We start from the raw sequence: 480,599 nt of genomic DNA, 5'->3' as shown, positions 1-480,599 counted from the left end.
GAGGACATGAGAGTGTGGAACGAGCTTCCATCTAACGTGGTAAATGCGGGCTCACTCTTAAGAATAAATTGGATAGATACATGGATGGGAGAGGTCTGGAAGGATATGGACTGGGTGTAGGTCAATGGGACAAGTGGAAAGATATTTTGGCACAGACTAGAAGGGTTGAATAGCCTGTTTTCTGTGCTGCAGTGTTCTATGGTTCTATCTTTACAAAGTGAAGGGAGGAAAGACATCAGTGGTAAGCTTTTTACAGAGGGTTGCCAAGGATGGTGGTGGAGGCTGCAACATGGAGGCATTTTAAGAGATTCTTAGACAGGCCCATGGATGAAAGAAAAATAGAGGGTTACAAGGTAGAAAGGGTTTCATTTTTTGGGTAGGTCGGCACAACATTGTGGGCCGAAGGGTCTGTAATGTTGTGGAAGATCCACAAGTGATGGGTGAGCATAATTTAAAAAGGCTTTAGACAAGATCCTGCAGAAAAGAGAATGTGGTACAGGAGTTCATGTGGATAGAAAGTGGAGCGGAGAGTGGGATTGTCAGTTCTCCAGACTGGCAGCCAGTTCCTCACGGGGTACCACAGGGCTCAGTTATTCCATGTCACAGTCAATTGTTTACAGTTCTTTGTTTACATGTGGACATTGTGGATGGCGTCATTCTATCTCGCCCGCAGGCAAAAGAATCTCAGGGTTTGTTGTGCGCTGAGGTGGCAACCAGCAAGCACAAAACTCAAAAGACTGAACAAGGCTTTATTCCAGTAAAAGTCTGAACACCAGTTCAAGCCTTGGTGTCTCCTCATGTGACTGGCTTAGGAGGGGCCAGCTAAGGTTTATAGTCAGGTCGGCTGATTGACAGCCAGCCAGGTGGAGTCAGCCCCTTAGGTGGTCTTCCTGCAGGTACAGAGATCGCCCCCTGCAGTTGGCTGGTGGTCATATCTCTGACAATAGAATGGTGATCCAGACCAGCCATTCTCAACCTTTTTTGGCTATGGCCCCCTAAGGAGCAAAGTTTATGAGTCCCCTTCCTTGTGAAATTTTGGTTTTTTCTGTACTTCTCTCCCACCGACTACACAAAAAAAAACTTTAAAAAATTATGTTATGTTTGGTGAAAAGGAAACAAGGCTTTTACTTAAATGTGCTGTGGCCCCCATTGAGAATGATTGGTCTAGATGAAGGAATTTAATACAATCTCTAAGTTTGCAGATGACATTGGGTTGGGGGGAGTGGAAGCTGTGAGGGAAATTCCAAGAGGCTGCAGGATGACTGGGACATAAGAGAAGTGGATAAGTATACAGCAGATCCAGCGTAATGGAGATAAATGTGAAGTTCTCCACTTTGGTGGCAACAGATTATTATCTGAATGATGACAAATTATGAAAAGAGAAATTGCAAGAGGCCGGGGGGGGTGGGGGTGGTGTCACGGTGCATCAGTCAGTGAAGGTTAGGTGATGGAAGAAAGCAAACATTGGCCTTTATAGCAAAAGGTTTTGAATATAGAAGCAGGAAGGTCTGACTCCTGTGGTACAGGGCTTTGGTGAGGCCACACCTGGAGTATTGTGTTCAGTTTTGGTCTCCTTCACTGAAGAAGGAAGTTCCTGCTACTGAGGGAGTGCAGTGAAGGTTCACCAGACAGATCCCTGGGACGGCAGGGCTCACAGACGAAGAAAGGCTAGGGTTATCCTTACCGGGACTGAAAAGAATTAGAGAGAATTTTATTAAAGCATAACATTTGGACAGAACTAGACAGGTTTAATGGAGGAAGAATGTTCCAGATGTTGGGGAAGTCCAGAACAAGGAGCCATTTGGAGTAAGAAGAAACTTCTGCACTCAGAGAGTTGTGAACTTGTGGAACTCCCTGCCACGGAATGTTGTTGAGGTCAGTTCATTACACTTACTCACAGGGAGTTGGATGTGATCCTTGTGGCTAAAAGGATTCTTGGGTCTGGAGAGAGAGTGGAATTAGGATACTGAAGTTGCATGATCGTACTGAATTGAGAAGTAGGTTTGAAGGGCTGAATGGCCTTCTTGTCCCTTTTCTCCATGATTCTATGAGATGGGGGGGGGGTGGCCGGAGGAGGGAAGGTGTTGGTGGCAGGCAGGAAGGGATGGTGGGGAGAGGAGGAGGAATGGGACCTCAGAGATAAGGGAAAGTGAGGTGGTGGGGAAAAGGGGGGAAATTGGAAAAGTCAACACTGATACTGTCTGGATGAAGATTTCCAAGAGTGAAGTTTGACTTCTTTAATTTGCCAATAAATTTCTGTAGTCTAATGAACTATTTATACGTCATTTAGAGTGTTGCAAAATTTCTTAAGACATGTTGTAAAGGAATTCTCTCAGATCCATGTCCTCCTGAAATAATTCGCTGATATTTATTTGCCCATTTCCTGCCTTTCCTTTGATGTTTCATTGAGGCCTGCTCTGTGCTTGTTGAACAGTCATACTCAAGAATATCAGAGAGCCATTAAAATCATTTGGGGAAATTATTTCAAGCTCAGTAAAGATGCTTCAGAAAGATTAACAAGCTCCCTGATTTATTATTTTCACAGAGAAATTCTAGTAGAACCATTTTCAATTCTGAAAACACCAGGAAAAGATCCTGAAATCTTCTCGGTTTAAGTTCATGTTTTTTTATGTTACAGTACGGTAGAAGGCTCTTCCAGCCCATGAAGCCCTTGCTGCCCAATTAGATCTAATTATACCACCAACCTCGTGCATTTTTGGAGGGTGGCAGGAAACCGGAGCATCCAGAGAAAGGTTCACAAGGAGAACATGCAAACTCCTGACAGACAGTGTCTGATTTGAAGCTGGGTCGTTGGTGCTATAATAACCATTGGAATCAGTGAGTGGCCTTATCTAAAGGGGAAGAAAATTCCCCATGTCCTTTCAAATGGAAATAAAATTACTTACAATCATAGGATCAAATAAGAGGAGTTGTCCAAATGGCTTATCTCTTGCAAGAAGATTTTAACGGGAACATACGTCGATTAACCACTGATAGACTGCAGAAATCAGCAGAAAATTGTGCATGAATCCATAGATTTTCCTTGGGTCAGCTCAGCTTTAAACTCGATGACAATTTTCCCATTCAAGTGCCTTTAGAAGAGGAAATCAATCATATGTTGCCAATAATAAAATTCCAAGAGGCATTTCAATAAACAGCAGGCTTATTTCACGTGTCATTACATTTACACAGCATCATTCTTCCCTTCACCAAACAGCCAGCAACTATGAAGAAGGCACGCCAGCGCCTCCACTTTCTAAGGAGACTAGCAGGATCGCTCCTGGGTTAGTTGAGAGAAACCGCGGTTGTTCTGGGAGCAAAGAATGTGCCGCAGAGATTTCATCAAGAAGGGCAAGAGGTGATTGCTCGTTCAGAGAGGGAGGTTAGAAGGCAGCTGTTTGCGTTGGCTGTACAAGCACCAGGGCGAACTGATTCAAAGGGATGGGTGAAAAGTACAAGGAGGCCATGAAGAAAGAACCGTCAGACACCGAGAGTGGTTTTGAATCAGAGCTCACCATTCCCTCACTCTTGGAACCTCCTGTCTCCACTTTCAAGATTATTTTCATCCAATTGCACAAGTACAACTCAACGAAATAGCGTTCTCCAGTCCTCAGTGCAACACACGCAGTCACACATACAAACAAACGATACATATGCACAGTACTTATATAGGATACTAAACTAGGTAAGTAATACTGTTAAATAAATAGTACTTTCAGAGGGTGAGTGGGACCAGTTCCTTGGGTCGTTCACCATTCTCACTGCCCGTGGGAAGAAGCTGTTCCTCAGCCTGGTGGTGCTGGCTCTGATCCTCCTGGATCTCTTCCCCGATGGGAGCAGCTGAAAGGTGCTGCGTGCGGGGTGGAAGGGGTCCTCAACGATTTTGTGCGCCCTCTTCAGAGAACAATCCCAGAAGGGTGGCAAGGTGGGACAATTAGCATAGTAGTTGGCACAGCGCTGTTACCAGCTACCGGAACAGGGGTTCGAATCCCACACTGAATGTAAGGAGTTTGCACGTTCTTCCCGTGTCTGCGTGGGTTTTACCCGGGGGCTCTGGTTTCCTCCCACCCTTCAAAACGTACTGGGGATTGTAGGTCAATGGATGCAATTGGCTGTCATGGGTTCATGGGCTGGAAGAGCAGAGACATGCTGCATGTCTAAATTTAAAACTTAAATGTAAATCACATTGATGGGGGGGGGGGGGGTGGGGGGAGGGAAACCCAGTGATTCTCTCTGCCACTCTTATGGTCCTGTAGATTGACCTCCGAACTAATGCCCTTCAGCAACCGTACCACACTTGATGCAGCCGGCCAGTGCGTTCTTGATAGAGCTCCTACAAAAAATTGACAAGATGGTTGTCGGCTGCCTTACCCAGCAGTCTTCTTAGGTAGTGGAGGGTGGTTGACCTTGGTCCTCCAGAAGTCCACAATCCACAATCATCTCCTTCTAGTGCATTTATTTCTCCTTCTAGTGCATTTATTCCATCTATATTCCTCATCATTTTTTATACAGTACCTCTATCAAATATCCCCTCATTTTCTAATGCTCCATGGAATAAAGTCGTGACCTATTCAACCTTTCCCTATAACTTTACTCCTCAAATCGGGGCAACATCCTTGTACAATAAATCTTCTCTCACTCTTTGATCTATTTCCTGTAGTTCGGTGACCAAAACTGCACACAATACTCCAAATTTGGCTTCACCAATGTTTTATACAACTTTAACATAAGATTTAAAAAAGTAAATGCAGGTTAGCAACAGGTGTAAATAACTCATGATGCAAAGCAGTCATGGCACAGAAGATCTGTCGGCGCTGTGCCTGCCGGCGGAACTCAGCAGGTCTCGCAGCAACCACAGGAGGTAAAGATATCTAACTGATGATTCAGGCCTGAGAACATCCTCACGGAGTGAAGTAAGAGCAGGCAGGTGCCTGAAGTTAAAAGGAAAGGGTGAGGAGGGAAAAAAGCTAGTCTGGGTGAGTCCATGTGGGTTTAGGTTCAATGTTGACACACGGTGGTGAGAGATGGAATAACACACACACCAACACAACTCCACTGGAGAGAGGATACATCAGGCACAGGTAAAATTCTGTACTGCAAGAGGGGAACTCTGCAGTGTTAGCATCAAGCTCAACCTCTCAGCCACATTGCTGTAGTCTGTCGGTCTTTTCCTACGACAGTAGAAGTCAGGGAGAGAATGTCAACCTTCCCAGACACAACCCAGCACACGCTCTGTTCTCGCTGCTGCCATCAGGAAAGAGATATCGGTGCCACAAGACTCGCACCCCCAGGTTCAGGAACATTTGCTTCACCTCCACTATCAGACTCCTCAACAACAAACTCATTCAGGGACTCATTTATTACTGAACAGTATTTATGACTGAATATTTATTTTTGGAATTGCAGTTTGTTTGCACTGCCTTCTAGTTTACAGTCCTCTCTTTTGCATATGTAGCTTTTCTTGACTACAGTTTTTTTTTGCACAACCAATAAGTGGTAATTCTGCCTGTCCCACAGGAAAAAGAACCTTAGAGTTGTATGTGATGTCATGTATGTACTTTGACAATAAATCTGAACTTTAAACTTTGAACCATTCAAATGTGCCTCATTGCAGAGAGCTATGCTCTTTGATATTCCGCCTGGAGTTTAGAACATTCAGTCTATTAGCTTTTAATTTAATTCACAGCAGGGTCTTGTCATAAATCAGTCATTGCTGCCAAGAGGGGAGTTCATGATGCAATATTCTCCTTGTGTCTGGAGCTGGTTCCTCTTTTAATATCCTTGTAAACTGCAATTAGCATCCATTAAAAATATTTCACGAGCCTGGAAAATGGAGTTCATCGATATAAGATTAGCCCCAACAGATCAGATAAGTACTTGTAAAAGACCTTCTCAATGGGAGCGGAGACCGTGACATCCAGTGATGCCTTCGTCCACAGCAGTGGCTGTCACTGTTCGACCTGTCCTGGACAAAGGCAAGGGGGCTGTGAACTCACCAGGTATTTGGGCTGAATAATTACAGCCGATTTCCTTCCCTCCAGCAGGGGCTGAGTGGATCAGGATCTGGCTTCGGATTCACAAGGGAATTGGATGTGGCCCTCAAGGGATCTGAAGAGAAAGCAGGAATGGGGGACTGAGGTCACTTGATCAGCCATGATCGTTTTGAATGGTGGAGTAGCCTTGAAGGGCTGAATGGCCTTCTACTCCTATTTTAATGTTTCTTTGTTTCTTAACAAGGAGACCATGCCAGTACTCCAGGTGTGACCTCACCAGTATGCCGTACATCGGTAACAACTAAAGTTCTTGAAATAAAGATGTACAGGGATAGTAGGTTAACCGGTCATATGGGTTTATTTGGGTAGCACAGGCCTGTAGGCCAGAGGGGCCTGTTACTGAGCTACATTTCTGCATTAAATTATTTTTTTCCATAACTATATTAAAACTGACAGAATTCTGGTCACTGATCCCAAAGTACTCGCCTACTGACACCTCAGCCCCTTAACCTGCCTCTCTTCTCAAGAATTGGGCTGTCTATAATAAAATCTTCCCTGTCTGATCCCCTTGCACAATAACGGATAAGTAAAACTAAACTCTGATTGAAGTAAAAACACCATTTTTACAGCAGATAAACAGATACAGATCAATTAGATGCTGTAAATAAAAAGGTATATTGCCTTCCAATACATGGGGTGTAAAGAGTTTTCCTCCAATATTGCCTGATTGTGAATGCCCATCATTTAAATTGCAAAATTAATTCTGATATCTTTGACAGAGAGTTTCCGCCTGTGGGAGTGAACTATTTCACACCGGAGAGTGAGTTAAATGCATTGATCACCCCAACAGGATGGGGTTATCTCAGTTATCCTGGTGCAAAAAAAAACAACTTATCAGTCGTGAAGACAGTCCTTCTGTGGTGTTGGAGATGTCCCTGATCAGTGTAACAAGGGCAGGTTCAAAAGCCTGATCGCTGTTGGAAAGAAACTGTTCTTGAACCTGGATGTGCCGAACTTCAGGCTTCTGTACCTTCTGCCCGAAGGGAGCAGTGAGAAGAGATGGTGACCAGGGGATGGGGGTCCTTGGCTGTCTTCTTGAGGCAGCGCCAATGGAGGGGAGATCAGAGCCTGTGATGGACCTGGTGATGTTTGTTACCTTCTGCATGCAGCCTTCTGCGTTCTCGGCCTTGGAGCTGATGCTGAGACAACTCACAACCTGGACTACAACTACAGATGTGAGCGTGGGCTCCGTTGGTAGACCAGTCTATAAGACACGTCACGATAGTTAGAGTTCCCAAACTAGGGATGTGAAGTTAAGAGCAATCGATCAGGTTGTTATTTCAATCATGGTGGGAGAATTTAGGAGGAGGGCACAACTTCAGGGTTGAAGGGCATCCGCTTAGAACAGAGAATCAGAGGAATTTCTTCAGCTAGAGGGAGGTGAATCTGTGGAATTTGTTGCCACAGGTGGTTGTGGAGGCTGGGTCATTTAAGTCAGAGATTGATAGGTTCTTAATGAGCCAGGGCATCAAAGGTTATGGGGAGAAGGCCGGGCAGAGGGACTGAGTGGGATAATGGATCAGCTCATGATTCAATGGTGGGACAGACTCAATGGACTGAATGGCCTACTTCTGCTCCTACCAGTATGTCTCATGGTTGTATTATGTTTACAATAATTTTAAATAAGAATAAATTCACAATATTTATTGTTTACAATAAATTTGCTCATGGAAATAAATTACTGCTAATCTGCTGATCATCAACGTGGCTTCTCCTTTATGATTTAAATTGTATTGAGTTATTTTAAAAAAAGTTTCCCCAAACCCTTGAGTCGGTGTTAAAGTTTATGTAAATCATAAGTTACAAAACATAAGCTTATCCTCGGCAGGGTCTTGCGGTCCGAGGAGGTGTAGCTTCCAAACCAGGCGGTGATGCAGTTGCACAGGATGCTCTCGATACATCCTCTGCAGAATGGAGAGAGGATGGAAGGTGGACTTTCCTCAGCCTTTGCAGGAAATCGAGAGGCTGCTGGGCTTTCTTGGCTGTGGAGCTGGTGTTAAGGGACCAGCTGAAGTTCTTCACCAAGTGCACTCCAAGCTTGAAATGCCAGTTCTGTATCTTGACTTTTGCTGCATGAAGGACACTGACCTGCAGAGGTTCTCCAGCAATTTGAGTTTTTACAAGGAACTCGATACTCAATTCTAAACAGTTTGTAAGAATAAGGTTTTCACATCCTTGGTCTATATTTCTTACATTCACAAGGGTCTTTACCCTCTTTCAGAATCAATATAATTAGCATGTGATAAAATAAGGGGTAAATTACCCCGTTCTATAGACTCATTCCACAGTAAATCCATCTGGGCCACAAGCTTTCCCAGTAGGTAACAACTTAATCACTGATATAATTTCTTCCAACGTTATTGTGGAATTCAGATGTTGCTGTTGTTCCTTTGTCAATTTGGGTAACCCTAATGGCCTCAGAAAACTATCAATTTCATCCTCACTAGAGTTGGAGGTCAACATATATAGGACCTTATAAAACTCTTCAATTGCATCATTAATATCTTTAGGTGCCATCAAAATATCACATGTTGCTGATGTAATAACTGGGATGACGGATATTCTCTCTGTTTCTTCGCCTTGCCAGAAGCTCGCCAGCTTTCTCCCTGATTCAAAAAGCCTTTGTCTTGCCCTAAAAAGCCAAAAGTCTACTTTCTTGAACAATATATAGGTTGTACTGATATTTCAGCCCTGTTAATTCTCTTGTCTTTGGATGACATCTGCTGCTTCAATTATGTCTCAATCGCTTTGATTTTATTTTCTAAATGTGTAATTTTCTGATTATTTCTTTTTTAAATATAAGTATGTTGAATATTATATCACCTCAGAACTGCCTTCAGGACTTCCCAATTAAATCCCTGCCAAAGAGGCCATAGGGGTATTTAACTCTAAATACTCCTTGATTTGTTGACTCATTGCTTGCCCAAATTTTAATCCTGTAACAAGGATGGATCAAATCTCCATCTATGTGACTGAGACAAACCCAAGCATGATCTGATATTATATTATTACCAATTGCACATTGAAACACCAACTCAGAAAGTGACTTAAAGACAAGAAAGGAATCAGTCCTTCCATATACAAGGGACATTGTGGCTTCTCAAAACCATTCTAGTGTCACCACAACGGAGGCTTTTTCCAGTGTTATTAAGGAACGAGGCAAGTGAGATGTGTTTCTTTTACTGATTTTAACCACAGATTAAATGAGTGATTAATTAAATCTAATAGAAAATACAAAGTGCAAAGAACAGCTAAATATTTTAAAACAAATGTCACAAATTCATATTTCAAATTATACAAGTTCAGTACTTTTAAATAACTTGGAAAAACTGGAGTAATGTTCATGCTGGCAATATTACAACAACAGAGCACTATTCAATCTGAATATTTAGGAGTTGGTTCGTGTTATCTGTTTCCAATAAGACGAATTGTACCCTTGATACCACAATCAAGTTAACGATGAAACATTGTGTTCTAACTCATGCACCAATGGTTCAATCAATCACTTAAAATATTTTCTGGTAAACAAATAAGATTTAATACTTTAATTTGATTTCACAATAGTGAAACAGGGCAAATGTTTCTGATTTACAAATGCAGTCATGAAAATTATTTGTAATTTGAATAACACAGTATTCAAATTCATTCCATAATTATATTAACATGAAGCTCCATAAATGTTACAGAATAAAATGAGATTAAAATCTTGTAATTGAAAAAGAGTGGATTAATTTTGTGCCGGGGATCATTTGAGGCATTAATGAAGGATGCCTAACACTAGCTTTGCAGAGGCTCTCAACCTTTCATTTATCCACAGGCCATTCTAAATATTCCCTGCCTGTCTGACCTCCAGTTACAAGTTCAAGTTTATTGTCCTCTGATTGCACAAGTAGAACCTGACGAAACAGCGTTCTCCAGTCTCCGGTGCAAAAACACACAGAAGACATTACACACATGCAGACAAGCAATAACACACACAAATACACACAGTACTTTTAGAAATAAATAAATAGTTTCATGAATATGAGACTCTCAGCGGGTGAGTGGGAGCAGTTCTTTGGGTCGTTCACCATTCTCACTGCCCGTGGGGAGAAGCTGTTCCTCAGCCTGGGGGCTGATCCTCCTGTATCTCTTCCCGACAGGAGCAGCTGAAAGATGCTGTGTGCGGGGTGCTCACCAAGTTTGAATGCCCGCTTCAGACAACGAACCCAGTAGATCCTGTCAATAGGAGGGGGAGGGAGATCCCAGTGATCCTCTGTGCCTCTCTTATGGTCAATGATCCTGACACATTGCGCAAGTTCAACTGACCTAAAAATGTTTTGCCGCTGATTATCATTTGTACTCAGCAAATGTCTCTCGTGTCAGCGTCCAACAATAGTCGGCCAGCGTTGATGGATTCCAGTTGCTCTGATACCACTTTTCCATGGTCACAATGTCCTGGTGAAACCTTTCCCCATGTTCATCACTGACGGCTCCAAGATCAGCAGGGAAGACGTCCAAGTGCAAATACAGAAAATGAATTTTCAATGACATGTTGCACTACATGGTTTTGTCTGCTTGAAGCATGTTGCCAATCAGTGGGATGTAGTTTGGTGCTCTGTAGTTGTCAAAAAATTCTCAAACCAACACCTTTCAATGCCTTCCATCAAAAGACAACATTTGCATAGCACCTGTACTGAGTGCACACCCAGGCATGCTTGGACTGACCAAAACAGCTGGCTTTGTGGGCAATATACCAGTAGAGTTAAAAGGTGACAGGAAATCACATAAGCAGGTTATAGCTAAAAAGTGGTATGTGATTGGAAAATGTTAAGGTGATTTTCATGATCTGCAGCCCAAAATCCATAAAATACACCCAAAAGTGTTCCGGAAGCAAAATCTTTGTTGTCCAGTTTAATTCTCCAGCGATCACATAAGACACGAAATGTCTTATGGTCACTCTCTATCTGTGTGTTAAATGTGTTCAGTGAGGCAGCTTCTTTGGGCAGAGTATTCCATAGGTTCACCACTCCATGGGAGAAGCACTGCTACAGACAGCAGTGTGATCTTCGAGAAGCACATTGTGTACAATTCTGCCTACCCCCTGGGGTGATATATAATCTATATATATAATCTATATATTGTTCTGTGTTGTCCTCTGTATAAGTGGCTGGCCCGCCCACTGATGATTCAATCCCCTGTAACCCCTCCCTCTGTGACCTGGCCATAAAGGTCAACCTCCCTACCCCCTTCCATTCATGCAGGCCAGCCAAAAACTAATGTGTATTAAACCCTATCGTCCCTATCGTTCCTCACTCAGCCTTTGAGTCATTGATAGTGTGTCTCATCTCCAATGACAAGAAGGATGTGGAGGCTCTGGAAAGGGGACAGAAGGGGTTTATTAAGATGCTGCCTGGATTTGAGGGGAGGAGTTATGGGGAGAGTACTGCATGGAGTTCCGGTCTCCTTACTCAAGGAAGGAGGTACTTGGCTTTGGAGGCATCCAGAGGAGGGTCACCAGGTTGATTTCAGGGATGAGGGAGTTGGCCTATGGGGTGAGATTGAGTCATCTGGGTCAGTACTCACTGGAATTTAGAAGAATGAGAGGGGATCTTATAGAAATGTATAAAATTATGAAAAGCATAGATAGATAAGAAGGAGACAGATAAGTTGTTTCCATTGGTGGGAGTCTAGAACCAGGGGACATAGCCTCAAGGTTCACGGTAATAAATTTAGGATGGAGATGAGGAGGAACTGCTTTTCTCAGAGGGTGGTGAATCTGTGGAATTCCCTGCCCATTGAAGGAGTGGAGGTGACCTCAGAAACTATAGTTAAGACAAGGGTGGATAGATTTTTACATCATAGGGGAAATTAAGGGATATGGGGAAAAGGCAGGGAGGTGGAGATGAGCCTCTCATCAGACCAGCCTTGATCTCACTGAAATGCAGAGCAGGCTCAATGGCTGACTCCTGCTCCTATTTCTTATGAGAGCTTGGACAAACTTGGGTGGTTTCCTCTGGTGGGTCAGAGGCTGAGGGTAGACCTGATAGAAGTTTATAAATTTGAAAGGAATAGAGAGGGGGCATCTAGGGTGTGAATATCAAACAACAGAGAATGTGAATTCAGGGGAGAGGGGCAAGTTTAAAGGAGATGTGTTGGATACACTTTTTAAAAAATATATGGAGAGGGGTGGGTGTCTGGAACGAACGGGCTATCGGGTGTAGTGGTGGAAACAGAGGCAATAGCAGTGTTTTAGATAGACACAGCAATATGAAGTGGATGGATGAATATGGTTCTTGTGTAGGCAGATTTCGTTTGATTTGTCACAGATAGATCAGACAGGGCAAGAACAGCAGATTTGCTTCCCTCAAGGAGATTGATGGCCCAGATGGGTTTTTACAACAACTCAGTGGTTTTGTGATTACTTTTGCTGAGATGGGTCTTTTTTAAGCAAATTCTCGGCCTATTAATTGCTTGCACATAAATTTCCCATGTGTGGTGGGATTTGAACTCGTCTCTCTGGATTGATGGTTCAGAACTTGCTTTACTACAAGTTAACAACTTCGTTATTATATCTCACTTGGCATGGAGACCGTTCTGAACTTCACTCCTTGGTATAGAGTTTGAGACTCTGAGTGCACTGGACCAACTTTGAGCCCAGAAATCAAGTAGAAAGACCAAAACCTTCGATTCTCCTCAAGCCCCTTGAATCCAAACAGCCCAGGGAATATAACACACTTTATAAAATCTCTTGTCATAATTTAACCCTGTCATCATCTCAATAATCCTACCTTGTCCTTTCTTTAAGGCCTCCACAAGACCACAGGTAAGCACCTGACTTTTCTAAACTCCATAAAGCTTGCTATCAGAATGCTTATGTAGTCCAAATATTATTGCATTGTTTTACCCACCATTTCAGTCCCCAGCTGGTTCTATCTGTCCTTGATCTCTCCCCATCACCTTCCTATCAGATTCCAGCACCAGTTGCCTTTGTGTCCCCACATTCACCACCTGACCTTCTCCTCTTTCTCTGCCTGCTTTCATCAATCACGTACCTGCGCCCGAATCCGAAGTCCATACAAAAGACCCTTCCTTGCCCCAGGCCTGCTTACAGAGCCATGGATGAGGGCAGTTTCACACATTTTCTTTGCCATCTTGCCCCAAGTTCAGGCTCACTCTGAAATAACAAAGGGGCAGGTAACAGATGAAGGTAACAAGCATTTTATTAAAACCAAATAACTTTCAGAATCAGAATTCATTGTCACGAACATTGTTCTTTTGCAGCAGCGTCACTGGGGCAAATATAAATTACATTTAAAAATAAATGAATTAGCGCAAAAAGAAAAGTAAGGTAGAGTCTGTGGTTCATTGTCCATTCAGGAATCTGATAATGGAGGGGAAGAAGCTGTCTTTGTGCCACTAGGTGCTCGTCTTCAGGCTCCTGTAACTTTTCCTGATAGTTGCAGAGTGAAGAGGGCATGGGCTAGGTGGTGGGGTCCTGAGGATAGAGGCTGCTTTCTTGAGACACCGCCTCATGTTGATGGAGTGAAGTCTGATGCCCGTGACGGCGCTGGCTGAGTTCACAACTCTCTGTAGCCTTTTGCTTTCATTTTCTGTGTTCCTAATCCCACACGTTCAAGTTTATTTTGTACTCAAAACTCAACAAGATCACGACGGAAGTTTGTATCTGGAGCTCGGGTTGCCGATGGATCGAATAGGAGTCTGTGTGGCTGCAGGCAAATTCATGGGCACAGTGACTCTGGGGGGCACTCAGTGACTCTTTTGCTTTGCTTTCTCTGGCAGTAAGGGGTACCGGGCAATTAATCTTTGTCCCTATAGCAGACGAAATGTAATTTTGTGTAATATTACAGTAAAAGAATCTTGAATCTTGAAAATACTTAGAATGCACACAGTAAAATTGCCTTTCTAAAATAAGGTGAATTATTAAAGAAAGGCTTAGAGCAGCCATTCTCAACAGAGGACAAACGACCCCACTCCCCCAGGGACCATATCACATTTAAGGGGGAGAGCACAGATGGAAATCCTTAATAAGAGGATGGGAAGGTGTTGGGGGGGGTGATACAAGAGAAATACAGAAAAACCAACTGAACTTGACTACTTCACAGGGAAGGGGGCCCATAAACATTGAGCAGAGTCGTAAGGGGGCCGTAACCAAAAGAAAGGTTGAGGATGGCTGGTTTAGAGGGATACAGGCTGAACACCGAAGGATATGTCATCCAAGGAATTCTTATTCCAAGTATGAGCTCCTGAGATAGGCCCTCGCAAGAACAAGTGCTGAGGACTGAATAGTAGTCAGGAAAAAGGAGGGATAAAAGTTTCACTCTGCGGCTTGTGATCATTGTAATTCACAAGGGCGCCAAACGCAGATTGGGTAACCGCTGAGAGCACCCATGCTCACTCTCTCTCTAAACGCAAGCTTCCTGTTACCAACTATTTCGACTCGTCCAACCCGTGCCACATGGATAGGTTTGTCCTCAGCCTCACCCAGTGTTGGGGTGAGGCCAAATGTAAACTTGAGGAACAGCATCGTATTCCTCCCAGGCAACGTTTAAACCTAATGGCATGTACACTGATTTCTCTAATCCCCATCGGATTCCAGTGTTTTTAACTCTTTACCTATTCCTGGATGATTTCCTTTCCTCTCCAACTCTTGTTCCCCACCCCCTTCCAAATGAATCCCCCTCTACCTTCTCTTCACCTCTCACATCATCTTGGACCCCTCCCCCAGCTTCTTTTCCTTTTAGACATGAAATTTCACCCATTTATCTTAGTCTTGATGAAGGTTTCAACTCAAATCATTGAGTGGTCATTTCTACCCATGGATGCAAGATTCACATTCAAGATTCTTTATTGTCATTTAATGAAACAGAAAATCTGATATTACATGAAATTTCCCTTAGTCTGCTGGAGGGCAGACGGGGCCCCTTTCACACCGCCAAGTACATGTGGGTTGAACTGAATAATTTAGCAGGTCCTTATCTGGTAATTGCACAGTGGGAAACGTCCCAGCTGGGCAGGATGAGTTAAAATCACCGGGCTCTTGGTGGGGGCAAGTATCAGAACCCGGACGAGTGAACTAGTTAATCACACTGTGGTGGTGTGAATGGTCTATTCAAATTACCGGGTACCATTAGTGCGTCAGTTTGTCAGCGAGTGGCCGGCAGGGCTGTGAAATGTAATGGTGCAGTCAGCGGGGCTGTCAGAGCACAGCTGGTGGCGCTGTTAGCATGAACCTGAGCTTTAAGTCTTCACAAATACCTAATACAATGTGAAGCTGTGTAAATAGTTGTTATACTCTATTGTTTAAGGAATAATGACAAGCTGGTCTGTGGGTTTGTCTTAAGTTAGAACAGTCTGAAGCTCATTGCAGTAGATTCTCCCAGTCTCTTATACATTGTATGTCTTATTAAACTGTGCATGGAGTCTGAGTAACAGGCGTGGTGACACGGGTCTGGGTAGCAGGCATGGAGACTGCGTGACCTTCACCCATATGCCCATTGTTTCTCCTACTGCTCTACGTCCTGGAGGTTCAGCAGACCACTGCATCGCCAGTGAACAGGAGTTATGGGGCAGAACCCCCTTGTCTCCCCTTGTTACTCTCCCAACCCCTCACACCGTAGCCATCAGGACACAACAGTTCAGGAAGGCAACGCACCTCCATCTTCTCAGAGGCAATGAGGGATGGGCAACAAATGCTGGTCTTGCATGCAAAGCCAGATCCCAATGAATGAGGAAGTGTCTCTGGTTACAGAAGGTATCAGCTGGCTGCGACTGCTAAAGATTCAATTTTCCAATTTAATGTAAAATAACAGACAGCTATTTTAAGAATTTTGGAATCTCCCACAAATGAAATAGGATGTTAATAACAGACGTGATAAATGACTTCCCCTGTACGATTACAAATCACGCAATTTAAATTGCTCTGGAATTTTTACGTTTCCCAACACAATGGGCTTGGAGTAGACTGCGTTAATTCTATGCTGTGTGGGGGGGGGGGGGGGGGAAATGCCAAGATTACAATCTGCTGCTTCCTTCAAACTGCAAAGAATGAGCAATCAACTGTCATTGAACCTGCCTTCACCCTCCAGCCACGATGGAAATTACATTTCACCACAAATCCGAGAAATACTTCGGTGTGTTCATTAACGCAATGCGACGAGTTCACGTGAAGGAATCTCCAGAAAGCAAGTCCCAAGGAACACTGTGTGCTCATGTAATGAACCCATTTAAAACCCAGGCAAGCAACTATAAACCTTGCCACTACCACTGACATATCGCCCTGTGGGACACCTGCCCACCTCTCTGATGAATCGTTGCAGAATTATTCCTTCCCATTGTGAAGAGCTGAATGGTGAAATGAGGCCACATCAAGGTTCTGATCCCTCAATGAGGATTTTACAGTTCCTGGGGCTTCACTGAGCCAAGGGAAAGGATGACAAAATGCACCCTGGGAGATACACTCAGTCCCTGTCAGCAATGCCTTAGACTCAGTGACCTAATGTTCAGGATGACACTGCAGTGCAGCAAGCAGACTGCCTCGCAGAGACCCGGATTTGATCCCAACCTTCAGCGTTGACTGCGCAGAGTTTGCATGATCTCCCTGTGACTGAGTGGGTCTCCCAGGGTGCTCCAATTTCCTCCCACATTCCCAAGGTGTGTGGGTTGGGGGTGGGGGGGGTCAGGCACCTCCAGTATGGAGTGAGGGGTAGTATCCAGCGGGAGTGGATGAGAATATGATTAAATGATTGGTGGGATCAATGGGCAGGAACAGTGGGTAGAAGGGCTGTACCATCATTTCCAGTGATCCATGCCCACTCTTGCCTCTCTTTACATATCTGGTCATGTTACTGGCTTGCTTTCCTTCATCTTTCTCCCTTCATTTCATGTTTTGTTGTCTACTGTGGTGTTCAGAAGCCTCCCCACCCAACCCTCTAACTTCTTGCTAATTTTTTTAATACCACATGGCTTCTCTTTAGTTTTGATGCTGTCTCTGACTCCCCCCCGTCAGCCACGTTATCCCACCCTCTCTTTACAATGCTACTTCTTCTATGGGCCAAAATGAATATTCACCTTCTGAATTATTCCGACACTCTAACCCTCTACTGTCTTCCCTTCCAGTCAACTGCAGGCACCTCCTCTCTCACACTCTGCAGTTACCTTTACTCAACCACAACACCAGCTCATCCGATTTTAGCTTCTTCCTCTCAAACTGCAGGGTAAATTCAGTCATATTGTGATCACTGCCTCTCAAGACACCCTTTAATCAAATCTGGTTCATTGAACAGCAGTAAATACAGAATTGCTGTTTCCCAGGTGGACCCCACCATGAGTTGTGTGTTATGGCTGGTTGTGTCCACGCGTTTTGCATCAAGGACTGGAGAACACTGTTTTGTTGGGCTGTACTTGTGCAGTCAGATGACAATAAACTTGATTTGATGCTGTTATAAAGCCATCTCATCAGCATTGCACAGATACATTTCTTGGGATCCAGTGCCAATCTGATTTTTCTAGTTCAGCTACATATTGATGTCCCCTTGACCACAGTAACATTGCCTTTCTGACATGCCTTCTCTAACTCCTGTAGCAATTTGCACCCAGGATGTGGGTGCTAATTGGAGACCTGTATGTCATTCCCATCAGAGGGCTTTTTACCTTGGCAGTGTTGAAGTTTCCAGGTCATCAACTTTGAGCTGAAGTTCCTTGAGCAGCCAATATCTGCTGTAGAAGTGGTCAGCTGGAACCACAAAACGGTCCACCAGCATCCACATTACATTACTACAGCACATTACCTGACCCTGCATTAATTAAATAGAACATCACGAGATAACAACCAGTTAATGACTATGTTGTCAGTCACCTCTTAAGTCTCAATTACGCTCACAAATTAGTTAGTTTATCAAGTAGTTTGAAGAGAGAGGGATAAGGATCTGATTTGTTTCCCTTCAAAGCCTCCTCTCACTCAAACCACAAGCCAAGGTCCTGCTCTTACATTGGGGCACCCTCTCCTCCATTGGGGCCCCTGCTTGACTTTCCCTTGCTTTTATTGGCAGTTTCTACCCAATTAGCCAATTAATTAGAGTATTTTGTGTTCAGTTCTGGTCACCTCATTACAGGAAGATGTGGAAGCTGCGGAGAGGGTGCAGAGGAGATTTACCAGGATGTTGCCTGGTTTGGGAAATAAGTCTTATGAGGCCAGGTGAGCAGAGCTGGGACTTTTCTCTTTGGAGCGAAGAAGGATGAGAGGAGACTTGATAGAGGTCTACAAGATTCTAAGAGGCATAGATAGGGTGGACAGCCAGCACCTGTTTCCCAGGGCAGGATCAGTAAACACCAGAGGGCACATGTACAAAGTTAAGGGAGGGAAGTTTCGGGGAAACATCAGGGGTGTTTTATTTTACGCAGAGGGTTGTGGGGGTCTAGAATGCCTTGCCAGGGGTGGTACTGAAGGCTGGAACATTAGGGGCATTTAAGAGTCTCTGTGACGGACACATGGATGAAAGAAAAATAGAGACAGGGAGGATTTAGTACTTTTTTTTTTAAGGTTGGCACAGTGTCAAGGATTAGGGCTAAGGTGCAGTGTTCTATGTTCTAAACCAATCAAAGAATCTTGCTCTTTGAAACCTTCCTACCCCCGTCCTCTGTCTCTTCCTCATTGCCCCAAATCTATCCCCTCTTGGTTTACCCTACCTTTGATGTGGAAAAAGTTTCCTGTGATCTACCCCATCTATTCCCCTCAGAATGTTATACCCCTCAATCATGTTCTCTCTTCACTCCTTCCATTCCAGGGAGAATGGACCCAGCCTCTCACTCTCTCCTCGAGAAAAATAGAGGGATTTGAGGTAGGGAGGGTGCAGTTTTATTTTGGTTGAAGTATATAGGTCATAACAATATCGAGGGCCAAAGGGCCTGAACTGTACTGTAGGGTTCTATGTAAAGAGGGAAGGGGAAAAGGTCTGGGGAGGGGATGTTGAAAAGGCATTTGACAGAAGGGGAGAGAGGTGGAGGGAGGGGATTGATGAGGGAAGGGTTTGAAAGAGGGGAGGAAGAAGGAGAGTGAGAAGTAGAGGAAGTAATGAAGAGGCGAAGACAGTAGAACCAGTTACTCTGCATCCAACACAGGTACTTGATGGCCAAACCCATAGTCACCTTCCCTTTCCCAGTGGTCCTGGAAAACCTTTAGCAGAGCCAAAAACACACCTTCCAGGTGAGGCAAAGCTTTACCTGCACACCGTCCAACCAGATCTACTGCACACGGTGTAGCCTCCTCTACATTGGTGAGACCAGATGCCCACTTCGACCAATGCTGCAGCATCCTGTCAACGACCATCTCAATTCCCAGCACTGTTCCCACATGGGCATGTCTGCCCTCATCCATTGCCAGTGTGAGGCCAAACATAAACCTAAGGAACAACCTGGGTAACAATAAACCCAATGGTATGAACATGAATGTTTCTAATTTTAAGGAACTTCACACCTCTCCCTGCTTCCATAGTTTCCATCTCTTCTTACAATCATTCTTTTCTCTCCAACCTTCCCTCTTCCCCAGTGGTCTCTCCCTTTACCCATCCATCCATCTTCTATCCAATGCCTCCTCTTAGACCCTCCTCCTTGATATAATTGATATCTCGGGGAGTGAAGAATGCAAGTCTGTAGATGCTGGGATTATAGAAATTTAACCAACACCCCGGTACGTTTCGAACGAATGTTGGAGGATCTCAGCTGATCTCGCAGCGACCATCAGAAGTAAAGATATATCACCGATGTTTCAGGCCTGAGCCCTCTTTCAGGGTAATTGATATCTACCCTTCTCTCATGTAAATGAAGGGTTCCAACATTGATTGTTTCTCCTCACCGACGCCGCCTGATCTGCTGAGTCCTTTCAGCTTCTCACTGTTTGCCCAAGTTTCCAGCGTCTGTGTGTTTCTCATCTTTAACAGGAGGTTCAGTGTTGGGTCTTAGAACATAGAACACTACAGCACAGTACAGACCCTTCGGCCCTCGATGTATGCCTTAAAAAAAACCTAAACCATCAACCCTCTATTTTTAAGTTTTTATATTAAAATTTAGACATACAGCACGGTAACAGGCCATTTCGGCCCACGAGTCTGTGCTGCCCAATTTATACCCATTTGACCAACACTTCCAGTGTGTTCCAAACGTTGGGAGGAAACCAGAGCCCCTGGGGAAAATGTGCCAACTCCTTATCGATGGCATGGGATTCAAACCCCAGTCCCAATTGCTGGTGCTGTACAGGTGTTGAACTAACCGCTATGCTAACCATGCCTCCCCTTTTTCCTTCCATCCATGTGTCGGTCTAACAGTCTCTTAAATGCCCTCAATGTTTCAGCCTCCACCCCTACCCCTGGTGAGGGATTCCAAGCCCCCACAACTCTTACCCCGATGTCATACGTAAATTTCCCTCGCTTCACTTTCTGGTGTTTGCTATTCTCACTCTGGAGAGAAAAGTTCTAGCTCTCCACCCTCTCTATACCTCTCAAACCTTGTAGACCTCTATCAAGTCTCCTCTCATTACCATCTTGTTTGCTAACTTATTGTTCGGAGAAGTGTTTTGTTAAAAGCACACATAAAAATGCAAATTTTTGGTCAACTTGTCTGGGTTTTCCTGTTTACAGAAGCGTAGATCACAAACCATCCATTTGAGGGAGACATTTTCCAATCTCTGAGGACTCTCAGATTTTGGTCAACAGGCATGCACCTCCCTCTGTTGTCCAATCAGATCTCTGCAAGCAAATAGCAAGATTGTTTTACAAAAGTGAAGCATGCCACAAGAACAAGAAACCACATCCATTGGCAACACACCGTCTCTGGAAGTGCAGCAGGAGATAGGTATGTGGGATTATCGAGAACTGGCGATTTTGGAATCTATCATCAACACCAACATTATTGGTCGAATCACGGGAATGACGAGTTAGAATAATAGATGGAGAATCTGGTGTGAGAACAACCATCTTGATTTCAACATCACCAAGACCAAGGAGCTGATTGTGGACTTTAGGAAGGAGAGACCACACAGCCGTTCTCGCAGCTAAGAAGACAGTGGAGGGAGTTAAGTACTTGGGAGTCCACATGTTGGAAGATCTCTCCTGGAGCCAGCACATCAAGGCCAGTATGAAGAAGGAACACCAGTGGCTCTTGGAAGACTGGGGAGATTTAGCAAATACTCTCAAACTTCTACAGGTGCACTGTGGAAAGAATACGGGCTGGTTACATCACAGGCTGATTTGGGAACTCGAGTGCCCAGGAACGCAGATGGCTGCAGAAAATGGCAAACCCACGTCTCCTTGTTTTCAATGGGAAAGGGGGGAGGGGGGAAAGAAAAAAAAAAAAAATCGAACTGGTAGGGAGGGCACATTTCCAAACTGGATGTGTGGATATTGTGAATCTCTGGCAGGTATTGTGGAGAGGCAGCAATGATCACTGACCTGTACAATGCACCCATTGAGACAGCGGGCAAAGTTGTGTGTTTTTAGAAAGGGACGCTCACTTGTTTTCCATTGTGGGGATAGTTGGCTCTTTCCTGGACAGCCTGCAGCTGACGTGGACTTTTTACCCCCTCCATAAATCTTCGTCCGCGAAGCCAAGCCAAAGAAAAAGAATTATCCTGACTCTAGTTCCATGTAATAGAGAACATTTACGGTATTGTGGCCAATTGTTAAAGAGATGATACAAAGATGGATCAGTCCCCAGGAGAAGCCCTGAAGAGAACAGGGAGAAGGAAATTCACAGCAGTGGACCAGGTCAGCCTGCGCTGTGGTCGGAGGCTTCTGTTGGTTCCACCAGTCCGTCGTACGGTACAAGGAGCTACATGAAGCTTCTACAACAGGCTCCAGCATGAAGCTCGATGGCTGGAGATCGCACCTGGGAGCCAGAAATCGGAACCAGGATTCATGAGGGTGCTGGTGTCAAGCAGGGCCTCCCGAAGGTTCTCGGATGTAGATGGATCCCAACGCTTTGAGGACTCGGAACCAAAAAGGGTACAATCTGGATTCAGGCCTGGTGGACTGGACAGAGGCCGTGTAGCTTCGGAGGTGCAGGAGGCAGCATCAGAGGAGGTGCTGGAACCCAGAGACACGACGACTCTGAGATCTCAAACTGACAGGTACTGAACAGGTAGATGTGGAATGTTCCAGATTGGGGAACAAGTGGGACACAGTTGAGGGAGAAGGGGAAACCTATTTAAGACTGAGGTGAGGAGAAGCTTCTTCACTGAGTTGTGAACTTGTGGAACTTACTGCCACAGAAAGTTGTTGAGGCCAGTTCATTAGATGTACTCACAGGGAGTTGGGTCTGGCCCTTGTGGCTCAAGGAATCATGGGATCTGGAGAGAGTGCAGGAAAGAGGGACTGAGGTCAACATGATCAGCCATGATCACATTGAATGGTGGATAGGATTGAAGGGCTGAATGGCCTTCTTCTGCTCCCATTTTCTGTGTTTCTTGTTCTAATAATGACAGTGGGTGAATAATAGGACAAATGAAGGAAAGATATTTGTGTACCTTGTGTAAGTGAGAAGAAATGAAATTTTGATCATTGCAACCAAACATGATCCCACTGACCTGTTTATGCTCTCACTGATTCAGCAGGGGTGATGAACTTCCCTTGAACTCCCATACTTTAGTCACACTGGCACACAGTACCATCCGATCAGATTCCAGCTTCCACTTTTGGTCAGTCTTCAACCCGAATAAATCCAAAAACCAGGAGTGATTTCCAAAGGAATGTCAACAGCATCATGTTTTAAATCTTATCCTGTACTTTAGCAAACCAAATATTTATGGCAAATGGTTAAACACTCACAGTGAGCTTTTTAGAAATTGTTCCGATATTTTCACAAACCTCAGTTCAGAATTTATATTTCCTGGAGCTGGACTTGAGGTCAGACAGGAAAACATGCATCTTGGCCCGAATCCAAGTTTTAAGTTTATTTCTCACCTGATATCTAATACAGTGAGAAAGGTTCTTCTCGAGCAGTCGAACAGGTTATCTCGAACATTCATTCAGCCATGTAAAGAGTACAATTCAAAGTGTAGGATTGCAATGAAAAGATCAATTAGGCACAAGCAGGGGCAGCATGAGAGCACTGTTGTGGGGTTCATTTAGGAACCTGATGGCTGCAGGGAAGAAACGGCGCACTTCAACACTCTTAGCCTTCTCCCTGATGGAAAGGATGAAGAGAGAGTGTCTGGAGTGTGAGGGGTCTTTCAGTATCTTTCACACAGCACCTTTCAGCTGCTCCTATTGGGGAAAGAGATCCAGGAGGATCAGAGCCAGCACCACCAAGCTGAGGAACAGCTTCTTCCCACAGGCATTGAGAACGCTGAACGACCAAAGGAACTGCTCACACTGACCATCCGAGACGCTCATATTTGTGAAACAATATTATTTATTTATTTGTCTATATTAATACTGGTCCTTCATATGTATTGTTTGCCCGTGTGTGTGTTGTCTGGTTGTGCGTCTGCGTGTTTTGCACCGAGGACCGGAGAACGCTGTTTCATCCGGTTGTACTTGTCCAATCAGATGACAATAAACTTGAGTGTGTCAGCTGCCTTTCCGAGGTAGCAGGAGACGTCGATGGAGTCCGTGGGGGTGGGGGATTTGCATGATCTTCTGTCCTGCATTCTCCACCTTGTGCAGCTTCTCCCGAGATTTGCTTCTTGAAGGATTGAAGTTACAGGAGTGATTAGCAACTGCTAATTAATCTTGGACAGGCAGGGTTAAAGCTGGTGGCTGTCAAAGTCCATGGCGGTGGATAAGTACAGACTGTGTTTGATTTGTGAGCTTATCTTGCTGATCTCCCTAGAATAAATATTTTGACTAACTGTGCCCTCTCTTCAGTCTCCAATTTGCTTTTATGATGCTCTTCTGATGCACCCGAGTTAAATCCTGCTCCACGCAGTCACCTAAAATGTTTATTACTTTGTTATCTTGTTCTCAGTGTTGAGGCCAGCCCTTACTATCCCCACCCCTCCTCTATTTGCCTTGCACCTCTGCAGAAGGTGCTTCCCTACCCTGGCTGAGGACGAGGTTCCAGTACTGAGACACAGCGATGATCAACGATATGTTCCCATATCAGAGTTAAGTGAGCCATGCAGGAGGTGGTGTTCCTGCACCCTGCCCTTCCTGGTGGGAGAGGTGACAAGTTGGGGAGGGGCTGTGGGAGACAGGGTGAGTGAATGCATTGCCTTTTGTAGACAGTACACACAGTGGCACTGGGCGCCAGTGGTGGAGGAATGGCGAGTTTGGGGGGGTGGGGTAGATGGGGCGCTAAATGTGGCTGGGACAGTTGAGCTTTATGGTGCTGTTGGGACTGCACAGGTTAGGGGAGAGTGTCCCAACACATTCATGATGAGCCTTGTCCATGGTGGAAGGGGCTGGGGTTTAAGGAAGCGAGTTTCCTGCTGCACTTTGCCACTCCAATCTGCGTCCGTACCATGGTTTGGACGTGGCTGAACCTCTGGACACTGGGGATCCCAGGCTCTCTTGCTTGGTGACCTGGTAATGGAACTGCTACTGAATGACCAGGTTTAGTCCTCTTGGTGGAATTCCCCATTGCCTGGGAATACCTCCCAGTCCGGGCCCAGGTCTAGTTGCACGTAGATATGGGGCCACTTCATCCGCTGAGATGTTGGGACATCTGAACTTGTGGTCCAAGGAAGGATGATGGGCTGAGTTTGGGTAGGTGCAGAACACACACACAAACACAACCCCTTCCCTCCATCAACTATGTTGACACTTCCTACCACCTTGGCAAAGTTAAGGTTGTCCAGGCATCAAAAGAATTTCCCCCCACCCCAGCCACACTCTTCACCCCCTCCCACCAGGAAGATTCATGAGTGTGAGTTCACGCACCACCACCAGATTCTTGGCATCTGACTTCTGAGTGATCCAAAGATATTAAAGTTATCTTGCCTTTACTCCATACCATCGGATCTCTCTGTAACTTTGTTCTCCGTCTGTACGATAAGGTCCAGCTGAGCTGGTTGCAAATCAAACTCTTATCACCGCATTTTCTGACCCACTTGACAATGAACTTGAACCCACACACCACATGCTCTGTGCAAAAGTCATAAACTCTTGTGAAATGGAAGTTTGTTTATTTTTTATTGCACGTTTGAAAGACAACCGTGTGGGTGATGTTAAAATCAGCTTAACGCTTTCAACAAGTGGATCTGTACATTTCCAGCACTGGTATAACAGTTTCCAGAAAACAATCAGAGAGCAGGGATGGAGGGAGAATCACAGTTGCCAGTGTGGATCTGCTGTCTGTGTCACAGTCACTGGGTCACTGGCAGCTACAGTGAAGCCGAGTAAATGAGTCACTCCAAAGATCAAAGACACTCGGGTTTAGAACGAGGCATCCCAAATTTCTTCAACGTGTAGAGGCGCCCAAATTAACTTGGCTGTATCACTCCGGTCTGCGACAGTACGTTCTTTCCAAAGGAGAATAAAATTGAGATTAAGGCTCACAGAGTTGGTAAGTGTCCTCTCACCTCAGGCAGGTAACACATCCACTGCCCCTCAGCATTCCCAAAATCCTGCATCTTAAAATACTTGGTGAAATTGGATGTTGTCGAGTGTAAACTACCTGTTAAACTCACGGAGTTACTTAGAACAGCGCAGAAGCAGGCCCTTTGGCCCACAGTGGCTGTTCTGACCACAATATCAATTTAAAACTAAGCACACCTGGTCCGTATCCCTCCACTCCCTCCTTGTTTGCAAATCTAGACCCCAGCTACTAGATAAAGATGTGTTTCTTACAGAGGTGCCTATGATTTGAAAATATTGCCCAGTCGTTGCCACGAGTAGGCCACAGCATGTTAGACCGGAAGCAGGTGGGCCTTAGAGATAGGTGGAGAACCACTGCCTTAAACATTGCAATCGTGCCTGCTACCCTGGCAGGCCAAATTTTTTAAAACTTTGTTAATTTTAAAGCTGTGCCCTCACTCAGCTGAGAGAAAGGCAACCAACCTTTTTAGGTAAACAAAACAAACACCAATTTGTAGTTGTCAACAATACTTCAGAATTTTTTAAAATCATTTGTCAATTCAAGACGGGCCTCTATAACTTCAAGAGTCGCTAACCAAAATTAAAAACTCGATTGCATTTCAAACAATGCTGGTTTTGTGAATTATTCATATTTAAATTTAAATTTTAAAAATTTAAATTTAGACCTACAGCACGATAACTGGCCCTTCCAGCCCACAAGCCCATGCCAATTACACCCAATTGACCTCCAACCCTGTTATGTTTCGAAGGGTGGGAGGAAACTAGAGCTCTAGGGGAAAATCCACACTGACACAGGGAGAACGTATGACCTCCTTACAGACAGCGCAGGATTTGAAACCTGGTCCCGATCTTTGGCACTGTAGAGGCATTGAGCTAACCATGCTGCCACTTAGAAGTTCCAAAGCACTTTGATCAATAAGAGAGCTCGTCATGAGGTTTTATACAGTAACCAACTTTAATACTTTAATTTCAACTGACAAAAGCAAAATACTGCAGATGCTGCGAATCTGGGGGGGGGGGGGGGGGGGCAAAAAAAACTGCTGGGAATACTCAGCGGACCAGGCAGCATCTCTGGAGGGAGAAGTACAGTTTGCCTTGTGCAGGAGTGGTCCAACAGCCGATGGAACCAGCCAATCACCAAGCACCTTGAAGATACAGTGCATGCCTTAAATCATGGAATTAAGGAGCCCCCTCTCCAAGTGGATACACTGAGATTTCTGCCGAGTCCTTATCCTTGCAGTTCTGATGAAAGCTCATCTGCCTCTTTTTCTCTTCCCACACTGGTCGAACTGCAGTTACTCTGGGCTGAGTATCCCCAGCATTGTTTAGTTTAATGTAAGCCTCACATTTACAGTCAGACTGGTCACAGTGAGAGGGTCCCTCTCCACCAAGAGGAAGAAAAGTCACCCTTAACCCGAGGGAGGACAGCTGGGCTGATGGTCTCTCAGTTTGGTTCGACACTGGATGCCTCGGCTTTTACAGCAATGTTCACCAACAGCATAGATAATCTGGTTTGGAAGTGACGGCAGAGACCAGATACAAGGTCAGGAATTCACCACATCCACACCTATTGACCATTTTAAGGTGCAATTCGAATCTTTATGCAAGACGATAATACGCCAACAAATTCGGAGAATACCAATGGATGATCACGGAACACTGACTAACACACTGACTTTCCACATTCGGATTACAAGCACTAATCATCCCATTGAAAAATGCGATGTATACCAACTTCATTTGGAAGGCAATTATATTTGCTGTTTGTGAAACTCCCTTCCTCGACTTATAATCACTCATTTTGCCTCGAAACAAAACACCCACTAAATCATGCGGAAAAGTTTCCACGAAATGGCACATCCACCTTTTAATTGTCACAGTTAGGGCAACAAATGCTTTGCATTGTATTAGTGCAGGGTCATGATGCAAATATCTGAATAAACAACTTGAAATCAGTCTTACAAAATACTAAGCAATTCCTACACGTCAACAGACAAAATATAAACCAGTATTAAATCAGCACAGATTTTATAGAATTTGTTGAGTCACATCTCAAACAATATATATATAAAAAAAATTGAAATACTTATCAAAATTAAGAATGCACAATCATCGTTCCAGACATCCAAATCCAGAAGGATATTCAGTGAAGAAGGAAGAGTCCTTATTTTTCATATTATTGATTCATGATTGGCAACAGTAACATCGACTTGGGTCCTTTCTCCTGGATGCACAGGCTCACGGGAACAATGAGGGTAGCTCAGAGTTGGGGCAGATCCTGGAGACGCTAGAATCTGGGCAACCGCACTTTGGCCTCCGTCTCAGTCCCCCTCCTCCTCACTGGCCAACCCCCCCCCACCCCCTCCTGATGTTGGATCTCACCCTCAAATGTCAACAGTGCCCCCGCATCCCCCAACCCAATTCCCCGCAGAGGCTGCCTGACCTGCCGAGTTCCTCCATCAGTTTGTTCTTTTCGTTCCTGCAAATGAAACTTAGAAATGACGATCGCACTGGGCAAGGGATTCGTGCAGCTCCTGTGATAGGGTGATCTGGTCAACTTCACCACGTAGACACAGGGAAGGTGCTGCTTTGCTGGGCAGTGGTGCAGCTCCCGAGGCTCCCAGCTGAGTGTTTGGAATACGGACTTCAGCGGATGTGGATGAAGTACAATGTCAACAGCAGGAATTTGGCAGCCAAAGAAATGGAGTGAGCCATCTCCTGCTGGTGCGGATGGTGATTTCTAAGCTTGTTTCCCAAGGCAGACCCCACTGTAACACCCCAGAGTAAATAGCGGTCTGACGAGCGATGAAATTCGACTTTGGCTGCGGAGATTATTGGCAGCACATTTCCAAACCACCTGAGCCCTCCACCATGAGCCAGCGGTCGGACATGAACACACCAGCATTTGGTTCTGGACCATCATGGGCAAAGTCGAATTTCCACCCGTCCAGCCGAGACAGCGTCCAGGCAGAGCGTCTCAGTCCCTGATCACTGCTTCGTTGCTGGCTGATGTTTCTGGAGATGAAGTCTGTGGGTGCTGCCTGTCTCTCTTGCCCCCCACTCACTCGAGTGCGTTCAGTCTCAGCCCGGAGGCACGCAGGGAGAGCGGGCAGTCAGATGAGGGAGGCATGTGCTGGGAAGCTGAGCTGCTGGAGTTCGTCGTGAAGCCATGGAGTGGACTCGTCGGGGCCACTCTGCACAATCCCATGGCCCTGCCTTTCTCTAGGACACCTGAACATCGGCTCCCTCCTCCTGCCGAGTTCTTCGCAGATTCCCTTTCATCTTTACAAACTCCGGCGTGTTCTCCCATCTCTCCTCAGCGTCGAGCTTTTCCTGCTCAATCTGAAACCAGGCAGAATGTAAGACATTACAGCACAGTACAGGCCCTTTGGCCCTCAATGTGGTGTCAACCTACCCAAAAAACCTAAACCCTCCCTACCCCATAACCCTCTCTTTTCCTTCCATCCATGGGCCTGTCTAAGAGTTTCTTAAAAGCCCCTAATATTCCAGCCTCCACCACCACCACCCCTGGCAAGGAATTCCAGGCACCCACAACTCTCTGTGTAAAAAATAAAACTTACCCCAGATGTCTCCCCTAAATTTCCTCCCTTCACTTTGTACAAATGTCCTCTGGTGTTTGCTACTCCCGCCCTGGGAAAAAAAGTACTGGCTGTTTCCCCTATCTGTGTCTCTCATAATCTTGTAGACCTCATTTAAGTCACCTCTCATCCTTCTACGCTCCAAAGAGAAAAGCCCTAGTTCTGCTAAACCTTGACTCACAAGACACATTTTCCAATCCCGGCAACATGCTGGGAAATCAAGTGGAGAGGCCCTGCTGTTCAAATCCACTGAGATGCCTGGTTGAGGCAGGAACTGTGGCAATGTTTAAGAAACATTTGGACAGATACATGGATAGGAGAGGTTTGGAGAGATATGGGCCAAAAGGAGGCAGGTGGGAAGTTGCATCAGCACAGGCAGGTTGGGTCGAAGGGGCCATTTCCATGCTGGGTGAAGCTTGGTCAGGGCATTGAGTGCAGGAGCTGGAATGTCACAGAACAGCTGAACAGTCATTGGTGAGACCACACTTGTGCAGAGTTTTAGCTGACAAATTAGGGGAAGAGTGTCATTATGCTGGAAAGGTGGAAGAAAAGGTTTACGAGAAAGTTAATGGGATTGGCAGGTTTGAGTTACAAGGATAGGCAGGTGCTGATCTTAGAGATTTACATAATTCTGAGGGGCATTGATAGGGTAAAATCATGGTCTTTTTCTCAGGTTAGGGGAGTCCAATGGTAGGGCAAAACACGAAAGTCTGCAGGCTCTGTGATTAAAGTAAAAACAAACAGAAATGAGGGGGGGGGAAGAGGAAGAAGGGAGTGGGGGTTTAAAGGAAACCAGAGAAGTTGATGTTAGTGCCATCCAGTTATACTAGAGGACATGGTTACAAGGTGAGGGGGAAGATTTAAAAGGGACCGAGGGGAACCTTCTTCTCACGGGGTGGTGGGTGAGTGGGACGAGCTGTCAGACGAAGTGGTAGAGGCTGGGTCAACTCTAATATTCAAAAGACATTTAGACAGGTACACAGATGGGAATGGTTGAGGAGGAGATGGAGCAGGGCCTGTTTTTCTCTGATGAACTGTCCACTGGCTGATTTTGATCAGTGCAACACTCTTACCGCTCCAGCAATCGGGATCCGCGTCCAGCAATGTGAGGAGTTTGTACGCTCTTCATCGCAGGTTAATTGGACGTCATGGGTTCAAACGGCGGGAATTGGCTTTTAATTAGCTGTAAATCAACTTTTAAAAATCGATTCCATATTTACACTAATTTTTCCTTGTATCTAGAGGAAGTGACGGAGTTAGTGCAGGAGGTATAGATTAGCCCTGATCATCGACAGACAGAGCAGATCTGAAGGCCTCCTCCTGCTCTTGGTCAAGTGTGGCAGCAATGATTTCCGAGACCCAAGGTTGGCTTTGCCCTGTGCACAGAAATGGGATGGGGTGGGGGTCATCTCACCCCGACTCATCCCAAGGCACTGACGCAGGACAGTGTAACCGGGCGGGGAGGGGGGGGACCATCTTGAGTGCCGAGGCCCCTGGTGTTGCCCACCTGCTCCAGTCTCTGCTGCCTCTTCATTAACTCCTGCTCCAAGTCGGATTTCTTCAGCGCTTCTGCTTCCTTCCTCTGCTTCACCACTTGGTCCCTCTTCCTTTGCTCCATCACGCGCTGAAGCTCTGGCTTGTGAGGTGTGATGCCCCTGAAAACACACAACACTCGGGCTGAAGAGATTTTTCCACATTTCCGATTTCAATCGATGCCCTTTTATCTTGAAGTTGTGCCCTTGTGCCCTAGGCTCTGTTACCCTGGGAAACATCCTTGCCATATCTACTCTGCCCAGGTCTTTCGGAATTCAAGATGCCTCTATGAGGTCCCCTCCATCCTTCTGTACTCCAACGAGTTCAGTCCAAGAGCTGACAATCATTCCACATCAGCTAACCCTTTCATTCCTGGTATCGGCAGCTCCTTTCTCAAAAAGGTGCCCAAAACTGTACACAGTGACTTCATGAGTTGGATTCTGAAGTAGCCGGCCCGTAAAAGGAAGGTTGGTCTTCCAGCTGGAGGTGAGCGGTGTTCCACGGGGATTGGAGAGGTTTGTGAGATATGTACTGTACATGCTCATTTTTAGATTATATATAGATAGAGATGTATAAACGTGGATGAAAAGGTAGGTGGGTGGGTTAGTAAGTTTACAGATGAGATCAAGATTGGGTGGAGTTGTGGACAGTGAAGAGTATTATAAAAGAATACAATGGGATAATAGATCTGTTATAGATATGGATATATTTTGGAAGTCAAATACAAGAGGAAAGTATACAGTAAATGGCAGGGCTCTTGAATGCACTGATGTGCAGAGGGATCTGGGGGGGGGGGTCCAGGATCATAGGTCAGTGAAAGTGGCCACACAAGCAGACAGAGGGTTAAGGAGGTATATGTCACATACTGTGGTTAGGTTGCCTGGGAGTACTGCATGCGATTTTCGCCACCCCATCACAGGGTGAGAAGGCTTGGGAAAGGGTACAGAAGAGGTTTACCAGGATGCTGCCTGGATGAGAGGGTGCGAGCTATGGAGAGTGGTTAGACAAACGGGGAAAATGAAGGGTGTAGCATCGAACCAGCTATGTGACATCAGTGTATGATGACGTCAGCTTGTGTCGAGCATATGATTCTGGCTTTTAAAAGGTTGCGCAGGTTATGATGAGTAAATCCACTTCATTCACTCTAAAAAATGCCTTGTGTGGTTATTTTATCATCTCCACTGCAATTCCAGAGGCCACAGGGAAGCTTCTTTACACACAGAGAGTGGTGGGAGTGTGGAACGAGCTATCAGCTGAGGTGGTGAATGTGGGCTCAATTTGAACATTGAAGAAGAATTTGGACAGGTATATGGATGGGAAGGGTATGGAGGGCTAAGGATTGGGCGCAAGTCAGTGGGACGAGGTGGAAAAATAGTACGGCACAGACTAGAAGGACTGTGCTGGCCTGTTCTTGGTTTGTGATTTTGGAGGTCACCCTCTCAGATAGAGCCAAGGGAAAAAGATGATCAACGCTGGTTAGAGGGAACTGACCACAGGTCAGCACGAGGTGCAAGTCTGGGCCACCCCATCCGACATCTGTGCCAACGATTTAACCGGCAGGGCGTCCCAGTACAAAAAGGTCCAAGGCCATCTATCAAGGGTTGCTGCACTTTTGGACGAGGTATTCACTCAATTCCCTGCCTGGTTGCTCAGGGAGACATAAAGGATTCCCACAGCTGCAACCAAGGAGCAACAGAATTCCCCTGGATCCCTCCAGCCAATGGTGAGCCCTCCAATCATCAACTATGCTGACTTTAACAGGCACCACACTTGGACCATGGCACCATCGTCACACAAACATCCACCGACATATGGAATGCGCCGAGACGACAGAAGTGAAAAGTTCTCCCACACAATGATCAAGGGTGATCAAATCCTGAACTAATCTGCTATAATTAGACCTGCATCTTGCCCACTCGCATAGCACTAACTACAGCAAACAGGAAAACAGACTGAGGCAAATAAACCAGCCCATTCTGTGGTCGAACCTACCTCTGAATGCAACAGAGTGGTTTCATCCTCTGGAAAGAGCAACATGCTGGTAAAAATGTGAACACTCAGAAATGCATTCATTCTCGCACACCCTCTCCCTTGGCTTGGTCTTCAGAAGTATGAAGGTCGCATCTCCATTTGAACCAGAAACAGACTGTTGTGGCAAAAATCAGAATGCAGAACTCTCCAACCAAAATGCACATTGGGATGCCTTCTGAGAATAATGGTTTTAAAAAAATATTCAATCCAAGAAATGAAAACTAAAGAAGGTCCAGGAGCTGAAACATTAACTGGTTCTATTGGCTGACAAGGAGGTCATCAGGGCTTGCCGAATGTGGCAAGGGCCTCAGGTCATCGGGGGTTGGGGGTTATTGGGTGGCCAGCCCAGAGTGGGGGCTTGCTCCAAGCAAAGGGGAGGTCTGTGTGTCATCCAGAACATGCCCTTCTCCTGTTTAAGCCTTTGGCTAGGGAATCCCCATAAGTCGGTGGGATGATGCATTATGTGGAATCCTTTCTGGGCCAGCACTGTGGCACAGCTGGCCTTGCTGCTGCCTCCGAGCTTCAGTAGCCCAGGTTCAATCCTGACCTTCTGCTGCTGTCTATGTGGAGTTTTCCTGCTCTCCCGGGTGGCCTCTGTGAGAGATCGTTAACGTGAGTGCAGTAAAGGGGAAGGCACGAATGCCTACGCACCTTTTCTGGTTGATGATCAGCTCCCTGTGAAGTTCCTGATGATTCTTCGACGACTTCACGGGGTTGATCAGCTTCCTGGGTTTGATGAGTTCAGCACATTCCTCGTCATCTAGATAATCTGACTCAGCCATGGTGCTTTTCCCAACATCGGGCACACAGTGTTCCAACGATGTGTTCCCACTCTCTGAGGGGCCAAACCAAAAAACAAATCCATTCAAATACAAACAATTTAGCATTAATTTCACAGCTTTGGCATGAACTCTTCATGACATAGAAGGAAGGGGTTTTATTTCTCTGGCTGTTCAACATTCATTAAATTCTTGCTCAATGGTGAGCAATGAACCTGGATAAATTTGCCATGACAGCAAACTAATCTCCTGGGATTTGCAAGTGATTTCAATGGCCTGAAATGCAATGAAATATTCCGCTCACATTTGATTCTGTGCCAATGGGGAGATACCTGGTGCGGGGTCCACTCTCAAGACTCTATGCTTAGGTTGTTTTTCCAGCTTTCCAGATGGAGATTGAAGGAAAGATGCAAGCTAGCTCAATAAGAGGGAAAAAATTAATAAAAGTAGGAAAAGAGAACATTATTTTGAATCCATCGTTTCAGGTATTGAAACATAAAAAAAACTGCCGATGCTGGAATCTTGAGCAAGCATTGAGAAGGTGGAAGTTCTCAGGCAGTATCCATGGAGAGAGATGGATAGTCTATCCAGCTTTTATCCACTGTTATTTTGGTGGAGAAGAATGTCTACCAGCAATCCTCTCCCTCAACTGAGAACCCTCCACCTCCCCCCCTTGAATTCTGTGTCTGACGTACCCAGTCATTGCTTTCTCCAACCAGAGGCCGCAATCCAAAGACCATATTGGCACTGGATGGCACCTGGATGGATTCTGTATCTTGTTTGATCAGCACCATTGATCTACAGCTAGATCTACAGATCTAGTGCTCTACAGTCACTCCCCAAGCACCAGGATACTGCAACTGAGGTCCGTGAAGTGTACTGCAGCAACTTGGTCAGGATGGTTGTGGCAGCAAGTCATGAGTGTTTCCTGTACAAAATCACTATCTGCTTGTGGGCAGGAAGATGCAGTCAAATGTCACCAAACAAACCCCAAGGAGTCACGGCCAAACCAAGGTCACCCACAAATTGAAGGAGCAACACTTGATTTTCCGTCTGGGCCCTCTCCAACCAGATGGCATTAATGTCAACTGCTCTGGTTTCTGCTAACCCACTCCTACTTCTCCCTCCCTCATCCCTCTGTCTCCTTTCCTCCAGCTCTCCACCCTCTTCCCTCTCCATTCACAGAACCATTCCCCTCCCCGTTTGCTGTTGTGCCATCCCTCCCTTCTCTGCCTATTACCTCCTGCCTGTGGGACTGTGCTCCTCCACCTGCTCCTTACCCCCACCATTTTGTTCGGGCGCCTGCCTACGTTTTGTTCACACCCTGATGAAGGGCTCAAGCCTGAAACGTTGGTACTGTATCTCTATCTTTGCTCTATAAAGTTCACTGTTTGATCTACTAGTTTCTCCAGTAGGTCAAACAGTGTTTTATTTCAGTCACGGTGTCTACAGACATTAGTGTTTTACTACAGACATCAAGTCTCACTTGATTTGGGGTAAAAAAAAATGATGGATGGTGAAAGATCAAGACTGTGCAGGAGAAAGTGCCCCATGACGACATTGGAGCGACTGCGGACGCTAGAACTTGGAGCAAAAAAAAAATCAATCTGCAGAGGAACTCAGTGGGTCCAAGCAGCATCAGTGGGAGAGAAAGAATGATCGATGTTTCAGGCCCAGGTCACCCAACAATGATTTCAAGGCACTGAGAACATACTTTCCCCCTGCATCACCACCTTTAGTGCTTGGTCAGTGCTTTTATAAATTTTTTAAATTTAAAAAATAACAAATTTAGACATGCAGCACAGTTACAGGCCCTTCTGGCCTTCAAGCCCAGGCAGCCCAATTACACCTGATTAACCTACACCCTTGCTACATTTTGATGGGTGTGAGGAATCCAGAATGCCCGGAGGAGACCCACTCAGACATGGGGGAGAGCGTACAAACTCCTTACAGACAGTGCAGGATTCAAACCCAGGTTAGTAACAGTGCTGTACTAACCCCTACCCGAACCATGCTGCCCCTCCTTCTCTATTTCAAAAGGCAGTGAAGAGAAAGCTTGAGATGCTATTATTTTAATTTCTGTTTTCCAGTATCAGCATTTTCTTCATTTTCATCCACGAGCCCAGACCAATAGGAAAATCTCTTCCATTTCAACAAGTGGAGGAAGTTCAGATAAACCACTGCAAGCCCCACCTGCCGGGGGTGGTGGAAAAACGAGCAGTGGAGTGGAACATTTACCCTGGAGCAAGAGGCTCTAAATATTTAAATATTAAAACTGAGCCTGCATTCATTACTTCAGCTGGCAGCTAATTCCACACCCCCACCTATCTCTCTGTGAAGAAGTTTCCCCTAAACTTTTCCCCTTTTGCCTTTAACCCGTGTCCTCTGGTATGTATTCACCCACCTCAGTGGAAAAAGCCCATGTACATTTACTCTGTCTATTCCCCTAATAATTTTAAAGACCTCTATCAAATCTCCCCTCATTCTTCTACGCTCCAGGGAATAAAGTCCTGACTGGTTTAACCTTTCCCTGTAACTCAGATCCTGAAGTCCAGGCAGCATCCAGAAAATCTTCTCTGCACTCTTTCTATCTTATTGATCTATTTCCTGTAATTCGGTGACCAAAACTGCACACAATATTCCAAATTTGGCTTCACCAATGTCTTATAGAACTTTACTATAACATCCCAACTCCTGCACTCAATACACTGATTTATGAAGGCCAGTATGGCAAAAGCTCTCTTTCCAACCCTATCCACCTGTGACGCCACTTTCAGGGAATTATATATCTGTATTCCCAGATCCCTGTTCTACCGCACTCCTCAGTCTAAGACTAGAGGGCACAAATTTACTGTGAGGGGACAAGATTTAAAGGTTTCTTCATACAGAATGGTGGCTGTGTGGGACAAGCACAGAAGCAGGCCCTTTGGCCCACTATGTCATACTGTCCTTTCTGCCCAGGATTCTGAAAATCCTATCTGCCCTCACTAGGACAGTCTTTGACCAATGCCTTATAGCATGCTTATAAATAACATCAGCCATCAAAAATTAGACATGAAAAAATGCACATCTACAGCTGGCACAGTTGGTGTAGCGGTTAGCGCAGCGCTGTTACAGGACCAGCGACTGGGGTTCAAATTCCGCGCTATCTGTCAGGAGTTTGTACATTCTCACCTTGTCTGCACGGGTTCTCTCCGGGGGCTCTGGTTTCCTCCCGCCCTTCAAAACATACGGGGGTTATTGGTCAATTGGGTGTAATTGGACAGCATGGGCTCGTGGGCCGAAAGGGCCTGTTACTGTGCTATATGTCTAAATTAACAGAAAAGTTAATTTTTAAAAAAATTAAATGTGAATAGGATTTCCCACTGCCAGTTCCAAAAACATTGCTGGATCTGAACTCCACTTCACACACTTTCTTGAAGTTAAATACTCTTTCCTTTTAAAAATAAAGGAATATTTTAAAAATGAGCTAGAACTTGATTGTCCCTCTCTGCCAGAATGGAATTAATCTGCCTTGTGCTGCCGATTCATTAGGCATTGTGAATGAGCCAGTTGATTTTTAGTCATCTCCTACTGAAATCTATTGAACATTTTGGGAGTGGTGCAACACCCAGACAGAAGCTGGACGTGTGCACAGACCTTGTGGGAACACCCAGTGGAGATTGATGTGTTCGGGTCCGTTACTAACCGGAGGAATAAATACTGAGGGAGGTTTATAAATCCAGACAGGACGAAGTTGGCAACATACAAAGGAAAAGCTCAGGAGTCTGCTTGCCACATAGGTTTCACCACTTCCACTCACTCTGTTCAACCAAAGCCACAAGTGCATATTTAATGCATTTAGTTAATATTAAGAATCGCCAAGATTTTGTGAATCTGTTCTGCTGGCACATTGAAGATAGCATTTTGGAACGTGTGGGATTATTTTCTTATTCATTTTTTCCTCTGCCTCTATTATCATCAAATGAGATGGGAAGTTCTATCAAGGCCACAGCTCCCCCAACTCCTCTCTCTCTCTCTCCCCCCACCTGAGGGTAACAGCAGCAAGAGGAGGAGGAAGCTTCCTTCTGATATCCTGGGATCATAGTCTGAGTATTACTCCACGAAAACAGGCCCTTCAGCCCATTGAATCTGTGCTAACCATCAACACCATTCACACTCATCCAACATTATCCTCATTTTTATTCTTCCCACATTCCCAACAACTGCCCTCACTAACACATTGGGGTCAACAGAAACCAGTTAACCCCCTCAGGTCCTGCAAGTCTTTGAGACATGGGAAGAAATTGGAGTGTCTGGGGAAACCCCATCCGGTTGCAGGGAGAACATGCAAATGTCACACAGACAGCTCTGGAGGTGAGGATCGAACCAGGATCTCTGGCGCTGTGAGGCACTGGCTGTGCCACTTTGCCCTTCGACAGCTTCCTCCCTCGGAGGACATCAGTGATGAGGTGGGTTTACAACAATCCACGAAGTTCATGGCTCCTGTTACTGGAGCTAGCTTTGTTACAGGCTATTACAGACACAGAATCACCAGCTACCGTTCGGAGAAACCAAACTCTCTGTTCTGTGTCACTACCCCAAACTAAAGTCCAGTTGAAGTTGGCAGCCTCACCTCTCACACCAGCTCTACCATTCGGTTCATTCATGGTTGAGTAAAACCATATGTTCCACATCATTGAACAGTGGTGCACAGATGAGGCTTTGGCCCATAATGTTGTGCTGACCTACATAAATCTGCTCCACAAAAACCTACCCTTCCTGCCTTCACAGACAATAAACCTTCATTTTTCTTGTCTGTCTAAGAATCTTTTATATGTCCCTAATTTATCAACCTCCAACAATGTATTCCAGGCACCCGCCACTCTCCGTAAAAAAAAAAAATTTACCTCTGACATCTCCCCTAAACTTTTCTCCCCTCACCTTAAACAGTTGTCCGCTGGCATTTGCCATTTGATGCCCCAGGAAAAAGGTGCTGGCTGTCCACCCTATCCACGTCTCTCTTAATCTTATACTCCTCTATTAAATTACCTCTCTGCATCCCAGCTCTGTTAACACTGCCTCACAAGACACATTCTCCAATCCAGGCAACATTTTGGTAAATCTCCTCTGCCCCCTCACTAAAGCGGAGGTCCTTCCTGTCAGGAGGTGACCAGAACTGAACACAACATTCCAATAATGGACTGACCAGAGTTTTATAGAGCTGCAACATTACCTCTCGACTCTTAAACTAAATCCCCGAGTAATAATGGCCAATACACCATACACCTTGCATACAACGTGCAGCAACCTTGAGGGATCTGTGGACCACGACTCCAAGATCCTTCTGTTCCTCCACTCTGAGAATCCTGCCATTATCCACATTCTCTGCCTTCAAGTTCGACCTTCCAAAATGCATCACTTTATACTTGTCTGGATTGAATTCCATCTGTCATTTCTCTGCCCAGCTCTGTAATCTGTTGATATCCTGTTGCAACCTATGACACCCTGCTGCACTACATCTCCCACCTTTGTGTCATCTGAACATTGACTGACCCCCCCCCCCCCCCACCCCAGGAGGAGGGATCTAAAGGCTGGCCATTTTGTAAATGAAGCGAGATAACAAACCAGTGAAGTCGAGAGGGACCCATGTGTTCTTGTGCATGAATTGTAAAAGGCTGGTAGGCAGGTTCATCACATAATTAGGGAGAGAGAAAGTACAAGAGGGTTGGGTGTAGAAATGGAGAGACATTGCTACAGATGTTCTTTTCGCGGTTAGTGCAATGCTGTAACAGTGCCAGTGACCCAGGTTTCAACCTCTTGCTGTCTGTAAGGAGGTTACCTTCTCTGCATGGGTTTCCTCCCACCCTTCAAAATGTATGAGGGTTGTAGGTTAATTGGGCCATTTTGGCAGCTTGGGCTTGTGGACCGGAAGGGGCCATTACCAAGCTCTATGTCTAATTTTTTTTTTAAATGTAAAAATGTACAGAGTGTTGATAAAGTCACATCTGGAGAACAGTTTTGGTCTGGAAAGAATATAATGCATTAGAGGTAGTACAGGAGGTTTTCACTTGGCTCGTTCCTGGGCAAGAGGGTTGTCCTATCACAAGCAGTTGAACAAGTTTCATCCATAATCTTTGGAGTTTACAAGAATGGCAGGCTGCATTTTATTAACCAACATGGGCTAATTATTAACAAAACATTTCCATCTTGGTCCTGATTTGTGAAAGAGCTGAAACACAGAAATTCTGGCCTTGTTGGAAACCTTCTGGATTTAGGTTCTACTGGAACTGGGAATAGACCATCTCAGGGGTCACGAGGTGGGGGGGGGGGCTTTCCTTGCTTTCTCTCCCAGACCCCACATTCACCCACAATGATAGCTCAATCACCCAGACCACAGCTGGAGGCTGGTCCCCATCTCTACTAAAAAAAGTCTCCCCACAGGGGAATCATCAGTCCAAGATTTAAAATGTGGAACTGAATAAATAAATGAGGGGTAGGGAGGGAGAAAGTAGGGGGGGGGGAGGTGTCATCACCCCAAACTCAGCACAGATGTGACCACCACACACAACCACTGTGCTGAAGCCCCCTTTCCCACCAGCCCAGGAGGAGATGCTTCCTGGAGACAGGACTGGACAGGCAATCGAAGGGCTGGAGCCCCCGAGCTTCCCAGTTGTGGGGAGTGGGAGACCAGGGTGGCCAGCTGCCCAGGACCAACCTCTCACCAACGATGCACAGTTCTCTGGAAAGGTCTGCCCAGTTAGGTGGAGCAAGTGTCTGGGATACCGCTGCAGGATAGCACCCCTAAAAGTGCAGCGCTCCCTCTGCACTGGGACCTGCTTCGCTTCCTTTGGCAGGCTGGCAGGCCCTCAGTACTGCTTTGGAAGGTTGGCACATCAGATGCCAGGTTGTCCTCTCTGGGTGCTGACGGAGCATTGCCAAGGTGGCACGAGAACCTTTCCACAGAGCAAGCTCAGGTGATTGACTTTGATACCTCCTCACCAGCAGAGTTGGCATCAGGAAAGGGAATTAAACCATCCTCCACCTCTGCCCATCCACACTCCACCAGCCTCTAGAGAGCTCAGTTATAACCTGAAGATTCCACCCTGCCCAGTAGACAAATATTTATTCAAACTCATTCTCATTTCGAATGCACCCCTTACTGACCAAATGCAGCAGGGTTCTGGAAATTACAGAACCAGTTACAAGCTCAAGGAGGTTTACATATGGAAGGGAGTCAGACAGGAAACAGAGGCTACACTGTTAACCTGATGGAGCAAGAGACCAGTCTCAACAAAACAACAATCTACACGGAAGCTGGATGGTTGCTGGTAAATGGAATTTAATCCTGAAGCATGATGCATTCTGGCATGTCAAATCAGGGTCGGACATGTTCAGTGAATGGTCAGGTGCCAAAGAATGTTGATGAAGAGAGAGACATGGAGGTTGAGGAAACAGAGGCTTCAGAAGAACTTGGTCAGATTAGGAGAATGGGCAGAAGTGGCAAATGAAATACAAATGTTGGAAGGTGTACAGTTGTGCACTTTGGTAGAAAATATAATTAGACAGACTATTTTCTAAATAGGGAGAAAATTGAAAATACCCAGATGCAAAGGCACCTAGTGCAGGATTGCCTGAAGGTAAACCTGCTTGTTGAGATGGCGATGAATAAGGCAAATGCAATGCTAGAGTTAATTTCAAGAGGAATAGAATAGAAGAGTAGGGATGTGATGTCGGAGCTTTATCAGACCCTGGTGAGGCCTCACTTGGAGAATTGTGAGCAGTTTTGCGCTCCTCATTTAAGGAAGTTGGAGAGGGTTCAAAGGAGGTTCACAAGGATGATTCCGGGAATGAAGTGGTTACCATACAAAGAGTGTTGAAAGGCATGGACAGAGTAGATGTAGAAAGGTTGTTCCCCAAGGTGGGAGAGTCTAGGACAAGAGGGCACAACTTCAGGATTGAAGGGTGTCCACCTAGAAGAGAGATGGGGAGGAATTTCTTTAGCCAGAGGGAGGTGAATCTGTGGAATTTGTTGCCACAGATGATTGTGGAGTCCAGGTCATTAGGTGTATTTATGGGAGAGATTGAGAGGTTCTTGTTTAGCCAGGGCAAAGGTTATGGGGAGAAGGCTGGGCAGTGGGGCTGAGTGGGCAAATGGATCAGCTCATGATTAAACAGCAGGGCAGACTTGATGGGCTGAATGGCTATTTCTGCTCCTATTTCTTAAACCAGGTAAGGAGCCGGGGTGAGGGGAAGTGGAAAAGCCCATTGGCATGATTGGCTTCATATAAAAGTGGGAACATTATGCTGCATGTAAAAACATGCAGAGGTAAAAACACAATGCTGGAGAAACTCAGCAGGTCAAACTGCACTGTATATATTACAGTTCTGGTCACCTCATTATAGGAAGGATGTGGAAGCTGTGGAGAGGGGGCAGAGGAGATTTACAATGATGTTGCCTGGATTGGGAAACAAGTCTTATGAGGCCAGGTTAGCAGAGCTGGGACTTTTCTCTTTGGAGTGTAGAAGGATGAGAGGAGACTTGATAGAGGACTAAAAGATTCTAAGAGGCATAGATAGGGTGGACAGCCAGCATCTGTTTCCCAGGGCAGAAACAGCAAACACCAGAAGACGTGTGTACAAAGTGAGGGGAGGGAGGTTTAGGGGAGACGTCAGGGGTAAGTTTTTCCTTTTTTTTTCAAAAAAACAGAGTTATGGGTGCCTGGTCAGGGCTAAAACATTGGGAGCTTTTAAGAAACTCAGACAGGCACATGGATGGAAGAAAAATAGAGGGTTACAGGGAAGGGAGAGCTGAGTACCATTTTTTTTTTAAAAAAAGCAATATATGGTTTAGTACAATATTGAGGGCCAAAGGGCCTGTAGGGTGCTGTAGTGTTCTATGGTGAAGATACATAACCAACATTTCAGGCATGAATCGGGTGCCTGCTGACATCATACTTTAATGAAGGGGTCAAGCCTGAAACATTGGTTCTTTATCTTTACGACATTGAAAAAACTCTTTGACCTGCTGAGTTTCTCCAGCGTCGTGTTTTTACCTCAATCACGGTGTCTGCAGACTTTTGTACTTTACTTAAGAGACTGGACAGACTAGGCTGGTTTTCCCTGGTGTTGAGGTTTGGACAATGGTAATGACAGAGTGGGAGTCAGAGTATCTTGGCCATGGTAAGAGGCTATAAATAAAAGGGTATAGGTTTAAGGTGAGAGGAATGAGGAAATGGTTGATACCTAGACTGCTCACAATACTCCAAATGCCTTATAGAGCCTCAGAATCACATCCCTGTTCTTATATTCTATTCCTCACCATCACTAGAAGCTCATTTCCTTTCATGGAAAATAGCACTCAGGACACAGCTCAGCTCTGTGTTGTTGTGGAACAACCATCATGCTCCACTCAACTCCTGTCATTCCACTGGTCTCCAGACCTCGCGTGAGGAATTCTCCCCAACCAGAAAATTGTTCATGTACCGTAGATTTCAACGACTACAAACCTCCTTCGTTTGACCCCCTCGACTGTTAGTCACTTGTGTGCACAGATCAGTGACGTCCCAGACTTCGCTGTCAATCATACTCACAATTACCATGGCAACTATCAGGAGCCATGGAGTTCTGGGAGCGTGGAAAGAATGATTTGAATTTCTCAGCCTTGGGTGTTTTACAGCATTGAAATACCTCAACCGCTCACAGGAAATGTGGCAGCCAATTTATTCAATGTGCTCTGGGAGCAAGAGGCTGCAGACGCTGGAATCCGGAGCAAAAGCTGAGATGCTCGAGGGTCAGGCAGCATCCATGGGGTGGGGGTGGAGGAGAAGTCATGGTCGATGTTTAGGTCGAGTCTCTTCATCAGGATTGAGAGGGGAGTTGGTCTGTACAGGGGGAGGGGGGTGAGAATGGACACCTGTTTACAGAGATGTGGAGGAATTTCTTTAGCCAAAATCAAGTTGATTGTCATCTGGTTGTACCAGTGCAACCCGACCAAACAGTGTTCTCCAGTCCTCGGTGCCAGACACACAACCAGATATAATGTACATACACACAAACAATACATATCCAGGACGTATTCATCTATACAAATAGATGAATACAAGAATCTATTTGTTTCATGAATACAAGAATCTCTCATGGTCAGTGGGAGCAATTCCTTTGGTCATTCATCATTCTTACTACCCGTGGGAAGAAGCCTGGTGGTGCTGGCTCTGATCCTCCTGTATCTCTACCCTGACAGGAGCAGCTGAAAGATGCTGTGTGCAGGGTGGAAGGAGTCCTCAATGATTTTATACACCCTCTTCAGACAAGAATCCTGGTAGATCAAGTCGATGGGGGGTGGTGGGCGGGGTGGGAGGGAAACCCCAGTGATCCTCTCTGCCACTCATGATCCTGTGGATTAACCTCTGATCCATTTCCCTGCAGCAACTGTACCACACTGTGCTGCAGCCGGACAGGACACTCTCAATCGAGCTCCTGTAGAAAGCTGACAATGGTGGCCAGCTTCTCAGAAAATGCAGTCGCCATAAGTTATGGGGAGTGGGGTTGAGTTGGAGGATGGATGAGCACATGATGGAATGGCGGAGCAGACTCGATGGGCTGAATGGCCTATTTTGCTCCCATCCTATGGTCAGTGATAGATGGACAAAGGAAAAGGTGAAGAATGAAGGGCAGGAGCTAAAGGACAGGGGGAGGCTAGTGCAATGATCTCCAACAACGTCGGAATGTGGAAGGCGGTGTAACTTGGTGTCCATCTCAATGAAGGGCTCCAGCCCAAAACACCAGCCATTCTTTCTCTTCCACTGATACTGCTCACTTTGCCGATTGTACGTTGCATGAAATTAAGAATTAGGTGAGCCAAGAACCACAGGTCACAGGTTAAGGGTGAAAGGGAAAATGTTTATAATATTTTTAAATTGTTTTTTTAAATAAATTTAAATGTACAGCACATTAACAGGCTATTTTGGCCCACAAGTCCATGGTGCCCAATTTACACTAAAATTTGCACATTAAATATATCCCTCCATTCTTAATCACTTGTCCACCTCGAAGCCACAAACACCAACATATCTGGTTCCACCACCACTCCTGGCAGCCTGCTTCGGCACACATCATTGTGTGAAAAAAACTGCTCTGCAAATCTCCTTTAATTTTCTCATCCCTTCACCTTAAATTCACGTTCTCTGCCACGTGACATTTTCATGCTGGGGGACAAAGATTCTGACTGCCCATATTGATATCTCTCAATTACCAGATCTCCCCTTCATCTCTGACACTCCAGAAAAAAAACCCAATTTGTCCAACAACACCTTTCCACAACTATCTCGGTCTTCTACGGACCAGCCAAGCTTGGACCCAAACAGTCAATTCCCATGCATCTGTACCTTCCAGATCAGTCCACCATAAAGTATATTATGAAATGTTATTTAATGTATACCATTGTGGTCATTTTTTTTTTTAAAATGTACAAAAGGTACTTGTGCATTTGCAGCAAGCAAGAATTTCAGTGCATCTGTACAATGTACTCATGTGTATGACAATAAACTCTCATCAATATGGTGTTTTATAAAATCTTGAGAGGCATGGATAAAGTGAATCCTCATAGTCTTTTCCCTGCCCAAGGTAGATATTTTGAGATTTGTGTACATTCAAGACCTCGGTCAACGACACTGTATATGTTTAAGAGGGAAAATGTATGTATCTTGATCAATGTGGTTTATAGTGTGAAAAATAAAAAATTAAATTAAAAGACCTCGGTCTATGGTGAAGGAGGGAGTGGGAAGATGTCCACACAGACTCAAGAACGATCAAAGTCCTTACAGACAGTGCCTGATTGGAGTCCCGGTTCCAGTCGCTGGCGCTGTAACAGTGTTGCGCTAACCGCTATGCTAACCGAGTCACCCTTACTTGCTGAATTTCAGTCAAAGCCAGTAACAAACAATTGTTAGCTTCAGATCTTGTACATTGACCATTTATCATTTATTTAATATTTAGGAAGACACTGACTCCTTCAAACGGCTGGATGTGAATCTCACCAGCCCAACTAGTCCCCTCACTGTGGGTCAGCTCCTGCAGACCCCAACTCTGCAGATGCTGTGATTGTTGTATAGCCACAGAGATGTTGGAGGAGCTCAGCCGTCTCGTAGTATCCATAGGTGGTAAGGATATATCACCGACCTTTCAGGCCTGAGCCCTTCTTCAAGGTACAAGTGTATCTCAAGGCAGGCTAGAGGCCCATACAAAAATGCTAAAGGGAAGACTGGGGGGGGGGAAGAGAAAAACAGGCCAATCGACAAAAGGTGTTAATTGGATGTGATAATGTGATAAGGGGAGGGGAAAGGTGAGACTTGATAGGGTATGGGAGGTTCTGAAGGATTGGGTGTTCGGCTACTGATGAACACTGGACTAACACAAGCCGCTGATCATTTTCCTCCCAGATTCAGACTATAATGGCGGTATAGCTTCATCTGCTCCAGATTCCTGATTTTATCCTGGTCAGTCACAGAACTCCTGGATAGGTTCTATGGATAGGAAGGCCTTGGAGAGACATGGGCCAAATGCAGGCAAGAGGGATCGGCCCAGAATGCCAACTTGGTCAGCAGGGACACATTGGGCTGAGTGCCGAGACTACAGAGCCGGAGCTAGGAGGGGAGATTACAACAGGGAGTCTGTGACAGTCACTGACATGATGGGATGAATGGCCTCCTCTTTTCTCACACCAAATAGTGTGCAGATACATCGATGGACTTGCACGCGCTGCAGTCACGCCAAATACATCCACCAAAAACGTATCAATTAGATTAGCACAAAATGCAAAGATTTATTTACAGGTTAATCCTGGGCTACAGATGGCTGAGCGATCCCGTCACATACCTGACTCCCAACCACAGAATCATTACGAGATTTTTATAAAGTCCACATTGCAAATCTAATGGTGGCACGGTTAGTGTAGCGGTTAGCACAGCGCTGTTACAGCGCCAGCGACCAGGATTCAAATCCCTCACTGTCTGTAAGGAGTTTGCACGTTCTCCCAGTGTCTGCAGGGGTTTTCCCCGGATGCTCCGGTTTCCTCCCTCCGTTCAAAATCATACCAGGGTTGTAGGTCAATTGGGTGTAATTGGGCAGCATGGGCTTGTGGGCCAGAAGGGCTGGTTACTGTACTGTATGTCTAAATACATTTAAATAAATAATAAATAATCGCGGCATTTCATAAAGTTGATGCTCCCGGTTTTCTGAATTCCTACGCAGACTTGCACTTAGGCACCAGGTGGTTTATTAGAAACTCCAGATCTGTAGATTAAGAAACTAAAAGGTTAAGCTGAGGCCGGGCTGGATTCCTGGGATGGTTTAGAGGTGAATCAGACTGGGACAAGAACTTCAGAAACAGGAACAGGAGTCGGCCATACAGCACCACCATTCAACAGGATTACGGCCACGGACTCAGCTCCACTTACCCACCTTTCCCGCAAAATCTTCAATTACACCACTTTGAAAAGATCAGTCTGCATCTTAAATACATTTACTGAGGCAACCTCCAAGCAGAGGAATCCATTGCTCTGGAAAAAGCAGTTCCTCCTCAACTCAGCCCTAAACCAGGATATATCCCGAGTTCTCGTCTCACCTACCAGTGGAAACGACGTCTTCCTTCTTTCATAATTTTATACATTTCTACATGGTCCCCTCTCATGCTTCTAAATTCAAGCGAGTACAGCCCCAGGTGACACAATCTCTCCTCATAAGATAACCCCCTCATCTCTGGAACCTCCTCTGCACCACCTCCAAATCCAGATGACTCTTTCTCAAGGGAACTGCACACAGTTCTCCAGATGCAGCCTCACCAGTACCTTACACAGTGGCAGCAGAACTTCCCTGCTCTGAAATTCAGTTCCTCTCGCAATGAAGGCCAACGCCCCATTTGCCTTCTTGACCACCTGCAAACCAACCTTTTGTGATTTGTGCACATGTTGAACCACAGACTGTTGCACAGAAGAGAACACAGAGACAGGCCCATACCCCCATGTGTCTGGCCCAAACATGATGCCCAAATTAATCTAAAACTTTCTACTGGAACAGGATGGTGAGTCTTTCAAATTCTCGGTCCCGGAGGGCTGTAGAACCTCCGTTAGAGTGTATATACAAGACTGTAGAACCTCCGTTAGAGTGTATACACAAGACTGTAGAACCTCCGTTAGAGTGTATATACACAAGACTGTAGAACCTCCGTTAGAGTGTATATACACAAGACTGTAGAACCTCCGTTAGAGTGTATACACAAGACTGTAGAACCTCCGTTAGAGAGTATACACAAGACTGTAGAACCTCCGTTAGAGTGTTATACCCAGACTGGTTTTTGGATACGAGTGAATACTGAGATAGTGCAGGAAAATGTTATTGTGAAAAATCAGCCACGACTTCATTGAACAGGGATGCAGGAGCGAGGGGCTGAATGGCATCCTCCTGCTCTGTTGATGTTCGAATGTTCTTAGGAGGGACAAGAGTGCAATGTGGGCGTGCTTCCCCGTATAGAGCCCTCGTTGACTGCCTGCAAGGGAGGAAAGGCTTTCCCACTGTCTGACAAGGGTCACATTACAGATGAAAGCTGCTGTAAACAGCAAAGATTAACTCCAGGACACATGCAAGCCAGCCGCTGAGAGACAACTGCAGCACACACACAGCTTGGCTGCAATTTATTCAGCAAATGGTTCTGTTGATTTGCGCATTTCAAGTCTTTTAGCCAGAGTCTTGCCCCGCAAAATTCCGTGGAACCAGACTGTAAGCTTCCTTAACAGTTGGGAAGCAGCTGGGAGTGCCTGCGAGCTGGGTCACATCCGAAAGAATTATTCTCACTGTGGAGAGAGCTGGCTCCTCTTTGCTGGGGATAATTCACACCCCCCCCCCCTCCCCAGGGATCACCTCATTCCTCCTTCCTGCCAAACTCAACACGCTTCATTAAAGTCGTAGAGTTTTACTTCCTACTTAAAGTTTACGATTCGTGACTCGGTAACTGCAGGAGGGGACTGTGGCTGCTACAGAGTTCTGTGCAGCTGCCGTCTGGTCTGCACGGGTGCAGAAGTCGCCAGATCTGAGCCTTGATGGCAGGCGGGTCGGGAAGAGGAGAGTTTGGCAAAGAGAGGAGGGTGGAGAAGAAAGGCTGGCAAATTTAGAACATCCGTATCAGAGAGCTGCAATAACTGCAGCGAGGAGCAGGATTCAGTGGCCTTACCCAGATCAATCTTGTACCATCTGGAGGAGTCACGTGATGGAGTAGTGGCCGATAGGAGAATACCAGCCCTCTCCAGAAAAGAAGAAATAAAGTGAAGAAAATACAAAGTTCAAGAAACACAAAAAATAACAAATAAAAGATAAAGTTGTGGAGAAAAGAAAGAAAATGGCACCCAAGAAGGAAAAAGTAAAAACAACGGGGAAAAAAAAAGACGCCGGAAGAGAAAGGAGAAGGACTTACCTGCATGAAGAAACAGGGAGCCATCGTGGAGAAGAGCCCACTCCCCAAGGTTGGTGACGACCCCACAGAGTCGCGACCTCCCGACCGCTGGACTGCAAAAATGGCTCTCCGAGCCAAACAAAAGCACGCAACTACGCATACTAAGAAAAAAGAGAACACCGACGGGAGGGGGCCCAGCTGAGGAGTGAGCAAACACAGCACGGCCAGCTGAGGGATGCCCGACACCAGGGCTCTCAGCTGGAAAAGGAGGAAAATGGCAGGAAAGGGAGTGATAGGAAAGAAGAGTAGCAGCAGGAGGCCCAACAGATGAGTAGTCCAGAAGAAGAGGACCAACAGCAAGAAGCCAAGCAAGAAGAAGCCCAGCAAAGTGTGGCAAGCAACTCAATAAGAAAGTCAGAAGAGACAAGGAAGAGAAGTAGAAGACACAAACACAGATGCAGACACAGAAGAAGAGGAAGAAGAAGACCAAGCTCTGCACAGAGAAATAGAAGGTAAAATAGATGGTCAGTATATAGATTTTAAAAATTTCAAGAACAGATGAGAGCATTAAAAGAATGGTTGACGTTGGAATTTAGTAAAATGAAAATTACAGAAGAAAAAGTGAGTAAAATAGAGCTGGTCATGACAGAAATAGGGAAAAGATTAGAAAATGTGGAAGAACGAGAAATGGCTGTAGAAATGGAAGTGAACGATTTGAGAAGAAAATTGGAAGACAGTGACAAAAAAGTTAAAGAAACACAGGAGTTGTTGGCTCAGAAGATGGATTTAATGGAAAACTATAGTGGGCGAAACAACATAAAGATAGTGGGCCTGAAGGAGGTGAAGAAGGCACAGACATGAAGCAATTTATAAAAGGATGGATCCCAAAGGTCCTGGGAATGCCAGAAATACAGGAAGGAATGGAAATAGAAAGAGCGAACAGAACACTAGCTCCGAAACCACAGCCACAACAAAAACCAAGATCAGTTTTAGCAAAATTTCTGAGATACACGACAAGAGAAAATATACTGGAGTGGGCAAGGAATAAAATTAGAGAAGACAAAAAAACCATTGGAATACAAGGGTCAAAAAATATTATTTTACCCAGACATAAGTTTTGAACTCTTAAAGAAGAGGAAGGAGTTTAATACAGCAACATCGATCCTTTGGAAAAAAGGTTATAAATTTATATTAAGATATCCAGCTGTCCTTAAAATATTTATCCTGGGGGAGCAAAACGGACTCTTCTCGGACCTGGAGGAAGCACGAGAATTTGCAGAACACCTACAGGATATAAGGAGAGATGAAGAGATGTAACAAGAACAAAGAACGATGACAAAATACATATAAAGATGTAAAAACAATGTATAAGTAAGAACTAAAGAAGGGAAAGAAAAGGGAAGAAAGGAAGTAAGGGGGGGAGAAATCTTGTACCGTCTGAACATTGGTTAGTGTAATGCTAACAGAACCCTAACAGAACCAGCAACCCAGGTTCAAATCGGCCAATGTCTGCAAGGAGTTTGAACATTCTGCCCTTGGCCATGTGGTTTCCCCAGGCACTCCTGTCCCCTCCCACCCACCAAACACATACGGGGTTCAGAGGTTAATTGGTCACATGGGCAGCATGGGCCAGAAGGGCCTGTCTGTCCAAATTTAAACATACATAGTTCCTGCTGGAATTGCCGATGAACATCCTGTAGGTTTCCTGCTGAGATAATTCCATTTGTATTGATGAAATCACCATGCAAGTCCTCAGGAATGCCTCCGGATGTAATTAGTGCCAATGTCAAACTCTCTCAAGCTGGGTTAGGGTCAAATTGATCCACAACCTTCTGGATATCAACTGAACAAAAAAAATTCATAAGGTTTTGACCAGGCTTGGGCCCTCTATCCCTCCTGTTTGAGACCGTCCTTGTGAGTCACCCACGCTTGAGATTCCCTACTGCAGAAGAGTCTGGGAGTTTTTTTTGTCACATTGCACCCAATAAAATGAGAAGAGTTCTTCCACGGGAAGTGAAGTCTGCAGATGCTGTGATTGTAGTCAAAACACACAAATGGTGCAGGAACTCAGCCGTCTTGCAGTGTCCTTAGGAATGAGGTAAAGGTATATTACTGTCATTTCGGGCCAAAGCCCTTCTTCAAGGAACATGCAAAAGGCAGGCAGGCTTTGAGGAAGGGCTCAGGCCCGAAATGTCGGTCAGGTACCTTTATCTCCTATGGAGGCTGAGAGACTGGCTGAGTTCTTGAGGAAGGGCTCAGGCCCGAAATGTCGGTCAGGTACCTTTATCTCCTATGGATGCTGAGAGACTGGCCGAGTTCCTCCATCATTTACTTCTATGAGCAGAAGAACAGATAATCTCTAACACTCGTACAGTTGCACAAGGAGCAGTATTGGCAGTTACAATGAAAAGGAAGATCCATCCACACCAGCACGAGAGCACGTTGTGGGCTTCACTCAGGAACCTGATGCCTTCAGAGAATAAGCTGTCTTTCAGCCTGTTTTGTGCACTCTTTCACACTCGGGCCTTCTCCCGATGGGTGGAGGAAGAAGAGAGTGTGTCTGGGACACGATGGGTCCTTCTATGTGTCGGCTGCGGGAGACGTGAATGGAGTCCGTGAAGGGGAGAGAAGTTGTGCAACTCTGGAAGAATATATTCCAGTTTTGTATCAATTCATGAGGAGGCTGTGAGAACAATTCTTTTCCAGCCATTGTCCCAAATGCTCCGATTCCATCCCTGGCAACACAGGATGGATGAGACAGGAAGGCCCCCTGACAGACAGATACTCATGGAGCCCTCCGCACTTGAAGAGTTCAAGGTGCCTTCTCCCTGCAGGAAGTGGGAAGATTGAGGTCATTGGACACAGGAAGTTTGATGTTGGTCATAGGGGAGGGGAGTGGCGGGGGGTTGCAGGGATACGCCTGTGCAGTCACGTTGCTTCCGCAGGGTCTTGAGCCGCTGATTCACAAGCTGCCGCTCCACTGCAACGCGGGTCCTTGCCAAAAAAAGTCTGCTGCAAGGTCAGACTGATGCAACATGAAACCACTTCAAGCCCCAGTCCCATCAAACACCAGCGAACAATGTTCTTCAAAGGACCACAGCCCAGGAGGCAAACACACCGACTACTCAAATCGTGCCCAAACTCATCTCAACCGCACTCCCAGCAGTAAACAGTGATTAGAGAAGATGAATCCAACATTTAAACTGAAGTCAAAACACGATGCTGGAGAAACTCAGCAGGTCAAACAGCGTAATTTATGTAGCAAAGATAAAGGTACAGAACCAATGTTTTGGGCCTGAGCTCTTCATCAAGGTAAGATACCTTTGACCTGCCGATCCAGGCACCTGCCAACATTTTGTTCATGCCTTGATGAAGGGCTCAGGCCTGAAGTGTTGGTTTTGTATCTATCTTTGCTTCATAAAGGTCACTGTTGGACCTGTTGAGTTTCCCCAGCTTTGTGTTTTACTTCAACCACATTGCCTGCAGACTTTCAGGTTTTACTTTAAACTGAAGCCACGGTGTGAAGCAAGCTTTGCGCTCTGAACAGCTTGACACAAAATTCCACAGAAAATCTCTCCCTCTCACACACTGATCAAAGAATTTCCAAGCTTTATTTTTAAAAAAAAACCATTTTGATATTGAATTTCTGGCATTATCAACATCTTTTACCCCTCTTTTTGTCAAAAACTGGCCAGACAGAGAGAGAAAGGGAGAGGCCAGCAGTGCCATTTTCACGCCAGTCCTCAGAGACGGGACTAATCCAGCATTAAAGGGGTGTCTTTGTTTCTGCAGGAGGCTGGCTTTAACAGTTCGACGTGTGCAGGGGGGGGGGGGGGGGGTGGTGAGTAACACAGCTGCGATCAATCCTGTTCACACCACATAGAAAGGGGAGGCAGACAACACAATGGAAATAACACAATGGAAATAACCCCGGGGTCCTGACTAAACGGCAAAAAATGGAAGGAGCTTCAGATGAGGGAAGGAAGCTCGCTGCATCCACTTTTCCATTACAGTGAGTCCACCACTCTTGGCAACACCATCACTCTTGGTAACACCCCCACCCCTGCCTGCTCTGTCTGGTTCTCATCATTCCATTGGTGCCTCTCAGGTCCTGAACTCCCTTCTCCAACACCATCCCCCACCCTTCTGACAAACAAAGCAACCTCCTTGACCACACTTTCAGTCAGCGAGCAGCCTGGAGGATTCCTCAGAGCTGCAGGCTGGGAGCAGAGCATTGTTCCGGTGAGGGCAGATGAAAGAGCACAGGCTGCTCAGGGCTGAAATGAGGTAGGTGGTGGGGAGCTCAGAGCTCACTGGAGATGTGACAAGCTGGCACCAGGCAACCACAGGCAGTGTGAGGTGTCAGGGCACTGGGTCAGAGTGAGATACAATCCACATGTTGGCCCAACATCCATGCCTCTGAACAATGACCTTCCACCACGGCACCCCGACTGGAAATAGGGAAAAAATAATGATCTCCTAGTGACAGCCTTCATGGCACGACACAACTTAAAATAATTTTAAAATAAATTTAGATGTTCAGCATGGTCACAGGTCCTTTTGGCCCACGAGCCCATGCCACCCAATTGTCCCAAAACCCGGTTCGTTTTGAACAGTGGGAGGAAACTGGAGCACCCAGAGGAAACCCACGTAGACATGGGGAGAATGTACGAACTCCTGACAACATAGGATTTAAACTTCAATCACTGGTGCTGTAACAGCACTGTGCTAACTGTGCCACCCACACGCTAACATTGTAGAATGTCACAGCAGAAGAACAGGCCTTTCAGCCCACGATCCTGTGCCAACCGTCTCAATTTAATTTCTCCCGTTTCGGTCCTCCGCCCTTGCCTGCTCGTGCAGCCACGGCCCTCCGCCCTTGCCTGCTCGTGCAGCCACGGCCCTCCGCCCTTGCCTGCTCGTGCAGCCACGGCCCTCCGCCCTTGCCTGCTCGTGCAGCCACGGCCCTCCGCCCTTGCCTGCTCGTGCAGCCACGGCCCTCCGCCCTTGCCTGCTCGTGCAGCCACGGCCCTCCGCCCTTGCCTGCTCGTGCAGCCACGGCCCTCCGCCCTTGCCTGCTCGTGCAGCCACGGCCCTCCGCCCTTGCCTGCTCGTGCAGCCACGGCCCTCCGCCCTTGCCTGCTCGTGCAGCCACGGCCCTCCGCCCTTGCCTGCTCGTGCAGCCACGGCCCTCCGCCCTTGCCTGCTCGTGCAGCCACGGCCCTCCGCCCTTGCCTGCTCGTGCAGCCACGGCCCTCCGCCCTTGCCTGCTCGTGCAGCCACGGCCCTCCGCCCTTGCCTGCTCGTGCAGCCACGGCCCTCCGCCCTTGCCTGCTCGTGCACCCAAAGCCTATTAGATGCTTCTCTCAGAGCTGCTCCCACCATCTCCAGACCAGCAACTGCACAAAAATACCTCAAATCTCAAACCTCACCCCCCTCCCACCTCAAACCCATGTCCTCTAGCATTTGATGTTTCCACCCTGGGGAAAATACTGTTCAAATAGGGAAGAAAGCAGCTCGAATAGCATGCATGAATTTAAAGAGTGAAGATACGACAGATATTCGCAGATACCATGGTGCAGGAAAAAATGTTACAATCGTGCAGGCAGTCAAATTGTATCCGATTTTTTTTTTTAAACCAAAAAATACTTTATTCACAATAAATTTACAATAAAGAAAACCATTCAAAGTCTTTTTACACCCATAATGTCCATCATATCTATAAATTCTTGTCAATTATCATTTTGACATTTGTTCTCTCCATATCTTGTTACCCCCTGTACCCTGTGGCACCTGTCATTTCTCCCCCTGTTGTTTGAGGGACTTCCCCTTGATCTCAGGCCCTCAGTGCCCAGTAATGGGAGGACTCTAGATTGCACCAAGCTTTAGTCTGTCCCTTATCACATACCCCTGCAGCCTAAAATGTGGCAGTCGGCAGCATCCCCCTTCACCGACTTCTAATATGGGCCGACCAAAGTGCGTCTTTCACTGAGTTGATGGTCTTCCATCAGGTCTGGATGTCTGACTGCGTGCGTGTTCCCAGGAACAGCCCGTAGTTCAGAAAGATCTCGGTCACACTGACGCTGGGGATGAACTGAGGCAAGGATCAAAGCAGTCTCTGATTAAGATTGCAAGGGGAGGTTCAAGAGCCTGATAGCTGTTGGAAAGGAATGGACCTTGAACCTGCAAGTGCTCGTCTTCAGGCTTCAAGGTAAGCAGTAAGTTCTTAAGTGCTTAGTGTCTACCTGAGATTGCAAGAGGTGCTACAGAAACACGAGTCTTCCTCCACAAATTGGGGGGGTTGGAAAGAAGTCACATGTCAGCAAACTCCAAGGTCACTTGCTAAGGAAAAATATTTTCCTACTGAAAGTATTGATCAGTGAGGCTCAATAACAGCATTGGTCGACACATAGAAGCAAGCTTTTAGAAGGGAAGGGGGTTGACCATTTAGGAAAGTGTTCTTTGTCAGTGTAACTATTATTATGTGATTTGTTAATACTTTATTTTGTTATCATATACCTATGTAACATTTACTTAAAACCAATACAAATATTGATAAAGAAGAATAAAATGTGACGTCTTAATAGTGTAGACAGATCATTAGATGATCCCGAGGTTGGATTAGAAATGGTTCTAGAATCTGGACATGCTGGATGTCAGGCCTGAAGGTGGCAGTAAGAAGAAGGTGATGGGGGTCCTTTAAGATGTTGCCTGCCTTCTGAGGTAGTACCTCACATGGATGCATTCAATGGATGGGAGGTCTTTGCTCTTGACAGATGCTGCCTGACCTCTTCAACCCCTGACATTACTCTTCATCGTCAAGTTGGAAAGAAATACAACCAAGGCTTCAGAGCCAGGCTAATCCCACTGGACCCGTAGGAGGCTTGGACAGGGTTGGAGGGATGGGGCAAGGTGTGAAGAATTCAAGGAACAATCGAGAACCACCGAATCTCAAATCAAAGGACTTATTGAAAATCCATTGTAAAAAGGAAATAAAAATTTCAGAACAAAGAACTGCTGGCTTTATATTGTGAAGTGTAAAATTTGCTTTTCACATTACCAAGTCTTTGGAGAAGCTCCCCTTTCATTCAGACACGTGCTCCCAATTATACTTTGCTCCATGAAATTAATCAAAGAATGACACTTTTTGTCCAGGAACTCTGCCAATACCTCTGCTCTGCCTGCCAGTTAAACTCACAACATCCCTGCTCCGTTACACATCGAAGGAAGTGGATCTCCCTGGGCCTGATGCTGGTTACATTCAGCCTGGTTATTCTCCTGATGGAATAACGTTAATCACAAGCAATGGCCTGTAACATCACGGGCACTAGACTTCAGATGTCACTAGAGGACACTACAGGAGCTGGTGTCCTAAGAAAGCAGCGTCTATCCAAAAGGACCCCCACCACCCAGGCCATGCCCTCTTCACTCTGCTACCCTCGGGGAAAAATCCAGGAGCCTAAAGACGTGCACCCAGCAACACAAGGACAGCTTCTTCCCCTCTGCCATCAGATTCCTCAATGATCAATGGACCACAGACACTGCCTCACTTTGACTTTTTGTGCACTAATTATTTATTGGTGTAAGGTGGTTTATATGAACGTTTGCCCTGTGACGCTGCTGCAAGACCACAAATTTTATATTCAATTCTAATTCTGCCCATCTCACGGTTGCAGAGTTCTGGTTCCTCATTTTGTGGATGGGAGTAGCATTTATGGCCTGTTCCTGGTGCGCACACTGAGTTGAGGAGACGGTTCTTCCACTTTAGGGATTGTTAATGGGGCTGACGGGGGTCCGCAGGTAGGCTGCCAGGGGGTGCCTAGAGTCCATGGGCAGGCCACCAGGGGCCTGGTGTCCTCCCCTTCATTCTCTAAGAAGACCTCACCATTGCTAAACAGGCCAGGGCTCAATCCATCCCCAGCCACGAAGGAGCGACTTTCCTGAACCTGGGCACCTCCTCATCCAGGATGGAGACTAGGGCAAACAGTGTGCCATGGTGGAGATCCCGCAGGTGGAGGTGCTAGGGCAAGCAGTGTGCCATGGTGGAGATCCCACAGGTGGAGGTGCTCTTTCTTGCTTGCTGCTCCTTTCCTTGGCAGGACTGGGGGGTACCCAAGCTACAACACTGCATGCTTCATCAACATTGCCAATGAGAATGTGAACTCCAGGTTATTCCAGTTAATTAACTGAATCCAAACCCATTTAGCCTGAAAATTGGATCTAAAATCAAGGATCTAAACTGTACCCGGCAGTGTAGTTCTTCAACCCTGCTGCGGATTGGGTCAATTTTCCCCGTTCCTGAAGTTGAACAGCTGTGTTGTGTGAACTGTGAAGGTGGTTGCCTCAGCTCAAGGGATAACTGACTGATCAGGGTTAGGAAGGGTGAACATTCTTGTGTTGGGGGTGGGGTGGGGTGAGAGTTTTGGCTGCACAGGTTAAACTGCCTGGAAAGAAGGGAAGACAAAAGCAGAAAGCGTAGGAAGGTTCAGGAGACTTCCCGTCTTCTCACAGAGGAGCACGCAGCTGTCGTAACTGTGAGATTGTCACAGCTGCAACCAGTTCCTCATTCCCCACTTCCCCCAAGGCCCCCAGTCAGAGAGGTGGAGACAATACTTCTCTCTCCATCAGCCCCTGACCAAACTACAGAACACTAACCGGGGAGTGTCTGTTTTGGGACCAAGTGTCAGAGTGGGACAGCACAGAAACAGGCTCTTCGGCCGACCACGCTGACCTTTTTGCTGGCATTAGGACTATATCCTTTTCTGCCTTGCCTGTTCAAGTGTCTGTTTAGAACATTACAGTACAGGCCCTTTGGCCCACAATGTTGTGCCGACCTATATATTCCTACCAAAAATCTAAACCCTCCCTACCCATAACCCTCTATTTTTCTTCCATCGACGTGCCCATCTAAGAGTATTTTAGATGTCCATAATGTTCCAGCCTCCACCACCATTCCTGGCAAGGGATTCCAGGCCCCCACAACTCTGTGTAAAAAAAAAAAAAAAAAAATCCTACCTCTGATGTCTCCCCGAACTTCCCTTGCTTCTCTTATACAAGTGTCCTCTGGTGTTTGCTATTCCCACTGGGAAACAGGCACTGGTCGTCCATCTTATCGATGACTCTCAGAATCTTGTAGACCTACAAGTCATCTCTCGTCCTCCTTCAAAGAGGAAAAACCCCAGCTCTGTTCACCTTGCCTCATAAGACATGTTTCCCAATCCAGGCTACATCCTGGTCAATCTCCTCTGCCCCCTCTCCGTAGCTTCCACATCCTTCCTGTAATGAGGTGACCAGAACTGAACACAATACTCTACAAATCTTAAACCTAGTGACTGTATCAGATTCTACCATCTCCTCTGACAGCGAGTTCCAGCTTTCAATCATTCCTTGTAGAAAAACTCACCCTCACATCATCTTTAAACTCCTTTCTCTCACCTTAAACCTAGCCCCCACCCCCAATTTTCCACTTCCCCACTTTTTATACCCTGCGACAGGATAAAGATTCTGGTTTGTCTACTGAATTGATCGCTCATAATTTTAAGTACTTCCTGGTCATGAAGTCATGCTCATCCCTCCATACAACAGGGTGCAGGGGAGAAGCAGATCTCCCACACTTTCTACAACCATATTCTGATCTCAGAGCATTCTTAACCCCCAGACCCCTCAAAACCTTGGCAGGCAGAGGGACAGTGATGCAGGAAGGAGATGGGGTTTTATGGTGTGCAGGTATCAGGCAACACAAGACCATAAAACCATGACCCTTACAGGTCAAAACTCCAATAAGATTGCTTTTAGAGTGGAAGAAATTGAGGGCTCTAACCCAAACAGTCATATTTAAAACAATTTCAACAAATTGCCACCATAATTACAATGCTTTTGTTAAAGATTAGTTCATACTCAATCATTCAATCAAAATATAGAAGTAGGCCATTTGGCCTATCCTGCCATTCCCTCACTCCCCTGCCTTCTCCCCATAACCTGTGAAAGCCCTCGATGCTCACGTTTCTAAACAAGCAATCGAACTGCCAAGGCATAGAAGACTATGGACCCAGCACTGGGCTGAAGGACTGTTTCTCCACTGCACAACCATGTTTAATGAGTCATTTGGTCTTTGCTCGTCCGTATTCACCCCATGTCAAGTCAACTCTTTCGGGAGAAGAATCCGACAAGCGAGCTTGACCCAACGAAGCCAACTCTCCCATGACTCAATGTCTTTGCTTCTTGTTGGTTCAGTTTCATAGATTTGCCAACCTTGCTTCATCCCAAAGGAAGCATCCTAGATTCGGACGAGACACATCCGGGCCCCTTGCACATTTGTTTCGCACTTGACAGGAACAGCAGGTTGTAATGACCGTGTGTTTAGCTGTGATCTGCTCCTGCATCACTCCTGCCAAGAGGGACTTGGGATTTACTTGATCCAGGGCCTTCTTCCCGATCTGGCCATGTACCTCTGTCCTGACTCCCCACAAGTGCAGAAAGTAGGACGTGACCTATGTACATTAAAACTCCAAGATTTGTTTTTATAAATGGAAAAAGATTGAGGGCTCTATCCCAATCAGACATTCGACAACCTGCAAATTGCCACCATAATTACAATGCTATTAATGAACCATAGAATTTACAGCAAAGAAACAGGCCCCTTCTGACTCATCCCACTGACCTGCACCTCATCCAGAGCCCTCCAATCCATGTACCTGTCCAAATAATTCTTAAAACCGACCTTACCTTCACCACTTCAGCTGGCAGCTCGTTCCACACTCCCACCACTCTGTGTGAAGAAGCTTCCTCTCATGTTCCCCCTAAACTTTACCCCTTGCACCCTCAAGATTAGTCTCCTATTGAAACATTTTCATTAAAGAGCATAATTTTACTGCTTTAATTCATAAATCACATTCTCACCAGTGCAAACTTCTATAGGTGATGACCATGTTTGAACTTTTAGCTCTGTCTCCCGTCGGATTTAATGAGCACCACGACTCTCATCAGAGGTCTGAGTGTGCATAGGTCAACCTGTTCAACACATTAGTCGACATCTGCAGCTCACCCCAGAGGGATGAGGAAGCAATCAGACACATTAATCTGTGCGACTTTGCAGTAACAGCACTGGGATCCTGCCCCCAGGAACCTCTCAGACCATCCTTTTGGATAAACTGCAGGTTTGTCCAATCAGGACCTGCTTGCAGAGTTTATGGTTATGTCTCCCAGCATGACCTCGCTTCACAGTTCAAAAATACCTTGCTGCATCAGTACACCGGGAAATCACTTGGACTACTCCAGGAAATTTAATCAACAGTTCCAGAACATCAGAAATTAGGAGTAGGCCTCTTGGCCCCTTGAGCCCACAGTTTGTTGGCCTTCCAGTTCAAAACACCCACAACAGTCCAGCACAGGAAGAGGCCCTTTGGCCCACGTGTCTACATCAAACACAATTGAGCCAAAACTCTGCTGCTTGCACATGATCCAAATCCCTCCATATTCTTGTGGCTATCCAGAAACCTCTTCAATACCATTACCCCCTGTTCCAGGCACCCACCACTCTCCCTGTAACAAAGTTTGCCCTGAACATCTCCTTCAATCTCCTCTCCCCCACTCCCACCACCCATCCCATTTACCTTGAACACATGGCCTCTAGTGTGTGACAGTTTTACCCTAGCAAACCCTCTCATGATATCTCTACATCTCCCGCTGCGTAGCAAAAGCAGCTGACACACTGAAAGACCTGTCGCACCCGACACTCTTCTCCCTCCTCCCATTGTGGACAAGACTTAAGAGTGTGGTAGCATGCACCAATAGGCTTAAAGACAGCTTCTTTCCTGCACCCATCAAGCTCGTGAATGAACCCCATAACAGTCCTCACATGCTGCCCTTGCTTGGTGCAATGGATCTTTTTTCTCCCCCCTTGTGACTCTACATTCAGTAAATTGATTTAGGCTATTTTACACAGCTCTATGAATGTTAGAGCTAACCCACTGGACTGCTTGCAGAAGAACTCTTCTAATGTGACAAACCTAAACCTGGAGATACTACTGGTCTTCCTTCACCATTATTGGATCTATTTCACCTCCTGGAGCTCCCTTCCACCAGCATTTTCAGAAGGCACCCCCCCCCCACACCTTCAAGTAACAAATGTTGGTCTTACCAGTGACACTCCAAAAAAAAACATGAACTCTCTACACTTTACAGCAGATCTGAAGTTAAATAATACTTTAAAGTTAACTCTTTAAAGGACGTCTGCCTGGAAATGACAACTGCAAGCTGCTGCAGACATTGGTAATGAGGTTAAAAATAAAGGAAAATGCAAATAGTCCATCTGAGAGCACTTGTCTGTTTGGCAGTGAACGAGGAGAGGAGTCTTTTGTTCAGAACTGCGGCTGTAAACGTTCCATCTGTGTCAGCTGTAACTCACAGATCACATTCTCCCCTCCGAGGCTAACTGCATGCAGTTCTGGTCTGGTCTCCCAGTCACAGGAAGGATATCAGAGCAGATTCACCGTGATGTCGCTGGAGTTGTAAGGAAAGGTTGAACAGGCTGGGTATTATTCCCTGCTCATGCTACGGTGACAGTGGAGCCCACTGAGACCCTTCGACACTTTTCCCGGCAGTGTGCAGAAACACAGGGGTTTGAGGATCCAAATCCATAGATCTCTCACAGTTGCTGCACCAGTGGCTAGGATAGTTCAGAAGGTGCATGGTGTGCTGGCCTTCAGTAGTCAGGAGAATGTGTTCAAGAGCTGCGAGGTTAAACTCTGGTCAGACCACACTTGGAGTACTGCCTTATTACAGGAAGGATGCAGCAGCTTTGGAGAGGGGACAGAGGAGATATACCAGGATGTTGCCGGGATTGGAAAATATGTCTAATGATTCAAGGTTGACAGAGTTATGGCTTTTCTCTTTTGGAGTGACGAAGGATGAGAGGAGACTTAACACAAGTGTACAAGATTATGAGGGGCAGAGGCAGGATGGACAGCCAGCACCTGATTCTTAGGGCCGTAATGGCCAATACCAGAAGACATCTGCTCAAGGTGAGAGAAACCTGCATCTGGGCACAAAATGCTGTCCTGGTTGGCTAAAGGGGAAAAAGGTTAGGACATTATTACACCCTCAGATGAGTACAAGCCATCACCGAAAGCTTGGAGAGATCTGCGGGGAGTTCCCAGCACATCTTAAAAATGAAGGATATTGTTCCAGATTCCCAATTTATTGTCAGAGTTCATACATCGCATACAACCCTGATTCTTTTTCCTGCAGGCGAGGCAGAATCACCACTTATTGGTCATGCAAAAACTGTACTCAATGTACACATAAACAAAGAAATGTAAACAAACTGACTGTGTAGTAGAGAGAGAATTAATTTTTAAAGAAATCAATAAAGTGCACAAGTAAGAGTCCTTAAATGAGTCCCTAATTGAGTTTGTTATTGAAGAGTCTCATTGAGAATGGGGGACACTCCATGGCCAGCAATCAATACCCACCCCCAAACTTTCCCTGAACTGGGAGGGCTCATTGACTCTTAATCGCAGACGACAAAAGATTTCCTTTGACAAACACAAGGACTTGCAGATGCTGGAATCTTAAGCAAACAACACGCAGCAGGAAGGACTCAGTGGATTAGGTAGCATCCATTGGGAGAGAGATGGTCAGGAGCCTTGATCAAGAAACATTGACTGACCATTTCCCTCCACGGATGGTCCCTGACATGCTGAGTCCCTCCACCTTCTCTCTTTTCCTGACTGCATCAGGGAAAGGGGGGAATTTTGAATGAAGATTCAATAGCTTTGTGGTTATCATAACAGATGTTTTGTTACTAAACTAAAATTTAAATTTCTTTTTACATTTACCAGTTGTCACAGTTGGATTTAACGATCCAGAACCCTGACAACAAAGTTAGTGGCCAAAACACAAATCTGGAGAAACTCAGCAGGTCAAACACTGTATTTTATACAGCAAAAAGATACAGAAAAAAACGTTTTGGGCTCGAGCCCTTCATCAAGGGATGAGCAAAATGTAGGCAGGCATCTGAACAAAATGGTGGGGGGGGGGGTGGAGGAGCATAGTCTCACAGGCAGGAGGTAAAAGGTGGATAAGGGAGGGAGGGCACATCAGCAATAGGGGGAGGGGATGGCTCTGTGAATGGAGAAGGAAGGGAGTGGAGAGCTGGAGGAAAGGAGACCGAGGGACGGGGAAGAGAGGGAGAACAGGGAGTGGGCTAGCAGAAACTGGAGAAGTCAATGTTAATGCCATCTGGTTAGAGTGTGTCCGGTCGGAAAATTAGGTGTTGCTCCTCCTGTTTACAGGTGGTCCTGGTTTTACCAGTATGAGGCCATGGACAGACATGTCAGAGTGGGAGTGGGGCATAAATTGGAAGAGCAACACCTCCAGCCCGGTGGCATTAACATCGACTTCTCCAGTTTCTGCTAACCTATTCCCATTCTCCCTCCCTTCCCCATTCCTCGGTCTCCTTTCCTCCAGTTTTCCACCCCCTTCCTTCTCCATTCCCAGAGCCATTCCCCCTCCCCCCATTTGCTGCTGTGCCCTCCCCTCCCTTCGCCACCTTCTACCACCTACCTGTGGGACTGTGCACCTCCCCTGCCCCTCACCCCCACCATTTTGTTCAGGCACCTGCCCATATTTTGTCCATACTTTGATGAAGGCCTCAAGCCTGAAACATTGGTTCTATATCTTTCTTTGCTGTATAAGGACACTGATTGGCCTGCTGAGTTTCTCCAGCATTGTGGTTTTACTTCAACTGCAGTGTCTGCAGATTTCTGTGTTTTTATCTTGGACAGTGGTTAGTACATCTTCTATTTCTATGCAGAGACATTTCATCTGTGGCAACAAAGTTACTGTGATCAACTTTATTTGGGTTGCAATGAACAGCTATTTATGCAAAGTGAGTCCCCAAAACAGACCGATTACAACGTATATTGCCCCAAGGATGCTCCATTCAACCTGCCCTGTTATTGAGGTATTGAAGTACAGGCTCCTCTCCTAGGTCTCTGCAACTTGGATGTACCCTGGTCTGGAGAGCATGAAGCAGGCTCCACTCCCAAAACCCAGAGACAATTTTGTGCCACTTGACTTGCCTTTGCAATTAGGGGCCAAGATCAGAGCTAATCTAATCCATGGTAGAGCAGGCACAAAGAGGCAAATGACCTTCTGCCATTCTTGTACCTTCTGTTGTTATGGACCCTCCGGAGGAAGCACGAGAATTTGCAGAACGCCTGCAGGACAGGAGAGACGAAGAGGTGTAACAAGAATGAAGAACGGCAATCAAATACATATAAAGATGTAAAAATAATGTATATGCAAGAACTAAAGAAGGGAAAGAGAAGGGAAGAAAGGAAGGGGGAAAAAAAAGGGTGAGCTTTGTTATATGTGGAAAAAAAAGTATTTTCTGGGGGGGTTGGGGGGATAGAATAACCGTCACTGAGAAATCATTTGACGTTTATGAGCGGGTTCGCAATCCAAATGGAGAGGGGAGTTGTGGTTGCCTGGCAAGGAATAAGGGGCAACTCAGAGAGGGGGGGGGCTAAGGGAATATTAAATGTGGGAGTTGTTGAAGTATTTTATGTTTTAAATGTGTTGTCATACATCGAGTTAAAAAAGGGAAAACTGAGAGATGAAAATGGGGAAAAGGGGGATGGTGGTGGTGAGGAAGCGGAAATGAGGTGTAAACAGGGTATGAGATGGCCATGTTGAATTATATGACTATAAATATTAATGGAATACATAACCAAATTAAATGAAAAAGGCTATTAAATTTGCTGAAAAAAGAAAAAATAGACATACCATTTGTGCAGGAAACGCATCTAACTGAAGTGGAACATAATAAATTAAAGAGAGACTGGTAGGGCACGTGGCGGAAACATCGTATAATTCAAAAGCTAGAGGTGCAGCTATATTAATTAATAAAAATGTACCAATCAAAATAGAGGAGGAAATAATAGATCCAGCAGGGAGGTATGTAATGATAAAGTGTCAGATATATTCAGAATTTTGGAATTTGATCAATATATATATAACAGGGCACCTAATGAAGAGGATCAAAAGTTTATGCAAGATATTTTTTTGAAGATTGTAGATACACAAGGGAATACATTGATAGGACGGGATTTTAACCTTTATTTGGATCCAATGTTGGATAAAACTGGACAAAAGATTAGCAAAAAGAATAAAGTGGCCAAATTTATGGTGAAATCGATGCAGGAAATTAAACTTGTGGATATATGGAGGAGGAAGCACCCAAGGGAGAAGGAATACTCATATTATTCAAGTACGCATAAAACATACTCAAGGATCGATATGTTATTATGGACCACAGACAAGTGGGCATGGAAGCATTGTGGTCAGATTATTGGCAGGTCAAACCAGGGTGGTGGCTGAGAGAGTGTTGAGAACAGAGAGACCCAAGGGTACACGTGCATAGTTCCTTGAATGTGACAACAAGGTGGTGAAGGCCACATTTGGCAAGGGATGTAAAAGACAAAATTGGGACCTCATGATTCAAGTCAAGCGTCATTTGATTGTACAAGTACAACCAAATGAGCTCCTGTAGACTGTTGAGATGATGGTGGCCGGTAACCTTGCCCGCTTCAGTCTTCTCAGGAAGTGGAGTTGCTGTTGTGCCTTCCTGACAAGTGAGGAGGTGTTGAGTGTCCACGATAGGTCACTAGTTCAGTGAATGAACTCCAAGGAACTTAGTGCTCTCCACTGTAGAGTTATTGATGTGTAAAGGAGGGTGGTTGATCCTGGCTCTCCTGAAATCCATGATCATCTCCTTCATCTTCTCCACATTGAGCCTCAGGTTCTTACACTCACACGATTTCACGAGACTTTCCACCTCTTCTATTTCTCAACTCATCACTGTTGGTAATGAAGCCAAGTGCAGGAGGTGCTGATGAGAAAGAACACTGCTCTGCTCAAATGTACTTTTCTCTTTCCAACACTACGTCCTGCTTTCTGATTGTACTACCAGCTGCAATTATGGGCTGCACCAAACTAAACATTTCACTCTCACAGAATAGAAAGGTGAGATGATCTGGCTCAAAATGGAACACAGAACAGCTCAGCATAGGCCCTTCGGACCACGATGTTGTGCTAACCCCCGCAAACTTAACTCACCATCCATCTAACCCTGAACTGAAAGCACTGCTGATATCTGTGCAAGTGCACAGTTCCTACAACAGCATTTCCAAGGCAATGAACTTACGGGACATTGAGACCAATACTGAACCCCGGCATGAAAATCTTAAATCACACCAGATTCACTCTTTCCACTGTGCCGTGCCACAATTCGACAACAAGTTAACAAAAGTTTTAACCTTTGGATGCAAAGTCTGCCAATAATTCATGAGGGAGCAGTATGTGGGACAGGTGGTGGGGATATGACGCGTGGATATGGCTGATGCAAGAGCTCCGATTTCCTGATGGGAAGAACAATTGGAAATGGACACAGGATAATCTTAACGCAATGGATGCACAGGAGAATGGGGTGGTTCATTTTTTCTGAGCAAGCATCACAAAGCTCTTTCTAGCTCTCAGACTCATAGGAAGGATGGGTACATGAGTTGGAGAAGGCTCACTAACACGTAACAGCTCCAGGAAGGTCGGCAATTGTCGTGTTCGTGGGTCCAGCTTGCAGTCGGAGAAAGCATGCATGCAAATGAAGCCAGGGCAAAAGTGAGTCGTACAGCACGCAAACACCCTTTGGCTGAATCTGTCCATGCTAACCAAGACACTGGACCAATTTCCCTGCGTTAAGCCCATACCCTTCTAACCTGCACCCATCCAAATGTTTTCCAAGTGCACTGATTGTCCTTGCCTCGTTCACTTCCACTGGCACCTCATTCCACGTGCCCACCTCCCTCTGTGCAAAAAGGTTGCCCCTTATATCCCCTTTAAATCTTTCTTCTCTCATCTTAAATCTATGACCTCTTGTTTTAGACTCCTTTGGGCAGCACGGTGAGCATAGCTGTTACAATGCCAGCTATACATTTTCCCCCAAGGGCTCTGGGTTTCTCCCACTGTTCAAAACGTACAGGGTGATAGGTCAATTGGGTGCAATTAGGTGTCACAGGCTCGCGGGCCGAAAGGGCCTGTTACCGTGCTGTTTGTTCAAATTTAATTTATTCTGGGAAAAATGTGTTCCTGATCAATGCACCTCAATTTTATAAACCTCTGCAAAGATTTCCCCCCTCAGGCCCCTTCACGATGAACCACTCCCATCTTCTCCTTACAACACAAGCCCAGCAGTTTGGTAACATCCTTGCAAATAATTTCAGCACCTTATCTGGCATAATCACATCCTTCCTGTTGCTGGGTGACCAGAACTGCACGCAATACTCCAGATGCCGTCTCACCCAAGTCTTGTGCAGTTGACATGGGACATCTCTGCTCCTGTACGCATGCCCTGACTGCAGAAAGCAAGCATGCCAAACACCTTTTTCACCACCCTGTCTAACCGTGTCCACACCTGCAGGGAACTAGTGTCTCAACCCATCCGTCTCTGTTCCACAACACTTCCAAGGGCCCTGTTATTCATCAAGTTTATCCTTCCCTCGTTTAAATTCCTAAAATGCAGCATTTTACGCTTGTCCAAGATAAAGTCAGAGAGCGGCAGCAATTATCACGGATCCACCCCACCCAGCACACACTCTGTTCTCGCTGCTGCCATCAGGAAAGCGGTATCGGTGCCACAAGACTTGTACCATCAGGTTCAGGAACAGCGGCTCCCCCCTCCACCATCAGGCTCCTCAACATCAAACTCCATCAGGGACTCATTTAAGGACTCTTACTTGTGAACGTTATTTATTATTGAACATTTATTTCTGTATTGCAGTTTGTTTGCATGCCCTTGTTGCTCACATTTCCCTCTTTTGCACAAGTTAATTTTTGCATTGACAAGAAGTGGTAATTCTGCCTGGCCCAAGGAAGAAGAATCTCAGGGTTGTAGGTGATGTCATGTATGTACTGACAATAAATTGAACTTTGAACTTCCATCCACCATTCCTTGGCCCATATTCCCAGTTGATTGAGATCCTGTTGTGAACTTCATGGCCCCGAAAATCTAGATTCAAAGCATTACCCCAACCTTTCTGAAAATCAATCTTGAGTCTCCAACAAACTTATGGATGAATAAGATGTGATATTATTTTGAAGAACAGGAGACTGGCTCCCTGATATCAATATTTATTCCCCCAATCAACAACAGTTTAGCAATTACTTTAAAGAGCCAGTCTCCCTCCAGGGTATGGGGGAGCTTAAAACTAGAGGGTGTGGATTTAAAGGGAAAGGGGAACAATCCCAGGACTCAGCCCAGTGAACAGAGACCAGCACCACTCCTGGAGCCTCTGCCTCACAGCTGCAGAGACTCCGCTTTCAATTCTGATCTCGGGAGCTGTCTTTGTGGCGTTTGCATGTTTTCCCTGTGACCAAGGCAATACACATTTAAGAGAAGGTTGGATGTGTACATGGAGGTGAGGGGGTTGGAGCGTTATGGGCGAAGAGTGGGAGGGTTGAGCTAGTGGAGTTGTTCTAGTGAACCGGTGTGGACTCGAAAGGCCGATGTGGCCTGTTTCCATATCGTAAACGATTATATGGTTAACCTGGAGGGCACATTTTTCATAGCACAGGGTGGTGGGTATGTGGGATGGGCTGTCAGAGGAAGGACAATGATAGGAAAGGTTCAGAGGGAGATGGCCGAATGCAAGGAAACGTGAGCATGGATGTTAGGGCAAAGGGGCTGTTCACATTGCTGTTGTGGGCTCTTGCTATGCTGCACAACTTCCATACACTGCAGCCACAACCTGATTGGCTCTGAACTGCTGCCGGACATCCTGAAAGATCCTAAATAAATGTGAGTTGTTCTTAAACACGCACGAGCCCTTCCTGAATCCAAGTACGAGTCCAAGTTTCTGAATCCAAGTAAGAGTCGGGTTCAATAAGAGAATTACAGAAACAAAACACAGCCCACGTCAGCTCAAAGTAGCACTGGGCTCAGGTCAATGATGGAGGTACAGTCTCTCCTGGCCAAGGTCTCCACAACCTCCCAACCTGCAGACAAAACCAAGGTAACATTCCTTGATTAAAGTTTTGCGACATCTTTGGATTTAACACACCAGCCTTCCACCAAACAATTAGAGCACTTTGCAGACATCTGGTGTTTAATTAACTTTGAACTCCCAAAGGTGGGAACCCGAGACCCCAAAGTTTCACCTGTTACTGCGACTACAAACTGCCCTTAAGAAACCCGTTGCAAAATGGAAATACGGAGTTCTTGAAAAGAAACACAGCAAGTGATCTGGCAGAGGTATCAGCGATGGGAATCTCTGCTGTTGCCAATATGATCTTTCTCTCACTCAGAAACATGAGCAATCAGGACCATCTCATCATGAATGTCCACCTCGTCACCAATTCCTCAGGACCCAAGAAAGAACAAAAAATCATTCCCTATTTCATCAAAGTTTAAAGACATCAGTCCTGATATCTGTGGAGGACCAAAATCAGGGATTAAAGCCATCTTGATCAAGAGCCAATGAGTCCCTGTGGAAAATTATCACGTGTGAGGATTCATTCAGGTCATAATACAGATCTTCAGGGAATTAACTCATCCAGTGGCATTGAGGAGTTAATTCCCTGAAGATCAGCAAAGCATCATACTTCACTCAGAAACGTGCACATCAGGCAATGAGCACTCAGCAATAAAATTATCATTAATCTCTGTGACTGATCATGGACACCAAGGAAGACATTGATCACATTTCCTCAGACAATGCCATCCCTCCTTCCAAACACATTATTACCAATACTTTCCATGAGGCGTTTTTATACGCAAACAAACATCTCCCGCAAAAAGTAGCCTTTTAAAATGTATTGATTTGCAAGATCTGGGCCCTGCTGGAAGGCCAACATTTATTGCTAGCCCTAACTGCCCCTTGACAAGTTGGAGGCAAGTCAACTCCCTTCTTGATCTCAATCCCTCTGGTGAAGGTTATTCCACAGCACTGAGGGAGTGGAGTTCAAGGGTTTACCACCAGCAATGATGAAAGCATGGGGACAGATTTCAGATTTATTGTCAGAGTACGTACATACATCACATATAACCCCGAGATTCTTATTCCTGTGAGCGAGGCAGAATTACCACTTATTGTGAGTGCAAAAGAAACGTGTATTCAACTACACATGTAAACAAATTAAGAAAGAAAAAAAAAATAAGAGAGAAAAATAATCAATAAAGTGCTCAAGTAAGAGTCCTTAAACAAGACCCTGATTGAATTTGTCATTGAGGAGTCTAATGGTGGACAGGTAGCAGCTGTTCCTGAACCTGGTGGTGAGAGTCTTGTGGCATCTAGACCTCTTTCCTGATGGCAACAGTGAGAACAGACCGTGTACTGGGTGGTGTGGATCCCCGATGATGCTGCTGTTCTCCAAATGGCAGCATTCCCTGTAGATGTTCTGGATGGTGGGGAGAATTTTGCCCATGATGCCCTGGGATGTGCCCACTACCTTTTGCAGGGCTTTCTGCCCAGGGGTATTGGTGTCCCCATACCAGACCATGATGCAACTGGTCAGCACACTCTCCACCATACATCTGTAGAAATTTGCATTTATGATTATTGTTTGTTCAATATATGGCAAATCAATAAAACTTATTCAAAAGAAAAGAAATTTTCTAGAGTTTCCATGTCAGGAGGGGAAGCTGTAGGTGCCTACTCCCACCTGAAGAATGTACAAGTCTACTTCTGAACTCCGACCCCAGGTCTTCCCTCATTGTGAGCACAACATTATCTCATGGCCTTCTTGCTCTCGAAGTCAACTCACACAGAGCAAACTGCTGGTTAACATCCAACACAAGGGCCCCCTCACCCTCCATCAGATATGCTGAGGGAAGGGGGCTATGGCACAAGCAAGATGGGCAAAAGTCCCCGTGGGACAGCAAGGGAAAGTTGGGAAATGCATCACAAGATCGAGTGAGGCTGAGAAAGCAAAGGCTGGTGTCTCTGTTGCCTTCATCAACCGTTTGTCCTGACAAGGTGGTGAGGGGGTTTGTCAGTATTCGTGACAGATGACTGTTGATTAGGTAAGTGAATCATAACCGAACATGAGATGATTGCTCTGGGGACATTCTCAATCTGCATGACTCATAGTGAAACACTTGGTAGAAGGCCAATGCATAAAAAATTAACTTTTCCATTTTAACAAGGGCCACAGCCAGAGATTGTCCTAGAATTCACCGATGCTCTCCACCCAAGGCCCTGCCAGATATTCCACACACTCTCCCAAATACCAGAATGACTATTTGTTCAATGAACCAGTTCCTCCACCAAGCACCTCCTGAATGTGGCCTCTACCTGCCAAAGGCAAGGCACACCAAAATTCCCTTCAAGTCACACCCCACCCTGGCTTGCAAACACATCACCAGTCTTTCCTGCTGCCAGGTTTATTGAGAGCATCCTGGCTGGCTGCAACACATTGTGGTACAGTTGCTGTAGCGAAATGGATCGGAGGTCAATCCACAGGACTATGAGAGTGGTAAGATCACTAGAGTCTCCCTTGCCACCAATGTGATCTACAAGGATTGTTGTCTGAAGAGGGCACGCAAAATTATTGAGGACCCCTTCCACCCGCACACAGTACCTTTCAGCTGTGTTTTCAACCAACCCTTACTTGGATTCAGAAACTGAAAGCCAACATTCCCGAAGAGATACTGGAGGATCCACCAGGCTGAGGAACAGCTTCTACCCACGGGCAGTAAGAATGCTGAACGGCCAAAGGAACTGCTCACACTGACCATCTGAGACTCTCATATTCTCCCTCTCCCCCCCACCCATCTCTCTGAATACTTATCCTGCATATCCATTGCCTGCCTGTGTGTTATGTCTGGTTGTGTGGCTGCATGTTTTGCACCGAGGACTGGAGATCGCTGTTTGCTAGGATATACTTGTACCCCAAGATGACAATAAACTTGACTAAACCCTGGAAGTAAACCCCACCCCCCCAACCACCACCATTGCCCCCTCTAATGCCCATACAAATGACCAAGCAAAGCCTCAGCAAGGTCTGGTCCCATGCTGGCCTTATACCTTGTGCTCATTTTCCCCAACCTAGTCACACCAGTTCACCACTTTCTGAAGTCCTATGGCAGCTCTACCCATCTTTCCCCTCCCCCCACCACCCTCCCCATCTCACACCAATACCTGTCACAGAAAATTCCAACCAGAGTAGGATACATTGGGACCCTGGGCCTCTGACCACTGTGGGTTTGCCCTCTCACATCCGAGGTGCTTTTAAATGAGTAATGAGACCAAAGATCTGTACCTCTGTGTGCTTTCCCCACCCCAACTCCTGTCCCAACTCAGGTCGAGCCCCAGAGACAATTCTCACAGCAAAAAAAAAAAAAAAATACCCAAAGGACTTGGCAGTGCAGATTTCTGGGAACTGGAATGCCAGTGCTCTTGGTTAAAAAAAAAACACACCAAAATATTGGAGGGGCTCAGCCGATCTTTTCATCTATAGGAAGCAAAGATGTATTATCGAGGTTTCGGGCCTGAGCCCTTCTTCAAGAAATAAGCAGAATGAGACAGAGACAGGAAATCTCCAAAAGTCTCCGAATTCAGACGGTTCCAGCTGGGGGAGGAATCCAGACCCACAAAAGGTATTAATTGGACATGAGAAGGGGAGGGGGAGGGGGGTGAGAATTTATCATGTTTGAGTGAAAGGAGATGGAAGGGAGTGACAGAGCAGGGGAAAGAAGTGAGGGGGGGGGGTTTAACAAAAGACAGAAGTCTATATCAATGCCATCAGTTGGAGGATGCCCAGTTGGATGATGAGGTGTTGTTTCTACAATTTATGGGTGGTCTCAGTCTGGCCTTGCAGGAGACCATGTCAGCAATGGGGTGCAGAATTGAAATGGGTGGTCACTGGGAAGATCCACACTATTGTGGCAGACAGAGCTGAGGTGCTGGACAAGGTATTCCAGTCTCTTCCCATGTGGAGGAGACCACAACGGGAGCACCAGGTGACCCTTGCAGATACACAAGTGAAGTGTTGCTTCACTTGGAAGGACTGTTTGGGGCCCCTAAGGGTGGTGAGAGAGGTGTGGGTCTGAATTCTGAGATGTCCTGCTTCAGACTCATTCTGCTTCTTCCTTGAGAAACGTCGGCGAGACATCATTACCTTTTCTCGACGCTGAAAGACCGGCCGAGTTTTCACTACAATCACAGCGTCTGCAGACATGTCGGTCCCTGGGACTCCCCCACCCTGTAGCGGTGTCAGTGCCCGGGAAGCGAGTCACTTCACCCAACACCAACCCTTTGTCGATTTCCCCCGCTCAGGGGAAAACTCAAGCGACACATTTTAACTGACGGAAGCGTTCATTAAAAATTCAACTGCGAAATCTCCTTCGCGAAGGATGAACAAGGGGAGAGCAAGTCTGGCCCAGCTCTGCCCGGTGCCCGAGGGACCCACCGTGCAACCGGGGAGGCTCCGCCACAATAACCCCGGCCGGCAGGACCTCCTCGACCTGTCACCGGAGCAGCAGGCAGCCGCTTCCCCCCCCCCCCACCTCTCTCCTCTCCCCTCCCCTCCCTCCTCCCTCTCCGCTCCCCCCTCTCCGCTCCCCCCTCTCCGCTCCCCCCTCTCCGCTCCCCCCTCTCCCCTCCCTCCCCGCTCCCCCCTCCTCTCCCCTCCCCTCTCTCTTCCTCCTCCTCTCTCCCCCTCCTCTGTCCTCTCTCCCCCTCCTCTGTCCTCTCTCCCCCCTCTTCCCTCCACCCCTCTTCTTCCCTCCCCCCCTCTTCTTCCCTCTCTTCCCTCCCCCCCTCTTCTTCCCTCTCTTCCCTCCCCCCCTCTTCTTCCCTCTCTTCCCTCCCCCACCTCTTCTTCCCTCTCTTCTCTCCCCCACCTCTTCTTCCCTCTCTTCTCTCCCCCACCTCTTCTTCCCTCTCTTCTCTCCCCCACCTCTTCTTCCCTCTCTTCTCTCCCCCACCTCTTCTTCCCTCTCTTCTCTCCCCCACCTCTTCTTCCCTCTCTTCTCTCCCCCACCTCTTCTTCCCTCTCTTCTCTCCCCCACCTCTTCTTCCCTCTCTTCTCTCCCCCACCTCTTCTTCCTCCTCCTCTCTCCCCCTCCTCTGTCCTCTCTCCCCCTCCTCTGTCCTCTCTCCCCCTCCTCTGTCCTCTCTCCCCCCTCCTCTGTCCTCTCTCCCCCCTCCTCTGTCCTCTCCCCCCCTCCTCTGTCCTCTCTCCCCCCCTCCTCTGTCCTCTCTCCCCCCTCTTCCCTCCCCCCCTCTTCTTCCCTCCCCCCCTCTTCTTCCCTCTCTTCCCTCCCCCCCTCTTCTTCCCTCTCTTCCCTCCCCCACCTCTTCTTCCCTCTCTTCTCTCCCCCACCTCTTCTTCCCTCTCTTCTCTCCCCCACCTCTTCTTCCCTCTCTTCTCTCCCCCACCTCTTCTTCCCTCTCTTCTCTCCCCCACCTCTTCTTCCCTCTCTTCTCTCCCCCACCTCTTCTTCCCTCTCTTCTCTCCCCCACCTCTTCTTCCCTCTCTTCTCTCCCCCACCTCTTCTTCCCTCTCTTCTCTCCCCCACCTCTTCTTCCCTCTCTTCTCTCCCCCACCTCTTCTTCCCTCTCTTCTCTCCCCCACCTCTTCTTCCCTCTCTTCTCTCCCCCACCTCTTCTTCCCTCTCTTCTCTCCCCCACCTCTTCTTCCCTCTCTTCTCTCCCCCACCTCTTCTTCCCTCTCTTCTCTCCCCCACCTCTTCTTCCCTCTCTTCTCTCCCCCACCTCTTCTTCCCTCTCTTCTCTCCCCCACCTCTTCTTCCCTCTCTTCTCTCCCCCACCTCCTCTTCCCTCTCTTCCCTCCCCCACCTCTTCCCTCTCTTCTCTCCCCCACCTCTTCCCTCTCTTCTCTCCCCCACCTCTTCCCTCTCTTCTCTCCCCCACCTCTTCCCTCTCTTCTCTCCCCCACCTCTTCTTCCCTCTCTTCTCTCCCCCACCTCTTCCCTCTCTTCCCTCCCCCACCTCTTCCCTCTCTTCCCTCCCCCACCTCTTCCCTCTCTTCCCTCCCCCACCTCTTCCCTCTCTTCTCTCCCCCACCTCTTCCCTCTCTTCTCTCCCCCACCTCTTCCCTCTCTTCTCTTCCCCACCTCTTCCCTCTCTTCTCTCCCCCACCTCTTCCCTCTCTTTCCCTTTCTTTTTTCTCCCTCTTCCCTCCATTCCCCCACCCCACCCCTCACACAGGCTGCAGATTAAACCACACGTCGTGTGAACAAGCCGGGAGAAGCCCGTAGCTCCGGCTCCAGGAGCGGGACTCACCGCCTTTGTCTGCAGCCAGCTCACCGTCCCGGTCCGGCAGCGTGATCCCGTCCACGGTCACCGTCCACCCGCCCGGCCCCGGGAATCTGCCTGTCACAGCATGCTCACGTGATGCGACTGTATCACTCCAGTTCGTTACACACCGGGTGGCCCCGCTCTCTCCTATTATATCCGCCCCTTTCCTACTAACCCCGCCCCCTCCTACTAATCCCACCTACTAACCCCACCCTTTCCGACAAACCCAACATGGGCCACATTGTGTGGAAGTCCCATGGAAGAGATCTCCTTTAACCCTCTTGGCTCTGACAGTTAGCTCACTCTTTCTCTATCGGCGTACAAATATTCACATTGCGAATTAAATCTGGTGAATTCCATTAACTATTAAATGTGAAAGCTGATCTATGTTTATATTGAACATGGAACAGTACAGGCCCTTCATCCCACGATGTTGTGCCTCCCCAATCCCACAACCCATAACACTCAAATTGTCTTCCATCCATGTACCTATCTGAAGTTTGTAAATGTCCCTCTGCCACCCCTGGCAATGCATACCAGGCCCCCACCATTCTGTGTAAAACTTGTAATTGTAGCGGCAGCTACACTGCTAACTGAAGGATCGCACAACCAGACGGGTTGAGTTCAGTGAGCAAAACTGATTTATTGCAGGCTCCCTGGCTGGTCTTATACACGCAGCCCGGACCTGACTGAGAACTACGCTGGGGGGCCTCGACGTCACCAGGGCGTCACGTGGGTCACTAAGCGCGGGCTTCTTAGCCTGGTGCTGAGGTCAGGAGGAATCCCCCGACGGCAGCATTTTGGCCGGCTGCCCTGCCGCTTGCGAGACAAACAGGGCCGGTTCACCTGCCTAATGGCGTACCCCCACACAGCCGCCCCCCAGAACCGGCGCCAATGTCCTTTTTTGCCGGGCGGCCCCGCTTCTTGGGTTGGTGGGGTCGAGGTGGGCTGGCTTTAACCTGTACACCATAAACAGTTCCCTCTTACCACTCATGTCCAGTGTGAAAGTGGATCCTGAACACTGGATTACGTTGTATGGTCTTTGTAGATGGGCTGTGGATGGGCCCCACCTGATAAAAATGTACTCTGCGGAATACAGCTCACTGGAGACGTAAGAGGCCCGTGTGCCGTGTCTGGGCAGTGGTGGGGGTGTGAAGAGTCCAATTGTGCCCGGAGGTAGGTAAGTAAATCATGCGGTGACTACTGGGGGTTGTGAGGTGCACTGACGAAGTCACCGGGTAGGGCTAGTGGTACATCGTAGACCAGCACAGCTGATGATGCCTGTAGGTCTTCTTTGGGTGTCAAGCAGATGCCCAGGAGCACCCAAGGCAGCTCATCTACCCAGTCGGGGCTGGTGAGGTGGGCCATCAGTGCCAACTTAAGGTGGTGGTGCAATCACTCGACTAGCCCATTGGCCTGTGGATCACAGGCCGTGGTGTGATGTAACTTGATCCCCAGCCTGTTGGCAAGCTGTGCCCAGAGCACAGAGGTGAACTGGGTGCCCCGATCATTGGTGAGGTGGTTCGGGACGCCGAACCAGGCAACCCAACCATTCAAAAGCGCTCGGGAGCAGGAGTCCGTGGAGGCATCTGGCATCAGGGGATCGCCTCGGGCCAACGAGTGGTGCAGTCTACCACTGTGAAAAGGTAACGGTTACCTCAGGAAACGGGTAAGGGACCAACGATGTCCACATGTATGTGGCTGAACCATTCCCAGATGTGTTCAAAATCTTGTATGGGCATTCTGGTGTGCCTGTGTACCTTGGAATGCTGGCAATAGGTGCAGGTTCTGGCCCAGTTCACAATCTGCTTCCAAAGCCCGTGCCAAATGAAACGTTCTGCCACCATATGGACCGTGGACCTGATGGAAGGATAGGAAAGGTCATGGATATGGTGGAAGCCTGTGTCACTGCTGGGGAACCACTGGATGCGGGGTGCCCATGGAGACATTGCACAGGACGGTGCCTTCACTGTGAGGAGTCAGGAGGTCCTGGAACTGCAGGCATGTGATGGCAGTCCTGAAGGCCTGCGTTTCCTCGTCGGACTTCTGATCCCGGGCAAGCTGGTCGAAGTTGAGGCCGGGTGTCAGCATGCAAATGGCCGGTCGTGAGAGTGCATCAGCGACCACATTGTCTTTCCCAGCCTTGTGCCGAATGTCTGTGGTGAACTCCGTCATGAAGGAGAGGTGACGCTGTTGGCAGGCCGACCAAGTGAGTGCCTGAGTGAGGGGTTTGTGGTCGGTAAAAATGGTGAAAGGCTTCTCCTCCAAGAAATAGCGGAAATGATGCACCGCCAGGTACGTGCCCAGCAACTCACGATCTAAAGCACTATACTTGCACTCTGGCGGGCGAAGAAGTCGGCTAAAGATTGCTAGTGGTTTCCACTGTCCGTTCACCTGTTGCTTCAGGACGGCGCCAATGGCTGTGACAGAGGCATCAATAGAGAGCGCCATATGCAGGTCGGTGCGTGGGTGGTCAAGCAAGGTAGCCTTCGCGAGGGCATCTTTCTAGGCTTCTAATGCCTTGCTGGCCTCTGGAGTCCAGGCGAGTGTCTTGTCTTTGGCCGTGATGAGGGCGAAGAGCGGCTGCATGATGCACGCAGTGCCTGGAATGAAGCAGTTATAGAAATTGACCATACCCGTGAAGTGCTGTAGCCCCTTGAGGTTGTCAAGGCGTGGGAACTCCCTGACTGCAGTGACCTTCGAAGCGGCAGGTGTAGCTCCTTTGGCTGAGATGGTATGGCCCAGGAACTGCATGGACTCTTTCCCGAACTGGCATTTGGCCGGATTAATTGTTAGACCGAAGTCGGCCAGTCGGTAGAAGAGGGTGCGCAGGTAAGGCTTGTGTTGTGCCCGGTCTCTGCTGGTGACAAGGATGTCATCCAGGTAAATGAATACGAAATTCAAATCCCTGCCCACTTGTGTCCATGAGGCACTGGAAGGTCTGGGCAGTGAACTCTAACAAGCTGAAGGGGGTGATGATGGCCGTTTTGGGTATGTCCTCGGGGTGCACCGGGATTTGGTGATACCTGCACACCAGGTCGACCTTGGAGAATACTCTCGCGCCATGCAGGTTGGCCGTAAAGTCCTGGTTGTAAGGGATCGGGTAACGGTCAGGTACTGTTGCGTTAAGGTGTCGATGATCTCTGCAGGGGCGCCAGCTGCCGGAGGCTTTCGAGACAGGTGGAGTGGTGAGGTCCAAGGACTGTCGGAACGTTGAATGATCCCCAGCTCCTGCAGATTCGAGAACTCTTCCTTCGCTATCTGGAGCTTATCCGGCGGGAGTCGACGTGCCTTGGTGTGGACCGGCGGGCCTTGGGTGGGGATGTAATGGAACACCCCATGGCATGGTGAGGCGGCGGAGAACTACGGCTTGAGGAGGGATGGGAATTCATCCAGGATAGGCTGAAATTCGTCCTTGGGTGTGCTGACCGTGGCCATCTGTGGCTGCTCAGTGCGGGAGGTGTTGAGGCGAACGGATTGGAAGGTACGGGCATCTACCAGTCGCCTACCTCGAATGTCAACCAGGAGTCTGTGGGCGAGAAGGAAGTTGACACCCAGGATGGCGGTTGGGAGGGACGAAATGGTGAACATCCACAAGAACTTCCGCTGGCCGATCTGGAAGTGGACGGTCTTGTCTCCATACGTTCGGATCTCCGTCGAATTGGCTGCATGGAGGGGAGGTCCTTGAGGTTGGTTCTGGGACTCGATGGCTGTGGCCGGAATAACACTGTTCTGGGCCTCAGTGTCGACGAGGAAGCGTCGGCCGCTGACTGAATCCCGCAGGTAGAGAAGGCTGTGTTGTTGGCCAGCCACCGCAGCCATTAACAGCGGCCGGCCTGCTCGTTCCCCTGGAACGTGCAGGGCTGACGACACTTCCGAGCCTTTGCTCCCCAGCGTTGGTGGTAGAAGTAGAGGGGTCACTGCAGGGGCCGGGAGTTCCACCGCAGCGCTAGAGGAGGGCTTGGCGTGGTCATTGTAATGCACGTCCCAAGAACCAAAGACTCATTGATCCAAACCAAGGCTTTTATTAACTAAAAGACTGGAGCATATCACAAGTAGGTCGACCAGTCCAGAATGACCTAGTCTGGCTATGAGCAATCCTTTAAGACCTGCCAGTAGGTGTGGCTACACTCTCAGCCAATCACAGTCATCCTACACGACCATCTGTACATATGTACATATACACATTGGTGATAGAATCAAGACTATCACAGTCATTCTCGTGACTTGTAACCCGCTGAACTGCTGAGCTCTCCGGGAATCATTGGAGCCATAGCTCCTGAGCCTTTTGAGCGACCTTCCTAGGGTCAATGAAGCTCTCTTGAGACAGCAATGGCCAAATGTCTTCGGGCAGATGGCCAAGGAAGATGTGCTCAAAGAGTGAGCAGTTGGTGTGATTGCCCATGAATGTGAGCATCTCGTCCATCAACTCGATTGGCGTTCCTGTCCCCACAGCATCCGAGCGGACCGCTGGCGCCTGGAGAGGATGAGGGAGCCGGTGAGCACCCGCTTGATGGTCCTATACTTATCTTCCGCGGGTGGGTGATGAACGAGGTGCAGCACCCGTTTGGCGGTGGCTTGGTCCAGGGAGGCGACCACATGGTAGAACTTGGTCAAATCCGATGAAATCTGGCGGAGGTGAAACTGAGCCTCTGCATGGCTGAACCAGGTCTCCGGTTCCTGAACCCAGAAGTCAGGAAGCTTGATGGCTATTGCGTTGATCGAAGGGTCATTCATGTTGGGTTCAAAGACGTTTGAACCTGTCGGGGTCACCAATTGTAGCGGTGGCTCCACTGCTAACTGAAGGATCGCACAACCAGACAGGTTGAGTTCAGTGAGCAAAACTGATTTATTGCAGGCTGCTTGGCTGGTCTTATACTCCAAGCCCGGACCTGACTGAGAACCGCGCTGAGGGGCCCCGACATCACCAGGGCGTCACGTGGGTCACCAAGTGTGAGCTTCTGAGCATGGTGCTGAGGTCGGGAGAAAACCCCCAATTGCACCATTTTGGCTGGCTGCCCCGCCGCATGCATGACGAGCGGGGCCAGTTCGCCTGTTTAATGGCATGCCGCCACATAATCATCATAAATTTCTTGTCATTCACACTGTATAATGTATATATGTACTAAAATTATTTACTGCAGTTGAAAAAAAGTAAAACAAACTAACTACAATATTACAGGTATACCTGGCTTTACAAAATTAAGAATGTTCCTATGAAGCCTTTCATAAGCTGAAATGGCATGAAGACCCATTAACTACTATTGAAGGCTATTTTCGTAAAAGTGAAAACCCATTCAAATTTGTTTTAGATAGCAAACACAGGTCACTAAAGACTCTTGAAAATGTCAACAGGTGGACCGTGGAGAGCAGTGTGGCTGGTTGCATCACTGTCTGGTGGGGAGGCACCAACACTCAGGACAGAAAAAATTCCAGAGGCTTGTTAACTTGTTAACAATTCCATCTGAATTGTTTACATTGTGTAATTGTACATTTCAATACAAAGCTTGAAGAAAATTGGGTCTTGCATTTCTGGATGCTGTGTGACTTGCTGAGTTCCTCCAGAACTTTTGTGTCTTCTATTTCTGCAGGGGTTTTAGGGAAGGTCTAACTTGCTTCACAACCATTTAAGTAATTTTCAAAGTGGAGTCATTGCTGCAACAAAGGAAGTTCAATGAACAAACTGATTTCAACAGGCTCTCAATAGGTATTGCCCCTCGTGCGGCCAGGAACCCTGCTCTTAGTGATCTGGGAATTCTGACTCCAGAGAGTAGTGGCTCTGTGGAATTCTCCACCAAGGAAGCAGTGGGGGCTATCACATTTAATATATTTAAGACATAAAGATTTTTGAAGAACAGGGGAAAAAGAAAAGGATTATAGGGAATCAGTGGGTAAGCGGGTGTGTCCATGCCAGATCAGCCATGCGTGGCAGAGCAGCTTCGACGGTGGCCTTCTACTTATTTTTCTAAGATGTTTAAATTTGGACATATAGCATCCTTACAATAATTGAAATCCTTACAATAATTATCCTAATTATTAATGAGCTTGCATTTCGTATTTAGTTGATCCTGGCTGCCACCACTCCTCTCATGTTCCAATCAGTTTCCTCATCCCATCAGCTCTTAGCTGCTGCCTTGCCCTTTTTTTTAATTCTAACTGATGCTTTATTTTCATTCTATTTAGATTGTATACGGTAGAGAAGAATTCATTTAAATCCACTTATGTGGAATGTGTTGGATGAGCTCAGCAGTTTTTATTTCTAAGTTTTAGGCTGTAACTGTACAATTGAGTTGGGTGGAAAGTAATCACCAAGTTTTTCATTCTCACAACAGGTAACAGGACCTTCTGGCCCACAAGCCCATGCCGCCCAATTGGTCACATCCATGTGACCAATTATACTATTAACCCTGTATGTCTTCGGAACGTGAGAGGAAACCTATGCAGAGACAGGGAGAACATACCAGACACCTTACAGACAGTGGCGGATTCCAGCCTGGTTTTCTGGTGCTGAATTAGCACCACACTAACCATGTTGTCCATCTTGGTTTGTTGAAGTTCATCAGAGATAACTCTCCTCCTCCTCCTCCTCTTTAGAATATGGCCACCGAACATTTTATGTCTGTCTGAGGAAAGTCATTTGGGTTTTATCTGAAGCTCTTTCCCAAAAGGCAGGGCTCTTGAAGAGGCAGAATTTTTTAGGCATTGCACAGAAGAATCAGTCTGGGCCTTGTCCACGTTGCTGGAGTGGGATTTGAATTAACTACTTCATGGTACTGAGAGATGCGTGCTCAGACCTCTCTTTGGCAGGAAATGTAAAGCAAGACCACAAAATGGTGGCAACACCCAGGAGCTTCCGTAGAAAGGGGAAGAAGGACTGTTTCTGCTCAAAGACACTGCCAGTAACAATCTTTCGCAAAGTCTTTTTTCATTCATATGGGAAATCTGCTTCCTGAGGAAACTGCCTCCTTATCATCTTAACAGCAAGGCAGAGCCTTAGACACAGCTCAGGACATCATGAATAAAACCCTCCCCACCATCAAGAACATCTACGAGGAACGCTGCCATGAGAGAGCAGTAGCAATCATCAAGGATCCACCCCACCCAGCACACGCTCTGTTCTCGCTGCTGCCATCAGGAAAGAGGCCTCGGTGCCACAAGACTCGCACCACCAGGTTCAGGAACAGCTGCTCCCCCTCCACCATCAGACTCCTCAACGACAAACTCCATCAGGGACTCATTTAAAGACCGTTCCTTTTAATCTTTATTGATTTTTTTTAAAAATTCTGCATGCACAGTCAGTTCGTTTAATTTCTTATTTGTTCACATGTGTACTTTGTGGACAGTATCTTATGCACTACCAATTAGTGGGTAATTCTGCTGGCCCACAGGAAAAATAATCTCTGATGTCATGTATGTACTCTGACAATAAACCTGAAATCAAATAATCTGGAGACAGGAGTTCAAAACCTTCACAATAGTCAAGGAATTCATGTGATCTGGAATTAAAAGCAAGTCTCAATAATGGGACAAGAAACTACTGACGCTGTAAAATCCAAAGAGTTTTAAATATGTTTGTAGGGAAGGCAATCTGCCAACCTTTCCCGGTCTGGCTGATGTGCCTCTGGTCTCATCGTCCTGTGGGTGTCATTGAAATGATCTCCATCAAATAAGCAAGAAACAATTTGTTGGAGGAATTCAGCAGGTCAGACATGGAGGGAAATAGACACCCGCTTTGGGTCAAAGCCCTGCTTTGATACGGAGAAAGGAGAGGGTAGAATGAAAGAGGGGAAGCCAAGGGGGTCAGTAGGCGTTGGGTGGACTTAGGAGGGCTGAGCAAGGGTGGGGAGTTAGGAAGCAGGAGAGTGATGGGTGAAACCAGACAGAGGGTAGAAAAACAGGGTGAACAAGGGCAGATGGATCCAGGAGGCAGAAAGGGAGGTTGGTGGGATGGATGGATGGAAACAGTGGGGGGATGTGTTAGTGCTGAAGCAAAACACGAGAATCTGCAGACACCGTGTTTGAGGGAAAAACACGACGCTGGAAAACTCAGCAGGTCACACAGTGGACTTTATATTGCAAAGGTAAAGGTACATAACTAACATTTTGGGCTTGAGCTGGGCAGGTGGAGAAGGTGGGGGCCGGGGAGAGAAGATTGTGGGGTCCCTAACATCTGAGATACATTGTGTCCTTGGCCTGTGAAGGCCACATCAGATGGTGAATTAAAAGAAAGGCATAACCCATACTGATGTCTTAATTCTTGCTCAGAGATGGACCAACACTGGGGAACCCATTCAGAAAATCATTCAAGGAAGGAGGGATCACTGAAACAGTCCAAGTTTTGAAAGATAAAATTAACTAATTTCTCGAAGCAACTACTTCCAATAGGCCTGAGATCTCTTGATCAAAGTAGAGCACATTATTTGCACTGGAGAGTTGCCTGGAAGATGTACCAGTGGGCTCATTTCCTTCATTAGGTTACATGCAGACTGCCAGTACACTTTACATCCATTTTACAACCTAGGACCAGATATAGTGTTGCTTTTTGCTGGAAATGAGTCACAATGAAAATGCATCTAGATGTTGCCAGTGAGCCCTGTTGCCGGGTGTATCAGTAGCATTTTAAAATTTCTATTTACATAATATCAACTTTATCTGTGATTGCAGGAACAAAGCAGAAGGTTGAATTCCTCCAAGATTCCACAACAAAACACAGGAGAATTTGCATGTGTTTGGACTTCCTGCCACAAAGGAGGTTTCAATGTTTCCTTCTGTCTGAAAGGAAACAACCAGCCCTCTGCTCATTCTCAGTGTGACCCCCCACCTCTCACATTCCGTGCAACCTGTGGCAGATCTCTGCTCAGCCAAGGTTAGACCCGCAGCACTGTTCCAATCAACAGGAAACTCTGAACAAGTTCCTGCAGCTCAGGGATCTTGCCCTGCAACAGTGAAGATTAATGACACATCCAAGGTTGAGAACAAGCCAAGGACTAGGAAATTTTAATTTTTTTTAAATTTAGAAATACAGCAAGGGAACAGGCCCTTCTGGCCCATGAGTCAATCCCACCCAATTTATATCCAATTAACCTACAAGGGTGGGAGGAAACCGGAGCTCCCGGGGAAAATCCACGCATTCAGAGGGAGAATGTACAAACTCTTTACAGTCAGCGTGGGATTGGAACCCTGGTCCTGATCGCTGGCGCTGTAACGGCGTTGTGCAAACCACCACATCAGCCGTGTCGCCTAACCATAAAAATGCTAATGGAATTACTAATCCAAAATATCACTATCTCCCTCCTCCAGTAGGGCAGAATGTATGTGAGCTTGAAAACTCGAACGTCCAGATTCAACAGTTTCTTTCCTGCTGTGGTGAGACTCTTAAATGAAACTCTCCTTGGTAAAAGATGATACCCTTGCCCTGTTTTAACAAAGAATACTTTGATCTCTTCGACACACTTTGTCTCTGTAACACTGTCTCCTGCACTCGGACTTTCCACAACACCACACCCTGCCCTTTTGTTTTATTATTGCACTGTCCAGTTGACTTGCCTGGATAGCACGCACAACAGAGCTTTTCAACTGTTTCTTGGTTCATGTGCTAATAAACAGTTCAATTCCAATCAATTCATCCAGTTCAATTCATTGAAAATGTCATCTGTGTTACAAGATATGTAAAGTAGGGCTTGGGTCTCCACATTTCCTTTTGGATAACCCAAAACACATCACAACCAATTAAATGCTCTTTGAATGCAAACACCATTCATGCAGACATTGATGAGCAAGGATCTTTTAGTGATACTGATGAACTATTAGCTCTTGAACATTGGGGAAGACACCACTGCTTTTAAATTTAAATTTAGACATACTGCGTGGTAACAGGCCCTTCTGGCCCATGAGCTCGTGCCACCCAATTGACCTACGACCTTGGTACAATTTGAAGGGTGGGAGGAAACTGAAATGTCCGGAGGTAATGGTTAGTGCAACACTGTCACAGTACCAGAGACTGGGACTGGGGTTCAAATCTGGTGCTGTCTGTAAGGAGTTTGTACGTTCTCCCCATGTCTGTGTGCGTTTCCTCTGGGGGATCCGGCTTCTTTCCACCGTTCAAAATGTACTGGGGGTTGTAGGTCAATTGGATGTAATTGGGTGGCATGGGCTCATGGGCCGAAAGGACCTGTTACCGTGCAGTATGTCTAAAATTTTTAAAGGAAACTCATGCAGTCAGAGGAAGAGCGTACAAACTCTTTACAGACAGTGTGGGATTCACCCATGTCACTGGCACTACAATAACGTCACGCTAACCACTACACTAACCGTTCCGGCCGACTCTTTGAGAGACTCCCCGGGATTGTACTCATTTCCCTCGGAAAGAGGACCCTGAGTTTAATCACTTGTTCAGCTGGCAACTGAGATTTTTAAGTTGCTGAAATAACAGAACTCACCAGCATGCCCCAGCAGCATGAGTGTGGCTCTCACGTACATGAATATAATCACTTTACAAATGTAAGATCACTTCATAATGCACAATACTTGTCCATTTGCTTTATTTTCAATTCTCACCTTCTCTAGAAAATCTCTGATGGGCTTATATCCTGCACAGAGACTTTATTAAAAGCACGCAAGACCATAAGTAGCATCGATTGACGTGCAATATCATTGAGGACCCCTTCCACCCTGCACACAGCATCTTTCAGCTGCTCCCGTTAGGGAAGAGATCCAGGAGGATCAGAGCCAGCACCACCAGGCTGAAGAACAGCTTCTTCACACAGGCAGTGAGAACGCTGAACGACCAAAGGAGCTGCTCACACTCACCCTCCGAGACTCTCATAGTCACAAAGCAATATTTATTTGTATGGATAAAATACTTGTCCTGCGTATGCACTGTTTGTATAAGTGTTGTGTCTGGTTGTGTGTCTGTGTGTTTTGCACTGAAGACCAGAGAACGCAGTTTCATCGGGTTGTACTTGTACAATCCGATGACAATAAACTTTACTTTACAGTACAGGCCCTTCTGCCCACGATGTTGTGCCAACCCATATACACCAACGAAAAAAACTAAACCCTCCCTGCCTCGTAACCCTCTATTTCTTTTCCATCCATGGGCCTGTCTAAGAGCCTCTTAAATGCCCCTAATGTTCCAGCCTCCACCACCACCCCTGACAAGAGTTCCAGGCACCCACAACTCTGTGTAAAAAAACGTACCCCTGGTGACTCCCCTAAACTTCCCTCCTTTCACTTTGTACAGATGTCCTCTGGGGTTTGCTACTCCCGCCCTAAGAAGCAGGTAGACAGTCACAATCTTTGCCCCGTGGCAGAGGATTCAACTGTTTTTGGACATTGCTTTAAAGGGAGGTGTGAAATTTTTTGACACAGATGGTGGTTTAAATTTGGAAGATGATTAGAAGGTATCCAGACATAGTTAAATGGGGAAAAAAAATAGAAATGTCCATTTTTAAAGAGCAGGAGAACACCCTGACCCTGAGAAGGAGAAGCCTAGCAGATAACCCTACAGGGCAGAAGTCCACAGCAACAGACCAGTGAGGCTCACCAGCAGGGGATCAGCAATTTTGGATTGGGTGATGTATAATGAGCCTGGTTATCTGATGTAATCTCTTTAGCTTATTCATAAACATTGGCCAGGTCACAGGAAATCACGGGAGAAACTTGCGCATTACTGGAACTGGAAGGCTCGAACGAAGAGGAGGATTGGCCAGGACAGTTCTCCTTGGAGCGTGGGAGGATTGAGGCTTGTACAATGGAGATCAGCATCAACAGGGTAAATAGTCACAGTCTTTTTCCCAGCATACGGGAGTCTAAAACTAGAGGGCACGGATTTAAGGTGAGAGGGAAAATATTTCAGAGTCCTGAGGGGCTCCTTCTTCACACAGAGGATGGAGGGCATGTGAAACAAGCTGCTGGAAGAAACAGGGACAATTATAAAAAGACATTTTGACAAGTACATGGATAAGAAAGATCGAGAGAGACGTGGGCAGAATGTAGTCCAACAGGACTCACTCATGGAGACAGCATGGATGAGTTGGGCTGAAGAGCACGTTACTGTGCTATTCGAGTCCATGATTTGGTCTATCCTGTTCTTTGAAATGATGCTGAGGGAGATTCCCATGCCCATCTGAGAGAACAGAACACCTTAATACCTCAGTCAGAAGCCAGTACTTCCAATTTATCAATTGCCACCACATGTGATCAATACACTGATGAGCCATTCATCAGAGATATTCGCTGTCTTCTCTCCATTAACCATAACACCAACAGCTCAATAACCAGGAGCCCTCGGATTATTTAATCTCAAGCAGCACAGGAGCAGAGGGGCCAGCAGCAGGTTGAAAGTAATTCACAACTAAACAGAGCAATCGTTACACACTTTAACAATGAAATTGTTCAGTCCACAGGGATCAGATAGTCTGCAAAGTATTAAATGAAGAACCTTTGCAGGGCATAGAAATAGCCTCAAAGGTCACACCCTGAAGAAAGAAGGAAAGTGAAGTCTCATTTCATCATTCAAAGAGAAAATCCCCAATATCTTTCCATATTCTGTACATTTAACCTGTAGATTCAAGACTGATCACACAATCCAGTCCAAGAACAAATTGAAATTCATACCCAGTGGGTCCTTAAATGTTATTTCAGAGACAGTCTGGTCTCATGTGGCAGTACCTCATTAATTATTGGAAGTCTGGAGAAGTTTACAGTAAAACTGAGAATCTGCCACTCCGGAGATTTTGATGGTGTCAGACTTTCTGGACTAGAGGATGTTATTCTTGCTGAAACTCCAACACACAGTCAATTCACCTTTTTTTTTTAAAGAAGTTGCACAGCAAGAGAATGAAAATCTCCAGTGAACCAGGTGAGTTTAAAGGGAGCAGGAAACAGAACACGGTGGGGTTAAAGTGAGCATAGGATCGGAAACCAGTGAGATTTCATTACCTGGCCCCACAGCTGGTTCAGCTGACCACCACTCTCCTCCACCCACTCCTTTCCCTCCCTTTCTCCCCATTTTTTTTACCCTTTCCCTTTATCATGGTGCAGCTGAACTAGGGCCTCACAAAAAAAGGGATCCCACAATAAATGTGTGGGGAGGTGGGGGAACATATATATATTAGGTTATGTTTAATATAGTTGTGGGGCCTGGAAGAAAACTGAATTTTTAATCTATTATTTCACATTCAGTACCAAGTGAGTTTTAATGTCTAGTCAGTTAGACAAGGAAGGGTCGAGGGGGAAACCATTATTGGGCTGTGCTTAGGGCATCAGTTGACCTTAATCCGGTCCTGCCTTTCTTCCTCATCCATTCCTGCTCTCTGAAAAGACTGATGTGTTAACAAAAGGTATCAGTGTGGATTTTCGGTGTCTTTTTACTACAATCATAGCATCTGCGGACTTTCTTCTTTCACTCGTGTTAAGAAAAGGATCAGGCTCATTTGTGACGTCCTCTCCATCGATACAATCAGTTGAGCCTCTGACACCTTTCAGAGGTATTGATGTCCTGGCAGATACCCTTGATGACTATCAGGAAAGCAGCTCACTGCTCCATGCTGTATTTCCACATCAATGCATGTTTTTTTCTGTCAAGAATGGAGGAATGCCTAATTTCAACACACAGCACTCAAGTCTGAATAGGTTACATGATCATATTGAATGATGGCACAGACTTGAAGGGCTGAATGGCCTCCTGCACCTATTTTCTCAGTAGAGAAGATACAATTCTAAATGCAGGGACAGGAGCCTCTTTGCCTTCCTCTTTCACCCTGGCACATTGAAGGCTGAGGGGAAACCTTGTATGGTAGAAGTCCAAAATTCCAGACTGCTCGGGGACTGGGTCAGTCCATATTTTCCAGATTATCGGGCAGTACTTTGAAAATTGAAGGAGGAATAAAGCTGCATGGCTTGTTGACGGGTCCCCTGCAGCTCCCACCACATCTGCTGCCCTGATGACACTTTCTTTAAAAACTTTTGTACACTAACTGGTTTACAACTTTGCGATTTCTCTGTGATAAGATTATTCTGCACCGTGTGTGCATGCACGAGGTCATGAAGGCTGAAGCGATGGTTCCATTCCACAAATTTAATAACTGTTTCCATGGACTTTTCTGTAGTAGTCTTTTTCATATTCCGATGTCGTGTGTTTCCATTAGAGCACGTTCTAGATTCTTAATTACTCAGCTTCAATGCATTCTTCCTTCTCTTCACACCACAAAGTTTATCTACTTCAGGATCCATTATTATGGGTTTGTAAATACGTTTGCTGTATACGGTTACAGCTGTGAATCTGTGCCCCTTACACACCCACGCACACAAAATCCTGCTAAATTTAAAATGTTTCAGAGTCCAGATTCTCGGGTGGTCTGGATTTCTGGCATCTGAATACTTGGACTTTTACTGTAGGTGCATAAAGTCATGAGGGGAATCGATAAAGTGAATGGTCACAGTCATTTCCCGAGAGTAGGGAAGTATAAAGCTAGAGGATAGTCATCTAAGGTAAGAGGGAAGAGATTTAAAAAGGACCCAAGAGGTTCCTTTTTCCACAAAGAGGATGTTGGGTGTATGGAATGAACTGCCAGAGGAAGTGGTAGGGGTGGAGATAATTGTAATGTTTTAAGGACATTTAGACACGTTGGAGGGTAGTAAATATGTGGATGGATGTAGGCCAAAGGCAGACAGATGAGGACTTGCTCAGGGAGACAACTTGGGCCAAGGGTACGGTTTCCATGCTGTCAAACAAGTCGAGGGCATGCGAAGGTTCTGCCCTGCAACAACAACTACTCTCCCTCTCCTACTGATGCCACTTGACCGCTGACTTACTCCAGCAGACGATTTGAGCCTCTGCAGTCTCCTGTGCTTGGGCAGATATCTGATGGAACTGGATGAGGGGAGATCCCTAGTCCAGCTTTCTCTTGTCCCGTGTCAGGATTCCTCCGTGTGTGCAGCTTGTCACAGTGATGGCTATTGTAAAGCAGCGAAATTCCCCAAGGTCCTCAGTATGTTGTGAACAAAATCACTACTCTGGAGACATCTCAGGGTGGGCAGTAGAAGAACGTTTCACTGAGGGTAGTTTTAGAAGAATGTCCACAAATGAGCTCACATTTCTGAACCTGGAGTCAATAACATGGGGTTTTCCAGCAACTTCCAAGCCGCCAGCGCACACCTGGTGATGCACAATTAAGGCAGGAAACGCACACGGGGTTTGGTGCTGAACAAAAAAATTCTGATTGAGTTTGTTGTTGGGGAGTCTGATGGTGGAGGGGGAGCAGCTGTTCCTGAACCTGGTGGTGCGAGTCTTGTGGCACCAATACCTCTTTCCTGATGGTAGCAGTGAGAACAGAGCATGTGCTGGGTGGTGTAGATCCCTGATGATTGCTGCTGCTCTCTGACGGCAGCGTTCCCTGTAGATGTTCTCGATGGTGGGGAGGGTTTTATCTGTGATCTCCTGGGCTGCGTCCACTACCTTTTGCAGGCTTTACAGTCTTACTTCTCAGGTCCCGTCTAAATCGTTTTCCTCTCACCTTAATCTTATGCCCTCTTGTCTTACCCTCTATCTCCCCCACCCATGCCCTTTACGACTTTATAAGCCTCTATAAGGTCACCTCTTGTCTAACCTCGTCCTTTACTCAGGAGTTGGAAATTCCTGAACAAAGCCGACAATCAAGAGATTGGTAACTTTCAGAATTCCAGATGTGTAATCAATGCACCTCTCTGATTAGCCCAGGGAGAGGGTGAATGCAAAGCAAATTGCTAATAGCAAGTTACAAAAATCAGGAATCTACTTTGAAAGAATGTAGACCACAGCAACATTTAACAGTGTACCTGATAAGGCCCCATTAACTGTGGCTGACATTTCTGTTGCCAAAGATAACTCCTCTTCCTGGAAGTGCTGTAGAAACCACAAGAAGACAGAGTGAAAACATTAGTCATACACGAGATGGATTATCAAGAAATCAATGAGTAGAAATATCCAACACCTCTTAACCTTTGTTCATGCATGGCTTTCTGATCTACCCCTTCCCTGTCTCTGCAACTCACTCTCTACCTCTAACCCCACCTCTGTATCCCCTCATTGAATCTAACTCCCCTCCCTGCCTCTGTAACATCCTCCTTCCATTAACCCCTTCCTGCCTCTGTAACCTCCCTCATTGCCTCAGTAAACCCCTCTCCCTGCCTCTGTAACTCGCTCCCTGCCTCTGTAACTCACTCCCTACCTCTAACCACCCCCATCACTGCCTCTGTAACACCCTCCATGTTTCTGTAACATCCCCCTGCCTCTGTATCCCTATAAACCCCCTCTCTGCCTCTGTTACCCTCTCCCCTGCCCCAGCCCCAACCCTGAGGTTTCTGCCCTGCCATGACATTGGATGCAACCATGCGGAAATTCTGTGAAGAAGGAGTATTTCCCTGTGGGACATTGCGGATTCTGGGTCCTGAACTCTGGAATCAGCATCAAAAATCCTTTGGCCACCCTCTCCGTCCTTTGGACGCTCCTCTAATCTCCCCACTTGGGGTGAGTTATCAGAACCCTGCCCCAATGCGTCTGCACTGCTGAACACTGACTTGGAACATCCTGCTTGTAAAGTCAGAGGCGGAACATCCCCATCCCATGACCTCAGTACCTCGAACACAGCGCGACCACTGTCATGCCAGAACTTTAAAGGAAGTCACATAACCAGCCACATTGCTGATCTAGGTTACAGCTTGCCACTGCTCAGAAGTGGAGTTTATGAACAGGAATTAAACATGATTTGAGACACAGTTGAGAACCGGAAAAGCAGTACTGTGGTTTCAGATGTGTGGTATGCTTAGGCATAAGTAATCCAGCAAAAGAAAGTACCGGCGCTGTTGGTACTGGTTTCTGAGCTGGAATAGTGAACGTTGACCTTAATCCCTGGGATACGACCCTCTCATATAGGTTCACTCTCACACCCTCACACAACTATCGTTAGTCCCTCCCACTATTCACACCGTCTGCCCTTCTTTGCATAAATGTGGGAAGAATATTACGTTAGAGGCACTTTATTCACCCGTCTGCCTCCATGATGTTGAAGTGGAGGAGGAGATAACTCCTCTTAAAGGTTAACATTTAAGAAGGGTTTGGACAGGTACATGGATGGGAGAGGTATGGAGGGATTCATCAGTAGTGATGTCCAAATCAATGCAGGAAAATGGGAATAAAATAAATTGCTGGGAAGTCCTTTAATTGAGGGGGAGATCTCCCAGTAGCCAACCATTTCAGTTCTGCATCCCACTCCCATGTCTGTTCATGGCCTCATGAACTATCCCATCAAGACCACCCACATATTGGAGGAGCAACACCTGATTTTCCATCCGGGCACTCTCCAGCCAGATGGACTTAACACCGACTTCTCTGGTTTCTACTAACCTGCTCTCCTTTCCCCCTCCCTTCCCTTCTCCTTGCCTTCTTTTCCTCAGCTCTCCACCCCTTTCCCTCTCTCATCACTGAAACATCCCTTCTCCCCTGTTTGCTGCTGTGCCCTCCCTCCCTTCTCTACCTATTACCTCCTGGTTTTGCTACTGTGTTCCTCCCCCACCACATCCCCCCTTACCTTTTTATTCAGACACCTGCCAACATTTTGCTCACACCTCGATGAAGGGCTCAAGCCAGAAATGTTGGTTCTGTAACTTTAACTTTGCTACATAAAGGACACTGTTTGACCAACTGAGTTTCTCCAGCATCATGTGTTTTTACTTCAACCACAGTGACTGCAGACTTTCATGTGGGCTCAATGTTAACATTTAAGAAGGGTTTGGACAGGTACATGGATGGGAGAGGTATGGAGAGGACTGGGTGCAGGCCAGTGGGATGAGGCAGTATAATATTTCAGCACAGACTAAGGTAGAAGGGCCTGTTTTTGGTGCTGTAATGTTCTATGGTTCCATCTCCCCTGGTTCTTGACCTCTCTGCCAATGGGAACAGCCCTCTCTGACAACACTATTCACTGTTTCAAAACCCTCCATCAATTCACAACCTCCCCTGATCCATGGACATCTCCATCCCATCTACACCACTAAACACAGTGCAGGGTAGAGGGAAGAGTATAGTTAAAAAAGAGTTCGGGCATTCTAAGGGAACTCCACTGTACACTTTCCTCTATCAGTAGAATGACAGAAATGTCAGCATGGATCTGATGTGGGAAGGGCCTGTTTTGGTGCTGTCCCACTCCGTGACTCCAACCTTTCATGCCTGATCTCTCTCCACTGACACTAAATAAAATTCACAGAAGGCCCTGTGCATTCTACGTTTTAGTCTGACAAGCCTGCTACTTCACATTTTATCAGGCTCATTATGAAGTCCACAGAGGGCACATCAACTAATTTCCCCCAATGACTTCTTCATCACACTCAGACTTGAATTGAATTTAACAAATCTACATTGGCCATTTTCTGATGAATCCACTTTCACCCAAGCAACTGCCAATTCTCTCCCTGATCATTTTTTCTGGATGTTTCCTCACCATTGAGGTCAGTATAAATCTGATAAAGTAGCTGACGGCAAAGCTTCTCTCCCAGATGGCATCATGGAGAAAAGAAATCAGCACCCTTCTTCCTCAGGAGTTTGTGGAGGTTTGGCATGACATCAGAAACCTTACCAAATTTCTACAGATTTATGGTGGAAAGTGTGCTGACCGGCTGCATTGTGGTCTGGTATAGGGTCACCAATACCCCTGAGTGTAGTGGACACAGCCCAGGACATCACAGGCAAAACCCTCCCCACCATCGGAAACATCTACAGGGAGCGCTGCCATCGGAGAGCAGCAGCAATTATCGGAGAGCAGCAGCAATTATCAAAGACCCTCACCACCCAGCACATGCTCCGTTCTCCCTGCTGCCGTCAGAAAAGAGGTATCGGGGCCACAAGACTCGCACCACCAGGTTCGGGAACAGCTGCTCCCCCTTCACCATCAGACTCCTCAACAACAAACTCCATCAGAGACTCGTTTAAGGGCTCCTACTTGTGCATTTTATTTATTTTTTTTATTCTCCTTGTATTGCACAGTCAGTTTGTTTTATTTTGTTATCTGTTTACAGTTTTTTTTACTTGTTTTACACTGTGTACAGTTAAGTTTTTGCACCACCAATTAGTGGTAATTCTGCCTGGCCCGCAGGAAAAAGAATTTCAGGGTTGTATGTGATATCATGTATGTTCTCTGACAATAAGTCTGAAATCAGAAATCTAAAAATGTGAACTTGGTTTCTCTTCCCATAGATGCTGATGGACCGGGTGACATTTCTGAGCATGTTCTGTTTTTTTTTCTAATTACCAGCACCTGTTTTCGTTTTCTTTTCATCTTTTTTAGGTGGTGGAGGGGAGGTGGGGGATGTTGAAAGAGAGGTGAGGTCGGAAGTAGGTAAAGCTGAGATGGAAAGAGTGGAACCGGATCAGAGAGGGGGTTACCTGGCCTTGGAAAATTCAATGCCCGTGCCAATGGGTTTAGGCTGCACAGGGGAAATATGATGCATTGACCCTCAAGTTTATGTTTTGAGCATTGAGACCCATCGTATTCAGTCAACAACACAGGGCAGCCATAACCCTGCACCAGCTTCCCAAAGTGGACGGAATTCAGGGGACTTTTTTTTAAACATACAAGCTTTATTTAAAACGACAACATTACAAGACACAAAACAAACACGGAGCTATAACTAAAAACCACCAATAACGTGTGGCAAAAACCCATGAGAAGCAGTAGTCACGACTACACAGTATAATACACAGTATTTCACTTAAAATTGAAACACAATTTTCATCATTAACCACACATGTGATCCCCTGAGAGGCCCACCGTTCCAGGAATCTGCCCACTCTCCCCTTGGACACCACGTGCTCCCGCTCCAACATCGCATGGACTTGGACATAACCCTGAAAGAGGGGCAGGCAGTCAGTTTGGCCTGAATCCTCAACCACCCACTGTCTCGATCTTTGAATAGCCAGTTTTGCCAGGCCTAGCAACAGCCCCCACAAGGGTGGCGTCCGAGCCACCCCCACCCCCCGTGCATCGGGTGGCTGTAGATCAGGAGCGTGGGGCTGAAGCCCAGCCAAAGCTCGAGGAACAGCCCCTTCATGTACACAAAAGTGACAGGCGGCCGGGTGTTGGTGAACTGACTTGAAGCAGTTACATAGCATCACTCTCCACCCCAGGTCCCCGATGCAAAGAGGAAGGACTCCATTGTACAGAGACCTCTACTGGGGACTTCCCTCGCTGCCAGGCACTAAAACGGAATGCCACGGCATATGTGGCATTCTCAGCACAGACACATCAAGTGTTATTACCACTGGATAAGTGAAACGATTCATAGAAACAGATGTCAGGTTGAGGAAGCTGAAATCAGTCAGGGCCCTGGAGGAATATCAAGACAGCAGGAAAGAACTCAAACAGGGAGCTAAGAGGGTTAGAAGAGGCCACGAAATCTCTTTGGCAAGTGGAATGAGGGAGAATCCGAATGCAATTTGTACTCACATTATAAACAAGGAGGGGATTTATGCTGGGAGTCAGAGGATGTGGGTGAAGTAGTACAGTAAAATCTCCATTATCTGGAATTCAAACAACCGGGAGCCTCAAGCAACCACAAAAAATACAAAAGTTTAAAATTGGCACAGCCTAATAGTTCACCAATCACGCAACATGCAATCTCCACCACTTATCTGCCACCTACCAATCCCCATAGGTGACAGACACCAGGGCTTTTTTTAAACTGTAAATGGATTGTATTCTCCAAAGAGAAGGATGGGGGAGATGGGAAATTTCCATGGAAGTGTTCGGGGGGAGGATGGGGGAGATGGGAAATTCCCATGGAAGTGTTAGGGGAAGGATGGGGGAGAAGGGAAATTCCCATGGAAGTGTTCGGGGGAAGGATGGGGGAGATGGGAAATTCCCATGGAAGTGTTTGGGGGAAGGATGGGGGAGATGGGAGATTCCCATGGAAGTGTTCGGGGGGAGGATGGGGGAGATGGGAAATTCCCATGGAAGTGTTTGGGGAAAGGATGGGGGAGATGGGAAATTCCCATGGAAGTGTTGGGGGAAGGATGGGGAAGATGGGAAATTCCCATGGAAGTGTTCGGGGGAAGGATGGGGGAGATGGGAAATTCCCATGGAAGTGTTCGGGGGAAGGATGGGGGAGATGGGAAATTCCCATGGAAGTGTTCGGGGGAAGGATGGGGGAGATGGGAAATTCCCATGGAAGTGTTTGGGGGAAGGATGGGGGAGATGGGAGATTCCCATGGAAGTGTTCAGGGGAAGGATGGGGGAGATGGGAAATTCCCATGGAAGTGTTTGGGGGAAGGATGGGGGAGACGGGAGATTCCCATGGAAGTGTTGGGGGAAGGATGGGGGAGATGGGAAATTCCCATGGAAGTGTTCAGGGGATGGATGGGGGAGATGGGAGATTCCCATGGAAGTGTTCAGGGGAAGGATGGGGGAGATGGGAGATTCCCATGGAAGTGTTTGGGGAAGGATGGGGGAGATGGGAAATTCCCATGAAAGTGTTAGGTCTTTGGAAGAAAATCAGGGCGGAAAGGTCCCCAGGGCCCGATGGGATGTGTCCCAGGTTATGGAGAGGCAAGAGGGAAGGCTGCTGGGGCATTGACAGACAGCTTTATATCCTTTTTAGTCACAGGTGAGGTCCCAAAGTTGTTTATTTGTTTAAGAAGGACAATAGGGACAGACTAGGACAGTGTATGCTGGTGTGCCTCAGATCAGTGGGAGGGAAAGTACTAAAGGAGATCCTTAGAGACAGGGTCAACTTGTATCTGCAAAGGCACAGCGTTATTAGTCAGCACTGCTTTGTGCAGGGAGGTCATGTCTCACACACGTAGAGTGAATATTTTGAGGGAGTGATAAATATGATTGATGAGGGGAAGGCGGTGGATGTTGTCTATGTGGACTTTAGGGCAGCATGCAACAAGGTCCCTCATGGGACTCAACCTTTATCAGGCTATGGCACCCCGACCGATGATTCTGCTCCAAGTTTATGAGCCCCCTTCCCTGTGAAGGAGTCAAGTTTTGGTTTCTTCTTTACTTTTTTCTTACTAACTATGTAAAAACATATTTATGTTATGTGAGGAGAAAAGAAAAAAAACTTTTACTTAAGTAAAAACTTGAAGCTGCAGAAACTCAGCAGGTCAAACAGTGTCCTTTAAAGGGCAAAGGTAAAAATACTTAACTAACATTTTGGACGAGCCCTTCATCAAGGTTTGGACAAATGGTGGGGGTGGGGGGAGGGGGCAGGAGCACAGTCCCACAGGCACGGGGTAATAGGTGGATAAGGGAGGGAGGTCATATCAGGAAACAAGGGGAGGGGGAAGGTTCTGTGAATGGAGAGGGAAGAGCTGGAGGGAAGAAGACAGAGGGAGAAAAGAGGAAGAGCAGGGAGTGGATCAGAGAAGTCAACATTAATGCCATCCAGTTGGAGAGGGCCCAGACAGAAAGTGAGGTGTTGCTCCTCCAATTTACAGGTAGTTTGGGTTTGACAAGTACACGAGGCCACGGACAGACATGTCAGTGTGGGAGTGGGGTGTAGGATTGAAACGGTTGCCCACTGGGAGATCCTTGTCACTTTTATGGACAGAGCATAGGTGCTCAGTGAAGACTTTTACTGAAAGGAGTTGTGACTCCCGTTGAGAATGGCTGGTCTAGAAGATTAGGGCACATGTGATCCATGGACACTCAGTCAATTCCACTCAAAATGACAGTGGTGGAAGTCTCTGGGGAGGAGGGGGGGCGTAAAGAAGCCCAACAGAAATAGAGGAAGGATCAACACCTCCCACCAATTCCTTGAGGCACCTTCTCCCCCACCAGTGGCAGAGACTGCAGCTCCTTCGCTGGCCTCATCAACCACTTCAGAGCCCAGGAGCAACTTTTCCATGGCCTCCAAGGGATCACGCAAGGTTCCGTGGCCTTCCGCCAAACATTAATTGGCACTTTGCATTGCGAGATAGCTCTGAGCTCCTTCTCTATGTCTGTCGAAGATAATTATCAGAGCATTTATCACATGATGGTAATCTACAATCAAACTGCCATCACTGGCTCTTGCTGCCCCTTTTCTATTGGTTGCTCCAGCACTGAAATTTCATAAAAAGGACTTGCAGACCTCAATTCAAAATAACATATCCTGTCAAAACATATCACTGTGTTCTTAACTATCTTTTTTTAAAAAATCCGTTCTTCACAAGATGCTGATTAGATTAATATTTTTATGTTTTGAATCACCCTGAAATTAATCCAAGGCAGGCCTCCCCTTACCAGAATGCTGGTATAAAATTTGAAAGTGTTCATTGTGTTGGTGAAAACACATCTCTGAACACGAAGGAAAATATTAATATTTTCCTGCTAACGTTAAGAGCACAACACTGTGGTGTGCTAGATGGCCATTCATCACAGCAACCTTCACTACTATCCTGACCCTCACCTCCCCTTTCACTGCTTAGAATGCAGCCAAATGTGATCAAGCTACAGCTAGCGACTAGTACACTTCCTATCATTCAGTCGGAAGGAGAGATCTGTGCTACCAGAATGTTTATTGAACCTCAGTGAGCTCACAGATCCGGGGAGGGTGCCTCATTAATTACACTTCTGTAAAACATCCACAGCGTCAATGACAAATGCTGGAGAGAGCTCAGTGCAAGCCTTCCGATCGATTCACGTTTGTGACTTCACCAGTGATATAGTGTAATTGCTTTAGTTCATAGTCTCATAAATCAGCCAGGGGGAGAAAGGAACACAGTGGCATGTTGGTCAGAGGGAAACCCTTTGCAATCTCCTTTCATCCACACATCCAAATCTCAACGTTGCCTTTGTAGATGCTGACTGGCTTTGTTAGTTTGGAGCATTTTCTCTTCATCCCTGATTCCCCGCTCTCAGACATGACCTTGGCTCTCAGGATGTGGGGGGCCATGGACATGTCTCCAGCTGTCAGCAGGACACTCACCATCATCAGCCTCCATCTTTCCCTCTTCCTATGATGGTTCAGGAACAGGAGGGAACATGAGCATCACATTTGCTTCATCGGTGATTATTAATCCCTCTGTGCAGCCAAATAATGCTCCAACCCCATCCATAAGTTTGTCCATGACACCACAGTTGTAGGCTGAACATCAAATGATGATGAGACGGAATACAAGAACATTCTCGTCTTGGACCTGGTGCCCAGTAACAACCTCTTTCTCAGTGAGAGGGAGCTGAGCATAGTCTTCAGAAGAAGGGGTAGAGCCCATACCCTTGCCCACATCAATGGCCCTGAAGTGGAGACCATTAAGGGGTTATTAATTTACACTATTTACCAGAAGGCAACCTTAACCAACAAGGTTAAATTGAGAAATTACAGAAACTAGAATGATGTTCCCTGGAATTTAAGGTTCAGCTTAAAAAGAAACAATTTCTGACTGCGAAGAGTATAACAGCAAACACCAGAGGACGTGTGTACAAAGTGGAGGGAGGGAAGTCTAGGGGAGACATCAGGGGTACGTTTTTTTTACACCAAGAGTTGTGGGGGCCTGGAATCCCTTGCCAGGGGTGGTGGTGGAGGCTGAAATACTGGGGAATGTAAGAGATTCTTAGTTAGGCACATGGATGGAAGAAAAATAGAGGGTTATGAGGTAGGAAGGGTTTAGTTTTAGTTGGTAGGAATATATAGGTTGACACAGCATCGAAGGCCGAAGGGCCTGTACTGTGCTGAAGTGTTCTACGTTCTAGGTGATGTTTAAGATATGGGCTGAAAAATTGAACAGAAACCTTTCAGGAGTGAAGCCAAGACTTGAATCTATATGGAAATAGAGGCAGGAGTTTGGAGCTCTCTTCAGGAAATGTAGAAAGATGAGTAGTCATTGAATCTAACTTGAAAGTTAACAAGAGGATTCTAGATAGACATGAATCTGAAGGTGATAGAGGGATATCTATCAGTACAAGCAGCAGAAGCTTAGTTTGATTTGGACATGGTGGTCGGAACAGGCTGAAGTGCCTGATCCTGTGCAGTACTAGTCCCCATGATACCTAATTCCCCTACCACGCAATATCTATCTATCCACATTTTCAATTTGTGAGGCAGCCTCCACTGCTTCCCTGGCAGACAATTGCACAGACTTACTCCTCCCTGGCAGAAGCTGCTCCTCCTCATCTCTGTCCTAAACCTACTCCCTCGAATCTTGAGGCTGTATCCCAAAATTCTAGTCTCATCTGTCTTAACTGGTTATAGGAAGCGGAGACATCAAGCACATAAAGAGCCAGGATCTGGGCTGATCACTCACCGCCTGGCGACTGGTCTGGAGTGGAGGTTGGAGTTCCCTGTTCTCTGAGCCATGCTCTGGGCTGCTCTTGCCATTAGCACCGAGGGTGTCAAAGGTGCTGGCAAAAGTGAACTCCAGCATCTTCGCCCTTGGCTGCACAAAGACGCCTTCCAGCTGAGCTGATGCACGTGCCCCTGGCGTGGAGTTACTGTCCAGCTGGTCAGTGGGAGGAACCTCGCCACCAATTCGGAAACAGTGGAAGAGGCTGGAACAGGGAAAAGAATGCATTGTTCAGTGAGGAATCTAAGGATGGACCTCAGACCACAACTCGCTGGGAGCTTTGGATCCATGCACTGCAGTCGGGAAGTGTACACACCAAGAGAAATGCGTGTGATGTCACAATAGGTCTTCCCCTGCCCAACCTGTGGTGTCAGGTGAATTGATGAGGCTTCTGAGACCCTGCAGCATACGTTTTATATTACCCGATAAGAACATGTACCTGTAGACTGATCTGCCAGGCTATTGAAGTACACAATAACAATCCAGTTATATTATTCTTGAAAAACACAGCTCTCAGATTACAGCTACTAAATATTGAATTTCTAGAATAAAGAAAACATTTATCTATCGTTCATAGAGTTTCTTCCAATTTCTGCCAGGCTATATATATTTAATAGCGTTGGTATCCAGCTGAGGAATGCTTCAAGACCTCAACTACAAACACACAGTACCACCTCGCATTTTGCCCCTGTTCATTTCTGTCTGCTGGTGTTTCAGAGTAGATCTCAGGCCAAAAACATTGCACAAAAATCAAACAAGGAACAAAATTTTAATTGTCTCGTCAGCTAATTCCTCAAGGGAATTCTTTGTCAGCTCCGCACGACCATTTGAAGCAAAACTGAAGCTGGACCCAGGCACTTAAAAAATAATTCTTTGCAAGAAGATCTTTATATAGGAAATGTTGGGGAAAACGGCAAACTCCATATCAACAGCATCCTAGGTTCGGATTGAAGCTGGATCTGTGGAGTTGTGAATCAGAACCTCTCCCAGAGACACCGGATGCACTGAGATATCCCAAATTCCAAACGTTTTGGAATTATTCCCACAAATTGGAAGGTTGCAAATATGACCTCATTATTGATAAGAGAGAGAGAAAGTGGGAAAGCAGGAATCAATCAGCTGACACCAGCAGCAGGAAAAATGCTGGGATTTCATTAATGTCACATGACTCTTAGAAAACAGTGAAGGCAACAAAGATTTATGAAGAGAAAGTCGTATTAGGACATAAAAAATAGGAGCATGAGTCGGCCATCCAGCCTGTTCAGCCTGCTCTGCCATTCAATGAGATCATGGTTCATCTCCTCCAACCTGCCTTTTCCCCATATCCCTTAATTCCTCTATGATGTAAAAATCTATCCAAGCTTGTCTTCAATATATTTACTGAGGTCACCTCCATTGCTTCAATGGGCAGCAAATTCTACAGATTCACCCCCCTCTGGGAAAAGCAGTTCCTCTTCATCTTCATCTTAAATCTACCACCATGAATCTTGAGACTATGTCCCCTAGTTCTAGTCTCCCCCACTAATAGGAACAATTTACCTACCTCTATGTTATCTTTGCCTTTCATAATTTTACATATTTCTAGAAGATCCCCTCTCATTCTTCTAAATTCCAGCAAGTCCAGTCTCCTCATAGGCTAACGTTTCATCTCTGGAATCAACCTGGTGAACCTCCTCTGGACTTTACATCCTTCCTCAATAAAAAAATCTGAAATAAGAACAATTACTGAAATTATTCAGAAAATCCAGCAGCATTTGTAGAAAAATGGGGTTAATGTTGCATGTTGATGTCTCAAATCACAGGTGGACAGGGTCATAAAGAGAGCTTTTGGCACATTGGCCTTCATAAATCAAAGTATTGAGTACAGGAGTTGGGATCTTATGGTAAAGTTGTACAAGACATTGGTGAGGCCAAATTTGAAGTATTGTGTGCAGTTTTAGTCACCTAACTACAGGAAAGTTATCAAGAAGATAGAAAGAGTGCAGAGAAAGTTTGCTAGGATGTTGCCCGGACTTCAGGAACTGAGTTACAGGGAAAGGTTAAAAGGTTAGGACTTTATTCCCTGGAGGGTAGAAGAATGAGGGGAGATTTGATAGAGGTCTTTAAAATTATGATGGGGTTGGACAGAGTAAATGCAGATCGGCTCTTTCCACTGAGGGTAGGTGAGATATAAACCAGAGGACATGGATTAAGGGTGAAAGGAGAAAAGTTTAGGGGGAACATTCAGGGGAATTTCTTCATAGAGAGTGGTGGGAGTGTGGAACTAGCTGCCAGCTGAAGTGGTGAATGCGGGCTGAATTTTAATACTTAAGAAAAATTTGGACAGGTACATGGATGGGAGGGCTATGGACTGGGTGCAGGTCAGTGGAACTAGGCTGAAAAATGGTTCGGCACAGCCTATAAGGACCGAAGGGGCCTGTTTCTGTGCTGTAATGTTCTATGGTTCTAAATGGTCCAGTACTTTGGTTTTCTTTCTCTTGTGACACATTCCCAAATAAACAAGGCAGGAATACAAATACTCTTGAGTATTCAATCACCGAAATCCCAAGCTAATTTTCAAGGCTGCAAACACCAGCATCTCTAAGCCGAGATGAGAGTGCAATGTTTTTTTATTCTTCAATGAATTTGATACTAAAGATCCATCCGGGGAAGCTCACAGCTGTTGTCTTTTTCTTTTCCACACTGAGTGCATTAAAAACGCATTGTGGTGTCCCTGAGGAGGAGATGATAATTACTCTTCTCTGAGCTGTAGATTTGCATCATAAAAGGTGTTCCCTGAGGTTCATTAAAAACAGACCAACACAAAGGGTATTATCTCAATTCCCCTCTCAGTTCCGTCTACCAGGTCAAGTGAGCAGACGAACAGAGCAGTGAAGACACAAGGTTGTGTGGCACTACGTCAACAAGGCCCCAACATTCTGTGTTGTTGGGGGAATGGAGGAGCTGCTGGGATATGACCCTTCCATATTCAAGATGTGTAGTAATATCTAGGACAGTGGTTCTCAGCCTTTTTGTTCCACTCACTTACCACCTTAACTAATCTCTTACAGAAATTTACCACAGAGCACCTTTGGCATCGGGCGTCAATCCACAGGATCATAGGAGTGGCAGAGAAGATCACTGGAGTCTCCCTCTAACCCCCCCCCCATTGATGCAATCTATCAGGATCATTTTCTGAAGAGGGCAAGCAAAATCATTTATGATTTTTAGACTGCAATGTTGGCAATGAGTGCCAGGGGTTGGATGTGCAGTAGAGTGGTTGACCGACAACAAATTTTTCCGGTACAATTTACATTGCAGGCTCCCTCCAAAATGTTGTAGGGATACTTCAGGATAAATCATGGCACAGGAATTGACTCCAAATTTATGCACATTCCTTTTTCGACTGTCCGTGTGGCAGCACAATTCCTTGATTGTGTCATTACATGCCTGCAGTCTAAAAACTATAAATGAGGACCCCTTCCACCCTGCACACAGCATCTTTCAGCTACTCCCATCAGAGAAGAGATACAGGAGGATCAAAGCCAGCACCACCAGGCTGAGAAACAGTTTCTTCCCACAGGCGGTGAGAATGCTGAACGACCAAAGGAACTGCTCACATTCACCCTCCGAGACACTCATATTCATAAAACAAAATTTATTTATTTGTATAGATGAATACTTTGCACCAAGAACACTGTTTCGTTGCATTGCACTTATACAATCAGATGACAATAAACTTGACAAGCTGCTCTGTGATTAGTAAGCGATTACTTACGGTGGTATGTGAGTGGAAAAAAAGGTTGAGAACCACTGATCTAGGATATTTGCGACAGATGTATTCACCTACTGTCCATCTCAAGTTATTTTCATGTTTAATAAAGAGATACAGCATAGTACCAGGCCTTTCCAGCCCACACCACCCTTATAAAAGTATATATGTGCCAAAAGTTAGAAATAGTAAAAGAAAGAAGTAATAAAAAGAAAGAAGAAAGAAGCAGTATGGTACCTGGGATTGCCTGGAGCATCGCGTTCCAACACATTGGAATTAAACAGATTTTATAGAGTCAATTCACTTTAAGGAAGAAGGTTAATGCAGGACTCAAGACGCTGGAGGAGCATTTCTACATATTTATACGGGCTCCAAATTCGCAAAAATATAAGATATTTATTTCTCAAGTTATATGTAATTTTCACTAAAGGAATCCATCTTTGAATTTCTGCATTCCATCTTCCCATACATAAATATGAATCCGATTTCCAATTCACTGCAATACATTTCCTCACTACTGCTACTTTAACAAATTTCATTTGATAAATTGATAATTTCAGCTTCAGTCGTGTTCCTTCTATATTCCCCAATATCTGGGTTTAATGGGAATACTACACCTGTAACTTGTTCTAAAAATTTCCCTAAGCTTGTCCAAAAAGGGACTTAGAATATGACCAAATTGAGTGTAAAAAAAAAGTACCTGTCTCTTCACCATACCTAAAACATTGATCTGATAAATCTGATTTCATTTTATTCAATTTTTGTGTTGTTAAATATAATTGATGTAAGAAATTATATTGAACCAATCTAGATCTTACATTAATAGTACTTGGCGTGGGTTAAAATGGCCAGGATCAGCTTCTACCATGCTGTAAATTTAAAAAAGAGAGAAAGGGTGGAGAGAACAAAGAGAATGTCTGTGATAGGGTGCGACCTGGATTGAGTGGGAAGCAGGTGGCAGTGGTGTCAGCAGAGAGAGGGTGAAGGCTAGTTGAGAGATGTACTGGAAATAGAGGGAGGTGAATGAGAGGAGGGAGAGAACCAATGCTGAAACTGAGAAACAGAATACTGCAGTTGATAGAAGTCAGAGGCAAAAAGCATGCTGGAAACAGAAATGTTTATTGTCATATGCATTAAGAGAGTGAAAAGCTTTGTTTTATGTACTATCCAGTCAAGTCAACCCATACTTAAGGTGGTACAAAATAATAATTCTGATGGTGTTAGAAATATAGGAGGGTAGAATGATTGTAAGAAGACAGATAGCAGCTGTGGGCAGAGCAGCAGAGTTAACGTTTCAGCTCATAACTCCTTGAAGCTTTACTTCACGGATGCTGCCTGACCTGCTGGATGTTTCCTGGATTTTCTTTCCTCATTTAATTTTGGGATAACCACTTTCGAGAACTTCTACGTTCAGTATACAAGAGTGGCAAGAACCTCCAGTTACCTCAACTCCAAAACCAACTTGCTTTGGAAGGCCAAACACTTTATATGAACCACGAGATGCCAATATGAACAGCATGGGCAAATCATTGAGAGTGCTTAAGGCAGAGATTGATAGGTTCTTGATTGACCAGGGGATCAACAATTATGGGGAGAAGGCCGGGCAGTGGGGCTGACTAGGAAAATGGGTCAGCTCATGATTGAATGGGAAGGCAGATTTGATCGGCTGAATTGTGGAAAAGATTCCATTTGCTGGTAGATCCAACAATAAATCTTTCTATAAAATAACATGGACTTTGATTGATGTTAAACATCATAAATTGCTTCAAACCATTTTCAAAGCTTTGCTCGTCTTAGAGACTCTGTAACAATGAGGGGAGGGGGTTTGAGGCGACAGACATTTGATTGAGGATATTAAAACACCTGCTGTTACAAATTAAATGTTCCTTTGCTATATATACTTTACAAACTAATCATCCAGCTTTTACCAGAGATTGGGTTTCACTTTCTTTCAGGGAAATTAGTTCCCTGTATTCCCAGTTACTGGTGCCCTGTGCCAGTCCACTGCTCCCCCCAGAGTCTGCAAACCCTCGTGGCTGATACCGAGCACAGGCACTGCCATTTTGGGCATAGACTTCCGCGGTTGCAGAATTTTACTGTTGGCTCCTTTAACAGGACGATTAAAGACTGTATGGAGCCGCCTGCATCAGGACCGGGTAGTCGGACCCTGCAAAGAATTGCTGTGTCTCCATTCCTCACTTTTCCGGGTTCAAACCAGTGGCAGCATTGGTGTTACAGCACCTCCGCCATTTAGTGTGTTTCAGGGGAAGTTCCTTTCCCACAATATCAGATTGCGGTGCTGTTTTAATTTATTATGACAGGGGTCTGCCCCTTCACCATCACATCTCAGTTCCTTCCTTTCCCCTCCCACCTGCATTCATCTATCACCTGTAAACCTGTCCTCTTTTCCCTGCTTCCCCTCCCCCCATCTTCTGATTTTGGAGTCTGCTTGATATTTAGCATCCCTGATGAAGGGCTCCATTTCTGGTACTGTCACCTTCACCCCAACCTCTCCACACTGCAGTCCCACACCAGGACATTGCGGTTACTCTATTCTTCCATGGACAGGAACTGGAACAGTCCACCTCTTCAAATTGTGGTTGAACTTCTCCCTCATCTCCCTCCAGGTAAACGCTGTCCTTGTGTATGTTCACGGTTTACTTTGTTCTCTATCTGTGGAATAATTCTCGTCTCAGTCCTGTTCACCCCCTCCCACATCACCTATTTTCCAGTGGTTTGATGCTTTTGCACAGGAGATTTACCAAGACGTTGCCTGGATTGGGAAATGTCTTATGAGGCAAGAGTAGCAGAGCTAGGACTTTTCTCTTTGGAGCAAAGAAGGATGAGAGAAGACATCATAGAGGTTTACAAGATTATGAGAGACATAGATAAGGTGGACAACCAGTGCCCGCTTCCCAGGGTAGGAATAGCCAACACCAGGGGACATGTGTACAAAATGAAGGGAGAAAGGTTTAGGGGAGACACGAGGGGTAAGGATTTTTTTAAAAAACAGTTGTGGGTGCTTGGGATGGTGGAGGAAGCTGGAACATTGGGGGTATTTAAGAGACTCTTAAGACAGACATATGGATCAAAGAAAAATAGAGGGTTATGAGGTAGGTTTTTTTCCGCAAGTTTATATTTGTCGGCACAACTTCATGGGCTGTTCAATGTTCCAGAACTACCTCATTCTATCACCTTTGTGGCTTTCACTTTCCCATGTCCACATTCCATTTAAACTTACCCCATTACACTGTGTTTGTAATACTGTGTTACATCTTTAAAAAAAAAGCAACTATAACATCTCTTGAAGCATTACCAGAAATGATATCCAACAATCTAGAAATCCTGCCAGTTCAGCAACGATGAAGGCTGCAGAAGGTAGCAAACATAGCCAGGTTCATGACAAATCTGAACTCCCACCACCCCCTCCCACCCCTGAAGACATTAGTGTGAGGTGTGCTGCCTCAAGAAGGCAGCCGACGTCATAAAGGACCCCCAATCACAACCTCTTCTCACTGCTCCCTTTGGCCAGAAGGTGCAGAAACCTGTTGACCCGGTTGAAGATTGGCTATCAGGCTCTTGAGCCTTCCCTGTTACACAAATCATGGACTGTACTATTGTAATGCCACTTTTTTCTTCCACTCTGATTACTGAATAATTATTATTCACCTATCCTTTGTATCTATTTTTAAATTAATGTATACTGAACTTTACGATCAGCCATGATCTCGTTGAATGGTGGAGCAGGCTCGAAGGGTCGAATGACCTACTCCTGCTCCTATCTTCTATGTCTATGTCTTTTGTAGCTTTCATGAAGTACATGGTCAGCTGCAACAAGAAGAATTTCAGCACAGAATCTGAATTTATTGTCATGAACAAGTCTCGAAATTCCTTGTTTTGCAGCAACATCACAGGGCAAACCTTCATATAAATCACCTTACAAAATAAATAAAAGTAGTGCATGAAGTCAGTGAGGCTGTGCCTGGGGTTCATTGATCATTCAGGAATCTGATGGTGGAGAGGAAGAAGCCGTGCCGCTGCAGGCTCGTTTTCAGGCTCCTAGACCTTTTTCCTGATGGTAGCACAGTGACGAGGGCATGTCCTGGGTGGTAGGGGTCCTTGAGGATAGAGGCTGCTTTTTTAAGACATTTTTTTACGTACTTTGTTAATATAAATGACAAATGTATTATCATCATTAAACAATGTCTGGAGCATTCTGGATTGTTAGAGCTTTACCATCTTTGCCTGGATTTATTTGTGAAGTACTTCAGGAGTTTTTTGCCACATTAAAGATCTACAAATGAAGACATTGCTTGTTAAAATAGCTAACCTTTTTTAAAGATGGAAAATGCAGGAACTACTCAGCAGGTCAGGCAGCATCTATAGAGAGAGAGAGACAAACGCTGGCTAACCTGTTTTTAAACACAGGACAGTACAGCACAGGAAAAGGCCCTTCAGCCTATCAAGTCTGCATTGAACATGATGCGCACATTACATTTTCATTCAAATTTCCAGCCTCTGTTTTTTTTTGCTTTTTGATCTTTATACAAGTTAACAGAGCTTTTGGGATGCTCAATATTCCAGATTTTAAAAAATAAAAAGAGGATTATAGCAAAATATTTAAGTAGTAAAATCGTAATCTCTTCAACATAACACACTAACAATTTTGGTTTAAAGCACCCTCTGGTGGCCAATCATGATTTCAACAACCACTTTAAAATAACTTTTGTACAAATAGAATACATAAATTAGTGCCCAATGAGTTGACCATTTCAAATGTTCACTGAAAACTATTTTGTGGTATTCTTGCCTTGCAATTAGAGGATTTAGACTGAGAAATCAAGGTGGTTCTAAGGGAATGCTCTTGCCTCAGAAGCGAGACGAAATTCAGTATGTCACCTGTATCCCTCAACAACCTGTACGGGTGCACCCCTGAGAGCAGCCGGTCAGGGTGCTTCTCTGTGTGGGACAGGAACTGCTCTGCCCAAGACCTGAAGTGTAGTTCTTAACTTTGAAACTGCTGAGGGTTGAGAATATGGCTCAGACCATCACGCACTCCCCTCCATCAATCATCTACATCTCCCACTGCCTTAAGAAAGCAGCCAACATATTAACAGATCCATCCCACCCCAGACACACACCCCTACATTTCCACCGTGTGAGAGATTTGGGGCCACCAGATTTAAGGAGTTTCTTTTAATTTTTAAAAACTATAATTGTGTCCAACTCTGAAAACAACATTTATTATCGCATCTCGCTACACGTGCCAATGAACCTGAACAGATGAGATATTAAAAACCAAGGACATCTGATAGATGGAAAAGGTCCCACAATTCCAGATCAAGAACAAGGGGATTTCCCCTTTTCCTTTGCTTCTCTTTCTCTGACTGCAAGAGTCTCAGGCAACTTCTGCTGATGGAGAATTTGTCTGCCTTAGGGCAGACTAAAGGTGATTTTGTGTAATATTAGACCGGTTTATTACATAACCATCAAGGAATCTTGAATCTTAATTACTCAACTAACATAACTATTTAAAAAATCAAGGGAATTTGCTGTATGCAAATTGGCTGACGCACTTTGGTGTAAAAGCATCTACATTTCAAAGTTAAGAATTAAAATACAGGTCACTTTGTATTAACAATGTGATCAAACTAAAGAGATTTAGGAAACATATTACAAGGTTTTTTTAAATCCTTAAAACACATGAGATGTCCCCTGCAAAAACACTTGGAAAACTGTTAAAACCAGTGCAGTTCTTGCATCTGAAGCAATCAGCTCAAAGAATTCTCCTCCTCGACCAGCTACATGGAGAAGAAGGTGCCAGGGATTTTCAACTTGTTGCCATGATCTGCTGTCCTCAAGTTCAAGAGACCCTACACTTGTGTGTGGTGCAGGAGAGATGGCAGCACATTGTACCAAGATGCACAAAAGGCTGCAACTTGTACTTGAAGAACTGCAAAGTAAGGCTTTCAAATCCTATCACTGCCAGAATAGTCCATTTTACAGCACAGAAACAGCCCCTCCATCCCATTTCCCTGTATTCAACCCATACACCCTAAACCTTTCTTATCCACATAGCTGCCTATATTTATTCTAATTGTTCCCCATGTGGAAAATATGCCCCTCAGGTCAGGATCCTTTTGCATCTATGCCTTCTAGCTTTGGGGAAAAAAAAAGACTATTTGCTTTATTGATGACCCTCACGATTTTATAAACCTTTGTACATCACCACTCTGCCTCCTACACTCCAAGGAAAACAGTCCCAGGATCTCCAGCATCTCCTTATATTTCAAGCTATCCTGTCTCATCCACTTCCTCACAAATCTTTTCTGCATCCTGTCCAGCTTCATGATGTTTATCCCTGTGCCAGGTGATCAGAGCTGCAAACATTCTGCAACCAAGACTCTGGTGAGGCCACACTTGGGATATTTATCATTGCCACACGATTGGGAAGCTCAACTAATTTAGTGTGGGGGAGGCTAAAATGTACAATTGGAATTGGGACACATTAAGTACACCTGACCCTGTGTGAAGGCCAGGCATGTATACCCCCACCCCAATGTCACGGTAGTTATAATGTATCCATGAACGATTGTCATCCGCTCCCACATAAAACAGGTAATTAATGGTTCAGATGAGACCTTTAACTTTGAGGCTGGAAAAGTCAGCTTATATCTGAGTTCAAACTGAAGCATAATTTTCAAAGAAAGGTGAAGCAGGTGTGAAGAGTTCTAATTAGTTTGTATGTGGCTTGATTCACTCTCCAATGAGCAGGAGCGTTACTCCACCATTGGTCTTTGGCTGGGTGCCCCAGGTTGACACAAGTTTAACCACAATATCTCTACTTGGCACCAACTCTCACATTCATTGGTCACTTACAGCACTGAGGCAACTTAATCTGCACGAGATGCTGTCCAGAATGTCCCACGACAAGCTCCACGGCCTTGAAATTTCACAACTAAGATGTGGGCAGGACAGGCCAAGTGCTGGACTTAACAGAAATCTTTTCAGGGGCTGCCAGGACCTTGACTCAGCCAACATTCCTCAATGCCTTGTTGACTCCTGATATACAGAACGATTCATGAATAGACTTTTTTTTAAATTACCCTCACAATGACCTACCTTAAATTTTGTGCTTTACATCTCTTGTAGCAATTTCTATGTTACATTCCTCTGCTTATTTAAAAAAAAAACTATCCCACCTTTTTATTCCCAATCCAAAGTGGATGATTTCCACTTTGCTCATTATGGAGCAAAATCTATCCAGACCATCTACTCCCAACCTTCACTTCCCACCTTCCCAGACATGAAGTCACTGGGAAGATGGGACACAGAGCTTGTTACTTCAAGCAAGCCATTAAACCTGGTGAATGCTACGCCCAGGAGATGGGGAGCCACCGCTAATTGTGCCTTGTCAAATGGAGCATGAATCCAATTATTCCCCACTCTTTTGCTGACTGACACCACATCCGCCATTAAATTTGCTTTAAAAAAAAATCACTTTTGTTGGCAAATATTTTCTGCAGTAAATTACCAAGAGCATTCTTAAAACTCTCCACCAGCATTCAAGCAACATTAACCTTAACCATTTGTCTATCTTCTGCTGCAAACAAAAAAAAAATCAACCACAGTTAATGGACAGTGCATGAGAGGGGCTCAGCAAATCAGAATCCAAATTTATTCTCACAAACGAGTCATGAAATTTGGTGATTTGCTGCAGCATCGTACATTACTATAAAAATAATAGCTCACAAAAAGGCCGTGTCTGTGGTTCATTGATTATTCAGGAATCTGATGGCAGAGGGGAAGAAGTTGTCCTTGCGCCACTGAGGGCTCATCTTCAGGCTCCTGGACCTTTTTCCCCAATGGTAGCAAAGTGAAGAGGGCATGGCCTGGGTGGTGGGGCTCCTGAGGGTAGAAGCTTTTTTTTTTAAAAAAGGCACCGCCTCATGTAGTGTCCTCCATGGAGTGAGGTCTGGTGCCTGTGATGTTGCAGGCTGAGTTAACAACCCTCTGGAATTTATTCTTGTCCTGAGTTGGCACCTCTATACCAGACAGCGATGCAACCAATTATAATGCTCTCCACGGTACACCCATAGAAGTTTACAAGAGTCTTCAATGACATATGGAATCTCCTCAGACAACTCACAAAGTATAGCCGGTGGCGAGCCTTCTTTGTAATTGCATCAACGTGGAGGCTCCAGGACAGATCCTCAGAGATGCTGACACACAGGAATTTGAAGTTCTTGACCGTCTCCACTACTGAGCCCTCGATGAGGACTGGGTTGTGCTCCCCTGACTTCCTCCTGAAGTCCACAATCATCTCCTTGGTTATGCTGATGTTGAGCACAAGGTTTTTGATGTTACACCATTCAACAACATGATCGATCTCCCTCCTGAATGCTTCTTCATTGCCATGTGATTCTCCCGACAACTGTGGGATCATCGACAATCTTGTAGATGGCATTGGAATTTTGCCTGGCCACACTGTTGTGGGTGTATAACGAGTAGAGCAGTGGGTTAAGCACGCATCCTTGGGATACGTCTGTGTCGATAATCAGTGAGGAGACGTTGTTTCCAATTTGTCCTGATTGTGGTCTCCTGATGAGAAAGTCAAGGATCTAGTCACAGAGTGTGGTACAGAGGCCTAGAGTTTGTAGCTTCTTGACCAGCATTGAGGGAATAATGGTGTTGAAGGCTGAGCTGTAGTCGAAGTGCAGCTGTATGTATGAATTGCTGTTTTCGAGATGATCCCAAGCTGCGTGGAGAGCCAGCGATATTACATCTGCTGTCAGGCAATGTTGCAGGTTGGGACCTTTTTGAAGACTGAAGAGGGGAGAAGACCTCCAGGACATAAAGCAGGGAAAGGGAGTGGATGAGATGATCATCACACTGAGTGAAAATTCATTACCGAACAGCTCAAATTCTCTCTGTATTGCAGAGTTGGTTTACATTTCTTATCTGTTTACGTTTCTTTCTTTGTTTACATGTACATTGTTCACTACCAATAAGTGGGAATTCTGCCTCGACCACAGGGAAAAGAATCTCAGGGTTGTATGTGATATCATGTATGTACTCTGACAATAAATTTAAAAACTGAATAAATCTGAAATTCGACAGAATTATATCAACAAGCCCATGAATTCTTCATTGGCCTCTCCTGAACCGGGTCTGCAGTTTTAATTTGAGTTTGAAGATTCAGCACGGTAACAGGCCCTTTGCTTGCAGTAAGCAAAGTGGTTAATAATCAAACAAGCATCTCAGGAACAAATACATAACCAACTTGAGTAACCAAATACGCAGGATTCAATTGAAAAAATATTCTTTATTGCACATGTTATATTTAAAGAGGTGAATTTCAGATTTTAAAAAATGTAGACAATTCTTTATAGATCAGAATTTAAATCTAGTTGATTAGACTCGTATATTGGCACCAATTCCAAGATTAAATTGATGATCTCTATTTTTTCTGCACAAGCCAAGCATTTCTCTCCCCAGTTGTCGAGAATCCTCTTCAGTTCAGCCACTCGTAGCTTGGACAGTTCAGCTTTATTGAAATTTAATTTTCTGTCTGAGGCAACAAAACAAAGTGGAATTTTAATGTAAAGATTTAACCACACTGAAATAAAAGGGAGACAAATGCCAAGACTGACATTCCACCTCATGCAGAACACCCAGTCCATCAACTCCAATAATCATGTTTCTGTTCCACTACTCAATGAAATACTAGTGTGAAAAGCAAAACCAAGATTTACCACAAAGTTCTGATATTGTCACAAAATTACCATGGCAGATTCTTAGAAATTAATCTTTCAATTAGGAACAAAATGTGAACAGTTAGTTATTACTTACATCTGGTTTACAGTTCATGAGGTTAACAAGTGCTCTGCACCCAACTCCTGGAGGAGTCAAGCTACCACCAGTTGTTGGGGTTCCAGGAACAGGAGTAGATGGGTCTTTATTGGAATAGTCAGAAATATCGCTTTGAGGATTTCAGGCAGGTGCCAGAGAAAGACTTTTGATCTCATTCTAGAAGGAGATGTGGGCTCCAAGGGAAGACAAAGGAGACTCATGGGATGTAGCAAAGGAAGTGGCCTATACAGAGATATTAGGAACAGAGTTTGGAGGAATGAGAGGTCAGTGAAACACAAGACACTTACAGGTCATAAGAGTAATGCTAAGAGGGTTTTCCTCTGGCATTAAGAATTAGAATTAAGGAGAAGGAAATGAAAAGAATTGACTCAGTGGAATTTCTTGTTTATTTTTATTGAATGACAACATTGTTTGATGGGTTTAATGCATCTTAGATTCTGAACTTTAAATGAATGGAAGGGGAGGTATGGAGGGTGGGATGGGAAGGGGGGGGGGAGAAAACGACACTGTATTTGAAACCACATCTTGATCAATGTGGTTTATAGTGTGAAAAATAAAAAATTTAAAAAAAAATTAGAATTAGGGGGAAAATATAGTCTCAGATCAAGAGGTTTGACATTTAAAACTGAAGCTATTTAGAGCTGAGCTCCCTTCTCAAACTACTGCTGTCTTTGTGGTGAAGTTGAAGAATTTAGACCCAGCCATAGAGGAACACCTCAAAGTCTGTATGGTGTACATCTTTTGGATGAGCAAGTAGCTCTGTGTCCTCAGGCAATACCAACACATTAACACCAAATTTAGAAGGGAAGTCTGGGCATCAGTTGCAGCCAGCTCCTTTATGCTGAGGTAGTGCAAGAGGGCACTTTCAAAGTTTTTGCTCGATTCCCTGAACCAACCGAAGGGACCTCAATTCAATACCTCAGCTGAGTCCAAAGAATCATTTGGCAGTGGACTGAATCGTCAGCCTGCTGGGATGAGATGGCTGAAGGGAGGATTTCTGCCTGGAAACAGTGTCTGGATCCAATACAGATTATTTGTGAAACTTTCAAGGTAATTTTCTTTACTTGGAAATTTTGTTCAGGCCACGACTTGCAATTTAGTTGTAGTCCCAAGTATGAGGCCACTTAACACAGAAAAGTACAGCACATACACAGGCCCTTCAGCCCATGGAATCTGTGCTGTGCTGACCAGAAACAAATCCTGAGTTGATGAGCTCTATCCATATGTTCACGTGGCTGTGTAAATGCGATTTGATCCACATCCACCTTGGCAGCACCTTCCAACACCTGCCACTGTGCAACTAGCTTCAAAACACTAAAGTCTGCAGACATCATAGTTGAAGTAAAAGCACAAAGCTGGAGAAACTCAGCAGGTCACACACCATACTTTATAGAGCAAAGATAAAGATACAGAACCAATATGAGCCCTTAATCAGATTTCAGATTTATTGTCAGAGTAAATACATGACAACACATACAAGCCTAAGATTCTTTTTCCTGTGGGTGGGGCACAATTACCACTTATTGGTCAAGCATTAAAAAACTGTACACAGTGTATACATGTAAACAAAAAGAAAAGTAAAGAAACTGTGCAATACAGAGAGGAGGGAAAAAAAATGCACAAGACTCCATAAATGAATCCCTGATTAGTCTGGTGGAGGGGGAGCAGCTGTTTCTGAACCTGGTGGTACAAGTTTTGTGGCACTCTTTCCTGATGGCAGCAGCGAGGGCAGAGCGTGTACTGGGTGATGTGGGTCTTTGATGATTGCTGCTGCTCTCTGATGGCAGCGTTCCCTGTAGATGTTCTCAATGGTGGGGACAGTTTTGCCTGTGATGTCCTGGCCTGTATCCACTACCTTTGGAGGGCTTTCTGCTTGGGGTGTTGGTGCCCCCATACCAGGCTGATCAGCACACTTTCCACCACACCTCTGTAGTAATTTGCCAGAGTTTCTGATGTCATACTAAATCTCTGCAAACTCCTAAGGAAGTAGAGATACTGACATCTTTCTTCACAACGCCATTATTGTGTTGGCTCTAGGAAAAATCTTGTGAGCTGGTGAATCCCAAGAACTTAAATTTGCTCACCTCTGATCCCCCAATGATCTCTGGATTGTAAACCTCTGGTATTTCCTTCCTGAAACCAACAATCAGCTCCTTGCTTTTGGTGACAATGAGTGCGAGGTTGTCGTTTTCAATCTTCCCATTCACACGCCTGCCCACATTTTGCTCAAACCTTGACGAAGGACTCAAGCGTGAAACATTGGTTTTGTATCTTTACTGCAGAAAGTACACTGTTTGACCTGCAGAGTTTCTCCAGCATTGTGTTTTTACTTCAATCAAGTCTGAAGACTTTTGTGTTTTACTTCTTTATACTTTCCCCACTTACCTTAAATGTATGCCTTCTAGAATTTTACATTTTTACCCTGGGAAAGAAAGAGTCAGACAATCAGACAAGATGCCTCTCACATTTTTATGAACTTCTATTAGGTTTCTCCTCAGCATTTGATGCCCTTCTAGGTAAAACAATCCAAGTTTCTCCAAACATACATTGAATATCTCGAATATCAGTAAGTTTATTGTCATCTGATTGTATAAGTATAACCTGATGAAACAGTGTTCTCTGATCCTCGGTGCAAAACACACAGACACACACCCAGACAATCAATACATGCGCAGGACAAGTATTTTATCTACATAAATAAATATTGGTTTTTTTACATATGAGAGTCTCAGATGGTCAGTGTGAGCAATTCCCTTGGTCGTTCAGCGTTCTTACTACCCGTGGGAAGAAGCTGTTCCTGGTGGTGCTGGCTCTGATCCTCCTGTATCTCTTCCCCAATAGGAGCAACTAAAAGATGCTGTGCAGGGTGATATTATACACCATCTTCAGACAATGATCTTGATAGATCACATCAATGATCCTCTCTGCCATTCTTATGGTCCTGTGAACTAACCTCTGATCCATTTCTCTGCAGCAACTGTACCACACTGTGATGTAGCTGGCCAGAATGCTCTCAATAGAGCTCCTGTAGAAGGTTGACATCATGGTGCCAAGTAGCCTTGCCCACTTCAGTCTTCTCAGGAGGTGCAGTCACTGTTGTGCCTTCCTGACAAGAACTTGGTGCTCTCCACTCTCTCTACTACTGAATTGTTGATGTACAGTGGAGAGAGGTCATTCCTGGTCCTCCTGAGGTCCACGATCATCTCCTTTGTCTCGTCTTTGGTGAGACCACACTTGGAGTGTTGTGTTCAGTTCTGGTCACCTCTTTATAGGAAGGACGTGGAAGCTACGGAGAGGGTTCAGAGGAGATTTATCAGGATGTTGCCTGGATTGGGAAACAAGTCTTATGAGGCAAGGTGAGCAGAGCTGGGACACATCTCTTTGGAGCGAAGAAGGATGAGTAGAGACTTGATAGAGGTTGACAACATTATGAGAGGCAAAGATAGGGTGGAAGGCCAACACCTCTTTCTTAGGGCAGGATCAGCAAACACCAGAGGACGTGTGTACAAAGTTAAGGGAGGGAAGTTTAGGGGAAAGATCAGGGGTGTCGTTTTTTAATAAAAACAGAGTTGTGGGGGCCTGGACTGCATTGCCGGGGATGGTGGTGGAGGCTGAAACATTAGGGTTATGTAAGAGACTCTTAGACACATGGATGAAATAGGGTTATGGGATACAGAGGGTTTAGTACTTTTTTAAGGAAAAGATATATGGGTCAGCACAACATCGAAGGCTGAAAGGCCACCACTGTGATGTACTGTTCCATGTCCACATTGAGACACAGGTTGTTACTGTCCCACCATTTCACGAGATTTTCCACCTCTTCTTTGCAGTGTGACACATCATTGTTGCTGATGTGGTCAACTAATATTGTGTCATCTACAAACTTGATGACACTTTTTGAGCTGGATCTGGCGATGCAGTCGTGGGTCATTAGCATGAATAGAAGTGGGCTGAGCACACAGCCCTGATAATGGCCAGTGCTCACCATGACGATGCTCAACATTCTGCTACTGACCTGGACAGGCTGTGTCTTTCCGTTAGGAAGTCCAGGATCTAGTTAGAGAGAGGTGTGTTGAGTCCCAGTGAGGACAACTTCTCCACTAACCTCTTGGGAATAAATGTCAAGCTGAAGTCAATGACTAGCAGCCCAGCGTACAAGGCATCGTTCTCCAGGTGGGCCTGGACGGAATGAAGCAACAAGGCTATAGCATCATCTGTGGAAAGGTTTATTCTCTAAGCAAATTGAAATGGATTCAGTGTCTCTGGGTTCCATCACCAGATGCTCAAAGCATTTCATAATGGTTGAGGTCAGTGCCACACACAAAAAAAACTCACTCCTCACTTTTGATGTTATTGGCTGACACTGTCTACTGAGGTGGTTCACAGCTACTCCACTCAATGCAGAATGTACAAATATTTTAATCTCAAGGTCAAACAAGCCTTTGAACCTACTGCAATTCCAGACATGCAAAGAATTATGAAGCAGAAAAATATCATTTTGCAGAAGCATGCAATTCAAGAAATAAACCCAACGTTCCAAGCCAGGCAGAGAGGAGACAATGAAGATATTCGTACCGTATTTCAGCTCACATATTTGTGCATCCCTCATTCTCAGCTTCTCACATATCTTTGGTACGGGCACATGTGCACTCATTGGACGAGCTACTTCGTTGACAATTTTAGTTGCTGCGTCACTCGTCGCTCCAATATAGTAGCACTGTTCCAAAAGCAGAATCCACACATTAATGCCATCACAGCTATATTTCGCCAAGTATAAAACATTTAGGAAATTATATCTGCCGCTTACAAAATTACTGTGGGCTTCCATCAATGAAGTCGGTAAACAGTTGATTTACACCATCTGAATTTATTGCAGCAAAATCTACAACAAACCATAGAACTTATGCAAAACTAAATGCCATTTGGCCCATTCCATAGAACATTACAGCACAGAAAATAGGCCCTTCTAGTCTGTGACGAATTATTATTCTGCCTTGTCCCACTGGAATGTGCACCCATTCTACATTCCTCTATACATTTCCCATCCTCGTACCTGTCCAAATTTTTTATTCACCACTTCAGCTGCAGCTCATTCCACACTCAAGCTGGTCAAAAAAGTGCTAGCAAATTGAATTCCACCTTCTAGCCTTTGGTCCATGGTTTTGCCAGTCAAGGCTCTTAGAGACCGGTTTAAGAATACTTAAATACAAGCAAGTTTCTGCCTCTATCAAATACAAGGGCAAGAAAAACAGGGAAAGGGTAGAGCCCATTAGGGAGCAGGCACATGTCTGTGTGGAGCTAGAGGCATGGTGGTGTTCCTCTTACACGAATACGGGACATCAGAATTCACTCAGAAAACTGACTGTGGTTGGAGAAGTTACTGAAGGAGAAGGTGAAAGTCCACAGCAAGTCTCAATAAAGAGGTACAATCCCTTAATGGGCTTGAAGGTGCCTATCCCAGGCTGGATAGAAGAGATTGCTGGGGTTTTAAATCCTCAGTTACCACAACTAAGCTTCCTGTTGACAAGAAGATGAGAAATGTGGTCAGGAGGGAGCTGTGAGCCCAATGTCAGGAATGGGGAAATTAAAGAAGAAACTGCCAAGTGACAGGATTAATGATCTCTGAGAACAAGGGTCTAATCAATTTCATAGAATATTTTGAAGAGGTGACAGTAAATTATTGAGGATGGACAGGAAGGTCAGGTTTCCATGCCCCAGTAAAGCCTTTGGCAAGGTCCCACATGGTTGAAATTAGTCTAAAGGCCAGGTTCTGTGGAGTTTGGGACAAAATGGCAAACTGGATCCAAAGCTGGTTCATTGAGGGAGAGGAAGGTAATGGAGGGTTATTTTGTGATTGGACATCTGTGACTAGTAGTGTTCTTCAGGGATCTGTGCTGGGAGTAAAAACATGATGCTGGAGAAACTCAGCTGGTCAAACAGTCTACTTTATAGAACAAAGATAAAGATACATTTAACCTGCTGAGTTTCCCCAAAATAGTGTTTCTACTTCAACCACAGAGCCTGGAGACATTCAAGTTTTACTCTGATCTGCGCTGGGACCCATTTGGAATACAAGAGAATTATCTGGATGCGGACAGAGGAGGCATGATCAGCAAGTATGGGCGTAGTGGTTAGCGCAACATCTTTACAGCACCAATGATCAGGACTTGGGTTCGAATCCCCGCACTGTCTAAGGAGTTTGCATGTTCTCCCCATGTCTGTGTGGGTTTTCTCTGGTGGCTCCGGTTTCCTCCCACCCTTCAAAAAAATGTACTGGGGGTGTAGGTGAATGGAGTGTAAATTGGGCAGCAGACTCGTGGGGCTGAAATCGCCCGTTACCATGCTGAATGTCTAAATTTTTTTGGAAAAATTAAGTTTAAGAAGATTCGAAGATTAGCAGAGTTGTGAATAGTGTAAAGGATTGACTGGTACTGGTGCGCGGGTAAAAAGGCAAATTGAGTTCAATCCAGAAAAATGTGAAGTGATGTGGAAGTCAGGACATTTATCACGAAGGGGTCTGAGAGAGCATGGAGAGACAGAGGGACCTTGGAGTACAAGACGTGAGGTCCTTGACAACAGGACCAGAAAATATGATAGGAAGGCATAATAGGATACCATTGTTCATTAGTTAGGGGATTGAATACAAAAACAGGGAGGTTACCTTCCAACTTTATACAACTTTGCTTAGGCCTCAAATGGAGCACTGTGTGCAGTTCTGGGCAACACTCTTGAGGAAGTGTGCTATAGTATTGATGATGGGAAGAGGAGATTCCCTGGGACAGAGCATTTCAGCGATGAGAGACTGGATAAGGAGTCTGTTCTCTATGGAGGAGAAGAAACATGGTAGAAGTGTATAAAATTATTAAGGTGTGGCGGCTCACCACAAGGCAGGCGAACCGGCCCCGCTTGTAAGCCATGGGGCAGGGCAGCAGGCCAAAATGGAGCCGTTGGGGGGGGGTTTCCCCTTTCTTCCAGCACAGGGTTCAGAAACGTGCACTGGGGGACCATGTGACGCCCGGCTGGCTCTCAGCCAGGTCCAGGCTGGTTCTCAGCCAGGTCCAGGCTGGTTCTCAGCCAGGTCCAGGCTGGTTCTCAGCCAGGTCCAGGCTGGTTCTCAGCCAGGTCCAGGCTGGTTCTCAGCCAGGTCCAGGCTGGTTCTCAGCCAGGTCCAGGCTGGTTCTCAGCCAGGTCCAGGCTGGTTCTCAGCCAGGTCCAGGCTGGTTCTCAGCCAGGTCCAGGCTGGTTCTCAGCCAGGTCCAGGCTGGTTCTCAGCCAGGTCCAGGCTGGTTCTCAGCCAGGTCCAGGCTGGTTCTCAGCCAGGTCCAGGCTGGTTCTCAGCCAGGTCCAGGCTGGTTCTCAGCCAGGTCCAGGCTGGTTCTCAGCCAGGTCCAGGCTGGTTCTCAGCCAGGTCCAGGCTGGTTCTCAGCCAGGTCCAGGCTGGTTCTCAGCCAGGTCCAGGCTGGGAGTATAAGTGCAGCCCAGCAGCCTGCAATAAACGAGTCTGCTCACTGAGCTCAACCCGTCTGGTTGTGTGTGTTATTGCAGGAGCAATGTAGCCGCCGCTACAAAGGTATCGATAGGGTAGATCAGCCATTCTCAAAGGAGGGTCACACAGCCTCCCTGTGGGCCACAGCACATTTAAGGAGGGCATAATATTTTTAAAAATTTTATGCAGTAGGTAGAAGTAGGGAAGGCGGCCCATAAACTTTGAGCAGAGCTCTAAGGGAGCCAGGGCCAAAGAAAGGTTGAGAAGGTCTGGGGTAGACCACAGGTAACCTTTCCCAATATCAGAGGCAGACAAAATTAGAGAACAGATTGAGGATAGAAGGGAAAAGTTTCAGAAGGGAGCTGAGGCGGCATTGACAGAGTGGTGTTAGCAGAGATACTGACTGCATTCAAATTACCCAGGCAGAGAAGAGTAGGGATCAAGCGCTGGCTGAGAGATTAGCACCAATGGGTCAGCATGGATGTGGTGGGCTGAATGGCCTTTCCCCATGCTGTTTCTCTGCTACTTATCTACAGGCATGCCCAGTAACTATTTTTAACTAACAGAAGTAGTAGCATAGAGTGAAAATACGTCAGTAGGTAGAAATGACATGAAGTAATTATGGAGCATTTCTGACTGGACAGATATATCAAGTTTACACAAATGACAGCCATGACCTTACCTAATGATAGAGCAGGACTGGCCAACTCCTGTTTCTACACATTCCGACTGCAGCTGTGACAGTGCTATTGCAGGCTTACAGGAGGCTACAGCAACCGTATAGCTCTTATGTAGGGCAGCATAGTGAGCACAATTCCTTTACAGTTCCAGTGATCGGGACCGGAGTTTGAATCCCATGCTGTGAGATATGTGTGTGTGTGTGAATCCCATGCTGTGAGGTGTGTGTGTGAATATCCCATGCTGTGAGGTGTGTGTGTGTGTGTGTGTGTGTGTGTGTGTGTGTGTGTGTGTGTGTGTGTGTGTGTGTGTATGTGTGTGTGTGTGTGTGTGAATATCCCATGCTGTGAGGTGTGTGTGTGTGTGTGGGCTTTCCCCAGGAGTTACACTTTCCTCCTACTGTCCAAAACATACCGGGGGGGGGGGGGGGTTGTGGTGTACTGATCCAATACTTTTATTCCATTTCTTCATTCAGCACTTCAAATTTGTAGCCAGTAACAGGCATTCCCATAAAAGCCTTCTTCCGAGTACAATTAGGAGTTTATTATCATATACACATCTACCACATACAGACGCTTTAAAAACCTTACTTACTGGTAAATGCATTCAAGGCTTTCTTTTTTTAATTCTAATACACCTAGCTTGCATTTTCTTCCCCCCACCCAGTTCCATTAATAGCCTTGTGGAAATGTGAAACTCACTTCTCACACTCACCAGCCGATTTTCTTTCCCTTTGGTGTGTTCACACATGAGCATCAGTTCCTTTGCTACAAATTCTGGCACCAGTTCCACATCCTGCGCTTTCAAATACTTGTAAAATTTTTCCAGAAATCCAATGCACACTGAGAAAAGTTGAGGGGAAACACATTAAGATAAATACCAGCGTGAAAACAAATGACTATGGATAGATATTATAGCAAGTTGGCTTCAGCACTCATTGCAGAATATATACATTTCAAAACATTAAATCCAACAGCTCATTTTCACATTGCGTGGTCTATTAAAAGATCCAAAACTCCTCCACCAGATGTCAACTTAAACTGATTATAGAAAACTTTCATGGAGGATTCTAACCTGTCTATAGTCACATTTCTTAACTAGATTTATTTTGGATCTGATTTCAGAGCCAAATCATTTATTACTATTAAAGGTAAAATATCTAATTCAAGAGTTTGTAACATTTGGGAAGAGAGTGCATAAGCAAACAACTTTTTAAAGATCCAATTTCACCATATAGTTTGGCCTTCATCCTGGGATCAACACCTGAAGCATCAGACACCAATTCTGGAGAATTATTTTGTTCACAGCCATAAAAATAACTAAATGAAGGAGATAATATGTTCATGAGGTTTTAATTTTTTTTTAATCTTGTGAATTTGAAAAGATAATCTGATTTTGATTCAATCTTTGAATGTTAAGAAAACAATGGATAGACTACAGATGAACATATGTTTAGTAACTCCTCTTGCTGATTTCTGCTAATTAGAAAATTTAGTGTCCAAATCCAAGTTCGATTCAATTACTTTGAGCTGTTTGGTACCTCTATCAATTACTTTTGAGACTCGCGACGAACAATACCATGAACAGGGCTCCATCAATTCCAATTTTCTACAGGAATTTCATGGACTCCAGTCAGGGAAGGTCTTAGTTTTCTGAATCCACATCATTTCTTCTCAGTTGCTTTGTAGCCAATCCTGAAGTTAATAGCTCCCGACCAGCCCACTGTTGGACAAAAGTACATTTCCATTTGTACCCTGGAGACTTCCCAATCAACCCATTTTGGTTGGGAGTTTTTATGTTCAGTTTATGCTTGCGGAGCTTTTTATTCTTTAAAAATATTAAATACAATGCTTTAAATCAGATAACAGCGTGTCTCTTACAAAGCTGCCTTGAAAATATTGCTGTCATTGCCACTAGTGGGCTGTGGGATGTTAGGCCAAAACCCAGTTGGGTCTTAGACTGGAAAAGGGTGAGAACCACTGCCTTAAACGAATTATTCACTAAATCTACAGTTCCTTTGCTTGCTTTATTTTTGTCACATTGGCATGAATTTGCAATCTGCCTGGATTTTCCCAATGGCTTTTAACTGTTTTATGAAAGTTGGAATCTTTAAAAAAATCTGCTCTCGACACTGTGGTGCAAGGAAAATATTACCTACTTCTGGTAATTTATTGTCTTTAACTCATTTAAATAATTTAATCACATATATCCAAACCAAGGGTAATGAAAATGTTTCTGAAAAATGTCATATTTTCAGATTAAGGAAAATAGCAGTTAATAGACTGAAAGGAAGGAGGTGGTGAGAAAGTAAAGGGAAGTAAACAGATTCATAAGATCTTGGAGTAAAACACAAAAGTCTGCAGATGCAGTGATTGAAGTAGAAACACGATGCTGGAGAAATTCAGCAGGTCAAACAGCAAAGATAAATGTTTCGGGCTTGAGCCCTTCGTCGAGGTATGGAAAAATGTCAGCAGGTGCTAGGGGGTGGGGGGACAGAAGGGCGGGGGAGGGAGGAGAACAAACGCACAAGCAGGAGGTAAATGTGGATAAGGGAGGGAATAAGAGAAAACAGGGAGAGGAGGGATGCCTCTGTGGATGGAGAGAGAATGGGGACAGCTCGGGGAAAGGTGACAGAGGGAGAACAGGGAGTGGGCTAGCAAAAACCAGAGAAGTCGATGTTAATGCCATCCCGTTAGAGAGTGTCCTGAGGGAAAACATGGTGTTGTTCCTCCAGTTTATGGGTGCCCTTGGATTGGCTGTGCAAGCAAGATAACCATTTGGTTGGAATGTAGATTACAAAATAACTTGAACAAATGGAAATGTGATCTAACAGAGGCTGGCTGCTTTTTGTAGCAGAGGTAATGGCAGATCAAAATACTGGAGATTTAGAGCAGACAGAAAAGAGGATTTATTTTCATTTTGCGGCTGTGGGATTAATTTTTGAGGTGAATGGCTCAGTCAGAAACCAGGCCAACATTGAAGATTAGGTTGGAGGGGTACACAGAGTGGAAAATAGGTTGAAGATGTCTGCCAGCACAGATAAATAGTAACAAGCAGCGCCAAACCAATTGGATGTCACTGTCTTGTGATTTTTGCTTTGCTGGTCAAAAATCAGTAGAGATACATTAGTCAATGAAATCTTTCTTCAACAAATGTGACAAGATTTTGCCATTGTAGTTACCATACAATGTCACTTCCAAATATCCAATGAAAAGTTTAAAAAGTGCCTTTTAGAAATCAGCAGGTTCTTAATTTGCTGTTAATTATATTGGACCACTGTTGTCGAATGTCAGTCTAGATTTGAATCCTCAGTAAAAAGCAATGTTTTCAGCCCAAGAGTGATAAAAGATGAATGCCAGTTTAAAATGGGAACAGACCCGCACAAGATGAGCCACTTGTCACAGTGTGAAATGTCGAATGAGAAAATGATCAGATGTGGTCAAGTTGAAGTTCAGTAAGTTTTCTCAGACGTGCGCAGATTTTGAAAACACTGCACATTCCCAATGACATCATTGCGTTATGACATCACTCGGAACCTCCCGAGCCGGTTCGATGACACCTCCAGTGAGCCGCTACAACTCCAGTTTAAAAGAAGGACATTCGAGCTTGCAATGTCCCGAAAGAATCAGAAGAATTTCAGTTACATGAAGAGGAAAATTGCAGACAGGGTTCATGCTTTAGAGCAGCCATTCTTTTCAGGGCCCTACACCTCCTCCCCACCCCACCCCAGGGTCACATTTAAATAAAAACCTTTTATTAAATATATTTTTATGTAGTCAGTAGAAGTACAGAAGGAGTCAAAAATATGTCTGCTTCACAAGGAAGGGGGCCCATAAACTTTGAGCAGACTTAAGGAGGCCAAAGCCAAAAAAAAGGGGTTGTAAATGGCTGCTCTACATTAGGACAGAGCAGCAACACAAGGAGCTTGCATTAGACATATTGCTTTCAAAACCGCAGCAAGAGCATGGTTTTAACCTCCACTCTATTTTCCTCAACCATCCTCATACACCTCAATTCTCTTCATATCCGGAAATGTATCAGCTTTGAATGAACAATCTGAATCTCCTCCATAGAGTACTTCAAAGCCTCCCCACCATCTCCCCATAAACATTTCTCATCTCAGTCCAATGAGGTCAGCGAGGTGGAGGTCAAGTCTCACAAATTTGATTGAGTATTTTGAAGAGATGGCAGTGGATGTTGTGTAATATGGACCTCTGGGAACCCATTCCAGTTACCTACCTCTAAAATAAATTCCCCACACATCTCTTCGAATCTTCCTTTGCTTCACCATGACATACGTCCCGTAATATCTGACATTCTCACCCTGGGTTAAAAAAGAATCTGACTTGTGCCCCCTGTCATTGCCTATTTTATAAATTCACATCAGGTCCCCCTCCCCTCAGCCTCTGATACTCCAGAGAAGACAACCCAAATTTGTCCAGCCTTTCCTTGTAGTTCATACCCTTCATTCCAAGCAGCACTTCAGTACCTTTTCCAAAGGCTCCACATCCTTGCTGTAATGGGACAACTAAAAATGCCCACAATATTCATGCCCTCACCAATATCTAGTATAGCTACAACACGACTTCCTCACTCTTGTGGTCAATGTCCCAACTGATGAAAGTAAGCAACAATTTGCTTTCTTTGCCATCTTCACAAATAGCCACTCTATAGCTGAGGCCCTGGCAGTAATCTCTTCAACCTGAAGACAACTCAGTTTACCACAACTCTTTTTGTCTTTCAAGTAATTCTTAATCAATCCCAGTGTGCAACCCACAATTCCATGCCCTCCGACCAAAACAACCAATCTCGTGTGGGACAATATTGAAAGCCTTCTGAAATTCTGCACTTATCGTATCCACTGGGTCATTTTTCTAGTCACATCCTTCTAACAATGTTCAAGCATGATTTTCCTTATTTACACTCGACTTTTCAGTCTGCATGTTAAATAGATTCATGATAGATTCCAGCATTTTCCCTACTGCTGATCTTACTATAACATTTTTCACATTTGCTACCCTCCAATCTGTAGGTAACATTCTCAAATCTGCAGAATTGTGCAAGATAACCAATCTAGACATGGTCTTCTTTAAACCTTTGGAATGCGAAGCTCAAGACCATTCTATACATCCCAGTGCACAAGATCCCCAGGCTCTCTATTCAAAACAAAGGAAACATTCAGGTCACCAGCATGCACACGCATTACTTTGTCAAGCACTAAGAGTAAAGCAGGTTATACCAAATGATAAAAACACATCTGTGCACTGATGCAAAGTAACCAAGTTCACCATGTTTCGTTTACTACAACTGACCTCACAAATTTATCTTTCAATATTAAGCTACTTTCTGAGCAACAGCTTCCATGGTTAAAAAGCAAACTTGAACTTGACCAGTACATGAAGAAATGCTGAACAGAGACAACGATTCAGGACTGCAGAACAGTGTCACAAAGATTTGGACTCAGGAGAAAATACTTGCAGGCAATCTGGTCTAAGGCCACATGATTAAGACTGCAAACAAGTGCAGATCGAATGTGGAATCACAGCTTTTAAAGCAATAGCCTATATTTTGGTTTGATAACACTCAAGACTTCGTGTACACACTCACCATGTACAAAAACAAGTTATAAGGCATCACTTGCTGCATGCCAGCCAGTCTTCGTGAATTTTGCTGCTTGTGTGGGAAACATGCTTAAAATCAAACAAGTTTAGAACAGTTATTTGCATTTTAGTTTTATGCCTAGTCTGGTACAGTGGATTTAATTTGTCACTTCAAGTCATTTCTCGAGACATGTTACAACTTATTTTACAGCCAGTGAACCTTCTTCAGACTCAGCCCCACACATTAACTCGACGACTAGTTGATTCCAACTGATCTCTAACTTGGTGAAATTGGTCATTTGACTATACATTGTTTAAAATGTAACAGCAATGTAATATTTTTATAACGATTGAAAACATGCAATCTGAAACATCCGCTCACCAATTCCCGACGCCAGATTTAACACTGTGCCTTAGCAGCAACACTTCTCAACCACAAAACAAGCTTTGGCTGTTTATTTCAACACCAGCCCCACTCCTGGCTCAGTTTTACAATAATTGCAACAATTAGGAGAATGGGGAAGGGAAGAATAATTAATCTGGTATTTTTATTTGGAGTGTTACAAACCAAATTAACTGAACATATCCCTTTAGAACACGATTTTTCAAAATTTACTTTGTTCTGTGGTGTTGGTAATTCACTGCAAATCCCATATGTACTAAAGCTTTATTGGTGAATATGGTTTGGTGAAGGAAAAGGATTGGTGTATCAACCACTGAAAATAGACCATTCAAGTGTTTCAAGGGCACCACTGTCTCAGTACTAAAGTTTCTAGATTTTGCCTTTACGTCTCAGGAAACCAGTGAAACATGAACGTCTAAAGACAGTGTGATTGGAGTAAAAACACGCAGAAATCCTGGATGAACTCAGCAGGCCGCAGAGCATTCACAGGAGGTAAAGATATATTACTGAGGTTTCAGGTTTGAGCCCTTCCTCAAAGTATAAGAAAGGCACCAGAAATAAAGACTGAAGAATGGAGGTCTGGGTCCAGACCCACAAAGCGTGTTAATTGAATACAATAAGAGGGGTGAGAAATTATTTTGGCCCTCTGAAAGGTGACAAAGGGAAAAGTGAAGAGAGAGCGAGCGAGATCAGGGCAGTCAGTCAGAGAGCAAGCAATCTCGAATGTGGAAGAACACAAGGACCGGAGATGTCATGACCTTGAGCAAAGGGATGGGGGGACTCAGCCAGTCCGGGGAAAGGGGGACTCAGCCAGTCCGGGGAAAGGGGGACTCAGCCAGTCCGGGGAAAGGGGGACTCAGCCAGTCCGGGGAAAGGGGGACTCAGCCAGTCCGGGGAAAGGGGGACTCAGCCAGTCCGGGGAAAGGGGGACTCAGCCAGTCCGGGGAAAGGGGGACTCAGCCAGTCCGGGGAAAGGGGGACTCAGCCAGTCCGGGGAAAGGGGGACTCAGCCAGTCCGGGGAAAGGGGGACTCAGCCAGTCCGGGGAAAGGGGGACTCAGCCAGTCCGGGGAAAGGGGGACTCAGCCAGTCCGGGGAAAGGGGGACTCAGCCAGTCCGGGGAAAGGGGGACTCAGCCAGTCCGGGGAAAGGGGGACTCAGCCAGTCCGGGGAAAGGGGGACTCAGCCAGTCCGGGGAAAGGGGGACTCAGCCAGTCCGGGGAAAGGGGGACTCAGCCAGTCCGGGGAAAGGGGGACTCAGCCAGTCCGGGGAAAGGGGGACTCAGCCAGTCCGGGGAAAGGGGGACTCAGCCAGTCCGGGGAAAGGGGGACTCAGCCAGTCCGGGGAAAGGGGGACTCAGCCAGTCCGGGGAAAGGGGGACTCAGCCAGTCCGGGGAAAGGGGGACTCAGCCAGTCCGGGGAAAGGGGGACTCAGCCAGTCCGGGGAAAGGGGGGGGGGGGAAGAAGACTCAGCCAGTCAGGGGAAAGAGGGGGGAACTCAGCCAGTCAGGGGAAAGGAGGGGGGGGGAGAGACTCAGCCAGTCAGGGGAAAGGGGGGGAAACTCAGCCAGTCAGGGGAAAGGGGGGGGGAACTCAGCCAGTCAGGGGAAAGGGATGGGGGGGGAACTCAGCCAGTCAGGGGAAAGGGAGGGGGGGGGAACTCAGCCAGTCAGGGGAAAGGGAGGGGGGGGGAACTCAGCCAGTCAGGGGAAAGGGGGGGAACTCAGCCAGTCAGGGGAAAGGGGGGGGGGGGAACTAAGCCAGTCAGGGGAAAGGGGGGGGGGAAACTCAGCCAGTCAGGGGAAATGCTCATGGCGACTCGTTGTTTGAAAGCAGACAAAAGCTGAAGCTCGTTGTTTATTATTACGTGATAATAAAATGAAGCTTGATTAAAACCGGAAAGTGGTTCCGTGGTTGAAGTGGAGAAACTCCCCCCCGTCCCCCCGCCCTCTCCCCACCTTCCCCCCCTCCCTAGAGAACAAACCCCTAACTAGAGAGACAGAACCCGCGCTTTTCCTTCATCAGGGTGTGAGCAATGGGACCCCTGCCCGCACCTTCACGGTTCTCCCTGGGTGAAGGAAGCCCCCCCCGGTTGCGCGGTGTGTTAAAGCGAGCCTGCAGGTGGGCAGCATCCCTGCCTCATCTCCCAGCGGTGAGGGGGGGGTTGGGGAGGGGAGGGGAGGGGAGGCCCCGCGCCCGCCGCTCACCTTCGCACGGTGCCTGGACGCCGCCCGAGCTCAGGAGCAGGGGGAACCCCGCCAACAGCACGGACCAGGGCAGCGCAGCCATGACCGCCGCCTGTTAACTTGCCACGCAACACCACCCTCCCGGCCAGCGCTCCAATCACAATCCGCCCTCTCGGCCAGCGCTCCAATCACAATCCCCCCCTCCCGGCCAGCGCTCCAATCACAATCCCCCCCTCCCGGCCTGCGCTCCAATCACAATCCCCCCCTCCCGGCCAGCGCTCCAAACACAATCCGCCCTCTCGGCCAGCGCTCCAATCACAATCCCCCCCTCCCGGCCAGCGCTCCAATCACAATCCGCCCTCTCGGCCAGCGCTCCAATCACAATCCCCCCCTCCCGGCCAGCGCTCCAATCACAATCCGCCCTCTCGCCCAGCGCTCCAATCACAATCCCCCCCTCCCGGCCTGCGCTCCAATCACAATCCCCCCTCTCGCCCAGCGCTCCAATCACAATCCCCCCCTCCCGGCCAGCGCTCCAATCACAATCCGCCCTCCCGGCCAGCGCTCCAATCACAATCCGCCCTCTCGGCCAGCGCTCCAATCATTATTCTCCCACTTGACCTGCTTTCCTATCTGAATCCCCTCCATCATTGGTGCTCAACAATGAGTTTTGCTTCCTCTCATCTGCCTATTGGTGGTTTGTGTGCCAATCATCTCTGTTCCCCGCCTATTACGGATGGGCGCTCAGGTTCTCCCAGCATGCCTCGCGGCCTTCTCTGTCATCAAGATGGCGGCGATCGGTGTGCACTTGGGCGGTACGAGCAGCTGCGTGGCTGTTTGCAAGGTAGCGGGGGCGGCGCTTCAGTCGGTACCACTCCTGGCACCGAGTAGGGCCGGTGGAGTGGCCGGTCGGTCGGTCGGGGGCGGGGGGTTGCGGCCGCCGCCGGTTGCGGTCGGGGGAGTATCTCGGTGTGGCCAGTAAGGAGGTGGGGGCGTGGGGGGCATCCCATTGTGGCCAGTGCAGGGGTGGAGGGGGGCATCCCTGTTTGGGTTGGGGTTGCGGAGGGGGGGGGGCATCCCTGTTTGGGTTGGGGTTGCATCCCTGTTTGGGTTGGGGTTGCGGAGGGGGGGGCATCCCTGTTTGGGTTGGGGTTGCGGAGGGGTGGGGGCATCCCTGTTTGGGTTGGGGTTGCATCCCTGTTTGGGTTGGGGTTGCGGTTGCGGAGGGGGGGGAATCCCTGTTTGGGTTGGGGTTGCAGGGAGGTGGGGGCATTCCTGTTTGGGTTGGGGTTGCATCCCTGTTTGGGTTGGGGTTGCGGAGGGGGGGGCATCCCTGTTTGGGTTGGGGTTGCGGAGGGGTGGGGGCATCCCTGTTTGGGTTGGGGTTGCATCCCTGTTTGGGTTGGGGTTGCGGTTGCGGAGGGGGGGGAATCCCTGTTTGGGTTGGGGTTGCAGGGAGGTGGGGGCATTCCTGTTTGGGTTGGGGGGCATCCCAGTGCGGCCAGCTCGGGGTTGGAAGCATCCCGGTGCGGTCGGTGGGGTGGGGGTATCCCCGTGTGGCTTGCACAGGGGTGGGGATCCTCCCTGTGTGGTGTGGATGGGGATTAACGGCCCAGCTGGCATAAACCACTGAATGAGTCAATGACGAGTTGAGTTCTGCAGGGATGTGTTCTGGCATCCGTAAGGGTCTGTAAATTTGCAGATCACACAAAGGTTACAAGATTGAGTTCAAGAGGAGACCTCACATAGAGTATTGTGTTCAGTTCTGGTCACCTCATTATAGGAAGCTATGGAGAGGGTGCAGAAATTTACCAGGATGTTGCCTGGATTGGAAAACATGCCTTAAGAGGCAAGGTGAGCAGAGCTGGGACCTTTCTCTTTGAAGCCTAGAAGGATAAGAGGAGACTTGATGGAGGTCTACAAGAATATGAGCGGTATAGATAGGGTGGACAGCCATCACCTTTTCCCAGGACAGGAGTAGCAAACATATGTACAAAGTGAAGGGGTTGTTTAGAGGAGATATCAGGGTTAAGCTTTGTTACACAGAGAGTTGTAGTAATACCTTTAAGAAGGGTGCAGGCCTGAAACGTTGGTGATGTATCTTTACCTCCTATGGATACTGCGAGTCCGCCTGAGTTCCTCCAGCATTTACTGTGTGTTTTTACTATTTTGGGATTCATGTAGGTCTGATGATGTCAGGAAAGAAACTGCCCTTGAACCTAATAATGCTTGATCTCAAACTGGTGAATCTCCTTCCTGTCAGGAGGGAGGGGTTGGTGAACAGGGTGTAGATGGAATGAACCTTTTAATATGTTGGGAGTCAGTGGGAGTTATAGGCGGAGTTGATGAAAAGTAGGGTGGGGGTTATGTTTGATGGCTTGAACTGCAGAGACTCCAACCTTCTCCCCGATACTTCACCAGGTTGTTTGCACATTTAGAGTGGCACCGATAGTGTAGTTGTTAGTCCAACACTATTCCAGTGCCAGTGACCTGGATACAAATCCAGAACAGTCTGTAAGCAGTTTGTACATTCTCTCCCTATCTCTCTGGGGTTTCCCCGAGTCCTTTGGTTTCCTCTCCAATTCCAAAGGTGTACCGGGTCGGTAGGTTAATTGGGTGAATTTGGACTTTGCGGGCTTGTGAGGTGGAAGGGCCTGTTACTGTGCTGTATCTCTAATTTTTTTAAAAATTGGTCTCATGAAGATTTGGGCTCTCTGTGCCGTCTGATAGATCTCCACAATGCAATTTTTGCCTCCCTCAATTCCTACTAATGACACAAAATTGGTGGAGTGATGGGTAGAGTGGATTGTCAAAGGATATAAATCACTTGGAAATAAGGGTGAGACATGGCAGATGGAGTTTATTCTGGGGTTGCACTCTGAAATTCAAATGCAAGAATGTATGGGGTCAATGGCAAGACCCTTGCGAGCAGTGATATATAGTGAAAATGTCAGATTCTTGAGGGCATATGTTTAACCTGAGAGGGGCAAAGTTTAAAGGAGATTTAGAAAGAAAGTTTTTTAAGCAGAGAATGGTAGCATCTCTGATTATGATGAAAGGGGGAATAGTGGAAATGGACGATAGCAATGAATAAGAGACATTAGCCGCTTTCAGGTGCTTGGATGCAGATAATGTGCTGGCAGACGCAGCTGAGGGAGTGCAGCTGGGACGTTCAAGAGGCCGTGGAGAAGACACCTTTCTGTCACCTGGACGTGCCTGCTGAAGGAGAGCCTCGTTCTAGCGAACACCGGTTTCTGTGGACTGTAGCTGCTTTCGGGTGCAATGGGGGGGGTGGGGTTCTATGAGCTGGAGATTATACCGACAGGAGGAGGGTTGGGTAAGTGCTCCTCCTGGCCAGGTTCTCCACTTTTAGGTGGTCTCCCGACAGCCGCATAGGAGTAGAATATGCGGCTTTACGTTGGGGTATTTTGGCCATCTGAAAGTGCCTATTGAGATGCGTACATTAACAGGCTGGGGTTCAGTTACCTGGGCCCTGAACTCTTGAGATTGTACATCGAAAACATTTCCATCACTTTTACCTGCTGGAAGGTGCTACTTCTTTGGAAGGCCAGCTAACCAACATTTAATCAGTATTTCCTCATGTGGCTTAGTGTCAATTCTGTTTTTCCAGATTCCTGACAAAGGGCCCAGGCCCAAAACATTGGTTACCCTTTACTGTTGACGCTGTGTGACCTGCTGATATTCCCCAGCACTTTTGTGCATTGACAAACCACCAAATCATCAAATTATTTGTATTTCAGGATGGCCGTGCAGATGTTGTAGCGAACGATTCAGGTGATCGTGTGACCCCAGCAGTTGTTGCTTACAGAGAGAATGAGAAGGTAATTCAACTATCTTATTTCTTTGATTTTTACACTTTGAACTTTGGAAATCCCAATATTTTGTTCACTTAGGTTGTTGGCTTGGCTGCAAAACAAGGGAGAATCAGAAATGCTTCAAACACAGTTGTGAAAGTCAAGCAGATTCTTGGCAGATGGTAAGTACGGATAGCTTTGTTTCAGATGCAATTGATGATGAAATGTTTGCAGCCTAACTGGTACCAAGAAAATATGGAATGTTTATGAATGTTAAATGTATATTCTAGAGTCAGAATTGTACACCAGGTCTTGTTTAGGGTTAGTTATTGAGGTTGGACTGGATGGAATAGGAAGATGCAGTAAAATCCCCAGTATCTGGCACCTATGGGGATTGTGGATGCCTGATATGCAAATTTTCTGGTTGCCTGAGACACACTCTTCCAATGCCTAACTAATGCACCCTCATTAAGAATAAACAGTTTAAAAGACGAAAGACTTGTCCAGTTTTCAGGTTATAAATTTAATTTGCATAAAAGTGAACTATTACCACTAAAGGATCTTTTTCAAAAAATTCTAATTTCCCTTACAAATCAACAAGTATTTAATTAATTACTCTGTAACAATGTGCTAAATGGTTGTTTTTAAAAATTAGTTATATATGTATTGATTTTAAATAAAATATTTTTAAAAATTCTAATTTCCCATTTAAAATATTTAAAGACCAATTTAGATATTTGGGAATTATAATAGCATAACATAACATAACAATTACAGCACGGAAACAGGCCATTAGGCCCTTCTAGTCCGCACCGAACCAAACACCCCTTTCTAATCCCACCTCCCTGCACAATGCCCATAACCCTCCATCTTCTTCTCATCCATATACCTGTCCAACCTTTTCTTAAATAATACAATTGACTCCGCCGCCACTATTTCTCCCGGAAGATCATTCCACACAGCTACCACTCTGAGTAAAGAAGTTCCCCCTCATGTTACCTCTAAACCTCTGTCCCTTAATTCTTAACTCATGTCCTCTTGTTTTAAACTTTCCTCCTCTTAACGGAAATAGTCTATCCACATCCATTCTGTCTATCCCTTTCATAATCTTAAATACTTCTATCAAATCCCCTCTCAACCTTCTACGCTCCAAAGAATAAAGACCCAATCTGTCCAATCTCTCCCCATACTCCAGATGCTTAAACCCAGGCAACATTCTGGTAAACCTTCTCTGCACTCTCTCCACTCTGTTTATATCCTTCCTATAATTAGGCGACCAGAACTGCACACAGAACTCCAAATTAGGCCGCACCAACGTCTTATACAATCTCAACATCACCTCCCAACTCCTATATTCCATGCAATGATTGATAAAGGCCAGCATACTAAAAGCCTTCTTCACCACCCTATTCACGTGAGTTTCTACCTTCAGGGAACGATGTACCGTTACTCCTAAATCTTTCTGCTCTTCTGTATTCCTCAATGCTCTCCCATTTACCACGTATGTCCTGTTCTGATTCTTCTTACCAAAATGAAGCACCTCACACTTATCAGCATTAAATTCCATCTGCCATTTTTCAGCCCTCTTTTCTAAGCATATAATTATAAGAAGTTATAAAAATCTACTCAAAGATTTAATCAGATTTAGGAATTATTACCATATTATCACTAAGATGACTGCAGGCATCGACTTGATTAAAATGAACATTTTACCTACATTTTTGTATCTTTTTCAAGTTTTGCCAATCTTCATTCCTAAATATTTTTTTGATTCAGTAGATTTGTTTATTTCTTCGAACATATGGCAAGGAAACCAACGTCGCATAAACAAAGCTCATCCTCAAAAGACTAAATGAAGTGGGGGATTATCATTTCCAAATCTTAGATTTCACTATTGGGCGGTTAACATACAGAATCTACTTTTACTGTTACATTTTGATAAACTAGTCAACTGCCCCTCTTGGATAGAAATGAAATTGAATTTCTCTAAAAATTCAGCCATGTTGGCAATTTTAGCGTCTTTTTTACCCCTCTCCTCTTCTAAAATGACACACAATCTGATCATGAGAAATAGACTGAGAATATGGGCTCAATTTAGGAAATTATTTGGCATTAATAGTTTCTCTCTTGCCAGTCCTATTATAGATAACCACCTTTTTGTTAGATGCAGGTTTTAAGGAATGGTGTAGATTAGATATCAAAAGTTATAGAGATCTTTTATTTTGAAATAATTGTTCTTAATTTGCCAAATTTAAACTTCCTAATAGAACACTATTTTAGATATTTACAAGTTAGGTATTTTGTTCGTTCTAAGCTTTCTGATTTTCAGAAAATAATATTCTTGATTTACTTTTTGATTTGCTATTTTCCCAGAGTGGATTAATATCAATTATTTATAATAATGTATTAGATTTAAGACCAGCCTCAATGATTGCGATTTGAGCATTTTCAGACCAAGATTGGATTTTCACGCTTGATTAATCAGTCCTCATTCTATGCACGACTCTGTTTGTTACAATTTAAGGTGGTTCATAGGATACACATTCAAAGTTAAATGATCTCATTTTTATGCGGATGTTGATCCACTATGTGACGAGTGTAAAATCTTTTGAAGCTTCATTGATTTGTATGTTTTGTGAGTGCCTTAATTTAGAAACATTTTGGAAGATATTTTTCAATGATTCTAAAAGCAAATTAGAACCATGCCCTCTCATTGCTTTGTTTGTTTTCCTCGAAGAGGATTTACTCTTGACTTCAACCCAAGAGTGAATTTTAGCTTTTACCTTGTTGATAGCTAGACGAGCAATTTTAAAGAAATGGAAGGATAACTCTCCATATACTCATGCCCAGTGGTTACATGATGTTCTGTCCTGTTTAAGTTTGGAGAAAATTAGATACAACATTATAGATTTGACAAGATGTAGGTCCCATTCACAGATTACGATCATGATTGGAAGATTTAAGAAGTCCGGAGACTCTCCGTCTGGTGGCTGAAGGTCGCTATTTGATCCATATCTTTACAGTTCTACAAATTAACCTTGTTTAGAGGGAGGGGTTCGATTAGTTAGAGGATTTTGTTTCTTTTTTCTCTTATTTAAGATTAATTAATTAAACATGGTTTAAAATATAACCATATAACAATTGCAGCACAGAAACAGGCCAGTTTGGCCTTCTAATCCATGCTAAACACCTTCTCCCACCTTGACCCATTGAACTGTACCTGGTCCATAATCCTTGTGACTGAATTATATCTCTCTCCAGTAAATATTTTGTGCATGTTGTAATGAAACCATCCACATGTTTGAAATACTTGTTTTGTTCAGTAAAACCTCTGGTATCTGGCACCTGTGGGAATTGGTGGATGCTGCATAAGTGAATTTCCTGGTTGCTTGAGGTTGTGTGATTGGTGAACTAATGCACCAATTTTAAACTTCCGTATTTTTTTACCTCTTTATTTTTCTCAATTCTTTTTGCCAGTTACTTGAATTCTGGATAATGGGTGTTTTGCTGTTTTTGGTATTGAAGATGTGTCCTTCCTTCTCTAAGCTGTTTTTAACTTGTTGTTAGTTTTGAGGATCCTCAAGTTCAGAAGCACGTGGCTGAAAGCAAATGTTCTGTAAGTATTGCTGGAATGTGGTTTTTGATCTATTTTAGTTTTGAAGCTTGCCTTTAAATTTAAAAAAAACAAAATCCTCGTCTATCCTGACAATGCAGCTGCCTTTTGTTCTCCAATCTTCTCAGCCAGCAGGAACACAATGTGAAAGGCTAATCCAACCATGACTGAAGTATGAGGAAAAAATAGCCATATTATCTCCTGTGCCAAGGGGTTGAATGCATTTTTAAGTGTCACAGAGTTAGCAAGTTGAGTAAAATGATGTTGAGCTATTATAGCTTTCAGCGGGTTGCTCTTGATTTTCTGTGAAACAGCATAATTTGTGTTTGCCAAACAAGGGCATTTTGTCCAAATCCTTTTCAAATGGCAGTGATATCTAAAACAAGGGCACCGCTTTAAGGTAGGAGATTTCAAGGGGATCTAAGTTTTGTTTTAAACAGCAGTTGATATCTGGAACCTACTACCAGTAAAGGTGGTGGAATCCAATCTAATCCCTCCATTTTTGACAGCTACTTAAAAAGGACAAAGTAGAGAAGGATGCAACCCTAATGTAGGCAAATGGGATTAGTGTTGATGAGCAGAAAGTTTAGCATGGATGTAGTGAGCTGAATGGCCTGATGCTGTAGAGTTTAACTCCATGAACATTCGGAGACTATTTGGATGCAACGTGAGTTTGAGTCTTAGAAAAGACATGGGTATTTCACATTTACTTTATCAAGTTTCTTTTTCAAAGATATTGTGAAAAGGAAAGGATGAGTTTTAATTTAAAAAAAACACAAAAAGTGGAAATCTAGAATGAAAACAGAATGATCAAGACTCGATGTCGTGCCTCATTTGTTGTCAAGATGAACCAATTAATGATTTATCTTGATACAATATTTTGACAAAAAAGTATTCATGTTTTGATTTTCAATCTTGCTCTCTGTTCATAAGAATGAATTTGTTCATGATTAGGACCAAGGTTTTTTTTTTTACATGTTTAAACAGGTTATCAATAAGGATGGTAAACCCAGATATGGGATTTGTACTGGGGAAGAGCTGAAGGTTATCTGTCCAGAGGATGTCATGCAACTGATCTTTGAAAAAATGAAGGGCAAGTTTAACTTTATTCAAAAGGACAATTGCATTCAAATTTCTGATTTTAATATTGCAATAAATTCCTGAACATTTTGCTCAGTAAAGATTTGCTTTAGGATCACTAAGGCGCACAAGTTTTGCCTATGTGCTTATTTGAATCTGCAGTTAAAGTCTGTAAATGGAATGATAATAATCACGAATCCTGGTGGAAATAATGAGATTCCTTATCTGTATATTGTGGTTTCTTTTGGCTAATACAATTTGTTTTCTCTGCTTACAGAGACTGCACAGTCAGCGTTGGGTTCTGATGTCAACAATGTTGTTATAACTGTCCCACTGGACTTTGACAACAATCAAAAGAATGTTCTCAGGTAGACCGGCTGAGGAGATGTTTTCCCAGTGAGCTAATTAGAATTGTTCAAACCTATCCGACTACCACTCATTGCTCTTTGCAGTTAACCTTCTGACAATTTTCAGTGGCTGGAATTTTCTTTTTTTCTCTCACTTATTTTGTTTAGTTTCGAGATAATGTGGTCACAGGCCCTTCTGGCTACACTGCCCAAATGCACCAATTAACCTACTAACCCCATAGGTTTTGGTGGATGGGAGGAAACTGGGGCCTCCGGAGGAAACCCACATGTTCACAGGGAGAACATGTCCAGACAGCGACCGATTCCAACCCGTTCTTCTGTGCAAAGGTTCCTTTGCTCCTCCCCATGGAATATAATCTCCCACTATTCCAGTGAACATTGTTAAGATCTAAGGGCAAGGGCACATAGTTCTGTTTGATCAGAGCTTTATGTTTTGAGTTTATATCGTGTGAAATACTTTGTTGTGTAGGCAGGCAGCCCAAGCAGCTGGTTTCAATGTGCTACGGCTGATTCACGAACCTTCAGCAGCTCTTCTTGCGTTTGGAATCGGACAGGAAGCGCCTTTGGGAAAGAGGTATCTTTTATACAATGTCTATAAATAATGGCTATGATTTTGTATGATATTTGAAATCTTTATAAATGTATTTTTACAAACTCTGCCTTTGTTTTGAGTATTCAAACCCCCACTTTATTTCACTGGGATGGAATGGAGTTTGAATTTGTACTCCTCTTGATCTTCTTTTCTTTGTCCATCATAACATATTAATGTCACCTTCTACTCTTGTGTGTTGGTTCAGCCTCCCCTTAAATGCATCAACACGATTCACCTCTGTTACCTGCCATGGAAATGGGTCTTCAAGTCAAGTTTATTGTCATCTGATTGGACAAGTACAGCCTGACCAAACAGCGTTCTCCAGTCCTCGGTGCAAAACACGCAGACACACAACTCACATACAGACAAACAATACATATGCAGGACATGTATTCATCTATACAAATATTGTTTTGTGAATATGAGAGTCTCGGCTGGTTAGTGTTAGTAGTTCCTTTGTTAGTAGTTCAGCATTCTCGCTGGGAAGAAGCTGTTTCTCAGTCTGGTTGTTCGGGCTCTGATACTCCTGTATCTCTTTCCTGACCCAAGCAGCTGAAAGATGCTGTGTGCAAGGTGGTAATGGTCTTCAACAATTTTGTGTGCCCTTTTCAGACAATGATCCCAGTAGATCATGTCAATGAGGGGGGAAGGGAAACTCCATTGATCCTCTCTGCCACTCTTATGGTCCTATGGATTGACCTCTGATCCATTTCTTTGCAGCAATCATACCACGCTGTGATAAAGCCGAGCAGGATGTTCTCAGTAGAGCTCCTGTAGAAGGTTGACATGATGGTGGCCAGTAGCCTCACCTGCTTCAGTCTTCTCAGGAAGTGCAGTCACTGTTGCGCCTTCCTAACAAGTGATGGGACGTTGAATCTCTACAATAGGTCACTAGTTAAGTGAACTCCAAGGAACTTGGTGCTCTCCACTACAAAGTTGTTGATGTTTAATGAAGGGTGGAGTCTTCTGTTCTCACTGCTCTATAATTAAGGACATTTCTTTTGAATTCCCTGTTAGTGACTCAGTTACACTGATAGCCTCTCTTCCCAAAGTGAATATTTATACATGATACTCGTGGTACATAGCACCACCATATCACCATATACAGCACAGAACAGGCCAGTTTGGCCCTACGAGTCCATGCCAGAATAAATCTCCACCCTCCTCGTCCCAGCATGCGGGAAGCATTTTTTTTAGAGATGATCACACTGGCATATCAGCCAGTCGCCTCCTCGTGACTCCTGATGTTCTATGCTCATTTTAGGTACTGCCCTATTTATTTTGGTAGTTTAATGTTTCTACGTTGAATTGTTGCATTAGATCCCAGTCCGATTATAGATTTTGATTCCTAGTTGGAACCTGACAATTTTGGTATTTATTTCTTAATTCCTCTGTGTTTATAGTAACGTATTGGTTTACAAACTCGGAGGTTCGTCCCTTTCTGTCACAGTAATAGAAGTAAACAGTGGCACGTTCAGAGTCCTCGCCTCTCATGCTGATGACAGCATAGGAGGAGAGTGTTTCACAGAAGCCTTGGCACAGCATCTAGCATCAGAATTTCAGAGGTAAGGGTTTGTGTGACGTTTTACAACATGTTGGGTGATGCGTATTTCTGCCAGATTTTAAAATGACCCCTCTTTTTCAATAGGTTGTTTAAGTACAATATAAAGGAAAATGCAAGAGCCATGATGAAGCTGATAAATAGTGCTGATGTTGCAAAGCATGCTTTGTCAACTTTGGGAAGTGCCAACTGTTTCGTAGATTCACTTCATGAAGGTTTAGACTTTGAATGTTCTGTATCCAGGTATGTGTACAGTTGCACAAACAGGAAGTCCGGGATATACTTGTTTTCTGTGGCATGGGAGGACAGGTAACATTTCAAGTCGGGGGCCTCTGAACTACCAACATGAGAAAATGTGTATTAGGATTTGGGCGTCACCATTAGCGTTGTCGTAAGCATAACGCTGTTACAGCGCCGGCGATCGGGACTGAGGTTCGAATCCCGCACTGTCTGTAAGGAGGTTACACGTTTGCCCCGTGTCTGCGGGGGTTTCCTCTGGGTACTCCGGTTTCCTCCCGCCCTTCCAAAGCACACGGAGGTGGAGGTCGGTTGGGAATTTGGGCGGCAATTTCTATAATTTCTTTCACTGCATTTTCTTCTGCGTGCATTTCTAAAACTGATCATTTCCTATTCCACACGGCAACGCCATGTGGCTGATTTTGCCTAATCAGCAGCCTTTGTATTTAAGTGTTCATTTACTTTTAGGGCACGATTTGAATCTCTGTGTGCAACACTGTTTAGCCAAAGCATCCAACCTGTACAGAAGCTTGTGGAAGAAGCAGGGATTTCTCGATGCGATATTTCTAAGGTTTGAACGGAGTTCTGCTTTTTTTTTTGTTTGGGCTGACCTATCAATGACTACCATGAAACAATGAATACGTGTGTAATAGTTGACACTGTGTAAAAGTTGACACACCCCACCCCATCCTTCCTTATTTTTGACTCAAAAATCCAGTATTTTCTATATATTGAATGTAAAGTCAAACCCGCCTCCCCCCTTATTTTTTTGGCTCCAGCCACCCACCCACCAGAGCTCTCGATGCCTCGATTGCAGACTCTTGCCTAGGTCCCAAATGCTCGCCCATCCAAGCTCCTGATGCCTCGACCGCAGACTCACTTAGGCCCCAACCACCAGCCCAGCAGAATTCCCAAACACCCCCGAACACAGACTTACCACCTGATTCCAGCCAGCTGCCTGCCGGTCCAAGCTCCTGACGCAGGTACTTCCAGCAGTCAAAAGTAGGGTATGTGTGTAATAATCAACCCCCTAAATTTTAGCCTAAAAATTGGCCCCTGAAATTCGATTATTACTTATGTATATAGAGTCTTTCTTTAGAAATTAAATATAATATTTGTTAAATGTCAAATATCACTGTTTTCACATGTAGCTCTGGATTGGGAGGTCAGCTCTACTTTATTTTTAGGTTTGCTGAGCATTCTTTAACCCCCTAGTGGACATTGAAGCATTTGTACAAAGAGCTGAGCAAAGTTTCTCGTGGGTGGTGGGGGTGGCTGGGAGATGTGAATCATTTTTCTTATTGCCATTTACATTGTCTTTATTACATAAAGACTGAGTATCTTTGGAGTCTTGCAGATTAAAGGAAATTCCCATGGTACAAACATTTTCCTATTTGCAACCTCTTCAATGTATTGTGCTTTGGAGAAGCAAGTTAGAATCAGACATTTGTCTCTGAGATTCAGTTTGGTCTCAATTACAAGAGTCTGAGTTCCTTTAATTCTGTCTTGTGGATCATAGAAAACTCTGCAAATCTGAGAACCAAAGTTTGTATACTATCTGTATGGAATGTTATTCTATGCTACTCAAGACGATAACACACAGGAACAGAAATAGGCCAGTCAACCCATCAAGTCTGCCCTGCCAGTTAATCATGATCTGACCCATTTTCCCCACTCATGCCCTCTGCCCGGCCTTTTCCACATAACCTTTGATGCCCTGGCTAATCAAGAACCTGTCAATCTCTGCCTTAAATACACCCAATGACCCCGCCTCTACAACCACCTGTGGTAACAAATTCCACAGATTCACCACCCACTGGCTGAAGAACTTCCTCTGGATCTCTGTTCTAAGTGGAAACCCTTCAGTCCTGAAATTGTACCCCCTTGTCCTAGATCCTCCCACCATGGGAAACAACCTTCTGACCTAACTTTGAAGAAAGGCTCTAGCCTGAAACGTCGGTCACGTATCTTTGCTATTGCTACATGACCTGCTGAGATTCTCCAGCACTGTTTTTACTCTATCCACAGTGTCTACAGAATTTTGTGATTTACCTCTTACCTTTCTACATCTTCTCTGTCTATGCCTTTCAACATTTGAAATCTTTTAATGAATTTCTCCGCCCCCCCCGCCCCTCATATACAAGCTAAGAGCTGTCAAATGGTCCTCGTATGATGACCCTTTCATTCCCTGCATTAGAACATCTTGGTGTCAACTATATTTTGGTTTGTTCTCCCCAGGTTGTTCTCTGTGGGGGATCAGCTCGCATTCCAAAACTGCAGCAAATGATTCGAGACTTGTTTCCAGACGTTGATTTGCTAAACTCCATCCCTCCAGATGAAGTGATTGCCGTTGGTGCTGCGATCCAGGCTGCCCTGCTGTCGGGGAAGGAGAGCATTGCATTGGAGGAGGATGCCCTCATTGTGGAATGCTCAGCTCGAAACATTCTTGCCAAGGTATTCATCTGAGTGCAAGAAATGATATTAATTTAACCTAACTTAACCCCCTTCTCGTTCTAAGCGCACGTGTAAACGCCCTTGATGAAGGCACGGTTTTTAACCTGAGTTTCTCCAGCATTTGTGTGTTTTTTTTTCACTTAACCAAGGATAGTCAGCAGGTTTTTAACCATGGATGGGGTATCAAGAACAAGAGGACATACGTTTAAGTGGGAGGCAAGTTGGAACCTGTGGGAGGGATTTTTGTGTGGAGAGTGGATAATATCTGAAGGTGATGTATCAGATGCAATCACTATTTGAGAGGTATTTAGGGATAAAGAGAGGCAAAGCAGAGAAAGGTGTGGTTCTAATGCAGAAGATTTTCTAGGATGTTGCTGGGATTTCAGGAATTCATTTACAGGGAAAGGTTAAACACGTTAAGTCTTTATTTCTTGGAATGTAGAAGAATGATGGGAGATTTGATCGAGGTGTACAAAATTAGAAGGGGTACAGGTAGTAAATGCAACTAGGCTTTTTCCACTGAGTGGGTAAGATCCAAACCAAAAGACGTGAGTTAAGGGTGAAAGTGGAAAAGTTTAGGGGGAACTTCTTCACACAGAGTAGTGGAGGGAGGTGTGGACAAGCTGCCAGCTGAAGAGATGAATGTGGGCTCATTTTTAACATTTAAGAAGAATTTGGGCAGGTTCATGGATGGAGGGAGGGTGGGGTATGGAGGGATAAGGATTGGGTGCAAGTCAGTGAGACAAGGTAGAATAATAGATTGTCACAGGGTAGAAGAGTCTGTTTTCTGTGCTGCAATGCTCTCTAGTTCTAATGAGATGTGTAGATGAGCAAAAGGGTTAATAAGAACACAATGAACTTCTGTGCTGTACATTATAAATTAACTTTCTGTTCCATCTCCACAATGGAGATGCATCTTTGTGGTGTGTTTTACAGGCAATTGTAGACATGTTCACATTACCCCTATCCTCCCTGTGTTTTTGACAGGAGACTGATGAGTCTGGGTCTGACTCCTACACTGTCGTGTTTCCATCGGGTACTCCACTTCCAGCGAGAAGGCAACATGTGTTTCAGGCACCAGGAACCACATCCTCTGTTTGCCTTGAGCTTTATCAGTCTGGGGCAAAGGGATGTGAAAGAGAAAGGGATAAAGTGGCACAGGTCTGTTTTTTTCCCCACAGTTCCTCACCGGGGCGCCATTCACTTCACGTTGGCATCTTGCGTGAATTTGAGTTTCATGTACTAAAGACCACATCCAGGCACAGCCTGCGTGACTGGCCCATTCCCTCTCCACCTGTGTGGATGTAGCGTACCAGCTACCACAGCACCTCACCAGCCCTGCTTTAACTCTAAAGCTCCTCCCCTTGGAAGGATGAGGGAATCAGCCCACAGTGCGGGTAGCGATGGATGTGGATTGTGCAGGTGCAGCGGGGTTGGCAAGTTGCTGTAATCCATCTTGAAGCTGCCGCACATTTCCCCCTCGGGGAGCCCGGAACGAATATCCAAGATGGAAGATTAAATCAAGGATAGCATTTGTTTAAGTTTCATGGAAAGTTCTCCAGTATTTCCTTTGTTTTGCATTTTATGAATGTGATTCATTAATTTTTGGTTTGATTTTAAATGGTTAATAGATGGAAATGCAGATTAACGTTTGGAAAAATAAAAAACAGTTCTGCCAGTGGTCAATGGGCTTCTTCCTGCATAAGCAAAGTTTTGGAAATAAGTTAACTTATTCTTTTAAGACCATCAGACAGGCAACCATAAAAAGCATATTGGTAATGGCACTGTAAAATAGGAGAATGAATTAAAAAATAAATTAAATCTCTTTAAGTTGCCCATTAATGCAATCATGTTACAGGGTGCAGTTGAAAGATTTTTAATTTGCATTTTTATCTTAAGATTAATTCTGACACCTTGCATATAGCTTTGTAAATAATTGTGATAGTGCAGTCAAACCTCTGTTGCCCAGAATTCAAAGAAACGAGAAGCTAATTGTGGAAAATAAACAAGTTTTTAAAAAAATAGAAGTTTAAAATTGGTGCGCCTCACCTTTAATCACACTGCAGAATCTTAAGCAACTGGACAAATTACTTATCTGTCATCTACCAATCCCCATTCTGTTCTCCATTTGTTGAGTGTAGCCCTAGACAGCTAGCATAAAGAGACATGGACTACTCTTGTAATAGTTATGTGTTCTTTCTTTGGCTTGGCTTCGCGGACGAAGATTTAAGGAGGGGTAACGTCCACATCTGCTGCAGGCTCGTTTGTGGCTGACAAGTCCGATGCGGGACAGGCAGACACGGTTGCAGCAATTGCAAGGGAAAATTGGTGGGTTGGGGTTGGGTGTTGGGGTTTTCCTCCTTTGTCTTTTGTCAGTGAGGTGGGCTCTGCAGTCTTCTTCAAAGGAGGTTGCTGCCTGCCGAACTGTGAGGCGGCAAGATGCACGGTTTGAGGCGATATCAGCCCACTGGCGGTGGTCAATGTGGCAGGCACCAAGAGATTTCTTCAGGCAGTCCTTGTACCTCTTCTTTGGTGCACCTCTGTCTTGGTGGCCAGTGGAGAGCTCGCCATAGAACACGATCTTGGGAAGGCGATGGTCCTCCATTCTGGAGACGTGACCTACCCAGCGCAGTTGGATCTTCAGCAGCGTGGATTTGATGCTGTCGGCCTCTGCCATTGCGAGTACTTCGATGTTGGTGATGAAGTTGCTCCAATGAATGTTGAGGATGGAGTGGAGACAATGCTGGTGGAAGCGTTCTAGGAGCCGTAGGTGATGCCGGTAGAGGACCCATGATTCGGAGCCGAACAGGAGAGTGCGTATGACAACGGCTCTGTATACACTAATCTTTGTGAGGTTTTTCAGTTGGTTGTTTTTCCAGACTCTTTTGTGTAGTCTTCCAAAGGCGCTATTTGCCTTGGCGAGTCTGTTGTCTATCTCATTGTCGATCCTTGCATCTGATGAAATGGTGCAGCCGAGATAGGTAAACTGGTTGACCGTTTTGAGTTTAGTGTGCCCGGTGGAGATGTGGGGGTGCTGGTAGTCATGGTGGGGCTGGTAGTCATGGTGGGGCTGGTAGTCATGGTGGGGCTGGTAGTCATGGTGGGGCTGGTAGTCATGGTGGGGCTGGTAGTCATGGTGGGGCTGGTAGTCATGGTGGGGCTGGTAGTCATGGTGGGGCTGGTAGTCATGGTGGGGCTGGTAGTCATGGTGGGGCTGGTAGTCATGGTGGGGCTGGTAGTCATGGTGGGGCTGGTAGTCATGGTGGGGCTGGTAGTCATGGTGGGGCTGGTAGTCATGGTGGGGCTGGTAGTCATGGTGGGGCTGGTAGTCATGGTGGGGCTGGTAGTCATGGTGGGGCTGGTAGTCATGGTGGGGCTGGTAGTCATGGTGGGGCTGGTAGTCATGGTGGGGCTGGTAGTCATGGTGGGGCTGGTAGTCATGGTGGGGCTGGTAGTCATGGTGGGGCTGGTAGTCATGGTGGGGCTGGTAGTCATGGTGGGGCTGGTAGTCATGGTGGGGCTGGCAGTCATGGTGGGGAGCTGGCAGTCATGGTGGGGCTGGTAGTCATGGTGGGGAGCTGGCTGATGGAGGACCTCAGTTTTCTTCAGGCTGACTTCCAGGCCAAACATTTTGGCAGTTTCCGCAAAGCAGGACGTCAAGCGCTGAAGAGCTGGCTCTGAATGGGCAACTAAAGCGGCATCATCTGCAAAGAGTAGTTCACGGACAAGTTTCTCTTGTGTCTTGGTGTGAGCTTGCAGGCGCCTCAGATTGAAGAGACTGCCATCCGTGCGGTACCGGATGTAAACAGCGTCTTCATTGTTGAGGTCTTTCATGGCTTGGTTCAGCATCATGCTGAAGAAGATTGAAAAGAGGGTTGGTGCGAGAACATAGCCTTGCTTCACGCCATTGTTAATGGAGAAGGGTTCAGAGAGCTATGTCTAGTGCATGGTATTAATGACCTCAAAGCAAGAAACTGCTGATGCAGAAGTGAAGATAAAATTGGATGCCCAGCAGAGTCATCAACCTGAAGCATTAACATTTTCTTTCTCTACAGACGCTGTCTGACCTGCTGATTATCCAGCATTTTCTGCTTCTATTAATTCTTCAATGAATTTGAATTACAAAAGATTGAGATGAAATCAGCCTTTCAAATCAGTTATTGTAGCGTACATGGTATTGTATAGGACGATCTCGGAACTTTAAATGTCACCTTAAAATCAGGTCGCCCTATCCAAAGGGAATAAAATTCTTCCTTTCCTGGTTCTGATACAATGTTATGAATGGCCTGTTAGTTATTTCAATGCTCCTCCGTGGGGTCCATCCGCCTGGTCCAGCTGCTGTCAGCTCTGTCAGGCTTTCAACGCCCTGTTATCGGAGCGTTTATTTTAAAATATCCAAATAAAATTTCAACCTTTCAATGAGAATTTGTTGTTAAAATATTGTGATTTGCTTTTAACACCATCTACTGGTCAGCGGTAAGTGCCAGATTTGGGGGAATCGGCTCCACCTGCCTGCCCTTTTCCCTTTACTCTTCATGTGGAATCGACTCCACCTGCCTGCCCTTTTCCCTTTACTCTTCATGTGGAATCAGCTCCACCTGCCTGCCCTTTTCCCTTTACTCTTCATGTGGAATCGGCTCCACCTGCCTGCCCGTTTCCCTTTACTCTTCATTCTCTTCCTTTCAAAAATCCAACTGATTATATCACAAATATATTTACCGAGGCAGCCTTAGGCAGAGAATTCCACAGATTCAATCCTATATCGGAAAGAAGTTTTTTAATTTAAAGTTTGAATTTTTAAATTTAGACATGCAGCACAATAACAGGCCCTTCTGGCCCACGAGCCCGTGCCATGCAATTAACCTACAACTCCTGTACGTTTTGATGGGTGAGAGGAAACTGGATCTCCCGGAGGAAACCCACGCAGACGTGGGGAGAACTTACAAACTCCTTCCAGACAGTGCCTTGGTCACTGGCACTGTAACAGTGTGGGGCTAACCGTGCCACCTCCTTTTCATCCTAAATCTACTCCCCTGAACCTGTCCCCCAGTTCTAGTCTAGAACTTTCCTGCCTCGCCATCCCTTTCATAATTTTGTATTTTTACAAAATCCCCTCTCATTCTTAATTCCATTGAGTTTTGTCCCAAAATGTTTTATTTAGTTAACATTAACAGTTGGGACCCTGCTCTTCATTCTTTTTTCATTTTGTTGATAGATTGTGCTCAGAGACTTGCAGCGGAAGGGGAGTGGCAGCCATGAAATTCTGGCTGTCCTTACCATGAAAAGGTGCGTACCTTGGTAACTCTTGTGGGAGGTGTCAGTGATTGGAGTGTGGATTTGGGAACAATATGTAGGAGATTTGGGTTTTTTGGGTTTTTTTTTGATGATTTGTTATTTCTTAATCCTATAAATTCAATATTTTGTGGTTCCAAAGTCGCTTGTTGCCTGTTGTCATATTTACTTGGGACTGTTTGCCATTTTTCAGCCATTCAGCATATCTTCCTGCTTCTGACTGCGAATCTTTGCCCTGCCAAGAGAATTCAGATTTATTGTCCGAGTACATACATGACATACAGTTTTACTGTACATACCGTGATTCTCTATCCTGAGGGCCAGGCAGAATTACCACTAATTGGCAGTGTAAAAAAAAAAAAACTACACAGCACGTCTGTAGAAATTTGCCAGCGTTTCTGTGATTCTCATTCGAGGCTCTCTCATAATAATGTCCCCTCCCCATCCACCCCATCACAACCCACCACCTTTATGGTAAAGGTGGGTTTTTTTTTGTCAAAAGTGCAGCAAAGAGGGTCCTTTTCGCTGCTCATGAGTCTGGGGCAGTCGTGGGTCATTTCGATGATGAGTGGAGGTGCATGACTGATGATGTCTCCTGGTTTTATCCTGGTGCCACTCTGCAGTGTTGCAGCCATACATCAAGATTTAATCTGCTCTGCTTGAGTTTGTTATTGTTATTGCAGCTCAACTCCCCCACTGCCCAGGAGTTCTGACACTGAGATACCTGATCTAAATTTTACATGAATACATCCTTGTAAATTTTCACTGCTTTCCTGTAGCACACTGAGCACGAGAATGATGCTGGGGCTCTGGGGTCTCGAGAAAGGGCCTAACCTGAGGTGTTGACCATCCATTTCTGTTCATGGATGCTGTTGCTGCCCTTTGCCTGCTCATACACTCCTGCATCTGCTGTTCTTGTGCTTGTCTGGTGCATTCGATCAGTTTGATGCTCCTTCACCAAATTTTCTTCTTTGTAGAGATGGGTCACTGCACGTAACCTGTACTGAGCAAGGAGCAGGAATTTCGGAGGCCGTCACTTTGGAAGTTGGATCCTAGCAGATTGATGGAAAGAGAATGACTCTCAGCTCAGCCAAGGATCCACTTTATTTAAATGAGTGCTTCAGACAATAGGTGTCCTGACTGGAAGGAATTCACCCCATGTGTAATCCAGCTACGAAATGTTCGGTTGCCCAGGGTGAAGTATTGCTCCTGCTTTGATCTCCCATCTCAAAATACTACAGACATCAGAAATTGGAAACCAAATAAGTGCTGGAAACATTGATGCTGGACCTCAACCCTCTGCCTCCACAAGCACTGCCTGACAGAGTTCCTCCAACACTTTGCCAGAAACATTCCGCAGTTCAAGTAGTATAGACAAAGAAACCGTAATGCCTCAGATCAATCAAATTGTGCTATGATATTGTAATATGCTTTTGTTAACTGAATGTTGCCCTCAATAAAATTTGGTCCCTTATTTTCAAACCAGGTCAGGGCAGGGTAGTCTGATCTACTGGAATTGTTAACAGGAGAAGCCCACCTCGTGGGGTGGCATGGTTAGTGTAGCAGTTCGCACAACGCTGTTACAGTGTCGGCAATTGAAACTGGGGTTGGAATCCCGCACTGTCTGTAAGGAGTTTGTACGTCCTCGCCGTGTCTGTGTGGGTTTCCTTCAGATGCTCCAGTTTCCTCCCACCCTTCAAAACTTACGGGGGTTGTAGGTTAATTGGGTAGCACGGGCTTGTGGGCCTATAAAGCCTGTTACCATGCTGCATGTCTAAATCCTGTATAAAATGAAGGGAAGGGGTTGAAAAAACCAGGGGAGTTGTGTACAAAGTGAAAGGAGGAAAGTTTGGAGTCATCATGGTAAGTTTTTAAAGAGTTGTGGGTGCCAGGAATGGTGGTGGAGGCTGGAACATTCGGAGCATGTAAGAGACCCTTAGACAGGCACATGGATGGAAGAAAAATAGAGGTGGGGAGGGTTTAGTTTTTTTTGGGTCACCACAACATCGTGGGCCAAAGGGCCTGTGTGTAATGTTCTATAAAGCATTCAATGGAATGTTTTGATTTTAAATTTATTTGGAAAGGAGCCAAGGAATGTGAAAAGGACAAACAGAAGAACCTGATCTAAATTTTAAGCTTGATGCTTTATATCAGTGAATGTCTCTGTATTTTTTTGGTAAGTTGAGAAGGCTTCCTGAACACTTGGCAGGAAGCTGCACAAATGGTTGGTTTAAATCATTCTCTGGCATGGGTTTGAGAGGAGAGGCAAGAAACTGGATTGGAAAAGGGCAGAAGAATATGGGTCATGAACTTGGGGGCCCCACAGCTCTCATGTACAAATCCACTATTACAAAATGAATACATTAAATAAAATAGGATGACCCTGGTGTGTGATGAATAAATTGTCCTTAATCGGAGTGAGCAGTGTGACCCTGACAAGAAACCAGGGCACAAGTGGGTGGAAACCTGATGTTAGTTAAATACTGTGGACGTTCAGGAAATTCTTTTAGGAATTTTATTGTATGATGCCTAATCTTAATTTGTTCTTGATGAAACTATCACATGATGGAAGAAGAATCAAAAGATGTTCATGTTTTTGGACGTGTGTTGGAGCAAACCCGAACTGGTGGGGTGCTCATAAACAGATTATATTACTTAACCTAATGCTCAAAACTGAAATGTCCTTTATTCAGCTAGATGAGTTAATTGAGTGTTTCCCAAGGTGGACGGTGCTGCCCCCTGTGGGCCGTGGAAAGATCCAAGGGGCAGTGAGGAAAAAGGGCCCAGTCCGAACCTTTGGTCTGCTGCAAAGTTGAAAGAAGCCAGTGCAGTAATTTTTTGGCCAGACTCTGGCCCATAGTGAGCAAAATAAACATTGACCAGGGGTTCTCGTGATAGCTGGTCTTGCTGGCTGCAATGTTGTACTGGCGTCACTGCACCACCCCTGCTCAGTGCCATCACTACTCGCCTCGCTGAGTACTGCCCCACACATGTATAATTGGTAGTTTTAGTGGATAATATGTATACCAGGATTCTGGTCTCAGCCAACATGTTTCCATGAGCTACTGTTTGGCCACCCCTTCATTCACCTAATTTAAATAGTCATGTTATGGGGGCAATGTTAAAACACCATGCAAGAGTGGCCACTTTTGCCAGAACAGAGTCAATGTTCTTTTACTCGTGTGGTACATTTTAGGAGTCTGAGAACAGCAGGTAAGAAACTGATCTTGAACCTGGACAGCATCACAGGGGGAAAACAAACTGGATTAAAGTTGCAGATAGATGACAACAATTTAGACATGTAACATCACTTGGGATGTGGGGGTCTTTATCGCCCACTCCTCTGAGCCAGAGAGAAATGTGGTTGGGGGGGGAGGGTTCCTCACCCCAAGAGCATTTGTCAGCAAAATTCGATACCGAGATGTCAGCATCTTTGAAGCCAGGAAATCAAATGCTTTAGAACATCACAGGCCCTTCAGTCCACAATGTATTGACTCCTATATTACCAAAAAAAAAACCCACACTCCCTACCCCCTAACCCTTGTTTTGTCTTCCATCATGTGCATGGCTAAGAGTCTCTTAATCCTTTGGACTCTGTGTCTCAGTTTTCAGGGATGCCCAACAAGCGCACTTACTCAGTGTCCCTATTTTCTGCGACTGGTTTTATACCCAAAACACCAGCTGGTTTGTACTGGTGTTCATACTGTAATTTACCCATGGACCCAGTCCGAAGTATATATTATGAAAAGTTAAAAATGGCCAGAGTCCACATGGCCCCCATTGTTCCAGCCTCCCCACCACTCTGGAAGAAAAATATCTTCCCTAAACATTGTTCCTATATAATGTGAAGGGCTCAAGCCTGAAATCTTGATTCTGTACCTTTATCTTTGTTAGGTCAAGTCCACTGTTTGACCTGCTGAGTTTCTCCAGCTTTGTGTTTTTAATTCAACCACAGAGTCTGCAGAGTTTCGTGTTTTACTTCTCCCCTAAATTTCCTCCTTTCACTTTGTGAAGAGGAAGGTTTCAAGGAAATTATTGAAGGAGAGAGAGAGGTGGAGGGGAGGGGAATTTTAAAGGTGGGAGAGTTAAATGGAGGAAGGAGGTTTGGAGTTGAGGGCAGTGGGCTGGTTCAATTTGGAAGCGATGAATGGCTCTCGGATGGAGGAAGTCCTGCTCCAAACAAGCACTGGGAGCTCACCTGGCTGGTGTTGAGAGGATCCCTCCTAATCAGATCCTTCCTACATGACCAGAACATCACCTGCCGTGCACGGTCCCTGAGATAAGTGAGGCGGAGAGGAGACAGCCACCCACCTCTTTGCTGAATGCAGATTCACGAAGAGTGCATGGAGAAGGATGCGAGGGTCCTCGTCACGGTTCATCCCCAGTGGCAGCGTGACAGAGGACTCTGATCTTACGGGCTGTTCCCAGGGATGCACACAGAGTCTGACACCCAGGACTGCAGGAAGACCATCGACTCGGTGAAAGATGCACGTTGGTCTGCCTGAAACCTGTTGGTCTTTCAACACATGGAGATGTTGGTGGGGGAAATGCTGCCGACTGGCACATTCCAGGCTGTAGGAGCACGTGCTGAGGGACAGACCGAGGCTTGGCGCAACCATCGCAAAGGTGCAGCGGGGAAGGACCACAGTCTCGAGTCCTCCTGTTACCAGGCACTGGGGGGGAAGGTCCTCAACAGAGGGGGGAGTAGCGACAAGATGCCACGGGGGGGGGTGGGGGTAGCTGGGTATTGACAAGGTAACATTGATGCCCGGGGGGGGTGGGGTATTGAGGAGAAGGTAACATTGATGCCCGGGGGGGGGGTGGGGTATTGAGGAGAAGGTAACATTGATGCCCGGGGGGGGGTGGGGTATTGAGGAGAAGGTAACATTGATGCCTGGAGGGGGTGGGGTATTGAGGAGAAGGTAACATTGATGCCTGGGGGGGGTGGGGTATTGAGGAGAAGGTAACATTGATGCCTGGGGGGGTGGGGTATTGAGGAGAAGGTAACATTGATGCCTGGGGGGGGTGGGGTATTGAGGAGAAGGTAACATTGATGCCTGGGGGGGGTGGGGTATTGAGGAGAAGGTAACATTGATGCCTGGGGGGGGGTGGGGTATTGAGGAGAAGGTAACATTGATGCCCGGGGGGGGGTGGGGTATTGAGGAGAAGGTAACATTGATGCCCGGGGGGGGGTGGGGTATTGAGGAGAAGGTAACATTGATGCCTGGGGGGGGGTGGGGTATTGAGGAGAAGGTAACATTGATGCCCGGGGGGGGGTGGGGTATTGAGGAGAAGGTAACATTGATGCCTGGGGGGGGGTGGGGTATTGAGGAGAAGGTAACATTGATGCCTGGGGGGGGGGTGGGGTATTGAGGAGAAGGTAACATTGATGCCGGGGGGGGGTGGGGTATTGAGGAGAAGGTAACATTGATGCCTGGGGGGGGGTGGGGTATTGAGGAGAAGGTAACATTGATGCCGGGGGGGGGTGGGGTATTGAGGAGAAGGTAACATTGATGCCTGGGGGGGGGGTGGGGTATTGAGGAGAAGGTAACATTGATGCCTGGGGGGGGTGGGGTATTGAGGAGAAGGTAACATTGATGCCTGGGGGGGGTGGGGTATTGAGGAGAAGGTAACATTGATGCCTGGGGGGGGTGGGGTATTGAGGAGAAGGTAACATTGATGCCTGGGGGGGGGGTGGGGTATTGAGGAGAAGGTAACATTGATGCCTGGGGGGTAACAATGTAACATTGGTGAGAATGTATCCATGTGATCAGGAAGCAGTCGCGAGTTTGGTGGCCGGTGCAGATGGTGCAGGGAAAGGCAGCGTCTTCCTCCCCACTAAAAGTTCCTGTTTTGTGAATAATTTATTGTGCATAAAGTATCTTTTTGGGGGGGGGGGGGGAATTAATGAAGCGGAGGGTCGGGCGGGGCAGCACAGCCTTCCCTCGGGGGCGCTGAGGGCAGCGGGCGGGCGGGCGGGCGGGGCGGGGCGGCTCCGCAGCCTTTGTCCGTGCGCCAGCCGCGCTCGGCGGCCCGGGCTCCGGGGGAGGAGCCGAGCAGCGTCCTGACGCGGCCCGTGTTTGAATGAAACTCCAAGATGGCTGAAACCCGAGGAAGTGAGTATTGGCTGGGACTGCGGGCCGCTCGTGGGGGCTTGCCCTGGCCCGGGGTCACTGCACTGGCGCTCGGGATTCTTGCCCTGGCCCGGGACTCTTGCACGAGCGCCCGGGATCCTTGCACTGGCTCGGTCTTTGCACTGGCCCGGGACCTTCACACGACTCCCCCCCCATCCCCCCGGGAGCTTCACACTTGTCCCCGGTACCCACAAGTTGGAGGGAGCCGAGGGCGTTATTTGGTGGTCGCACAGAGGCTGGGGGTCTGGTCCAACCCCGCCGCCCCCCCGCATGTGCTTGGGCATCGTTTGTCGGGGCTCAAGGGGCCGCCCCCTCTGGTGGGAGAGACCGTGCCGAGGTGCTTGGCGGGGGTAACTGCACTGGTTGGGGGTGGTGAGAGTGGCTGAACTCGTTCCGGCCCTTGCAGAGCCTGCAGCAGAGCCAGGGCAGGCAGCCTTTCTGCACTCAGCACAATCCAGCAGAAGGTTTTCCCTTTTGGGGACAGGGTTGGGTTTTGGGTCAAGTTCAGTCCTGTCGAAGTGGAATCAAGGGCTTGGCTCACTGAGACTGTTGATGTGACAGCATGGGGTGAGGGCAGTTTGTGTCTGAACATGGATCATTCCAGCACATGGCACCTTATTTTCTGAACATGGGTGGCTTGCCATTCCTGAAGTTTGGCAAGAGAGGGGAGAGCTCCAGCAGGTCAGGACTTTATTCCCTGGCGAGTCGAAGAACGAGGGGAGAGGTGTTCAAAATGATGAGGGGAATAGACAGAGTAAATGTCGGTCAGCTTTTTTCCACAGATACCAACCAGAGAACATGAGTTCAGGGTGAAAGGGGAAAAGTTTAGGGGGAACTTCTTCACACAGAGATGGTGGGGTTGTGGAACAAGCTGTCGGCTGAAGTGGTGAATATGGGCTCAGTTTTCATTTTAAAAATTTGGATGGGAGAGGGATGGAGGGCTCGGTTCTGGGTACAGGACCGTGGGACTAGAAGAGCTGAAGGGCCTGTTTCTGCACTGTAATGTTCTACGTTCTGCCTTAAGACAAGGACGTACGAGGAAACATCAACTCTATTGAAAAGGATCTTGGTGAGAAAGTTTGGAAAGTGGGAGACTTTGGGAGGGGGGAGAGTTGAAATGTGTTTTACTGGGAAAGGACGTACGAGGAAACATCAACTCTATTGAAAAGGATCTTGGTGAGAAAGTTTGGAAAGTGGGAGACTTTGGGAGGGGGGAGAGTTGAAATGTGTTTTACTGGGAAGGAGCTGGAGAGTTTCGAAGAGGAAACATGAATACCCGTCAGCATCTTCAACAGCCAGGCATATTGGTCAAAAGCTTTCTGAGCAAATTTCGAGGAAGAGACTCACAGCGTTCAGATCTGGCCCCAGTGAATGGCCCACTAAATTGAAAGGGCCATAAGTTGAGGGGGAAAAGCACAAATCTGGGCTGTAGGATGTTGGAAACGAGGAGGAGAGTTTTAAAGCCGTGGCATTAAGTCCCAAGATGGGAGTGTGGTTCGGGGAGCACTGGGGCTTTGAGTGGGGCAGGGATAACCGCAGGTTTATGGGCCGCTCGTTGAGTGAAGGAAAACAGGAGGTGTGAAGACAAGAGTGAGCAGCTTGTGGAGGGAAAGCAGAGGATGGCAGGGGGCCAGATGCGTCCCCCACTCCGATAGGGGTTGGAGAAGCACCTGTACTGCAGATGCGAATCTTGAGCGTACAAAGAGAACCAGTTCCCTCCCACGTTCCAGGCACAGACAGGGTTAGATGGTGGTTCATTGTGCCTGGACAGTGTGGGCTCGAGGGACCTCATACTCTCAATTAAAATTAAGCTGGAGAGACTCAGCGGATCGGGCAGCATCCACAGAGAGAAATGGATGGTCACCATTTCAAGTCGGGATCCTTTTTTTGAGGCAGTGATGAGAGGGGAGGTGTTAGGAAGGCGAAGTGGTGATAAGGTTAAAACACAAACGATCGCCAACTCCGTGGTTGAAGTAAAAATACGATGCTGGAGAAACTCAGCAGGTCAAACAGTGTCCTTTGCGTCGCAAAGGTAAAAATACCGAACAAAGTTTTCGAGCCTAAGGCCTTCATCAAGGGATGAGCAAAATATAGGCAGGCATTTGAATAAAATGGTGTGGGAGGAGGAGCAGGGCCCCACAGGCAGGAGGTACATGGTCATCGAGCTGGAGAGCAGGGGGGATCACTGATGGGGAGCAGTGAGAGAGATTCCCACAGAACTCCCTTTGGCGAGCAAAGAAGAATTTCTTTAGAAGTCCCTCAAAGAGATTTGGCAGAGTTTTGTAGCCGTCAGAAGGAAAACAGGAAAGTTTGCAGACACTGTGGTTGAAGTAAAAACGCAACGCTGGAGAAACTCAGCAGGTCAAACGGTGTCCTTTATATAGCAAAGATAAAGATGCAGAACCAACGATTCGGGCTTGAGCCCTTCATCGAGGTGAAAAGATACTGGACAAAGGAAGGTGAGAGGTGGAGAGAGAGGAAGGGGAGGGCACTTGAGAAGAAAGTGAGAGCAGCATCGGGTAAAAATGGGTGGAGAGTGGATCCAGGAGAGGATTACCTGAGATTGGAAAATTCATGCTGTTGATTTTTCAGCTCCACAGGTAGTGTATGAGGTGAAACACAGAAATGCTGGAGGAACTCAGCAGGTCGTGCAGCGTCCAGAGGAGAGAAAGATATCGAACCGGCATTTCAAGGCTGAGCTCTTCTCTTCAGCCTATGAACATAAAGTTCCTGGACAAAGGGCTGGGGGAGAAGGGAAGAAGGGGTAGACCACTGATGATATTTGGATAGGAGGTCAGGAGAGAGGAACGGTGAGAATTGATTGGGTGAGGTGGGGATTTGGCTCTGTAAAAGGAGACAGAGAGAAAAGGGGAGCAGAGAGAGCCAGCACTAGAGGAATGGAGACATAGGAATAGGGAGAGAAGAGAGTGGGGTGGGGGGGCGAACAAAAACCAGAGATTGATGCCATCCGGTTGGAGGAGGCCCAGAAAGAAGATGTGTTCTCATGTACAGCCTGGCAGTACATGAGACCATGGACAGACATGGTGGCATGGGAAAGGGATGGAGTGGCCACTGGGAGATCCACGCTATTTGCGGCAGACAAAGCCGAGGTGATCAGCGAAGCGATCTCCCTGTATGCATCAGTCTCTCCTATGTACTGTTGAAGAGACCACAACGGGAGCATTGGATGCAGTTGATGACCCCTGTAGATTCACAAGTGATGGGATCATAGAGAAGGTGGTGGAAATGGCAGAGGATGTTAAATTGGAAGAACAAGACGTCAAATTCGTCAGCTCCTACCAGATAGCATTAACATCGACCTCACTTTTCCTCTCCTCCTTATCCATATCCAATTAGCGCCTGTTGGCCTGTGCTCCTCCAACTGCCCTTTCATTCTGTCACCCTCCAGCTGTTTATTGAGGCGCCTCTCTGCTTTTTGCTCACACTCTGACAAAGGGCTCAGGCTTGAACTTCCGTCAGCAGGCATTGAGGGGCAGGAAGCCCCTTAAAGAAGAGAGGGGGAGTAATGACAAGGTGCCAGGGGATGGGATCTGTGTTGATCAGTCCAGTAACTGCACGCCATTCCAAACCCAGAGGGTTAGGGTTTCAGGCTTGAGCCCTTCATCAGGGTGTGGGGGAACATGAGAAATGTCTGAACAAAAGGGGGAGGGGGTGGAGGATGATAGGTGGGGGGTGGAACACTGCAGGAGTGGGGTGGGGAGGAGTCTAGGCTAGGTGGAGAGAGAAAAGAAGAAGGAACTGGAATAACTAGTTAAAGTGGGGAGAGGGAAAGGCAAGCTGATTAGTGGAAGGCAATGCCTGGGGTTGGAGAGGGTACAGGCAAAAAAGGAGGTGTGTTTCCTCCAATCTGGGTTGGTCAGGGTGGGATCATGTGAAAGCTCATGGGCAATCATGAGCTTGAGAATGTGACTTAGAATTGAAATGGTTGGCAACGGGGAGGTCGCTTTTGTTGCGGACCGAGAGGTGCATGGACTAATGTTGGTGTTTCAGTCCTTACAAACCCTTTTAGAACATGGTTTTAAACGTGGCTCGGAATAGAAATGAGAGTGGGTTTAGGGATTTGCTCCAGTCTCTGGTATCAGATAAGCGGGGCGGTGGTGGGGGGGGGGGGGGGGGGTGGTGCCTGGAGGACTGGGTGCCAGGCAGGTCAAAGAGATGGGGAGGAGGTAGGGGAGTCTAGGACAAGAGGGCACAACTTCAGGATTGAAGGACGCCCATTTAAAACAGATGCGGAGGAATTTCTTCAGCCAGAGGGAGGTGAATCTGTGGAATTTGTGGCCACAGATGGTTGTCGAGGTCAGGTTATTGCATGTATTTAAGGCAGAGATTGATGGTTCTTGATTAGCCAGGACATCAAAGGTTATGTGGAGAAGGCCAGGCAGTGGGGCTGTGGGAAAATGGAAGACTCAGTAGTCCCTTTCCCATGGACACCCTGTACCAGGAATTAACTGAGAATTTACTGGGACAGTGTCCAGTGGAAAAGGAACAGTTTCTGAATGCTGTCATTTCAAATGACATCATTTCATGCTGGAGATTAACCACCTCTACCCCTACTCGTATCCACCCCCCCCCCCCCCCCCCCCCCCCCCCCCCCGGGTGTTTGCTGACGCTGGTGGGCTGATAAAACCAGTGGAAAAGGGGCAGCAGAAAGTCACCTGTTTCCAGTTGAAAGGAGAACACTCCAATCCCCGGGGATGAGCGTTCGGTGGAAAAGTAATTAGTGTCCCAGTTATGGGAGGACCAGTGGAAACAGCACAAAGGGCTTCCTATCCCGGGACACTGCACAGGGGATACCAGTGGAAAAGGAGCTCTTGTCTGCTCCTGTCTCTTGCGGTCTCTTAATCTCTGGCTGCCCTCAGACATCCTGCAATTTAATTACCAACACCTGTTAAGCTTCTAGGCCCCAAACTTAGGAATTCCCTTCATACATCTCTCTCTCTCTCTCCCCCCCCCCCCCCCCACACACATCCTCTCATCTCTCGAATCTGGCGTGGGGTCTCTTTTCTTCTCTCTCCCTTGTTCATTAAGTAGTAACAAATGTAATTTTGTAATTGATTGCAAGAGTTCTCTATTCCTTTCTCAATAACTGGATGAGCTGTGGCTTTTGAAATATTCACACCCTTCTACTCTCCTCTGCTGTTGCGAAGCGAGTTCTGTTTGCACCATGGACGCATGGCCCATGTGCTCTCTCTGTCACTGCAGTCAGGAGTGTGTTATAATCTTCTTCAGCCAGCTGAATGCAGTTGCAACAACTCTGAATCAAGTGAGTGCAGTACAGCGGGCAAGGGCGGCCTCTCCAGTTTCAGCTTCCACATGTGGGAGTGACACCAACGTGCTAGAGTCATGTAGCATCCACAGGAAGTGAAAGGCAGTCAACGTGGTGGTGAGGGCTTTGTTGGGAAAACAGGCAGGTGCCTGAAAAAAAAGGAGAGAATGGGGAGGAGGAAAGAGGTGGGGTAGAAAAAATGGTCGAGCAGAGGGCAGTTCTCTGATTGGAGAGAGAGGGGAGATGGAAGAAAGAAGCCAGGATTAGGGAAGGAGAGAGAATGGGGGAGGGCATTCACTGAAATAGGAGGTCCGTATTAATGTGTCTGGTTGAAGACTGCCGAGACACAATATAAGGTGTTCCTCAAATTTGTGGGTGGCCTTGATTAAGCAGTACCTGAGACCATGGACAGGCATGTCAGTGTGGGAAAGGGGTGTGGAATTAAAATGAGTGGTCACTGGGAGGTCCACGCTGTTGCAGCGGACAGAGTGAAAGTACTCAACAAAATGATCTCCCAGTCTGTGTCCAGTCTCCCCGAATTAGAGCTTTATGGATTTCCCCTCTCCTCCTGACCCAACTAACCTCTCTTTTGTCTGGTTTGTGTCCTAGTGTGGTGTGTTCCATGTCTGGCATCATTTGAAATTCTCCAGGAACTGTGTCGAACAGAAGGACTCATCTGTCCTGACCTTGGCATCGGGAAAAGATCCTGAAAGTATATGAAGTGGAATATCTGTGTGGCTACAAGAAAGAAAAGGTGGGTTCTTTCTGTTTATCTCATTGATTAATGAACTAGCTGTGATGAAGGAAATCCTTGCAGTCTGCTCATCGACTAAATGATGGGTCAGTAAGGCACTCATGACCCATGATCTTTTGCCTGCCCAAACTTGCTGTTGGCCTCCAAAGTCTCTGGTATTTGTTGAGGTTATTTTTCTTAAGATATTTGTCCTACCCCTGTTATGCTCTCTTCCCCCTCCTCCCGTCAGGAAGAAGATTCATGTGTGTGTGATCCAGCCCCACCAAAGTTTCTTGCCTGCTGTTATCAGACTCCTGAACGAACCTCATCTTAATAAAATGTTGACTTTGCCTCATTCTAACTGATCTCTCTCTAACTGCTCAGTCAGTATGAATTGGAAATGTCTCCTCCTCATTGACTATCAACACAGGCACACCTCACGGATGTGTGCTTAGCCCACTGCTCTACTCACTATATACCCATGACTATGTGGCTAGACACAATTCCAGTGCTATCTACAAGTTTGGGGATGACACCATGGTTGTCGGCAAAATCGCAAACAGCAATGAGAGGAAGGATACAGGAGGGAGAGAGATAGGCTCATTAACTGGTGTCACACCAACAACCTTGCACTCAACGTCAGCAAAACCAAGGAGATGATTGTGGACTTCAGGAGGAAGTCAGGGGAACATAACCCAGTCCTCATCGAGGACTCAGTAATGGAGAGGGTCAAGAACTTCAAATTCCTGGTGTCAACATCTCCAAAGATCTCCCCTGGTGCTTCCATGTTGATGCAATCACGAAGAAGACTCGCCAGCGGCTATACTTTGTGAGATGTCTGAGGACATTCAGTCTGTCACCGAAGACTCTCGGAAAGTATAGCCGCTGGCGACTCTCGGAAACTTCTACAGGTGTACCATGCAGAGCATTCTGGCTGGTTGCATCGCTGCCTGGTGTGGAGGTGACAACTCTTAGGACAAGAATAATCTCCAGTTGTTAACTCGGCCAGTGACATCACAGGCACCAGGCTTCACCCCATCAAGAACATCTACAAGAGGCGGTGTCTTAAAAAAGCAGCCACTATCCTCAAGGATCCACCACCCAGTCCATGCCTTCTTCACTCTACTACCATCGGGAAGGAGATACAGGAGCCTGAAGACGGGCACCCAGTGCCACAAGGACGGCTTCTTCTCCTCCACCATCAGATTCCTGAATGATCAATGAACCAAAGACACTGCCTCACTTTGACTTTTTATTTATTGTTGCAAGGTGGTTTATATGTATGTTTACACTGTGACGCTGCCACAAAATAACGATTTTCGAGACTTGTCCATGACAATAAATTCTGATTCTGTATTTTTGTGTTAAGCCCATATGACTGAGTTGTACTGTGTGTGTGTGAGAGTGTAAACAGTTACTGGTATCGGTCGCGTTAAGCCTGATGGGTCTGGGTTGTACTGTGTGTGTGTGAATACCTGTGTGTGTTATGACTGTTGCAATCCCCTTTTGTGTCTTTCAATAAAGATTATTTCTACATTCGGCTGTGTCCAGACCCGCTATTCTTTGAACCCACTGAAATTTTCCCTTCCCACACAACAGACCCGGAGCTGAGCTCGTATCGTGTCTGAACGGGCTCGAGGGGTGGATTAGAAATGGAGCAGATCATAAGGCCACGTGCAACTCTAGAGGGCAGTGGGTGCACGGGTGGGCTGCTGGGGGAGGTGGTTCAGGTGGGGACTACTGCATCGTTTAACAACAGATCCATGGATTGGATGGGTTTTGAGGGATGTGGACCAAATGCAAGCAAGGTGGGACTAGTGTGGGTGGGACACTTTGGTCAGCATGGGCAGGTTGGGCCTAGTTCCACGCTGTGCATGTCTCCATGAGAAGATGATTAATTTTTTTTCCTTCCTTGTTCAGGGTAAGGAGTACTACCTCGTGAAGTGGAAGGGTTGGCCAGAATGCACAAACACCTGGGAACCCCAGCGACACCTCCGCTCCGTCATGCTCATGAGACAATTCCAGGAAGACCATAGGAAATTCCTGGAAAAAGTACGGATGGCAAAAAAGCTGAAACTGAATGACAGACTTCACAAGTCCGCGTTTGCAGAATACATAACGAAGAAGGCGAAGCAAAGGGTGGCGCTCAAGCGGTGGGAAGAAGAACTCAACAGGAAGAAGAATCATCAGGGGAAGATTCTTGTGGAAAACGAGGTGGATTTTGAGCCCCCACCTCTGGACTTCCGCTACATCAACCAGTACAAGCCTTCATGTGGAATCAACCTGAGCAAGGAGCCGCTGGTTGGGTGTGAGTGCTTGAACTGTCTGGAGGATAAGTGCTGTCCGGAGGAAGCCGGCGCACGGTTCGCCTACACCGCAGAGCGGCAGCTGAAGATTGCCCCGGGCATGCCAATCTTTGAATGTAACTCTTGCTGTCGGTGTAGCTTGCAATGCCCAAACAGAGTGGTCCAGAAAGGCACACTCTACGACCTCTGCATCTTCCGGACTTCAAACGGAAGAGGGTGGGGCATAAAAACGCTCCAAAAAATCAAGAAGAACAGTTTTGTAATGGAGTACGTAGGTGAGGTAAGTTGTGTTTATTCTATGGTGGGAGATGCCTTCTCTGACATGTCACTCTGGCACCGAATGCTCAGCTCTGCGCTAGGCCCCGGTCTGGTGCTACAAGGACTCTCTACGATGGTGTGGAAACAATTAACCCAAGCACAAGCATTCCATCCACAGGGTCCCGGTTTACGGACTCGTGGAATTTGACACCCTGTGGCCCAAGTCAGGGCTGGTCTCATTTGCCTACTTTTGACTCCTGTCCCTGTGAAGCCTCCCTACTCACGTACCCATCCAAATGTCCTTTGGGATTGTCCCCACCTTCCTGTGGCAGCTTGTACCATATGCCCACAGCTCTCGAGTGAAGAAATTGCCCTTTATAAATCTTTTCCCTCTTGCCCTGAACCTATGGCCTCTAATTTTAGACCCTCCTACCCTGGGAAAAAGTCTGCGACCAACCACCTTATCTTCGCCCTTGTAATTTTGTAAGGTCACCCTTCGCTCCATTGAGAACACACCCAGCCTTTTCTTGTAACTCAAGAACCACCCCCCCACCCACCCCCGTCCCAAAAGTTCTAATGGGACAGTAAACAAAAGGTTGAGATTGGGCGGCAAGGTTGGCACGGCAGTTAGCGCAACACTATTATGGCATTGTGACCGGGGCCAGTGTTTGAATCCCGCGCTGTCTGTTAGGATTTTGTACGTTCTCCCTGTGTCTGCGTGAGTTTCCTCCGGGGGCTCCAGTTTCCTCCCACCCTCCAAAAATGTACCAGGGGTTGTAGATCAATTGGGTGGCATGGATTCGTGAGCCGAAAGGGCCTGTTACCGTATTGTATTAAAAAAATTAAAAATTGCTGCAGCAGAGGACACGTGTTTAAGGTGGTGGTGTGTGAGTGTGAGTGTGAGTGTGAGTGTGTGAGTGTGAGTGTGAGTGAGTGTGTGTGAGTGTGAGTGTGTGAGTGAGTGTGTGTGAGTGTGAGTGTGTGTGTGAGTGTGAGTGTGTGTGAGTGAGCGTGAGTGTGTGTGAGTGTGAGCGTGTGTGTGAGTGTGTGTGTGAGTGAGTGTGAGTGAGTGTGTGTGTGTGTGAGTGAGTGTGAGTGTGTGTGAGTGTGAGTGTGAGTGTGTGTGAGTGTGAGTGTGTGTGTGGTTTGGGGGGGGGGTTGGAGTTTGAAAGAGATTTGTGGGATAGTTTTATTTAAACAGGAGTGGTGGGTGCCTGGAACGGTGCTGGAGGTAGATACAATGGTCGTGTTTCTGAGGACTAGACAGACACAAGAACCTTGTAAATCTTTACTGTCCCCTCTCTAGTTTCATCACCTGTAACTCAGGGACCAGAAACATAGAAACCCTACAGCACAATACAGGCCCTTCGGCCCACAAAGTTGTGCTGAACATGTCCCTACCTTAAAAATTACTAGGCCCTCTATTTTTCTAAGCTCCATGTACCTATCTAAAAGTCTCCAACTCCACTATCGTTGCCGTCCGCCCGTTCCACGCACCCACCTCTCTCTGTGTATAAAGCGTACCCCTGACAATTCTCTGTCCCCGCTCCCCAGCTCCTTAAACCCGTGTCCTCCTGTGGCCACCAACTCAGCCCTGGGAGAAAGCCTCTGACTATTCCACACGAACTGCACAATATTTTGTGCGGTCTCACCAACACCTTGCACAACTGTTAAATGACCTCCCAACTCTTGTCTTCGAGGGTGTGACTGACGAAGGCCAGGGTACCAAAAGGAGCCTTCACCACACTGTCTGGCTGAGTCAGCACTTTCAGGAAGCGATGTACCCTTGGGTCTATCTCTCCTACTACTCTCTTCAAGACCCTGCTATGGAGGGACTTGGGAGGGCTTGTGCATGAACTACAAAAGGTTGGTTTGCAGGTTATCAAGGTGGGTTCCAGAGATGTATAAAATTCTGAAAGGAGTAGACAAAATAAAAGCAGGGATGTTGTTTCCACTGGGAGGTGAGTAGAGAAGCAGCGGACGTAGCCTCGAGAATCAGGGAGCAGATTTGGGATGAAGATGAGGAGGAACTGCTTCTCCCAGAGAGTGGTGAACCTGTGGAATTCTCTGCCCACGGAAACAGTGGTGGCTGCCTCATTGAATGTATTTCAGACACAGAGAGGTACATTTTTAAAGAATAGGGAATTAGAGTTATGGGGAACAGGAGGGTAGGTAGAGGTGTGTCCATGGCCAGACCAGCTGAGCTCACTGAACATTGGAGCAGGTTCAATCAGCTGGATGGTCACCTCCTTTCTTTTTAAAACATTTTTATTGAGTTTAAAATATAAATCCTACACATAAAGTCATTTAGTAACAATATATCTCATAATCTCATAATATATCCCAGTAAAGTTCTGGATAGAAATTAGACAAGACAAAATTAAACAATCCCTTTATATAAACAAAGGGTAAACTCTCTTAATTAATGATATGATCCATGATAAACTATATTTAAACCCATGTTTGAGTAATTAATCTTAAAAAAAAATTCAAAAGAAAACAAAAATCCTTGGACTAATAGAAACCCCTCCCTCTAAACAAGGTTAACTTCCAGCATTGTGAAGCTATGGAACACATAGCAACCTTCAGACACCGGACAGAGTGTCTCCGGAGCATTCAGACTTGTTAATCTATAGCCCCTTTAAAACTTGCACCCTGACCCAGGAATTAACCGGAATTTACTGGGACAGGGTCCATGGAAAAAAAAGTGTCCGAACACTGGCATCAAATGATGTCATTTGATTAACCGCCTCTACCCCTATTCATATCCTCCGTGTTTGTTGACGCCGGCGGGCTGATAAGACCAGTGGAAAAGGGCAGCAGAAGGTCACCTGTTTCTAGTTGAAGGGAGAACACTCTGATCCCCGGGGACGAGTGTGCAGTGGAAAAGCAATTGGTGTCCCAGTTAAGGGTGGCCCAGTGTAAACGGCACAAAGGGCTTCCTATCCTGGGTCATTGCACAGCCAATTAACTGGGATGCCCTTGGAAAAGTGGCTCTCTGAATGTGCCCCACATCTTGTCAAATTGAAACTTTCTATCTATAATGTATCCAATTTTATCCAAACTTAAAAAGGACAGAACATCATGTAACCACTGGGCATGAGTAGGTGGAGAGTCATCCTTCCATTTCAGTAAAATTGCTCGTCTTGCTATCAACGAGGTAAAAGCTAAAATTCTCTCTTGGGTTGAAATCCTCTTCTCAAGCAAAACCGAGCAAAGCAGATGGTTGCCTGTTTCTAATGTTAGTACGTCTGTGTGCTAGACCAGTTCTTCAGGTTCCGAGCATGTACCCAACATCTCCACGTGTCTGTGAGTTTGCCTGTTGCTGCATTCTCCCTCCTGGCCACAGCCCAACTCCACAACCAGTTGCCATTGTCTGGCCCAACTCAGTACCCAAATTAAACCAGTCCTCTGCAGCCTGCTCGTGATCCATGTCCCTCCACTCCCTTCCTGTCCTTGTGTCTGTCTAGTGCTCTGAAACACAACCATCATGTTTTTTTAAAAATTTAGATATTAAGCGTGGTAACAGGCCCTTTCGTGCCACAAGCCCATGCAGCCCAATTCAACTACTACCCCATGGTACCTTTTGAACAGCGCGAGGAATCCGGAGCACCTGACGGACAGCATGGGACGTGAACCCCCGTCCTGATCACTGGCACTGTAACAGGGTTACTCGAATTGTGCCTCCATATATCTGCTTCCATCACTACCCTGGCAGCCTGTTCCAAGCTCCCGCCACTCAGTTAAAAAAAAATCCTGCAAATCTCTAAAACTCCCCCCCCCCCCCCCCCATCTCACCTTAAACTCACGTCCTCTACTGCAGCCATTCCCAACTTTTATTTTGGTATTGCCCCCTTTAGGATTCTGCTTCTGCACTTCTCTCCTCCCTCTAGAATATTTGATGATTTCTGTCCAGGACCCCTTGGGTCAGCATCACATTGAGGGCCAAATGGCTTGTACTGCGCTGTTAAATGTTCTCTGAAACCCTTGCAGTCCACGGGGAGAACATGTAGCCTCTACCCGAACAGCAGCAGAGGCCAGGATTGAGCTGCCACTGGTGTGGATCTGTGGGGAGCGAGGAAGGGGAGACGCAGTGTTCCCACGGGGTCACGCAGCCCAGTCGACTGCCATTGGCTGCACTCGGGCTTTGAACGGCCCGTTGAGGGAGCTGATGGTTTTAGTTGAGATCCCACGATGGCGGCGCCTGTTTATCGGCAGCAGCCACGAGGGGCTGCAGACTCTGGGGAAGTGGAGGACTGGAGCAGGTCACCAGAGGACGGGAAGACCACCCCTCCCATCTGAGAGGGAGAAGACAGGTGGGATGATGACCACGGTGGCGGACCCGTGAGGGGGCTCTGCGGTTGAGGGACCAGTGCAGGCTCCTGGCGACTCGAGGTGAGGATCTCATGGAAGCTGTGGGCTGCTGGGAGACTCGCGCTGGGCTGCTGACTGCTGGAGATTGGTTGAAAGGTTACCAGGTATCGGAGCTGGGATGTGAGGGTGTGCCGAAGGCGCTGAAGGGTTCCTGACCGTGTCAGAGGTTCAGATCTGGAGCTCGGGTCAGTGGTTTGGACTGGACTCTGTGTGGCTGTGGAGTCTGTGGAAGGACTAGAGGCAAATCTACATACTCGGTGACCCTGGGGGGGGACTCTCTTCTGCTTCTCTCTCTCTCTCTCTGACTTAAAGAGGCACTAGGGTAATTCTTGTCGGTGGCGAATCTGTCGGCCTTGCAGCAGTAAAGAAGAAATTTCATGTCATCCGACACTTTTATTACTATGATAAGATCTTGAACCCGGTCGCTGGTGCTGCCAGGCCACAGCACTGCCTGCTGGTTTGCATAGTTGGTCTCTGCTCGCTGACTGAGCGCAGGTTGATTTGGTGCAGGGATGTCTGCTGTTAAGCTGTGTGCTCTCTCTCTCTCTCTGATGGAAGGTGATCACAAGTGAGGAAGCAGAAAGGCGAGGCCGGTTCTACGACAGCAAGGGCATCACCTATTTGTTTGACCTGGACTATGTGGAGGATGAGTACACGGTGGATGCTGCAAGATATGGAAATATTTCACACTTCGTGAATCATAGTGTAAGTGTGGCCTCGGTTTTCAACAAATTGATCTCCATGTTATGAATATCTTCCTTCAGTTTGGAAAAACAGTACACTGGACTTTATTGCCCAAGGGTTTAGAACCATAGAACATTTTACATTAAAGAAACCTGGCCCTTCTAGTCTGGGTTGAACCATTTTTCTGCCTCGTCCCACTGACCTGCACCCATTCCGTAGCCCTCCATACCTCTCCCATCCATGTACTGGTCCATTCTTCTCAAAATTGAGCCTGTATTCACCACTTCAGCTGGCAGCTCATTCCACACTCCCACCACTCTCTGTTTGAAGAAGTTTCCCCTAAATTTCTACCCTTTCACCCTTAACCCATGTCCTCTGCTTTGTATCTTACTGACCTTCAGTGGAAAAAGCCAATCTACATTTACTCTGTCTATCCCCTCATAATTTAAAATACCTCTATCAAATCTCCCCTCATTCTTCTCCAGGAAGTTTAAGTGAGGGAGTGGAGATAGCCCGCTCGTGTTGTACGGACAGCCCACCTTGTTGACGTGGAGATCCAGGAGATGGCAGATGTTGGAATCTGGGGTCTCAGCGGGTTCATAAGACGTCGGATCAGCAATAGACCATTCAGACCATCAAGTCTGCCCCCACTATTTAATCATGAGCTGATCCATTTCCCCACTCAGCCCCACTGCCTGGCCTCCCCATAACCTTTGATGCCCTGGCTAATCAAGAACCTATCAATCTCTGTCTTAAATACACTCAATTACCCGGCCTCCACAATCGCCTGATTCCTCAGATTCATCTCCCTCTGGCTAAAGAAATTCCTCTGTATCTTTGTTCTAAGTGGATGCCCTTCAATTCTGAAGTTGTGTCCTCTTGTCCTAGACTCTCTCACCATGGGAATCAACCTTCCGACATCTGTTCTGTCGACACCTTTCAACATTTGAAACGTTCCATTAGATTCCACCCCCCCCCTCCCCCTCATTCTCCTAAATTCAACAAGTACAGGCCAAGAGCCATCAAACATTCTTCATATGATAACCTTTTCATTCCCAGAATCATCCCTGTGAACCTTTTCCAATGTCAGCACATCCTTTCTCAGCTGTTGAGCCCAAATCTGCTCACGATACTCCGAGTAAGGTCTCGCCAGTGCCTGATAAAGCCTCGACATCACATCCCTGCTCTTATATTCTATTCCTCTTGAAATGAACGCCAGCGTCGATCTCGTTTACCTTCTTCACCACTGACTCAACCTGCGAGTTCACCTCTAAGCCATCCTGCAAGAGGACTCCCAGCTCCCTTTGGATTTTCAATTTGCTCCCCATTTAAAAGAAATCTGCCCATTTTGTTTTCTGCCAAAGTGCAAGACCGTACACTTTCCGACATATTTCATTTGCCGCCTCTGCCCATTCTCCCTGAAGTGTCCAAGTCCTGTAGCCTCCCTGTTTCCTCTACACTACTTATACCCCCACCTGGCTTCATATCATGTGCAAACTTGGCCCATAATCCAAATCATTAGTAATCAACATAAAAAATATTGGCCCCAACCCCGACCCTGTGGAATGCCACTAGCACTTGGCAGCCAACCAGAATATTTATAATCCCTGTATTCCAGCTCTCTGCTTTCTGCCAATCAGCCAGTGCTTCTACCCATACTAGTATGTTTCCAGTTACACTAGGGGCTCTTGTTAAAGCCTTGCGTGCGGCACCTTGTCAAAGCAGCATCTGTGGAGGAAGCCAGAGAAAAATGGTTGGTTGCTTCAAGTGTTCGGTTTGAGAGGGGGAAGGGGAGGCAGGCAGGTAGGTGGACCAAGGAGGGCTGAAGTATGATGGACAGGTGGTGCAGGTGATGGGTTGACCAAGGAGGGGTGTAGATGGGTTTGATGTTCTGTCCACAAGTTGCCCTCTTTAGCCTACTTCCATTCTCCTAAATCCCAAACTGACCTTGGGGGCCTGGTACAGTAAAATCCCTGGTATCCAGCAACTATGGGAATTGAAGGTGCTGGATAAGTGTACTTTCCGGTTGCTTGAGAATGACTCTTAGAACGCCTAACTAATATACCTGCATTAAGAGTAAACATTTTAAAAGACAAAAATACTAGACTTACACTGAACAAACTTCACTCACATGAATGTACAAACCTCGTTCATTTTCAGTCACATTCTTTGAAAACATTGCTGAATCTGCAGCTACCTCCCCTTCTACGGAGCTGCCCAAGAGACAGAATAATAACATTATAGATAATTAACCCCCCCGCCCTCCAAGTTTACAGATAAAGCCTCTGACCGGGTGACTCTTACTAAGCAGGGGTAAGGAGACACTTCAAGAGAGTCACCCCAGTGGCGAGTGGCATCAACCAGCTCTTCATCCTGGGTGACGCCATCACTGTTTCACACAACTTTATTCAAACAGCCGCTACGAGCAAAGCCCGACCAAGGCTGAATATTTGTTCCCATCTTTGCCAAAGGCTTACGTGTTACTTCAGAGAACGTTTACTTTTACAATTTTAAATATTTTTTTAACCTATTTTATACTTATTTATTTTAAATTTTTTAAATTTATTTTTCTCAATTTTGTTATTTGCTGGTTGCTTGAATTCCGAATACTTGGGGTTTTACTGTATTAACAGCAAGTGGTCAGGCATTCCTGTCCTGTATCCCACATTTTTGGAACTTGGGTCTTTTTGTCCTCTTCTTCCCTCGACCTTCAACAGCCCTTGGAATACGATTTTTTTTTTTTTTTAAAAGCTTCAAGTTCAATGTTTTTGTCAAATACACCAGTGGAATGTAATGAAAGGCTTTCTGCAGATTCACTGTTACATCAAGCACACTAACAGCACATAATGAGAGAAGGAGAGGGGGAAAAATATTCCCAGTTGAAATTCTTCACCAAAGAGGGAAAAACTTTTCCAAGAGTAAAATTCAGAGAGGGAGGAGAGGATTACTAGGATGTTGCTCGGACTTTAGGAACCTAGTTACAGGAAAGGGATAAGCCATGGTGATCAGGTCTCTGGCACATAGGCTGGTCCTGCAGCTAAGAGGGGAAGGGAGGAGAAGAGGTGAGCTGTGGTGATGGGGGATTCCATAGTTAGGGGGACAGATAAGAGGTTTTGTGGAAGAGATCGAGTCTCACGGATGGTCTGTTGCCTCCCTGATGCCAGGGCCCGAGATATCTCAGGTCGAGTTCGTGGCATTCTCAGCAGTCAGATGTTGTGCTCCATGTAGGAAAGCTGGGTAAGAAAGGTGAGGAGGTCCTGCAAGGAGAGTTCAGGGAGTCAGATGCTAGGTTGAAGGACAGGACCTCCAGGGTAGTGATCTCAGGATTGCTGGTGAGATTAGAGATAGGAGGATAATGCAGCTAAAGACATGGTGTCGGAGGGAGGGCTTCAGGTTTCTAGGTCATTGGGCTCTTCCAGGGAAGGTGGGACCTGTTCTGATGGGACGGTTTGCATTTGAACTGGAAGGGGACTGATAGCTTTGCAGGAAGGTTTGTTAGTGCTGCTCTGGTGGGTTTAAACTCGATTAGGTCCAAGTCAGCATGGGTTCATGAGGGGTAGATCCTACCTGACCAACCTAATGGATTTTCTTGAGGAAATCCCAAGTAGGATAGACGAGGGAGAGGCTGTAGATGTTGTGTATTTGGATTTTCAAAAGGCCTTTGATAAGGTGCCATGTAAGAGGCTGTTTAATAAGATGAGAGCCCATGGAATTCCAGGAATGGAAAATGTAGGATTACACTGTATTATAGACTGCCCAATAGTGAGAATTAGAGGAGCAAATCTTAGAGAGATAGCAGACAGCAACAGGAAACACAAATTTGTGATAGATTTTAACTGGGTCTCCCATCCTGTAAAAGGGCTGGATGGCTTAGAGTTTGTCAAATGTATTCAGGAAAGTTTTCTAAACCATACAGAGTTACCAACTAGAGGGAGTGCAATGCTGGATCTCCTATTAGGGAACAGGACAAGGACAGGTGACAGAAGTCAGGGGAACATTTTGGGTCTAGTGATCATATTGTTATTAGTTTTGTTAATTATGGAGAAAGAGAGGTCTCGACCTCGAGTTAAGATTCTAAATTTGAGGAAAAGAGAAAGGATCTAGAATGTGTGGATTGGGATACGTTGTTTTCGGGCAAGGATGTGCGAGGTACGTGGGAGACTTCAAAGGCGAAATTTTGAGAGTACAGAGTCTGTACTCTTAAAGGCAAAGAAGGCATAGGGAGTCTTGGTTTTTGAGGAATAGTGGGGGTCTAGTTTGGAAGAAGGGAGAGATGTATAACAGGTATAGGCAACATGGAGCAAATGAGGGACTTAAGGAGTATAAATCAGGAAGGCTAAAAGACATGAGGTTGCTTTGGTGGAGAATGAGAAGGAAAATCGTAATGGTTTCTGCAGGTATATTAAGAGCAAAAGGATAATAAGGGACAAAATTGGTCCCATTGAAGATCAGAATAGTTGACTTTGCATGGAACAAAAAGAAATGGGGGAGATCTTAAATGTTTTCTTTTTATCAGTATTCACTCAGGAAATGGTCAGAGTCGTGGGAAGTAAGGAAAACAAGCAGTGAGGTCAAGGAACTGATACAGATTAGAGAGGAGGAAGTGCTTGCAGTCTTAAAGCAAGCAAGGGTGGATAAATCACCAGGGCCTGACAAGATATTCCCTGGACCTTGAGGGAGGCTACTGTAGAAATTACAAGGGCTCTGGCAGAAATATTTAAAATGGCCTCAGCCACGGGAATTATGCCGGAGGATTGGAGGATAGCTCTGTTGTTAAAAAAAGGCTCCAAAAGTATCCCTGAAAATTATAGGCCGGTGATCCTGATGTCAGTAATAAGTAAATTATTGGAAGGTGTTCAAAGAGATTGGATATACAATTATTTGGATCGCCATAGACTGATTAGGGATGGTCAATGTGGTTTTGTCTGTGGTAGGTCATGTTTAACTAATCTTATAGAGTTTTTCGAGGAGGTGACCGGGAAAGTTGACGAAAGAAAGGCTGTATATATTGTCTACATAGACTTCAGTAAGGCCTTTGGCAAGATCCCACATGGGAGGTTAGTCAGGAAGGTTGAGACACTGGGTATTCATGGTGAAGTGGTGAACTGGATTCTACAATGGCTGGATGGGAGGCCTGTGCCTAGTGGTGTGCCCCAAGGATGGGTGCTGGGACCATTGTGGTTTGTTGTCTATATCAATGAGCTGGATGATAATGTGGTGAATTGGATCAGCAAGTTTGCAGATGACACTATGATTGGAGACGTTGTGGACAGTGAAAGTTTTCAAAGCTTGCAGAGGGTTTGGACCAGCTGGAAAATTGGGCTGAAAAATGGCCAATGGAATTTAATGCAGACAAATGTTACATGTTGCATTTTGGAAGGACAAACCAAGAAAGAATATATATGGTAAATGGTAGGGAACTAAGGAGTGTGGTAGAACAGAGGGATCTGGGCATGCAATACATAATGCCCTGAAAGTGGTATCCAGGTGGATAGGTTTGTGAAGAGAGTTTTTGGCATATTGGCCTTCATAAATCAAAGTACTGAGTACAGGAGTTGGGATAGTATGTTAAAATTGTATAAGACATCGGTGAGGCCAAGTATGGACTAACTACGGGAAAGATATCAATAAGATAGAAAGAGTGCAGAGAAGATTTACTTGGATATTGCCTGGATTGAACTGAGTGTCAGGGAAAGGTTAAGCAGATTAGGACTTTATTTCCTGGAGCGTAGAAGAATGAGGAGAGATTTGATAGGGGTGTTTAAAATTATGAGGGGAAAGACAGGGTAAATGTAGACAGGCCTTTTCCACTGATGGTGGTTGAGATACAAACCAGAGGACATCGGTTAAGGGTGAAAGGGGAAAAGTTTAGCTTCACACAAAGTGGTGGGAGTGTGAACAAGCTGCCAACTGAGGTGGTGAATGTGGGCTCAATTTTAACATTTAAGACGAATTTGAACAGGTACATGGATGGGAGAGGTATGGAGGGCTATGGACTGGGTGCAGGTCAGTGGAACAAAGCAGAAAAATAGATTGGCACAGACTAGAAGGGCCAGTTACTGTGCTGCAATGTCTCATGGTTGGTTGCATGGTCACGGTCAGAGGGTGGGTTTCCACGGGAGTTGTGCACTGTACACCAATTCCAGAATGATCCCATTGTCAAATTCAAAATTATTGTTGGAGTACATGTGTGACATCATATACAGCCCTGAGATTCTTCTTCCTGCGGACAAGGCAGAATGACCACTTAACGATTATGCAAAAAAAACTTTTTAAAAAAAAATATACGTTTACTAAAGAGAGAAACTTAAACAAGAAGGCAGTGCAAACAAACTGGTAATGCAGAAAAATATTCAGTAATAACGAGCAAAGGAAGTCTTGAAATGAGTCCCTGATGGAGTTTGTCGTTGAGGAGTCTGATGGTGGAGGGGGAGCAGCTGGTCCTGAACCCTGTGGGGCGAGTCTTGTGGCACCGAGACCTCTTTCCTGATGGCAGCAGCGAGAACAGAGCGTGCACTGGGTGGGGTGGATCCTTGATGATTCCTGCTGCTCTTCAATGGCAGAGCTGCCCATAGATGTTGTCAGTAGTGGGGAGGGGATTGCCTGTGACTTCCTGGGCTGTGTCCAGTACCTTTTTCGAGGTTTTACACTCAGGTTTCCCAATACTAGGACATCAGCACATATCTGTTATTTATCATGCCAGACCTCAGCAAACTCCCAAGGAAGCTTCACGATACCATTATTGTGTTAGGTCCAGGAAAGTTCCTGTCAAGTTAACTGATTGTCAGAAGCTGTCACTTCCTGTGTGCAACTTCCCTGAGAGTGGTAAGGAGAGCCCCATGCTATAACAATCCAGATGTACCTGTCCTTGAATGTTATTTAACGCTTTGAGTTTGTTTTATATCTGAGCCAAAAGCAGACACCACTATTTTCACAAGGAAGATTCAAATTCATTTTTCTCTCCCACAGTGTGACCCCAATCTTCAAGTTTACAATGTTTTTATCGATAGTTTGGACACGCGTATCCCGAGGATTGCACTATTCTCTACACGTGCCATAAAAGCTGGTGAAGAACTCACATTCGATTACCAAATGAAGGGTGAGTTTGTTTCCAAAGCTCCATGAAAGCGATAAAGCAAGGTGGGACATTGAGTTTCAAATCTGATCTATTGGTTCATGAGCAAGACAGAGCTGCTGAACGATTTATTCTTTGGCAACAAGCACGGATGGGATTTGCAGAGGAATCCAGCAAGTCAGGGGTGGAAATGGTCAGTCAATGTTCTGGGTTGAAATCCCTTCTAAAGGCTCCTGTCCCGGAACCATTTCCACCCATGGGTACAGTACACAAACATGCTGGAGAAACTCAGCAGGTTGCGCAGCATCCATGGGGTGTAAAGGGTTTGAGGCATGGGCCCATTTTGTGCAGGCAGGGGCTGGGAGGGGTACAGGTAAGAGGTGGTGTCTCATTGTCCATTCAGTAATCTGATGGTGGAGAGGAAGAAGCTGTTTTCGTAATGTTGAGTGTCAGCAGGTTTAGTGAGATTCAGTTTAATTCAGCACCCTGATCAGCACAGGTGTGCCTCTTTCTTTGTACTGTTCTGTGTTGACGAAATGCTTTCTTGTTTTAGGTTCGGGTGACATTTCGATCACTGAGACCACTGAGGTCAATGGGCCAACCAAGAAACAGCGCAGGATTGAGTGCAAGTGTGGCTCTGTGTCCTGCCGAGGGTTCATGAACTGACCCTGTGTTTTGCAGTGCTCGGAGCCCATTTTTCCATGCGCCCGGATACTATTGGAGCTCCTGGATAATGCAGGAGGAAGGTGCTGTTCTCGTAAATCCTGAACTGAAAGTGGGTGTGCGGGAGGAACAATATGTGTCCTTGTATTGGATATTTGGTAATCGTGTGTGACTTGGGTAGGAACTGGGGTCACTGAAGCAACTCCTGTTGCTTTCCCCCTGCTGAAATGTGACTGGTTTTAGGGGGGCACTCTCCATTTGTTTACTGTTCTTGGAGCAGATGCCTTTTGGTAGAAAAGGCGTCAAAACACATATTTTTGTTTGTTTGTTCCAAGTTTGTTAAATTATGAGTAAATTTGGTTGTTATCTGATCAGTCCACTTTGTAGAATGTGTTAGAAATATTTGCAGAAAAAAATATTTTGTTGATTTACAACTCAACAGCAGATAGCGGAAATACTCGGGTTGTATCTGTGCTCGAAATCTCTCCTGTATTGTTCAGGGGGAAAGTTGTGTGTTTATACACCAACTAAGGCCAAATAATTAGAGCTGATTATATAAGAAATAATCGTTCCTTATAAAGACTGTCTCTTAGTATCAAACCAAATGCTTGCTTTATGACCCTTCAGGTTAAGTTGATTCTTGGTATGACAGGTCCAACTCTTATTACAAGCTCTCTCCAAAGGTCATCAATGTCTGCCCATAATCCTTGGCTGCTTTTTATGATGACGTTTTAAGAGAATTTAAAAAAAATAAGCAGGATTCATTGCGAAGTTCGTAATATCCTGGAAACATGGAAAGGTTATTGGCAACTGACTGAAGGAACAAGTACGCGCTGAATCTCTGTCAAGTATTTTCCATTTTTTAATAAGAGATGTGTAATTATTGGTTGAGGCAGTTAAGAATTCTGGGACTTTGACCTAAAGATTTGCTGTCAGGATGTAAGGTTTCATGTACAGTTAAGACAGGCCAATACTTCTCCCATTGAAGTTTCTGCCAATATTTTTTGAATAAAAGAAATGTACAATGCTTGCAAAATTTTATTTTTGTATTTGCTTTTTCTTTTTAAAAAAAATTCTCAGAATTTTGGAGAGAGTGCTCACTTTAAACAGAGAAAATATGAAGTTTGAATTTGAATGCGGCGGTGCTGTGTCTGGCTGCAGTGCCCCACGCATCAGATCTTGTTGTGGCTGAGTTCTCCTTGATCCTAGAGTGCCTCCAACCAAGCAGAGTTTCGTAGGGGTAGGATGTCTGACCCCAACCAGATCCCGGTGACTGGGGATGGACTTGAAGATGGAGAACAATCTTGTTTCAACATCTGCTGACATTGAGAATGAAAGCCTGGTTGGGCAGAAGCAATCTTCCTTTGAACTCAGGCAGTCCTGATAAAATGGAGGAACTGCCAAGAAAGCATCAGTACGGGGAGAATGGCACTAGAACAGCATCAGTTATCACCCCTCCGCCTTCACCAAGAGATTCACAGGATGTCCCATCTTCTGCCAAACTGAGACCACCATCCAACAAGCAAGTCTGAAGGCAAATTCTACCCACACCAAATTAACAATCGTCCTTGAACTAACACTAGCTGCACATGTGGGATTCCAGTCAACAGAGGGGAAATGGGCCAAAGTTGAATCCTGTAAAGGGTGATATCCCAACATGGCCATGGTACAGATTGCTTCAAATAGACCTTGGTGTGGAGAAAGTAAGGTTTTTGTAGGATTCTTTCAAGTTGTGTACAAGCTCTGAATTGCAAATTGACCTAGAATATTTGCATAAAAGGCCTGATAAATTGCCAGTGTTTCTCATGGGTCTGTTCCTATTGCTAACCTTCCCCTTTCTCAATGAGTTATTGTCCAGGGGCCAGACGCCAGCCAATGGCCACTGTTGAAACACCAGCCTCATTTGGCTGTCCAGATGGTCATTTTCAGAGCCTGCTCACATCTGGAGCCCCCACTGCGGGACAGGTCGAGCAGATCCAGCTACGCCCTGTGGATCAGGTCCAAACCTGAGGACATGAATCGCTGTGAGCATGTCGCTGAAGATTGGGAACCAAGTCCAGCCCGGAAGCCGCTGGCATCACTGCTAACCACAAACCACTCTCAAAGATCTGCGGCAGACCACAGAACCGACCCTACCATCCGCTACTGCCCCGTAAGCAGCAAGCTTACGAAGTGTGCGGACATCTCCTAACCCTCAACTACTTGCCACTCTATACGTGGTCAATGCTGCGCCGCTGACCGGGCTTGTATGTGGTCTGTGCACCCAGGTTAATGGGGAAAGAGAGCATGGGATCATCATGGTAGGGAAGGAGGACATTGGGCCCATCAGCAATATGCTGGCTCTTGTTGGAATCTGTCCCATCTGCCTTGGTGTGTGCCTCTCCAATTCTCCTCTGAAAATCCTGAGTGATGGTCCCACCCATTCTGCAGGCAGTCACTTGTTTAAAGGTGAGTTTTAAATGTATTATTATATTTCATTTACAGTGTGTTAGAAACGGATTCCGGCCATTGAAACCTGTGCCGCCCAATTACACCTAAATTAACCTGCAACCCCAGTACGTTTTGGAGGGTGGTTGGAAACCTGAGCCCCTGGGGGAAACCCACACAGACACGGGGAGGACGTACAAACTCCTTACAGACAGCATGGGATTCGAACCTGGGTCGCTGGTGCTGTAACAGCGCTAACCACACCCATGTCTCTTGTCCAGCCTTTTGGAGGTGGGTGTGTGGAACCAGCTGCCAAAGGAAATGGTAGCAGCAGGAACAAGAGGAGATTTCGGCAGATTCATGGAGTGATAGGATTCAGAAGGATTTGGGGCAAACGGAACGAGATTATTTAGACATCCTGTCTGGCGTGAAGTTGGGCTGAAAGGCGTGTTCTTGTGCTGTGCTGTAAGACAGCAAGTTTAAGTAGCTATGTGGCCCAGAGTCCAACAAAGAACTGGGAAAAGAACCAATGACTCGACAATAAGAATTTGTCCATGGTTTTATTTCTGACATGCAGAAAATCATTCTAAATTCCTTTACAAGATAACCCACCAACTTTCCCTCATTTCTATGTGAAAGTTGCAGGCCCTGAGGTAGAGGAACCCTGAGCTGGGGTCACGGTGAACCACCAATAACCCTGGGCCTTGCTGCAGGTGACTTGGACCACCAAGGAAAGAGGCAAAGGTCAAGGTTAAAAGGTGGACCAGGCTTGGCCAGTAGACGGGTCCTGTTGAACGTCAGATGGGGAAGGACATGGGGCGGTGACGTATGGCCAGGACAGCCTCGAGGGACAGTGGTGAGGTAGGTGACAGGAGAGAGACAGTGCATCTTGGGTCAGAGACCCCAGTGGTGCAGCGGGTAATGCCACTGTCTCACAATTGCAGGAGCTGAGGTTCGATCCTTACCTGGGTCATTGTCTCCTCTGCTCCTTCTCAACAGCAGGGGGGGGGGGGTGTTCTTTCCTATGTGTTCCTAACTATAACAGGTTACCTGAATTGTTCGTTCCTTTGCCCCTGTCCCTCAGTGTTGCTTTACTCTCTCTCCATTTAATTCAGCGTTACTTTGTCCTTGCAGTTTGTGATCTTTTCTGGGGTGTGAACCAGTTCCATTTCAAACAAGCTGCCCTGACTGCCTTGTTCTGATATGTGGGTTGACTGGGACGAGCTCTGCGAGGGTAAATGTGTGGACTCTCCATCTTCGGAATCGCTGAAGAGTTTGGGAGAGTGAGAACCAACATCTTGCTCCCTGACATTTTCCAAATCCTCAGCTTCCGATTCGAGCTCCTGTTTGAAAAACAAATCCCAGGGCGGGGTCTCTGTCTCGCTGGCTGTGGCCCCTGGGTCTGCCTGCCCCGCAGCGTTAGCGGGCTCTTTCCAAGGCACTGAGCTCACTTTCTCATTTGCACAAACTTCATCCATCTCCTCTTCATCCTCATCGTTCGACTCTTCGCACTCCATGAACTCATGATCCAACCACACCTGCTGTGTGCTGGCACCGTCCGTGCACGGGCCCATGTTGTGCTCCTTCACGGCTGTGGCCAACGAGTGTGGTGGAGCAAACAACATTCGTTTCGCTGGGATGGGATAGCAGTCATCGAAAAGCTCCTTGTAGTCTTCATCTGTTTAAAGAGAAACAGCTTTATACTCCTGCACAAAAAAAAACCCAGTTCCAACACCCCGTGAGACACCAGCTAGACAAGCAGTGGGAGCTTTGGAACACAGGCACAGAAACCTGAGATTCAATCCAATACACCACAGGTGGGAATTTAAATTCGTGAATAATTCAAAATGAAATGAAAGCTGGTCTCAGTAATGGTGACTGGTTCACTCTAAGGGAGGGGTGGCATGGTTGACGAAGTGGTTAGTACAATGCCTTTATACTGCCAGCATTCAGGACGAGGGTTCGAATCCAGCACTGTAAGGAGTTTGTACGCGTGTCTGCTTGGGTTTTCCCTGCGGATTCCAGTTTCCTCCCACCCTGGGGGGGGGGGGGGGGGGGTGTAGGTTAATGGGGTATAATTTGGGCGGCATGGACTCGTGGGCTGAAATGGCCTTTTACCGTGCTGTATTTCTAAATTAAATAATTTAATTAAAAAATGTTTTAGAAGTGGAAACATTTTGGGCTATGGATGTGAAATGTCACCTGTTCCTCTCTCCACAGATTTTGCCTTACCTGCTGAGCATTTCCAGTATCTGAAAATACTGACAGGAGTAAGGGATGGGGGTGGGAAGCTGGAGGTAGGAAGGTGTGGGGGACAGTCAGGGGGAAGAGAAGGGAGGGGAAGGGAAGGAGATAGAGGGATGAGGGAATGAATGAAAGGAAGGAGATGGAGGGATGAGGGAAAGTGAGTTGGGGGAGAATTAATGAAAGGGGAGGGTGGGGGTTACCAGAAAGTGGAGGTCAATATTGATGCTGTCTGGTTGGAGGTTGCTGATAGGGAATGCTTGTATACGAGATCAACCAGTAGATCATGACACAGCAGTGTGGTCCGAACTTGGCAGGCCACAGTGCAGTCCAGCAGGATATCTCACTGACTGAACCATAGAACAATATACACAGAAACAGGCCCTTTCGGCCCTTCTAGTCTATGCCAAAGTATTATTCTCTCTCGTCCCACTGACCTGCGCCCAGTTCATACCCTCCATTCCTCTCCCATCCATGTACCTGTCCAAATTCTTCTTAAATGTTAAAATTGAGCCCACATTCACCACCTCAGTTGGCAGCTCATTCCACGCTCTCACCAATCTCTGTGTGAGGAGGTTCCCCTTCATGTTTCCCTGAAACTTTTCCCCTTTCACCAAACCTCAGTGGAAAAGGCCGACATACATTTACTCTGTCCAACCTCCTCATAATTTTAAATACCTCTATTAAATCTCCCCTCATTTTTATACACCCCAGGGAATAAAGCCCTAACCTGTTTAATCTTTCCCTGTAACTCGGGTCCTGAAGTCCTTTGCAACATCCAAGTAAATCTTCTCTGCACTCTTTCTATCTTATTGATATCTTTCCTGTAGTTAGGGGACCAAAACTGAACACAATTCTCCAAATTTGGCCTCTCCAATGTCTTATACAACTTTACCATAACATCCCAATTCCTGTACTCAATATATTGATTTATGAAGGCCAGTATGGCAATAGCTCTCTATGACCTTATCTACCTATGACACCACTTTCAGGGAATCATGTATCTGTGTTCCCTGATCCCTCAGTGCCCTACCAGACACTGTGCATGAATGGGGCCTAATTGCTGCTGTGGTCTGCCTTACCCTGCATTTCCAGCCACAGCAGAGAGCTGGGAAGTGGAGGGGTAACCTGGCTCAAGTGTAACCCAGCCTCGCCACAGGTCCAAACATACCTTCTTCTTTCGAAAAACTTTGCCTCAATCTTTTCAGCTTCCCCAATGGTTTGTATGTGGCTTCATCTGAAACCTTCCGACACAATGACTTCAGGCTGATGGAAAGAAAACTCAGCATAATTAAATTAAAAACAATAGCGACAGCTCAGTGGAGACAAAACGGTAGGTGATGCACCCTGGATCAATAAAACGAAGTGCTGGAGAAAGTGAGCACGTCAACTAGACCCTGTGAAGTTGTGCATTCAGAGTTTGGAATTCCTCTTGTGGAATTCCAATTATATCAACACATTAGTGTGAGGTGATGCATTTTGGAAAGTCAAACCTGAAGGCTGAGTTCTGGGTTAATGGTCAGATACTTATCAGCGAGGGATCCAAATCCATATATCTCTCAAAGTCGCCGCACAGGTTGATCGGAGAGTTAAGAAAGCCTAGGGAATGTTGGGTTTCTTTAGTTGGGGGACTAAGTTAAAAACTCGAGAGGTCATGTTGCCACTCTACAAATCTGTTGAGACCACACTTAGAGTAATGTGTTCAGTTCTGGTCACCTCATGACAGGAAGGATGTGGAAGCTATGGAGAGGGAACAGAGATTTACCAGGATGTTGCCTGGATTGGAAAAGAAGCTTTATGAGGCAAGGTTATCAGAGCTGGGACTTTGGAGCGAAGGAGGATGAGAGGAAACTTAATTGAGGTCTACAGGACTCTTTTGACAATCTATCCCATAGGATGGTGATGGTTCCTTTCAGTCAGTTTGTGGGGGTTGATATGTGCGTCATGTAGTGGCTGTACAGGCCGATCCTTGACAGGCCTTGCAGGCCACATGCTTGGCAGGTGAGGCCTGGAGGGGTAACGGGCAGAAGCTCTGTTATGGCACATCCTGTTTCTGTCCTCTGTTTGCCACTGAGCTTGTTCCCAGGAGCATCCATTCTGAAAGGAACAGCGTGTGCATGAATGGAATTTAGGTGAGATGGGGGTCGCACAGGTCTAGTGGTGGGGGAGATGGTGTAGTGACCGACCACCCAACAGGTAGTACTGGGTTACATGGTATCAGTAGCACTTCGGCGAATGACCTGACACAACAGGAGTCTGAGAGGCATAGGAATTTAGGTGAGATGGGGGTCGCACAGGTCTAGTGGTGGGGGAGATGGTGTAGTGACCGACCACCCAACAGGTAGTACTGGGTTACATGGTATCAGTAGCACTTCGGCGAATGACCTGACACAACAGGAGTCTGAGAGGCATAGACAGGGTGGACAGCCAGTGCCTGTTTCCCAGGGCAGGAACAGCAAAGACCTGAGGATGTGTATAAAGTGAAGGGAGGAAAGTTTTAGGGAGACGTCAGGGGTAATTGTTTTTATATACACAGAGTTGTGAGAGCCTGGAATGCTTTGCCATGGGAGGTGGAGGAGGCTGAAACATTAGGAGCATTTAAGAACCTTTTAGATAGGAACATGGATGAAAGAATTACGAGGTAGGAAAGGTTTTTTTTTAAAATGTAGGAATATTTAGGTCGTCACAACATCAAGGCCTGAAGGGCCTGTACTCTTCTATGTTAAATTGTGACCCTGATGGAAGTATGGTGCAGACACTCCCACTCACCCCTCTCCCGTCCAACCAATGCCCTGACATCCAAGATCCTCACCCTCCCCATTCACACCAGTTCCCTACAGTGTTCTAACCCTGATAAATATCTGCACTTGAGGTAATCCATTCAGCCCTGCTCCAAATGGGAAACGCTGACCGCTCTCTCAGCCTCTGCAGATGCTGACTGACCTGCCAAGTTCCTCCAGCCCCTCAGGATTTTGCTCCTCGACCCCCAGACTGTTGTTGGATGTAAAGGATGAAAGAGGAACGTTTCTGATGTCACTCCAAAAATATCAAAGCTACTACTGTTTTTAACCTTGAAAAATCATTCATTAATGATTTGTGCAAATGGTCAACTCACAACTCATTAACATCTTCATAGGTCTTGCCCATAGGCACCACGTTTGGATGGATGGTCGCAGGCTGGATGTACGATAGGAAATCCTTGATCTGCAAGGGTGGGAGAGAGGAGGGGGAGGGGGTTAGAGAGGAGGGGAGAGGGAGAGAGGAGGAGAAGGGAGGGGAAGAGGGGGAAGGATGTGGAGGAGAATGAAAGAGAAGGGGATGGGAGGGTGAAGAGGGGGAGGAGGTAAGGGATGAATGTGTGGAGGAGGGAGGAGAAGGAAGGGAAGGGAGGGCAGAATGGAGAGGTAGGGTGAGGGGAGGGGAAGCAGAGATGGGGATGGGAGGAGGGATGGGAAAGGGGGTGGGTGGAAGGGGGATGTGGGAGAGGAAGGAGGGGAGAACACAAACAATGAGGAACAATATTGTGGACAAAAGAGAACAACATAACAAGATCATGGAGAGAGATTGTGGAAAGGCAGGAGAAAATTATTTAACACTGAAGCCTCTGGTCTGAGTAAGTCCCTGCGCATCGATGAGCTGAGCAGGTTTCCTTTACAGTGAACACGGGGAAGGTGGAGGGTCTCAGCAAGAAAGTGTGCAGAGATGGACAGTTAAGCCTGGATATGGAGTGCTGGGCTCCCAGCTGAGGGCTCACTCTGGGTTCCAGCATTCATTGACTTGGATCTTCATTCTCCCGAGACCCTTGTGGTCTCCTTTGTTTCCGTAGAGGTAGGAGAGGGGACTCTGGCAAAAAGTTGCCACCAACTATGATGTCCTTTTAGTTTCCCCTCACCACTGACTGCTGGACATGACCTTGGACACACTGGACAAAAGGCTCAGTGATCTGTGTTGATGTTCTAGAACTGGGGCAATTCCTAGTTCTCCCCTCTCCGCCTTCCATAGGGACCACTCCCTCCCTAACTCCACTCTTCAGTGCTTCAATCGTGGGTCTGTGGGAGTGGTCTACAACAGCCAGTGTTCTCTTTGTGGCCTTCTCTACATCTGACTGGGAGATCGCTTTCCTGAGCACCTTTGCTCTGTCCGCAGCAGTGACAGGGATCTCCCAGAGGCTATCCATTTTGATTCTGAGGCCCACTCCCATACTCAAATATCTGTGGCCTCACACACTATCCCACCAAGACCACCCGTAACTTGGAGGAACAACACCTAATTTTTCGTCTGGGCACTGTCAAACTGGATGGCATTAACATCAGCTTCTCTGGTTTTTGCTGGACCACACCGCATTCTCCCCATTCCTCTGTCTTCTTTCCTACAGTTCTCCACCCCTTCCCTCTCCATTCACAGAGCCATCCCCCCACCCCCCATTTGCTGCTGTGCTCTCCCTCCCTCGTCAATCTATTACTTCCTGCCTGTGGGACCGTGCTCCTCCCCCTGCACCTCTGTTCCACCATTTTGTTTGGGTGCCTGCCCACATTTTGATGAAGGGCTCAAGCCTAAAACATTGGTTCTGTATCTATATCTTTCCTGTATAAAGTTCACTGTTTGACCTGCTCAGTTTTTTCCGAGAGTTTTAGTATTACCTCACTGAAGGAGGAATGAAATGAGAAGCAGGCACGGTACGAGCTCTCTCCAGTCCTGAAACAATAAACACAAGAAAGGCGGCATTGACATCTTCAACCAAGCAGTATTTCGCATCTCTCTCCAGGAACGCTGCCTGACACACCAAGTCCCTCCACTTCTCCTCTCTCACTCCAACCCCACTAATCAACTCAGCAAGACCAACCCGACATGTTCCCCATTACCAGACCACATTCCCCAGAGAAGGTCCAGCGCCAGAAACGGGTTCGACCCTGCCACCATCTGTGAGCAGAATGTCCATTCCACCCATGGGTTTTCCCTGATGTGCTCCGTTAGCTCCCATCCTTCAAAACATATGGTGTGAGGGCAGCATGGGTTTCAATAGCCAGAATGGGCTTCAAACGTCTTGTAAATAAATACGATTAATTTAAATTTGAAAGGAGATTCTCACATAGGCATCAAAATTTGCACCCGATATTGCAGTCTGTTTTGTGCGGATTTCTACAGCGTTCCCTTGTGATCAGGGGTGGGTCTGATGGAGAGCAATTCCATCTCACCAAGTCACCCTGGCAGGAGAGGATAAGTGCATCGTGTTTGGGTTCCTGCTGTTCCCAGACCACGTGGAATGAGTGGTGGGAAGGATGCAGAGGAGGGAGGTCTACCCCAGGGTTAGGTTACAGCTCTTTCACCACACAAGGTGGATTTAAAAAAGTAAAACAGGAATGTCTGCAGATGCTGTGACCGTGGAAGACATTGAAGGGTCTGACCCAATAAAAATTTTTAAGAGTTGGATCCCCGAGGTGTTGGGTAAAGAGTTTTTCTTGGGAGGTCTCGTATTGGAAAGAGCACATAGAGCGTTACGAAAGAAACCATTACCGAGACAACCACCACGTGCGGTCTTAGTTGGGTGCCTGAACTATCAAGTCAGAGAAATGATATTACGGTTGGCGGGACAGAAGGCGACAAAGTCAATCTACAATGATGATTCAGAATAACAGAGTAGTTTTTTTATGCAGATTTGAGTCAAGAAAGTATTAGGCGTTGACGGGAGTTTAATTCGGCTAAAGAAGTTCTGTGGCAGAAGGGTTATAAATTTGCTTTTCGATATCCTGCTGTGTTAAAGGTCTTTTATGGTCATTTTTAATCTCAATTTTTTGAGAATGATCATGATATGTTAGTTTTTGCTAATTCATCACCGGATTTACGTGTCATGGAAGAGTTTCGCCACCGTCGCCTCAAGAGGGCAAATGGAAATGGGCAGAATGGAAAGAATGGGAAAAATGGAAAGAAAAAGGTTTTAACACAAAGCTTTATTGACATTGAAGATCCGGAACAATCATTGGGAATGGAGTCATTGGGTTGAATATATTTACAGTATTGAATTGTATTGATGTGAATGATGTATTTCTGGCTGGGGGGGGGGGGGGTGGATGGCACTGAAATCTTGGATAGTCATCTGCCACTAGTGGGGTTTACCACACCCAGTTTTTTAGGGCATTTTTTTGAGGGGGAATAATTAGAGTCTTTTATTTATATATACTCTTTTTTAAAATATTTAAGGGGGAGAGTGATTTTTCATTTATTAGAAGGGGAATGATATTTTATATTAAGTGACTATTTTGTTAGTTTGTAAAGATGTCTAGTTTGTTAATCGATCTAAGCAGCGATATTATGAGTTGGGTGAGAGGGCACATGAAGTATTTGCATGGCAGTTAAAGAAGGAACAGGTTTCACGAGTTATTAATGCTGTACAAAAGAATGTAACAGTTACCTATAAACCTCAGGAAATTAATGACCAGTTCTATTCATTTTATTAAAAATTATGTACTTCTGAGGGGAAACAGGATAATGGTTTCCCCTCAGAAGTGTATAACAGGATAATTCTATTGATTCCTTTTTATCTAAGTTATCATTATCAGCATTAGAAAAAGAGGATGTTATGAATTTGGAAGTACTGTTTGCAGAGATAGAGATTAAGGCGGCTACGTGGAAGGAATTTTATAAAACTTTTTATGAAGATTTATTTTCGGTGTTCGGGCAGGTATTACAGCAAGTGACTGAACGTTATGAGTTATGAGAATCTTGTTCTAGTGCTTTAATTATTGTAATCCCGAAAAAAGATAGAGACCCGTTGAAAGTGTCTTCGTATAGACCTATTTTTTTTAATGAATGTTGATTATAAAATAATAGCAAAAATGCTAGTAAATTGACTTGCTAAATATTTCTCTAAATTGATACATGTTGATCAAACAGGTTTTATTAAGAATAGAAATGCTTTAGATAATATTCTTCGATTGATTAGTTTAGTCAATGCATATTGACAGCAGCCCAACCGCACTTGATGCGGAAAAAGCCTTTAATAGGGTCGAATGGGATTTTTTATTTAAAGTACTGGAAAAGTTTAAATTTGGCCCTTTTTTTTAATTGGTTGGGTTAAAACTTTATATACGAACCCGACTGCTAGGGTGGTGACAAATGGTCAAGTTTCATTACCATTTAAATTGACATGTTCAACTCGATAAGATTGTCCATTGTCACCAGCTCCGTTTGCATTGACTATTGAGCTGTTAGCATAATGAATTGAAAGCTTGCATTGTTATGGAAAAAAATGACATACAATTTGCATGATAATTATTTCTTTTGTTAATAAGTGGTTACTATATTTGGAATATATGCATTTAGATATATTTTGATTTATATATTCTTAGTTTTTGTTTATATATTTTTTGGCTGTCCTTAAGAGAGCTGGCTGACAGGATGGGTGGGGATTTTTTTTTGTTTTTTAAAAAAAAAAATTATATATATATACTTATATAAAATGGTTTTTATTGAATGTATGTTGTACTATTAATAATGATTTTTCAAATAAATAAAGTTTGGAAGAAAAAAAAGACACTGTGACTGTGGTAAAAACAGAGATGATGGAGGAACTCGACCGGTCTCTCAGCATCTACAGAAGGTAAAGATATATTACTGACGTTTAGGCCCGAGCCTTTCTTCAAGCAGGCAGGTGTCTGAATTAAAATACAGGGGTAGAGAGCCCAGGAGAGGAGAAGGGCAAGAATTGATCAGGGAAGAGTGCGGTATTATAAATGTAGAGCTGAAGGAAAGGAGACAGAGGGGGGAAGGGGTGAGAGAGGGAGGGGGAGGGGGAGGGCTAACGGAGAAGTCCATGTTAATGACAGGTGGATAAGGCAAGGAGGGGGCAGGGGGTTTAGATAGACAAAAGCAATGACTAATAGTTCAGGGACTGGGGTGGGGGGGGGGGGGGTGGAGACAGACAAAGTAATACAGAAAGGGGACAGAAAAGGCCTTTACCTTACCCCTGTAAGTTGCCAAGAGTCATTGTTGCAAAGCATAGTCTTAAAAGAGCATTTGTGTAACACCCTCTGGAGGGAATTTTCTGGGTTATGGAGATTGGCAGTGGCACTCTGTACTGACAATAACCACACCAGCAGTGTGATTATAAGACAGCTTTAATAAACTAATATGTACACTAAGAGGTCTCGTCTCTCTGCAAGACAAACCTGGAAGGCTAGACTAGCTCTGGACTGCTTTATAGACAAGGTCACCGGGATGACCCCTGGTGACCTAGTGGTGTAATTACATATCACCACACTCCATATTGCTCTGAAGGGCTCTCCAATCCTTCTGCGAAGTGTTGGGGCCCACAAGTGAGCAGTTTTCCAACTGATGCAGGGCCAAAGGCGATAGTTTATTGATAGAGAAACCCTCGCTGCTGGTGCTCCTGCTGACATGAAAATCGTTACGCCAGGTGGCTGATATTTACACTCACTCATTCCCCAGGGGGACATCTTCAACCTCAAACATTGCACACATGGGTTTTGTGGTTTGCAAGAGTTCCATCTGGGTGGAAATTCCACAGAACTTGCAATGCCATGTCATTTATGCTTTGCAGAGTCAGACTTCAACAGGAGAGTGCTCTCTTTATGGACTCTACATTGGAGATTGGGCACAGACTGGAGGAGATCGCTTCACTGAGCACCTTCACCAGCGAACCCCTTAATCCACCGAACCCTTTAACTTGCAGTCGCTGTGAATGACGGGGGAGATGAGGGGGGGGGGGGCGGAAACTCAGTGAGAGAAAAGGGATTCTTAAACCCGACCCAAAACAATGACTGACCATCTCTCTCCACAGAGTCACACTTGCAGAATCCGATTAACTTCTTAAGAAAAACAAATGAAAATAAGCAACTTCCTGAGCAGTGATAAAACCCAAGGAATCAACTTCAAAGTGATCGCTAATTAAAAGGCGTGAAGCTGAAAGCCCAGGCTCACTACCTGGCTGTTGGCTCACCTGACAATTACATTGGCCTTCTTAATTCTTTCGCCAAACCACATTGTGGATGGTTTAATGGTGATGACATGAAAGGCAGTCCCGTCCTTGGCGGTGATTCCACACGGAAGTCTGTTCCACTGAACAAAATAGTCATCCTGGTGAAAACATCCAAGAAACAAGATTGAAAAAGAAACTTTAGTCCGTGATTAAAGTGACTAAAAACCAGAATCAACCTGCATTTCCTACACACACCTGACCCCATCACACATCAACAACAGCTTGCATTTATATAGCAACTCCGTATATCTGTAATCATGGTAGAAAATAGGGGCAGGAGAAGGGCAGTCAGCCCTTCAAACGTGCACCACCAGAACAGGGCTGATTGTATGAGTTGTGCATTTTTTTTTGCCGTTATTTCTTGTACAGCGTTCACTTTGACCTCTGTTTAAAATAACTGTGGTCTCGATAAGGGGCCCTGACTGGAAACGTTGACTGACCATTTCTCTCCATGGATGCTGCCTGACCTTCCGCCAGCTCAGAGTTTTCTCAGAAGATGGTGGGTTGCTGAGATAATGCCTGGCTGGCTCCAGAGGATAATGCCTGGCTGGCTACAGAGGATCCAAAAGTTTGATTCACACTGAGACGAGGCAGGGTTGAACTGGGTTTTTTTAACACCAGAGAATATAGGTGTAGTAAGCCATCTGGCCCTTTGAGCTTGCCCCATCATTCAATACTAACATGACTGATCATGTGCCCTCAGTCCCCTATTCCTGCTCTCTCTCCAGACCCCTCAATGCCTTTAGCCCAGTGGTTTTCAAACTTTTTTGTTGCACTCACATATCCACTTTAAGTATTCCCTATGCCTTCAGTGCTCTGTGATTAGTAAGAGATTGCTTAAGGTGTATGTGAGTGGAAAGAAAGTTTGAAAATCACTGTTTTAATTGTCCCTCATTGACTTGTCACGTGCATGGTTTCATAGCTCCAAAGGAAATGGGCCAATGACAATTTTTCTCAAGCAAAATATTTCAGTAACAATTGGGTCTAGAGCAGTGATTCCCTTCCCTTCCCACTCACATCCCACATACCATCTTAAGTAATCCCTTACTAACAGTGGACCAATGGTAGGGAATACTTAAAGTGATATGTGAGTGGAAAGAAAAAGGTTGAGAACCACTGGTTTAACCAGTTGGGCCACATGTAACTCACAACAGGCAGCATGATTAGTGCAATGCTGTTACACCACCTGCGACCCAGGTTTGACGTCCTGCTTTGCGGAAACTGCCAAAATGTTTGGCCTGGAAGTCAGCCTGAAGAAAACTGAGGTCCTCCATCAGCCAGCTCCCCACCATGACTACCAGCCCCCCCACATCTCCATCGGGCACACAAAACTCAAAACGGTCAACCAGTTTACCTATCTCGGCTGCACCATTTCATCAGATGCAAGGATCGACAATGAGATAGACAACAGACTCGCCAAGGCAAATAGCGCCTTTGGAAGACTACACAAAAGAGTCTGGAAAAACAACCAACTGAAAAACCTCACAAAGATAAGCGTATACAGAGCCGTTGTCATACCCACACTCCTGTTCGGCTCCGAATCATGGGTCCTCTACCGGCACCACCTACGGCTCCTAGAACGCTTCCACCAGCGTTGTCTCCGCTCCATCCTCAACATCCATTGGAGCGCTCACACCCCTAACGTCGAGGTACTCGAGATGGCAGAGGTCGACAGCATCGAGTCCACGCTGCTGAAGATCCAGCTGCGCTGGATGGGTCACGTCTCCAGAATGGAGGACCATCGCCTTCCCAAGATCGTATTATATGGCGAGCTCTCCACTGGCCACCGTGACAGAGGTGCACCAAAGAAAAGGTACAAGGACTGCCTAAAGAAATCTCTTGGTGCCTGCCACATTGACCACCGCCAGTGGGCTGATAACGCCTCAAACCGTGCATCTTGGCGCCTCACAGTTTGGCGGGCAGCAGCCTCCTTTGAAGAAGACCGCAGAGCCCACCTCACTGACAAAAGGCAAAGGAGGAAAAACCCAACACCCAACCCCAACCAACCAATTTTCCCTTGCAACCGCTGCAATCGTGTCTGCCTGTCCCGCATCGGACTGGTCAGCCACAAACGAGCCTGCAGCTGACGTGGACTTTTTACCCCCTCCATAAATCTTCGTCCGCGAAGCCAAGCCAAAGAGAAGTTACACCACCTGCGACCCAGGTTTGAATCCCTCACTGTCTGTAAGGAGTTGGTATGTTCTCCCTGTGTCTGCATGGATTTCCTCCCACCCTCCAAAATGTACGGGAGAGTCATAGGTTAATTTTGGTGTAACTGGGCAGCTGTGAATTTAAATATTTAAAACCCCTGTGTGAACTGGCCTCAACAACTTTCTGCAGCAGGCCAGTTCCACACTTCTCTGAACTGAGAAGTTTCCCTCATCCCAGACCTCAATGGTTTCTCCATTTACTCCAGGTGGTGACCCCCTTGTAAATTGAAATTTAAGCTCCGGACACAAGGAGCGGGTGATCAGGGGCTTGTCGTAGAAGTGGGCTTTAGTTACTGTGGAAGGAACAAGTCATGGAACAGGCAAAAATTACATAAGTTGCTGTACCCGGGGATGTCTACATGCGTGAATCTGTGTCATCCGGTCTGTCGTCACATGATCCAGAATCTCTGGCATGTTTTTGAACATATCTAGCTTGTTGAGATGGATCTGAAAACACACACACACAGAAACAGTTAACTCCAGGTGGTAAGCATCAAAGCTTTGTTCCGTTATCTTCTTCAGATGGAACACGGCGCGGACTGGGCCAGTGCTCACTGAAGTTGGGCAGCCACAGGGTGACCCAGGAAAGCACGAGCTGAGAGGAACTTAGAAAATCACAGGCTCTTCAGCCCTCCATGTTGTGCCAACTCATATTAAATTTTTTAAATTTAAATTTAAACATACAACACAGTAACAGGCCACATCTACCCACGAGTCTGTGCCATCCAATTTACACCCAATTAACGTACAACCCCCGATACAATTTGAAGGGTGGGAGGAAACCGGAAACCCCAGGGGAAACCCATGCAGACACAGGGAGAACGTGCAAACTCCTTACAGACAGCGTGGGATTCGAACCCTGGACCCGATCGCTGCCGCTGTAACAGAGTTGCGCGAACTGCTATGTCAACTGTGCCACCCATAAAAAATACTAAACCCTCCCTCTCCAGTAACCTATTTTTCTTCCATTGATGTGCCTGTCTAAGAGTCTTTTAAATTCCTCTATTGCTCCAGCCTCCATCACCATCCCTGGCAAGGCATTCCAGTCACCCACAACTCTCTGTAAAAAAAACAAAACCTTGCCCCTAACATCTCCCCTAAACTTCCCTCCCTTCACTTTATACACATGTCCTCTGGTGTTTACTGATCCTACCCTGGGAAACAGGGTCTGGCAGTCCACCCTATCTATATCTTTCAATCTTGTAGACCTCTATTAAGTCTCCTCTAATCTTCTACATGCCAAAAAGTCCCAGCTCTGCTCACCTTGCCCTCATAAAATTTGTTTCCCAATTCAGGCAGCATCCTGGTAAATCTCCTCCACACCCTTTCCATAGCTTCCTATAATGAGGTGACCAGAACTGAACAAGTGATGTTTTCCAAGGACAGATTTAGAACCAGGGGTGTTGTTTAGGGAAAAGAGGTTGTCTACTTAAGGCAAGAAGGATCTTTTTGCAATCAGTCAGTATAGAACAAGCTCTTGAACAAACTTCATATTAGGAAGATAACGTTGTTTTTGCTCTGTTGTAACGAAGCTCTTTCTGCAACGCTGTGCAGTGTCCCCTCAAAACATTTTCTCCTTACCCTATGACCCAGTGGTTCTCAACTTTTTTGTTTCCACTCACATCCCATCTTAAGTAATCCCTTACTAACCACAGAGCACCTGTGGCCTCCTATTTATCCTATGCCAGAGGTGAATCATCCCGTATGTAGCAGGGGATTACTTAAGGTGAGATGTGAGTGGAAATGAAAGGTTGAGAACCACTGCCTCTCCCCTCTATGTTTAATATCTCTTATTGGGGAAATGATTTGCCCTTTCTCTCCCAATCTTCATTCAGGAACTTGTCTGCCTTTTGCTTATACCTTCAAGAAGGGCTCAGGCCTGAAACGTCAGTCATATATCTTTACCTCCTAAGGACGCTGCGAGATCGGCTAAGTCCTCCAGCATTTCCCAGTTTTTACTACAATTATAGCATCTGCAGATGTCCCCGTTTCACTCCAAACGTTTCGCCCTTCCAACCAGGTCTGTGCTCCTCATATCGGTGTTCATCAGCTTCCTCCTCTGCTCTGGAGAGAAAAATCCCAGCCTCTCCAGTCCCTCCTCATCAATTAATCGCCCCATCCCAGGATGCACCCTAGTCTGCATTTTGGAACTCTACACATCGAGAGCCGTGGTGCCCAAATCATTGAGTACAAGTAGAATTTTGGACAAGAGGATATGGGGAGTCGAGAGGGATTATGAACATCAAAATTACAGTTAGAGCAAGACTATTATAGACCCAGGTTCGAATCCAGTGCTGTCTGTAAGGGATTTGTTTTTCTCCCCGTGTCTATGTGGGTTTCTTCCTACGTTCCATACACGCACAGATTCATTAGTCACATGGGTTTATTTGGGCGGTGTGGGCCCATGGGCTGGAAGGGCCTATTAGCATGCTGTATTTCTAAATTAAATTTAAATTCCTGACCTTTATCATTTACTGACTGATAACTCTGCGACGTTGATGAAGATTCTCTCAGATCATTTTGAACACCTTCGCAACCACAGAAACACTGTGTGCAGTCAATGCTGTAACACAAACATCCATTTTATGCAAAGCAAGTTCCCACAAACTATCACGCGATTGGAAAATTCTGGGTTGTTTTCACTGGAGCAATAGAGGCGGAGGGAGAGCTGATCGAAGTTCGTAACATAACACAAGGCTTTGAACAGGGCGGACAGTCAGAATCTATCTCAGGGTAAAGGCATCACACGTCAGAGCAGCAATTTTCAACAGTGGCCGTGGACTGAAATCATAAAATATTTTTTATGCAGTCGATGGGAGAGAAGTACGGAAGAAACCAACTAAATGACTGCTTCACAGGGAAGGGGGGCCATAAACTTTGAATAGAGTCCTAAGGGAGGGACATAGCCCCCAAAAAAAGGTTAAGATGGCTGGTTTGGAGGGCATGCATTTAAGGTGAGGGGGGCTGGAAGAAGTGTAAGGGAGATGTGTGGCACAGATACTTTACACACAGGGTAGTGGGTGCCTGGAATGGGCTGCCAGGATTGTTCTTTAAGGGGTAGTGGTGGAAGCAGGTACATCAGTGGCATTTAAGAGGCTTCTGGACGGACCCACAAATATGAAGGGGGTGGAGGGTTATGTGTCAAGTGCAAGTCGCAGAAATTTACTTTGATTTGGACGTCATGTTCAGCACAAACATGTGGCCACAGGGCCTGTTCCTGCACTGTCCAGTTCTATTGTTTAATATTTGATCGAGGGCAAGTACAAACCTCAAAATGGCACCTGGCTCCAGAGATGCTCACCATTAGAACAGCACTCCCTCAGTGCTGCATCAAAAGTGCCAGCCTGAATCTTTGGCCCAGGCTCTCTGCAGTGGGACCTAAACTGGCAGGAGTGAAACACAAAATTCTGCAGATGCTGCGATTGGAGGAACTCAGCCAGTCTTAGAACATCCATTAGACCTTTTGGTCCTGAGCCCTTCTTCAATGTTAGACTGGTAACCAAGAGGTGGGACTGTGACACATTGTGTTTAAAAAAAAATTCATGGTCGTCTTGTCTGACTGCAAGATAATTAACAACCAATTGTAGATCGTTTTCAGGTCAGCCAGTTCATGTCAGTCTGGTTCAAATACCAAAGACAGGATGCAGCCTGGGGTATGTCATTCAGTCCCTGGAGGAGGACGTAGGTCTACAAATCTTGGCACGGTTAGTGCAACGCCATTACAGCACCAGCAATTGGGACTGGGGTTCGAATCCCGCACTGTCTGTAAGGACACATTCTCCCTGTGTCTGCATGGGTTTACCCCAGGGGCTCCGGTTTCCTCCCACCCTTCAAAATGTACCAGGGGTTGTAAATCAATTGGGTGTAATTGGGCAGCATGGGCTTGTGGGCCAACATTTAAATAATAATTTTTAAATTTTAAATTAAAAATTTTGTTTTTAATTTACTTCAACATAAATGCATTCTGTTCCAAGTTCAAAATCAAAACCAAATTGAAGCAATCTGAGTCCTTCAAAATGACCCCCACAACAACAGCCCCAAACCCCCGTGTTCACCTGGAGGCCGAACTCCTCACTGAGGTTGGTGAAGAGATACTCGTACCCATAGGCTGCTTTGCAGTTTAACCACACCACGTGGTAGGGACTGAGAGTGATCCAACCTCTGACCAGCTCCATTATTCCATTCAGACACTCCTCCTGGAGAGAACAAGGCAGAACAACCCATCCAATCAATTTGTCGAATCAATACCTCCAATTTCAACTTTCATCGACGTTCTGCATTTCTAATCAGCATCACGAGAGCAGGAACTCGTGAAAAAAACTCACATGAACAGCACCAAATTAGAATTTGCTTCTAAATGCTCTCGGATGCAAAAACAGATCAACTTGCGCTAACCCAACCCAGAGCCCCAACAATTCCTTCCAGATTCCAGCCCTCACTCACACACTGGGGGCAATTTACAGTGGCCAGTTAACCTACTGACCCTGCCAAACCAAGACCACCCAGAAGTGTTCTGGTGGAATTCACTCAGTTTTTTTTATAAGAGACTCAAAGTTACAGGACAGCGTTCATCAATCTCACAGCCTGCCAGCTATTTCCCAGTCTGGAAGTCCTGATTTTGAAGCTCCTGTAACTCCGTCCTGATGGCAGAGGGTCACAGATCCTGTGTGATGGATGGGACAAATCCTCGATAATTCTTTGAGCCCCGTGTAAACAATGCTCGTCAGTAGCAGCAGAGTTGAGAAGACAATCCTGTCCTTGGGCATCAGGGACTCAGTCCACAGGAGCAGGTGGGGAAGGCAGGTCAGCAAGTCCGCCTCCTGCAGGTTGGACTTTCAATTAAATAGAACCAGGAACTGGTGCTCATTGAAAAGCTAGTGTGGGTTTACTCTGCACTGTGAACATCCTAAATTACAATCACACATCTAAAGGAATCACTATCTCGGAGGATCGTTCCTGGATCCAACACACTAATGGCATTGTGAAGAAAGCACGTCAGCCCCTCTACTTTCTCAGGAGTTTACAGAGGTTTGGTACAACACCGGAAACCCTGGCAAATTTCTACAGATGTGTTGTGGAAAGTGTGCTGACCGGCTGCATGCGGGCAGCAATGTCTCCAAGCGTAAAGCCCTGCAAAAGGTAGTGGACACAGTCCAGGATGTCACAGGCAAAACCCTCCCCACCATCGAGAACATTGCCCTTGGAGAGCAGCAGTAATCATCAAGGATCCACACCACCCAGCACACACTCTGCTCTTACTGCTGCCATCAGGAAAGAGGTCTCGGTGCCACAAGACTCACATCACCAGGTTCAGGGACTCCTGTCCCCCCTCCACCATCAGACTCCTCAATGATAAACTCAATCTGGGACTCATTTAAGGTCTCGAAACTTGCACTTTAGTGATTTTTTTTCTTTCTGCATTGCACTCAGTTTGTTTACATGTGCACATTTTTTGCATTACCAATAAGTGGTGATTCTGCCTGGCCCACAGGAAAAAGAATCTCAGGGTTATAGGTGACGTCAAGTATGGACTCTGACAATAAACCTGAAATCTATGCAACAAGTTTAAGGGGCCCCAAGGGTAGAAGTGAAATTCTTAGAAAAATTCAGAAATGCTTACCCTACTAGGGATTTGGTAGAATCGTGGATCACAGAACGTCGTGTCTAAATACACAGTCGATATGTCTTTGACCCTGCAGTTGAAGGATTAGAGTTTATTAGACTTTAGTTTATTTTTATCACACAAACCACAGTGAAGCTGTGTACACTTGCCTTAGCAGTGTGTGCTAGGCTGACACTTCACACTGTCAGAGACCACCGGCCCATGAAATTCATGCCAGCAGTCCCACTTGTCACATTCCCCGATCCATCCCCACAGTCCTGCCAATTTGTCTTTTTCCCAACTTCCCCTCAAATACAGAAACTGACTGCATTTCAACACTCCTGCAAGCAACAAGTGCCAAGCTGCTGCACCAGAAACCTGCCCTCCAATGTTACAATCTGTAGTGTAGGCTCCAAAATGAGCTCTGTTCATCACTTTGTGAGAACACCAGATTTTATCTACACCTCAGGAAGTGTTTGTAGATCAAGAACTCAAATCCGAGGGCCACGATCTCTGTTCCTTTAAATGAACACCGCACACTGAACTTGTTATTCAGTGCATGGGCAAACTATTAAACTGAAGTGGAGGCCTATAAAATTTTTGGCAAAGATTATTCATTGTATACTGCAGAGAAGTGGATTCAGGCATTGGAAAAATGGTCTCTCCAAAACCCCTCGGCAGGATAAGCAAAGCAGATTCTCCAAATCTCCAAGAGGTTGGCACACTGCTATTACAACTCTAGTGACCGAGATTTGAATCCCGTGCTGCCTGCAAGGAGTTTACATTCTCCACGTGTCTGTGTAGCTTTTCCTTCGTGTGCTCCGGATTTCTCCCACCCTTCAAAACGTACCGAGGTGGGGTGGGGTGGGGGGGGGGGTCAGTGTATGCTAATTGGGTGTAAATGGGCGGCTGGACTCGAGGGTTGAAATGGCCCTATTACTGTGCTGTATGTTCAAATTAAAAAGTCCAATATCCCCAGCACTGAAAAAAAAACTCAGCAGGACAGGGAGTCTCCATCGAGGGAGAACAACCGAGCTCATGTTTCCAAGATGGGGGAGCCTCTCAGTGACACCTGACTCCCTCGCCTCCATGTGATTAGAACAATAGAACATTACAGCACAGAAACAGGCCCCTTCGGCCTTTCTAGTCTGTGCCGAACCATTTCTTTTGCCTTCTCCCTCTGACCTGCACCCAGTCCGTAGCCCACTGTAACCCATCCTTCCAGTCCGTAGCCCACTCTAACCCATCCTTCCAGTCCGTAGCCCACTGTAACCCATCCTTCCAGTCTGTAGCCCACTGTAACCCATCCTTCCAGTCCGTAGCCCACTGTAACCCATCCTTCCAGTCCGTAGCCCACTCTAACCCATCCTTCGAGTCCGTAGCCCACTGTAACCCATCCTTCCAGTCCGTAGCCCACTGTAACCCATCCTTCCAGTCCGTAGCCCACTGTAACCCATCCTTCCAGTCCGTAGCCCACTGTAACCCATCCTTCCAGTCCGTAGCCCACTGTAACCCATCCTTCCAGTCCGTAGCCCACTGTAACCCATCCTTCCATGTTTCTATCCAAATTCTTCTTAAATGTTAACATTGAGCCCACATTCACCACATCACCTGGTAGCTGGTTATACTGCTCTCTGTGTGAAGAAGTTTCCCCTAAACTTTTCCCCTTTCACCCTTAACCCGTGTCCTCTGGTTTTTATCTCATCCACCCTCAGTGGAAAAAGTCCAATTACATTTACTCTGTCTGTCCCCCTCACAATTTTAAACACCTCTATCAAATCTCCCCTTTTTTTGAATATTTTATTTTTGATAACATACAGGGTCTATTTTTCCTCCACCCCTCTCTTCCCCCCTCCTATGCCCTAATATGACAAAAGAATTATATATAAATTAAACAAATATAAAGAACCAAATATGAGCAAAGTCACAAAGCCTTAAGGGAACTTAACAAAAACTCAAAGAAACCTAAAATAAAAAAGATAGGGAACAAAATACAAGAGTCTGTCGCTTGTACCATGACCCACTTTTCTGATCTCGATCATTTCACCACTGGCCCAGACTGTTACATTTCCTTTATTCAGAAGGGGTAGAATTATATCTGCGTACCAATGTGTTGCAGTTAGGGTGACCACACCTTAATGAATGTACCATATTTCCTCCTTAAATTGTACGTGATTTTCTCCAGGGGAATGCAACTCTGTATTTCCGTATTCCATTGTGTAGTTTAGTTGGGAGACAGATTTCCACAAGACCAATACACACTTCCTGGTTACTGACAAGGCGGCCTTCACGAACTGAACTTGATATCTGGACAGTTTAAAACTCATCTCCATAATGTTTCCCAGAAGGTACAATTCCAGATCCTGTGGAAAATCCACCTTTGTAATTCTTTTTTCCAGAATGTTCCCCAGGTCCTCCCAGAAGGATCTCACCTTTGTATACAGCCAGGGTGAATGGATAAAGGATCCAATCTCCACACCCCACCCAGAGCACATTTCCAAAATTTCTGGCTTGGATTTGTGTAATTTTTGTGGTGTGAGGTACAGTTGGTGCAGGAGATTGTATTGCATCAACCTGTACCTGGCATTAATGACTGCTGTCATGGTGTACAGACACAGGTCTGACCAACAGCACTCATGGATTGTTGTACCCAAGTTCGTCTCCCACCTTTCCCTAGACTTGTGTAAGCCTGGCTTCAGGCCCTCACGTCGTAGAGATAAACCTGCGTGTATTCCCCTTTTGAATTAGAATCTCCATGTCACTACGCATGGGCAGGGCCATAGATGGTCCCAAACTATCCTTTAAGATCTTATGTGAAGATCATACTTATTCCTCAGCTCTTTAAATGACATAAACGGCCCTTGTTCATAACAATCCTTGATACACCTGATCCAAATCTCCCCTCATTTTTTGACACTCCAGGGAATAAAGTCCTAACCTGTTTAACCTTTCCCTGTAACTCAGTTCCTGAAGTCCAGGAAACATCCTAGTAAATCTTCTCTGCACTCTTTCTATCTCACTGATATCTTTCCTGTAGTTAGGTGACCAAAACTGCACACAATACTCCAAATTTAGCCTCAACAATGTCTTGTATAACTTAACAAAACATCCAACTCCTGTGCTCAATATTTTGATTTATGAAGTCCAAAACATGTACACGTCATCGTCTGGAAGCCAAACTACAAAGGAAATGAATGTTTTACCTTCCTCCTGAATGCAGCAACTCGAAGCGAGCAGCTTCTCCTTTTGCCAATCGAAAGTCTCCGGTGTACAGCACAGTGCCAGCCATTCCTTCAAATAGGAACCTGTGGCAGGAAGTAGAGAAACTCACCAAAAACTCACTGTGAAAGCTAGTAGTCTGGATATCTATAAATTACATTCTTTTTAATTAAATGTACGTGGATGAGATCATGAAAGGAACAGGGTAAGGGCAAGGAGAGTTGTTCCCACTGGTAGGTGAGACTAGAGCCGGGGACACAGCTTCTAGATTTGAGGCAGAGATGAGGAAGAACTGCATCTTCTGGAGAGTAGTGGAATTCTCTGTGCGAGGAAGCAGTAGAGGTTACTTCTCTGAATATATTTAAGGTGCAGAGAGATAGATTTTGCATTGTAGGGGAGTTATAGGTTCTGGGGAACGGGGGCGGGGTTAGTGAAGCTGAGTCCATGGCCAGATCAGATGTAATCTTATTGAATGACGGGCCTCCTGGCACTATTTCACATATTTGAACAAAGCCAGAAAATATTAAATAAAATGTAGAGAGACTATGCAGCCACAATAGAGACAAGGTTTCTCAAATCAATCCCAGAGCTTGACACCATCCAGGACAAAGTAGCCAAACTGATCAACACGATGGTCAATAAACAGCAGTAACATTTAATGAGCAAAGGAAACACGAGCTACTTTAGCAACAAGCAAAACATCTCTGAGATCAGCGAGGCCAAGTCAGAATGGGGTTGAACTGGCTGTGGCCTCTGGGAGATCTTTCCTGCATAGAGACCATCCCATAAACTCCAGGGAGAGACTTGATAACTGCACTCAAGGGAATAAAACAATTGGACATAGCTTGTTTTGTGTACGGGTTAAAGCATTAGACAGCTTTTCATCCGGATAACTACAGATATAAATTGGGTGAACAGTTAGCACCTGTTTCCCAGAGCGGGAGTTCCAAACACCAGGGGACATCTGTACAAAGTGAAGGGAGGGAAGTTTAGGGGAGACATCCGGGGTAATATTTTTTTATATTCACAGAGAGATGTGGGTGCCTGGAATGCATTTCCGGGGACGGTGGTGGAGGCTGAAACATTAGGGTATTTAAGAGACCCTTAGACAGGCACATGTTATTTTAAAAAATAGAGGGTTATGGGGTTGGGAGGATTTTGTTTTTTCTTGGTAGATATGTCTGGGTCAGCATATCATCACGGGCTGAAGGGCCATCTATTCTAGATGGGAATATTCACAGCAACAAAGTGCTTCACAAGAAATATGCCTTCATCACAACACCAGTTAAGGGAGAAAGCCGTTCAGTATATAAATATATATATATATATATATATTAAACTCTGGTCAATAAGCAGTTGCTCTTGGATGAACAACTTCCCCGGTGACTCCACTTGTAATCAAATTTGTCCTTGAGGTCAACCCCAAACTCCTGAAAATTCTTCTGTCTGCACAGGAAAACTCTTTCTGAACACTAAACAATTTTCCATTTTCTCCCTTCAGAGAGCCTGTGGCCGTGAATCTCCAGTTTTTAAAGTTCCACTCTCCCTCCTCAAAGACAACTTCATGTTTTAAAAAAAAGTCTCGTCCCCTAACATGAAGTTTATGGTTAAGTAAAGCTGTGACATTCAAAGCATTAATACCCACATAACTGATCCCGGGCAGTGTCCTGCAGGTAAGAGAGTCACCACGACGTCTTCCTTCTGTTTAAAGTAAATACTGCGTCATTATGTTTGCAGAGAATAATCGAAGGGCGACTCATTCCTTCTGTACAAGATTGTATAATGTAGTACTCTTAAGATGCACAATCTATCCAATTTAAAATCAACAGCAGATGATCAAACAGCCCAAGGAAGAGATTCTGTGTTGGGGGAATTGTGATGAGATAACATGTCAGTAGTCAAGACAGGGAGATCAGGAGAACACGAACCAGTTCTCACCGAGGAGTCAGCAGTGCAAAGGGTGAAGAACTTCAAATTCCAGGGTATCGACATCTTTGAAGAGCTATTCCTGGGCCTCCATGTTGATGCTTGCATGATGGTAAAGTAGACACATCCTTGAAAGGCCAAATGGCCTGCTTTCCGTGCTGTAGTGTTCTATGGTTCTAATCATGAAGAAGGCTCAGCTATGCTTTGTGAAGAATTTGAGGAGATTTGGTACATCTCACAGACCTTTTCAAATTTCTACAGATGAACCATGGAGAGCATTCTGTCCATTTGCATCACTGTCTGGTCTGCACAGGATGGGGAAAAATGACAGTGGGTTGTGAACTTGGGCATCAGTCTCCACTCCATTGAGGACATCTACAAGAGGCGATGGCTTAAGAATCTATCCTCAAAGATCCCACCACCCAGGTCATGCCCTCTTCACACTACTACCATATCAGGAAGGAGGTACAGGAGCCTGAAGACGAGCACTCAACGGCACAAGGACAGCTTCTTTCATGAACTACAGGCACAACCTCACTTTCTCTTCCTTTACACTAATTTATTTTTTAAAATGTAATTTATAGTAATTTTTGCACCTGTGATGCTGCCACAAAACAACGAATTTTGTGACTCGTTCACGACAATAAATTCTGATTCTGCACAGCTGCAAGGCCAAGGCTTTACAATCACAAGCAACATGGCTTGCTTGCATGACAGATAAAGGATGCCAAGGTTGTGAAGCAGCGAGATTGAAATGGTTGACATGGGAGGACACTGGCGAGTCAGCCCAATCCAGTCCGCCTGCTTCTGGACCCCTGCCTGCAAATTCCTACTTCTTACCTGCAAAGTTGGTTGTGGTTCTTTATGGCTAAATGGGTCTGCAGAGAAAGCAGGAATTGGAGCTGTTATCATACTGAATAGTGGTGCAGGTTCGAAGGGTTGAATGGTCTTCCCCTGCACCATCACCTTCTCTGGGTATGGTCCTCGCAGGTTGAGCCAGCATTGAACTGGCCTTGACGGAGGGTGGAGGGGAAGCTGCCTTCATCCATTGCTATCCTGAGGTGTGGAATGTACTGTTGGGGAAGGAGTTTCAAGGATCTGACTGCAGTCTCGAGATGTACTGTTGATGACTGCAGTCCTTGAGCTGTGGGTCTACTGCTGGGGAGGGAGGTCAGGATGGTGTGTGATTTGACTGCAGTCCTCGAGGTGTGGGGCCTACTGTTGGGGAGGGTTCTGACCCAGCGACAGAGAAGGAATTATGATAATCTTTCCCAGTGTGTGGGTCAGAGGGTGGTGTCCCCATGTTTTTGCTGCCCTTGTCCCTCTCGCTGGTTCAGGTGGTGGGATCGGAAGGTGCTGTCTGAGGGGTCTCTGGGAGTTGCTGCAGTGGATCTTGTGGACGGTACAAATTGCTGATACATTTCCAAGTCAGGAGGTGTGGGGAGTTGATAAGAATTTGGAGGGAATGAGGCGTAAATGGGAGTTTGATGGTCAGCGTGGACAGTACTGATTCTGCACTCGAAGACACTGATACCAAGGGAACCCAGCTGATGCTAGCCACGAATCCAGGGGAGAGTATCTTCAGCAGGGAGTGGGAAGTAAAGAGTTCAACTGCTTCAAGCCAGGCCGACCACATTGGGCCACAGCTAACTCATCGGTAAATGTCCACACTGGAGCACTCTGCCTCAAACCTGGATGGCATGTGGTGGTCTTCTACACATGCAGAGGCACAGATTCTTTCCAAAGGCGGGAGATGGCCTAGCATCCTGCTCGCTTGCAAATGAAAGGAGCTGATCCTAGTTTTAACCTGTCCTTACGGTGAGCAGATTTGCAAACCAAATTGTTCCAAAAGTACTAAATTGCAGACAAAATAGCATCACAGTTTATCACCAGTTCAGTGCCAAGTGTACCAAGGTGTGGTGGTAACAGGTTGTTTTGCGAGCAGACCAGTAGACCACTCATTTGTAGGACAACATACAGTGAACACAGTTCAGAAGCGCAGTCACAGAGAGAGATCAGTTGGTACGGAGCAAAGGGAATATATCTTTACCACTGGGAGAATCATCTTGGTGTCTTCACGTTGCGCAATCATGAAGAATGCTCACCAACGGCTATACTTCGTGACAGGTTTGGTAAATCACCAAAGACTCTTGCAAATTTCTGCAGGTGGACCGTAGAGAGCATTCTGGCTGGTTGCATCACTGTCTGGTATGGAGGTGCCAATGTTCAGGACAGGAAGAAGCTATAGAGAGTTCTGAACTTGGCCAGTGCCATCATGGGCACCAGTCTTCACTCCATCGAGGACATGTGAAGAAAGCAGCCTCTATCCTCAAGGACCCCCACTTCCCAGGCCATGCCCTCTTCACTCTGTTACCTTCCGAAAGGAGCTACAGGAGCCTGAAGACGAACACGAAACGTGACAAAAACAGCTTCTCCCCCTCTGATCGGACAAAGAACCACAGACACTAATGTATTTACTTTTTATATTTTCAGAAATATAATTTTTAGCAAAATTTGCACTTGTGATGCGCAAAGCAACGAATTTCACATGTTCATGACAATAAATTCTGATTCTGATCAATGCAAGTGATAAGTTTTCCTCAAATTTGGGGGCGACGTGATCTTCCCCACATGAATCTTCTTTCTGATACAGCCGGGGCAGGATGAGTCCTTTAGTATATTGGCTGCTTTTCCAGGACAGGTGGAGGGATAGACAGAGTTGGTGGAGGGAAAGATGGTCGATCGAGGGGTGGATGGAGGTGGTGGAGGGATGGATAGAGGCAGTGGAGGGGAAGATGGTCGATCGAGAAGTGGATGGAGGTGGTGGAGGGATGGATATAGGCAGTGGAGGGGAAGATGGTCGATCGAGGGGTGGATGGAGATGGTGGAGGGGTAGAGAGTCGGTGGAGGGGAAGATGGTCGATCGAGGGGTGGATGGATGGATAGAGGCAGTGGAGGGGAGGAGGAATGTGTGTGATGACCTGAAGAATGCTCTGAATTGTTTCAACTTTTTCTTGAAATTTAATTTGGGGTAATATTTAGTAACAATTTAAGAAAACCTTGAAATTAGTTTGGACCGCTTATTTTTATATCTGTCCGAATGTGAAGGTCAGAGAGAGGTCAAGGTGCGTCTACCTTTCCTGCTGTCTCATCGACCAAGGAGATTTGAGTTGGAGTTTCCACTTCAATGGCAGTCTGAAAAAAACAAACACTCACTGCAGTTTTCCCTGCAAAGTTCAAATGGAGTTTCAGTCGATGCAGACCGAAATCTACATCCTCAATACCTAAAACGTTAGCTGGCTCTGGCAAGACTTTGAATTTTATTGTGCCTTTCGCATCCCTTCAAACCTATTGTGAAGTCCTCTACTGTAATCTAGTCACTGCTGTCATTCCCAACTGGCACACAGCAAGTTCCCACAGACACCTACACCCAAATAAGAAGATGGGGGGTGTGGGGGAGGGAAAGGGGAGCAACACAGGCTGGCAGGTGCAGGTAAGGGGGGGGGGGGGAATTGAAAGGTGATGAGGGAGAGGGCTGAGAGCTCTCTGATAGAAGGAAGGGAAGGGGGGTGGGGAGCTGCAAGAAGAAGATAGAAGGATGAGGGAAAGAGAGAATTGGGAAGGGGTGGGGGTGTTAACAGATATTAATGCCATCTGGTTGGAGATGGCTGAGACAGGATAGAAGGTGTTGTTCCTCCAGTTTGCAGGAGGCCATGGACAGGGGGTTGGTGTGCCAATGGGTGTGGAATTGAAGCAGTTCTGGGAGGTTCTTGCTGTTGCAATGGACAGAGCCAAAGTGCCCAATGAAAGGATCTCCCAGTCTCTCCGATGTAAAGGCAGCCACATCAGGGAGTAGTGGATGCAATAGACAACCCCTGCAGATTCACAAGTGAAATGCTGTTTCACCTGGAAGGACTGAGAGCCATTCCAGGCTGCAGGAGTACATGCTGAGAGACAACCTGAGGCTTGGTGGAGCTGACGCGAGTGCTTTGTCGAGGAAGGACCACAGTCTGGCGTCCCTCTGCATTGAGAGGCTGAGACTAGAAGGGAAGCCTCTTAAACAATGGAGACAGGAGTAATGTCAAGGTGTCACTGGGTGGCAATGGTGGTACATGGCAAATCAGCACATGAAAGCAAGAATATATGGAAATGGAATGCACAAAAACAACACCGACGAGGTAAAAAGACCACATGGGCTTTCTGGAAAGAGAGGGTCTTTCTCGGGTCGACAGGCCTTCCTGTTCATTCCTCATTAACAATTTTGGTGAGGGGAGAAGGTTGTCACACATTCCACTTTTTCTGATGCCGCAGGTCAAGCATGAGGGAGGTTGAAAAGTAGCTTCAGTGGGATTAGGGTGAAACATGAGGTTCTGCAGACACTGTGATTGCAGTAAAACACATAGAAAAGCTCCAGGAACTCAGCTGGTCTCTCAGAGCCCATAGGAAGTAAAGGGTAACCAATGTTTCAGACCTGGGCCCTTCCTCAGGACGTTAAGGGGTAACGTTTACAGGATTAGGAGTCAGGAGAACAGCACAGAAGCAGAAAAATCAGAAATCAGCTACGAAACTGATTAACCCTGTCTTGATAGAATGGTGGGGCAGACTAGATCGATGGAGTTCTCCTGAATCTAAGGAGGGAGGGTGAGCAGCCAGATGTCGAGGTCTATGTAGGGAGCAATGACATGGGTAGGAAGGGTGAGGAGGCCCTGCTGGGAGAGTTTAGGGAGTTAACGTTGAAGCAGGGGACCTGCAGGGTGGTGATCTCACTATTACTACCCGCACCACGTGCTGGTGAGGCAAGAAACTGGAAGATAATGCAGCTAAACATGTGGCTAATGAGATGGTGCGGGAGGGAGGGCTTCATGTTTCTGGGTCATTGGTCCCTGTTCCATGGAAGGTGGGGGGCCTGTTCTGACAGGACGGTTTGCACCTGAACTGGAGGGGGAACTAGCATCCTTGTGGGTAGGTTTGCTAGTGCTGCTCCAGGGGCGTTTAAACTAGATTCTCAGGGGGAGGGGAAGCAGAGTGATAGAGCAGATAGTGAGGAGGAGGAGGGTCAGGTCATGCGAGGACTGTATGTAAAGAGAGAAAGCAGAGGTTTTGTACATGATAGAAATGATCTCCGATGTGTCCATTTCAATGCGAGGAGTATTGTCGGGAAGGCAGATGAGCTTAGGGTGTGGATTTGCATGTGGGATTAGGACATTATTGCTATGAGTGAGGCTTGGGTGCAGGAGGGGCAGGACTGGCAGCTCAATGTTCCAGGGTTCCGATGTTTCAGACATGATAGAGGGGAGGATGAAAGGCAGACGAGTGGTGTTGCTAGTCAGGGAAAATATAACAGCTGTGCTTAGACAGGACAGTGTGGACTCACTGACAGAGGCCATATGGGTGGAGCTAAGGAATGGAAAAGGTGTGAGCACATTAATGGGCTTCTCTTGTAAACTGCCCAATAGTCCGGGAGAATTGGAGGTGCAAATCTGTTGGGAGATAGCAGACCACTGTAAGATACAGAAAGTTGTGGTAGTAGGATTTTATCTTTCCGCATATTGAATGGGACTCCCTTACTGTAAAAGGACTGGATGGATTGGAGTTTGTCAAATGTGTACAGAAAAAGTTTTCTATATCAATATGTTGAGGTACTAACGAGAGAGGATGCAATACTTAATCTGTTAGGGAACCAGGCAGGTCAGGTGGCAGAAGTCTGGAGGTGAGCATTTTAGGTCCAATGACCATAATGTCATTAGGTTCAAGTTACTTATGGATAAGGATAGGTCTGGGCCTCGAGTTGAGGTTCCAAATTGGAGAAAGGCCAATTCTGTAGAAATTGTGAGGAGTTGATTGGAATCAGCTGTTTTCTGGCAAGTGGAAGCCATTCAAGAGTGAGATTTTGACAGTGCAGAGTTTGCATGTTCCTCCAGGATTAAAGGCAAAGGGAACCTTAGTTTTCAAAGGATATTGGTGATATGATTAAGAAGGAGAGGTTCATAACCGGTATAGGCAACAAAGAGCTAATGAGGTTCTTGCAGAGTATAGAAAATGTAAGAGAATAATAAAGAAGGAAATCAGGAAAGTTAAGAAGGCCCATTTTCTGTGCTATACCGTTCTATGGCTGAATAGCCTATTTCAACTCCTTGGTATATGGGTTTAAGAGTGGAGGAGGGTCACAAAGAATTAGAGGATCAAAGAGTCAACCTAATTCTGTCATTTCCCACCTCATCCATCTCCTGATGTTGACGTGCATGAAGCTCACTGAGGTGCAGCTACTGTGTCATTGGCAATGGCTGGATGGAATTTCCCAGGAGGGACTAGGTTGTCCTGTTGTCATTCTGTGTAGAATGGATCCTTCCTGCCAGTAAACTTGACCAATAGCTGTCAGCTAGAATAAGCAGAGATACAAAATTCCCTGAAAGTGGCATCACAGGTGAATAGGGTTGTAAATAGAGGTTTTGGGATGTTGGCCTTCATAAATCAAAGTATTGAGTACAGGAGTTGGGATGTTCTGATGAAGTTGTATAAGTCATCAATGAGACCAAATTTGGAGTATTGCGTCGTTTTTTTTGTCACCTACCTGCAGGAAAGTGACAATAAGATGGAAAGAATGCAAGGGTGTTGTTGGGTCTTGAGCTGAGTTACAGAGAAAAGTGGAATAGGTCAGGACTTTATTCCCTGCAGTGTCAGAGAAAAGGGGGAGATTTGATAGAGGTATATAAAATTATGAGGGATGTAGATGCAAGTAGGCATTTTCTGCTGAAGTTGGGCGAGACAAGAACCAGAGGACATGGGTTAAGGCTGAAAGGTGAACTGTTTTAGGAGAACATTCAGGGAACTTTTTCAAGCAAAATGGCAAGAGTGGGGAATGAGCTGCCAGCGAAAGTGGGTTAGATTTCAACAGTTAAAAGAAATTTGAATGAGATGGGAGGGGTATGGAGGGTTTGGGATTGGGTGCAGATGGGACGAGGCAGAATAATAGTTTGGCACAGACTAGATGGGCCGTAGGGCCTGCTTCTCTGCTCTATGGTTCAATGACAAAAAAGAAATCTACTTAGCAAGGAATTGAAAAAGGAAAAGCAACTTACAATATAATTCTCCCAGAATTTGTATTTGCTGCTTGTTAGCAGAATTTCCTTTGTGACCGGTGAACAATACAACCTCAGCTTCAAACTTCAATGGAAAGGAAATAAAGAATAATTGTCAGTAATGTACAATCAACTTGTTCCCAAAGAGCCTTGGACATTGAAGGCTTCCTGATCGCATCGGAGTTTTGGATCTGGAGCTGATGGGTCCAACAGGAGAAGGTGCAGCTTCAGAGGCTGCGGGAATTGCTGGAGACACTCAGTGTCTCTGAAGGGACTCTCTTTTGCTGCTTTTTCTCCTACTGTAAGGGGCACCAAACAATGCTCATGGTGACTCTCTGGCTGCTTTACAGCAGACTAAAGGGAATTTGGTGTAAAATTACATTTTCTGTTTTATTACAATAAAAGAATTTTGAATCTTGATAGCTAGTGTTGATGGTCTTCAGTCTGAGAGAGAGGACTTCCAGGTAACATCAGCAAGAACTGGCTCTAAAACTGCCCCACAAGGTCAGGCCACCTTCAACTGATACAGTCCATGTTGGTTGTTCCCCAGTCCAGTTGGAAACCCAGTGCCCAAGTCAGGCTGACATGAGATTTTTGGGGTGGTGGAGGGGGGAGGGGGGTGTTTCAATGGTGCATTGTCATTCTTGTTGGGAGAGATCAGGGGTGAAGAAACTTTGGTTTCACAGATTTGATATTTTTGAAGAGGAGAATTGACAAGGGCAGGGTTATAGACGTTTTCTACATGGGCTTCGACATCACCTTCCAACTCCAATGATGATTCCAAGGCTGGAGAAACTCAGCAGGTCACACAGTGCACTTTATATAGCAAAGGTTAAAAATACATAAGCAATGTTTTAGGCTTGAGTCCTTCAACAGGGTACGAGGAAAACATAGGCTTGGTTCAGGCGCCTGTTTACTGCCTACTCAACAAGACTGCAGCCATTCAGCTGCCTGGTTCAGTCTCCTGCATTGACCAATCACTGATCTCAGACGGAGTGTAACCCAAGGGCATCAGCAATGCATGAGGTAGGGAACCCTCAAACAGCATCCATGAAGCCACCGCAAGCCCTGTGTGGGAGCATTCCAAGGGCTAGTTGGCTGCTGAGCTTCCTGAATGGAACAGTCACTACTGTGTGTGTGTGTGTGTGTGTGTGTGTGTGTGTGTGTGTGTGGGTGTGTGAGTGTGTGAGAGAGCGTAAGCAGGTGAGAGCGAGCGCGGGCGAGAGTGCGCGTGTGTGTGAGAGAGCGTGTGTGTGTGAGGGTGAGAGAGCGTGTGTGTGTGAGGGTGAGAGAGCGTGTGTGTGTGTGAGAGAGCGTGTGTGTGTGTGAGAGAGCGTGTGTGTGAGAGAGCGTGTGTGTGAGAGAGCGTGTGTGTGAGAGAGCGTGTGAGTGTGTGTAAGTGTGTGATCAGGGTGCTGTGCATCACTGAACGACCTAACCATGGACAGGATTTTCCACACAGGTTCAGCTTGGCGAACTGATCTCTCCGGTGCTGAGTTGGAGTTCAAAGCGCCATCAAACACTATTGAAGCAAGCAACCTTCACAACGCAGCTATGTCCTTACCAGAAAGCCCAGCAGGTAGACCATGCAAACAGCATCCAAGAGAAAAACAAATCAGGATCAGTACCTGCATTCCAATCGTCTCTGTAGGATTGGTGCTCTCAACCCATTCATGTGATCTGCAGAAAAATTGTTTGGAAATCCTGTTACTCAATAATTCCTTTTCCCATTCGCGGAGTCTGTAACTTTAATTCCAATGACACCAAGACACATTACACAGTGACCTCTGTATCAGTTACTTTGGAGCAAATTCCAAGTTTAATGTCTGCCCCTTCCCCATCCCAAGATAATCTTATAAACCAGGAACCTTCCATTTGTTCCCCTCTGTTGGTGCTAGGCAAAAGTCACCTGATAACCCACCAAAATATTATGTCAACGTGAGCAGTTTGCATTTATATAGCACCTTGACCAACACAATTATCTGCAGGAATGTGATTGAACAAAATCCAACCCGAAAAAACAGAGAGCAAACGACTTCAGACTCGGTTTAACGGGCAGAGAGAGCTGGAAAGGGGAAGATTTAGGGCAGGAATTTAGAATCCTGGAGCCCTGGCTGCCATTGCCGAAACCATTCCTTTCAGTGTTGACATTATCTCACGCCATTCGAGAAATAATCTTGGTTCCTCAACTCGTTTCTGATGTATGGGCCCAGACACAAAACACTAACCATTTCTCTTTCCACTGATGTGACCCGATCTGCTGTGAATTTTTTCCCCAGCATTTTCTGCTTTTACTTTATTAAATGTGAGATTGTAAAATGATGTTCTGGAAGATAGACAGTAATGGGTTTTCATCTCACAGCTTTTACACATCCTTTTAAATGTGAATTTATTTTTAAATGTAGACATACAGCACAGTAACAGCCCATTTTAGCACCTGTGCCACCCAATTAACCTACAACCCCCAGTATGTTTTGAACGGTGGGAGGAAACCGGAGCCTCCGGGGAAATCCCACGCAGCCACGGGGAGAACGTACAGGCAGCATGGGGTTTGAACCCTGGTCCCAATCACTGGTGCTGTAAAGATGATGCTCTAACCATGACACAAACTGTGCCACCCTGTTTGATGTCTTGCTCTGACTACCCTTATTAGTCTATTGCACAAAGGGTTTAGCACAGCACATCTGGCTAGCAGTCCTAACCTCATCGACTCAAAGGGCTCAGCACAGCACATCTGGCCAGTAGTCCTAGCCTCACTGCAACTCATCACTTTCCCTCTTCTGATGAGAGCTCCTCAACACAAAATGGTTTATTTTCCACAGATGCTGCATGACCTGCTGAGCGCTTAATCTAATGCTCAAGTGCAGTGCCATTGGATGGAGAGGTCTTTCTGGTAAGGAGTGAAACTAGGCAGCCTGACTTCTCAGTAAAGGGTACATGAACCATGACACTCTTTCACGGAAAATAGGGGTAGGTTCTTCATAATCTGGTGGCCAATATCAATTCTTTAAATGACCTGGCCAATTCCACAAGGATTGGTTGTAAATAAGGTGGTCACTCTCAAAAAACCTCTTCTGGCGTACCCTGGAGAGCTTTCTAGCTGGTTGCATCACTGGAGGAGCCAACACTCAGGACAGAAAAAAAAACCCAGAGGGTTGTTACCTCAGCCTGTGACATCACAGGCACCAGACTTCACCCCATCGAGGACATTTACATGAGGTGGTGTCTTAAAAGGTCAGCCTCTCTCCTCAAGGTCCCCCACCACCCAGGCCATGCCTTCTTCACTCTGCTCCCATCGGGAAAAAGATATAGGAGCCTGAAGATGAGCACTCAGCGGCACAGGGACGGCTTCTTCCCCTCTGCCCTCAGATTCCTGAATGACCGATGAACCACTACCACACTTTGTCTTTTTCTTTCACTATTTTTAATTTATTTTGAAATATGGTGCAAACCAATGAATTTTGTGACATGTTCAGACAATAAATTCTGGTCTAAAGCAGTGGGCAGTGCCCCCTGCTTTTCAATGAGATGGAAAATATGTAGCACAGTAACAGGTCTTTCCAATCCACAAAGACGCACTGCCCAAATACACCCAGCATCAAATAACCTGTTAACACTGTACATCAAGGTACACCAACAACAGTATGTTAAATTACCTTGGCAATAATTGTGCCTTAAGAATAACTCAGCACAGAAACAGCCCCTTCAGCCCAACTCATCGATACTGACCCATTTGTCTAACCCAGCTAGCCCCATATTCCTCTTTGAATATCTGATTGCTACCATCTGAAACATTTACTACGTACTGCCTTCCACAGATGCTACCTCACCCCCTCCCTCCTCCCCAAGTTTCTCCTCCACTTTTGAGTTGTTCCAGTTTATTCAGCATCTGCCATCTCTCAACCTTTTTCTTTCCACTCACATACTACTTGAAGTAATCCCTACGCCATCAGTGGTCTGTGATCAGTAAGGGATTGCTTCATAAGAGGATGGAAAGAAAAAGTTTGAAAACCACTATTTTAATCATCCCTCATTGACTCGTCATGTGCACGGTTTCTTAACTCCAAAGGAAATGGGCCAATGACCATTTTTCTCAAGCAAAGTATTTCAATAACAATTGGATCCAGAGCAGTGATTCTCAACCTACCCTTCCCCCTCACACACCACTCGAAGCAATCCCTTTCTAATCACAGAGCATCCAGGGCACAGGGATTACTTAAAGTGATATGTGTGGAAAGAGAAAGGTTGAGAAGCACTGCTCTAAATCTTTCCTATGAAAGGCAAGCGAATAATTGCAGTCCCCCTCAGAGCCTTTGCTGGACGCCCCCCACTGATCCAAGCTTGGAGTAGCCGGTAAAAGACGAAAGTCTGCAGACACTGTGGTTGAAGTAGGAACAGAATATTACTGGAGAAACTCAGCAGGTACTTTATATGGCAAAGGACAGAACCAATATGCTTGAGCCCTTCATCGAGGTATGAGCGAAATGCCCGGGCGCCCTGACGACATTGTCCACTCCTTGATGAAGGGCTCAAGCCCCAAACGTTGGTTCTTTGCTCCATCGAGGACCCTGTTTGGCCCGAGCCGCCGGTGCCCTGGGCCAGTCCCGCTGCTTTGGGCGGCAGTCGCGCACCTTTGTGACAGTGAGAGAGGAAGTAAGCCTTGGCCAGCAGGTTGTCCCTGTCGAACCTGTCGATGGAGATGCCGGGGTACTCGTCCATGCGCCCCTGGAACGAACTCATCCTCGGCTCCCAATCGCCCGCCGGCCGGCCGGCCTCGGACTCGAATTGCTACAGCCCGGCTGTAACGAGCAAGCCCCGCCGGCCAATCAGCGAGCTCCGTGGGCGGGATTGTGCTGATGACGATCCCGGAAGAATGCGAGCGGAGTCCGCGAAAAGAGGTGGACTGCAGGCTACCGCTGGAGCTCGGAAAGTTCAATCAAAACCCACCCATTTCCCCTCCTGCAGCAGAGAAACAGGCCCTCGTCCTTCCTTATCCCGCTGATTTACACCCGGACCACAGTCAGTGGTATTGCACACCACCAAAGTCTGCAGAAGGGATCCAGAGCAATACACCTCTTGTGTGAATCAGTGAGGACCCCTTCCACCCGGTTCCCTCGGGGGAGAGATCCAGGAGGTTCAGGGCCAGCTCCAGGAGGATCAGGGCCAGCTCCAGGAGGATCAGGGCCAGCTCCAGGAGGATCAGGGCCAGCTCCAGGAGGATCAGGGCCAGCTCCAGGAGGATCAGGGCCAGCTCCAGGAGGATCAGGGCCAGCTCCAGGAGGATCAGGGCCAGCTCCAGGAGGATCAGGGCCAGCTCCAGGAGGATCAGGGCCAGCTCCAGGAGGATCAGGGCCAGCTCCAGGAGGATCAGGGCCAGCTCCAGGAGGATCAGGGCCAGCTCCAGGAGGATCAGGGCCAGCTCCAGGAGGATCAGGGCCAGCTCCACCTGGCTGAGGAACAGCTTCTGCCCACGGGCAGTGAGAACATTGAACGACCCAAGGAACTGCTCACATTCACCCTCCCAGACTCTCATATTCATGAAACATTATTATTTGTATAGATGAAATACTTGTCCTGGAAACTATGTAGTGTTTGTCTGTGTATCTTGCACAGTAGAGACGAGATAGCGTTTCTCCAGGACCACAGAGCAGATTTACATAAATATGTTAGAAGAGATATTAAACTCATTAAGACGTATACAGACAGAGGAGTCACGTGATGGAGTAGTGGCTGGTAGGGGAATACCTGCCCTCTCCAGAAAAGAAGGAAAAAAGTGAAGGAAAAGCAAAGCCCCAGACACACAAATCACAACAAATAAAAAATAAAGGTGTGGAGAAAATGGCACCTAAGAAAGAAAAGCCAAAAACAATGGGAAGAGAAGAAGAAAGAAAGTTGAAGGCCTTACCTGTACGAAGAAGCAGGGACCTGGCGTGGAAAGAGGAGCCCACTCCCCGAGGTCAGTGGAGACCCTGCAGGGTCTCGACCCATCGAAAGCAGGACTGCAAAGATGGCTTACGGAGCCAAACGGGTGCATAACAGCGCATGAAAAAGTCACAGCTGGAGGGGGGACCAGCTGTGGAGTGAAACTCCACAGCACAAACAGCTGAGAGAGACGCGACAGCAGGGCTCCCAGCTGGAGGATAAAGGAAACAATGGGAACAGGAGGGGTGAGAATGAAAAAAGGAAACTAGAAACCCAACAGATAACCAAACCAGAAGAAGAGGACCAACATCAAGACACCATGGAAAAAAAATACCCAACAAACTGAGACAAGCAGCTCAACATGAAAGTCAGAAGAGCCACAGATACAAGGAAGAGAAATAGAAGACACAAACCCATGAGCAGACACAGAAGAAGAAGGAGAACACCAAGCTCTGCACAGAGGAATAGGTGGTAAAATGAATGGACAGTACATAGATTTTTAAAAAATTCAAGAACAAATGAAAGCATTAAAAGAATGGCTGACACTAGAATTTAGTGAAATGAAAAGTACAGAAGAAAAAGTGAGTAGAATAGAGCTGGGATAACAGATGTAGGGAAAAGATTAGAAAATGTGGAAGAACGAGTAATGGCGGTAGATATGGAAGTGAACGACTTAAAAATAAAATTGGAAGAAAGTGATAAAAAAGTTAAAGAAACACAGGAGCTGTTAGCTCAGAAGATGGAATAATGGAAAACTATAGGAGGCAAAACAATATAAATCTTCCTTAAGGAAGATGAAGAAGGCAAAGATATGAAAGAATTTTTAAAAGAATGGATCCCAAAAGTCCTGGGAATGCCAGAAATGCAGGAAGAAATGGAAATAGAAAGGGCAAACAGAACATTAGCCCCGAAACCACAGACACAACAAAAACCAAGATCCGATTTAGTAAAATTCCTGAGAATCACAACAAGAGAAAATATATTGCAGAAGGCAATGAATAAAATGAGAGAAGACAAAAAAACCACTGGAATATAAAGTTCAAAAAAAATTTTTCTTCCCAGACACAAGTTTTGAGCTCCTGAAGAAGAGGAAGGAGTTTAACGCAGCAAAATCGATCCTATGGAAGAAAGGCTATTTATGTTAAGATATCCAGCGGTGCTTAAAATAGTTATCCCGGGGCAGCAAAACAGAATGTTCTCGGATCCGGAGAAAGCACGAGAATTTGCAGAAGGCCTGCAAGACAGAAAGAGAGGTGAAGAGATGTAACAAGAACAAAGAATGAGAAACTACATATAAAGAAGTAAAAATAATGTATGTAAGGAGAGAAAAAAAGGGAAGTAAGGGAGAAGGGTGGAAAAAGAGGAGGGGTTAAAAAAATAAAATGAATAAAACATAAAAAGAAAAAGAGAAGAAACGAGGGCTAGTTTTGTTGTAATGTGAAGATAAAAGTTTTCTGGAGAGGGTTGGGTGGGAGAAAATAACAGTCACTGCGAAATCAGTTGACACTTGCGAATGGGTTCGCAGTCCGAATGGAGAGGGGAGTTGTGGTTGCCTGGCGAGGAACAAAGGGTGACTCAGAGAGGGGGGGACACTTGGGGTTAAGGTAATTTTAGATGTGGGAGTGGTTGAAGTATTTTATGTTTTAGAAGTGTTGTCATACAGTGCGTTCAAAAAAAGAAAACTGAGAAATGGAAATGGGGAAAAGGGGGTTGGTGGTGGTGAGGGAGCAGAAATGAGATGGTAACAAAGTATGAAATGGCCATGTTGAACTATATGACTATAAATATTAATGGAATACATAACCAAATCAAAGAGGCTATTAAATTTACTGAAAAAATTAAAATTTGACATAGCATTCGTGCAGGAAACGCATCTAACTGAAGTGGAACATAATAAATTAAGGAGAGATTGGGTAGGGCACGTAACGGCAGCATCTTATAATTCAAAATCCAGAGGTGTAGCTATATTAATCAATAAAAATGTACCAATCAAAATAGAGGAGGAAATAATAGATCCAGCAGGGAGATACGCAATGTTAAAATGTCAGATATATTCAGAACTCTGGAATTTGATCAATATATATGCACCTAATGAAGAGGATCAAGAGTTTATGCAACATGTTTTTTTTGAAAATTGTAGATACGCAGGGGAATATATTGATAGGAGGGGGTCTTCAACCTTAATTTGGATTCAAAGATGGATAAAACTGGACAAAAGACTAGCAGAAAGAACAAAGTAGCCAAATTTATGGTTAAATCAATACAGGAAATGCAACTTTTGGATATATGGAGGAGACAACACCCAAAGGAGAAGGAATACTCACATTATTCGAGTAGACATAAAACATATTCAAGGATTGACCTGTTCCTGTTGTCAGCCCATATCCAAGGGAGAGTTAGGAAAATGGAATATAAAGCTAGATTGTTATTGGATCACTCACCCCTGTTATTAGCAATAGAGCTGGAGGAGATCCCACCGAGAACATATAGATGGAGATTAAACTCCATGCTACTTAAAAGACAGGATTTTAGAGAATTCATTGAGCGCCAAATTAAAATGTATTTTGAAATAAATACGGAATCAGTGAAAGATAAATTTATACTGTGGGATGCAATGAAAGCCTTCATCAGAGGGCAGATAATAAGTTATGTAACGAAGATGAAGAAGGACTACAATCGGGAAATAGAACAGCTGGAAAGGGAAATAGTAAGTACAGAAAAAGAACGAGCAATAAGGGAAGATACAACAAAAAGAAGAGAATTGGCAGACAAAAAAATAAAATACAAAACACTAGAAACGTGTAAGGAGGAAAAGAACATAATGAGGATAAAGCAGAAGTATTATGAGCTAGGAGAAAAAAACGCACAAAATACTACCTTGGCAGCTAAAAGAATGGTATTGGCATCAAGGAAAAAGGACAAACAAATTACATGTAACCCAACAGAGATCAATAAAAACTTCAAGGAATTCTACGAGCAATTATACCAAACTGAGAACGAAGGGAAAGAAGACAAAATAGATGAGTTTCTAGCTAAATTTGAACTACCAAAATTGCAAGAAGAGGAGCAAAACAAATTGATAAAACCATTTGAAATAGAGGAAATACAGGATATATTAAAAAAGCGACCGAACAATAAAACGCCAGGTGAGGATGGACTCTCAATAGAATTCTATAAAACATTTAAAGACATTAATTCCTCCTCTCCTGGAAGTAATGAATCAGATTGAAGAAACACAAAACATGCCAGATTCATGTAAAACAGCAATAATTACAGTAAGACCAAAGACGGGGAAAGATCCACTAACACCAGCATTGTATAGACCAATATCTCTACTTAACTCAGATTATGAGATAATAGCAAAACTATTAGCAAACAGATTGGCTGACTGTACCAAAAATAGTAAAACTAGATCAAACTGGATTTATTAAGAAAGGACGAACAAAGGACAATGTCTGTAAGTTCATTAACTTAATCCATGCAATACAAGGAAATAAGACGCCAACAGTGGCAGTTGCTTTAGACGCAGAGAAAGCCTTTGACAGGGTAGAATGGAATTATTTATTCAAAGTACTACAGAGGTTCAACCTACCAGAGAAATATATTAATTGGATTAAAGCATTATATAAGGGACCATTGGCGAAGGTGACAGTAAATGGATATATATCGAACCAATTTAAATTAAGCAGGTCAACTAGGCAGGGATGTCCACTATCTCCCTCACTGTTCGCTTTAGCTATTGAACCCTTGGCAGAACTGATAAGAACAGAAAATAAAATAAAAGGGATAAAAATAAAAGAGAAGGAATATAAAATCAGTCTATTTGCAGATGACATCATAGTATACTTAACAGAACCAGAATTATCAATAAAAGAATTACATAAGAAATTGAAGGAATATGGAGAAGTATCAGGGTACAAGATCAACGCAAATAAAAGTGAAGCAATGCCAATGAATAATGCGGATTTCACAAAGTTAAGAAAGAATCACCATTTAAATGGCAAACACAAGCAATCCGATACCTAGGTATTCGACTAGATAATAATCTAGGCCACCTATACAAATGAAATTATCAGCCATTAATGAAGAAATTACAAGATGACTTAGAACATTGGAAAGATTTACCACTAACACTGATAGGGAGGGTAAATTGCATTAAAATGATTATCTTCCCAAGGATACAATACCTATTCCAATTGTTACCAATTCACCTAACAGAGAAATTCTTCAATGAGCTAAAGAAAATAGTAAGGAAATTCTTATGGAAAGGGAGGAAACCGAGGATAACGCTAGATAAATTAACAAAATGGTACAAACAAGGGGGCTTACAGCTACCAAACTTTAAGAATTATTATTGAGCAGCACAATTAAGATAACTATCAGATTTTTATCAAACAAGGGAAAATTCAGATTGGACCAGAGTAGAGCTAGATAAAATAGGGGTGAAGGTACCAGAACATATACTTTATAAGTGGGATGAAAAACTGGTGCAACATTGAAGTTCACTAGTACTGCACCATCGGCTCAACATTTGGAAGAAGATTCACGTAGAAAGGAAAAATACAAATTATCAACTACCAAAATTAATATTGACGCAAAATCAACTAATCCCTTTCACAATCGGTAACCTTTCCTTAAGAGAATGGGAGAGAAAAGGGATCAAAAGAATAGAAAATTGTTTTTTGGGAAATAATTTATTATCTTTTGAACAAATGAAGTGCAAATATGGTACAATGTTTACATACCACCAACTGAAAACCTACTTAAAGGACAAATTGGGAAACAGGCTGAGGTTACCAGAAGGAAGCAGCTTTTAATATGTGATTACAGACACAATGATAATTAAAAGATTTATAACAAACATGTACATCAAACTGCAAGAGAAAGAGAACGAGGAAACAAGCTGTAAATCCAAACAAAAGTGGGAACAAGATCAAAACATAACGATAAAGAATGAAACATGGGAAAAGCTATGCTCCGGAACTATGAGAAATACAATAAAGATGAGGTTACGCATGATACAATATAATTGGTTATATATCACACTCCAAAAGTTAAATAAATGGGACCCCACAGTATCAGATCGATGTTTTCGCTGTAAGAAGGAAACGGGAACAACAGTACATGCAATTTGGGCATGTGAGAAAGTGGAAAAGTTTTGGGAAGATCTAAATCAGGTCTTAAATAAAATCACAAAAAAGCAACAGACCAAAAAATCCAGAGATCTTTCTTCTAAGTAATATAAGAAGTAAAGAACTTGGACTCGATTTGGATGGAGCTCAAAAAAGATTTATTATAATAGCCTTAGCTGGAGCCAAAAAATGTCTAATGTCAACCTGGAAATCAGAAAAGAGCCTGAGTGTACAGCAATGGTACATGGAAATGAATAAATGTATTCCATTGGAAAAAAGTACATATAATTAAAAAAATAAAGTCACAGTATTCGAACAAATTTGGGAGTCACGGAGGGAGTGGTCCCCTCGGAAGGCGGAGAGGGGAATATGTGTCTAGTGGTAGGCAGAGAAGGATGTGTTGGATGCGGAGGCCGGCTGGTGGGATGGTAGGGGAGGACAAGGGGAAAATGGTCGTCGGACAGTGACATGGACAGGGAAGGCATGGAGGGAGTCAGGCCAGGCCGGCAAACGGGACACACTAAGGTAGGCACCTTGGTTAGCAGTTGGGCTGGAGCCTGCTCTCACTGAAGTAAAACACTAGAGTCTGCAGACACTGTGATTGAAGTAAAAACACAAAGTTGGAGAAACTCAGCAGGTCAATCAGTGGACTTTATGTATCAAAGATAAAGATACAGAGCCAACGTTTCAAGCTTCGGCCCTTCCTCAAGGTCTGAGCAGAATGTGGCAGGTGACTGAAGAAAATGGTGGTGGGAGGGGCAGGGGGAGGAGCAGAGTCCCACAGGTAGGAGATAATAGGTGGAGCAAACAGGGGATGGAGAGAGAAGGGGGTGGAGAGCAGGAGGAAGAGAGGGATGGGGAAAGAGAGAGTGGGCTAGCAGAAAGCAGAGATGTGGATGTTCACGCCGTCTATAATCTGCTGAGACTGTCCAGGAGACAGAACGCTGACCCTGTCGAAGTCAGTCGTCAATGGCCACTGACACCCCAGACCATCCACTCAGCTCCTGGGTCCATTGCAGACTCTGGCAAGTTTCCTGCCAGAAGCAGATCATTTTTACAGAAAGAGGAGAGCTGAGGATTCAGTGTGACATGATAGACAAGGCAACTTCCCCAGCCTGATGCTTGATCCAGCAAGCTACCCTATATTCCAAAAGCTCCCCCTCCACCATCAGACTCTTCCAGAACCAACTCATTGAAAGATTCTGACTTGTGCACTTTATTGATTTTTCAAAATCTTGGTATTGTTTCCATTGATTTCCATGGGTCTGTGGCGTGCACTGACAGTAAGGGGTCCTTCTGGCTGGCCCGCAGGGAAGAGAATCTCAGGGTTGGATCTGATGTCACGTGTGTCCTCCCAACCTGAAATCTCTGCCATGCTTTCTATCTTATCTCAGCTCTGGCGAAAGGATCCTTGTGGATTCGCGACGTTGGGAAATGGCCAGGAGACGCAGAGTGAAGCCTTTATTGGCGAGGCGGTAGGAGAACACGTCGCTGATCCCCCCCCCCCCAGCCCCAGCCCCCCAGCCCCAGCCCCCCAGCCCCCCAGCGCCCCAGCGCCCCAGCCCCAGCCCCCGCCCCCCAGCCCCAGCCCCAGCCCCCGCCCCCCAGCCCCAGCCCCAGCCCCCCAGCCCCCCAGCCCCAGTCTGATCAGCGAACATGCAACAGATGGCAGGCAGTGCCATTCGTCCGATTCAAGTGACTCTTCTGCAGAGAGGAGCGCGCAACTCCAGCGTTCCTTCTCCGAACGACAAGAAGGAATGAAGCTTGGTTGATCTCGCAGTGAAGCCCGCACGTCTGGCCAGTTCTGGCCTGGGCTCATCCTTTCCTTCCCCACCCGACTGAGTTCATGATTCCAGGCTGAAGAAAAGCTGCGCAGGGTCGGTCCCAGCTGGAAACCGGGTCCCATTCGGGCTCTCGACAGAAAGAGAGCGCAGTTCTGCCACTTGGACCGGGGATGGTGGCCGCTCATCCAAACCTCAGCGCCCAGAGCCCCCCCAGGGCTGAGAGGCGGGACAGGCTCGACGGGCCGGACGGCCGACTCCCTCCCACTCGCTCACGCGCCGGGACGGGACCCCCGGCCAGGGGAGTGGAGCAGCGTCAGGCGTTGCCCGGCGACCGGCCACCACAAGGGCGGGCGGAGAAAGTGCCAGCGGCCGCTGGCTGAACACGGCCCCGAAGCCCGGCTGGTTGGACTCTGGCCCGCGGTAAGTTTGCCCCCGCCCCCGCCCCTTCCTCTCCGTGCCCACCCATCTCAAGGACGCTGCCGCCTTTCTCCTACCACTTCCGTGCTCTTCCTGTCCCAAACCTCACCGGAGAGTTTTCCACTGGGTCGCTCCATTCCCAGCCACACCGTCACGTCAGCGGACAGACAGGTCGCGCAGCTTCCAGAGAGGCACCCGACGTCCGGGGCCCGGGCCCTTGGTCACAAATGCAGAAGACCAGCACTCACCCGAATGAAAAGGAATCCTCTTACCTTCCTGCATCTCCATGAAGGCTGTGTGTGTCCACAGGCTGTGCTCAAGGCATGCAGCACCCAGCCATTCTCAACCTGGTTTTACCTTGGGACTTTGCTCAAAGTTTCCCCTGTCAAACAGTCATGTTGAGTTACTTTCTTCCACTTCTCTCTGACTTCAGCCCAAGCCCCCACCCACCCCCCCCGGCTGAGAAAGGCTGGTCCAGTCCGTGGCCTTTCCTCTGCAAAGCTGGTTTCACTGAGCGCCCCTCCACCCCATATCCAGGGTCATTGCCTCGTGGACATCTCCCTGCACTGGAACCCCACCATCGCAACCAACCTTTCCACATTCAAAATGTTTCAATGAGATCCTCCTAAACTCAAACCAGTCCAGGCCAAGAGCTGTCAAATGCTCCTCGTAGGACAGCCCTGTCATTCCTGGAATCATCTTTGTGAACCTCCTCCAACATCATGGACTTTGGCCAGGCAATTCATGATTTGGTCAAGGATCCTGACTGCAGACACCAGATACAAATTTGGATCTCATCACAGCAGCTGGCAAACCGAAATTGGGAATACACCGCTTGACTCATAGTGCCCGGGCTGCAGAGACACCACCTTGATGCTCCCTGTTGAGAATGGCCGATCTAAATGGATGTCAGTAACAGTGCAAAAATGCAAGATTCCCTTCCTGAAGGGTTTTGGTCATCGGCAGCCAACGATTGCCATTTCCTTGAAAGCAACGAGGTTATTTTTTACCAAATTACTTTGGAAGGTGACTTTCTTTCTTCTTCTGCCCTTCAGGTATTTATTACATGATGTCTCTGCAAGATATTGGAAGCAATGGAAAGGAAGTTCAGCCCAAGATAACGAGTCGTCCCAAGCAGTGGACTGAAGAAATAGAGAATTTATACAGGTTCCAACAAGCTGGATACAGAGATGAACTAGAATACAAGCAAATAAAGCAAGTCGATGGGGTATGTTTTCTGTGGTTCCAGGTTCAGGCTTCGCAGCAGTTATTGACCATCCCACATTGTCCTTTGGAGAGCGAAGGTGTTCCCTCAGCACCTCGATCCAATGTCAATGAGAATATACATCATCATTAATATCTATATCTTTAAAAAAAAATCAAGGGTGACCTAGTTTCAAGTTGGGATTTTGCATGAATGGGAGGGTGACATCAAACACGATACAGCACAGTGCAGCCCTTCAGCCCTCAATGTTGCGCTGACCTATATATTCCGAGCAAAAAAAGTGAAACCCTCCCTGCTTCACGACCCTCTATTTTTCTTCCATCCTTGTGCCTAAGATTTTCTTAAATTTCCCTAATGTTCCAGCCTCCACCACCACCCCCTAAGAAACCTACCCCTGGCATCTCCCCTAAACTTTTCTCCTTTCACTTTGTACAGGTCCTCTGATGTTTGCTGTTCCAGCCTTGGGAAAAATATGCTGGCTGACCACATTATCCATGCCTCTCATAATCTTGTAGACCTCTATCAAGTCACCTCTCATCTTTCTTCACTCCAATGAGAAAAGTCCCAGCTCTGCTAAATTGACCTCATAAGACTTCTTTTCCAATCCGGGTAACCCTCTCCATATCCTTCCTGTAATGAGGTGACCAGAACTGAACACAATACTCCAGAGATTGAACGAGAGATGTATAGAGCTGCAACATGACCTCCAGACTCCTGAACTCAGTCCATCAATTAATGAAGCCCAGCATCCATAGACCTTCCTACCTATCCTATCAACCGGTGTGGCGACCTTCAGCTGTGGTGTTTCCCCGCATCTGTATTTGCCCTTTTAAGAACTGGAGATCCCGACTGTACTCTGGAATTGTCTAATTTCTAAATCATTATAATTATAATCATTATAGTTTTGGAAGATGGGACAAATTCCTATTGCCCGATGTTTTATTATTTGGAAGGAAAGGAACCAGTGAACAGTGGTGAGATAAAATACCTCCATATCTTAGTAGTTAGCACCATGCTGTTACAGCGCCAGCCACCTGGGTTCGAATCCCGCACTGTCTGTAAGGAGTTTGTACGTTCTCCCCGTGTCTGCATGGGTTTCCTCTGGGTGCTCCGGTTTCCTCCCACCCTCCAAAAATGTATGGGGGGGGGGTTGTAGATTAATTGGGATATTTGGGTGGCACTGGCCCTTGGTCTGGAAGGGTCTTTTACTGAGCTGTTTGTTGAAATTAAATTCAAGTGTGACAAAATTAAGAAGAAATTGTAGATTTGGCCAAGATTTACCATGGGAGTATTATTTTTAAAACACATCAAAGTGGAAAGAGATTACTCTAAAATTCAGAATTAGAAATTATTTTATAACTTTTGGAGAAAAAAAAACAACTTTTTTTTAGTTCTAAAAGCAATCTTACAGGTTATGCTCTCAAAATATTTGTTCCACTTTTTTTTTCCAAATTTGGAATAAACTGCATCATGTTCAATTAATTTTATTTCCGCTGATATATCAGCCTCTGGCAGACACACGATTCACATGACAATATACGGCCTGGTCTGATAGGCAACATGTAAACACAAGTGCCAGGCAATGACAATATCCTGCTCTCACTCCCTGACATTCCAAGGCACCACCATCTCTATCTCCCACTGCCAACGTCCTGGGTATTACCACTGACCAGTAACTGAACTGGAGTTGCTGTGTACACAGGTTAGAGACTCATATCCCCATGGTGAATAACTCACCCCCTAACTTCCCAATGCCTATCCACCATCTCCAAACTTCAGGCCAGGAGTGTGAGGAAACACACTCCCCTCCCCCTGGGTGAGGGCAACTTCAACACTTGGGAAGTGTGACACCATCCAGGACACGTCAGCCCATTTGATCAGGAACCCCTTTTCCCACACACAGGAGCAGCATCCTGTACCATCCAAAGGATCCACTGCAGCAACTCCCCAAGACCCCTCAGACAATACCTTCTGATCCCACCAACTGTACCAGCGAGAGGGACAAGGCCAGAAAAAGCACGGAGACACCACCCTCTGGAAGTTTCCCTCCAACTCACACACCATCCTGACTGGGAAATACATCACCGTCATTCTCCGTCGCTGGGTCAGACTCCTGGAACTCCCACCCTGACACCACTGTGATACCCAAGGACTGCAGTAGTTCAGGAAGGCAGCTCCCCACCACTTTCTTGAGGTACAATTAAACGCTGACTCATCCTGTTAAGCCCACTCCTGAATGAATAACAAATACAGCTTTCTTTTCCTTATTGTTTCACAAGATTTTATAGTACAAGCCCAGCATGAATTGTCCTTGAGAAGGTGCCTTTCACTCCAATGCCTTAAGGAGTTTTGGGGGAATTTTCCAGGTATTAAAACCAGCAAAAATGAAGGAGAAATGAGAGAGTTCCAAGTCATCCCAAGTGTGGCTGGAGGGGAACTGGGAGCTAGTAATCTAGCTGGTGTTGGCCAGGGTTATGAAGGGGTCTCGAGGGATAGGTGCCTGTGCATCTGAGTGAATGAAACAGGGTACATGCTGATTGAGGTGTTGTGTTGAATGCAGGTGGATCGCTGGCCTGAAACGGGGTACGTGAAGAAACTCCAACGACGTGACAACACCTTCTACTACTACAGCAGGAAACGGGAATGTGAGGATAATGATGTTCAGAAAGTCAAGGTTTACGCCTACTGAACCATTCCACTCTCAAGTGTAAATAAATCAAAGCTTACCTTCACAATGTTATATCTTCAAAGTTGTGTGACTTTTTTTGGTGTTATTTCTTGTCCAAAATAAATGTACATAAAAATAAATGTACAGGGTTCACTTTGATCTCTGTTTAAAACAACTAAAACTGTGGTCTCAATGAGGAGCCCTGGCCCAAAACGGTGACTGACCATTTCTCTCCATGCATGCTGCCTGACCATCTAAATCCACCCAGCAGCTCAGAGTCTGCTCAGAACACAGCACAACGTCATCTCCTCACTGATGATCCACACAGGCGCACCTCAAGGATGCATCCTTAGCCCTTGGAGTATGATTTACAGTTCTACTGGAAGGATGTGGTAGCAATGGAGAGAGCAAACATTCATTAGGATGTTTGGACTCCTGCTGGCATTCTCTCATACTTTGATGAAGGGCTCAAGCCCGAAATGTCGGTTCTGTTACCGTTGCTACATGAAGGACACTGTTTGACCTGCTGAGCTTCTCCAGCACTTTGTGTTTTTACTTCACTACGATGTTGCCTGAAATGGAGGGCTGGAGTTACATGGAGAGATTGGACCAGCTGAGATTATTCTCAGTGGAACATGGGATGCTGAGGGGTGACATTATAGAGGTTTATAAAATTAAGAGGGTCAAGGATAGGTCGTCAGAGCAGGGGAGCCTTGAACTAGAGGCCAGAGATTTAAAGTGCGGGGAGGAATTAAAAGGAGACCTGAAGGGTAGGTCTTTCACTAGGAAGGGTTACACCCTTCATAAGACACTTGCATAGGTACATGGATAGGAATGGAATGGAATACTGGCCTAAAGTGGCAAATGGAATGAATGTAGGTCACAGTCAGCATCAACATATTAGGTTAGAAGGAAGTAATCTGAAGTGAAACACGAACGTCTTCAGACACCATGATTATTGTAAAAACACAGAAATGCTGGAGGAACTTAGCCGGTCTTGCAGAGTCCATGGGAGGTAAAGGTATATTACTGACGATAGTTCAGCACAGACCTGAAGGGCCTACTTTCAGTGCTGTAATGTTTTATGGTTCTAACATTCCAGCATATTACTGGCCATTCAGCCTACAATGTTTTGCTGACCTATGCAAACCTACTCACACCCCTAACACTCTATTTTCTGACATCCATGTGCCTCTCTAAGTCTTTTAAATGTTCCTATTGTAGCATCCTTCTTTGAGGTATGCATCTGCAAGTTAGCATCTAGAAAGGAGCGGTACATTGGGTTGGACTTTGCAGAGAATCATTGATCTTGCTTCTGGGGAGAGGACTCAATGAGGAAGATAATGGGCACAGAATTTCTCACTGAGCGTGTTACATGCAGATTGTGGAGAAACTCGTGGCCTCCCTGTCTGGAACATTGTGGATTGCAAAGGGTCACATGACCCCCCCCGTTTGAAAATTGTTTGAAAGTCACATCACCTGCCAATCAAGGTTGGACTCCATCCACCCATTAGTGCACACCTAACCATTGGCTCATTTAAATGATTAATTGTCATCATTGACCAGATGCCCAGCTCGGAACAGAATTAAGTGTCGAACACGCCACATTTCTCTCTCTCTCTGCCCCTTTGTCCAAGTCCTGGAGATCACTCCATGCCAGGTTTCTACTGTGGTCATCACTGGAGGAGTTGTGGGTAAGGTGTGCACTACACAGAGCTGAGCTGCAGTACTGCATTAGATCTGTGCTTGCAGAGAGCTGCACCCCCATTGGTACAGGGAATTGGGAGTGTGTTCAAAAGTCCCTGTCTCTGAAGTGTGTACGTGTGCGGGACAGCGTGGTGGGGTAAGCATCCACCAGTATTGGAGCCCATTACACCATTATAGCTTTAGTCTCTTACCGTTTAGAAGATAGATGGCCACTGGTATCGGAGTCCAACCTGGGTCTGATGTGAATGTCCATACGGTACAGTTATTTAGTAGTAATTAAGATTTGTTTGCATCCTGTGTGTTCAATAAAGTCTCCTTTGATTGTAGCCTTCGTCTCCACGCTCATCTCTCTGTGAACAAACTGAACACAACTGCACGGCACAAAAGCTGATGAGAATTGTTGCTCCTTTTGACTATTTGATAACAGAAATGCAAGGGATGGTTGTTCTGAAGTGCTCTGAGATTAGGGGATGATTTGGGGTTAAAGTGGGAAAGAGAGATTCTTGAATGCAGCCAAGATCTGTCTTTGGTCAACATGTCTGTATTGACAGATCTGCTTGGGTAACAGGAGAGAATTAAGCAACTAGAAAATAGTAATCGGAAGTAGTTAATGCAACTGACAACCTAATGAGGTTTGTGTTAAATAACAGGAACTTGCAAAATTTCAGCAGTGGAATTCACAAAACCCAATACTCCGATTTCAAATACTGACAATCTCAGAGATTTTTGCAAACCATTTTCTGCCACTGTTGTTCATAACAATAAATCCAAACTGTTGTAACATGCCATGAAATTCGTTGTTTTGTGGCAACATCACAGGTGCAAATATTGTAATAAATTACAGTCAAAATAAATTAATGCAAAAATAAGAGAAAGTGAGGTTCATTGTCTTCAGAAATCTGATGATGGAGGGGAAGAAGCTGTTTTTGTGCCGCTGAGTGCCATTTTCAAGCTCCTGTACCTTTTTCCCGATGACAGCAGAGTGAAGAGAGTGGCCTGGGTGGTGGGGGGTCCTTGAGGATAGAAACTGCTTTGTTAAGACACCCCCTCCTGTACATGTTCTTGATGGAGTGAAGTTAATGCCTGTGATGGTGCTGGTTTGGTTCACAACCTTCTGTCGTCTTTTCCTCTCCTGTTACCCACTGGAAAAGATAACCACCAGATGGAACTGCGAAGAGATTTTTAGAATAGTGATAGAAGTTGTTTTTTGAGCAGGCCAGTAGACATCCCATTCGGAGTATGGTAGTGAAGAGCCTCATTCATTTTCAGAATTGCTGGAGAGGCTGGCGTCAGTGCTTGTTTGGGTTGTGGCTGGAGTGAACAGTGATGACTTCAGCCTGCTTAACACTCGTTGAGGAAATTTCCACTCATCCATCTTCGCCATCGTGACACAGATTGGAACGAAAGACACTACAAAAGGTTGGAAGCATTTAGCAAGCCGAGCAGTGATCCTTCAGCTGTGTTAACCCTGTTTTGGCCTTTGATGCTGCCTGACCAACCCAGTTCTCCTGGAATTTCCATCCAGAGGGTAACATTAAGGGTCGGTCATCAGACCTCCACATGCTTCACTTGTGTTTACAACTTATTGGAAGTGACTGTATGAACACACACCTACACTCTCACCCACTCACACATCACCCTCTCTCACACTCTCTCCCTCCCCCATCTCCCTCCCCCATCTCCCTCCCCATCTCCCTCCCCTCCCTCCTCCATCTCCCTCCCCTCCCTCTCTCTCCCCTCCCTCCTCCATCTCCCTCCCCTCCCTCTCTCTCCCCTCCCCCTCTCTCCTCTCTCCCCCTCTCTCCCCCTCTCTCCCCTCCCCCCTCTCTCCCCCCCTCTCTCCCCTCCCCATCTCTCCCCCCTCTCCCCCCTCTCTCCCCTCCCCCTCTCCCTCCCCCTCCCCCTCTCCCTCCCCCTCCCCCTCTCCCTCCCCCTCTCCCTCCCCTCCCCCTCCTCCCCCCTCCCCATCTCCCTCCTCCCCTCCCCATCTCCCTCCTCCCCTCCCCATCTCCCTCCTCCCCTCCCTCTCTCTCCCCCCTCTCCCCTTCTCCCCTCTCCCCCTCTCCCCTCCTCCCCTCTCCCCCTCTCCCCTCCTCCCCTCTCCCCTCCTCCCCTTCTCCCCTCCCTCTCCCCCCTCCCCCTCCCCCTCCCCCCCCTCCCCCTCCCCCCTCCCCCCTCCCCCCTCTCCCCCCTCCCCCCTCCCCCCTCCCCCCTCCCTCACCCTCACCCTCCCCCTCACCCTCCTCCCACACCCTCACCCTCACCCTTCCCCCCCCCTCTCTCTCTCTCTCTCTCTCTCTCCACTTTCTCCTCCGACCCTCACGGTCCCAGCCTCACTCATTCAGCCGGACTCGGGGGAGGATGAACCGGACGGACCGAGCGCACCCTCCCCTTTAACAGACACCGCCCTTTAAAAGGCGTCGTGACGTCACGGCCATTTGTTTTCGGCCGACGGTGCGGAGACGATAGACGGTGAGTGAGGGAGTCCCTACCCCCTCTACCCCACCTCTAGCCTCCTCTACCCTCCCCTACCCCCCCTCTACCCTCCCCTCTACCCTCCCCTCTACCCTCCCCTACCCCTCTACCCTCCCCTATCCCTCTACCCCCTACCCCCACCCCCTACCCCCTACCCCCACCCCCCTCTACCCTCCCCACCCTCCCCTACCCCCTCTACCCTCCCCTACCCCTCTACCACCCAACCCCCCTCTACCCTCCCCTACCCTCTTACCCCCCACCCCAACCCCTCTTACCCCCCGCCCCCAACCCCTCTTACCCCCCGCCCCCAACCCCTCTTACCCCCGCCCCCAACCCCTCTTACCCCCCGCCCCCAACCCCTCTTACCCCCCGCCCCCAACCCCTCTTACCCCCCGCCCCCAACCCCTCTTACCCCCCGCCCCCAACCCCTCTTACCCCCCGCCCCCAACCCCTCTTACCCCCCGCCCCCAACCCCTCTTACCCCCCGCCCCCAACCCCTCTTACCCCCCGCCCCCAACCCCTCTTACCCCCCGCCCCCAACCCCTCTTACCCCCCGCCCCCAACCCCTCTTACCCCCCGCCCCCAACCCCTCTTACCCCCCGCCCCCAACCCCTCTTACCCCCGCCCCCAACCCCTCTTACCCCCCGCCCCCAACCCCTCTTACCCCCTCCCTTAAGCCTTCTCACCTATCCCACACCCCTTTCCCTAAATTACATTTCAAATAAATTAGTGCAGAACGAGAGAAAGTCAGGCAGTGTCTGGGGTTCACTGTCTGTTCAGGAATCTGATGGCGGAGGGGAAGAAGCCGTCCTTGTGCTGCTGGGTGTTCGTCTTCAGGCTCCTATACCTCCTTCCTGATGGTAGCAGTGTGAAGAGGGCACGGCCTGGGGGCTGGGGGTCCTTGAGGATAGAGGCTGCTTTCTTGAGACATCTCCTCTAGAAGAGGGGCTGATGCCTTCACAGGGAAGATTTTTGGTTTGGAAGGCTTAAGGTGTTGGAGGTCCATGGAAATGGAATGCAAACTTGCTCTGGCTGAATAGCCCCGTGCAATTCTATGCTTCCGTGTCCAAATGACGAGAGTAAAAGGATGTGAAAATTACGCTCTAATTGGATCACGCCCTGGGTGTTGTGACTGGTGTTGGGCACCAGGGAGTGAGAAATGATCAATGATGTGTCACTGGGCTCCCAGGGATTGAAGGACGAAGGGGTGATACACCTCAACCGGAAACGTCAATTGTCCCTGTGCCTCCACATCTGGTGTCAACCTGTGGAGGGGTTGCAGCAGCTCGTTTCTGACACAAAGTTTAGGATTGTCATAGTTGTACAGTTGGCCTTTTGGAGTGCTGTCTGTTTCTAAAACTCAGAAGTTTAAAGGTTAGTTTGAAGTTTTCCAGTAAGTTAAATTGAGTGAAACTGGGATTCTGGGACAATGGAGTTATTCTGGAGTGACTTTGGGAAACACGTCTATGTCAAAAGGTTGGGAGAAGTGATTGTCGATTGTAAGTAGATTGTGTTAACAAAGACCTATGAAAAAATCAGGGGAAATGATACTTTAGAGAGTGCACAGGAGATTTTCCAGGATGTTGCCTGGATTGGAGAACATGTTTTATGAGGCAAGGTTTGCAGAGCGAAGAAGGATGAGAGGAGATTTAATAGAGGTGTGTGAGAGTGGGCCATTGATAGGGTGGACAGCCAGCAGTTTTATCCTGGGGCGACAGTAGAAAACACCAGAGACCATCTGGAAAAGGTGAGGGGAGGAAAGTTTAGGGGAGATGTCGGGGGTAAGTTTTTTTTTGACACAAAGTGGTGGGTGCCTGGAATGTATTACCGGTGGTGGAGGAGGCTGGTACAATAGGGACATTCTAATTTTCCATGGATGTAAGGGGCTTTGGATGTGATATAGGAAAAATTAGAATGTCGTGGAGTAGGTTTATATAGGTCAATACAACATTGGCTGAAGGGCCTTACTGTAATGTTCTATGTTATGTTATCTGGCCAGGTTCATGGAGTTAGTTGGCACATTGTTGGATTGGATACAGACTGAGGGGAGCTTCAGAACTTAAGCAAAAAATATTTCAGGTGAATAGTTCTACGTGCTGAGATAAGCAAAGCATTTTTTAAAAATTGCTTGCTATCCAGGCAAGTCAAGCTGTGCAGTAGGTAGTGCAATAGTAAATAAGTGGGGTGACTGTGTGTGGAGCAGCGATACAATAAGTTAGGTAGTGCACAGAGTCGAGACAAGTACAGTTAGAAACATTGCAGGACATCACCTTAAAAAGCAGGGCATCCTGGAAGCATGTGGCCCGGGAGGCAGAGTTAGTAAGTTAGTAAAACCCAGCTGGTCTCTCAGCGTCCATAGGTGGTCAAGATAGATCACTGATGTTTCGGGCCCAAGTCCTTCTTCAAAGTATGAGTGAAAAAGCAAGCTGGCATCTTGACTAAAGGCTAGAGAGAGGGTTGGGTGGGGGGTGGGTGAGGGGGGGACGGGGAGGAGTCCAGACTAACAGCCAAAAGGATATGATCAGAGGAAAGGTGATAATTGATTTTGGCTCCGTGAAAGGAGACAGAGGGAAAAGGAGAGAGGGAACTAGAGGGAAGAAGATGGGGAAGAGGTGGGGGGGGGCTCTTAATGGAATCCGGAAAAGTCCAGTTGGGGGGCCCCAGGCAGAAGATGAGGTGTTGTTCCTCCAATTTGTGGGTGGTCTCAGTCTGGCAGTGCACGAGACTCGAGGCAGAGTTAGCTCCAGGTTGGTTCCTTTGGAATCTGAACCTCACCACAGTCTGCTGGAAGAACTCAGTGGGTTGATCACCTTCAGTGGGAGACAAAAGAAGGGTCCACATTGCTGGGTGGAACTTCATTCCAAAGAAACCCCATTTGTAAAGTCCTGGCAGATCGACTTCTGCTTTGTTAGGCTCTTCTTGTGGTTTTTTAAAAAAATCCCCCTGTGGCTTTTTTACCTAAGAGCACTGGAAATCTCAAGAGAACAGATGTCAACAATGAGCACAATTGACAAGTGTGAAAAACATTTTTGTAAACTGAATTTTTCAGTGGAATCCAGGTAGATGTGCATTCTGTGACCATTTGCTTTATCAAGAACACTGTTCTTACAAAAGTTTTCTTGTTACCTCAGCTAATGTTAGGCCAATTCAGCATGGGGCAAGCCCTATGGCCCACAATGTCAGCACGGAACATGATGCCCATATAGTGCTTGAGAATAATTCCAGCCATGAACCCTTCCAGCCTAATTATCCCAACTCCTGTATGTTTTGAAGGGTGGGAGGAAACACACACAGACACGGGGAGAACATACAAACTCCTCACAAACAGTGCCGGATTTGAACATGTCAGTCTTATTTTCTCAGAGACCCCTGGATTCTTCCCACACTACTGCAGATTGTAGGCCTATCTAGGGTATGGCAACTAGGGCACAGACCCTGGGTGCCACTTGAAGGGGGATGCCACTGTCGTCGCCTTGCCCTCCCAATATCCAAGTCACTAGCAGGACTAGCCCAAATCAGATTCCATCCCACTTGAGCGCCCCGGAGTGCTGCTCTCGGCAGGCATCTCATCAGACCCCTTCGAGGCCGTTCCAGCACGCAAGGGGGACCTGGCAGCGGCTCAATGTCGGATCAATGACCAAAATGGCTTTCTTCCCTACCCATAACCCTCCACGCAACTGAACTGCTCTGCCAGCGAGGGAAATGCAGAGCGGTTCCAGCTGCATGGGGGAATTATGGGGAGTGAAGATGGGCATTTTTCCCATTGAGCTGCTGGCACCGATGAGTGGCCAGGTGAGGTGCCAGAGGCCAGACGGTCAGCAGGGCTGTCACAGCCTGCCCTGGCTGCGCGCTATGACAGTACCTCATCGGCTGCTCATATCATGTCTCGGGCAGCACGGTTGGCGTGTAGCAGTTTTTTGAGTGGTTTTATCATGAGGGAGGCACAATGTCAGTGTTTGCCCTGGGGCACCACTTTACCTAGATATGCCACTGCTGCAGTTACATGTAACTCTGCAAACCGATTTGGCAATGGTTAGTCAAGTGGTTAAATAGTAAGAGAATGTCTGAGGGCTAGTACTTTCAGCAGTTTTGTTGGTATATTGGATCTTCTGAAGTCAAGGCTCTTGACTGTGACTGTGTAGGTCGAGATGAAACAAGAATGTGAGAAACTGTCTTGTCGCTGCTATTCAAACATTTTAATTTAATTTCTCGGAAGATGATGGTGGAAACTTCAGTGCATGTTCTGCTTTTGCATGTGACCTGCAGTTTGTGCCAGGAACTGTAACCGTTGCACCCTGCCTTGATTTGCTGACATGCACTGCACGTCCGCTGAGGTAATCCAAAAGTTGTAGACGCTCAATCTACAGAACAATAAAAAAAACAGCAAGTACCAGGTCAAATCTGATCTGTAGGAGCAGTATGTATTTCAGAGAGAGGACAACCAGAGATGACTTTGTTCCCACAGACATGCCCTGGCTGCAAGATCAAGTTCATTGTCACGTATACTGAGAGACAGTGAGAAAGTTTGTTTCATGAGTCCAGCTTCTCAACCTGCTGAGGGTTTCCAGCATTTGGTTCTTATTTTCCAATTCCATGACATAGCACTGCAGTATCTAGGTCTTGATTTCAGTGAACAGTTCGGGGAGGAGCTTCTCCAGGAATAAACTCTGAATAATAAATCCAGCTGCTCCATGAGGCTAAAAAGTAAAACCACGACACTGGAGAAATTCAGCAGGTCAAACAGTGTCCTTTAGCAAAGATAAAGATACAGAACCAACGCTTGGGTCTTGAGCCCCTCATCAAGGTATGGACGAAATGTTGGTAGGTGTTCAAATAAAAGGGGGAGGGGGAGGAGCACAGTCCCCCAAGCAGGAGGTAATAGGTGGAGAAGGGAGTGAGGGCACAGCAGCAAACGGCGGTGGGGGCTCAGAATGGGAGCGGGTGGAGAGCTGGAGGAAGGAAGATGGGGAAGGGAGGGAGAACGGGGAGTCGTCTAGCAGAAACCGGAGAGTTTGATGTTAACGCCATCTGGTTGGAGAGGACCCAGACGGAATATAGGTGTTTCTCCTCCAAATTACAGATGCTCTTGGTTTGACAGTGCATGAGGCCACGGACAGACATGTCAGTGCGGGTGTGGGGGGCAGAATTTAAGTGGTTGTCCATTGAGAGGTTCCTGTAATTCAAGTCAAAATCCTGCTTCAGAACTGAGAAAGGTATTAAAGGGAAGCTGCCACAGTCACTGGGGAAATCTCGTGCAGAACTGACCAGATTTTATCTGTTTTAGATAATCAGTAATACGTCTTCCGGCCCACAAGGCCACGCTGCAAAAATACACCCATGCGTCCAATTGTCTTACCCTTTACGTCACTGGAACATGGGAGAAAGCCCACGTGGTCGTGGGGAGAACGTGCAAACGCCTTACAGTCAGTGCATTTATAATTTATCTTCAGAAACATAATCCAACATGTTCTTTGTCAAAATGCTAATTTTCACAGTGTATATGCACTGAAATTCATGCTGTAGCCCACAAGTACTTCGATAAAAAATAATCTACAGAAGTAACTAAAGAAAATTACAAAAAAAATCTATAATTAACAACTACCAAGTAAGCTGAATTCAATTAAAAAGAGACCAGAAGAGTCAAAAAAGAATTGTTTGCTGTGAAGAAAATTGGATAATTGAAGTTTCATTTGCCTGCTGTTCTCTTTCGTGATGTTTCCCTATAACAATATATTTATTTGAAAAATGTAATGGTTTATTAGAAGATATAATTTGACTTTGATTCTGCCTGCTCTTGGGAGACTGTCCATTTCTGTTTCTTGTGATGTGTGAAGTCGAATGGCAGCAATGGGTGTATTTATTCTAAATGGCTCATCTTTGACATTTCAGGAAAATTCACCATGAAAACCAAGAGAAAATAAAAGCATTTGAAGTGCTTTACATCAGATGTCTCCAAGAGAATAACTTTTTTCCCACAATGTGCTTGGGATAAATGGTTAAGGAGCTCTGCTGAGATTTGGTCTGCTTGAAAGTATATTGTGTAAAGTTGCAATGGATGAATATGGGACGCGGTCATATGGGACAAGTGGACAAGACAACAGGCCCTTATTTGGAGAGACATCAGCAAGGGTAAGAGGGTTGGTCATGATCTCCAGTCTCTCAATTCCAGCACAGGCCAAATTAGTCTATTTGACTCACTCAAGCACCAGGAAACCTTACATTTCTTTTTATTAAGTTCCTAATTGAAATGGTTGATTTGTTTTAAATGAATAATGTTCTTCAGGTGAAAGTCGACAGTTATCTGATGTATCCCTGAGCTCATTACGGATGATTGCTGTATATATGTGTATAATAGTCGATATCGAGTAAAAGTCGACTCCCTATTTTTGGCCCTGAGCACCCCCCCATCGCGTTCCTGACTGCCCGTCCACCCCAACTGCTGTCTCTTGCCCAGGCCTCGGCTGCCTGTCCATCCAAGTTCCCGCCTCAGCCACCCACCCATCTGATCTCCTGTTGCCCTGGCCACCATCTCTCGCCTAGTCCCTGCCCACTTACTGGAGTTCCTGATGCCCCGACCGGCATCTCTCACCCAGGCCCTGGCCGCCCGCTGGAGCCCCCGATGCCCCGAACGTGGACTTACTGCCTTGTCCCGGCCATCCGAGCTCCTGACGCCTTGAACGACGCTGGTCAAAAATAGAATGTGTGTAGTAGTCGACCAGCTAAATTTCATCCTAAAGATTGGTCCACAAAACTGGACTATTACATGAGTATATATGGTAAAGTGTATTTAATTTTGATAACAATCCATGAAGAAGGGCACATTATGTCATTAATTTTTATTTTCAGAACCAGGTGCACGGACAGTTTTGATTCTTATTAAGTGTTTTTTGGGCTTGATAAAGAAGATGAACTGTATTCAAAACAATTTATTTTTAGATTATGAAACTAACACAAAAATTTACAGTTATTCTCAACAGAGAACAAAACAAATCTTTGTAATCTTGTAATATTTGGAATTGACATTTCATTTCAAACTTTCAAATATTAATAATTTTAAATTAGATAAATTATTTTCAATTCTGAGTCCTAACAAAGTATTTCAAGAAAGGGAGGGAAGATTGAAGCAGTAAGATCAAAAATCTGAAAAACTTTGAATGAACATGTTCAAAAGTACATGAAATTCTGCAATAATACTGTCCCCATTTCTTATTAAGTTCAAATGTCAGTCGAAGAACGAGTTGGTGCTGATTTGGAGTTTACAGTGATATAGTGAATCACTTCCTGTGCGAAAGATGTGTGATTCCACCATCCCATTTGATATTTCCTTTTCTTGATCCTTTGTCTTTGCACAAAATGTAATGCCTCTTCCAAGCTGAACCTCAAGTAAAAACACCATGCTGGAGGTCAAACTGTGTCCTTTATACAGCAAAGATGAAGATGCAGGACCAACGTTTCGGGCTTGAGCTGTTCACCAAGGTTGGGTCAAAATGTCGGCAGGCGCACAAACAAAATGGTGGGGGAGGGGGCGGGGCAGAGGGAGGAGCACAGTCCTACAGGCAGGAGGTAATAGGTGGAGAAGGGAGGGGGGCACAGTAGCAAGCAGAGGGAAGGGGATGGCTCTGTGAATGGAGAGGGAAGTGAGTGGAGAGCTGGAGGAAAGGAGTCCAAGGGATGGGGAAGGAAGAGAGAGAACAGAGAGTGGGCTAGCAGAAACCGGAGAAGTCGTTGTTAATGCCGTCCCAAATGGAAAATTTATTAGGCATTATTCCTCCAATTTACAGGTGGGCACCTGCCTATATTTCACTCATCCCTTGATGAAGGGGCTCAAGCCCAAAACTTTGGTTCTGCATCTTCATCTTTGCTCTGTAAAGTACAGAGTTTGACCTCCTGAGTTTCTCCAGCATCGTGTTTTTACTCTAACCACACCGTAGGCAGACTTTTGTGTTTGGTGAAGTTTCTCTCTGTCCATTGTTTGGATCCTGTCTCGAGCCTTCACTGCCTGTGGTTCCACTTGGATCAGTGTTGGATCATCCCTCTAAGGACTTTAGAGTATCCTTGTTCAATTCTGGTAGTTGTGTTCTTTATGTTTTAGTCAACTTTGTAGTTGACTTTTAATGGATTATTTTGTATAAATGTTTGAAGTTCCCTTCTCTCCTGAACTTGGTAGTGTGTGATGGTTATTATTTAATGTTTATTTAAGTTTGAAATTATGGGTTTGTCTGCTTTGGCTGTTGTCGGGAAGGAATGTCAGACAATTGTAACGGGTTTGTAAATGCTTGTTTGCAAAGTTACACAGAGAACCTGCAGCATTATTTAGGCCCTTCGGCCCACAAAGTTGTGCTGAACATGTCCCTACCTTAGAAATTACAGGGCTTACCCATAGCCCTCTATTTTTCTAAGCTCCATGTACCTATCCAAAGACCCTATCGTATCCACCTCCACTACCGTTGCTGGCAACCCATTCCATGCACCCACCACTCTCTACATTAAAAAAAACCTAAAATTAGTCGCTTTTTTAAAAATAGTGTCCAAAATATCCAATGTGGATGCACTTGGGGTGCAGTAAGAGATTTTCTGTTCCTTAAGGCCAGTTCTATTATAAAGTGAATCCCCGGGTAATGAAACACACAGAAATGCTGGAGAAACTCAGCAGATCTTGCAGCATCCATAGGGGGTAAAGATATATTACTGACCTTTCAGGCCTGAGCCAAGGTGTTAATTGGACATGGAGAGGAGGCCAGGAGAGCAGAAAGGTGAGAATTGATTGTGCGGGTGGGAATTGGCTCTGTGAATATAGAGCTGGGGTAAGAGAAAGAGAGTTCGAGGAAAGGAGAGATAGGGAGAGATGGGAAGGGTGGAGGGAAGCTAATAGAAACTGGACATGTTTATGCCATCCAGATTGAGGGTGCCCAGAAGGTAGATGAGGTGTTGTTCCTCCAATTTGTGGGTGCTTTCAGTCTGGCAGTACACAAAACCATGGACAGACGTGTCAGCAAGGGAATGGGATGGAGAATTGAAATGGGTGATCACTGGTTCAACCCCAAAACTGTATAATATTTCTTGATAATATTTCATGTTCATGGATGCTGCAAGACTGGCAAACTTGTAAATGGAATTGGAATTGTGCCTGGCCCCACAGACATGGTTGTATAATGAGTAGAGCAATGGGTTAAGCACGTATCCTTGGGGTGAACCTGTGTTGATAATCAGAGAGGAGGAGATATTGATTCCAATTCATACTGATTGAGGTCTTCCAATGAGAAAGTCAAGGGTCCAGTTGCAGAGTGGGGTTACAGAGGCTGAGAGTTTGTAGCTTCTCGACCAGAGCTGAGGGAATAATGGTATTGAAGGGTGGGCTGTCGTCAATGAAGATTAGCCATATGCAGTTGTTTTTGAGATGGTCCAGAGCTGAGTGGAGAGCCAGCGATATTGCATCTGCTGTGGATCGATTGTGACGATAGGTGAATTGCAGTGGGTCCAGATCTGTGCTTAGGTACGTGTTAATTCTGGCCATGACCAGCCTCTCAATGCATTTCATCACAGTAGAAGTTAGTGCTACTGGACTGTAGTTGTTGCGGCAGCTCACGCTGATCTTCTTGGTACCGGGATGATTAATGTCCATATGAAGCAGGTGGGAACCTCTAACTGCAGCAACGAGAGGTTGAAAATGTCTGTGAACACTCAGGCTAGTTGGTTGACACAGATTTTCAGTCCCCTGCCAGGTACACCGTCAGAGCCTGACACCATGCGAGGTCACCTTTCTGAATGATATTCTGACATCACCCTCAGGCAGCACAGGGTCCTCAGCCTTTTCAGGGGTTTTAGTAGACACTGTTTGGTTCTTCTCTCAAAGCAGGCATAGAAAGTGTTTGGTTCATCAGAAAGTAAAGCAACTTCGAGGGGAACAGGTTGATGTTGTATATTTGGATTTCCAGAAGGCGTTTGATAAGGTGCCGCACAAGAGATTTATCAATAAGATCCAGGTGAATGGAGTCGGGGGAAATATACTGGCAGGGATTGAGGATTGGTTAACTGACAGAAGGCAGAGAGATGGGATAAATGGGTATTTTTCTGATTAACAGACAGTGGTAAGTGGGGGGTCGCAGGGGTTGGTGTTGGGCCTGCAGGTATTCACCATTTACGCTGATGATGTGGAAGAGGAACAGAGTGTCGTGTAGCCAAGTTTGCAGATGAAACTAAACTGAGTGGAAAAGCAAATTGGACAGAGGATATGGAGAGGCTGCAGGAGGATATAGTTAAAGTAGGTGAGTGGGTAAAGGTCTGGCAGATGGAGTCCAATGTTAGTAAATGCGAGGTCAACCATTTTGGTACGAAAAATAGGAGAGCATATTATTTAAATAGTGAAAAACTGCAGCCTGTTGTAGTGCAGAAGGACTTGGGAGGGCTTGTGCATGAATCACAAAAAAGTTGGGTTGCAGGTTCAACAGGTTATTAAGAAGGCAAATGGAATGTTGGCCTCATCACAAGAGGAATTGAATTCAAGAGCAGGGAGGTCATGTGGCAACTGTACAAGGTCCTGGTGAGGCCGCACCTGGAGAACTGTGTGTAGTTCTGGTCTCCATACTTGAGGAAGGATAGACTGGTCTTGGAGGCAGTCCAGAGGAGGTTCACCAGGTTAATCCCAGAGATGAGGGGGGTTGACCTGGGATTAGATTCACGAATTCAGAAGACTGAGAGGAGATCTTGTAGAAACATATAAAATTATGAGAGGGATAGAAAAGATAGAGGCAGAAAAATTGTTTTCACTCGTAGGTGAGACCAGATCTAGGGGACACCGCCTCAAGATTCAGGGGAGTAGATTTAAGACGGAGACGAGGGAAAACTGTTTTTTCCCAGAAAGTCGTGAATCTGTGGAATTCTCTATCCAGGGAAGCAGATGAGGAGACTTCATTAAACATATTTAAGGTTCTGTTAGATTTTTACATAAAAATGGAATTAATGGATATGGGGAAAAGGCAGGTAAGTGGAGTTGAGTCAGTGATCAGATCAGCCGTGATCTCAATGAATGGAGGAGGAGGCTCGATGGGCCAGATGGCCGACTCCTGCTCTTATTTCTTATGTCCATTGCAGCCATCTATAGTGTGTGCCCTCGCTTTGTAGGCCTGCACTCACTGCCACAGCTGGCATGTCTCTGTCTCTAGCTTCCTCCGGAATTGCCACTTTGCTTCAGAGCTGGACTTCCAATCCCCAGCCTTAAACGCCTTCAGCAGGTTGAGAATTCTCTGATTCATCCAGGGCTTCTGGTTGGGGAACACATGGTTCATGACTCTCTATTCTCCTGTATGTTTCTAAATGATGAAAAATATTATTTACAAAAAAAAAATCCCCCAGATGCTTACAGATTGAAGCAATATTGAGTGGAATTTAAATGCTTTGAATGTAGCTTGAGATTTTTCATGTTCTCATTTTCTTTCAGGATCGAATTATCAACTTTGTTTTTGGTGTCTTCACCGCCGTGTTTCTCATAGTAAGTACCAAGAGTTTGAATCTTAGCAGCTCTCTATCAGTAGTGATTCTTTAGCACCATCTACGAATGTTCTGTTTGCAATAATTGGCAAAATGAAGGCAAATGCTAAATCCTCTCCATTGACAAAATGGATTGGTTAAGAAGAGAAACCATATTTATTGGGAGAGAACCTCAGCAGGTCAAGATAAAGACACAGGATCAAAGTTTCAGGCTTGAACATCCACAGGGAGAGCAAACAAAATGATAATTTCAGGAGATGACCTTTCTTCAGAACTGGGATAACAGAAAGTAACGTTTGATTTCCAGAGAAGGGCAAGGGGAGGGGAGAGCAAAGGGAAGATCAGTGATAGCCTGAAGATCAAGAGAGACTGGACAGTACTACAAGTAGTGGCAGTGGTCACTGTGAAAGCTTTATGATTGCAGCCACTCTGTCCGGTAGAGTGATAAGTAGATGAATTCGGACAATAAATGCTTAAACTCAGATGTGTAGGGAGCTTTTGGAATATAGGGTAGTTTGCTGGATCAAGCATCAGGGTGGGGAAGTTGCCTTGTATAACATGTCACACTGAATCCTCAGCTCTGCTCAAGTCTGTTACTGTAAAAATGATCTGTTATGGCAGGAAACCTGCGAGAGTCTGCAATGGACCCAGGAGCTGAGTGTATGGACTCCATCTTCTGGGGTGTCAGTGGCCATTGATGACTGGTTGTTGACTTCAACAGGGTCAGCGTTCTGTCTCCTGGGCAGTCACAGCAGATTATAGATGGCATTAACATCGACTTCTCCGGTTTCTGCTAGCCCACTCTCTTCTTCTCCATCCCTCTCTTCCTCCAGCTCTCCACCCCCTTCCCTCTCTTTTCACAGAGCCATCCCACCCCCCTGTTTGCTGGTGTGCCCTCCCTCCCTCCCTTATCCATCTATTACGCCCTGGTTTTGAGTCCGTGCTTGTGCCCCTCCCCCCAACCATTTTGTTCAGGTGCCTGCCGACATTTTGCTCATACCTTGATGAAGGGCTCAAGCTCGAAACGTTGGTTGTGTATCTTTGCTCTATAAAGTACACTGAGCTGCTGAGTTTCTCCAGCTTCGTGTTTTTACTCCAACCACAGTGTCTGCAGACTCTCGCGTTTTACTTTTATGGGCAGAAGGACAGCACTGTTATTCTGCAAGGACCAATCCATTTAGACTGGTGCATCTCTATCTGAGCTTGTGGTGTGATCCCTCTCACTAATGGAACCTGTTCTTGATTTGTCTTAAATGTGTACCTCTATCTTTAACACTATCCTGCAGTTTGGCTTTTCTGCTTCCACGACCTCTTTTATGATTGACTTGCCTGGATAGCGCACATAACACTACAGCTTGGTAGAGATGACAGTAAACAATTCAACACTTTTTCTTCTCTGGGATCTTTCGTCTCTGGAGCTAGAAGAGTGATGAAATTAAACATGGGTAGGTCTTTTAAAGGAGTTTTGCTTTAGTTTTACAAGGGGCTCAGTAAAAGCTCACACCTGAAGTACATGTGGGTGTTTTTAAAAGGGTGTACATGCGTGGAGGCAGTAGAGAAAAAAGTTAAATAGATTGCTTCCTGGGTTAAGAGGCACCACCTCTTAAAGGTGACCTTGTTGGAGAGATGCTCATGATGGTGCTGGCTGAGTTCACAATTCTCTGTAGCTTGTTTCTGATCTGTGCATTGGTACCTCTGTACCAGACTGAAGGAAAGATCGTGACGCCTGTTGATTCTCATCTGCTCCTTAACATCTGCATGTGGCTTCCTTTGCCAAGATTTACATCTCTCTACACAGATGGGCCTGACCTGCTGAGTCCCTCCAGCTTTTTTCAGTTCACTCGAGATTCCTTCTGCAACTTTTGTTTCTCCAGCGAGTGGTGACCACAGTGGCTTCTCTGCCAGCGGTCCCGTAAGGAAAGAAGACGTGCAGTCGACTGGCCACTCCTCCCTTCATCTGCAGAGGCACAGTGTTAACTGTTTTTCTTCTCTCTCCACAGATGAGTGCTTCCAGCCTTCTGTTTTTATTTCAGATTTCGAGCAACTGCAATTTTAATCTTTAATCCAACCTTGCCCTGTTGCTTCTTTTTGGAACAAATCCTTTTGACTTTTCTGCACCATGTGATGAGTTTGAATTTTTGATGAGTACATTATTCTCTTCACACTGTTCTCCCTGAATGTTAAGAGTCACAGATGTCCAGCTCTTACCTTGACCTTGGAGATACTATTGAAACTCCATTTCCGCTCCATACAGTTGGTTTGCTCAATGCTGAACTTTTTGGTACCTCTGAGTCTAATTTTAAAACCTCTCCTTGTACTTCAATCAATTTTTTCAATTGTCTTCTCTAATCTCATTCTCTTCTTTATCCAACCCCATTCACCACCCCCCAAAAAAAAACTGTCTTGTAAGCAATGCATTTTCAAGATGGAGAGAGCTTTGCTTTTTATGTAAACTTTAATTGACAAGGTGTGTGTTTTGGAAGTTGAGCATGTTGGAAGAGTCTATGGGCCCAGACACGTTCAAACTAAAGAGCTGACAGCAGAAATCAAACCCCTTTTTAAGTTGCAGAGAGTAAAGCAAAGTGTTAGGGATCAAGTGGAAATGAGGGAGACTGAAAGTCAGCTGTTGAACATTGCAGCACAGAAACAGGCCCCTTTGGCCCTTCTAGTATGTGCTGAACTATTGTTCTGTCCTACTGACCTGCACCCAGTCCTTATCCCTCCCATCCATGTACCTGCCCAAATTCTTCTTCAATGTTAAAATTGAGCCTGCATTCACTACCTCAGATGGCAGCTTGTTCCACACTCAATACTTTGATGTAATAAAGACCAATATGCCAAAAGCTCTCTTTACAACCCTATCTACCTGTGATATTTCTTTCAGGGAACTATGAGTCTGTATTCCTAGATCCCTGTTCTACTGCACTCCTCAGTGCCCAACCACTCACTGTGTATGTCATACCAAATAGTCCTTCCAAATAGAGATGGTGCTGGCTGAGATCTGTGTGAAGGTGACTCAACCAGGAAAAATGAAAGAAGTGAATGGAAAATTGTCACCCTGGGCTACAGACACTGCACTCGGTGTTTGACGTTGGTGTATGGTTGAACAGGCCGGGGCAGATTTGGAAGGAGGGAGGGCAAAGAGATAACATTGACAATCAAATATTTTTATTTGGAATGTTGTTGCTTTGTGTCAAATCAATCCTTGCTTATAATCCATCTTATTGTTTGCTTTACTAATTTCATCTTGTAGGTAACGGTGATTAGTGCGATTGTTTTCCCTCAATTACCTCCAAAGCCACTGAATATTTTCTTTGTTTTCTGCATTTTACTGAGCTGCGTCTCGATTGGTGTTCTTGTAAGTATCATGACTTTCAACTCTCCTTTGAGTAATGGTAATTCAATACCGTTGACATTACATTTAGAGATCACTTTCCTGTGGAGGCAGAAGGGTGTGTTCTGTACATGATTGTGCACTAAAGAAATGGAGCAAATGATTTGGAGATGATGCCTTCTGTTTGACTTTGTGGTGGTTAACTATTCTTGGTCACACGGCCATCTGAAAAGGCAGGGAAATTTGTACAAGGGTACGAGTGTTGCTAAATCGACCTGAGCTGTGAAATGGGACAGAGCTGCCATATACTTGGTGCCAATGAGGACAGCACTGTTGTGAATCAATGGCACAAACTGTGGTCAGCACTGTTTTGTAAGGCATACATTAAGGTAAAGGTCCAGGAAACCTGTACCAAAAATTTAATGATTGGAGTGAAGCAATAAAATAGCAAATTTCAAAACTAGATCTTACAAGTGCAGTTGTGATAAAGCTGAATGGATTTTAAAATGTAGTCAATCATTTTGTATTTACTTAGATTTTGGAAAGGGATGGGTAATAATTCAAATTACATTTTGAAATGCTAAGCTAACTTGTGGGGTGAATGGGCAGTAGCAGCTGTTCTGAGATGTTCTCCCAGCACCTGACTACCTTTGGAGCCTTGGTCCTTTTAGCTCTGCTACAGTGGTCCACAGCTCCAAACAAACAAGGGGATGTGAAATTAGTGAACCAGGGCAGATAGAGAGAGGTGCTGCCAACACAAAGAAAATATAGATAAAATGCCCGTGGCATCAAAATGATTAAAGCAAATATTTTGAAGCCCATTACACTTAATGAAAATTCAACTGTGGGGAAAGGTCGATACGACAGCAGCAAAATAAATTGGTGGGAAAAGGCAGATTTAATGTAGTCTGAAGAAAAGTTTGAGAGTGGGGAGATCAATGGTCTCTCTTGACAGTCAGTCAGCTTCTGCAAGAGTTCCTTTATAATGTAAGAAATAGGAGTTGGCCGTCAAGCCTGTTCCGTCATTCAATGAGATCACGGCTGGTCTGATGATCGGCTCATCCCCACCTACCTGCTTTTTCCCTTAATTCCCCTATGATGTAAAAATCTATCCAACCTTGTCTTAAATATATTTACTGAGGTCGCCTCCATTGCTTCAATGGGCAGCGAATTCCAAGGATTCACTACCCTCCTCATCTCCATCCTGAATCTTGAAGTTCTGCCCTGTAGTTCTGGTCTCGCTCTCTTCACCCCCCTCCCCAAGGAAACCATTTACTTACCTTATCTATGCCTTTCATAATTTTTCTTCTAAATTCCAGCAAGAACAGTCCCAGGCAACTCGATCCCATAAGCTAACCCCCTCATCTCTAGAATCAACTTGGTGAACCTCCACTACATCACCTCTGAGGCCAGTACATCCCTCTTCAAGTAAAGAGACCAGAACTTTACGACAGGAAAAGAAGCTCAGGGTTGTATGTACTCTTGACGATAAAAATGAAAGCTTGCAAATCCTGCCCTCAGAAACCTTTTGACTTGGAGTAATTTTCTTGTCACTGCACTAAATTTGTATTTTTCAGATTTGGTGGTATCGCCAAGGGGATTTGGAGCCTAAATTCCGCAATCTCATCTACTACAATTTGGTCTCCATCAGCCTGCTGTGCATCTGTGCCAACCTGTACTTTCACGATGTAGGGAAATGATTTCACCGCACTCAGGAGAGAATTTGTGTCTGTGCCCTGCTTCAAAATGGAGGCATCACCAAGGACGTGTTTAGAAGAAAGATTGTGAATTTTGGTCTGCACACTGCAAGGCGACGTTTTGTGCAGGTGGAGTGAGCTTCAGATGGTCACGTTGAACTGGATGTCTCCTTCGGAATGCTAGAAATATTTTCTAAAGTAAATTTTAAAACTTTGCACTAAATGAACATTCCAGACTTGCCAATGTTTTGAAATACACACATTTCTCTTTTTGTAAGGGTGTTTTCTTCCTGAAATCAGTTTTTTTAAAATTACATAAAGCACTGGAACTTTATTCTGTTTCAACAAAGTATTTCACAAAGTAGAAATTAAGATACTGCAAGACAAATTTTTATTTTGTCTTAATTAATGAATGAATGACTGCACTATGCAACTACTTGCTCTACTGAGTTTGTACAATAAAATGATCTAGCCAAACCAAGACTGAACTTGTACTAGACAACACAACTGGAAAAAAGCATTTACTTTGTTTTAAAGAATAAATAGTAATAAAATAATTTATATACATTGGACATACTATGCTTTGTTTATTTGTGCATAAAAATAAGTTGAATGCTGAGTATCTTGTGGAGGTTTCACAACTGGAACTCTGCTATTGTGCAGAGTTCTTCAGGTGCAGCTTCTGACATATCTCGGGAACTGACTGCGTCTTGTTTTCGAGGTTGGTGCAACTAGGATGCTCTTGTTCTCCATCCCCCAGATGAGATATTCCAGCATCTCATTCCTTGCATCCTCCAGGGTCACAGCAAGATGGATGGAACATTCGAACCACCGTGCATCCAGTGGCTGAATGTGCGTGCGTCACAGCCTTTGTCCCATTACACAGCCCAATGTGCTTCAAGGCTTTTTTGGGTTTGAAGAATAGGACAAAATGTAAGCTGTGACGATTTTAACATTTGAAACTTCGCCTGTTAACATTTTTTTAAAAACTCTTCCATTTCAGCTTCTCAACTGATTAAATCTTCTGTCAACCTTTGAGAGCAGTCGGGGGAAGGGTGATGTATTTATTAAATGTACAGTTTTCTTGGCACAAGGTCATATTTAGTAAATATATGCACCCAAAATTTTGAAATTGATTGATAATTCTATTAACCATCTCATTTTGTCTTTTGAAGGCAGCACCATGAAAGTATTAGGATTCCTTGGTCAATGTTCATCCAACAGTGAATAAGCAGCATTGCTCATTGACCATTGCAGTTCTGCGGGAGGGGCTTTCCTTAGTCCTCATGATCTGGGCTTTCCAAGGCCGAGCCAATGGTGTCTGAGCAGACTCCTTGGGTTTGTAAAATAGGATCTGCAAAGAAGACATAACAGTGGCTCAATCCTTCAAGGTTTTAAAAAAATTTCTAAAGGAAGTTAAAAACACTAGAACGAGGTGAGAATCAAGTTTTATGACATTATTGCATTTGACTAAAGGGGGCCAACTGACCAGCATTGTCCACAGTTGTCTTGCCTTCCACAAGACAGTGCAGTTTCCCTTTCTGGCTCTGACGTGCACCCCTTGGAGTTCACCATGCCTGGCTCAAGGCTGAGAAATTGCCTCAGGTGCCAATTAGCTAAGATATGAAACCAGTTGAGAGACAAAGGGGCAGAATAGTTTACCAACATTACATCCATGGAGCTTGGAAAATACGCACAAAACCAATGTATGAAAGGTGAATGTTAAGAAAGCTGGTAATTTAATTTTTTTGGAAGAGATTTTTCAGACACGAGAGTTGCAGATGCTGGAATCTGGAGCAAAAAAAAAACAGCAGGAAGAGGTCAGCAGGCCGAGCAGCAAATTGTGGACAGTTTGCAGATCCATTGGCAACTCCAGGATTTTACATGAGCAAAGTTTGTGAAAGTTTAGAGGTTAATGATTCAGTACTCCCCAATTGGCATGTCATAATTATTAAGCAGTTATTTTAAAATATTCTGAAAAATTTGTACTTTGTCACACAAGGTGGCATTTTAGTACTCAAAATGTAATTATTCTTAATCAAACTCTAGCCCTCAAAGACCAATTTCTTGGCGTTAATATTTCAAAATAAAAGCACGCCATTGGAAACATCAGTTGGTCAGGCAGCATCTGTGGAGAGAGTTCCCAGACAGTTTCCTGAAGTGCTATTTTTCCAGATGCTGACTATCTTGTATATTTCCTTCAATCCCTACTCTCATTCATTCCCCTGCAGGAAGACTTCAATACCCTTTGTTTCTTTGAGTGCAGATCTGATCAGTAACCTCTTGTTTCTTGTGCTGAGTTATACGAATGAACCACCCCTCCTTTCTCACCCCTGTAGATTGACTACCTTCCCTCTCCCAGTTCCGATGCAGGTTCTCGACAGGACAACACACTGTCACCCTCCAGTTGGCTGGCTTTGTGCTTTCAGGTACCCATGCAGCTAATGGTGCAACTGGGTTTGCCAAATAGAAATTTGTCTGCTTCCCAGCACAGAACTGGGTATGGTGGCAAAGTGCCTACACATCACCAGCCCATACCCTGGGACACATTGTGGATGCATTACATGAATGGTAAAATGAGAAATGCAAAGCAAGATTTTGGAGATCACCAGTGCAAGGTGCTGCAGAAGCAAATTAGCATGTTAAAACACAAAAATGATGGAGGAACTCAGCAGGTCTTGCATCATCCATAGGAGGTAAATACATAGAACCAACATTTTGAGTCTGAGCCCTTAAGGTATGAGATTTAAAAAGTATGTGAAACATGGAAGTTTGTAGTAAAAACACAATTTCTGGAGGAACTCTGCCTGTCTCAATGTCCATAGCAGACAGACAGATATACTGTTTCAGCCTGAGCCCTTAAAGGTAAAAGCAGGTTGGCCACTGAGAGATCCACGCTGTTGTGGCAGACCGAGCCAAGGTGCTCAAAAGGCAGGGAAGGGAAGAATGCACAAGGGACAAAAGGTGTTAATTGAGTAGGGATGGAACAAGAGAGGTAATTCAGGCACCTGTCTGCTTTTTACTTGTACCTTGAAGGGGTCAGGCTCGAAACACACATCTCTACCTCTTCTGGACACTGTGAGACCTGCCAGTTCTTCCAGCATTTCTGGGTTTTTACTACAATCATAGCATTTGCAGCCTTTCATGTCTCACTCAATTTGCACGTTAACCACGTCGCTGGGATTCCTTACCGGTCAGTGTCGATAATGGCAAAACAGAATCATTGTCGATGTCATCTGCTGACTGCATAAATCGGTGATCCGGGGGAACAATCAATGTCGTTTCTTCATCAATGCCTGCTTCTATATTGGAAGATACCAGAGCCTGGCAAAAGGAAGAGTTGGGAGATGTTACTTTTATAACTTGCTTGTTAGGACATGGAGATCAGTGACAGAGCTATCGTGTCCCCAGTTGTCCTTGAGAAGATGATGGTAAACCAGACACTGGGAGATGATCACTGCCTGATACCTTGGCAATGGGAATGTTATTGCAGAACATTATTCCGGTCTTGCTGTGTGCAGGCTTGAGCGGAGGAGTTGTGAATGGCATTGAACATTGAGCAATCAGTGAAGGTGCCCATTTCTGACCTGTGATAGAGCTCACTAGTGCTAAATGCAAGGTAGCATGATGGATTGGATTTGGAAGCGGCCACACCTGGACAATTATCAAGACTATCAGATAGATGTCAGTGTTGGGCCTGACTGGTACAGAACACAGGAATTTGAAAACATGTCCTTCCAGGTTCCTGCAGCTTCTTCCTTGCTGTTTTCAGTCTCTTCAATGGGCCCCTCTCTCATTAGTAACACAATGCTGCCCTTGCATTAACTACACATTTCCCTCTGAAACATCATCTGTATAATTCAATGATGGTTTGGCCTGCCTGTTGATTATGTGCTGTGTGATTGGCAAACTAACAGGAAAGCGTGCCAATTTTAACCTGTTTTTTTACCTATTTGCTTTCTGGGATTTTTTTTTAACCAGTTGCTTGAATTCTGGACAACAGGGGTTTTACTGTATCTCTTTTCCTGTTTGGGCATATTGTAATCAATTTATACTGTTCTAGTAGATGCATCTAATATATCAGTCAGGCAGGAGCAAGTAGGAATGTCAGTGCATCTGTACTTGTGTATATGACAATATTCTCATCATCATCTCACCAAATCAGAACTTGATTTCCAGAGAGCTCTTACCTCAGTGGCATAAGCACCACTTAGATCAGACCGCACTTCAACTCCCTGTCGGAGATCTGTCTCGTTAATGTTTACATCTGAGCCCATCATATCGTCACCAGTGTCACAGTTCAGGCTCCCTGGGCCAATCTCTGTCTCAGTGAGGGCTGTCTCTCTGGTGCTTTGGTCTCCGGTTAACTTAGCCTGATGGAGATCAGTGTAGGCAGTAGTTCCGAGTGCACTAGACTGGTGTCCAGTCAGAGCTGCGTGTTCCATTTCGCCACCCACCGTCAGCTCTGCCTGCGTTATAGAGGAAGTGATGTCGTCAGTGGCGACTGCGTGGATGATCACACTGGGATGTGCCACTTGTACACTGACGTTTTCACTGGTGCCGTGGAGCAGAGTTTCTGACTGTGGAGACACAGCACAATTGGCTGGATTAATAAATGCTTTCACCCAGCAACTGGCTGAAAAGTCCTGAACTTCATCCTTCAGAGAATTGAATATTAAATTAAAGGTCAAACACGAAAGTCTTTGAAGTAAAAACACAATGTTGGAGAAACTCAGCAGGCCAATCAGTGTCCTTCATATCCTAAAGATACAGAACCAATGTTTCGGACTTGAGTAAAATGTTGGTCTTGTATCTTTATCTTTGCTATCTTGGATGAGATATGGGCAATAGTGAGAGATGATACAAGATCTAAGAAGCAAAATGTTGAGCCCATTTGGATTGAGATTAGAAACAGTAAAGGGGGAAAAAAGATCACCTCCTCTAAAAACAATGCTGGAGAAACTGAGCAGGTGGTTGATGAAGGGCTCGTCTAAAACATGGTTATGTATTTTTATCTTTGCTACATTAAATACTCTGACCTGCCAGGTTTCTCCAGCATCAGGCGAATGCAGAGTCTTTTACTCAATTTGGGAGAATCGGTAACCAGAGGACATGGGTTTAAGATGAGGGGAGGGGGAGGAGATTTAACAGGAACCTGAGGGTGAGAACACAGAAGGGGGTGGGTATATGGAATGGGCTATATTAGGGTTGAGGCAGGTACTATTGCCACATTCAAGAAGAAAATTGGATGGATACATGGATAAGATGGGTTTGGAGGGATATAGCACAAATGCAGGCAGGTGGGACCAGTGTTAGTGGACATTTTGGTTGCCGAGGGGACATTTTCCATGATGTGCAACTCCATGACTCGATTAAGCTTATGAACCATTTTGAATGTAATGTTTTAAGAAATCTATAATGGATAGAGGTAATTTCCCAACTTGAGAACTGATAAAGCTCTCCAAATGATTGCCCAGGGCATGTACAGTAAATGGCAGCACATTAAGGGTTACTGATGAGCAGAGGGAACTTGGGTTCCCTGAAGTGGTGAAGGAGGAAGACAGCAGGCCTGACCTCATCGGTTGGGCAGAGAAGCCATTAGCTGGGACGTAAAGTGGCAACTTTACCAAACTATGGTTAGACCACACTTGGAGCACCATGAGCCACACTGCAGGAAGGATGTGGTTGTATTGGCGAGCGTGCAGAAAAGATTAACTCGGATGTTGCCAGGACTGGAGGACTTTAGCTATGAGGAGAGAATGGATAGGTTTGGCTTGTTTTTTTCTGGAAAGAAGGTTAAAGTCATGAGGTGATGGAGGGACATAAAATTATAAAAGGCCCAGAGAGGGAAGGTAATGAAAATAGGTTTCCCATGCTAAGGGTATCAAAAACAAGATTTAAAAAGAGGAAGGAATTTTAGAGGAATCTGAAGGCCAAGTTTTTAATGCAGTGGTTGATATCAGGAACTGTGCTGGGGAGGAATCGGACAGTCACCACACTTAAGCCACCTTCAGACATTCGTTAAACAGGCAAGGCAGAGAAGGATACAGGAGACAGCAGCTGCTGGACAAAGTGCTGGAGGATGTCAATAGGTCAGACAACGACTGTGGAGGCAGAGGGACAACCAGTGTTTTTATAGGAGTCCCGCATTAGGAAATGCTCCTAATGTGGGCAAATGGGATGAGTGATGGGCAAAAGGTCAGCCTGGATGTGTTGGATCGAAGGGTCAGTTTCAGTGCAACTCCAGTGACACACTACATGTATTCATGGTCAGTGCATACAGAGTGCAAAGGCCAGAGGGTCTCCCAGATAATCTGACACCAGACAGTCTAAAGCAGTTACCCTGAGTGACCCTGAGCTGTGCCACTCAGCCTGAAACACACCATAAAGTCATCTGAAACAGTTTAACCTTCCATTGGAATAGAACATCCACCGTATTAGATTTTATCAACGTTAACCATGGGAGGAATGTCACAAGGGATAAAATTACACTCATCATGTGAACAATATCACATTCAACATACAATTACAGAGAAAAAAACCAAGCATCTTTCAATCTGAAGCATTCGTCAACTCAACAACAACTTTTCTTAAATCTGCATCAGAAGAATCTTCTCCTTCTCTTCAAATGTAACTTTATTCCATCAGACATTATTCTCGTGGAACTTGACCTTGCTTCTCGACAACAATTCGATTCTGTGCACTACAAATTTCACATTGCAATTGCTTTGAACAACATTCGTGTTGGAGTGAAACACGAAAGTCTGCAGACTCTGTGATTGTAGTGAAAACACAGAAATGCGAGAGGACTCAGCTGGCCCCACAGCATCCGTAGGAGGTTAAGATCGATTACTGACATTTCAGGCCTGAGCCCTTCTTCAAGGTATGAGTAAAAAGGAGGCAGGCACCTGAATTAAAAGACTGGTGAAAAGGGAAGAATGGGAGGGAGAGGAGTGCAGACCAACAGACAAAAGATACTGGATGAGAGGACAGGAGAGGAAAGTTTATTGCCATCTAGTTATACAAGTACAACCCAATTAAAGAGCGTTCTCTGGTCCTCGGGGCAAAACACGCAGACACACAACCAGACATAACACATGTACAGACAAACAATAAAACATGCAGGACAAGTTCTCATCAACACAAATAAATAAATATTGTCTTGTACATATGAGCGTCTCGGAGGGGGAGTGTGAGCAGTTCCTTGGGTCGTTCAGCGTCCTCACTGTCTGTGGGAAGAAGCTGTTCCTCAGCCTGGTGGAGCTAGCTCTGATCCTCCTGAATCTCTTCCCCAACAGGACCAGCTGTAAGTTGTGTGCATATCCTCCTAAAACAATGATCCTGGTAGATCACGTTGATGGTGGGGATGGAGACTCCAGCGATTCTCTCTGCCACACTCATGATCCTGTGGATTGACCTCTAATCTCTTTCTCTGCAGCAACTGTAGAAGGATGACATATTGGTGGCCGGTAGCCTTGAATTGTTGATGTGTAATAGAGGGTGGTTGTTTCTGGTCCTCTGAAGTCCACAATCATCTCCTTCATCTTGTCCATGTTGAGACTCAGGTTGTTATTCTCGCACTGTATCATCTGCAGACTTGACACTGTTGGAGCTGGATCTGGTGATGCAGTCGTGGGTCAGTAGCATGAACAAGAATGGGCTGAGTACACAGTTGCGGTATGCCAGTGCTCAGTGCTTGATGTTCTGCTACCAATCTGGACAGACTGGTCTCTTCAGGATCCAGTTACAGAGAGGGGTGACAAGACCCAGTGAGAACACCTTCTCCACAAGCCTCTGGGGAAATGTGAGAATTTGATTGGGGGAGGGGGGTTTGGTTTTTGACTCTGTGAAAAGAGAAAGAGGAAAAAGGGAAGAGAGAGAGAGAGAGTGAACGAGAGTGAGAGCGAGAGCTGGAGGAAAGGAGACATGGAGAAGAAGAGGGGGGAGGGGTTTAATGGAAACCTGAGAAGTCGATTTTAATGCCATCTGGTTGGAGGGTGTCCAGACGGAAGATGTGGGGTTGTTCCTCGAATTTGTGCATGGTCTCTGTCTCAAGCCAAACCAGAGTGACTTGCAAGGAACATTCCAGGACATATTGTACCAATAGGGTTAACACCATTTATGGAACCATTAAACCACCCAATCTTAATGGGGACCCTGCAACACCCCTGGGGGCCTAACACATTTATGTAAAAGCCTCGTTTTCTTTTCACCTCATGTAACACATTTTTTTTTTAATATGTTTTTTTACGTAGTCAGTAGAAGTACAAAATAAACCAACTAAATGTGACTGCTTCACAGGGAAGGGGGCCCATAAAGTTTGAGCAGAGTCCCAGGGGGCCATAGTCGGAAACAAAAGAGTTGAGAATGGCTGCATTAAATGACCAGGTCCCAGTGATCCCACTGTAAATGGATCCTTGACACAGAGCCTAACAGCCCACATTCAGTGAAGATGGTGTAACAACATCTTCTCCATGGTCACACTCAACACCAGCGCTCTTCAAAGATGTTGTAATCATTCTCAACTGTAGTCTCTCTACATCCACCACTGTACAGATAAATACTGTTCCAACTCCATCCTCAAATTCACCGACAACACCACGGCAGTGAACCAGGTATCAAATAACAATGAGTCAGGAAAGAGAGATTAAGCGTCCATAGTGTTGATACAACCTCTCAAAGTCAATAGGAGATGATCACTGACCAGGAGAGGAGAAGACTCCACCCCCTATCCACAATAAAGGCACTGGAGTTCAAAGTACAGAGCGCTTCAAGGTCTTTGAAATAAACATCTCCAATGACCTTACCTGGGACAAAGCACATCGAAGTGACAGTCGATTGGCACATCTCCCCCCTCCCCCCATTGTCCCTCGACAACTTCTAAAGGTGCACCATTGAGAATGAGCACCGACACCTCGACAACTTCTACTGGTCCCTTGCTGGGTGTACCACAGCAATGGATGGGAGCTGTTCTGCTCAGGATTAGAAGCTACAGAAGGTGGTGGATATAGCACACTTCCCTCTCCTCCATGGACTCCATCTATAACTCATTTCTCCCAGTGGGAGGAGGGAGAAGAGAGTGCATCCAAGGATGCATTGCACCCCAGACACACACTCTTCTCTCTCCTCCCAATGGGAGAAGGTTCCAGATAAACCACAATAAACCATTGTAAGGCTGCAATCAGAAGAAGAAATATGAAGGCAAATCATGACAGGAACTTGACATCTTGTGATACTTTGGAGCAAGGAGAACTGATCAAGAACGACAGACTTACAGAGAGCGTGTGTACGATGATGTGCTCAGGGGAGGGCGGTGAGGTGAGTGTGATGGCTGGGCTTGTCGTCAGCGTTAGGGGAAGCCCTGGGCTGGAGCTGCTCTGAATCAGGTAGGTACCTGGGGTTTCTGTTGGCTGCAGTCGGAAAGACTAGAGAAGACGGAGGCAAAAGAAGTTAACTTTCACACAGTTATCCAAACCAGTTACCTATGCCACAGTTACGCAATAAACAGCAGAGCTTGGAATTGCTCAGAAGGCTAAGGATGGAGAGTGAATACATGCTCCCACCAGTCAAATGCGGCTCCTCTGGCCCCATGTCCCAATTTTGGCCCTGCATTCAATCACTCCAGGTGTAGGTCTGTCATTGCCTGGACCCAACCTCTGCATACCCTCACGGTGCACCAGAGGTTTGTGCTCAAGTCTTCTCTCCCATCTTGCAGTCCTGCTGGAAGTGCATTTATATGCGTGTTGGAGGAGGTTTTCAGGAAAATATAATAGAACACTGCTGCACTCTACAGGCCCTTCGGCCCATGATGTTGTGCTGACCTATTCAACAAATCTAACCCCTCACACCCATAGCCCTTTTCAATCTTCTGTAGAAAGACTGATCACTGACACCTCCACAAGAGAGCTCTCTCCAACCTGCCAACTCTCTCCAACCTCTACCCCACTCCTTCTGCATCCACTCCTTCGCTCAGAGTTAATGGAGTCAGGATGTACGGGCGGTTCACCAAGTTGATGCCAGAGATAAGGGGGTTCTCCTCAGAGAGAGAGTTGCCTGGGACTGTACTCATTGGAATTCAGAAAAATTTGATGAGATCTTTTTTTTAAAAAAAGGACAAAACAATGAAAAGTATGGATAAGAAAGTCATTTTCACCAGTTGGATACAGCTTCAAAATCAAAGGGAGCAGATTTAGGATGGAGATGAGAAAGAACTTCTTTTCCCTAGAGGAGTGAATCTGTGTAAGTCTTTGCCTCAATTAATCTATTTAAAAGACTGATGGTAGATTTTTGAGAACAGGAATTAAGGGTTATGGGAAACAGGTGGGTAGATAAAGCTGAGTCAGATCAGCCGTTATCTTATTAAACAGTGGGGCAAGCTGGTGCTTACAGGTCTTTCTGTTCAAGGCCTTGCTCAGGGTGCATCAACAGGTTATTTTACTGTTTAGAACAGAACTGAACTGTCCCTGGACCAACATTCGCATCAGATGCACTTCCAGCAAGGATTATACCTGGGAACAAAACTCTGGGTGACTTCCGCTGCCTTATGGGGCAGCTGAGTTGAAATCACCTGTCTCTGGTACAGCTCAGATCTTGTGGCACGTGGAACCCATGTGGCACGGTTGGTGTCGCAGTTAGCATAACGCTGTTACAGTGCCAGCAATCAGGACTGGGGTTCGAATCCCGCGCTTGTATGTTCTTCCAGTGTCTGTGTGAGTTTTCCCCTGGGGCTCTGGTTTCCTCCCACCCTTCAAAATGTATCAGGAGTTGTAGGCCAATTAGGTGTAGTAGTACAACACAGGGACAGAGTTCAGCTCACAACGTCAGTGACAAACACCTTGCCAAATTAAACAAAATCTCCTCACTTGTACGTGATCTTTTATCCCGTTATTCCCATCTTAAGAAAACAGCCTCTATCCTCAAGGATCCCCAGCACCCAGGCCATGCCCTCTTCACACTGCTACCATTGGGAAGGAGGTACAGGAGCCTGAAGACAAACACCCCGAGGTACAAGGACGGCTTCTTCCCCTCCACCATCAGATTTCTGAATGATCAATGAACCACAGACACGACCTCACTTTCTCTTCCTTTGGCACAAATTTTTAAAAAAATGTAATTTATAGCAATTTTGCACCTGTGACGCTGCCGCAAAACAACGAATTCTGTGACATGTTCATGATAATCAATTTTGATTGTGATTTTGAACATATAACGTCCTCTTAAACACCACCACTACTCCTGGCAGTTTGTTCCAGACACCCACTACTCTCTGTGTAATAAACTCCCCCTGTACATCCCTCTTAAGCTCCCCACCACCCCTTCCTAAATTCATTTGACCCAGTTTGCTATTAACTCTGAAATCCTAATAACTTTATTACCTTGTTAGTGGTCTCCTTTGAAACTAAATTCATCTGCTAGATGGGCAACATTGAACCATTGTAATTCTAGATGGTTTGTGGTACTTACTGGGAGGAATTCGAATCTCTGCAGAGTTCCTGCACCCAGTGCAACTGTTTCACAGTCAGTATTGGTACAACAGGACTCCCCTGCGGATGCTGGAATGGGAATGGGATTGGGGCACAGTTATCAACTGGTTTCATTCTGACTGTGTTTAATTTAATCACGAAGGTTCTTTTGTCACATGCAACATTTAGAAAACAAAGAAACTCTCAGCTCATTGTTGTAAATTACTGTTTGGTTCTTGGGCTGAATATTCATCGATATCTCATGCATTTAGTGCAAAGATCAAAACATCAAATCCCACTATTTAAATGTAGTTCCCTCTGGTCAAATGTTAAAACCAAGTTGCATAACAGATTGATCACGTGGCACATTGTGGAATGTGTGCCAGCTTTGAAAGCCCTCCAGGCGCAAAGGATTCACAGCAGGGGCAGACTGGTGATGGTGGTGGAATGGACATCAGCTCCTTGATGGCCTGCCCTGTACATCGCAGCTCTCTGCTGATGTTGGTACAGACCGCGCTGGGGAAAAGGACAGGCTAATCCTGGCAGTTGTTCACTGTGCCAGGAACTCAAAAAGCCAAATAGCTCAAGGATGGCAAGGAAACACACATTTAGAGAGCGACTGGAAAACTGGACTGCTCAGACAACATGCTGGCAAGCCCATGATGGGGTGGAGGGAGAAAGGTGCCTCCTCCCATGCCGAGGTGTTGAATCTGCCATTAGTCGCTTCAGGATACCAGATCTGAAAATGGGTCGTCAATGGTATACTGAATGGTGGGGTGGGATAGAGGGGCTGAATGGCCTCCCACGTTCGCCTAAATGTGCGATTCAGTCAAGGCTAAAATCCAGCTTTCCTGGTCAATGAAAAAGTTTACAAGAATGATAACAGGAATCAGAACACAGGAAACAGGAGCAGGAGTCGTCACCACCTGAAATTTAATATATTGATTTAATTATCCACAACCTCCCATCACAAAATTGTTAAATCAGCATCGTATAAATCATTATTGTGCAGGATTTAAATGAACAGAATGAATTCAAAAGATGGGTTTAATATTTTTGACTCAACATTTTGAAATTTGGCAAGTATTTCCAACATAATTTGAGGCTGTTACTTAATAACATAATGATCAGCACCTTCCTCCTGCCCACATTATCATTTAACACCAGATGCAATGCAGGGTATTTTCCCCAGCATGCGTAGAGATCTGCGGACGCCCACGTACCAACATGAGTGATCTGCACAGGGATTTGCAGAGCTGCCACAGGACTGCCAGGGACACTGGTGCTCTCTTCTATTTCTGCCAGTCGCACCCGCAGTTGCTGGACGGTGGAATTGGAGTGGCGTGAACCCGATCCCGTCTGACCCTCGCGCAGCGTGGCCACAGGTATGTGCGGCTGCTTCAAGCTTTCCACCAGTTGTCGCAGGCTCTCCACCAGTTCTGCCAAGGTGGGAACGGGACTGTTAGAATGGTTAGCGCCACGCTGTTACAGCACCAGCGACCCGGGTTTGAATCCGCTGTTGTCTGCCTGGGTTTCCTCTGGGTGCTCCAGTTTCCTCCCACTATCCAAAAATGTATGGGAGCTGTTGGTTAATTGTGGTATGTGAGCACCACGGGCTCGTGGGACGGAAGGGCCTGTTACCGTGCTGCATGTCTACAAATAACCCAGGACTTGCTCTCAATAGATAACATTGTCAAGTATTTCAAACATAACAGTTACTTTAAGTGCTAAAATGATTTATATATTCCCTTTTATAACCATCTCCTTCGATGTCATCAAGTTCTCGCCTCTCATTCCAAGTTCTGGCTTTTTCCCCTGATCCCTTGATACCCTGACTCATTAAACATCTATTAATTCCGCCACCCCCCCCCACACCCCCACTTAAACTCTCTCAACAGTCCAGCAACAAATTCCATGACCTTCTGGTGAAATAAATTTCTCATCTGCTTTAAATAGGTATCTTCTAATTCTAAGACAATGTCTTTTTATCCAAGGGAAACATTATTCACATCTACTGTCCAATCCTTTCAGCATTGGAAAGGTTTCTGAGATCTCCTCTCCTTCTTCTATACTCCAATGAAGAGTGGAGATATATCATCCTGGTAAATCTCTGCTCTCTCTCCAACATCAGCACATCCTTTTTAAGATAAACTTCGCAGTTCTCCAAATGAGGTCTCTCCCATGCCCTATCAACACCTCCCTACCCTAGAAACAAAGGCCAACATAGAATTTGCTTTCTTTTCCTGCCGATCCAACCTGGTGGTTACCCACTCACTATGTTTTCCTGAACGAGAACCCCCCCAAGTCCCTTGACACTTGAAATAATTACATGTAATTTAGGTAACAAATTTGAAATTTTTGGAAAGATTTGGGAATCCTATTTATAAACTGTAGGAATTAAGTTGTAATCGCCCAACCTGAACCTTCTGACTCCTAAAATCAAGAAAATTTGTTAGATTTTATTTGATAGTTTTTTAGTAATTTTTTTATAAATACTTAGGGTGGTGAAGAAGGCTTTTAGTATGCTGGCCTTTATCAATCATTGCATGGAATATAGGAGTTGGGAGGTGATGTTGAGACTGTATAAGACGTTGGTGCGGCCTAATTTGGAGTTCTGTGTGCAGTTCTGGTCGGCTAATTATAGGAAGGATATAAACAGAGTGGAGAGAGTGCAGAGAAGGTTTACCAGAATGTTACCTGGGTTTAAGCATCTAGAGTATAGGGAGAGATTGGACAGATTAGGTCTTTATTCTTTGGAGCGTAGAAGGTCGAGAGGGGATTTGATAGAAGTATTTAAGATTATGAAAGGGATAGACAGAGTGGATGTGGATAGACTATTTCCATTAAGAGGAGGAAAGATTAAAACAAGAGGACATGAGTTAAGAATTAAGGGGCAGAGGTTTAGAGGTAACATGAAGGGGAACTTCTTTACTCAGAGAGTGGTAGCCGTGTGGAATGAGCTTCCAGGAGAAATAGTGGCGGCGGAGTCAATTGTATTATTTAAGAAAAGGTTGGACAGGTATATGGATGAGAAGAAGATGGAGGGTTATGGGCATTGTGCAGGGAGGTGGGACTAGAGAGGGGTGTTTGGTTCGGTGCGGAGTAGAAGGGCCTAATGGCCTGTTTCCGTGCTGTAATTGTTATGTTATGTTATATGTTATGTTAACGTACATTTTTTGCAGCCTGTATTTCTAAATTGAGCTGGCTGCAGGAAATCAGAATTTTGGTGGATCTGTATACTGCACTTATGTGTATGACAATAAATTCTCATTCAAAAAGAATAGACTATAAACATGGTGTGAAACACTAAAGTCCGCAGATGCTGTGATTGTAGTTAATACACAAAAGTGCTGGAGAAACTCAGCAGGTCCTGCAGCATCCAGAGAAGGCAAAGATGTGTAGGCAATATTTCGGGCCTGAGCACTTAACAAAGGGCTCATCTCTTGAAGAGGGGCTCAGGCCCAAACTTTGGTTGTATCTATCTTTGCCTCCTATGGGACCTGCTGAGATCCTCCAGCACTTTGGGATATTGACAAATATAAACATGCTTGCATTTCTATCAGACCTTTCACAACTGGAATACAATCTTGAATTCTGGACACTATCAATATAGAAGTCAATCTGCACACAGCAAGTTCCTACACAGCAGTGTGTAGACCAGGTCACCTGCTTTCACCTATACTTCTTCACACATGCTGCCTGGCCTGTTGAGTATGTTCTGGTTTTTTTCTCCATCTGTTTTATGTGGTTGAATGAGGTGTGAACACTAGTTCCAGGACTCCTGCTTTGAAGCAGGGCCATGGGATTTTTTCCCCCATTCACTTCAGAGAGAAGTTGGACATCAGTTCAACATCAATCCCAGGCTCCTCCCACGGTGCCGCAACCCGCTCGTCCCAGGCTCCTCCCACGGTGCCGCACCCCGCTCGTCCCAGGCTCCTCCCACGGTGCCGCACCCAGTCTGTCCCAGGCTCCTCCCACAATGCCGAACTCTGGCAATCCTGCCTGCAGCATTGGCCTTTAATCTTTTTGTGACTAGAGTGGGTCCAACCAGTAAAACCTGGCTCAGGTGAGATACCACTAGAGACCATCAAAAGCAAAATTACTCATTGATTATTTGATACATCAATCACTAAATATTCTGGGGAAGTTAGAACACACCCAGCTCTGTTCACTCCCCTCCTCTTGGACTTGGTTCTCTCTCGCTGCTGTCCTGTTGAGTCGTACTTCAGTTTAGAATTCCAGCTCCAGTTCTCCCAGACTCTGTGCCTCTCCACTCCTGGTCAACTACCATGGCGCCCGAGTCTCTGTCTACACGTGGCTCTCATCCTCCCGAAATCACTGCCGTCCCACCAATCCATCATTTAAGATGCTCCTTACAAACTTTCCTCTTTGTCCAAGCCGTTGGTCAGCTCTCCAAACAACTCCTCCTGCATCAGAATCAAATTCTGTTCTCCAACAAAGCACCTTGGGATGTTTCGCTTCATCGGAAGCACCTTTGTCATTGGCTGAAGGGCCTGTACCTGGGCTGTCCTGCTTGAATTCTACAGGGTAGTGAAAACATGACAGAAGCTGCCAGGGAACATACGAGAGGCAGCGACAATTATGACATTTTAAAGGTAGATGGAAAGGGAAGGGAGGGAAGGAGGGATATGATTGGCAGAGACCATATCTCCGTATAGCTGATGATCTAAATCAGTGGTTCTCAACCTTTTTCTTTCCACTCACACATCACCTTAAGTGATCCTTTATTAATTGATGCCATAGGTGCTCTGTGGTTAGTGAGGGGTTATCTGAGTGGAAAGAAAAAGTATGAGAATCAGTGGGTTAAATAGAAGCAGTTGTAGAACTGTTACACAAAAACTTACATGAGTAAGTTGAATGTTTTGGCTACAAAAATAAAACATTTAGCACTTGCTGTTTGTCTCAGATGTTGATCTCTGACACCCTGAAGCAATACAGTTCATTACAAAAAAAATACACAGTGGGATGGTAAACAGAAATCTACAAGATTTTGAGAGGAATAAATAAGGTAGACAGTCAGTCTGGGCAGGAGCTGCAAACACCAGAGGACACAAGTCCAAAGTGAAGGGAGGGAAGCTTAGGGGAGATGTCAGAGAGTTGTGGGTGCGGGCAATGCATAGCCGGGGTGGTGGAGGAGGCTGCAGCATTTAAGGGACTCTTAGATGGGCACATGGATGAAAAAAAATAGAGGGTTATAAGGTAGGGAGAGTTTCGGTTTTTTTTGGTAGGAATATGGGTCGGCACAACATCATGAGCTGAAGGCCTGTAATGTTCTATGTAGGAGAGACTCTGCAGATCAGGCAGCATCTGTGAAGAGAGAAAGAGTTTGTGATGCAGGTCGATGATCCTTTGCCAGAAACACATGGAAGAATCGCTGGCTGCTTGTTCCAGGAGGTTGACAGTGAAGCTCGGCCCGGGGGAAAGAGGACAGCAGAGCAACAATGTTATGGCTGCTGTGACCCTACCTGCAAATGGTAAATCTTTATGGTTTGTGACTTGCCGCTTGATTGTCCACCATTTACTTCGTAACCACTGTGGAGAGCGGACGCTGCTCCAACCTTCGGCCATGATGTCCCAGTTAATCTCACTCTCGTCTTCTGCATTAAGTTCTGCAATTCTAAACCAAGATATTGGAAAAAAAATTACATCATTTGTCTATTGAGAGCCAGAATGACCCCGCAAGTTCAAGTAATACTGGTTCATTCATTCCAACTACATCAATCTTCTTCAAACAGAGACTTTTCAAAGACATTATGGTTGGAGCTGAAATCAGCTAACATTCTCCGGCTTGTGGCTGCTATCTACCAAAAAAAACAACCCTGAACCACTTCAAGTGCTGCGATCAAAACATGTGAGACTTCAATGCTCAGATTTCCAGTCAACAATCACAGCCACACACAAACACGCTTGGATCTCCTCGTTCCATCATTTCATCAAGCATCTTTTGCTTTGATTGGATGAGTTAATTTTCCACTCAACGGTCATGCTGTGCCTCGAACAACAATTTATTGACTCGAGGGGAGATAGAGCCAAGTCCATGGCCAGATCAGCCATGATCGTATTGAATGGTGAAGCAGGCTCGACAGGCCAGATGGCCAACTCTTGCTCCTGTTTCTGATGTTCTCAGATGCGCTACTTAAATAAAAATTAATAGGGAATCAAGGAAACCATCAAGACGAGGGCACGACAGTGAAGCGGTTATCACAATCCTGTTACAGTGCCAGCGACCTGGGTATGAATCTGACGCTGTCTGCAAAGAATTTGTACATTCTTCCTGTGACTGTGTGGGTTTTCTCTGGGGATCCAGTTTCCTCCCATTGTCTGAAATGTACTGGGGTGTCGGTTAAAGGGGTGTAAAATTGGTGGCACAGACTCATAGGACTGAATCGGCCTGTTTCCGTGCTATATGTCTAAACTGGTGTACCTTAGAATGAGGTTCATCTCATCATCTTTGCTCCACTCCGTCCCTCCGCTCTGTTTCCAGTTGAGGTAATTGAGCCACTTGGAACGGCACTGTTTCTCTGAACGAGTCCCCACTCGCTCTGCCACTGCAGCCCATGACACTCCCTGTGTGACGATATCACCGGGGTCAGTCGCCGTCAGTTCATGGACCACCTCTGCCAATCGTTTCTCCTCCTCCACAGTCCATTTACCTGGAAAAGGGAATGTTAGAAAATATTTGTTGTTGGTACAACCGGACTCACCAAACATTAACTACCAATGCAAGTACCCAGGCCTGTGGAAGGCTGCAAACATAGCCAGGACTGTCACAGACTCTGACCTCCCATCCATTGGTGGCATCTGTGTGAAGTGCTTCCTCAAGAAGGCAGTCAATATCATAAAGAATCCCCTTCACCCTGGTCACAACCTCTTCTCACAGCTCCCTTCGGGCAGAAGGCACAAAAGCCTGAAGAACAGCACCTCTACATTCAAGAACAGTTTCTTTTCAACAGCCATATTGTCTCTTTTAATGTCATTCCATTAGTTTACTGTAGTAGTTTTTATTTACAAGCACCTGCTCAGCTGTAGCAAGTAAGAATTCCAGACATGGGTACATTGTATAATGTATATGACAATAAATATTATAAAATTATCCAAATCAAGGCCTTCATGAAGGTGTTTGAAAAAGCTCACTCTAGAACGCAATCATTGTGGGGTCTAGAAACTACAGAATTTAAATCAATATGATCTATAAAATTCTCAATGAAATATGAATGGAAGAATTTCCAACTTTGCAAATACTCAAATTCTGCCTCATTATAAGGTGTGAAACGTAAAAAGTCTGCAGACACTGTGATTACACAGAAATGCTACAGCCAGTCTCACAGCGTCCAGAGGAGGTCAAGATATGTTACCTGACGTTTCAGGGCTGAGCCTTTCTTCAAGACGTGAATTTCCCCTGAGAGTTGCTGTGAGACTGGCTGAGTTCCTCATTGACAGGAGGACTGAACTGATCAAAGGAAATGTGTAAATAAGAATGGTATCTGCCAGCCTGCCAATGAGTAAGTGCCCAGGAGGGAGATCGATCAGCTCGCTGAATGGTGTATCAACAAAAACCTTGTGCTCAATGTCAGCAAAACCAAGGAGATGACTGTGGACTTCAGGAGAAAGTCGGGAGAAAACAACCCAGTGCTCATCAAGGGCTCAGTAGTGGAGAGGGTCAAGAACTTCAAATTCCTGGGTGACAACATCTCCGAAGATCTGTCCTGGAACCTCCACGCCGATATACTTTGTGAGGTGTCTGAGGTGGTTCGGTATGTCATCGAAGACTCTCGTAAACTTCTACAGGTGAACCGTGGAGAGCATTCTGGCTGGTTGCATCACTGCTTGGTATGGAGGTGAAAACTCCCAGCACAAGAAAAAACTCCAGAGGATTGTTAACTTGGCCTGTAACATCACAGGCACCAGACTTCACTCCATCGCAGATATCTACAAAAGGCAGCATCTTAAAAAGCAGCCTCTATCCTCATAGACCCCACCACCACCCAGGCCACACCCTCTTCACTCTGCTACCACCGTGAAAAGTTACAGGAGCCCAAAGATGAGCACTCAGGGGCACAAGGACAGCTCCTTCCCCACTGCCATCAGATTCCTGAATAATTAATGAACCAAAGACACTGCCTTACTTTTTGTATACTATTATTTATCGATAGTAATGTTGTAAGATGGTTAAAATATGAATGTTTGCACTAAGATGCTACTGCAAAACAATGAATTTCTTGGACTTGTTCATGACAATAAATCCCGATTCCCATAATAATTTTGAAAGGTTCCTGATTATTTTAAAACTAATTGGAAGAACCATGGTCCAGGGTTAATGTGGTTATGTATCGACAACAACTGAACAGTGAACTGTCGAGAATAAAAGACCGTGTTGCAAGTACGTGACTGGCTTCAAATGAAAAGGTGCTGCTGGAGAGGCTGCAGTTAAAATACCGTCTTCATTTAAAGAGTTGAACTTTGTTTTTGCATTCTAAACAAATTGTTGGCCATAATGCCTCAGAAGAGCAGCAGAATGGTTACGTGTCAAGTCGGAAACATGTTCACACAAGAGACGGCGGATACTGGAGCAGGAACTCAGCAGGTCAGAGGGTGGGTCAACGGAAGAGTTCCTTCAGCAGTTTGTGTTTTACATGCTATGTCCTTCCAAAGTGCTCCATAGTGAGCCACCTCCTACACCAGGCTCTGCTACCCAGTAAGCGCAGCAGGGTTGTGCCTATTGAGGTTCAAGATACAGTAAGGATGCATTTAATAATTACGTTTCATAGACCTGCTCAACATGGATACAACACACACTGCTGTTTTTCCAGGGGATTTTATTCTTCCAATGCAGGAGAGGTGCAATGACATGTAAAGTGACACACAACAACCAATTTCTCATGCCACAGTGCAGAATCATACTGATCATTTCCTGCCTGGGATCTCTCAAATAGACATCGGAGAGACTGGACACAGACTGGAAGATCGCTTCACTGAGAACCTTCACTCTGTCTGCATCAGTAACAAGGACTTCCCAGTAGCCCACCATTTCAATTCTGCGCCCCACTCCCTCACTGACATGTTTGTCTATGGCCTCATGTACGTTGAACCCAAGACCACCCATAAATTGGAGAAGCAACATCTAATTTTCCATGTGGGCCCTCTCCAACCAAATGACATTCACATCGACTTCTCCAGTTTCTAATAACCTAGTCCCGGAACTCCCCCAACCCTCTGTCTTTCCTCCATCTCTCCAACCCCTTCTCGCTCCTTTCACAGAGCCATCCCTTCTCCCAATTTGCTTGTGTTCCCTCCCTTATCCACCTATTACCTCCTGTCTGGGGAACTGTGCTCTTCCCCAGGCCCCTCCCACCACCATTTTGTTCAGACACCTGCCTACATTTTGCTCATACCTTGATGAAAGGCTCAAGCCCAAAACATTGGTTCTGTATCTCTGCTATATAAAGTACATTGACCTGCTGAGTTTTGTTTTTACTTCAATCATGGTGTCTGTGGACTTTTGTGTTTTACTCCTGCATAGTTGATCAGTCTGTCCTGAAGAGAGTAGTCGTCTTTAACTCGCAAGATTGATTCGTGATCTGTTATAGTCTTGATCCCTTGCCACATGTGCCTCATGTGTCTGCGGTTTCGGAGCTAGTGCTCTGTGTGCCCTTTCTATTTCTATTTCTTCCTGCATTTCTGCCATTCCCAGGACCTTCGGAATCCATCCTTTTATAAATTCCTTCAAGTCTGCGCCTTCTTCATCCTCCTTCAGGCCCACTATTTTTATGTTGTTTCACCTACTATAATTTTCCCACATATCAATTTTCTGAGATAACAACTCGTGTCTCTTTAATTTTTTTGTCACTTTCTTCCAATTTTCCTCTCAAGTTGTTTACTTCCATTTCTACAGCCATTTCTCGTTCTTCCACATTTTCTACTCTTTTCCCTATTTCTGTCATGACCCATTCTAATCTTTGCATTTTATCTTCTGTTCTTTTCATTTTTATTTTAATTGCACTAAATTCTAATGACAACCATTCTTTTAATGCTCTCATTTGTTCTTCAAAAAAGGCTTTATCTATATTCTGTCCCTCTGTTTTACCTTCTATTTCTCTGTGAAGATCTTGGTCTTCTTCTTCCTCTTCTTCTGTGTCCGTACCTGTGTTTGTGTCTTCTTCTCTTCTTTGTATCTGTGTCTCTTCTGATTCTCCTGATGAGTTGCTTGTTTCACTTTGTCGGGCCTCTTGTTGTTGATCCTCCCCTCCTTGGCTGCTCATCTGTTGGGCCTCCTGCTGCTGCTCCTCTTGCCGTTCACCCCGTCGACTTCCTTCCTCACCTGGTTCATCACTCCCTCTCCTGCTGCCTTCCTCATCTTCCAGCTGAGAGCCCTGGTGTCGAGCGTCCCTCAGCTGGTCGTGCCGTGGTTGCCCGCTCCTCAGCTGAGACCCCTCCCGTCGGTGTTTCCTTTTACCTTCGATTGCGCAGTTACGCACTTTTGTTTTTGCAGTCCACTGGTCAGGGGGTCGCGACTCCGCGGGGCCGGCACCAACCTCAGAGATGGCGCTCTTCGCCACTGTGGCTCTCGTTCCTTCGTGCAGGTAAGGCCTTCTTTCTTTTTTTTCCGGTGCCTTTTCTTCTTTTTTTCCCGTTTTTCCTTTTTCCTTTTTGGGTGCCATCTTCTTTCTCTTCTCTGCAACTTTATCTTCTATTTCTGAAACTTTATATTTGTTAAGCTTTGTCTTTTCTGGAGAGGGCTGGTTTTACCCAACTGGCCACTACTCCATCACGTGATTCCCCCCATGCCAAGTACAGGTTGACGCAATACCATCTCCTGCACCAACTATACCTCACACCACAAAAATCACACAAATCCAAGCCAGATTTTTTGGAAATGTGCTCTGGGTGTGGGGTGAAGATTGGATCCTTCATCCATTCATCCTGGCTGTATACAAAAATGAGATCCTTCTGGGAGGACCTGGGTAACATCCTGGAAAAAAGAATTACAAAGGTGGATTTTCCACAGGATCTGGAATTGTACCTTCTGGGAAACATTATGGAGATGAGTTTTAAACTGTCCAGATATCAAGTTCAGTTTGTGAAGGCCGCCTTGTCAGTAGCCAGGAAGCTTATGGCGGTAATGTGAAAGTCAGTCTCCCAACTAAATATTACATGATGAAATGCGGAAATGCAGAGTTGCATTTCCCTGGAGAAAATCACGTACAATTTAAGGAGGAAATATGGTACATTCGTTAAGGTGTGGTCACCCTAACTGCATCACATTAGTATGCAGATATAATTCTGTAAAAGTTTATATCACTTTGAGGTTAGAAATAAATCCAATCTCATACAGGTCTGCAAAGGTTACCTGCTGTCACTGTGCTAATGGTGTCCCATTGAATCCAACATAGTTGCTGGAGAAATCATTCATATGTTGAAATGCCCCACAGACAGAACAAGACATTGAACTAATTATCCGGAAATCGACAGATGGAGGCAGCATTGATACTGAGATCACACAAGGATACTTTTTGCCATCATTCTTCTAATGGGACAAATTAACATCTTATAATTAACCTCGAAACCAAGCCAAATATACAACGCGACCTAATGTAACTTACAAGCAACTTGCTAGACTCTATCAAAGAATCGAAACTCAGAGACAATTAACAGGTTGATCGGGGATAACGTGTGAGACTGATCGTTCTCCATTTCCTCTCTGTATGACATAAATTATTTCCATCCATTTGAATGAAAAACCAATCAAAGCATGAGAATAACTTACCTGTAATGTTATGTGCTGTCAAAAATGCAGAAATATGGTTTAAAAAGGGTACCCTTGCTGTCTGTAATTTGAACAAGGTTCAATACAAAACGAGAGTCAGAGTTGAACTTGTGTCTTGTATCCCTTGTTCCCGCTGGCGTAATAATTGTGTGACTGTTGTGAATAAACTGGGTTGAATTCTCCGTGGTTCTCCTGTGGTTTTCTATTTCAGCGTAGCCAGATTTTAACACTCCTTCTGAATAAAGGAAATGCAACAATCTGGGCCAGTGGTGAAATGATCAAGATCAGAGAAATGGGTCATGATGCAGGCGACAGGCTCTTGCATTTGGTTTAGGTTTCTCTGGGCTTTTCTTAAATTCCCTTAAGGGTTTGTGACTTTACTGATATTTGATTCTTTGCATCTGTTTAATTTATATAATCTTTTTCTTTGTCTTATTAGGGTATTGGGGTGGGGGGGAGGGGGGAGGAGAAACAGACGCTGTATGTTATATACTATTGTTGGAAGAGGTTGGGTTGTTCGGATTTCTTCAAGTCTTTGAAAATTCAAAAATAAAATATTCAAATAGGATTTTAAAAAGTTAAGTTCCGTCCTCGAGTCAGGCTTGGATTAACCATTAAGCGAAACAAGCTTCGAGCTCCAAGGGAAGGGGCACCACAAAAAATGAACAACACACACTATACTTAATATAGTTGTGGGGCCTAGAAGAAAGCTGAATTTTTAATATTTTATTTCACATTCAGCATTTAGTGAGTCTAAATGTCTTGTCAGTTGGACAATGGAAGGGTTGCGGGGGGAACCATTGTTGGGCTGCGCTTAGGGCATCCGTTGGCCTTAATCTGGCTCCGCCTCAAGTGTACTTTTACCTGTGTTGCACGTGTCTTTCATCAGCCTGCAACGATCTTTGACAGAGGAAGCACTTCTTCCTAGAGCTGCCCCTATTGTAGCCCAGTCGTTTCCATGCTTGCATCGCAACCTAAGTATTGGGCAAAGAACATTGTCAATGTGTATTCACTATAATTTTTTTTTTAAATTACGTTAAATTTAATTTTTTTTTAAACTAAACACACAGGATGGTAACAGGCCCTTTTGGCCCGTGAGCCCGTGCCACCCAATTACACACAATTAACCTAGTCCTGAACATTTTGAATAGTGGGAAGAAACTGGAGCCTCAGGGAAAACCCATACAGAAACAGGGAGAATGAACAAACAGCAAGGGATTTGAACCCTGGTCCCAATTGCTGGTACTAACTGTGCCTGCCCATTCATCGAATACACATTACAATAAAACTCTTCCACAAATCAATTATGGACATTTCAGTATAATCTTCTGGGACACACAACAGAGGACATGCAGAATTGATGCTTCATATTTTAATAAACCAAAAAAAATAACAGCACAGAAAAAAGGCCCTTTGACCTTTCTAGTCTGTGCCAAACTATTATACTGCCTCGTCCCACTGACCTGCACCCATTCCATATCCCTTCACACCTCTCCCATCCATGTACCTATTCATATTTTTTCTTAAATGTCAAATTTGTGCCTTCATTCACTTCAGCTGGCAGCTCATTCCACACTCCCACAACTCTCTGTGAGAAGGTTCCCCTTTGTGTTCCCCCTAAATGTTTCCCCTTTCACCCTTAACCCATGTCCTCTAATTTTTATCTCACCTACCCTCAGTGGAAAAAGCCTGCTTTCTTTTACTCTATCTGTATCTTTCATAATTTTGTATACCTCTATCAAATCTCCCTCATTCTTCTACTCTCCAGGGAATGAAGTCCGAATCTGTTTAATCCTTCCCTGTCATGCAATTCTTCAAGTTCTGGCAACATCCTTTTGCACTCTTTTAATCTTATTGATAACCTTCCTGTCGTTCGGTGACCAAACTAGCACACAATACTCCAAATCTTCCCAATGTGATATAGAACTTCACCATAACAACCCAACTCCATATTCAGTGTAAAAACATAATGCTGGAGAAACTCAGCACCGTTTATACAGCAAAGATAAAGATACATAACCAACTTTTGAGCAACACCACACTGACAAAGAGAGGCATCAGATGCTGAGTACATGCGAAAATCAGCAGCAAAACCTTTTTAGGCCAGTTGAACGAACACAACGTGTCAGCGTCATTATGTGATAAAACATGTTAAGTTCAATCAAAGTTCTTTTTTTCAGGAAACAAACCCTTTGAAAGAATTTGTTGTCCAGTATTATCCAACTGCATATTAACAACAGCAAAAACAGCAAGAAATTACAGCGAGAAGATCAAGGGAAGAGGAAAGATGAAAGAGATGATGAATTTTAAATGATTTGAGATAATACTTACTCTTTGAGCTTTTCAATCTCTTGTGGTGTGTACCTGATAACAAGAATAATTCAGAATTACGAAGCAATTCAATCAAAATTACTGCCATTTTTAAGAAAGTGCTAGAACAATACACTCCATACTTCCCCACATGGTTCCTGTTGTCGTACATTCGAAGCACCCTTCTGTAAACTGCAAACAAAGGGCGGTTAAGACCCCTGGCTATGGTACGGTAAAAATCCTTTCTCTCATCCTTAGACATTTCAAATATGACTTCTGTGGCATCACTTAGCCCATGAATCTACAGAAAGGCAAGCACAGCAGGAACAAAACATTATTCTGTGACATTAAGTCAGTGCGTTGTTCAACAATAATTTAGACATAACAGGCCCTTCTGCCCCACTCTGCCCAATTACACCCAATTAACCTATAACCACCATATGTTTTGAACGGTGGGAGAAAACTGGAGTGCCTGTAGGAAACCCATGCAGACACAGAGAGAACATACATACATACTCCTTACACTCAGTGCTGAATTCTAAACAAAGGCCGCACCAAAAGAATTGCTGGTGACAATTTTACTCCTATCTAGACAGGATCCATTTCCTAATGCGTCAAAATCAAAAGAAGATCTTAGTGGGGACATATTAAGAGACAAACATTTCAAATGTGCACAACCAAAAGGCAACAATAGAAAAAAAAGAGGCTGAACATAGTTGAACCCCAGCAAGAATGTAAATCATTGCACTGTAATTATTTTTTAAATGATATTCGCTTGTCATAAACCAACCCTTTTTCTTCCCAGAGCCAGCTCATGCTGCCTTTCAAGGGAAACAGTGGGATGCAGAGGGGCAAGAGATGAGTGGAGGCTCTGGAAGAGGAGAGTTCTGCGAGGTGCAGGGTTGGCAACAGGGAGTGTTGAGGTCACACAGTGGGTGAGTTTTAAACTGGAAACTTTTGGAGGCTGCGAACTAATGTCAGGCTGGAAAAAGTCCAGTAAAAATTCACAGGAATGTTCCCGGGAATGGATGGTTGAACATTAAGGATAGCTGGATGGGATTTTTCTCCCTGGAGTGTGACCCTGTAGTCGACAAAACCATGAAGGGCTTGGCCAAGGTGGCTGAAATCAGGGGGCTTTGGCTCAACGTTGGAGTGGAAAGATTGAAAAGGGAGCTAAGGAAGACTTTCTTCCACAAGTCTGTGCCTGTGTCTGTGCTGTGATTTGAGAAAGCCATTTTAAACAGGGGCCATAGCACATTTAAGTAAAATCCTTGTCTTCTTCTCACCTCATGTAACACAATTTTAAAAATGTTTTTTATGTAGTTGGTAGGAGAGAAGTACGGAAGAAAACAAAACTTGACAGCTTCACAGGGAAGGGGGTAGGGTGCAAGTTGGGAAGATACAAGCAGCAGTTTTTTTAAATAATTTTTTTATTTTTCACACTATGAACCATATCAACCAAAATATGTGCAAACGTTTCTCATTAAATTTACACAGTGGTCTTTTCTCCACTTTCCCCCCCCCCCCCCTTTCCCTCCCTCCCCTCTACCCACCCCCCTCCTAAATCCATAAATATTCAACAATACAATAAAACCATAAAACAATATTTTCATACAAAGGAAAATAAACAAGAAGAATGCGTCATCTATTCATTACACACTGATCCAGTCGTTTGTCGCCTTATCATTTTCATTCTCATTTTAGGGGATGGAGGTTGTAGGCTAGCTCTCTCTGATATGTTCCATGAACGGTTCCCAAATTTGTTCAAACACTGTGACTTTATTTTTTAAATTATATGTTATTTTTTCCAATGGAATACATTTATTCATTTCCATGTACCATTGCTGTACTCTCATGCTCACTTCCATTTTCCAAGTTGACATTATACATTTTTTTGCTATCACTAAGGCTGTCATAATGAATTTTTTTTTGCACTTTATCCAATTTGAGGCCTAATTCTCTACTTCTTATGTTACTTAAAAGAAATATCTCTGGATTTTGGTATGTTATTTTTTGTAATTTTATTTAGTATCTGATTTAATTCTTCCCAAAACGTCTTTACTTCTGTACATGCCCAAGTTGCATGTAATGTTGTTCCCATTTCCTCCTTACAGCGAAAACATCTATCTGATAATGTTGAATGCCATTTTTAAAATTTTTGAGGAGTGATATATACCCTGTGCAACCAATTATACTGTACCATGCATAACCTTGTGTTTATTGTATTCTTCATAGTTCCAGAACATAACTTTTCCCAAACTTCATTTTTTATCTTTATGTCTAGATCCTTTTCCCACTTCTGCTTAGGTTTATAGTTTATTTCATTTCCCTTATCTTACAGCTTAATGTACATGTTGGTTATAAACCTTTTAATGATCATTGTGTCTGTAATCATGCATTCAAAGCTGCTTCCTTCAGGTAATCTCAAGCTGTTTCCAAATTTATCCTTTCAATAAGCTTTCAATTGATGATATGCAAACATTGTTCCATGAGTTATTCCATATTTGTAGTTCAACTGTTCAGATGTTAATAAATTATTTCCCAAAAAACAGTTTTCTATTCTTTTGATTCCTTTTCTCTCTCATTCTCTAAAGGAAAGGTTATCTATTGTAAGAGGGATCAGTGGATTTTGTGTCAATAGTAATTTTGGTATTTTTTTCATTTCTAAATGGATCTTCTTCCATGTATTAAGTAAATGATGCAGTACTGGTGAGTTTTTCTATTGCACCAGCTTTTTATACCACTTATAAAGTACATCTTCCGGTACCTTCTCCCCCATTTTATTTAGTTCTACTTTAGTTCAGTCTGATTGTTCCCTTGTCTGGTAAAAATCTGATAAATACCTTAATTGTGCGGCTCTATAATAATTTCTAAAATTTGGTAACTGAAAACCACCTTGATTATACCTCTCTGCTAATTTATCTAACGCTACTCTTGGATTCCTCCCTTTCCACAAGAATTTCCTTATTATTTTCTTTAGTTCCTTAAAGAATTTTTCTGTTAAGGGAATTGGTAACGTTTGAAATAAGTGTTGTATCCTTGGGAACACGTTCATTTTAACGCAGTTTACCCTCCCTATCAACATTAGCGGTAATTCTTTTCAATGTTCTAAGTCTTCCTGCAATTTCTTTATTAGTGGCTGATAATTTAGTTTGTACAAGTGGCTTAACTTATTACCTAACCTGATCCCTAGGTATCGGATTGCATGTGCTTGTCATTTAAATGGTGATTCTTTTTTAAATTCTGTATAGTCTGCATTACTCATTGGTAACACCATTTATTTGCGTTGATCTTGAACCCCGCTATTTCTCCATATTCCTTCAGTTTCTTATGTAATAATTTTATTGATATCTCTAGTTCTGTTAAGTATACTATGGTGTCATCTGCAAATAAGCTGATTTTATACTCCTTCTCCTTTATTTTTATCCCTTTTATTTTATTTTCTATTCTTATCAGTTCTGCCAAAGGTTCTATTGCTAAGGCAAACAATGAAGGGGATAGTGGACATCCCTGTCTAGTTGACCCACTTAATTTAAATTGAATCAATATTTACTGTTACCTTTGCCAACAGTCCATTATACAATGCTTTAATCCAATTTATACATTTTTCTGGAAGATTGAACTTCTGTAATACTTTAAATAAGTAATTCCACTCTACTCTGTCAAAGGCTTTTTCTGTGTCTTGAGCAACAGCCACTGTTGGTTTCATATTTCCTTGAACTGCGTGGATTAGATTAATAAGTTTACATACATTGTCCTCTGTTCGTCTTTTTTTAATAAATCCAGTTTGATCTTGTTTTACTATTTTAGGTACACGATCGGTCAATCTGTTTGCTAATAATTTTGCTATTATTTTATAGTCTCAGTTAAGTAGAGATATTGGTCTATATGATGCTGGTGTTAATGGATCCTTCCCCATCTTTGGTATTACTGTAATTATTGCTGTCTTACATGAATCTGGCAAGTTTTCTGTTTCTTCTACCTGGTTCATTACTTCCAGGAGAGGAGGAATTAATAACTCTTTAAATGTTTTATAGAATTCTATTGGAAATCCATCCTCTCCTGGTGTTTTATTGTTTGGCAGCTTTTTAATACATCTTGTACTTCCTCTATTTCAAATGGTTTTATCAGTTTGTTTTGTTCCTCTTCTTGCAATTTTGGCAGTTCAATTTTAGCTAAAAATTCCTCTATTTTATCATCTTTCCCCTTGTTCTCAATTTGATACCATTGTTCATAAAATTCCTTAAAATTTTCATTAATCTCTGTAATTTGTTTGTCCTTTTTCCTTGATGCCAATACAATTCTTTTAGCTTGTTCTGTTTTAAGTTGCCAGGCTAATATTTTGTGTGTTTTTCTCTCCCAGTTCGTAATACTTTTGCTTTGTTTTTATTATCTTCTTCTCCACCCAGTATGTTTGTAATGTTTCGTATTTAATTTTTTTGTCCGCCAATTCTCTCCTTTTCGTTATATCATCCCTTTTTACTAATTCCTTTACTAATTCCAGCTTACTATCTCCCTTTCCAACTGCTCTATTTCCCGATTGTAATCCTTTTTCACCTTAGTCACATAACTTATTATCTGTCCTCTAACGAACGCTTTCATTGCGTCCCATAATATAAATTTGTCTTTCACTGAGTCCATGTTTATTTCAAATTATGTTTTAATTTGGCATTCAATAACCTCCCTAAATTCCTGTCTTTTAAGTAGCATGGAGTTTAACCTCCATCTATATGTTCTTGGTGGGATGTCCTCCAGTTCTATTACTAATAATAGGGGTGAATGATCTGATAGTAATCTAACTTTATACTCAGTTTTCCTAACTCTCCCTTGTATATGGGCTGACAACAATAACATATCAGTCCTTGAGTAAGTTTTGTGCTTACTCGAATAATATGAAAATTCCTTCTCTCTTGGGTGTTACCTCCTCTAGATATACAGAAGTTTCATTTCCTGCATTGATTTAACCATAAATTTGGCTACTTTATTCTTTTTACTTGTCTTTTGTCCAGTTTTATCCAACATTGAGTCCAAATTAAGGTTAAAATCCCCTCCTATCAATATATTTCCTTGTGTGTCTGCAATCATCAAAAAAATATCCTGCAAAACTTTTGATCCTCCTCATTAGGCGCATATATATTGAGCAAATTCCAAAATTCTGAGTATATCTGACACTTTATCATTACATACCTCCCTGCTGGATCTATTAATTCCTCCTCTATTTTGATTGGTACATTTTTGTTAACTAGTATGGCTACACGTCTAGCTTTTGAATTATATGATGCTGCTGTTACATGTCCTCCCCAGTCTCTCTTTAGTTTGTTATGTTCCGCTTCAGTTAGATGTGTTTCCTGCACAAATGCTATATCTATTTTTTCCTTCTTCAATAAATTTAGTAGCCTCTTCCTTTTAATTTGCTTATGTATTCCATTTATGTTTATAGTCATATGGCCATCTTACATCTTGCATACACCTCTTTTCCACCTCTTCTCCACCTCCATCCCCCTTTTCCCCATTTTCATCTTAGTTTTCTCTTATTACACTTAATGTACGACAACACATTTAAGACATAAAGTAGTTCCCACTTCCACTAATACCTTAACCCCAAAAGTTCCCCCCCCTCTCTGAGTTGCCCCAAAACCCTTGCCAGGCAACCACAACTCCCCTTTTCATTTGGAATGTGATCTTGTTCACAGCGTCAACTGATTTTGTAGTGACGGTTATTCCCTCTCTACCCAGCCCTCTCCAGAAAACACTTTTTAAAAAAAAATTGCATATAAGAGTTCTCTCTTCTTTTCCCCCCGCACTCCCTTCCTTCCCTTCTTTTTTCCCTCTTTAGTTCTTTACATATACATTGTTTTTACATCTTTATATATACTTTATCACCGTTCTTCATTCTTGTTACATCTCTTCATCTCTTCTTCTGTCCTGCAAACGTTCTGCAAATTCTTGCGCTTTCTCCAGATCCAAGAACAGTCTGTTTTGCTCCCTGGGTATAAATATTTTAAGTACGGCTGGATGTCTTAATATGAATTTTTAACCTTTTTTCCATAAAATCGATTTCGCTGTATTAAACTCCTTCCTCCTCTTTAAGAGTTCAAAACTTATGTCTGGGTAAAAAAAATATTTTTTGACCCTTGTATTCCAGTGGCTTATTATCTTCTCTAACTTTATTCCTTGCCCGTTCCAGTATATTTTCTCTTGTCGTGTATCTCAAAAATTTTACTAAGATGGATCTTTGTTTTTGTTGTGTCTGTGGTTTCAGAGCTAATGCTCTGTGTGTCCTTTTCTATTTCCATTTCTTCCCGCATTTCTGTCATTCCTAGGACCTTTGGGATCCATCCTTTTATAAATTCCTTCATGTCTGTGCCTTCTTCACCCTCCTTTAGGCCCACTATTTTTATGTCGTTTCACCTACTATAATTTTCCAAAATATCAATTTTGAGATAACAACTATGTCTCTTTAATTTTTTGTCACTTTCTTCCAATTTATCTCTTAAGCCATTCACTTCCATTTCTACAGCCGTTTCCCGCTCTTCCACATTCTCTACTCTTTTCCCTATTTCTGTCATTACCAGTTCTAACTTTTGCATTTTATCTTCTGTTATTTTCATTTTCCTTTTAATTGCATTAAATTCTAATGATGACCATTCTTTTAGTGATCTCATTTGTTCTTCAAAAAAAACTTTATCTATATTCTGTTCATCAGTTTTACCTTTTATTTCTCTTTGTCCATCAGTTTTACCTTCTATTCTGTGAAAATCTTGGTCGTCTTCTTCCTCTTCTTCTGTGTCTGTATCTGTATTTGTGTCTTCTTCTCTTCTTTTGTGTCTGTGTCTCTTCTGTTTTTCCTGATGAGCTGCTTGTATCTCTTTGACGCGCCTTTTCTTGCTGGGCCTCTTGTTGCTGGTCCTCTCCTCCTGGGCTGCTCATCTGTTGTGCTTCCTGACATTGGTCCTCTTGTCGGTCATCCCTCCGTCTATCTCCCACATCTGCTTCATTGCTCCCTCTTCTGCTGCCTTCCTTGTCCCTCAGCTGTTCACTCTGTGACAGCCCGCTCCTCTGCTGAGCCCCCCCTCCCACCAGTGTCTTCTTTCTCCTTTGATTGTGCACTGAGCACTTTTCTTTGGCTCCGAGAGCCATTTTTGTAGTGCATCGGCTGGTGGGTCGCGACTCCGCAGGTCAGACACTGACCTCGAGGGTCGGGCGCTCCTTGGCTCTAGAGCATCCTGTTCATTCGTGCAGGTAAGGCCTTCTTCTTTCTTCTCCGGCAACTTTTCTACTTTTTTCCCAGTTGTTCTTACTTTCTCCTTCTTGGAAGCCATCTTCTTTCTCTTCTCTGTATCTTTATCTTCTATTTAATTTTTGTTATGCTTTGCTTTTTCCTAACTTTTTTTCCTATTTTCCTGGAGAGGGCTGGCTTTCCTAACCGGCCACTACTCCATTATGTGACTCCCCTCCACAAGCAGCAGTTTTGATGTCGAAGTTTATTGTGGCCCGCAATCAAGAGTGAAAAGGCACGAGTTGAGTTCAATAGCAGGTGATCTGAAGCAAGGCCAGGGAGGGACGCAGCAGGGTTGGAGGAAGAAATCCCTGTGAAGGAGAAGATGCTACGAGGTCATCAAGAGAGCAAAAAGAGCCCGGAAACTATGTCCAGCTTTTGGAAAATAGGACACAGGTTGGGGATGAAGATGGAAGTGGAAGCCAAGGTGAGTGGGGAAATGACTGAATAAAGATGAGTGACATGGACTAACCCAATTATCAGTGGTGATCAATTGTCAGTGTAGGGGAAGGAAAGAGATGAAGCCATCTTGGTGAGAGGTCTGGAGGAGGATGAGAAGATGACTAGAGGAAAAATCCACTGTGAAACAAAATGGAAAAAAACACTCTCTGGAAAGATGATACAGTTGGAAAATGGCTCTGGATATGATCGGGGCTCGAATTGCTGGGATCTTCACCAGACTTTGGAAGTGCGATTGGGATAATGTTTGGTCAGCAATCCAAAGAAATGAAGGGGAAGGCAGGGGGAGAGGGAGGGGAAGGCAGGGGGAGAGGGAGGGGAAGGCAGGGGGAGAGGGAGGGGAAGGCAGGGGGAGAGGGAGGGGAAGGCAGGGGGAGAGGGAGGGGAAGGCAGGGGGAGAGGGAGGGGAAGGCAGGGGGAGAGGGAGGGGAAGGCAGGGGGAGAGGGAGGGGAAGGCAGGGGGAGAGGGAGGGGAAGGCAGGGGGAGAGGGAGGGGAAGGGGGAAATGGCAGCTGTAGTGAATGAGCATTCTGAAAGGATCTAGCAACGTTGTCACTGGGAGAATCTTTCTGCAGGAAGGGAAGAGCAGAAGCAGACACCAAGAAATCCAAAAGGAAATTCAGAAGAAGCACCTTTACCTAAAGAGCTGTGAGAACGTGCTCCTTCAGAGAATGGTCGAGGAGAACAGTGACATGTCTTTCAGAGAAGGGTGGACAAATTGTGAAGGAGAGAGTGCAGGTGCTCGAATCTGGAGCAAAACACAAAAACTGGAGGAACTCAACATCTGTGGGGAGGGGGAGAGGCATTGTCTCTTTTCAGGGCGGGAGCCTGCATTAGGATAAGATAATGAATGGAACAGAAGATGCACACTGATAAGTTTAAATGAGGAACATGGGGAGGAGATATGTGAAGGGTGAACTCTGGACTGCTTGGGTCAAATAATCAATTTTTCTGCTGCATATCTTAAAGAACTGTAGGTAAAACCAGAACCTGGTGGCACAACATCGTGGGTCAAAGGGCCTGCATTGCACTGTGCTGTAATGTTCTGTGACACAATCAATCTCAACGTCTCACCTGCAGGTAGTTTTCAATATTGCTCATTAAAATGTCTATTTCTTCCTTTGACCACATTCCCTGTTTCCATTTGTGACCTGGGTTCAAAACAAAATACATATTCAAAAATATTTCCATGAACGATCATTGAGAGCAGTGTGGTAACAGGTTAGCAATTGCTTGCTCCCAGGGGAAGGCATGGTACAAGAGGACAGTGTGGACACCTCTCAGCAAGTTGCACAGAAGCAGCTTGACATCTGGAGAATCGGTGCATAAACCTACAATTTTTGGAGAGGGTACAATCTGCCCACCTTTGTTCTGTAGCGTATCCTTGTCCTCCTTTGTGGTAAACCAGGCTTGGCTGACAGGATCAAGATCTTCACTGTTTTGGGGTGAAATTCCATCCATTTGATCTTCATTGTGCAAGATCTAAGAATAAACGAGAGATAAAGAACCTTCCAAAATGCTTCATGGTTAATGAAAGAGAAAGACAGAGCCTACATTAGGTCCACATGCCTAACTTTGTCAGATGCTTCGTAAACGCAGGGAATGTGTGATTTCACCACCTCCTCTGGCAGATAGCAATCACTCTATGTCAAAGAAACATTCCCCTCACCTTAAACCTATGCCCTTGTTCTTGATAGCCCCACAAAAGGGAAAGAAAACAATCTCAGAATCAGAATTTATTGTAAAGAACATGAAATGTGTTGCTTTACAGCAGCATGAACAGTGGAAACATTGCTACAAATTAGATTTCAAAACGAAATAAATAGTGCAAGAAAATAGGAGAAAGTGAGGTCATGTCCAAAACAGAATACTCAGCAAGTCAGTCTGCATCTGTGGGAAGAGAAGCAGAGTTAACCATCTTGTTATTTCCTAGTTTCTTTTCCCACAGATGCAGTCAAAACTTTGTAAATGCCTTCCAAGTCATGGACATCTCATGATCAGCAAGTGCAGAGAGCTTTCGAAAAAGCTTGAATTAACACTGTTCTCTCATCAGAATGGCACAAGAGTCTCTTCAGCAATTTGGCCACAGTTTCCAAAATACTTAGGAGATCGTACTGAAGGGGTGCCACACAGAGGTGGTGCATCCTTTCAGTGAAGTATTTCTGTCAGGACATAGTCGGACAGAACAATTCTCACAGAATTATTCTGAGGAACAGCAGAGCTCTCTCATGTTCATATGTGTAAGTCAAAGTCAGATTGGTACTTGTTTGCAAAGCAATTTGAAAGACAAATGATACCTTGGTCTTTATTGCGAGGATTAGAATACAAGGGTAAAAATGCCTTCATTCCTAGCGCAATCACTAGGGCTACAATAGCCCATTCATAACCTTGAACATTTCCACAGCCTTTCACACTAGCTCACAACAGGACGGGGACATTCTTGGCAGGAGTCGTACCTGTAACTGAGTGATAGTTTCAGCGTCTTCAACTTCAGTTGCATGAGTCAGCTCCGATGCTGCCTCTCCTGCCATGGTTACCTCAAAACTCTGATCGTTGTCTGAGACTGTCAATGACACAGAGGTTCAGCAGGACTCGAACAAAGAACTCAAAGGAATCGAAAAACATGCAAATTCTGCAAGCTTAACATTCAGATCACTGTTAGCGCAATGCTGTTACAGCGCCAGCGACCCGGGTTTCAATCCAGCACTGTCTATAAGGAGTTTGCACGTTCTCCGTGTCTGCCTTCAAAATCTATAGGGGGTTGTCGGTCAATTGGGCCTGTATAAATTAAAAAACTTAAATAATCACACTGTGATTATTTGCTGTCATGAAACTGTTTCAACTTGTTGGCCTATGGACATTTTCCAGTGCAGTTAGTGGTGCAGCCAAACCCAACTTGGGACCGTCCTGTCAACATGAATAAAGGACAGCAGGAAGGAGAGATGTGTTCAGTATAAAACTGAGATGCTCACACTAAAGTACCAGCAGTTTCTATGGTCAGAAGATCAGTATAATTATGTTCAGTATTCGAGTGCCGGAGACCCGCCTCACCAACAGGGCACTCTCGCCCACTGCACCTGCTTGTGGCTTTCTCAGCATTGGCTCACCAACAATTGTTTTTCCTTGCTAGCTACAATAATGTTTGTCTGCAAATGAAACTTAAAGAAATGGCCTTTTACAGCAATCGTCCTTCATCACTATCAACTTTAGCACAAACCCACAGCTTTGAAAGAAATGTGTTTTGAAAGTCAACCAGCAAATCGGCATCATTTCCACATTTAATGAATTCTCAGTTGCAAACAATCAGGATGAATTTTATTTTGTTCCTCAAGCTCCAGAAGGTCAAACATGTTTGCACCGAACCAAATGAAATAAAACTGATGGAGGAAAATATAATGATCTTACTTGGTAGAGTAACCACGGACTGTACTGATGCAAATGGGCCAGTGATACCCGTGGATTCAAGACTCGCATCATCCTCGGCTGACAAACAAAGCCTTTTATGCAGAGGTTCTTGATTCTCTTCAGATTCTAAATCTGTATTTGACACACACACATAAAATTGCTTCATACTGGGTGAAAGGTTGCTTGGTTAGAAATTTCAGATCCATCTTTTTTTCCACGCATGATCGCTCAACAACGCACGAGAACAGCAGGAGCAACGCGTCCCCAACATGTTGCACAGAAAGTGGCCTCATCATTATCCCAACCTTGGTTCATAGGTTTATTGGTCAGCACATTGCTGTGCTCTGCTGTTCTATCAATTAGGATAGGCACAGAGAAGTGAGAAAGGTGCCCTCTCTTCTGGGCTGTAGGCTTGCCAAGTGTGAACCCTGAGGGTAGGAATCTCAGCCTTTGCACCTGTCCAATAGTTCCGCTTCTCTCTACCAGTTAATTAACAATGAGTCCATGGCACAGGAAGGCAGTGAAGTCAGGGGGGAGGGGGTGAACACCATCATGGGAGGGACTGCACAAAGAGCAGAAGGCCAAGTGGAGGTGTTTGTGAGCCTGGTGCCATAGTTCAACTATCAACCTAAACATCAAACTCAATTATCTAAGGACTCTTAGTTTGCTCATTATTTATTACCGAATATTTATTTTTCTGCATTTGCACAGTTTGTTAACAGTTTCTTTTGAATATATTTCTTTCATCTTGAATACAGTTTACAGTTATCAAATTAGAAATTCTGCCTGGCCCATAAGAAAAGGAATCTCATGGTTGTATGTGATGTCATGTATATACTCAGATAAGGAGTTAAATTTTGATACAGAGGTTACAAAACAATGTGGATCAAACAAGTTAGTGGACAAATTGGCAAAGAGTGTAATTTGGGAAAAAGTGAAATTGTTCATTTTGGGAAGAATTATTATTTTTTTTTAAAAGGCATATAGCCTAACTGGTGAGAAACAAAGCTGAACTCCGAGGTGCAGAGAGATTTGGGTGGACATTATTTATGATTTGCACAAGACGTGCAAGTACAGGGAAATCTAACAGAATGTTATTGCTGGGCAAAGTTGGAAAACGTGGGGAGGTAAGGCCACACACTCAGGAGGCTAGACTGTATTGATCTACTTAAGGTGCAAAAACTGCTAAACTCTCAATGCACAAATAAAGAGGACTCACACCATTCTGTTCAGCAAACAACCTTGCATCATTTATTCTGTTTCCAATGCAAAGCCCGGGCGGTTGCGACAAAGGTAGAACATAAATACTCTGGAATCAGTCCCTAGAAGGTTTACCAACATAACTGGACTGGATAGTCTGCCTTTAGTAGAAATGTTAGGCAGGCTAAGGCTGAAATCCAATTGAGTTTAGAGGACGGGGTCTTTATTGAGGGGTCTTGATGGGGTGCAATTGGCGGGGCTTTCCCCTCTTGTGGATGAATGTAAAACTCAAGGTAACTGCTTAAACATAATCTCTCTCCCTCTCCAGGCCAGTGGAACCCCAATGTTTGAACTTCCCAATGAAAGGGAGACATTTGACAAGGATGGGTGCATGGGTGAGAGGTTACTGGGAGGATTCAGGAGAGCAGGGTTGTTTTACCCCTAATGGCAAAGTGAAACTGAGCAGCTAAAGGCCTCCACCCCTCAAACATCCATCGATGTGTTAAATCTTTCATTAAGAGCAAAGACAGTAAAACGCGTCATCAAGCAATACAAGCAACTTGCAAAGACATTGCGGAAAATAAATGGGTTCAAAAACCCGCAAAGACATTGCGGAAAATAAATGGGTTAAAAAAATGGAAGTTTAAAATTGGTGTGCTTTGCAGTTAGTTCACCAATCACACAACATGCAGTTTCAAGCAACTGGAAAGTTCACTTATTTGACATCTACTGATCCCCTTTAGGTGCCGGATACCATAGGCTTTAATGTGTATAGAATTACACATTTTTTTGGATTTTCACAGGACATCTACAGAACTGTAACAACTAATCTACAGCTGTTTTTGTTGTAAAAGTCACTGCTTTCGAGGGACAAGGATGCAACAAGAGCAAATTCAGGAGTGGGGTGAGTATTTTCCTGCATTAAAGCATCTGTGAGAGTAAACTGATCAGTCAGTGCTTAAAGACTTCCTCCCACCCTGATCATCGCCGTTCTGTAATGCAAGAAACCCCAACAGAGCACTGATTGTGGCCCTGCGTTTAGAACCTCGGCTGTCAGCTGGCAGCACCAGCGACCAGAGTTAGAATCTAGCACTGACAGTACGTTCTCCCTCTGTTTGTGTAGGTTTCCTCTGGGGGCTCCACTTTCCTCCCAAAACATACAGGGTTTGTAGATTAATTGGGGTATTTTGGCAGCATTTACTCATGGGCCAAAAGGGCCTGTTAATGTCCATTATGTCAAGTATTTTTAAAAAGAGCCAGAGGGGTGAAAATAATGAGAAGCTGGAGAAATATTACATTAAGCATTGCTCTCCGAACTCAGCCAGCGATATGCAAGGTATCAGCACCTTGGAATACTGTATATGTTCAGAAAACAAATGAATGATCCAGGTTATCTGTACCGTTTTGCGGGCAGTGTAGAATCAGATTGCCTTCAGTGTCCTGGGCTACAGTTACTGAACTGATTGTTTCCAAGGTAACTGTGCTAGATTCACCCTCAATTGTGTTCATACTCAATCTGAAATAAACAGAAACAAAATATTATTTATCTATTGAATTAAACATTTTGCAACAATAGAGGTGGAAAATACAATCCAAGAAAACTAACCATCTGTGCAAGTGGTGCCCATTTTTAAAAGGGTTTCTTTGGGAAATGCAATGAATCTCAGAAAAAGACACATGATTTTGTACAGTTTTTCACACCCTCATGCTTTTGCAATTTGCTTCAGAGCAAATTACTCTCGATGTTTCACAGATATTGCCTCAGCGGCATTCTGTGGGAGCGACAAAATGAAATAAACACTAGTTCACCTTATCTGGTGCATTTCCAGTGGCAATCAATGCCAGCCAGGAGTGAAGATTAGGATAGAAAGAGTGCAAAGAAAAGTTACTAGGATGTTCCCTGGAATTGAGTTACAGGGAAAGGTTAAGCAGGTTAGGACTTTATTCCTGGAGTGTAGAAGAATGAGGGGAGATTTGATGGAGGGGGGACAGACAGAGTAAATGTAGACAAGCTTTTTCCACTGAGGGTCGGTGAGAAACAAACCAGAGGACATGGGTTAAGGGTGAAAAGGGAAAAGTTTAGGGGAACTTCTTTACCCAGAGAGTGGTAGGAGTGTGAAATGAGCTATCAGCCAAAATGGTGAATGTGGGCTTGATTTTAACATTGAAGAAGAATTTGGACAGGTACATGGATGGGAGAGGTATAGAGGGCTATGGACTGGTGCAGATCAGTGGGACTAGGCAAAAAAAATGGTTCATCGTAGACGAGAAGGGGTGAAGGGTCTGTTTCTGTGCTGTAATGTTCTACGGTTCTATGAATTCCTCCTCAGATTTAATGCTGTTTGTTAGACACGGGAACCCAAATTCATTGTTTTCCTTACAGCAGACAAAAGGTGGAGGACACCATGCATGTTAAATGCATTATTTAAGGGACAATAACAAGAACCTTGAATCTATTTGCCACCGATGTTGCAGCGGTAAATGCCAGTAAAGGAGTTGATATCACTGAGCAACAACGAATGCTCATGAAGGGATCAATCATGAAGGGATAATTATCACATAGGGTCAGAGGGACCAGGTACAGAACACAGAGCCAAATGTTAAAACCTGTCAATAATGCCCAGATGGAGGGGTGGGGAAGGGGAAAAGGTATATGCATCTCCAGACTCCAGAGTTTCTTTCCTGTTGCTTTCACTCTTGAATGGACCTTGCCCTGTTTAACTATACCTTCCTCTTTAACACCCTCCCCTGTAATTTCGTTTTAACTGTGCACTACACTGTTGGATAGGTTTACTTGCCTGGATAGAACGCAGAACAAATTTTTAAAATCACAATATCTCAGAATGTTGGACAAACAATTCAATTCAAAACCAACAATTGCAAATAGTGCAAACTTGTGACAGATGCAACTGGACACAGGGGTACACTGATACATTTTGACAAGGAACAAAGGGAAGCAATGCAGATTTAAGGGTGTGGTTCTGAAGCCAGGGACCTTGGGTTTCATAGCCTGGATTAAAGGAGACGGTGTGTTGAGGGGATCATCAGGAAAGCAAAGGGGCTTCGTAAATGGTGAGGGGCGGGGGAAGAGATACGAATGTCATCCTGAAGCCCTGGGACTCTCATTATTTATAAATATTTATTTTATATTTCTATGTATGTGATCATGATGTGCTGTGTGAGAAATGTATTACGTGCATGTGCACCATGGTCTGGGGAAAAAGCAGTTTCGTCTGCCCAGATGACAATGTACTTGAAAAACAGGAAGATGTACGGAGCCTTTATAAAGTCCTTGAAATCCATATCAGTGAGGCATCCAGTTGTAGAAGCACAACTCAGTCAGGATGAAGATTCTTGAGAGGACGCTGAGATTTAGCAGAAGTATTCCGATGAAAACTCACTGAATCGAAGAGCTCGTCCGCTTCATTCCTCCACAAAGGCTATCTAAACCTGTGCCTTTACTTCCGATTTGCAGAATGTCCATTTATTTTTGTTTTTTGATTACTGGGATAGTTTTTGGGTGATTTAGCTGGAAGGTTAAGTCAGAGCACTGGGGTGGCTCCAAAGGTTGGTAGAGGTGCACAAGATCAGGGCAGGTATCGATACAAAGAAAAATTTGGGGACATAGGGCTAGGTTTTGGATAGGGGTTAAACTGCAGGAAGTAAAACCTGTGGTGAGTTATAATGGGCTGCAGCTCCAGCAAGGAGAGGGTTAGGATTCAGGTCCAGTTGGGAGGAACCACCTTGAAACTGCTCTGCTGTTTAACAAGATCATGACTGATCTGATTACAACCCAAGCTTTGCATTCTTATCCAACCATGCTGACTTCTTACCCCCTTGCTCACCATGAATCTATCTCATTCTGTCCTCAAAAATAGTTTCCTTTGTCATTTGAGGGAGTTCCAAAGAATCACATCCATCAGAAACAAATAGTTCTATCTCCATCTTAAATGGGCAAACTCTTATATTTTTAAACTTCTAATTCTAAATTCTGCCACAGGAAGAAACATCCTCTCCAGAGCCACTTTGCCAAGGTCCCTCAGGGTCTCTTATGTAGACCTTGGGATCAATGACTTCAAAAGGGCATGACACAGACACAAAGGAAAGATGTAGTAAGGACTGTCTGAGTGGCTTTACAGCGAGCAACCAAAATAAGTGGTTCAAAATATGTACTGTATCAACTCCATAAACCAAAGGTTTGTAGCTTTTGCTTCAATAAAGCAATCAGAGATGATACTATTTGCAAAACATTCCTACCTGGCCCATTAAATAATCTGCACCGATAGGATAACTACAGCTCCCCATGGAGCGCACCTACAAAGCTGCTCCTTTGCCATCACAGGGTTAAACCAGTGACACGTGAGAGCCCCGTGGACGGGCCCTGGCAGCAGAAAATGCAGTAGGTTACAGCACCAACTCACGGTTGTCTAAGGATGGGCAATAAATGCTGGGCCCACCTGCCCTGAAAGGCTAAACACTGGAACAGGTTTTGTGGGGCTAACTTAATGTAAATGGTCGGAGCAGCGGACCATGTGTCTGCACAACCTCCTCATTAGCAAGTGTAAGGTGCGGTTTTCTGTATCACACACAGACCACGGTACTAACAGAAATTTTATTTGATAAGATTAGTTTGCCATGCGTGTGCAATGCCCTGCCAACAATTCTGAGAAGTAGTGAACTCAGTCTGACGCTGGGCACAGGGTTGAGTCCTTCCCTCCTCAGCGAGTGAGGCTTGTGGGAGTGGAACACTAAAGTCTGTCGACACTGTGATTGCAATATAAACACACAGAAATGCTGGAGGAACTCAGCCAGTCTCAGTGTCCACAGGAGACAAATGCATTATCAATGTTTCAGGCCTGAGTTTTCTTCAAATTAGAAGCAAAAAGCAGCAATTGGATATGATAAGAGGAGAGGTGAGAATTGATTCTGGCTCCATGAAAGTTGACAGGAGGTAAAGGGAAAAGAGGGAGAGAAGGCTAGAAGAAAGATGATGGGGGGGGGGTGGGGGGGGGGAGAGATGATGGGGGGGTGGGGTTAAATTGAAACTGGAAAGTCAATCATAATGCCTTCTGGTTGGTGGGTGCCTGGACAGAAGATGAAGATGCTGATCCTCTAATTTGCATTATTACAATAATTGTGTGAGAAATATCAGTGAGGACTCGCACCTGTGATGACAGTGATTCATCATTTCTGGTCATCGTGTTTTTAACCTTTCGTTCTGTGGCCAAATAACCGCATTATTCATTGAAACCCCTCCACCCCCACCCCCAAATACAAATCTTAGAGGTTGCAGGTATTGTGGGATCTATTCAGTGACTCAAGCACAGAAATCTCGAGTGGCAGTGTAGAGGCTGTGCCAGGGTGCAAGAGGAGAGAGGCCCCTCTCCTCTCCCAATCATTCAAGCACCTGCCTGCTCTTTGCTCATACCTTGACGAAGGGCTCAGGCACAAAACATTGTCCTTTATTTCCTGTAGATGCTGCGTGACCTGCTGAGTTTCTCCAGCACTTTTGTCTGCAGCCGCTTTCAGGTGGCCAGAATACCCCAACGTAAAGCTGCCTAAAATACCCGAATGCAGCAGTTGGGAGGCCGCCTGAAAGCAGAGAACCCTGACCCGAGGAGTATTCTCAACTTCTGAGCGCTGCCCCTAGGCACTTGAAAGTGGGAGGGATTATGACCACAGTCGACAAGAGCTGGGGTTTGCTCCCTGGCGCCTCTCCCCACTGCGGAACTTTCAGGTGCCAGAACAGCGCCTTCAGCGCTGCCACCTGAATGTCACTTCACACACACCCACAGCCAGCTCTGGAGCCGCATTCTCCCAGCTATTCCACCTGAAAGCAGCTTGTGTTGCTAATACCAGGGTGGTGGGCCATGGCCAGCAGTTCAGGCTCTACAGAGAGACAAACTGAGCCAAACCACTGTAGCAGGATAAACCCCACTCTGATGGATCGTCAACCACCACTTCAGTTTAATTTGCTCAGAGTTGCTAAATCTTTCTGCAGTTTGGTTTGCATTTCAGATTTCCAGTATCTGTTGTTATTTTTAAATTCAATCTCCATATCCAACACAGGAGGCTACAGTATCCCAGAATGCTGGATGTCGCACCCATCAGGGATTGGAGTACATCAGCCTTCACGGAGACTCTGGCAGCAAACTCCTTGCCAGCAATGCCGGAGGTGTCCATCCCACAGATGCTCAGACATGACCTGGTGGCTACCTGGATCTCATCTTCATGTGACCCAGCAACTTGTTTTAGGGTGGGTCAGAGGTCAACTGGGGAATAAAAGAATCTCAGGGTTGTATGAGATGCCATGTTATGTACTCTGACAATAAATTTAATCTTTGAGGTATAATTTTCAACCTCCACAACAATGTAGGATAAAATGCCACTTCTATTGAAGAGGTAATTTATCTGAAACACCGGTTGTTCCTTGCATCACAGATGCTGTCAGTCCAAATGAGTATTGCCAGCATTAGCTGCCTTTGTTTCAGACTGCGCTCATTTTCATATTTGCTGTGATGTCCATTGTGCACGTCTGGTGCCATCTACTGTTCATTGTGGTACCGAGCCACGAGTTCTGCCAGACTTACGATCCGGATAATTTACTAAACACGAGGCGGGTCTCCAGCACTAGGTCTGATGCACATTTTAAACAACAAACCACTAAGTTTATTGTGGAAAAGTGTAAAACACATGCAAACATCCAAAGCCAACATTAATACACATCTACACAATAGAAATCAGTGCCTGTTCTAGATTCAGAAGCGCATTCATTGCTTCTAAAATGTTTTAATCAACACAAATAAATTGAGAGTCACCTGTGCAGTGAAACAAACTGGGAGATGCTATATCTGAAAACATACAAGCAATGTCAAAAGAAACATGGAACATTACAGCACAGAAACAGGCCCCTTCAGCCCTTCTATTCTGTGCCAAACCATTTTTTTTGCCTAGTCCCACTGACCTGCACTCAGTCCATACCCCTCCATACCTCTCCCATCCACATACCTGTCCAAATTCTTCTTAAATGTGAAAAATTGAGCCTGCATTCACAACTTCAGCTGGCAGATTGTTCCATGCTCCCACCAGTCTCTGTGTGAAGAAATTTGCCCTAAACATTTCACCTTTAATCCATGTATCTCACCTACCCATATACATTTACTCTGTCCGTCCCCCTCAAATTTTTAAACACCTCAATCAAATCTCCTCTCATTCTTCTACAGTCCAGGGAATAAAGTCTGAACCTGTTTCATCTTTCTTTGTAACTCAGTTCCTGAAGTCTGGGCAACATCCTAATAAATTTTCTCTGCACGCTTTCAATCTTATTGATATTTTTCCTGCTAAGCATATACTTCAGCTCCACATCTTTTGCAATATGTATATTTCTCTTTAAATATTTTTTGAGTTTAACATACAAAAATTTAAGGAAAACACTTAACAAGTCATCTCATATACATAAACAAAAGAGATGGAACTACGTTACAGTTCCTTAATCTACAAGTAACAAGTGATTGAATTAATCTATGATAGCCATGTTTGCTAAATTAATCCTAATCAAAATTGATAAAAAGAAAAAGAATAAAAAACCTAAAAACTAAATCTACTCAACCACTTCCCTCTCATTAAGGAAACCTTTGTAAAAGAAGAGGGAGGGAAATTATGGATCTGATGGCGACCTGCAGCCATTGGACAGAGAATGTCCAGAATATTCAAAATTTTATTCTTCTGGTCATGATCGTATTCTATGAATGGGCCCCACATCTTGTCAAATTGAAACTTTAATGTTGTATCTAATTTTCTCCAAACTTAAATAGGACACTACATCATGTAACCGCATTTTGTTCACTCTACGCTTTCTGATTTTCCCCTCAAATATCAAAGATTAATATTCTTGATTTATTTTTTTAATTACTTTTTTATGGTGGATTAATATCAAACATTTATAATGATTTATTGGATTTAAGATCAGTCTCAATGGTTTGGATTAAGAGCATTTGGGAATAAGATTTGAACACAAGATTTTCAGATGTAGATTGGTTCTCTGCTCTCAGCCTGAATAATGATTCTTCATTCTGTGTGAGGCATTGCTGATTACAGTTTAAGGTGGTGCATAGATCACACACGTCCAAACTTAAATTATCTTGTTTTTATGCAGATATTGATCCACTATGTGAGAAGTGTAAAATTTTTGAAGCTTCATTGAACCATATTTTGGGAGAACCCAAAATTTTAGAGAGATTTTGGAAAGATCAAAATAGAACCATGTCCATTAAATGCTTTGTTTGGTTTTTCACGTGAGCCAGATATACCTGTCTGCAACTTAGGAGATAGTTTTAGCCTTTACCTCAGTATTGGGTTCTTTAACATTTTGGAACTGATTTTTTGGAGTTACAGATTGCTTATTAGTGAAGCCCACAGCTACATCCACAGCATACACTCAGTTACGTTGATCTGATAAAGTACAGCACTTTCTTGATCTCGGAAGACATTAGAATTATATAGAAGGAAAAAGTAGGAGAATTGCATTAATATACATCCATAAAATGGAAATCAGTGCAAACACATTCTGGATTCAGAAGTGCATCTATTAGTCTTTGAAATGTTCCAGCAAATGCCACAAGTTGACTAATATCCCACCTGATTTCCTAAAACAGCACATCAATTGTGCAATGGATTAAAAGGTCAGTTGTCCACAATATTTAAAAATGGACACCGGACCCAGTATTGGAGGCTCCGCTTGGTTACCTGCAACTTTTCGTCATTAACACCAGCCCGTTTCTTTTTTTGGCTTCCTGTTGTACATTCTAGTTTAAAACTTTGCCAAAACTGTTATTTCTCAAGCAAATTTCCCCATTAATATTTGAACATTAGAGGTCCCCATTGTAATGGTCCCGAGTACCCGCTATCAGACGTTAGCTCACAACGTTCCCTTTTCACCTCACATAAAACAAATGTTTTTTTTTTAATGTAGTTGGTAGGAGAAAACTACAGAAGAACCAAAACTGACTGCTTCACAGGGAAGGGGACCCATAAACTTTGAGTAGAGTCCTGGGGGGGGGGGGGGGGAAGCATAGGTCAAAAAAGGTTGAGAACAGCTAGTTTAGACCAAAAATCTGAAATTATGATTCAAAGTCTGAAATCACTTACCTATCCATTTGGACAGGTCAAACACACAAATTGAATACAATTAACCCATGATTTGACAAAACCATGTTGCTATAATCTTTACCTGGGGAAAAAACTGCCACACAAACTAGATTTTAGGTTTTGCCACACATGCTCACAGAACAGTCCAGCACGTGCCTGGGCCGAATACAATCGCAAAATTAAACTGAAATTCAGCTATTTGCACACACAAAACATAACCTATTCCGGGCGTTTACATGTATCTAGTTAGAGCAGCACGGTTAGCATAATGACCAGCACAACACTATTACAGCGCCAGTGACCCTGGTTTGAATCCCGCGCTGTCTGTAAGGAGCTTGTACTTTCTCTGTGTCTGCATGGGTTTTCTCCGGGGGCACTGGTTTCCTCCCACACAGGGAGTGGGGGGGGGAAGGAGAATTGTAGGTCAATTGGGTTTAATTGGGCAGCATGGGCTCGTAGGTCAGAAGGGGCTGTTACCATGCTTCATATATAAATTTAATTAAATCCTCTTGAATGCTACTATCACATTGTAACTTATGCCCACACTTAACAGTGAATCGAATATAATTTTGTAAATATTTGAAACTGCCTTTAAAAGTTAGTATGCACCATAGGAGATCTTTAATATCAATCAAACAAGTACAATTATGGCAATAGTTCAAAATATGCACAAATCTCTATGAAGTGCACAAAGATAAATAAAGTCATATGAAAAAAATGTCCATGCACCCTAAAGTACATGGAGAAGGCCAACATAAATATCTGGTGCAATACTGATGAGAAACAATATGACCACGTACAATGTCTCAACATCTCTAGTTCGATGAAGAGCCAAAACATGAAAACAAATATATGAATTCATAGTTTATTGCACAATGTACACAAGGATGGAGGCAGCATGTTGTAGATTACAGAGGGTTTACTCAGAAGACTGGTCCAGAACACGCCCCTCCAATGTCCACCTCAAACCCCAGCCGCCTGCAACTCCCTTTCACTGCAATCTGACATTTCCATCTTCACCCCAACATCCTCTCCCACATCGTTCACCCTTACCACAAACCTTCACATGTTCCTCTGCAACTCCCCTTCCACCATTCTGATCTTCACTTGTGCACCCTCTCCCACATCATCCTCACCACCACCCACCACAAACCCCAGCCACCTGCAACTCCAGTTCCCTCCCCACTCTGATCATCCCACCTCCTCACATATTTGACATTTACCCACCCAAACATAGAATAGCACCACCCAAGTCTGCAGACACAGTGGTTGAAGTAAAAACTCAAAGCTGGGGAAAGTCAGTAGGTCAGACAGTGTCCTTCATAGAGGTAACATTTCATATCACCAACATTTCAGGCTTGAGCCCTTCCTCCCACTACCCTTCTCCTTCCATCACACTATCTCCTATGCTCACTACTACATCTCCTCTCCTCCTCTATCCACCCTGTCTGTCTCCTTCCCTCTCTCTCCCTTCTCCTTCCCTCTCTCTCCCTTCTCCTTCCCTCTCTCTCCCTTCTCCTTCCCTCTCTCTCCCTTCTCCTTCCCTCTCTCTCCCTTCTCCTTCCCTCTCTCTCCCTTCTCCTTCCCTCTCTCTCCCTTCTCCTTCCCTCTCTCTCCCTTCTCCTTCCCTCTCTCTCCCTTCTCCTTCCCTCTCTCTCCCTTCTCCTTCCCTCTCTCTCCCTTCTCCTTCCCTCTCTCTCCCTTCTCCTTCCCTCTCTCTCCCTTCTCCTTCCCTCTCTCTCCCTTCTCCTTCCCTCTCTCTCCCTTCTCCTTCCCTCTCTCTCCCTTCTCCTTCCCTCTCTCTCCCTTCTCCTTCCCTCTCTCTCCCTTCTCCTTCCCTCTCTCTCCCTTCTCCTTCCCTCTCTCTCCCTTCTCCTTCCCTCTCTCTCCCTTCTCCTTCCCTCTCTCTCCCTTCTCCTTCCCTCTCTCTCCCTTCTCCTTCTCTCTCTTCCTTCCCTCTCCCCCTCTCCTCCTCCTTCCCTCTTTCTCCCTCCTCTCTCTCACCCCCCCTCCCACCTCTCAGCTCACCCCCTATCCCTGAGCTGGAGCAGGGCCCAGCTGCCTGCGGCCCACGCTGGCGGGTCGGGGACGGGGTTGAGGGTGAGCCCGGGCCTCCCCCGCTGCGCCCCGCGCCCCGCCGCCCGGTTGCCGGTGCCACCGCTCCGGCATCGCCGCCGCGCTCGTACTCACTTCCTGTTCCTAGTCCGGGCACTTTCTGACAGCGGCCAGAGACCAGGATGACAAAATGCCAGGATGGAGGCAGCGCTCCCTCCCGTCGCCGGAAGCCCACCCCGCTCACTTCCACTCGGTCTCCATGGAAACGCGGCCTACATCGCCCCAAAGCCTGCACCAATTCCGACAAAAACCTACTGAGCCACGTGCACCCTCTTCCATTACTAAACATACCTTTCTGACAAGAATTTTATCAAGATGTTCCCAAAAACAAATCACAAATAAAATGAGAGATTCCAGCAGTAACCAGGATCCTGGAGGTGTAATTCCCCCAGCAACTTCTGCAAATCCTGGCAAGAAGAGAAAAAGATACTGCAAATCACTGCTCAAGAACCAATTGTACCTGCATTATTTTGCTTGAGAAAAATGGTCTTTGGTCCATTTCCTTTGGAATTGTGAAACTGTGCATATAACAAGTCAATCAGGGACAATTAAAACAGTGGTTTTCAAATGTTTTCTTCCCACTCACATCCCACCTGAAGCAATCCCTTACAAATCACAGATCAGCGATGGCATAGGGATTACTTCAGGTGGATGTGAGTGGAAAGAAAACGTTTCAAAACCACTGATTTAGAGGGTGCCATTGGAAGGCAAACAGTCACATGTTGGACAGAAAGCGATTCAAAGATTTTCAGAATGTCTCTGAAGTGTTTCAATATTGGCACATGCCACCAGGTCATTGGATCGTCCTGTTTGCCGTTCCCACAGCACTCGTACTTGTGGCAAAATTGGAATGGAGGAAGGAAAGGGAATCTAGAAAATCAAAGAGACTGACAGTGTAATGCTCCTGTGTGGAAGGAATTCTCAAGCCCAGCTTGTTCTCATCAGCTTCTTCATCCACACTGCAGCCCTGAAAACTAGATGTCCTGATCTTTACGTGAGAACCGGTTACCAACAATAGATCATACTAAGCAAGCAGATCTGGCAGACTAATGACGTCTTGGAGGGAATGCTTTGAAAGGGATAGATTAAAACAGGGGATTAAAAGGTGGGGGGGGGGGGGGGAAATACAGGGGTAGTAGCCAAGATAGGGCACAAAATCAAAGAGACACCAGTATGATAGTCCAGATTCTATCACCAGTGTGTCTATGTACAGATGGTAGTGTAGGATGACTGTGATTGGCTGAGAGTGTAGCCACACCTACTGGCAGGTCCTAGCCAGACCAGGTCATTCTGGACTGGTCGACCGACTTGTGATATGCTCCAGTCTTTTAGTTCATAAAAGCCTTGGTTTGGATCAACAAGTCTTTGGTTCTTTCGACGCACTCTACAACCAGGTAATGTTGAAACTGGTGACTGGGCTGGCCGCTGGCAGACATGTTCTTGAAGTAACTTTAGAATAATTAGCACCTTCATCCAGAAACATGTTAATTTGTACTGGAGAATACACACATCAAAGATTATTTCATCAGTTCAATGCAGGTAAACTTTCAATTAAAGATCCTAAAAGTACTTAAAATACCAGCTTTTAAAAAAAATTCTCATTCTCCTCCTCAGATGGAGCAGCATCAGTGGGAGAAAAAGAATGGTCAACATTTAGGTCCAAACTCTTCATCAAAAGCTGAAATTAGGCAAGAGATTGCTGTTGTGTGTGTATGCCTGCACGTGCGTGCGCGCGTGTGTGTGGGTGTGTGAAGGGGTGGAGAATGCTTCTGCACCTCCTTACCAACTTGTTGCACATGTCCACCTCAGGCAGTATCCACTGAAGGGCTCCTCCCTGCTCATTGATTTACCGGTCTTCAGTCACCAGCTGACAAGAACCATGTGTTCCTTAACCTGGCCCCTGATGCCCTTGTGCCCAGCCAGTAAATAGTCAACACAGCTCTTTCTCATCCTGCATCTGGTGGATGTGTCTTTTATGGACGTTCACCCTTCCCATGAACAATATTGGCTCATCAAAACTTCTGCCTTTTTTAAAACCTTGCCTTTCCCTCTGGGAGTGGGGAACGTGTCTAACCTGATCTGCCGGCACCTCCTGCTCTGGATTTCACAACTCCAACATTCCTTTGTCGATGTTCTCGCTTTTTAACTGCTTCCATTCACGCGTTGTTCCCTGCTGCTGAACAAGCTCTATTGTCTCCTCCAAGTCTGACAACCTGAAGGGTTGACCTTGTTTCACTCTCCACAGACGCTGCCTGGCCTGCTGAGGGGTTCCAGCATTTTCTCTTTTTATTTCAGATCTCCAGCTTCTGAAGTTTTTTAAAAAACTGAAACCACTAAATCTTCTTTGAAATAAAAAAAAATAGAACCACAGAACCATGGAACATTATAGCAAAGAAACAAGCCCCTTCTGTCCTTCTAGTCTGTGCTGAAATATTATTCTCTCTCATCCCACTGACCTGCACCTAGTCCATAGTCCTCCATACCACTCCCATCAAAATTTTTCTCAAATGTTAAAACTGAGCCCACATTTACCTCAGCTGGCAGCTCGTTCCACACTCCCACCAATCTCTGTGTGAAGAAGTTTCCCCTCATTTTCCCCTTTCACTCTTAACCCACGTCCTCTGTTTTGTATCTCACCTACCCTCAGTGGAAAAAAAGTCAACCTACATTTACTCTGTCCCCCTCATAATATTTAAATACTTCTATCAAATCTTCCCTCATTCTTCTACACTTTAAGGAATAAAATCCTTACCTGTTTAACCTTTCACTGTGACTCAGTTCCTGAAGTCCGGGCCACATCCTAGTAAATCTTCTCTGTATTCTTTCTATCTTATTGATATTTTTCCTGCCAAGCAAATATTTCAGCACCACATCTTTTGCAGTATGTATATTTCTCTTTAAATATTTTTACTGCCATCATGGGCATCAGTCTCCGTTGCATCAAGGACATTTACAAGAGGTGGTGTGTCAGGAAAGCAGCCTCTATCCTCAAGGACCTTCAGCACACAGGCCATGCTGTCTTCCATCAGGAAGGAGATACAGGAGCCTGAAGACGAACACCCAGTGGCACAAGGACAACTTCTTCCCCTCCGCTATCATATTCCGAAACAGAAAATGAACCACAGATACCACCTCACTTATTTCCCTCTTGTGCACTATTTTTAAATCTTGTATTTACCAAACTGTAATTTACAGCAATGTTTGCACCTGGAATGTTCAATATTACTACTGCAAAACAACAAATTTCGTGACACATGTTCATGACAATAAACCTGATTCTGATTCCGTTAAATTAGCTGTTTTGGTATCTTTTTATCAGACATTCTTCTCATGTTGAGCCTACTTGATGTTTAGTTCTTTCATTCGTGTGTCAGACCTGGTGAGGTGTGTCAGGGACAGATTCTGTGTGTCGGTGCTGGGGAGGTGTGTCAGGGATGGAATCTGTGTGTCGGTGCTGGGGAGGTGTGTTGGGGACAGAATCTGTGTGTTGGTGCTGGGGAGGTGTGTCAGGGTCAGAATTCATGTGTCTGGAATCAGGATTGTCATGGAACGAAGTTCTCTGCACAGGCAGGTTGTGTGGATGAAGAAAATGTTTGCCAGAGCAACATCATGTCTTTTTAGTGCTTCCTGATTTCTTTCTTGAGGTTTTTATTGTATTTTTTATGCTCCTCAAGTACCTCATTTGCTCCACATTGCCTGCTATACCAAATGCCCAATATCCTTCGAAAACCAATGTTTCCTATGCCTGCTAACTTTGCCTTTAATCTTGACAGGAACATACAAACTCTGTACTCTCACAATTTCACCTGTGTAGGTCGTCCACTTACCTCACACATTCTTGCCTGAAAACAATTTATCCCAATCGACGCATTGCTGAGAAGATTGACGACTCTTGTGGAAAGACAATGATGAGAGACCTTGCATTGGGGTATCTTTTGAAAATTTTAGATTAGATAGATTAGATTCAACTTTATTGTTACTGAGACAAGTAAAATACAAAGCCAATGAAATACAATTAGCATCCAACCAGAAGTTAAAAAACTGTGCCTATACAAATAACTACCGACGAATAAAAACAAGCGCATTCAATTCTAAAAGTACTGACAGTCCAAAGTGAATGCGGGACCACTCAGCGCTGGGATATAAGGTTCAGCAGGGTCACGGCCTCGGGGTAAAAAGCTCTTCTTGAGCTCGCTGGTTTGAGGGCAGAGGCTCCTGTAGCACCTACCGGATGGAAGAAGAACAAAAGGTCCAAAGTTAGCCTTCGCCCGGCCCAGACACCGTTCCTGATAGATGTTCTCAATGATGGGCAATTGGATGCTGATAAACCGCTGGGTAGTTTTCAGCACCCATGGGAGTGCTTTACGGTCTTTACGGTGCTTTACGGTGCTTTACGGTCTGATACGAGACAATTGCCAGACCAAACCGAGATGCCAGAGGTGAGTATGCTCTGTGGAACAGTGGTAAAAGCCCATCAGTATCCTGGGACAGAGGTGAACTTTCTTCTGCTCCGCAGGAAATAAAGACGCTGTTGTGCCTTTTTGATCAGGATGGAGAAGTTCAGGGACCAGGGGAAATCATTGGAAATGTGCACACCAAAGAATTTGAAGCTTGATACACGTTTCCACCACAATTCTTGTCACCTTACACAGAGAGATTCCTCCTGCCCCTTTATCACCATTTTGCCTAGGCCCATGCGGTGTTGGAGCGGGACCAAGCGGTATCCGAGGGGTCGGTGGTCAAGTTACGGGAATGGTGGGCCCTCCAGGGGACCCACGTGATCATAAATAAGAATACTGGGATTTTAATTTGAAAATGTAAATTGTATGTAACAGAGGGCTGGTATTAATTTACCTTTTATCATGAATTTCCAACAATGTAAATAGTGTGTTTCGAGGGAGTTCTGTGAATAGTTTGTGTTTTGTTGTGTGGTTGTCGTTTGAATAAACTTTTGTAAAAAATAAGTCATCGAGTCGCCCAGCACAGAACAGGCTCTTCAGCCCAATGTCCATTCTGGGCTAGTCCCATTTGCCTGCATTTGGTTTGTATGCTCTGAAACTACTCCTCTCCAGAACTCAGTCCACATCTGCCCAAGACCTCTTCAAATGTGCTATTCTGGAGTCAATTTGTTACACAATGCTGTGTCTCACGAATAAGACCCAAGTTCTGAAACCAAGTTAAAAAGCCTCCAAATTCAAAATTGCACATAATTTGTGCATAACATTATGCGGGATAGAGATAGGGTAAATGCCAACAAGCTTTTCCCACTAAGACAAGAACTGGAGGACATGCGTGAAAGGTGAAATGTTTGAAGGGAACATCTTCAGTCAGAGTCTGGTGAGACTGTGGAACGGGCTGCCAGCAGAGTGGTGGATGTGAGTTTGATTTTGTCATTTAAGTGAAGATTAAACCATAATCTAGTGAAGATTGGTAAGAATATCCCCTCCACAATCTCCATCAGACCGGAGAACCACAGGGCTTGTTCTTAGCCTCCTGCTCGACTCACTTTACACCTACGACTGTGTGGCTCGGTACAACAATAAAACGGTCTACAAATTTGTCAACAATACCACAGTAGTGGGTTGTATAAAGAATAGCAATGAGCCAGCAGACAGGAGGGACATTGAAAACGTGGCTGAATGGTGCAATAACTACCACCTTGCACTCAATGTCAAAACTAAAGGAGCTGATTGTTGACTTCAGGAAGGGAATGCCAGACGTACACATCTAGTGATCATTGGGGGATCAGAGGTGGAGAGGGCGAGCAGATTTAAGTTCTTGGGAGTCACTATCTCAGAGGATATTTCCTGGACCCAACACACTAATGGCATTATGAAGAAAACACGTCAGCACCTTTACTTCCTCAGGAGTTTGTGGAGGTTTGGGATGACGTCAGAAACCCTTGAAAATTTCTAAAGGTGTGGTGGAAAGTGTGCTGACCAGCTGTATCACAGTCTGGTATGGGGACACCAATACCCCTGAGCATAAAGCCCTATAAAAGGTAGTGGACACAGCCCAGGACATCACAGGACAAACCCTTCCCACCATTGGGAACATCTACAGGGAACGCTGCCGTTGGAGAGCAGCAGCAATTATCAAGGATTCACACCACCCAGCACATGCTCTTTTCTCACTGCTGCCATCAGGAAAGAGGTATCGGTGCCACAAGACTCGAACCACCAGGTTCAGGAACAGCTGCTCCCCCTCCACCATCAGACCCCTCAACAACAAATTGAATCAGGGACTCATTTAAGGACTCTTACTTGCGCACTTTATTGATTTTTTTAAAATTCGCTCTGTATTGCAGTTTGTTTACATTTCTTTGTTTATCTGTGTACACTGTGTACAGTATTTTTTCACTATCTATAAGAGGTAATTCTGCCGTGTTCACAGGAAAAAGAATTTCAGGGTTCGTATGTGATTTATGTATGTACTCTGACACGGCCATCATAGTGATTAATGCAACGCTGTAAAAGTGCCAGCAATTGGGACCTGGGGGTCGAATCCTGCGATGTCTGTAAGGAGCTTGTGATTTTGTACATTCTCCCCACGTCTGTGTGGGTTTTTCCTGGAGATTCCAGTTTCCTCCCACTCTTCAAAATGTTCATGGGTAGAATTGGGTGGCTCAGGCTCGTGGATCGACAGGGCCTGTTCCCGTACTGTATGTCGACATTTCAATTTAAATACGAAATCTGAAGATCAGACAGGTCCATGGATGGGAGGGGTATGGACGGCTGTAATCTGGGTGCAGGTCAGTGGGACTAGGCAGAATAAATGGTTCATCATAGACTTGATGGGCCAAATCATTTGTTTCCGTGATTCTAAATTTCTAGAAAGCGTACATATTTGTTTGGAGAATTTGTTGTTCAGTGAATTAGCATTGTTGTAGAACATCTGTCGGCCTTCGTGGGTGTGTGGATCATTGAAACACTGGCATTTGACCCTGAAAAATCAAATAAATTAAATATATATCTTGTTACATTTGCTTCCAACAATGAGAAATGTTCAGCCTTCAAATTTTGGAGATTACAATTTTGGTTCAGGAATTCCACAGGTATTTTATACAAGAGGTTTTTTTTACAAAAATATACTTAATTTGCAATAAATTATATACAATTCAGGAAAAAAAAACTGTTCAAGACTTTACATTCATAGTTTTAATCATATTGAGTAAGTTATTTACAAAGACTGTTCAAAATTTTATGTAGTGTCACCATGACACGAAGGTTGGGGTGTTGTGGATAGTGTGGAGGGCTGTCAAAGGTTACAGTGGGACGTTGATAAGATGCAAAGCTGGGCTGAGAAGTGGCAGATGAAGTTCAATCCAGATAAGTGTGAAGTGCTTCATTTTGTTCAGACAAATATGATGGCAGAATATAGTATTAACGGTAAGACTGTTGGCAGAATGGAGGATCAGAGAGATCTTGGGGGCCGAGTCCATAGGAGGCTCAAAGCAGTTGTGCAGGTTGACTCTGTGGTTAAGAAGGCATACAGTGCATTGGCCTTCATTAGTTATGGGATTGAATTTAGGGGCTGAGATGTAATGTTACAGCTATCTAGTACCCTGATCAGACCCCACTTGGAGTACTGTGCACAGTTTTGGTCTCCTCACTACTGGAAGGATATGGTAGCCATAGAAAGGGGGCAGAGGAGATTTACAAGGATCTTGCCTGGTTAAGGGAGCATGCTTTATAGAAACAGGTTCAGTGAACTCGGACTTTTCTCTTTGGAGCGGCGGAGGACGAGAGGTCACCCGATAGGGGTGTATAAGATGATGAGTGGCATTGATCATGTGGATAGTCAGAGGCTTTTCCCCGAGGCTGAAATGGTTGCCTCAAGAGGATACGGGTTTGTGCTGGGGAGTAGGTACATAGGCGATGTCAAGGGTAAGTATTTTATGTAGAGAGTGGTGGCTGTGTGAAATGGGCTACTGGCAACGGTAGTGGAAATGGATACCATAACAGAGTTTTGGATAGGTACATGGAACTTAGAAAAATAGATGGCTATGGTAAGCCGAGTAATTTTTAAGGTAGGGACATGTTTGGCACAACATTGTGTGCCGAAGGGGCTGTATTGTGCTGCCGGGTTTCTATATCATATTGACTAAGTTATTTACAATAGAGAAAAACTGTCCAAACAATTTTTACATATTGTCAGTCATCGATGTACATTTCATGTTTTACATTCTTCTCTTTATATCAGTTACCCTCTGATGATCAGTTTCATCTGATGCAAGGATCGACAAAGAGATAGACAATAGACTTGCCAAGGCAAATAGCACCTTTGGAAGACTACACAAAAGAGTCTGAAAAAACAACCACCTGAAGAAACACACAAAGATCAGCGTGTACAGAGCCATTGTCATACCCACGCTCCTGTTCGGCTTTGAATCATGGGTCCTCTACCGGCATCACCTTCGGCTCCGAGAATGCTTCCATCAGCGCTGTCTCCACTCCATCCTTAACATTCATTGGCCAACATTCATCACCAACATCGAAGTACTCGAGCTGGCAGAGTCCCCAAGCATCGAATCCACGCTGCTGAAGACCCAACTGCGCTGGGTGCGTCACGTCTCCAGAATGGGGGACCATCGCCTTCCCAAGATCGTGTTCTATGGCGAGCTCTCCACTGGCCACCGAGACAGAGGTGCACCAAAGAAGAGGTACAAGGACTGCTTAAAGAAATCTCTTGGTGCCTGCCACATTGACCACCGCCAGTGGGCTGATCTCGCCTCTAACTGTGCATCTTGGCGCCTCACAGTTTGGCGGGCTGCAACCTCCTTTGAAGAAGACCGCAGAACCCACCTCACTGACAAAAGACAAAGGAGTAAAAACCCAACACCCAACCCCAACCCACCAATTTTCCCTTGCAACCGCTGCAACCGTGCCTGCCTGTCCCGCATCGGACTTGTCAGTCACCAACGAGCCTGTAGCAGGCGTGGACATACCTCTCCATAAATCTTTGTCCGCGAAGCCAAGCCAAAGAAGAAGAAAGAGCATCTTGTCGTTTCTCCCTCCCCTCTGTAGGTTAGTTGAGGGCTTCCCTCAGTGTCAGCCCCCTAGTGCCCGATAATGGGAGGACTCTAGACTGTGGGGCTTCCCCACAGCATCCTCATGTTGGCTGCGCCCAGCCTCGGTGTGTCCCTCAGGACATACTCCTGCAGCCTGGAATGTGCCAGTCATCAGCATTTCCCTCACCGATAGACCAACAGGTTTCTGGCTGACCAGAGGTCTTCCAGCAGTTCTGGATGTCAGACTCAGAGTGTGTCCCCAGGAACAGCCCGTAGATCAGGGAGTCCTCTGTCATGCAGCTGCTGGAGATGAACTGTGACAAAGCCCCCTATGTCCCTCCCCACACACTCTTTGCATCTACATTTGGCAAAGAGGTGGGTGATGGTCTCCACTCTGCTGCAGCCATCCCAAGGACAATATGTGTTGAACAAGAAGGATCTGGCTGGGAAGCTCCTTTCACCTCCAGCCAGGCCTGGCGATGAGATATTCCACTAGATGACCTAGATGGTCTGTGTTTTGTACAAGAGTTCTCTGTGTCTTGGCCAGTGACTTGTGGTGGTTTGTTTACTGCACGAGCGGCCAGAGTTAGGAATGTGTGGAGCTGCACATTTAATTCCACCTCTGGCGTTTGTGAGTTTAAATTCAGATTGAGAAATACACCTGGAACTTTGGAGAACACTGCAATAAAGATCCCGACAGAATTACCGGAGTGTTGCAACAACTCCTCTGGATCACCGATGTTGACCACATCCATCATCCTCAGCCGTCTGTTTGACATGTGCATCCAAATCATCCAATTGACCTTTAACAGGGGTGGATTAGAATGGTCAATACATTGCCTGCAATGTCCACATCCTGGGAAGGAAGGTAACCCAACCATTCACTCTGTTCCCTGGGCTACCAACAACTGCATGTGAGAGGCAACTCTGGAAATAAAACTTCATTGATATAGTATCTTTAACGATACAAAATAAATTATCTAGTCTAATACCTAGGTACCGGATTGCTTGTGTTTGCCATTTAAATGGTGATTCTTTCTTAAACTTTGTGAAATCCGCATTATTCATTGGCATCATTTCACTTTTATTTGCGTTGATCTTGTACTCTGATACTTCTCCATATTCCTTCAATTTCTTTTGTAATTCTTTTATTGATAGTTCTGTTAAGCATACTATGACATCATCTGCAAATAGACTGATTTTATATTCCTTTTATTTTTATCGCTTTTATTTTCTGTTCTTATCAGTTCTGCCAAGGGTTCTAGAGCGAAAGCAAACAATGAGGGAGATAGTGGACATCCCTGCCAAGTTGACCTTGGTTCGATTATATATTCATTTACTGTCACCTTCACCAATGGTCCCTTATATAATGCTTTAATCCAATGAATATATTTCTCTGGTAGGTTGAACCGCTGGAGTAGTTTAAATAAATAATTCCATTCTACCCTGTCAACGGCTTTCTCTGCGTCAAAAGCAACTGCCACTGTTGGAGTTTTCTTTCCTTGTACTGCATGGATTAAGTTAATGAACTTAGAGATCTTGTCCATTGTTTGTCTTTTCTGAATAAATCCAGTTTCGTCAAGTTTTACTATTTTTGGTACACAGACAGCCAATCTGTTGGCTCATAGTTTTGCTATCATCTGATTCCACTGGCATTGAATGACGATCTACCGGGACTCATGGCTGAAGAGGGCGCCCAAAATCAGTGAAGCGGTGCGGACTCGAAAGGCCAACCTGGCCTGTTTCCGCTCCGTCAATGGTGATATGGTTGTGGTTAAATGGTAACAAACTGGGCCGGTTCCATCATGTCTAGGGGCGTGTGGCCTCAAGAAGGCAGCCAACCTCATAAATGATCTTGGTCAGCATCTCTTCTCACTCTGACCATCCATCAGACAGAAGGTACAGAAAGCTGAAGATCAGGAACCGTTTAAAATTCACCAGCTATCAGACTCTCCCCTCACCCTAACACTCACCAGGTCCCCCAAAAGATCTGTCTGCCCATTTGAAAAGATCACTTCATCCTGCACTAAGAACAAAAATGAATTCATCTGCCCATTTCAGGAGCCGAATTCATTGAAGAGACCAGGAAAGGAGTTGCTTTGTGGTGGCATCACATTGCAAATATCGCTAGAAATGGCATTTCCAAGAAAGAAATTCGTGCAACAGAAGAGAGAAAGTGAGGTGGAGTCTGTGGCTCACTGTCCATTCGGAAATCTGAGGGCGGAGGGGGAGAAGCTAGCTGTCCTTGTGCCGCTGAGTGCTCACCTTCCTGGTGGTCGCCTGATGGCCTGGGTGGTGGGGGTCCTTCAGGGTCGAGGCTGCTTTGAGAAGACAATGTCCTCGATGGAGTGACACAGCTGACGGCGGGGACGAGCGCCGCGGGAGAGGAGGCGGACGCCGTCAGCGAGCGGCGGGAGCGTGCCGGGCCGGGGACGAGCGGCGGGGCAGAGCAGCCGGCGGGATGCGTGCCGTGGGCCGGGCGATGCTGAGCCGCAGTGTCCTGGCCGTCGGCGTCCTGGTCCTGGTCGGCGGAGCGGCGGCGGCGAAGGCGGGGCTGGCAGCCTGTAGCCCGGTGAGTGGAGCCCGGGTCCCCTCGCAAGGTGACCGGCACCGCGGGTCGCCCCCGCCCCGGTCCGTCTGTGAGCCCGCATCGGACCACATCGCCTTGCTGCGCATCCCAGGCACTGCATTACACACAAAGCAGAGCCGGTGGTCCCGGGCTGTGCCCGGTGAAGCCGGTGGGTTTCCGGCGGAATGCACGGTTTTCCGGGTCGGGATCTGCTGGCCGAGGTGGGAGAGACGGTTATCTGGGCTGGTACCCGCTATCCGTGGTAGGACGCCCGGTCATTTCCATTCCGATTGATTGTCAGAGAACATATCACACCCTCTGATTCTTTGACCTGCGGGTCAGGCAAAATGACCACTTTCTGGTCATGTACAAAAAATGTACGCAGGTCAACAGCAAAAGAAATGTCAACAAGCTGACTGTGCAATACAGAGAGGGGGGACACAAAAATCAATAAACCGCACAAGTCCTTCAACGGGTCCCTGAATGAGTTTGTTGTTGGGGAAGTTGATGGTGGAGGGGGAGCAGCTGTCCCTGAACCTGGGGGTGCGAGTCTTGTGGGACCTGTACCTCTTTCCTGATGGCAGCAGCGAGAACAGAGTGTGTGTTGGGTGGGGTGGATCCTTGCTCTCCAACAACAGCAATACCTGTCGATGTTCTGGATAGTGGGGAGAGGGGTTTGCCTGTGATATCCAGGGCTGTGTCCCTGACCTTTTGAGGGCTGTCCACTCAGGAATACTGGTATCCCCAAACCAGAAGATGAAGCAGCTGGTCAGCACACTTTCCACTGCACGTCTGTCGAAATCTGCTGGGGTTTCTGAGGTTATACTCAACCTCCAATGTGGCATAAATGCCATAGGTGCTCTTTGGTTAGGAAGTGGTATGTGAGAGGAACAAAATGGCTGAGAATCATATCGCTAGGAGGAGCGACATGCTGGGTTCAGTCAGAGATGTCTCCTCATCCTTCAGAACCTGTGAGAATCCAGCTGTCGAGCACTATTCATGAGGCGATGAGATATTTCATCCTTCTGAACTTGAGATGGAACAAGTCCTCCTCGATCCAATCTCTCCTCATGTGGTCATAGACCCAGGGAGAAGAATCTCAGGGTTGAATGTGATGTCATGTATGTTCTCTGACAATAGACCTGAACTGACTAGTGAGCACTGCCTCTGTTCCCCGATGGTGTGGACATTAAGTTAGGAGACTGAACGCATACACAATGCTTCAGGTCTGGTCTGCCAAAGACCCTGTGTAATTGTGGCATGTCAGAAAACAATCAGAATTTGTTGTCATGAACGTGTGTCACAAAATTCATTGTTTTGCAGCAGCGTCACAGGGGCAAAATTGCGACAAATCACATCTTAAAAAAGTAAATAGATTAGTGCAAAAGTAAGAGAAAGTGAGCTCGTGTCTGTGGTTCATTGTCTGTTCAGAAATCTGATGGCGGAGGGGAAGATGCTGTCCTTGTGCCGCTGAGTGCTCACCTTCGGGCTCCTGTACCTCCTTCTCGATGGTAGCAGTGTGAAGAGGGCATGGCCTGGGTGGTGAGGGTCCTTGAGGATAGAGGCAGCTTTTGTAGATGTCCTCGATGAAGTGAAGACTGGTGCCCATGATGGCTCAGGATGAGTTCACAACTCTGTAGTCTTTTCCTGTCCTGGCTCCTCCATACCAGACAGTGATGCCACCAGTCAGAATGCTCTCTGCTGTACAACTGTACAAATTTGCAAGACCCTTTGGTGTCGTACCAAATCTCCTCAAACTCCTCAAAGTCTCGCCTCTGGCAAGCCTTCTTTGTGGTTGCATTGACATGAAGGCCCCAAGATAGATCTTCAGAGCCGTTGACACCTTGGAATTTGCTGACCCTTCGATGAGGACTGGCTTGTGTTCTCCTGGTTTCCCCCTCTTGAAGTCCACAATCGCTTCCTTGGTTTTGCTAATGTTGAGTCAGGGTGGTTGTGACATCACTCAATGAGCTGATGTATCTCCCTCCTGTACACTTCCTCATTACCATTTGTGATTCTATCAACAACCATTTGTAGACGGCATTTGAATTGTGCCTGACCACACAGTCATGGATGTAGAGCAGTGGGCTAAACGCACATCCTCGAGGTGTGCCTGTGTTGATCATCAGTGAGGAGGAGACGTTGTTTCACTGTCTGGCCTTCGGAGTCTCTTTATTCAAAATGTTTTGCATTGAAGGCTCAGATATCATTTGTCTTCTTAATCTTGCATCCACTTGTTTTCTTTTAGCAATAATGGTGTACAAGAGTCAGAATGTCTTGACTCAAGGTTACTAAATTCCTTTTTTTTGATATGTCGTATGTTAAGGGCACGTTGGTGTTCACAAGTGAACACTATGTCAGGTTTAAATTCTTGCTCACACCCGTGGGGCCACTGGATGCACGTCGTGCATTACTCCCACACAATGGAAGGTTTGTCCAGATCATTCAAGAGTGGGTCTTGATTTTATCTCGGAGGCAGAAGTGAGTCAATTCCATAAAATGTATGGGGATACTTGGCTCTATGAGAGATCAATCTTTCAACGCTGTTTTATTCATGAGACAGCCTTTTAAATGTTGGGCACAAATTAGTTTATTGGAAGTTGAAGGAATTACATTGGGGAGAGTAGTTCAAGTTCCGGAAAGTAAATGTCAGCCAATGCCTTTTCTCCTGCTGCTGCCTCTCGAGCTGCTAAATTCCACCATTGGATTTTGTTTTGCTCCAAATTCCAGCATCTGCAGATTGTGTGGCTCTCATTAAAGTTTTGGACTTGTTTGCTACTTGAAAATTATGGGTGAACCCGCTCTGGTCATTCAGCTGGGAATGAGTCAGATTCTGCGGTGATACACGGAAGTCTTCATACACTGTTGTAGTCAAAACACAGAGATGGTGGAGGAACTCAGCCGGTCTTGCAATATCCACAGGAGTTAAAGATATAACAACATTTTGAGCCTGAGCCCTTCAAGGTTTCTGAGTCAAAAGTAGGCTGATGCTTGTATTAAAAGGCTGGGGAGAAGGGAAGGATGGGATGGGAGGAGCACAGATGAACAGCCAGAAAATGTTTATTAGATATGGAGAGAGGAAAGGTGAGAATTGATAGGTGGAGGGGTGTTGTTTTGGCTCTGCGAAAGGAGATAAAGGGGAGCGAGGCAGTACCAGAGGAAAGGAAGCATGGGGATTGATTGATGGGTGGGGGGGTGAGGGGTGGAGTTTAATGAAAACTGGAGACATCGATGTTGATGCCGTTCGGAAAGAAGGTGCCCAGATGGAATATGAAGTGTTCCTCCAATTTGGAGGTGGTCTCAGTCTGACAGTGCATTAAACCATGGATAGTTATGTCGGCAAGGGAATGGGATGGAGAATTGAAATGGGTGGCCACTGGGAGATCCTCACTACTGTGGTGGACAGAGCCGAGGAGCTCAACAAAGCGATCTCCCAGTCTGTGTCCAGTCTCCGATGTAGAAGAATCCACAGCGGGAGCACCAGATGCAGTAGATGACATGGGTCTGATACCATTTGCAGTTGGTTGCAATCCAACGTGATGACATCTTCAATAATCTCACCTTACTGGTCAATGGTCACCTGCATTGAAACACAGGCGACGGAAAAGGTGGTTGCTTTTTCCTGGGGGAGATTGTTGAATATGGACACAATCCCTTTCTAAGTCAATACTAATGGTTAAATCACCACCAACTTTGGAGGGTCTCTGGCAGACTTGTCTGATGACTTAACAGGAGAGGTGCTATTATGCATTCCCTAGATCAGCCATTCTCAACCTTTTTTGGATATTTCCCCCCCCCCCCCCCCACCCCTGAGCACGGGACTCTGTTCAAAGTTTAGGCCCCCCCCTTCCCTTTGAAGCAGTCAAGTTTTGGTTTCTTCTGCACTTCTCTCCTACCGACTACATAAAAAATATTCATGTTAGATGTGGTGAAAAGAAAACAATGCTTTTAATTAAATGTGTTGTGGCCCCCAGTTGGGGGGAGGAGGGGGGGGGTGTCACCGTAGAGTCCCCGTTGGGAATGGCTGGCTTAGACAACAGGGCGCTTCCCTTGTTGTTGGGCGTCAGAGTCTCGAAACTGCCATAATCTGCAGCTTTTGTATAAAATGTGTGTGCTCATGGCATTGGGCACCACTTTGGAGTTTGTTTGGATGCATGGAATCAAATCCCCATCCAGTTTGCTGAATCTTGGGATCGTATTAATGTGCCTCCTTATGGAAACTGTGCATAAAGTTGACCTTCCTCGCTACTAAAACCAGTCATGACCATAGGAGCTCAGCTACACTAACTTTGAATGTTATTTAACATTTCATTTCAAGAGATGATGTGCACGATTTAATAATGTTACATTTGTGCAAATGAAATTTGAAAACTAAGTTTTGAACATTTAAAAAAAACCAACCTGGGATAAAAATTATGTACAGCATGGTAGAAGCTAAATCTGACCATTTAAACCCGTGCCACCCAAATTAACCTGTAACCCTATACAAACCTCTTCTATAAGACCTTTAATGTTTTCTCTTGCTTGGAATATATGAGCAGAAGTAGGCCATTCAGCCCATCGAGTTCACTTTAGCATTCCATCATGAGCTGATCCATTCACCCACTATGCCCCCTCCCCAGCCTTCTCCCCATAACCTTTGATAACCTGATTATTCAGATACCTATCAATCTCTGCCTTAAGTTCACCCAATGACCTGGGGGCCACAGCTGCCTGTGACAGCAAATTCCAGAAGTTCACCACTCTGGCTTAAGAAATTCCTCCGTATCTCCATTGTAAATGGGTACCCTTCAATCTGGAAATCGGTAAAAGAAAATTCAAACCGCGTCAAATGAACGAGTGCATTGTGTGCACTTTGGTGGTGACAGGTGAACCTGCGGGGTGTGATAATTCTGCCATCAACTCCAGATATTTAGATCAGAGGTACTCAACCAATTGAAGTGTCCCTTTACCTGCCACGGACCACCCATAACAAACAATCGGACCACCTTGCAGGTTTGAGTACCTTCCCAGATCACCGAGATAATTTAAAAAAAGTATTCTGATTTTATTTTTGTTGCCCGGACACAACCTCTTCTCACTGCTCCCTTCAGGCAGAAGGTTCACAACCTCTAGGTTCAAAAACAAAAACTGACAACTATCAGGCTCTTGAACCTCTCTGTCTTACCCTGACTCTAACCATAAACTACCTTGGGATCACCAAAAGGTCTGTCTTTCCTGTTGAAAAGTCACCAACTGTGAATATTTATCTATTCTTTTTAAATTTAAATTTAAGTTTAGACATACAGTTCAGTAACAGGTCATTTCGGCCCACGAGTTCTTGCCCCCAATTTGCACCCAATTGACCTACATTTTGAATGGTGGGAAGAAACTGGAGCCCCTGGGGAAAACCCATGCAGACTCGAGGAGAATGAACAAACTCCTTACAGACATTACAGGATTTGAACCCCAGTCCCGATCACTGGCGCTGTAAAGGCCTTGCATTAACTACTACGCCAACCTTGCAGCCCATTATTTTATATTTAATATATCTTTTTCTGTCTTGGGATATTGTGGTAATTTAACGTGCACCATTGCAGTTGGTGTATCTCATGAGCAAGTAGGAACATCTGTACATATAAATGACAATAAACTCTCACCATCTATTTACTTATCTATAACAAACCCTCTGACCAAAAATAGTCCGATTCCCCACAGGACGAGAAATTGTTGTAGACTGTTGTTACTCTGGCACAGTAATGGTGGACAAGCTTGCAATTCTCATTTAGCATGTTTCTCCAGTGGCGGTAAACAGGAAAGTCTGCAGACGCTGGAGTTGAGTGCAACACACAAACATGCTGGAGAAACTCAACAGGTCACGCAGTATCCATAGGAAGTAAAGGGTGACCAACGTTTTGGACCTGAGATCTTCGTCAACGTGTGGGCAAACAGGCAGATGCCTGACCCTTCTCCTTCCCCCAACCACTTTATTCATACGCCCGCCTGCTTTTTGCTAACCAACATTTCAGGCCTGTTGGTTACTATGGATGCTGCGTGTCCTGCTGAGATTTTTTCAGCACATTTGTGTACTGCTGTAGACCCCAGCATCTACAGACTTTCCCGTTTACCTCAGGACAATGCGCGCATGGGTTACCTCTTTGTTGAAGCCAGTTTTGAGCATTCTTTTTGTTAATGCAGAAGATTAAAATAGAAAGCAATGTTCAATGGAATTTCATTCTGTTAGTCATTGGAATTTTAATGGGACAAAGCCTTGAATCAGTGGTGGCCTCATTGTGCACCCTCTTTCATTCATAATGCTTCATGCTTCTCCTGGTGATGCTTCTTTGGTTGATGTGTTTAGAATTTTACAAAACTATCAATGAGTGACCAGAATTTGAAGAACGTTTTGAAGGGTGGGAGGAAACTGAAGTCCCTGGGGAAATCCCTCGCAGACACGGGGAGAACGGACAAACTCCTTACAGACTGAGGTGAATTTGAACCCTGGTCCCGATCGCTGTCTAACCGCTACGGAAATCGTGCTGCCCCAAGTGATAATGAGTTTACTACCATGCCTGTTGTACAGTGTGCAAAGGCACAGAAATTCTTGCTGCAGCTGAACAAGTACTTTTCAAAAAAAACCCCAACTCCAATCATTTACAGAATTAAAAAAGACACAAAGTACATAGATAGATATTGCTGGTTGTGGTATGTACTGTTCTATGTATAAGTGGCTGGCCCGCCCACTGATGACTCGATCCCCTGCAACCCCTTCACCTGTGACTTGGCCATAAAGGTCGACCTCCCATCCATTCGAGCACAGGGAGTCGGGCCAGCCGAAATCTGATGTGTATGAAAGCCTATCGTTCCTCACTCAGCTTTTGGAGTCATTGATAGTGTGTCTCACTGGTGAACAAGAACATTTGCAGAGGCTGGGGTCCCATGCAGTTACACAGACAGTGCTGGGGAAACACAGCAGGTCAAGCAGTGTCCGTCGGAAGTGCAAGGCAGTTGACATTTTGGGTTCTAGCTCATCGTCAGGAATTGTCAGGGCTCAGGCCTGAAGCGTCGATTGCCTTTTGCTTCCTTTACGTGCTGTGTGACCTTCTCCAGCCAATTTCTATCAGTGTTGCCCTTGGGCTGTGCTATGGTTTATAAAAGTCTATCTCCTAAAGTTGGGAGAGCTGCACCGGATAGATAACCTGCGAAGATCTGAGGGCGAGTTGTGTGTGTATGCTTTGCTGCCTTGTGTTGTTTTCCTCTCTACCAGCTCAGTCACCATTCCTCTGGGATGTTGCATTGGTCTGATGTAACAGCAGGGGTGCAGTGAGACTGACAAACAAGATGTAAAATGATCTTCGTGGTGGGGTGTTGGGATTCGGGCTGACGCAGAGAGATTACAATTACAAATTAAATTGAAAGCCTAATAACAAAATGCTCTTTGACTTTGTAGCTGTGCAGACAATCCTTTATTTACTTCACTAACAAAATGATAACGGCAACCTTTATATTATTGAGTTAAAGTAAAACTGCATGCTTTGGAAATGATTAAAGTCGCTGAACAGTGAAATCAATGGAAATCTTTCTGGTTATTTACATCCTCACTGCAAGGTCTATAAAAAGAACAGGCTCACTTCTGTATGATTCAGACAGATTGGTCTTTGCTTCAGGAAGATGGAGCAAGAGTCCCTGGAACTCTCTGGCCCTTTTGAAAAGACCAAACACAGAGGAGCCCATTGACCTTTACCCTCTCCTGGTTCTGAAGCAAGGTCATCAATCTTTTGTGTGAAGTCTGCATTTCACTTCACCGGAATGTTGCCAGGCCTTCTGAGTACTTGCTGTTTTTGGATTACTCTCGCTACCTGGCTTTGAGATAAAAACACGACGCTGGAGAAATTCAGCCAGTTAAACAAGGTACTTTATGAGAAAGATCCAGAATTAACGTTTTGGGTACATTTTGCTCATACCTTGATGAAGGGATCAAGCCCGAAACATCAGATGTCTTTGTGATTATAAAGTACACAGTTTGACCTGCTGAGTTCCATGTTTTTTCCTGATTGACATTGGATCTATTTATTCGTCACTTGGAGATTCTAGAGAGCTTTCACACACTGACCGTGTTTGAGCATGCTCTCCAGAAACCTGTCTGACTGGGAAAGTACAGAGTGTGAATTGGATTGGTCAAGCCTCACAACATGACCCCGTCAAGGATTGGTCAAGCATAACAATGTAACCCCGTAAAGGATTGGTCAAGCATCACAACATGACCCCGTCAATTTGCCAATGAAACAGCCAAAGATGGATCTCTGCTTGGGGTGGAAGCACATTCTCCCTGCTGTAATGCAAGTGCTGGAAATTCATTTCAATAGATCATTTACATGCCATACTGCTCAGTGCAAGCAAGGCTAATTTGTGGTGAAGTGACATCAGGGGTGAACTTTAAGGAGTTGCAGGTGAAAAATTGAACATATAAATCCAGAAGCTGACAGACATTTTGGTGAACACTACTGTGGTGATTTGGAGTTTGTGATCTTCCTGACCACGAGAGGGCACCAGAGACACAATGTCCTACCTAGATGGACAAGATGGATGTCCCATGAGGTCATGAGTTGATAATAAAATATAAGTAATACAAAAGAACCCAAGTTTCTTTATCATGAGTGGGTATCAGCAGGAGACATGGAAAGTGTGAAGCCATGTGATGCTGTGAATTGGACTGGGAATGTCGACCATGAATGACAGTTGTTCAAATAATGATTCATGCTGTTTCTGCAAGCAATCCAAATGCATGGAAGATTGTACTCCCACCGTGGTTGGACCTCGAGCACTAGATGTTCTCAACATGTTTGTTTTTGCCGAGCAGCAAGTTCGACAAGGTTATTGAGATGTTTGATGAACACTGCTCACTAAAGCAAAATGAAAGGTTCAAGAGTTATATGTTCCACTCATGCATGTAGCTGGAGGCAGAGAGCTTTGATGCTTTTTTAACAGACTTGAAATTGAAAGCAAGAACATGCAATTTTGGATCGCTGCAAGATTCAATGATCCGTGATCAAGTTGTGTTTAGAATTATTGACAAGAAAATGAGAGAGAGGTGACTACGAGAGACAGAGCTTACCTTAGACGGAGCCGTGAAGATATGCCACACCAGTGAATTAGCTCTGGGGTACGCGAAGAAGTTCGGTGAGAGCGCAAGGGTTGGTGAAAATGAAGGCACAGCCATAACCACAGTGTTTGGGCAAACACATAAACAGAAAGCGATCCATAGTAAACAACAAAAAGAAGGAAAGACTGTGAACGATGTGGCCCTCAACATGCACCAAAACAATGCCCAGCCTATGGAAAAGTCCATAAGAAGTGCAAAGGGCAGAATCACCACGCAAAGCAGTGTTTTTCCAAAGGGAAGCAAAACAGAAGTGAAAGTGTGCACACGATCAAAGAATCTGCCCTCAGTGATACATTCTTCATGGGCATGGTAGCTCAGGAAGGTTTAAAAAAAAAACAGACACTGAACAGCCAAGTGTGAACAGGGTTGAGCATGACAGTGGATGGTGCAATGGAGCAAATATTCCTTTCAAGCTGGACACAGGGACAGAGGCCAGTTTTATCTGTGAGCGCGACATCAGGGCAATGAAGATAAAGCCACACATCCAACCACATTCTGTTCAGCTCAAGGCCTACAATGGAAAGCACATTGACATGAAAGGCACATGTAGACTCAAGGTGAAGGTTAAAGGTGAAGTGCACCACCTCATGTTTGTAGTAGTCCCAGATGGACATGACTCACTGGTTGGTGAAAAGCATGTGAAAACTAGTCAAGTGGGTTTATCACATTAACAGTGCCAATGCACGGAACAGTGTACAGTTTATTTTTTGCACTAACAATTAGTGGTAATTCTGACTGGCCCGTGGGAAAAAGAATCTCCGAGTTGTATGTGATGTCATTGTATATACTCTGACAATAAACCTGAATCTGAGATGAGATACTGGATCAATTTCCAAATATTTCAAGGAGTTTAGAATTCTACCATTCACCTGTAAGATACAGTTAAAAGGACACATGGCCAGTAGTGCATGCCCTGAGGCGGGTTCTAGTGCCACTAAAAGAAAAGCTCAAGAAGGAACTCGACTGAATGACGGCACTAGGGGTCATAAAGAAAGTGGAGGAGCCCACAGAATGGGTGAATTCAATGGTGTGTCAAAAGGAAGAACAGGGACTTGCGTGTGTTCGTGGACCCCAAAGACTTGAACACCAATACAAAGAAGGAACATTATCAGATTCCAATTGAAATTACAAGTGAAATGGCCGCTGCAAAGTTTTTCACCAAATTGGATGCATCCCAGGGCTTCTGACAAATAAACTGCATAATGATAGCACAGAATACTGTACATTTCATACACCGTTTGGCCAATATTCCTGTCTGAGGATGCCTTTTGGAATTACCTCAGCTCATGAAGTGTTCCACAGGATAATGGAGCACATCATAGAAGGAATAAATGGGGTATGTGTGTACATGGATGCCATGAACCTATGGAGATCCACATAGGGGCAATACAATGAGAGGCTCATCAAAGTGCTACACAACGCACCCAGAGGTAAACAGAGCAAAATGTCAGTTTGGTGTGAAGAAAATCACCTTTCTGGGAGATAAGTTGTCACCTATCTCACACCCCTTTCCCTACAAAGTCTTGGAGAACAGGTTCAACTTTATTTCGAGTCTGCAGTGTCGGGTGTCCCTGATCTGGAAACACACCGGAGGTTCAGAATCATTACTCTTTTGTACAGTCCCGGGCTCAATATCACCCCACATTCATTTACCTTCTTCCAATCAGAATCCCAATACATTACAACATTCTCCTTTTCCCTTCCATCAATACAGGAATCACTCAGTTCCTCCCTCTTCATACATCGCATGTTATGTTAATTAGTTCATTCCCTCCTTAGGGGGTTAATATTCATGTCTCTATTAAGCAAGCGCAGTACTAGCTATGGACTACCTTAGGTCACTGTACCAGCCTGAACCAGATCCTTGCATCCTTGGGGCTCCTGATAAGAAGAGGCCTACTAGCTAGTATTGTCCGTTTTCAAGCTCTCATTTACATTCTTTGCATTCCATCCCTTTTCACAGAATGGTGTGAGTTTAGTGCGAGTTTAATCATCTTCAGCCACATTTCCAATATCACCATGATTGAAAGTAGTCCACAAGGCTGTTGTTGACATTCTGCCTTCTTTCTGACCATTGTTTTTTTGAAAATTCTTTGAAAGACTTGTTTTAATTGCAGAAAAGCTGTGTCCAAGTGCTTTGTTGCATCTGAACGAGCTGACCACCTGGTACCTGACGTTCTTTTCACAACGGGAAATTAAAGCTTGTCGATGTGAGGAACTTTCTTCATGTCGACGTAATAGATGGCTTGCATCTTTCCAGTCATTCAACCCCTCTTCAGTAAACTTGGATGAACATCCTGAAGTCATAACCTTGCATGGGAAACAGAATAGGCTTCCTTTGCTCTCTGAATAGCATAACCAATTTCTTGCATGTTTCTTGTTTGTAGGTTGACAAACGTGTGAAATGAAACTTCTGATAGTGCCGAGGTTTCTTTTCGTTGTCATACAATTGCATGGATGAAGAGGATTCACTATTAACATGTTGACACTCATCATTTCCCTTGGCTATCCAATATTCACAATCTCGGTCATCTAGATTGATTAGCCATTCACCAATATCATTCAAGAACTTGTTCTTCTTTTGTAGTCAGTGGGGGCTAGCTGCTGCTGTCTGCCTTCTGCTGCCCTGGTCCTAGTTGTTCCTATATTTCCAGCCTCAGCTGTTATAGCACCATCTCCATGAACATCAAAATATTCTGTCAACTTGCATGTTTTTGATATCATAAGCTGGTCTCTTTCTTGCTTTACGTTTTGCACTTCCATAAGCCTAACGATGTCCAATATTTCTGGCTCTCCTCATTGCTGTCTGCAGCTTGCGGCTTCTCAGACATGTAAGCAGAGCCAACCAGCTGACTGAGGGCCTGAGGATTATTTTTCGTTCAGTTAAGGAGTGTTTCCATTTCCATTTTTGTTTTCATCTTTTGTGCCAGCAGCTGTGAGACACCACACTGATTGTCTGTGTTAATAACTTTGATTGAAGGTGATAATTGGCTAAAATCGCTCACCTTAAACAGGGGTCATGTGGGTCTAGCTGTGATCACTGTGTCTGCTTGAATTTTAGCTCTGATGCAGTCGCCTAGTTTGTAGTAATTCTCTTGCACTCATTTTCTTTGCACGAGGATAACTGGAATCTTTGAGTAACTATCTTCTGTAATTCTTTGTCTCTTTTTTCATTCAATTAAGTATGCTATTGTAGTTTTTTTTTGCAAAGTATCTGTTCTGCCACAGCAAGAATTGCAGTGCATGTGTTCAGATTCAGATTTATTGTCAGAATACATACATGACATCACATACGACCCTGCGGGCAAGGCAGAATTACCACTAATTGGTAGTGCAAAAATAAACTGTACGCAGCATGAACAAACAAAGAACTGGAAACGGATAATGAATGTAAACAAACTGTGTAAATGCAGAGAGAATGGAAAGAAAATCAATAAAAGTAAGAGCCCTTAAATCAGTCTCTGATTGAGTTTGTCATTAGGGCCTTTTCACGTCGCATTATAAAATGAACGTTCCTGGGAAATTTTCCTGGGAACCCTCCTGGGGAGGGCAAATTCCTGGGAATATGGACCACGGTGTGAAAGGCCTGGGAGGCCCTTAATTCCCAGGAATTTCACCAGGACAAAGTAGAGTCACCACTCATTTGCAGTATAAAAATGGCCATGGTGGAGGGGGAGCAGCTGTTCCTGAACCTGGTGGTATGAGTTTTGTTGCACCGATACCTCTTTCCTAATGGCAGCAGCGAGAACAGAGCGTGTGTTGGGTGATGTGGATCCTTGATAATTGCAGCTTCTCTCGTTCCCTGCAGATGTTCTCAATAGTGGGGAGGGTTATGCGTGTGATGTCCTGGGCTGTGTCCACTACCTTTTGGAGGGCTTTACACTCAGGGATATTTGTATGCCTATTCCAGAACACAAGGCAGCCAATAAGCTCACTTTCCACCAAACCTCGAGAAATTTGCCAGGGTTTCTGGTGTCACACCAAACCTCCGCAAACTCCTGAGGAAGTGCTCTCTTCACGATGCCATTGGTGTGTTGGGTCCGTCCAGGATAGAACCTCTGAGATAGTGACTCCCAAGAACTTAAATCTGCTCACCCTCTCCACCTCTGATTTCCCCCACTGATCACTGATTGTAAACCTCTGGTCTTCCTTTCCTGAAGTCAACAATCAGCTCCTAATTTTTGGTGACATTGAGTGCAATGTTGTTGTTGATGCACCATTCCGCCAATGTTCATGTACAGTGTGTATGACAATAAATTTGTCATTGTTATAACAACTGCAATTTAAATGCCAGTCCCACCATTCAATCCAAATATTGGCTGCTCCTCCACGATCCTGCTCTCTCATTCACCTCATTATTCTCATCCCCAGTACCGTACCTACTAAATATTGAATCATTTATTGTCACATGTACTGAGATACAAGGAGAACATGCATTTTGCATGACCTACCTTAAACATATTCAATGTCTTTGTCTTTAGTGGGAAATTCTATAGGTTTGTGAGTGAAGAAATTTCTCCTCATCTTCATCCTCAGTGTTTTACCCTGCATCCTGATTGTAGACCCCTCCCACCTTCTCTGGCAGGGGCACACCCTCCCCTGCAACAGTTTCAGAATGGTTGGGTATTGTGTCATTCTTCAGTGACTTCTCGGCCCAGTGGCGTCACCTCTCCTTGCAATCATATGTTCTTGGGCACAGAGAACAAAGTCACAAGTCACAAAGAAGGAGATGCTGCCACAAAATAAAGGGGTTAGTCATTTAAAACTAGCATGCATAGGAACTCCTCCATGGAGGGCAGTGAATCTCCGGAATTCTCTGCTCCCGAGGGAAGTGCGAGCCAGATCGTTGGATAGATGTGGAGATTTGATTGAGGAAATAGCTAAGAAGGGTTGAGGCTCTGAGTAGATCAGCCATATAAGTAAGGTAGGGAGCCAGGTGAGGGTGTCCAAAACTAGAGGGTTTAGGTTGAGTGTGAGAGGGATGAGGTTTAAAGAGGTCCGAGAGGTAGATATTTCACACACAGTTGGCGTCTGGAATGAGCGGCCAGAGGAGGTGGTTAAAGTTGGACGAGGAACAACATTTAAAGGCACCTCGGCAATTATGAGAATAAGGCGGGCATAGAGGGAGTTGGAATTAATGCAGATGTGGGATTAGTCAAGTTTATTGTCATCTGATTGTATAAGTACAACCTGATAAAACAGCGTTCTCCAGTCCTCGGTGAAACACATGCAGACACACAACCAGACATCATGTATGTACAGACAAACAATACATATCCAGGAAACGTATTTATCTGTACAAATAAATAAGTAAATATTGTTTCGTGACTATGAGAGTCTAGGATGGTCAGTGTGAGTAGTTCCTTTGGTCGTTCAGCATTCTCACTGCCCGTGGGAAGAAGCTGTTCCTCAGCCTGGGGGTGCTGGTCTGATCCTCCTGTATCTCTTCCCCAATGGGAGCATCTGGAAGATGCTGTGTGTGGGGTGGAAGGGGTCCTCAATGATTTTGCACACCCTCTTCAGACAACGATTCTGATGGATTACATCGATGAGTGGTGGGGAGGGGGGGGTGTTGGTGGAGGGAGACTCCAGTGTGATCCTCTCTGCCGCTCTTATGGTCCTATGGATTGATCTCCGATCCATTTCTCTGCAGAAATTGAACCACACTGTGATGCAGCCGGCCAGAATCCTCTTGATAGAGCTGCTGTAGCCTTGCCCACCAGTCTTCTTAGGACAAGTGAGGAGACGTTGAGTCTCTACAATAGGCCACTAGTTAAGAACTGCAAGGAACTTGGTGCTCTCCACTGCAGAGTTTTAAATTTTTTAATTAAAAAAATACGGCACGGTATCAGTCCCTTTTGGCCCACGAGCCTGTGATGCCCAATTACACCCAAATGACCTACAACCCCTGGTACGTTTTGAAGGGGGGGAACCGGAGTCCCTGGGGGAAACCTACATAAGACATGGGGAGAATGTACAAACTCCTTACAGACAGCATGGGATTCGAACTCCAGTTCCAAAACACCAGTGCTGTAACAGCATTGCGCTGACTGCTACGCCAACCTTGTCACCCCAATTACTGATTCCCATTCCTATTCTTGATGTGTAGTGGAGGGTGGTCATTCCTTGTCTTCCTGAAGTCCACGAACATCTCCTCCTTCTTGTCCACGTTAAGACTCGGGCAGTTACTCTCGCACCATTCCATGAGATTTTCCACCTCTTGTCTGAAGGGTGTCTCATCGTTGTGGCTGACAAGCAAATGGGGTACCTTGACCCTTGCACAGATGGATAGCATGTGGCTGATGGGTAGATCATGGTGTGGCCTTCCCTCAGCAAGGCTGTGTCTTCCCCACTCTTGGATTGGAGGTTCTCAGTACCATCCCGAATGGTGCAGGAATCTCAGGGCTCAGTGCAGTGAGAGGTTATGGGGTGAGATGAGGCAGATCACCTGGATTGCAAAGTTTGTTCCTCAGGGATCTCCACCCAACTGGCCTGTCATCTGTTCGACAGCATTGAGCTCCTGCCACTCAGTCTGATTAAAGCTTTGAGGAGCATTGGATAATGTGTTGAAGCTGTTTTGCCCCTGAATTTGGTCTGACTGTCCCTGCCCTGCACTCGGTGTTTTGATTGAAATTTTGTTTAGAATTGTGATGAAAACTCTGGATGCAACAAAATAAAACCTATTAATGTCTCAGCGACGGCAGCACAGGCTTATAAAAAAATCTTTACCAAACTCCCCTGCTTTGATGACCTAATGTAAATTCTGCTGAGGGATTTGAGGGAATAAACTGTCTGGTTTTAGATCCATTAAGCCCGGGAACAGGTTCGTGGGCCACCCTGGCGTCACTGACACACAAACGCCCTGTTGTATTTGTCCCATCTACCAGAAATTGTTCCAGAGTTTCTCGTGAAAACGCAGAGCTGCTGGAGGAACTCGGCAGGTCTCGTAGTGTCCACAGGAGGTAAAGATACATTAGCACTCAATAGAGTAAAACACAGAAGTGTCAGCCGCTGCAGATTTTGGTGTTTTACCCCAGAGCCTTCTGGTTTTGAACATCAAACAGTCCAGGGACAGGTTTTCCAGTCCACGTGTCTGTACCACACAGGATGCCATATTGGGTTTGTCTGTCAAATGAACACTGAAGGTTACGTGGAACTGTTCTCATTGGCCCAAAGTGTTGTGGTGTTCCAGTGGCACAAAGCATTGTGTACATTGTCACATGTACCAAGATGGACTGAGAGAGGTTGTTTTTCAAGCAGACCAGTTAGATATCTCATACATAGAACAATCAGTAAGTTCAGAGAGAGAATCAGGTTTATTGTCATGAACATGTGTCATGAAATTTGTTGTTATGTGGCAGTAGTGTTGTTTAGAACATGGTGCAATTTACTATAAATTACAAATTTGCAAATTATGAGTTTTGGAAAAATTAATAACTAGTGCAAAAAAAATGAGGTTGTGTCTGTGGTTCATTGACCATTCAGAAATCTGATGTTGGAGGGGAAGAAATTGTTTCCGCACCATTAGGTGTAAGTCATCAGGTTCTTCTACCTCCCCACTGCGACTCTATTCTATCTAGTTTTCCTCTTCTCTGTCTCGATGGAACAGAGTAGCAGTGAGAAGAGGGCATGGCCTTGGGTGGTGAGGGTCCTTGATGGTAGAGGCTGCTTTCTTGAGTACCTGCATGTTGTAGGTGCGAAGGCTGGTGCTGTGATATTGCTGGCTGAGTTTATAACCCTCTGTGGCTTGTTCCTGTCCTGTGCATTGGCACCTCCATGCCAGACAGCGATTAAACTGGCCACAATGTCCTCCATGGTGCAAGACTAAATTTGCAAGTTAGTCTTTGGTTTCAGGACAAGTCTCTTCAAACTCCTGGCAAAATATAGCCACTGCCTGGCCTTCTTTATGATTGCATCGGCAAGGAGGCTTCAGGACGGATAGTATGGAGCAAAGGTGGCATAGTTTTACTATTTTGGAGTCTGATAATGGTGGGATAGGAACTGTTTTGAATCTTGCAAATGCTGTCAACCATGTTGATGTTCTAATATGGTTGAACATGTTCTGCCAGATTTATTTTCCTGGGAATTAAACAATAGCAAGAACTGAAAAATTGCACAAATGTCACTTTCTTTGTGACTTAATAACGACTGAAATGTTTTAGGTTGTTTCCGTCTGTGAAGTGTGGGTCTGTCACTGAGGTTGATGGGAACCACGGAGGTGCAGCACGTACATTTACTCAATGATTAAAAAAACATGAAGGAGATCTGCATTCCTGGGTGAGGCGTTTCATGTCAATGAGAGTAAAGTTCATGAACTTCACTGGTTGCTCTGTGTGAATGCAGTAACACCTCGATGTTTTCCCATTGCCTGTATTTAGCTAAATTTGAAAGCCAGTGGTATGTGATTTGGATTTTTCTGAGTTACAAATTTATAAGGCATAGAGTCCACATGTACTCAAATGTTCCACAGAGCGGAAACAAGCCCTTCATTTGGCCTGCTTTCAGCCCAATTTAAACCTTTCCTATCCATGTACCTGTATAAATGACCTTTGAACCATAAATTCCTCTGGCAACCACTCTGTGAAGAGAGTGCCCCTCAAGTCCTTTTTAAATTTTTCCCCTCTACCCTTAAATCAATCCCCTCTGGTTTCATGGGTGATAGATGCTTGTCTGTTGGTGTGAACCATGTACTGTCAGTATATAACAGCAAGCTGCTGCAGTCAGCTTTGTGGCAGTACTACCTGAATTCTCACCATAGGATCCTCCTGGACCACCAAAACCTGTCTTATCCTTGCACAAACTCAAACTACGCATATTTACTTCTGTACCCTCTGATATGTATGGTCTCCTTTTTTTTTGAATTACAGATGTGGTCATTTAAATTTTTACTATATTAGTTGGTGTACCTTGCGAACCTGTGTGGCTGCAGCGAGTAGGAATGTCAGTTCATGTGTCATGGTACTTGTGTATATGACAATAAACACACGTTGAATGTTGAAATCCCATTTAAAATGAATTGAGGGTTTCTATTTTTCCCGCAAGTGCTTCCTACAGGTACCGGCAGTGAACTTTACTCTAGCCTGTTGTTCAAACAAATGAACTGCTTGCATGTTTAACTTGGACCACTGCCTTGTGCTGTAGCTGAAGGAAAGAGATAAGATTAAAATGCTCGCTCCACCGGACAGAACCTTGGGGTGTTTGACTTCCTGATTTGCTGTTTCTGTCCAGGAGTGAATGCAGCACTTTCAGATCAGACTATAACCAGTGTTCAATCTTTAAGCAAAGTGTTTCCTCCTGGTGTAGAGTGCTTCGATTAGGGCAGCTGTCAATGCCCAGATCCTGAGTCTCAGTGAATCCAAGATTTGACCACCATTTAATCTGTGCTGAACAAGGATTGGAGTAGTATTTAGCAGAGAGTCATTTCCTCCTGGTAACAGCCTGTCGCTCCTGAGATGTCTGTAGCCAGGGTCTGTCTTCACCCAGAGGAGCTCAGTGACAAATGACTGATGGACTGTGCTGCATTGGGACACCATGTGTCCCAGTTTGTTGCAGTTCCTGCACACCCTGGTTGGCCAGCTTTGACCAAGTACCCACTGTTCCTTCGTTCCTTCCAATGGCAAGCACCAAGGGCGGGCGGGCGGGGGCACGGTGGATGATGCTCAGCTTTACCTTCACTTACCATTTGCTGATCCAGATTCCAAACGTGGCTTTGACGTCCAAGCAGGTCCCTGTCCCTGTGATGTAACAGCCAAGGAAGGAGAGCACATCCACGGCTGGCACATATGGATTGAACATGTGCACTCTTATCTCTTGTTCCTTCTGCATTGGGTGAAGAGCGGCTGCACCTTGAATAGTGAGAGTGGAGCCATGTTTCCCCTTCTGGATGTTTCGGAGAGTTTTCTGTCATCCCGCCGGGGTCTTGAAGGTCACATCAAGGTGACTGTTATTTGCCACATCCTGGGTGCAGAAAATATTTAATGATAGCAGGTACAGGCACAGAGTTCCATTAAAGAGATAATGCAGGTAGACATGATGGTGGTTAGGATATTTGGCACACTTGCCTTCCTTGGTCAGGGCATTGAGTACAGGAGCAGGGATGGAAGGTCTGCAGACGCTGTGGATGAAGTGAAAACACAATGTTGGAGAAACTTAGCAGGTCAAACAGTGCACCCCAAAGAGGAAAGATAAAGATACAGAACCAACGTTTCGGCCTGGAGCCCTTCATCAAAGTATGAGCAAAATGTAGGCATGTGCCCAATTCCGGGTGCATTTTGCTCAAACCTTGATGAAGGGCTCAAGGCTGAAATGTTGGTTCTGTATCTTTATCTTTGCTACATAAAGTTCACTGACCTGCTGAGTTTCTCCAGCTTCATGTTTTCACCGGAGCAGGAACATAGTGCTACATCAGTACAGGACATGGGTGAGACCACACTTGGAGTACAGTTCTGGTCACCCAGCTGTTGGAAAGATGTCATTGAGCTAGAATGGAAGCAGAAAAGATTCAAGAGAATGTTACTGGATTTGGGAGCTTGTAGTGAGAGGAAGGGGCTATATTCCCTGGAGTGCAGGATTCTGAGGAGGGAGTTAATGGAGGTTTATTAAACTGAGGGACATAGATAAGGGGAATTGCCTCTTTCCCAGGGAAGAGATGATAAAAAACTAGAGGGTTAAAATTGGAGGGGAGTGGAAAGATTTAAAGGGCACCTGAGGGGCATCTTCTATGCAGAGGCTGGTGAGAGGAAATGGAAGAAGCAGGTAGAACAGTAATGTTGCATTTAGACAGGTATGTGGGTAGGGAAGGTTTCGAGCAGGGGTGGGCAACCTTTTACATTCCATATGTCAATCTTTTTCACTCATGAGTTCAGATGCACCGTCGAGCTCCTGTGCCCCCATTCAATTTTGTTCTGAAAATTTTAAGTATCATTTACATGAATACAGACAAAAAGTTCGATGAATACAATAGTAATCGTTTGATCATATGTAGTGATACAAAAAAAACTTTTAAATTTTCTCTCACCCCCCTCCCTCCCAAAACTAAGAAAAAAGAAGAGAGAAAAGAGACACCTACATACACAAGAGCATCATATATATGATCTTTAATGATTATTATTAATTTCTAATTGAGAGGGGTGCATAAGGTGGACAGAAGCTTATTCATAAAATCCATATGTGGCTTCCAAACACGATATAAATTTTCAACTCGATTCCTTTAACAATATGTAATTTTTTCGAAAGGTCTACAATTTTTGCATTTCACGGTTGCCTCCTACTTCATAAACTTCATTATCGACTTTTCATGTTATCGCTGTACATTTCTTTGCAATCACTGTTGCTATATTTAAAATTTTTTTCATGGCATTTATCCAGTTTCAATTATATTTCAATTTCATATATATCCCCAAGTAGAAAAATTCTTGGATCCTTCTGTATCTTTATCTTCATAATTTGTCCTAATAATAGACTCAGATCATTCCAAAACCTTTCCACTTTTTCACAAGACCACACTGAATGTAAAAAAGTCCCTATTTCTTTTGTACATCAAAAACACTTATTAGAATAATTAGGGTTAAGTCCATTTAATTTGTATGGAGTATATAATACAATTGATGGAGAAAATTATAGTGAAACATTTGGTATCTTGTATTAACTATATTCGTAACACTTTCAGACGATGTTATAGTATATTTAACAAGACCAGAAATATCGTTAAATAAGTTGAATGAGAGATTAAAACAATATGGACTAATATCAGGTTATAAAGTCAATGTTGACAAAGGTGAGGTGATGCCTATGGTTCAATATAGACTATTCTCAGTCTAAAAGATTGACAAAATTTAAATGGCAACATTATGTAATTAAATATTTGGGAATAAAAATTAATAGAAATATTAATAATCTGTTTAAGTTAAATTATTTGCCATTAATAAAAAAGTTGGAAGAGGATTTGAGAAGATGGAAAGATTTACCAATAACATTAATAGGACGAGTGAATTGTATTAGATTGAATATTTTTTCTGACATTACAGTATTTATTTCAATTGTTACCTGTTCATGTACCTGAATCATTCTTTCGAAGTTTGAATCAAATAATGCGAGAGTTTATTTGGAAAGGCAAGATGTCAAGAATTGGTTTGGAAAAATTAAGGTGGAAATTTGATCAGGGAGGACTAAGATGACCAAATTTTAAGAATTATTTCAAAGCAGCTCAATTGGGATTTTTGTCCTCCTGTTCTCAAAGGGGTGAAAGACCAGCTTGGATTTAGATTGAAATGAAATCAATTTGTGAATTTATCCCAGAGCAAATTCCGTATAAATGGAATAGTGAGTTGTTGAAAGGAACTAAGGAGACATTAGTTTTAAAACATTTATTAAAACTATGGAATGGAATCCATATCAAGAGAGGAATTAAAAACTATCAATGACCAAAAATGTTGTTAAAACAAAACCAACTTCTTCCTTTGACTTTTTGAATGTCTTTTTTTATAATTGGTCGAGTGAAGGGTCTACAGGGGATACAAGATTGTTTTAAGGATTTTTAAAAACTTTTCACCAAATAAAAGATAAATACAATATACAGAACAATACCATTTTTGCATATTATCAAATGAAATCTGTATTTAAACAGATTTGAGACTCCCTAAACGAAGTAAATTTGAAGATATAATAACAGATACATTTATGGTTAAGAAATTTATTACTAAAATATATATAAAATTACAAGAAATTACAATCCATAAAAAGATTTATATAAATCAAAAATGCGATGGGAGAAAGATTTAAACATACAAATTCAAGGGGAAATATGGTCAAAATTGTGTCAAGAAAGTGTGACAAATTCCCCCCCATTCCATTCTTGTATAAAAATATGTTAATACGGACTTATTTAGCATTTTTACATGATATACTGCTTTAATATCAAAGCAAGATAAATAGTACTTGCCTCACTAAAAATCATTGCTGAGTTTTGGATTTACTCTCAGTAAAACCCATTTCCAGCTCTAAGATTACAGATTTTTGGTTTTTGGTTAATACGTTTTGCGTGAGTATGTTTACTTTATTACTATTATCAGTGGGGTGCAACACACCGCTTCTCATCATCCAATGCACCACTCTTGGCACATGCACTATAGGTTGGCCATCCCTGGGTTAGAGGGATGACAAATGGGGCTAGCTCAGAGAAACATCATGGATGAGATGGGCTGAAGGGATTGCCTGCACTGTAAACTTCTGTGCCTCTTATTTTTGATTAAATCCCATGAGAAATGTTGCTCTGTGTTTCATGTAAGGATGATGCCATTTAACTCTTCCTTGTCTGCGTTGTATGCGGTGTGAGCATTATCAGGGCCTGACGTTAACAAGCCCGGGGCTGGATTTGGCCAAGGATTTCCTCTGTACTTTGGGCTGAAAGTGGGTCAGGTCTCTCCAGGACCATAAGAGTGACAGAGAGGATCACTGGGGTTTCTTTCCCCACCACCACGCCCCCAACTCATTGCCATGATTTACCGGGATCGTTGTCTGAAGGGGGCGCACAAAATCATTGAGGACCCCTTCCACCCGCACACAGCATCTTTCAGCTGCTCCCATCGGGGAAGAGATACGGGAGGATCAGAGCCAGCACCCGCCAGGCTGAGGAACAGCTTCTTCCCACAGGCAGTGAGAATGTTGAACGACCAAAGGAACTGCTCCCACTGACCCTCCGAGACTCTCATATTCAGGAAACAGCATTTATTTATTTATTTGTATCTCTGAATACTTGTCCTGCGTATGTATCATTCATCTGTATGCGTGTTATGTCTGGTTGTGTGTCTGCGTGTTTTGCACCGAGGACCGGAGAACGCTGTTTTGTCAGGTTGTACTAGTCCAATCAGATGACAATAAACTGGATTTCTTCCACATGTTGGAGTTCACAAGGTATTTCTGTTCTCTTAAACAGAGCGACTATCACTTTGAATACACGGAATGTGACAACACAGGCTCTCGATGGAGGGTGGCCATTCCCACCACTCCGGGGAAGTGCTCAGGACTACCGGAACCAATAAAAGGCAGAGAGTGCTGTAAGTTTGCTCTTCATTGACTGAAGAGGGTAGAGTCCGTCCAATGTGATTGTCCCCGGCCTTTACTCCTATTTTATATATTCTGTGTTGTACTTTAAGAAGCAAATAACTTTTTAACAATGGATTACTTTTCAACCCACTGAACACATGGAATGTTTTACAATCGAGTATGGCTCTTCCTAGTTTTATGGCCCAACAAGAGTTGCTACGATACCGACCCTTGGAGCCAGGTTGACCTTTGTGAGTGAAGTTTGCCTTGTTTTCCTTTCTTCTGCCTTTGCTGGCCCACTCTGGAGAGTGGGCTTGCTCTAATGTTCCCTGGGGTGTTTCTCATGAACGTTAAGAGCCTGTATAAGATCATAAGACATAGGAGCAGTAATAGGGCATTCAACCCATTGAGTCTTTCCCACCATTTAATTATGATCTCAACTATTTCCCCACTCAGCCTCACTGCCCAGCCTTCTCCCCATAACCTTTGATGCCCTGGCTAATCCATAACCTATTAATCTCTGTCTTAAATATGCCCGATGACCTGGTCTCCACAACTGCCTGTGGCAATAAATTCTACAGATTCACCTTCTTCTGGCTGAAGAAATTCCTCCTCATCTCTGTTCTAAGCGGACACCCTTCAATCTTGAAATTGTGCCCTCTTGTCCTAGACTCTCCTACCATGGTAAATCACCTTTCTACATCAATTCTGTTCATGCCTTTCAACATTTGAAATGAGATCCTTCCTCATTCTCCTAAATTCCAGTGAGTTCAGGCCAAGAGCTGTCAAATACTCCTCATTTGATAACCCTTTCATTCCCCGTTGAACCTCCTCTGAATCCTCTCCAAATTCAGCACATCCTTTCTTAAATGAGGAGCTTAAACCTGCACATAGTACTCCAAGTGAGGGCTCAGCAGGGCTTCAGCTTTCGCTCTGGGTTCGGAAGACATGTGGAGCCACCTTATGCTTTTTCTGGGAACTTGCACCTCCTCGCTTCCCATCCCAATGATTCTGGGGTAATGTGACTGAGATGTGCCAAGTTTCCAGTACCAGTCCCCTTCCACCTATTAGCACCTGAATATCCCAATCAAACATAATATTTCTCGAGTTCCAGACCTGGTTCACCTCACTGGGATTTAGTTTTCTTTGTTTTAATTCTGTAAAGAAACATTTCCTCACCCTCCCCCACCTGTCTAAACTCTGGGGTTCGGCTCTTAAGGAGTGGAAGTTCCCTGTTTCTGTTTTGTCCCTCACAACCTCAGGAATTGAGAGTTTAGTTTGTTTCTTCCATTCTTCTCTCCTAATAAAAACTGAAAATGCCTAAAAAGCAGAAAAATATTTGTTTCGTGAGGTGAAAAGAAAACAAGGCTTTTACTTAGTGTGCCATGGCCCCCAGGAGTCTGTAGAGCTCTGTTGAGAACGGCAGTAATATAGTGCACTGCAAGCTCCCATAATCACCAGAGTGGCTGTTTGACCTGGGGATGAATCAGGCAACAACTTTGGGGTGAACCCCCCTCCCCCCCAATTCCTTCTCTCAGGCTGTCCAGTGGAATCCACGGCTTCTGTTTGGCTCTGGTCCTCTGCTAGTGTGACACTCTCTCAGTGGACCAGGTACAGGGGGTGGGAGCTGGCTCTCTCCATTTGATGCCTGATGTCATGTTGTGTCATGGTACACCAATAACAACAATCTGCCCATGATGTTGGTTAAATGCATATACACTTCAGCCCGATGTGCCCATGCTAGCCCAGGGGCCTTCCTGAGCTGGTCCCCTTTGCCCAAATCCCTCTGAACCTTTTGTATCCATGGATCTGTCCAAATGACTTTTAAACATCCCTGCCTCTTCAACTTCCTCTGGCAACAACACACAGTAAATGCCAGAGGAACTCAGCCAGTCTCGCAGTGTCCTTAGGAGGTAAAGGAATATGTATATGGAAGCTGCGAGATCCTCCAGCAGTTGCTGTGTTTTTACTACAATCACAGCAGATTTCCGTGTTTCATTCACTTCCTCTGGCAGCCCATTCCACACCCCCACCACCTTCTGTGAAAAAGGCCCCCCTCTGGTCTTCTTTAAACCTTTTTTCTCTCACCTTAAACCTGTGTCCTCTACTTTTAGCCTCGAGTACACTGGGAACTGACAGTGACCATGCCCCTTATCCATGGTTTCATATACCTCTATAAGATCCCCCCTCAGTCTCCAACACTCCAGAGAAAACAGCTCCAGCCTCTCCTTCTGTTGCTGTCCCTACATCGAGTAACTTTCTCAGGAATCTTCTCTGAAGCATCTTTAGTTTAATAACATTGTTTTGATCTGCCCTACTGCTTTTTCTCAATCTAAAATTAATTTAATAAAGTGACGGAGAACAGAGAAGAGGAAGATTAGGTGGAACAGAGTAGCAAAAACCGGTATGTCTTTCCTTATTTACACCAGACTGAACCAAATGCCCTGCGATGTCCTAAAACGGACTAAGTTTTTTTAAATGCTACCAGTAAGTGGTCATTCTCCCGTGCCAAAAGGAAAAAGAATCTTGGTTGTATATGATGTATGTAATGTACTCTGATAGTAAACCTGAAATCTGAATGTATGAGGTATGAAGGTGTGGGACTTGTCTGTTTGATATCTCACACTGGCCACCCCCCCGTCCACCCTTGCCGGAAATCAGTCTCGTTAACCTAGGTTTGCAACCCTCTGTTATTAAGTCATGAAATTAGTCCCAACCCCAATATTACAGCGATGATTTATATGGCCCTTGATTATGGAGACTCTTACACAGGCATGTGGATGAAAGAAAAAATAGAGGGTTACGAGGTAGGAAGGGTTTAGTACTTTTTTTTGGTAGGAATATATAGGTCGGCACAACATTGTGGGCTGAAGGGTCTGTACTGTACTGTGGTGTTCTTTGGAGTGTTGGTTCGTGTGATTTGCACTGCTTGGAATATTCCAAAGCTATTGCAGGGCCATGATGTAACAATTCAGACAAATTGGGATCGTTTGCAGGGCTGGGGTGGTCATAATTTGCAGGGAAACTCTCTGCTTTTGTTTCCCAGCTTTCTCCTGTGGATCTGGAGAGTTCCTGGACCTGTTCAACCAGACCTGCAGTAAGTGCGCTGCAGGGAGTTACTCACTGGGAAGTGGCATCCGGTTCGATGAATGGGAGAATCTCCCACCAGGATTTTCTACTGTGGCAACCTTTGTGGAAGATGCGGACAGCAGTGCCACGGATGGCCTCAACTGCAGCTCGTAAGTAAACCGTACAATTCAAGGCTCTTTTATAAAATCGAAAATGTGATATTACACAAAATTTCCTTTGGATTGCCATAAGGCAGACAAAGATTCACCATCGGCTGAAATTGCCCAGCACCCCTTACAGTCAGAGAAAGAGATGCCAAAGACAGTCTCCCCAGAGTCAATGAGTGTCTGTGGATTCGCCTCCAGCGCTCCCGCTGCTTCTGCAGCCGCACAGATTCCCATTTGATTTGTTAGCAAGACTTGCTCCAGATGCACCCCTCCGTCACGATCAGGAATCCCTCAGCACCCTCGTCATCTTCTTTCATAAGACCAAGGAGCAGAAATGGGCCATTCAGCCCATCGATTCTGCCCTGTCATTTAATCATGAGCTGATCCATTTCCCCACTCATCCCCACTGCCTGCCCTTCTCACCATAACCTTTGATGCCCTGGCTAATCAAAACCTATCAATCTCTGTCTTGAATACACCCAATGACCCGTCCTCCACAACCACCTGTGGGGACAAATTCTACAGAGTCTCCACCCTCTGGCTGAAGAAATCCCTCCACATCTCTGTTCTCAGTGGACTCTCTTCAACACTAAAGTTGTGTCCTCTTGTCGTAGACTCTTCCACCATGGGAATCAAACTTTCGACATCTACTCTGTCCACGACTTTAAACATTAATGTTTCAGTGAGATCCCCCCCCTCATTTTCCTAAATTCCAACGAGTACAGGCCAAGAGCCATCAAACGCTCCTCTTTGATTGCCAGAATCATCCCTGTGAACCTCCTCTGAACCCTCTTCAACATCAGCACAACCTTTCTTAAATGAGGAGTCCAAAACTGCTCACAATTCTCCAAGTGAGGTCTCCCCAGGGTCTGATAAAGTCTCAACATCACGTCCCTGCTCTTCTATTCTATTCCTCTCAAAGTGAACTCCAGAGGTGGTAGCTGGAGTGGTCAAGGCTGAGAAGACCCCGGAACTAATTGTATCGATGGGTGCACGATGGTCAGAGGAGGTGTGTGATGGATGGGAGGGGGTGACGGAGGTGGGGGAGGTGGTGTGACAGAAGGGAAGGGGTGGCGGAGGGGAGGAGGCGTGTGACGGGGAGGGGGCTGATTGAGGGGAGGGATGAGATGATGGTGGGTGACGGAAGGGGTGGGGATGTGTGACGGGGAGGGGAGTGATGGGAGGAGGGGATGTGTGACGAGGAAGGGGGTTGTCGGAGTACTGATGCCACTTTTTCATTATTTCTCCGAGACGGTTCCCTTCCAACATTGTGCTGGGTTCTCAGTTCTCATTGAACAATCCTTTGATGCTAATTTGAATTCCATTTTAACGCTGGTTTCTGGTCCCTGCCGGCAGGTCGTCCTGGGTTCCCCAGAGCAGCTACATTGCCTCCAACCGGGATGATTGTACCGTTTCCCTCATCTACTCTGTACATCTGAAGAAAGCAGGAAGTGTTTCCTTCGATTATCAATATGTGGACAACAGCATCTTCTTTGAGTTTTTTGTAAGTCCAGTGCCACTTTGGTTCAGAGTGACTGTTGAATGACACAGTGAATGAAGTTATAAAATCTGCTTCCCCATGCACTAACAGTAACCGGTCCCCACAGCCGCTCCAGTTGACAGCGATGGTTGAGTAAGGGGCTATGATTCATATGAGTGCTTTTGGATTCCCTTTATGCTCTGTCTCTTCCCTTTCCCTCTCCTGATCACCCCCTCCCTCTGTCTCCTTGAGTTTCTTTTCCCCTTTTTTCCACCCTGTCCTGAGGACTCTGCAGCCTGTATAGTTGTGGTCACAGGTAATAGCTGCATCTTAAAATCCAGCCTGTGACACTTGTTGTCCTGGAATTTGTAAACACGGTAGCCTTGGAGTTATTACGCTAACATGCTGGATAAACTCAGCAGGTCACGCACATCTGTGGGGAATCTGTGGAATTTGTTTCTACAGACTGTTGGAGATCAAGTCATTGGGTATATTTAAAGCAGAGATTGACAGGTTCTTGATTAGCCAGGCCATCAAAGGTTATGGGGAGAAGGCCGGGCTGAGTGGGAAAATCGATCAGATCATGACTAAATAGTGGATCAGACTTGATGGGCTGAATGGCCTTTTTCTGATCCAATGTCTTATGGCCTGAGCCCTTTGAGGGTGGTGTAGAAAACCAGGCAGACACCCAAATAAAAAGGTTTGGGTGGTGGAAGGAGAATGAGGGGACACTGGCTCAGAGGTCAGCGGTGGTTCCAGGTGGAGGATAGGCTGACAAATGATGGGGCAGAATGGTAAGTGTCTGACAGAAGGAGGGAAGTGGTGGGGAGCTGGAGAAAGTAGGTCTGAGGGATGAGGGACTGGGGGAGGAGGTTAATGGAATTGAAGGTCGATGATTGGAGGGTGTCAAGATGGAATTTGAGGTGTTGTGCCTCAATTTGGAGGTGGCCTTGGTTTGGCAGGGGATGAATCCACGGCAAAGGGTCCGACCCAAAACGTTGACTGACCATTTCTCTCCACGAATGCTGCCTGACCCTCCAGAATCTCACTGTGTACTCGAAACCCTGATCAGATCTCCAGCAGCATATTTCCGACATCCTTTGTTTTATCTATTGATTCATTTTCCTGACCGGTATTTTAATTTGAAGCGCATAAATAAACTTTAATTCCCCTACCGTGATCTTTATGCTAAGTTTGGTGTGCAGGTGCAAAACGACCAGTGCCAAGACACTGAATCTGCAGAACAGAAATGGATGCAGCTAACGGAGAGGGACGAATGGAGGAGACACTCGGTGAGTCTTTCACCTGTGCACACTGCTCCGTGTTCTCGCTCAGCAAAGGTTGATTGCAGGGGATCGCTGCAGCTTGTTTGTTGAAGTCCTTTTCTCTGAGCATGAAGAGAAGGATTTAGAAGGCTTTAGGTGACAACATTTAGATGCGAGGAAGCTTTTGTTGAGGAGAAAGGATTGTAAAACACCGAAACGACAGCAAGACCTGTGAGAGTTGATTGGGGAACTCCAACAACGCCAAAACAATGAAGGGATGTTCATTATAAAACAGTTTGGCATGCTGTGTCAATAACAATGGAAACACAATAAGACCCCTGTTATCCGGAATTCAAGAAATGGCAGCTCCAAGCAACCGGGAAAAAAAATTGCAGAAAATAAAAAATATGGGTTTAAAATTGGCGTGCCCCACCATTAGTTCACCAGTCCTGCCACACGCAGTCTTAAGCAACTGTAAATTACACTTTATCCAGCATCTACTAACCCCATTAGGTGCCAGATACTAGGGGTTTTCCTGCATCTTTCCAAGGCCTTTAAGGAGGTAACTCCTTGTGAATGCACTGCTACCTCACAGCTGCCGTGACCAGGTTCTATTCTGACCTCGGACACTGTTGATGTGAGGTTTGCCTGTTTTGCATGTGTCTGCAAGGTTCATTGTCTTTACTTGCAGGGGCTGTGAAGCTGTTCTTTCCCACAACTCTAGACAGTCAATCCCATTCCCATCCCCACCACCCCCCTTCCCGCCACTCGTCCCCACTCCACTCAGTGACCCATTGATGTTTAAATGCGTCAGGTACCAGTGCCCCCAGTCTTGTGGTCATCTGAAGTGATCAAAGGCCTTTTGCTCGGTCTGCAGTTGTTACAGAAATGTTTGATGTAGTGTGAAGTCAGAATTGGGATTGATTTTGAAATGATGTTTTAATTCCTAAATTAATATTTGCGCAGATGAATTTGAAAACTGGCACAAATGTTCTTTATTGGCGAACGACGGGGATTCTCCTGGGTGATAAATTGGCCAAACGAGTTCTTCTGAAAGACATCTACATTGAAGGTATGAAACCGAGATTTCCTCACTGAACAAGTTCATGTTCATAATGTTCCAGCATTGATCTTTTGTTCAGTTCAGTGCCTGGTTGTGGATGTGTTTTGCATTTTTTTTGCAAAGTATCTGTTCAACTGCAGCAAAAGAATTTTGGAGCATATGTGCATTTTACAATATATATGACAGTAATTTCATTATAGAATTATCCCTATGCTTTTGAAAATTGCCTATTTCTCAGGTTTGTATTTGTACATCAAAGGAGTTTTTGAAAATATGTGTGCATAATCAAGATTCTTTTATTCTTATTAATAAAACAGAAATTACCTTATTCCTGCCGTAAGGCAGACAAAAAGCTGCCGTGAGTTTAATCCGGTGCCCCTTACAGTCAGAGGACAAAAGGGAGTCCCTTCAGAGTCACCAAGTGTCCGTGGATATGCCTCCAGCGCTCCCGTAGCCTTTGCAGCCTCGCAGACTCCATTTCTAGCTGTCAATAATCCGAGCCCCAGATCTAATCCCCCAACACAATCAGGAAGCCCTCAGCGCCCGTGGCCCCTCGGGAGCCCTTCTTGCCCTCAGCACCCTCTCAAATCCCAGTTCTGATACTTGGTTCCCCTGACCGTGTCATCTGCAGCCCATGTGGGTCCCATCGCTGGTCCACCACTGTGGGGTGTAGGGTCCACAGTTTGGAAATTTCAAGCAAGCCTTACGAATATCTTAGTTATGGAGTCACAGAGACATACAGTGTGGAGCAGAATGGCCCATTTCTGCTCCTTGGTCTTATGAAAGAAGATGAAGAGGGCATTGAGGGATTCATGATCGTGACGGAGGGGTTCATCTGGAGCATGTGTTGCTGACAGATCAAACGGGAATCTGTGCGGCTGCAGAAGCAGCGGGAGCATTGGAGGCGAATCCACAGACACTCATTAACTTTGGGGGGACTGTCTTTGGCATCTCTTTCTCTGACTGTAAGGGGTGCTGGGCAATTTCAGCCGATGGTGAATCTTTGTCTGCCTTATGGCAATCTAAAGGAAATTTTGTGTAATTTTGTGTGATTTTATAAAAGAGCTGCTTTTAGATACCTGGAAGAAGGGCTCAAGCCTGAAATCTCGGTAATATATTTAAAAAAACAAATTTATTTAAAAAAAAAATTAAAAAATGAGACATACAGCACTGTAACAGGCCCTTTTATCTCACGAGTCCGTGCCACCCAATTGATCTGCAACCCTGATGCATTTTGGAGTGTGAGATGAAACTGGAGCCCCCATGGAAAACCCATGCAGACATGGGGAAAATGTACAAGCTCCTTACAGACATCGTGGGATTTGAACCCCGATCGCTAGCGCTGTAACAGCATTATGCTAATCTCTAACCGTTGCACTAACCATGCTACCCCTCCTACAGATGCTGCAAGACTGGCTGAGTCCCTTCACCATTTCTGAGTGTTTTTACTAAAATCACAGCGTCTTGTTTCATAAAGGTGCTTTTCAGCCCATCAACATTGTCACCCAGACCCCAAACAGCCGAGGTCCCATCACTGATCCTTCCGGTTTTGTGCAGGTGTTGCCTACACCTCCGAATGTTTCCCATGCAAACCGGGGACTTACAGCGACACTGCTGGTTCGTCATTATGCAAACCTTGCCCCAGAAACACCTTCTCGAGGAGAGGAGCCAGTTCCTGCCAGAAATGTGATGAGGCTCTGCAGTTTTCAGGTAAGCTTGCTTCAGGTCTCTGGGTTAACTTACAGATTAATTTAATGATTACAAACTGGAGATGCTGTAAATCCCCTGGAATCTGGAATTCAAGCAACCAGCCAAAAAAAAAATCCAGGAAAATAAATTCAAACAATTAAAATAAATAAGAATAAAATAATATGTAAAAAATCTGTAGGTTTGAAATTGTAAAAGTAAATGTTCTCTGAAGTAATACATTAACCTTCGGTGAAGATGGGAGTAAATATTCAGCCAGCGAGTGCCTTGGTCGGGCTTTGCTCGTAGCAGCTGTTTGAATAAGGTTGTGTGAAACAGTAATGGGGTCACCCAGGATGAAGAGCTGGTTGATACTGCTCGTCATTGGGGTGACTCTCTTAAAGTGTCTCCTTATCCCTGCTTAGTAAGAGTCACCCAGTCAGAGGCTTTATCTTTAAGCTTGGGGGGTGGGGTTAATTATCTATAAATGTTATTGTTCGTCTTTTGGGTGGCTCCGTGGAGGGGGAGGAACCTGCAGATGGAACAACGGTTAAATATTTTCAAACAATGTGACTGAAAATAAACTAAAATGCTTTAAGGTTTATATATTCATGCAAGTGAAGTTTATTCAGTGCAAGTGATGCCTTTTAAACTGTTTATTATTTGGGCATTACAAGTCTCAAGCATCCAGAAAATACATTTATCTGGCACCTACCAATCCCATAAGTGCTGGATTTCAGAGGTTGTGTCGATGAGGTTGAACCACAGTGTTACCTTCTGGCCAGGGACTGAAACTTTAATGTAAATTTTTCACTAAACTTCAAAGATCTCAACTGGAGAGGGTGCAGAACAGCTTCACGAGAATATTAGCAGAATAGAGGGCTTGAATTGCCTCTCAAGGAGAGGCTGGGGCTTTTCTCTGTGGCATGTAGGAGACGGAAGGGGAACCTTGTAAGGTAAGTAGTTACTGTCTTTTTCCTGGGACAGGGGATTTGAAACTGGGAAGCACAGATTTATGGAGCGAGAGGGACCTGAGAGGCAAGAGTGCTGGAGTGTGTGGAGCAAGCTGTCAGAGGAAGTGGGAGACGCAGGGACAAGAGCAAGTTTTGACAGACGGATGTTGGCTGGATGGAGCCAAATGGGACAATGTGAGATGGGCAACTTGGTCAGCATGGATGAGCTAGGCCAAAGGGCCTATTTCTATGCTGTATCTTTGGAATGTTGGAAGAAAGCGGAGCCCCCGGGGAAACCCACACAGGTCATGGGGAGAATGTACAAATTCCTTACAGACAGCACTGGATTCGAACCCTGACCCCGATCGCTGATGCTGTTACACTGTTGTGCCATCCCAACCATTTTGCTCCTGCCTCACAGCTTCAGAGATCCAGGCTCAATCCCATCCTTTGGAGCTGTCTTTGTGGAGTTTGAATGCTCTCCCTGTGTCCACCTGGATTGACCCCCCCCCCCACATCCCAAAGAAGACATGCAGATGGGTGAGATTATTGCCTGCTGTACGGTGTCCTCAGTGTGAGGGAGAGGGGGTGGAATCTGAGGAGAGTTGCTGGGAAATGCAGGGAGAGGGATCAGTTTGAATGCATGTTTGATGGATGGTATGTTGTTGTTGGGCCAAAGGACCTGTTCCTGTGACTCACTCACGGCGGGGTGGGGAGAGTGGAGCAGAATCTGCTTCAGAGTTTGACCCTCAGGCTTGAGATGTGTCTCCTTACTGGACACTCCTACCCACTTGCAAAGCACAGACCATGGTGTGATAGATACTCTCCACTTGCCCAGACCAGTGCAGCTTGAACAACTCCTGTAGTATCCACCATCTGGAACAATTCCTGGAGTTGCTACCATCCAGAACATCTCCTGGAGTTGCTACCATCCAGAACATCTCCTGGAGTTGCTACCATCCAGAACATCTCCTGGAGTTGCTACCATCCAGAACATCTCCTGGAGTTGCTACCATCCAGAACATCTCCTGGAGTTGCTACCATCCAGAACATCTCCTGGAGTTGCTACCATCCAGAACATCTCCTGGAGTTGCTACCATCCAGAACATCTCCTGGAGTTGCTACCATCCAGAACATCTCCTGGAGTTGCTACCATCCAGAACATCTCCTGGAGTTGCTACCATCCAGAACATCTCCTGGAGTTGCTACCATCCAGAACATCTCCTGGAGTTGCTACCATCCAGAACATCTCCTGGAGTTGCTACCATCCAGAACATCTCCTGGAGTTGCTACCATCCAGAACATCTCCTGGAGTTGCTACCATCCAGAACATCTCCTGGAGTTGCTACCATCCAGAACATCTCCTGGAGTTGCTACCATCCAGAACATCTCCTGGAGTTGCTACCATCCAGAACATCTCCTGGAGTTGCTACCATCCAGAACATCTCCTGGAGTTGCTACCATCCAGAACATCTCCTGGAGTTGCTACCATCCAGAACATCTCCTGGAGTTGCTACCATCCAGAACATCTCCTGGAGTTGCTACCATCCAGAACATCTCCTGGAGTTGCTACCATCCAGAACATCTCCTGGAGTTGCTACCATCCAGAACATCTCCTGGAGTTGCTACCATCCAGAACATCTCCTGGAGTTGCTACCATCCAGAACATCTCCTGGAGTTGCTACCATCCAGAACATCTCCTGGAGTTGCTACCATCCAGAACATCTCCTGGAGTTGCTACCATCCAGAACATCTCCTGGAGTTGCTACCATCCAGAACATCTCCTGGAGTTGCTACCATCTAGAACATCTCCTGGAGTTGCTACCATCCAGAACATCTCCTGGAGTTGCTACCATCCAGAACATCTCCTGGAGTTGCTACCATCCAGAACATCTCCTGGAGTTGCTACCATCCAGAACATCTCCTGGAGTTGCTACCATCCAGAACATCTCCTGGAGTTGCTACCATCCAGAACATCTCCTGGAGTTGCTACCATCCAGAACATCTCCTGGAGTTGCTACCATCCAGAACATCTCCTGGAGTTGCTACCATCCAGAACATCTCCTGGAGTTGCTACCATCCAGAACATCTCCTGGAGTTACTACCATCCAGAACATCTCCTGGAGTCATCATTGTCCAAAACAATGACCTGTTTAAATGCTTCTTAAATGTTAAAATTGAGCCTGCATTCACCACATTAGCTGACAGCTCGTTCCACACTCCCACCACTCTGTGTGAACAAGTTCCCCCTAAACTTTTCCTCTTTCACCTTTAACCCATGTCCTCCGATTTGTATCTCACCTATCCTCAGTGTAAAAAGCTGACCTACCTTTACTCTGTCTGTCCCCCTCATCATTTTAAACACCTCTAACAAAGCTCCCCTCATTCTTCTACTCTCCAGGGAATAAAGTCCTAACCTGTTGAACTCAGTTCCTGTAGTCCGAGCAACATCCTAATAAATCTTCTCTGCACTCTTTCTATCTTATTGATACCCTTCCTGTAGTTTGGTGACCAAAACGGCACCCAATACTCCAAATTCGGCCTCACCAATGTCTTATACAACTTTAACATAACATTCAAACTCCAATACTCGATACTTTGATTTATAAAGACCTATATGCCCATAGTTTTCTTTACACCCTGTGAGGCATCTTTCAGGGAATATGGCAGGACTACAGCTGTCCCAGAAAGGAGTTCACCTCTCACCTTTGTCATGGCCTCACCCCTACGAGTGTTGTGCGTGAAGCCTGTCCCCACTGGTGACTCATGAGAGGCCACACTCAGGTGTCCAGACAAGCTCGCACATGCCAGCCAATTGAGAGCAAGGAGAGCTTCATGATCAGGTGGAAGATACAGCCATGGGGTGGTTCAGTTAGTGCGGACTATAAGAGAGGCTGCCGAATAAACTAAGGACTACGTGTCTTGCTCAGATTAATGTTGTTTGTTCTTTGTTCCGTCTCTGGATTCAGTCACTCCTGCACCTTCTCGCAAAGTTAGACAAGGGCAATATGCATCAGATCCTCCCAAAAGTGAAATTATTGATCCAATCAAGAAATGACTGCTACAAATCGGTCCTGGGGTGATGTCACTAGGACCTTGCATGTGAACAGGATAACTTTGGAGAAGATGGTTCTCTGTGCTGCCTGCACAGACTCTGGCCTCACTGTCACCATTTTGTTCCCCTGCAGAGGAAGGATCCAGCAAATGCCAAAACCGCCCACCGTGTACAGAGAAAGACTACTTTCAAATACACACACCATGTGACAGTGAGCGAAAGGTAACTATGGTCACCTTGTGGTCTGTCTGGGCCATCTGAGACTTATCTCCACCTTGGCTCGGTAGCGGTTACAACACCAGTGACACGGGTTCGAATCTGGCACTGTCTTTAAGGAATTTGTACATTCTCCCCGTGTCTGCGTGGGTTTTCCTCTGGGTGCTCCGGTTTCCTCCCACCCTTCAAAAATGTACCGGGGGTTGTGGTGTAATTGGGCAGCACAGTTTAAATGGACGGACTCTGTCTCGACTGTGATGTAAATAAAATACAATTTAAATCATGAACTGAGAAACAACGGCAGGTACTGCCGATTCAGATGAAACATCATTGGCCTAAAATGTCAACTCTCCCCTCTCCTCAGCCACTGCACGACCTGCTGCATATTCTCTCTGATTCATTTGCCGAAATCATGCAATTTTTAAATATTTTGAACACCTCATAGACGTGGAACTTCTGCTAAACAGTGTGATTATTATCTCAGCAGAAATGTCAACATTTTGTTTGGGGCGTTTTCTCAATAAATGCACTGCCAGACACGAGTAATTCTCTGTGAGGTTTATTGAAGGTGGCAGGGCAGGCTGAGGATGTTGCAAAAATTAAATAATGGATATTAATTATTCGATGCTGTAGCTCCATCTGTCATTGTTCCAAAAGTCGGCACTTTCGATCCAAACTGCAAATCAGAGGAAACCAAAACATAGTTAGAAGTAACCTACTAAAATCTAAATTACCACCCCCCCACCCCTTCCAGCCCTCCCTAAACTGAAGGTCAACAACCAAGGTGATGACCTGCTCAAACAAAGACATTTTAATCCAAAATACTTCACTGTTCTTATCTCCTTGTTTGTATCCAAACTTTTGAAGCTGCTTTGGATATGTGTTTGGGGAGTGCCCTAATTTAGGAAGATTTTGGGAAAACATTTTCCAAACTTTATCAGCGAGTTTTAAGATCAAAATAGAACCCTGCCCTTTAATTGCTTTGTTTGGTTTGTCTCATGAACCAGGTTTACATCCATCTGCAACCCAAGAGAAAGTTTTAGCTTTTAGCACGTTGACAGCCAGAAAAACAATTTTACTGAAATGGAAGGATTAATCTTCACCTACTCATGCCCAGGGGTTACATGATGTAATGTTCTGTTTTAGCTTGGAGAAAATTAAATACAACATTATAGATAGAAAACTCAATTTGACAAGATGTGGGGCCCATTCATGGATTAGATCATGACCGGAAGATTTAAGAAGTCTGGATTCTCTGGAGACTCTTGGTCAAGTTTCTGAAGGTCATGATTCAATCCATATCTTTACATCCTTTTTTACAAGGTCACCTGAATTACAGGGAGGGGATCGATTAGATCTAGTTTTAGGGCTTTTTGTTTTCTTTCTTATTTAGATTAACTTGTTAAATGCAGGTTTAAATATGATTGTCATGGATCATATCATAAATTAGACAGAATTTATCCTTTGTTTAGATCAAGGGATTCTTTAATGTAGTTTTAATTATTTTCTATCCAGAATTATTTTTAAATGAATGTTAAATAAACAAATATGGATTGGGTTTTCGATTTACATTGATATTAATTTACGATATGTATATGATATGACCTGTTATTTGTTTTTATTAGATGACTTTATATTTAAGATTTATATGTTAAACTCAATAAAAATATTTTAAAAAGGAAAGGAGAATATTGTTGAAGGTACACATGAGATCATAGGCCTATTCGTTAGAGCCACAAGGACAAAAGTCATGATGAACCCTTGTAGAACATTGGTTGGGTCACAGGAGACTGTCTAGTCCGGAATTCTGCCTGCAGGAACCCTGTGAAGAGGGTGCAGAACAGATTGACCAAAATAATTCCAGGGATGAGGGAGATCAGTGAATGAAGAAGAGTTCTCTTGGAACAAAGGATCGAGTGAGGGGAACTGTTGGAATTATAATCCTGTCAGTGGTCCTGAAGACAAACTCCTGGTCAGTGGGGTCGAGCACCAGGGGACATAGGTAGAGGTGAAGGAGCAATAATGGGATGAGGGGAAACCTTATTTTGACACATTAAGTGGATGGTACTGTACTGGAGACTGATCCCTTAGTAGATTCACAGAGGAGATGGAGAAGGGAGGCACAATTAGTGCCACGCTGTTACAGCACCACAACCCAGGTTCGAATCCCGCGCTCTCTGTAAGGAGCTTGTACATTCTCCTTGTGTCTGCATGGGTTTTCCCCGGGGGCTCAGGTTTCCTCCCACTTTTTGAAATGTACAAGGGTTGTAGGTTAATTGGGATACTTGGGTGGCATGGGCTTGGGAACCAGAAGGGCCTGTTACCGTGCTGTATGTCTAAATTTAAAACACTTAAAAAGTATCTGAAGGAGAGAAGTTTGCTGATTCAGTTCCAGATTATGCACTGTGGGCTGAATGGCCTCTGGTGTTGTAACCACTCTGTGACCCAAGGTCGAGACTGTAGTGTTCACAGAGGTGAAGCTAGTAGCTTTGGGTGTTGAGTTAGTGGCTTGCTGGAATGAAAAGCTGTCTCTGTGGTTGGTGTGTGATGGTTTCAGCTCGGGCACCTGGAGTTGGGGTTCACCATGTGGACCACTGCAGCTCAGTCACGAGCCAGCATGTCTCGTGGAGCAGAGGGGAGGTGTCCCTCCCCTCCATCGACATCTCCCACTGCTTTGGAAAAGCAACCAACATGTGAATAGACCCATCCAACCCCGGCCACACTCTCTTCACCCCTTCCCCATCAGAAGAAGATTCACGAGTGTGAGATCACGGACCACCTGATTCAAAGAGTGTTTCTTTCCTGCTGTTATTGGACTCTTGATTGATCAGCAGACTCCAGTAAAATCTCCAGGATCCAGAATCCCAGCAAAGGTGCTAGGTAGGGGGTTTGAATGTTGCTTCTGCTCTATTCCATCTGGAATATTGTGTTCAGTTCTGGTTGCCTCATTACAGGAAGGGCATGGAAGCTGTGGAGAGGGAGCAGAGGAGATTTACCAGGATGTTGCCTGGATTGGAGAAAGTTTCTTATGAGGCCAGGTTAGCAGAGGTGGGACTTTACTCTTTGGAGCGAAGAAGGATGAGAGAAGACTTAATTAGAGGTCTACAAGATTCAGAAGGGCATAGGGTTAGGGTTAGGGTTAGGGTGGACAGCCAGCACCTTTTTCCCAGGGTGGGGGTAGCAAACACCAGAGGACATGTGTACAAAGTTAGGGGAGGAAAGTTTGGGGAGACGCCAGGGGTAGTGGGTGCCTGGAATGCCTCGCCAGGAGTGGTGGTGGAGGCTGGTCCAATAGGAGCATTTTATAGATTCTTAAGGCCTTTTTATACAGTGAATCCACTTAATTGTCATGTGAATGTCCCATCTTTAAAGGGAGCCTGGGTCGTTCACGCTGAACCGAGAAATGCCGGGTCTAAGCAAGCCGACATCCTGGGATAAAAGGGGTGGGACCTGTAACATTATAGTGTTAACCTTTTTAGACAGAAATGCATCGTTACAAAGTTGTGAAACACATTGTTAGTATCGGACATGGGATGACAATGACCCCCCCCTCCCCATCCCACCTTTGTTGTGTTTATACAGGTAGGTGAAGTAGTTAAAAGGCAGTTAATTCCTGTCATTTAACAGCTGTGTAAAAGGGACTTTAGACAGGGACATGGATGTAAGAAAAATGGATGGGGGTGAGGTAGGGAAGGTTTACATTATGGAGAAGGTTTGTACAGGTTGGCCGAATATTGTGGGCTGTATGGCCTGTACTGTGCTGGAATGTTCTACATTGTTCTCTCTGTAACTCTGTACTGTTTTGATCCACCACGTATGCGGTGTCTTGCTGGACTGGCCACAAAACAAACTTTCTGACTGCTCCTTGGCACCTGTGACATTAACCTTGAGTTTGTCTCCATTGGAACTGGCTACCAGTTTGTTTCTGCTGTTGTCTGCTTGCTGGGCATGTCCATGGCCTTGCTGTTAACAACACAACGGACACAAAACTTGATCTTGCATGGTGATTTATTTTTAGACATACAGCTCAGTAACATGCTCTTCTGACCAATGAGTGTGTGCTGCCCAATTATACCCAGTTGACCTATAACTTCCCCGGTACGTTTTTGGAGAGTGAGAAGAAACCAGAGGCCCCAGGGGTAACCCACGCAGACATGGGGAGAATGTTCAAGCACCTTACAGACAGCGCAGGATTTGAACGCCAGTCTCGATCGCTAACCACTACACTAACCTCTGATCTGATCTGCCCCTCAGATGCTACGGGAAACCCACTTGGTCTTGCTCCATCGGAGCCAGCGTTCCACCCTCCCTCTCTCACCTTCTCTGCTGTCATAAACTAACTTGTTTTTCTATTGCTATTTTCTGGACCTGAAATATTGACTCTCCTTCCACAGATGCTGCCAGATCTGTTGAGTTTTACCAGCAGTTTTAGGACCTGCTGAGTTTTACTGTGGATTCCCAGCCTCTATGGGTATTTTCAACCCTTGCTGTGCTGTGGTTTGAATTGTGTGCACAGAGCCTATTAAACACTATTCCCTAAACTGTTTTACAGACCCAAATGATATACAAGTGGATATCACCAAAGCTGTGCAGAGACAATATTGCAAAAGCAGTCAAGCTCCCTCCATCTGGGGAGAAGCAGCCTTGCCCCCCGTGTAATCCCGGCTTCTACAACAATGATACCGCGAGCTGTGCTGCCTGTCCCTCCAACACCATCTCAGATGGGATGAGCGGTAAGGATGCCTTGTAATGCCCGTCCCTCCAACACCGCCTCCGATGGGATGGAATTGAGCCTCGTGTTCCCTTGCATTTGCTGCAGTGCTTTACATGAGGTTGCAAGGCTGGAGGTTGGAGCAGGTCAGAGGCTTGTATCCCTGTGGTGAGTAACTCACCCCCTGTCCCCCATCTCCAACCTTCAGGTCAGGAGTGTGAGGGAACACTCTCCCATCCCCCGGGTGGGGGCAGATTCAACAACACCCGGGAATCTTGACACCATCCAGGACATGGCAGCCTGTTGATCAGGATCCTGTCCCCACCCACTCATTCACTCCACCCCCCCCCACCGACCCACACACAGGAGCAGTAGTTTGTACCATCCATAGGATCCATGCAGCAACTCCCTGAGACCCCTAAGACAGCACCTTCTGATCCTACCACCTGTACCAGCAAGAGGGACAAGGCCAGCAAAAGCATGGGGACACCACCCTCTGGAAGCTTCCCTCCGACCCACACACCATCCATACTGGGGAATATATCGCCGTTCCTTCTCCGTCACTGGGACAGATCCCTGGATTTCCCACCCTGACAACACCGTTGTGCTCCACACCTCAAGGACTGCAGTGGTTCATGAAGGCAGCTCCCCACCAAGTTGGCACCCTGGGCTTATCCCACTTGCATTTGGTCCGTGACCTCTGAGACTTTCATCTGTCATTTGAATGTCAGAATTTTCCCAGCTTCTACAGCTTCCTCTGGCAACTTGTTCCAGACACGGACCACCCTCTCAGTGAAAATGAGATAAGGTCTCTCTTAAATCTCTCCCCCTGCTAGAAGATCTCATTCTTGGAGTGGGACAAACCCATGATCTTCTGGCTCAGTGGGATTGAGCTGACCATGTACTCAGGGAAAGTAATCAATGCAGAAAGGGTCAGATGTGCAGATGGTTTGTTTGTGAACATAAGAATATTTTCTCAATCTCCCTGCAGCGTGTAAGCAGTGCCCTGCTGGAACAGAACCTGCCTTGGGCTTTGAGTACAAGTGGTGGAACACACTGCCCTTTAACATGAAGACGTCGTGTTTCAATGTGGGCAACACCAAGTGTGATGGAATGAACGGTAAGCTTTCGATGAGGCTCGTCAACTCAGGCTCCAGTGATAAAGCCGATGCTTGGAATCTAAATGCCCATGTTTGGTGAACCATTTCCACAGTTTTTCAGTGAAACATTTCACAGGTGAAGGCTGTGAAACAAGTTACAGTAAAAACCGCTAGTATCTGGCACATATTGGTAGATGCCAGATAAGTGAATTTGCCAGATGCTTGAGATTGCATGTTGCATGAATTGGCGAACTGTGGAGGCCAAGTTGTTGGGTAGATTTAAAGCAGAGGTTGACAGGTTCTTATTAGTGAGGGTGTCAAAGGCAGGAGAATGGGGTTGAAAGAAAAAATGGCAGAGCTGATTTGATGGGCCAATGGCCTAATTCTTCTCCTATTTCATGGCTTTGTAGGACAGAAATTACAGGAACGGGAGAAGATAAAGACTATATAATCTTAAAGGAAAATCATTGAAAAGAAATACAGAAATCCCTGGTAGCAGACGATATTCTTGCTGATAATCAGCGTGCATTTAGGAACCAGAGATCACGCGAGTCCCAGCTTATCCTGACACCAAACGACCTGGCCAAAAAACTTCGATAACATTGTCCCCACTGATTTAGTGGTGCTCGACTTCTCCAAAGCATTCATTGTCATTCCCCACCAAAGATTACTTAAGAAGTTCGACTACTACAGTATTCACTCCAACACTAAAAGATAGATAACCAGTTTCCTGACAAAACGTCTCTAGTGGGTGTGCATGAATGGAAAAATGCACCATATTTGTTGGTGCTTTAGTCACAGACTGATCCCTGAAGGAGGCCACATGGGTAGACAGGGCAGCGCAGAAGGCAATTGACACTTGTGTTGAGTACAGGAGATGGGGCGTCATGTTTCACTTGTGCAGGACATAGTGTGGAGCATTGTGGGCAGTTCTGGATGCCATGACATCGGCAGGACGTCTGGGAAAGGGTGCAGAAAAGATTAGCAAGGTTGATGCTGAGACTGGGCTTGAGTTATGTGAGGCTGAATGGGCTGGGGTCGTTTCCCCTGGAATGGAGGTCTGTAAAATCATGGCAAGCATAGATGAGATCATGACTAGTCTTTTCCCCAGAGTGAAGGGTGTAAGATGGAGGGCATAGGCCCAAAGTGAGAACGGAAAGACTTAAGAGGGATCTGAGAGACAACTTTTCACACCGACAGTGACGGATTCCACATTGAAACGACATATGTGAGGAGGGGAAAAAAACAGGTATGTGAGGAGGGAAAATTCAGAGGCCAAACAGGCAAATTGGGGTGAGCTCAGAGAGACAACTTCGTCAGCAGGGAGATGTGGGCCGAAGGGCTTGTTCCGTGCTTTACGACTAGAACACGTTTGTGGGTCTCCAACTGAATCAAATCATGTACGCTTGTCACACGACGTCAGCATTAATCAGTTTTAAGTCTCCTATCGTGTGGTAACAACTCGGAGTGAAACTCCATTTATTCCTCCCTTAATGTTCCTTAATCTGGAATAGTGTGCACTTTCTGCCTATCGATGCCAGTCATCTTCCTCTGTGAAGGAAGGACAGAATGGTAGCCAGCTTTCATCTGCAGGGCCGCAGACTGAGATTACTTGGCTAATTTTGTTTTATCTGTGCTCGTTGGAGAGAAGGTGCAGATTATTCTTGTAGGATTTAAACCAAGCCGTGAGAACGAAAGGCACAGGATTATCCCTCAGCTACGAGGGCAAAGAGAAATCAGCTGGAGCAACAGCAACGAGAGAGTCGTCCTTGGTGAAGCCTGGCCTCACCGAATGTATAGGAACGACTTGGAATGGTGTGTGCTGACTGCTCGTTCCAAATCCGCAAATGAGGCAAGGCTTGGAGCTGCGGGGAAACAAGGATGGACCTTGTGGAGATCCAGGCATTAGTTCAAGTTTATTATCACTCGCACCAAAGCTGCAGAGATGATGGTTGTTTTGTAAGCTGACCAGTAGATATCTCACGCATAGTACAAGTGAAACATAGGTCAAAGTGTAGAGATACAGAGAGAGATCAATTAGAACACCCTCATTTTACTGCTAATGGCAGGAAAGAAACTGTCCTTGAATCTGGTGGGGTGTGATCTCACTCTCGTGAATCTTCTTTCTGGTATGAGGAGGCTGAAGACAGGGTGGCCGAGGTGGGACAAGCCTTATAATATGTTGGCTGCTTTTCCAAGACAGCAGGTTGAATTGATGAGAAGAAGGGGGGTGTGAGGGATTCGATGGAGGGGAAGGAAGGGGGTGTATGAGGGAGTCGATGGAGGGGAGGGGGTGTGATGGAGTCGATGGAGGGGAGGTGTGTGTGAGGGAGTCGATGGAAGGGGGTGTGTGATGGAGTTGATGGAGGGGAGGGGAGTGTGTAATGGTCTGAGCCACGTTCTGAAGCCTCTGCTGTTTCTTGGACGGAGGAGTTCCCGTCGCACGCAGCGACATACCCTGACGGGAATTCGTTATGGATGCCGGTGACGTGCTGGCTGAATTTCCTCACGAAGCAGAGGCGCTGGTGAAATTTCTTGGCTATTGAGAGATGTGAAATGTTACATTTTAGAGGAACAAAAAGAAGTACTGAAAACTGAAAGGTTGTAAGATGGTGCAGGCTTCGTGGAAAGCTGCAGGCCCTCTGGGGAGACTGGTCAGACAGATGCACAGGATTCTGCTTTTATAGGTGAGACAGGGACTGAAGAGGTGCCGAGGAATGTGGCTTGGCCACAACTGGAGGTTGCTTGTGGAATGAGGAATGAAGGTGGTTGGTGCTTGGGACCAGGAATCCATGAGCAGGAGTGGTGGACAAGGCAACTAGTAATGAGGAGTAATGAGCACTGGGAAGGGCTTTCAGCCCCTTGAGCCTGGCCCATTTTGGTTCCTTGGCTTTGGTTCTGATGCCCAGAAACTATTGGTACTTTGTGGTCAGGTGGGATCAGAGGAGGGATCCTGCCTCATCTGATCGTCCTCCCCGTGGCTGCACTCAGCACTAATCCGGGACCATTAGACGCTGCACCAGCAGCAAAGGTTCCTTCAGCTTGACACCCTGCGACTCCAGATTGACCCCACCAACCCCTCACTGCCCTAGACTGAACCTCCCCCCCCACCCCCAATCACCCTGCCCTGGACCACACCTGGAGAAGTTCAGAGCCACTGGGACCCGTCCACCTCTTCTGTGGTTGCTCTCCTCCCTCATCCTTCCCCCCCCCCCCTTGCCCTGCACCCTTGCCTCCTCGGCCCCTTTGCTTCCCCTCTGCCTCCCCCGCCGTCGCCCCCATGCCTTGCCCCTCAGGAGCGCTGGCATGTGTTGGGTCTGCATCACCTCATCTCCGCAGCTGCCGAGCGCTTTGATCGTTCCGTGGTCCTGTGTCACTCCACGGACACATTGCCCACCAATAAACCACTGTCCCTCGTGTCTTTCAGGCTGGGAGGTCGGCGGAGACCACGTTCACAGTGGAATCGGGAGCTCTGATAACGATTACCTCATACTGAGCCTGTACATTCCTAGCTTCAGGTCTGGTTATACCCCAGTGATTCTATAAAAGGGTTGTGTGACAGTCGCGGTTTGGGATTGCTGGAAGTTTCTAATATGTCTTCTACTGCTGTGCACAGTTCTCCGATCTCAACGCTCCAGTCTGCTGGAATCGAGCTTGGGAGGGTCACGTTTGTTTTCGAGACTCAGTGCACCGGATCCTGTGAACTCTACTTCATGGTGGTAGGTGTTTACTGCGAGAGGCCCTGCGATCCATCAGATCGGTGCTGTCTCCATTGTTTCCCCATTTCTGTCGTCTTACTCCTGTTACATTATTCATTGAAGCAAAAAGTCAACCAAAGAGTAGTTTGTCACAGTTTGATCATTCCTGCTAGATTAGGTGGGATAGGTGGGAGGAAGTATCGATGGGTGAGGGGAGTATTGATGAGTGTGAGGGGGCGTCGATGGGTGAGGGAGGTATTGATGAGTGGGGGTGTTGTTGGGTGAGAGGGTGGTGTCAGGTGTGAAGGGGTGTTGATTGGAATTTGGGGACATGGAGAATAATGTGGGAAAACATACATTTATTCTCTTGGAAAGTTACATTATCAGAAAGAAGGGTATAATGTGAATGGAAAGAGTTTGCAGAGAAGTTGGTGGGTCCCAGTGCCTGGTTCATAAGAAGCTAGTGGGCAGGATGTCTCAAGGATCAGGATAGGGGACCGATTGGTTATTGCAAGGGGATTTAAGTGCATACGAGGGGGGACGTTGTCACACCCAGAGCACTGGCCACCTCTTGGTTTGAGGAAGACCATGAAAATGTTGGAGAAGTTTCACTGCACTGATACTGGGAAGGGAATGGCTGTCTATGAGGAGAGGTTGGACAGAGTTAGCAGGGACTTGATTAAAAGAAGTGAGACTGGGGGGGGGAGGGGGGGTTTGATGTGACTTTTAGGAGAGCACTTTCCCCCCACCACCCCACCCCTCCAGATTATTTGGGCAGATATAAGGAGGCTGCCCACCCACTGGGTTCATGGCTGGTAATGAGAGCATTACCTGGGCCAGTTCCAAAGTCACATATGATAGAGGATCATCTTCGTGCCCAATGTACAGTTGTTAACTATTACGAGACCAACCAGAGGTGAGTCTTCCACCCCAGGTCAGTATCACCTCCGAACAAACCATCCCTTAGATTTGACCAATCAATGTCACATCTTCCCCTGGCAAATTTCAACAGATGTGTGGTGGAAAGTGTGCTGACTGGCTACAACATGGTTTGATACAGGGCCACTAATACCCCTGGGTATGAAGCACTCCAAAAGGTAGTTGTCACTGCCCAGGACATCACAGGCAAAACCCTCCCCACCTTCGGGAACATCTACAGGGAGCGCTGCCATCAGAGAGCAGAAGCAATCATCAAGGATCCACACCACCCAGCACGTGCTCTGTTCTCACTGCTGCCATCAGGCAAGAGGTCTCGGTGCTGCAAGACTCGCACCACCAGGTTCAGGAACAGCTGCTCCCCCTCCACTATCAGACCCTTCAACAACAAACTCAATCAGGGAGTAATTTAAGGACTCTGACTTGAGCACTTTATTGATTTTTTTTCTCTCAGTATTGCACAGTTTGTTTACATTTCTTAATTTTTTTTACATGCAAATATCTTCTTGCATACAGTTTTTTTCACTGCCATTAAGTGGTAATTCTGCCTCGCCCACAGGAAAAGAATCTTAGTCTTATGTGATGTATGTACTCTGACAATAATTCTGAACTTTGAGCTTTGAGACCATTTGGTCTCGAGACTTGCTGGGAACATGTTCCAGCCCTTCACTTCCTGCCCCAGAAGCAACCAGTCTGCTTTGCCCTTACTACACATCTCCACCTGCGTTCTCATGCTCCATCTATGGTCAGAGATCCAGAACCACAAATTGCTACAGATATTCCTGCGAGCAGGTCACAGCAGTCATGACTGAGTTATCTTTTCAAGTGTTCCAGTGGGATAATTCACATTACAAGCCTGCTATCTTGGCTAAAGGAGCCAGGACTGCCTTGCCTCGTGGGGCAGGAGCAATTCTTTATATTATTTTAGCAGCTGTTTAAAAATATGTTCCCCTGCAGGAGGATGTTAGGATGAGCAGTCAGTCAATGTAGTGGTAATGCAGGTGAATGGGACTGGTCTAGGTGGATACGGTGGTCAGCATGGGAAAGTGGGCTGAGGGCCTTACCCTGGGGACCTGATAGCATGAGAATGTGGGCTGAGGGCCTTACCCTGGGGACCTGATAGCATGGGAATGTGGGCTAAGGGGCCTGACTCTGGGGAGCTGGAATGTGGGCTGTAGGTCCTGTCTCCCCACTGTGTCAGTATACACCTCTTTACTGGTTTATCAGGATTATACTTTGTGTGCCCAGGACTTCCCTGAGGGATTTGTGAAGCCAATTTGGAAATCTAATTTCAAATCTAATCTTAATTAGTTTTTTATAAATTTGGTCATGCATAACCCATTTAGAGGAACTACACATGCTGGGTGGATGTTCACCACTTGAGGTGGTATTTGAATGGAAACAAAAGGTTGGAACCACTGTACATAGTTGAGATGGGCTGAAGGAACCCACTTGTGTGCTGTACGATTCCATGATTCTAATTATTTAAGTTCACAAAGTGTATTGGCCATTGTGGAATACTCTGGACTGAGCGTTTGGCCTTTTGGAGGTGAGAACCATGTTTGTTGTCTCTGTGTTAACATTTTTAACAGAGTGTGGTCTTAGTCTGTCAGCAGTGGGGCCACAGGGAGCAGCAACACCACGCTTTATACTGGGAGTGGGTTCATTCGGATGTCGGCCACTGAACACGTCGGCAGAGTGGCCCTGTGGACAGCCATGGTGTGACTGTCTGTGTGGTACGTGGCTCTCCCAGTGCCTCACCCTTGGACGTGAACTCTTGGAGCCCGTTTACCTTCTCTGGGCGTCCGAGTCGTGAGAGACGCAGGCCTTTCTCTCTGCCTCCTAGCCTGATATTGGCTCTCTGTTCATCAATTTTGGTTATCGTCATATTACGGTTTAATTTAATCTTTAAAATTTAAAACAGGTAATTTTGGCCCATGAGCCTGTGCTACCCAATTACACAAAATTAATTTACACCCGTGGTACATTTTTGAACGGTGGGAGGAAACCGGAGCCCCTGGGGAAAACCCACACAGACACGAGGAGACAGCGTGGGTTTCGAACCCCGGTCCCGATTGCTGGCCTGTAACAGCGGCTTATCCTACGCTAACCACACTAACAGTGAGGGTGTTCTTCTGAGAGCAGTCCAGCGAGCCAGCTCTAACATTCATACAGCTGTCCAAAGTAGATGGGCAAGAGGACCATTACAGAGTTGCCCTGAACAGATCAGCTTGTACCAATGGAGTTCATCCAAGAGCCTGATGGATGCAGGGAAGAAACTATCTTTAAGCAAGTTGGTGCGCGCTTTCATATTCTTAAGCCTTCTCCATGATGAGAGGAGGGAGAAGAGTTTGTGTCCGGGGTGTGGCACGTCCTTCAGTGTGTGGGCAGAGGGAGATATAGATGGAGTTCACGGCGAGGATGGAGGTTTGTGTGATGCTTTGAGCAAAATTGTACAGTGGGGTGGCATATAAATTGACTGGTGTATCTCTTCTACCAGGACAGTGACTAAGCGTCTAGCTATAAAATGGTTCAGGAAACCCTGAGATTGGGTTGGAAGTAGGTGCTGGAGAAATGCAAGCTCTTTAACTCGGTATTTACCAGAGGTGCCAGAAAATGAAATCAGGTTTGGTTCCACGATAACGTTGGCCCCCAGACACTGAAGGTGCCGGTATAGGACTGTGTTCCCTGGAGAATGGTGGGTGGTGGGGAAGTGAACAGGTGGATGGGTGGGAGGACCAGAGTGAGGCTGGGCTTACTTTCCTCAGAATTTTATCTTTCCAAGTTTATGGTGGTGTTGATGTTGTTTATGGTTCTTAGGACATCAATAGGAAGTCGACCAATGTTGTTGAGTCATGGGAAGGCACAAAGGAGCGACAGTCTTATACGCATTTCGTCACCAAGAACACGGCTGTCACCTACACATGGGCTTTCCAACGAGCCACCTCCCCATATGAGGCAAGTCAGCTGCCACACAATAACTTTTCACTCACATGGGGCTCGTTCAGGAGTCTGATAACAGTGGGAAAGAAACTGCCCTTGAATCTGGTGGGGCATGATCTCACACTCATGAATCTTCTTCCTGATGGGAGGGGTAAAGAGAGTGTGGCCAGGGAGGGGAGGCTTTTAGTATATTGGCTGCTTTCCCAAGGCAGCAGGAGGTACAGATGCAGTTGATGGAGGAGAGGAGTGTGATGGAGTTGATGGAGGGCGGAGGATGAGTGAAGGAGGGAAGGGGGGTGTGACAGAGAGGAGGGGAGTGTGTTACGGAGAGGAGGGGTTGTGACGGAGAGGAGGGGGGTGTGACGGAGAGGAGGGGGGTGTGACGGAGAGGAGGGGGGTGTGACGGAGAGGAGGGGGGTGTGACGGAAAGGAGGAGTGTGTGACGGAAAGGAGGGGGGTGTGACGGAGGGGAGGGGTGTGACGGAGGGGAGGGGTGTGACGGAGGGGAGGGGTGTGACGGAGAGGAGAGGTGTGTGACGGAGAGGAGGGGTGTGTGACAGAGAGGAGGGGGTGTGAGAGAGGGGAGGAGGGTGTGACGGAGGGGAGGGGTGTTACAGGGGTGAAGGGGGTGTGACAGGAGGGGAGGGGTGTGACAGAGAGGAGGGATGTGTGACGGAGGGGAGGTGGTGTGACGGAGGGGAGGGGGTGTGATGGAGGGAGGAGGGTTGTGATGGTGGGGAGGGGGTGTGACAGAAGGGAGATGTTTATCTATGGAACAAAGCTGTCCACTACCTCCACCAGCTCACGGTGAAAAGGACCAGGTCCACCTGGAGGAGGGGGGGGTGGAGGGCTCAGGATTCACTACCTGAGGCTGAGTCACTGCCTGAGGCCTGCTTCACCCCTGGTGTGCGGACCAGGGCATAGGGTTAATTCCCTGCGGCCTAGTCACAGCCTGCAGCCTGTTTCACCTGCTGGTGTGAGGTCCGAGCCTTCAGGTGGGTGCAGTGGGTTCAGTTTGGATCCCGTTCTGAATGGAGGGGAACTCGGACTGTCGAATTCTCATTTCAGGAGCGCAAGAGGCTGAACGATAACGTGAAGATCTACTCCATCGTGGTGAACAACGCGGCCAACGGGGTGGGCCTGTCGTGTCGGCCCTGTGCGCTGGGCTCCGATCAGAGCAGCTCGTCCTGCGTGCCCTGTCCTCCCGGACACTACATCGAGAAGGACACCAACCAGTGCCAGGAATGTCCCCCTGAGACCTACCTGTCTGCGCACCACGTCTATGGGGTGGATTCCTGCATTCCCTGTGGGCCAGGCAGCCGCAGTAACAAGGTGCTAAATTATTCATTGTCACCTGTGCATGATACAGTGAAAAGCTTTGTTTGTGTGCTATCCAGGCAAGTGAACCTTTGGCCCTGCAGGTCATGTCTGCTCCAGGGTCAGCCAGGGGCTTATTAAATGTGGTGTAGGCCCTCTCCTTGAGCCCCTGAAACCACACGTGGGTCCAGTGAAATTGCCCCCATCTACAGTCACTCTGGATCTCCAGCCTGTGAAGTCTGTGTCCATCCCACCAGTCCGATCCTCTCTGCCACCTCCCACGTCTAATTATTTCTCCTGGACACTGTCCACTTCCCTGTTGACCCTTTACAACTGAGTTCCAGCTCAGCGATGGTGTTCTTCATTCCTTGAGCCTTCTTCCTCATCCCAAGTCTATATGCTCCCTCCCCATGGAATGGTTCGCACAACCCTGCTACAGCACCAGCAACTCAGGTTCGAATCCCACGCTGTCTGTAAGGAGTTTGTATGTTGACCCCGTGACTGCGTGGGTTTCCTCCGGGGACTCCGGTTTCTTCCCACCCTCCAATAAATGTATGGTGTTTTTAGGTTAATTGGGTGGCATAGACTCTTGGGCAGAAGGGCCTGTTACCGTGCTGTATGTCTAAAAGAAAAAGCCTCACACCGCCCTGTTCTGGAAGTGTCAGCCTCGCTTTCTCTTGCCTTCTTTTTGGGCTGTGTGAACTTCACCTGACTGTCCCCAGAGATGGCAGCTCCCACTATCTCAGTTGGACAACTCAGTCAAATTTCTAAATTTTGGAACTTGGGAGGAAACCCACTTAGACACATGGAGATCGTACAAACTCCTTATAGACAGTGTTGGTTTCAAACCTGGGCCACCAGCACTGTAATTACATTCAAGTCCCCATCCTAAGTCCTGAGCACAGAATTTTAAATTTAAATTAATTTTTTTTAACTTTTAGACATACCACTTCAGCCCACGAGCCCATGAAGCCCAATGTATGCCCGATTGACCTAAACTCCCAGTGCATTCCGAACAGTGGGAAGAAACTAGAGCCCCCGGGGGAAACCCCATGCAGACATGGGGAGATGCGTACAAACTCCTTACAGAATCTGGCTGAAATGGTGTGACTTCTGTGACTGTCGTGCTGGGCTGTGATTTAATCCTGGGCGTGTTCTCTCCTTCCCCTTGAAACAGGATCACTCGATCTGCTTCAGTGATTGCTCCTTCGCACATTCTCTCGAGAACCACACTCTAACCTTTGAATTCAGCGGCCTTAACGGCGTGTCTTCCTTGATGAATGGGCCCAGCTTCACGTCCAGAGGCACCAAGTTCTTCCACCTCTTCAACATCAGCTTGTGTGGAAATCAGGTACACAGAACTTGGCAGACATTCACCTGGACGAGTGCATTCGTAATTCGTTGCCAGGCCATTTATCCATGCAGTTTCTGTTTGATTCATTCAGTGTCAATAACTAATTCTATGAATCTGGCCATTGCCAGTGTTTACTGCCTACTAAATCCCCCACATAAGGTGCTGGTGAGATCTCTTGAACCATGTTAGTCTGTCTGGTGAAGGTGCTCCCACAGTTGGGGAAGGTTCCAGGATTTCAAGGTTCATAACGACATTGGAGAAACTCAGCGGGTCAAACGGTGTCCTTCACGTAGCAAAGATAGCCCAACGTCTTGGGCTTGAGCCCTTCATCAAGGTTTGGGAAAATGTTGGCAGGGATCCGGTTAAAAAGGATGGTGGGGAGGGGTGGTCACAAAGGCAGGAGATGAGGGGTGGAGAAGGGAGGGAGGGCACAGCAGAGATAAGGGCACGAGGGATGGTTGGATGAAGGGAGGGGGAAGGGAGGGAGGAGAACTGAAAAGGGGAAGGGGAGGGAAGGGGGAACGGAGAGCAAGTTAGCAGAAACTGGAGAAGTCGATGTTAATGCCATCCGGCTGGAGAGGGCAAAGATGGAAAATCAGGTGTTGGTCCTCCAATTTATGGGTGACCTTGGAGGGGTAGTATATGGGGTCATGGACAGACATGGTCCAGCCCAAACACTGGTTTTGTATCTTTATCTTTGCTGTATAAAAGACACTGTTTGATCTGCTGAGTTTCTCCAGCGTCGTGTTTTTAATTCAACGACAGCGTCGGCAGACATTCCTGTTTTACTTGTAACATTATGATTCTTCAGCTTTTCCTTGCCTTAAGGCAGGGGTGTCAAACTCAAATTCACGGAGGGCCAAAATTAAAAACTTGGACAAAGTCGAGGGCCGAACTAAATATTTATTGAAAATTTTCAACAACATCTGCATGTTTTCTCTTCTTTCAAAATATGTAATGTTAAACTTTTTCTTATTAAAATAAATGCTTAATAATAGTTTTGGATAAACTCTTTCCAGAAGCATTAACAAATGAGAAATAAAATATTCAATAAATAATATTTCTCTATAGAGGATTTGTCAAATGTTGCTAGTGTGCTGTCGAATAGTAAAATCTGAGGGCTATTGAGAATGTGGGAGAATAACATGATACCTGAAACAATCAAATGGGTGACTGATTGTGGGCATGAACTCTAGCAGGGTTATTTGCCATGCCCTTTTTCCATTGGTACAGATATCCTTTGATTTACACACTTTTCAAGTTTTATGCCTAATGAGCTTGTATCCAGGTGCAGGACCATTTTTAACCAGGAATATATTTATCACCGTGACATGAAACTATTGGAAGATCGTTTTATCCTGAGATTAAAGTTCGTAATACTTACTCAGGCCTGTGTGCGGGAGGGCGGGGTTTGCGGGCGATCGGGTTGGACAACGACAGTGCGGGGGCATCAGCTCTCGCTGCAGGGCGGCATCTCGGCGGATCAGCGGCCCCGTCACCGTGAGTCGCGGATCGGCCTGCGGCAGGGAGGGGGAGTGGGCAACGGTCCTGGCGAGGTCAGGCCCCCCCTGAGTTTCTGCCAGACCCCCCTTGACCTGCTGAGTTTCTCCCGGACCCCCCTTGACCTGCTGAGTTTCTGCTGGACCCCCCTTGACCTGCTGAGTTTCTCCCGGTCCCCCCTTGACCTGCTGAGTTTCTCCTGGACCCCCCTTTGACCTGCTGAGTTTCTCCCGGACCCCTCCCCCTTGACCTGCTGAGTTTCTCTCGGACCCCCCTTTGACCTGCTGAGTTTCTCCCGGATCCCCCTTTGACCTGCTGAGTTTCTCCCGGACCCCCTTTGACCTGCTGAGTTTCTCCCGGATCCCCCTTTGACCTGCTGAGTTTCTCCCGGACCCCCTTTGACCTGCTGAGTTTCTCCCGGATCCCCCTTTGACCTGCTGAGTTTCTCCCTTCTGGTGTTTTTACGAGAACCACAGACTTTCGCTCATACATTGATGAGGGGATCAAGGGCCAAACATTGTCAGGTACCTCTCTGCTGGATAAAGGATACGGTTTAGCCTGCTGAGTTTCTCCAGTGTTGGGTTTGCACGAGGTAGAGTCAAAGGGCCGAAGGGCCTGTTTCTGATCTGTAATGTTCTACGGACCCTGCTCTTCTTTCCGTGCCGGTGTCCCAGGACCTTTCCAGGGCAGTCTCCGCGCTCAGGACCGCGCTGGGATCCCGGTCAGCGGAGGAGGAGCAGGTGAGCGCGGCTAATCCCGATCCAGCCCACGCCACTCCCGAGATTGGCGGGGGGGGTTCCACCCTACCTGCCCGACCAGCCTCGCTCTCCATGTGTACTTCGGGCACCCGCCGCTGGTCCGGTGGGAAGGCGCAGGGCGGCCGGCGCCCCCATCGCCCGGCGGGGAGTCCCAATCTTCCCTCCGGCGTCCCGACTCCATCTGCAGCTCCAAGAAACGCTGTGCCACTGGGGTTCCGGGCGCTGGGAAGCAGCCTTGGCTTCCCCTGACACCGGCCAGGCTGCGCTGCGGTGGGGGGGGTGGGCGGGGGGACACGACAGCGTGTTTATAAAACCACCCACCACTACTTTTCAAGGACCAAGATTTTTCTCTCTCTCTCTCACCCTGGAACACAGCGGATACTGTGCATGCGCTATACTGGCGCGGCGGCCAGCGGGCCACCTCTAATACATTTTTGATATGATCTTGCGGTCCAAATATAATTATATCACGGGCCAAATTTGGCCCGCAGGCCTGAGTTTGACATGTGTGGTTTAGGGGGATCATGAGGGAGAAGTTCTTCACACAGAAAGTGGTGGGAAGGTGGAACGAGCTGCCAGCCGATGTGAATGCAGGCTCAATTTTAACATTTAAGGGGAATTTGTACAGGTACATGGATGGGAGGGGTATGGAGGGCGAAGGACTGGGTGCAGGTCAGTGGGTCGAGGCAGAATAACCATTTGGCATAGACTAGAAGGGCCGAAGGGCCTCTTTCTGTTCTGTAATGTTCTATGGCCCTATGGAAGGGGGGCAGAGGAGATTCATCAGGATGTTGCTGGGACTGGAGGGCCTGGATAAGCAGCCCCTTTATTCCCTTCGTAGATTTACGAAATCCTGAATGAAGTGAATGTTCGGCCTTTCTCCCAGGGTCACTGATTCTAGAGCTGGAGAATGCAGGTTTAAGGGGAGAGGGGGAGAGATCTAAGGGGATCCTGAGAACCAATGTTTTCATCCTGTATCTGGAGGCAGCTGTAGAATCAGAATCAGAATTTATCGTCATGAACAAGTTGTTTTGTGGCAGCGTCACGGGGAAAACATTCATATAAACCACCTTACAAAAAATAAATGAAAACAGTGCACAAAAAGTCAAAGTGAGGCCGTGTCTGTGGTTCACTGATCATCCAGGAATCTGATGGCAGAGGGGAAGAAGCTGTCCTTGTGCCACTGAGGGCTCATCTTCAATCTCCTTCCCAATGGTAGCAGAAGTGGGAACAATTTCGCTGTTCGGAAGGCTGTCGGACAAATGGGTGGAGAGGATGGGTTGAGGTGGTGATGGACCAAATGGGACTAGCCCAAAATGCTGGTTTGGTCAACGTGGGGATGTTGGTCCAAAGGGCCTGTTCTGTGTTGTACGCCTCTGATTAAAATGTCTGTTCATTTCCCAATCTGTGTCTTGGCTTAGGGCGCGAAGGTGGCGGTTTGCTCGGACAACGTGACTGGTGTGACCGTGCAGGGCATGCAGAGTGACCCCAGTGACTTTGGCAATGAAATCACTTCCTTCCTTTGCCAATCAACCATCATCCCTTCGGATGGGAGGAGCTTCAGAACCGCGCTGTCCTCTCAGTCGATCAGCTTGGGCGATGCCTTTCTGGGTAAGCTTCACCTGCAAGTGACTGGGACAATCTCAGGAAGTCCTTGTTGAGGTGGATTGTTTGTGGGCATGGTGTGTCGGACATGGAGATGTTGCCATGCCTAGGGCATTGCAGTAGGAAGAGGAGGATTGGAAAAATGGGAGAGTCCAGGACCAGAGGGCACAGTCTCAGAATAAAAGATCATCTGCTTGGAACAGAGATGAAGAGAACTGTCTTCAGGCAGAGGGTGGTGAATTGGTGGAATGCATTGCTGCAGATGGCCATGGTGGCCAGGTCATTGGGAAGATTCAAAGCCGAGATTGGTAGTTCTTGATCAGTGAGGGTGTGAAAGGCTATGGGGATAAGGCAGGAGAACGGGATCGAAAGGAAATGCATCAGCTGTGATCTGATGGGCTGAATGGCTGAATTCTGCTCCTATCTCATAGTTTTATGGACAGAAATTGCAGGAACGAGAAAAGATAAAGATTGTGTGATCTTGAAGGAAAATCTTTGAAAAGAAATACCATAGCACCCCTGGTATCCGGCACCTATGGGGATTGGTAGATGCTGGATAAGTGAATTTTCCAGTTGCTTGAGGTAATGTGTTTACGTGGATTGGTAATTTTTACCAATTTATTTTCTGTGATTTTTTTCTTTGCCGATTGCTTGAATTTCCAGAAAATGAGGGTTTTACTATATTCAGCGATAGTGAAAAATGCAGGAATTCCTGTTAATTTTCAGCGTGGTAATTCGGCCTGCTTTGAAAATGTCACCGTGTTTTGCCGTTTGGTGGTCACGTGCTGCTGTCGGAAGCCAATTTTCTGGATGGTGTTTTGTCAAGGGGACCTCTCCATGGTCTGGTCAGATCCCCTTTGTGGCAACACCGATCATATTCCCAACACCGACTTCAAAATCTACCCCAGTGCTTTATTTTGGCCCCAAATTAAATTGAGACATTCATTTTTAATTTAGGCATACAACATGGTAACAGGCCCTTTGGCCCACGAGCCTTGTGCTGCCCAATTACAGCCAGTTAACTTATAACCCCTGGCAGATTTTGGAATGTGGGGACCGGAGTGCCTGGAGGAAATCCCCCGCAGATGTGGGGAGAACGTGCAAATTCCTTAAAGGCAGTGCTGGATTCGAACCATGGTCACTGGAGCTGTAATGTCATTGCGCTAACCACTACTCTAACTGTGCCACTCAAATTATTCCTGGGCATAGTGTGTTGGACATGGAGACATTGGAATTCCAGGGGCATTGTAGTAGGGAGAGAAGGAAGAAAGATGGGATCAGTTTTATAAATCAGTAAATTATGTGTCACGGCGGGCGTTACTTCTGATACTTTCCCACGTGGCGTTTATAGGAAGGGATCGGAGAGCCGAGAATAAATCTGTGCTTAACCATCCTGTTCTTCTTGTGTTTCTTGCTAGGAGCAAGTGTTGAGACTTCCATGCAGAACATGACGGCCAGACCAGACCTGTTCCCTCCTCCTGTGACCCGTGTTCCTGACATCCACTTCTTCTACATGTAAGTGTGGGCAAGGATCCGTGGCAAATCCTTCAGCTTTGATCAAACCCGTCATTTTTATGCTCACAACCAAGTCCCTTCCAACAGGGCAGGATGGCCATGATCTGGGTGAGGTTCTGAGAAAAAAGCAGGAGAGGACATTCAGTCCCTTGCCTCCTCCACAGAAACAGGCCCTTTAGCCCAACTCCTCCATGCTGACCCAAGTAGCTGTCCCATTTGCCTGCATCTACCCCCTATCTCTCTAACTCTTTCCCATTCAAGACCCTGTCTAAATGTCAGATGTTTGTGATTCCCTTCACCTTGCGTACAGACGTACAGCACGGTAACAGGCCCTTCTAGCCCACAAGCCCATGCTGCCAATTACACCCAATAAACGTACAACACCCATACCTTTGGAAGGGTGGGAGGAAACTGGAGCACCTGGGGAAAACCCCCGCAGACACAGGGAAGACGTACAAACTCCTTACAGACAGCACTAGATTCGAACCTGAAACGCTGACGTTGTAACAGCTTTGTGATAATTGCTATGCTAACCGACCTCCTCTCTCACTTCCTTTTGCAACTCATTCCACACCCCCCTCACCCCTCAGGTCCCCTTCATATCTTTCCCCTTTCACCTTTGACCTCTAGCTCTAGGCTCCCCGACACTGTGGTGGTGACCATTCACCTTACCTGTGTACCTAATGATATCCAAAACCTTTAGAAGGTCTCCCCTCAGCCTCCTACTCCCCAGCCGATCCAACCTCTGCTTCAATGCCAGTGTCATCCACTGAATTGTTCATTGTCACACATACCGAGATACAGTGGAGAAAGTTTGTTTTTCGTCCAGCCTCTACAAACTAGAAAATTTTTCACCTCAGCCTTGCCCGGAGTTAAGATGTCCACAGGTGAAGTGCTTTACTGATTTTCCCCTGCTCCTGAGTGTGCTTGATCAATGGGCTGTGTGACACTTAGTATCCATGTCCGATATGATCCTTCGGGTACCTTGGTTGTCTTCAGAGCCCCAGATGTGGAAGGGTCCCTGTGGGCCTGAGGAGTTAAACGAGTGGGTGTGAGGTAGGTTGCGGGTTGCCACAGATCAGGAACTTCAGGATCGGTGAAAGGGTTCTGATCCTGTTGTAGGTCCTCAATGTCGACAACGTCGTGTGAAAGTGAACGTGGTGCGGTCATCAGCCTGCGATGTAACCCAGCAAGGAGCGGACGAGGAGAGATATCTGTCCCCAGGTACTGATCAGTGGAATGTCAACACTGTGAGGCTAAGAATGGCCAACCGCTCCACCTCCCCACCCCACCACCACTCTTGGCTCTGCTGGCCCCATCCCTCCCACTTGCCCCACCATCCCACTGGCTCACGCCCTCCCTCGCTCCTTCCCTCCCTTGTTCCTTGCCCTCTGCCTACGCCCCTCTAACTGACCTTGCCCCTTCCTCCCTCTGACCCCACCCACTCCGGAACTTCTCCTATACTGTTTCCACCTACTTCCTGTATGGGGTGACCAGACCATGCTCCAAATGTGTCCTAATCAAACTGTTGCAATCTGTAGCTGGAAGGATGGTGTGGGTCCTGGTTGGTACCCCAATGCAGTGTGCGGTGTAACAGATCTCTCCCGTCTCACAGTGAATGCCCTGGAGGAACTTGTGATGGATGCACCTTCCTGTTCCTGTGGGAGAGTGCAGAGGCTTGCCCACTCTGTACAATGACCGACTACCATGAGATCGAAGGAGCGTGCAGAGGTGGCACTCAGGTAGGTTAGCACGGGGGGGCGGTGCATCCCACCCTTAACGCAAATCCAACTTCTTTTCTGCTAGACAGCTTGTATTGATCAGAAATGTTTGGCAGGGCTGACAGGCGATGCTGATGGCAGAGAAAGTCGGGCACAGTAAAAAGATCACTGGCCCAATCTCACCATGTGACATTCTTCCTTGGTCACATAATCTCTGCTCACTCTTGGATAGAAGTTGTTTCTCCGTATGGGTAAGTGCTGTGGCTGCGAATCAGTGGAATGTGAACTTTCTGAGGGCAGCTTATGGTCTCCTAAAGGATCCTCCTGTGAGCTCCCACATGGGGACCGGGCACTGCAGCGTGGAACTGGAGAACATGCGAGACCTTCCTGACTTCCAGCTCTGTCCTAGGGTCACCAATGAGTCTAAGGATTTTAAATTAAATTTAACCATACAGCATGCTAACAGGCCCTTCTGGCCCACAGCCTAATTACACCCAAATTAACCTACAACTCCAGTACATTTTTGGAGGGTGGGAGGAAATTGGAGCCCCCAGGGAAAACACGGGGAGAACATACAAAGCCCTCACAGACAGCATGGAATTCGGACTCTGGTCCTGACCACTAGTGCTGTAAAGGTGTTGCACTAACCACTACGCCAACCATTCCGCCCTTAACATGTTGAATGAGGGAAGGTGTCACCGGCTCGTGTAAACAGAGATAAAGGAGGGTAATGGAGGTGTGGGCCACGTCCTGTCCCAGCTGACCCAGTTACTCCTGCCCTCAGTAAGAGGAGAAACCTTATTTTCTTTCAGCTTCATCTGAAATAAGAACATATTTTTAGCCCAAACTTTATATGTCTGGACAGAACATGGGGCAGTGTGGCACAGTAAAAACACAGAGGAACACAGCTCCTAGGAACCTGCAGCATTTCTGTGTTTTTGTTACAATCGGAGTGTCTGCAGACTTTTGTGTCTTGCTACACAGAACATGCCCTCCAGCCCATGAGTCTGTTCCAACCACCATGTCCAAATCTAACTAAAATTCTCCATCTTCTACCCGTTGGACGTTCCTCTCCCCCTCCCCCTCAACTCCCCTGCATATCTGTTTATTGTCACATGTAGCAAGATGAGGCGACCAACTTGGTTCTGTGTGCTACATGGGGAGTTGCAAGAAGTCACCATGCCCTGTAGACATCTTAGATTTTAAAATTTAAAGGCTGGGTGTTCGAGGTGGACTTTTTGAAGTTGTATTGGAAGTGCTTTGAACAGTGTTTGGAAGTGTCCAGTGGATGTTTGGAGGTTCCCAGCTTCAACTAGGTTGGGGACCACACTGGGAGCTATCCTGCCCCTTGCCAATCACCTGGGACTATTCCCAGTGCTACAGGGATCATCTGGTGACCCACTTCAGGTATGAACTGGTTTGCCAAGCTGGTCACTGGAAGTCGGGGACTGTGCTCTCCATTCAAACTGCTGCAAATGATTGGCACCCAGGAGTTTTCCAATCAAATGCCCATCATTAAGAATCTTTGGAATGGTTATTATTTTTAGAACCCAGGAGGAGACCTTCTGGTTCCCAGCAGAGCAATTCCATTAGGAGGCAAAGAATGGTTAGCATTTAGGGCTGGATCCTACCTTGAAGAAAGCTTCTGACCCCAAACATTGACTGTTCTTCCCCCCCACGGACACTGCTCGACCCACTGAGTTCCTCAGCAGATTGTTTGTTGCTCCAGATTCCAACGTCTGTAGACTCTGTGTGTCAAGAGAGATGACCAGCGTACATTGTACCTATGGGATACCATGGCAGGGATGTGAAGAGTTCCCTTTCTTTCATTCTCCCAGGTGACTGTGCCTCTTTAACACGAGGAAGACCATTGGGGGCACAACTTCAAAGCCAGGACCCTAACTGCAGCTGTAAAAATGACCACCTTGCTTTGTCTTCAAGGAAACGACGTATGTATGGAAGGAGCCCAAAGTGTGCATTAAAGGAGTGTCACTGCCTGAGAAAAGCCTGGCCAGCTGCGAAATGATCGATTTCTGGCTGAAGGTGGTGGTGGGGGTCGGAGCTTTCACTGCCGTCTTGCTCATCATTCTGACCTGCTACTTCTGGAAAAAGAACAAGAGGTGAGTTGACTCCCACACTGAGGAGAAGAAGTCTTCACCCAATCCATTCCTCGATAATGATTCGCCCCAGCGACCACCACTGTCCGTGCAACACATGGGTGGTGGTCACTGGGGCGAATCGTTATTGAGGAACGGATTGGGTGAAGACTTCTACCCAGCGTAGGGGAATTGGTAACCAGACTACATGGTGAAGGGAGGTGGGGGAGATTTAACAGGAAGCTGAGGGGTAATGTTTTTACGTTGAAGGGGATGGGTGTATGGAACAGGCTGCCAGAGGAAGTGGTTGAAGCAGGTACCCTATTACAGTGTTCTCGACCTTTTCTTCCACACACTTACCACCTGAAGTAATCCCTTACTATCCACAGAGCAGCTGTGGCATTCTGTTCATGCCTTTCAACAGCAGAAATGTTTAAATGAGACCTCCCCCATTCTCCTAAATTTCAACAAGTACAGGCTGAGAGCTGTCAAACCTCCTCTGAATCTTCTCTACTTAAAGAGGTATGTGAGTGGAACAAAAGGCTGAGAATCACTGTACTATTGCAGCAGTTGAGAAACATTTGGAGGGCTGCATGGATAGGATGGGTTTAGAGGGAGATATGAGCCAAATGGTGGCAGATGGGACCAGTGTGGGTGGAACATTTTAGTTAACATGGGCAAGTTGGGTCAAAGGGCATATTTTCATGCTGTGTGACTCTCTCACACAAATAAATGCATTGAGGTTTTAATTAAAAATGACCTGTGCCCTTCAGAGCCAATGGAATGCCCTCTCTGAGGTGTTTCACTTCAGTGGGGAATTGAGCTCAGTTCCTCATCCCTTACACCCATTTGCTGAGCCAGGCCTCTCGCTGTCGTTTCAGGCTGGAGTACAAATACTCCAAGTTGGTGATGAACACGAACTCGAGGGAGGTGGAGCTTCCAGCAGCCGACAGCTGTGCCATTATGGAAGGTGAAGACAATGAAGAGGATGTGGTTTATTCCAACAAACCTTCATTGTTAGGGAAACTAAAGTCATTAACTTCAAAGGTGAGCAGCAATCGTACAGGTGCCACATCCCTACAGATGTGACAAGGCTTGTGAATGGCCGTGCAATTGGAAACTTCGATAGAAGGGCTGTCTGGAATGAGCAAACTGGGCTTTCTGGGCAAAAGGTGTTTTGTGCAGGGAGAAAGGGTTAATGTTGCTTGACATTATTGTAGGAAATATCTAAGAGTTATTCTGATTTTCATGAACCTTTAGGAAGTCAAGTTTATCATCTGATTGTACCAGTAAAACGCTACGAAACAGCATCCTCCAGTCCACTGGGCAGAACACGCAGACACACGTACAAACAGGGAAATGGTTCCCAAAGAAAGATGCAAACAAACTGTACATATTCTCAGATACACAGAACCCACATCCATGTAAATATTATTAATAAATCGTCAAGTTCTTTCGCTCGTTCTGCATCCTCTCTGCCCGTGGGAAGAAGCTGTTCCTCAGCCTGGTCGTGCTGGCTCTGATCCTCCTGGATCACCTGACAGGAGAAGCTGAAAGATGCCGTGTGCAGGGTGGTAGGGGTCCTCAACCATTTTATGAGCCCTCTATAAATATCGATCCTGTTAACTCACGTTGAGGGGGTGGGGGGAGGCAGACTCCAGTGATCCTCTCTGCTGCTCTTCTGGTCTTGAGGATTAACCTCCAATTTTATTACCTTGTACTCTCATTGTTTCAGTTGATTCATGATTGAGATTATGCTAGATTAAAAAGCACAGACATGCAGGTGTACTCCCCGAACCATAAACTACTTCACAACCACCAGAAGATAAGGTAATCAGTTTACAGTGTACACATGCACCAAAATGATAGCTTCCTACAATGAACATAATGGTATACATTAAATTACCCCAAAACAGAAAGAGATAATATATGTAGAAGATAGATAATAAATATTGACAGTTATGGTTAGTGCAAGACACAAGACTCAGTCAATGATGTAGTGCAGACGGTGGTCCTGGAGGTAATGAGGGGATGTTCAAGACCCAGGTTGCTGTTAGAACTATAATTATTACATCTGCCGTAAAAGCACGGCGCTGGAGAAACTCAGCAGGTCAAACAGTGTCCTTTATGCGGCAAAAGTAAAGATACAGAACCAACGCTTGAGCCCTTCGTCAAGGTCTGATCAAAATGTGGGCAGGCTCGCGAAACCAGGCGCTTGCCAACACTTTTCGATGAAGGGCTCAAGCCCGAAACGTTGGTTCTGTACCTTTATCTTTGCTCCATAAAGGACACTGTTTGACCCGCTGAGTTTCTCCAGCGCCGTGTTTCGACTTCAACCACTGCAGAGTCTCGTGTTTACTCTTGTTATTTCTGCTGCTGTCTGTGAGGAGTTTGTACGTTCTCCCCATGTCTGCGTGGGTTCCCTCCGGATGCTCCAGTTTCCTCCCCCCACCAAAGCGTTCAGGGGCTGTGGGTTAACTGGGTAGCATGGGCTTGTGGGCTGTTTACTGTGCAGTATGTCTAAATTTAAAATTGACATTTAAAAAATTAAATCACTGAAACATGACTTATCTTGAACTAACTGCAACTATGAACATTTACCTATCCTTTATATTTCTTCTGTCTTTTTGATTTGGCATATTGTAGTAATTTAACTTGTACTGCTGAACACTGTACGTGGTACTTGTGTATCTGATAATAATCTCTCATCTCATTATCCATGCAATCTGAAATCACACACTAACACCAGCTGCACCATCTCCTATGTGGGCTTCTGCTTCTAATGGAGCCTTCCTCGGTTGATTTCTTAGGGTCGTTGAAAAGTTAACTGTGGCCCTGACTTAAACACTCATTGTCTCCCGATACTGAACAACCACTGCTACAGGCAAGTCCAGTACTTCATTTAATTACTTTCCTTCTCTTATTGTTCAAGGATAAAGAAGATATTTTTGAATCTGTTCAACTCAAATCCCCAAGATCACACAATATATGAAGATGGAAGTTTAGCTTTCAGGAATGTTGGTGGTCATTTCTCCTGTGACGTGTGGGAGGATGTGCCAAGCACAAGCGATATGGACAACCAGACTGTCCCCGAAAAGCTTCTCAAAGAACTGTTTGCAAGCATGCCACTGTTTGATTGCCTTATTGTGCGGACGGTTGGTGAATCAGACCAGAGTTGCCAAAATGGTCAGTGTCTCTGGTTGTCAAACTGACAATGAATATCTCAGGAAGAGCTTACAATCAGTCTTAGTCATTGCTCACCACTTTGATTGGATACTGGGGCCTATTTTTCGTGGTGATTTGTGGGGTTTGCAAGGTGAGTTTTGTCTTGTACACTTTTTCCAGTTCTGCCACACCCTTCTTTTGAAAAGAAGTTAAAATACTGCAATTAAAAATCCCATTGTTTAGAATTCCCCAGCACTGATTGATGTGCAAAGCAGCAAATGATCTGTAATCTCATTGATGTAAATTAGAAGTTTTGCAACATGGAACCATGTGTGATTTTTTTATAGATATCAAATCAGACCCCATCAGGTTAAGGTGATGGTTTCTCACAGGGGCCTGCTATCCTGGAAAGATGGTACATTGTGCTTTGAAAGTTGTTGTTTTGTAATTTATTTTAAACCCTGGGTGATTGGTGTTGGTCAGTGACAGGTCTGATGAATGTGTTTTTTGTCTGAACGTGCCCCCCTCTGCCTCTCGTTCAGTCCCCTGTGTCAGTTGAGTGAATGTGTAATTCTAAAAATAAATTTCCACAGGTTGTCATTTTCCAATTTCACTATGATGGCCATTGACATTTTTAACGTTTCTTTGGATTGTCCATTTTGAAATTTAAAATCAAAAAGCAAAAAAAACCTGAATAAGCTGGAAATGTGAGATCAAAACACAAAATGCTGGGAAAGTCAGCAGGTCGGGCAGCGTCTGTGAAGGGGAAATAAGTTTAATGAAAGGTCTTCGTCCTCAAATGGCAACTCTATGAAGAATCCCACTCTGTTTCTGTAATCTATTGAGTATTTGTAACATTTTGTTCATGTTTAGAAAATGCTATTTTAATATTTATTGATACTTACATAGCGACACCAAAAATACTGTGAATCATTTTCAAGTCAGTGAAAGAGAAGTCCTGTGGATGGATGGTGTATTGGAAAATGCAACAACTGAATTAACCAGAGTGATTACACTGGATGACTGGATCTAGTGATAAACACACAGAGTTGCTGGAGGATCTCAGCCGGTCCCGCATCGTAAAGATATATCACCGACATTTCGGGCCTGAGCCCTTCCTCAAGGTACGAGTAAAAAGCAGGAAAACTGAAATCACTTGCAAATTGGAGGAACAACAGCTCATATTCCATCTGGGAACCCTCCAACTAGATGGCGTTAACATTGACCTCCGGTTTTTGTCATCCCATCTCTCCCTCTTCCCAATCCCCACGCCTCCTTTCCTGCAGCTGCCTCATTTCTCCCCGCCCCCCCCTTCTCTTACTCTATCCCTCGGTCTCCTGTCCCCCAGCTCTGCATTCACAGAGCCACTTACCTGGATGCTGAGACCTGGTGAGTTCTTCCAGCATTACTCTGTTTTTACCACAACCACAGCATCTGCAGACTTGTGTTTCACTGACTGGATTTAGTAAATGTGCAGCAAAAGATACAGGAGGTATCCATTATGGATTGGGAATAAGGCCTTATTTTCATTCTCCCTGTGTTGTAACTGTTTGGAAATCTTTAAGTGCGAATGCAATGGGCATTCTCTCAGTGACGACGGAGCCCCTGAGAAAGGAATTAACTCTGTTTCTCTGCTCTGAATTTCTGATTGAAGCTTCATACTTATGGATCCATGTAGGGAAATCTTTTGGTGAAGACTGGAATCATAGAACATTACAGCACAGAAACAGGCCTCTTTGGCCCTTTTAGTCTGTGCTGTTCTGATTTTTTTCCTTAGTCCCACTGACCTGTGCCCAGTCCATAGCCCCCCATACTCCTCCCATCCATGAACCTGTCCAAATTCTTCTTCAATGTTAAAATTGAGCCCGCACTCACCACTTTAGCTCGTTCCACGCTCCCACCACCCTCTGTGTGAAGAAGTTCCTTCTCCTACTCCCCCTAAACTTTTCCCCTTTCACTCATACAATGTCCTCTGGTTTGTATCTCACCTACCCTCAGAGGAAAAAGCTGACCTGCATTTACTCTATCTGTCCCCCTCATAATTTTAAACATCTCCATCAAATCTCCCCTCATTCTTCTACACTCCAGAGAATTCTGTTTCACCTTTCCCTGTATCTCAGTTCCTGAAATCCGGGCAACATCTTCTCTGCACTTTTTCTATCTTATTGATATCTTTCCTGCAGTTAGGTGACCAAATCTCCACACGATACTCCAAATTTGACCTCACCGATGTCTTGTACAACTCTACCATTAATATCCCAACTCCTGCACTCAATACTTAGATTTTTGAAGGCTAATGTGCCAAAAACTCTATTTATCACCCTCTCCACTTGTGATGCCACTTTCAGGGAACTGTGTCTGTATTCCCAGATCCCTCTGTTCTGCTGCCCCACCCCATACCTGCTGGGCATTAACACTGAAATCAAACTGGAAAGAACATTCAGCAATATAGCTTTCCCACTGCAGGAGGTGCGAACTGAGTTTGTCTGGCAACTCCCAGCAACACCACCAGAGGGCAGCGAGACCATTCGAGTCCCTTTGCTCAAGCAGGTTGCTGAATGCATTCAGTACAGAACATGGATCATAACAGCTAAGGTCTTTCCCTCCAATGTTGACGATTCATTATATTTGTTAAATCTGTAGTTTAGTAGACCTCAGCTGATGAACGGGACTGCATTGACAAAAACCTACCCATTACATGACTAGTTAGACCAGCGGTTCTGAAACCGTGCACATAACGAGTCAATGAGGGACGATTAAAACAGTGGTTTTCAAACTTTTTCTTCCCACCCAAAGCAATCCCTTACTAATCACAGAGCCCCGATGGCACAGGGATGTGAGTGGGAAGAGAAAGGTTGAGAACCACTGGGTTAGTGTTTAATCAGAATCAGATTTTATTGTCATGAACGTGTCATGAAATTTGTTGTTTTGCGGCAGCGTCACGTGCAAAAATTGCTCTAAATTACATTAAAAAAGATAAATTAGTGCCAAAAAAAGAGAATGTCAAAGACTAGAGGGTTTGGAATTGAGTGAGAGGGAGAAAATGTGAATCAGAATCAGGTTTATTGTCATGAACCTGTCATGAAGTTTGCTGTTTTGCATTACAGGTGCAAAAGTTGCTATAAATTATGTTTCTGTAAATACTGAAAAACAAATAAATTAATGCAAAAGTAGGGAAAGTGGGGCGATGTCTGTGGTTCACTGTCCATTCAGGAATCTGATGGTAGAGGGGAAGAAGCTGTCCTTGTGTCGTTGAGTGTTTGTCTTCAGGCTCCTGTTCCTCCTTCCCAGTGAGAAGAGGGCACGGCCTGGCTGGTGGGGTCCTTGAGGAGGGAACTTGTTTTATTTATATAGAAATAATTGGGCCCCTCGCTAGAACTATTTGTCAGCATTTTGATGAACATCTTGATTCTTGATTATTACAACTGCATTATCTGTTTACATTATGAATGAATTGGTGATTTGATATTTTAAAACTGTGAAATAGTGTTGCACTATTTAAGATAAATATGAAGGTGAATTGTTCCTTGAATTGTACAAAGAGATAACTGAGAAAAAAGAGTTCTGTAAATTTAACTGAAGGTACAGTTGCAGTGTTGCAGCGTCCAAATGGACTGGGTAGATGGTTCGTAACTGTAACTTTATTCCGACCACTTAAAGGAAACCAAGTTAAGGGGAATAGTTCTCTACCTTGTCAACTAATGAGTTGGGAAGTGAGATTGGAAGAAGTAAATGGCATGAAAAATTGGCCTTGATTTTGGGAATCTAGGAAATTAACAATGCATTTCAAAAGCTGGAATTGAAGAGGGCTGTTTTGAATTAGTCCTTGTCCAATGCCTGGGTTCCCTCTGCCTGGCAGAGTTAGCCATTAATTACCACCCCCTGCCCCCCCCCCCCCCAAACTTAATTAGACATGGAAGAGGTAGAGTGTCCACTTGAGGAGCAGTTGGCAAATGACACGGCCAAAATGGTGTCGTCATGAGACCTTGTTTTCCTTGTCCCCTGTTTCCCTTCAAATTCATTTGCATATTCCCAAATTAATGTAATCGTACAGTTTACAAAAGATTTAAGAGGATGTTGCTTTTAAAAAAAATCTTGATTGATTTATGGTAACTTGCAGTTTGATAAGTGCAATGGGAAGAGAACTTGGAAAAGAAAATGGAACGTTTTAAAATCAGAAGGTGCGTGTGATTGATTTTAAATAACTTTTAAAAATAATATATTTATTGTAGTGTAATGGTTGAATTACTGGAGTTGTACCGAGATGGGAGACTCGGGTTCGAATGCCACTGTGGGAATTTAAATCAAGTTGTTCAGAAGCAGAATTTATTGTCATCAACATGTCATGAAATGTTTTGCGGAGCTGCAAACATTGATATAAAACCACCTTATCAAAAAGTAAAAATGGGGAACTAGGGAATAAAAATCTTGAATCAGGACTGGTGACCATGAAATTATCAGGGCTGATTAAAAATGCATCTGGTTTAAATATGGACCACAGGGGAAGGAATTTGCCATGTTTACCTGATCCAGCTGTAACACAAACTTGAATGAGGAGCTGCACTCACTACAAAGATGCCCTGCTGTCCACCAGGGTCATGCCCCAGGTAGACTGGACGTGGAGGAGATGCTTTCAGTAGCAGGAGAGTCTCGGGTCAGAGGGCACAGCCTCAGAACAAAAGGATGTCCCTTTAGAACAGAGATAAATTTCTTTAGCAGCATTTGATAGGTTCTTGAACAGTAAGGGGGGTCAAAGGTTATGGGGAGAATGCAGGAGAATGTGGTTGAGAGGAAAATACATTAAAACGTGATCAAATGGTGGAGCAGACTCGATGGGCCAAATGGCCTAATTCTGCCCCTAATTGTAACCTCTATCTATCTGTAGAAACCTTTTGCCCCTTTGTACCTTACAGCTAACTACAAAGTGGATGGCATCTAACTGGATGATCCGCAGGGCCAGTTAAGGATGGGCAGAAAGTGTTGGCCATGTCAGCTCCTTGCACCTTTTGAACCAATTAACTAATTCGTCTGGTTAGAGTAGGTGACATCGGCCAGTTCCTGAGAAATAAAGGCCGCATGGTTAGTGTAACAGAAAATGCTTTTACACCCCCAGCGATCAGGGCCGGGGTTTGAATCCCGAGCTGTCCGTAATGTTACAGAAAATGTTAGAATAGCTATGGGTAAAATATGTCCTTCCCGTGTCTGTGTGGGTTTCCTTCGGGGGCTCTGGTTTACCTCACCCTCCGAAACATACTGGGAGTGTAGGTTAATTGGGCAGCACAGACTCGTGGGCCTGTTACTGTGCTGTATGTCTATATTTAAAACAAAATCAAAGAACAAGTGCATTCAAACCCAACCTCTTCAGCCTCTTGGTTGCATGGTATCCAGCTTGATCTCCTGAGTTTCCCTGATCAATTTTGGGTTGGATTCGTTTCATTCATTCATCTTGGTCCACGATTGATCCTGGTCCACGATTAATTCATCTTTGGGAGGTGGGGCCTCGAGTGTGAGTGTGGCCATTGGGACAGATTTTTGTGCAAGGTAAATTCAAGTTCCCAAATGTGCGCTTGTTGCTCAATGGTCAGCAGAAATTTGTGCTGCAAAATAGATTAAGTGGAAAATCCCACCCCCAAAGAGTAAGTAAAAGCTTTCATTTTGATTTCAGATTTGCTGAATTAGACTTAATCACAATTTCATCTTTCCAAATGCAGTGAAGCATAAATATTTTACACGACGGGAGGGGAACTATTTTAACCATCTCTCGATGTCCAGTCCTGTAGGTGCAGCAGTTTGCAACATTCCTTACATGTTGTGCATTCCAGTTTTTCAGAGTTTGTTCATTGTGTTGTATGTTTTGTACTTGTCCCTGAAGTTTACTTTGTTCTAAGTTGTATATTGTCATTAACAAAAATAGTTCTGGTTTTTAGTGGCATCTTTCTTAAATAAACATGAACATTTTGGGACTCAGTATATCTGCGGAGTTTTGTTTTAAATGAGGAAGTTTTATTATAATGGAATATTATGGGTTAAGGCTGTTATTTGAAGCTATTTTGTGTAACTTCAACATTTTAGTCATGAATTCATAGAATTACACAACACAGGAAGAGGCTCTGACCCAATGCCCCATACTGACCAGGATTCAAGATTTTTATTGCCATGTAATAACACTGAAAATGTGGTATTGCACAAAATTTCTCTTAGCCTAACATAAGGCAGACAGATCTGTCATCAGCGGAAATTGCCCTGACTGACAGAGAAAGAGAAGCAAAAGAGAGTCTCCCAGAGTCACTGAGTGTGGGTTCGACCCCAGCGCTCCCACAGCCTCACAGTCTTCAGTCCAAACCATCAGCCTTCAGTCCAAATCACAGTCTTCAGACAAACCATCAGTGATCCAAGTTTCAGACCCACACCTTTGACACAATCAGGAAGCCTCCAGCACCCTCTCGCATCTCGGTTCCGATACCCGATAGCCTTTCAGCCGCACCTGAGCGAGTCTCCAGCCTGCGAGAGTGCCTCGCCCCAAGTCTCCAGCCTGCGAGAGCGCCTCGCCCCAAGTCTCCAGCCTAGAGAGCCTCACCCCAAGTCTCCAGCCTGCGTGGTACCTCACCCCGAGCCTCCAGCAGCTTCAGCTGGAGTGTTCTTCAGCTTCGGCGCCCCTCTCTGGTCCACCGCCATGGTCACCATCCTGTGGGTCTTCTCCTCTGCTTCTCTTTCTCAAATGATGGGTGATCTCCCCTCTTTCTAGTGCCCTTCCCATTTATCAGCATTTGGACCATATCCTCCCAGTGGTTTTCAACCTTTTTCTTCCCACCCCCATCCCACCTTAAGTATCCCTAAGCCATCAGTGCTCTGTGATTAGTAAGGGATTGCTTAAGTTGGGATGGGGGAGGGAAGGGAAAGGTTGAAAACCACTGCTGTAGACTTTTTCCGTCCTCACACCTGTCTTTTCGACTTTTACTGTTCCTGCCTCTCCCCTTTCTTTTGGCAACTCGTTCCACACACCCATCACCTTGTGTGTGGAAAATATACCCCTCTGGTCCCATTTAAAAATTTTTTCCACTCACCTAGTTTTCAACTCCCCTCTCCTAGGAAAAAGATTGACCATCCACCTTATCGAGGCCTCTCCAAGGTTTCAGCGTGTCCCTCTCTCCAGGGGTAAGAGTTCTCATCAATGCAACTTCTCCTTTCTGACCCGAGACATAGCCCAGGTGATTTTATCAATCTCTGTATCCCAAATCCCCAGGGGATTGTGGAATGTGTGTCATAGTGTAATCTCAGAGCCTCCAGATTGGTTAAAACTCATTGCTGTTCCCTTCAGAGGATGAAATCTACCATCCGCTCTGGCCTGTGTGTGTCTCCAGACAGCTCCTCGTTCCAAGGGCAGAAGGGATGGGCAATGAAGTTCTGGCTTTGGCTTTGGCAGTGATGTCAGACTCTTACAGTGAAACAGGGTAATCGTCTGTGGTGCAGCTCTCCTGTGAATGTAGTCTCCCTTTGTATAATTACCCAATATAAAGGCAGTTTTATTGCAGATGACTAACAAGGAATTGAAATCCATTGCAAGGAGAAGTGAGCAAATTGGAATTCCCGCACTTCAGTATTATGGAGGATCTTTCCTTGACCCATTCGTATCAATGGCATTGTGAAGAAAGCATGCCCGTGCCTGTACTGCAGCAGGAGTTTGTAAAGATCTGGTAGGATATCGGATATCCTGTAAATTACTACAGACGTGTGGTGGAAAGTGTGCTGACCAGCTGACCAGTATGAGGATGCCAATACTCCTGAGCGGAAAGCCCTGCAAAAGGTAATGGTCACAGCCCAGGACATCAGAGGCAAACCCCTCCCCACTATTGAGAGCTTCTACAGGGAACACTGCTGTCGGAGAGCAGCAGCAATCATCAAGGATCTGCCCCACCCAGCACACGCTCTGCTCTCGCTGCTGCCATCAGGAAATAGCTCTCAGTGCCACTAGACTCACACCAGCAGGTTCAGGAACAGCTGCTCCCCCTCCACCATCAGACTCCATCAGGGACCCGTTTAAGGGCTCGTACTTGTGCCCTTTCTCGGTTATTGATTTATTTTCTACATTAGCAGTCAGTTTGAAATTGAATAGATTAGGAAACAGGTGGTAGTAATAGTTTGATTGTTGTAAGTCACTTCATGAAGTAAGGACATCTACATCAATGAGAACTGAGACAGCGAGAGATTCTTATTCAGTTTATTTTACGTTAAAGTTTCATTGTGCTGTTAAAACCATGTTACGTATTGTTACTATATACAACATAAAAATTACTCTCCATTCTAGTGTAAATACATCACAAACAGTGGGAGAACCTCAAAACTTTAGAATAGTTGGTCATATATTCATATAGTGCCTGTCTTAAGTAAACAGTGTATAACAATTTATGTAAATAAGTTATGTACAGGGTAAAGTATTAACTGGAAAACCCAACTATGGTTTTAGTTACTTACAGCCCTTAGAAATATCTCAATACACTGTCTCTACAAAAAGTTACTGTACACGGTGTGTCCTCTGCATCACTCCAACAGCTATGTTGGAAATGGCTTCACAAAGATGAAGTGGTGGAGTCCAGAACCTCTCGCCCATTGCACACAGTCAGGACGTGGTGAGCGATGGTCGATGCTGAAAAGCAACAGTATCGGGGCAGGTTACTCCAAGTGTCCTTGAAATGTAGAAAGGAAAACATTGAGTGTAAGTAAGTAGGTCTATCGCTCCGACTCTGCAAAAGCCAAAGAGCCCCCCACCCCCACCCCACCCCCATTGTTGGGAGTTCATCGTGACGGCAGATCTAGGCAGGTTGAGGGGAATTGCTGCACGCAGTTTGACTCCAGAGAGGCTTCGGACTCTGGATTCTGGAACTAAACACAATTTGCTGGAGGAACTCAGAAGGTGGAGTCATGTCAGTGGGAGAAAGCCCACCCTATCCTGTGTGACCCACCCTTCTCCTCCTGATAGCATAACAAAAAGGAGCAGGAGTCGGCCATCCGGCCTGTTGAGCCTGCTCCGCCATTCAATGAGATCACGACTGATCTGATGAGAGGCTCATCCTCACCGACCTGCCTTTTCCCCATATCCCTTCATTCCCCTATTATGTAAAAATCTATCCATCCTCATCTTCAATATATTTACTGAGGTCACCTCCATTGCTTCAATGGGCAGGGAACTTCATAGATTCACCATCCTCTGAGAAAAGCAGTTCCTCCTCATCTCCATCCTAAATCTACTGCCCAGAATCTTGAGGCTACATTCCCTAGTTCTAGTCTCCCCCAACAATGGGGGCAACTGACTTACCTCTATCTTATCTAAGCTTTTTATAATTTTATGTTTCTACAAAATCCCCTCTCATTCTTCTAAATTTCAGTCAGTACAGTCCCAGATGACTCCTCCTCATTGGCCAACCTCTATCTGTGGAATCAACCTGGTGAACCTCCTCTGCACCACCTCCAAAGCCAGCATCATCCTTCCTCAAGTAAGGAGACCAGGGGAAAAAAGGGGAGAAAATGCCACTATATATATTCAAGAGGGAAATGTTTGTGTGTATTTTAATTGATATGGTTCATAGTGTGAAAAGTAAATTTAAAAAAAAGTAAGGAGACCAGAACTGCACTCAATGCTCCAGATGTGGCCTCACCATCCATTGCTTCTCTTTGCCTTTCTCTTTCTCTCCCCCTCCCCCCACCTTTGATTGGCACCGGCCAATGAACTGGCTCTGTCTGTCATCCTTCACCTCCCTCCCACCCTGGCCTCTGTATAGCAGTTACCTCCCCTCTACTACTCTCAGTCCCGAAGAAGGGTTCCCGCCTGAAAAGTTTGCACTTCTATTTCTCCTACTGATGGGTTCCTCCAGCAGATGGTGGTTTGTGTGTGTTCCTGCTGAAGGGCAGCAGGGACAAACCAGGAAATTATAGCGTTGGGTTGGGGAAATTATTGGAGAGGAATTGCAAGGATAGGATTTATCCACATCTGGATTTGTTAGGGAGAGTCAGAATGTCTTTGTGCAGGATTGGTCATGTTTTACACGAGTACATTTCTTGAGGAGGTGACAAAGATGCGAGATGTGAGTAAGGCAGTGGATGCTGTCCATATGGACAATGTCGCTCATGGTAACCTGATCCAGAAGATGAAATCACATGGGGTCCACGTAGACGTCATGGAGTTGGCTTGGCCATAGAAGACAGAGGGCAGAGATGGAGCCTATTTCCCTGACTGGAGATCTGTGACCAAGCACTATTCAGCAGGAATCAGTGCTGGGATCTCTGTGGTTTGCAATATATGGAAATCTGATTGATTGGCAAGCTCACTAATGACACAAAGAATGATGGTGGAGTTGTGGAGAGTGAGTTTATAGATCAGCTAGAAGTGTGGGCAGAGAAATGGCAGATGGAGCTTTATCCAGAGAAGAGGTGTTGCAGCTTGGGTGAAATGTAAGAGGAAGTATACACTAAACAGGAGGACCCTTCAGAGCACTGATCTTTGGTACATCCATAGCATCTTGAATGTGACATCGCAGGTGCAGGGGGGGGTGGTAAGGAAAGGGATGTGTTGACATTGGAGAGGGTTCAGAGGAGGTTCTGAAGGATGATTCTGGGAATGAAATGCTGATCATGAGGGGTGTTTGACAGCTCTTGGCCTGTAATTAGAATTTAGGAGAATGAGAATGGGGATTTAAGGCAGAGATTGATAGGTTCTTGATTAGCCAGGGCATCAAAGGTAATGGGGAGAAGGCCAGGCAGTGGGGCTGATGGGCAAATGAATCACCTAGTGATTAAATGGTAGGGCAGACTTGATGGGCTGAATGGCCTATTCCAGCTCCTATGTCTTACGGTCTTCTGGAATGGTATGCTTGCCTTCATTAGTTGAGACATTGAGTATAAACTTCTGGAAATCACCACAACTGTTGAAAACTGGTTCGATCACATTTGGAGTATTGTGTGTAATTCTGGTCACAAGATTAATGGAAGGATGTATAGGCTTTGGAGAGGGTGCAGAAGAGATTCACTAGAATGTGGCCAGAATCGGAGAATATTAACTGTAAGTCTATTGGGTTAATCCTTGGATTGTTTTCTCAGGGGTGTTGGAGGTGGAGGGGAGACCTGGTGAAGGTTTCTAAAATTCTGAAAGGCCTTGATAGGTAATAAAAATCAGTCAATTTCCCAGAGAGGTGAAGGGGGAAGACTTTGAATACTGCAGGGCATAGGTACAAGGTGGAGAGGAAGTGTAAAAGAGGTGTTTTTAAACAGAGTGTTGGATGCCTGGATTGGGCTGTCAGGGAAGGAGGTGGAAGCAGAAACGATCGGAACACCTAAGGCATTTAGATATAGGAACTGGCAGGAATGGAGAGATGGATACCACGTGCAGGCAGATGGGATTAGTTTAATATGGTGTTATGGTCAGCACAGACATTGTGGGCTGAACAGCCCATTTCTGACCTGTAGTGTGTATGTTCTACGTGTGCCCAAGGACAACTAAGTAGCTCCGCTCTCAGAGAATACTTCAGCTATAGTGAATCTGACTTTCAGGTGACGTGTTACACCAAGGCCCGATCAGTGTGAAAAACCTTGTGACCACAATTTGGAGCCAAATGATTCATTCCCAGTGTCTGGACTAACAGTTATCTCTCATCCATCATCCTGTCAGTGGTTTATAGACAATAGACAATAGGAGCTGGAGTAGGCCCTTCGGCCTGTCGAGCCAGCACCGCCATTTTACAGATCATGGCTGATCACTACCATCAGTACCCCTTTCCAGCCTTATCCCTATAACCCTTAACTCCTTTGCCCACTAGAGTCTTGTCTAACTCTCTTTTGAACATAATCAGCGAATCTGCCTCTACTACCCTCTGAGGCAGAGCATTCCACAGATTCACACTTCTCTGGGTAAAAAAAATGTTTTCTCATCTCCGTCCTAAAGGGCCTACCCTGTATTCTTAAACTATGCCCTCTAGTCCTCGTCTCCCCCATCATTGGGAACAAGTAATCCGACTTCACCCTGTCTATCCCCCTGATGATTTTGTATACCTCAGTCATGTCCCCCCTCATCCTTCTAAACTCCATCAGATACAAGTCCAGTTTTTCTAGCCTTTCAGCATATGTCAACCCCGCCATCCCTGGAACTAACCTTGTAAATCTGCGCTGCACACCCTCTATAGCTAGTATGTCCTTCCTCAAAATTGGAGACCAGAACTGGACGCAATACTCCAGGTGGGGTCTCACCAGGGCCCTGTACAACTGCAGAAGGGCGTCTCTGTTCCTATGCTCCAATCCCCTCTTTATGAAAGCCAACATGCCATTTGCCTTCTTCACAGCTTTCTGAACCTGCATGTTAGCTTTCAGTGACCGGTGAACAAGTACACCCAGATCCATTTGCTCCTCCCCACTCCCTAGCTTGTCTCCATTTAAATAATACTCAGCTTTCCTATTATTGCCCCCAAAATGGATAACCTCACATTTGCTCACATTGAACGTCATCTTCCATTCAACAGCCCACTCCCCAAACTGTCCAAGTCCCTCTGCAATTTCCTGACATCCTCCTCACACCCCACACCGCCACCCAATTTCGTGTCATCTGCAAATTTGCTCAAGTTATTAATAATCCCCTCATCCAAATCATTTACATAAATTACAAACAACTGAGGACCCAATACCGATCCCTGCGGCACTCCACTCGTCACATCCTGCCATCCTGAAAAGGACCGGCTTACTCCAACCCTTTGTTTCCTATTTCTTAACCAATTTCCTATCCATGTCAGCACCTTACCTCCAATTCCATGCTCCCTGATCTTGCCCACTAGTCTCCCGTGCGGTACCTTATCAAAGGCCTTCTGGAAGTCCAAATACACCACATCCACTGGCTCTCCCAAGTCCACCCTCTTTGTCACATCCTCGAAAAATTCCAGAAGGTGAGTCAAGCATGACTTACCCTTAAGGAATCCATGCCGACTAGCCCTTATACTATTATTTCTGCCTAAGTGTTCTGCTATTACTGTAAGTGGTTTGTCTGTATGCGTGTTTTGCAGTGGGGACCAGAGAACGCTGTTTTGTCGGGTTGTACTGGCAAACTTCCTTATGAATCCTGTTCGAAAGATAACCTGGCTCGAAGCTTGGAGTTCCTTCTCTGGACTGCCTTGTCACAGGGAGCCCCTGACCTTGCACTGTCTCACACATGACATCTCTGCTGTTCACAAGCCAACTGTGGGACCGTGCTATGCCTGCACCTCCATTGCAACAAAGCAGCAAAGCCACTCCACTGGGAGTGGAGGGCAGTGGAAGGTACTCACTTTGGTCCCAACCATTGCTCCGGTCTCTGCTCTCTGACCCACTGCAGAGTTCAAGCCTGAACTCTGAACAAGCCCAGCAGCTGAAGAACAGAGCTCCAACGTGTACCATTTCTATTGCCGACATCGGTCTTGGTATGACGCAGTGTTGCCGGAACTCGCCATTCCACATTGAAGAGCTGCTCCATTTGGGGCATCAAGGAGAGGTTTGGAAAGGGAGCAGGAGAATCTTTGCAAATGGGAAGGGTTGAGAAGCAGACGGAGTGAAGAGCAGCCCTTGTGTTGGTGTCTCAAAGACATGAGGAACTGATGAAACCTTTCCATGGAGGATCAACATTGCCCTAGGCTGGCATGTCAATCAGACAGCTTGCTTAGGAGTTGGCGGTGATCTGATGCACGTACCATGTATACTGGCATAACTGTCAATACTGTGTAATAGTATCCTCCCCTTTTTGGCCACAACCGCCTGCTCGTTCCTGGTCCCGATCCCCCTGCCCATCCAGGCTCCTGACATCCTGATCGCGGTTCCTCATCTTGGCTGTACGCCCACTGGAGCTCTGGATGCCATTGCCTCAGATTCTGCCTGTCCAAGCTCCCAACCACGGATCCTCACACAGGCTGCCTGCCCCTCGGAGTTCCCGACGCCCCAAATGCAGACTTACCACCCAGTCCCAGCCATCCGAGCTCCTGATACCTTGAATAATGCAGGTACTTTTCAGATGAGCAGGTGGTCAAGGCGTCAGGATCTCAGTTGAGTGGGCGGTCGCGGCCAAAATGGGGAGGAGGGCAACTATTACATGAATGCTGTTTAGTCCAAACAAATTTGATGATTACACAAGTATATACAGTACTTAAAATGTTGAAAGGCTACACATAGGAACTAGATTTCCTCTGGTGAGAGTGGTATGAAAAGAAACATTCTTTACTTTAGAAAGAGGAGAACGTTTGGAAGAAACATTCCCCACAAAAGGTAGCAGCAGGTTGTAACTCCTTTCTCCAAAGGACGTGATGCTGGTTGGTGGGACTGGGTGGAAGGGACTGTGGTATGGAGGGGCCAAAACTCCAGAGGGTTGTTAACTCGGCCTGCAACATCACAGGCACCAGACTTCACTCCATTGAGGACATCTACATGAGGCAGTGTCTTTAAAAAAAACCCCAACCTCTATCCCCCCCCAGGCCATACCCTCTTCACTTTGCTACAATCAGGGAAAAGGTCCAGGAGCCTAAAGATGAGCCCACAACAGCACAAGAATGGCCCCTTCTCCCCCCCCCCCCCCCCATCATCAGCTTTCTGAATGATCAATGAACCAAAGACTCTGCCTCACTGACTTTTTGTGGACTATTTTTATTTATTGTTGTAAGGTGGTTTATATAAATGTTTGCCCTGTGGTGCTCCCACAAAATAACAAATTTCATGACTTGTTCTTGACAATAAATTCAAATTCTAACATTTGCGGGGGTGGGGGGGGGGGTAAGGAATGTTAGCCATGTGACAGGGCAGAGCTGAAGGATGAATCCTAGTCTGCACTCATTTTGTGTCAGGAATTCTGCCTGACGATCCTCTTCCTGACATTACACAGACACTGTGGAAAAGGTGTTACATGTCCCTCCTCAGGACTCCGGAGAGGCTGTGCGAAGGTCAACTGAGCGGGGAATAGCATGTGCAAGGCATTCAAGGATTGCAAGGGCAGTGCTATTATGGAAGGTAGGCTCCTTTCTACTTACAGCGGGACTGGCTGGTGAAGGTTCCACTGACACTGAGCCTGTTCATGGTGAGTCTGTGGCTGGTCACGTTCTTCTGCGGTTGGAACACAATAATGTGCACCTTGGGTGCAAAGAGACAGCCCAGCACCACAAAGCCACTCAGACTGACTGAGATACACATTGTAGTGGTCTGAACCTGCGGGAATAAAGGTAGGCGTTAGACAGCAGGAAAGACACATGGGAACAAAGGCAGGCATTATAGACAGCAGGAGAGACACAGAGGCCAAAGGTAGAGTGGACATGAAGACAAAGTTTCTGGTCGAGAGAGAGTCTAGGACAAGAGGGCACAGCCTTGGAATAAAGGGACATCCCTTTGGACAGAGATATGGAAATATTTCTCTAGCCAGAGGGTGGAGAATCTGTAGCCACAGACGGCTGTGGAGGCCAAGTCATTGGATGTAATTTAAAGCAATTGATATTTTTTGATTAGAAAGGTTTTTGGGAGAAGGAAGGAGAATGGGGTTGAGAGGTAAAATGCATCAGCCATGATTTGAATGCTGCAGCAGACTGGATAGGCCGAATGGCCTACTTGGAAGCAAGGCATTTTAACAATCACATTATCACTTCTCAGCAAGTTATCACAATGAACTGTGCCCAAATAATTTCAGTGTTCAAGTTCTGTGTTAATATCGCACAGAACATGTGATTAGACTTGCAAATAGCATGATGGACCATGGATCAATAGAGGGACTTTGGTCAGAAGATAAAAACCCAATGAAAATAAAAACTGGGAATTTAATGATCTGAAATGGTGACTCTCTCTCTGTTCTGCTGAGTGTTTCCTGCTTTTATTTCACATTGCCAGCATCTGCAGCATTTTGTATTGTGTACAAGATTAAACTCTGCTCCTGTCAGACAAGCCAATTTGAATCAGACAGAGACAAACAAATTGACAGGCTATGAAGAGCTGATGCAATTTCGCCTCAATCCTCAGCTTCAGGTCTCTCGTATCTCTCTTGTAATTTAAGACTTTTTATTTAGACAGACAGTGCGGTTACAGGCTCTTGCTGCCCAATTACACCCAAGTGACCCAACCCCTAATACATTTTGGAGGGTGGGAGGAAACCCACGCAGACACGGGGAGAACGTACAAACTCTTTACAGACAGTGTGGGATTTGAACCCCAGTCCCGGTTGCTGTTACAGTGTTGCACTGACCACTAAGCCAACCTCGCAACATTGCCCAACCTCTCATATCCCCAAGATGGGAAAGGAACCAAATTATATTTTCAACATTTCCTCAGCGATAACATTGCAAGTGGAAAGAATTCAACACCTACCCTATAATCGCTGGAAGTCACGTAAAATATCGGAAGGAAGGCCAACCAGATGATGCATGTGGTGTACATGGTAAATCCAATAAATTTTGCCTCGTTGAAATTTTCAGGGCACTTCCTTGTTTTAAAGGCGTAGACAGTACAAAGGACGACCAGTAGTACGTCGTATGTTAGGGACATTAACATACTGGAGTCTTTCACGTTACATTTCAGGATGACCGCCTCTCTCCTCTCGGGAACAGTGTATCGTCTGGTCCCTGGAGCTTCCAGTAGCAGCCACACAGACACCATGATAATCTGGACCAAGATCAAGCTCAGACAGATGAAGACTTGCGAGCTGGGACTGATAAACCTTGGTCTCTGGGTACCTTCCTTCACACCGTTAAATATCCTGGCAATGCGGTTGGTTTTGGTGAGCAGGGCTGAGTAACACACAGCGAAGGACGTGCCTAACCCCAGACGGCGTAGAGTGCAGATAGCAGGTGAGGGTTTTGCAATGAAGAAGAACGTCATGCAGTAGGAAAAGAAGACCCCAAAGAGCAAGATGTAGCAGAGTTCCCGGCCGGAAGCTTTGATGAGAGGTGTGTTGTTGTGCTTTACGAAGACGGAGGCGACCATAAGGGTGGTGATGATTCCAGCGCACGAGATGGTGATGGGGCCAATGGCCCACCCATCTCCCCACCTGATGTACTCCTCTGGCAAGTCATAGCATCCCGTCAGGTCCTCGTTGGGCCATCGGCCAGGGCCACAGTCCTTGCAGGTGAACTCATCCTCCAGGTAGGCATAGGGGTCACATGGGACACAGATCCAACAGCAGACGTCTCCAGGCTGCATGTTTTTGATCTCATTCCGGGCGCATGGGTCACTGCACTGTGATGTGGGGATGTGGTGTCTGGGCCAGTGTATCAGCTCTGTGTTCAGAGACAGAAATTTGGCCCACTGACCCACCCTGATGTAAGCGTATTTGCCCCCAGTCTTCTGAAAGTTGAAGATGTTGTAGCGACCAATACCATCACCGTGGTCATCGAACTTGACCTCACTGTCCATGTCACCAGGAGGGTGAAAAGGAGCTGAGGAGAAGACAAAGAAACAACATGAACTTCAGACGAAGGTACAGTATAATCCCAAATCCACAAAGCACAGAAGTCAGAGGGTCAGATACTCAACAATGTGGAGGGACAGAAGGTCCATATGCCTCTATGAGGGTTGCTATGCAGGTTGATAGGATAGTTAAGAAGGCCTATGGGATGTTGGGATTCATTAATAGGGGGATTGAGAGTTCAGGAGTACAGGGGTCATGTTGCAACTCTACAAATCTCTGGTGAGACCCACTTAGAGTATTGTGTTCAGTTAATTTGTGGAAGTTGTGGAGAGGGTACAGAGGATATTACCCGAGTCAGGAAACAAGTCTTATGAGGCCAAGTTAGCAGAGCTGGGACCTTACTCTTTGGAGCGTAGAAGAATGAGATGAGACAATAGAGGTCTACAAGATTCTGAGAGGCATAGATAGGGTGGACAGTCAGTACTTGTTTCCCAGGGCAGGAATAGCAAACACCAGAGGACACAAGTACAAAATGAAGAGAGGAAAGTTTAGGGGAGACATCAGGGGCAAGTTTAAAAAAAAAACCAGAGAGCAGTGGGTGCCTGGAATGCTTTGCCAGGGATGATGGTGGAGGTTTGAACAATATGGGCATTTAAAGGACTCTTAGACAGGCACATGGATGGAAGAAAATAGAGGGTTATGGGGTAGGGAGGGTTTAGATTTTTTTTGGAAGGGCCAAAGGGCTTGTACTGATCTGGAATGTTCTATGTTCTAGAGGAGGGGAAGCTGCATCTACAGGGGTAAGAAGGTCCAGCCTGCCTCCTGCCCAACTGCCCCAGCTGTCCATAACTATCCCACCAGCCAGGCCTCCCTCCACTCAGAGTACATAGGTTGTTGGCAGTCAATTCTGTGTCAACGGTACAAGGGCGAAGACCAGGAGCAGGATGAGGCCATTTGGCATCAAGTGTGACCATGGATTGTTTGACCTTGATCTCAGCTCCAGATCTTCCTTCCGGTTCCCCTCAACATTCATCTCCCTGACAGCATCCCTTTATTCTCAATTTGGAGCAACATAGAACGGTGTCTGATTAATTATGATCATTGAACCCTGTGACAAGGTTGGGCAAGGAAAAACTCACCATCCACTTCTTCAGAAGATCCCCTGACATACTCTGGGGATAGGACGTGCCTCCATCCCTGGAACTGACTGAAGAACTTCTGCACTGTCTCTATCACAAGACCTGCCCATCGTATTTCAGCAAGTTGTCCCATGAGATTGGAAGAGTTTATCTCTAATCCCTGCATGACAATCCTTTTCCAATGCAGCACACGTTTCTGTTTAATGTTGCATTGTGTGGCATCTCAACAAAAAAATTCTCAAAGTCCAATTAAACCACATCAACTTCCCCCACCACACACTCTTTAGTAAAGCTCTGATCATTCATTGTCCCATTGTTTGGATGCCCCAATGGCTTGTTATTTACAGAAATGAACTCAAATTTACCCCTCATTATTGTTGATGAACCCCTTGCCTTTCCTTCTCACTCAGCACTGACTGGTCAAGTTTTGAGACGATGGAATGGATCAGGCTGGTGGTTTTGCAGAGAAGCCCTGGTCAGTTTTGGACGCTGGTACTGGAGCCCTGCATCTTGGAACCAGGGTATCATGGTGGAATCTGATGTGGTCACACTGACCTGGACCCTCCATTGTCCAGGACAGGCCCCAGGACTTGACAGCCTGGACCTCTGAACTTCCCTGGAGGGTTCAGGGATTTTGTGTGTCCCTGGGGAACTACCTCTAGTTCATTCCATCCTCCAGTTCAAATTGAAGAATATTTGACTTCTATTTTTTCCCCATTTTGGATGAAAGCTCATCAATGTGAAATATCAACCATCTCTTCTGCTGCAGGCATTCCCAAGCTGCTGGGTATTTGCTAGTTTTTAAACTTCAAACATTACAGTGTTGGGTCTGTGCCACAGAATGCACCTACACCGGTGCCACACTGGGCCGGTGCCACACCTGGTCCAACCGCCTATTGAAGAAACAATGGAATGAACCACGAGGCGTTTTTGCCTGCAGTACTCTCATTAACACCCCGTTCACCGAGCCTCTCCCCAGTCTCAGGTGGCTCCATCTCATCATTTCTAACCCACATTTACACCATCTCTTCTCCCTTCTTCCGTCGGGGGTGTGTGTAATTGCACACCAGCAGGTTCAAATACAACCGTCAGGCTTCTGAACAAACCCCACAATAGTGTTCCCATGCTGCCTTGGTATTTTTTCCACTGTAACAACCCACTCTGTGATGCTCTTTCACCTTGTACTATGCACGCAAGTTGACATGTTGGATTGCTCACAGAACAATTCCTAATGTCCCAATAAACTTGAACTTTATGTTGTTACAGTGCTCTTTGTGGGAGTTGCCCTGGACAGATCGATAGCCAAGTCCCTCACTTTACAACAGTGACCACATTTCAAAGTACATCATGGGGGAAGAATGGGATTGATGAAATTGCCCTGAGGTCTGGCTCAGATGGGCAGAATGGCCTTCTTCTCAGTCTTAAGGAAATATGAAGTACAAGGATTGAGATGAGGAGAAACTTCTTCAGAGAATTGTGAACTTGTGGAACTCCTTGCCACTTACAATTGTTGAGGCCTGTTTGTTAGGTATGTTGGATGTGGCCCTTGTGGCTAAAGGGGTCGAGGGGTCTGGAGAGAAAGCAGAAATGGGGGTTGAGGTCACAGATCAACTATATTCTTTGAAGTCACTTGGAGATGGTGGACAGGCTTTGGGGAGTTGGGAGGCAAGGTTCTCAGCCTCTGACCAGTTCTTGTTGCCACATGGTGTAGATGGCTCCTCCACTTCCATTTGTGGTCAATACTAACACCAGGATGTTGGGAGCTACTGAATGTCAGGTTTCCCTGGTTGGCGGTCGTCATTGCCTGGCTCCTGTCAGTCTCCACTTCACCTGTCAGTCTCACTAAAATTGGTGAACAATGAGGAACGTTATCTGATGATGTAAGTATATTGTCATATACTTATGTACCATGCATCTAAAATTCCAACAGATTCTTGACCAACTGACCAAACAGACAAATGGGTCTAGCTGAGACATGCTAAAATGAGATGGGCTGAAGGGCATGTTTCCATGCTGTAGAAATCTGTAACCCTAACACTGCACCTTCTTGAGCACACAGTTTCACCTAGACCAGTGGTTTTCAACCTTATTCCCCCCTCACTCACATACCACTTTAAGCAATCCCTTACTAACCACAGAGCACCTGTGGCACAGGATTTCTGTGATTAGTAAGGGATTAATTAAGATGGTGCGTGAATGGGGCAAAAACGTTGAGAACCACCGACTTAGACCATAGGTGTTCTTCAAGAAAGCAGGCATTCAGTTCCCACTTGGAGCGACAACAGCATGGATGGATGGGAGAACAATTTTAGAACAAGTACAAATGTTTTTTTCACAACAGAAACAAAACATAGTCACTTGAGTAGTCTTTGACCTGATGTAATTTCTGTCTAAACTCAATGCCTCTTGAATCAATTGAAACGTCATTGATTTCCTCTTTGAGGGAAACAGGGATTTTCATAAAGAACCTATTCTTAATTTGGAATATATATATTTAATTTATATTACAATAAACTCCTGGTATACAGAACCTATGGGGATCGGTAGTGCCGGATAGTGAATTTTCTGGTTGCTTTAGAGTGCATGTTGCTTAATTGGTGGGGGAACAGAAGTGCCAATTTTAAACATCCGTACTTTTTACCTATTTTTTCCAAGAATTTTTTTTTGCTGGTTGCTTGAATTCCAGATAACAGGGGTTTTACTGGACATGTGGTTATTACGTGGTGAGCATTATGAGTGGACCATAGTCCAGATAAACACTGTTTCGTTGGGTTGTATGTGTACAGTCAGATGATAATGAACTTAAATGATCAATAAATGCTTTCCCTGTGACCTGGGTAATAGGATCAAAACACCACAATTGTGGGAGTCAGGAATAAATCCAGAACGGGCACTGGAGGTAAGGCAGGAGGTCACCACCCCGCCACCTGACCTGCCCATCGTCTCTGTTCCTGCTGTGATTGGGTTCAGTGCTGCGCTCGGGTTTCAGAAACAACTCTGACAGCTGGGAAGCCGCTGTGTTAGGTACACCTCAGCAGCTGGGTGATTTGCTTTCAGTGCCTCGCTAATGAGAATCCCGATGGAGACTGACAAAAAGAAGTTATTGGCTGTCTGCACACACGTCTCTCATTTCAATCAAATCAGTCGATCCCAGCCACGAATACATTTTGAGAGAAATGGATTGTAAAGTGCCTCCAAGACACCTTCCACACAGAGGCAAACACATTTTGGAAAATTTATTCTCCAAATGGATTCCTCACTGTTGTTTCATGTCACATCAGATATAGTCAGGAAAGGAGATGTCACGCCGAACGTCTGAGAAGTTCGTGCAGATTTAAATCTTACCAACTTCCTGACCGCAAATCACTCAGCCGTTGGCAAATAAAGTTTGGGGTTTTGTGGAGTTAATCCAATCCAATAAGAAGGGGCAGAGACCACCAGGTAAGAGGCCATACATGGATAAAGAGGGAGGGGAGAAGAGAAAAAAGTTGAGGTGCTGTCACACATTCAGAGGAGGTAGTTCTGAATGGAGGATGAAGGGGAGGAAAGGAGACGGAAGGATGAGAAACATAACCGGGGGTGCCTAATGGAAACCAGTGAAGTTGATGTAAAAGCTATTTGGCTGGAGGGTGCCCTGATGAAATAGATGTTATTCATCCAATTTGTAGATGGCCTCAGTTTGTCCATACACGAGGTCATGGCTTGGCACGTTGGTGTGGGAACGGGGAATGGAATTAAAATGGTTGGCCTGGGAGATCCCTGTTATTTCAGCGGACAGACCGAATGTGCTCAATGAAATGATCTTCCACTCTGCATTCAGTCTCTCCTCTTCCTTAATCTCCATGTTGCATTTGTTTCCCTTCTATCTGTTTGCACAATGTCAGTTTCCTGATACAAAAAATCTGTTTAAGTTCTCCCTCATTTCGTGAGGCTCCACACATAGACGACCACTCTGATCCTCTAGGGGACCAATTTAGTCTCGTTATCCTCTTGCTCTTAAAATACTTGTAGAAACCCTTCAGATTTACCTTCACATTATCTGCCAGAGCCCCCTCATCCCTTCTTTTAACCTTCCTGATTTCCTTCTTTATTATTCTCTTACATTTTCTATACTCTGCAAGAACCTCATTAGCTCTTTGTTGCCTATACCGGTTATGAACCTCTCTCCTTCTTAATCATATCACCAATGTCCCTTGAAAACCAAGGTTCCCTTTGTCTGTTAATTTTGCCTTTAATCCTGGAGGAACATGCAAACTCTGCACCATCAAAATCTTGCCCTTGAATGGCTTCCACTTGCCAGAAAACAGCTGATTCCAATCAACTCCTCTGAGATCCTTTCTCATTTCCACAAAATTGGCCTTTCTCCTATTTGGAACCTCAACTCGAGGCCCAGACCTATCCTTATCCATAAGTAACTTGAACCTAATGACATTTTGGTCACTGGACCCAAAATGCTCACCTACAAACTTCTGCCACCTGACCTGCCTGGTTCCCTAACAGATCAAGTATTACATCCCCACTCATTGGTACCTCTACATATTGATTACAATCCATCCAGTCCTTTTACAGCATGGGAGTCCTATTCAATATGTGGAAAATTAAAATCCTACTACCACAACTTTCTGTTTCTTACAGTGGTCTGCAATCTCCCACAGATTTGTGCCTCCAATTCTCTTGGACTACTGGGTGGTTTATAATACAAGCCCATTAATGTGCTCACACCTTTCCCGTTCCTTTGCTCCACCCATATGGCCTCTGTAGGTGAGTCCACAGGGTGGTCCTGTCTAAGCACAGCTGTTATATTTTCCCTGACGAGCAATGCCACTCCTCCCACTTTCATCCCCCCTCTATCATGTCTGAAACATCGGAACCCTGGAACATTGAGCTGCCAGTCCTGCCCCTCCTGCGGGCAAGTCTCACTCATAGCAATAACGTCCTAATCCCACGTGCAAATCTACGCCCTAAGCTCTTCTGCTTTCCCGACAATACTCCTCGCATTGAAATGAACACATCAGAGATAATTTCTATCACGTACAAAACCTCTGCTTTCTCTCTTTACGTACAGTCCTCACATGACCCTGACCCTCCTCTACCTCACTATCTGCTCTATCACTCTGCTTCCCCTCCCCCTGAAAATCTAGTTTAAACCCCCCTGGAGCAGCACTAGCAAACCTACCCACAAGGATGCTAGTTCCCCCTCCAGTTCAGGTGCAAACCGTCCTGTCAGAACAGGCCCCCCCCTTCCCAGGAACAGGGACCAATGACCCAGAAACATGAAGCCCTCCCTCCCGCACCATCTCATTAGCCACATGTTTAGCTGCATTATCTTCCAGTTTCTCGCCTCACCAGCACATGGTGCGGGTAGTAATAGTGAGATCACCACCCTGCAGGTCCCCTGCTTCAACGTTAACTCCCTAAGCTCTCTCAGAAGGGCCTCCTCACCCTTCCTACCCATATCATTGCTCCCTACATAGACCTCGACATCTGGCTCCTCACCCTCCCTCCTTAGATGCAGGAGAACTCGTCCGAGTTGTCTCGGACCCTGCCACCAGGGAGGCAACAGACCATCCAAGATACTTGATCTCTCCCTTAGAACCTCCTATCTGTCCCCCTAACTATTGAACCCCCTATCACTATTACTCTCCTCCCTCCTTCCCTTCTGAGCTGAGGGCCCAGTCTCGGTGCCAGAGATGTGACCACTACAATTTGTTCCTGGTAGGTCGTCCCCACCAAGAGCATCCAAAACAGTACCTATTGTTGATGGGAACGACCACAGGTGCCCTCTATTCTCTCTACCCCTTGCCTCCCCTGACAGTCACCCAGCTGCCTGCCTCCTGACTCTTAGGGGGGAACTGCCTCCCAAGAACTCCCCTCAATCACTGCCCTTGCCTCCTGAATGATCTGAATTTCATCCAGCTCCAGCTCCATAATTCGGTTTATCAGGAGCTGCAGCTGGATGTACCTCCTGCAGGTGTCGTCATCAGCAACAAATGTGCTGTTCCTGACCTCCCCCATCCTGCAGGCAGAACACTGGACGGTCCAACCACTGGCTCCATTATCCAATTCCTCGGTACATTAAGTAGCTTAATGAAAGAAATTTACCACTCTTACCTTAGAGGGAGCAAACTCCTCCTCAGCCAGAACTTGACAAAGCCACTAGAGACAATGCCCCCTCTCTGCCTTTGAGCCACTCCGTCACTGGCTGCTTTAACAGCTGTCCCTCTTTTCTCTGTCCCTTTCTATTTATCTCAATTGCTCCCTGGCCCTCATCAATTAACTCAACTGCAGCCTCCTGACTCCAACTCTAAAAGAAACAAGGTCAGAGTTCCTGACCTTTTCCAACCTCCCTCTCAGCGATGCTGACATCACACACCTGAGCAGTCTGGCCTCTCCCTTCCCGACTTAAAAAAAATAATTTAATAAAAAGAAAATGGCTACTCACACATGAACCCTCCTTGCAGCCTTCTGACTTTAACTCCAAAAGAGCCTGCAGTCTAATCAAATCCAAATTTAACAAGCCATCTGGTATGTTACCTGAACTCCCCCTCCCGCTTCCCCCCTCGCCCCCCCCAAAGCAGACCAGGGTCCAAAGTTAACAGGTAGCCATCACATGCAGTCCCTTGACCCCAGTCTACAAGACTCACAGTTGTCGATGTGATAGATGTGCCAGGAGCTCAGTTTCATTGGGAGGTTTGAGCTGAGAGTTTGGAGATTTGGAAAATTTGTGTCCTATTGCTGATTACAGACAATTCTTCACTCATTGGGGGCCAGCGTAAAGTCAGAACTGATTCATGAGATAAAGCTGCCCATTGAGGTCTTTGAGGTTACAACTGCTGCAATCCTTTTTGAACAGTCCAAATAATTAAATGAAGCAGTTTCTTCCTGGCTAAAGCCTCATTGTACATTAGGTAGGGGCAATTGTGTCAGCACAGCTGCCTGTTGCTGGGAACATTCCTAGGCAATCTGCTCCCGTGCCAGTTGGCTTCACTCCTCAGTTTGAGGCCAACTCAAGAGTACATTCAACTTCAGGGCCAGGATCCCATCTGTTGGGGAGAGGAAGGGTACAGATACAGGTTTGGCAGGTCACACTGGGGATGAAAGTAAACACACAATGCAGGTCACACAGCATATTTTATGTAGCAAAAATAAAGACACAGTACCAACGTTTCAGGCTTGGCCCCTTCATCAAGGTGCAAAATGTAGGCAGGCGCTCGTACAAAATGGTGGGCAGGAGGGGTGAGGGAAGAGCATGGTCCCACAGGCAGGAGGTAATAGGTGGATAACAGAGGGAGGGCACAGCAGCAAACAGGGGGAGGGGGATGGCTCTGTGAATGGAGAAGGAAGAGAAGGTGAATGGGGAGTGGGCGAGCAGAAACTGGAGAAGTCAATGTTAATGCCAATCAGTTGGTGAGGGCCCAGATGAAAAATCAAGTGTTGTTTCTCCAATTTACAGATGGTTTTGGTGGGATTGTACATGAGGCCATGGACAGACATGAGCATGGGAGTGGTTGGCAAGGTTGGAGAAGTGGCAGGCTGGGATATTTTGTACAATATGCTGAGACTGTCTTCAGTGCACACATCTTAACATCGATGTTATTAGCAATATCAGTAAGTCATTAGTGGTTAGCATGGATGAATTGGGCAGAAGGGCCAGCTGTGCTGTAAAAAGCATGGCTTTAAGAACGAGAAATATTAATCAAAATCTCAAATGAATACCTTCCATGTTCTGATAAATTGGCATGGAATGCAATCCATTGGATGTTACTGTTGTAAAACACAGAGATGCTGGAGGAGTTCGGCCGGTCTCGTAGCATCCAGTAAAATCTCAAGGTGCCTGCAAATTAGCTTTAGGGATCCAAAATAAAGCATTCAAGAGCACATCAGTCGACTAAGGCTAAAAGGATCATAAAACTGTATTTGTTCAAAGTGACACAGGACATGTTTTGTACAAATTTCTCCTTTCACCTGCACAGCTAGAGCTTTATTTCTACCCATAAGACCCTTCAGCCCATTGAGTCTGTCTCACTATTTAATCATGAGCTGACCCATTTCCATGATCATTTTACACGAATCCTACTTCATTCTCTTTCAGCTCAGCCCCACACCGTCACAATGGGGACAATTCACAGCAACCGATTTTCCCACCACCTTGCACCTCATTAGGATGTGGGAGGTAACTAGCGGACCCAGGGAACCCACCTGCTCACAGCGAGAACATGCAAACTCAACACAGACAGCAGTCAGGATTGAACTTGGGTCTCCAGAGTCGCTTCCCTTGGATACTTCCACTGTGCTGCTCTAAAGTGTTTGGATAAATTTCAAAAACCAGGAAGCACAAAATTCAGTGGAGGCAATGGAAGATTAGTTCAGAAGTGCAATGTGACACATAGGCTCGTCAGTATAGTACTGAGAATGGATTTCTCCTCTCACTGTTAGAGGTGTCGAGGTGGGCAATGAGAAGCTGACGTATAGCAGGACGAATGGTCACGGCCAAGAAGATGCACCAGCTCCTCCATTTCCACAGAAGCCCAAGTAAATTCATTATGTCACCTGCGTCCCTTGACAACCTCTACAGGCGCTCCACTGAGAGCGTCCTGTCAGGGTACGAACTGCATGGGACAGGAACTGCTCCACCCAAGGCCGCAGAGGGTTGTGAACCTGGCTCAGTCCCTCCACTGACTCCGTCCCACACCCCCTCCCCCTCCAACAACTCCCTCACACACCCCCTTCCACTTCACTGATTGTCACACACACCCCCTCTCCTCCATCAACTCTGTTACACACACCTCTTCCCCTCCATTGACTCCATCACACACCCCCTCCCCTCCATCAACTCTGTTACACACACCTCTTCCCCTCCATCAGCTCCATCACACTCCCCTCCATTGATTCCATCACACACCCTCTCCCCTCCATCAACTCTGTTACACACACCCCTTCCCCTCCATTGACTCCATCACACACCCCCTCCCCTCCATCAACTCCAACACACACCCCTCCCTCCTCTCCATTGACTCCATCACACACCCTCTCCCCTCCATCAACTCTGTTACACACACCCTTTCCCCTCCATTGACCCAATCACACACCCCCTCCCGTCCATCGACTCCATCTATAACTTCCATTGCCTTGGAAAACCAGCCATTATATTAAAAAATTCATTCCACCCGCCCACTCTCTCTTCACCTCCTGTGATTGTGAGATCACACCCACCAGATTCAAGGGCAGTTTCTTTCTCGCTGTTATCACACTCCTGAATGATCCTCAAAATAATAAATCTCTGCTGCTGGACTCCACACCAACTGGTTTCCCTCTGAACCTCTACACTTCTGTACTGTCTTCCTTGAACTATGTATGAGATGTCGACAGGTCTGCTCACTAAACAACCTCTATCACTGAATTTTTGAAACATGACAATAAACTTCAGCTTGACACTTTGAAGGACTTTGGAACTTGAAGCAAACACTTTTATTTTTAAGTAGTGAAGCTGGGAATTGGCAGAGGTTGAAGCAGAATTGATTTGGGAACTTTGTGGAATTAAAATCGAGAAGCAGGTGACAGGATGTAACAGAGTCAAAAGACAAAGGGAAAATACCAAGTTCCCAGATGAGCCACAGACTGCAGGCTTGACACACTGCTCTTGGCCCTCCAGTCCCAACCTCGGCTTCAAAGAGAGTCCCTGCTCAGATGGTGCTGCTGTGGTTCAAATATGGTGGCCTTCAGCTTAGGATCCAGCAGTGGAGCCGTCCACAGCAAGGTGTAGATAGGCTGGGTATGGCCTCCCTCGTCACCTCCTCTGGGCTTGAGGGAATGTGGCCACATCTGAGCTGGCAACCACAGGGGATTCTGGGCTGGGAAGAGATTCCAACACCAGTGACAAGGGAGACCCTGTGTCTTGGATGGTCTTTCATGTGGATGAGGGGAAGCTCTGACCTCCACATCTCAGTACTGAGTGAGAAAACCACTCATCTCACAACCCTCACTTCACCCACCCCCCCCCCCCCCGCCCCACCAAACACTAAGCCTCACAGGCACCCTTCCATCCAGGATGTCGGGTGAATCATTGCTGGGGTTGTGTCAGTTTGAGACACAAAGTAACACACCTCTCTGTACGACCAATGACTTTGGGCGTTCACCCCACCAGTTCTCTCTCTCCTGGGAATGCTTTATGAACTCTGTGGGCTCCCGTTGTACTGTGGATCTAAAACTCTGACACAGAGCAGGCGGGGGCATATTCTGCAGGTAATGCAACATCTGAGTAGGGAGGTACTGAGTCAAAATGACTGATTCTGATAAAAGGCCATCGACCTGAAACGTCAACTTGATTCTCTCGCAGCTGTTCCCTGATCCGCTGAGATTTCACCCATTTCCATCGTTCTATTGGATCATTAGACCATGGAGAATGAGGCCATTTGTCCCATTGAGCCTGTTCCACCATTCAATCATGTCTGATGTACTTTTGTCCGAACCCTGCCTTTTCCCGTAACCTATCATACTATACCTATCAACGTCCGCTTTAAATCTACCCAATGACTTGGGCTCCACAACTGCCTGTGGCAACAAATTCCACAGATTCACCTCCCTCTGGTTGAAGATATTTCTCCTCATCTCTGTTCTAAAGGGTCATGAGGCTATGCCCTCTGGTCCTTGACTCTCCCACAACAGGAAACATCTTCTCCACATCCACTCTATCCAGTCTTTCCAAAGAGAGTATGTAACTGCTAGTTCAAGATCATTATCACATGCACTGAGATGCAGTGAGAAAGTTTGTTTAGTGAGCAATCCAGCTAGGGAGCCCATATTTAGAACAGCATTAAAACTAGGGCGCAAAGTGACAGAGAGAGAACAGTGAGGGCCACACTATTATACATGTGTGGGGTTCAATCAGGAGTCTGATAACAGTGGGAATTAAATTATCCTTAAACTGGTAGGTGAGGTGGTTTACTTTAGATCAGAGTAAAACAAAATCTTCAACTGTTGCATTTTGCAAATTTCTACAGGTTTACTGAGGAAACCATTCTGACAGGTTGTATCATTGTCTGGCACGGAGGTACCAATGCACAGGACAGGAAGGGGCTACAGGGAGTTGTGAACTCAGCCAATGCCATTATGTCCACTCCATTGAGGATATCTATAAGAGGTGGTGCTTTAAGAAAACAGCCTCGATCCTCAAGGACCCCAGCGCCTAGGCCATGTCCTCTTCACTCTGCTACCATCGGGAAGAAAGTACAGGAGCCTGAAGACAAACACCTAACGGTATAAAAACAGCTTCTTCGCCTCCACCATCAGATTTCTGAACGGACAATGAACCACAGACACTACCTCACTTTCTCTCTTCTTTGCACTAATTTTATTTGTTTAACTGTAATATAGAGCGATATTTGTGTCTGTGAACCTGCAGCAAAGCGATGGACTTTGTGATGTATTCACAACAATAAATTCTGATTCTGTTCGACTGCAGCTAGTGTGAATTTCGATGCATACATTGTACACAGTCAACGACAATAAACACATTATCATTATTATGAAGGCTTTGAATGCAGCAGTGATGGGAATAAAAGAGACCACCTCAGTCTCTCTGGGAAGTCCATACATCGAGGGGCTGCATTCTGTTTGCAACAGAGGCCACTTGGAGTTGGTGTAAGTTTGCCAAGGTGGCAGAGACAAGTGGGGAGGTATGGGGTGGGGGAGGAGCTACATATTTTAAAGCACGCCTTCCATTGGATGAGCCTGAGATTTGGCCAAGCCAGTAACACTACTGAATTCTGCATCTAATTAGCAAGTGGGGTATGGCGTAAAGCACTGGAAGATAAAATGCAGATTGCATTCGGGGGGAATTGTTTCGACAAATCTGTTTATAATTTGGCTGCATACTTAGCACTGAGGATCAGTAACCACGATTGAAGTCTACTCTGAATGTGTCACACAGGACTCTGGGCATTTCCCAGAGAGACACCGGAGGTCCCTGTAATTCCCACAACTTCTGCCATCAGCTGAGTTCAAGATGATAAAAGAAGACTTGAGATGTCGTGGGAAGATCGAAGTATGTATAGCCAACTTGACAGGTATTGACAACACTCTTCACAACGGATTCCATTTGGATTGTGTCAGACTGCATTAGCTTTGAATCCAGCAATTAAAAAAACCCACTTCGTTCTTATAACAAGCTCCAGCCTTTGAGAAAAATGGCAATAAGCAATTCTCCCAGTTTCATTTGGAAAAGTTCCAGCTCTTTGTGTTTTGAATTTTATGTTCTTGAACATTCTCGGTGGAAGTGGCCGAGCAAGTGAGAGAGAACCAGATCTCTTGGGATTTGATGCTTGGACATTCCTGAGCCCTCAGGCCATCTTTCAGCTTATTTCAAGATCACGTCCATGACCCTCGACCCCAGGGATGTGACCCATGGGTGAAGTGACCCATGGCGAGGTTCCATGGAGAAGGGACAAATGAAGAAATGCTGGCCGCATGGTTGGTGTAGTGGTTAGCGCAATGCCATTACGACGCCAGTGATTGGGACCGGGGTTCAAATCCCACACTGTCTGTAAGGAGTTTGTACCTTCTCGCCGTATCTGCGTGGGTTTTCCCCGGGGGCTCCAGTTTCCTCCCACTGTTCGAAATGTATCAGGGTGAAGGTTAATTAGGTGTAAATTGGCAGACTCATGGGCCAAAATGGCCTGTTACCATGCTGTATAAAATTGCCATCGAGAATGAATACTAGTAACATGAAAGAGGGTTGGAATAAAGACATGGGGTTGTGGGAAGAACCATTTGGAATGGGTGAGAATGGCTGGGTAATTCAAGTATGTTGTGTTGTGTCACTGGACTGGATTTCAATAATCCAGACTTTTATTTTGCCTGGCCACACAGTCATGGGTGTGGAGTGAGTAGAACAGAAGGGTAAGCACGCATCCTTGAGGTGTGCCTGTATTGATAGTCAATGAGGAGGAGATCTTGTTTCCGATTCCCTTTAATTACTTCAACTGCAGGAAGGCGTGAGGATTCTCTTCATGCTTGAGCTGAAGATGACCCAGCTCCCCTGCACCAACACACTCACTGGCCTGGCTGAGCTTATTTTCACACAGAACATTCGTTACATATTGGGCCTGAGCTTCAGTCTGGTGGGACACATGATTTAAACCTGGTCAGGCATCCTTTCTCAACTTTCCCGAAGATACAGATGCTGCTTTCAGCACTCCCTTTGCTGCCAATTTCCACCCCCGATACATGGTCCAATTCTGACCATTCTCTTTATTCTCAGGGGTTCCTCACCTTCAAGGAATAGAAACTCTCAGGGCCAATTCCCTCACCACATCCTGCCTCTTGTTTGGATGTCATTCCTTGAACATAGACCAGGACAGCACAAGATAGGCCCTTTGGCCCACAACGTCTGGGCTGAACATGATGCCAAGTCAAATGAAAGCTTTGCTGCTTACCTTACCTCACCTTAAGTATCCACTGAACTATCTCAAAGCATCTTAAACGCTGCTTTATTGTGGGCTGTTTTGGTCATCTACCTATAGGAATAAGATCAATAAAACTGAAAGAATGCAGGGATGTTAGCAGAATGCAAAGAACTCTGAAAAGGTTAAATATGTTTGGACTTTATTCCTGGAGCATCAGAGAATCAGGGAAGATTTAATAGAGGTATACAAAATGATGAGGGGATAGATGGAATAAATGCAAGGAAGCTTTTTCCACTGAGGGTGGGTGAGGCAAGAACGAGAGGTCATTGGTAATGGGTGAAAGGTGAAATGTTTAAGGGGAACATGGGGGGAACTTCTTCACTCAGAGAATGGTGAGAGTGTGGAACATGTTGCCAGGAGAGATGATGAAAGCAGGTTTGATTTCAACATTTAAGGGAAATGTGGACAGGTACATGGATGTGAGGAATTTGGAGGGATATGGTCCGGCTGCAGGTCGATGGGATTAGGTGGAGTAAACAGTTCAGCACTGGCTAGATGGGCCAAAGGGCCTGTTTACAACCACAGTTCTGTGATTCCTGGCAGCCCGTTCCAGATACCCACTAGTCCCTGTGTAAAACCTTGTCACACACACCTCTGCATGTTCTCTCCTGTTTGACATTTTTGCTCTGGGAGAATGTTTCCGACTGTCTACCCTATCTGTGCCTCTCATGTTTTTACAAAGCTATCAGCCCTCCTCACTGCCTCCAATGTTCCAACGGAAACAACTCAAGTTTGTCCATCCTCTCTGATAACTCACACCCTCTCTCATGCAGGCCACATTGTGGTAAACCTCTTCAGTACACTTTCCAAAGCCCACGTATATACATGGTTCTCTCCATGTTTTACACTGTAATATTAAGTGTGACAACTTTTTGACAACATTGTGAAAAACTTTGCCATTCTAACAGGTTCAGGGAGAAGCATCCTATTGGTCCCCAATGGCTGTGGGCTGCCAAGGGACATGGCATATTACATTGCACATGGACCCTCCCCCACCACCCACTCTTTAACCATGGAACACAATGCCCCTCAGCATATAAAATGTGAGTTCTTGCAATCAGGCTGCCAGTTGTCTCCTGATAAGCACCAAAGGTATCACCACGTTCTCGCTTCCCCTTGTTTTGGAGGGGTACTGGCTATTTTAATCAATGGCTGTCTTGTTCACAATCCATCCTGCACGTTGGCATCAGGACTAGGATGGTTGCTCCTCATTGACTTGCTGCATTTGTGAATCCACAGGGACAGGAAACACTGAACTCTCCAATCTCTGGAACCCTCTGTTCCTTTCTCTCTCCTGACCCATCCAGCTCCTCTCACATACCTGTTTCCAACCCCCCCCCCCCCCCCCCAGTCTCCCTGTTACACTCTTTCTGTTAACGCTCTGATAGGCTGCATCCCTGTCTGGTATGGAGGACAGAAAAAGACCACAGAGAGTTGGGAACTCGACCAGAGCCATCACAGGCACCAGACTTCACTCCATCGAGGGCATCTACATAAAATCAGCTTCTATCCTCAGGACCCCACCACCCAGGCCAGTCCCTCTTCACTCTGCTACCATCAGGAAGGAGGTACAGGAGCCTGAAGATGAGCACCCAGTGGCACAAGGTCAGATCTTCCCCACCGCCATCAGATTTATGAATGAACATTCAGACATGACCTCACTCTCACCTTCTGCACTAATTTATTTAAAAAAATGTAATTTATAGCATTATTTCCACCTGTGATACTGCTGCAAAAGAATGAATTTTGTGACGTTTATGACAATAAATTCTGATTCTCCACACACTCCTTCCACTGAATTCCTGATCCCCTCCCCCACTCTCTCATTGCCCAAAACCCTCCTCTAATCTGGTTTTACTCATCACCTCCCTTCTCCTCAACAGATTCCATTACCTCTATACATCACTTTCCAGCCCCTGTCTCCATCTCCCCTCCCCTCCCCCACCCAGCCCCAGCTGCCCATCCACCCCTCCTCACCTGGATCCACCTACCACCTCCCCCGACCCACTCCTCCCTCTCTTGCCCGGCCATCCCCCCCTCGGCAGTCCCAGCCCTGATACAGGGCCTCGACCTGAAAGGGTGACCATCCTCTCCTCCAGGATGAGTTTATGGGAGAGGTTGGATCGATTGGGTATTCATTCCATGGAGTTTAGGATGCTGACCTTATAGAGGTGTGTGAAATTATGAGAGGCACGGATAAAGTGAATGCTGAGAGTCTTCTTCCTAACGGGAACTAGGATGCATAGGGCTTAAGGTGAAGGGGAGGATTTTTAAGCGGGACCAGAGGTGCCACTTTTTAATTGAGAGGGTAGTTAATATCTGGACTGAGCTAACAGAGGAAACTATAGAAGCAAGTACAATTAGAACATGCAAAGGCATTTATTCAGATACATGGATAGGAAGGGTTTGGCAGGATATAGATCAAATTCATGAAAATGGGACACAGACCATAATGGTCAGCATGGACAAGTTGGGCTGAACAGTCTCTTCTGACTGCTAACACTAGACAATGAAGATTTTACTTCCTGAACACTTTTGGGTGCATTTGATGAATTTTGGGCCACTGATCATGAAAATCGCCTTATAATTTTCCTCTCATGTACCATTTTTTAGACATAACCTATGTATTTTTGTGAATTCATTTTATCATACAAAACCATGAAGTGTAAAATGTCACTGAAAATTCATTTTCTATATTTACACTTGGATCTTCCCCGCTGATCCTGGTGCAGTCAGCGACGAACCTGGTGAAAGGTTTCACCAGGACATTGAGACCATGGAAAAGGGGTATCAGGGCAACTGGAATCCATCAATGGTGCCAACTATTGTTGGACACTGACATGAGAGGCATTAGATGCTGAGGACAAACGAAAATCAGCGGCAAAACATTTTTAGGTCGGTCGAACTAACGCAACGTGTCATTGTTATGTGATTAAACAGGATCAATTCAATAAAAGTTCATTTAATGTTTCTCCAACTTCCCTCGTGATACAGAAAATCTGAAATTATCTTTGTGTTCAGCTTGAAGTTGTCTATTGTAATCCCCAATTTTTTTTTCAGGAAGCAAACCTTTTGGAAAAAAAATTGTTGCGCATTGTAATTACCATCTCCACCAAGACAGACCCAAACTTCAATGACAATGCCACAAACTTTAGGTGCATCTGGCTCATGCAATCACCCAGTCACCAGAGCTTGCTTCACCAGTCAGTAAGAAGGTACTCACCGCTGAAGTTAATTTTCAGGAGGTGTTCTTTGTACAACCTCTTCCCATCCAAGGGTAAGATAGCGTCACAGAGTCTGATGGTGTTGGGGCACAACATCCTTTGCATCCTGTGTAAGGCGTGTGCCATTGAGTACACCGCGTTCACCACAAACATGATCTTGGACTCTTGCTCATAGTTGGAGCTGTTGATCGAGAGCTGCCTATCACACAACTTCTGATGGGACCGGGTGCTCTGAAGCAGGCAGTGGAACTTCTGTTGCCAGAACGCCTTAAACCACGGGTTGCGCTTATTTGTGTGTGGATGGAGGCTGTGGAAGTACTTGTCAAATTCTTTGATGCGGTAGGAAGCGAGCTCGAGAGTGATTGCCCCATTGGCAACCTGTTCGTTGCCCTTGACAACAATTTCTTGAGCCCCCCACCCGTCACTGGCAATCCAGGTGAACCCTGAAACATTGAGTCGGTTGGCAGCAGCAAGAAGCTCCCTGGCATCGTCTCCCCGTGTGAAGAGTACCACAATGTTTGCATTTGCCTTGTTCAGAAGCTCTTGGATGACCCCGTCGTACGTCTTCTTTGTGGTCGACCGTCCAACTTTCTCTGATGTAGCAATGCAGATATTTCGAAACCGTGCCTCGTGCTCGAAGGCTTCGATTCCCGTCTCTCCGTAATCTCCCTCGGAGGCGACTGTTGACACGTAGGTCCAGTTAAAGAACTGCAAGATCTCCGCCATGGCCTTAGCCTGATAAAAATCAGGAGGGACTGTCCTTGCAAAGTAATCATAGCGACTTTTGTCACTGAGTTTTGCGCTTGTTGAAGCATAGCTGATCTGAGGGATCTGGAAGAGTCTGAGCAAATTTGCAACCTGCAGAAAACATCAAAATTAACCTCAGTTAATTGAGAACCAGGCATGATTACAGACCCTTTTGGCTCATGAACCTGTATCATCCAATAACAGCCATGAGACTAATTAACTTACTAACTCCATGGACCATGGGAGAAAACCGGGGCACCTGGAGGAAACCCAAATGGTCACGGAGAGCAGGTACAAACTCCTTACAGATAACAGTGGATTCGAACCTGAGTCATTGTGCTAACTGTGACGCTCTAGATGTGGGAACCTTTCTCCTGTGGATGAGTCTGGAACCTGAGGTCATGGTCCTTCCCGTGAGACACACTCCACGAGCAGAACTAGGTCGTCAGTGGTGGGAACTCAGGTCCAGCTCTCTGTTAAAGACCTCTGCCTGATGGTGAGCACCACTTGGGCAATTTTAAAATAAGGTGAAAAGTTATTGGAAAAATAAAATTTATTTAAAGCAAAAGTCAAGCTGCTGGAAGAACTCTGGGTCAAGTAGAATCTGTTGAGAGGAACAAGCAATGTTTGGGGCCAAAAACCTTCACCGGGTTGTGCCTTCAGAATTGAGTGAATCTCATGGTAATGAATATACTCCAAAATAAACAACAACATTGCACTGAAATGGTGACGATCTGTGACTGCTTTCAAACAAGTGAAATTGAGGGGACAGGTATGAAATGCATCTTCTTCCTCAACTCAGCCACTTACATATGCACTGTTGGGTTTAGTGGTGAGACCCAGGCAGAGTGCGAGGGAGAGGTGTCCAGGGCTTGTTTCCAGTGTGCAGTGGTATGAGGCCCACAGCCTGCGATCACACACTGCAGGCAGTTGGTGTTCTCTGGGTTTAGCTGGTCCATTGGGCGGAAAGCAAACCTATGCTGAGTTTGACTGAAGCTTTGGAGATTTTATTCCCTGGAGCATTAGAGGATGAAGGGTGATCTTAGAGATTTTAGATGTAAATTATAAAAAATTTTAGACACACATATGTTTATGAAGTAACAAAAGTTGTGGATAAATGCTCACAGTGTTTCTCCCAGGGTAGATGAAACCAGAAGGCAAAGGTTTAATGTGAGGGGGGAAAAATTTTAAAAGGTCCTGAGGGACAAGATTTTCACTCAGAGGGAGGTCCCCATCTGGATCAAGTTGCCAGAAGTGCGCACATTTACAATGTGCAAAAGGTATTTGGACAGATATGTGAACAGGAAGGGTTCAGAAGGATACAGTCCAAATGCTGGCAAATAGGACTAGCCCAGAATGGATAGGATCTATGAGCATTTGGCAAAGCGCAGTCCACTCAAGAATAGCCAGCATGGCTTTGTGAAGGGAAGGTCATGCCTCATGAGTCTGAGTTTTTTGAAGAGGTAACAGAAGAAATTGATGAAGGTAGGGCAGTTGATGTGTTCTACACAGATTTTAGCAAGGCATTTGACAAGGTTTCCCAAGAAAGACATCCAGAAGTCATGAGTCATGGGATCAGTGGAAAATTAGTTGTGTGGATAAAAAATTGGCTTGTTGGAAGAAAGCAGAGAGTAGTAGTGGAAGGAATGTATTCTGCCTAGAGGTCAGTGACTAGAGGAATGCCACAGGGATCTGTTCTGGGACCCCTGATTTTTTGTGATCTTTATAAATGACCTGGATGAAGAGGTGGAAAGATGGGTCAGTAAGTTTGCAGAGGATACAAAGATTGGAGGAGTAGTGGATGGAACTGAAAGTTGTCGAAGGGTACAAGAGGATATAGACAGGTTGCAGAGTTGGGCAGAAAAGTGGCAGATGGAATTCAAACCAGATAAGTGAGAGGTGGTGCTTTTTGGAAAGACAAACCAGAAGGCTGAATGTAGGGTTAATGGTCAGTTACTTTAGAGTGTGGATGAACAGAGGGTCCTTGGGGTGCAAATCCATACATCCCTCAAGGTCGCTGAACAGATTGATAGGACAGTTAAGAAGGCCCATGGGATGCTGGGATTTATTAATAAGGAGATTGAATTCAGGAGTAGAGAGGCCATGTTATAACTCTACCAATCTTTGAAAAGACCAACTTAGAGTATTGTGTTCAGTTCTGGTCACTTCATTATAGGAAGGACGTGGAAGCTATGGAGAGGGTACAGAGGAGATTTACCAGGATGGTCCCTGGATTGGAAAATAAGTCTTATGAGGTAAGATTAGCAGAGCTGGGACTTTTCTCTTTGGAGAGAAGAAGGATGAGAGGAGATTTGATAGAGGTCTACATGAGAAGCATAGATAGCTGGCACCTGTTTCCTAAGACAGGATCAACAAACACCAGAGGACGTGTATACAAAGTGAAGGGAGAGAAGTTTAGGGGAGACATCAGGGGTAAGGTTTTTTTTAAAAACAGAGTTTTTGCCAGGGGTGGGGGTGGAGGCTGGAACAATAGGGGCATTTAAAAGACTCTTAAATAGACACATGGTTGAAAGGAAAATAAAGGGTTATGGGGTAGGGAGGGTTTAGTACTTTTTTAATAGAAAGGGATATACTGGTTGGCACAACATCAAGGGCTGAAGGCCCTGTACTGTGCTGTATCATTCTATAATCTTAATGCTGACTTGGTCAGCATAGATGAATTGGGCCAAAGTGCATGTTCTGTGCTGGGTGACTCTATGGTTTGGCTCATGGAATCATAGGTAGTTATTGTGGGGAGCTGTTTGAACAAAATGCTGGAGGAAATCAGCAGGTCTCACAGCATCCATAGGAGGTTAAGGGCCTGAGCCCTTCAAAGTACGAGTGAAAAGCAGGCAGGTGCTTGAATTAAAAGGCTGGGGAGGAGGGAAGAATGAGTACAGACCAACAGACATGAATAAGAGTTCAGGAGAGAGGAAAATGGAGATTTGATGGGCAGAGGGGTTGGGGTTTGGCTCTGTGAAAACAAAGCTGGGGGAAAGGAGACAGAGGGGAAGATGGGGCAGTAGGGGGGGGGGGGTTTAATGGAAACCGGAGAAGTCGATATTAATTACATTTGGTTGGAAGGTGCCGAGACAAAAGATGAAGTGTTTGAATTTTTAAAATTTAGTCATACTGCATGGTAACGGGCAATTTTGGCCCACGAACCTGAGCCGCCCAATTTACACCCAATTAACCTACACCCCCGGTACGTTTTGAATGGTGGGAGGAAACCAGAGACCCCGGGGAAAACCCACGCAGATACTGAGAGAATGTACAAACTCCTTACAGACAGCGCGGGATTTTAACCCTGGTCCCAATCGCTGGTGCTGTTACAGTGTTGCACTAACCGTTATGCCAAGCATGTTCCTTCAATTTGTGGGTGGTCTCAGTCTGGCTGTGGACAGACATGTAAGCAAGGGACTGGGGCAGGGAATTGAAGTGGGTGACCACTGGGAAATCCCCAGCCTTATAAACCCCTGAAGGTGTGAATGAATCCCACTAACAACAATTGCTTCCTTCTCCAAACAGAAGAGGAACGGAAATGCTGACAGTAACAATCTTCATTCACGTTCAACCTCATGCCGATTCAAACCTCTCGTAGCTGTGAACTGTTTAATGGGGTTTGATTTGTGGATGGTTTCTGTGAGAGATACAGCTTTCTCATCCTGTCTTGGTCTGCATTCATTGCTGTGATCTAATGACAACAAATGTTACATTGTTAAACAGGAATCGATCCCAAGACTGCCAAATTGTCTCTTAATGCTAGCTCAAATGCTACATGTGTGGCTGCATAGTTAGTGCAACGCTATTACAGCGCCAGCGACCTGGACCTGGATTTGAATCCCACACTGTATGTAAGGAATTTGTATGTTCTCTGTGTCTGCATGGGTTTTCCCCCAGGGCTCTGGTTTCCTCCAACTGTTCGAAATGTACTGGGGGTGTAGGTTAATTGGATGCAATTGGGTGGCACAGACTCGTAGGGTGGTAGCTGTGCTGCGTGTCTAAACTTAAAAAAATAAAATTTAAAATTAAGAAAATAAAAATTTAAATTTAATCGAAGTAGAGCACAACATATTTACTTTTGGGGATTTATTTACATGGAATTATCCTTGCAGAATTCTCAAAAAATGTGATATAAATAACATTAAAGTTTACTCATCAAAGATACCCTGGTAAATAAAGCAAGAGCTAGAACTTTTCTCTCTGGAGTGACGAAGGATGAAAGGTGACAGCAGAAGTGTATGTGATTATGAGAGGCATCCACCCTGCATGTTTTCCCAGAGGACACCAGAGGACGCCTGTTTAAGGTGAGTGGAAGAAAGTTTAGGGCTAAGCTTTTTTACACCAATTGGTGGACATCTGGATGCATTGCTGTGGGTGGCGGTGGAGGCTGGTACAATAGGGAGATGCAAAAGACTTTCAATTAGGCACATGGATGCAAGGAAAATATAGGGTTATGTGTGTGAGGGAGGGACGGGTTAGATTGATGTGGAGTCTTCTCAGCTTTGAACTTAGTCAGTAGGAGAGAACTAAACTTGACCGCTTCACGGGGAAGCCGGCCATAAACTTTGAGTAGAGTCATAAGGGGGCCATGGAAAAAATTAGGTTGAGAATGGCTGGTCTAGAACAAAAAGAAACATTCAGTTAAGTGTTAATGGAGTAACTCGAGGCCTACCTGTATAGAAACGCTGCTGTACGACCCCCCAATCACACCTGCAATAGCCATGGGACTATTGTCTTGAATTGCATAGGATCCATCAGGACAAATATATTCTGTTTCATCTACTTTTGTCAAGGAAGCTCTTACAAATTCCAGTGATTGCTCCAGGGCATAGGTGTCCCTTGAACAAGTGTCCAATATGTGAATTCCTAGCTTCACACCCGGCAGCAGGTAAGTATTGCGATTTATTGCGTCGATGGCAAACAGCATGGCTTCCAGGCGTTGGATTCCTCGATCTTCATTCACCCTGCCACATTCCTCCATTCCAGAGCCTTTCTCATGGACAGGAAACAGCCCACCCAACACCAAGTCCCCTTCAATTTTGATCTCTTTCTTGCCAAAACTGCTTTCACCATGTGGAAAAAGAAAAAATCCTTTGGAAATTAGAATCAAGGCAATTGCTTGGAGCTTAGAAAACATCTTCAGCATTTTCCTTGATTGTTTTCGGACAGCTATATTTCATTTTTATCCATTGGAATATCTGAGAAGTTATTCTCTGAGGGCACTGGTGGATGTGGTTCAGATGGTCTGGTCTGGTTCCTGGAACACAAAGAGAGAAAGAAAGGTGTTGTACATTTTGACTGAAAAGTCAGACATTTTCTATTTTTCCCTTCAGCGAAATAGTCATCCCGTTTACCTGGTTAACAAATCAATGACTATCTACACTGCCTCACCAAAGTTGCATTATTAAATACATGCTTTGTTATATTTTACAAGGATGTTGCCAGGACTTAAGGAACTGAATTACAGGGAAAGGATAAACAGGACTTTATTCCCTGGACTGTCGGGAGAATGAGGGGAGATTTGATAAAGGCTCCAACTCCATCTTCACTGGTGAGGTCAAATTTGGAATACTGTATATCAAGGTATTGAATACAAGAGTTGGGATATTATGTTAAAGTTGTATAAGATATTGGTGAAGCCAAATTTGGAGGATTGTGTGCAGTTCTGGTCATCTAACTACTGGAAGGATGTCAATAAGATTGAAAGAGTGCAGAGAAAATTTACTATGATGTTGTCAGGATTGAGGAACTGAGTTACCAGGAAAGATTAAACTGGTTAGGACTTTAATCCTTGGAGTGTAAGAGAATGAGGGGAAATTTGATAGAGGTATACAAAATGATGAAGGGTATAGATCAAGTAAATTTAAGCAGGCTTTTTCCACTGAGATTGGGTGAGTCAAGAATTAGAAGACATAGGTGAAGGGTAAAAGGTGAGATGTTTAAGGGGAACATTAGGGGAAACTCCACACAGAAAGCAGTGAGAATGTGGAACGAGCTACTGGCTGCAGTGGTGAATGCAAGCTTGATTTTGACATTTAAAAGAAATTTGGAGGTAAATGGATGGGAGGGGTACGATGGGAAATGGATTGGGTGCAGGTCAGTGGGACTAGGAAGAATAATGGTTTGGTACTGACAAAAAGGTCCTATTTTTGTGCTCTAGTGTTCTATGGTTCTCTCTCCAGCAGTTTCCTGCTCCTTCCTCCATTGAGTGATTCACACAGACCTTTGTAGGAAATAAATTGGGACAAGGTTCAGTGATATGGTCTGTCTGTTCAATGTGTTCCTTTCTTTAGGCCTGAGAGTGCCATCACTAATTACCCTGGACAAGGTGGGGGTGAGCTAGCTTTATTATCCACTGCAGTCCCTCTGGTGAAAGTGATCCCACAGTGTTTTGGGCAGGGATTTCTAGAGGGTAGAGTGACGGAACGATGATGTGTTGCCGTCCGGAGATGTGTAGGAAGGATGTGCCCTAGCCTGACCAATGAGGTTTCACCTACAGCCCCGGACAAGAGCTCCTAAAACGTGGACAACTTTGCTTCACTTGGAAGGACAGATTGGTGCCTCGAATGGTGGTGAGGGAGGAGGCATGGGTGCAAGTTCACAGGACCAGGTACTGAAGGGGCGATTAGTAGGATGAGTGGATGAGGGAGTCACAGAGGGAGTGGCCCTGTGGAAAGTGGTGAGGGAAGGGAGGGGAAGATGGGATCATGTAGTAGATGGTAGAAATGGTGGAGAATAATATGTTGGATGTGGAAGCAGGTGGGATGGTAGGCGAGGACGAGGAATCCTGCACTTGTTACGTCTAGGGCTGGAGGGGCCAGGGCAGGGGGGGAAATAGAGGAAATCTGGGTGAGGGTCAAACTGATGGGAGCGCAGGGGAAGCCACATTCAATCGCCTTTTGCCCTTTAATATTTGTCTTAGCTTATGACCACTTTGCACTGCTTCAGGGTAGGTCTGAGAGGTGCCTGGAACCCCCACCACCCACCATGAGAAGAGGAAAAAATTAGTTAAGATTAAAGTTGGGCCCTTAAAGACAGAAACGGGGAAATTATTATGGGGAATAAGGAAAAGGCAGATGAGTTGAACAGGTACTTTGGATCTGTCTTCACTAGGGAAGACACAAATCCCCCAATGCACAGAGGACCTAGGGTAATGGAAGAACTGAAGGAAATTCACATTAGGCCAAAAACTGTGTTGGGTAGACTGATGGGACTGAAGGCTGATAAATCCCCTGGGTCTGATGGTCTGTATCCCAGGGAACTTAAGTAGGTGGCTCTAGAAATCATGGATGCATTGGTAATCATTTTCCAATGTTCTCCAGATTCAGGATCAGTTCCTGAGGATTGGAGGGGAGCTATTGTTTTCCCACTTTTTAAGAAAGGAGGGAGAGAGAAAATGGAATTATACACCAGTTAGCAGATATCAGGGGTGGGGAAAATGTTGGAGTCATTTGTATAGCAGTAACAGGATCGGTCCAAGTCAGCATGGATTTACGAAGGGGAAATCATGCCTGACTAACCTTCTGGAATTTTCTTGAAGATGTAACTACGAAAATGGACAAGGGAGAGCCAGTAGATCTAGTGAACCTGGACTTTCAGAAAGCCTTTGATATGGTCCCACACAGGAGATTAGTGGGCAAAATTAGAGCACATGATATTGGGGGTAGGGTACTGACATGGATAGAAAGTTGGTTGGCTCAGTCCTGGTTGCCACAACACATGATGTGATTGAAGTGGAGGGTGCAGAGAACATTCACTAGAGTGTTGCTTTGATTGGAGAACATTAGTTATGAAGAGAGATCGGACTGGCTGCGCTTGTTTCTCCTCCAGCCAACGGTTCTGAGGGTGACCTCATGAGTTGTATAAGATAATGAGAGGAATAGGTATGGAAGATAGTGAAAATTCTTCTTCCCATGGAAGAAGTATTATAAACAAGAGAACACAGGTTAAAGTGAGGGGTGGGTGTAAAATAGGGATCTGAGGGTTAAGTCTGTTCATGAAGAATGGTTAATATCTGGAGCTGACTGATAGAACAGGTTGTGGAATTGGATACAGTCACTACAGTTAAGAGGCATTCAGACAGACACTAAATAGGCCTGGGGTAGGATATGGACTTTAATGTGGGAAAAATGGATTTGAGTAGGTGGGCAAGAAGTTGTCATGGGCCTAGGGCTTGTTTCTGCACAACACTGATGAGACTGTTGCTCAATGATCAACTACCAGCAATTCCAGAAATTTCCAAATAGCTTGAAAAAGTTATTTTGTTTTAGGTGAGAAATTACCCAAGATGTTAAATTACTTATTAATGAGGAGCTTTGGCTCAAAAGAAGCCAATTAGAGCTCTGATTTGGCTGTGGTTGTCTGTTTGTTGTGAAGGGTTTTGAGTGGCTACAATTGAAGACTTTCTTTGCAATGAAACAAGGGGATTTACTTGATTCATGATGCTGTATTCAGTACACACTGAGTGTAGCTTGTTCCTGCCATTCTCATGATACAGATTCTCACAAATTCCTCCAACTGGCCCACACCATAAGACTGTAAGATATAGGAACAGAAATAGGCCATTCAGCCCATCAAGTTTGCCCTCCCATTCAATCATGAGCTGATCCATTTTCCCACTCAGCCCTGCTACCCGGCCTTCTTCCCATCACCTTTGATGCCCTGGCTAATCAAGAACCTATCAATCTCTTGCTTAAATACTCCCAATGACCCGGCCTCCACAACTGCCTGTGGCAACAAATTCCACAGATTCCCCACCCTCTGGCTGAAGAAATTCCTCTGTATCTCTGTTACAAGTGGATGCCCTTTGATCATGAAGTTATATCCTCTTGTCTTAGACTCTGCCACCATTCATTCATAATCCAAATAATTAATATACCACATAAAAGGTGGGGAATGATGGCAGTCACACATCACCCTAAAGGAAGATATTGTCGATGTAACGAAGCAGGAACTCCCTCCTCCACAACACTGTGGTATGGATAATGATAAGGTTATTGTTATATGAACTGTTCAATGTACCAATGCACCAAAATTCTTACCTGGTGCAGGTGGACAGGAATTTGATGTAAAATTAAAAAGAGATAATAAATGAAAAGTTAGATATTGGCACAGTTGGTGTAGCGGTTTGCACAACGTTGTTACAGCACCAGCGATCAGGACCAGGGTTTTGAATCCCGTGCTGTCTGTCAGGAGTTTGAACGCTCTCTCCATGTCTGCCTGGGCTTTCCCTGGGGGCTCTGGTTTCCTCCCACACTTCAAAACGTACTAGGGGTGTAGGTTAATTGGATGTAATTGGATGGCACGGGGTCGTGGGCCGAAATAGCCTATTATCGTGCTGTATGTCTGAATCTGTTGAAATCTAAACATTCACAGTTACCATAGCAATGTGACAACAGTGCAGACAGAACTTGTGTGGTGTCGGAGCAGTCCCTGATTAGCCTGATGGCTGTGGGGAAAAAAACTCTTCTTGAACCTGGAGGTGCTGGTCTTCAGGCCTCTGTTCCTGCTGCCCGAAGGGAGCGGTGAGAAGAGGTGGTGACCAGGGTGTTGGGGGACCTTTATGGGCCGGCTGTCTTCTTAAAGCAGCGCCTCACAAATGCAATCAATGGATGGACAATGGTCCATGGACTATAGCAATTCAAGGAGTGTGTTCACCCCCACCATCGGAAATAAATGCCAGCCTTGCCTATATCTGCCCTGAGGGCAATGGCTGAGAGATCCCTAGAGCTTTCATTGCAACACAATTAATCTCACTGGTGTTCAAAAGATTCTCAAAACCAATATGAATGGACCAGTTCGGAGTTAATGATCTTCTCTGGAGATGATAAACTCAACTCTTGTCAATTGCAACATTAGCCAAACTGCCAATTAAGTTAGTAGGTCTGGAGTATTCTTAACCGAACTGTCGCTGGGCTAAAGCTAGTTAGGGATTCTGGCAAGTTTCGATGATTGATTGGGATATAACACCACTTGAGTAAAATCAAATTATTGAGAATAAATGTAATTCCAGGTACAGTAAGTTCTTCAAAATGTACCGATAGTTCATAAAAAAGATTTTTATTTTCACCAATAATTAGGCTGAGAAGCAAATGACATCTATTCAATTTATCGTGGTTAGAGAACATTGGGATGTCTGACAAGTTAACGCTGGCCTTTAATTAATTGCATTTTTTGTCACTTTAAAACGTATGGAACCTTTAACTTGTTCTGCTGAACTAATAACGTAATAACTCCCTGTTTCCCAGAACTCCAGTACATTACATCACAGTACAGGCCATTTGGCCCATGATGTTGTGCCAACAAATGTGAACCTACTTCACATCGATCTAACCCTTCCCTCCCTCACACCCACAACCCTCTATTTATTTTTACATCTATGAGCCTGTCTAAAAGTCTTTTAAATGCCACCAGTGTTCTGGCCTGCACCACCACCACCTGGCAAGGCATCCCAGTTACCCACCACTGTGTGAAAACATTGCTTCTAAACTTTCCTCCCCTCACCTTGTACAGATGTCCTCTGATGTTTATTGCTGTCGCTTCAGGAAAAGAGGTGCTGGCTATTCACCCTATCTAAGCCCCTCTCATAATCTTGAACACCTCTCTCCTCCTGATTTCCAAAAATCATAGGGTGATATAGCCATGGAGTAGTATGGCACAGAAACAGGTGCCCAGTCCACATTCGTGCTCACCAGGTGCCCAGCCCACATTCATGCTCACCAGCAAGTACTCGTCAATACTAATTGCACTTATCATCTCTGTAGCCTTCAGAGCTGTCCATAAAGCTCACACATCTGTATTAAACTCCATCTGCCATATTTTGGCCATCAGTTGGTCCAGATCCCTCTGCAAGCTTTGAAAATCTTCCTCTCTGTCCATAACGCCTCCTATCTTTGTGCCATCAGCTATTCCAATTCACCACATTATCATCCAGATCATTGATAGAGACAACAAACAACAATGGTCCCAACATGGATCCATGAGGCACATCACTAGTTTGTCTGTTGGTGTTGAAATAAATATTTTTAAATTTAAATTTAGACACATAGCATGGGAACAAGCCATCTCAGCCCATGAGCCCCTGTTGCCCAATCACACCCAATTAACCTACAACCCCAAGAACGTTTCGAAGGTTGGGAGAAAGTTGGAGAACATACAAACTCCTTACAGACAGCGCGGGATTTGAACCCCAGTCCCAAACTCTGGCAATGTAACGTCATTACGCTAAACACTACACCCATGGGGCATTCTTGGGCTGTCCAGAGTTAAAGGAACAAATGTTTGTGGAGCCACCATGTCCTCCACACTGTTCCACATGCAGCCTCACCCTCAGTCATTTCAGCTGTGGCAACACTTCCCTGCTCTTGTACTTTGCAGACTGGAAATAAAAGCCAGTGTTTCACCCCCGATAGATAGACGTGTCAGAGCCACTGCCCACCAATAATAATGGAAGGGATGCAGCTGTGCCCCTTTGCATTGTTGAGGGACCCACTGCATTGCAGCATCTCAGCAGTTACACGGAGGTGAGATGACAACTGCCTGGTTGCTTTCCAAGATGTGTCAATATTTATGGATCACATCCTGCCACGGAATAACAGAGTCAAACTGTACAAAGAATGAGATGTCCAAAGTTTAACTCAAAAGATAAATCAAGTGATTGTCTCTCGAGCTGTGTCAGAATAAAATGTTGACTGCAATCATGGGCAGCCAGTGATCTAGTTATGCTGAGACCCAGAGCAGGTAAACAGGCCAACATGGGCATGCTCATCAAAGTGCCCAACTAAACTCATCCCATTGGTTGCCTTTAACCCTTTCCTACCCATCTACCTCTTAAATATTGTAGCTGCCCCCATCTCTACTAATTCCTCTGGCAGCTCATTCCAAACAGCCACACAGCCAAGTTGCTCCTCAGGTCACTTTTAAATCTTTTCCCTCTCACCTTCAATCTATGCCCTCTACTTTTAGACTCTTTATCACGGGGAAAAGATGTGAATGCTCCACATTTTAGCTCACCCCTCAATGTCCTAAGCTCCAGGGAAAAAATTCTTAGCTTATCCAGCCTCCAAGAATTCAAGTTCTCCAGCCCTGGTCATAGAACATTACAGCATAGAATAGGCTCTCAATTTTGTGCCGATCTTTATATTCCTACCAAAAAAAAACCCCTCCCTACTTCATAACCCTCCATTTTTCTTTCATCCATGTACCTAAGAATTTCTTAAATGCCCCTAATGTTCCAGACTCCACCACCATCCCTGGCAAGGCATTCCAGGCCCCCACAACTCTCTGCATAAAAGACTTACCCCTGATGTCTCTGCTAAACTTCCCTCCCTCCACTTTGTACACGTCCCCTGGCGTTTGCTACTCCTGCCCTGGGAAAAAGATGCTTGTCCCTCCCTACCTATGCCTCTCAGAATCTTTATTTATCCACCCTTTCCACTTCAATGATATCATTCCTGTATCACAGTGACCAGAACTGGGCGCAGTATTCCAAATATAGCCTTCCCAATGCCTTGCAACATGACGTCCCAACTCCTGTACTCAGGCCCTGACTGATGAAGGCAAGTGTGCCAAATGCCTTCTTCACCACTCTGTAACGCCCTCCCCCCCCACCCCCCCCACATCTCACCATTTTCAAGGAACTATGTAAGTGTATGAATGATGAAATATTGTATATACTCATGTAATAGTCATATATTGGGGAACAATTTTTTGGGTCAAATTTAGGGGGTCAACTTTTACGCAGATACTACTTTTGACCTCAGTAAGTACCAACGTCATTTAAGGCAATGGGAGCTCGGATGGTTGGGACCAGGAGTTAAGTCCGTGTTCTGGGTGTCGGGAGCTCGATTGGGCAGGCGGCCGGAGTGAGGATCTGTGGTTGGAGCATCGGGAGCTCTGTTGGGTAGGTGAGTGGCCAGCCAGGGCATCGGGAACTCTGGTGGGTGGGTGGCCGAGGCAAGGGTTCACAATCAGGGTGTGGGGAGCTTGGATGGGTGGTTGGTTGGGGGCCAGAAAAGGGTGGGGAGGGGTCAACTTTTACATGGAATCAACTATTACATGAGTAATGGTACCTGTATGACAAGAACCTGTTCTACAATACTAGGGCTCCCAACCTACTCTGCCCTGCCTGACATTAAAGAGAATGTAATATTCGTATAGCAAGTTTTTTCAACAAAAGTACAAAGGTCTTGCTTTACTTCCACATGTACTGATAGATATAGAAGGGAGATAGAGGGACCTATGGCTTGGTGCCAAAACATCAACACTCCTTTAATGTCAGCAAGCCCAAGGAGCTGGTACAGATGTCTGGAGGAAGCGCATATCAATGGAACTAAGGTAGAGATAGTGAATAGCTTTAAGTTCCTCAGCTGACCGGTTGCATCACTGTCTGCTATGGGGACATCAATACCCCTGAATGTAAAGCTCTGCAAAAAGTAGTGGACTCAGCCCAGAACATCACAGGCAAAACCCTCCCCACCATCAAGAACATCTACGGGTAGCGGTGCCGTCAGAGAGCAGCAGCAATCATCAAGGATCCACACCACCCAGCACATGCTCTGTTATTACTGCTACCATCAGGAAAGAGGTGATAGGTGCACAAGACTTGCACCACCAAGTTCAGGAACAGTTGTTACCCCTCCACCATCAGACTCTTCACTCACCCTGTATTGCACAGCAAGTTTGAGTACATTTCTTAATTTGTTTACAAGTGTATGCTTAGTACAGTTTTTATTTTGCCCTGCGAATTCTGCCTGGCCCGCAGGGAAAGGAATCTCAGAGTTGTATGTGATGTCATGTATGCACTCTGTCAATAAATCTGAAATCTCAACATCTCCAGCTGGCCACCCACATCGACTCAATGGCCCTAAAAGTGCACAAGTGCCTCTACTTCCTCACTGGGTGTAGGTGATGGGAATTAACTGCAGACTGACAAGAGCAAACACCAGCCTCCGAAGGAAGAGTTAATGTGGTACCTGGAAACAGCGGACACTGTGAGGACCCGAAGGACAAGGAGCCTGCAGCGAGGTGTATCATGGGGACCCACAAACCTGAACCAACACAGCTTCTGGCAGCTGAGCCGAGGATCAGTGAGCTGATTAGTCAGGCGATCATTGAATCGACCACTGGCCCACAGCACAGCTGATTCCGCAGTGACACACAGGACAATGAAGCAGTAGTGATCTCGTTAACCATTGGTGGTGTTAACTCTGTGTGTTCTCAGTTTGTAGGGATCTCTTGGCTAAACTAGACGCTGTGTCCTGAAGCAAGTATAGACAGTGATGTGTGTTGCAATCCTTCTCTAATCAATATTCCTCCACACTCTGTCCTTTCCAAACCTGCCTCCTTCTCCCGTGACCTGCTTCGCCCATGGTCCACCTGCCTTTACATACACCACCATCCCTGGCCCTTCTTCCCCTTCCCCCTCAGCTTCTGTAAACCTCAGTCACCACATAGCAAAATCCTGCTCAGCTCCTCTCTGACTTACCATGTCTCCGGGTCCCCTCAATCCTTCCAATTCAGCGTGTTTCTGTTTGAAACCACCCATAACCATTCCGCAATTGTCCTTAGACTGACGTTATGGATCCTCAACTCTTTCTGCCTCCCAGTCCTCATTCAAGACCCTTGTTTAAAACAATGTTCTAAACAATATTTTTGAGCAACTTGCATAATGCTTTTATAACCTGATGCCCTTGGTTAACCTCGTCTTTCACAAAGCGACTCTCAGACCAGTGTTCTCTTGGTTTATTGGGCCGACAATGAATCGCTGGGGAAACCCAACAGGTCAGACAGCAGTCACAGGCAGCAATGGTCAGTCAATGTTTTACATTTTGTATTTCTCTTTGTTTATTAGCTGAAAAGCACAATAGACCCGTTTGGAATATTCCAGGGGCAGTTTATTGGTGATTACCTCTGCTCAAAGAACAGCGGACAATCTGGGATTCCTACATTCTCTTTCAGGATTCCTCTGCTTTCACTTTATGGGATAGGTTAGTGACAAACTTCCATTCCATGCCCATATATTCTTCCACTTGTCCACATCCTATTCATTGCCTACTCATTGCCAGTCTAAATGTCTCTTTGCTGTGGTGACAGTATTGGATTCCACCCCCTCCTCTGGCAGTGAGTTCCCGTTATCCACCACTCTCGATGTAAAAAACATACTTCTAACATCCCCTTCCTCCCACCCTCAAGCCATACCTTCTGGTTTTGACACCCCCACCCTGACAATCTACCCTATCCATACCTATCTCATTCTATATACCTCTAGAACACATCCCTCAGTCTGGGGAAGACAAGGCCAGTCAATCTAATCTCTCCCCATCCCTTCCTCCAAACACACAACATTATGATGAATCTCCTCTTTAAAAGCACTGCATCCTTCCTGCAGTGTGATGACCAGAACAGCACATACTCCTTCAAGTGGGGTCAGACCAGTGCTTTATAAAGCTGCAACACAACGTTCCAACGTTTAGACCCTGACTGGTGAGGGCAATCATGATTTATATCTTCTTCACCACCCTGTTGGCCTGTGTTGCCTCCTTCATGACACAATGAACTTGAATCCTCTCAGTTTGCCCTTTCCCGAATTCCTACCACTTCCTGTAGGGTTGATTTCTGATGGGATTTTCCCACCACTGAAGGATATGCCAAACTCCCTTTCACCTCTTCCCATCAACCCAGGGACCAGGGCAAGGCAGGGATTAATTTGCACTTTGCAATCTGGGGTGTAGCCGTGGCCTCCTCTACACAAGAGGAGCTGCTTTGTAGAGCATGTTGGCTTGGTCCTCAGGGCTTGCCACTATTTGATTAGAGAGACAGATTACTGCCTGTACTTGCTTCAGGTGGGCTGGGTGCAGCGTCTAATTCAGCCAAGAGATCCCTACAAACTGAGAACACACAGAGTTATCACCACCAATGGTTAACGAGATCACTACTGCTTCTTTGTCCTGTGTGTCACTGCGGAATCAGCTGTGCAGTGGGCCAGTGGTCGATTCATTGATCGCCTTCCTAACCAAATGCATGTGCCGTCAGCTCACTGATCCTCGGCTCAGCTGCCAGAAGATGTGTTGGTTCAGATTTGTGGGTCCCCATGATGCACCTCGCTTCTGGCTTCTTGTCCTTCAGGTCCTCACAGTGTCTGCTGTTTCCAGGTACCAGCTTCCTTCAGAGGCTGGTGTTTGCAATTCCCTTACATTCATGTCACCGGAGTTAAGAGGCATTTAGAAAAGCAACAAATTGGCAAGGAATTCAATGTGGATGAGTGGGATTGATGTAGGTGGGCATACAGGTCAGCATGAATGTGGTTGGCTGAAGGGAAGTTGATGGAATTGAGAGTCCTGGCTCTTCAATCTTCCATCCCTCTCCCACTTGGACCTATCATAAGGTTGAGAAACATCATCTCATCTTCAGGTCAGACACACTGCAGCCCTCAGGACTCAATATAGAATCCAACATTCCCTCCCTCTCTACCAGAAATGACCAGTTCTTCATTGCCCACCCACCTGTGATGTGGGCTTGGATATCCCCCTTTTACCTGCAGCAGCTAGCTGAACATCTCACAGCTCTAACACTCCCTTGTTTATGCTCTCCCTCTACCTACTCTTATAAAAATATCATCCTGATAACTCCATCAAGACCTTATCCCGGCACCTCTTGCCTCACCCCACCACAGACATTTCCTTTGTCCTATTCAACGCCATGCTATCGAGAACATCTGTGGGGAACACTGCCGTCCAAGAGCAGCAGCAATCATCAAGGATCCACACCACCCAGCACACGCTCTGTTCTTACTGCTGCCATCAGTATTGGTGCCACAAGACTTGCCCCACCAGGTTCAGGAACAGCTGCTCCCCCTCCACCATCAGACTCCTCAATGACAAACTCAATCAGGGACTCATTTAAGGACTTACTTTTCACATTATTTATTACTGAATATTCAGTATTGCACAGTCAGTTTGTTAATGTTTCTTTATCTGTTTACATGTGTACATTGTGTAGCTTTATTTTTGCACAACCAATAAGTGGTAATTCTGCCTGTCCCACAGGAAAAAGAATCTCAGGGGGAGAATGTGATGTCATGTATGTTCTCTGACAATAAATCTGAAATCTGTGCTCTTCCCTTTTGCTTTCTCTCTTTCTCTGTTGTAAAGAAATGTGAGCTCCACAGATACTGCTTGACCTGTTGAGTATTTCCTGCATCTTTAAATTGCTCAAAGAATCTTCTCTGCCAGAAAGAAGGATGAGAGGTGTTTTTTTTTATTAAGGTCTACAAGAATGAGATGCATAGATAGGGTGGACAGCCAGCACCTGTTTTCCAAGGCAGGAGTAGCAAAGACCAGAGGATGTGTGTACAAAGTGAAGGGAGGGAAGTTTAGGGGAGAGATCAGGGGTAAATTTTTTTACACAGAGAGTTGTGGGGGCCTGGAATCCCTTGCCATGGGCACTGGTGGAGACTGAAATATTGGGGGCATTTAAGTGACTCTCAGACAGACACATGAATGAAAGAAAAATAGAGGTTTACGGGGTAAGGAGGGTTTAGTGTTTTTTTGGTAAGTATGTATAGGTTGGCACATTGTGGGCTGAAGGGCCTGTACTGTGCTGTAATGTTCCACATTCTATGAAACACAACAAACTTCTCTCCAGTCAAAGTGGAATGAATGACTGGCTGAGCTGACGGGACATGGGAAGAGTCAAATGGGATTATCAATGGTCAGTAGATGTTTGGAGGGCCGAATGGCTGGTTTCCCTGGTGTATGGGTCGAAAGGCTCAGCACACATGCCACATGGATACTCATTGTGTGAGTACATTTTATGAAATTCTTTCAAATATTTTTGATGCATGTTTTTTGAGCCAAAAATTAAATTGCTAAGTCATAAATCCCTGTAGCAACCATCAAAAAAAATTGTGGAAAGTAAAAAGGTAAAAAAATCCAAAAGTTTAAAATTGGTGTACCCTAGTGGTCAGTTCACCAATTCACACAACATAAAATCTCAAGCAACCAGCAAATTCACTTATCCGGCATCTATCAATCCCCAAAGGTGCCAAATGCTAGAGATTTGACTCTATAAAAATTGAGCTAAATACCCCAGGTGACGTGAAATACCCAGCTAAATACCCCAGGTGAGGTGATGTTCACAATTTGGTGATATGCCAACATATTGGTCCAGTTCAGTTTATTTCAGACATTCAGCATGTTAACAGGCCCTTCTGGCCCAATTACACCCAATTAATCTACACCCTCTCCCTTGGTACGTTCTGGAGGGTGGGAGGAAACTGCAGCACCCTGGGAAAATCCCCTCAGGCAGGGGGAGAATGTGCAAACCCCTTACAGATGGCGCAGGATTCGAACCTGGGTCACTGGCGCTGTAACAGCGTTGTGTTAATCCATTTTTTATTTGTCTTTATCTTAATTTAAGATAAAAATTAGCTCCAGCATGCAATCAGGTTTTATTGACCTCTAAATGATGAGGGGCACTTTGGAAAACAGACTGCACATATTCAAATTAATTAATGTCCACATTATTTCCCATGGGGGCTTGAATAAGTTAAAAGGAATAGTTTTGTTTCACATAAATACACTGCATCTATCAATCGAATAAAAGTGAGATGTTTCTCAGCTCAAATAGATCTGATAACTAATCTCAGTGGCATTATTGACCATTTAATTAGGCCACATAAAGATGGAATGTTCTTGCACAGGGAGTCCTGGGTGTTTAATAAAACACTATATCATCATTCATGGGGTATTTTCTTGAATGAAGACAGTCAGGCAAGTCATTGTTATTTCAGCAGGTACTGGGCACCGCTGTGTGCCACATTGCTGTCTGCCACACTGTGGCCTTTGTTAAAATCACCAAGGCTCCATTAAATCCAACAGCCTAACATCATAGGTCATCCATCAATGATGCCCACTGCTCTCAGGTTCCCTCCACGATTAGATTCAGATTTCAGGATTATTGTCAGAGTACATTCACGAGATCACATACACCACTCAGATTCCTTTCCCTGCGGGCCAGGCAGAATTACCCACTAAATGGTTGTGCAAAAAATAAACCGTACACAGCGTGAACACGTAAACAAGTAAAGAACTGTAAACTGATAAAAAATGCAAACATACTGTGTGCAATTCAGAGAGAACAAAGAAAATCAATAAAGTGCAGAAGTAAGAGTCCTTGAATGAGTCCTTGATTGAGTTTGTTGTTGAGAAGTCTGATGGTGGCGGGGGAGCAGCTGTTCCTGAACCCGGTGGTGTGAGTCTTGTGGCACCGATACTGCTTTCCTGATGGCAGCAGCGAGAACACTGCATGTGCTGGGTGGGGTGGATCTTTGAGGATTGCTGCTGCTCTCTGACGGCAGCATTCCCCGTAGTTGTTCTCGATAGTGGGGAGCGTTTTGCCTGTGATGTTCTGGGTTGTGACCGCTACCTTTTGCAGGGCCTTACATTCAGGGGTATTGGTGTCCCCCATACCAGACCGTGATGCAGCCAGTCAGCACACTTTCCACCACACATCTGCCAGGGTTTCTGGTGTCATAGCAAATCTCTGCAAACTCCTAAGGAAGTAGAGATGCTTTCTTCACAATGCCATTAGTGTGTTGGGTCCAGGAAAGATCCCCTGAGAGAGTGACTCCCAAGAACCTAAATGTGTTCACCCTCTACACCTCTAATCCCCCAATGATCACTGAATCGTACACCTCTATTAACAATCAGCTCTTTAGTTTTGGTGACATTGAATGCAAAGTTATTTTTGGTGCACCATTCAGCCAGGTTTTTAATCTCCATCTTGTACACTGACTCATCTCCTTCCTTTATACAACCCACTACCGTGGATTCGTTGGCAAATTTTGTGGATGATGTTATTGTTGAACTGAACTACAGTCATGGGTGTAAAGTGAGTAGAGCAGGGGACTAAGAACACAGCCCTGTGGTGCTCAGGTACTGATGGAGATTGTGGAGGAGAAGTTCTTACCAGTCTTCACGGATTGTGGTCTGGAGGTGAGGAAATTCATGATCCAATTCCACAGTGGGGTGTTGAGTCCCAGGTCTTGGAGTTTGCTGAACAGTTTTGAAGGGATGATGGTGTTAAATGCCAAACTGTAGTTGATAAAGAGCACCCTGATCATCTTTGCTGTTCAGGTTTTCCAGGGTTCTTTGTCGAGCCAGTGAGCTAGAATCCACCTAGACCTGTTTCTACGATAAGTGAACTGGAACGTATCCATGTCACCGCTCAGACAGGAGCTGATAGGCTTTATCACCAGCCTTTCAAAACACTTCATCAGTGTTGATGTAAGTGCTGCAGATCAATCGTCGTTAAGGCAGGTTACTACACTCACCTTGGGCAATGTATGATTGATGCCTGTTTGAAACAGGTGGGTACCATGGCCATGGCACCATAAAGATATCCGTGAATACCTTGGTAAGTTGATCACAGATTTTTAATACTCGGCCAGGTTCTCCATCCGGGCTGGATGCTTTCTTCAGATTCACTCTCCTGAAGGCAGCACGCACGTCATCCTCAGATATAGACAGGATGGGATTATCATGGGACATGGGGATGTGGAGGAGTGGTTCTTCGCTGTTACTGTCGTCCAATTGGGCGTAGAAGGCGTTGAGTTCAGCTGGGAGAGATGCTTTGCCATCTGCTACTTTACCAGATTTGGTTTTGTAACAAGTTATGGTATTTAGTCCCTGCCACAGCTGTTGGATGTCCCTTGTTTCCATTTTCATCTGGAATCTCCACTTCGCCCAGGAGATAGGTTTCTGCAGGTCACACCTGCTCCTGCTGAACCGATCTGGATCTCTGGACTTAAATCCCTGTGATCTGGCTCTCAGTAGGTTCCAGATTTCATTATTCATCCAGGGCTTCTGGTTGGGGAAAACCCTGAATGATTTGGTGGGGACACACACTCATCCACAGCTGCTTTGATAAAGTGTGTGTTACCACAAGTGAGTGAAACACAAAAGTCTGCAGGCGCTGTGATTGTAATAAAACACACATCGAAATGCTGAAGGAACTCAGGTGGTCTTTCATAAAAAGCAAAGATATAGCCCCGACATTTTGGGCCTGAGCCCTTCTTTAAGGAATCAGCTTATTGTCACAATTCACATTTCACGATTATCTGACCAGACAAAGACATGTCTAAGTTGATCATTTACAAGTATTTTCCTCCTGATGAAAGATAACAATTACAATTGCAGGTGATAGGTTTGAAATCCTTCATGTGTTTGAAATGTAGGATAAAAATTATGCCCAAACCTACTTAGAATGTCACATTAATCGACAGATATGATATTCAACCTGATATTTTTAAAAAGATCAGCTCGCACATAAAAGTATGAAAGATGGCATTTCAATCAAAGCACTTGATTTTTGGATTCGATTGATGAAAAACTCATAAGATTTTTATTCTGGTCAAGAAAGGTCCCTTGTGTTGCTGAGCAACAGCACAGGCAGTGTTAAGTATTCAATCCTACAGCGTCATTGATTGGAACGATGGTGTTTGTTCACCCAACAGCTGAAGGAGAATTTGAAGAGAGGCTTGTTTGAGAAGAATATGGTGTTCACTAGAAATTCTTTTCTTGCCATTCCGTATCTGATATTGAAATTTACAAGCTTTGGACTAACTTCACTGTTATCTTGATCCTGACCAATCAAATTAAAGTTCACAAACTTGGGCAATATTTTAATGTAGCTGTGCAATAAATGATGTAGAAATATTTAAAATTAATTTGCAACCCTGCCCGTTGATTGCAATGTTTGGATTCTCTGACATCTCTCGACAGAAAGGGGTAATATTGTTGACTTTTATTAGCCACACAACTCGTCCCTATTACACTGCAGGTCTGATCGAGGTCATCTATTACACAATGGATTAAGGACATTGGTTTCTTTATTAAACTGGAGAAAATCAAATAAATATTAAGAGGGTCCACAATTTATTTATATATAAATGGCAATCCTTCGTGTGTTATTTCACTGAATTACAAATGTCTGACCACACGACGAATGCACTAGTGTAATCGGTAATCTACCAGTGATATTGCCAGCAAAGGTGCCAAAGTGGACAGGGAGTGGGGGGGTCTGGATTAGTATCGGAGGGTGGATGTATGTTGGTTTTTCTGTAAAACAAGAGGAACACATGTACACCTGTATGACGTGACGTGAGCAAAGTTGCTTTGGTGCCCAATAAATATATTTTAGAAAAAAAGAAATAATCTAACGGCACCAAGCTTCACTATTGCTTGATACTCCAATGTAAAAGAACCCAATCAAATACAGGAGCAAGTTACTCAAAGTCTGCCAATTTAAACTAGGCCATCTGCTTGTACATGGTCCATTCCTTTCCATCCCTTGATGAATTCAAACCCCGGTCCCATTTGCTGGAATTGTAAAGGTGTTGCGCTAGCCGCTATAAATTACAAATAAAAAATAAATAAATAGTACAAGAAAATGGGAGAAAGTGAGATCGTGTCTGTGGTTCATTGTCCGTTCAGAAATCTGGGCAGAGAGGGAGAAGCTGACCTGTGCTCGTTTTCAGGCTCTTGTACCTCCTTCCCGATGGCAGCAGAGTGAAGAGGGCATGGCCTGGGTGGTGTGGGTCATTGAGGATAGAGGATGCTTTTTTAAGATTCTGCATTCTTGCAGGTGTCCTCGATGGAATGAAGTCTGGTGCCCATGATGTCATTCGCCGAGTTAACAACCATCTGGAGTTTTTTTCCTGTCCTGTGCATTGGCTTCTCTGTACCAGGCAGCAATGCAACTAGACAGAATGCTCTCCACAGTACACCTGTGGAAATGTTTGGGAGTCTCTGGTCATATATCCAGCACTGTGCCCTCAGCCTTGACGAAGTTCATCACCCTTCTTCCCACTGCACAAATGACCACCTCTCTCTAGTCTCCACACGGAGCCCAACACTGGCAAATACCAGCATTTTCCACATTCTTCATGCACAGTCACATCTACTTCCTCTGGAGCATTTTCCTTTTTGCACATCACCTTGAGATGACCTGCTGTATATTGATGAATCGTTTGTCCTCTTGCACCATCACCCCTTAGAACACCAGGAAACAGGATCAGGAGGAGGTCATTTGACTCCTCAAGCCTTCTCTGTCATTCAATACAACTATGGCTGATCTGCCCTTACTTTCCATTCAATCTTTCTTTCCCTGCCCCCCCCCACCATCTTTCTCTGCATTTTAATATTAAATATATCCAGCTTTTCCCAGTAAGACAGAGCTAACAGCGGGAATGAAACAGTCCGAGAATCTGCTGGGGCTTGATCTCATACACGTGAATCTTCTTCCTGATGGGAGGGTGGGACGAGTCTTTTAATATGTTGGTTGCTTTTCTAAGGAAGAGGGAACTATGGATGGAGTTGATGGGGGGGGGGGGTGTGGTGTGTGATGGATTCGATGGAGGGGAGGGGATGTGTGATGGACTGAGCCAGGTTCACAACCCTCTGCAGTTTATTGTGTTCCTGGGCAGAGCAGTTCCTGTCCCACACACTCTGATAGGATGCTCTCCCTGGTTGACCTGTGGAAGTTGATCAGGGATGCTGCCACTGTGTCAAAGTAAGAAAATCCCATAATTTTAAAGCCTGTTTTGTCAATTTAAAATGTAGAAAATATAACTAGACAGACAGTTTGCACAAAGCTAGTTCCCAAAATGATAATGGCCAGATAACCAGTTTCTTTGCTCTCAATTGACAATTATTACCAACCTCAGGACACTGGGAATAATTACCTTTTTCTTCTTTGAAACAGGGCCACAAAATTCTTTATATTCTCCTGGGAGCTTTGGTTTAGCTCACGAGTTATAACCTTTATTGAATTAATAAAACAAAGGACTTTATTTATTTTCTATGGAGAGGCGTGCACATAATGAATATCATCAGTTTTACTTGGTTCTGCATATTAGTTCAAGCCCACACTCTGCCCTATTGTTCAAAATGAGCTATTTATAAATTAATAAGAAATCTTTTCATTCATCTTAATTTGAATTAAGTGGTATAATTCCCATTGCACTGAGCACAATTTTATTACACTCGAATTCTTAGTGATGGCCTAATTTATTCTTCTGTCTTGGGCTCCATTAAGCATCTGTTCTGCACTCAGTTTGGTCAGCAAATGTCATTCAGCTGAACTCCCTTCTCACAGAAAAACTCCGTTTCTGCTTCCGATTTGGTGTGGGATTTTGAGTATGAATGATTTGTACCTGAAGGGGTTTGATGGACCCAGCCCAAAGGCTGCGGTGATAATCATGAGACAAGTCTGGTCTGTTGGTTAATTGTGTCGACTGGTGTAAGTGGTGGATGTGCAAACATTTCTGGAGCAGTCAAAAGCAATCATTAGTGGGAGAGCAGAACATCTCGGGCACCTGCCTACATTTTGCTCACACCTTGAGCCCGAAATGTTGGTTTTGTATCTTTATCTTTGCTAAGGTACATTTTTTAACCTGCTGAGTGTCTCCAGTGTTGTGTTTATACTTCAATCATGGTGTCTGCAGACTTTTGCATGTAAAACATTTCCAGTGGCTTGAAGGCAAGGGTGTAAATCAAATTTTTGCTAGTGACCCCATTGCCTTCATTCTCGCTGACTGATCAGTTCAAAAGCATCCTGTCAGGATGCGTCACAGTGTGGGGCAGGAACTGCTCTGCCCAAGACTGTCAGGAACTGCAGGGAGTTGTGAACATAGCTCGCACCATCACACACACCCTTCCCCTCCATCGACCATCTACACCTCCCGTTGCCTCGGGAAAGCTGCTGACATATGATAGGACCCGTCCCACTCACGTCTCCCCTTCCGTTGGGCAGAGATAAACACACTTGAAAACACAATCCTCCAGACTCAAGGACATTTTCTTTCCTGCTATTATCAGATTCTCGAATGAACCTCTCACTGGAAAACGATGCTGCCCTTCCTCTGTTTTTAACCGTATTTTTCTCTGGGCCCTGCACATTGACTTATTGTAATACTAATTACATTATTGTTTATTTCCAGAGGTCTGAAAATCCGGACTGCTCGGGGATTGGGTTGGTCTGGATTTTCAGATTTTCCAGATTCATTGGCGGTACTTTTAAAATTCAAATTCAAGGAGGAATAAAGAAGAGATGAACAGGTAAATTTTGATAGTTTATTCATTAGCAAATACAGCACGGTTCATTCATCTAAACGAGCAGTTTTAAAGAAAAATCAAAACGCTGCTGTCCATTTGTGGCGTCCATACAAGCATGCACACAAAAGCTGACTAAATTTTAAAGTTTGAGAGTTTTCGAAAAGCCCGGATTCTCAGGTAGTCGGGATTTTTGGACTTGCGTGACCTCCTGTGAGAATTGACCTGCATGGATAGCTCAATTACTGCATCCGGGTACACGTGAAAAGAAATAATTAAAAGAATCCCACTTTACAATGAGAAGCTAATCACTGTGGTGGAGTTACAATCTTCCCCAATGATTGATAAGCCTGAGTGAATGTCTGTGGACGGGGTTTGGGGACAGGTTCTGTGCTTGCTTCCCTTCCCTGAACAGCCATTACTTTTGATCAGTAATAAGAGAATTCTTATTGATTCTCACTCCTTTTGTGTGTAGGTGTGCTGAGGCTTATGGCCTCTCATGCCAGCAAGGATCAGGTTATTCAGCGTGCTCTAGGATTTAATGATCTGCATTGTTTAACACAGCTGCCGAACCACTGTTGCCAAAACCTTTTTAACACAACAATGTTTTACAATGCTCAGAAAAGCAATGGCGCTTTATACAATGTCATTTCTTCTCTCTCTCTCTCTCTAGAGATGCTCAGCGTGTCATTACCGCTTGGGTTCTGTCGGTGCTGAGGTGACCGATGAGGACAATGGGGGAACTGCGGACTCATCTTCAGGTGGGCAGGAGGAGGACGAGAGTGATTCTGTGCTCTTGTCGTTGTTGCTGGTGTTGTGGATGTGGTTCCAGGGGTAGGCAGAGAGGTGCAGCACTAAGACCAGGGAGGCGTAGTCAGTGCTCCGCTGAGTTTAGTGGATGTTCCATTTTTCCAAGGAGACTTTAGCACATCCTTGATTTTTTTTCCCTCCATTTCCCTGGGAACATCTTCCCACATGAGACACCAATACAGAGGCACGGTTTTAGGCGTCATTGTGTGACTGACATGCCCTGCTCAAGGCAAGCCATTCCATACACTAACTAGTAGCAGAGGGGTCCATCGATAGGACAGCCAAGAGGGTGCATTACACCTCGACCTCCTCACAAGCCTGAGGAAATTTGGCACGTCACCTGTGTCCATAACAACTTCCACACGTAAACCACTGAAAGCATCCTGTCAGGATGCATCCCTGCCTGGGATGAGAACTGCTCTGCTTAGGCCCACAAGAAACTGCAGAAGGTTCCTCCCCTCCATCAACTCCATCACACACACACACGCCCCTCCATTAACTCCATCACACACACCTCCCCTCCATCAACTCCATCACACACACTCTCTTCTCTCCATCAACTCCATCACACACACCCCTCCCCTCCATCAACTCTATCACACACACACATCCTACCCGCCATCAACTCTATTACATACACCCTCTCCCCTCCATCAACTCTATCACACATACCCTCTCCCCTCCATCAACTCCATCTATCCTTCCCACCTTGAAGAAGCAGACAAAATATTGAAGGTCTCACCCTACCCCAGACACATCTCCTCACTCCCTCCCACCAGAAAGACTCATCCGTATGGATCACATGCCACCAGATTATGGGACAGGTTTGCTCTTGTTGTTACCAGACTCCTGAATGAACTTCACCAAATTAAAATAATGATTTCTTGCTCTGTTCCAACTGATTTCTCTCTGTAGCTCTGAATCCTAGACTTTAAAAAAAAAGCTGTACTATGTATGGGTTGACTTGCTGGATTGCACACAAAATAAATGTACTCATTGCATCTTGGTGCACATGTCAATAACCTTGAACTTGGAGTGGGAATGAACATTTAGGGGTTAAACACATTATGTTCACAGAGCTGGCATCAGAGTGTATGGAAACTGTGGATGTTACTGTCATGTCAGTTGGCTCCATCACACCCTTCAGGTCTACACCTGTCACTCCCCATTTTTGCTGACCAGCGCCTCCACTCCTACCAGGCTGTCAGTGAGTTTGGGGCAAACTCTGGCCTGGACCTTTCCCCTGCCAATCCCTTCCAAAGAATAATAAACAAGGTAGGAATGACTACATGAAGAAATGAGTGACTTTTCTGGAAGGACATAACATTGTGGGTGGTGAATAAAGCTCAGAACATCACACACCTTCCTCCCCTCCATGGACTCCATCTACATATCACACTGCCCAGGAAAGGCAGCCGATACACTGAAGCGCCCATCACACCCTGGACAGACACCCTCCTCCAGTTGGGGAGAAAGCTCAAGAATGTGACAAGTGTGCACCAACAGGCTTCAAGGCTGCTTCTTCCCTGCAGCCATCAGGCTCCTGAATGAACCCCTTGTTTGGTGTGAATGGATCTTCCTTTTCATTGCAATCCTGTACTCTGTAAATTATGCTCTTTATATGGCTGTATGAATGTTAGAGCTAACCTGTTAGACTGCTCGCAGAAGGACCCTTCTCACTGAATGAGGTGCAATGTGACAAATAAACGAACCAAAACCTTACCCTGGTCGAACATATGTTGATTTTCAAAGATAGGGGAACTGAAGATAAAGAAACTGCAGATTAATTTTGGTTCAACTTTGTTACTGGTAAGATTAAATTTCCATTTGGCGACAAGGATTTCACAATTGCCAAATTCACTAAACAGCTTATGTTTGAGAAATTGCCAGCTGCAGTAGACCTGTCCTATGGGACTGTGGAGAGTTTGGATGAGGCGTTGCCTCTGCAGAATCTGAGCTCCTCTTCTGTAAGGGTCTTCATCATTAGGAAACGGAGCCACATTAACAAACCATGCAACCACAGATGGGCATTACACACACCACTCGACAAGTTGTCATTACCCTGAAGGCCTGTCTTGGCAAGCAGCCAGACGGTACGTTCCTGAAGCCCAAATTCCAGTTGGCTGCTGCACTTCTACCAACAGCCCACAAGGAGGCATGATTAGCGCCACACTGAAACAGCGACACCGACCTGGTCTTGAATCCATCACTGTCTGTCCGTTCTCCCTGTGTCTGTGTGGGTTTCCTCTGGGTGTTCTGGTTTCCTCCCGCAATCAAGAGATGTTCAGGGTTAGTAGGTTAATTGGCCATGGCCACATGGGGTGTGTTTGGATAACAAAGGGTCTTGGGCGAGAAGGGCCTGTTAATGCACTTGATCTCTAAATAAGAATAAGTTTAATAGGATTACACTTTGGTGTACTCTGGACACCCTTGCCTTAGCTTTAGGAAGTGAAACACAAAAGTGCCTTTTGCTCCTACCTTTCAGAAGGGCTCAGGGGTGAAACGTCGGTGATATATCTTTACCACCTCAGGATGCTGCGAGACTGGCTGAGTTCCTCCAGGATCTGTGTTCTACTCAGACTGTAGAAAAACCTTGTGATAATCGGATAGGGAATATGTTTAAGATGATCAGAATTATTATCTGGACCCAAGGATGGTTTTCCAACCTTCTCCATCCTTTTACAAATACTGTACCCGCAGAGTACATCTGTAGGGGTGAATTCATACAAAAGCCTTGCATCTTTGTGGCAACCTTTTCTACTTCAAGGCATTGGTCCATAAAGAGACACAGCACAGAAACAGGCCCCTCGACATCGTGCTGTCCATCAACCACCTGTTTCCACTAGTACAGTATTAACTCCAGATATTCCCACATACCCATCAACTCCCCCTAGATTCAATCACTCACCTACATGTTAGGGGCCAGCATGTAAGAGGTACTGAATCCCGTGATGGAACAAAGAACAAATGATAGGAAGCTGAGCAAGACATGATATCCTTGGTTTATTTGTCGAGCCTCTCTCACAGTCCAAACTACTGATCACAACCCGCGAGGAGTAAAACACAAAAGTCCGCAGACACTGAGGTTGAAGTTGAAACACGAGGCTGGAGAAACTCAGCGGGTCAAACAGTACATCACAAAGATAAAGACACAGAACCAACATTTCAGCTCAATTCCGGACGCCGGCTCATCCCTTGATGAAGGGCTCGAGCATGAAACGTTGGTTCTGCATCTTTATCTTTGCTGTATAAAGGACACTATTTGATCTGCTGAGTTTCTCGAACATTTTGATTTGATTTATTTATTTGTATAGATAAAACACGTGTCCTGCATGTGTATTGTTTGTCATACTCACATACCACCTTAAGTAATCACAGACCATTTATGGCATAGGGATTACTCAAGGTAGTATGTGAGTGGAGAGAAAAAGTTTGAAAACCACTGCTCTGAACCTTTCCTGTCCATGCACTGAAATGACTTTTAATCGTCCCCACCTCTCCCTCTTCCTCTGGCAGCTTGTTGCACACGCCCACCACCCTCTGTGTGAAGAAGATGCCCCTCAGGTACCTTATAAACCTTTCTCCTCTCCCCTTAGACTGCCCTACCCTGGGAAAAACTGTGCCTATTTCCCTTATCTATGCCCCTCATGATTTAATATGAGGTCATCCCTACGCTCCAGGGAGAAATGTCAAACATCCCAACCCCGTCGTTATTTTCTACATCCTTTCCAGCTCAACGCTACCTATCCTGCAGCTGGGAGACCACCTGTCTATTTGCAAATGAATTGAGCAAATTTTCTCATGTGATACTATGTGTGTGATTCAAGTGGCAGTAACTTAATTATTTTACATTTTGAAATGAGAGGTTCTTCATTAAGAAGCTGAATTCTCCTCCAGGCAGATCATATAGAAGTACTAACCACACTTGGCATCTATCCATCCAACCTATAGGCCGGGTTCACTAAGAAACTGCTAGCTTTGGAACACAGTCAACTCTTGCAGAGACAGATTTTAAATAAACTTGGCACAAGGTGAGGATGTTTGTTGGTTACTATCCAAACCTGTTACATGTGGTCAAGCATCAGGATGCAACTCATGTTCTTTGAATAGTAAAGAATCTGTTGCAATAAATACCAAGCAGCATCACCCAACATTCTAGCAAGCAGCCGAGATCATGCTAAAAATGCTTCTGAGAGATTTGACTGAGTTTGCACAGTTACCTGCAAATGCTTTGGATGATTAGGAAGTGAAATGGAATTACACGAGCTAGGTGCAGGACTGGAACAATGAACTTACTGTGCATGCGTTGTCGGGGTGAGGGCACTGGAACCATTCATCACTGTCTTACAAGCTTTAGAGCATCTACAAAAGGCGCTGTCTTAAGAAAGCCTTTATCCTCATGGACCCCCACCGCTTTATACTCTGCTACCTTTGGGAAGGAGGTACAAGAGCCTGAAGATGAGGGCTCAGTGGCACAAGGACAACTTCCCCTCTGCCATCAGATTCCTGAATGGACAATGAACCACAGACTCTACCTCACTTTTTCTCTTCTTTTGAACAAATTTATTTGCAGAAATGTAATGCACAATATTGAGGCCACAAACCAATGAATCTTGTAATACATTCATAACAATATATTTTGATTCTGATTCCGAGATGCAAAATGCAGATCAAGGACAAACATCAATAGATACGTATTCAAAATGTCAATGCAAATTAGGATCGTAAAATGTCAAATTGCTCCAAAGGGCTTCATGTTATATGCTAGGGAGATACAAAACATCTTAGTTTTACGCAAATATACGAAGGGAGAGTTTGTTTTGTTTTGTTTTAGTAAATGGAAGAGTTAAAATTCCCCCTGAAGTCTCATTGAGCTGAACCGTTAACTCTGCTTCATTCTTCATAGACTCTGTCCGACCTGCTGAACAGATTCCACAGGTGTGGCTTTTATTCGGAGCCAAACTCAATCTGCTAGAACCATAGAACATTACAGTACAGAAACAGGCCCCTTCAGCCCTTCTAGTCTGGGCTGAATCATTTTTTTCCCTGTCCCACTGACCTGCCCCTCGTCCATAGCCCTCTAAAACTCTCCCATCCATGTCCCTGTCCAAATTCTTCTTCAATGTTAAAATTGACCCCACATTCACCACTTCAGTGGGCAGCTCCCACCACACTCTGGGTGAAGGAGTTCCCTCTAAACTTTTCCCCTTTCACTCTTCATCCATGTTCTCTGCTTTGTATATCACTGACCCTCAGTGGGGAAAAAAGCCTATCACATTTACTCTTTCCATCCCCCTCATCATTTTAAATCCCTCTATCAAATTTCCCCTCATTCTTCTACGCTCCAGGGAATAAAGTCCTAACCTATTTTGTATCAAGATGTTGACCTTTCTTTCTCTCCCACTGACACTACCAGACCCACTGAGGACATCCAACAGATTGTGTTGGGCTTCACCCTCCAACATCTGCAGACTCCTGTGTATCTCAGGGACTTTATTTCTGTTTTTGAGGATCTGAAGTGTTTTGCCAATGGGTATCAATTTAGGTGTGAACACGAGAGGATGTGCAGCAATGAACTCTCAGATCGTTTCCATATCTGAATAGGTCATGGATAGATCAAGGGAAGACATGAAAACCACTTGGCAGCCGTGGTTTTTCCATTCTTTCGGTTTTGTTTATAATTGTCATGCCATAACTAAGCACCATTGACAGAGCTTCTGAGAAACAGATCTCAAATTTTTCTGAAGGTGTTAAGACTCAGGAATAAAATGGAGCCACAGTAAATCAATGGCTCATTTTGTGAGAGAAACAGTGAGAATGGCAGGTTGAGTCAGTGGTGAAGAAGGCAAATGCAATGCTGGTGTTCAAGAGGAATAGAAGAGCAGGGATGTGATGTTGAGGCTTTATCAGGCCCTGGTGAGACCTCACTTGGAGATTGTGAGTAGTTTTGGGCTCTCATTTAAGGAAGAATGAACTGACATTAGAGAGGGTTCAGAGGAGGTTCACAAGGATGATTCCAGGAATGAAAGGGTTATCATATGAGGAGTGTTTGACAGCTCTTGGCCTGGACTCACTAGAAATTAGGAAAATTTAGGAGAATGAGGGAGGATCTCATTGAAACATTTTGAATGTAGAAAGGTTGTTTCCCCACCGTGGGTGAATCTAGGAGAAGAGGGCACAACTTCAGGATCGAAGGGGATCTGATTAGAACAGAGATGTGGAAGAATTTCTTCAGCCAGAGGGTGGCAAATCTGTGGAATTTGTTGCCACAGGTGGTTGTGGAGGCCGGGTCACTGGATGTATTTAAGGCAGATTTTGATGGATTGTTGATTGGCCAGGGCGTCAAAGGTTGTGGGGAGAAGGCCAGGCAGTGAGGCTGAATGGGAAAATGGATCAGCTCATGATTAAATGGTGGGGCTGAATTGATGGGCTGAATGGCCTATTTCTCCCCCTATGAATTATGGTCTGTTTCCCTGCACATCACTTGCACTAATTTTTCCTCAATCATATGAGCAATACATGAGATGTGTTGAATTCTGCTTCTCTGGGAGTTTTGATTCTGATGAAGTTGAACATTGGAAATGCATTGAATGAGCATCTCACACGTTTAGAGCCACAGTGTTATCACTCAGCCTGGAACACGCCCTACAGCCCAACTCATCTGTACTGACCAAGTCAGCATTACAGGATAGTCCCATTTGCCTCCATTTGGTCCATATCCTTCTGATCCCTTCCTGTTCATAAACTTGTCCAAATATCCACTTCTCACATTATACCCACTTTTCCAGTTCCCTCTGGCAGCTTGTTTCAGATATAGACCATCCTCTGAGTGAAAAAGCTGTCCCTCTCATGTTAAACCTAGTTCTAAAATTATCCACACTGGGGAACAGACCATTTTCATTCTCTATATCCATGCCCCTCATCATTTTATGCCTCTAGAAGATCACCCTTCAGCCCAGCCCATCCACCCTCTACCTATAGCTCAAGCTCTACATTTCCTGCAACATACTCAAGATTACTTTATTGTCATGTAAATATTACACAAAATTGCCTTCTGCCTGCCATAAAGTAAGCAAAGAATCACCATTGGTGTCAGTCAGTGCCCCTTTCAGTACGAGAGAAAGAGAAACAAAGGAGAGTCCCTTCCAGAGTCACCGAGTGTCCGTGGATTCGCTTCCAGTTCTCCCGCAGCCACACAGACCCCTGTTTGATTCTTCGGCCACCTGAGCTCCAGATCCCAACCTCTGACACGATCAGGAAAACTTCAGGGCCTGAGGCCCTTCGGGAGCCCTTCTTGCCCTCAGCACCCTCTTGAATTCTGATGAATCTCCTCTACACCCCTTCCAACTTATTGATGGCCTTCTAGGTGACCAGAACTGCACACAGTTCTCCAAGTGTGGCTGGGAGCTGAGCTGCCTGGATTTGGTTTAATGCCTGTCTGCAGCAAATCAGAATTGTGGTGCATCTGTACATTGGACATGTATATGACTGTAAACACTCATGACAAATGAATGGTGAAAGTTATAATCATACAGTCTGGTGTCAGGATTCAACCTGTATCCCAGGGTACAGAAGCTAATGGACTAACTTCCACAGGCATCAAGGACTAACTTCCACAGGCATTAAGCCCCGAGTTCTGCAATAAATTTTGTTAAGAAATACTTCAATGTACTCCTGTTCCTCACTCACTAGCCCTAGTACCCACACAACGAGCCCCATGTCAAACAGATGGGTGCTCTGGCTAACAACAGAATTCTAATTGCGAGCTGACAAACCACCAACAAGACTGAAGTAAAGTTCAGAGAGGGTGATCCAGGAGTTCGACCCAGCAACGATGAAGGAATGGTCATGGATCTCCAAGTCGTGGTGCCAAGGGATGCTACAAGTGGAAGCTCTCTGGGCTAATGAAATTCGGTCCTTTTCAATGGGTCCCTCAGAAGGAAATCGAACCAGATTACTTATTTTCTGTAGGCAAAGCGTTTATAGTGAATGCATATATCTTAGCTTGTAATGATGTAAGTGGATGAAAGTCATTATGCTTTTAATTCATATTTATTTTTAGGATAGCTTTGATGCTCTTTACACCGTAAAGCAAGTTCAGTGATTACATTTTTCACAGCTGAGTTTTCAAATCCATTATGTAACTGAAGTCTGGTTTGTTTTTAATAGTTTCAGATTTGCTTGATTAAAGTTATGTGTCCAGAATTGAACTGAAAATGGAGACGTTTATTATTTTGGCCTCAGACTAGAAATATTTTTAATCAGTCTAAACACTAAGGGGATATTCTGTTTAATGAATTGCAGAAGTAATTCATTACATTTTAATGATCCCATAACAGAATATTATCTGGTCAATGGACTTCTGAATAAGGAGTTATCTTGTATTTAACAAAAATCGTACATCTTTATGCTGGTTTGAATCTAGATTCAAGACTCAAATCTAATAAACAGTTAAAATCAATGTCAACTAGACCACGGCTTTAATATTTGGATCGGTTGTGATCCATATTGTTTTAATTTTTTTTACAGCATGATTCCGGCCAGTTAAACCTGTTCCGTCCAATTACACCCAAATTAACCCACAACCCCATACATTTTTGGAGGGTGGGACGAAACTGGAGCCCCCGGGGAAAACCCACGCAGTCACTGGGAGAACATACAAACTCCTTCAGACAGTACTGGATTCGAACCCGCGTCTCGGTAACCACCACGATTATTGTACAGTTGATCTGTATTTCATATAAATGTAATTTTGATGTATGCTAGAGGTATTCTTAAGGATGGTAGATTTGAGGCAATAATATAGAACATTATAGCACAGTACATGCCCTTCGGCCCTCAATGTTGCGTCAACCCATGTAATCCTTAAAAAATACTAAACCCTCCTTAATCCGTAACCCTCCATTCTTCTTCTGTTCCATGTGTCTGTCTTAGAGTCCCTTAAATGCCCCCAATGTTTCAGCCTCCACCACCACCCTTGACAAGGCATTCCAGGCCCCCCACAAATCTCTGTGTAAAAAACTTACCCTTGATGTCTCTCCTGAACTTCCCTCCTTTCACTTTGTACCTGTGTCCTCTGGTATTTGCTATTCCTGCCCTGGGAAACAGGTGCTGGCTGTCCATCCTATCTATACCTCTCATAATCTTGTAGGCCTCTATAATACACTGAGAAATCTAGTCCCTGTTAATAAAACTAAATGCACTCTAAGGCTGTGGCACTTTTGGTTCTGCATCTGAAAGGAGATCCGTTCTCCTCCGCTTGCCTGGTCATATTTCCATAGGGCATGGATTGCCCTAACTCCTTCAGGAACCCAGTATTGAACCTGACCAATGGAGTTGAATGAGTAAGGCTGGAATGCTGGGGATGCTGGTGGGAGAAGGCTCATTTATCCATCCAATGGGGTTGGAGGATTTTGTGGAGACAATGTTGATGGAGCTTCTGCAGTGCCTCAAGATACCTGCCGGAGGTAGACCCGGACTCCGATGCATCCAGGAGGGCTGAAGGACTGCTGCCCAGTCTAACTGAGCTTTGTGGCAGGTTGGAGAACTTGCTCATAAAGTGGTCCATACAGTACACATGCCTAAAGTGAAATGATCTCGTTTTTACTCTGATATAAACCCTTTATGTGACAAATGTAAACCTGCTGAGGCTTCTTTGATTTTTGTGTTTTGGACTTGCCCTAGTTTAGAAAAAGTTTGGAAAGATATTTTTCAAACATTAACAGTGATTTTTAAGGTTAAATTGTAACCTTGTCCTTTATTTGCTCTTTTTTTGGGTCATTTCAAGAAGGTAATGTTTGACTGAATCCAACTTAAAACCAAATCTCATCTTTTACTAATAGAAAGACAATCCTCTACCTACACATTATTATGTCTTGTTTTAGTTTAGAAAAATTTAGATATGTCATTAAAGATTCAAATACTAATTTCCTAAAGACATGGGGCCCTTTTATGGTCCATTAGCACACCCTGAAGTTTCAGGGTGGTTGTTTCCTTTGAGGCTCTGCTGTCTGTTTCCAGGTTGTCATCACGTGACATGTTAGCTTTTCCCCCAACTTTGCATGTGGTTTTCTTGTAATGTGTCTTTCATTATATTTTTGTACTGTTTAATTTTTGTTTTATTGTTATATCCACCTGTGAATAGGATAATGCAAGTCCTGTCTTTCCAGGATGTCAAATTTTCTTCCTCTTCAGTTTTCTTCTTGAGTTATGGAGTTTTCTTCAGCGATGAAGCTGTTCTCTTTACTTTCAAATGAGCAGTCAGAAAAGTGATTTCTCTTTCGAAATCCCCTTATTTTCTGAGTTTTCCTTTTATTAGGAGTGACATATAACAGCTCCTATTCTGGTCACTGTGATTCAACCCCATCTTTCAACAAAGTTCCAACTCCTGTGTGTGACACGCAGGGTCTTAACTTCTGGAAACGGGTCCAAAAATGTCTGAATTTGATAATATATTTCTCCAAATTTCATGACATTACATCATCAACAAGGTCAGTCCCAATTTGTGGAAAACATACGACCATGAACTGGAATCTTTAACAGTTTTAGTTTTATTGCTGCAAAACTTTTTGTCTGACCTCATCTCTGTTCAGGATGCTTAATTGCTTTTAAGAACCACACCTGCTACTTGACTAAGACATATCAACTCCAAGAATGAACACTCTTTTCTAAGTACAATGGTTTTCTGTAAACGTACTGTGACCTAGTGTGTAACCTAAAACCTATTTATAAAAAATATAGTTTACCATTACCCAAATATTAATATGAACCCAGCTCCATTACAGATCCAAAAGGCATTAACTCATTGCAGAATTCCAGATTAATGCCGAAAGGTGAAAGAGCAGCAAACATTCCCAGAATTCCCTGGCCACAAAGCACCAAAGGGACCAGTCTACAAAACACACCTTTGGATGTTCAGAGGAACTTCATAATGGCAGTTCAAAGAGATCTGACACTCGCAGAATCACACCACATGAAGTAAATGGTTGTTGGGATTTTATGCCAGATGGAAGTCGGGGAGATGAGTGAATGTGGATCCTGCTTTTACATTTAGTTAGAATGTATTTATAGGAACCACATCTTTACACTTTTGTTCTTCAGTGGCTATTAAGCAGGAGCATAAATATTTAAAAGCTGAACACTAAGGCTTTTCGTACAATGTTCGGGCAATTTGGTTTAATCTTAGGACCTGCATGGTGGATACGCATGTCCTCTCCATCACTTCTCCTCACCGGCATGGAAGGGCACTACAGATTTTATTCAATCAAGTGCAATTTGTGCCCACATCTATTAAGAATGAAAAAAGAACGAGTCAAATGGATTTAAAATTTCATGAGAAATTCTCTCAGAATATTATGGCTGTTTATGAGGGTGACAACATAATGATACAAGTCAATATCAAAATTTATGACCTGGTTTTATGAATATCATTGCAATAATAATCAACCTTTCTCTGCATCAGATTCCACAAGGGAACATTACAGCCATTCAGATCTAATACCAACCAACCATTTCAGACAAAGTTTCTTCCTTTTCTAGTCACAGCTTCTTTATACTCATTCCTTTGGTTCTTCACTCACCTGATTACCATCTCCAACTTACCCCCACCCATTCACCCCATGTTCACTTCATCTCCTGTGTGAAACACGAAAGTCTGCAGATGCTGTAACTGTAGTAAAACACATCAAAATGCTGGAGAAACTCAGCTGGTCTTTTCAGCGTCCATAAATAAGAGTTATTACTGACGTTTTGGGCCTGACCCCTTCTTCAAGTATGATTTATTTTTATACACAGAAATAAAGGAAAAATTCTGTAAATAATTTGCATACTTACCTGCGAAGTGGGCGTTTACGCAGCACTTTCCCTAAGCACTTTTACCCAGCTTTCCTGTGTGGTGGAGTTTGTCGGAAGGGGTGCGTCGTATTCATCGATTTTCATTGGAATTGCTCTGTAAAAATGTGTTGAGGTCTTGGTGGAAAAATTACAGGATGGGATTAAGCAAATAAATTCCATCAGGATATTTTTACACTGCCAGTGGAACAGAAAGTTTGTACAAATTTTCTGCTTCTCAGCAGTTGCCTAAAAGTGCCTAAGGAATAAGTGGAATGATCCAAAAGCAGGAGATCTCAGAATTCAGACAGTGTCGGCTGGGGGAGGAATCCAGACCAACAAATGGTGTTAACTGGCTATAAGAGGAGAAGTGAGGATTTATCACGTCTGTGTGAAGGGAGACACAGAGCTGGGGGAAAGAAGTGGGGAGGGAGCCGGATTTAACAAAAGCCAAAGAAGTCAGTATTAATGTCGTCTGGTTGGAGGGGCCCAGTCGGAAGATGAGATGTTGTTCCCCCAACTTGTGGATGGTCTCATTCTGGCAGTGCACATGACCATGGACAGACAAGTCAGCAAGGGAGCTCTGTCTCTCCTTTCACACAAACATGATAAATTCCTACCTCGTCCCTTATTATATCAAATTAACCCATTTTGTTGGCCTGGATTCCTCCCCATCCTGAGATTTCCCGCTTCTGGCTCATTCTGCTTATTCCTTGAAGGAGGGCTCGGGCCCGAAACCTCGACGATATATCTTTGTCTTTTTATGGACGCTGTAAAGACCGGCTGAGTTCCTCCAGCATTTTAAGTGTTTTATTTCACCTCTTGTACCTGCCACTCGATCTCTGACCTTTCTGTCTGCTTCTCTGACCCCTTGCCATTGAGAACCTGTTTTCACTCGATCTTTCCCCAGCTCTGACACAAAGTTGTTGGCCAAGTCCAGATAGTCTCAGTCTCCATGAACACTGCCCAACTTGCTGAGGATTTCCAGTTCTCTTTTTTACTGAACCAAGAGAAAAAGTACGCAAGCATTTTGTTATAAAGATATCGGGGTAGAATTTTATTGCAAGGGGTTAACTATTTTCCCCCAAAATAAACTAAATTATTTATGAAAAAGAAAACCATTCAATCTTTTCACATCCTTAGTATAATATCCATACATTTTCAATGTATATTGTTACATTCACTCTCTCTTTAGCACTCTGGCACCTTGTCGTTTCTCCACTCCCCTGTTTTTTGAGGAGCTTTCCCTCAGTCTCAGCCCCTCAATACATGTGGTCCTTCCCACAGCATCCTATCGTTGGTTGCACCAAGCCTCATTGTGTCCCTCAGCATGTACAGGTAGACCCTAACTTACAATGGGATTGGGCTCTGGGACTCACATGTGGAGGAAGTTTAGGAACCACTTGTGCTGGGTTCAGGATAGGTTTGTCCCACTGGGACAAGGAAAAGATGGTAGGAAAAGGGAACTGTGGTTGACGAAACAGGTGAAGCAGCTGGTCAAGAGGAAGAAGGAAGCATATGTCAGATATAGGAAACAGGAAGGGCTCACGAGAAGTATATGGTAGCAAGAAAGGAGCTTAAGAAAGCACTTAGGAGAGCTCGAAGGGGGCATGAGAAGGCCTTGGCCTGTAGAATACCCCAGGGCATTCTATGCAAATGTGAAGAACAGAAAGATGACGAGAATGAAGGATAGTCAGCATGGTTTTGTGATGAGAAGGTCATGTTTCATAGGCCTAATTGAGTTAATTGAAAAGTAACAAAAAAAATTATGAGGGTGGGTGGTAGATGTGGTCTACATGGATTTAGTAAAGAATCTGATAAGGTCCCCCTGAGAGACTCATTCAGAAAGTCTTGAGGCATGGGATCCATGGCTGTGTGGATAAACATGGCTTGCAGGTAGAAAGCAGAGAGTAGTGGTGGAAGGAAAGTATTCTGCCTGGAAGTCAGTGACTAGTGGAGTGTCGCAAGGATCTGTTCTGAGGCACCTGCTCTTTGTGACCTTATAAATGACTTGGATGAAGAGGCAAAAGGATGGGTCAGTAAGTTTGTGGATGACACAAAAGCTGGAGGAGTTGCGGATGGAGCTGAAGGTTACAAGAGGATATAGACACATATGCAGAGTTGGGCAGAAATGTGGCAGATGGCATTCAATCCAGATAAACGCGAGGTGATGTATTTTGGAAGGACAAACCAGAAGACTGAGCACAGGGTTAATGGTTGGATGAACAGGATGTCTTGGGTGCAAATCCATACATCATTATTAGGGGGGGATTCAATTTGAGGATAGGGAGATCATGTTGCAACTCTACAAATCTCTGGTGAGACCACATTTGGAGTATTATGTTCTGTTCTGGTCACCTCATGACAGGAAGGATGTGAAATCAATGGAGAGGGTGCAGAGGAGATTGACCAGGATATTATCTGGATTGTAAAATAAGTCTTATAAGGGAAGGTTAACAGAGCTGGGACTTTTTTTCTTTGGAGCGTAGAAGGATGAGAGGAGACTTAATAGAGGTCGATGAGATTATGATAGAGTGGACAGCCAACACCTATTTCCCAGGGCTGGAATAGCAAACACCAGAGGGCGTGTGTACAAAGTGAAGGGAGGGGAGACATCAGGGGTAAGAGTTTTATACACAGGGAGTTGTGGGGGCCTGGAATGCCTGCCAGGGGTGGTGGTAGAGGCTGAAACATACATTAGGGGCATTTCAGAGACTCCTAGACAGGCATATGGATGGAAGAAGGATAAAGGGTTATGCTGTTGGAAGGGTTGAATACTTTTTTTTAAAAAAAGGAATATACTGCATGGGTTGGCACAACATTGAGGGCTGAAGGGTCTGTACTGTTCGATGTTCTATCATTTCTGCAGATGAAATATTTTGTTTGCTTTGGTTTCCCTAATTTATCGAAAGACATTCCTGTCCTTTTGTGTGATTTTCAAGGCTGTCCATTGGCCAGTCAACGGGACCTGGTTGCTGGCATCTTCCCACCTTCCCCAAATGTCTGAGGCCAGGAAGTGTGGAAACTGTTCCCTTCTCTCATTTTCCCTGTGAGAGATAATTTCTTCAGTCTTTTTTAACAAGCCTTGTTTCCAGATGAACAATGCATGTAATTCCTTCTGGACTTACCACTTTGAAAATATCTTGAGAAAGTATTAGGCTTTGGGATGAAACAAAGCCTTTGAATAAGTGCAGTCCTTGATGTGTTACCTTGAACAGATTATTTAGATTCCACCTGCTGACTGTTCAGGAATAGTTCTGTTCATAATTTGTACAAAGCAAGTACAATCGGTATGAAAGCCGTCATCTCAAAAAAAATTAAGTATAACTGCCAAGTTTATCTTTAAGATGCATGTAAGGGATACAAAATATGCATTTTTGTATCAGAGCAGTGGTGAGGAATTAAAATCTGGATATTTATTGGTATCTGACACAAGGGGAGGGAAAAGGCTGAGTGAACAAAGGGAATGTCTCTGGTCAGGTGGTGGTGGTTGAGGGGGTAAAGGGCAGTTTATCACAGCTTTGCGTTTGGAGATGTACAAAGAAGAGTGAAAATGAAAGGAAAGACAGAGAAAAATGTCAATGTTGGAACTGAGTTATAAAATACCACGGGTGTTGCGAATCTGAAGAGAAAACGAGAAATACCGGAGGTCAGGCCACGGTCGACAACATCCAAAATATCCAGGTGATTATAGGCAACATCAGTGCAAAGGGAATAAGTGTTTCAGATTGATAAACTTTCATCAGAACTGGCTTCAATAATTTAGACAAGTCTGGGGGCTGACATGAATCAAATTATATGATATGTTGTAGCTGAGGCTTACATTGGGATTCACTGAAAGAGCCCTCTGAGGGGTTCGAGTGAGAGTGCGATGGAGAATTGAAGTGCCAAGCAATTGGCATGTGAATGGGGAGGGGGGGGGGGCCTCTCATCCAATCACCACTCGAGAGAGAAGAAGGCACAAGGAAGGGTTGTGTACTAGGTGATGATGGGACGGGAAGTCGGGGAAGGGCAGGCATTGCTTTTAACTTGCTTGTCTGATGGAAGGTTGTTGCCAAAATGTTAATGGTTCACACAGAGAAGACCTGAGCCATCCCAGCATTCACAGGGTTATTTTAGAGTTCCAACATTTTCCTCTTTTGACTGTGAGAAGGTGCAGAGCGTTGGCCCTGTGTGTTCTGCAGATTGGACTATTGAGAATAGAGGAGGAGTCCAGGATAAAAGGAGCCGAGACCTGAGATCTGTGCAATGATAAATAGTGCATCAACTGCGATGGCGCCAGCGACCTGAGTTCGAATCCCACATTGTCTGTAAGGAGTTCGTACGTTCTCCCCGTGTCTGAGTGGGTTTCCCCAGGGGGCTCTGGTTTCCTCCCATCCTTCAAAATGTTCCTGGGATATTTGGGTGACACGGCTTCGTGGGCTAGAAGGACTGTAACTGTGCTGAATGTCTAAATTTTAAAAAATATAGAAAATTCAACTGAAATCAGCTTCCTTTTTAGGTGCGAGTAACTGAGAGTGGTCACAGGAGATACAAGAAGCTGCAGATGCCAGAAGTACCCAGTGGGTTGAGTAGAGTTGGACAGCACAGAACCAACTCTTCGGCCCATCTTGTCCATACTGACCAAGTCGACCTTGTGGGATTGTCCCATTTGCCTGCATTTTGTTCCCATCCACCAGAACCGTTCCTATCCACTTATTTGTCCAAATACTTTCAAAATACTGTTATAGACCCCACTTCTACAGTTCCCTCTGGCAGCCCATTCCTTTGAGGAAAAAAAAATTGGCCCTTCAGGTCCCTCTCCAGTCTCTCCCCTTTCTCCTTAAACCTTCTTGTTCCAGCATTGTCTACCTTTGGAAAAGACTGAGCGTATCCATGAGCAGCGAAGCCCTTGAATGGTTCTGATCTGACATGTTGACCATTCTTTATCTCCCCCCTGGTGCTGCTCCACCTGCCGAGTTCCTCCAACAGGTTGTGCTTTGAATCAAGTCATGAATCGAATGCAGGACTCGTTGAAGCCGACTGATCTCCTCATACCCAGGACAGGTGTACACAAACCATACCCTTTCTTTTTACTGTGATAGCTTTGCATAGAACAATTCTCAAATTTGTGGAAGGAGACCAAATGAAGGTGGTGGACTCTGGCGACCCCTGTTAATAAAAGCTGCTGCTTCTGTTGTTCTTAATGAGAATAGAACTTCAATCAAAGCTGGGAAGTGACAAGTAGCCTATGCAGTTTTCTAGCTGGTTTTCCAGCTTGGGTGTCCAGCAATGACAGATGGGTTGGTTTCTCTTCAACAGATAAGAGAGCACGGACCTTGAAAATGAAATATCATTGCTACTGGTGCCTGCTACTTCAGCACAATGGCAATGATTCGGATCAGTTTTAACAGTCTGCTTATTCTGAGATTTCTCCCTGGAATTTACTGAACCTGGATCTCCTTAGAATCAAAGCACCCAGGATTACCCATCTACCCAGGCAGCCTTCTGTCAGCTGGTGTAACACTAGCCCAGGGCCAAACACAACAAAAGCAGGTGTAGGCCACTCAGTCTCTTAAACTGCTCTGCTATTAAACTCAATATCACAGCTCCAGTGGCCCAGGTTTCATCCTAACCTTGGGTGCTGTCTGTGTAGAGTTTGCATGTTCACCCTGTGACCAGGATGTTTTCAGTTTCCTCCCACATGCCAAAGACATGGATTGATTCTGATTAGCCACCATAAAGAGCCCCTTGTACTTTGGTGTGATGGAATGTGATAATTTTGGGCTCATCATTTAAGAAAGGATGACATTGGAAAGGGTTCAGAGGAGGTTCACTAAGATGATTCTGGGAATGAAAGGGTTATCATATGAGAAGCATTTGACAGCTCTTGGCCTGTACTTGTTGGAATTTAGAAGAATATTGAAAGGCATGGACAGAGTAGTCGAAGAAAGGTTGTTTCCCATGGTTGGAAAGTTGAGGACAAGAGGGCATAACTTCAGGACTGAAGAGCATCTGCTGAGAACAGAGATGTGAAGAAATTTCTTCAGCCAGAGGATGGTAGATCTGTGGAATTTGTTGCCACAGCTGGTTGTGGAGCTTAGGTCATTGGGTATATTTAAGGAAGAGATTGATAGATTCTCTGATTAGACGGGGCATCAAAAGTTATGGGGAGAAGGCTGCGCAGTGGGGAAATGGATCAGCTCGATTAAATGCCAGGGAGACTCGATGGGCCGAATGGCCTATTTCTGCTCCTATGGTCTTAAAACAGGGTCAATGTAAATGGGTGGCTGGTGTGGAATTGTTGGGCTGTGCTTTCTGATTAAACACTGAATTTCCTTCTCTCCAGGGGGACCTCTCCCTCCCCCTTCTCTCCAGGGGGACCTCTCCCTCCCTCTTCTCTCCAGGGGGACCTCTCCTTCCCCCTTCTCTCCAGGGTAACCTCTCTCTCCCCCTTACTTGAGAAAAGTTCGTCTGACTTCATTTTAAAAATAATCAGGCTCCATTTGAAGAAGTTCCAAACTCCACGCCATCATGGAAAACATTGCATCTCATCTGCATTAAATGTTCTACAGCTTGTAATATTTAAAGTGATTTCTAATTAATTATTTAAAAATTAAATTATTTTTTTTTAAATTTAAGATTAAATTTTACATATACTGCATGGTAACAATCCTTTCGGCCCACAAGCCCATGCCGCCCAATTAGACCCAATTAACCTACAACCCCCAGTACATTTTTGAACGATGGGAGGAATCCGGATCCCCCAGGGAAAACCCACGCAGATATGGGGAGACAGTGTGGGATTCAAACTCTGATCCCAATCACTGGGGCTGGAACAGCATTACTCTAACCGCTACGCCAACTGAAACATCCTCTCCTCATTCACGCTATCAAGACCTTCAATCAAATTTCAACCAATACAAGCCCATTTGCAATGGTGACCTGGGTAACCATCTCAGATATTCAAACTTGTGGCATCATCCCAGGGCTTTGACTCCCTGCCCATTAACACGAGCACCACCACACCACAGTTCATCCATAATGCCAGGTGGAAAGAGGCATCACAACAGTTGAAACTCCCCCCCCCCCCTCCACCTCCCTCTGACCATGCATTTTCTGATTCATCTGGATCTCTTTGACCATCAGACCTCAGAGTTACAATGGAGTTGTCCCAGGAAATTCTCCTGCAAATATTTATCCCGAAAAATACCCAAGGAATTGCTCCATGGCAGTTTGCGCACAGCTCAGCAGGTAGGGTGGGGAGACAGATGTAACTAACCCAGGAACCAGGTTCAACCCTAAGCTCTCTGAATGGGGTTCCCACAATCCCCCTGTCCTATGCTAACCTCCCACACTTTAACAGTGTGCTGTTAGACTGATTGGCCACAACAAATAATCCCTTTGTGTGGATATTTGGTTAAAATAAAGGAAATGAAAGGTTGCAATGGAGGAGAATCAGATAGCCTGCTGACAGACTGAAACTGATGGGCTGAATGGTCTCCACCTGTGCAATAATCAGGAAAGAGGGTCTTCACTTATGAAATAGTAGTCTGGGACATCTTGTGAAGCCGAGGTAGATTGGTGCTTAATGAGTAAGGGGGAAATATATCTGCCATGATTGAATGGGAAAGCAGCATCCTCATGTTGGCTGCGCCAAGCCTCAGTCTGTCCCTCAGCACGTGCTCCTGCAGCCTGGAATGCGCCAGTCAGCATTTCCCTCACTGACATCTCCGTGTGCTGAAAGACCAACAGGTTTCGGGCAGACCAGAGAGCGTCTTTCACCAAGTCGACGTTTTTCCAGCAGTTCTGGGTGTGAGTCTCTATGTGCATCCCTGGGAACATCCCGTAGATCAGAGAGTCCTCTGTCACGCTGTTGATGGGGATGAACCGTGACAAAGACCTTTGCATCCTTCTCCGCGCACTCTTAGTGAATCTGCATTCATCAAAGAAATTGACGACTGTCTCCTCTCCACTGCGGTTATCTCGTGGACAATATTCATTGTGGGAAATGTTCCTACAATTGTTTTTAAACCAAAAATAGATTTATTCACAATAAATAATTTACAAAGGGAAAGCCGTTAAGTGTCTTCACACCCTTAGTGTCATATCCATACCTTTCCATCACTGCACATTGTCACATTCATTTTCTATTGACATCATTACCACCACCTTGGCTCCTTGTCACTTCCCCCACCTCTGTTGTTTGAGGGGGTGACATTTTTAAAAACTTGGACATGCAGCATGGTAATGGGCCCTTCCAGCCCATTCTGCTCAATTGTGCCCAACTAGAACCCCCATACATTTTGAAGGGTGGGAGAAAACCAGAGCCCCAAGAGGAAACCCACACAGACACGGGGAGCATGTACAAACTCCTCAAAGACAGCGCCAGATTCGAACTCGGGTCACTGGTGCTGTAACAGCTTTGCGCGAACCACTATTCCAATATTCCTACAAATTGTAAATCACTTTAGCTCTTCAGTGCGAAGAATCCTGGCTCCTCATCCCACTGGAAACTTGTTCGGGATGAAAGATGGATCAAGGAACTTGTAAATTGAACAGCCTCCTTTATGTTCATGCACGGAATCGAGTAGACTTTGGATAAACATTGTACAATTTATAAATTTGGCTGATCGATAGCTTTATGTAAATGGATTTATTCATCTCATCTTTCAGGTGTCTCATTAATGCACACTCTCACAGATCATGCAATGTTCAGCCATCGATCTGTGTGGAACTGCTTCAGATTCAAATGTGGGCCTCCCAGAATCAATGGGGCAACATTTGCTGCAAAAAGCAGGTCGAGCAGCATCCTGGAGTTGGGGGGGGGGGGGGTGGGAAGAGATGGGCAAACATCAGGTCAACATCTGTTCCTAGCTGCCCAGTGAGCTCAGTCATGCTTGGGGTGCTTCTCATCACTGCAGCTGTCAACTCCATTCCTCTCCCCCTATTAATTATTTGCAGATGTTATAAATACCTTGGAAATGTTTCACTCTACAGATTTTATTGCCGAGATTTTCATGAATTGGTTTAGTTCAATTGTGCTGTGATAGAAAGAGCTGTGTATCTATCATAGGATATAGGAGCAGAAATAGGCCATTCAGCCCATTGAGTCTCCTCTGCCATTTAATCATGAGCTGATCCATTTCCCCACTCAGCCCTTCTGCCCGACCTTCTCCCCATAAGCTTTGATGCCCTGGCTAATTCCATAACTTATCAATCTCTGTTTTAATTACCCTCAATGACCCAGCCTCCACAACCACTTGTAGTAACAAATTCCATAGATTCACCACCCATTGGCTGAAGAAATTCCTCTGCATCCCTGTTCTAAGCAGATGCCCTTTAATCCTGAAGTTGTGCCCTCTTTTCCCAGACTGTCCCAGCATGGGAAACAACCTTTGCTTTGATTGTTAAATCTCTCATCGCCTTCCCTCTTGTGTCATGTCTGTGCCAACTCACTGTAACATTGGGGTTCTAGTATTTCCTGAAACTTGTCATTCAGAATGCTTACCTATTTCATTTCAGCTCTGGGTCTGAAGTGCTGCGGTGTCTTTTAATAAATCCAGCAGACTGACATTTTCCACTTCTGAACAGTTATTTTCTGGTGTCATTTATGTTTTAAATACCTCCTAACCTTTGTAACATATGTTGTTCGTTATTGGTGGCATATCAATAAGCTTACTGACAATGGGGATAGAAAGGCACAGGTAACCGCCACTTGTCTTCCTGTTTAACCTTTTAACATCCACGGCAGAACACTTGCACCAATTCTACTCATTGAATCTTGCGTTGCAGTAAATATGAACCTCCATGTTCAAGGACAACTTCTTTTGTGCTGTTATCAGACACTTGATCATCCCCTCCTCAGCCCAAGAGATCCCTTTTGCATTGTTTAACTGTAGTTCTCTCTTAAGCAGTATACTCAAGACTTTTATTCTTGTACGGTGATGACTTCAGGAGAGGAGAATCAGAGGTGTATGATCTAGTGATCATTGGGGAGGTGGAGAGGGTGAGCAGATTTAAATTCCTGGGATTCACAATCTCAAGGATCTTTCCTGGCCCAACAAACTAATGGCATCATGAAGAAAGCACGTCAGCACCTTTACTTCCTCAGGAGTTTGTGGCGGTTTGGTACGACATCAAAAACCATGGCAAATTTCCACTGCGGTGGAAAGTGTGCTGACCAGCTACATCGTGGTCTGGTATAGAAACACCTATACCCCTGAGTGTAAAGCCTTCCAAAACACATCACAGGCAAAATCTCCGCACCATCGAGAACATCTACAGGAACGCCGAAGTCAGAGAGCATCAGCAATCATCAAGGATTCACACCACCCAGTACACGATCTGTTCTCGCTGCTGCCATCAGGAAAGAGGCATCGGTGCCACAAGACTCGCCCCACCAGGTTCAGGAACAGCAGCTCCCCCTCCACCATCAGACTCCTCCACAACAAACTCCATCAGGGACTCAGTAAAGGGCTCTGACTTTGCACATTATTTATATTTGAAGATTTATTTCAGTATTGCACAGTTAGTTTGTTTACATTTCTTCATTTGTTTGCATGTGTACGTTGAGCATAGTTTCTTTTGCATTACTGATTCGTGGTAATTCTGCCTCACCCACAGGAAAAAGAATCTCAGGGTTGTATGTGATGTCATGTATGTACTCAGACAATAAATTTGAACTTTGAATTTAAAATAAATGTATATAAATATTTTGAGATTGTTTACTCAGTCACAGAATACTGTTCATCAATCTCACAGGCTGTGGGAATAAGCCCTTCGCCAGCCTGGCAGTCCTGATTTTGATGCTCCTGTACCTCCTTCCTGAGGTAGTGAGTCACAGATACTGTGGTGGATGGAAAAGGGTCCTCAATAATTCATTGAGCTCTATTTAATCAACACCTTGGCCAAAATGCACAAACAAATTAGAAGGATAATAACAGACTGAGAGATGAGTGGAAAATGCTGGTGACTGAAGGGAAGTCTGCATCAGTGCAAAGGAAACTTCAGGATCAGTTTGGGCGGCAGGTTTTCTGTTGGTTAACAGTGAATACAGATTAAGAAGTAGTTTTGTCTGCAAGAAGTGAGAAGTAGCTGCAAGAAAGGACCAAAGCAAACACAGTGAATGCTAGGGCCACTTTACTAAAGGAATAGATAGACGAGACATAAACAGACTCTTTCCCCTGAGGGCAGGGGAGGTTGGAACAAGAGGCCATGAGCTAAGGGTCGGAGGCAACACTTTTGGAGAAATATTAGAGGTGGCTTTTTCACTCAGCGAGTGGTGGCAGAATGGAATGAACTTCCGAATGAGATAGTTGCGTCAGGGTCCCTTCTGTCACTTAAGAGAAGGTTGGATGTGTACATGGAGGTGAGGGGGTCGGATGGTGAGTGGCGGAGAGTGGGAGGTTTGAGCTAGTGGAGTTGTTCAAGTGAACCGGTGTGGACTCAAAAGGCCGACATGGCCTGTTTCTGCTCCGTAAATGGTTATATGTGCAAAGAATCACTCGTCCGTTCAGATCAATTCTGCAATAACTCGTTCAACCGTCTGAAAATAAGGCCTGAAGATTTATTGCTTATTTTTTTTCTTTCCTGATGTGTGTTTCCACTTCCATTTCAAGGGTTGTAACCAACATGATGACAGTACCCAATTTTGGGGGGGGGGAATTAAGTTAAGTTTATTACCACCTGATTGCACAAGTACAAACTGACGAAACAGCGTCCTCCGGTCCTCAGTGCAAAACACACAACCGGATACAACACAGACAAACAATACACATGCAGAACAAATATTCATATATGCAAATAAATAAATATGGTTTAATGAATACAAGAGTCTGGGAGGGTGAGTGGGAGCAGTTCCTTTGGTCGTTCAGCGTTCTCACTGCCCGTGGGAAGAAGCTGTTCCTCAGCCTGGTGGGGCTGGTTCTGATACTCCTGTATCTAACCCATTAACTCCTGGTTGGCATCAACAGGATGAGCCCCATTCCATTCTCTAAACTCAATGGCTGAACAATGTCAATTAATCAGGAAAGTCTGCAGATGTGGTGATTGGAGTGACATCCCCAAACAGTACAGGAGAAACTCACCAGGTCCCGCAGCCTCTGTAGGAAGCAAAAGGTAACCAATGTTTTGGGCCAGCACTCTTACACCCCCTCCCCCCAACCATGGGAGAGGGCTGTTATCCTCTCTTATTAATTTATTCACCTCTATCAGTTCACCCCTCAGCATCCTCTGCTCCGGGGAACACGAGCACAACTTCTCCCCACTTCCCTTAGAGCTGAAACACTCCAATCCAGCCAATGAGAAACACAAAGCTACAGAATCTGGAATCTTCAGCAAAGAATTGATGGAGGAACTCAGCAGGTCAGACAACATCCATGGGTAGAAATGGTCAGTCAGTGTTTTGATAAAAATAATAATCACAAATAAACTTGAACTTAATGGCCTTCAAAATGCTGGAGAGAGGGAGCAGAGGATATTTACAGCGATGTTGCCGGGATTGGAGAGCATTCCTTATGAGGAAAGGTTGAGTGAACCTGGTCTTTTCTCCTTTGAGCGACTGAGGATGAGGGTGACCTGATAGAGTTGTCCAGGACGTTGAGAGGCATGGATCACGTAGATGGCTGAAGGCTTTTTCCTGGGGGCTGAAATGGCTAACATGCGGGGGGGGGTGGGGATAGTTTTAAGGTGCTTGGGAGTAAGTACAGGGTGGATGGAGAGGGGTGGGCATGTGGAATACACAGCCAGCAACAGTGGTGGAGGCAGGGATGATAGGATCCTTTAGGAGATGATCAGATAGGTACGTGGATTTGAGAAATTGGAGGGTACGCTGAAGGGATATTCTACGCTGTGCTGCAGATTCCTTTGTTCAAAAGACCCAACACCAAGCCTTTTTCTCACCTCAAAATGCTCACAGTTGCATCCCCCACTCTGCTCCCAATCACTACTTTTCAGACCTCCTCCTTACTGACACCAATTGAAAGTTCTCATTTGGTGCTTTAATCCTCTCCCTCATTATCCATTAAAAAAACCTAAATGGCTGGGAGTCTTGTTAATTGTACTGTCCAAGTACATTATTGTAGCCCCCTTTGGCCCGATTGAGTGGTTTCCTACCATCTTTACATTCCTCACGGGCCATGTCCAACTTATAAAAGAAATCTCACATTCCATATGTGGACTTATCTGATAACAGATTTCCAATTAACTGCCCTCAGCTTCTGTGTAATAATGTCATATCTTTCCCTCCCCTCATTTAGTACTTTCCCACCAAGTCCACACTGATCCTGATTCATTATACCTGATCGCTTAAGTTGTGGTTACCATTCCCACAATGCTCTCCCACTGAAACTCTGGTCACTTGGCCAGGATGGTTTCCCAAAAATACATCTTTCATTTCCCTTGGCTGCACTATTTACACCCTGCTTTAGGTGTCTAGAAAGGCTAGACTTCTAAAGCTGATGCCTTCATATAAATGGATATCTCTGTCAAGACCATCAATCAATGGAAATCTAATTGAATGAGTGACTCAGATTGTTATTTTCAGGTTAAATTTAAATATGCAACATTGTAACAGGCCCTTTCCATCCACAGGCCCGTGCCATTCAATGAACCTATATTCCTTGGTACATCTTCAATGGGGGGAGGAAACTAGAGCCCCCAGGGAAAAACCATGCAGACATGGGGAGAACATACAAACTCCTTACAGACAGCAAGGGATTCAGACGCTGTAACAGCGTTACTCTAACCTCTATGCGAACTATGCCACCCAGAGTAATGTAATTATTTTGAGTGTAATTAATACCCATCCACACACAAACAGGATGATTATTGTTCTTTTCGATCAGTTTGTGGGATTTGATTTGAGGATAGCCCACTCCTCAGAAAGGAACAGCTTGGGCATGAATAGATTTAGGTGAGTGGAGGTTGCACAAGTCCAGACCCACCCTCTTGACATCCCCTCCCGAATCCATTGACGTGGCGAGGTCCAGGAAGCTGGAAGTTTGGTTGCAGTGAATGACCAGACTAAACGTCGATGCAGGGGATACCCCTTTCTGTGCTTCACGGCACATGTTTGCTAGATGGCTGTTGACCCTACGAGAGTGTTCGTCTACGCTTCGTCATGTCTTGTTTTTCATCCTGCAGGGTGTCTAACTACCCTCTCAACCAGCAAGCCTGGTGGGGGAGCGGTTTAGTCACTGACAACCCGATCATGCCACAGGTAGTACTGGATTCTATGGTACCAGTAGCTCTCTGACAAGTGACCTGACAAGTACAATATATGCATATATATTAGACAAGCCAAGGACAAAGATTTGTGGGTACTGAAGTCCAGAGGGAAGGTTACTGTCCTGATCCGAGGTTTTTATTCTAAATTTAATTACTTAAATTCCCTAATTAATGTTGGATCAATAGTTCAGACAACGTTGTCAGTCAAATAACTCTGATGACAAGCACAGCAGACATGGGAACTGGGATACTAGAGGGAAGGAATAACAGGTTCCTTCGTACCTCTGGACAGACACATCCATGGAGGGAGCAGGAAGACAGATGCACATCTCAAATTCCATACAACTTTATCAAGAATTACAAAACAGCAAAACTAAATTAAAATGATAATTTTATCAAGTGACATTTATTAAAAAAGCATTAGCTGTGGCAAGGAAGTGTATTGCAGTGACTTGGAAATCAGATGCACATTTAGGAATGGAGAGATGGAATTTAGAAATTTGAAGTTGGATACCTTTGGAGAAAAATCACATAATTTAAGAAATAAATACTGTCTTACAAATTTGGAGCAACGCTTAGGGATAAATGTGTCAACATGGATTTCTGGCCTCAATGGTGATCTTCCCTAAAGTTGCTATATAAATACTGTAAGATCCCAATGTGTGAGCCAATCCTTTGTGCAATCCAGAATAATAATCATTTTCTTTCTTCTTTTTCCTTTAAAATTCTTCATATAACTATATTATATGTATTTCTATTGTGATATAGTTTTTTAGTGGGAGGGGGTGCAAGAGGGAATGAAGGGAGGATAAGGGGAGGGGTTAAACCACAATGTAATCATTGCAATTTTAAACTTAAATCAAATTTTTAAAAATATTAAAAAAGAATTACAAAACAGGAGAATGAAAAAAGTATTGGTCTGTATCGACACTTATTTGAAATGTTTTTTTTAGTATTCCTGAAAAACATTTATCAATTATATCTTTCAACATTTAAAATGTTTCAGTGAGATCCTCATTCTCCTAAATTCCAACGAGTACAGGCCAAGAGCTGTCAAAAGCTCCTCATATCATACCCTTTCATTCCCAGAATCATCCATGTGAACCTCCTCTGAACCATCTCCAAAGTCAGCACATCCTTTCTTAAATGAGGAGCCCAAAACTGCTCACAATCCTCCATGTGGGGTCTCACCAGGCCCTTGTAAAACTTCAACATCACATTCCCTGCTCTTAGATTTTATTCCTCTTGAAATGAACGCTAGCTTTGCATTTGTCATCTTCACCACCGACTCAACCTGCAAGTTTCCCTTCAGGTGATCCTGCACAAGGACTCCCAGGCCCACTTGCATCTGAGAATTTTCAATTTTCTCCCCATTGAGAAAATTGTCTGATTATTTTTTCTACCAAAGTGCATGATCATACACTTTCTGATATTGTATTTCATTTACCACTTCTAGACAAGATCTATGGAGAAGGGAACCGGTCTGTTGGAAGGTCATCAGGTTCGTTAGCTGTCTCTCTCTCTATACAGATGCTGTCTGACCCCAGCATATTCTGTTTAAGAATTCCAATATCAACACCACTTTTACCTTCGATTCAGTACAATACTAATCGACTTTATGGCTTCCTGCATTTATTGATGAACCAATACTTTTTAAAAAAAATATTCCAAATTTAACATGAGAAATTAAGGTTTAAGTTCAAATTTGATTTTGAATTCACGATGGAATAGTTCTCAATAACGTAAAGGGAGAGAGGAATAAACATTGCAGCATTAGGTAATCTGTCACTGCCTGGATGACGTGCATGATATTTAATCCATCATGGGGAGGACAAAACTGACTGCTACACTTCACGTGCACCAACATGAAAAATGAAATCAACATTAATTCTTGCTGCAGCAGGTAATAGCTGAATACAGCTGAACTTGAAAAAGGCCACATGGACTGATCGATCAGCTCCCTGCTTTCTCACAGGACAGATAGAAGTTAGTAGGCTTTGCTTTGAGGGAGCAATCAAAACACTTAAATGCAATTCACATTGAAGCATCTTTTAATCGATTGTGTTTTTAGAATATTTGTAGCACAACTTCAATTGTTACTGTCTGGTACGGAGGTGCCAATGCACTGGACAGGAAATGGCTACAGAGAGTTGGGAACTCGGCCACTGGGATCATGGGCACCAGACTTGACTCCATCGAGGACATCTACAAGAGGCGCTATCTCAAGAAAGCAGCCTCTATCCTCAAAGACCCCACCACCCAGGCCATGCCCTCTTCACTCTCCTACCATCAGGGAGGAGATACAGGAGCCTGAAGATGTACAGTGCAAGGACAGCTTCTTCCCCTCTGCCATCAGATTCCTGAACAGACAATGAACCAGAGACATGGACTCACTTTCTCCTAATTTTCTTGCACTATTTATTCATTTTTGAAATGTAATTTATCGTAATTTTTGCACTTGACAGGCTTCTACAAAACAATGAATTTTGTGACATGTTCATGACAATAAATTCAGATTCTAACGATTGCTTCGTTAAGGTCTGAAATGAAAACCAAAATGCAGGAAATATTTCTACTGCCCTCATCTGCTGAGAACTTTTAGGATTTTCTGTCTTTAATTCCATTCTATTTGATTGTTTGTCTCCAGAGACAGAAAATTATTCTGAACGATTGAGAATTCAGATATGCTAAAGTTCGAAATTGAAGAGTTAGTTATTCATCAAGGACAAATAAAATCTTGTCCAAAGTAAAGAAAATTAAACATAATTGCACTAAAATGTATGGGAAACAATTAATTATTCATCCAGGTCCAGGTTGTAATCTGTGTTATGGTCTGAAAATAAGATTTTAGACAGAGATGTGATGGATTATTTTCTCTCAGATCATCACACGTCTTTGGAACTCTCCAACCAGCAATGCTCGAGGCAGAGTCCAAAAGATTTTAAGGGAGAAGGCGGCAGATTTTTGATAGACAGTCAGGTGAGAGGTTACAATGAGGTGGGTCAGATAGCGTGGTCACTAACAGATCGGCTGTGATCTTGTCCTTGATCCTCCAAAATATCCTGTATGGAATTTAAACTGGAGGTGGGGGAGGGTGTGCTTAAGGAGGAGATCTTTGAAGAAGATCTATCTTAAATTTAACTGGGTCTGGTTGTGTGAGTGTGGTTGGGTGAAGATGGGGCAGGCTCAATGGGCTGAGTGGCCTTCACTTCATGTTCCTTATTTGATTTTGACAGATGATGTGAGATTGCCGAGGATTTGTTCAAAGACATGAAAGTAATCTCATACTTGATGAGAAGAGAGGAACATCCTAAGTGCATTAGAAAGCACGGTCTGAGCAGGGAAGGGGGTGAGAGATTGAAACATCACTTCTTTGCACTAACTGCGAAGACTTATCCTTTTACGCTTATTATCTAGTTTTTATTTCCTGGCAGGTGGCAGTAATTTAATGTATACTGTTGCAGTTGGGGTATCTTACCTCCCTGTGTGGCTGCAGTAAGTAGGAATATCAGTGCATCTGTACATAGTACTTGTGTGTATGACAACAAACTCTCATCTCTATACTCTCAGTCAAGGAATGTAGAAATTCTTCTTGCCTGCTGCAGCAACACGGAAACAAAAATACTCTAATAAACAAGAGGTACAAATTAAATAACCACGAGACATCTATAATCTTTCTCCACGTTAAGACAATAATACAAACAGAAATGCTGGAGGAACTCAGCTGGTCTATCCAGTCTCCATAGGAGACAAATACAAATTGCTGACATTTCGGGCCTGCGCCCTTGTTCAAGAATCTGCTTATCCCTTGATGAAGGGCTCAGTCCCAGAATGTCACCAATACATCTTTGTCTCCTATGGACGTTGGAAAGACCGGCTGGGCTCCTCCATCATTTCTGTGTGTTATGACTACAAACACAGGATCTGTTGACTTTCATGTTGCAATAAATTATAAGACAATAAATATAAAAGGATGAAAAAAAAATCAATTTCAGTGATGTTAGGATGGTGTAGATCTTTGACTTTGGAGTGAAGTGATGCTCTAGCTAGGATTGTATGGGGGGGGATGGTGGGAAAGACTTCAAGAGCTGTTGGAAAGAAAAACTGGCTGTGAGCCTCTATCTGGTGGAGAGAGGAGCCAATTAACTCTAGGAAACCAGGGCTGCCTACAGAAACACCCTATGGAAAATATCATGGAACAAAAATCGAGTAACAGGGTGCTGGAGAGAGGAGGACATGATGGCTGGCGGGTTTAAATTCTCTAAGTGGTTAATGTGACCAACAGGGTTCACCAGGCAGAGAAGTGGAGAGACCGCAGAGAACACAATGAGCTGTTGAAGGGACTCAGTGGGTCAGGCAGTGACCGTGGGGAGAAATGGTCAATCGACATTTCAGGTCAGGAAACTTGATTGAGACTCCAGCCAGAGCAGTGATGTTGCATTCATGAGGGGAGGGACGTAGAAGCTGGGGAGGGTGCTGGACAGAAAGTGAGGGAGAGAGACCTCTAGGAAAGGTGGGGGAGGGGTGTGGGGAAGTTTCCAGAGAAAGGCAAGTAGCAGGAAAAGAGATGTAAACAATGAAACTCCACGAGGATTACTAAAAAACACCATAACATTTAAGACTGGACCTTTGTCAGGAAATGATGAAAGGCATAGGCCTGAAACGTCATTAATTTATCTTTACCTACTATGGACACCACTTTACTGTTTTACCACTGTAATTTGTTACCAGGTCTGAGTGTCTACACATTAACTGAAGAAAAAAGGCTGATGCTGGAAAATGGAAATAAAAACAAAATATTGGAAACACACCAGAAGGTCAGGGTAAATGTCAACTATGTTCCTCCTTCCCCAGACACTGCCCAGCCTGCCAGGACTTTGCATGTAAAAACGCAACACTGGAGAAACTTAGCTGGTTGAGTGTCCTTTATATGGCAAAGGTAAACATACATAACTGATTATTTTGGGCTTGAGCCCTTCATCAAGGTATGGAAAAATGTTGGCAGGTGCCCAAATAAAATGGTGGGGGGAAGGGGTGATCGCAGAGGCAGGAGGTGATAGGTGGAGAAGGGAGGAGGGCACAGCGGGGATCAAGAGGAGGAGGGATGGTTGGGTAAATCGAGAGAGGAGGGGAGGAGAACTGGAAAGGGGAGAGGAGAGCAGGTTAGTAGAAACCAGACAAGTCGAACGTTAATGCCATCTGGTTGGAGAAGGCGCAGACGGAAAATCAGGTGTTGTTCCTCCAGTTTGCAGGTAGTCTTGGTGGGATGGTGTGTGAGGTCATGGAGAGACATGTTAGTGCGGGAGTGTGACACAGACTGAAATGGTTGGCTCCTGGGAGGTCACTGGTGCAGATGGAGCAAAGTGATCTCTCAAGCTGCACCCAGTCTGTCCACTATAGAAAAGGCCACAAAGGGAGCACCAGATGCAGTAAACCAATCCTGCAGATACACGTGTGCTCTATTTGTGAAGAACATCCAATTTACTACAGGATCCAGAGCAGTTGGGAAGGAGATCCATGGAGTGCTAAAGAGAGTTTAACAAGTATGAAGCCCTACACTTTGGTAAGTCAAACCCAGGCAGGACATGCACAGTAAATGATAGGGCCCTGGAGAGTGTTGTAGAACAGCGAGACCCGGGGTGGGGGGGGGGGGGGTACAGGTGCGTAATTCTCTGAAAGTGGCAACTCGGGGAGATAGGGGTGTGCAGGAGGCAGTAGGCAGTTTAACTTCCAGAGAATACAAATGTTGGGAACTCAACACAGCTGTGCAAGGTATTGGTGAGACCACGCCGGGAGTACCGTGTCCAATTTGGGTCACCCAGATGTAGGAAGGACATCAATAAATTGGAAGTGGTGCAGAGGAGATTCCCCAGGTTGTTGGTGAGACTAGATGAGTGAGTTATAGGGAAAGGTTGGATTGGCTGGGTCTTTATTCCCTGGAGCATAGGAGGCAGAGGGGAGATATTATAGAGGTTTATAAAATGAGGAGGGGGCGTGGGTAAAATGAATGCTTAGTCTTTTTCCCAGGGTAGATGATTCTAGAAGTAGAGATCACAGGTTAAAGGTGAGAGAGGGAGAAATTTGAAAGGGACCTGAAGAACAGATCTTTCATTCAGAGGGTGGCCTGTATTGGGAACGAACTGCCAAAGGAATCAGTAGAAGTGGGGACTATTACAATGTTCAAAAGACATTGGGACAGAGAGAGGAGGAGGAAGGGTTTAGAAGAAATGTCGATCAAATTCAGACAATGGGACTAGCCCAGAATACCACCTTGGTCAGCATGAATGAGATGGGCTGTAGGGCCTTTACTGTGCTATATAATTTAATAACCTGCAGAGTTCCAAGAGGTACATGTTTGTGGTCTTGCTGCGTTTTAGAAGTAGGTGACTGATTACTGCAATACATTTCCTGACCAACACTGATCTCTGTAAAAACCGATTATACAAGGAAATAAATCCTGGGAAATAAAGCAAAACACATTACTTAAGCTGCTCCATGAATGCAGGCCATTAATCATGATGTCAGGAAAAAAGCAAAGGTATTTCAATATAAAAGCGCTTGTCACAAGTGCACCTTCCCTAAATACTCGCCAACATTCAATCACGGGACACGTCATCTTCCAAGGATTTCATCCGCTGACAAAATGAGATGCGAGAATGCACCACACTGAGGTATCTGGAGTCACCAAAAAAAAACCCTGTTAGAAAGACATCTGGGAGACGACCCTACGGCAGCGGATCAGCGAGGGGCTCAGTGGCTGAGGCACCCACACAGGCTGCTGGCAACTTGCGATCGAAGAACCCACACAGGCCACGGGCTGCTGGAGACTGGGTCATGGGAACCAGGTATCGGAACCGGGATTTGAGAGGGTGCCGAGGGCCCCGAGTGTCGAAGGTTTCCTGATCGTGTCGGAGATTTGGATCTGGAGCTCGGGTCGCCGATGGATCAAATAGGCATCTGAGTGGCTGCGGGAGTTGAATCCACAGGCACTCAGTGACTCTGGGAGGAATCTTTTGCTTTTTCTCTATCGATTGGGAATGCTGCGCACTACTTATGGTGACCCTTTGTCAGCCTTATGGCAGTCTAAAGGGAATTTCATGTAATATTACATTTACTGTTTTATTACAATAGAAGAATCTTGCCTTGATATAGAGGCCAGCCTCCACAAGGACAATAGACTTCCTATCCTGCACAATATTACTCACCAAAATGGCCTTATAAATGGCCATTCACTCGTCTCACAGACATATTAGCAACAGGCCCTTCAGCCCAATAGTCACAGCGTCCAAGTTCAATCTTGGCCTCAGCCTGTCTGTGTGGAGTTTGCAGGTTCTCCAAGAGACTGTGTGGGTTTTCCTTGGGTGCCCTGCATTCCTACCACATTCCAAAGACCTATGGCTGCCTTGGGTGCAAGTTAATGGGCCAAAGTATTGAAGGGGAAGTTTTAGGATGTGCACGAGAGAGAATGTTGCAAGTGAGGGGGAAAACGAAATTGGGATTATTGCCCTGGGAGCAGGCATGAGCTGATGGGCTGAGTGGTCACAATGGACGACAACAGGTGAAGTCATCTGCCAAGGTCACTCCAGGTGCCGTAACCAATAACCAAATGCTATGCTGCAGTGCTCGTGAATTGTTGAAATACTGAACGATTGCTTTTCACAGGTCCTGCATAGTTTGTTTAATTTGGCTTTTTCTATTATTTATTCAGTTCAATTTTTACAACACAATTAGGGAAAACAAGCATTCTAATTTGAAACAAAATTCTGAAATGTAAATCTTTTGAAAGACAGGCACATTAGGAATTTCACCGACCTTTGGCATGATTTGTGGAATGTGCAGCTTTGTTTTCCTGAGCATTTCTCTATTAATTATCACTGGATAAGGAGATTGAATTTTCACTTTGTATTATCAATATCAACAATCATTTAATTTTTTAGCATTGATCAGCAGCCATAGAAATTCACCAAAAAATATCTTCAGAACAATAATTTTTATTAATAATTATTAAAACTATAAAATCTTACTTAACCCCCTCTATGTGCAAACAACCAACCAATTTTCCCTTGCAACTACGTCTGCCTGTCCCGCATCGGACTTGCCAGCCACGGACGAGCCTGCAGCTGACGTGGACATTTACTCCTCCATAAATCTTCGTCCGTGAAGCCAAGCCAAAGATATATATATATATATATATATATATATATATGTATGTATGTGTGGGGGTGTGTGGCAAATCCCAAACCATAATTCTGAAGAGATTACTTTAAAGTTCAGTCTTAGAAATCTTTTGTATTGAAACTCAGTCTTTAAACTATTGTTCAAAAGTGCTTTCTTGGTCGATTTGCTTTCAGAGAGATTTTTTCATACCAATGACTTTTTCCACAAATTCCCCTCTCGTGTGGATGTTTTGGAACTTGTGTTTCGCACGATGATTTCACCAACCCAGGTAAGGGTAAAGTGAAGTGACCATTAAAAATGGACGTGTAGAACTGCCCTCGCTTCACAAAGAAGTTGTTGGTGGAACTTTCCTTTGAAGTCACTGATTCTGTGTCCCTTCCCTATCAAAGGGAGAACATACAACCGTACCTCTCTCATTGAAGGTTATTGCATCTCTCTGCCTTCAGATAGTTCATTGTTTAATGGGTTTAATGTATTGTATATGTTGAACATTTAGTGGGTAGGGAGGGGGGTGGGAAGAAAGGAGGGAAGAGAGGGGGGAAAAGGGGAGAAAATCACACTGTGTAAATTCAAGAGGGAAATGTTTGTGTGTATTTTGGTTAATATGGTTCGTAGTGTGAAAAATAAAAAAAATTTAAAAAATAGTTCAATATTAAAGATGCCTTCTTGAAGAGTTGAAATCACATGACATCACCACTGATTTTTTCTCTCTTCCAAATATTTATGAGCAGGTGCCTCCAATTTGTCTGCACAGCCATCAAACAAAATGGCTGCTTGTTTGACCAGGTTTCTTTCTCAGTAAACATCACTGTCTTGGGTTTCAATGGATAACAATAATCAAACTGCTTAATACTTCGTTGTTGCAGTCAAACTGTCTCTTTGAGTAAACCTTCATTGTCTTCAATATTTCAATAGACAATCACTCCCGTTTTTATTGCCCTACTTTTCGCTGGCCATAGGCGACACGGTTGCTGTGTGTAAATGTCTGTGTTTTCCCATTTCCAAGCCCACAAAATAACTAAAAATTTATAAAGATTATTAATAATAACATGATTCTGCAACAGGGAGTTTTCAAACTGCTTTTTGCAGAGTCAATTTTTGTTTCCTAATGATTTGCCAAGAGTACTTTTTAATTTGAGTGCATCTGCACACATGTCTGATGTGTGTCCTTGACACAAACACTGGCAATCATTGATTGGAAACTAAATATCCCATCATTCTTCAACATTCCAGGGAATGAAGTTCAAACCTGTTCAACCTATCCCTGTCATTCAGCTCCTTAAGTCCCAGCAACACCCTTGTAAATTCTCTCTGACACTTTCAATCTTATTGGTATCTTTCCTGGTGACCAGAATTGCTCAAAATATTCCAAATTTGACCTCGACAATGTCTCATTCCCTAAATGATTTCTGACTAGTGACACTCCCATCCAGTGTTTTGAAAGTCTCGTGTTAAAGCACATCAACTCCTCTCTGAGTGACAACATGGATCTGTTCCAATTTGCAATCTCACTGGCTCAACACAAAAACCTGGATCATCTGAACAGCAAAGACTCATTCAACACCACCATCCCCTCAAATCTGATGAACAAAGTCCAAGACCTGGGACTCAACGCCCCATTGTGAATTTCCTCACCTCCAGACCACAGAAAGTGAAGATTGGCAAGAACTTCTCCACAATCTCCATCAGTACCAGAGCACCATAGGGCTGTGCTCTTAGTCCCCTCCTCTACACACTTTACACCGGTGTCTGTGTGGCTTGGTATGACAAAACCATGATTTACAAATTTGCTGACAATACCACCATTACAGGACAATCCTTTCAATTACCTGGGTAAACTGTACAACTAGAGAAAAAGAAATGATTGAAACAATGGACACATGAACACATCAAAGGCATGTCCAGTGAAACTGCAGCAATCATTTCCTGCGTGTCCTTTGTCTGCCCATCAGTGGTGGGGTGACTTTCTTCCAGTACCAGTTCTGCAGCTAATGAGGCCACAGTGGGGGTCATCCAGCAAGGAGTATGTGTAAACTCCACACAGAAAACAAAAAGAGAAACCCACCCAAAGTCACAAGGAGTACGTGCAAACTCAGATTCAGATTTATTGTCAGAATGCATACATGACATTACATACAATTCAGATTCTTTTTCCTGCGGGTCAGGCAGAATTACCACAAAAAAAACTTTACTAGGTGTACACATGTAAACAAATAAAAATGTAAACAACTGATTGTACAATACAGAGAAGAAAAAAATAAAATGCACAAGTCAGAGTACTTAAATGAGTCCCTGATTGAGTTTGTTGTTAAGGAGTCTGATAGAGGAGGAGGAGCAGCTGTTCCTGAACCTGGGGGTGCGAGTCTTGTGGCACCGATACCTCTTTCTTGATGGCAGCAGCGAGAAAAGAGTGTGTGCTGGGTGGGATGGATCCTTGATGACTGCTGCTGCTCTCCGATGGCAGCATTCCCTGTAGATGTTCTCGATAATGGGAGGGTTTTACCCGTGATGTCCTGGTCTCTGTTCACTACCTTTGGCAGTTCTCAACACAGAAGTCCCAGGGTGAACCCCACAGAGTCACAAGGAGAATGTGGAAACTGCACGTAGAGAGGATCAGAGATCAGGATCGAACCAGGATCTATGGAGTTGGGTGTCAAGTGCTGAGAGGGTGTCAGAAGGATGGGGCAGGGTGGCAGTGGGTTGCCTGGTCAACTAACCAAGGGGGCATCGGGATGAAGACACGAGTGAGCTCCTTTATGAATCAATAACTCCATCTTTTCATCAGTCTGGGTGTCAGCAAGGGCTTGGCCCTGTGTCAGATCAAAACTGCAGTGAAAATCTTAACCTGCAATGCTGACCCATTACATCCATCTCTCCCTGGGATCCACCATCAACTACAAATAATTGATGAGTGCATTACAAAAAAAAAATGTTTGTTGGTCATGGGACTGCAGAAAGATAAAATATTTAGAGGCAACAGATTCAAGACATTTGTCCAACTCTAGTATTAAAAGATGCAAAGCATCTGGTATCATGGTTATAGGAACACACTTTGACAAAGTGCTTGGTGGAAAAACGTTCCAGCATGAAACAGGTCCAATTACTCAGGTATATGCTGGAGGAACTCAGCCACAGGAGGTAAAGATATATCAGTCAGAATCGCTTTATTGTCATGTCCACACGGAGAGCATGAAAATGAAACGGTGTTTCTCCAAAACAGTGCCTAAAAACGAGACAAGGCCCAACCAGAAACAATCTGACAAACAAGACAAAACAAGACTGACCAAGACAGCCCATGCACGCCACTCAGCCAACATGGAAACCGTTGTGGATCGACACACCGCCATCATGAGCAGGCAAAACAGCAAGCTCGAGCACGAGAAAAAACATGTAACCAAGTCCTAAACACTTTTAACACCCCCCACCAATAAAGCTGCTGTAACATTTACACAACTATCCTGAGCACACTTATAGCAAGGATGCACCAAATATTACTGATGGTTCAGGCCTGGGGAGGAATCCAGACCAACAAAAAGTGCCAATTAGATATGATGAGAGGAAAGGTGAGAACTGATTTTGGCTCGTGAAAGGAGACAGAGGGAAAAGGGGTGAGAGAGAGTAGGTGACAGAGCACGAGCGAGAAATCTCCAATATTCTCACATGACTCTGAGAACACTTGACTGACACAGTGAGATGAACCACATTCCACACAAATGCCCAGTGAGCCATGCTCCAGTTAGTCATCAATCTTGCCTCAGTCCTGCCTACACCACGTTTGGATTTTCACAAAATGATGCCCTGACTGAGCCCACAAATCTCCCGAATCATTGAGGAAAATTACGATTTTTTTTACAGGCTTAAACTGATAGGGATATGCTCTGCCACCAAGAGATGTGAAAAATAAAATTGTCCTTCATTCTGCTTCCTCAATATTGAAATTCGAAGCAAAAGCTGTTCCAATTTGGTTCTGCAAATTAAACTGCCTTGAAGATGCTATACATTTTTAACCAAGGTTGAAAATCAACCAACTATGAGGTACTTCAACAACTGATGCTCAACCACCCTGGTATCAAGTTAATTGATCAGCCAATCATATTAAATAATTATCCCTTGAGGCAAAACAGAAAGTAAAAAGCTCTGATGTTTTAAAGCTTTACAAACATTGATTGAAACGAAAAATCTCAGCCCGAAACTTTGACCATTCTTTCTCTCCCTCTGACACTGCTCGACCTGCTGAGTTCCGCCAGCATGGGCAAATTGCTGAAATCCACTCTGAGAGGATAGTTTAACCTTTGTTTAGAAAGTCACCAATTAATCTTGGATAATTGGGATGACTTGCTAAAGGAAGGCTGCATCTGCCTGCCGATAACAGGACAGATCAGGAGGATGCACTCCCTGCTCTCCGCTTTAGCTGAGGAGAGGAACACAAGAACAGTGAGGTTGTGTTGGAAATGTGTCCAACACTGGTGTAATTTCAGCCTGAAGACTGTCTTCAACTCTGGTCATTGAGGGAACAAGTGATTACACTGGAGACGAGAGAGATGCAGGGGAGGAACTTTTGTCAGTTCTTGGACTGTACAGAAGGATGAGGGGGATGGGGGAAACACCTTACAGAAAAATTTTGAATGGTGAAAGGCCTTGGCAGAGTAGATTTTAAAAACAGAGATGTGGAGAAATTTCTTTAGCCAGAGGGTCGTGAGTCTGTGGAACGTTGCCACGGGCAGCTGTGGGTGTATTTAAGACAAAAATTGACAGGGTTACGGGGAAAAGGCTGGGTAGTGGGACTGAGTTATAAGGATCAGCTCATGATGGAATGGTAGGACGATTACTTCTGTTCAGTGATCCGGTGAGATATACAAAGAGCTAGCAGAGCAAGATCTGGGTGTGTGAAAGATGCATTTTTGATGCAGAGCTGGTGACAGATCGATTATGGTGGGTCTGGATATGATACATTGGAATGACCTACTAAACACACAAGTCTACAGACACCATGGTTTAAGTAAAAAGCGCAACACTGGAGAAACTCAGCAGGTCAAACACCACACTTTATATAGCAAAGATAAAGATGGCTGAGCCCTTCAGCAAGGTATGAGCAGAATGTCGGCAGGCATCCGGAATCAGGCACCTGCCGACATTCTGCTCATACCTTGTAGGGCTCAAGCTCGAAACGTTGGTTCTTTATCCTTGCTTCATAAAGGACACTGTTTGACCTGCTGAGATTCTCCAGCTTTGTGCTTTTATATTTAATTACTGCTTGGCTGTGATAGTTAAGAGCCATCAGCCAAGAACCCTAATATCAGAGGATGGGATCAGACGCTCCGAGCACTTCTACCAACCACGGTGAGAAGAGCTGTACATTTTCCCCAACTGCTCTAACTGTAAGGATTAACCTTTTGCTCACAGCAAGCTATAGCAGTGTAGGCAGTAAGCATTTTAGGGTGGGATTTTAAGTTTTTGTTTCATTTATAATTTGGGAACATGGATTTGAAGATGGTTACTCCAGGCTTTGGAGGGATGGGAACGGATGTCTTGTGGTCTTCTGTTTGACAGAATGTGGACTGCTCACAGCTGCCTGATCTTACTGTAATTGTGCACACAGTGTTCCTACACCTGCCCTGAGATTGAGAAGTTCAGAAAACTTACTGCTGGTCAAGCAAAGAAATACATTTTCTGTGTCCTGAACTGTTGACCAACTTCCTGGGACCGAGATCCTGGTCCAGAGCTTTCAGCCTAAAGCAGCAATAAGCCTTTCTACAGGCACTGGGCATTAGACCAACTTCCTGCAGAGGCAGAGGGAAAGCACAAGCCTGAGAGTTTGTTGTGATAGATACAAGTACAATGTACTGATGCAGCGAAATTCCTACTCTTGCAGAGTACAAGTTTGAGAGATTCTAAAATTTCCTTAAGGTATGTGGTAATGTGTAAAATGTTCCATGAAACAGAAAAAGATAATAAATATTTAAAGATAGATTCAGTAAATATTTGCTGTTGTAGTTAGTGATATTTTAAATCGAGCAGACAATTTTCTTAGTCGTTCTGGTGTAGTTTATGGTTAAGGTGAGAGTAATACGAGTAGGTTCAAGATCTGATCAGGATTCCTTACTGTCATGTAATAGCATGTAATATTACAGAGAATTCCCTTCTGCCTGCCTGAAGGGAAAGAGTCATTATTAGTATTCGCGCGACACTCCTGAGAGAAGTAAAAGAGAATCTTTCAGAGTCACTGAGTGTCTGTGGATTCACCTCCAGCACTCACACAGCCTCTGCAGTTGCACAGACCCGTTTATTCAACAGCCCCCCCCCCCCCAAGCTCCAGACTAAATAGCCCTTTTGTCCTCAGCACTGTCTCGAATTCCAGCTCCGATACCTAGTTCTCAGGAGCCAGTGTACAATAGCCAGCAGCCTGTGTGTGTCCTTCAGCCACTGAGCCCTTCACTCAGCCACCACCCTGTAGAGCTGTCTCCTCTGCTTCTCCTTCTCTCCCTTTCTGGTGACCTACACTAGTCCACCACTCTCCCAGAGTCTGCAACCCCTTGAGTCCGCTGACGAGCACAGATGCTACCATCTTGGGCGCAGACCGACAGTTGCAGGATTTTAGTTTAACGACTGTATGGAACCTCTGGCATTAGGACCAGCCGGTTGAACCCTGCGGAAACCGTTTCCGCTCTGCTGGGTTCACATCAGAAATACTGGAGGAACTCAGCAGGTCTCACAGCATTCATCAGAGGTAAAAATATATTACTGACATTTCAGGCCTGAGCCCTTCCTCAAGCTGCGAATTTTAATACAGGGCTGGGGAGAAGGAAAGAAAGGGTGTGGGAAAGAGCACAGAGCAACAGACAAATGGTCTTAATAGGTATGTATTGGACACAGGAGAGAGAAAGGCGAGATATGTCAGGCACCTGCCTGCTTTTTACTCATACCTTGAAGAAGGGCTCAGACTTGTATACTCTATCTTCACCTCCTATTAACACTGAGAGGCCAGCTGAGTTCCTCCAGCATTTCTACATTTGAACGTAGAGGTGCTGGTCTTCGAACTTCTGGACCTCTAACCCAAAGGGAGCAGTGAGAAGAGGTGGTGACCAGGGTCCTTTATGATGTTGGCTTCCTTCTTGAGGCTGTGCCTCACACAGACGTCTGCTGTAGACAGGAGGTCGGAGCCTGTGATGGACATTACCTGGATTCCCCTGAACCACCATCTTGCAGAGTCTGCTGGTCATGAGTTGGCAGTGAAATAGGACAAGATGCTGAACTTGTCATCAAGAGGTAGTCCCTGCAGAACCTTCAAGGACAGGCCACGTATAGTGCAGGGTTTGGCCAAGACTACTTCCCTAGTTGTACACGTATCCATCAATCAGAAGCTCTTTACTTTGGTGATGGAATGGGAATAAGAAAATCTCAACCTGGAGATAATTATTCCAGGTAATCCTTGACACTGACAATGTGTGAGCTGACCTATTCACACTCCTCATTTCCACTCAGTCAGACAGAAGGCAAGAAGGGCACCCGAAGGGCCTTGGGCGTTGAAGTCCTCCCGATCATGTTGGATGTTTGGATCTGGAGCTCGAGTGGCTGATAGATTGAACAGGAGTCTGTGTGGCTGCAGAAGCTGACTCTATGGACACTCAGGTCTCTGAAGGGACTTTTTTGCTTCTCCTTCTCTTGTTGTTAGGGACATCAGACAACGCTCACGGTTACTCTGTCTGGTTTACAACAAACTGAAGTTGAATTGCATATTACATTTTCTGTATTATTACTGGACAATAAAAGGAACCTTTGAACGTTAGAAAGACGGACCTGCATTCTGACTTCAGGACCAAAACACATTCCAGTCAATCAACCACATCTGCAGTGCAGAACCATTGAAAATACACCAATGCAACGGCCAGTTTAAAGACAGCAAGTTCCCACAAATAGTAAGTCATAATAGCTAGACAATCACTTTTCACCAACATAATTAAAAAACACATTTTGGTCTTGGAATTCACTGGACTAAGCCCTGCTCTTCTGAAAGAAAGAATGGGTGCCTCACTTTAGCATCTTGAGAGAACGATAGCATCTCAACAGCATGACCCGGACACGGTACACGAGCCTGACCCAGCACGTGACCCGGAGACAGTACACGAGCCTGACCCAGCGCGTGACCTGGACACGGTACACGAGCCCGACCCAGCGCGTGACCCGGACACGGTACATGAGCCCGACCCAGCGCGTGACCCGGACACGGTACACGAGCCTGTCGTGGCATCTACTGACCACAAGAAGTAGGAGCAGGGGCCAGCTCTCTGGCCCATTGAGCCTGCTCCGACATTCCATCAGATTATGCCTTCTCTGACTGTGGACAGATCCCCTCACCTGCCCATTCTCCACAGCCCTGAATTCCCCTTATGTGCAAATTAAAACCAAAACCTATCTGCATCTTCAATAGATTTAAGGATGTGCATCCACTGCTTCCTTGGGTCGAGAAGCCACGGATTCACTCCTCTCTGGGAGAAACAGTTCCTTCTCATCAGTGTCTTAAATTCATTTCCTTAAATCTTGAGGCAATGTCCCAAGTTCTCGTCTCACCCACTAGTGGAATCAACTTTCCTGCTTCGATCTCATTTATTCCAGTTCGATTGTCATCTGACCGTACACATACAACCAGACAATCACGGTTCACCCACATCATAATCACATATGCACAAGATGTAAACTAAAATACATAGGCATAAATAGTTCAGAATTCTTTTCATAATTTTATACATCTAGATAAGATTCCCACCTTAGGTCATCTCCAACGAGTGTCAGTGAAGAAAGAGTTCAACCGAGTGACCCCAGAGCTGGTTGGAAGCCTCATCAACAGAGGTTGAGATCAGTACTGGTACTTCTGTTGCCAGCGAGTTAAAGCTGGCAAATCCAGCACTAATTAAAGTGCTAGCAGTGGAGCAGAAAAGGTGGAGGGGGTGGGTCAGTATCTGGAAATGAATCTCTATTCTCATCCCTGTTGGGTTTTTATTCAGAGGTGGGGACTAAACACACCCTATCAATCGCATTTGGTCAATCAAAGCTCCTTGGGATCCCGCCCTCACCTGGTTTGTCCCCAGATCGTAGCTTGACTCATTCTCCGGCAGAAACATTCTGTGCAGGGAGTTACTGTCAATGCCGCGGCTGTTGGGAGAGTCCAAAAAGAATAAGATGAGAGAATTCGATCGCCAGAAACTCCCACCGAGTGGCAAAGCTAGATGGAAAGGTAGTGGCTCGACATGAAACAGAATCACTCTGCGTTTCACATGAACAAAATCCAGAGGATTGCTGTCGATCCCCGGAATCAGCCGCAAATATGAAAAGCAGAAGTACCTTACATAATCTGCTGCATGACAACCTGGCATCATGCTTCTCAAAGCCTCGAGAGCGCAGGTTGCTTGAAACCTCTGCCAGACGCTCCCGTCACCTTGCCCCTCCTGCAGCGCTGGTGTGTGCCGACGGGGATCGGGGACAGGTCGGTCGCTTGCTGGAGCAAGTTTCAGAGAGCAACCTTGGAAATACCAGCAGTTCTTTCTGACAGGCGCGATTCACGGATTGGCTCAGACCTGGTCTTATCTTTTAAAAAAGTGCGTCTTTCAAAACGGTGTGAAGGCGCTTCAGTCCTTCCCCTCGTTGCAAAAAGCCATGCAAGACTTTTCCAATCGATACAGTCACTAGGTGGGTACATCTCATAGTCTTGGAGACACCATAAAAACAACTCGATGTTACCAGTAGACTAGCATTTCTCCAAACCATCCAAGGGTAAACAGTTATCTGGGAGACGGACAATTCCTCAGTCACTTCACCTGCGGGAGTTTGACAGCTCAGGCTTGAAACTGGGGGTTTTCCACCCGCATGGCCACATTCAGTCATCCCTCGCTCACCACAGATCATCCAGGCATCGGACACCATCGGGTGCTCGGTGGTGAGTCAGGGAGGATTCAAGGTGGTCTCCGAGTGGGGGAAAAAGGTGGAGAACAAGAGCATCAACAGGCAATGGTCCCGAGGAAATGATACTCTGCATTTCCACGCCGTTACTTTCCAGTGTCCGTGCCGACACTGACCAGAGCAACGTTTTCAGTGGCTGCACGAACCCGTCCCCTTGTTCCCGGAGCCCAGAGCAGGCGCCGAGTTAAAAGTTGGACGGAGTTTCGACTCTGGGAGGTGCAACAGGGCAGCGGCACGGTCCGGAGCAGGAGGGATGGGGGGTGAAGAGGGGGCCTTCCTCCCTCCCTGCCCGGGACCCCCAGCTCCTCGTTCTATTTCCCCCCCCCAGCTCCTCGCTCTATTTCCCCCCCCCAGCTCCTCGCTCTATTTCCCCCCCCCAGCTCCTCGCTCTATTTCCCCCCCCCAGCTCCTCGCTCTATTTCCCCCCCCCAGCTCCTCGCTCTATTTCCCCCCCCCAGCTCCTCGCTCTATTTCCCCCCCCCAGCTCCTCGCTCTATTTCCCCCCCCCAGCTCCTCGCTCTATTTCCCCCCCCCAGCTCCTCGCTCTATTCCTCTCCCCCCCCCCCCCCCCGCTCGTCGCTCTATTCCACCCGCCCGTCCACAGACACTCACCGGCTGCGCATGGTGCCACCTTGACCCG

The 480,599-nt window shown here is 45.4% G+C and overlaps 11 protein-coding genes across 29 annotated transcripts; 6 read left to right on the top strand and 5 right to left on the bottom strand.

Annotated features, from left to right (window-relative positions):
- Positions 1-25,163: 25,163 nt before the first annotated feature.
- Positions 25,164-75,410, bottom strand: LOC138748941 (protein FAM107B-like). Of its 2 annotated transcripts, XM_069909889.1 has the most exons (5): positions 75,252-75,410; positions 36,699-36,743; positions 33,397-33,580; positions 30,689-30,836; positions 25,164-28,924 (listed from the first exon to the last, which is right to left on the bottom strand). In XM_069909889.1, exons 3-5 carry the CDS (start codon positions 33,525-33,527, stop codon positions 28,805-28,807), a joined length of 399 nt encoding a protein of 132 aa, XP_069765990.1. In that variant the 5' UTR covers positions 33,528-33,580; positions 36,699-36,743; positions 75,252-75,410; the 3' UTR covers positions 25,164-28,804. The 2 variants fall into 2 exon arrangements, with proteins under 2 accessions (XP_069765990.1, XP_069765989.1); XM_069909888.1 differs by lacking the exon at positions 36,699-36,743 and having other exon boundaries at positions 75,252-75,336.
- A 5,425-nt stretch (positions 75,411-80,835) lies between these two features.
- cdnf (cerebral dopamine neurotrophic factor) lies at positions 80,836-130,685 on the bottom strand. Of its 2 annotated transcripts, XM_069909886.1 has the most exons (6): positions 130,565-130,685; positions 123,069-123,196; positions 118,766-118,907; positions 100,528-100,771; positions 91,086-91,152; positions 80,836-80,921 (listed from the first exon to the last, which is right to left on the bottom strand). In XM_069909886.1, the coding sequence occupies exons 1-6, from the start codon at positions 130,644-130,646 to the stop codon at positions 80,916-80,918; spliced, it is 669 nt and encodes a 222-aa protein (XP_069765987.1). In that variant the 5' UTR covers positions 130,647-130,685; the 3' UTR covers positions 80,836-80,915. The 2 variants fall into 2 exon arrangements, with proteins under 2 accessions (XP_069765987.1, XP_069765988.1); XM_069909887.1 differs by lacking the exons at positions 80,836-80,921; positions 91,086-91,152; positions 100,528-100,771 and adding an exon at positions 113,623-113,888.
- A 607-nt stretch (positions 130,686-131,292) lies between these two features.
- Positions 131,293-151,034, top strand: hspa14 (heat shock protein 14). Of its 2 annotated transcripts, XM_069909882.1 has the most exons (14): positions 131,293-131,384; positions 134,302-134,382; positions 134,455-134,537; positions 137,923-137,971; positions 138,956-139,061; positions 139,326-139,416; positions 139,886-139,990; positions 141,412-141,573; positions 141,657-141,812; positions 142,275-142,377; positions 144,045-144,260; positions 145,248-145,421; positions 149,476-149,546; positions 150,530-151,034. In XM_069909882.1, exons 1-14 carry the CDS (start codon positions 131,328-131,330, stop codon positions 150,606-150,608), a joined length of 1,533 nt encoding a protein of 510 aa, XP_069765983.1. In that variant the 5' UTR covers positions 131,293-131,327; the 3' UTR covers positions 150,609-151,034. The 2 variants fall into 2 exon arrangements, with proteins under 2 accessions (XP_069765983.1, XP_069765984.1); XM_069909883.1 differs by lacking the exons at positions 141,412-141,573; positions 141,657-141,812.
- A 4,515-nt stretch (positions 151,035-155,549) lies between these two features.
- LOC138748939 (histone-lysine N-methyltransferase SUV39H2-like) lies at positions 155,550-178,102 on the top strand. Its single transcript, XM_069909884.1, is given in 7 exon segments — positions 155,550-155,668; positions 161,583-161,675; positions 161,678-161,727; positions 163,627-164,292; positions 169,203-169,349; positions 176,298-176,427; positions 176,957-178,102. Coding segments are annotated over 7 exon segments (1,218 nt in total). The 5' UTR covers positions 155,550-155,649; the 3' UTR covers positions 177,070-178,102.
- Positions 178,103-180,039: 1,937 nt separating this feature from the next.
- On the bottom strand, positions 180,040-231,270 carry dclre1c (DNA cross-link repair 1C, PSO2 homolog (S. cerevisiae)). 9 transcript variants are annotated; one of them, XM_069909873.1, is made up of 14 exons: positions 229,815-231,270; positions 212,397-212,448; positions 210,769-210,853; positions 206,825-206,884; positions 203,409-203,464; positions 201,748-201,849; positions 198,563-198,635; positions 196,998-197,138; positions 193,288-193,389; positions 190,694-190,830; positions 186,378-186,432; positions 184,853-184,941; positions 182,909-183,003; positions 180,040-181,171 (listed from the first exon to the last, which is right to left on the bottom strand). In XM_069909873.1, exons 2-14 carry the CDS (start codon positions 212,441-212,443, stop codon positions 180,600-180,602), a joined length of 1,614 nt encoding a protein of 537 aa, XP_069765974.1. In that variant the 5' UTR covers positions 212,444-212,448; positions 229,815-231,270; the 3' UTR covers positions 180,040-180,599. The 9 variants fall into 9 exon arrangements, with proteins under 9 accessions (XP_069765974.1, XP_069765973.1, XP_069765977.1 ...); XM_069909872.1 differs by lacking the exon at positions 229,815-231,270 and adding an exon at positions 215,400-215,588; XM_069909876.1 differs by lacking the exon at positions 229,815-231,270 and adding an exon at positions 215,456-215,534.
- Positions 215,625-216,558, top strand: LOC138747992 (testis-specific H1 histone-like). The gene is made up of 2 exons (XM_069907688.1): positions 215,625-215,794; positions 215,858-216,558. The coding sequence occupies exons 1-2, from the start codon at positions 215,625-215,627 to the stop codon at positions 216,330-216,332; spliced, it is 645 nt and encodes a 214-aa protein (XP_069763789.1). The 3' UTR covers positions 216,333-216,558.
- meig1 (meiosis/spermiogenesis associated 1) lies at positions 223,824-227,988 on the top strand. Its single transcript, XM_069909890.1, has 3 exons — positions 223,824-224,026; positions 225,079-225,251; positions 227,809-227,988. Exons 2-3 carry the CDS (start codon positions 225,090-225,092, stop codon positions 227,935-227,937), a joined length of 291 nt encoding a protein of 96 aa, XP_069765991.1. The 5' UTR covers positions 223,824-224,026; positions 225,079-225,089; the 3' UTR covers positions 227,938-227,988.
- A 628-nt stretch (positions 231,271-231,898) lies between the features above and the next one.
- On the top strand, positions 231,899-249,188 carry tmem243b (transmembrane protein 243, mitochondrial b). 4 transcript variants are annotated; one of them, XR_011348260.1, is made up of 6 exons: positions 231,899-232,095; positions 237,988-238,227; positions 243,536-243,586; positions 246,839-246,943; positions 248,239-248,391; positions 248,497-248,587. XR_011348260.1 is itself a non-coding variant. In XM_069909595.1 (6 exons), exons 3-6 carry the CDS (start codon positions 238,150-238,152, stop codon positions 248,617-248,619), a joined length of 357 nt encoding a protein of 118 aa, XP_069765696.1. In that variant the 5' UTR covers positions 231,903-232,095; positions 237,383-237,521; positions 237,988-238,149; the 3' UTR covers positions 248,620-249,188. The 4 variants fall into 4 exon arrangements, 3 of the variants coding, with proteins under 3 accessions (XP_069765696.1, XP_069765694.1, XP_069765695.1); XM_069909595.1 differs by lacking the exon at positions 248,239-248,391 and adding an exon at positions 237,383-237,521 and having other exon boundaries at positions 231,903-232,095; positions 248,497-249,188; XM_069909594.1 differs by lacking the exons at positions 231,899-232,095; positions 248,239-248,391 and adding exons at positions 236,543-236,902; positions 237,383-237,521 and having other exon boundaries at positions 248,497-249,188.
- On the bottom strand, positions 248,985-299,639 carry dmtf1 (cyclin D binding myb-like transcription factor 1). 5 transcript variants are annotated; one of them, XM_069909590.1, is made up of 17 exons: positions 297,854-297,933; positions 287,917-288,032; positions 285,317-285,448; positions 284,368-284,474; positions 283,276-283,393; positions 282,986-283,062; positions 274,317-274,474; positions 274,195-274,227; positions 272,728-272,837; positions 266,524-266,752; positions 265,565-265,716; positions 261,302-261,517; positions 260,080-260,168; positions 257,892-258,041; positions 252,807-253,196; positions 251,808-251,940; positions 248,985-249,970 (listed from the first exon to the last, which is right to left on the bottom strand). In XM_069909590.1, exons 2-17 carry the CDS (start codon positions 288,023-288,025, stop codon positions 249,894-249,896), a joined length of 2,280 nt encoding a protein of 759 aa, XP_069765691.1. In that variant the 5' UTR covers positions 288,026-288,032; positions 297,854-297,933; the 3' UTR covers positions 248,985-249,893. The 5 variants fall into 5 exon arrangements, with proteins under 5 accessions (XP_069765691.1, XP_069765692.1, XP_069765690.1 ...); XM_069909589.1 differs by lacking the exons at positions 248,985-249,970; positions 297,854-297,933 and adding exons at positions 250,040-250,232; positions 299,562-299,639; XM_069909588.1 differs by lacking the exon at positions 248,985-249,970 and adding an exon at positions 250,040-250,232.
- A 9,362-nt stretch (positions 299,640-309,001) lies between these two features.
- On the top strand, positions 309,002-374,241 carry elapor2b (endosome-lysosome associated apoptosis and autophagy regulator family member 2b). The gene is made up of 22 exons (XM_069909071.1): positions 309,002-309,360; positions 332,433-332,553; positions 335,589-335,781; positions 337,135-337,282; positions 338,464-338,550; positions 339,490-339,595; positions 341,144-341,296; positions 345,414-345,502; positions 350,049-350,229; positions 351,199-351,327; positions 354,735-354,825; positions 354,924-355,026; positions 358,762-358,899; positions 359,953-360,216; positions 361,379-361,552; positions 365,235-365,424; positions 366,837-366,933; positions 368,056-368,157; positions 368,549-368,675; positions 370,596-370,774; positions 371,632-371,797; positions 373,683-374,241. Exons 1-22 carry the CDS (start codon positions 309,250-309,252, stop codon positions 373,740-373,742), a joined length of 3,009 nt encoding a protein of 1,002 aa, XP_069765172.1. The 5' UTR covers positions 309,002-309,249; the 3' UTR covers positions 373,743-374,241.
- Positions 374,242-382,194: 7,953 nt separating this feature from the next.
- LOC138747909 (metabotropic glutamate receptor 3-like) lies at positions 382,195-415,111 on the bottom strand. The gene is made up of 5 exons (XM_069907535.1): positions 414,541-415,111; positions 409,118-409,976; positions 390,254-391,320; positions 388,936-389,110; positions 382,195-382,559 (listed from the first exon to the last, which is right to left on the bottom strand). Exons 1-5 carry the CDS (start codon positions 415,012-415,014, stop codon positions 382,483-382,485), a joined length of 2,652 nt encoding a protein of 883 aa, XP_069763636.1. The 5' UTR covers positions 415,015-415,111; the 3' UTR covers positions 382,195-382,482.
- Positions 415,112-480,599: the final 65,488 nt, after the last annotated feature.

Source organism: Narcine bancroftii, chromosome 13 (assembly GCF_036971445.1).
Source record: "Narcine bancroftii isolate sNarBan1 chromosome 13, sNarBan1.hap1, whole genome shotgun sequence".
NCBI classification, from domain to species: domain Eukaryota; kingdom Metazoa; phylum Chordata; class Chondrichthyes; order Torpediniformes; family Narcinidae; genus Narcine; species Narcine bancroftii.
The sequence above is the reverse complement of the archived record's forward strand: the minus strand, read 5'-3'. Positions and strand labels throughout refer to the sequence as shown.

Coding starts and splice junctions, on each gene's coding strand:
- LOC138748941 (XM_069909889.1), bottom strand. CDS start 33,527: ATGGCTGAGTCAGATTATCTAGATGACGAGGAATGTGCTGAACTCATC. Junction 30,837..33,396: donor CTGATCATCAACCAGAAAAG/GTGCGTAGGCAT, acceptor GTGTGTTTTCAG/GGGCATCACACCTCACAAGC. Junction 28,925..30,688: donor GGCAGCAGAGACTGGAGCAG/GTGGGCAACACC, acceptor GCCTGGTTTCAG/ATTGAGCAGGAAAAGCTCGA.
- LOC138747992 (XM_069907688.1), top strand. CDS start 215,625: ATGACGATCCCGGAAGAATGCGAGCGGAGTCCGCGAAAAGAGGTGGAC. Junction 215,795..215,857: donor CACCCGGACCACAGTCAGTG/GTATTGCACACC, acceptor TGTGTGAATCAG/TGAGGACCCCTTCCACCCGG.
- meig1 (XM_069909890.1), top strand. CDS start 225,090: ATGATGTCTCTGCAAGATATTGGAAGCAATGGAAAGGAAGTTCAGCCC. Junction 225,252..227,808: donor AAATAAAGCAAGTCGATGGG/GTATGTTTTCTG, acceptor TGTTGAATGCAG/GTGGATCGCTGGCCTGAAAC.
- elapor2b (XM_069909071.1), top strand. CDS start 309,250: ATGCGTGCCGTGGGCCGGGCGATGCTGAGCCGCAGTGTCCTGGCCGTC. Junction 332,554..335,588: donor AATAAAAGGCAGAGAGTGCT/GTAAGTTTGCTC, acceptor TTTGTTTCCCAG/CTTTCTCCTGTGGATCTGGA. Junction 361,553..365,234: donor TCAGCTTGTGTGGAAATCAG/GTACACAGAACT, acceptor GTCTTGGCTTAG/GGCGCGAAGGTGGCGGTTTG.
- LOC138747909 (XM_069907535.1), bottom strand. CDS start 415,014: ATGCTGAAGATGTTTTCTAAGCTCCAAGCAATTGCCTTGATTCTAATT. Junction 389,111..390,253: donor TGACTTCCAGCGATTATAGG/GTAGGTGTTGAA, acceptor TTATTCCCGCAG/GTTCAGACCACTACAATGTG. Junction 382,560..388,935: donor CTTCACCAGCCAGTCCCGCT/GTAAGTAGAAAG, acceptor GTTGCTTTTCAG/CATCGACCATCGCTCACCAC.
- cdnf (XM_069909886.1), bottom strand. CDS start 130,646: ATGGCTGCGCTGCCCTGGTCCGTGCTGTTGGCGGGGTTCCCCCTGCTC. Junction 100,772..118,765: donor AATATGTGAGCTGAAATACG/GTACGAATATCT, acceptor TCCCTGTTCCAG/CCTCTTCCACTGTTTCCGAA. Junction 91,153..100,527: donor TCCAGACCAGTCGCCAGGCG/GTGAGTGATCAG, acceptor TGGTTTCTACAG/CACTTCCAGGAAGAGGAGTT.
- dmtf1 (XM_069909589.1), bottom strand. CDS start 288,025: ATGAACACAATTGAGGGTGAATCTAGCACAGTTACCTTGGAAACAATC. Junction 274,475..282,985: donor ATATTGAAAACTACCTGCAG/GTGAGACGTTGA, acceptor GCCTTTCTGTAG/ATTCATGGGCTAAGTGATGC. Junction 261,518..265,564: donor TAAAGATTTACCATTTGCAG/GTAGGGTCACAG, acceptor CCACCTTGGCAG/AACTGGTGGAGAGCCTGCGA.
- hspa14 (XM_069909882.1), top strand. CDS start 131,328: ATGGCGGCGATCGGTGTGCACTTGGGCGGTACGAGCAGCTGCGTGGCT. Junction 141,574..141,656: donor CTAGCATCAGAATTTCAGAG/GTAAGGGTTTGT, acceptor CTTTTTCAATAG/GTTGTTTAAGTACAATATAA. Junction 145,422..149,475: donor AAAGGGATAAAGTGGCACAG/GTCTGTTTTTTT, acceptor TTTTGTTGATAG/ATTGTGCTCAGAGACTTGCA.
- tmem243b (XM_069909593.1), top strand. CDS start 238,150: ATGGATGAATATGGGACGCGGTCATATGGGACAAGTGGACAAGACAAC. Junction 238,228..243,535: donor TTGGAGAGACATCAGCAAGG/GTAAGAGGGTTG, acceptor ATTTTCTTTCAG/GATCGAATTATCAACTTTGT. Junction 243,587..246,838: donor TCACCGCCGTGTTTCTCATA/GTAAGTACCAAG, acceptor TTCATCTTGTAG/GTAACGGTGATTAGTGCGAT.
- dclre1c (XM_069909872.1), bottom strand. CDS start 215,508: ATGAGTTCGTTCCAGGGGCGCATGGACGAGTACCCCGGCATCTCCATC. Junction 190,831..193,287: donor ACGCATGTAGACATCCCCGG/GTACAGCAACTT, acceptor TGTTTTCACCAG/GATGACTATTTTGTTCAGTG. Junction 186,433..190,693: donor AAGGCCAATGTAATTGTCAG/GTGAGCCAACAG, acceptor TTATTGTTTCAG/GACTGGAGAGAGCTCGTACC.